We start from the raw sequence: 509,689 nt of genomic DNA, 5'->3' as shown, positions 1-509,689 counted from the left end.
ATTTGTATAGACCAGGGGTCTACAACCTGCGGCTCCAGAGACACATGTGGCTGCTTTATTGGCTCCTCTATTGTGGCTCTTTGGTTAAAGGAAAATAATGTAATATATTTTTTGGACTACAAGGCGCATGAAGCAAAGTCATATAGATCAAATTTTATTTCACAAGCAAATGAAGACTACAGTAGTAAGTAACTGACTAAAGTGCCTATAATGCTCAAACAATCCGTCAAGCAGTGTGGCTTCATAGTTTGCCATTTTGTACTAAAACATTTTGACTATTTTGGAGCACAATGCATCACAGAGAAACAATTGGAGATCAGTAAGCACAGCCATATTTCATACATAATGCGCACCGGACTATATGGAAGATTACCATTGTTGAAAAGCTCAAGGACTTTAAGTGTGCCTCTAAAATACACTAAGAGTCACTTAATTAATTCTGATTCACAAATTTCTGGCTGATATGCACCAACTATGTCACTGCTGACATTACACTGCCTAAATTTGCTGCATTGACTTGATCCTATGTGGTTAGGGATGTCTTTTATTTTAAAGGGAAGTCATGTGAACCTTTGTCAAAATTATAAGGTATCCTTCTTTTTTTTTTAAGGTTATTTTTTCTTTAGGTTTTATTTATGCCAAAAAGTTCATTTACATTTATGATAATGGCAACATAAAAGCAAACCAGTGTCTTATTTTTCTGAAGAGTGAAGTACGACTTTGTTGCTCCTATTGGGTTGTACTCAGTAAGAAATCCAGAAATTGACCCGGATGGCTCTTTGGGGGTTGAAGGTTGCAGACCCCTGGTATAGTCCAGAATACCCTACAAGCTGCCACATGAGAGATCACATTTATTGTACATATTTTGAATCAAAGTTAAACACATTTTTTAAAGCACTAGAAGGATTAACTAGATTTTCGTAAGTCTGAAAATAGCAAAACCTACAAAAACCTCTTTAATGACCTTGTCTGATTGCTTCTTGCAGACATTGTTGCTTTTTTTTTAGCTGCCTCTGGCCCTGGTCTTTATTGTCACAGAAACTGGGTCCTCTGTGGACTTTTCTGGATGAATAAAGATTTAATAAGAACAAACACAACAGGCAAAGGCATTTCTGTATTCAGGCTTCAGAATCAAATGGTTGTTATTTAGAATGGGGATGTTAGCACCACCCTCTATTATTGATTACACTTGCAGTGACACTGCAGTGAAGGTTACCAGTCACAGGTCTGTTTTCCTGGCTTTACCACATGCTGGGGGGTGGGGATGGGGAGTAGGGGGGTTCACTGGGTGAACTTCCACCTTCATACTGAACTGGACAAGCATTAGCAAAATAAAACCAAACCTGTTTATACTATAGCTTATGAACCTGGTTTTGGAGGGATGGTGTCTTTGAACAGCTCTCAGGTGGCAAACTTGAAGGAAAAAAGTTTAAATAGTGTGACTGCAATGTCACAATGCAGAAAAATAAAATAAAAGGTAACTTTCTTTTTTTTGGGGGGGGGCTTCACTCACTGGATGGCTTTCTCTGTATACATGAAAGGACATGATGATCCATTCAGGTGTGTGAGCAGACCCTCAGGTGAACTGGAAATGCAGTGTCTCATCACAGCTGTTTCTGAACATTAATGAAGATGTTGCATCCTAACTCTCTAAACTGTATCTTTCACACGAAAGGTTCAAAGTGAATAAGACCTTCGGTCCACAACGGGCATGGAAACAAACAGAGGGGGACCTCCTGCAGGCTGTAGCTGTCAGCATGCCAGATGTTATGATGGAGAGACCGTAGTGTAATGGCAAACATGGAAAAAAGGTAAGAAATGGGCAAGTGAGGGCAGAGAGAGAACAGGGGGCCCTGATGCCGACCACAGTCAAAATGGAGGTTGTTTTCTCCTCTCTCCCACTCCTCAACATGTCTCCTTTCAAACATGCCCATCAGGCATGGGATGACGGTTGGAGAGGAGGAGCAGGAAGGTATAGAGCTTCAGGGATTTAAAGATTGAGGTAGAGGTTTGGGCGTGTTGGGGTGGAGGCAGAAGGGTGAAGGGTGCCTGTATCAATCCATCACTGACTGACAGCTGACTCTTGTGCTCGCCATGGCCATGGGCAACTGACCAGAACCAAGCTAGAGTTGGCCAGCTGTCTGTAGCCACACATAGATGTATACCTCTCATCATTAAATGCACATAAACAAAAATAGTTTTCTACTTTTGGTGCTTATACAAATACAGACGCCTCAGCTTCCATCTAACAGGAGCTGCATCACTCCCACTTCCCCACCCAGTCCATGACATCTTACAAGTCAATCGATCAGTTTCAGGGAGCTGGCATGAGAGCGCTGCATTCATACTGAGCACACCCTGCCTGTCATCTTAGCTCAAGAATTTTTATTCATACTGACCTTCAAGCCAATCCACTTTTCCCCTTCTGTAACACTTCAGCTACGTACAACAACGAGGAAAACAAGATGCCAGAAAGCAAAATTTTCTGTTTTATTTCTCAGCATACTTTAGCCGTTTGGAAGCTTCTGTCCATCCCATCATTAAATGATGCACTGGTTCTCTATGTGCACCATGCTGTGAGCCACAGATGACCAACAGTCAAGGCTGACTTTCAGATTGCAGCTTAATTACTGCATTGTGAAAAAAAAGTCTGCTCATGCATACATGGAAGATCCATGTGTTTTATATCCACTGTAATTTCTAAGAGTGTCTCTTCATTCAGCTGCAATTTAAAGTCTTGAGTTACACATTACAGTCTATTTTCATGTTTATTCATGTTTCCAGGCTTTTTAGATCGATTATTAAGACTGCCCAGTATCTCTACAGTATAAAAACCCAACACCCCCAACACAATCCTCTCTCCATCAAGCTGCTGTATGCTTCCCTTCCTCCACTCCGCCGCAGTTTCTGAGTGCCACAGCGGGGGAGCAGAGCCCTGATGGATGCCACAGAAGGGTCTTTCCCTCCAAGCTCCATGCCCCAACACAGCATGCGCCCGGCAGGGTCAGAAGCCAGGCTTTCCCATGAAATGTATGTTGTAACAGGAAACAAAAGGAGGGCCCCTGTCCCCACCAATAGTCACAGTATCCCCTCAAGCCTCTCCCATCCCAAGAACAGAGGAGAAGCTGTGTAGTTAACCAGGAGGGGTGTCACAAAAAGGGGGCCAGCAAAGTATAGTTTGGGGTGTTCCATCACAGACAAAAAGGAAAATGGGAATACATGTAGAAAAGCAGAAAGAACCATTTTATTTTGAGTTTGTGGTAAAAAAAAAAAAATTTGAATTGGTTTGCTGTTTGCTAGTCCCCCTGTTCTTGCCACAGGTGTGTTTTGAGTCTGGGTCTTTCAGACTGCACATATCCTGACCAGTTTCTTGACACAGACACAGAGCCTGTTATCATTCCTGTATAAGCAAACAAATGGAATATATTTAATTAGCACTCTTCTACCTTCATTGAGGCCTAAAGCGCTTTCCAGTCACAGTCCGACCTTTCCACACACACATACATTCACACACTGATGCCAGCAGCTGCTTTACCTAAATTCTGGCATTACAAAATAAAACCTAGACCACAGTGTAAAAACCTTTTCATTTTGGGGGGTTAACAACACAAAAAGAGATATTTTGGACTCAATTGAGATGCATAAACTGAGGACTAGTGGTCCTTCTAAACAGCATAGTAAGTTAAAACATCTGCCCAGGCTTTCAGCAGCTAGCTGGCCAATCATGATAGCTACATACAGAGCCTCCACAAAGTCACTGTAAACTTTTGGGTTTGTTCTTTTATATCATCTATCCATCCATTCATCGATCTACTCAACTTCCAAACCTGTTAAAACCCTTTAGGGGTCAAAGGGGTTGCTGGAGCATAATGGACAATTTTGGAGTAACCGATTTACTTGTGAAGGGGGAGGAAGCTGAAGAGCCCAGAGAAAACCCAAACATGCAAACTCCACACAGAAAGAACCCAGCTGATATGGAAACCAGGTCATTCTCAATGTGAGGCAACAGTGCAAATCACTACCCCACCGTGCAGCCTTCTCTTATATCAGTCAGTCTTATTTTTTGCTTCTAAGTTCATCAAAGCAAAAAAGTTAATTTTGAAATGTTGCCATAATTCATTGTAATTAGCTATGGAACATATTTACAGTGTCCAGCCTAACAGAGGGTGCCCAGTGAGGATGCTGGGTTCACCTATAGATGAGGAAGAGCATCACCTGCAGCCGCTTCCTGTGACTGAGCTCCTCACCCTCCTCCTTTGAGATATCTGGGTTCAACAGAGATTTTGTAGAAACTGATTTTCTTGTGTTGTTATATTAGTTGCTTAATTGACAGAATTGTTCTGAGTTCAGTTGAGAGTTGTTTCCTTTTGAAAAAGGAGTTCCTCTTCACCGTCCACTCTGAGCTTTGAAACAGAACCCGAATCCAAATATCCTAAAGAATTCCATATTTTTAAATATTTTGAAGCAGTCTCTAAATAAAAAATTTTATTAGTTTAAGCTCCTAACCCAAATTTAGTTTTATTTTATGGGGTTTTTCTTCAAATTCTCCTTTTTCTGTTTTTTAAATCTTTTTTCAATAATAAGTCTTTAAAATTGATGGTTGAGTTTTACATATACCATAGTCTTTGACATAATATCACATGAAGAAGTTCTTTTTAGTTTGTGGGGCATGTGCACCCCCTTTTTTGCAGCTGCAGCCTAATCAGTTTTTTAAGGGAATGTGGGGTCAAATGAAATCCCCCACAGAATGGACCTCCTACTTTCCCTCCAAATCTCAAATGGATGCACAACGTTGTAAGTTTGTGTGTACATGTGCATGTGCGTGCATTAAGTTGAGCCTAGGCTGATGGTAGTTAGATTCCAGCCTGCTGAAGCTGAGAGCTGCAGCAGGCGGCTCAGTCAGCCTCTGGCTATTAACTAAATTAAAGGCCTAATGCACAATCCTTCGTGCAGGCTGACAAACTAATGAAATGGAGAAGTAGAGGCCCCCGGGAGGATTGGCCAGCAGATGAAAACACCTCCAATGGGGGATTCAACCCAAGAGCAACATACCCACCTTGTCTCCTCATTCACATCACTCCATCTCACAGTTTTTGCTAACTCTCTGTTATTTTTTTCGTCTGTCTCTCGCCTTCTCTTGCTCTGCACGCGGCACAGGATGTCAACAGAATGTCTAATTGTGTGGGAAAGCTGCAATACGTTCCTGCAGAAAGTAGCAGTACGAGTGCTCCTCTTGTATTTTGTACAAGGTTTTGTGACACCAAAGAGATGGAGAGGAGTTTTTTTCTTCTTCTTCTGGCTGCGTTCTGTTTGTTGCAACCAAGCATTATGGTCCCTACAGAGGACTTAACAGACTTAACCCACTAACCTTGGATGCGAAGCTTTCTCTATAAATAACTGCCACCAATTAAAGCTGTTTTTCTGCGTCGTCCCACTGAGCGCTGCACCTCAGAATCCCTGACGACTCGTCTCTCGAGCGGCTCTGAAAAGGAGCAACCACCCCGTTAATTAGTGCTGCTATCATTCACCTGCCCCTGTGTTACTGCTTCAGTCTACTGTCTCTCAAATACTCTGGTGTAAAAGGTTGGAGAACATGATTTTAAGGACGCAAAATATCTGTGTTCTTCCACAAAACTCATCTCAGGCATTAACTTCTAGAAGACTTCGCGATTTAGCAATCCATACGCTTGTTTCGCATCTGTATTTTATCAAAAGGGTCATTCGCAAGAAACGTTTGAAAGTTTTATGTTGTGAGAAAAAGGTGTCAGATCCCCCACTGCAGTTGTAACTGAAGGGAAAGAGAAAGGCAAAGCGATTACTACTGTAGCAAATTGCCTGAATTACACTTTAATTGCAGTCACTATCAATTAGAAGTCTTGGAAATTGGTTGTGGTTTGGGCCTCTCCTCCCTCCCTCTTTTTAGTTTGGGGTCTTTAAGAAGCTATCTGTTAACATCTTAATTGCAGCCTGGTCGGCTGTGTTTGTGGTTTGTACACATTCAAGTCAGTTAGAGATTCTGTAGGTCTTTGATCCCCAACCTTTTTCAGGCCAGTCTTATGTCAGACAGTATTTTGACGGACCGGCCTGCTCAAGGCTGAAGTGCAATTTTTTTTCTTTTAACCACCAGGTTTCCTAAACCTTTGAGGGTAAAGTTTATCTTCATCTTGTTTCAAAATATATGCAGCTGCTTTGAACTTTATTTGTACATTGGCTGTCATGTAGGAACCATTAAAACGTCATTTAGATTTTCCTTAACCTAAAACTGTCAAAGTGGAATAATCAGATGCCAACTTCAGCTTTGTCCGACTTTTAAAGTATGACGGATAAATGCAAAAAGAAAAAAAAAGGACACTAAAACTGGTATTTTCAAAATATAAAAATAAACAGGAATCCACCGTTTGATTAACTTCGAATAACTTGTATTGTTATTATGGTCTGTGGCCCTCTTTCATTAGTTTTTTTTTTTTAATAATTCTGTTAATCAACAACTCAAAAGTAATGGCTGATTTTGATTATTTAATTTTCAATAAAATTTAATTTATTGTTACTTTTGAACATTTCAAGTCATTTCAGTGAGCATTGTGGACTTTCTTTCTTTAACTGAGGGGTACCAACAATTTTGTACACCACTGTATATAAATATACGTATTAAAAAACAACACAGGTGTTTTAATTTTGGCCCAAAAAAATACATGATCCTAATTAAAAGACCACTGGGAACGCTTTAAAAATAGATCAAAAGATGATCAGAATCAGAGTGACACTTTAAAAAAAAAAAAGCTTAAAAATTGTGGGTTGTGTTTTTTTTTTCCTTGGCCCAGTACCAACTGCCCCATGGACCGGTACTGGCCCTGCTCTAGGTGACGTCCAGCCCTGAGAGCTGACTGAATGGAAACCGGTTGGTCAACTGCTCACAGGTTCAGGAAACGCCTTTTACTGAATTGTTATTGGCAATCCTAAATCTGCAGATAAACCTCAGAAAATTTCAATTTAGTAATACTTTTGACTGAAAAAGCATAAATAAAAAATAGCCAGATGAGTTGAAAGCATGTCTAGTTTCTTTCATTCTTTTTGCTTGTGTTTGTCCCTGTCGTGGGTGTTAAATTGGCCAGTCAGATGTTGATGATGAAGTGGCTGTAACAAAATGAATTCTATCTAGCCCATAAGTGGTTGAACCTCAGGTTGATCAGAGGTTAACACCACTTCACCCCTAAGACAGGTCCCATTAGCAATTATAGTGGGTAAATGCTAGATCAGGTGAAATCCTATTTTTTAAAAAAGTATTTTTGGACTGTCTGTGTGCTTTTTTGCTTTTTTTTTAATTAAATCCACAACTATCAAGCAACTCCTCCACAAATTCAGAGCTGCCTCTATGACTGAGCATAACCACGAACATTTCAATTGTGAGTTTCACACCCACGCAGGCTCCAGCCGGAAACTGTCAGTCAAACTCTATCTGTCTTGCAGCATCTACTAAAGGGCCTGCAGTCAGGAGTGTTGTGCTAAATGGCATTTTTACACATTAGTGCATTTGATTATACTCAGGGCTGGGGAGGAATCTTTGCCAACTACACTATCGGCTTTGTCCTCCAAACAACAAGCTCAACACACCTGAACACACACAGCGCTGAAAGCCCTTTGACATTTGAATTAACATTATTATAGGACTCATTTGGAGCACAGACATCCCCAGCAGGAAGGTTTGTTCATCAGGTGGGCTGAGGCAGACAGAGAAGGGGGGCCAGGTGAGGTGGGGGGTGTAAACCTGGGGGTGGGTGCTGGATGTCAGGGCCTCTGGGTTTGACATTCTAAATACAGACAGCAAAGATGAATGCTGGGTAGCATTTTATCTATACGGGCATGGCAGGGCCCCTCCCTGCACTCTGCCATGTTCAATTCCATACATGACCTTTTAGGAAAACTAAGGTCAACCTCAGGATTTTTTTCCTGTGCTCTTTTGACCCCTCCCTGGACATATCATCAGAGTAGTAGAAGCAGGATAACTGTCTAGACTGGAGCCAAGCTCCTTGCAGTTCCAAAAACTATTGACAGGCTGTGCTTTCATGGATTCAGATGCAGGTAATCTCTCTGCAGTAATCTTGCTGCTTTTAATGAATTACCATTTTGTTCAGGTGTTTAAATCTTTTAATGTTAATGTTTTGGTATGTCTTGTCTTGCAGGTGCATGTGCTGTGTGTGTTTGTATACGCGGGTGTGCAGGTTGGATTGGGCTCAAGGGTCAGGAGATGCTGCAGGGCTCTGCTGACGGCTGCAGGAAACCAATCAACCTTGTCCGTGTATTTCACGACCCGTCGTTTTCTTAATGACCTGTCCTGACAGGCCCACTGCAGCCCCAGCCAAACCTCTATGTGCTGCTAAATGGATGACCGGCCCCCATCAGCAACATGCTAATGATCGAAGAAGATGGGAGGGGTGGTGCAGCTGAAGCGGGATGGACGCACAAAGAAAAAGAAAAGATTTATGAAAAGAAGGACGAAAAGGGTTGGGACAGCCAACGATAATATGTTAACCCCATTTTAAAGATTTTAAGGCTTTCAAGATTCAAAGAAAATGTGACCTAAAGACATTGGAAGGCTTGTTTTTAAAAGTGTGGATCCTGGTAAACCTCTAATGGAAAGTCAGAATCTCCAGAAATTGGATTATTGGCTATTTACCTTTATTTTTATTTATTTACTTATTTATTTGGGGGGGGGGGGCATCTGCACAGTTTCCTTATTGATACAACAATAACTAATTTTTAACAGAAAAAATGTCAGCTCTTGTTCAATTTTTTTTTTTTGGAGAGTCATTTGCACATTTTTTAATCCAATAATAACACATTTTTTCCCTTTATTTTAAATAGAAAAAATGTGAGCTCCTCTTTTTGTTTTTTTTTGTTTTTTTTTAGTTGGCGTCCCACAGTTCAGTTCTTGCTTTTTCAAAACGTTCTTTTGTTCAGCATGAAGTCTGTGCTGTGGGAAAATATCCTACATGAATATATCTGATTCAAGATAAGCATTAGTGAATGTATTTTCAATACCTAAGAGAAATGTACAAGTTTTAGTCTCTTTTAGTGTCTGCTATAGAAGTAAGCATTACTTATCCACATTTTTGCAAAAACATGTCCCGGACATCTGTCAGATGAACCCATGGATGCCAAAATTGCCAAAAGACTGTCTTTTTTGCTAATCACAATTTGTCAAAATTTGGCTTCACTTCAACAGATCATTGTCCATCCATCTGTCCATCCCATTGTCTCTGGGATGGTTTAGACAGCCAACATACCAGCCATACTGGTGTTCATTTCTCACTTTCTATACCAACTCTGCGCTGTGATCTGTGCTGGTCATTAAGGTCATTGACCTGAAATCTGATAGCGGTCAATGACTTAACCAAATGAGCCACCTAATATCTGAATCCTGCTCTAAGCACACACACTCACAATACTGCTGTGAACATTACCCGCATTAACCCGGGGGGGGGTATAGAGGGAAAGAAGGAGGGCAAGACACAGACAGAGGGAGACAACAAAAGTGTAAATAAAAGAAAGTTAGGAAAAACCTCATTTCATTTAACAGGGGATTTATTTTCTTGTTGTTGAACACAGCTGCACATTGATTTTTAAATTTTTTCATACTAAGGATGTATTTGAATGATAAGCAAGTAAAATAAAATGTTACTTTAGTGAACTGCAATAATTCAGCATTTCTGTACATGACAGAAGAGTATTTCAATTCCTGTTATTGTGATGTTGCCAGAATCCCCTGGCAGGCACAGAGAGGTTTGGGACTTTTAAGCGGTTTGTTTCATCTCAGGTATTAACCCCAATTTTATACCTACGCAGAGAGATAATCGTGGTTTCAAGCTGTTAGTGTTTTCTTCACTCACCAAATCTGCACACTTTTAATCCCTGGAAACTAATTAAGATTTCTATAATTATCATTTTCACCAGTCTAGTTAAATCGTCTTCTTTTTTGCATGTGTGTGGGGCTGAGGGGAAAGGAAAACAAGCCCTAGAAGAGGAAATAAAAGAAAAGGATGTGGAAATCCAGTGTCTGTAACAGGAAAGTAAATGAAGGTTGAATATTAGACAAGGCCTCTCTTTATGTGTGCTGGGAGGCATCATGCTGCTCTGTGCTTTGAGTGGGCACTGACTGACCACCTTCCTGAACCCCCCTTTCACCACATACACACATTCACTCAGACCCTGGAAATACTTCACATTCCTTCCACTTCTCTGGCTGCTTTATAGCCAAGGAGAGATAACAAAGGAATGGGCAGGCAGTGAATACCAGCCTGCAGTGCAGATTCAGAAGCCATTTTTCGTATTGAAAATAGTCAACACCACATCTCATATTGGGCAGCCGTGGATCAATGGGCAGAGTGAATGTCCTCCAGTTGGAATGTTAGCAATCTGCCGCCACTAGTACATAAAAGTGTCTCTGCTCCCAGCACCAAACCGGATTTGAGGTATTTTCCGGTGAAATCAATAATCCGTGCTGCAGAGATCTGTTATTTTGAAGCAGCACATGAACCAAATAATGTATTTTTGAGTCCTAATGAGAACTGTTGTAAGTAAAGATTTTAAGTTGGTTCAAGTCCAGCTTAATTTATTGTTTTTGCATCTAGCCCAGATAGATCCCCTTAAAGACCCACTCCAATCATCTTTTGATCTATTGTAAAAGTATCACCAGTGGTCTTTTAATTTTAACTAGACCGTTTTTAGCCTAAATAAAACAAATTGTCATTTTCTAGGATATAGTTACAGCAGAGCAGCAGAAGTTCTTTAGAAATTCACCATCATCCCCTTGTTTACACTCTCTGCCACTAGCTTAAAGCTACACACAACCCCAAGCTAACATTATTGGTGAAAACAAAAACAGCGAGCAAATTATGATCTATCCTGCTATTAAGATGCCAGCTTAGATGAGGAAAAGGAAGACATACATGGATCTATTTGTCTACAAGCAGATGCATCAGAATGGAGCAGAGCAGGGAGTTTGTGGCTTTCTGATTGTAGGTTTCACGTCACTGCTCAAACTGGATTTTGAATACTCAGAAATGCAATGTTATGCTTTATTTTCTCTACATAGCCTGTGACATCATGAGAAAGAACACCAAAAACATAATTTTTTGCTGAAGTGAGTCTTTAAGGCAAGATTGTTTGTGGTCTTTTTTGCATTTGTTTAGTATATAACAATGAGAAACAACAGTTGTTTGTTTGAATTTTACCGCTGTCAAGCAAAAGCAGATGCTAATGCCATTGTATCACATGACCTTTCCCATGTAGCTTGTAAATTTTTCATACCTTTTGAGAATGCTCACACACAAAAACCTTAAATAATTCAACTTTAATTGTACTGCAAGTCTTCTCTTACCTGGAGCAGTCGAACAGTTGCTGGGGTTACATCTGCTTCAGAAACACTTCAGGTTGGCTTGTGTTGTAGCTTAGGACACATGCTGTAGCTGGTTTGTTGATTTAACCCAAAAGCTCCTACCAACTCCAAAGCATGAACTATAGTAATGGATAGGATTTGGGTTAGGAGCTCAATGGTGAGTAAAAATATGAATGGGTCAAACCCTGAAACAGGAAACAGGAAAAGATAAATTGCTCAGTGCAAAACCTTAATCCCAAAAGATAAAACTATCTGACTGTTTTCCTGATGAGATGAGATGCATTGTTCAGGCCTTTGGCCTGGCTCACCTGGTAATTCATTTTAAAGTGAAACATCATCCTACAGTCTGGGTTGTGTACTTGCCCGTTCTGGTGGCTGGACCCTGTCTCACCTTGGCCATATCCAGCTCTTCCACTCTCCCCTGGGATGTGGTTTTCTCTTTCTCTTGGGTTCAAGTTGCCAGCTCAGGTATCCTGAATTCTCTGGGTCTCTCGCCTCCTGTTTCACCTCCTGTAACTTGCCTCTTTTGCTTTTGCCATGCTCAGGTCATCTACACTATTCACCTCTTGAGTCTTCATCAAGATGACAAAGACGAATGGCAAACAGATGCACTGAGACCCATTCACTTGAATGTTTTGGTCCACTGATGCACAATCAAGATCAAATAGATGATATTGCTTGAGCTGTAGGCCGCAGATTGATTTCCAAGACCAGATCATTATAGTGTGAGCGCAGAGCTTGATAGTCAAGTGATGTCTTGGCAGAAGTCACTTAAATTATGTGCTGTGAGTTGGACAAAAAAGGAGAAAGTAAATGTAAGGATTCTTCCCAGCTGGACTGACAGGTGGAAATATACTGTGAATAAGGCATCGCTGTGGCACTCAAACTGAGAGTAATTCTCTTTTCACACTCTCCTGTCCAAGACACGCAGTCTCTGCAGAGTCACCATAGAAATATGATATATCAGAAAGACACTTTTTATGTAGTCCTTCAAAAATAGGGTTAGGGTAAAACGTACGTACAACACAATTTTCTTTGATTTTTATGTATTAAACATAGTAGTTTCTGAATAATGTAAGGTGACAGACACCAGCTTGACATGATCAGGTTTGGTTAATACCTTAAGGTTTAAAAGATATTGATAACTAGATGAGTTTAGATGAACTTTCTACCCTTTCTTGTCTATATTCAAAATAAAAAATAAACTAAACAAGAGCAAAATCTTAACTGCCTAACTTGATATATTTTGTGAAAGAATATGAGGTTGTATGAGGGTTAATAACCATTGTTTTACACTGCAAAAACGGGCCCCATAGAAATAAGTCAAACATTCTTACCCCACAGGCAGATTTTCTTTAAACAAAAATGCCAATGGGGTAAGAAAAATTGTCTTCCAGAAAATTCTTAGACAAGCTTTCTTAAACTAAAATGATTTTACTGTTGATACATTTGATGAGAATATTTTTCCTTCCAAGACACAAAGTAAGAGATTTTTCTTGAAACAAGGGTCACTGCCATACACAGAAAATGTACTGTGTCACACTGTTTCCATTATTATTTAACAACATCTGGATTTACTCCAATTTATAGTGTCTGTTTCTATTTTCTTTTAACAGTTGTTAAAAGAGAAGAGCAATGGGAAATATTTTTCAGTATTGTGACCTCAATCTCAAAAGATGTGGGGAGACAGACAGAAAAGACAAGTCACCCAGATTTGGGTACATTTTGGAAGGGGTTAGCTCATTGGATGAGGCTGAGCTTTGAGCCCAGCAGGAGGCCATGTCCTCATTGGGGAGGATTTCCAAGCATGGCACACCCTTGGGCAATGCAGACAGACAGCCCCATAGGGAGGGACGTGATGATAACAGTGGCCGGCATCAGCCTTGCCACTCATTGCCACTTCCTTTGTAGCCATTTGTAAATATCAAAGGTTTGGGTGGGGTGGAAGTGTTTTATTTTGGAGGACAGTGGGCGGATAGTTGTGCTAACATGTTCCAGTGGTAATTTTACATGGCACAGGAAAAGCCTCAGGTAATGTTTTGGGGAAAGCGGTGGGGATTGTGTCATGGCAAGCCATAGCTTGTACATCAGCTGGACTTTTCTCTAAATTTCACTCCACAAGGACAGACCTCAAAACAAATAGGCCATTAAAGATGGCATGTGATGAAGGCAGAAACTGGCAGCGTATTCTGATCTTGTTTAATTAATCTTACCTTACACATATTGACTCTTTACTCATAAACATCCAAACACATTTATGTGGATCTTTCTTTGCACAGCATGCAAATGCCAATAGAGCATGCTGGAAAGCTTACCATGTGGACTTAGACCAAAGTTGGTGAGGCATTACTGATGTTGATGCAATCCAGACATCTTAATTTAAGGCTGATGTGGTTAAAGCAGCCTCTTAAGATGCCCTTTTCTACGCTTCTGTGGTCTAAGCCTGTGTGAAGAGGTGTGCTAATCGCTCTGTGATGTCTGTGGGCAAGCTGAGCAGGAGCACTCCCTATAGCCCACAACTTGATCACAGTTGATTATGAAACACCTACAGCCCACCAGGCAAACAGGTAGAAAGCAGATTAGAGCCGAAAAGAATATAAGAATAGAGAATTAGTTCTTGGCTCAAGGGCAAAAGAGTGCTTTAAAGGATCTTTTGAATTGGCAGTCTGAGCTGCGTTTAAAGCTATGGTTTATGACCTGGACTGTAATCTGAAGATGTAGAAAGAGGAAGGTAGAAAACAGCAGCATACTCCTCTCCAGACAGAGCTGCTGCTGATCTTGATGCCTGAGGCCTGTTGTGGCTGGATGCTGCCGTCCAACCCTACATGTCATTGAGAGGGAAGTTCTTTCTGACCTCTCTGGCATTGGGGGCCTTCCAGCCCCAAGGAGGGGGCCCCCCACTCCATCACATCCCTTCCAATTACTGACATCCTGCCGCCTTTGAACACACAGGAATCATAGTGAAGAACAGCAGAGGTCAGACTGCAGATGGAGAGAGGTGGAAACACCAGAGCCATAGTAAGAGGGAAAGAAAGGGAGAAAAGGGGGAAGAAGAGTGAAAAGCTATTTGTGTCACTGATGCGCCTGTAGCCCCCTCCGATGCTCCATCCCATTCCAGGCCTATGGCTGAACCTTAATCAGGAGCAACTGTTTCAACAAAGACAAAGAGGTGGTCCGAGTTAAAAATGGCCTTTCAATCGGATAAAGTGGTACAAAGACAGCACAAAAAAACTGTATAGCTACTCAGTGAGTCCAGATTTAGTCAAATAAATTCGTAAACAGTAAAACGGAAGTGTGTTTATTTCTTGACTTAAATACCCAACGATGGAAAATCTTTTTTTGTGTGTGCTCGTGTACATGGGTTTCCATTTTACAGAGTATCATAAATTGTTTTCTCCATAATGTATTAGGTATGACAGACATGAGACATAGCAGCAGGGACAGGTTACTGTCACAGTGTGTTTCACAGTTGACATGACTGCTGAATAAATGTCTGTTCTCTGCGAATGGCATGGTCCCAGAGTGTGTGTGTGTGTGTGTGTGTGTGGGGGGGGGGGTAGTCTGATTGCGTGTTTGTCCATGTAGGTTGTGGTCGTCCTAGAACAAATGGCACATCAGATTGGTCAGTGTACCTGGCAATGACCCAATGCCCTTAAACCTAAATTAACCTTTCCAAACCCGTATCCCCCCAGCAAAATGAAATATCCCTTATGTGCGTACAAACCCACATGCTCGAATGCATACACGCTTGCAAGAAAACCACCGATGACCTCACACTTCCAAACTGTTGTGAGCAATGCCAGGCCTGAAATCCCTCTAAGCCCTCCCTTTCAGACTGTAAGCAGCAGCCTGCTGAGTAGCCATATCAAGGGTCATGACAGGTTCAGAATGGGCCAATATTAGACTTTAGCAATCCCTGCAATCCAAGCATATAAAATGGGTACCACATGTGTGGATCCAGCAGACGAGTTTTGATGTGTTTATTGTAGTGTGACATGGATAAATATAGCTTACACAATGAGATGAACCAACCTCAGCATTTTCCTTATTCTGTTTTTTTGACTGAAATTTGGTGTGTGTGCTCCGTTCCAATGAAATCCACGATGGGTGTGTGTGAGACAGCAAGAGGGAAATGCATGTGTGTGTTTGTGAAAGAGTTTAAAGGGTGTTGAAAACTATTAGCCAGCTGAGGAGAGGCACAGTGCAGAGAATGAGTGATGAATTATTGAAGTGGCTCTTTGGTGTGAATGAGGTGTTGAAAACGTCCATTGCCACAGAACACTCTGATGTTCCTGCACAAGTCTTTCTGGTATAGCGCATGTTAAAATCCATGTGTTGATTCAGACAATTTTCCATACCTATTTTCTGTGAACGTTAAGCAGTGAGATGGTGGTTACTGCTTCCCTTTCTCTTTAATCCATTCTTTTGCTTCCTCTTGTCAAAACATTTCACATCTCTTTGTTACTATTTTTATTTTTCCCTTTTCTTTGGGTATCTTTGTCTGCCTTTTTTTTCTTGACTTCCTTCGTTCTCCTTCAACAGTGCCCTCAGATATTTCTCTTGTTGCAGCACATTCAGTGATCACTCACTGTGATTCCACTCTTTCACGTCTTCCCGGTTTCAAAGAGGCATTGCCGTCGGGAGAAGAGCAAACAGGAATTCGAACCAATGCCTTTCGACAGCAGGGCCGCTTCTGCATGTTACACCCCAGTCACAGCAGTGTGGGAGAATAGCAGAAGGAGTAGAAGAGAAAGAGGGGGGCTCAAACATTCACATGAAAGTCACCTCACTCCAAGCGGGAGAAATCATGGGTCCTGACGGAAAGGTAACAGCCGGCTGGAGGCATTGGCAAGTTGCTAGGAGACGGGAAAGCACTGTAAGGTCGACAGGATGAGTGGCTGGTGCATTCGCTCAAGCTCACTGACATATACAGACACGCTGAAAGCATGCTGACAAATGCAACCACATACTGCTGCATTAAAAAAAATCTTACATACTAACCTATTTTGACACGGTAATCTACATTAGCCTGTAAAGATATTTGACACAAATGGAAAATAAAATCAGACTCAGCGGGCACAGCTGTGCCATGCAGAGTTTGCTAAGTATTATTAAAAAAGACTCAGCAAACTTAAAATATTGTCTTTCAAAAACGTCCCATAAGCAGTGAAGCTAAAGGTACACAGTGAGTCTGTTTTTCTGGGCTGTAAAAAGTATTCATTTAATCAAGGAAAAGATGGAGCAAGCCTCCTCAGAAAAAAAGCAAGAAGTTCACAGTTTAAAAAAAAAATAAAACTTTAATAACAAATGGTTGAGTAAAAAAATCTTTGTGCTGATTTGACAAACCTAGAACATGTTATGCTTCTAAAATACACATTGTGGAACCTAAAGTTGTTCAGCGGGCCAAACAAAAAACTCAAAACCAAAGATACTGACCGTGATCCCACCATCTGTGTCAAGGCTTTCAATAGTTCTGCTTCCACTCATCTTTTAATCTTTTCTTAAAGCATTCCCAATGATTTTTTTGTCATTTTTCTAAGACTTAGTTTCAGAAGAGCGACAATAGTTCATTTTTTGGGGCCAGGACTGTTACCTTTGAGTAAGCCTACCCTACTTCCCCTCATCCATCTGTTTACACGCTCTCCCACTATAGCTTATAGCCCCTCATAACACCAACCTAACATTATCAGTGCAACAAAAATGGTGAGCAATATTGGAGCCATCAAGTCATACAGTTTTGAGCCAGATGTCAGCTTAAACAAGGAAAATGAAAACATATTGCTCCATTTTGATGGATCCAGTGCAAGTACATCCATCAAAATGGAGCAGACCAGGGAGGTTGTGGCCCGCCAGGTGTATTTTCTACATCACAAATAAACTCTTTTTCCAACTGCCTTTTTTTGTCTGCTCCACATTCACAAAGATTTGAATGATTTTTTTTTTAATATGTCCTCCATCTTGAAAAATGTTTCACAAAAACATCTTAAAAACACAACTTTCGTCAGAGAGGTTTGTATTGATCCTAATGAAACAAAATAACCAACTGAAAATAATAATCCTGCTCAAACAAAACGTGTCAAGGGATGGGGTGTCTGCTTTTCTATTTCATTGACCAATAAGTGAACCATGTCACAATTGAACTTTAAAAATTGGACTTTTTCCTCAGGCTCACCGTCCCCTGGCCCTGTCTGGGGCCTCCGCTGGTCACCTACGTCCACCTTCCCACTCGGGCGGTCGGTTTCTGCCGCGTCACCCCTCTTGACCTCGGTGGGGCTGGCGGGCAGGTTGCACGGGTGCGCAGTGTGGGCTGACCATGGGCTGTGCCGGCATGCCTCTGGGGTTGGGGGCGGGTGGGGGTTCAGGACTCCCGGGCGGTGGCGTGCCTCTCGTCTGGGCGCCGGCATAGGTCTCGAGTGGTCGGGGCATTGGGTATGGGCCCGGTGCGCCTTGGGGTGGGGCGGGTCCCTGCCAGGGCCGGGGCTCCGGCTCTGCATGTTCTCTGTTCCTCCTACTCCTCGGCCAGGGGGTTGCTGGGTCCTGACCACCGTGGTGGGGGTTAGGCGCACGGGAGGGTGGTTGCTCGTGGATCTTTGTCTGACGGTGAGGCTCTTGGATGCCTGATCGGCCGGGTTGCTGCGCTGTCTGCCCCTAGCTCTGGTGTGTGGGGTGCCGGGCCTCCTGCCTCTACTGGAGCATCCAATGTGATCAAGGTACACTCTAAGAGGCACACATTCATTCAACCCACCCGCTTATTCACCTTTGCACAAATACTGGCATGGGTATTTTTTTTTTTACTCTCTTTCTACACCCCTCTTCATGAATATCGGTAATGCGAATAGTGTAGACATGTCTATGTGCAGAAATCCTGGGAGATAAATCTTTAATCATTGATGCATGATTATATTTCTAACCTGTAAATAGTTGTGTGCAGGGTTTATACAAATGTACAATTATTCTGTCTGTAGATCCATAAACCCCAATTGTAACAATAAAATCTGTCCAATACAAGAGGAACTTGCCCAGCTGTTGGACAGGACAAGTTAAAAAAAAAATTGGTCTTTTTCTAAAACCAGGGTACTACACCTTAACCTGTCAAGTCAACAGAAAAAGCAATTCTTAACTCATTCTACAATCTTTATTTGCATCTTCCCTTCCTTTAGGGCACAGTGAACTGTTTCACGTGATTTACATGCCTTATAGGAGGTGAAAGATACTCTTCGAAATGAGCCAGCCAGCCCACAGACAGAAGTTTTGGATGGATCCATTGGGGAGGCTAACTTTGCTTAATCTAAAGTATTTAGAAGGGAGGACATATACGCCTGCTCTTCCATTATGTCATTATGTAAACACAGGGCTGAGCTACGGGTCGACAGGCTGTATTTCATGAATCGACAGAGAACAAATCCAGCTTTGATTATTGTGCACTTGCATCATAGAGCAAAATCAATCAGTTTAATTGGTCAGCTTGTGTCAAATATATGAGATTAAGACCTGTATGAGACCATTTTATTGAATAGTGCAAATGAAGCTTTCCGCTATTGAGAATCCAAGCTTGTTGTTATGATTTATTAGTGCTTACTAATCATATTTTACCACAGCTTGACCAAAGTGAGACTTAGAAAAAAAAGAGGGCCATATAACTACAGAAACTCATCTTCAAAGTGGTTTAGTTTATGATTGCAGTCACAATAATGCATTATCACCTTAGACTGGCAAAAGCTTTGCAAAGGTTTCATGGGTTCACGTGTTTATTACACACTGTTGGTCCACATGACTTACTTTGCATAATATTTTGCCAACAAAGCCCCCTTGATTTATCTTATCTTTTCCTGTTTTTAAGTCACATTCACCTAGTTAGCATTCATAGCAAGCACTACAGGGCACAATAACAAGCAGTCTGTTCAAATTAAATCAGTAATGGCATTGTCCATATTTCAGGCAGGTCATGAATTTCTATTTATTCAAGGAATGAAGACAGGTCAGTTCCTCTCACAATTATCTCTATTTATTTAGAGAATGAATGTGTATGTCAGGTCTTCTTTGAGTCTTTCTTTCCATTCTAACCCCCCCCCCCCCCCCCCTGCTTCTTCCCTGCTCCCACCATCACTGGACGACAGTAGAGGTCGTTAGTGGAAGAGAGATGATGCCAAACTTGACTGGAGTCAACCCTTATCTCTATTCTTTACACTCTCGCTTTTGTTTCAAGGGCTTTGTTTACACACGCCCCATTAATCACCTTCTGCCTTCCCACAATCCCATAGCATTTAAAGTGGGTGCTCGTCTTCCGGACAATGTGCAGTTCAGGTGCCAGTGTAAATCTCATTCCTCTCCTCTCAAGGAAGGAATTGAAGACTCTCAGAACTCTAGACTGATCACTCTCCCTTCTCAGATCATTGGTTTTTCCTCTTCTTGTGGCCGTTCTCATGATTTCAACATATCATGTCCCAGAGGCTGGATAGCCATTTAAATCGCAACCAAAAAGCTGATTGACACTGCCCTCATGGCCTGACATATATAAACATATGCAGACTGGATGCCACTAAGCAAACATTAATCAAACCACAGGAATCTATAGATAACGTGGAAGACAGAGGACATAGAAGAGACCCCCCCCCCTTCCAGCAGAAGCCTCAAGGACTGTTGGGTCACCTCTGGAAGGACACCTTTCTGGAGGGTGGTGGAAACTGAGACTATCATGCAGATCCTTCTTCCTCTGCTCCATCAAAGGTCATAAAACATGTGATCCTTACATCTGTATATGGTTTGGAGATGAGAGGTCTTTCATATTTACCACTCATGTGATGATTACATTTGTGTAGAGGAAAAAAATGGGGAGGGCATGGTATACAGCAAGGAAAACTGACTAGTTATTATCTTTTGAGAGGTACTTCTCATATCCATTTGAATATTGGTCCCAGAAAGCACACTGCATGTTCATGGCATGCGGGGGAGCTCGTTGGGAGGGGGTTTAATGCAAAGCCCTGCTTAATTGCATAGTCAATGCATTCATCATTCAGAATGCAGAGCTTGGCTAAAATGGATTGAATTATCTGGTTGGGAAGAACAAAGAGATGTACATTGAGTTTGTACATAATTTACTGTCGCACAGTACAGAGAGCAGGGAGTAAAAGAGGCTACAAGAATTAGAGGTGGAGAAAAAAGACAGAGGCATGGAGGAGGACAGGAGTTTAGAAAAAAAAGAGGCAATGGAAGAAGGAGTGTAGTAGACACAAAAAGATGAGGGAGGAGAGGAAATGTGGAGAAGTCTGGAGTAGCAGGGGGGAAAAAAGCAAGAAAAATGAGTGGGAGACAGGAGATATGGAAGCCAAGAGGAGCGGAGAGGGAAGACAGAGAGAGGGAAGACAGGGAGGATGAGGAAGAAGAGAGATAAAGGTGAAGCCTGGAGGAGGAAGAGAAAGAGAGAGATGGAGGGGATACAAGAGGAGAGGGAAGCAAATGTGCAGAGCCGGAGATAGACCAGAGACTGGCCTGACACCTTCCCCCAGATTCCTAAGGGAATAAAACCGAGTGTGTACAAGCGTGTGTCCGTTTCCACATGTCTGTACAAGTATGGAATGTGACTAGGGGTTTCTGAGAGATTTCTGCTGTTGTTGTACAGCACACGTAAAAGTTAACTGGGATTAACAGCAGGACACCCACATACTTACCACACAACCTACTAAAAAACATCATTTGTGGTTCCTCTCAGTCAACGCAAACGCACACAAATTTAGTCTGCCAAAGCCTCCATCTCTCTCAGTTGACTGTAAAGTAATTGCAGTAAGTATTGAAGGAGAAGGCGGTGGTGGGGTGGGGGTGGTGGGTGCCGAGGAAAATCTATTTCCCAATACTATCTAACTGCTGCCTTCCTCCAAAGGACTTGCATTCCTGGTACTGGCTGTGTCCCATTGATTCCTTACCAACATCATCTGAAAATCCATGAGCATAAAGGGCAGCTCCACAAAGTACAAAGCAGATAAGTGCACATCATGTTCAATACAGCTGCTGGAGAAGGTAACTCACACTTTAACCTTCCCTCATTGTGGCTGCTTGTCTCTTTCTTCAATCATTAGGAGGATGGGGCTGAATTCGGAATTTTCCTGCACAGGTTGCGACATCTCTTGAAAGCGCATTATGCAGTGGGAAGCCAGGCACTGTTAGCCCATATGCTCCTTCAGTAGAAGTGCTATTGTAATGGTAGACCTAACTCCTTCCCCTGGCAACTTTTTTCATGCGTGTGGCCTTGAGTGAGTGCTTTGGTCCTGATTGTCTGCACCTGGGTGCAGCACACCTGTGCTCCATCATCAATCAGGAGGAAGGACTCCCAAGTCTTTTTTTTTGTGCCCAGAAAACCCTGTGGACCAGTGAGCTTCTTTTGGAGCTGCCTGTGAATCTTTGGATGAAACCTTTCAGATTTGAGCTTTTAAAGAACACTCTGACCTCAGAACAGGTTGTTTTTCAAGACCACTTTAGGTCAATGCCTGCCTGCTGCTTTCTGTAACAAGAACTTGGATCAATTTCTGTTCTAGACTCCAATGTCCAAGGTTGAATAATTCAAATTAACTTTTTATTTCTTTTCAGTTTTTTCTCTTTCTGTAATAAACTTATATCTTACTATGTCACTGGGAATAACTGCCTTCTGTATAGGTCACTTTACGTAATTTGCTAATTTAAGTATTCAGATGTCTCATCAAATAAAGTTCAGAATTTGTAAACCAAATAATGTAAAGTGTAATATTGTATAAGTCATATTTTAAACAGATGTAAAATAGCATTTTGTCTTGGTTCCTGGCCCTTCACCTATGTTTGAAAGGGGTGGGGGGGTTTCCCAGTTGTCCTGTGGATGAAGAGATGTGGGTGAGGAGAGGAGCTCCACAGTCCTTCAAAGAAAAGGAAGTTTAGGAAAGCAGGAGATAACTGTTCCCTCTTTTCTCACAGCATTTATTTTATGAAGCAATGTGCTGTTATTTATTGTGAATCTATTATTGCTCCTGAATCTATTCTGCTTGATCGTGCAGTGGTTAGCGCTTTCGCCTCACTGCAAGAAGGTCCCGATTCAAATCCAAGCTAAGACCTTTCTGCGTAGAGTTTGCTTGTTTTCCCAGTGCAGGCGTAGGTTTTCCCTGGGCACTACGGTTTCCCCGTCCAAAAACCTGCTTCTTAGGTTGACTGATCACTCTAAATTGTGACTGTGGGTGTGTGATTGTGTGGCCCTGCAACAGACAGGCAACCTGTCCAGGATGTACCCGCCTTCACACAACAGTAGCCAGGTTGGGCTTTAGCAGCCTCATGACCCCAACGAGGATAAAGCAGGTAAAGAAAACGGATGGGTCTTGCAGTATCTCCCATTGTTTACATTAGAAAAACATTTTTAAAAGTTTGTTTAGCAAGCTACATAAAAATACATACCTCACTGTGGAAAGTAAAACTTATTTATCTAAATTTTTTATTGTACATTTTGTGAATTGTACATTGTTTGGAAATTATTTTTCTCATGCATGTCTGCACTGAACAGTGATCGGCTCTCATTTCACTGTATGTATGTGTGATGCAGATTGTACATGTGTATAGTGACAATAAAGGCATTCTATTCTATTCTATTCTATTCTATTCTATTCTATTCTATTCTAACATGATTATTAAAGTTACTTCTAATATTAGTTAGACAGCCTTATATGTTTGGTACAGTGAAATAATTGTATTCACCAACATTTTTAAAGGTGATTTTAAATTAACTATCAGCATGCAAAAATAATTTCTCCTAAGTTCAGTTTTTACCTTTTTAACACATTATTCACTCATTTTGATTGTTCATGTTTCAATCAGGGTGGCCAGGGGGAGCCTGAAGATGGTTCTGTTTCAGGAAAACACAACACCAGTTAAGTCATATCTGATTTTTGCATCTTAACCTCCTTTTGCACCTTCTCCAAAACCTGAAGCAGTACGGAGAGATTTTTGTGCCATTATTTCAAGCCAAACACTCCCTGTTTTAGCTTTCAAAATGTTGTGTGCTCAAAAAATTATTTTGCACTTGAAACTCAAAAATGCACGTGAAATTGAGAAATTCACCCACAAACCTGATCCAGTCTATGAGCTGATTGAAAGAATTTCTGACCAATCAACATCGTCCTTCTTGTCCATGTCTGTGATTGGCAGGCTTTTATGGTATTAGTAGGGTGGTGCTCCGCTCTGTTTCGAGCGCAGAAGAGAGGAAATTTCTCTTGATGGAAATTGTTTGGTTTGCACATGTTTTTGAGTTTCAAGAGTAAAATTGTTTTGTTTTCATGTATTTTTGAGTTGCAGGTGCGTTTTTCTGTTGAAATTGCACATTTTTAAACCTAAATTTTTCAAAGTTTTAAGATTAAAATAGTGAGTGCTGTGCTTGGAATAATAGCACAAAAATCACTCCATAGCTCAGAGCTACACTTAGAGGGGTAAACAGAGATTTACCCCTTTGACTGTATAAAGTATGGTGACAGCTACAGTTGAGTGGGATGCAACTTTTAAACTTATGAGACCTCAAGGTAAATATTCAGATGATTGATGTGTTGCACTCTGCTGGTATGTCAGTCCAAGCTACAGATGTCAATTTGTTTTATCCTCAGCCAACTGAGAATCAAAGCAATGTAAGGAAATATAAAGAGAAGTGAAATAGGCAATTCTATTAGTGGTATTATTTAAGGTCAGCAACATGATAATACAAAGGTGATTATATTTTTTTATGACTGTGATAATGACAATCCAGTTCATTTAAATCGGATAAAACATGCCCGTACTGCTGCAGTAACAGTTGCTAATGTTTTGCAGACTAGATTTATTTACTCACAGGGGGAATCTACATGGCAGGACACTGAAATTTATTTTACAGTCCTTTTGATAGCTGCAGACAGATTCCACTTGCTTGAATTACAGCACAGAGATAAGCAGTGAAGACAGAAATGTACAACTATCATCTGTGTGTGGTCAAGGTATCAACCACAAATGCATGTTTTTATGAACCTAAATCAATAAAATGACTACCATTATATTATCATACTTGTGGATAGAAAAAGCAAGTCTCTGGGAAACTAACTGCCATGACAAGTTTGAAGTAAGGTAATAGAAATGTTAGGCAAGTAGCGGTTGTGGTTGAGGCTGGAACGAAAGCCAATTCATAATCTCTGCGGATGCATGCAAAGACCTATTAGATCTTTGAGGAAAGATGCTGCCCTAGTCATTCTCCACTGTGTCTGTTGCATTTATTTTAAATTGCACGCATGGCGGTTAGAAGTGTTTACACATTAATTGGTTTCCTGTAGCATAAGGATTACATTTTCTTAAAATGGGGGAATATTATCCTTGTTTCCCAAGTTGACTAATGGGTCTTAATGTGTGGTATATTTTGGTGAAAAGATCAATACAGTTACACATCAATTCCCTTTTCAAACATGATTTTTGTCCTCTGCCCATGACAGCATTTTCTCCACTTTTCCACATTATGTGCAATTTTGCAACTTCAGCTACTTTGTAATAATAATAATAATGGATTAGATTTATCTGCGCTTTTCAAGACACCCAAAGCGCTTACATTGTGGCCGTTATTCATTCACTCCTCATTCATACTTGGTGATGGTAAGCTACGGTTGTAGCCACAGCTGCCCTGGGGCAGACTGACAGAGGCGTGGCTGCCAGTTCGCGCCTACGGCCCCTCTGACCATCACCGGGATTATTCATGTGCATTCACACATCAGTGGAGCCACACTGGAGGCAAGGAGGGTGAAGTGTCTTGCCCAAGGACACAACGACATTTTGGCTGGTGGGAGCGGGGATCGAACCGCCAACCCTTCGATCATTGGACGACCCGCTCAACCACCTGAGCCACTGTCGCTGTAGGTAAATGCTAATGAAACTTTTATAAACAAGTGCGAGTCTGTAAAAACCAAGTTTAACTGTTGGTGTGTTATTTTTTGCCACTTTTACACTTTTAGAGACAAATAATAAAAAATCTAAAAGATTCAAACTATCTGCTTCATTTGAGTTATCTTCCTGATGTGTTTAAGATCACACAGAAAATCCCAGATTAGTAAAAGAAATTCATCAGAATTGGGGTCATGTCGTCATCTATGATGTAACCTGATAGCAGTTGTTTTAATAACTAGATAGTAGTGCATGGCATAAATGTAAAAAGTTTAGAATCTGCTCATTTTTCTTGTAGTTTCTGCTACAAATATGAAAACTATTAGTGCATGTCATGTTTACCAGCTTTCCTTGGAATTTTGCAGTGGAATTCTCTTATTTCACTTTTTGTAAATGATTCAAAGCTATTTCTTAGAAAACAGTTTAAAAAGATCAACGAGTTGCATTGATTCTTAGATAGTGAAATAATTCCTCCATTTCATATGAGCTCCCATGTTTTCCACTTTTGAACACAGCAGTCCCCCTAACCTGCTGATTTTATGGATAGGTTTGATAGTTTGGAGTAATTTCAGTGGCAAACCTCACAGGCAGGTATCCATTATGCAAATTAAGCAACGATTTGTCTCTATTCAAACCATAAAACTAAAGCTCAGAAACAAAATAAACAGTGCTCCCCCCAGGGATTCTTATTTTTAACATCTTTACCTCAGCCACACAGCTCAACACTGACAGCCAGTTGTTGCCCCAATAACACATCTTTTGGAAGCTGTTTAACTGCTAGATGTATGCAGAAAATATTCATTTTGTGTTGGCGAGGACTGCATTGAAACGTAGACCCTCCTGCCACGATCATCAGGCAGTGAGTGAGGAATGAACAGACAGGCCTCAACCATCTGAACAACAAGGCAGTGAATCACAGAGACAAAACATTTCCACAATACCCCGCAGGAGGGAACTTATTGCTTCACACCCACAGCCCTTCAGATTTTAGCCCAGAACCATCAAGAGCACGACATAAATAACGAGACAGAGGTGTTAGTTTGGCAGATGGCATAAAGAGATTTACAACACATAATGTAATCTATTTTATCTGTGTTTTGACTGCTCTGAACATCTACTTTTTTAGTTTAAAAAACACAAATTGTGGTACAATAAAGGTACAATTGAATGCTGACAATCAATGGAGGCAAAAGCAAATACTACAGAAATGGACACAAAAGAACAAAAAGGGTTTCTTTCTGCAAAAAAAAATAGTCCAACGTCAGGTGATAAACAGATTGGGATGAAGATGTGTGAACAGCGGAAGCCACCACTCAGTTTCTGACAGGTCAGGGTTCGTCAGATACCCAGTCGTCTGTGAGTCAGTGGAGTTGACAGCAGAAAGACAGGTCAGGTCGTATTCACCTTTAACATCGGAAGCTTCCTGTGTTTTCAGCCTGCAGGGGTGAATCATCCACGTGAAACTTAACACAGCTGTATGTGAGCTTAAATCATCTATTACAGAGGTCACTAACAGGCAGACTGCAGTCCAAGTCCAAGACGCAGACGCCATCTCATACTGACCCAGAAAAACATCTTAAACAGGATGTAGTAAATGAAAACCTAAAGAGGCACTGCTATTCTTACTGGTGCAGACTTTTCGGTGGTGGTTAAGTGGAAATACGCAGACTTGCATGCGTGATAAGTCATTAGTCGTGATAGTTCTTTGCCAATCAAATGTGTGCAAAGGTTGAGCAGTTAGAGGAGTTAGGGGCAAGTAACCCTAAAAAAAGTTCAAGAAAATAGTGTTAAATCAATGCAAACAAAGTTAGTCAGAAAATTTCTCAGCTTTCGGAGAACGTTTGAGGAACAGATGAATCAAAATGAGACTAAGACAGCTGCACAGAGGAAGTCTGAGGAGAAGGCAACTCTTGTAAAGGGAGTGAAAGAGACAACACAAGAGGAGATGAAGGAAAGGACAGAAAATAAGACTTCATTGTCTTCCATTGTCTACACCTCCAATTGCCGAGGGATTTGGAGGGGTAGGGTTGTCTAAAAAAATTTTAAGGGTTAATGTCGCTGAGAAGAAGCACTTGTCTTCACACGGGTGTGCTCTGATGCACAGAAGTTTACATTAAAATGTGTGTAATGACTTTTTGTTTTAGCAGAACAGAACAAATATTTTTATCTATTTTCGAGCGCTAGCAGCTATGCGCTAACGTAGCTGACCCGCGACTATTGATGATATCATCGAGTGGGCGTAACATCCAAATTCAAAGACACTATTTTTTTATAACTCTCCGTTTGGAGGGCAAAATGTAGGGTTAGGGAGAAGCTCTAGGTAGCGTAAGAATTTGGATTCAGCCAAAGTTCTTTTCATACTTAATTTTAGGAGAACTGAACCACCGTGTCTGTTTTTCATACCACTTGAAAAAAAGTGCCAGTATGAAACAGCAAAAAAAGAAAAAAACATCAAAGCGTTTTGAACAAGCAAACCTAATGAAATTTGAAGTAAGATCACAGAAAAAAGCCTCAGAATGTGAGCCACTCATTCACTGCCCAACAATGTGCTCTGAACTGTTCCCTGAGAGCGGCTAGGATTCTGGGTGGACACAAAAAGACTTTTACTGATGGAAGGGTTGCCAAGGAATGCAAGGGTGCAGTAAATAAAGGAAACCAAAAGCAACAGGAGTGTGATAATATAAAAGGGACTCTTCCATCTTCTGATTCAAAATCGACCCAAATGGTCTGAGGAATGAAAATCTGGAAGACAGTTTTCTCTACAACAAATATTTACCAAATATATGTTCAGTTAGTTTTTGCACAGAGTTCAAGAAAACAAAAGAAAGTAAAAGGAGAACAAATGAGCTTCTTAAACCATAAAAAACTTTAAAAGTGTAAGAAATATCTCAAAAATTGGTCCATGATTTGTTTTATTTTTTAAGCACATCAAAAATATGTCAAGTTACTTGTTACATTTAAAAGAATGTTGTCAAAGTGGAATTCTTGGAAATTCATTCGGTGTGGTAGTGAAACACGAAAACAGCCAACTATTGACAAAACTGTTTGACACTTTGAGATATTCCACACCAAGAAAATATTTTCTCATGAGACCCTTTTAAGTTTTAGTAAAACACCCACGATCTATAACATGTGATTTGTGTGTGAATGGAAAGAACTACATAAACGGATGTCATTGTATTGTTGTTGGTGGCATCACTCTTTCATCGATGTTCCATACTTCTCTAATCTGATTTGTTCTGTGCTAAAAGAAGAGTTGTTGCCTGAAGCTGCAAACAACCAACTGAAAGGCACTCCCATGAGTAACCTGTTCTAAGTAATAATGCCCCTGAATGCTTTTAAACCTCGTTAAATACTCAGCGCCTAAAAGTGTGAGTGGTCTATTTTCACAGGCATATGCATCAGTGTGACTTAATGAGTTCTGACACGCCCAACATGCCTAGAAAATAACTGCAATGCCTTATCGAACAGTCACGAAGCTTTGCCTGTTCACAGATGGGTACACATAAAACTGCATACAACCCAACCAAGATGCCTCCAGTACAAAAACAAAAACACACACAGGCATGGAACCACAGCTGTCTCATACAACCACCCCAACTGGAGGCCTTAGAGGCAACACGTCTGTGTCAAAAAGTGACAAAGAAGTGTCACGAATGCCTACAAGCTGGAGTGGGGAGAGAGGAGACTTACAAGAGGCGCTGCAACATTTCATTGGATAACATGGGCGGAAATACCTGAGATGAGGAACAAAAGTGGAGAGGTTTGTGAAAAACTGGTGCGATTGTTGGAGCTTGTCCAGAAAAGCAGCACATTCAGGTTAGCTGCCTGAGCCACTCACAAACACTGAATCTACCATTCAGATTTTTGCTTGAAGAAAACTAGTGTTTTAAGGAAAGCTTAGACGCTGAGGATGAATGGAAAGGAGAGAAAAGGAACCAAAGAAAGAAGAGTGAGAAAGGATGAGCCGCTTCTTGGGATGGTCAAAGCTGGGTGCAAAAAGAAGATCCTGTTTGCTGTCCCTTGATACAGTATACACACTAAATAGTCTTTGCAGCAGTTTTCAGAGACAGACCCTTTCCTTTGTTCAGCTAATAGGCAGACCACTCTAAATGGGCTGTTTTTCAGCCCTCTGACACAAAGACACTTTTTCATGACTCCTCACTGCCATCGTTTTCCTGCTCTTCTTCTTCAGATATCTGGAACAGAGCTCCCTCTGTGTCTTCATGTACAGCTCCCACATTACAGGAGACTCTCCCACACTGCTACCCCAGTGCCAAACTCACATCCCCAGTAAAACTACACTGCACAACAGACAGAAGCCAGGGGTGAGTAACTAGAGGCGCCCTCACAGGGTCCTGTGGAGTGAATATGTGAGCCATTAAATGACCAAAATGGTCAGCCATAATACCCAATTGCCGAAATCAACAATTTTACAGCGGCACATAAAGTTTTTGCCCATAAAAGGGAATCAATAGGAGAACATTATATCCCTGTGACAGCCTTATAGGAATCTGTACCATTTATTGAATGGCTCCACAACTGAATCATCATTCTGGATAACCACAATGTACATTTTAATGAGGAGCTTTGCCCTTTTCCAAGATGATCTGTGCTTGTTGTCAGCTGCACTGTACACCCAGGAGTTGTTTTTACTTGACTGCTCTGAACCCTTAGGCTGTTTAGCACCTAGTGGAAGAGAACCAAGTTCATTATCTAGCACCAATTTGCAGCCTGTATTTTGACATGCAAACAGTAAACAGACAAACTCCAAAGGAACAGTAGTGTATATATATATTTTTGTGACGCATGTATAAAAATTTCCAGGTCATAGGCTGTATTTTGTGTGTTTGTGTTACTCCTACTTTATTCGTGGGGTTTTCAGTGGATGTCATAAGACACCATTCTTAAATGATGCAATGTAGAAAGGTCTCTTTTTGAAATATATTTATAAAGCAGAGAAAAAGTACATTTTCAGTGTCTCGATTTAGGGTTAAAGTCCCACTCCAGTCACCGTCTGATCTATTTTAAAAGTATTCCCAGTGTTGTTTTTTAATTATGATTATACTGTTTTTGGCCAAAATCTGAAAACTTGTGTCGGTTTTTAGGAAATAGTTTCTGCAGAGTGCCAGGAGTGCTACAAAAATGGCGACCAACATTGGAGCTATCCAGCATTTTTGAATCAAATGCCGGCTCAGACGAAGAAAATGAAGATGTACATAGATCTATTTGTCTGCAAATGGATGCATCAGAATATAGCATAGCAGGGAGCTTGTGGTTTGCCATAGTAGCTTCTACATCAGATCTACATCAGGTTTTTTCAACTTCTTTTATGCATCTGCTCCCTATTTATTGTGATTTGAATAAAGAAACACTCAAAACTGCCATTTTAAGAATAATTGTCTTTGCATATGAAAAATATGCCATCAAAAGATGTTAAAAACAACAAAAACACAATTTATATTTGAGTGGATTTTTGCGTACAGTAATTGTTTATCAGTTTTACTTTTTCAGATTATCCTCCGGCATAACCATAATGAAGTCGGGATCAATTGTGTTAAGCAAAGTAATTTTAAAAAGTGATTGGACAAAAACAAAGAAAAAGGAAGTGTTTTCTGAGACTCATTTGCAGTCTTTGCTGTTGTTGGTTTGCTTTTACTGAAGGGGCCATTTTCTTGAGTTTGGCATCAGATGTCACAGAGGCTGTCCGAGGACTTTGATGGATCAATCTCGCCCCTACCAGCCATCCCCTGGGCTTTCATCTGCTTATCTCTGACCACTGTCTGTCTGCCTGACCGCCTCGCTGCTCATTCACACTTGGAGGCTTCTGCACAGCCCTGCAGTTCTCCCTCCACAAAACTCAATGACCACAACCATTAGTGGAGGTGGTTTTACACTTAAAACACGGTCACATGATCATTGTGTGCAACCTACGAGGAGTGACGTGTTAGATGGGTTAGAATGCCTTTTTGACCTCCTGCGCGCTGCAGTTGTTGGGCCTTTCTCAAGCTACCATAAGCTCTGAACTTCTGTCACAGATGCAAGAATTTCTATCATTTCATTCCAGTGGTGTAAATCATTTGTATTTCTTGTGTACTATTTATGAATAAAGATGTCTCTTTTTAAAGTACATTATATCTTCTCAGAATTTTATTTCTGACCTTTCTTTTTTTGTTAAAAGTTAAATGAAACTCAAGCTGTTCATCCCTTTTGCTATACACACACCACTTTTTCACTCAGTTTATAGATTTTTTTTCCAAGTAGGCTTATTTACATTAAGTAAAGAGGCATATGTTAAATCTGACTGCTGCTGCTGGCGCCTTTCCCACCCTCTCCAGAGGGTCCTTTCAGCCCTGGGGCTGCTGTAGTGATGGGATTAAGGGAGGCCTGGAGCGTGTCCACGTCTGCAGCTTAGCAGGACTGCGCTCCAACGATCTACCAACCTAAGGGTCATTGTTCTGCTTCCCAGAGACCCACTCCAGGTGCCAGGAATTACAGAAGATGCTCCAAACTTTCCCAGGAATAAAGTGGACAAAACTAAACTGTTCATTTAGCTATTTGTTTTGAACTTTTGCTACTTCATGCATCTAAGATTTTTCAGTGAAAACATAAGAAATATCATCAAAACAAGAAGAAAGGCACTCTGTTTTTTGTCTTTTGTTTGGCTCACTTTCTCTTTTAGACCTAAACACACACATTGAATTTTTGTCTTTCTTTCTTTTGGATGGTGAGGCCAGTGGAAAGACAGTTGTTTTGTCTTCCTCTTTGGGGTGATTTACATCTCTACAGCTTCTTTATTAAAGTGGTCATTGTCAGTTCTGACCTATGAAAATGACAGAGAACACTGGGGGGGTTTCTCTTCCTGACAGGCTCACCAGTACACAGAGGCAAGGATGTACACACAGAAATAGAAAATGTAGAGATAGCCATGAGGATACATTCAGTTTGCAAATTCCTATTTTGATTTTACACAGAGGATCAACCGACAGCTCCAATTCTTTCTCCTCCTTCCAAGATTGCAGGAAAACAGGGATGGAAAGAGGGAGGTGAAGGAAGGAAAAGGGAGGAGGGGGAGCTAAAATCATCCAGGAATAAGGAGAGGCATCCATTTGCACACCAATTCTTTTTCCTTCTCTCTGAGCCAAGGAAAAGAGAAAGACCACCTCTTTCCCTCTGTGACCGAAATGCCTGCCCCTCCTGATTCTCCTCCCCCCTTCCAATGAGAAAACAGCATGAATGGAGAGCCACATTCAGAATAGATGAATGGGAAGGGGTGGAAATTGGTAGGGGGTCATTCTGACCACCCCAGCCCTCTTTTGGCACAACCACATGTGCAGCATATTAACATATGAAGCCCTGTCATTGCTGTGTCCACCCTCCCAACTGACCTCATTCACATTCAGTTACACACACAAACAAACACACACACACACACGTGGGTCCCCACCATCAGGTGCGATGCTTCTCCATCACAAGAACCTTGATATTTACTGACCAACAGCAGCATGACTTGGGGGAAAAAAAACTCTCAATTTCAATCAAGGATGAAGCGTGCACAGTCAGAATAGACGGGGAGATCAGGTAGCAATCAGAGAATCTAAAAAGCACTGACCTACAATAAAGCAAAAAAAAAAAAAAGAAGCAAAGTGAAAAAGAAAAAACCTAGTTGAGGGCCAAAGAAAATGTACCTTGGGCGCTTGCTGCACAGGGACCTTTTTTAGACTGCTTTTCCTGTTAGACTTTCCCTCATCTAGACAGTGCGTCACACAGTGAGTCTCCAACACCTTAACCCTTTAAAAGCAGCGTTTCCTGAAGTGTCAGCTCCTGCAGATTTGGATTTAGCTTCTTGGAAATGGAGCAAACTCCCTTTGGGCTGTAATGGGTTTTGCAGGACGGAGCATTGTTACAAAGGGATCTTTTAGAAATAATAATCATAACAAACAGGAATAATCAAGTAAAATAAATAGGTTTGGGTAGGAGCCACCTGGCTCATGAGGAGCTGTTAAAATCATAATCTAAAAATGTTCTCACATCCTCTTTGTGTGTGTTTGTGTGTGTGCGCGCGCATGCATGTGTGTGTTGGTAGGGGGCTAGTTATTAATCACAGCCTGAGAGCTGACACCAGGCAGCAAGTAAACGTTAATTAGGACCACCCAATGACCAGGCCAGTGTCATTAGCTAATTGAGTTTGTTTATGTGTTTGTGTTTGCAGGGTCAGAGATGGAGGGGAGGAGACAGAAATTGTAGAGGAAAAAAAAAGAAAGGAAACAAGCTGTGGGAAGGGGGGGGGGTTGCTGCTTGTCTAATCCAGTGCTCACTAGCGGTGACATGTCCTTCAGCTTAGTCCATCCTGAGAAAAAAAAAATGGAGATGGAGACCACACCAACATCCCTACTGCCCCACGTCAGCATCTCAGGGCCTCAACCAAGACCAGAATTTTACTCCACAGGCAAGTTGAAGAAGGAAAGACATAAAAACGTCCCGACAACATGTTTTTTTGATTAATTTTCTCTTTTGGAGCCATCTATTTCCAGAAGCAAATGTGTTTATGGACAACAACACACATGCACACATGTCTGAACTCAAGCTTCCTGCAGTTCGTTTTGCACACCCCATCCACTCCCCAGCCTCCCCAGGGTGTTCAGAGTGAGGCTGTGTAGCAGCACCAGCCAACAGCACTACACGGTCTCAGAAGACTTGGTGTGGCTGGCTGTGGTTATGCCTGTTGAGTCCTTCTGACCACTGCATGATGAATCACATCCCACTTCTGTCCAAAAAGACACTCACATGCGCACACACTCACACAGGACAGCACGCCCGTTCTCTCACCAGCACAGCATGGTTCAGCCCAGGCAAGAGAAACAACCTTCCTGCTCTGTTTCCATACATAAAGATTAATATTAACAAAGCAAGTCAGAGCTCTCAACAGCAGCACAGAGAGCAGGAAAAAGTCCCAAACCCACCAAGACCTGAGCCGAGGGGGAAGGAGCGAGAAAGCTGGGCTGCAGCCCTCTGCTGTCAGGGTCTCTCTTCTTCTTCTCTGTGATTTGTGCCCTCAGCCAAGTCCGACTCATGTCCCACAGATAGCTCAGCTCATGCCCTGTAGGCCTGTTAGTGCAGCCGAATGAATGCCTACATGTAAGGATTGGGCCCAAAAGCTGGGAGGGGGGGGGGGGGGGGGGGGTAAAACAAGTACAAGCAAATGTAGGCAGACAGAAACCAAAGTGAGACATTGCCCACTTGGTTTCACAGTTTTCTGCTGCTGTACTTTAATAGGCAACATGGCAGCTGTTTTTTTTTACCAGATTTGTTTTTCTGTTTCAAGCTTTAGTCACATGGACCCGTACAGGGGGCTGATCCAAAAGGGTGGCATGGTTTTCTGGGTTGTCGGGGCCCATGGAGAGTCGTAGAGAGGAGCAGCTGCATTTTAAAGGGAGTGCGGGTGTGTCATGCAGTTCCCATGAGGCTTGTGCAGCCACGTGTTGAAAACGAAATGTACGGTTGTTGCACGTACGGTAAGTGTATCGTGAAGGATCTGTAAGGCATGCGTAAGATGCAGGCACCTACAACCTACAGTTGATGCTGTCATCCGGGGCACTTTAGCCACATTCTAATAATTAATATACTGGCCCTTACTGACTGTGTACAAATGTCTCACACGCAGAGTGTGCAGATGATACATACAGTAAGTGCTTGTTGTGCATCCATAGAATGCGCTAAAATACACTCTGATTGTGTAATTTTCCTAATTTCAACTGTAAGGCTGCATGCAAGGAACATGAACAACACTGACAGGCTCCTTGCTCAGTCCACAGGATTTTTTTTCTGTATGGCATGCCTGCATTTCACCTACTTCATCTTAACTTTACTATTACATTTTGTATAAGTGTTTTTTTACAACCTGTAGACACCAAGCAGTCAACAACCATTTTGTGCGGGCCACCCGTACAGGTTTGCCCATACTTCACCAGCCCGTATCCAACTGTAAGGGCAGTTGTGACAAACTGAACAGCATAAAAGAGACAGATTGTCTAATTTTCTAATTTTTTTTAATTCATGTGCAGTTTTCCCAAACTCTAATGGTTGAAATTATTTGACTTCTTTGCAAAATGAAATTAGTCCATTTAGAGCAAGTTTGATGCGAACCTCCATGCATGTGAAGAACACTGTATCTATAACAGGAGCTTGTTCAGCGTTGTGTCTCGTGTCTGACAGCAGGCTGTGTCTTACCGACTATACCACATTATTTGGTGTGCTGTCTAGCTGCTAATAGATCTCTAGGGAAATAACTTAGCCAATCACCTTTGAGGTGCACTCCTGTGGAAACAACACCACTCTTCCAGTGAGTAGCAAAAGCACAAGTGAGGAAGAAATCAAAAGAAAGTAAAGTAAAGAAATGACTCATTAGAGAGGTAGACTTTGTGTTACCAGCAAACATTTGTTTGAGTACAGAACATCTGAATGTAAAACACCACAATCTTCAAAAACACCTTCCCTCCCCTTCAGCACATTTCTCACATGCCTCAGAGGAGTAAAGGAGAATTTTGTGGAGCACATCTATGAGAGATGTTTATTCTCTGGAAAGGAGCTCCAGCTTGATGCAGAGATCCAAGAAGAAAGAGCTCTAAAATCAACCCCAACATAGGCATTAAGGGGAGAGGCCCGTGCAGGAGAAAGAACGTCCGTCTACAAATGAGTTTCTTTGTGGCGAGATGTCTGATTCAGCATGTCTTTAATACACAGGTCTGTGCAGACAATTATGCGTGCTCCGAACAACGAAACAGCATGTGCACAGATACAGAGCACACTCTTAATGAACTGAAATGTGAGATTACTAAGTGGCTGTGTTGGAGCTTAAGATCATTCAGTCGTCTGGTGTCAGTGGGCATCTGTGTCTCCATGTTCCACTTAGTCCCCTGTCGAGGAGCCCAACCTGCCGCTCAGTGTGGGAGAGGAAAGGGGAGATGGGTAGAGTCCGATTATAGAGTTGTCTGACCTCACTTTGAGGCAACAAACAGTGTTCAATGCCCACGGCAAGCACAGAAAGAGGAAAGAGTGTTTGTTGTTGGTATTAGAGGCTAAACGGCTTAACGGTTAGCAGACGTGCTTTTAGAGGGTCGAGCACACAGTTTTGACTTGTTGCCAGAGCCAGAGAAACCAAAGTAATTCAGGGAGTAACAAGGGGGAAAGGAGGAAAGTGAAAGGGACAGGGAGGTTAGGGAAGGACTAATCTGTGATGGGACAGCACAGATGTGCATTTAATGCTTCGGCAAAAGCATCTTAATGTTTACTCCGTGTGTTTGTGCTCATTTATTTGCTTTCACACAACTTTTTCCACCAATTATTATTTTTTTACTAGCTGTAAAATCTCTCTGTTAGTTTTCTTTTTTTATCATTATTTATGGCTCTGGAAACACCTGTAATATAGCTCTGACACTTTTTCCAATGTTCATACTTTATAACTGTTGATACCTCCTCAGTCCTTCAATGGTTCACATCTTTTCTGGTGACACATGACACTCATTGTCTCTCCCTAAATAAATGTAGTTTTTTCTTACAATTAGTCCTACAAACCGAGGCTAAACACACAAGATAAATGTGTATGTTGCACATAGATTAAGTTAAAGTAGTGCTAACAGATTGTGTCAACTGTGTGTGCAGCCACAGATGAAAAGGTCTACAGTAATCCCATCTTGTCAGTCAGTTTTCCTAATCTCCTGCTTTTGTTGTTGCTGGAACCCAGAGGAGGGTGTGACAGGGTCAGGGGTGAAAGTTAAGAGCTGATATGGACGGAGGGGGGACAGATGAGGTTTCACGTCCTGTGAAGACTGCCTTTGGCTGAAACCAGTGCTTTTCTACTCATCAACATCTAAAAAGAGACAAGAGCAAACCGAGAGTAACATTTTTAAAAAGGCAAACAAGTTTGACTCACAAATTTGCCTTTATTAATTCCCAGTACTCTGGATTTGTATCTTCTGTCAAATTTATACTAATACCCTAATACAATGTTCTGTCAAATCTATTAAAAGCTATATCTGTTAAAGATGCTTCTAATATCAGTACAAAAAGTGAAAATCTTCAACAGCTGCAGAACAGCTGTACTATCAGTGTGATGAAGACATTAAAGACAATTTGTTTGCACACAGGAAATTGGTTTTGTGAAATTACTTTTTAAATTTGAATTGACAAAGTTTCTCTTTTCTTCTTAACTTTGTTCTTGTTAGAAGTTGTGTAGCAGGGCTCCGACTTCAAGTTTATTTAAAAGACGCAAACACTTAGCTGAATGTTTAGAGAAAAGCCTTTTTAATATTTTTGTTTCTTGTGACTTTCTGATTTCTGAATCAATAAATCAGTGAGTATAAAATAAGAGGCAGTTTACGGTGTTATAATATTACAATTGTCTGTATTTATCTTGTGCATAATTTAAAGGATTTGTCCCATTTTGTCTGCCTTTAAGTAGATTTGGAGTGGATGATCACCTTTTCTTTGACACACTGCAGATAAGGTGAGCCCACTCAGCTGAATTGCAGCATATCTGCACATGAGGCTCCATGTGGAAGAAAAATCCTAACGTTAAAAGAAAATTCTCAATTCATATGTCAGATATTTGGGGAAGAAAACACAGTGATTTATGAAAAATTTAGACTTTAAATGTTCTAGACTTAGACATCTGAAGATGTGCATGACGCTAAAGATACATCATATTGCAGAAAATAACAATAATTAGAGGATCAATTACTGTTTTTGAAATCCATATCAAGGAGATGCATGTGACTGTGACTCTATGAGTTATTTTTTGACAATATAACAAAACGATTTCCTGTAGCACAAAATGTATTAACATTCACGTGCCTCTATTTTCTTTTAACAGAAGTTGTTAAATGTGTTGCAGCCTCCACAACATCTGCAGTGATTTTATCCCGCTTCCCTTTTTTAACAACTCATTGTATTTTAAGTCTGTACATTCAGGGCCAAAGTTCTGGGTAGGCATCAAATATGTGGTCAAACAGCATCCTTGCATGTCTAAAACGTTCAGGATAAATGTAGTCATGGAGTGTTACTCAGAGGAAGTATCTCCTGAATGTCGACTAACTGGAAATGTTTTGACATGCACAGCTCAGCCAGAAAGATGAAGAAAAAGAGCTCGCACCTGTATGATGAGCACACTCTTTGCCATACACTGAGCCCACTGGGATGTGAGGGTTCCTCCCTCCAGCCAAATACCTATGGGATTATTATAGCACTGCCTCAAACGTGCTCCTCCACAATCTGGTTAAAAACATCCGAGCTAGGGCACTTGAGAAATCCCCCGGCTTTGTGTGAGAGGCGACTGGAGGAGATGAGGTTGCACTGGCTTGTCTTTCCCTCTGTGACCCCAGGGGGTGATAGGTTGAGAACAGTGGCTTACATTGTTTGCCTGTGGTACCCTCTTTGCTCCCCCACCCTGCTTCCCTTCACCTAGCACCGCACCCAATTGAAGATCAAGTTAACTCTTGCCTGCGGTCACTCAGGAACCCAATCCAGCTGCACTCTGTCTGGCCCAGACCAGCTGGCTACAGGTTAAATTCTCACTCCAATCATCTTTTGATCTATTGTAAAAGTGTTCCCAGTGGTCTTTTAATTATGATTAAGCCGTATATAGGCAAAATAAAAAAAAAACCTGTGTAGTTTTCTAGGACATAGTTTCTGCAGAGCAGCAGTACTTCATTAGAAATTCTCTTCTGAGTTGTGGGTGGGACTGTTGGTGCTGAGTAAGCCCGCCCCCTTCCCATCATCCACCTGTTTACACTCTCTCCTGCTAGCATACACACCCTCAAAACCCCAACCTAACATTACAGATGCAACAAAAATGGTGAGTAATATTGGAGCTGTCCAGTTGTACAGTTTTAAGCCAGGTACCAGCTCAGACAAGGAAAAATAAGACGTGCATGGGTATATTTGTCTGCAAGTGGATGTACTAGAATGGACCAGAGCAGCCTGTGGTTTGCTGTAGCAGCTTCTACATCACTGCTACAAGCTTTTGCCATGTGCTCCTGGTTCACAGTGATTTGAATAAAGAAAAACTCAAAAGCGGCTGGGTAGCTCGGCTGGTAAGGTGAGAGGCTACCACGTAGGAATCCAGGATTCAATTCCTGGATGGAACTGGGGCAATTACCGTATCAATGGCGAGCAATTAACATCACCCAGTGAGGGTCCTTGGGCAAGACCGTCAACGCTACTGCCTCCTGAGCGTGGTTTGGCTGCAGCTCACCACTCCCCCAGGGAATGGTTCAAATGCAGAGAAGAATTTCCCAATTGTGGGATAAATAGTGTAATTATTATTAAAAATGCTGCGTGAAGCTTAATTCTCTTTATGTTCTCTATCATAAGAACGAGAACCTGTTAAAAACACCAAAAACACGTTTTTCATTGGAGAGTCTTTAAATCATTCGTCCTGATTCTGATCCTGATTTAAAATTGATCTTATATGAACCAAAGCCTCTCCGAGAAGAATAAAAAATCTAAAGACATTTGTTGAACCACAACAGGTAGACCTCAAAAAGACAACAGGAAGATATTGCAGAGAGTTCTTGCTCAAATACGCCCATTATGTGTGAACTGTGTAATTATCTGCATGAGTGACACTTCCCTGGAGTTTGCATGGCCTATAATCTGCACTTTGTACATGCATGGGACATGAAAACAGGCTGCACACGGAGAGAAGTTTCCTTTGTCTTCCTCCCAAGGCTCTGGGGCTGTGCAGGGCAGCAGGGCTGGCCAACAACTCATAAATCACATCAGGGGATAGAGAGTAACAGCTCAAATTAAGATAAAACCTCCTTAATTATCAGCTAAACAGCCTTGTGTCCTCTTTCTCCCTGGGCTATCTGTCACCCAGCAAGCAGACCCAGTCACGAGGGGACAGCCTTTAGTTCTTCTCACACATAAAGCTCCTGACATGCACACACACACACACACAGACACACATCTCTATGTCTCTATTTATCCCAAATTTGAGGTGTTTTCAACACAAAGCTGTGAGACAAAATTTTTATCACCCCTGTGCATCTGTTGATTCCCCTGCCTACCGCTTCAAAAAGACACTCACTCACACATAAACTCTCCTCCTACTTTTGTCTCTTTGCTTATTCACCCCGCCAATTATCATTACCCTAATGACTTCTCAATGGCTCCTCGGTCTTTTCTCCCTCTTCAAAGGCTATCGCTATCTTGCCCTCCTCCTCTCTCAATTTGCAGCCCAATGACATGTCCTGACAGTCTTGTGTGCTTGCAGTGACACACACATCAGTGTACCAGAGGAAGCTCCTGTTGCCTGCCCCATAGGGGTGTTATGAGGCAAAATGGGGCAGGTTAGGCACCAGAGAGGTAAAACATGAACACTTTTTAGTTGTGTGAGAGAATAAGACAGACAGGAAAAAGGTGGGTGGAGGAAACACGGGCGATAAAAACTCTTTTTTTGGCATTTGTGCAGTTTAAATGTTTCTTTTTTTTCCCATTAGCTTTCCTTATTTCCTCCCTCACCCTTCTTGAAGGTAGAGTATTGATTTTATATTAGGCCTGCCATCAGGATGCTTTTTTTTCCTCTGTTTTTATAAAGCAAAGAGAATACAAATCTGGAGAGATGCAGAGCGTAAGAGATTGAAAGAGACCAAGCAAAAAATTCATTATGCATTAAATAAAGACTGAGAGCAAAAAAGGAGGAAGTCAGTGTAGTTTGGGTTTGTGCTGGAGACAAAGCGTTCCTTTGTTCTGCATATACATTCATGAATGAGAAATCTCTGTGACTTAACTGACTGAATGAAGATAAAAACTAGCAGGAAAACAAACATTAAACTATCCCAATGAATTGCAAAGAATTCACATTTTTTATTCTCAGAGCAAGCTCCTCTGAAAAAAGACCCTTTCACACGCACAACCACCACCTGTATGTTCATTGTTTTCCTCATGGTTATCCCTCATCTAAGAAAAAAAAAACAAAGAAAGAAAAACAAATAGCACCCTAGAGAAAAGACTAGCATCACAAATCTCCATCTTCCTCCTCTTCCCTCTCCATCCCTTAGGAGCAAGGTAAGCAAGCACTGCCTGTGGAAGTCCCTTCCTATTCACCATTGATTTGTTTCATCAATATGTGATTTTGCGATGACAAATATTTAACATCCTGACATCGTATCGATTTGTATACTGTGGCTAAAAAGGGAATTGTAAATGTAAATTTTCCACAAGAGGACAGGTCTTATTTACTTGCCATCTGAACTAGATTTCTGCTAAATATTTTGCTAAATGCAAAATATATTAGCCACAACAGATCATCTGCCCCCAACAGACCTATCTCTGCGTTTTTTTAGAGGTACATTCTCATTTTAGGGGTGTTGTTTTGAGCACTGTTGTATTGTTTACCTGTGCCACATGCGAGGAAAACCAATGCTGCAATTCAACAAAGCATATACCCATAAAAGATCCCTTACAGGGCACTGGTTTCATTGTGGCCACACTTTTGCTAACACTCACAGATTATTATTCCATTCATAAACAACTGAAAGACAATGAAAACAATATCCAGCATTCTCAACTGTCCTTATTTGTGAATAGTGAATTCTTATTAAGAGCTCTTTTACCTTGATTAAGGCCCAAAGAGCTTTACAGTCACAGTACACTTTACACACTGATGGGAGCTCAACTGTCATCCATGGTGCCAACCACCAGGAGCAATGTGGGGATCAGTATTTTGCCCAAGAACACTTTGACACATGGGAGGGCAGGGCGGAAGCTGAACCCGCAGTCCTTTGCTCAGAGGTCAACCACTCTACTGCTGCACCACAGCCACCAGCTTTATGAGAAAATGTTCAAATTTGTAACAAATTGCATTAGGGATCACACAGAACTGGTACTGAACAAATGCTCCATATGACTTGGGATTTAGGGCAGCTGTAGCAAAGAGGTAGAGTTCTGATTGAAAGGTCATAGGTTCAGTGTCCTTGGGCAAGACACTAAAGACCCATTGCTCCAGGTGGTCTGGTTAGCACCCTGCAGCTCTGCCATCATCACTGAGTGAATGTGTGTGTGCATGGGTGAAAAAATCACTATGGGCACTAATAAATTAGAAAAGCACAATAGACTGTAAGTATACTGCATTAACTATTTACCTAATTGAAATTACACAATTACTTGCCACACACAACAAACAAAACAACAATTGCTTGATATCCTCACACTACTGTATGTGTCAGATTCTCTCTTCTTCCTTAGGTCACTTTTTTGGGTTTAACCCCTGTGCTATCTTAGATGACCCCACCCTTACATTGACATGTTCTCCCTACCATGACAAAGGTGGATAAAGGTGGAAAGATTTCATGTAATCCATGGACACCAGTGAAGATCACAAATCATTGAAGAAATGAGGTTCAGAGCACTGTCTAGTGGGTCTAGATGACCCAACTCCCAATGTTAAAATGCCCAGGATAGCACAAGGGTTACGTGGGTACCCTCCACCCTGTGCTCATCTCTAAAAAGTCGTTTACATTTTGTTAGTGACTCAAAGAAATTCTCAACTCTGCACCAATTTGAGAGAAAATTAAATGCAATTTTTCACTTGCTCCAGACACAAACACAGAGACACAATCCTTTAACTCATTCAGGTACAACCCTGAGTTAAACCTGTAAAGATGTACCAGTAAAATACCCAAGTCAAGGACAAAGGGAACCATCTGACTGAGCTCTGAAGGTTGACAAAAAAAATGTGAACAAAAGATTTTTCTAAAATGTCTAAAAAAAACAGGTGTAGAATTGTTTATGATTTAAAATCCTTGAGTCTAAACGTTTTTTATATTAAAAGCAACACAACTTTATGAATGGTTGGTGACTTATGAAAATAAATTCTGGCTGATTGCAGTATGAAACTCAGGATTTCTTTTTTTTTATTTTGTATCTGGGAATACATATGGCCTTTTTGTAATTCTAGTTCAGTGTAATTACTTGTAAAATTTGTTGTTAAAAAATTATTTTAGCTATTTAGACATTTATCAATTTTCATTGCAGTCATTGCTGGTCATTATCATACATAGAGACACAAAAGCAATGTTCTAAAGGCACACAGAAAAGCACACATAAACTGATTTCATTTTTTAAAAGTACTTGTTTATCTAAGTATATAAACAAAAAAAGAATCTATTGTTCTAAAGGATGACTTAGAAAAAATGGGCTATTGAAAAAAAAAGGCTGGAAAAAAGCTGTGATAAAAATGTTAAACTACTAAATGAATAAGAAAAAACTTTGAAAATGTACATTTTTTCTGTTTTTAATACAATTAACCCATCTTTTATCTAGCTCACACAGTTTTGCTGGGAAATCTGTGCAGTGTTCACTCTGTATAGATGAGGATGCTGATGACAGATGGGTGCTGATGTTGAGCGAGCTGACAGTGAGTGGGGCCGTTGGATACTGAGATACAGGGCTGTTCTGTGATTAATGGTAGGGGACGCGCCCCACTAATTGTGGTCCCTGACACAGGCACACGTCCCCAGACAAAGCAGGACAGGGCTGGAGCAGGGTGCCATGCTCAATCACCTTCCAGCAGAAAGCCTGTGCGCTGCTCTGGGGGTTTAGATCAAACAGAGGTCACAGGATATCGTGTGATAACGGGGGAGAGCTCTGAGAGATGCAGGGAAGTGTGGGAATGTTCAAGGTTTGGTAAACTGCTGGGAAAGAGATTTAGTGGGAAAAACACAGACGACAAGTAGCAGACAATAGGCTAACAACAGAAGAACGTTTGTTTGCCCGCATGCTTGTTTGAGTTCATTTATGTCCTCTTGACTCTTCTAATATAAAGGCACCTGCTGCAGGAATACTGGAACATCAGATATCGTCATCATCTTAAAATAATTGCCTAAGTCATTTTTTCTGATTTTTCAGGAAACACAAAAAACTTAACAGTTTGTTTAATATATGATAGTTACTAACGATTTTAATCAAAATAGCTATGACTACAGATGCCTGTTGACATACAAACAACAAAGTTACCCAAACATGTAACATAGGAGAATTAAATGACTTAGGCACATTTTTGAACCTGCCTTTGTGATTTAGGCATTTTTAAGCCTTCTTTTTTATTAGGAAAAAACATTATTAGCAAACTAACTGAACATAATGCTAAGGAGGAATGTGCATTTCTTCACTTCTCTTTCCAGATCTTCTTTGCAGGGTTTTTGTCTAATGTCTATTAGTATGGGAAATTGTAAAAGATGTGATGGGTTTCATTGACTGGAGGTTCTGGAACTTTCTTCTTGATTGTCAGAGCACAACAATCTTATCCATGCCAATTGCCCATTTGACATCTGTACCCTATGTGGCAGTTCTTTTCATACAGAGGCTTCTGAGAAGGACGGTCTGAATGGACCTTGCCATCACTGATAAACTGAAGAGCCCGCAAGTAATGCACAGGTGGATATCAGGCTTTTTTGCCTGTAGGCTTTTTTGCCTGTAGCCTGAAGAGGGATTTATTAAGTTTCAGGAACCCATTGTGCTTAACGCACTTTCACATGTTAAGGGGATAGCCTCATACTTGCAATCTGAAATATAATGACATGGTCTCTTGGGGTGAAAATATCTGCTAAATGTGTCTTGTTTAATAGTAATATGAATGCTGTCACACTTCATTTGTACAACCTGCACAAAGTATTTCTGAGTTATTTGTAACCCCATATTTTCTTGCAAGTATGCATTCGCCACACATGCATTGGGGTTCTGATAACAGCAACAGTCACTTCACACTATGATTTCCTTGAGTTCTGGATAGCCTTTGATCACACCTTTAACCCTTGTGCTATCTTAGATGACCCCACCCTTGCATTGACATGTACTCCATACCATGACAAAGGTGGATAAAGGTGGAAAGATTTCATGTAATCCATGGACACCAGTGAAGATCACAAATCATTGAAGAAAAAAGATTCAGAGCACTGTCTAGTGGGTCTAGATGACCCAACTCCCAATGTTAAAGTGCCTAGGATAGCACAAGGGTTAAAATGACAATCTTAAAGAAGAGCAAACACCTCACGACACAGATCACCTTCTGATTTGTCTCAAATGTAGCAGTAGCTTTCTCTGAACCCAAGTTGAAAAGGGTAAAGGTATGGGCTGCCGTTTTGTTTTGCAATATAGACTGCTGGCTGGGGTTTTTGGACACAGTGGCTTGCAAGTCCATTGTCCAAACAGACCTCTCTTCATTGGCAGAATCCTTGTTCTGAGATTTCTCTTGCCTCGCTTCAACCTTCTTGTTGACACATGGGTCAAATATATCCCTACTAATATTTCGTGTGTTTGAATAAAACACAAAAGTCCCACTGATCTTTCCTCGAAATAAATACATAATAGTTCCCATGGAAAACATTGGAAAATATTGGACTCCAACAGCCCTTACCCCAGAAGTTGTAGCCTTCTGATGGTATTCACAATGTAGTTAGGAGATGGTGGTACCTGGGTAAAGGAATTTTAGTCTTTGCAGGTAGCTCTGCTTCTGCAGTATAGTGTGAATCAACACTGGGCAGGTCCCTCAACCCGGTCTTAATAAAATTCTTAAAGTCAGGTTCAACCTTTATCTGCTTGTCTCTCTTAGGTCCAGATGTAGATAGGGTTGGTGCATGTTTTTCACAGTCAATGGGATTGTTCAACCATTTTTTAATGTTTTTCAGGAAGACCAAGAGAAGAGAAGAGAAAAAAAAGTGCCTTTAACTTTTTTCCATTTTTAAGCTTCAGTTGGTAGAAAAATGTTAATTTGCATCAGGATCTCTCAGCAACATTTTTTAATGATAATTTTTCTGACCTAAGTGGTGACGCACGACTGGCCGTATGTCTATTCAAAAATGCATGACTACTGTGAGAAAAATTATCTTGCGGTCTATTTTATGAAGCTACATTTAGTCCCTGGCACAAAAGTACAGAGGGTCTTTTGGGATTCTTTTTAGATTGTAGATTGCAATACAGAATCAAAATGTTAATTGGATTATGGACTGTTGAGAAAATGAGACATCAAATCCTACTGTTCATTCAAACATTGTAACATCTAAAAGCCATTAAAAGCCATTTTACTTTTATCGTTTTTTAGCTGACTTCCTTAACGGGAATTTTAACAAAAACAAAAAACAAATCAAAAGGTGAAGTCTTATGGAATATTTTTAGCCTAGTGTATAGCATAGTAAACGTTTTTACCTACCAACATGGGAAGAGCACTGAATTATGGAAATAACCTCAAAATCTGAAAAACTTATTCTATTTCTGGAATTAGTAGCCATCATGAAATGCTTATAAAATTGGCTAAAACATCTTGACTTGTGACTTAGGCAAAATAAAACTACCTAAGTCACACTCTTGACACACTGTAGGCAATTATACTAAGGAATAGAATGGTATGTTCTGTTTAACCCTTGTGCTATCCTAGGCACTTTAACATTGGGAGTTGGGTCATCTAGACCCACTAGACAGTGCTCTAAACCCTTTTTCTTCAATGATTTGTGATCTTCACTGGTGTCCATGGATTACATGAAATCTTTCCACCTTTATCCACCTTGGTCATGGTAGGGAGAACACGTCAATGTAAGGGTGGGGTCATCTAAGATAGCACAAGGGTTAACTGAAGATGTAGGCAACTTTACCAGAGGTGGCCAGCATAATGAGGAGAAGATTTAGGCAAAAAAAATCATTTTTGACAAAAAATGATTTAGGCAATTATTTTAAGAAGGTGAAAAAATATTCACATGGAAACATTGGCATCCATTTTTAAACATTTTTCCCTGTCGGAGGCGATACATCGTCTGTCTCATATACCTTCTATGAGTTTCACAGTGGACCTCTGAAAATCGGCCACTTTTTACAATGTTTGGGGGATTTAAACTACAAACCATTAATGGGCAATAAAGTCTTGATCTTATATGCACCATGTTTTTGTGAGTAATAATCCATTTTTAAAGATGTGTGAACTTTGCATCAACTGTTCCCAAATCCAACGTTGGCTTCTCCTTGAGGGTCTGTTGTCCTGGGTTCGAGTCATTTTCAACCAGCCCCCCCCCCCCCTTGATCCCTCTCTGGTGCTCCCCCCAGCTCAGGCCCCGAGGCCCCTGTGAGCTTCCCACAAAAAGTCCACAATGCTATTCAAACAATAGGCCAAAGGACAAAGAGCACATTTACACAAGTGGAGTTTTTTTTAAGCAAAAAGGCACTGTTTGGAAGATTTCCAACACCCCCCCCCCCCACACACACACACACACAGGAAAAGAAGGGAAAAAAAACACCCTTTGCCTTCACACACATCCCACCTCTCAATTCCATAGCATTACAAAAAAAATGTACCATTGCAGTGATGGAGACATGGGAGCCAAATATATTACACCCACCCGCCGGTCCACAAGCACCCCCAATTTAGCCAAACCCCTTCTTTACAGGACAAAAGCCCTTTAGAGGCTGAGTTTATGTGAGGGCTCTGGTGGATACCATAGTGGCTTAAAGACCGTGGAGGCCTCTGAGAGACACTTCTTTTACCTCCAGTCTCCTTCCATTCCTCTTTGCTTCTTTCTGTCTCTCTCAGGCACTGAAAGGTTCAGCGAGGGGTAGAAAGAGTTTGGTAGGGGAGGGGAGGGGCAGTAAGCAGAGAGGTGAGGGTGTGAGGGGGGAGGGGGTCGCTCCTATGTCAACATTGTGGTATTTTCCCAAAGATGCATATCGCTTCTATACAAATAGGAGATGTATTTATAGGAGAACATAAAAAAACTGCGTGACTGGAGAGCGTTTGGCGAACTTTCCAGCCCCCATGGCTCCACGGATGGTCTTCATGGCAAGCAAAATTGTTATTCTTTAGATGTTCGTTGGCTGGGAAACATACAAGTTCTCAGGCGACCACATAGTATTCTCGCTCCCAGCATGGTTAAATGTAGGGGAGCTCATTGACAGAAAAAGTCCGGCATCATACATCTTTAGTGGAGCCAGTGTCTTCATGTCTCTGTTGCTCTGACCTGGATGAAACTTGACCATTCTGGAAAATATTGTTTTTATGTGATGCACACTGAAAAATACGTTAGTGTGGATTTCAAGTCCAATCATTATCAGCATATCCCTTGTGCTATCCTATGACCCCACCCTTACATTGACGTGTTCTCTCTACCATGACAAAGGTGGATAAAGGTGGAGAGAATTTCATGTAATCCATGGACACCAGTGAAGATCACAAATCATTGAAGAAAAAAGGTTCAGCGCACTGTCTAGTGGGTCTAGATGACCCAACTCCCAATGTTAAAGTGCCTAGGATAGCACAAGGGTTAAACATCAAAATCCTGGATGTGTGCACTCTCTTTAGTTCATCTTACATAAAACAGCTCAGACCAACCAGCATTTAAACAACACAGGGTTGATTGGATCAGTAAGGATTAATTTAAAGCATCACTGATGAAAACATTTAAAGGTCCGAGTTAAGATACATCTAACAAAGAATTTCCTGCTGTACTTCCACACTGAGGAGTAATATCCAGCATTTATCTCTCATCCACACTCTTCCCTCCCTGCTCACACTGTCCCGAGTGACATGACAGTTGCTCATGTACGCAGCCTTTGCTGTTTGCTAATGCTCCGGCTGTCTGTGCATCCCACTTGCAACAGGCTGAGCAGTCCCACACAGCAGGCAGCAAACACACACCTTTGTGTGCCCGAGACATCCCTGTTGCAAGCTGATCACTAAGCCCTGTTAGGTTGCATTGACGTCTCCACCTCAGAACTGGCACACATGGGGGCGGGGGGGGGGGGGGGGGGGGGGGTTATTGATTAGCATGAAGCATCCATGCAGATGGCCAATAAAGAGGAGGTGAGCAGATCAGGGTTTGGGGAGTGGAAGGAAGCAAGATGGTGATGGTTGCCATGGAGAAAGCACACTCTTAATGGCATAAAAAAGTGAGAAAAAAAATGCTTGCAGATTTACCGTGAAGCAAAATTCCTCTTGAATAATTTTAGACGTAGTAAAAATACAAATAGACTTCAAGCAGGTGTGAGAGGAGTTGATCGTTTTGGTTGAGACGCTTCTCCTCTTTTGTTTTTTGTATTTTTGATGTTTCAGCTTTGGGCTTTAATAATACACAAGTTCCAGCATTCTTGTCAGGTATTGTACATCAGTCTGCAACTTCCCTGTCAAAAATGTCACTTGGAATATAGAGCAGACAGGAATGGTCCTAAAGGAACACACTCGATTTTTTCTTTTACAGCATCAAATCTGCGTGAAATCTTTCGCATAGAATCCCAACTGTCTTCTTTTTATCCATAGCTCTGTGATATTTCTCTGGAAATAAACAAAAGGAAATCAAAAATTCACCTTTAACATCATATTTATTGTTATTTAGTTACTCAATAAAACATATACAGTTATATACAATATGAAGGAAAACAGACGACTGCACTTTACATATTATTAAAAAAAGAAAACAACAAAAAAATCTGTTTGTAAATTGCCGTCACAGTCCTCCATCTATTGTTTGAGAAATTCAAATTTAACAGAAGCTTTATTTAAAGATTACAAGATTGCCTAACACACAGCAAATTTTTCTCTTTATTATACATGTGCAATACCAACAACCTTTTTTTTTTTAAATCCCTCACTGAATAAACCCCTGACCTCCACCACTTTTCAGTTCTCATTGGCTGAACTGTATACAAGCAGCTGAACTCACACAGTGTGAAGCCGAGATGAAAGACAAGAAAAGAGAATGAAGGAAACACATTTTCTCTCTTAAAAAAAACAAAGAAGCTTAGTGGGCGTTAGGTCTGAGAGCAGCAGATCACAGAGGCTAACTTTTGTCTTTAACGTTTACAAGAAATTGTTACATTCATGCATATTCCCTCCTCTTGGGCCTTCTCTGTTCTCATCCAACTCAATGACAGAAACTCCCATTTGTAGTAAGACCCTGTGAATTTAAGAGAAACTATTTTCAGCTTCAAATGGGCATCAATTGCCTCCGCCAGGGGTATAATGTGCACATTAGGTGTGCATTACAACGGGCAGGATTCAAAAAAGTAAAAAGGGAAAATCATGAAGTTGAAATTGCATCACTTTTACTAAACACCGGCATACAATCAAAGCCAATGACAACTGCCCTCTCTTTTTGTAGTTCCCCTTCTTTAACATTTCTCGTTTTTTTTTCAACAAAGAAAATGAGAGAAAAAAAATGATTTGAGGTTTTCCAGATGTGGAGACCGTCCAGTCAGGTCCATGCTGCAATGTCCAGCAGCATGTAAGCTGTCGTACATGCGGCTGCATGTGTCAGAAATGAACATGGCATTTTATGTGTGGGTTTCGTGTGCGTGCGCGCGTGTTTAAGTTTGCATTGATGAGCGTCAAATGTCTCTCTCGAGCCGGTGCACCGTTGCTTCACTGACAAATCATCACCGCCATCCACTGATGTTCCTTTATGTCCGTCTTTATTCCTCTTTGCTCAAGTCAGCGCTGCCACAAACGTCCCGAATCGGTTTGAAATATCAGAGTGGAGCGAGCGCCAGGAGGAGACAGGTGCCCCTCGCCCTTTACTGTCCCCCAACTCGTCGGTGCAGTGGACGGACAGGCACTGCAGGTGGTTTCCTCCACCTCCTCCTCCACCTCCAGCTCCCGAGGTTGCAGCTCCAGCTTTACTCTGACAGAGCTCAGAATCTGCCAACAGAGAGGAAAAGGTTAATTAAGAATGTGTAAAAAAGAAAAACAATTTCAAACAGCTGGCATTCTCTGATATGGATGAATCATCAAAAATACATGCATTTAATTAAACCAGTGTCATTTTCACATCCCACTCTAAATCTGCACTGTGAAATTAATTCAACACTGCCCCCCCCCCCCCCCCCCCCCACCATCGATAAGACCCAGAGTCTGTAAGCTAAGCTTCCTCTCTTTGCAGCCCCCTTCCTTCACGTCTGATAAAACAATAAAAACACACGCTTGAATTCATTTTGTCCCAGGCAGCCACGCAAATCCCGAACACTCCTCCGTGACCTCATCAGTAGGTCATAGGGCAAAGACAAAAGTGGCCTTTAACCCTGCTTGGCCCAATTTCCTGGTGTAAAGACCATGACAGTATCAACCCTCGTGTCATCAAGGTGTAAAGCCTGCAATTAAATGATTTTGCAAAAGCTTTAGAAAGCCCAACCAAAGTTGAACACGTCCATGACATAGAGAATAGTTAATATCGAAGTTTGCAAAAACTTCAACTGCTCAGACACTTGAGGAAGTGCCAAAAGGCTAAAAAGGCTGAAAATTTTTCAAGAAGAGGAGACACAAAGCCTCTGTGAGGTTATGTGTTGTGGATCGAGCTGCATCCTGTGCTCAGGGCATTGCCTTCAAGCAAGCCCTGAGCACAGAGAGATGTGTGTGAACATGTTAGAGAGCCTTCATTTAGGCCTGTTTGATTAATGTCCCAACTCCTCACTGTGCTAAAACCAACCGCTTCTCGGGTCTATGGGGCTGGTTGAGACAGATCAGCCGCTTGTAACTGTGAATCTTTGAAATGCAGGGACAAGGTGGTGTCTGAGTGAGGAGACAGGTGGGAAACAGCTCTGAAAGGCTGAGTTACAAGTGTGAAAGAGGTGTTGTGGGGGAGGGGGGGCGGACAGTGATAGACAATTTTCTGGGCTCAGAAGCTCCTGGTCAGGAGCTGAAGCAGCTTTCAGGATTCTGTGCTCAAAACTCTTGCGTCCACTCTACGCATGCTTTTCTGTCAGTTTTCAGGCGTTTAATGGCCGCGTGTTAAAAGTTAAACCAGTAGAACTTTGACCCATCAGGGACTTTGATTTGGCAGAATCCTGGAGCAAGATTCGCACCACTTCGACGTTTCACACCAACCCTTTTCCAACGGTAGGTACATGCGCCAGTATCGGGTAGCGACAGTCCAGTGTGAACACCGTATGCTAAAAGGCCGTTCAAGAATGCCAGTTTAGCGCATTCTTGAAAGCGCGGCACATGCCCGGTGTGAATGCAGCCTTAGAGCTGCCGCCAGAAACATGGAAGCCAATTCAGGCAGGTGGCTCGAACAACCAGGACAGACACACAAGCACATTTGCAGGCACTGAGGCAAGCTTGCCCTGCAGCTAGTTTGGGCCGTGACCACTGGAACAGAAAAGTGCTAGGATTTGGTAAAAGGTCAGGCAGCAAAGCCTCCCATTTTTTCCCCTATTTTATCTGCTTTTGCAACCGCTGGTCCCTGCAAAGATTCTCACCATCTCCTTCCTTAGGAGCAGGGACCTGATGTGAGTGGGGGGGCCCCTGGATGTTGTGGGTGGGGGAGAGGCGAGGATTTAGAGGCGTGTTGGTGGTGGCTGTGACAAGATCTCACATTTGCCAGAGGGTAGAGTCATACACCTCAGCATGGCTGATCCCCACCCCCTGCCAGCTTCACCTCCTCTCCACCCCCACCCCCCACCCCCCAACCTCACACTCTCTCTTCTCAGCTCTGTGCCCTCGAGCACCAGCCAGCAGCTCATGCTAGTTTGGCACAGCAGGGTCCGCGCCGGCCTGAATATGCAGCCAAGCGTTCCCCTGGCTCACTGCTGACACACAGCAAACTGACAACACACACAGCCCAAAACACACCAACCACTGCCGGCGTTGCCATACTCACACCAGCTTTCAGCTGCCGCTTCCCACACACACACACACACACACCCACACACAGTGTATGCATACATATGGATATGCATGTGGCTGCACACAAAAACCCCAGACAGAATTGAAAGATCAAGAATAAACAAAACTATCGAAAAATTGCTAAAATGCTTTCTTTCATACAAATGTTATCTTTATATAATACAAAAATTCCAATTTAGGATTGACAGCATGCAAAATGAATCTTTTGATCACCCTAAAACTAAAGAATTGTCAGCTTGTTTGTTTAACACAAAAATATTATAATATGACAATATTACCAGGCATACAAAGGTAGTCATGGCTACGCCAGAGGTGAGAATCTGTGTGTATGTGTGGGGGGGGGGGGGTGAAAAACTACCCTTAAATCCTCAGATTTATCCATGTTAGCAGAATCGTTCAAAGGTGGAAACGGCTGTGTGAAATTTTAAATCACACATGTCTAAATCCCAAATCAGCGTGACATTTTACAAGCAGGATTTTTTTTTCTTTTTTCAATAACATCCATCTGGTTATGGTTGTTCACTGACTGACGCAGAATTCATATCCAGGGTAATATCTCAATAATAGCCTATTCATCTGCAGGAAACTAGAGCTTAGCTCCAACCAACATGAGGGGGGGAAAAATGCCTAATAAAAAGAGGAGAACGGTAGCAGCGGCGTGAACAGCACTAAGCGGCAAAATACACCTTGATGCTCTTAACCACATTAGAGCCACAAAAGATCACCAAAGTTGTGAGTTAAATAAACACAGAATTTAAAATGATGCATTTATTTCACATCATAATACCCCGAGTGGGGTACATTTTTTATTTGCTGCATGCTGATGATGCTCAGAGACGCGCACGGCGGCTCACGTGCCCGGCAGCAGAGCTGTGAAGCTGTTTCACAGACACAGTCAGAAACGATTTACAGGGAGATGAGTGGAGCTGGAATGCCATGAAGGCGGAGAGTACGGCGTGCAGCTCCGGCTGTCTGGATGACACCAATGTGTCTAGAAGCTGACGGTCTGACACGGGTTTGCATGTCATACTGCACACACTCCACAGCCCCGCAGCAACACGGGAAGATAAACAAAGGTTGCGCAGAGACCATGTATTCCACCAGTTCAACGTAAGCAATTTATTTTTTAATTCATCTTAAAAGCAACGGCACGCTTGAAAAGAACTTCTGCGTCCTCCGAGGCTGACAAGAGATGCGTTTGAAAAGTAAGCATGACAAACTAAGAGAGAAGTGTAAAATGAAGAGCATGTCTGCAGCTTTGAGCCTGCAATGTTCCTTTCTGGTCACACTGATTTCCCAGGCCCCGGCGTCTCATGCCTGCTTCTTTTCTATCCCGAGCTCTATACTTCCATGACAACACTTCACCTTTAACCTCGGGGTCCCGAGTGCACGACCCTAAACTCCCAGCACAAACCACACCAATCAGATTGCTCGACTCACTGACAAAAACACCCAAAGGCCTTCACTCCTATGACAGTGTGTGACATCAGGTCAGATTCCTTTCACATAACTACTGCTCTGGTCCTGCGTGTGGCTTTGTCAGCACAAAACACCCACTGCAAAGACAAAAACTGGATTTTTTACAAAAGAAAACTGAATTAAAGCAGCTGCACGGAAACTGTTACGCCCCCCCACCCCAATTTTTTTTTGAAAGTTTAAAGGTCAACAACGGAATTTTACTGTTTTTTGCAGGTGTGTTCAGAGGAGCTGAATGAGGTGCATCTTGGGTAACTGAGGTATTGTTCCAGGTATCTGTGCATCTGGAGGGTTTGTGGAGGGGGGGGGCAGCTCTGAGGCTCGCCTGCAGCCCCCCCCCCCCCCTCTTCCTCCTCCTCACACACCCCTGAACTCCACCCAGCTGCCCTAGCGTGACCTTTCTCTCAGAGCAGAGAGGATATCTGGAAGGAGCGGGGGCCACATTTCTCAGGCGAGGGCACGGGGGGTTATTTGGGTTTGAATTTCCTCTCAGTTCTCTGCCCTGCAACCTAAAGTCAGAAAAAAATTAACCCAAAAAAAAAAAAAAACAAAAAAAACAGAAAAAAGAAAAACGTGCCCATACAAGCACTGCTCCCCTCACTCCAACAACACACACATTCCCAACCCTTCAAACACACACCGACACACACCTCCCCCTCTGGCCACAAGAAGAGCTGAGGAAACCAGACACAAATCAGAACATGGGAAGTGATTTAGTGCCTCCTACATAACTCACAAGCATGTCCAGAACCTGTCCAGCATGACATCCAAGTCTGTGACATATTGATCTACTTTGCTGTCTCTATTTTGTTTCAGCACAATGCTACTCCCTCTTTTCTGGGGTTTGTTCCGATTAAAAAAAAATACTAAATAAATAAATAAAAATCACCTGCACATCATAATAAAATCTTGAAAGATACGCTTTTATTTTGAACAAAAAGAATAAGTTGGGTCTTTTTGGTTCCTCCAACAAAAACTATAATGATTAGACAAAAATAGGAAGAAATCATTTTCAGCAATCAAGTCATTTTTCTTTTTTTCTTGTGGTTATAAAATTAAAGGAGACATATGATCAGTTACAGAACGCCTAAATATGGTGAATCGAATCCTTTCTTTCCATAAATGCGCATAGGTTTTACCCGCTCACCGGCCTCGTGAGCGAAACTACAGACGCTCTCTGGAAAACAACTTCTTTTTCTCTCTCCTACCTTCTCCTGCACTCCATCAGTCTCTACTTCTGTCTCCCAGGAGAAACAGCTCCGGTGTCATAGCTCATTTGTCAGTTCCTCAATACAAATTAAACGGCGCCTGACGACTACCTGTATGGCAAATAACATAACTGCTGCTGGCAGGGTGACAACTTCCACACCTTTCCGAACCTGAACAGACACACACACCTTTGAAATGCTGTACTTGTGTCAGTAGCAGCACACAAACACAATACAACTCGCTGCAGCTGTGTCAAAGTGATGCACTTTTTGGTCTAGTTAGGACCGATGTGGTGGTCACTCAACTTGACAGTGGGCATTTGGAGCCATGCCACACACATGTGCTAAAATTCTGCTCCCCTCTCCACCCTGCATGCAAAGAGAGTCTGCACCACATGCTGAGACAAGTTTCGTTTTAGTCCAACTTTATTCCTTCAGGAGAAACAACAAAAAAAGTGGAAAAATCCTGCAAAGTGCCTTTCTTCTGCAACAAACGTCCTCTGTTGCCAAGGAGCACATAAAGGAACACACATCTCGTGACTTTCAGCTTCTTCAATTTCAGACAGAAGCACGTCGGCCATATTTTTCAGTCATGCACTATTTGCAAATCTAGTAAACACTCCTAAATATTAAGAGTTAAGAATTAAGAGCGTGTGTTCCACACAGGGAGACATGCGAGATGGGAGGCTGAAGCCGCGTGCCTGACACCGAGACTAAATAAATCAAACTTTACGTCTTCAGCTGACAGATCCACACTATCGGGTTGCAGCGCCAACAATGCAGCCCTTTGTCACATCATGTACAATTCACGCACAGGCACATCTGTGTGCTCTGAATCTGACTGTACAAATCCTAATTTTAATATGCTTTGTTTAGCATTCATCGGAGACTTTTTGGTTGGGGGAGAAGAAAAAAAAAGGAAGAAATATCTGATAAAAGATCAGGGGTTTGAGCTTCGATAAAGCTGTCAATAACATTCAGCCTGTAGCAACTGCTGGTGGATGAGTTACAACTGCAGATAAACAATATAACCTGTGCTAATTGCTGCTCTTATCATAATCGTCATCATTACTTTGTGTGAAAGACTTGGATGTGTGTTGTTTCAGAAGTCAACATGAAACACCTTGTAATGACAGGCAAAGAACACGGACTGCCCCGAGCTGTTTTCACCATGTTCAAGCACCTGTCAATCACTTTTGGAAAAAGAACGGAAATTACTGGTGTGATTCGAGGCATTGTTGTTGTTGTGGTGAAATGTCAAAGCCAGGTAAGTCTCACAGGATCCACTTCTGGAATATTGGAATATTAACACGGCTCGATCTGAGCCTCTGCAGCATTCTAGAAGAGTGATCAGATGAGAGTTCCTACTTTTAGAAAGCTGTCAAACTTAGAATAATGGAGATTTGATCTTTATTAGAGATGTTTCCTGTCTGTTTAGCAAGTGTGAAATGTAACTGAAGGTCAACTCCGAAGAGTGCTGAAGTTTAAAAACTAGCTCATGTGGCAAACACTGCGAAAGCACAAAATGACTGAATCACTTCCTTTCCCTGGTGGTTGCCTCTTATCACGGCTGTGCACGACTGAACGGTCAGCTTCTGCTTAGATGAGAAAGGAAGAGGAAAAATATGTAGAAGCATCTTTTTTTTTTTTTTTTTTCCCAAGGAGGAAGAATAAAATTAACTGACACTCAAAAAGTGGGAAAGGTAATTCGAATTTAAAGGCATCACTGTGTAGCAACTGGTGAAAGAGATTGAGCAGCACAATGACACAGAAAGAGGAGGCCAAATATGGGGTCCAAAGGGGGATATTACTGCCACACGCATCACTGTAAACAGGCGCAGAGGGACCATGGAGAGCTGGTGACGGAGCATGCATCAGTTCCTGTTCCAACTTTTACCATTTAGTTGTCAACAAAGTTAAGTATTCAGAGGAAAGTTATCAAATAAACACGCTAGTTCTCATCGGTTCTTAAGTCCTGAATTTCTTAGCTACAATGCTAAGACAAGAACGCCTAAACTAAAGATAAAACTAAATGGAATTTCAATTTTCTTATTATGCTGCCAAACTGACTTCCAACATGCAGCTTTTTTTCACCGCTGTTTTGTGGTCTTTTCCCTCTGACCTGAAACTGGCTGATTCTTTTATCGGGGCACACTTTTACATTTCAAAACACTTAGTTTCTAAAAACCTGTTGTTTTTTTTATTTTTTTAAGTATCCTTATTTAATGAACCTTATTTTATGTCATCATTTACTAAAAAAAGTCGGTAATATTCAAATGTATTAATATGATAACTACTTTTAATTTTTTCAAATGTATTACACAATAATAACACGACCAGTGGCAAAGAAAACTTACAGCTGGACAGGTAAATTAACAGAAATGAAAAATAAATATAGCAAAATACAATATCTTTTTGAAAAAAATAATCTTCAGTGTATTTGCATTGAAAATATATGTAAATAGGTTAACAGCTGATCCCATCGTCTGACTAAAATATTATTTTAACTTTCTACAAGAGGCAATAATAATTTCCCTTGTCACTAAAATTACATAATTTAATTTTTTTCTTATTAGAATGATTTACCTCTTTGATGGAGGAATATTTCATTATGGCTAATGGGCTAAAGAACTGCCCTGATTAAATTGAAATTAGTGTCACTAGGATTCTCTCGCTTGTGACGGATTTGCGACTCAAGATTGAGGACTTGAAACTTAAGTGAGTGAGTGGTCCAAGCGGGCTCGATTTTTTTGTAATAGTTGAGTGGGGTAGGTGTTGTGGGACGTTAGCTGTTAGGAAACCAGCCTGTAGGGCGATGATTTATCCTAAATTATGATGTTGTTTCGCTCTCCTCTGTGTAGCCTGAGCATCAGATTCAATCTGAAAATCCCCCCTTCTCTTCCAAGTACACCTCCACCATTTTTTCATCTTTGCTGTCTGGAGCACTCAAATGAGAAACTGTCAGGAGCCGTGATTTGTGCTAACTAGCTATCGATTGCTTGAGAGCCGCATGCCCTGTGTCCATGCAGGGAGGGATGAGAGGAGACGAGAGGAGAAGAGAAGGGGATGAGATGAAAGTAGAGAACTTAGGCCAGCAGTGCTGTTTTTAATTGTATTATGCTAAATGTGCAAATGGCCGCAAGAACCAACACTTTAGAATTAATGCAGCTGCTGTACAGACGAAAATAGTTAATAAAAAGAAACGTTTAAGTCGTGTAAAACTATAGATTATGATATGTATTTTTGATTTTCTCAGTTAAAAATAAAGGGTCAGTGGGGACATGCACTGGCATGTCTGCAGCTGCCCAACACCCAGAGCTCCCGCGCAGAAACAATCTGCTCGGACGCCCGGGTCCGCGCTGTGCGCGCCCCCGTCCCCGACCGCGCGCATGGCGCTGTTCTAAACAAAGAGACGCGGACAAGCTTCTGCGCAGATTTCAGAAAGCAGCGGCGCTGCACGCACGCACGCGCGCGGGAAAGGCGGGTCTCCTATGATCAGACGTGAATTGAATGTGCACGCGGGGTCCGCGCGTGCGTGGATGGCAACGAATTCAGTCAAATTTAAGTAAAATAAAGAAATAAACAAATTGTGATCTAAAATAAAACTATTAAATCAAAACAACACAGCAAAAGTAAACAAAGAAAGTTATTGAAGTGAGGGGAAAATTCACGCAAATATATATATATATATTATATATATATATATAAAATTTTAAATAGTAAAAATAATGAAAGTGTTATTTTAAATTGCTTTAGTTTTGTTTATATAAAATACAACCACAATAAAATTATTAAAAGAAACAGCTTGTATTTGGATAGAAACAGTGCAGCAACAAAAGTCTCCAACGCGTAACATAACGCAATATTTACTTTGATGAAAAATAAAGATATTCTAAATAGAATATATATTTTTGCCCTTTAAATAATCTAAAAAAAAATTACAAAAACACGTTTTCTTCTATAAATAAATACGGTCTTTACACAAATACACAAAAAACTTTTTAAAAAAAGGGAAAAAAATCCCTAAATTACTTTGACAAGGCAATTTAGAACCAAACAAGCTAAATTGCAAAGAAAAATGTGATGCAGTGATATATATTTGAGTTCCTGTCCAGCATATATTTAAAAAAAAAATCTATCGACTTTCACCTGCTTAGTGTTATTCCATAGGAATGACAAAACAAACACGTAACAAGGCAGGGAAACCCCGCTGCGTAAACGCATATCCGCACAAAGCTATTAATCTTCTCAGTGTAGTTGTTCACCCTGAAAACCGAGATAAAGAACCACAGGATATGTTTACTTTTCTTCAGCTGATCTTTTGAAGTGCCTACAGCCACGAATGAAAAACTCCACAATGGTGTGTAAAGATGGTAGACATATCTGTAATGGTTTTTTTTAATTTTAATATTTTTTTGGGGGGATATTCTTTTGATTTTAATAGGCTGAATATATATGTGCATATCTTTTTGGTAAATACAATTTTAAATGTTGCAAAAAATATTTCAATAAATGTCTATAATGTCTATTATCTGCATCATCTGCGCATTAAAGGAGTTTTACACTGAATTTTAAACTAAATCCTTGGACGTAATACAATTTAAAAACACTTCCGACACAGCAGTTGCATATCAAAGAAACTTTTAAAAAGAGGCATCAAAAAAGGGAAAAGCTTTACCTTCTTTACAGTTGTTTTGGCTTTTATTTTTTTCCCAGGATGCCATGGCCTTGTCGTCTTCTGACCCGTCCATCATGGCCTTGTCGCTGGGCACGTACCAGGTGGCGTGCTGCTCTGCCATGAGAGTGTCAAGGTCAATAGTGCCCATTGAGCCCTTCCCAGCATCCGGGCTGCAGCTTGCCAGCTCGTTGTCTCCGTTCTGCGAGGGACAGTCGCCACTCTTTTTGCCATTCTTCATGGCCAGGGGCTGGTCTTCTGAGATGCTGAACTGCTGCCGCTGCAGCTGGATTTGGGCCTGCAGAATCTCCAGAGGATGAATTTCTTCCTGGCCAGAGGTGCTGGATGGTGTGCGTACCTGCTCCACTCCAGGTGTGCCTGGATGGCTCACCCCACTGCCACCTGTGCTCACACCAGAATTCAGTCCATAGCTTTCTGGTGGCGAGGTAGTATGATTATTGATGGCCATGCCGTGGGGTTTTTGTCCATTTATCTGTCCGTGATCGCTCCTCTGCATTTTAGGTGAGCCGCCGATCGCGGGGCTGCGATTGGGCTTGCTGGTGGAGGCCCCTCCTGCATCCGAGCTGGATGACACCTCGTCCTCGTTGCCGTAGTGGGTGCTGACATCGTCAGGAAAGTCCACTCTAGGTGAACTACTGTCAGACTTGGCAGCAACACTTTGAATGCCACTGTCTAAAGACGACATGAGATCAGCCTGGTCCCCCAAAATTAAGTCGCCTCCTTTGCCCCAAGACGGGGACTGGAGGTGTTTCTCATGGGGTGTACCCCCACCCCTCTCCCCAAGGCCAGCTGAGGGGGTCTGCTGGCCTGGACTCACAACAGGGTTTCCATTATCAGAGGAAAAAAAAATTCCAGGGCTGACATGTCCACTGTCTCTTTTTCTCCTCCCTCTCCCTCTCCCATTCCCTGTTGTTGTCTTACCCTCACTGCACGGGGTAGCGTCCATGTTGTAGTTTGGGGAGAGGGCACTGGCTTCCCCCTGCACCGTCTGACTTTGACTTGCAGGCTTAGAGTTGCTATTCCCGGTGCCAGGCATCTGGCTGTTCTGGGAAGTGCTGCTTTGAAAATATTCAGGACCAGCACTGCCAGTCCCATTAGATGTGTTGCTATTAATGTCCTGTTCTGTTTGACTTAGTTTTCTCTTGCCCTCGTTCTGGTTCTTCTTGTTGAATGTTACATTGAGATTGGGAGCCCCTAAACTGGCGATCATGTTCTGGCAGGCTGTGGACAGGGCTGCTAGGCAGCTCTGACCAAAAACACTGTCCTTAGTGCTGGTTTTGGTGAAGTTCCCAAGGGACAGAGCTCCAAGCTTACTAACAGATGACCGCTGGCCTGAGGGGAACTCAGACTGAGGGGGGTAGCTCCCTGGTGAGGTGTTCACCCCCTGAGGAGCACTATGTGCTGGCCCCTGTCGGTTAGCCCCCCCATAGGAGAATGTTGGCTGTGCTCCCATTGGAGTTGCAGGAAAGTCAGCTGGTCGCCTCTCTGCTGGTGCATTTGGATGTCCTGCTCCTGGAGACTGCATCTGGGACAGGTTGCCCATGTTCCCACTGAACTGGGTGTGCATGCCAGGGGAATGAAGGTTCTGCACATGTCCATCTCCTGCTATTCTCATGGGTTCCTGCATCCCAATGCCTGGCCTAAACATTATCCCAGCCCCATTCTGCTGTAGCCCTATGTCATGAGGCCCTGACTCATTACCTGCTCCACCCAGACGCCGTGACATCATTTCTCCTGGTGGGTGGGACCCTTGAAACCATGAGTTCTCCTGAGTTACATGAGGATTTTGTCCATCAATGTTGGGCATCCTGCCACCATTCTCCCTCTCGAAGTTGGGCTGGGGCATGCTCCCGACCGGGGCACCATGACCCAACGGGCCGGGAGGTACATCGCCATGATGACCCAACTGCTGCAGACTAGGCTGCCTCATCCTCTGCTGTTGGTTGCGTGAAGCCATCTGTTTTATCATCATGGCCGCATTCTGACGCTGCTGCAGAGACTGTGGCTCAGGTCCCGGGTGCTGCAGGGGACCCGGAGCAAAACCTTCATTCACAGGTGGGGTGAACTCTCCAGGAAGGCCTGGATATGCAGATGGAGAGAGGTGGTTTTCCATGGAGTTGCACCAGCCTTCACCATTATGCGTGTTTGGGAAATCAAATCGAGGCCGCTTTGCCATGTTAATATAAGGAGAGTCAAAGTGTTGCAGCCTCTGATTTGGGGGCTGTTGGGAAGGAGGAGGTGCAGGCTGTTGCATATTAAACATTGGGTCCCCATAGGGGTGCAAACCTCTATTTTCCAGTCTGTGAATGGGATATTCAAATTGGTTATGTTGGCCAGGCATCATGACCCCTCCATCTAGAATGTTAGGGTTAGTGGGGCCGGGTTCAGTCTGGGGGGGTCGGGGGAGGCCAGGGGGGCACGAGTTCTGTCTGGCTATCAAGCCAGCATGTTGTTGTTGCTGCATGAGGGGATGTCTTGTATTGACCCCCGGCTCCATTCCCACAGGCACTTTCCGGCCATTTCCGAAGCGTTCAAAGAACACTCCGTGCTGAGGCTGCTGGGGCTGTGGTGGAGGCTGGTGTCCCTTAGATATGCCCTGCATGCCTGGTGTCCGTGGCATGCCTGGATTTCCTGGAAAACTTCCACTGGGCACAGGCCTACCCGGCCCAAAATGTGGTAACTGAGATTCTGACTCTGATGGAGAAAACACGGGTACATCAAAATGTCCAGATGTAGGCTCACTTGGGAAGTTGTACTCTAATCCCTCCACGGCTCCCTGGTTTGGGATGCGCCGATGCTCCAAACCATGTGACTCGGATGAGGTGGATGAGGATGAAGGAAGACCATGGAAGGATGCAGCTCTGTTAGGTGACTGGTCCAGGGGGAGGCAGGGTGCGGGGACAGCAGGGTTGCCACTGGGAGGCCCATGATGTTGAAAGTCAGGTAGGTTAGCAGGCCTCTGCTGCTGCGTCTGCTGCTGGGGAAAGCCATCCCCTGCTGGCCCTTCAGCGTGAGGATCAAATCCTTCTCCAAAGCCCTGCTGTGGTCCCATGCCATTGTTGTTGTAGCCCATTAGCCTGCCACCATGCAGGCAGGATGACCCTGGCTCAGGGCCTCCAAAACTCCCACTGAAGTGAGGGTGATGTTGGTGGGGGTGAGGTGGATGGCCGTGTGGATGTCCTTGATGAGGTTGCTGGTTGTTAAAAAATCCATGCATCGGTCCTTGCTGCTGCTGCTGAAGCCCGCCGCCTGCATGCATATCTGGGTGTCCCCGGGGGTGAAACCCCCCATAGGGCTCTCCGTTCATGTTCATATTGAGCCCCAACATTTGCGGTTCACTCATAGGGCCCATGCCTGGCTCCACGGCTCCGGGAGGGCCTCCAGCATGAAAGCCTGGGCTTTTATAATGGGAGCCCATGTTCATCCTTTGTCGGTTTATGTTTCTCTCTGACTGGCCAGGGTTTCTGCTATTAATTTGAGAACCAAACTGCTCCAGCCCAAACATACTCCTCTGCAATTAATCCCACATGACGGCAAGTTTGCCAGACATCGGCACAGTTTTTTTTCTGTCCCCGAAAGCAAAAAAAAAAAAAAAAAAAAGGATACACAACAGGCTATTTAAATGTTGTATCACGCTGATACAAAATTCTTAGTAAAGTTTAACTGTCAAAACTCAACATATAGACTTTCATTTAAGTGAATAAATGTTTTTTTTGTCTAAACTTCTCCAAGCACGCGGAGCAGACAGGGGACAGACCGTGTCCAAATACGCACGCAGGCTGCGCGCCTGCTCCTGTATGAATGCGTACAAGTCACTACAGCAGCTTTTTGTCCTTTTTTTTTACATTTGATCAGACAAAAAAATGAAGCACTGTTGTGTAAAATCTCACACTCCTAAGCATTTTTCTTTGTGCGCACTTGTACAGCGCGAGCACACAAAACTGGCCTTTAACAAACTAACAGGAGGGCGCAAAGACTGGATAAGATCAAACACAGGACAACGCTTTTAGTTTTCTCATGAATTCATTATTTTAGCTCGATAAATGTCCAGGACTGGTGTTTTTCTGTTGTGGTTCCATGCTGGAAACTGAAGGAAAATGAAAGTGGAGCCGTGGAGCGAGATCTGCTTCTGTGGGTTTGCGCGAAGAAAATCTGTCTTTGAGAACACGCTGCCCACGTATGTCCTTGAAAAAGTCAATAAAAAATAAAATATAAAAATAAAAATGTCCGGTAGGCTTACAACCAAAAGTCCAGAGTGCGCAGAAGTCCACAAACTCGGCGCTCCGTCCTACCCGGTGTCGGAGAATCCGAGCGTGCGTTTTATGTTTTTGGAGAACCGCGTCCGGAGCAGCGTGGCACGCACTACCCGCACTCCACAAACAGCGTGCCGCCTGGAAGCATCCTTCAGCCACGCCGTGCGCTCTGCACTGAAGCTCCGTGCCTTACGTCCTCTCGGTGCGTCCCGTCATCTGTCGTCTGCTCTCTGGTGAGGTGTCAGCGCGCCCGGGGAACGATCCACAGACGCACTCCGCTCTGCCGCTCGGCGCTCAGTGAGATCAACGCGTCTGGAGGAGCCAGCAACAAGTTTTGCATTTCTGCTGCCACTTCCATGCAAGAGGTTTCAGCCAATCACAGACACCACAGGCAGCTCCAGGGGCGGGCCCAATCCTGTTAAGGTGGTCCACCGAGTCAATGAACTCATAAACTCTTACGTGTAAATCGGATCTTAGAAATGGCTTTCACCTAAAAAGCGTTACTGTTTGAAACCGGGGGCAGGATTTGAACTGGATGTTGCAGGTATTTGTTTTTAACCAGCGGAGAAATGTAGCATTTCGGTCTCAGTACCAGGTTGGAGATGTACATATATGTAAAAAAGAATCAAATCAATTATATCAAAACCACCAGGGAACAAATCCCATCTTCTAAAGACTCCAACTTATATGAGAGTTTGTATGTTTTATTTTCCTTGAATAAAACGCTTTAGGGCACAACTTTCAACTATGTGCATGACTAACTATTAAACAATCAAAAAGGAAAAAGCAAGGACATAGCTAAATTGTTGGTGTCATGAACCACATTGTGAATGTGAACTGAGAGTTTTAAAGGCAGGATCTGCTCTGGAGTAAAGTCATAATACACCAGCCAACAGTAAAGAGTGCAGCGATCACACCTCTGTCTGTCTGTCTGCACCAAAAACCCACTTCAGTCCCACGAGTGAGACTGCGTCTCAGCCGGACAAACAGGAAAACCCTTCTTTGACATCTGAACTCAAAGCACGTGGATGACATTAGGCCTCGGTTTATGAAAAAAAAAATCCATACATTTTCTCGCTGTTGCAGTTTTTAAAAACCGTTTAGATTTGAATGAATGATTTCAAACAGTATTTATTTTAGGTGCAGGATATTTTTTCTGTGGGTGAGTTCAGGTGTAGCTTTATTCTGAAATAAAGTATATTTCATTATCGTGCATAAATAATCAAGCAAAAACAATTACACCCACTTTCAATCAATTTAGCACCTATTTTTGCACATCACTGCTTTTCTGCACTTATTTTTCAATAAGTGTCTAATAAGCCCACTTATTCTTCCAATAAGTGCAGAATCTGCACTTATTACACTGTTTTTATCTGTAACTTCAGTGTTTTTTAATTATGTGAGATTTTCTCCTGGATTTATAAATTGTTAAAAAAAACATTTGCTCTCTTTTTTTTGGAAGAATTTGACATGCAAGAAATTAAATCTGTTTAAAACTATTTCCTTTTTTTGCATTAAATTCAGGTTTGATGATTGGTTTTTTTGTATTAAAATAAAAATGGAACAAATCATTTTGCATCAAATTAGCAGCACGTGTTTACAGTTGTAGAAACAAGCAAAGGCTACTTTCCTTCATGTGCATGAACCTTTTCTGTCTCTCTTTCCGGGGGAAAGCAGAACCACATAGCAACCTTTCCCGACACTATGAACAGTAATTTGGTGGCAGCCAGAGCTTTGCGCCTTCTGGAGTGACCAAAAAAGCTTTTAGCAAACAGACACAGTGCCATCTAGCGGTGGAATTCAGCGCAGAAGCACCGCTGGACCGGAGCTTTACTGATGAAAGTTTCATTTCAGAGGATAAACGGGCACTATACAGGATTTCAAAAATATTTATGCAATGAACACAATTTTAACTTTTTTCTTATAATATGAGATTAAAAAAGAGAAAAACAAGAAAGTAATAAGAAACATTAAAATAAAAATTAATGTCAAAGATTATTTGAAGTTCTGAGCTACATTTGATTTACAAAATGTTGTTTTCTTTAAAAAAGAACAAAAAAAAGGAAGTCAGAAGTTTGGGTTTAGTTTTTTGACCCAGAAAAATCCGACCCCTTCTGAAACATACTTATTGTCTTTGAGGGAACAGACGTTTCGAGTGAGCAAACTAGTTTGAGCTCAGCGCCAACCCTTCAGAAAAACAGCTGCAGGTGGAAGGAGAAGAATGTCCAGTTATTGGGATGAACTTAAGTCAAAACAAAAGCACTCTCTCTCTCTCCTTGCATCACCTTGCTGATGGAATCGCTCCATATCTGGAGGCCATCTGGAGGCAGCAAGCCTTGGAATTTTGTCCAAACAATCCATCTCAGCTTTTCACTCCATCACCGAACTCCCAAAGATTCATTTTTCAGTTCTCGATGCAAAAAGTATTCAGCAGAAAACGGTCAAACATCATCGATCTGACCCATGACAGCAGCACTCAAGAGCCTGTAATTAGTATGAAGACGAATCACCCAAAAGCAACAAATAAACTGTTTTTAAGCACAGAAAAATGAAATCATCTGAGCATAGCTCTGCTTCAGTTCCACCATCCACTCACATGTAAAAACCAGCATGACGAGGCGCGCTCATCTCCCCTCTGGCCCTCTCTCCACACAGAACCCACTGATGATAAATGTAACCCAGAGCCGCAGCTGCTAAGGCAACTTCAAGACAATGGACAGTCTGCAGGCTCTCAAGCAGTGTCACATTACTACTCTCTGCTATGATCTAGTACTCAATTTGTCTCAATATTTTACTCAATAGGCCAAGATAGCACAATTGGGTACCCTCTGTTACCCTCAATTCACAGTCGATCTCCAAATAGACATATATATATATTGCATTGGGGGGTGCCCAACGAGACAGTTCCTTCTCAGAAAATGTCCTGCGTGGTTCAAGCAGTGAGGAGTGCAGCCTCAGTGTGTTCTCTGCAGGCCTGTCACTCAGCCCAACCATCTCTGCTCCCTGGGTCAGCACAGGTTAAGCAGCATCTGTCATCCAGAGAAGCGCCATTGTATTTTGAGGAATAGATGCAGCAGACCCCCCCCCCCCCCACACACACACACACCTTCCCCATCACCCCTGCCGCCGCCGCCGCCAGCACCGCCGCCACACAAACACACATCATCATGTGGCTCCACAACAACAGGAAGGACTGAAGGGAATCTCTGGAGCTAAACTGGAGCCAATTCCGGAGGATGAGGAAACGCTGGTGACTTCACTGCCAGCCTGTGTTAAGCCAGAAATAACTGTCCTGTCCTGAAAACCTGCTGTCCCTGAGCAAGTCCCACCCCAGGAGAGAGGGGCACACAAAAGCACCGCAAATGTGACACAAACTGACCCTAATCTTCATTATGCCACATCCGCCGCACCAAACATGCTCTTGTGTTAGCTTATGGGAGGAAATCTGCACACAGAATACAACACTTTTTATCATTTAAGACATTGAATAATCTGAAAAGAGCAGCAACTCTTATCAAACATGACAGCTAAAAGCAGCTTCTTCTGGCCATCGCAAAGTGGTTTGAGCTCTGAACAGAGACTTTCCTTGGAAAGATGCCTGGATGTCCTGCTGTGCCGTGTCTTGAGCCCCCTCTTTCAGCTTTTTTCTTCATCTGTTGCTGAATCTATTTAAATGTCAGGGGCTCACTCATGACACGTCCCTTCCTCTAGTCTTGGAGGGAGACACATGGATGGATGGAAGCCTACTGCAAACTGCTGTGAGCCACCACTTAACAGGAGGTGTGTGGGCGAGTCTGCCCATCTCCCAATTTAGAAACTGCATTATTTGCACGTTCAGTGGCAGAAATGACTGGTTTCCGGGCAGGAGACGTATGCGTGAACCCTTCCACAAACAATATGAAAAAAAAAAAACATCCAGCTATCTTAGCAAGCAGACTGGAGGCTCTTCCTGTTCTTAAGCACAGACTTTGCTGGTATTGAGCAATTTTCCTTTGACCTCCAAGTTGCGGAAAGTCTCGTTCGGAACTGTGTCATCCATTTGCAATTACAGCACACAAGTTCTGGGTCTGCTTCAAACTGTTTTTAAAACCATTTCACACCATAGAAAGGCTTTATGCACTAAAACTAGGAATATTTTTTAGCACTTTCAGCAAGTTTAATCTGCAGAATTACTTCACTTTGAGTGAAAAGTTTCATTTTAAACAGGAAGATTTAGGCGTTTCTGTCACAATCAAACAAAAACACGACCGTCCTTATAAAGAGAGCCTAATGAATACAAGGGCTGAGTGTCACTCCAAATAAACAAAACTCATTCAAATGCTATTCACAAGCTCACAATTCTGTTTAATATCTAATATATAACAATGGGCATAAACATACATTTACAACTTTTCTTTCTAAAAGCATTTTTGGTTACTGATAGCAGATTTCATATATTTAGTAAATTATACTGGAGGAAATAAGTATTTAATCGCATGCTGATTTTGTAGGTTAGCCAATCTAAAAAGAAATGGACAGTCTGTCATCTTAATGGTAGGTTTATTTGAACAGTGAAACATAGAAATCAACAAATTTGTTTAAATCGTTTTGCATTTCATTGAGGAAAACAAGTATTCGATCCCCTAGTATACATTACGAGTTCTGGTTCACACAGACCAGTTAGACTCTCCTAATCAACTTGTCACCTGAAGTGAAGACACCTGTTTGAAATAATCATCTGTAGAATGGACACCTCAAAGATAGAGTCCATCAGTCAGACTCCAAACTCTCCAATGTGGGAAAGACTCGAGAGCGGAAGGGAAAAGATTGTAGACCTGCATAATGAACTACAAACTAGACTACAAAACCATCAGCAAGAGATTGAGATGACAACTGTGCAAAAATGCAACTATAGGTCTGAGACCCCAAACAAGATGTCACCTGGTGGGGTTTCCATGATCATGAGAACATTGAGAAATCGGCCTAAACAACATGGGAGGAGTTCCTTGATGATCTTAAAGCAGCTGGGACCAGTCACCAAGAAAACCATTGGAAATACTTTACACTGCAATGGTTTAACATCTTACAGTGCTTGCAAAGTACCCCTGCACATGTGCAGGCCCACCGGATGTTTGCCAAAGAACACCTTAATGGCTTAGACTGATTGGGAGAAGGGGCTGTGTTCAGATGAGACCAACATGGAGCTATTGGCATCAACTCAACCCGTCATGTATGACCCGAAAACACCATTCCCACTGTCAAGTATGGAGGTAGGAACATTATGCTTTGGGGTTTTTTTTCCCCACAGGGCTACCTCACCTTGTGGGAGAGAGGATGGACGAAGCCATGTACGAGTCAGAACCTCTTTTCCTCCAACAGGAAGCTTAACACCATGATGCCCGTTGGTTCAAATATGCATCAAACTACTCCAAATTTCCCTTAATTTAACATCTACATGGAAGCAAAAACATTTTTGCCATAGCTGGAATTAAACTCTGGCATGAAAGGGTTAAAATATGGTGGATGGGTCTTCCAACAGGATAATGACCCAAAACACTCAGGTGAAGTAACAAAGGACTAGCCAAAGGAGAAACGTTTCAAATGGCCCAGCCTGTCTCTGGATCCTATAGAAAACCTATGGAGAGCTGAAGCTCAGAGTTGCCAAGCAACAGTCACCAAATCTAAAGAATTTCCAAATCATTAGCAAAGAAGGCATTTCGTTTTACTATAAATCAGAAAGAAAAAAAATAGATTTATGAAATGGTTAAATCCATGATGTAATTTTTCAGTGGTAATCAATTCACCCAAACCCTAACAAACAACCCATTTTATATCAATGAGTTATTTTAGAATTGTAGATGTTTTTGTACACAGCTCCACAAAGAGTTTAATGTAAGAAAATGATTTGATTTATTGATATGTGCAGACAAGATTTCTAGAAAAGGCACAACGTCATACATTCACCCCCATGTCGCGATGATCCTTAAAAGCTAATCAGAGCCCTTAAAAAAACACAAGCTTTTCAGTACAATTACTCTTTTTATAAATTAGAATAAGACAGCATTTGGACATACTGATTACAAGACAGATCATTGGTTTTTAACATTTCTGGCCCCCTGAAAGGCACAATATTCCACAACAGTAACTGAGTGCAAGAGGCATTAAAATAGACTTTCATTCAACTGTCTCTGGGTGTGAAAAATGTGTTTTTATGTTTAGAAGTGGAAAAAGAAAGTGTGCTGTGGCCACCTGAGTGAAGTACATTGTTTAAAGGATGTTCCTATGACTAACATGTTCCGATTCTGTTTTCTGAACACATGTAAACATGACGTATAGACTCTTTGGAATAACCGCCCTGTAATGGAATAAATCTCATTCCCTCATTAGGCACAAAATGTTCACGTCTAACATTGTGAAAGTTGAGCATCTCCAAAATCCTTCTGGAAAAAGTGAGTGAAATTGTCTGTAAATGGCACTCAAAGTGGGAAAGTGCACTTCTGTGTTAAAACCTTATTTGAAATCTTTCCAACATGTTGCCAAAGACAAAAAAATAATGGAAATCCGTGGCTCCGCCCTCACCGTTTCGGCTTTCTGAGATAAGAAATTGCCCTTGTTCAGGTTCTGAAATTCAATCGTGCAGAGGAAATAAGAACTTCTCACATCAGAGCCAACAGCAAACAGCAGCTAAAGGCTAATGCTAACACTTAGCTGTTGTTTATCTAAAGAGAGGGTGCGGCGTGATCTGAGGAGCGATTGGCAAAGGATTGAAGTGTGCGCTGTGGTGCTGGTTGTCAACTGGACAGTGATGGAGCAGATCTGTAAACATCAGCAAAGGAAGAAGACAGGTAGGTCGGTCTTTGGGGAGCCGCCTGCCTCCAAAAAGCAGATGAGTGGGACAGGCGTCCACGGTGGGCAGGCAGCGTGTGGCACAGTTTGGCTTGTGACAGCGGCTGGAGGGGTGTAGCACCATCTGTGGCTGTTTTTCACAGCACTTCCTTTTTTTCTTCCTCTCGGGACATCTGTTAAAAGAGGTGAGCGCTGAGTGTTAGGCGCCAACGTCTTCAGAAAAGTTAGGGCGAGGAAAGGTGGGGGCTGTTGAGAAGGTGAGGAAACCTGCATGGATCTGCCCAGATTGAGCTTTTAGCAGATCAGTCAGCTCAGAGGTATCCACACCTGTGAGCAGGTGTGTGCATAAGAAGGAATTCACACGTTCATCCTCGTCTGGAGTGTATACAGCATATGCACCGGTATTTTTCTCTTTTTTTTTTTTTTCTTTTACCAAGTTTGAACGGCAGTTAGAGTGACTACTTGCACAGACATGATTGTCAGTGATAATGAGATGCGGTGCTTTGGGTTGAGGTGGGATGATGGCAGGAGGAATATAATGGGCCTGGGCGCCAAGGGTGTTAGTAATCACTTAATGGAGGCTGTGGCAGGAATGAACATGAGTATGACAAACAGTCTCTTGTCAGGGAATGTAAACCACTGAGCCATGGGTGTTTACTGTAAGACTGAGGAGACAAAGTGAGGCTCTAAGGACACTTCTCGGTTAGGAATGTTTTTAAAACCATCAAAAAGATAACTTCAGATTAAATACGAAATACATATTTGGCCTAATATCAAAGCTTAGTCAATCTGCTTTAGTTTTCATCTTTCCTGGAAGCAGCTCCTCCCTGGATCTCCAGGAAAGTCGAGGTTTCATGATGACGGTTGGGCTTTCTCTTCATGGTGATTAAACGTAACCAAGCCTTATCAACTAGGATCGTGCTGGATTCCACCCCCCCCCACCAAAAAAAAAAAAAAAAAAATCAATTCCTGTTTGGGGTCAGGTCAGGGATCTGCTCTATTGATTGGAGGTAGATGAGCTCGCTTTCCCCGCGGCCGGCATCATCTAAGGTTAAAAGTGGCGTCAGTGGAGGCCTCTTAGCAGACTCCGTCACTGCTGTCATGATGGGCGTCTTAAACGTTGAGTCTTCTCATTGGTCTGCAGCACTCGTTCCCCGGACCTCACCCCGCCTGCGAAGCTGCGGGGGGAAAACAAGTTATGTTTGTACATTTGAACTGATCTGGACAGGTTAGCTTCAAAAAGGCAACAGCACCTGTATAGATTAGGATGTCTTATCTCTTCCTTCATCACAAGTTTACTTGGAGTTTTTACTAATTTCTGTGCAAATCATCAAAACGTGTGAAATTGCTTTTTGCAAAGTGAAATCTAAATCCCTTGAAAAACAAAATCTGTTCCAACAGTCCTTATCAAGCCTTCTGTTTGTCTTCTAAGAAGATAAAAGAATCACTTTCAAATCCTCCCACCCAGGCACCGCTGGCTTTGGAAAGTCAATTAGTATAGGAATCTGATAGTCCAACACCTTAAATGAAACGGTTCGAACCAACAGAGGCTCTAAACAGAGTAATAGACAGATCTGATGAAATGGCATGAGGATTTACCTTCCAACTTCTCCATCCTTTTTCCTTCTTCTCCCTCTCTTCTCCCTCAATCACAGACTCCTCAACAGCAGAATTCCATTTGTATGTTAATGAGATGGAGGAAAACAGACCAGCCATCTCGCAGCAACCTGCAGCTTTCCCTTCGCTTACCACTTCCACTATTCGTGCAGAATACAGACACCACCGTAATGTAAACGCTTCTCATTGCAGACGGGTGGAGAAGGTGAGGAGTTTGAAGCGTCATCCAACCCCGCTAACCCCTGAGCTCAGAGCTTCAGGCCTCAAACAGCCTCCTCACCACTGCGCTCTTTGATGGCACTCTCCTGTTTACTTACTCCAAGGGAAAATGGGAAACACATGCAGAATTGGGCGAGATGTTCTGAGGGGTGGGATGGGGGGGGGGGGGGGGGGCAGAGCACAAAATGCTGCGCAGTGGCAGAAAGCCAGAAATGTTTGGCCCTCTCTGTCCAGTCTGGTTCAGATTCCTCCCGTGTTCTCTTTGTACGGCCAAAAGCTCCCAGACTGATATTTGAATCCGCTCCAAGCCCAAAGGAGTAGTAAAACGCTATGACCAAATCTTCCTCTTCTCAGAACTGGATTCTTCCAAAGTGATGCTGAACTTTACGGCTCCTGAAACCTAAAAAGTGAGCACTATGTGATGGAACTTTTCCACACGTTGTGACCCGTCAAATCTATCCCACTCTGTGACATGGATTGATTTAAAGTGAGATGTGGAGATGTTGGAAAGCCTTTTCACCTCACCACCAAGTGCAAAGTGAAAGGATGCATGCAGGTTTTTCCACTGGGGCTTTGGTTAGCTGTCCCATCAAAGAAACGGCCTCAACCAGTCAAACTGCACTGGTTTGCCGTTTTCCACAGCACATCACAGAATATGAGCTGGTGTACCTGAACATTTGGCTTGGTTGAACGAGCAACATGGTGAACTGTTTTCCAACTCTTCTTCTTAATACAAGCACACTCCTGGGTAAGCAGGAAGCTTTTATTGTGAAGTTCTTGCTTTAGATGAGCTGTAGTTCAACACTTATCCTGTATAAAACCTTTGGTGGAAAGCACAGTCATAAAGGTTTGGTACAAGCTAGACCAGTGGAAAAAGAGCAAGAGAATATCAAATAGGAACTTAGAGAGCAACAAACCTAAACCTGGCTAATCCTCTGCAGCTTTGGTACCTTGAACAGAGCCTTTCTTACGCATCTAGACAAAAATAAAATACAGCTGAGGACTTTGAGAACCTGTGGAAATCATTGGAATTAAGTAACCTTAGATACTAAAGCTTGCATTTGCTTATTCGTTAGGTATTTGGTTACTAGGGATGATTGAAAAAGGTTTTTTTTAAACCTCAAAGAAAACTGTTCCCTTGAGGTCACCTCACTAAAAATAGTAGCTGTGCTCAATTGAATTTTACTGCCACCCACCTCACATAAAGAAATCCCACCACCACGCTTTGCTTTTGAAAATGTTTTTGGAAGATTAACAAAGAAAAACAAAAATCTGTGTCAATACAAAAAGTCCAGTACAGTAAATTTAACGCATCTTTAACCAATTCAGCAAACTGTAAAAGGAGAGATTTATTTGAGATGTCATGGTTTAATAGGGTTGGATCTTGTGAAACTGATGTTGCACAATAAGTCCAAATGTATCTTTAAAAGCAGAGATGAACATGCATGATAACTGGATCATAACTGTAGAACGTCACAGGAAATAAACACCAGAAACACTGGACTGTTTTCTGGATCTGCATGTCGCACAGTGCATGCAGCCCAAACACTGATGAAAAAGATGAACTAAAGACTGTTGGAACTCACAGCAGTGGGTCTGGTGTCATTTAAGAGGATTTCACCAAATTCAGATATTTGCAAAATTGAGTGAATGGAGGGAGCAAACAAGCCTTTTGATGAGTTTTCACACAATCATTTTTAGAAATTGTCATAGATATTTAGTGTAGCCACAAATGTGAAGCTAGATTTTTCAACTATTTATTTTTGAAAGTTAGACTGTGCTAAACTCAAGTAAAAGGCCACTAACTAATCAAATTGGTGAACTGAACTGACTATAGAAACCAGAGTTGCATGTCAATGTATTGCAAATCATTGACATGCGAGATTCAGCCTAAATATCACACATAGCTTTTCCTTTTTTTTTACAATTTGATCCTATTTGGAAACATTTTCTTCAAGTACAGAACATCTGTGTTTATTAACACAATTGCCACACAATAGTTCCATGAAATGCAAAACAATTCCACTACCTGCTGGACAAGTTACCAGAACACACAAAGTCAACATCTACCTCTTCCAGCTCTTTCTGCGTCTCTGCCTCCATTCGTCGGATGTCGTCCATTGTTAGCTCCACCCACTTATCAATCCAACAGAAGAGCTGGCGATGGAAGTTGTTGAAGATCCTCTTCTCTTGCTGGAGAAGACAGCAGTAAAATCCGTCATATTGGTCATGTAGAAATGGGATCATTCTAGGAATCCAGGTTTGATGGTTTAACAAAAAGAGTTTGTTTGTTTGATAAAAGTCATATTTAAAGACCCACTCCGATCATCTTTTGATCCATTTTAAAAGCGGTCTTAGTTGTCTTATAATGAAGACATTTTTAGCCAAACCCTTCTGCAGAGTTGCAGGAGTTCATTAGACATTCACCTCCGAGTTGTGGGCGGGACCGTTGGCTTGGAGAAACCCCCCCTCCCCTTTCCCTTTGTGTGCCTGAGAGCTTGTGGCCTGCCCAGCAAACTATCTCTATGTCACAAATAAACACTTTTTCCAAGGGAAATCTTTCAGTCTGCTCCTGATTCACAATGATTTTAATAAAGAAATACCGTTGCTCTGGAGTATAAGTCACAGCAGCCAAAAAATGCATAATAAAGAAAAAAAAGAGCACTTTTGGGGGAAATTTGTTCAAGAAAATACGGGACGAGAACAGACATTCACTCATAAAAGGCATATCATAATAACAGAATAAATTACAACAGTAGCCTGAATATATGCATGTTTCTCTACCAAAACACAACGATGCTTTTTTAGAATCTAGTACAAGAACGATTATCCAGATAACCATAGAATAAAGAACATGCTAACAGGTCAACTAAACTCTATATCCCTTCAAATCACTAAACCCATTGAGTTCTGTGTCGCTTTGGAACAATTCCCAGCCAACCATTCCCCTTCTTCTGCATTGCTGTCAGTAGAAAATACTAATAGACACACCTACAGGACCCCCTAGCAGTTGTTGCTGAGTCGCTCTCTCGACCAAACTACGCAAAAAACTGTGACTTATACGACACTCAGATGCAATGCTATTTTAAAGTTAATTGTCTTTATATTTGTCCTACATCATCAGAAAACTGACAGACGAACTAGTTAGAAATACTATTTTCTTTAAAGTGGGATTTTAAGCAGAAGCAACTTCAAGAAGAGATCATAAAATCAAAAGGTTTGGGTGATTTCAGTGACTCAACACATGACATTAACCATGTAAACATTTCACAAACCTCTTGGATGAAGTTCTCCACTTTGGTCTGCAGACCCCACCACTTAAACTTGACTGTAACTAGTTTGTAGGCACACATCCTTGGGCATTCAGCATTGCTCACCAGCTCCTTCTGTTGGAAGAACCAGCAAAAGAACATGTAGAGTTTCACTTTTCAAAAGCAACAAAAACTCGACTAACTTTTTTTTGTTTTTTTATTGATTGATAAAAAAAAAAAAAACACGAGGCTAAGAGCATCCAACTCCCAAAGCTAGGATGTATTAATACATAATGCTTTGGATGTGGGGGTTGCTGAAATAATTATCAATATGAAGATGTGCTGCGCACAGATAAAAAAGTGTCCTAATCTAAAACACGCTTTCCAAATTCATTTGCTGCTGCCTGCCTGCCGCCTTGCTCTGAAGAACAGAGGAAGAGGAGGAAGGGGGTTGGAAACAGCAAAGTGGATAAACTCCAGATGAAGGGACCATTTCTCTGCCTCCTTCCTGACAGCGACACCGCTCCCGACAGGCACGCCTTTGTGGTCACAGAAGGCAGATAAAACGGTGCTCACCGAGCGATAAGGGCGTCGCAGTGCAAAGCCGGTTACATTATTAACACCTAGGACCTGCTTGCCCTCAGAACACACACACACACACACACACACACCCAGCCCCTCCGAGAACCCCTGTTTAATTAATCACTTCATTCTGGTGCGGCATTCCAAGAGAAAATGCCACAGACCCGTCTCAATCACCCTCATCCCACTGCCGTTTGATGCTGCGATCATGGCGGAGTGCAGCAGAAGGGAAATGAGAAACATTTCTAAATTTGCAGTGGGTTTAGAAAAGTTGTCATCGCTAAAGGAGAACTTCACATGAAACGGATTCGACATCAAAACACTTACGGTGACATTTTCTTCTCTCCCTCTCTGTGCCCCACTCAAAGAAACTGAAGTTTTCAGAAATACAAAGGGTACTGATATGCAAGCATGTGTGCATGCAGAGATAGACAAGAGTTTTATTGCTCTGAGACGCTGGCAGAAATGGTGCCTCTGTTGTCGCATAACTACCTTTTTCTTTTTCCTTTCTACCTTTTCTAAAAACAGTCTGTTTCCATGTCCGCACCGGATGGGAAAGCAATCTAATTAAAAAAAATACACGCACAAAATAAAAGTTGTGCCTCTTTATTCATACTTTTTAAAGCAGTTTGGCTGCCTTTGTTCTTTAAAAATTCCTGCAACAGAGCAAAGTTTCCCATGGTAGCTTCAGGGGCTCCACTGAAGGATAGAAATCCTCAGTGCTCTAAAAGCAAGCAGGACCGGTTAGTGAGGCTGCAGGGTTTAGAGGAAAAAGACCAAACATGTCGACGTTCCATTGAGTAGATTAGAAACTTTGCTTGGTGGTTTCTGAATTTTCATTGAAAAGTCACCTTGAGAGCTACATTTTGTCAAATTAGAATGAAAATTTCCACACACACACACAAAAAAAAATCACCAATCATAAACCATCTGTTGTGCATTTCTTTAAGGATTAGATAAGCAAATAGTGTTATTTTGGGTGGACGAGAAGACTTAAGAAATTCAGATGAATGTCAAGCGGAGAATGAATGCTCGCTGAAAGTAAAACTGTTTTTCTTTGTGACTAGGGAAGAGTTTCCTCCTCCTTTTTCCTTTCATCCTAAATACTCCAGCAAAAAGAATGAATCGAGGCACACGTTTAGTCAAATGTGCGGTGAACATGTCCAAAAATAACCCAGGTATTTACCTTCCAATCAGGTCCCAGAGGACCTCTGCCAGTTTTAGCCGACTTGAACTTAGCAGGATCCTCGTCTGGTTTATAGTCCTGTTGACAGATTTTGTTGTTCAGTCACTACAGGAACACTGCAGGGTCTTTTATCTTCAAACATAGTTTGATATCATCATGGTCACTATGAACACTTTACAAAGGTCGCCGGGTCCAGGTGGAACATCACCTGAAACTAAAAGATCCAAAAGGATCAGTTTGGAAAAGTGTGGTTTGAAAAAATGCTGGGAAAGGGATTTATGATTAAGAAGAGTGCACTTTAAAACAGGTATTTGTCTAATTCCTGTTTTTCATTTGTGCAAGAGGATGGATGACTATGCAAACGGTCTGCAGCACACAGCCATGGCCAAAAGAGAAAAACAACCTTCAAACAAGTGTCCTAGTCTTTCTGTTCCACGCAGCTCAAGTTTCTATGGATTTTAATATGAGCAGCACCACATTTTTAGAATGATGCATTTGATAATAAACGCATCACAAAAAGCTTTGCCAATCTTAAAAGACAGCATCTGTTTATTGATGCAAAACACCCATAAACTGACAAAAAATGATCGACTCCTGCAATGAGATGGACCAAAAGCAGGAAACAAATAAGGAGTAAAGTCAAAGGCTAAAAAACAGCAGCATTCATCTTTATACTAGAATTTTCTACCAAATCTGCTTCAATAAACTGCATCCTTCAGCCTATTCCATCGTAGCACCACAGAAAAACATTTTTGAAAACAGTACACATAATCGGAGATACTGAGAGCACATGCAAAAACATAAGCATGCCCAACAGGACAAAACTGACATCAGAAAACAGGCACGAGAAATACTAATACAAATAAATGAAACAGCTTTTAAATTATCAACAGCTCAAGGGCCCAGGTATTTTAAATAAATCATGATGCGCCTCCAGCTAAAAGCATCTTTTTGGGAGCTACTGGCCAAACGGAGGGAAGCCAAACACATAGAAAGAAATGAAAAGGCCTCGTCAAACAGCAGTGTGCACACAGTCACTGTAATTTGTCCGTTTTAATGCTCAGAGCTCAATCGCTATAACAATATACTGCTCTGCACTAATGAGGTCTATGAATCGATATGTCACGGTACTCAAACCAGAGCTACTCCTCAAGTAAAAAGAATGCGCGTTAAAGTGCAAGTACGCTGTGTGTGTATTTGTCTAGTTCCTCTAATTACACTAACAAACTCATCTGTGCTGGCGGTACGCCTCAGGGCCTGCAGTCATGCCTGAGGCTGAGAGCTGATAGGGCCCTGAGACACAACATACTGCTCCGGCAAGACGAACACGTCCGTCTTGTTAACTCCCCACAACAGACAAACCAAACACGTACGCGCACGGAAACCGCTGCTTCTTGGTCAAACAGCCACACGTCTATCTGCACGCAGACAGGTGACGCCAAATGAGGCAACTGGAAGTCAAATAACAGCAATGATGTGCAACAGCTTCAGATGAGATTTCAAGAATTGCAAAAGTTTATAATGTTTACATAAAAAGAATAATCATACAGACCATTTGAGATTTGAAGCAGCAAATAATCTTTTTGCTATATATATATATATATATATAAAAAGATTTGATAATGTTTTCAGTCTTTGCTTATTTGGCCATATAGTGAGTGAATTCTCAGTTATTTGCAAAATCTCTAAATCAAAATGAAATATTTAAATGTTATTTTCTTCAGGGATATATGCAAATGCAAAAAACTGTTTATCTGTTCACTATATTTTTGAGAACCATTAAAAAAAAACAATTGTGTTTTCACAATTATTTTTTAACACAAACATTTTAAATATGATATTTTATATTGCAAATTGGCTAATTGGCATCTCCCCCCCCTCTCTAAATAAATTATTTGTTCATGCTTCTCTTCTCATGGAAGACGAACCATAAATCACATATATCACATAAATGCTGTACCTGCATTTCTACTTACAGCATTGGACACCTGACTTCTATCTGCAATGTCGATTGGCACCACTGTTACATTCTTCCATGTGGAAGCGTCCAGGTTGTGAACCTGCGCAAACAAAAATATATCAGAAGAAGGGAAAGATAAATAAAAAGAAAGAGAAACATGTCGATTTGGTTTTATTCTGAAAACCTCACATTTTCTTGAGTTCCCATGTCTGGTTTATGCCATGTCTCAATTTTTATGAAGAAGTTGTCTTTCATGTATTCATTCTGCAAATAACAGAATCATATTAATGATTGGAAATGATGTCACTTTTAGGAACTGAATAGGTATATTTTAGAGTTACATACCGTGACAACTGGATCAATGTTTATGAGGTGCAAAGGAGAGGCAGAGCAGAGAGGAAAAAAGAACATTTAAAAATTCTGAAAATTTAATCCTACTAAATGTAAGTCTATTTAGAGGGAAAATGATCAAGCAGGTAAGAGGGGACTCACTAGTTCTGCAGTAAGGGTATGCATTCCATGCTTTTTCATGAAATACCAGGGAGCCTTCTGGGGCAAAAAGCCGGACAAATGCTGGGACTTTACTGTAGGGAGGAAAGGAGATGAACAGGAACAGAAAAGTTTAACGCTGGAAGAGTCTCATTGGTTCTAAAGCAAAGTCGGGACAGGAAGTAGTATCACATAGTTTAACGCTTCACAAATGAGACAATACTGCCATCTCTTGGCAATACTCTGCCAATACATCAAATGATTTCTGAGAGCTGCACAAAGAAAAGGCACAAACCTCTGTATGTGGTAGATTTTGTGTGTATACTGTCCTTTTTCTCCATCTTTTTCATACGGCTCATTTTTGAGTACCTCGATTCCCTCACCTCCACCCGTCTCATTTTTACTAGCTTCTGCCACAGAGAAGAGCTGCCCAACCTGATACTGTAAGACAAAAGAAGACCTTCAGAAAACTTTGATATTAAAAAGTATTCATGGAATTACATTAAACACCAGCTTTTTTTCAACAAATATTACTCTATAAGATGGACAGCGACCACAAAATCAAATCGTTGTTGAAATGAATGGTTACACCAATAGAGATAGGTGACAAAAGTGTCGGATTCCATATGTTTTAATGTTGTATAACCTCTCACAAAGAACTTTTTGCACTTTTCTCAGACGGACATGAACATTTTCACTCGTTCTCTCTTGTTTAAATTCTCAAAGTTCTTAGAAAAATAAGTCTAGTATTATAGAATGAAAACAAAGTCAGAATTCCCTCCCTACTCCCCAACTATTAAAAGACTATACAGTGCGGGGCTTTATCTGTAAAACAACAAATATGACGTCACCAATTTGACGAAATAAAAACCTAATAAAAACGAGAATTTTACAAGGACTATTTATAAATCCACTGTGTTCTGATGAGGAAAACATGGATGGTTTATAGAAAAAATACAAAAAGTGTTCAAAGGCAATGCAGCGTGGTCTATATTCACCAATCTAGTGAGCTAGATGCACACCGGTTGAGCAGGTTGGCCAACGATTGAAGGATCTGCGGTTCGATCCCCACTCCCCCCAGTCAACTGCTGTTGTGTCCTCAGCCAAGACACTTCACCCTACCTGCCTCTAGTGGGGCTCCACTGGTGTCTGAATGCATATGAATGTCCCTGTGATGGTCAGAGGGGTCGTAGCCGCGTACTGGCAGCCACGCCCCTGTCAGTCTGCCCCAGGGCAGCTGTGGCTACATCAGTAGTTTACCATCACCAAGTATGAATGAGAAGTCAATGAATAATGGACACATTGTAAGAGCTTTGAGCGTCTGGAAAAGTCTAATCCATTATTATTACAAAATGACATAATGCACCATGTAGTGAACCAAGGAATGTTCATTGAAGGAATTCTGACATGATCTCTGATTCTGAAAAAGGTTACAGGAATTCTTGCTATTACTCCTTTTTAAACTGGCATCTGGATAATTTACTCCCCTTGTGCTGCTTCAGCAGATGGCTGCTGTTCAAATGGTGCATGTCTTAACAAAATAATCTTACAAGAACAAAATGACAATAGCTCATAACTACATTTATCATCCAAAAGAAAATGTTCAGATTAAAGGGGTTGCTCACCTCCTCCACACTACAGGGCAAAACGACACGGCTGCAACAGAGACAAGAGTGAGGTTATACTCTGATTATATAAACAGACAGACTTTAAACACTTACATGACCACATTTTTAGAATTATATTTACGTACACTGTACTGTCAAACCTCTCTAATAATAAGTTCCCATATATCCAATATAATGCACACCTAACATGTACTCAAGTTTTCTTCTAATAATTAAATGAAAATAAGTTTGGATTTCAACATGACTTACTCAAAGCACAATCAAATTTGGTTTGCAAAAACATTTACCATTGACTACAATACGAAGAAGTACAAACAGAAAGTTCTCATAACAATGAATTCTCACCTAAACAAAATTATGTGTCACATTATGTGTGTGTGTGTGTGTGGGGGGGGGGTATTTATGTGTAGTCCAAATTTTTCACCATGATATCAAGAAACACGCAGTGAAACTCTTTAAGCAGGTCTAACTAGGGGTGTGACGATAACTGCATCAGCCCATCTTTTTTTTTTTTTTGAAAGTTCTACATATGGTGCGTGATTGGAACTATGATAAATATATTAAACCCATTCATCTTTGCTGATAATTTACTTTTTCTGCTAGTCCTGTGTTCAGAATTCAAGGGTTTTTGGGGGAAACCTTTTATTGCTGTTCTCCTTCACTCCCTGCCTGCGCCTCTCACTCCCTCTACGCTGTACGCGCTCCCTCTACTTCGACACACCCACCCACCCACCCACACACACCCGCGCGGTTTCAGAATCACACATATCCTCAGTCTACAACCGTCTTGCAAGGAAATACGACAAATTTACTGCGTTCTACTTCTTAATTTCCATTGTATTCATTTCCATTACATGCTATGTGCACAACACGGCCGCCTGCCGGAGGATTTTGTGTTTTTTTTTTTTTTTTTGGGGGGGGGGGGGGGGGGGTATTACTGTTATCATTCACCCGGCTGAGGATTTTGTGTTAGGGGGGTTATTACTGCTATCCTTCACTCTGTAACACCAAACATGAACGTGCCCTGTTAGAGTGCAATGAATATCACTACATGTTTTGTTTGGGAACTATTTTGTGCAGTGCAAAGTTACGTGTCTGTATAAACAAAGGCGAAGCCTCCTGCCCCGTGTTCTTCATGGGTGTCAGGCTTCATGGGTACCGGAAAGGTGACAAAGTGTCTGCAGTCTCGTTTATTACTGGGACAGAAGATGTCTGTCACCACGGTGATCAAAAATCCCACACCGTCACAGCTCTAGGTCTAACACCACTTTCCCTTTTCAAGAGTGATGATTAAGATGATTGCCTCAGTTTAGGATTCCATCACAAGAACTATTGCTCCTAACCAACATTTTTAGAAGCATCAGCACATTTATGAACCACTCATATGAATCTACATTTCTATTTGTTGCCGTAGTCACAACTTCCCTCAAAGCAGCGGGCGAAAAATGGGCAAACCTGTATGTGGGAAGCATGTGGCCTGCACAGAATTTTAAGATTATAGATCGCCCGATGAGCAAAAATGCATATGCGCATTCTACGGGCAGGCTGTGAGTGACATGTTGTAGCAAACACATAAACAACATGCAAGGGTAAGTGAGGGTAAAGTAGGTGAGATGCAGGCACGTCGTACGGATTTTTCATTTTTTTAACTCCCCAAATCCTACAGGCTGCAAAAGGGGCCTGTAGTGCTGGTCAGCGTCCTACATGAACTTGCAGAATTTGCTACGGTCAGTACGAAGACGCCGACCTCACCAGCACCTATAGTGAGGCTTAAGGGCACCGCACGACGAGCATCACCCATATGTCATAAGTGAATGTAACTGACATTATCCTTAAAAAGACTTTGCTATACAGTTACCATACACACGACAATCATATGTTCCATAATTATGACTTCCCTTAAGGTGGCAGCACAATCCTCGAAGGAACTGCAAGACACACCTACATTCCCATTAAGAGGCAGCCACCCTTCTCTATGTTCCACCACGGGCCGAAAAACCCACAGCACCCGAATGGGTCAACCCCCTGTGTGGTTTGCATGTGACTAAGACCTTGGAGAGGCTTCAATAATAAGATCATTAAAACAAATAACAAAATGCATTTTTATTCATTCATCTTCTAAACATCTGCAAGCCTGTTCAGGGTCACAGGGGTAGCACTATCATTTTGGAACTAAGTAAAACTGAACAAAATGAAAATATGAGAGTAAAAAAATACAAATAAAAAGTGAAATTACATGAAATAGATTGCTAAAAAAATCTGATTTTCTTTTAGGATAAAACAGCATAAAAACAAAAACTCCTGCTTGTTGCACAGACTATAATCTAGACTGACAGCTGTTAAAAGAAGAGTTCCATTGTGAAATATGACACTAGTAACATGTCCCTGCAAAAGGAAGCAGTGACTAATGCAGTTTTTTTTAAGTTAGTTGTAATTTGGGTTTGTAGTATGACAGAACAGTCTGGCTACGTTTTTTTCTTTACAAAATGCAGCCTAAAGCACAACTGTGCAAGTGAAAGCCACAGGAAGATACATTGGTTTGTCTAGCCAAAAACCTCACCTTTGCTCTCCCTGTGCAGCTCAGATGAGGTTGATGAGGAAAGAAACAATTATTTTGGATGGTTCTGCTGTTTTATTCAATATGATATAGTTTTAAAATAAAAACAAAGAATTTTTTACGTTGAACACTTCTGGCTTCACTTTTTAAATGTCTCCTGGTTGCATATAAAGGAATTATCTTAAGGAAAGATGTATTAGTTTCAAAGAAATTTAAAAATAAATGTGAATTAACCAGACTGTAAAAACAACGGATGAATCCCGTAGAAAATGCTTTACCTCCAGCTCTCGCAAAAGAGGCAAAATCTCTCACCATTGCTTCCTGATACGGGCGCTGCCATGTTGGAACCAGTCGACAGTGATTGGTCCGACTTGCTCTGAGTCTTTGTATCTATGACAATAGCTACAGTAGTTCCAACATGGCGGCGCCCGTACCAGGAAGCAATGGTACTTTGTATTTGGGAACACGAGAAGGGGAGGGGTTGAGCACTTCCTTGTTTTTACAGTCAATGGAATTATCATTAAAATATAGTACACGCTTGCCAAATATAATTATTAAGGATTGCATGAAACAAGAATGCTTATATGGGGAGAAAATGCAAATAAAAGCATAACGGTTACATTTTCTAAAATATTTTATTTTCTAAAAAAGTGCTTTAAGTGTTTTCGTCCTTCAATTGTGCCACTTGTACAGCAGCATCAACAGCCATGTATTTTCTGCTCACTTCTCAGTGCAGAAGGGTTTCATTTAGCCAAACCAGGGGGTTTTGTGTGTGATGTGTTTGAAATGAAACCACAAATGGAGTATGTGTACTTTTTGGTAGTTCAGGTATCCTTTGAAAAATAAAATGAAAAAAATAAAAATAATCTCATTATTTGATTTAAAAAAAAAATTGTCTGTAACGTTACGTTTGTCCCAAAAAAAATTAAAAAATATAAAAAGAGTTCAACAAATCAAAATATAAACAGAAAAGCAAATGTTCGCCCACAACCACTGTGACCAAACCTATGGCAGGTAATGCATCCTTAGAGAAGAATCATCACAACGTATTTGGTACACTCATGATTTCCCAAATGATACAATTACCAACTCAATTCAAACAAACAAACAAACAAGTACTGCCTGGTTTCAGGCAGTAAAAATACATGGATTTTTTAAAATTTGTAATTTTCTTTCTATTTCGTAGAACAAAAACAAAATAAAACCAAAACTTTAGACACAACAAATGCTGGTTTTTGAATTCTATAAGAAAATCAAAATCTAAGTTTCCTTCTATTTTTATTTGTTTGTTTCGACTGTTAAAGTAAACTTGAAATATCAAAAAGTACACAGACCTTTTTGCCTCTCCAGGATTCAGATTATTGTCCTGGTCTTGAATACAACAAACCACACTCTATTGAGGTCATAGTTGAACTTTTCCTTTTGGATTTCCAGGTGGAACATACATTTGATAGTACTATTATTTACTACAGATCATTTTGGTCTTGAAGTTGCAAAGAGTCCTATAATGCCAAAACAATATTTAACTTATTTTGCAGAGCGGCACCAATTCATAGATATCCACCTTGTGGGCAGGACCATTGGCACAGAGCAACCCCGTCCCCCCTTTCCTCTCCACATTGCTCAGAGCTCCCTGTTTACACGCTCTCCAGCTATCTTAGAGCTCCTCACACCTCCAACATAACATTAGCGGTGCAACAAAAATGGCGAGCAATATTGGAGCTATCCAGTCATATAGTCTTGAGACAGATGTCAGCTCAGAGGAGGAAAACAAAGACAAACATGGATCTAGTTGCCTACAAGTGGATGCATCAGAATGGAGCAGAACCGGGAGATTGTGGACTGTCCAGTGCATTTTCTGTGCACCAAATACAATCATTTTCAAACTGTATTTTTTGTCTGCTCCTGATTCATCACAATTTGAATAAATAAGGAAATGCTAAGATATGCAACTGCAAGCTTAGTTTTGATAATGTTTATTCTCCATCATCACAAAAAATGCCACAAGAACATGTTAAAAACACCAAAACACAATTTCTTTTGGGATGGGTCTTTAAATCCTGTGATATCTTTACATCAGATTTAACACAGCCCAAAGTTTCATCTCTTGTTTATATATTTGTTTGTTTTATTTAAGGTTTTAGCCATTGAATTTTTAAGTTACAAGTCTAGGAGATCATCAAAATGATTATCCTACGTTTTTTTTTAATTCGTTTTGGGTTAAAATTGCCATGTAACCAATAGTTCCTGTGTTTTCAATATTATTTGGTCATTAACACTAATATTAACAAAGCAAAGGCGAGTGATGTCTGTTCTATGTAAGCAATGATCCAATAAAGATTTTTGAAGTTAAAGAGCATTATAAGAGCTATTTAAACTTATTTTACAAAATTACATTTCAGCAACTTTGAAAACAAGACTAAATATTTTATTGTTGTGTAACAATTTAAATAAATTTGTATTCAGATCTTTGTTATTAGATTGTCTAAATCTTTTAGATGAAACAAATACTGCCTGGGGGGGAAAAAATCTCAAAAAGTTGTAATAACGATTGAAGTCCTGACTCGGCCAACACAAAACCAAAGGTAACTCTTTGGGAAGTCAACAAAACCCTCCTGATAAAGAGTTTAAAAACAAACTGTAACCTTTTCCTAAAGCGATCATTGTTCCTGCTTATCCCCTCCTGCTGGCGTTCTTTCAGGTGAGTCATTGTTGCTCTAATACCGTTACTTAAGACAAAGTTGGTTCATTTCCCCATCAGCTGGCTAACTTTTAGCGTAAGCTAATTCAAACTTCAGCGGAATGGAAATGGAGTGGAAAATAATAAAACAAAGAATTCAAAAGTTTAGAATTAACTACGTCCTGGTGTTTCGCGGTCATAAAGTTAGCATGAAACCAGAGGAAGTGTAGCATTTTAGCAGCTGTCACACGCCAACTTTCTGCTGTCAAAGCCGGTAGGCCACAGCAGCGCTTGGGCAATCCCACCCTTTCCTCGTGTCTGACTCGGGCTTAGAAGAAGTTTTCGTTAATAACCAAACTACGTTTTTCCCCCTAACCTTATTGTCTAAGGCCACCTTGACAAAAAGCCATTTGCTTAAAATGTTGTGAAGAAAGAAAGTTCAAACAAAGAAAGAAAACAAAACAGGAAACCTACTACTCCTTGATGAGAACCATCGCTGCTTGTTCCGTTCAGTACGGTTTGTCCTGCCCAGGGAGCGCTGATTGCTGCTGACGTCATTGTCTGTGAACTGTGCTATAAGCCCCGCCCACCCGAGTCCCGATTCGTGGAAAGAGAAGTAAGCCCACCTTCTAAAAGAAACTCGACCAATGACGAACTCCTTCTTCTTCATTGGCAGCCAATCAGATTGTCCCTTTTGCACACTTTGGCTTTACACAGAGATATCTGGTCCACCACCACCACACGCGTTTTCTGATCCTATATTTTACAGTATAATACTTGCAAATATCTTACAAAGAGTTTGTCAGAGTTAGTCCTCATCAGGAAAAAAATGTCATTTTTCTTACTGTTGTGCAGAAACTGAACTTTGTCCTGTTATCTGTTTTAAAAAGCTTGTGTTCAATAAAAATATAAAAGAAACGATTTTCTTTATTTTTAACAGATGTGTTGTACTTTGTTGCATTGAGAAAAAGTCTAAAGAAACTTAAATTTAAACTGGGTATTTTATACCGGGAAAAATATTTTCTTTCGAGGTTAATAAGCGCCTCGTTGCTGCAACTTTTTTTAAATTCATTTTAGAATATGGAGATCTGCTTTATATGAACGCCTCTGCCAATTGTCTTAGTATGACTCTGTGTACCATGCCGCTCTGAGGTTCATCACCAACTGTAGGTCTTTGACCCATCACTGTTAGCTATTCCTTAATGGCCTTATCTGTCCACCAGGCGGTTAACTCTCTGGTATTGTTTTATTTACAAAGCTATATTTGGACTTCGGCCTGCTTACATTTGTAACCTAATCACACAGAACTACGTTAAACCCCATGCTTTGCGTTCTAATGACCATCTGTTGCTTTCTGTTCCTTCTGTCCACACTGAGCTTGAGAAAATGGCTTTTGCCTGCTCTGCTCCGTCCTCATGGAATATGCTGCAAAAGGAGTTAGAGAACTTGTCTCAATGAATGCTTTTAAATCTAGATTACCACTTGAAACGGTTTCTTGAAATTTTACATATTTTAATTAATTAATTTATCCCTTGTGCTATCCTAAGGGGTCAAGATGACCATTGCCGTGTTATCCCTATGATAAAGGTGGAGATGTAAAAGTTTCAGCACACTGTCTTGTGGGTCTAGATGACCCAACTCACAATGTTAAAGTGCCCGGGATAGCACAAGAGTTAAATGTAATTCCACCAGCATTGTAACTTGTTTTAATTGTTTAACATTCGTTGTATATTTGCTGATTCTAGTCCAGGGCTCCATTGAAAATGTCTCGATGAGAACTGGTTAAATAAAGGTTAAATAAATAAAAAAGCTCCACCACATTGTGCCAGAACTGTCACAGCTTGACTTCAGAGTGTTAGAGTGCCTCATATTACCAGGGAACATAATTTGCAACATTTCCAGAAAATCAAGAAATAAATGCTCCCTACTGAAACTTTTAAAAATCTGAAAACAGAACATTTTTTGTGCTGCTTACAATTAAACATTAACAAAATTAAATAATTGCATTTTAACAAAACATTTTACGATACTAAAAAATATCGACACGTCTATCTATTCCCAAAAATATGAAACAAGACAGGAAACAGGATTATTTTTTTTTATTTAAACAGTTTACTGATAAATGACAGATGGTTGTTGTGAATCTGTTTGGTGTTTAATCTCAAAATTCATGGGCTAAAAAGTCATACATGGTACTTAACACGTAATAGCAAGAGAATCCATGCTTCAGAGCAGACACTCAGCTCACAAAGAAATCAGGCAAAATGCCCTTTTTGATTTCAGTAAAAAATATTAAATCTCTCCCCCTCCCCCCAAATCCATCAATCTTTACATGGTACAGGTCGGTTCACTTTATAATAATATAAAATCACTTAATACTGTGTGAAACAAAAATTAATTTACAAAACCATAATAATTATAATATTAACAACAATAAAAGCAATAATAACAATAACAAGTTAAAATGAAAACAAATGTAGAGTGGAGGAAATCAGTCTTAGCTATTTGTATTTTGGCCTTCACAAACAGCAACGTTCTGGGGAGGAGAAAAAAACGGCATTTACATCTACCTGACACACAGTTACGCACAAACACAGTATCAGGTCGTTGAATAATCCTCATTGCCATTTACAGTGTTATGGGCACAAAGACGGGATAGTCTCTTATGCATTCATGTGCCTCCACAGTAACACACACCCCAAACAAACAACAAAAAAGTCTGTCATTTGGCGGACCAATGGTAGTCCTCAAAGATTGACTTTCCTCTCCAACACACAAGAGTGTGATTCACAGCCAAAATTACTGGACTGTTCAAATGTTTCAGCATTTCGATGAAGGAAAAAATCTTCCAGGTGACAGGAATTTGTATCCGTTTCCTGCTGGTAGTCGGATGGAACGAGCCCCGGGGCTGCTGCTTGTGGAAACAGTGGGGGACGAGGTTAGTTTTCTGGAGTTGGGGCAGTGGTTCCCATTGGAAGAGTTCTTGCTACCCCTATCCAGTGACGACAGTCCCAACTCCCGCAGTTCCAGGTTGTCCTGGCAGTCGTTGGGGGAGCAGCGGCGTGGGGACAGGTTCAGAAGGCTCAAAACATCTTTACTGGCAGAAGCAAGAGATCCAGAAGTGTTGTGAACAGCTTTGACGGGACCGAGATGCTGTTGTTGAGCTGCAGCATTTGCCCAAAATGTTTTAAGATTGTGGATAGCTTGAACTTTTTCATCAATGACACCTCTTCTTAGTCGGTCCAAATCCGGAGCGTCGACAGATGCAGAACAGGAAGAGCCCGTGGATGAGTAGGACAGAGCAGGAGAAGGAGCACTTCCAGCAGGAGACTGGTGACCAGAACTAGGAGATACATTACTGGGGGAGCGAGAGATGTGGCCACTGTATGGAGAACTCGGGTACTTCAATTTGAACTGTGCAATGCTGTCTAAAGTTGGTGATGTATGACTGTCGTCCTTTTGGGACGATTCCGAGACAGCAGGGCTGTTGTAACCGGAGCTTATCTTCTGCAGGGAGGAAGAACGGGAGGGAGGCTTGGGTCTTGGGGAAGACTGAGCTCGGCCACTAGCACTGCTGCTGGGACGGCTGAATGCGCTAGTTTCAGAAGAGCGAAATGCGCTGCTCCTCGTTGAGTTTGCAGCAGCTGTACCACCATCAGCGCCTAGCCTCTGAAGACTACCTACTGCACGCAAGTGGCTGTGAGTCTCTTCCAGGATTTTCTGGGCCAGCTCCTGAGGATTGAGGGGGGCTGGTTTTTCTTCCTGAGACTTGACTGTGCTGTCTGTCTCTGTGCTGGACTGGTCCGACTCACCCGTATCTGAGCTGCTCACCTTACCCACCTTCTGAAATGGTGAGTTTGGGCTAGGCACCAACGCCGGCTTAATGGGGGACGTTGGGGTACTGACACTGCCCCTTGATGAGACGGACACAGAGTAGCCTCTTCCGGCCCCTGTGCTGGAACCCCCAAGCCCCCTTCCTCCTCTGTGGTGCCGCTGGCTGTGTCCTGGCGGCAAAGGCAGAGAGTCACAATGTGTTCCAAGCGGCTCGCTGCTGATAATGGAAAAGCCTTCATACTCCTCTTCGTCCCCTCGGGCCCCTGCCCCAGCAGCAGCTGCACCATGAGGGGATGAATGACTACGTGGAACATGAGGGTGTTTGTGGAGAGAATAGTGTGCTGTGGCCCCGCCGCGCTGCCGATGACTAAGAAAATCACAATCTGACTTGGAGGCAAAGCTCATGGAGGACGCCACAGAGCTGAGGCTATAGACAGATATGGCATCTGATGCTTGATTGTCCAGGCAAGGAGGAGAGAATGGCAGGCTTGAGTATGCCATGGGCAAAGGGTTGGACACAGACTGTGCAGAAGCTAAGGACTCAAGGGAAGATGAGCTATCCAGGCTTAGACGCTTCGGCAGTTCTGTGGAGTCTGAAATCAGGATAAATGTTTAAGATTTGATGAAGTCAAGTGGCAGCATGAAACAAGAACAAGGACAATGATAGGATTATAAACATATTTACCAAACAGCGCCAAAAGGGACTGAAGAGCAAAGTGCAAGGTGCGGCGATTGGCCATTTTGCCAGTCTTCAGCACCACTTCTTCTTGGCCCACCTCACATAAATCAAATCCTGCACACAGCAAATAGCTTTACCTTCTACCGAAATTCTATGTCTTTTTTTTTTCCATTACATTTTTTATTGTTGCTAATCAATGATTAGAAAGAGATTGTTGGAACAGACATTGCTGTGGTGATTTTTAACGTACCAAGAGCAGCCAGGAATTCGTGGCATCCCGGTAGTCTCCATAACTGTACACTGATGGACACTTGGATGGGCAGCACAGAAAAGTCCTGCTCTTTCTCTCCTGTTTGGAGTTGGACAAGCACCTGATGAAGCTGAAGAAGCAAAAGGACAGGACGTTAATAAGCTGAGCAATCCTTATTATTTTGAGTTTGCTTAAAACAATGCTCTAAAGAATATACATTACTTAATGCAGCCTGCATGGCCAAAGTCTGCCCGATGGCCAAAGGCAACTCACGTTCTAATTTTTACTGGCCTGCAGGCTACTGTCATAAAATCAATAATATGCTGCCTCCAGCACTTTCTAAGACCTGTGGACGATGTCTTGATTGTGATTGGCTAAATTATGTATAAGCGACTGTAAACCTGAGGCAACACCCTTTACCTACTTGACCTTCAGAGGCTTGAGGACTTAAGGACCAAATGGGTAGAACAGATTTGTTTGTAGACAACTATGTGTTATTTTCTTGTTCACAGATTATTTCTTTATTTTATTTCTTGTCTTTAAATATAACTTTTATGGTATTTTGAAAAAAAATATAGTCAGATTTATTTACACTCTAAGTGCCCCCCTTGCAAAACATGTTTTTCATTTAAATAGTTAACTTGGATTTAATTTCATTTTGAGGTTCCAAAGAATCCAGGCCAGTTGATTGGCCCTCAAACAATTTCACTTCACAAAATCTGTCCGCCTTTGCAAAAAGCTTGGACATGTTCCGCTTTGACAAAAAAGGCCTCTGAAATGAAGCTTCTGCAACACTTGCATGAGTCCAAGCTCAGGGGGTGGGTGTTTGGGGGCATGTACACGTGGCATGAGCGCACACTCAGCTGTTTCATTTAAGGATTATTAAGATTGGAACAGGAACACCTTTGTTCGTTTGTGTCATGCTGCTCTCACATTTGTGATCAAGTTGGCTTTGCAATACAGCAATTTCTCAGTCACTTTGAACCTTTCCTTTCATCTTCACTCATTCAAAAACCTTAAATTTCTTCTTAATTTTGTTTAAAATGCCAATGAAAATTGTGTTTTTTAGTGTTTTTCACATGTTCTTGTGCCATTTTTCTGATGATTAAGGACAAATGTTAAGAAAAATTAAAAGCAGATGGAAAAATACAGTTTAAAAAAAAATTGTATTTGTAACGTAGAAAATACGCTGGAAGGGTCACAAGCTCCTGGCTCTGCTCCATTCTGATGCATCCAGACAAAAAATCCAAATACTTCTTTGATTTCCTCGACCAAGCTCAAATCTGGCTCAAAATTGTACATCTGGATAGCTCCAATATTGGTTGCCATTATTGTTGCACCGCTAATGTTAGTTTGGGGTAGTGAGGGGCTGCAAGCTAACAAGAGAGCATGTAGACAAAGAGCTCTCAGCAACCTGTAGGGAAAGGGAGGGAAGGGTTGCTTTGTGCCAACGGTCCCACCCACAACTTAGAGGCAAGTTGCCCCATGTTATCCAAGTTCTAATAAACTACTGCTGCTCTGCAGAAACTATATACTAGGAAATAACAGGATTTTTTTTTTATTTTTCCAAAAAAAAAAATCATTAAAAGACCACTGTGAACGCTTTTAAAATAAGATAGTTGCAGTGGGTCTTAAAGGAATATAAGAAACTTTAAGTAGATATGGAAAACAAAACTATACGACAAACAAGTAATACTTGGACCCACGAACACTTGAAAACATTCAGATAAAGCAAAATAGTCACGAAGGTGACACTTGAATAATTTAAGGAACACACAAGTGGCTGGTGGACAAATACTTACCATCGCCACCATGTTTTTAACCGCCTTCAGACCGCATGTCAGACACAGGAGAGAAAGAAAGAAGCTTTGAGCTGCATACGCACATGCTGTACGCAAAGATTTGACATCAGTGAGAAGCATAACAGCAATAGGTAACATAGTTTTCAAAATTTAAGGTTTGCATACAAAAGATTAGACTCAGCCTCTTTGCCACATGTTATCCATGAACAGGAATAAACCCCTACAGGGTTAGATCATTACACTGGCATCATTGTGGATGGAAGAGAACAGGGCTTTTATTGTGGCAAAATCTCTAAGTACTGCTAGTTATGCTTCAATCCTGCTGATTGAAATGCACAGTAATTCCCGTCTGCACTAGTGGGAGTCCCAATGAGGCAAAGAGGTTAGGTAATGACGTGTCCTTGATATTCTCCTCCAGAAATGTATGCTTCAAGGCAAGTAAAGGTTTTAGGGAAAGGGAGCGAGCTTGCCTCCATAGTTCTTTGCACTTTGTAATAGAATGGGTAAAAACTATTTGATCCAAAGAGCTATTTCTTCTCCATTGCATTAGCCCAGAAAAAAAAAAGAAAAAAAATCCAGCAGCATTTTCTCAAAGCTGCAGGGGCCTACCCGGTTGATGAGCTGCTCTCCTGCCTCTGAAGCCGTGATGAGTTTGCACATAGCCTGGAGAGCTGGCGGCGGCAGACCTGAGGGATGAGATCAAAAGAGGTTCTTTGTTACTCATGCCCGACACTTTATTTATACCTCCGAAATAAACTGCAGCAAAAGGGGGAAACTTGAAGTGACAGGAAATGATACAAAGTGCAGGAGCTTTGGGCACTTCACAGCTCCCAATGTGTGAAAGACAAGATCTGTCAATGAGCGACTGATTAGTGATAAAGTCATTTTCTAGTGTGGCAATCAAACCGCATGAACAAGTCAAGAGGTCAAGTGAAATCTGAACACATTCTTTGCTTTTTCTAAAAACCTTACTCAAAAATCAGTGTCATTTGACTCAACTTGGTCTACAAAAGAAAACAAAATCTCCACTCAGAACTAAAAAACAATAATAAAGTACCTAAAATATCTTTACAAATAGGTAAACAAAACAAAAAAAGAATATTTAACCATTGCACATAACACTGAAGAAAATATGCCTAAAAAATAACCAACTTTGCACAAATTCAATTGAAACAAACCTAGTAGTGACTGTAAAGTATTGCTGCACTGCTGGAGTCTGTCCCCTGGGTCCGCAGTGGGAAAAAAGACTGCAGCTGGCATCCCAGTGCCTACAGAGTCCAGCCGGAAACCCACAGCCGTTAGCAGGGCCTGCCACCCGGGGACGCCCCCTACTTTGTTCTCCACACTCTGCTGCGATGTATACATGGAATTTCGCTGGCCATTTTGGATCCGCTGTAGAGACTTTTCCACCTGCAAGGAAAACAAAAGTGGGTGAGCTTTCTTCTCTTTTTGTAGTGACATTCAGTGCAGTAGTTGTGTGTTTGTCTCACCAGATGGAGTAAAACTCTCAAAGCATCTCGAGCTCGATCTGGGTATTGTAAAATTTCAGCCAAAGCTTGGCCAATCAGAGAAGATGGGCTGTTAAGCTTCACGTCATTACCAATCAGCATGTAACCTGCAAAGAAGACAATTTTTGGTTACAAAATCCTCTCCTCTCCTGTGATGATGAAGAAGGAACTAAAAAGTGCATAAAAATCCACTACCTGCCCAATTGGACGGATGTGAGTACTGCTTGCTGCTCTGGACAGTTTTCATGGCATCTGCCAGTGCGGCACTAGCCTTGGTTCCATTGAGCAAGGCAGAGTAGAAAGCATGGACAAATACTTTGGAGGCTGCGACAGGGACGGGCCACAAAGACACCAGGACGCACTGAGCACCAGCAGCCAGGAAGGCTCTGGTCAGTCCAACCACACCATCCGCCGTGACCTTGCTGCTGGACTCCTGGTACGACCTGCAAAGCGGGTCACACATCAGAGACGAGCATGTGAAACCAAGATGCTCCTAGTTGTGATCCAATTCCTGCTTTACTTGTGTAAATAAAGTTTTTTTTGTTTTGTTTGTTAGAAGTTTTAACTAAAACATTACAATAAAGGTTGATGCAAGTGCAAACTGCTTTATTTTTTCCACCTACCCAAGCACCACCAGCTTGACTGGTAACCTGAGGTCCAATATATCTGCAGCTGTGAGCAGGAACTCCTGCAGTGGAGGGCTGTCACAGATGCTCTCCACATCACTGCTGTCGTCCTGCATGTGGAAGGACTCTGGGATGGTGTAACCGCTGCTTATGGAGCCCTTCCTGCTTCGACTGTTGCTGCCTCTCCTTCCGCCTGCACCCCGACCCATTGTCCCCACGCTGGCATTTGCTCCTCCAGGCCCCACCTCAGAGTTTGGGGTGAGCACCAGGGCTGCCAGTTTCCAGGAAATGTGGGTGGCAAAATGGGCACACTCAGCCTGTGTGAGGGCACTCATCACTCTCTCCTTAGTGGCAGAAGAACCAGCCAGGGGTTGGCATCCCAGCAGCTCGGCAACCATCAGAGCTTCCTCCTCTGCGGAGGGCATAGGCCCCCAGAGCCAGCGGTCCATCACGGGTGAGGGCAGTTTGGGGTTGCCCACCACTGCTGCCATTGAGATCCCACCACATGGAGCTGGTCCAGGACGCCGGGAATATGCCTGAGAGCAACCCAGTTTGCATTTAAGCACAAAGTTTCTGCTGTCGGAGAATGTTATTACTTAGTCTAACACAAATAAAACATGACACCTTCGCACTGGATCCAAGGCCATGGATAGAGGGCACAGCGATGAGGCTGAAACGCTCGTACAGATATTCATTTGAGGAGCTTCCTTTGAGCAAGGCAAACGGGATGAGGTAAAGTTCTCCCTCCAGCACCATCACCAGCTGTCTATGTCTGCCAACAGGCCCGCTTGAGTGCATCAGGCCCTGTCAAACACAAGCACAGTCGTGACAATATGAAGCTCCTCAGGAAAAGGGGCAAATAATGCTTTAGATACATGTTTTGATGTGAAATGTCTCTTTAAAAACAGCTCTACATCTAGTTGGACAATAATACGCTCAAGGGTTACCCTTACCCCTTCCATGGGTGCAATAAGTAGATCATAAAGTGCCCGGAGTGGAGGTTTTCCGAGGTTGCTAGAGCGACGGGGCAGCGAAGAGCTACCATCTTTGGCTGGAGACATGGTGTTACTGAACAGGCTGGTCATACTCTGGCAGCTCCTGCACAGGCAAAACACACAAAAACGCTCATTTTCATTCATGACTATATCATGAAATAATGCTTTGTTTTAGAGCTTCAAACAGGAAAAAACTATAACTAAAGAGGGCAAAACTAATTCCTTCTTATATTGCATATTAATGCGATTAACCAACTTCCAAAGATTTTCACAAAAATTTGTTGCTAAGTTTAATTATTTTGGTTTCTTTCTGTAAGGGAATTACTTGCCAAAATGCATCAATTATGAAGCCTGCTTAAAAATTCTTAACTTTATTATTAAGGATTATTAAGATTGGATGACAATTAATTACCTCCTCTTGAACCCAGAAAAAACTGAGGTCATTATACTTGGTCCTAAAAACCTCAGAGATGCTCTGTCTGCTCAGATAGTCTCCCTGGATGGCATAAGTATAGCCCCTAATTCCACAGTTAGAAACCTTGGGGTTTTACTTGACCAGGATTTATCATTTAAGGCTCACATATCTCAGGCATGTAGAACTGCCTTTTTTCACCTGCGAAATATTGCTAAGATCAGAAATATACTTTCTAAGAGTGATGCTGAAAAACTCATCCATGCATTTGTTACGTCGAGGCTGGATTACTGTAACTCCTTGTTAGCAGCGTGTCCTAAGAGTTCCTTAAGAAGTCTCCAGCTTGTTCAGAACGCAGCTGCTAGATTGTTAGCTGGAACCAGCAGAAGAGATCACATCACTCCTGTGTTAGTTTCGCTCCATTGGCTCCCAGTTGATTCTAGAATTAAGTTCAAGATCCTCCTGTTAACCTATAAGGCCTTACATGGAATGGCCCCGTCCTATATTAAGGACCTCATAGTCCCTTACCAACCAATCAGAACACTTCGCTCGCAAAATGCAGGACTGCTTGTGGTTCCTAGAATTAGTAAAAGTACGGTTGGAGGTAGAGCGTTTAGCCACCAAGCCCCTGTCTTATGGAATAAACTCCCAGCTCATGTAAGAGAGGCCGACTCAGTTTCTACATTCAAAGCTAGACTGAAAACATTCCTCTTTGGACAGGCTTATTGTCAGACTAGCTAGTATTCAGAGATTATTTAACTTAATGTTAGTTTGTTTAAATTAAACTTAATAATAACTATTTCTTTTAAAAGGCTGCTAGAAGTTGAAGCTGGGGTAACTATGGTGCACTGGGGTTCTGTCCTCTTTCCTTTTTTACTTCTACCCTTCCTCTCCTCTATTCTTGATCATAATTTATCATTTAGTTCTCCATGCCTCTGTTTGGTGCAGTGCGATTCATGTATTGTCCCTCTTTTCCTCTCCCCTCCTGGGGAGTGGGAGTGCTTCCAGACTCCAGTTGGCTCATCCGTGCTCCAGTTCCTGACCGTTTACCTCGCCTTTGCTCCTGCTCCTACACCTGGCTGTGGATCCTGCCTCTGGCTCATCTCTGGCTCGTCTCTGCTCTGTACCTGACCGAGTACCTCGTCTCTGCTCCTGCTCCTACACCTGGCTGTGGTTCCTGTCTCCGGCTCGACTCGCGCCTTTGACTGTCCCCACAACCACGGCTGGATGAAGCTCGTCTGCTGGACTTTTATATATGTAGTTGTAGATTTAGATAAGTTAATTCTTCTCTAAGATTTCTGGTAAATCGCCTGTCCGTCCTGGGGGAGGATCCCTCCTTCATGTGGGCACCCCTGAGGTTTCTTCGTTTTTTCCGGAATCCGGTTTTTTTGGGAGTTTTTCCTTACCGCGAAGGGGGGTCTAAGGGCAGGGATGCCAGTATAGCTTAGTCAGTTTGTTAGTTCATTTTAGTATTTTTCTATTGAACTCTTTGTATTCGTGATCCTTTTGATTTCATGTTTTACTTCGAAGCCCATCGAGACGACTGTTGTCGTGATTTTGGGCTATACAAATAAAATTGAATTGAATTGAATTGAATTGAATTATTGATATGCTTTGGGTTGAAAAAAAGCATTTGTGGTTCCAGTTATATATTATCTTACAGATGTCTACTTTTCAGATACATCATCAACCATTTCTAATCCTCTAATAATTTATTTATTAGTATTAAATATATACACTTGAAATGATAGCTTGAAATTCGAGAAGCAACGGTTTTATTTAAAAAAACTAGTATTAAAAACTGTCAATGAAGCCCCACAGTTGACAAAGCCTTCATGCAATCCTTTGACTATTAAGCTAATCGTATGTTATTTAAGTTTCTACATGCATAATAGTGCATTCAAAATATTTAAATACTTTATTTCTTTTATAAAATGTTTCCATTTAATCTCAAATCCTCTCAATCTCATCCTAATCTCAAAGCAGATACAACCCTTTTAAAAGGGAGCATGAGGGAAAACTAAAATACATAGATTAAAGGGTTGTTGCCTGCCCCTGTGGTATTTCTGGGCTGAGTTTGTTGCACTTACATGTAGGTTTAATAGGCCATTACAGTTTGACACGTTTTCATTTGTTTTTCATTTAAATAAAACTCTAAATGTCGGAACTTGAACACCCCTAGAACGACTTAATTGCTTCCTCTGAGGTCTAAGTAATTAAATAACTGTCATGTGAAAATAACTGATTCTTAACTGATTTTTTTTAGGTGTAGTGTCACGTAGCACCGCTAGATGGCAGCATTGTAGTAAAATAAGAGAAGGAGCTATGGCTTAACTATACAAGCATTTTGAATCAACAGCTCTAGCTAATGGAGGATCTGTTCTGTGTATCATTGATGAATGTACGATTGTTGGCATGTGGGAGAAAAATGACACCAGGCTGATCCTCAGCATACTGAAAACTGTGGTAATGCAGGCCCTGGGGTTACAAGAGTTTTGCCCGGCCCCAAGGGGTCCGTTTTCATGCCTGAACTTGTCAGTGGTCTCCATCTGCTCATGCAGACAAAGTTTTTTTTTTTTGCTCCCAAACCCAGCCAACAGACATCTTTCTTGCCCTTCTGGTAGCCCCAGGCTACAGACTTCCCTCCAGCCTCCCAACACTGTCTCTCCTACAGGACTTGGCATGAGCCTCAATGGGAAAGCAAAACAACCGTTTGTTAGCTTGACAGGAGAAATGGAAGAGGAGGAAAGGGAAAAGACAAGGTGAGAGTCAAGTATAGAAACAAGCAGAAAACACAGACAGGCGAGGCGGCTGTGCCGTTTAGATTAGTATATAGCTGAAAAGCGGTCCGCAAGTTTGATCTGTGGGGTAAACAAAGGAAAGCAAATCAATCATGATGTCTTGCAGGATGTGAGGATGAAGAACTGGCTGGAAGATTTTGCTTAACTTGAAATCTCCTTGGCTCTTTCAGGGCAGAACTCCTGTTTAACAGGCGTCTTTGTTTCCATCTTAATCAAGATCTACAATTCTTCATGGATTTATTGAACACCAAGACTTATTTTCTGCACTCTAATAGGATTATGCGTACTAAGACTTTCATCATCACCTCCGCATATTAATCCTTTCAAACCCCTCTGGGGAGATTTGTGCTTAAACCAGGACAACTAACAGGTCTTTTCATTCTTTGTTGATTTTTCTTGAAGCCATTCCAACTTAAATGTTATATATATGTTTTAGCCCAAACTGCAGTGATCTCAACATTTTAGCAAGTAGAAGATAATTATTGGAAGTGACAGAGCTCCAAAATGTCTTGAGTATCTGACATCAATCTCCCTTGATGTGTTCATACTAAAATGACGTTTTCTCAGGCTTTAGCAATGTGATGGGAATGACAGGCTCCTAAGCATTTGCAGCTTTATATTTCAGAGGATTTTCCTTTTGAGAACAAAAAAAAAAAAATGGGGGGGATTATTACCGGCAGCCCATTAAAGGGGCTTAATAAGTACAGAGACTCAATTAAAGCTGGAATTACCCCCTCATCAAAGAGCAGCTCAACTGTGGACAAGGGCGGGAAGATTTGACCCCAGCACTTCAAACTGGCACACAGTACCAGCAGGAGCAGTGTGCCCAAATCCTTCACAAAAGTCAATAAACAAAAGTCAGAAGAAGCCTCTGACAGACTCGCTGAAATATCATAAATCTGCACGGCAAACACAGACAGAGCAAACCTTACTTTGCCTGTTTGCAGAAAAGACATAGATCTAGTTCAGTGTGCGCATGCACACATCAACACATCCACACACAAGGCTCCACCAGAGGAGAGTTGATAAGGGTTTTAGCAGCTTGGCTTTGCTCAGTCTATTTAATAAGGAGGATTCACTTGCTGCCTCTGCGCTGGCGAAACAATGCAGGAAAGAGTCCTTTCACAGATGAGCCACAATACCCCACCAATCTCCTTACTCAAGCAGATATTTTTAATCTTTTTTTTTTGTGCAGAAGTGGGTCTGAGTAGCATTTGGCAATTAGGACAGCCTGACGGTGTGACGGCAGGAAGGAGAAGATGCTGCGCAACAATCTCCTACCTGTTGAACAGGTTATTTCTTGACACCATGCGCAGGAAGCCCGTTGGATCGGTGACCGAGTTAAGCTTGTTGTTGAGCTCCTCGAATTGTTGGTCCAACAAATCTCCAGCCTCGCTCTCCGTCTCGCTGTTTGAACATCCTCTGTGGAGTGGGGGGGCAGAAAGAGATGGCGTAAGAGACATCCATAACCGCAAAAATACTGGCAAACAGAAGGCACTTGAGCACAGAACACAATGCAGGAGACTTTACATTGTTTCTCTGTGGATAATCAACTCTGACACTTGTGATCAGCCAGAAATACACACAGTTCTACCCACACACTTGGCCTAATTTCCCAGGCCCACATTCAGATGATAAGCACAGTTAAATCCTTTCATTAAAAATGCTGGTAATGCTGATCCAGTCGGGGGGGAGTTAACCACTCTCACCCCGTACACTCGCCACCACTCTTCCCCATGCGTTTGTGCTTCAACCTTATCTCTTGTGCAACACTTTCAAGTTAACTCCTGCAGAGTCTGCTGCTTCGTCTGGCAGCAGACGGCTGAAAACGCAAACCCGCCGCTGAATCTGTCACTATTACTTCCTTCAGTACAACGTCCTAAACCCTGAACAGTACGATGATCATTGGATACAAGATGAAAAGGTTAAACGTTGACACAAAATGTTAGATTAAAAAAACATCGACTGTATAAGAGAACTGGAGTGGGTGAGTGTAACATCACCTATAGAAAATAACTTTCTTTCAGCTCCAATGAAATGAAGTCAGTTTAGTTGCCGATTATTTTTACAATAGGGACATCACCATGTTGGAACCTGATATTGTCAGACTGACTCAACATTTCTATAGCAACCACATATTTTTACTGAGGCATCTGCCATTTTATAACTTAAATAACTTGCCCAACAAAGAAAATATTAAAAAAAGTGACTGAGTAATCGCATCTTATTTCTTGAGCTAAATCTATGGGATTTCAGCTTTTTGGAACCAGTACGTACTTCCTGTTTGAAATGGGAGGGGGGACAGATCACTCAGTCCAGTTCTCATATACAGTCAAAGTAAAAACGAATTTTTTAAAATCACATTCATACAGTCAGGACCATAAATATTTAGACAGGGACACATTTTTTCTAATTTTGTTTCTGTACATTAACACAGGGAATTTTAAATAAAAAAACTCAGATGCCATTGAAGTGCAGACTTTCAGCTTTTATCCCATGGGTTGAACAAAAAGATTGCATAAAAATGTGAAAAACTAAAACATTTTTTAAACACAGTCAATTCGTTTCATGGGCTCGTAAGTAATTGGACAAATGAAATAAGTGGGGGAAAAAATGGTCATTTTTAATATTTGGTTGAAAACCCTTTGTTGGCAATGACAGCCTGAAGTCTTGAACTCATGGACATCACCAGATGCTGGGTTTTCTCCTTCTGAATGCTCTGCCAGGCCTTTACTGCAGCAGCTTTCAGTTGCTGTTTGTTTGTGGGCCTTTCTGTCTGAAGTTTAGTCTTCAAAAAGTGAAATGCATGTTCAATTGGGTTAAGATCATGTGACTGACTTGGCCATTCAAGAATATTCCACTTCTTTGCTTTAATAAACTCCTGAGTTGCTTTGGCTCTATGTTTTGGGTCGTTGTCCATCTTTATTATGAAATGCCGCCCAATCAGTTTGGCTGCATTCACCTGGATCTGCACAGACAGTATGTCTCTGAACACCTCAGAATTCTCTGGGCTGCTTCTGTCCTGTGTCACGTCATCAATAAACACTAGTGTCCCAGTGCCACTAGCAGCCATGCACGCCCAGCCCATCACACTGCCTCCACAGAGTTTTACTGATGATGCAGTGTGCTTTGGATCACGAGCTTCTCCACGCCTTTTCCAGACTTTTCTCTTGCCATCATTCTGGTAGAGGTTGATTTTGGTTTCATCTGTCCAAAGAATGTTTTTCCAGAACTGTGCTGGCTTTTTTAGATGCTTTTAAAAAAAGTCCAATCTAGCCTTCCTATTCTTGAGGCTTATGAGTGGCTTGCATCTTGCAGTGTACCCTCTGTATCTACTTTCATGCAGTCTTCTTTTTATGGTAGACTTGGATATTGATACGCCAACCTCCTGGAGAGTGTTGTTCACTTGGTTGGCTGTTGTGAACGGGTTCTTCTTCACCATAGAAATGATTCTACCATCATCCACCACTGTTGTCTTCCGTGGACGTCCAGGTCTTTTTGCGTTGCTGAGTTCACCAGTGCTTCCTTCCTTCCTTCCTTCCTTCCTTCCTTCCTTCCTTCCTTCCTTCCTTCCTTCCTTCCTTCCTTCCTTCCTTCCTTCCTTTCCTTCCTTTCTTTCTTTCTTTCTTTCTTTCTTTCTCAGGATGTACCACACTGTTGATTTTGCCACTCCTAATACTGTAGCAATTACTGGCATGGGGGCGACAGTGGCTCAGGTGGTTGAGCGGGTCGTCCAATGACCGAAGGGTTGGCGGTTCGATCCCCGCTCCCACCAGCCAAAATGTCGTTGTGTCCTTGGGCAAGACACTTCACCCTCCTTGCCTCCAGTGTGGCTCCACTGGTGTGTGAATGTGCATGAATGTTCCCGGTGATGGTCAGAGGGGCCGTAGGCGCGAACTGGCAGCCACGCCTCTGTCAGTCTGCCCCAGGGCAGCTGTGGCTACAACCATAGCTTACCATCACCAAGTATGAATGAGGAGTGAATGAATAATGGACACACTGTTAGCGCTTTGAGTGTCATGAAAAGCGCAGATAAATCCAATCCATTATTATTATTATTTTTTTCTGTTTTCTCAGCTTAATGATGGCTCCTTTCACCTGCATGGAGAGCTCCTTTGACCGCATGTTGTCTGTTCACAGCAAAAGCACGAGTCTTCTAATCAACTCCAGGCCTTTTATCTGCTTCACTCATAATGACATAACAAGGGAATTGCCCATACCTGCCCATGCAATAGCATGGAAGTCAACAGTCCAATTACTTACCAGCCCATGAAATGAAGGGATTGTTTAAAAAATGCTTTAGTTTTTCACATTATTATGCAATCTTTTTGTTCAACCCATGGAAGAAGAGCTGAAAGTCTGCACTTCAATGGCATCTGAGTTGTTTTCTTTAAAATTCACTGTGGTAATGTAAAGAAACAAAAATAGAGAGAATGCGTCTCTGTCCAAATATTTATGGTCCTGACTGTATATAGATATTTTTATGGACAAACGTGAGAATGAAATATCTTGTTTATTATCTTTCCTGTCACACATGTCCTCCCTTCATTTTTTTCTATCCCATTCATTTTGTTTCCACTCACTTCAGATGCCACCTGCCTTTGTCTGATCTCCAGATAGTGAATGGGCTGGTAAGTGGTGCCATATTGTGCCCATCCAGGCGCAGTGGTGTGTGTGTGCAACTTCCCACTGGAGTAGTAAATGAGCTGATGATGTGGCAAGAGGGCTGGGCTACTGGGGTGACAAAGACTGGGACTGGGCAGAGCAGCTGGGTACCATGGATCAAACAGCAACAAGAGAGACGGCAGAACTGCGGATGTCAGCAGGTGATTTATACTTCTGAAACTTCAAGCTGCATCTCCTGTCACTTTCCACAGAGTCCTGCTGGCTACTTCCTTCAAGATCTTAGTGAACCATTCATAAAGCATTCTCTTTGAATTTTTCTTCTTTAACTTCTTCCTAAAGTCTCTGTCCTTTCCGCTGCAGGAACTGTTTTCTTTGTTCTGTGTCTCTTTCTTCAATTCTCTTTGCTTATTGAGTGGGATCAACCACTCTAGTGAACCACATAACCATGATTCCATTTCATTTGTTTCCACTCGGGGGAGGAAATGGTGGAGGAAGTAGAGTGCAAGAGGGCAAACTAATGCTCTTTACACAGACAAATAACAAAATAGATCCTCTGTTAACTCTTGATAGAAGCGCTCACTTTTAACTAGAGACTGGTTACCAAAGGCTACAGAGGAGCAGGTTAAGTTGTATGTACTCTACAGCATTTATTTTCAGTTTCCATGAAACCTCTTTTTGCCTTTCTCTGCTCTGTGAACTACTTTTGCTTGAAGATGATAAATAGATACTCTAAAAAGGGGCATATGAGGCATTTTTTTTTTTGGTTTATTTTAAGTATTAACAGAAGAAAACCCAGAAATAAACAAAATAGCTGCAGCTGAAGTCTGCAAATGTGTTTATTTCTCTCATTTGCAGGGTATCAGAAAATTGCATTTGAAATACAGATGAAGTATACTACATTTTTTTTAAATTAAAAATAATGTAAATTTATCAACACAATGGCTATAAGAGCTCTTTTCCTTTCCCTAAATCAGTGGTCCCCAACCACCGGGGAAATTTTGGCACCAGGACGCACAGAAAGAAAAAATAATTTCCATTTTATTGGGTTTTTTTAACGAAAAAAACGTTTTATTTTGAAAAGTGACCGGATTCTCTCTGTTACATCCGTCACACTAAACGCACGTCAAAGTCACGACACCAAACATCACGTGATACACCCCGCTAAAATTAAACACACACACGGGTCCGCGGTAAACGTGCCTTGCGTTGTACCGGTCCGCGGTGACAAAAAGGTTGGGGACCACTGCCCTAAATGTATCTATCATTTCCAAAAAAAAAAAAAAGAAAACGTAATAAAAACATTTTGTTGCATGAATAAGGAGCAGAAAGGATGGCTTTTCTTTTGGTCGGCTCAAAACCAACAGGTACATGTGTCCATGTCTCACCTGCTGTAGTAAGACTCAACACCTAGAGCCTCCCGGGCGCTGGCAATGTGCTGCTCCAGCGAGGAGCCACCGACCACTCCACTCCCACCTCCGTCCTGGAAATCTGACCCTCCTTCTGAGACGCCCTCACCTAAATAAACTTCATGAAACTTCAGGATGCCTGTAGGGGTTAAAGAAAGAAACAGATGATTGGGGATGTTATGTGTAAATAAGGTTAAATGGTGTATGCAATAATAAATGCAATCTAATTTTTGAGCATAGCTTTTTCCTAATAGGCTTTTAGAATTGGTTCACAATGAGGAAATATTGGATCTTTTTAACTGAGTGCTGTGAATCAGACCATTTGTAGCAGTGCATCTGTGGAGCCAAATGAATAAAACAAACAACATTCAACAAAAGATAAAAGTAGGCTGTCTGTGCCATCTGCTGCCTGGGGAAGGGCTCACTTGAGGATAGGGTAGGAGCTGGGTAAGTGTGCATGTCTACGCTGTGTCAGTGCACATTTTCCCACTGAATGCATATATTTGTTTGTGCTACAAATAAAGTAATCATGGTGTTCCTGTAGATCTTCTTATTGGTTACACTCCACAGAGTTGGCCATATTTATGTGCCATCTGGATGCCAGGGAAAGCTGGGAAGTAGCAGGCAGGCGATCAGTGAGCAAGGTGCTCCTTCTTTGCCAGAGGCAATATTCAAAGCTTTGAAGGTCTACGCCAGTCCCCTCAGTGATAGTGCTGCTTTTGGAAGTGGTGCTGGCTCGGGGGGTGTCAAGATCATCTGGTTGCCCGGGAGGCGGTGAGCCCCCAAAGTAAAGGAGGACAGGAGCCCTGCCTCTCATTTCCTCTCTTTAGAACATTGTGTCAAAAGGTGAAAAAAATTAAAGACCTTCTTGAAGGTGCGTTTAGTCCACGGTGTTTACACTGGACAAGCGGGGAGGGATTTTCTGTTTAGTAGCACATGACCACCATCTACAGCTGAAAGAGGCTTGGTGCAAAATGTAAAAGCATTTACACACGTTTACATAGACTTTTCATTTAAGTGGTCACTTGAACGCACGTTGCTTAGGGTGATGTGAATGTAGCTGAACACTGAGACAATGCAAGAAAGAGGGAAGTATAGGAAAAATGAAGAGATAAGTAATGTGAGAAGAACATCAGAGTGGTGTCAGAGCAAAGTGTTTTCCTCTTGACATGTGGGAGGATGTACCTCGTTTGGCAGTGCCACAACTGTGTCACTCTCAATTAGCATGGTTCACAGGCAGATGCATTCTGGGCTGAAACGAGAAGCAGGAGGCAAATCCAAGCTGTGGAGTGGCAGGTGGCTCTGCCACTTGGTGTCAGGGCTGGGCTTTGGACCCCGTGATTACCAAAAAACAAGGCACCAGCTTGTCGACCTTTTATCTTCTTTGATTTGAACAAACAAGCGTGTGTGTGTGTGTGTCTGTGTGTGTGTGTGCGCTAATGCACCAAGCTGTTTACCGTAAGCCCAATAAGCTGTTTTATCATTTTTTTCCTATTCATATGACATACTGCCATAAAAACATGTAAAATGTTCTAAAAGATAGGATTTCTCACTATCAGACTGAAGACCTCACCTGCTCCCGGAGCCAGCAACCAGCTGTACAGGTAGCCTGCAGCCATGGAGAAGTAAAGCACCAACGCCCTCTGACTGCTGACAGTGTCCAGGATGTGCTCCACCGTTACTGGCGTGTAAGGGTCTGAGTCCTGCTGGCCTGTCTGCCTCTCCACCAGGAGGTCGGCAAAGGCTCGAGTGCGGCCTCGCTCTGCCACTGCCAGGGCCTCGTCGTGGTGTCCTGTGCAGTTCAGAAGCCATAGTTACTGAATGAGCACATTTTATAATCTATTCAGTCAAGGATACAAAAAACAAACCTGACTGAAATCAAACAAGAGGAACCCAAAAAACAGAGAGAAATAAATGTTGTCTTACCAAGGCTGACGAGGACTCTTTGGAGAGCCTGGTAGCAAGATGTTTGCAGGTCAAACAGGGAGAGTTTATAGTCTGTGCTGTGCTGGGCTTCATGGCGGATGGTCTCAAACAATGCAGATGCACGGTAAAGCTGAAAGAAAATAACAGTTTCAGACTTTAGTACTATTACATTATGTTGTATGAGAATCACTTAAGCTCTGGGATAGCTCCTGGTACCTGAAAAAACAGAGACTACCAGCAGTACTACAGTGGAGTGGGAAGATTCTGAGTGCTACACATGTAACCAGTCATATTACTCTAATAGATGGATGCGGTAGCAATGTGGGCCAACTGCTGTGTGAGTAGGTGTGCAGGCTTTCAGAAGTCAATTCTACCACTAGGTGGCAGCATCCCACCTCACAGGTCATTGGCAAGCATCCTTGCAACCCCCCCCACCACCACCACCACCACTCTCAACAAAAGCAATGCAGTGTAGTAGTTTAGCAAATGACCATCAAAAACACATAAAAGTCTCTTCACCTCCTGTTTGCCAGAACCTAGAAGAGGGCCGGCACTCAACAATTACCTGTGTAAACTGAACTGACGCTGTCCGAGGAAATGAATGCTATGAGAATTCAATGGACCTGTCTGTCTTATTGGGCGTTCTGAGTCAAATCCAGACATTCAATTGATAGAAGGCAGAAGGCAATGGAGAAGCGGAGCAAGCAGGCGATGTTGCACACTGGCCAGGCAGAGCTGACCAGGAGTGCTGATTCATGTAAGCTGTTATTGATTTCCTATTTCAGCTACTTTTAGAAACCCTGAGAGAAGTGAGACGGCTACAGAGCCGTACTCTGGGGGTCTGAATCCAGCAGAGATGCTACACACCAGCACTACTTTACCATAGTCTGAAAAAGACAAAGGGCTGATAAAAGGTTCAAGCTACAAATGAGATATTTTCAGGACTACTTTTTTGTGCTTTGCAGAATGTGTTGATTGCTAGTGACTGCTGGTACACACTGAAGCTGATCAGTGCCAAGGTCAGTGTGTCAGAAGGTGTATATAGAGGAGAGATCACCAGAAAACCTCGGACTTCTGCTGCATTCGTGCATGACACAACCACTCCTTTTTTACCCCATTTTATGCACTATAGGGTGCACCAGATTATACGGTGCACCGTCAGTGAATGGACTATTTTTACGCTTTTGTCATATACATGGCACACTGAACTATAAGCTACATTAGGCGAGACAAAAGAGTCAGAGATAAGTCCATCAGTCAGTCAGACTTTATTAACTGTGTTCACAGTAACTCTAAAACTTGTTTGTAACACGCTACACGTCATGTTATAGGGGTGTAACAATTGATCAACTTAATCAATAAATCAATTTCTATTCCTAAAATCCAATTAGATCAATTTGTCTGAAGGAGGTTGTTAAAAAACCCGTAAATTTACAAGATTTTAAATCGTAAATTTACGAGATTAAAGTGGAAGTGAGCATGCAGAGCAGCAGGTGAACGCCGCGCAGCAACAGAGCAGACCGACTAAACTTTGTTGAACAGGTGAACTGAATGAGCTTGAACATTCCAAATGTCTGGAAGCTCATTTGTTTGATTTACAATTTATTAAAGTTTTATTTATTGATGGTTGGTTTGCAGGATCTCTGCAGCCCGATGAAGCCGTCAGTATCCTTGCAGCTTTCCACTTGAATCTTTTCTTCCTCCACAAAAGACAAGATCTCTACGATCTCTAATTTACGAGATTTTAAGTCGTAAATTTAGGAGATAAATTTACGAGATAAAATCTCGTAATTGTACTTTTTTTGGGGGGGGGGGGGGGGGGGGGGGCTAAAACTCTGTCGTATTAATCAAATTGACCTATACCATAAAATAATTTCAAAATAAAACAAATCCATTACATCGATATTGGAAAAGACCATTTAGATCGAGGTATGGTAGGTTTATTTTACTTTAATGTAAAAACGTCCAAGTGCCGTCACAGCGGACAACACACATTTGATGGCAGCAAAGCATGATCAAGACATCATTACAGTAATGCTAAAGATGTCCTGGAGTGATTTTAGGTCTGAATCGAATCGTTGTTCAAAGGAATTCCCTACCACGTTAGCGTACTCACAACACCTGTAACTCCTATATATATTAAAAAAACCAGGCTGATACTGGTGAAACAAACGTTACTGTGACTACACTAACTCCCAACCTTGTTAGTAACATGTGAAAACAAAACACACAGTTCGAGACCACTGTACGTTAGCGTCTTTGAAATACCACCTAACCTTTTTTACAAATTGTTAGAAAAAAAGACGGACATTTGGACAGAGCGCTGTGGACCTCTCAAAATCGCTTTGACATCATAAAGCACAACCAGAATTAATCCATCTTTAAGGCACTCTGGATTATAAGGCATAATGTTGTTGTTTTTTTTAAATTAAGGCTTTTAAGTGCACCTTATAGTGTGGAAAATACTATAAATATACTTGAGTATGAGTAAAGCAAGTCTACTATAGTAAATACAATACTGTACATGTGGTTTGGGAGGTATAGAAACTAAATACCTCTTCTAAATTGGAATATTTAAAGTTTACAATATATAGATAGTATATATAAAGCAAAATTCAAGTATACTGCCTCACTTTTAGGATAGACCAAGTATAATTGTAGTACACTTAAATAGATAGCTTTTTGCTAAGCAGTGATCTGAGGCTGGATTTACCAATGGGCTTCTAGTAGGACAACCACAGCGCTACTTTGCACATTTGCAAACAATTCTTTTTCCAAAAAAGCTCATTTCTCCTCAGGCGGCTGGCTGATTGAAACTGTCGCAATCCCCACTGTGTTGTGGCACAGTGGCTCTCTTTGCAGCCGCCGTGTCACCAGTTAGCGTGCTCCTGTTTTACAGTCAGTGACAAAAACAGAGCTTTTATCTGGCATGTTGAGTAAATGTCAATGCCATGCATGGGTGGTAGAGTGAGCAGGGTTTGATACATACATCTTACCATTTATGTATTTTTTTTTTAAATTAAAGAAGCTCACTGGGGAATACCCGTGAGATCAAATCAGACGCAATAAATCGAAAATAGACCACCTTTATTTAAGGAAGACCAAATTTATTGATTCACACTTGCTGTGATATGAATGAGAGCGTCTCAGAAGCTGATTAAAATCAGGTCACGTCAATCAAGGGAGTCACGGTGAACACCAAGATCACAGCTAAGGTGATAAACTGCAATTAGGCCTAAATGTATGAAAAGAGTGAGAAACATGAGGTCAAGTACTGCCTATCTACATCTATGGCAACTATAGAATTTGAGCACAATCCTTTAGGATCCCTGCATGAAAAGAAAGATATATCAAGGTTATTTGTACAGACGCAAGCTCATGAATAACCATTTGATCCCTAATCTGTGGACAAAAGTGTCCTTTCTCACTACGAATTCACCCTGAGGGCTGCGAGCCAGAGGGCAGAGATGTTCTTTTAAATATCCACAATGGATGCAGGAACACATGCATGGAAATATACTGGTGATCGTAACAAGGACAAGGTACTGTTGAGGGCCGCAGGGCTCTTCGTGCTTAAACTGGAAGCATGCAGTGGAAAATATGTTGCATGAGTTTGTTAGAATAATATTTTGCTTTAATTGAACACAAATTCCTCAACATGACTCATGAGCACCCGTGCTCTGCTCTGGTCATTCTTCTTTTTTTTTTGGTGTTTTTCTCTGCTCTTGTTTCAGATAATTGCAAACAGACAAAAGTAACTTTTTGAAAAGTATGACGCAGGACAAACAAAAGGAAATGTTTCTAGGTCACGCAGTTGCAAGTAGTGCGCTTGTATCACAGCAGAGATGTTTTTGGCGAGATTTTAGAAACGAAGACAGCTGGAAAAAAAAAAAAAACTCCCTACAGACTTTAGTGACAGCAACTGCTGCTGGATGACTGTCAGACTTGTTTGCTGCTACACAATTCGGTTAAAAAGGAATACGGAGAAAAATCAAAGATTGTGGTGAGGTGATTGGAGGGACTGCAAAGCCATCTTGCTTGCCAGGTGGGCAGTGGGTTGAAGAGGAGCAGAAGTGGGAGTTATGCAGAGCTTTGGGCCTCATGAGATCATCCAAACTCACAGAGAAAAATCTGCACTCGTCTGTCACCTGTCTGCAGGGATGACAGCGTTTGCCTGCCTAACAAACTCTCCAGCATATACTGCCGGCAGCCATCTTTAAGCGCTACAACCATCACTGCTTTTTTCTTCGCCTGTTCTTCTCTTTTTCTTTGAGACGTTTCTGGCGCCGTAAGGTTTAAATTGAAAGCTTGTTTCCCACCCGTTTTCTCTTTCACTTCCAACAGTAGTGAGCGTTGCCAACTAGTAAAGCCAGCAGATATAGACTTATTGGAAGTCAGCTAACTCCAAAGGTTGGATTCTAAGGAGGGAATTCGAATAGAGTTGAGCAGAAATTAAGGTGATTCAAAGCAAGAAGAGGAAGGCGTGAGAGATACTCTACCTGGTGTTGGGCCTCCTCCAGGTTCCCACTAGCCCAGAGGGATAGCCCCAGACGATGGCGGATCTTAGCTTCATCCTCGCGTCGAGCCAGCTGCTCTGCCAGCCGTAAGCCTGTGAGAAGGAAAGAGGAAAGAGGAGCAGATGAGAGAGGAAGAATTATTTCCAAGCAGACTGACTCTTATGTATCTTTGAGAGTAACAGATGTAAGCATAGCATGGTGCTGATGTTCTGACAGTGAGCGGGGTTGGAAATTTGGCCTGAGTTGTAAGAAACTGCTCGTGCGCTGGGTGTAGAAAACAAGGAATGCCTCAGGATTGGGGCAAAGTGTGAGTGCGCTCATCCGACTGCACAGCAACAAATGCAAAAAGGTTGACCGGCCGAGCAAACACAACCGCATGGGGACTGTTTGCATAACGGCAGCAGAACAATAAAGCAATGACATGCACAAATATTTGCAAACATGCTAATGAGAGACTAATAGACCGCATGCAAACAAACAGCTGAAATCTATATTTGTTTTTTAATTTTTTAATTGAGGCTTTCAAGAAAATGCATGGGTGTATGTGGAGGTGTGCGCGTTCTGCCAGCACACTTAGGTTCTATCACCTGGTGGGCTCACAGTTTATTTCACTTTCTATTCATCAACCACCGAGGCGTGCATCACATCTTTGCATGTGTCCTCACTACCTGCTGAGCACTTGCTCCTGCCCAAGTGCAGGGATAAAAAATGCCCCATCAGCAGAGGGGGAGGATGAAAAAAAAGAACACACACATGACAGCCTCTAAAACACATCTTATCCATAAAGGGCTAAATGCACGGCAAGTATTCGACAGTTTACAAAGGACCGTAGCTCATGCCCTGTTTAACGCCGCCTCTGTATTTGCAAGTCTATTTTTCCACCCGCCTGGGAGATGGAGGGGTCAAAACATGCTTTTGGTCAAAGGCAGCAGAAAAATGGGCCAAGCCAGCCCAGTCCGAGTCTGCTTCTCTACGCTTTCCTGGAAAACAGTCTGTGGCTGGTCCAGATAAGCCGAGAAAAAGAGTGTGACCTGAAAAAGGGAGCCTATTCTGCAAGTCCAGCACACTAGGCAGCCATAGACTTCATGGCTCCTCCATGGCCACGCCACTCGGCAGCCTTTGAAGCCAAGCCTGTAACAGCCTCCCTTCTTTTCTTATCTTTCCACACACCCTCCCTGAGCCTGCCTGCCTGCCCTCTTCCCCCATGTATCTGCTCCTGTACCTCCTCCTCTCATCTCTGTGCTTCTGTCCACCCCCCCACCCACCCAAACACACACTTTCTACCTGTTTCATCTTTGCTGCGGTGGCAGTGCTTGCAGGGACTCTGCAATGCTTAGGGCTCATTAGGCACTGGAGCAGGAACGAGGAAACACATCTAAATTATCCTTTTCCTTCTCTGACAGACTCACCCCTCACTCATTCCATCTCCAGTTCCGAGGCTTTCATCTGCACATATGCAAGCACACGCATGAACATACACACTCGCATAAAGCCCTGAGCTGCTCTGTGATAGTTCTTTATGATCAAGCCTGAATGTCAACCAACTCTATGTTTTCTTTATTCTCTATCTGACAGAGAAATAATAAATGTGAATTATGACTCACACGGATCTCTGTCTTCTCCCTACCATCCGGCTGCTCTTATTTTCCTTCTCAATTTTCCTCCTTTGGCTAACTCTCTCGTTTCTCTTTTTCTGCTCCCTCTGTATCATTTAGTGTCTGTCCCTGTCACTGCGTGTGCCTTTGGTGTGCCCGGCAGGCACAGTCACGTAGCACTGGTTGACACGAGGATGTGGCCGTGGATGGCTGCACCCTGAAGAGCAACTAGAGAACACTTTAAAGGCTGCATGACAGCTGGGTGAGAGATCATCTGCAACCCCGAGGCCTGTGCACCTCTCTGCCTTCAGTCACAGGCCTTACAGACTCCCCGTGCATATCTCAAGAGCACACTTTGTGCCTGTAAAGAAATGACCTGGCACATACAAGCGCGAGACACCAAGCAACAAAGTACCTTCTGATCATGACCACATGTGGAGCAGCCAGCAACAGCGTGTGAAAAGTTAGCAAAAACCTACTTTTAGTTTCAGGGTTAGATGGTTGGAAACAACTAGAAAGAGAGGTACAAAGCCTCGCTGCACTCTCACCTCTGTGTGTAGCTGAGCAAACGAAGTTGAACAAAAACAATAAACTTGAAGTTGGGCAGGAAAGTGTGTCTGAGGTCTGGAACCAGGCTGATCATTTCTGACACGTATAGGATTTTGGATAAAACTAAAACCTGACTTGGTGCAGCCATATTGAGTGGAGCTTACTCCACCCAACAGTGTTGGTTCTGAAAACAGGCAGTTGGGTAAAACCCAAGACATATATTAGGTTTGGTTGGATCCACCTGCCTAGATAGAGCTTTAATAAAATCAAAGCAGCAGCTTTGTAAAAAACAACCCCTAACCATTGCCATGAATAGAAAATAAAATAATAAACAACAAAAAGGTTTGAAAAGAAGCTATAGATCATTTTTTTTTCTCTCTCAGGGCTGCATGGTGGTGTGGTGGTTAGTGCTCTCGCCTCACAGTGAGAAGGCCGCACCTCAAATCCCAGCTGGGACCTTTCTGTGTTTGCCTGTTCTCCCCGTGCATGTGGGGGGGGGGTTCCTCCAGTAAACTCCTGCTTGCTCCCACATTCCAAAAGACAGGTTAATTTGTATCTTTAAATTGCCTTTAGAGTGTGTGCATGTGAGTGTGTGGCCCTGCAACAGGACTGGTGACCTGTTCTGGATGTACCCCGCCTGCACTCAACAGTAGCTGGGTTGGCTCCAGCAACCCTGTGACCCTGAAAGGGATTCAGTAAGTTCTAAAAACGGTTAAATGGATGACATTGGACCTTAACATGGCAAACAATACTAAATAGCTTACTTTTGAAACTAGCTTCAAGCAGTCATTTAAGAAACTACAACATTTGGTACTTCCTGGTTGGCCTCGAATTTGGGAAGGAAATGTGGGGGTATACAAGTTAAAAAAATAACACTTAAGATGACAACACATGATAATAGGTCATGTTAAAGGGAAATAAAGATGCTGGCACCTACAGGTGCTGTCAATATATTCTGGAACTGTGCTCTCCTAAATAAACTAATTCATCATAACTTTTTTCTTTTTATTTTATTTTTCATTCCTGCTTTAGTCAACCAGGAAGCCTCAATGAGTTTCGATGGCTTCTTTTTCAATCGAGCCCCGACAAAACATCTTTTTATTTCTTGTAAAAGTGTTCCCAGTTGTCTTTTAATGATGATGATGCTGTCTAAAATTCAAATTCAAACAGTCATCGTGTTAGAGCATAGTTTTTGTAGAGCAACAGTAGTTTATTAGAAATTCACCTCTGAGTTGTGGGCGGGATCGTTGGCTTGGAGGAGGCCTACCTCCCCCTTCCCGTCACCCATTTGTTTATACACTCTCTACTATTTTACGGCTCCTTAAAACCACAACCCAACATTCCTGGTGCACCAAAAGTGGCAAACAATATTGGAGCTATCCAGCCGAACAGTTTTGAGCCAGATACCAACTCAAACAAGGAAAACAAAGACGTACGTGGATCTATTTGTTTGTAAATGGATGCATCACAATGGAGCAGAGCTTGTTGCATGCCAATTGTAGTTACTATGACGCAAAACAATCTTTTTTTAAATTGCATTTTTTATGCTGATTTACAATCATGTGAATATAGAAATGTTTAAAGATGCAATTTTAAACTAATTTTCTTTCGATATGTCCTACCTCATAAATAAAATGCCACTTAAAAAAACATTATTTCTATGTAGTGGGTCCTTAAAAGAATATATAGCTGTGGAAGCTATAGCCAGATCAAACTTAGAGCAACAAGGAGAAGAAGGGTTGCTGTTGACATGATGCAGCTTCTGAGAAAACACAAAAATGGGGTAGAATTTAACACTTTAGCAAAAATAAATAAATTAAGGACCAGGGTTTCTCCTAACCATGCATCCAATTTCTAAACCTGCTTCACTCCTATTCAGGATCATGGGGGTGTTGGAGTTAAGTATAGGTACAAGATGTATTAAGAAATAGTTGAAGTCCTAAGTAAAAAAAGACAAATGCCCTTAGTTTGATGAACATTTCAGATGCACGGAATGAAGCCAGCAGCTCGTTAAAACAAACTTGGAAAAAGCTGCTCTTGAAACTCAAAATTAAACTTAGAAATTGTAAATGTGCATAAGAATATTTATTGGTGCAGCGATCATCACACACATGCTTCTGCTTATATATTTTGGTCTACTTGCAAAAGGTGCAATGAGAATCCCAGGAACCAAATAAGAAAACAAAGTCCTCACTGGGTTTGGATCAAAAAAGAAACATACTGATAGGCATAAACGACGTTGCCAAAATCAGTTAGTTGGATTTAAAGGAACTGGTAGAAAATTCCCCTGTGTACATTTATGGCTTGCATCACTTTGTCACATCTGTTTAACTACTTAAAAAAATGTTTTTCGTGTGCTTATCGCTTTCAATTGCAGTTTCAATTCAATTTAATTAATTTTATTTGTATAGCCCAAATTCACAACAACAGTCATCTCGATGGGATTTGTAACGGTAATTGAAAAAGTTACACATAAAATCAAAAGGATCATGAATACATAGAATTCAATAGGAAAATACTAAATTGAACTAACTAAACAGACTAAACAAAACTGGACATCCTTGCCCTTAGACCCCCCTACACGGAAAGGAAAAACACCTAAAAAAAACGGATTCCGGAAAACTCGGAGAAGAATTAACTTATCCAACTCTACAACTACATATTTAAAGTCCAGCAGATGAGCTTCATCCAGACGGAGCAGGGGGGACGGCCGGGGGCGCCAGTCGAGCCAGAGGCAGGATCCACAGCCAGGTGTAGGAGCAGTAGTATGAGTTTAAAAGTCTTGAAGTTATGGAGAAACTTGGTATATCACACCAGTAAGCGATGCGAAATATTTGAGAAGCCAGGACTTCCTTCTTCCTTCTATGCAAACTCTGGCAAACAATATGAAGACCAGTAATTTTTTTAAGGTAAATCAATTCATATTTAAGTTTTTAACCCCTTGATGCCTGAATTTATTTCCAGCTATTAAATAAAAACACCTATGTATGCATGTAGATGCTAAATTAAGGTAAGTTTGGAGCAGAAGTGGTTTGACACATATTTGCATCCACAGGCATCAAGGGGTTAAATTTGGGTAAGCCTTGAGAGAATTTAAACTTAAAATAGTACTTTTAATATTCTATTGACTGGGCACATGAGAGGTTTCCCCTAAGCATGGACAAACTGTGATTTTGCCATTAGTTGCTGAAATTGCAACATTGATCTGATGACACAATTGATCGTGTTAATTGTTGGAAAATGGACCGTGGTCTAAAATTACTCTTTTTGTTTCACTCCAAGGAACCAATATCACATTAACAGAAAATACCTGGAGGAGTGGTGAACATTTTTAACTTAATGGAAATAAAACCTGCCTCCTAGCTGTCAAATGGGATCTTACGAGGTTGTACATCTTTGGGGCATTATGTAGTATATAAAACACACAGACTTATGTCTATTAATCCAAGCAATATATGCACTTGATTAAAGTGTCCTCTCTAATCTGCTGATTTTTAAAGAAAAACATAGGAACAAGCAGGGCAGCATGAAGCATGGTTAAAAAAAAAAAAAAGGAAAACTGGAAGAAGGAAAAAAAAATTTTTGGTTTGGGTAGGTTGGCCAGAAATAATTGGCTGTCAAGCAAAGTGAAGGGACTGTTCTTTTTCAAAGCTAAAATAAGGAACAATATGAGGGCAGAACGAGGGACATCTGGAGGGCAGGGTGGAGACAGAAGGCTCTGTCCTTTTTGTTTCCATTAAAACTCAGCTTACAGGCCTAAAGCGAGAGTTTGGACTACAACCGACCAGGATACCTCATCTGGAACAGAGATGGAAGAGACTCCCTGTACTTTTGCTTCCCCCCCAGGAAGGTAAAAAAAAAAAAAATACATCTCACAGAAGCTCCAGCATGTTTGGATTCAAACATGATAGGGGTTCTGCAGTGAGCGTGATGTCAGGCGGTGCTGTCGGTGAGAACATTTATCACACATCCATGAATGCTCCTACTTATCACACCCTCAGTGACAAACATAATGAATTTTCGAGAGGCCGAGCTGCTGGTTTTAATTTCACCATAATCTGTGGGGGACAATGAAGCGTGAGAGGCGGGAGTTTGACAGCTACTGCGTGAAAAAGACTCTTTTGGCAGCTTTCTACATAGAACCCTCTGAGGGAGTAGATATAGGGGTGTGAGGCACAGCCGGCAGTAAACAGGAGAAATACCTCCGTGGCATTTTGATAGGTTTGCGCTGACAAATACACACAAGTGCTGAGATCCCTATACAGCTCAGAAGACAACATATGCATAATACTCGTGAAAAATCCCTCTGTGCACGTAGAACACAGAAACACACACACACATGCAAAAGGTCTAATAAAAGCATGGCAAAAGCTTCGCAATAAATAGGTTCAGAATTTCATATTCATGAATTCACAAACTCTAAGCCTATCAGCTCAAGCAACAAAGGCGATGCTCTCCCCTGCTACCACTGACTCACTCACCTTCCTGCAGGTACATGACAGCTTGTGAGTAGTTCTGCAGCGCATGGTGTGTTCTTCCCAAGCTGCCGTAGGCCAATGTCTTGGCAGCCAGGTCGTTAGTCTGAGCCGCTACACTTAGGTGCTGTTCTTGGAACACCACCGCCCGCTCGTAGTTTCCGAGGGATTCATAGGTGAGGCCCAAGTTTCCATAGGCGCGGGCCTGGCGCACGGTGCTTCCTGCCTCTTCTGCAATCTCCAGATCACTTTGGTGGCACCGCAGAGCTGTCTCATATTCTCCCATCGCTTGGTAAACCGCACCCAGGCCACAGCTGGCATCGCCTTCTAGTAACCTATCCCGGGTTTCACGAGCAATGGCCAGCTGACGTTCCAGGCAGGAAATGGCCTGCTCGTAATTGCCCAGTTGGCTGTGGAGAGCGCCAAGCTCACCATAGGCCTGAGCTTTGCCTCCACACTCGCCGAGTTCGTGTGCCACAACCAGCCGCTTCTCAAAGCACACCAGCGACTGCTGCAGGTTCCCCATAGCCCTTCAGATGAAACCAAAAGACAGGAGTGAGTGCAAACATTTTACCACACAAAAGCTAAATAAATATTAAGTCGCTCTTCGATTTTCGATGACGTTCTGTCAGTAAAATCACTGTTCCTGTGCTTTTGCTTCACAAAATGAATAAAGGCAAATATATTTATACCAGAGATAAAAATATTTACTGACAGGAGAGTTTTTGGTGAATGACTTATGATCAGTCTGATTTTGCTGCAGAAACAGACTTTGTCAATTGTCTTGACAACCATCCCAAGTATTGACAACATTTCTGCTAGGAACAAAAATGAACCGACAAGCATTGGTGAAACGGTGATCAATTTAGCAATGTTTCTTCATGTTCAGGAAGATTTTAGGAAAATGCACAAAAAAAGGTCCAATATGTTTTCATAAAACTAATGTGCAACAGATTAGCTGTTATCTTGTATTTATTGATGCGAAAACACAACTTACCTCTTGACAAAAATTTTTGCTACACAATGAGAAGTTAAAAACACAAAAAGACCTTTAACATCATAACAATGAAGAGAAAATAATATTTACTTTTGATAATACTTAAATGATTTATATACCGATGTGCTTCTATGCAAAGTATTTTAAGTACAGTGTACCCACGCTTATTCGCGTTTCAATATTTGCGATTTCACGTATTTGCAAATTTTCTTCAATCACGTGACTCATTCGGTTCCTTACAAAAACTCAGATCACTCAAGATGCTTGTATGACTTTTGCATCTGAAGGAAGAGGAGGAGCGGCGATGAAGAGCATGCAGACCCGCCCACTTCTCCGCTGGCTGGTAAAAAATATTTCACAGCGATGAAAAGATGGTTCCACTGGTTCCTGAATCACTATTATTTACAAAGTATCAGAAATGTTTCAGAAGGGTTTTTGATGAGTAAGGATCAGTGACGGACATTCTTTCGCTGTGGTGGTGTGGTTTTTAGTATTCGCGGATGTCTCTGGTCCCTAACCCCCGCAAATACGGAGGAATACTGAACTGTAATAAATTTGAAGCGCGATTAGTTTTGAGGGGCAACATTGTTTGGCATCTTCATATAATACACGGATGATTGCGCTTATTGGAACTTTCCGCTCGTCTTCACAAACATTACTGAGACTTTACTGATATTTCCTGAAAGACTCCAAATTGCCGCTTGCCAATTCAGCTGGAGAATAGTCAGAAAAAAAATGCCCTCAGCTTAATTAATGTAGAGCGTTAATGCATTTCCAAGACTGAGAGCTGCAGGAAGATAAGAAGGGCATGTCTGGTATTACTTTCTGAGCAGTGTGTGATTGTTGTGGTGCCGTGCTGATGCTGCATAGTATGGAGAACATTATCTCTAACGTGTCAATTTTCACAAGTTTTCATTGGGGGGGCTGGTCTCCTGGGTTTTTTCTGTCATCTCTCTAAAGTTTTTGGAAAAAAAGGAGAAAATATATACAATGTAGGAGCTCTCTTGAAAGGCTTGTGCTTCTCTAAGTTTCAGACATCAGTGAGCTAACTTACTTTACATACAGATAAGGCTTTGGCCACTTGACTGCTGCTGACACAGCACGGTATGCGTCAGATTTATAATTAAGAACAGCTCCCTAGAAATGTGTCTTACTAACCAGACAGAAGACACAAAATGAGACAAATTAAAGCCAAACGGTTGTCACTTTTAGTCAAACAAGGGAAAAGAATAATCTTTAACACCAAACAGTGAAGATAAAGGCCATTTCACAAATCTTTAAAGTACCTTTCAAACAAATTTCCAGACTCACCTGTGTCCATTGCCTAAGCCTCTATAAGCTTTCTCCTGGTCCTGCAGGCGATTTAGGCTCTGAGCCACAGATAAATACTGGTCATAGTACTTGATGGCTTCCTCAAAGTCTCCCAGGGCCTCATAACAGTCCCCCAGGTTTCCATAGGCTCTGCCCCGGTCCATTACTGCTTCGTTTCCACTCAGCTGCTGCAAAGTAGCCAGCTGCTGCTCTAGGTATCCAATTGCTTCTTCCATCACCCCTACATTCATTTTTGTAATACCCATATTGCCATAGACTTGGGCCTCCACAACAGGGTCCTTCAACCTCCGACTGAGCTCTAACTGCTCCTCGTAGCTCTTAAAAGCCATAGCATACTTCCCGAGGGCCATGTAGACGGCCGCCAGGTGGCCATGAGCTTTGCACTCTCCAGAGACATCGCAGAGTTCTTGGTATACTTCTAACTCTTGGGTGTGATAACCCAGGGCTTTGTCATATTTCTGCACAAGTCTGTATGTGGCTCCAAGGGCAGCGTAGGCACATGCCTCCATTCTACGCTCCTTTACCTGAAAGAAGATCAGAAAGTCATACAAAGAGAACAGATGTGATTAAATAGATAAGTTACTTTTAGCTTTTTATCATAGGCTGTTACCTGGTGAGCCAAAGCCAGTTGTTGCTCATAGAACTGAATGGCTCCAGCAACATCCTTTTTACAGACAAATATGTCTCCCAGGTTGCCTAAAGCTCTAAAGCGAGCTTGCGCATTGTTCAAGGATTGAGCCAAAGACAACAAGTACTTCTGACACTCCTCAGCTTTAGTAAAGTCCCCTAAGGCTTTGAAAGCCAGACCAAGGTTACAGTAGGCCTTTGCCTGACTCAACTTGTCATGGAGATCTTTTGCCAGAGCTAGGTCCTGTTCATAGTACTTTACAGCATCCTGGTAGTTTCCCAAGCAGTAGTGGGCATAACCCAGGTTGTGACAAACTTTGCCCTCACTTTCCATGTCTTGGAGTTCAGGGGACAGCTGGAGGTACTGCTCATAGTAGGGCACAGCCTGAGGAAACTCCCCTCGAGAGCAGTGGAAGTTCCCTAGGTTTCCTAGAGCTCGTGCCTCACTTTGGACATCTCTGAGCTCCCGGGCGATGTTGAGATGGTTCTGGTAATGTTGTAGTGCACGATCATGAGCACCAAGGGCTTGGTAAGCCACTGCCAGGTTGCCATGGGTGGAGGCCTGCGAAGCTCGGTCATTGACTTCCATAGAGATCTGCAGTTCCTGACGATGGTAGCGGACAGCCTGGTCGAAGGCTCCAAGGGCATTGTAGGCATTGCCCATGTTACCATAAGCTCGGCCCTGAGCAGCATAGTCATTTAGCTCCTGAGCAATGGCTAAGTGTGTTTTGTGGAGTTTCAGTGCAGTTTCATAGTCCCCTTTCATTTGGTGGATGATGCCTGGGTAGAAAAGAGAGAAATGAAAATATTAAGATTTACAAGAACAAACAATCTCTCAGTATTTGCATTAAAATCAGTGTAATCAGTTGGACAAGTGGACACTCTGAAGCAGGGCTATTTAAATGGTTCCCGAGGAACAAATTCTAAATTGCTCAGAACACAATCTCTTATTACCTAAATAAAAAAATTAAAAAATCATCTTTAAAAATCAGTGCAAAAATTCCCATATGTGTTTATCCCTAAATGCAGCACATCATGTAATCTACTAAAGTGAAGGGTTCCTATTCCACCTATACTGTAGTAAAGAAAAAAAAAAATAAGAAAGAAAACACCACAAAAATAAATCCATGTAATTATACTTCAACTATTACTACAAATATACAGCACTTCCCTTTGAACACTTAAAAAAAGGTGTCACAAACAAGCATCCCAACAGAACTTAAACACACCACATCTTCGCTTCTCCATAAAAACCTGCTCAGACTAGCATTATGCCAGAATCCACCATGTTTTTACCAAATCTTGGTGTTTCACCAAGTTCTGCATGCTATGTTTGTCATGCACACACAGCTCAGCAAAACCCCAAAACAAGTATTGCCACAAAAATGCCAATCTACATTCAAGATAATAATGCACTTAAAGTGTGTCTCAACTAAATTTGCAATTGGACTGCCCTACTTCAAAGAATGATCTTGTTACAGAAAACTCTCACCCAGTAGTATTATGGTGTTTTTAACATAGTGTAATCAAAGAGTTGCTGTAAAGCTAAAATAGAATCATTTGATAGTTTAAATTGTCTGTGACAACTCTTTCAGGGAATTCACTAAAACCAACAACATCTCCACATGGGAGGAAATGGCTGTGAGGGAACAGGGCTGAAAGGAAGAGAATGTACAAATGGGGTGGGTACAATGAGAATAGCAGATGGAAAGCAAACAACTTGAGAAAAAAAAGAGCTAAACTTGGAAAAAAGTATGAATATTGGATAACCTATGGTGTTGAGAGTGTTTTCTCTCATAAATGACTCAAATCTGAAAAATGATCGCTATAGACTCCATATCAGACATCTGGCATATACATGAATAAAATCTCTGAACAACCAAAACAAGTTGTATTTAACAACTGTATATAAATAAAGTCGAATGGAAACATCAGCAGGAAGATAATAAAAAAGGTTAAAAATATTACTGAACATCTCCCGCATTCCTTTTTTTCTTTTGAGATTCCTTGCTGATCCCCAAGAATGCTTCTTAGAAATGTCAATAATACTAATTGCCAGGATCTCATCAAAGTTTACTGAGAGTAAACAGCACGGCTGCATGTTGGTCTATAAAGGAAACAGAAACCAGCTGGGAGGAAACAAAAGACACAGTTTCTATCCTCTTAACGGACTCACTGCCCGTCATTTGCTGTGTCAGCATGGACCAATTTGGCTGGGAGGATGTGGAATAAAAAAGCAACTGATGGGACAAAAAGAATTAAAAAAAAAAACTTCCTGGAGCCAGAATGGGTGACATATGGCATTGGTCTCACCCACTCTCTGTGGCTTGTGGTTGGTCTCCACCATGTGGCTTTTACCATTTATTTAATTGAAACATCACGGCCCAGAACTTCGGCTGTACCAATGGTGAGAATCTAACTAAATGGGGAGCTATAAAGACTTAACAGGTCATATTTAGAAGCACAAATGACATACATTATTCAGGCCAAAAACAAACATATTTGGTGTCATGACAGACATTTTTTGTTCTTCTTTGGTTCATAATTTTCCTATTTGTTGCGGGAAATCAAAAATGACTGAAATATTTTCCATATGGTCTTCTAATTCTGAGGTTTCCCCCAGCTACACTATGTTTTCCTGAAATCTCACAACTGGAGAATCTTTTTTGTGTTCAGTTGTAAACATGTAATGATCTATAATCATCTTTGTAGGTTCATGTGTGCAATGTTTATCATCAGTCTTATATTTGAGTGCAAAGCAAAGGGTGAATCCGAACATGTCTGCATTTCTATCTTTTTTGAAAGCTATTTATTTGTTTACTGTAATTGAGATCATGTACTGCTGACCGGTGGACAAATACTCCTTGGCTTGCTGTTTTTTTATGTGCTTGTGCTCTCCGGTTAAAAGTTTCGACCTGAAGCGCTCCTGTAATCATCGGGTCAAAGCCCTGAGGAATCAATTTGCCAGGAGGATCACTTAGAACAAAGAGACATGGAAAAAAATTAGAGGTCAGCTTCAGTTCTGAAGTGACAGTGTGATGACTTTCACAATCAGTCATGATGTCAAGCTTATGCAGAGCACAGAAAATGTAAAATAGATCTTTTGAGTTATGGGATCCAATTTGGTACAGGCATTTTCCACACCTTGGACAAACTCCACAGCTTTACTGAGCCTTGGAGTCTGAAGGCATGTTAAGATTCACAGCAGGTTGCTTAAAGGAGCACTGACAGCCACAAAGTCACTCCCAAGGTTATGCTTTTCCCCAGTGGATGCTGATGTCACTGAGGATATAATGCCTACTGATGTATTACCAGCAAGCATGTTCCATGCTGCAGGCTGAAAATGGATCTGGGGCTTGGTGATGGACGCTGAAGTAAAGGAGTAAAGGCTGGAGTGAGGCTAGGGGATCGTGGCCAAGTTTCAGGTTGAGGCTTGGAAGCTGCAGCCAAAATTGCCATAAGCCTCAGGCTATGCCTGGAGCCACACTTGAAGCAAGAAATACTTTCTATGCCCCCCATATGGTAATAGGATTATGGAGCCACGAGGGAATTATATCCTGGAGAGTAGCAAGAAAAAACATTCCAAACAGGACAGTAAACAGAAGTGCAACACAAAATGGAGAATTAGTGAGGGTGGGTGTTGGGCGTGGAGTTAATGTAGCCACTATGGCACAGATATCTTAATGGCCAAATATGGATCAACAGCCTATTTCTTCCCTTTGAAAATGTCTTTATTTCTGATATATTTCACTTTAAAGGTTAGAAATAACACAACTTAATTATTTTTCAGGACAGACTATGGGTATTTCCAGCGGGGTTTACTTTGGACCATTGCAGGGTAAGCCTCGCCTGTGATAAGCTGCAGTCACGCCTGGCGTTAAACAGGATAAAGCTGGTAAGAACAACCAATAGATGCATATTTTTTTTGTTACAAATGTTCCATGAGTTCACAGTGATGTGAGCAAGAAAAATAGATTCTAAATTCTAGGACTGGGTTTTTTGATTTCATGTATAATATTGGGTGAACAACAGTGCATCACATATATGTCTAAACGTAAGAAACTTCAATGCAAAAAATGTTTTTTGAAGGGTGCTCATAACAAATGTTTTGATTAAACCGATCATCTGAAGTTTGAGTACATATTGACCGTATATTTGATACACACATTTATGTGATCATTAAGACAATCTAAACTTTCCTTGACAACCGATTGCTTATAACTTTATTCCCCTCCAGTTCATCATCTTCCCACTAGGGGCAGTAGAAGGGCTTTTCCTGCTCAATTCAAAATGACTGCTACCGTGAAGTCTCAAAAACAATTTTGGCAATTTTCGCAAATTTTCAAAGTTTTATGGTGAGAACAACTCATCTATTGTTATGAATTTTAAACGAATACTTGCTGTAATAAAAGAAGACAAAATATGCTGATAATTAATTCTTTATAATATAGTTACACAATGTTAAAAATGTGTGTACCAAATTAGAGACAGCGGGTCTCTACAGTGTTGTGTTTTTCCAAATCATGCAATGTATGATAACTGACATGATCTGTTGCATTGTGTGTGTGTGTGTGGGGGGGGGGGGGGGGGCTCTTACTTAAAAAAACAAACTGAATTGTCTCTCAATTCTTTGATGAGTGGGCTTTACAAGGTTAATGACCTTACGATAGAATGATGTTCTGCAATGATCAGTAAAGATTTGCAGCAGTAATTGTTACTGCTTGTCTGTTAGAATATCTCTTTTAAACCATTTTTAATCTCTTTGATACAAAATGTTCTGAAGAGCAAAGCTCTGAAACTAATATTTACTCTTTTCAGACATTCTGGTTATTTCAGTCCTTCAGGTTAAAAGGGTCGAGACAGCAAAACCTATCCATTGCCTTCACTTGTTGTTTATTTTGGCAAGATACTTTAGATCAAGGTCATTCATCCAATCATCTTCTAAAAACCCTCTATAGTGCCTATTTGGGGTCATGGGGTTGCTGGATCCAACCCAACTACTGAACAGCAAAGGAAGGGTACACCCAAGACAGTTAGCCAGTCTATTGCTGGGCAACACAGAAACCACATACGTTCACACCTAATGGACAATTCAGAATCACCAATCAACCTGTGAAGCATTTTTTAGACTGATCTGATCAGGGGAAAATGTACTAATTTATACTCACAGTTACAGTATGTCAGCTAGACAACAAAAACTTAAGTTTGTCTTTCTTTCCAAGCTCTGACACATGTAAACTGTATCTGTATCTCTGTATCTCTTTTCAATGGGTAAACTGGTTTCTTATTTAGGAATTCTTCTAATCAAATCTTTCAAACACTTTGTTGCCCAACAAACTATTTGAGAAGCAGTGCTTCTCAAATAGTGGGGTGCGCCTCCCAGGGGGGGGGCGATGCGATGCCAGGGGGGCCGCGCAGTAGTGGCGGTTTTAGGCAAAGGTAATACGGGCAATTGCCCAGGGCGCAAATTTAACGGGGGCGGTGGTGACAGCGGCTCAGTGCTTGGTTTCCTATTATCTGTTAAATCACAGAGTTTGTCACAGCCTGAAACCTGTGAACTGCTGTCCCTGCAGCTGCGCGCCCCCGTCTCCTGTCACACACGGCTGCGTGTGTGAGAAGAAAAGGGGAAGGGTAGTGGGCTCAGGGTGCCAGGTGGAACACGCACACGAGCAGCCTCTATTGCGCAACACCAGGATCATCTCGTGCCTTTAGATTACTCAGCTCATGCTAATGATTTCATTCTTTATGAATTATTGTAGACATTTTGATGACATGTCTGTATTTTCCATGAATGTATTCTTTGTCTGCCTGTCGTTTAGCTCGGGTTAGTTTTTGACACAAAGACAGCAGGTAATGCAGGAAAACAGCTGCACTTTATGAGATCATAAATAAACAATCCATCATTTAGAAAAAAAAACAGCACAATGTTGTTTTTACCTATTTCTTCAGGCTAAAAACGTTAAATCTATTGGTGCTGCTGTGTTCATGTTTCAGATCAATTTACATTTAATATTATTTATTGTTTGAATTATTTTTCTCACTATGAAATGGTTCAGTTGGTCAAATGTTTCTAGTTAAAAAAGGACTGACAGATTTTTATTTTAAGCACTTTAAGCTTCTTTTCTGTTTTAGACTGTAAAGGGTTTCTGTGTGGCAAAATAAATTAAATATTTGTTGAAAGTGGATTTATATTGCTTTTTTCTTTTTTAAATGTTAAAAGATACAATTTTAGGTTTAATTACACATTTTTTTTTAGATACCAACTTATATATTGTCACCACGGCGAGTATGTGTGGAGAGATGGGAGTGGGGGGTTTCTTTTTCCAAAGGGGGGGCAGTGCAAAAAAATAATTGAGAAGCACTGCCCTAAAGCAAGTGATAAAAAAAATAATTACAAACATTATCTTTGGTTTATCACGATTCAGTGAAGTTGGTAAAGTAAAAATGCTTTGTTATTTTTACACATTACACATTTGGATCATTTTAAGCCTTTAAAAAATCTAAAGTAAAAAAAAAATACATCATTATTTTATTTGCTGGTTAAGCAATGAGCTAAAGCAGCAAAGATCTGAACTAAGGTTCTGCAGGAATCAACAGAGCTGGAGGGGTCTGGGCTTAAGGTTCTAAATCCTCACTTCAAGTCCCAGACATCTCCTGCAGTCTGACTGACACAGAGACAGGAAGAGCGGAGATAAAAAAAAAAAAAAAGGACAGGGCATGGATAAGTGGATGAATGCTCACAGGTGGTCTGCCAACAACAACAACAAAGAGTCCTTCTGCTGATCTGCCTTCCTCTCTGATCCCACTGACCTTCACCTCTCCTTTTCCCCACTAAACCAGTTGTCTCTGCACCGTCCACAGGCACGAAATCTAATTCCATATTCTGCTTAAACAACAAAGTTAGCTCTCAACTTTTTGTTACATTGCACCGCCTCCTGAGTGTTTTGCTTCAGATCCTGTTTCGTGCTGAATTTGCAGATGTGCTGGAAAAAGGGCACAGTTGCACTGTGCGGAGGAATGCTGCAGCTTTTGTTTCATCTAACAACGCTGCAGTGAGTGGAAGAACAGCCACATATGGTAAGCTACACGAGGACTATGACTGTGTTTGACAAGGCCTCTAGTCCAGTTTCTGGCTTCGTCCCCAGTCATGAGTTGAGGGGGCCATGAAAGGGGAGGCGTGGAGCTTCTGAGGCTTTTCCAGCACAGAAATGTGAGGCTAAGCCAGAAAGCACTGAAAGAAATCTTAAACCGAGTAACATATGGCTGTCAGACTCTTACCTTTATAACTACTTCAATTTTGCACCAGAGTTGTTAGGCATCAACTTCCTCATTAGTAGAGAGCTGAAGATGTCATCTTCTTCACCCTCTTAAAACAAAACTTTTTAAAGCACTTTTTGAGCTTTTAGAAGTCAAACTCAAGCCTCCTATCCTTTCCTTTCCTCTCAGGCTAACAGGCTGCTGTTTTCACAAACAAAATAATCTCACTGCAGGCGGCTCTGGACCTTGTCTCAAAAAAAGAAAAGAAATTGCATTCACATCCAAGCGTGAGTGAAACAGTGATTTTGATAGTGATCATGCAAGCTGTGTACTGATGTTAACCCTTTTTTCTGTTGATTAATAAACCAAACAAAACCTTTCCATCATCTAAGAGTCCTTTAAAATTAAACACAAAGAAGTTCTCCATTTCAGGGGAAGATTAAAAATATGTTTTTATTTGAGTAAGTGGAAAAAAATGTATGTAAATATTCAAAAATTGTCATTTTGTCCTAAATGATGCTACTGGGTATACTACATAATCTGGAAATTAGGACTGCAGGATGTAAATATTACTTTTCTTACTCCCATAACTATCATTTAATGCTAAATGCACAGAAAATGTACAAGCTTTTATTAAAAGAATTATTAGAACTATTTAGTATATATAGTATTTACATTGAAGGGTGAGAACAAAGATAACATCACATTTTAAGTAAATCTGCAAGAATATCCTGCTCTTTCTTATGTCAAAGGTCACAAAACAAAAACCTATCAGCATTCACTGGGAGATTTGTAACATTTTTCTAGTTTCCTGAAAAAATGGATTTTGTTCAGATAGGTTTTGGATTTATTCATCGATATGTTTTGTTATAATGATAGCTTTATGAGTCTGTTAACACCACAAAATGTACGTTTTCTTTAATCTACATAAGCAAGCAAAAGGACATAATCTGTCTTTAATGTTGACCGTGGCGTCATTCAGACACAGCCGTGAGTGTGACGGCACCAGGCGAAAACGCGCTATTTGCATTTGATGGAAATTAATGAAGCATCACTACAACAGTATGGAGGATGAATACATCCCGAGGGAACTTTTAGCTCACGACTTGTTTCGGGTTTTTTTGTGGATTCTCGAGAATTAAAAATTGCAAGACATGAAGGATAATTGCGCAAACATTTGGTCACAGTTATTACAACGATCCTTCAAGCTTTGTAGTGTCATTCACAAACCTCAGAATCAATCTGCTGCTTGCACTTCACACTTTTGCTATTATTTAAGGTTATATGGAAATGCTAATAAGTTCTAAATAGAGGGATTTCTGAACAAAGTGGTACAAAAAAAAGCATCTCGGATGAATTTCACACAAGACACCAAAAGCATTTAGTTGCAGCTAGATGAATAGAAATCTCTTGCTAAAGTTCTTTTCATTTTTTTTGTATTTGTGATCCTTAAGATCTAAACACAGAGGCTCTTTTACTTTGCCTGATTCTCTGTTTATTTGTGAACCCCCCTGTCTGTTGTTTTCTTCTTTGTGTTTTGGTGAGCATCAGCAGAAACATTCCCCTGAGATGCAGGATAAAAGGAAGACTGTGGGGGGGAAGAAGAGCTTAATTAGGACTTCTGCTGCCAGCCCTTCCAGCTGATGGAGTCAACCTTTCAAGTGCCTTTTTGAGACACCCGGTCAGATGAGAAGGTGTGAGGCAAGAGAGGTAAAGCAACAACACAAGTCATTTCAAACCAAATGATTTAAAGTCTCTTTGAAGTAAAAATTCAAGGGAAATGATACCAATTAGTGTCTGTTTGGTGAATAGCAGTAAAGTGAGCTGCACAGGAGCCCAAAGCGTCAGTCCTATCAGATATTAAATATTGCTGACTAGGGGGCAAGTTGGCCAATAATGAATAATGAATGGGGCTGGAATGCACAATGTTCATATTTTTTATAGGTCAGATTGTCCTGAGCAAGGACTGCTACGACCGCTGGGCATCATGTTTGGATATTAGAGCATAACAATCTCCATGAAAGTGTATCTAAGAGCCATGTCAGCTGCTGCTTTATACATGCTGCACGCAACATTAACAGCAGGCTGTGAGGGCATAATAAAAGTTTCTGTTTCTGCAACTTTTGCCCTTCTTCTTTTGCATATTGTTTTCTGCTTTTGTGAATACTCATTACTCTTTATTTGATCCTCTTCTGGCACTTTTTTTTCCCCTCACTAGACAAAGCAGCTTTTTTTGTTGTTGTTGTTGAAAGAACATCCTGTCATATTCAGCCCATATTGTCTTGAGCTTTATTGCAATGCGTAGACAAAAGGAAAAACATCCCTCCACAACAAGCAAAATCAACAACAGTTGAGCAATTATGGACTGATGCTTCACAACCTCCACCTCTTTCTTTGTTATCTTCATTATTCAGCTCCTCTTAAATCAGCTATTAAAGGTAATTAAGCGATTCATCAAGTCAGTTTCAATTACTGGGACCTTGACAGCTGCAGATTACAATCAGTAGGGGAGGGGCTGGAGACAGAAGGAGTGAAGAAAGGAGAATCAAAAAAGTAAAGAGCAACAAAACAGACAAGAGGTGCAGGCAATACAGAGAAAGAGCAACAAGCTCCCTTCAGATGTTGGGTGTTAATGTGTTCACAGTGGATCCATGCCACTGTCCACTCCTCCAGCACGTTCTCCATCATCTGTGGTATCAGTCTGTCACTGGAGGAGCAGTAATATTGCGGATCATGATGAATAAAACAGTTCCCCCACTTTAATAATACCACATATAGCACAGGGATAAATTAGCTGTCTGAGCTCTCACTTGTAATAAAGTCCACATGTACTGAAGAATCGTAAACTCTCTGCTCACTGGGGACTTTAATTTATGACAACCAGTTACTGTGTGAGGTGTGTGTCACAACCTGGGACACACAGCCGACAGACTGGTTAAACCCCAGCCTCAATTTATGCTGAGACAGTTAACCCGAAATTTTGCTTGCAGAGTTATACCCATTAAATGCAATAATAATTCATTTTTAGGGCACTATCAGGCCTTTTAGTTGTCAATTAGAGTCTAGTTGTCTGGCTATTATCCTGTGTGTGATGTAATTATTGCGTAAATATTGATGAATTGTCATTGCAACACATTTCACGAGGTACTTAAACTCAGGAATTGGGTTTTTACAAGATTTACTGTCATTGTCTACTAAGATTAGCCATTAGTCATTTTAATTATAATAAGGTTTAAGAATACATAATGGTTAAATGAATGAAAACAAATGAATGTAACAAACCATTATAGGATCATTAGAGACCAGGGACACATGAGCGTATAATGCACCCAGTCAGTAATGTGGCAGAGATGCGATTGGTTGGTGACACTGTTGCTTCAACATCAGATTACAGCAGCTCTGGTCTCAAAGTTCAGGAGAACATTCCGATTCCGATTCATTTTTTTGTCATTTGTGCACTGCGTCGAACAAAAACAAAGTGAGGCAAATACTAAAGATGACGGATTAGAAAAAGACCACAGCATCCTCAGAAAGTGTGCAGACCAGCTGTCTCTAAAATATACTATTAATGTCTGAGTCCCCGCCTCCCCAACATGCACGCTCACACAAACACACAAACCTCAATCCTTCTGAACCTTTCCTATAATATCCTTGATTTTGAATTATTTGTCAAGGATTTGTGTCCGACGTCACTACGCACTATATAGTGTATTTAACATTTAGTGGCAGTGTCTGAATCTACAAATCCCTGAAAATTTCCCTGGAAATGTCCCAGAAGTCTCTGCGAAAAAGCACTGATGCTCATCTAACTTTTATATTATTAGAAGACAGTGGATTCATGAATAGTCTTTGTAAAAAGTTCAAGCTTAAAAAGTTTTTAATTCTGCAAATGAATTACGTCATATTTGGCTTAAAAAAAATAGAAAGTAGTGAGCATGTGTCTGGATTGAATTAAAATCCAGGGCACTGGAAAGTCCTGCACTCTATGTGGTCTTTTAGGGGTTAGGGAGTAGGGAGGGAATTCAGACACACCAAAATGTCCTTTAAATTAAACTGAATTATAGTTTTCCACCAGGCTACAAGTTATACGATAATTTAAAAAAATCTCAGAAGGTTAGGAGTTGTGTAATGAATTATTATAATAAACCACAACTGCAGTGAGTTTGCATTTCATTTTAATTACTAAAATAATGAATAAAAAACAATTCTTTTATTAAATTCTAACTTACCTGTACCTATCTGCGACAAACTGACTGTTTCCACAAAAGATTACAGCTTTACCCACCACACTGGGTAACAAATAATCAAGCAATCAAACATAGACAGATGGGACAATTCAACACCAACATTCAATTTGGGAGAGAAAGGTGCTTCTTTATCTGGACTGTGACATTGTCCTCAACAGCAGAGGTCAAAGTGGGATCTTAAAGGGAGATATCTGTTCGACTGTACCTGTTTTCTGTGAGCATCACTTTGTAGTGACGGGATAACACCCACAAAGACAAATCACACTAATCAATTGTGTGGAGAACATTGATGCCAAAATTAGTCCGCTGTCCCTGGGAGCTGGCCAGCTCTCATTAGCATCAACTCACACCATAAATCTTTGTTCAGAGTAACAGTAGAGGGCTCAAGATAAAACTGAAAGGTGACCTCTATAATAGCTTTAAAAGCCTGTTAACGATCGGATGTGACAAAGACTAGAATTATAGTCACATCTGCCAGCCAAAAAGTCGTTGAAGAAAATGTGTATTTCTAAGAAATACACATGTAGTAGTGTAAAGGAAATAAAACTGGTTCAGACACTTTCCATTTGTGACACTTTGACACCATGCAGTGCTAAATATAAGCAATAAAGAAACATGAGTGTTTCACTGCAGCAATGTTTGCAAGCTAAGCGACGAAATTAATGTGACAATTGTGGATTACAACATTCTCACATTAATGTACAAAGCGCGCATGATATGGTTACCATTCCATTTATAGGTTAAAATAAAAAAATTCAAAGTCATGTTGACTTAAAAGAACAGGAAATATTCAGAAAACCAATATTTAGAACAAGGACATTGGGGAGACAGTATACTGATCTAAAATATGGAATAAAGTGAAAAGACTAAAAATAAAATGGAATGCTAAGTAAATATTACAGATAATATGTAGAATTATTAATCAAGCAACATTATTTACCACATTCTAAGTAGATGATGTCACTGAACTTTGTGTAGGTAGTAATATGATTAAATGAGTGTTTGTGCAAGTAAAAATGATTGTGTATGTATTAATGTTTATTTAAAACGTAGGCTGTGCCTAATAATTATATGTAAAGATCATTTTCATTTTCTTTGATTAATGTACTCTGATTTACTTTTGTTGGTGTAGTGATAGGAGCAGATAATATAGTTTTTCTTCTTTCTGCTCCTTTTCATTTATTAACTGTTATAGTCTCATTTTGTATTGTTATTAAAGGAAATAAATGTTTCAATAAAATAACTTAGATAATCATGATCTTTATTTTAAAAAACCTTTTTCAGCATATTATTTACAAATAAACTGTTGAATGTGCTTGGTTATATATATGGGCTATATACTTGGTTATATATTTGCTTATGGGGCGGGGCTTGGGGCAGAGTGAGAGCAGTCGACTTTTTAATTGGAGGATTGCAGGTTTAGTTCCCGCTCCGCCCACCCTTGTGTCAAAGTGTCCTTGGGCAAGACACTGAGCCTCACACTGCTCCTGATGGTTATAGGTTGGCGCCAGTGTTCAGCACCACCATCAGTGTGTAGACGTGTGTGTGCATGGATGAGTGTGACTGTAACTGATTAGGGCCTTCTAAGAAGGTTGTAAAGCGGTGTATAGGTATACACCATTTACCACATTTTACAAAACAAACATTAGAGCCTGATGTAAGGTTGCAGTATTTCAGAAAACTCTCTTCCTGATGCTTGTAGTTCAAAAAGTAAAAGCTTCCAATCATTTTGTAACAAGGGTGTTGCCTCAAAGTCTGTAGAACTGTCTTTTTATGAAGCATGTATAGAGAATGAGAAATGGTTATAGATGGATACATACCCAAGTTGGACGAGGCCCTTCCCTCTGCAGCCCTGTCCTTCAGTCCCTCAGCAATAGACAGCTGCTGTTCATGATACTGCTTGGCCCTCTCCAAGTCTTGCATACATCTGGCGGCATGACCCAGCCCTGCGTAGGCTCTCATCTCGATGGACTTTTCCTCCAGCTCCTGAGCAAGCTCTAGAACATGCGTGTGGTAGGACATGGCCTTGTCAAAGTTGCGATGGTAGTGGTAGGCACTGCCTAGGTTACTGTAGGCCCTGGCTTCCTCCCGTTTGTTTTCCAGGGCCTTGGCAATGCCTAAATGTTGCTCGTGACATTGAACAGCGTTTTCAAAGTCTCCCATGGCGATGTAAACTGCCCCCATGTTTCCCAGCTCCCGGGCCTCTGACAGTTGATCCTTGGACTGCTTGGCCAGCAGAACGCACTGCTTGTGGCTGGCTAGGGCGTTTGGATAGTCCCCTATAGCTGTATACACATGACCCAGGCTGCTCAGAGCCATGGAGGCAGCCTGCAGGAAGACAGAAAAACACAACACAAAATAATGAAGTGTAAAGAAATAACAGCTAGATTCATGGACAATATTCACGACCAATTTTCAAGTGACCAAGTAAAAATAGGAATTACACAGAGCCTTGGGAGGTAAGAGCCTTCTTCAGATGTCCGTGTCCCCTTGCTTGACTGCTCTCAATTTAACTATATTGGAATAAAATTGTTTTTTTTTTCCTCATCAAGAACTTCATCCTATTTGCATTGCACCAACAGCAGTAAAGAGACTCTTTATCACAAATCAGGTTGTTAGCTCAACACCCAAGCTGTGGAAAGTCATCTAGTAGCTGATAGTAAAAACAAAAATCATTATTCTTTACAGTTAATCAAAAATGAATTTTCACCACCAGTATTCCTCTGTAAATTAGTCAATTTGTATTTATATGGTACTTTTCACAGAATATAATCACAAAGTGCTTTCCAAAATAAATGACAGCATAAAACAAAAAACCAAACACAGACAGTTTAAAACATCCAACACTGTAGTTACATTCACACCACCCTCTGCAACACGCATTCAAGCAACCACTTCTAATGAAAACTCTATGGCCGAATCCAAATTCTTCTCCTACCCCTCCGGCTTCTCCAATTGTAGGGGGCATTTGGAGGGATGGGGTGTTCAAAATAGTTTTTTGTGATGTCTAAATTAAAAGACACTATTTTTGCGTAACTCTAGGTTGGGAGGGCTAAATGTAGGGGTGGGGAGAAGCTGTAGGGGTAGGGGAAGAATTCGGATTTGGCCTGTGTAAACACGCGTATGCGTGTTTTGGGCTTCTGTGTTAAAAACCTTTGCATTCACGCGTCTCCACACAATTTTCTACAACAGTTTTTTGTTGAAAGTTAAACCCTAATTTTAAGCAATCAGGGACTCAGCTCTGATCGTGAAATAAAAAAAATGTGTTATTTTGAATTCACTGAATTAAATAATTTCAGTTTTTGCCCAGACAGACTTATATAACACCAAGTCTTTCGTAAATCTGAATAGAGCTGTGAAAGAAAAAGCCTGAAAAAGCCTTCATGAGATTTGCACAGCTTCGACACTTTACACTACGCTCCTTCCAAATGTAGGTTGCTAACATGCGCTAGAACTGGGTAGCGACAGTCCAGTGTGAATATCATGGGCTAAATGTGCATTCAAAAAGCCTGCATTTGGCACTTTAAGCACTTTCTGGAACACGCGTCACATGTCCGGTGTGAACGCACCATAACAGGAGCGGCTAAACGTGATGATTAAAGTTTAAACCACTATTATAGTAACATCAACTGAAAGCTTTCTAAATATTGGGATGGGATTATATACAGTTAAGTTCGCTTTCTTCCACTCCCTTTCAAGCAATCTATTGAACACGTTTTGACAGACTTAAAATTTTATAGTTTTATTGTGTCATAAACTATATGCAAAAGAGCTACCCTAATGTTTATTTATAAATAATTCAATATAACATAATTGAATTATTTACTAGTGAATAAGGACATATGTATATTTCCCAATCAATTTTATGTCTATTTATACTATGTTTGATATATATCCTAGCATAGATTTACATTTATGTTGTTTGTATTGTCTTTGTATTATCTCTGCTTTGATTTCTTGAAAGAAACCATTTCCAAATCCAAATCCAAAAGAAAAACTTCTGAAAGTTTTGCAGCAATTTAAAGGAAAGTCTACAAAGACAGTGCCGACCTCTTCTGTGACACACTCACCACTGACTTATCAACTGTAGATACAGGACACAAACAGTTGGGAGTTGGGGGTCAGTTGTCTTTGCATGAACAGATGTTCAATTAATCATGGAGGGACAGATAATCAAGCACATCCTTCCTGAGGTCCCACTCTGCATCTAGCAGCCAGGAATGGGTTTGGATGCAGGCCAGCGAAGAGGACAGCCACTCTGACAGTGAAGGCCACAGTAACCGCTGCTACTGCCCAGTTTAGAGACTCTAGAAAGTCGAAAGTCAGCAACTGCAAATGATGGACTTCTACAGCTGTGGATGTTTAGGAAAGCGCTTTTTGAAATGCAAGTGGTCTGTGAGTTTTCACTGTGAAGGAGTAAAGCAACAACACAGGTAGTGCCACCACTTTTAACTTTGTATATTTTTTAAACACTGTTTCACTAAAATCATCCAGATGAAAGTGTGAAATATCCCAGCAGGGAGAAGGTGGTGTTTTTTTTTTTACAGAGCTCTTGCAACACCTAATGAAAGAGTTGGACCCTTTGAATAAACCAAAGAGGAAAAAAATTCTCCCGGACACTGAAAGCGCTTATGAAGACAACCTCTTCCTTTAATCTTTCACACATTTGTTCTTTGTTATTTAATTTTACAAACACACGAAAACCTATCGTTCCTTTGTTTCACATTGCTGCTGATGCCTGGAACCAATTACCTGCTGACCTAAGGACTTCTTGCAGTTTTCCTAAGTTTTAAAGACTCGACAAGGCATTATATGAGCCCTGGGAGGCAATTACCCTCCGTCACAACTGTTGCCGTTTCATGTTTCTAGATAGCCTATCTAGAGCTGCTCAATTACATGTGCCTTTTGAAGCTCTGCTCCATCTCTCTGACACAGACTTCCACTTTTCTGAGCAGAAAACAGAGAATTCCTCAGCACTGTCTGTTTTCAGGCAAGTGAGGCTGAGGGGCACGGGGGGGGGGGGGGGGGGTGCAGTGTTCTCTCCAGTTGAGATGAGTAACTCTTGTGATCAGTGTCCCTCTAAAGTGAGACTGCAGCGCTGCGTTTTTCCTCACATGGGAGCCAAGATAGGCAGATAATGAGGAGGCAGCCTTTCCAGGAGGGCTGCACTGTTTGGCTGCAAGGAGGACACTGGGACCGTATGCATCCAGTCTCCATTCCGGCGCTGAAATCCACCACCACAACAGATTACTTTGACTCCCCACCAACATCCACCGCATGATCTCTCCGGGAGGGGAAATTATTCCCCCGAAATACATCATTTTTGCCAAAGTAGCTTCATTTTAATTTGATTTTTCCTGCCGCGCCTATCTGTCCTCCCTTCTCTTCCTCCCTTTATCTACCTGCCTCTCAATTTGACTGCAAAGTCACATCTGATTTTCTTTATAGAGTCCAATTCCTCTCCGGATCCAGCTTTATTTGATTGATGCAAGCCCCGTTTATCATAAAGCGTTGATAAACCACTGGGCATTATCTGAGAGCACATTCTGCACTAAGGGGCTCCTAATGAATGGGAAAGTAGATTCGGCTTAGAGGGAGAGAAAGGCGGAAAAGGACAGTCGACATGACATGTTTATCAGAATTGCTCGGCTCAGAAAACATTAGTGCGTCACTTTTCCTTGACAAGGACACTGGATTAAGATTCTTTGGTGGCTCTGCCCTGTCTCCCTTAAATGAATCTGGTTTTATTCTGTAGTGCATTAGAGAAATTGCTGCCTTAACAGCATATGCTTGATGCAATAGATTACCCAGAGCATAATGAGCCTCCCATGTCACCCAGCGGCACTCCTGCTGATGTTCAAGCTCCTAGTTTCAATGCAAAAGTCAGCCCCCCTCCCTTGTTTGTGTTTTCTTTCTTAACTTTCTGCTGCTCCACTGCTATGTTGTTTGTGTGGTTAGGCTTACCCTGGAGCTCCCTGACTATGTCTTTGAAAATACTCCCAATTTCACTTTGTACCTTTGAGGTCAGATGGAATCCAAACAAGCAAAACTGTCATAACAGGCCTGGTTGTCATAGAGATGACACCAGTTGGTGAGGACTCTGCAGACGATTACTTCCGTGCACAAGCTGCAGATTTAAGGTGTTAAAAAGCTCCCAGTTTGCCCTCTGTCCAACCAGCATGCCACAGGAAAGCAGGGCGACCCCTCACTTCAGTAAAGTGCTGTTAATGGGATTATTTGTAAGAGGAGAGGAGCTGCTTTCTCCTGGGAAGAGCAGATGGAGAGCAGAATGATTTCATTACCACCTAGGTGGAAACATCTTTGCTGTTTATTGTACCAAGTCAAAGGTTTGCATAGTACTCTCATAAAAGCAACAAACATGAATATTTCAAAGAACGAAAAATATTACCCTACAGGAACTTTGAAATGCAGATTTAAACCCCAGTTTTTGTATTTTTCATACTGACTTTTAAGTTATTTTTTAAAGATTCAAAGGCAACACTCTGGTTGACCTAAAATGACAAGCAAACAGCTCTGTACTTTTTAATGACAACATAAGGTGAATATTCTTCAACAGTGGGTCAGGTAAATGTGGAAAATATTAATTTTTTGAAAAGAATCAGGGATTTCTAAAGATACTTTGGAACATTTCCTATATCATTTATTCATTCAGTCATTCATTCTGAAAATGGCTTTTGCAGATTTTGCAAAAGAACATCATCGCCTTTGTCCGGGCTGGGGAGAAGTCACCACATAGCTGCCAAGGCCACCCGCTCAGGCCTCTGGACATCAGCACAACACTGAGAGTTAAAAGTTGATCTTGGAAAGCTACAGAATTTTCCAGAAACCATTGCCATTACAACCTTGCTGCTCATCTCAGAAGCTTCTAAGCAGATCGTTCTCCTGGAGTTGACTGTCCACTGGGAGAACTGGATTGACAAGGCAAATGAGAGGAAGAGGGCAAAGTATGCTGACTTACTAGAGGAGCGCCATAATAATGGTTGAAGGGCAAGGTGTGAGCCTATTGAGGTGGGATGTAGGGGGATCACAGGCCAGTCGCTTTGCAGGGCATACAACATTCTGGGCATCACTGGGGCCAGCAAGCGAAGAAGGGCCATTAAGGAGGTCACAGAAGTACCCTTCCCACCCCCAGAAGGTAACTGGGGGTGGGCAGCACTACCTGGACACAAGCTGGGATCTGATCAACCCCACCTGGGTTTGATCATGGGTCATGATGTTTGACAGACCCCAAACACTCATGACCCCAGGTAACATCACTAATGATGTGTCCAGGTTGCATCGCTATAGTTGATGTATTTTAAAAGTACAACTCAAGAAAAAAAAAGACAGATTGTTAAAAAAGTAATAATAATAAATCACAACACACGCAATTGTCATGCATGGGAGATAAAGCAACAATTATTAAATGAATTCTTGAAACCATATGATAGATTTGCTTATTTTTGGAGGTAAATTGTGTTTTTAATTTTTGGTAAACATAAGAGTCAATTGAAAAGGATAAGGGCCTTAGGCAGAATGCAACAAAAATGTGATGTTTTTTTTTTTGTTTTTTTAAACGAGGGACTAATTAAGCGACTTCATTAAGCTGTGGTGATTACAAATTAAAACCAGGTGTGAGCTATAAACATCTAACAGAAAACAGAAGCAGAGAAAATTTGAGTTAATGCAGCACAAAACCAATTTGAAATAAAACAAAACCAAACGTCAAAACAATACACAGGCAGAACGTTGAAAAACAGAAACATGCTCAGTCACTAAGATTCATTCACAGAACTATCCTATCAAAAGCCATATTCTGGATAACGTATAACTCTCAATGTGTTTAACAACAAACATTCACAGCTCTTTCTTTCTGTTGCCATCCATGACGCTTGCTGGCAAATCCTTCTCAACCAGTTTGCCATGTAGAGCTTGGAATGAAGTTCACAAATGTGGACTGGAGAGTTTCCAATGTCCAAAACAACATTTTCCATTTGAGAATGCCCATTTATTTGGCAAAAAAATCCCCACAACTTTAAATATGTTTAATCTATATCAAAAGGAAGAAGAAAAAATAATCAACTGTATCACTTAAGATGCACAACCTGAAGTGTCTATTTGTACAAAAAGAAATATTTTGCAACCATTGCAGAAAAAAAATGCTATTTAAGTTTCACACACAAACAAACAGTAACTAAAATATTCTGTTGCTAATGAGATGCCCAGTCTGACAGCTGTCTAATTAAAAGGTATTGTGGAGAGAAGGTCACAAGGACCAAGAACAGGAGTCTCCCTTAACAAGCTGAGTTCAGGCCTCTACAGGGGCTTGAAGAAATCAGGCTGTATTGGGGAGGGGGCACACTGAGGGGAGAGGTAGGATATAAAAGGCTGCAGGGGAAATTGCTTTTGAAAGATGAGAGAAAAAGGTGAGGGTGACTTTTGCATTTGCTCACTGCAATCCATTTTGGCAAAAAAAACTAACATCTGAAGTGTAATCAGCTAAGGCAGGAGAAACCCCGAAGAGACTGTATGAAGGAAGCTTGAAAGGCGCCGCCACATTTTTACGATGCACAAGCTCTGTGTTGGTATAAATATCAGAGTGAAGGTGCATATTGCAAGACACACGCTGAGGATGTCTGCATGGAGGAGGTGGGTGGGAATGGGTATCATAAAATAGGTAGGCGAGGTTTTATGGGTGCATGCGCCGCTCTCTGTGCTCGCACACAGAGATATGGATCCAATGGGAGTCACTATTAGATCAGCCATATGACTGCCTGTGCGCCATATCAAAACCGTCTGTTGCTTTAAGCTGGGAAATGTTCAGCTCTGCCAAGCGAGGGCAGGTACAGCTGTGCCTGATTGCTCACCGCTGCACACAATTGCAAGCAAACATGGAAACGCACATGTGAACACAACTGTGTTCCCTGGCTTTAAAGAGATTGTGTAGGCTGGCAGATTGTTCTTGTCGTGGGGAGCGACACAACCACACTTTGATATATTCAAAGTGTTTACATAAGTTTCACCATGAAGTAAATTTACCCAGAAACAGAATCAAACGATCCGACTGCCTAACCTAGATTTTGTCACTAAAACATAATCAAATATGATAATGTTGCTAAAAACCAACTAAGTGGCCTATATCATGCAAAATCGAGTTTTTTGAGCTTTTAAATGTTTTATAATGTTCATTCCCCTCGGAAACAACCCCCAAAGCGGTATTTTGATCCATTTACCCATTTCTGAGTTTTCCTCTAAAAACCTGTACTCTGAGCAGCAGCCCCTCCCAATCCACAGAAACGAGCAGGTCCTCACAATCATAATAGTAGGAAAGTGAGAACAGCCTCTTCTAGGAAGAGTCTGGGCTGCCAGCACTGCCCCCAGGCTATCACACACACACACACTTTCTTTGCAGAGCTAGCGGTGATCTGCACATCCAACTCCCAATGTCAAAGTGCCAAAGATAGCACAAGGGTTAAAAAAGTAATTTTTCATAAATGTTGTTTGCTCCTCTAAAAAAGCACCTTGGTTAGAGTTTTTGAATCAGAAGCAAACAAAAAATGCACAAAAAACAAAGACGAAAAGCAGTTATTTTGTGACAAAGAAATACGCTCGCAAGCCACAAGCTCGCTGCTCCGCTTGGACAGAGAACTCTCAGCAATGGGAAGTGGAGGTGAGGTTCCTCCACTCAAAACCAAACAGCTGGATAGCTCCAATGTTGCGTGCTAGTTTTGTTGCACCGTTAATGTTAGATGTGAGGGGCTGTAAGCTGGCGGGAGAGAGTGTAAACAGGTGGATGATGGGAAGCAGGGGCGGACTTACTTTGCGCATACTGTCCCACCTACAACTCAGTATTTATAATGAACTGCCGCAGCTGGGCAGAAACTATATCCTAGAAAACAGCACAGGTTGGGGTTTTTTTGGCTAAAAAATGGCATAATCACAATTAAAAGACCACTGGGAACACTTAAAATAGATCAAAAATTATCGGAGTGGGTCTTTAATGAAAGACCACTTTTTTGATACCACAAATGTAAGTCAAGATACACAGAATTCTCTGATATATCTGTTTTCCTTTGGGAAACGCTCTTGAAGAAGCACTCTTTTGTTTCTTTAGAAAAAAATAAATATGTGTAATCAGGTTAAACAGCTAATCAAATCAATTATCAGCAACAAGATACTGGTGAAGCTACTTGTTTCTGTATGACCCACGTAACCTGAAGCATGTAGATAAATGACGCCACAGGTCCTGGAGCTTGATAATCCCTTTGGCCTTCACAGGATGCACGCACAAGAGATTTATTGTCACTAAAGGTCAAAGTATGGATGAGGACCTTCATTACAGCTTCTGGCTTACAACAACAGATACTGTGCTCTCAGAAAGCATGTTGTCCGACCAATATCTGTGGAGCATCACATGGGATGAATCAATGATGGCACAGTATTAAACACGGTAATTTTAGGGAAAAAAGGCTTTTTTTTTAAGAGGGGCAGGAAGTCTGTGCTGTTGTGCAAAACAAAGGTATTTTCTAAAAAAAAAAAAACATTTAAGGATATAGTTCTCAAGTTGAGGGTAAATAAGCAGCCTGGTGGGGAAAAAAACGAGACACTAAGAAAAATTGAATCTGACAGTTTCCTTTGGTGTTGGGGGAAAATTTGACTGTTCCTTTTAGTTGGCATGGGGGTTTAATATTTCGAGCTCCCTCTTTTTGACAATGTGCTAACAATGTTTACAGAAAACAGCCTAATGGTAAAACAGGAAAAGAAGGCGAGGGTGGACCGGCAACCGGGCTTCCCAGCCCCCACAGCCCCGACATTAGAGTGGCTGTCCCTCGTGACAGGATGTCAGCATTGTTCAAATGCACAAACAGGCCTCCTGCCTTCTCATATAAACACGTGAATCTAAAGCCTGCTTGAGAAGGAAATTGAAGAGGTGGCACACAGGGGAAGTGGGGCAATGTGAATGAATCTTAATATACTCTAAATCAGAGCAAAGCCTTGAAGGGATGCACGGCGCTACTGTTTATTTCTGTACTAAAGTCAAATCTCCACAGGCGTAGCTGTGTGATGCCTGCTGGTGGAGGGAATCAATTCCTGAGAGACCTCGCGGTGACAGAAAGGGAAATCACAGGGGTGTTTAAAAGTCATTTGAAAAGGGATGGCAGGATATACAGAAACACTTTCCACTTTGCAAAGCCTCAACAAGGGGCAAAGCAAAAATCTCCTTCCACCAAGGTAATAGGGGTTGAGGAGCAGCGGCACTGCAGGATGAGACTGAAAATGACTGCATCCATCGCTCTGCTTCCAAGCTGCAAGATATCTCCCACATAAGAAAGATCCAAAGAACATGTCGGTATAAAATGGAAAATGTAAATAGGTTGGGATTGAATAGGATTGAACATCTGTTGATACAGTGTTGTTTTCTAAATCTGTCAATTAAATGCTAATTAGTTGCTAGCATGATTTCCGGTGGGGCCTGAAAACACACTGGCAAAAACAATGCAACTTTGAAAATGTGATTTGCATTTGTGAGTCTTTAGCTGATGTGGCTGATGTCAAAGGGTACAAGGGCTCTTAGTTTATATATGGCAGTATTTAAAGTTAGGAACAACAGAAAGAAACTTACAGGATGACAGACACTGGTTTTGTAACTGTCACAACACACGGCAACAAAACTCTATCAACCTTGCAGAACACTTTATTAGATTATTTGAATTTTTTAAACAACCACATTAAAACCATATAGCAGGTTTTTGCGCATTCTGACAGACAGTCTGGTATTGACATCAATCATTTTTTGTGTATTTGCAGCAGTGATGTAATGCCCATAGTAGACTCAACTTATCCAGAAGACTTTAATGGCTTTTTGGATAAATCTGCATCAGAGTTCAAGTTATAAAGTTGGTGGCACCCAAATTCTTTCTCCTACATGAAATGATGGCTGCTAAAACCACAATTTTACTTTAGGTCTCACTTTTTGCCTTTTTTAGCCACAAAAAAAAAGAAAAACTATTTGGTTTTCTAAGACATAGTTTCTGCAGAACGGCAGGAGTTCATTGGAAGTTTACCTCTCAGTTGTGGGTGGAACTGTTGGTGCAGAGTAAGCCCACCCCAAATTCCAATGATCCATCTGTTTACACTCTCTCCGGCTAGCTTACAGCCCCTCACACCCCCAACTTAACATTATATGTGCAACAAAATTGGTGAGCAAAACAAGAGCTAACTAGCCACACAGTTTACAGGCAGATACCAGCTCAGACGAGGAAAACAAAGACCTAAGTGGATCTAGTTGTCTACAAGCGGATCAATCAGAATGGGGCTGAGCAGCAAGCTTTTGACCTGATAAAGCTTCTAAGTCACTTCTAAAAGTCTTTTCCAGAAGCATTTTTTCATCTACTCCTGATTCACAACAATTTGAATAAAGAAATGATCAGAAATGCAATTTTAAGAATAATGTTCTTTACATATGTCCTCCATCATGAGTAAAATGCCACAGTAACATGTTGAAAACAACAAAAACATATAATTTGTGAAGAAAACATTCATGTTGTCTGCATAAGTAGACACAGCAAAATATTGGCCAAGCCAAATAAAGTCAGCAAAGACTCAATGCAACTGCCATAAGAAAGAAGAATCCTGACTTTTTTCTCCACTGAATGAATATTAGACAACTAAAGGACACATACTTTCTTCACTAAAAATAAACATACCGGTAATCAAGTTGAAAATCTCACGGTCTGTTCTAAACGCAGTAAGTGCCAGAAACAAGTAAGAATGACCTATCCTGTCATAAGCTTTCCTTTAATAAAATTGAAACAGTAAAATGTGTCTAAATAAAAATCTGCATGAATCAAAAACATTGTCCACATTTGTCCTTTCAAGAACACATTCAATCTCATCTTTATGCGCCGTCAGTTCAATTCTGAAAACCCAATTGGCAAGGCTTTTGAAAGGAATTTGAAATCACTACAGGCTAATAGCATCTACTGATAGCTCTTAAGAGAAGCTGGTCCAGTCTTTTATGCAGACAAGAGCGTACATCGTGTAATATTAAGAGCCGATGATATTTCAAAAACACAGTCAATAGTGACAGTTGCTCACAAAGCCATGTTGGTTCAGTGCTCTAAAGTGAGTTTACAGTGAGCAGTATTTTTCTTGTACAGGTTGAATTGAGGAAATCATCAGAGATATATTTTCTGCCTTCAATGACCTAGACATTAACCAAGGAGCACACTGAAATATCTATTTTCAATATAAAGCAAATGAGTCTGCCTTTCACCATTTCTGCTACAGACCAGAGTGGCTCTCTTCCCACCATCGAAGTCTGAACGCTGTTTAAGCATCATAAACCACACTCTCACTCTTCCACAAATGGAGCGGGAGCTTCTTGTAAAAAACCTGAACATCAAATATTTTCTGTGCTATGGTTTTACTTATCAGTGCTCCCTTCTGTCTCTCTGCCACCATTGATGTTCAAAGAACCAATCTTTATGCTGAGCATAACAAGGTCAAAGAGGAAAGACAGAGCAAAAAACACAGCAAACAGCAGCAAAACAACACAGTGTGCTACATGACTATGCACGCTATTTAAGTCACCAAGTTCATTGTATCTTACTTATTCTTTCTTGAAAAAAATGCTATGCTAACTGATAAATTTAATTTACTATTTCTCATAAACCAAAATCTCCCTCCCTTTAGATGTTTTGTACAACAGAATCATCGAATACATAAATTTCATGTCACTGCAACAATTTTGTTTAAATAAAGGTCAACATAACTTCCATTAACCTCCAAATGACCTGATTCTAACATAAAAGTGCTCAATTTGATTGGTCAACAACGAGAAGGGGTGCATCTGTCAAATGTATAAAAAGCTCATTTTGATTCGTTAAATACTTCAAGCTGCCATGAAATTGTTTTAGCATGTGTGTAAACATTTAAGGTTTACCATTTATCACAGTTCACACCATCTTTTGTGATGAACATATCTCACATGCTGATATTGCAATGACAATAAATGTGAGATTTATCATGCAAGACTAGTTTACACAAGCTTTTCATCTAAACCTGCCATGACTGCATTGCAGGATGCAGGCACAGCCTCAGGTACAAGAACTGAAGGAACACCCTGCAGAACTAACAGCTTGACTGACTGAATGCACATAAAACCATTAATGGAGCCTTTAGATTCAACGGCAAAGTCCGCATTAGCCTCTTTAATACAATATTTGTTTTTTGTGCAAAACCTTGTGAGGAAAACTGTAGGCCAGCAGTCGAAACATGTGAAGGTGAACTACAGTACATCTTTTACCCTTTAATTTGTCTGATACAAGAAAAAAAAACGCACACAGATGAAAAACAAAACAAGAACTTGATATTTCTACTGAATGGGTGGCAACTCTACCGGAAAATCTTAATTATAAAAAGAAGTCAGTTTGCACATATAATAAACCATGATGTAACGTATTGGTCTTGAATGAAAGTCTTAAAATTCAGAATTCAAATGACACAGGAGCTCATGACTATTCTCAATCCCACCCAACAGACTGAACAGCAAAGATAACAAATAGCTGGATACACACCATTGGGTCAGAAGACCCAGATCAAGATGAGAGATGCTTCATAGAGCACCCTGAGACAGGAAATGAAAAGAAAAAGTGACAAGTTAATGTCCAGGCTGTGCTCCTCACAGTTCTCTTTGAGAATGGGGGTAGAGCCTTTGTCTAGCTCTCCTCTAATCCCTCTCCAACTGCAAACACCTCATGTCTAATAGGTTTAGACCACAGCTAACGTGTGAAAATAGAGATCTGGGCTTTTTGGACATCTCTTTTATTTCCTGTGGCTGTTTCTTTCTAAGTTGTGTACAGAGATGGAAACTGGAAAAATGAGAGAGTGTCTTTAAAGATGAATAAAGGCAGGAGTTTGTTCACAATGCTGAAACTTCTTTATAATCAGCATTTGTTTCAGTATGCCTAATCTTCTCACCTAGTTGATTTTTTTTTTTATTACTTCAGAACTTTCTGGTAGACTAAACAAGAACTGCACGTCTGCAGGATGGTCTGCTTCCAGCTCCTCTCATTGTTTAAACCAGAGAGAAAGATGTTGCACTGCTTTGTTGGACCCTTTTTGATGACAAAGTTGTGTAGTGATTGTAACAGAACAGATGACTAGTATTTGTTGAGTTTATATTTGTATTTTTAGTCTATCGTTTTCGTATTTTTAGTCTATCGTTGAAAGGATTACAAATGTGTTACAATAAATCTATGTTCCTTTATTGGGGTTTAAAATAAGTAAATTTAACATTAACTTTCATCAAAACTTAACTAAGGGAAAAAGCCTCTTCAATTCTTTTGTGTGTGTGTGTGTGGGTGTGTGTGTGTGTGTGTGTGTGTGTGGGTGTGTGCGTGTGTGTGTGTGTGTGTGTGTGTGTGGGGGTGTGTGTGTGTGTGTGTGTGTGTGGGTGTGTGTGTGGGTGTGTGTGTGTGTGTGTGTGTGTGCAAATTTTTACTTTATTCTTCCTCTTTCTGGCAACAACAAAAAAGCTGCTGATAACTGAAACAGTCTCCAGTTATGCTAAAAACTCAACAAAAGCTATTAAAGAAAATGCAGTCATTTATGTTTTTTAAACTATGGTACTTATGATATAGAGAGGTTGGAAGCACTTCTACTAATGGCCACTGCACTAATGAAACATTTCCAGCTATTAACTAACGTTGTTCACAGCATCATTTATGCAAACTGTGCAGTGCTGATCAGGAACAGGGATTTAATGAGAATGCAGGTCTGTTAAGCTACTGATTGGATTGGGAGAGATTGTAAATATTATACCCTCTATTCTATGTCTGTTTCCAAAGTTACCAATGTTCTGTTTTTTAAGGGCAAACAAACCGGCCAAAAACACATGAGAAAAAAAAGGGTGTGAAGAAATAAAAGCAGACTGCAAGATAATTAGAATGAAAAGGAAAATATAAAAGCTAATATCAAAATAATCTCCTGAACATGTTTGAGTGAATACAAGATGTATTTAAATAGAAGGTGCAGAATCTATAGCAGTCTTTGTCACATGTATTTGGTGCTATGGTGCATTCACACCTTCAGTCGACTTTCTGGGATCATCATGGCTTCATTCGTTTAGAAACATGCTTTCCTCTTGACTGAGATTGTTTTTGTGAAGGGAAGAATCCAACACACCAAAACATGGCACTTCAAAAGGTAAATACAGGAAATTTTCAAGACTGAGTGCAAATTCTGTAAAACAAAGGACAATGGGTTATTACTCAAGTATGATTTCACTTTTATTTCATTCATATCTATTGGAAAAGCTTTTTTTAGCTAGTCTAATGGAAGTGTGTCTGCACTAAGACAAGGATGTTGAAGGTTTGAACCCATGGCTGGGTCATACCAAAGACTTTAAAAATATGGGACCCAACGCCTCCCTGCCTAAACTCACAGTTGAGGGGCGTAAGTTGGATGGGGTTGGTTCCCTGTGTCCCTGGAGCAGCTCACTGCTGCTGGGATGGGTCAAACACTAAAAATAAAACAACTAGTGAGACTTCACCTTTAAAGTCTACATTTTCGAAAATCTTAAACTAGGATTTTTTAAAGAAACAATACAGATAATGACTATTTTCTTTAAATCTTACTTTGTCAATTTAGGCGCATGTTTTTTTGACCACATTTCCTTATTTCATAAGAATTTATGAAAAGTGCACATTCTCAAAAGATTTTTCTACATACTTTTCTACAAGTACTTTGTAGTTTGAAAAGAAAAACCAGTAATAGCTTTGTAGCAAATTTCTAGAAAATACGCAAACATAAAAAAGATAACCTTTGCAATTAAATTTATTTCATTTTCCCCAAATACATAAATTGCTGAATTTCTGGAAAGAACTGTGTATTTTGTAAAAACAGACATGACAAAAGAAAACCTAAAAGATGAAGCAACAGAGTCAAACTTTTTGTAAATCGTCACTGTCTAAAACAGCCTGAAAAGACTTTTTGATCAAACAACTTTCTTACAATCTTTGACTTTATTCCAACAATGTGCATGTATCCACCAAAATAAATCAAAACATATGCAGGACACAATAAATAAAATTGCTTGTAGATGCATCAAGTTTGCCCACTATGCCTTTTTTCCTTTATAAAGAGATTTTTACTTAAAGACATTTGACAATTTCCTTTAATGGTAGACAAAGCTTTGGATACTAACCCAACTGAGTGGTAAACACCTTCTCAACCAACTAATCTACAGCCAGTCAATACAGTGAGTCCAAGAAGCAAAAAAAAACTCAACCAAGTAATGAAAAAAAGCTTTTAACAATCATGAACACATTCTGCTCATGTACAGTGATGCTGCATTTACATCTAAAGCAATCCGTGCAGCAGAGATTTTTAATGATCAGTCAATGGACACATGTGATCTGAGGTCCTGCAGTACGGTGCGTCTGTCTGGCAGCAGCGTGATTTAAGGGTCCCTCCGCCATAGTTCAAAAACCTGAATTTTGGTGGAGAGGATGCGTCGCGTCAACCAATCAGGAACTCATTTTTGGCTGTGATATGTTCAATGACTTGATCAGCAGGTGGAGTCCAAATTTAACATGGGGGAGAAGCAGATTTTTCTTTTTTGCATTTAGACAATAATAAAGAGGTTTTCTAATTTTGATCTTATATTCATGCAGCTGCTAAAAATAAACCCCACAACCACCCGTAAAATAACCTCATGTGTCTCATATGTACGTTCAATAGCCAGCTCAAGCACACCTTTAAAAGGCTCTGGTCATCACGCTCTGCTGTAGTGGGTATATAAATCAGCAATGACATGCAGCTGGGAGTCTGAAAGAACGCTCCTTTAACTCCAGTCCAGCACATCAGCCATTTAAATCCCCTCCTCCCTCTCTGGTTCCATTCTCCAAAATGTAATTGCATTCCTGGTGCGAGTGGCTGCTGTGGTCTGAGCTGCCTTCAGAACACAGCATCAACACCAACGCTCACAGGGATCAAACAGCTGAGCTATCTCTCCAAAGCATCTCTGCACCTTACTGCTCCGTGGACTGTGGATCCTTCAAGCTACACAAGACTAACTCCATGTGTTAAGCCCTGCTGAGTGCTGTATAGAGCTTTAGTAGTAGGTGGACAGAGCTTCTTGGTCTGATAAAGACTTAAAAAAGATAATTCCTACACTGCCTAATATGAAATGCTCATATAAATACATCTGTACAAGTACATTTACACTCATTACAAAAAGTTAAGGATATTCTAAGAAACTCTGTAGTTGTCATTATGTCATGTTTGCTTCACCTTACAAATTTTCGGCATAGGGACACCATAATATTCAACATCTCATTATGTGTTTTCCACATAATGGTCTCACTGTATACAGTATGTCTTACTTATTGGCGCCAAAACCAAAAAATTCTAAAAGAAAAACATTTTCAATGTGGCATCAATCTCTACATTCTGTTGGTATAAAAAGCTGATTTTGCCAATAACTCATTCCAAGTTGATCATTAAAACAGACATGAACACACAACGTCGCTTAACAAACAAGCAGCGCCACCTTGCCATAGCACACTTTTGGGTTGGTTGTAGACACTCAGATGTTGCAGGTGAACTTGTTGAGTCTCAATGTGTCATTGGCAGACTTTCATTAAGACACAAAACTACTGGCAGAGTTTGTGACTGACCCAGGAGTAACAAAAACAACGACCAGCACTTAGGGACCTATGCACTCAGACATTGTTTAGCAAATGCCACACAGCTTGCATGCCAGATGGCCGTTGCAGGTGACCCCACTGACACCAAGACACCAAACCTTCAACTTTTTTACTGGGCACAAGACCATTTGACCAGGACAATGCAGATTTGGTCTACCGTCCTGTTCAAGTGTTGGGACCCCTTGAACAGAAATTATGGTCATCAGCATTGCTGGGAAAGGGGAGGTGAGTAATGCACCCAAGTCAACATGGTCCCGTGGGTTTGCTTTGGTGGAAGAGGTGCAACAGTCTGGACAGGTATCCTCAGTCAGTGAAAAACGAATTTAGTTACTGAGGATGGCCCAGTCACCGCACGTTCTTACCTCAGAGACATCATAGAACCATCATCATATTCCAATTCCACCAGCTCACCCCCCAACTTTCTGTTTTTAGTTCAAAAAGCTCCAACACATTGTGCCAGAATTGCCACAGCTCAACTTCAGGAAGTCTGAGTGCCTCATATGGTCCGGCCAGCAATGTCCCCTGACCTGAACCCCACAGAGCACGTCTGGGACCAGCTGAAGCAGAGACTGGATGATTGTACCACGCCACCAAGCGGCCTGGCAAACCTGCATGTAGCACTTGTGGAAGAGTGGAACACATCGTCTTAGAACAACATCATGAGGCCAGTGAGGAGTATGAGATGTCGCTGTCACTTACTTTCAAAAAAATGTTTCCCTAGAAGAGTTTGGAAAATTCATGCCTGTGAGTATTTAAAGCTGTTAATTTAGTCAGCAATGTATTTTTAGGTCGAACATGTGTTAGCATTAGCCGTCCTAAAGGAAATTCCATTATACGTTAGCATCACTCTAGCAGACTTTGGCTTTACTGCTGTTATGCATTAGGTCTCAGGAAAAGGAAAGGCATAAAAGATCGATCTCTACTTATACGGATCGATTATTGATTTATTGAGCTTGGATTGATTCAGATTGATTAATCGATTTTATCAACCCAGCCCCAGTATTTTCTACATTACAAAAAAGCTCATTTCCAATAGCATATTTTGCCTGATCCTGATTCATAACGATTTGAATAAAGAAATTCTTATTAATGCAAATTTAAGATTAATTTTCTTTATGTATGTCTCCGATTATGTGAAAATTGTCCTAAGAGCACGTTAACAACACCATGAACACAACTTTAATCTGAGCAGGTCTTTAAAGACATCAACTAGATAAATGAGACCATTCATCGACATGAGAGCAAACTGGAAGTTTCTCTCTTTTTCTACCAGCCTCTACTGGTCATTTGAGCAACCGAAAAAATCCAAGCTGGCTTCGAATCCAATAATGGAAAGTGGGGGCTTGATATGAACAAAACTGAGTGTGGTCACATTACCCCCCCCCCCCCCACTGTGACACAAGACTAAGACAAAAGAAGGTTTTCTTAATACAGCATAACAGCAGTACAAATCTCTGGACATTCCTTTCCATATTCAATGCCACACACACCTCCTAGACAGCAGCTCCATGTTTTTTTTTTAAAGATGTTTTAAGGTCAAAGCTTCAAAGCAACTTTTTTTCCTGAATTCAGAATTTCCCAGAACTGTACAGTCTGGCTCCCCTGATGGAGTCCATTTGCAGGTGGTGTTGAAGTCCCATTGAAAACTAGACATGAGGGATAAGCACACGGCAGATGGGACATCAAAGGCGTGTCAGACTAAAGAATGGGGTGTGGTGCTGATCAGACCAGAAGGAACAATCTGGAAAAAAATAGCTGCTTTTATGGTATGTTTTTGAGGAGATGCGAGGCCACCTGCCAGTGCTTCCTCCAGCTGTGAGCACGCGCCGCGGGACTTTGACTGACAGAGAGGGTAAATAGTTGCTAGCAGGGGTGCTGATTGTATCTCTTGCCTCGGGCTGACTTAAAGTCAGGGCGGCCTGGTGATTGGCTTCTGTTACAGCCCCCTTCAGCCACAAATTAAGTTGGCATTTCAATCAAGCCACCAGTGATACACATTTGTTAAAAGCTGGTTTCTGCTCCGATGGCCTACCACACGCCCACATACACACGCGTCACAACGAAAAACACACACTTGCATCTGTCATCATAAACTTCAGAGGTTAAAAAAAAAGAAAGAAAGAAAACAGAGAAACAACCTAATGGAAAAAGAAACCCTGAGTGGATTAGAGTGGAAATGGGGTGGTGGGTGAAGAAGGGAGAGCTAAAAAGAGACTTAGCAGAAAGACGGGTGTGTTTACTAAACTTTGTGAGGGGGCTGTGTTGGAATTTGGGGGCATGATTTTTCAGGAATGCTTGTTGTGCTCAAGTCACGCAATGTAACAAGGAATCGGGGGGTGGGGGGTGTTAACCAGCGTAGGAGGAACATTTGGTCTGGTACAGTCCACACTCCTGATAAATTAAAGCCAGAAATATTTTACAGGAGAAGAGGAGTTCTTAGACTGAGGGTGTATTCAGACTGGACACATTTGGTTTGCCATAAGCAAACCACAGTTCATTTCCCCCAATAACCTGGAACAAATATTTAGTTTGAATGCACCCTGTTCCGGGACCAGGAGCAGCTCTCGGACCCATCTTTTGAGGTGGTCTCGGTTGGTTTCCAATCGTACTGAGCTCCGGTTCGCTCTGATTTCCTCAGTCTGAATAGGCTCAGTGCTCGGAGCGTAACAACTGAACCAAAACGGCCACCATAGCCAGTAAACAGGGAGCCGCGGACAAACGTGGAGCAATGATGAGACTCAGCAACCCATTAAAATGTGGTCGGATGGATGCAGGCTCATTAAAACAACTTTTAACGTGATACACATTGCTTCTCACACTGTTTTCCCGACAATCCATGTGTCATAAACACTTATCAGCCTACCTTCAAAGCCCTCATCTCCTTAGCAACTGCCTTGCAGCATGCCTCCACCGTACAAAAGCAGCAATAAAAAGTATTGTACCTGACATTGATACAGATGTTCAATTCATTGATACAGACGATTTTTATCGGAGGGGGACTTTAAAGAAAATGAGATTAAAGATAAAGGGCTAATTCAGCCCAATTAAATACAAATTTGTGAGATAAAAAAAACATTTTGGCTCCAAACTAAGTAAACTGTTTGAAGTTGTTAAATCTAATACCTTCCTACCAGAGTAAAAAGGCATGTAAATGTGACGTTTGGAAGTTCAACTAAATTAAATGAGCTAGAAAGCCTCCAAATTATAAGCTCTGTGTGCTGAAATCACAATTTCTGCATAAAACCCCTCTGTAATCTTCAATTTAGCATTCAATTTTTAAGATTTAACTAGGTTTATTGACACACTGACCTTTCCTGACTTACAAAACAAAAAGACTGCATACAGCAAAGTGCACACTGGAGAGACAGATTCCTAGAAAACTCATCATCTCCAGGAGATTCTGCACAGCCCGAAAAGCATCCATAAAACAATTCCTCTCTGGAGTGTCTCTTTTGCAAACACCCAAACTGAGCACACACACAAAGACAAAGGAAGGTCCCCTTTGTCTGCTCAACGCTGATGAAAAGCTACCCACTGCGAACTTCAATCACATTGGAAAATGAGTTGGAGACACGCTGCAACCTCAACAGTGTCATTAAGCCTGTCTATCAGCCCTGTGGAAGTGGGGAAGGAGAAACCGCCAGCGGCCTTCTTCAGTGTGGTTTTTAGCCCCGAACGAGACCCAGAGGAACCCCGACGCTCCTCCTGTGCTGGATCTATGTCTGACAGTAGCATAATTTAGCTATATGATTACGAAGTCTCTTCTGAACACCCCCCCCCCCCCCCCCACACACACACACACACACACCCACACACACACAAATGTCAACCATCCAGACAAAAGAATCATGCATATTCTGATGGTTTTCAGACTACAGTGAATGATAACATTATCATGTGGGAAATGATAGCTGAAATCCCATCATATATGTTCTCACACGTTAAATCCATGTTGTGCACACACAGCTACACTCACACACGCAGAGACGCACACAACGCATGAAGCACGATAAGCTCTCCATGCTGTCAGAGGCTGGTGTGTGATTGGCCTCTGTGGAGCTACTGCTTCTCTCATCATTAACTCTTCAGAGGATCCCGCTGCTCTAATAACGCTAAGCCTCCCTGAATGGCGATGAAGTCAAAAACGTGCCGGTGCACTTATTCACAGATGCCCGACTCATTACACGCAAACACACACACAAACACACGTGACAGCAAACACCGGCTTCATCGGCGCAATCACAAGTACACACAAGCAGATGTGAGCAGCCTGAAAAAGCAAGGCCAACACCAAACACAATATGAAGCAGTTACAGCCAATTTGCAGAAACAATATGCTCCCTTTGCAGAGTTCCATTTTTGTAACACGGTTTTAGATTTTCTGTTGAATCAATCCTTTCTAATATGTCAGCTGTGCCGTTTTACTGTCCAGCTGCTTCCATGTGCACATTATTAATGTTATGCATCTTTGTCCAATATTTTACTAAGCATTAACTGCTGAAGGAGGTCAATAATTAAGTTTTAATCAAAAGCAACATTCTTTAGCGCAGGTTTCATGCAGTTTCACTCCCTTCTTTGGTCTGTATGTGTGAGTGTGTTTACATAGTCGTAAGGACAGCCCCTTATAGCTGTTTATTATTGCAGGGGTCTTCATGTTTGTGAGGGTAGTGCTCTGTAAAGCTTTAAAAACCTTGTTCAGAGTTAAGCCTTGGTTTAAAAGTTGGGGTAAAGCAGTCTATGATTATTGAAGTAAGGGTAAGGGGCTAGAAAAGGCAGCATGTCAATGAAACCCACTTTAAATGGAACAAAAAACAAAAAGGGATTGGATCCATAAAAAGAACTCAAAGAAGTAAAAGGTACTCACAATCCTTAGTGTGGGAAACAAATGACAGCCCCTGCAGTAGAACCTTAATGAGAGAGGCTGTGAGGAAAAAAGATTTACCTTTCTTAAATATGTTAAAACCCTAATTTCACTTGGTCCAGTTGGAAGTTTGAAGCAGCACATTTAAGAGATTTTGTCTGAGCTGATGTCTAGCCAGACAATCTTGACAATTATTTAAGGACCCTACTGAGTGTATCTGCAAGGTCAACTATGAGAAAACCCCATAGGCCTCCGTCCCTTCTTAAGATAGACTGCTTTTATTTTACTCGCTTGGGGCTGCGTATTTTCTCTCCATTTTATTGCTTTTCTTAGGGCTTTGCACAAAGAGACATTCCAGCTCCTCATTCAGATACAGAGCTTTGGGCCAGAGACTTGGAAGGTCTGGATACTGTGCCACAGGGACAAGAATGCTGACACTGCTGTAACTCTGGACAAAAGCTAAGATCGAGGGCGGAGACAGAGTGAGAGGGAAAGCAAATCTTGGTGTACTGGTGTTGTTAGCAAGCTTAAGCTGAGCCAAAAAAAAAAGGAGTTACATTCCCCATCTTTGGCAGGAGTCTTACAAAAGATCATTTCCTCATTCTGCAAAAATGCAGTCTCCTACAATGTAGAGTGTGCAGCAGCGATATACAATGCAAACATCAAACACTTGGAGCTAAGCTGACCTCTCTCCCTCATGGGAGTCCCATGTTACACCGCTATAGAGAAACCATTCCCCCAACACACATGGAACTGGTCCAAAAACTCAAGCTCATCACTACTTTACAGATGGTTGAGTGGTGAGGGCTTATCTGGTTCCTATCTATGGCTTTGCTCTTTAAACATCAGAGAAAAGGCAAAGCACACAAGGGAGCAGAGGCTTGATTCATCATGCAACCTGTTTCAGGGACAGCTGTAAAGGGAAAGGGGGAAAGTAGCAGACCAAGGAGTGTAGCTGCAGCAGTTCATTTTTTTGCTTTTATTGCAAGATTGTAAAGTAATAGATCTCAACACAAAAAGCAGCTAATTCCTACATTTCCTCCTATATCATGTCAGGAATCACATACATGTCAGCCTCTCATCTTTTAAATGAATCAATGTTTTCTTTAGCAAAGCACATTTTCAGACAAACTGTTACGTAGTATATTTTTTACAATGAAAAAAGGTAACACTCACTCGTATAAATACTACAAAAAATGCTTTATAAAGTCTGTTTATCAAAGACCTGAACTGAAACAGAAATAAACTGAAAACCCGACACTGAAATACACTTAAGGTAATTATTTAAATTCAAACAGATGTGGGTAATTAGCTTGTGAAATCAGGTGAGACTGTGACAAAAGGGAGCGCCAGTTCCACAGCAGAACATTACAAGAATCAAGAAAACATAATGGACCAACCAAACCAAAGAACACAATCCTGACAGATAAGTACTGTACATCCAAAATACTTATTGAGTATATCACACTAAATTTAACCTTTAAGAGATGTTTTCAAATCGTATGTTTCAGATTAAAAGGCAAACCCTATTATGAGGTGCAATACCAATGAACAGTCAAAAATGTATCACTCCACAAGTCTCCTGACTATCGTAGTTATAATGCTCCAAAAATCTATCAAGCACTGCAATGGATAAGCTCCATTTGTACAAAAACATTTTTGAGAACAGTATACTACAGGAAATCAGTTCAAGGTCAGTAAGCACCACATGAAGGTGAATTTTTGAGGAAAAAAAAAGATTCGTATCTATATTAATATATTTATGTATATCTATGTTTATAGTAGTCTTCATCTGTATTAATAACCATCGTAATAAATTCAATTAAAATTTTGTCCTAAGTTGCACTAATTTTTGTAATTAATGAATTCCTTTACTTTGTTATAAGATTATTTTGAGAAGTCACAATGTTTGCAGCGGAAAATTTAAGTTATATTTGCCTCTGGTTGTAAGTTAGATGCTGTGTTTGGTCATTTTGTAATGAAAAGATTATCTGTGTGTTCTAGAAGTGACTTATGGGAAAGAGTATTCAAAAGGATTGGGCTGTAAAGAACTTGATGTGTTAAAAATGCATATTTAAAATAAAATCCCCAAACTGTGTGGGTAACTGCATGTTTTAGAAGTGGTTTAACACAAGAGGACAGGGAAGATCTGGTCTGCCTGCTGAATTATGGACAAGCTGTAGGCGGGCGGAGAATGATTGATTAAGGCAGAAGACGAGGGAATTACAATAATCAAGTCTGGAGGGTATAAAGGCATGAATGATCATGTTCATTTTAGAGAATGAGACTTCAGATATTCATGTTGAAATCTTAAAGAGAGGAAAAAATAACCAGAATGAATCACTGATTGGATAAATTGGTTAAAATGTGGTCTGTTCAAATAAACTATAAGGATCCCTGATAGTGGGCTGTGCATACTTAGAAAAAGGGATAGAAGTTTAAGAAGGAAGGCGGACATTTTTGCAGGCAGCTCAGCTTTGAAATTTTGAGGGGCTTTATTGAAACATGAAGCTGGATGTTGTTAAAAATGTCAGAGAAAGCAATGCAGAGCAGGTTAAAAGGGGGTGAACCCCCAATCTAGGGACAACAGAGGAAGCAAAAACAAGTTCAAAACTCAATGGACCATGTGATAATAAAGAAGATATGATTAAACTCATTCTGAAACACCGACCTTGATTATGTACTCAACAATCAAAGAGGAGCACATTATTCTCAGATTTGAGGAATTTAAAGGGAACCTGGGGCTAAGCACATTGCGGAAGATTTTACTAAAAGGTCATGATTAGATTTTTTTTAAGTTAAAAGTTGAAAAGAAATGTTTTGTAGCATTAAGAGGTTTAGGGCGTGTTTGGTAAAATTTGGTAAATGGGAAGCTAAGTGTGCGTTCCTGTTTTTCACAAAAGAGTTTATTTAATAACTGCTATATTACTGTCAGCTCAGTGATGAAAGATGTTTGTGTTTATAGGTAACTTCATTACCTGTAAATAAAGTGTTAAAGCAAAAGGAAGTGAGAGAATAGTCAGGAAAGCAAATTATGTATCAGTAAATTCTTATTATTACAGGATTTTTTTTAAAGCTCCACAGACTCCTCACATAGTTGTTTTTAGTGAGGGTCTACAGGAAATTTTTGACTGAGTAAATGCAAACATTTGGCCAATGGATAGGTCAATAATAATTCTTTAACTTGTGCAAAACTTATTGAGGCTAACAAATCTGCTTGGCCATCTCCAAGGGACGGTTGCTCTACATTTCTGCCTGTTCCCAACTTCTAACCTCAGGTACTAATCACCAATTAACATGCAGTGTCTTCGGCATATTGACACAAAGCAAACATTATTAGCTCTGAGCGCAATGGGAAAGACTCTTCGTGCTACTGCCTAACTATGAAGCCACAAGGAGGTTCAGGTCTGGATCCCCCTGTGTCGGTCCCCTGTTTGTATAAAATGTAGGGGTTGTGTTAGAAAGGGCATCTGGGGTAAAAAAAATAAAAATCAAAAAATCTGCCAAACCACCTGCGGTTGCTGTGGCGACCCCTGAGGGGATATGCCGAAAGGTGACCAACTTTAGCTCTGAAGACATACCAAAGAAGCTGAAAACCAACAAACTATAACAACTGCATTAGAAGCTAAACTCATGGTTCAGGGGACATCTCTTGCATGCAAATGTCCACAGGGTGCTGTGCCGGGGCAGCCAAGCAGGGACCTGCCACGGTTTGGACGCCTCTCCCTTTTCACAACAATGTCTTTTTATCACAGAACTGCTGACATGATTCATGAGCCTGAGGACCTGATGTGGTGCTGCTGTGCAGGCCAGATGAAATCCCCCCAGCCCACTAATGTAGGTTTCTGTGTTGCTTTTCAAGTTACTGGAGCAAAGGAGCTATTTTCACACTGCTGAGCAAGAAATATGTCTTTCTGTGACTAAATCAACCATATCTACCCCTTCCCAACCTTTGTCACTCTTGACATGCTCACACACAATAAACAGCAGAACACAACTCTGCCCTCCTTTTTTTTCCTTATTTCTCTTTCCTTCCTCACCTCACTTACCAGGGGGAGCTTCCTCCTCTCCTGCTGCTCCCAGCATTCTCCAAGCATCTCTCTTTCCTCTGCCTCTTCTCCTTCATTAAAATGGACTTCCTAAAGCCTCCATTCATCTTGCTGACAGCTCCAGTATCGATCGGGCTGAAGAAAGGGGATGCAGTTCCAGAGCTTCAAATGGCTCTCTGGTCAACCTCGATGAGAGGTGGACTGGACTACAGCCGGAGAGAAGGAAGGTAGTGCCAGGCTTAAACGAGGGAGGGGGTCTTCCTGCCCCCAAGTCAGGACCCTAAAGGGAAGTTGGTCACCAGTAAATAAGAATTTCCCACTGGCAGAATTAAAATGAAAATGGTTGCCCCTCTCTGTAATAAAGATGAAGCCAGTTTGATCCAATGATGTATTATTCCCATTGACTTCTGATTGCAAGCTGTGTTCTGGGGTTGAGATATAATGTTTCAGCTGACATGCAATTAATTCAACCATTTGATAATCTATTTTTCTGATGACATAATTTGATCCAAAATGTTGTTTTTGTAATAATGAACATTTTAATGATATACTGTGGCCTGCAGTAAAACCCCAAAGATCCGTCTTTCTTTCTGCTGAGCGTAATCTAAGAGTGTGTCGGTGTCATCTGTAATCATACGCTGCATCATGTCAGCTTTCGTCAAACTGGAGTCTCCTGTGCCCATGTCACACCCTATTTGTGAACTAATCTGTCCTTCTATGCTGCCACTTCATGAAGGAACCAAGCAAAACAAAGTGTTATAGTCAAGAGTTTCCAACTGGAAGTCATTTATACTGCACAGTGCACTGGAGTGTTTAGATGAGGGTCTTTTTAAAGCAACATTAGCAGATGGGTTTGTGACGCTTGAATATTGATGCTTTCATCAGTGGAGCAAAGACTCCATATATTATTTTGCTTTGAAGATCCAATGGTGGCGTATAATCACTAAACAATGGTGTGTTGTTGTTTTTTTTAAATTAACTCTACCTTAAAATGTGGTGACATATAGAAAAAATGGGAAAAATGGGAGGTGAATACTATCAGGAAGTGTGGAGGAGAGGAGGCATGGAGCTGGGGAAGGAGAGAGGAAGGAGGCGGCAGAGAGCAGTAGTCGATATAACGGCAGTCATTTATCTCCTTGACAGCCGTCCAAATGCTCTACTAGGGGAAACACAAAGCTGCGTCACCCCGAATGCAGCAAACGCACAGCACCAGCATGTCTGCCTGCATGCACATACAGAGGAAATGTGCGTCTATGAAGGAGAATTCTGCACATGCATGCACACAAAGACACGTCAGCACATCCCCGGACTGCAAACGGAGCAGGCAGAAATCTCCAAAGCGGAAAGCAAACACATTTTACTCCTGCTTCACAACCCTACATCCTCACATCTGTTTGCGCACACTGAAATGTTCCAAGACAAACGTGCACATGAATGGGACATGACACGTTCGCATGACACTTGAATACGGGGATACAGATGTGTGCTGCCAGCGATGCACACACAAGAAAAACACACAATCCCTGTTCCCAGCTTTGGTCATGGCCCATTGGCTGACGCCTGCCGTCCATCTTTCATGATTCATAGCTAAGCAAGCTGCTGTGAAGCAGTTCTAAACCAGTGAGCTGTGGAGAGCTGGTGTGTCATTAAGGCACAGCAGGCTGCATGCGCTGCTGAAGCCGCAGCACTATTGCTGGCTCTGTGCCTCCGCCCAGCACACTAGTAGGTGAGACATCAGGTTCTTCTTGCCCATGTTTGTATGTCAAGCATACATCTGGGTCCACTTGCATCCTGGTCTGTCTTACGAAGTGTGCACACAGAGAAAGAGATGTGTCACTTTGAATTTAACTGGACACCCATCTCTTGCTAACCCCCACCCAACATTTCAGCTAAATTGGCTCCTCTAATCATCCCTAAATCCTCTTTTCTAATCAACAAAGGCAGTGAAGGCTAAAAAAGAAGAGGGGGGAAGAAGACGAATCCCCCTTCCCCACCCACACCATCATCAATTGGCTTGGCCCCAAAGAAACGAGTTGGAGGCACACGTTTATCCGCTAATGACTCCTTAATGATCCCCTCCTCTGTTGGTGTGCTGACAAACACTGACAAACCCTGACCCTGACAAGAGGAACGCCCCCACTTGGCCCTCCACCTCACCTCTTATTTAGAGTATCCTCTCTCTTAGCCTGATTAAATCAGCCAGTGTCCAGTTCTTCCTTGGACTTGAAGGGAATTCTATATGGGAAAATAACATCATTCATCTGCCATTTCCAGGATTAAAGCCAAACAAATACAGAATGTTGCAGGTCCTTAAAAAACCTCTAATAGCTGGTGTTAGAAAGGTAATAATAGTAAGCCAACTGCTATGTTTAAAAGATCCATTTTACACCTAAATAACTTAAAGACCCTCTCAGATTAAAATAGTGTTTTGACCATGTTCTTGTGGCATTTTTCTAATGATTATGAAGAGAGAAAAATATAAAGAAAATTAAGCTCAGAATTGCACTTCTGAGCATTTCTTTATTCAAATTGTTGTTAATCAGGAGCAGAAGAAAAAAAATGCCATTTGAAAAAGAGCTTATCTGTGTGATGTGAAAAAAAGCTGGGTGGGCCACAAGCTGCCAGCTCTAATCTCTCAGCATTGTGGAGGGGAAGGGGGGGCGGGGTTGCCCACAACTCAGAGATGAATTTCTAATAAACTCCAGCAGCTCTACAGAAACAATGTCTAAGAAAACGCCACTGGTTTTTGACTTTAGGTAAAAACAGCATAATCATAATTAAAAAAAACACTTTGACCGACTTGAAAATAGATCAAAAGATGATCATAGTGGGTCTTTAAAGTGTAGCCTGATGTCAAAAACGTATTTAGTGTTTATTGGTTTACTTGAACACAGATTTACTTTACCTGTGGGGGTGTGCTGTTTTTTACCAGTCCTTTTAATTTTTTTTTCTTTAGTTTGTGCAGTTTTGCGGGGGTGTTCCTTTTAATTGGCAAGTGCCTGTCATACACACTTTACTTTGTCCAGCTTAAGCTGTTGTGTTTCACTCATAATAGGGTGGTCAGAGTAAACACTGGGTAATAAACCCATTCCACTTCCGCCTCCATTTTTTTCACAATTGTGAAGAGTAGAGAATCTCCGGAAAATCACACAAGGCGTAATTACAGAGAGCCTCTCTGCCAGTTAGCCTTAGTTTTTCCTAAACAAACACAAAGACACCAAATCAAGGGTTACCTCCCTTTACTGCAACCTAATATTTAAGAAGAAAACATTCCAGAAAAACACTCAGGATCAAAAGAGGGAACGTTGAGGAAAAATCGACTCAAACAGCTTTGTTTTACAATTGCTGAGGTGGTCTTTTGTACATGTATGAGTGGTGGCAGACCTGGATTAAACCAGGTGTTGAAACTAGGACTAAATCAAGAGTTGGCAATCAGAGAGATTTCATGGTAGATTTATGCAATACATGTACTGTATAAGCGGAAAAAAACGAAAATGAAATGTCCAAAAGTCAATAGGTTAAAGAAAACACTTCACACCAGCACATGACCTCATTGTTGAGGACTGCAGCTTCCAGTCTTAGTCGTGGATGACAGAGCGCTCACTCTGAGCCTTTTCTCAGTCCCGCCTTCTTTTTTGTTTGGATTTCTTTTTTTCCCCCTCCTTAGCTCTCCATCTTTACAGTGTCCTGGTTAGATCATAATGACCCACTGTTAGAGTCCACTGGTTTGCTATGGAAAAGAGGCCCTGTTTCCTTAATGCATTGCACAACAACACAGATTGGCCTTATTAGAAATGATAAAAACTGCATCTTTGTACTGATTCTTTTCTTAATTTACACAAAGACATTCAACTGAGTTTTTTTGTGTCGCACATTTGTTTAAACATTTTCATCATGATTATTTGACCAACTTGACTTTTGTTTGGATTAGGTGATCACTTATCCAGATCATCCATAACTATTATACATATGGTTCTGTCTGACAAACAGATAAAGAATCAATTATTTGCTACATTTCTGCCATTTTCCTGTATTTGTACATTAAAGCTTAAAGAATTAGAGCTCATAATTCACTTTATATTGCAGCCCTGAGGCCTCAGTTCCCTTAGAGGCAATTCAATAGAAGGGTTTTAAGAAGTGATTAGTAAAAAAAAAATAATAATAATAATCAGTCTAGTTCAATTTTTAGTTCATAAATAGACCCGAGATCTGGGGATTTTTAATTCCAGCATCTTCTTGAAGATTGTAGGCTGCAGACTGGAAATCCAGTCAGAAACAACATCCTGTCCCAGGGCCCCTAGGAAGTGACCTCAGCTTCAGAAGGGCCAGCTGAAAAGTCCACATCAGAAACAAAAACATGGGGCTGGCCATAATGAGCTCTGCACCAGGCTCCAGAATGTTCTGAGGGGAACCAGGTGGTGTGGCACACATATGATACTGATTAGGGGGGGTTGTTAAGATAAACATGAGGGGGGGGGGGGGGGTCTGAAAGCTTTGCATATGATGCAACAACACTTAAGAGTGTTCATTGGCTTCACTTAAGTCTACAAAAAATAGAATAGTCATGTTGATCTTCTATAGAGATGAAGTCTACACATGAAAATAATATGAAAAAGAGCAGTTAAAACAAATAATTTAGAATATTTAGTTTGTCTTGGGTTTATTTCCCCTCTTTTGTTTTCCATTTTCTCTATGTTTTGATAAGATCCAGTCAGTCTGAAGCCACAGCTGTGAATCATCCCCAGACACTCTGAGCCAATCAGGATGCTTCTTCTTTATCAGCTGCTTTTGTTGTAGCATGGAGCTTTTTTTATTATGGCTCTCTTTTCATGCTTAAAACCCCTTAAAATAGGTTTCGCAAAAAAAATCAACTATTAATCATAAAATATGCATTTCTGTTACGTCTTCAAATCGGTAATTAAAGGTTTTCCCCTACACTAAAAAGACACGCTTTGCACTTTATTATAATGGTAACTTCAGGACCCTCTCTTATCATTTCACATATTATGGCTTTTATTTTCTCTTGTAGGAGAAAGAAATGCATAAATACATTTATTTCTATGAAACATTTAAATGATTTTGGTGTTAGAGTCACGCTTAAGGACTTTCCACCCATCCATAACGCTGACTTCATCCCGGCACTCTCTGTGAGTCGAGCTGTCAAGGTCATCTCTGGCCTCATTCTTCAACAGTTACTTTCCTCCTGAAGCATTGTGCTGCATTTGATTGGGCTTTTTAACCGTCTCCTGATATCAAGAGCACAAACAAGCGAGCCTGCCGGCCTGGTGGGAAGGATAAGGGAATAAGGGAAGACGGGGGCCATTCTTCTCCCCGTGTGACAGGAATTGTATTGGAACAAGCACCTGTCACACCCCCCAACAATGACCACAGAGGTTGGGCAGAGACACAGAGAAGAGGGGAAAGGAGAGAAAGAAGGACCTACACAATAAAAAAGGTGGATCACACTTTCCATGTTTTTTTTTCCTCATGCTGACATATGCTGTAAAATCTCAGATAGGAATTTGCAGAATATCTGCAAGAATATTCTGCATTGATGAGGCAAGCTTGCTGCTAAATTTCTGATATTACATATTTCTTTTCCCCCTTCTCTGAACACTTTTCTTTTCCTATAACCAACATTTTCCTCTCCCCCGAACAAAACTTGTAATATTCCTGGAAAAAAGGGGTGACTTGCGTTTGTAATCCTCTGTTAAGGCAGATGACTCTTTGGTGCTTCTTACCTCTCTGTCTTTTAACTTCATGGCCAGAACCAGCTGGTTGCGGTGGTTGGTCAAAGCTTCACGATAGTTGCCTTTGGAGAAGAATGCCGAGCCCAGATTCCCATGAGCACGGCATTCCCCTGTTTGGTCACCTTAAAAAGATCAAACATAAAACACCTGTAAGTACGCAGCTGCAATGTGTGAGATGTTCAGTTCGGTTGACTGCTCTGCAGTGCCACAGTTCAGCAGGGATGTGATGAACCACATCCTTGCCTGAGATTTCGCCCCCAAAAGTAAAAGTGGCCGTTCTGAGTTGTCTGCAGCAGAGTGTCTTCTCTGACAGCTGTTGGTGTTAATCTGAGGGGAAAGCCTTATTATTTCTGCCCTGACAGAGAGGCCTCTGAGAAGGAGCCAAAGCAAAACACCAGTCTCAGTGCTCCACCTGAGAAGCACAGCTTCTTATCTCCAGCTGCTCTGCCCAGTCATGTTTCAAATGTGTGGGTGTGAGAAGAGTGGAGCCGGTCCGTGCTGCTCTCTGTTCTCCTCTCTTTTCCAAACATTTCTAACATCTTTCCTTCCTCTTACGTGTTTTGCTCCTCTAACTGATAGTAGTTTTTTAAACAAATCAAATTATAAATGCAGTAAAATCAACAATTTAATTCAGGGGTCTCTCTGTTTCTGACAAAGTCGTTTCACATTCCATTAAAACGTCAAGTTTGAAGGTGTTTCCATGGCAACGCGCATCACATGCACCAAGATTTACAAAATTATTGCCCAAAAAAAGCCTAACGGGAACGTAATTACCAATAAAATCCAGGTCATGGAACGTTTGGCCTCTCTTTATGCTAACTTTACAAAACTGAACTGCTGGTTGAATCAAACAATCGTCGGCACATGGGTAGACGAGGCAGGAAAATAAACATGCCGATGTCTGGTTCATACTTTTCGAGAAGCTTGGGATTTTTTGTGAGGATTTCTCACAAATTTGAAGTTCTCGCAGTTTGATTTTGACACAGGAAATGTACTAGCCTGAAACGCCCCTGTGTCCCCTCACACCGTGCATGAAGCTGTACCAAGAACAATATACGACAAATCCAAATTTACAACAGCTAAATACCCACCCACATTTGAATTTCAGTGGACTGTGATCAATCTAAAGCTTTCCTCCAACTGTTCCACAATGACCTGTGGACAGGAAATTGTTTTTTTGTTTTTTTTTGGACAAGCAGTCTTGGATGCGAAACCAAATGTCAGATTATGAAATAGCCTTTTAACACATTTGACTCTTTGTTTCACTTTACTCAAAGAAAGGAAAAATAACACTTCTTTAAAAGCTGCTTTTTGATTGGTCTAATTTTCAAACCATATCTGTTTTAGTCTTTTTTCTAAAAAATAAAAAACGAATAAATAAATCCACAATATTTGTTCTCTTAAGGTATGGATTGGGATCTAAACTAAACCAAAAACAACCAATTTTTTTGATATAATATTGATAATTTTAAATACCAACTACAATGAAAATTGTGTTTTGGAGTTTTACCATGCTCTTTACCATTTTTCTGATAATGAAAGGACATATAAAAAGAAATATCAGCGTAAAACTGGATTTCTATGTCTTTTTTCAAGTTGTGAATCAGGAGCAGATGAAAAAATGTTTGAAAAAGAGCTTTCTTGTTGTGTAGAAAAACGCTGGGTGGGCCACAAGCCCCCTACTCTACTCTAGTCTGATTGCACTTGCAGACAACTAAATCCATTCATTTTCCCTTCGTTTCCATCTTTCGTTTTCCTCGTCCTGGTATCTGGCTCAAAACTCCACGGCTGGACAGCTCCAATATTGTTAGCCATTTTTGTTCCAACTGTAATGTTAGGTTGGGGGTGTAAGGGTCTGTAAGCTAACAGGACAGAGTAAACAGATACCTCTCAGTTATGGGTGACGGGAAGGGGGGGTCAGGGTTGCCACATGCAAACAGTCCCATCCACAACTCAGAGGCAATGTCTAATGAACTACTGCTGCTGCTCTGCAGAAACTATGTCCTAGAAAACGATACAGGTTTTGCCTAAAAACAGCATAATTATAATTAAATGACCACTAGGAACACTTTTACAATGGATCAAAAGTTGATTTGGCGTGAAACTTTAAGTTTCTGAAGTACACAAACTTTGGTAGCTTTTATCATAGAATATTTTACAACAGTAACCATTCATTTCTGCACACAACCTGTTTATAATCAGTCTGACTGATTGTAGGCAGTCCTTAGAAGATCTGTGAGGTCAGAAGTCAATTTTATCCTAAGTTTTGTCTATCAAACTAATCATTCAAAAGGGAAAAAAAAAAAAAACTTTGAATCACATAAAAACCACTCGAGACAAATTGTCGGTCTAAAGTATAACAGCAGAAGGTCAACTTTAAATCAGAGCTCCAGCCATAATAAGGACAGACTGAGCAGTGAGCAGAACGTTAGTGTCTTAAACTTCTTCACACAATCTGGATGCTAAAAATGTGTGTCCAAAAAAATCTGAGTTTCTATTTAAGATTTAAAATTTAGGGGGAAAAAAAACTTTAAAAAAAATTGAAACTTTACTGAGTAATGTTTTTTAAAAAAAGCCTCTAAAAATCATGGAAATGCATTCTTTGCCCTAATGAGTACAAGCTGAGCTTCAAGCACGTTCAGCCGGCATTAGCCAATGCTAAATCCTGACAGGAAGATAAGCAGAGTGCAGTGATAGCTGTGTGTCTTAAGTGCAAAAGTGTTGTGGACAGAGCTCTTATCCATGGTACTTTGAACATCGGTGGATGACGCCAGTGAATCTTGGCCAACAAAGCGACTCCCTGTCTTGGCAGCTTGGATGTTAAAGAAAAAAACAGTAAAGAAGCAAAGGCAGAAAGCCAAAATCATTCAAGAGTTTCTAAAGGGGAAAAAAGTTTATACTAAGACTTTGTCAAGGATGGTACCTTGAAACAACATAATACTTTTGATGGACTTTAAGAGAAACAGACCCGGTAAAAGTGTTTTTAAAAGAAAAAAAAAATACAATTATATTAAAATTGGTGTTGCTCATACTGAGGGAGTTCAGAACATTGAGTTTTTTTCTTTAAAAAACAGAAAAATCTCATTGTTTCTTCCCATACCTAAAGTCTTGGCCACTTCCAAGTCTTGCTGCATGTATCCTGTGCTCTTCTCCGTGTTGCCCAGGGACCAGTGGGCGCTGCTGAGCGCCGAGAAGACAGAGCCGCGTAACTTGAGGCTGCACGTGCCGATCTTTAAAGCGGCCTCCAGCACCACCACAGACGCTGTGTGGTGGCTTGCTGTCAGCAGCTCCTGGCCAATCACAGAGACCACCACAAACGGACTTTTGTCCAGCTTCATCTTTTGCAGCTGCTGATAGGTGGGCTCCAGAGAACCTGTGTGGAAAAGACACGAGTGAGACAGAGATTAGAAAAAAAATTAGGGAAGAAATCCCTGCGCTGACAGGCTGACTGACAGCAGGAGATGACAGGCCGTGGTAAATGTGTTTGCATGCTTGCTAACTGACAAAGGTGAGTGCTTTCTGCACTCAGATTACGCTTTCATCCTGTAATGGTTGTGTTTTGTCTGGCTCGATAAGCATAGCCTGCAGCTTAACTGAGTGACGGCTTTCACCCACAATTTAACAATAACTCAAAACGCTGTACGAGTTATTTTTTCCGCCCTTCCTCTATGAATGGACTAATCTCTGACAGTTTCCAGTCGCGCTGCAAAAACATTGGCAAAGACTTAGTTGTGGACCATTGTTTTAACACACCACAGAACTAAATTACAGTTATTGACAGTTATTTTTTTCAGGCGATAATGCTGTCTCAGAGAGCAACCAGAGGATTTGGAGAGGAATCCAGAGAGTCGTGGGAAAATTATTGCCGCTTTTCGCACAAAAGTGGATGCAGCGTGGGATTGCAGAGCAAAGAAGGCAAACAAGGTGACCTCTGAAGACGCTGAAAATGCACACCATGACATAAATCAATGTTGGGCCACTGAGATTGAGGGTCCACAGCCCCTCCAGATTCTAAAGCCTTCTGGCAGCCGCCAACATCAAACCTCACCAAGTGGAAGCAAAGGAGACGTGTGTGTGTGTGTTTGTTGTGTGTGTGTTTGCTTACGGGTCTAATGAAACATACTTGTACCTCTGTGCTCGTTTAAAATGCAAGTGGATCCAAAGGAAAATTGCATGGCTTTGTGTTGCAAATTTTAACCACTAATAAGGTTGAAGCATTCCAGAAAATTCTCTGGTATTAAAACGTGTGACTGAGTACACCTCGCCGTAATAGTTGAAATTGTCTTTATGCAAAGATCAAAGGAATATTAAAAGAAAAAACAACTTGCATATTCACCTCCACACAGAGGGTATGGAGCGAATCTCCATCCAGGCACACAAAAGCATAACTGATGATGCTCTTTCAAGAGCATCACTTCTGTTCCAGCACTTGGCAGAGCAATGTGCTTATGGAGACAATGCGTTGCATATAATATCCATTCATACCTTGTAATTGCCTTTAAAGCGACAAAGACAGCTGAGCCATAAATCAAACATGGAGAGAATGCTACTTTAAAGAGGTGTCACGGCTGCTGATTTCATAAACAGGAAGTTATGACAACACAGGAGAGCAGTGTTTCATCCAGATACGACGGCAGGGAAAGTCTTCTGGAGCCTTGAAACGGGTTCAGCTCACATCCTCGCCTCATTGATATGCACACGGCGGAGAAATGTGTCTAAAAGTTGCTCTACTATCAAACTTGACTTTCCTTTGCTAACTGTGAGACATCTCTCTGTTCTGAAAGGACACATCTGTCTGAAGATACTCCTAAAATGGCCACACGAAAGCTTCGAATAGAATAGAATAGAATAGAACAAAATAGAATAGAATTGAATTACTATTGCTACCACAACATGGAAATTAACTTCAGTATGAATATAAATTACCTTAAAATAAATTACCTTTTTTAAGTTACCAAGAATTAAACCATATCAAAAAAATATATTTTTTTAGATTAACCTGCAAAAAAACAAAAACACTTACCAACTTTCCTTCTGAAATTTAGATTAGCGGAAAACTGGGGATGGAAGGGCGTTAACCTAAAAATAAGTCTGTTTTAATTTTTAACCATAACTAGTTGATTTTTTATAACATAAAGCAGAAAAGTTATCTCTACTGTTAAAATCATATTACTCAACTATTCTTAAATTCAATTTTAATAAGTATTCAATTTTTACAAGTGTCTCAGTGCAGGATGGGAAATGGTAAAAAAAGATAAACCTTTTTTTTACTTTTTCATTTAATTTCAGATAAAGTTGTGACATTATTTGTGTCTTTGTTGCAAAAAGATGCGAAAGTTTGATATCTCTATGTATATACAATATTTTTATTTTAATGCACGCTATTAAGTTTCCTCTAAAAAATACTAACCATTAACTTTCTGAGTCAATGGTTGAATGTCTTTATGCCTATGGTAATGCTGCGTTAAAATTCTTTGTTTTTTTTTTAACTCGAGTAACGTCTTTCCCAAATCTACATTAGATTTTATCTTTAGTTAGAGACTTTTTCAACCCTTTTTTTATTTCTTATCAAAAGAAAATATTCACATTTTCGCTGGAAATTAAATAGGGGATAAATAGGCGTTACATACATGTGTAGTGGTTAGCGCTCTTGCCTTACAGTGAGAAGGCCCTGGTTTGAATCCCGGTTGGGTCTTTTCTGAGTGGAGTTTGCATGTTCTCCCGGTGTGGGTTTTCTTTTTCTGCCTCCTCCCACAGTCCAAAAACATGAGTCACAGGTTTATGAGTGACTCTAAAGTGTCCCTGAAAAGTAAGTGTTGATGTCTACCTACAACCTACAGTGGACAGGCTCCAGCATCCCCTATGAACCTGCACAAGACTATGCAGTGTAAAGGGTGAGTACATTAAGCAAACGTTTAACCAACCGTACTCCTTTTGGTGTACTAATATCTTATATCAAAACACAGTCTGTTTTACACGGTTGCTCTGGTAATAGCTTCATGAAAATCTCATTCAGTAAAGCTGCCACATGCAGCTAAGTTAACACAATGTTTTTATGTAATAAGGTTTCACAGTCATCTTAATAACCTCTCCTCCAACCAGTTGCGGTTGGAGCATTTCTAAAGCTACATCGGCGTGACGGCTGGTTGTGGCACCTGTTGGACACAGGAGGGTGCAGCAGCTGTCGTGGTTTTCCAAAAGGCACTGCTGTGAGATTTCATGCTGTGGTGATGATGTAAAGGCTTGCAGAATCAGGAAATTAAAAATCTCACATTCAGATTGTGCCAACTCTTGATCGCTTCCCTAAAAACACAAGCTAAAGTGGCACTAAATGGAGTCTCCGCTGTTGTGGCAGAAAAAACGTGTCCGAAAAAAAGTTCCAAAAGGTTTTTTCTGTCTCACATGTCAGTCAGGGCTAGTTTGTTTTATACGTTTTTGCTTGTTTTCCTTGTTTCACCTGTTTTTGTGCAGCTCTGTGAAACTGCTTTTTCCATGCTTGTTTGCTATTTTTAAAACTTTTGCAAGGACTTTTCATTTTAGACTCCATGCCCTTAAGTATGGATCTGATGATTTTTTCTATATTAGTTTATCGTAATGATATATGAAACACTTTGCCCCTCTGGAATAAAAACACAAAATAACATGACCAGCAGTAATTAGGGCTAATTACATTTTAAAGAACCTGTCAGTCATTTTGACAGGAAGGGAAAAAGCCGAGCACAACCTCCGCCTTTCACTCAAAAACTTAAAGAAAAGACTTGATTATTTTCATGCACTGTAAGCGAAGCTTAATGTGAATTTATGTAAAATATAATACAAGAACAAGAGCGTGAACAGCAGAGGGAAGAAGGCTGTGACAATATGATTTTAACAACTGGTGAGTTCTGCCTTTTCTTGACAGTAGGTAATGTTTTCCATTATTTTTCATTTCAGCAAAATAAATTAAATAAAGCCTTTGTGAAGTGAAATAATAAAACATATTAGCCTAAGTACATCCTGTGCTTCTGTGTAGAAGTCCTATTTCAAGTCTGCAGGTTTCCATCTATTTTAAACCTTATAATAGTTTTAAATGTTGTACAAAAATTAGTACCGGGATTACCAGAGACAAGTTCTGGGTTTTGAAAATAAATCAGATTTTCCATATTTATGCACATTTTCCATTCATATTTTTGGTCATCTCAATTTTATTTCCATTATGGCTCAGAGGCTGTCTCTGTTAAAGCTGCTACGCAGAAGCAGACATCAGTTAACATTTGCTGTAATCATAATAAATATGTGCCAAATATTTGAAATTCATCTCACGCATGAGTTTGCTGCCCTCTGATTGGCTGATTTGTGTCAAAATAAACTGCTGGAGATTGCTTATTGTGTTCAGTGACTGCAGATAAACTCCAGTAGCCAAGTTCTATGTGATGAAGATAAACTCCAGTGCAATCCAGCAAGGTAGTCTGTCCTGCTTTTGCACGTAAAAATGTATTAAAGCTAATTTACAGTGAAGGACTTTATTGTTGACATTGCTCCCTAAATTTAATTTCAACACTGTGCCTGCTGGGTTTTTAAAATGAAAGACCTTTTGCTTGAAGGCGCTGCAGTAGGACAGATGTTAATGAGTCTGTGGTTCAAGGGCAGTGCTTTAATAGCAACTGATCCAGCCTGGGTTAACAGCTGCCGTCCCATGAAAAACCTGCCTCTGTGGGATATAAGGGAAGGTCCTAAAAGGTAAAAGCATCTAAAGTGAGCGTGTGTAAAAGAAAAACAGTGAATGGATCGTTGTGACTTGGCTTTCCAAGCTGGCAAGGATTTTATCTGAGTTCATTTAAAAAAAAAATCTTGAACAGCTTTGTGTCCAAGAATCACATTTTGCATACACCCCCTTAAAGATCAAAATAAATAGTGTTAATAGATGAAAAAACCGTCACCTAGGGCCTTAACCATAGAAAGAAAATCATATTTGTGCAATCAGATTTAGCTGTCTGGCTTTTTGTTGTGAATGAAAGCGTACATGAGGAAAAAAAAAATGTTTTTTTTATTACAACCTTTTGATAAATCAATATCAGTATTTAATAAACACAGGCAGGTGCAGATTTGTTAATGGAAAGTTGATTTGTCTCAGCTTTTTAATACAGTTTCTTATAATGTCTTTTTTCCAGTCAACAAAGCATTTATTTGATTTAAAGTGAAATCACTTCTAAGTGTAGTTTTGCCTCTTTAACGTTGATTTGTTCCAGGTGCACTGAAGAAAAGGCAATCAAAAACCTGAACTTTCAGACGAGAGTGAAAGCAATCCCAGGCTACCTTTCACTTGTCAAGGGAATTTGGCTGAATGACGCTGATTATCCTCCCTGTTTGCTGGCGTTACATTGATTATCGCCCCCATGTGCCAAGTGCCCCCTCTGAGAGGATCATTGTTCTTAATCCTCTGACCTAGCTACCTCTCCTCAACACACCTTGGATTAGGTCCTCTTGTGGTTGCCTGGCACTCTGGGAAATCGGGTAAACAATTAGGAGATTAAGTGGGTTGGGCAAAATGTTGGCCATAGCCCACAGAGAGGACCCATTTTGGTAGACAATGCACTGGGCTCTCAACCAAAGCTCTTTCTTGTATTCGTTCCATTGGCAGGATTATTGGCTCATTGTGGCTAAGACAGACCATCCATACCTTTTGTATTCGTCAATGATCTTTGCTTCTGCAATCAAATATTTAGGGGAGCCTTGAATTCAATAAAAGAAAAAAAGAATTTCTCTCTGAACAGAGTCCTACAGCTATTGACCATGTTCAAAATTTCAGTATTATTTAAATAAAAATACAGTTAGAGCACAGCTTGTCAGACATTCGGAAACAATGCAACAGCACAAGGCGACAATCTGTTTTGAGAATCACAAGTCGTCTGCACTGTCAACAGATGTAAAGACGATGGCTTGTCACAGGGGTCATAACTTTGTCCTCACAGGTAAGCTGGACATGGCAGGTGCTTAATACAAATGGACAGAAGAGAATGCATTTTAATAGCAACCTTGGCCTTGCTGCTTATAAATCCACTCTGCTGGAGGGAAAAGGCTTACACAGGGACAGGCACACACAATGGCATTAACATTGGATGCTCATTAAGATAAGAGGCTATCTGTGTGTGAGATCAGTCTGACAATACGATATGCTGAAGCTGCAGGCATTATGCCTTCCAGTCAGGAGATAAGTACTTGACACCACCAGTCGGTTAAAAAAAAAAAAGAAGAGTGACAGAAAAAGAGGCGTCCTGCCTTCAGTACATGCAAAAATCATGACAGGTAGAAGTCACCCCAACACACTGACTGACTGACTGACAGAGTTCTGGGTATTTCTGAGCAGAGTTTTTAAGCTGCTCCAGGAAATGATGCACAAATCCCAGAGCATCTCAAATAACGCAATACAGTATACAGCAGTGTTATAAGGGATCTAATTGAAACGCCTAAGTTAACTAGTTAAATTATTATTGGAAAGGGAATCTCAATTTAGCTAGCTGCACCCTGGCCTAATTACTGCCATGCCCGTTTCTAATCAACAAATCAGTGGTTAGCTGAGCCAATCCCAAGAGCTTAGGGACACACAAAAGGTCTTGAGCCACGTTCACACCGAACACCATTCCAGGGTCAAATTCCCCTCTTTTGCCGCGTGGCAAATTCGTTGCCTGCCGCCTGTCCAAAAAATAGCTTGACACCTCACATGCCTTTGGGAGGAGCTACGAACAATTGTTTTTTGCCTGATTACTATATGGAGCGGTGTCTGTGTTGATTTCATTCACAATGCATAAAAGACATGGATGATTTTTGGAGATCAGGTTTATTTATTTAGACGAGTTCTACAAAAGCATCGGTAATCATGTTTCCATGTCTGGGGTCATGAGATCAATCATTCTCTCCCAGTACGCCAGTACAGGTGAGGTTCACTGTCGGTGCCAGAGCTGCATCTGAATGACGTTTTTGTCTCTCTGTGACCCAATCTGAAGGTCTGCTGTCTCGCATTACCCCAGGAGGGGAAAAATAAAAACAAGAATGAAATTAGGGGATATTTTTTTTAATCTTGTCTCAATAAAAATAAGAAAAATGTCACAAAGTTCAGGAGGTCCGAGCAGCTGCGGCTTCTCCATGCCCCAGCTGCTCTCTGTCTGGCTGCCAGCTCGCCTCCTGGGCGCCGGCGTAGGGAGCGTGATCACTCCAGCTCCAAAGGCCCTGCAACAGACTGTCCAGGGTGTACCCCTTTTGGGGGCAACACTGTGGCCCTGAAGGGCATACAGTGGGTTAGGAAAAAAGATGGATGGAAGTTAAGGAGGACAAATATCGGAACACCATGTTGGGTGTGTATTTCCAGTGTATGTCCAGAGCTGAGTCCTCGATTGGTTGACTCAATTTGTGCTGCAGGACCTCAGATTGCTTCTGTACTATTGACTTAACATTGACACTGGCAGCCCCTGGTGCGTCAATCGTGTTCGGTGTGAACGCAGCTTTAAAGTCCTACAAACAACATCCACAGAACTGCAGTCCAAATTTCTCTTAGTTAATACCAGGGGTGATGGATGGGATACACATAGCCTTCAAGACCAAGTTTGAAGAAAAAAAAATACTCCTAAGCTAAATGCTTTCCCAAACACCTCTTGATGATCCCTGAGATAAAAGCAAATATTCTTTGTTAGAAGGGTTTGTCTCCCATTACATCTGGTGTAACAGCATTTCAGAAAAATAAAATCATACCAACATTCAAATACAGTGGTGAGAGTGTGATGGTTACCTCCTCTTGACCTCCTCTTATTTGCAACCTCTGGATAAGGAGAAGTTGGGCAGCAGAAACAATGATCCCAAACACACCACCAATCTTATACCTGAATGGCTTAAGACTTTGGAGTAGCCTTTTCAAACTTTTTACCTAAATCAGATTCAGATAACCTTAAAAAAGCAGTTAATACTTAAGTGCCATTCAATTAGTAAAAGTTGCAAAATACTCATCAAATATTCAAAACACACCAATTGTTAGATCAGCCAGGGGGGCAATTACTTTTTCACAAAAGACCATGTAGGTTTAAATTTCCTCACCCCGTAATGGTGACTTCATGGCGGCTTCCACCATGCCCACCAGTAGCTGCAGGCTCTTTGGGTCTTGGGCCAGCCCGGAGGCAAAGGCGGCCAGAGCGTCGGCATGGCGACCAAGGTACTGAAGGGCAACACCCTGTCGGAAGTATGCCTGAAAACCGAAAGAAGGAAGAGAGTTATCAGGGCTCAGGTTGTTGGCGACAGAATGAAGCTGTATTCAAACACATTAACAGACACTCATTTCACACCATTAGCATTTTTTCCACATGAGCGCTTTTTCAAACAGGGCACCTCTCTGCTTTGTATTCCCATTACAGAGCGATCAGCGGCTTTTCTGTACTTGTTAATTGGATTATAAGTTTGACATAAATGCACATGTTATACTGGATGGCTGCCTTCTCAGGAGCAACACTTTTCTTCTGCTTGAAGAAACTGTAGCGTGAGGTTTTCTCTGGCTGTGTTTGAACAAGAAAAGCAGGGATAAGACAGAAGAATGACTTTCTGCAGCTCATAGCACACACATAAATGCATTACATTATGTGGTTCTTTTTGACAGAGTGAAGTTTTGAAGTAAAACCCACTAAAAAACATTTTTCAACAATCCTAAAGAAGAATATATATGCACCACTAAGAAATAAAATACATGTTTTGGATATTACATGTTTAGAGTATTTTTCAGGCTGCAACTTAAAACAAAAGCTGTTTCGAAGATCCAGTATGATTTATTTAGGATAGGTATTTATTATTTAGGTAGGATTCAGTGCATAAGGCCCGATCAGACAGTAATCCAATCGATTTGTTAAACCAACTCTAGTCAAGTCAAACAACAGCCAAGACGAAAGATGGAACTAGAATCAGCTCATTATTCATGATCCAAACAACTAAATCCCCCAAAGAGAAGGCAGGCAGCCTCTCTTCGCAGAATGTGGGCTTGTGTCATGGAAACACACAATTACAGGGACAAAACGAGGGACAGAGTTGTGGTGGGCAGACAAAACCTTTTTGCATTTGTGTTTGTTATTGCAGAGGTTAAGGTCAAATCACTTCTTTAGCTAGTAGGAAGTCACTCCACTCACAACCTCCAAAGTTGACACGAAGGCTAATTTGCTATTAGAATCTAAGAGGCCTTTTCATTAGTCTTCCCCAGTCTCTCTGTTAGCGCCACCAGTAAGTGGGGAAGGCGGGCAGGATTAGAGAAAATGAGACATGACATTGAATTTATAGAGACCAGTAATTAATTATTCTTCCATCTGAGCCCCCCCACTGACTACCAATCTCTCTTCAGACCTGGTGCCCCCCGAAACAGTTCCACCTCCTCTGGTGCGCTCTATTGAAAATGACGAGGACGCAGATTTAATTCAGAGCATTAACCTTCGTTCTAACGCTGTTATTATTTGAAGGGAGAGCAGGCTAGTGAACCCGTTCAATATTAATTGCATCCCACAGAGTTGGAGGTTTGGGTAAGATGCTATGCCTATAACGAAGAGACCCACAACATGTTTTGCCCAAGGGAACAAACGACATTTAAAAGCACTTTCCCCTTTTGATTAGATTTCCGATCACAATATGAGTCCGCTCCCCATTTCATTCCTTCAAGTGCCTCCGCTTTTTTTAAACGAACGGAAGAGAAACGAAGATGGAGGAAATACAGCTTGGTTCAAACAAAAACTGCCATCATCGTTAATTATTTCAACCTGCCCCACATTGGGTTGAGGATTTGGCAGAGGGTGCTTTAACATTGCTCAAAGACAAGTAGAAATGCATATATTAAAAAGGCCAAGGCGAAAATGACAGAATCGGTAGTCTTAAAGAAATCTCCCTTCCATTAATCTCCTTCAGCCGTCATATTTCATCATGTTGTTGCTCAAAGACAAATTCATATAATCTGAGTCTTTGTAGAATACAAGAAGTCAATTGAGCTCTTATTAGACAGAGGTTTAATATATCTGTGACAGGATTATAGTTAAGGACTACAGTGACGAGGATCCTGTAGGAAAACAGGACAAACTGAAAAACACACGAGTAAAAGTAAAAGCAACAGACTTTTTACCAGCAAGAAGGCTATTTATTGATAAAGAGTAAGATTTCAAGCCTACAAAGATTTTAACATCCCCCTTGATGTTACGTTCACACCGTTCCCTCAAGCAAAGATTTATAATAAAAAGTCTATGTGGACGCAGGTTCATGCGCGTTCAAAACTTTCGCATTCAGGTGTTACCATTAAAAACGTTTTTAACTATGTTTTTTGGGCTCTACATACAAAATGTGCAGCCACTGAATGGCGTAGAAGGTTTAACCAGTTGAACTTCACCAATCAGGGATTCAGATTAGACAGTGACGCATGGGTAGTGTCCTTTTCAAAACACGGAAGTGCCAACTGTTTGAAAAGCGATTCTAAAGGAGAAATTAATAATTACGGTTTGTGGCTGGCCGGAATTATACAACACCAAGTCTCTCATATATCGGAATAGAGCTGTGCCTGGAGCAAAATTTGAGAGATTTGCACCACTTCGCCATTTTGTACATGCGCTCGTATTGAGTAGTGTCAGTCCACCGTGAACACATGCTCAAGCATCCTCGTTTGACGCGGTATTGAATGCGCATCACACGCCTGGTGTGTCCATAGCATAACAGCGGTGAGTTTTTGGCTCTGGTACAACCAGCAAAATATCTGGCAAAGAGTTTGAGAGTAAAGGCAGAGGCAAAGGAAGAGAATTCTCCACAGATTAACTTTGCCTTGTAAACACACAGCTTTAACCCAAAAGTAAAAGCCACTCTTTTCAGATGAAAAGCATCTTCCTAAATGCGAAGCACAACAGAGAATCACCCTCAGCACCCTGAAAGTGCAATCTGACATCCACAAACCAAAGTTTTTCATGTTCCTGAATTTCTGAACCTTCTTGCTTCTTATATTTAAAGCAGAATTGTGCTGATACCACAGAAGAGTGGATTGGGCGGGAAGATTTGTCATTCTCACTCATGACTAGACTGAGAGTGTCAGCATGTGTGTGTTATTGTGTGTGTGTGTGTGTATAGAGAGATTGGGCGAGAGAGGCTACAAAATACTGAGAATAGGAGAGGGGATAAAAGCTTTTTTTCTTTCTCTAATTTTTTAAATATTTTATGAATGCTTGTTTGATGTACTTTTAAATATTCATGTTTTTTATGCTTGGGAGGAAGAGGGGAAATGATGCAAAAAAAATCGTCTTAACACACTACGCACTCTGTACGGGGGGGCTGTGCTTTCACACATACACAAATAGACTCATGCACGACACAGCTCGGGCTCTTTCCCTCTAACAAGGCACTTACAGTGAAACATGGACAGTTTTCCTCAGCTGACGGCTCTGTTGTTCACAATAAGGGTCACAGTCAGAAGAGCTCAATAGAAAGTTGACAAGATTAAGATTGTAAATTTGGCACAACACCAGCTGTTTGGGGGCCTTTTGCCATTATCAGATTATTGTCTCGGCTTATGTCCATGTCCCCCGTATAGGTCTCCTCTTCTGCCCATCATAACCCCGGGACGTCCTGAGCCCTGGGGAACGTGTCTGTTTTAGCACTTCCTCAAGATGCAGGCCTAACAAGCTTAAAGGAGGAATTCAATATTTCGACAAGCTGTGCTGTTACACAAAATGGTGGTGAACAATGAGCAACAGGAGAATGATTTGGCATGTTACAGTAAAGATTTAGAGCGTGCTGGCATTCGGGTTTCAGCTAAAAATGAGGATGCAATGTTTCTTGTACACCTGTTAAGAGATAACGAAGTCTAAATCCCTGCCAATTTCAAAGGGCTTTAATATGAATTTGTTTTTCCAGATTAAACTGTGAGTTGTACGGCATAATTCCGAAATGTGATTCTTCAACAGACAAACTGATCTATTTCCTTCTGTAGGAAACAGATCTTTGCTGCACACGTTTTTTCAGTGTTTTGTATCAAGGTCAGAGGAGCTGGAAGCATATTTTTCTTGAGTAGCTGAAGGATGTTGATGTCCGCCTAAACAAAGACATAACTCCTCGAGCACGATGCAGGCAACATGTCACTGGGCTCCAGAAGCTTAGCTTCGCCTGCCACACCGTGATTGGTGATCAGCAATAATAGAGATGCGCTCAAATATGAAAATCAATAGAAGCTGCACAAGCGCCAGTTCAGAAGCCGCCACGCCCTCTGATGCTGTGGTGCGTTCAGGATCTGCCTGCTAGAGATGGTTTCTGATCACCCACTGGGCGAGCAGTGCCAAAACACTGATTCTGAGCAGAGTCCCCACTGGTGACCAAAAAAAAGAAGCCAATCAGTGCTTCAAACAGGAACAGCAGGCTGCAGATGCACTCCAAAAACACACACACACACACACAGGAAAATAAATCAATATCTACTGCAGAAAACCATCCATCTGTCTCCAACAAACACATATTACTTGAAATCAGCTTTCCACTCAGACGAGCACCCTGGGATTACATTAACACTAATAGCATCACAGAAAAAAATTGCTGCCTTCTTTCTCCCCTGGTTTTGCTCTTTAACTGTTGCTGCTGTTACCTGAGTTTCCTTTCTGGACCTAAAATGTCACACGTCAACTAAGGTTTAGCACATGTGTCATCCCCTCAATTTTAAAAGACTCAGTTAATATACACAAAATGTCAATTGCTTCATTCAATATCCAGTGAAAAGTGTCCACCATTAAAATAGAGCAAGTGGACGAGCGGAACTTAAATAAATGCTGTTTTGGAACTTATGCATTATGCATACTGCATTTAAAAACTGGTAAGTTGAATTTAAAAGCCCATTTTATTCAACTTAATCAAGAATGAATTTCTGTCCGTTAAAGCTGAGCTCTAAGGTAACTGTTGTGGGGTGCTAGAGCACTGGGGGCTTTACATTTGTGGCCCCAGGTCAGACATAAACCTTTAGCCTCAGGGTCAGATGGAGAGAATCATGTTACAGCTGCCTGTCTATTACCATCTCCTCAATCTAATAAGACCTAACCATAAACCAGCAAACAGCTCTGACCCACATCGATCAATTGTGTGTGTGTGTATGTGTGTGTGTCTGTGCACATTTGCTGTGTCAGTTAAAAGAAGACAGCAATATTTCCTCGCATCGAGTGGAGCGCTTCTTTATTAATCTGGCCAATCAATGAAAAATGTTGCTTTTTCAGGTTTTTTTTGGTTGTTTTTTTTTGCGTTGCTGACTGCGCATACTCAGAGCTTTGTTGCAACAACCCTGAATAATGGGGCAGTGATTTCTTTGTTAGCGGCGTGAGTCACATCAAAGGTGCATGTTGAGCACTTGTGCAAGTCAAGGCGAGGCACCTCACAAACTGCAGGCAGCTACACACAGTAAAATATTTATGATCCATTGAAGTATCCCCACCTAAAGGGTGATTTACACCAGCGATTGCTGTTCTTTCCAAAGCTCTAAATGAGCCCATTAGATTAGATGGCTTTAATGAGAGCAAATTAAACTGATCATTCTTTGTGGAGCGGGCAATTAAAGGTTACATTTTAAATTATTCAGCGAGTGCCAATAATAAAATCCAGGTAAACTCCAGTTTGCAAGGAAGAGATTTGAGTGCAAGTCTCTCACAGTTGGATGAAATCGATTTAGTTGACTCACATCAAACTGCCAGGCAGCGCAGGACTTAAGAATGGAAAAGGTCATAGTCATGTATGTGAAATCAATGCTGACCACTCTGTGTTCACTGTGTCTCATATTATCTGACTGGGGGTGGGTTTAATGTTTTCTAAAAAAAAAAAAACAACTAAAAAAAACAATTACTCAAAGACAAAGAGAACCGTCAAGAAAAGAAGGTCATGGCTTATGGCGTGCATCTATTGTGGCAGACCAAGTGAAACAGGAGGAGAAACAAAACTGATATTGTTCATTTATCACAAACACATGAAACAGCACAATAAGTGCCATGCTGGGGGTGTGGGGTTTGGGGTCACTCCGTGACATGCTGTCACAGTGCACCGTTTGGCAGGAGGAATTCAATTTTCTTTCTGCTACGTTCACCGCAACAGAGCTTTTTCACAGAGGAAACCCAGCAATTGAAAGTGATAAACCAGCAGATAAAATCGCAATAAGTTCTTTGAGCTCATCCCCAACATGTTAATTCCAATGTTAGAGAGGCCACGTCAAACTCTCCCCGCTATGATTTATAGCTCCATTTGCCCCACAGACGCAGCTAGCATACCCGCACTTGCATTAGCATCTTAAGAGCGCTCCTGTGTGCGTTTGAGAGGGTCGAGGGCGCTAGACAGATTCTCATGCCCCTCTCTGCCAAATGTGTGGCTCTGCTTCAGGAACGCACCATCCCCTCGGCCACAGAAGCTGACTCTCAATTAAAGTTGGCATTAATTACTTAAAAGAGCTTTAATCAATCAAGGCCAGATGGAAAATCTGAAAAAGAAAGAGACCTCCAGGCTGCTTCCAACTAAACGATACCACAGGCGGCCATGATGGACTTTAGTAGATAATTCCCTAAAGGGTCCCAACACAAGCTTTCAAATCAATAGATTGTGTGGATTTCTAATCAATAAAAACTCATATAACGAAATAGGATTACCACTGGATTTTCTCATTCACAATTTACAAACTAACTTAGCACATACGCTCACCAGATACTTTATTCGGTACACCTTACTAGTACCGCGTTGGACCTGCTTTGGCCTTCAGAACTGCCTTAATCCTTTGTGGCATAAATTCAACAAGGTAGTGGAAACATTCCTCTGAGGGTTCTGTCCATATCCACACCATTACACCACTGTCAGCCTGAACCGGTAATACAAGGCAGGATGGATCCATGATTTTATGTTGTTGATGCCAAACTCTGACCCTAACGTCCAAATATTGCAGCAGAAATTTAGACTTATCAGACCAGGCAACAATTTTCCAATCTTCTTTTGTCCAAATTTGGTGAGCCTGTGTGAATTGTAGCCTCAGTTTCCTGTTCATAGCTGACAAGAGTGGCACCGGTGTGGTCTTCGACAGTTGTAGCCCATCTGGCTCAAGGCTGGACGTGTTGTGCCTTCAAAGATGCTCTTCTGCAGACCTTCGGTCGTAACCAGTGGTTATCTGAGTTACTGTTGCCTTTTTATCAGTTCAAACCAGTTTGGCCATTGTTCTCTGACCTCTGACATCAACAAGGCAGAACTAAGGTTCGCCGACTATTTCTTCTTTTTCAGTTCGCTCAATATTTCTTCTTTTTCAGACCATTCTCTCTAAAACCTAGATATGGTTGTGGAACAGATCATCTGGCACCAACCACCGTACTACCTTCAAAAGTCACTTCAATCACCTTTCCTCCCCATTCTGATGCTCAGTTTAAACTACAGTAGGTCATCTTGACAACGTCCACATGCCTAAATGAGTTGCTGCCATGTGATTGGCTGATTAGAAATTTGTGTTAACAAGCTGTTGGACAGGTGTGCCAAATAAAGTGGCCAGTGATTGTATTTTGGCCTTTCTTCTCACGTCCCAACTGCATATCCAGCCCCAAGCATTAGTGGGCCTGATGTGTTTAGCTCTGCACTGTTGACTAAAGAGGCTACCTGGCTCTGGTTCTGTGGTCTCCTGGCCTACAGCACGATGTCCTCCATTTCAATTTGCGCTCCCTTAATTAGCTTTGACTGTGAGCTCAAGCATGACAGAAAAATACTCTTCTATTAGTAAACACTGGCTGAAAGACATGTATTCTACATGAGAAACCAGGCATCTTCATTAATCACCAAGACAGGGGCTTGTTTCAGGCTGACCCCTTCCCCGCAACTCTTCAGACCACGACATCCGAGCATTGATTTTTCAGTGGGAGACAAGTAAAAAAAAAAAAAACAACCCAAACTGATGCTCATTTTAATTTGTCTCAATAAAATTGAAGCTTTCTCAACTTGAAAGTGGGTTTTGGACATTGTGTCATTGAAGAGCCCAAAGATTCAAGACGGTTCCTACTTAAGGCGTGACACACAGCAGGCTCCGCTCTTTGCCAGTGTCAGCACTTATGCTGAGGTTCATTAGAGTGCAGTGGCCCTAATGGAAAGTTGCTTCATCAAGTCAGAGTCAGCAGCACATGCTGCCTGACAGTGGGGCTTCTCTGGAGCTGTCCTGCAAACACTTCAAAAGATTCATAGTCAGCCATTATGGAGGGCTCTAATGAAAGCAGGGAAAGGGCCCCACTGCTTTTGACTCTGCTGGTAAGGAGTCATACATGACTGAGTAAAGGCAAAAAGAATCCCTGATAAGGCGCTCGAGGGTTGAGAGGACGGGGCGCAGAGGAGAGCGGGGCGCCAAACGACAGTTGTAATGCAGTCCAAAGGGTTAGTCGAACACAACGAGGAGGTGGACAAGCAGAATGAGGGAGCGTGCGAGGGAGACAAAGGTTAGCACATGAAAGAGCCAGAGATGCCTCTTGCTATTCCTTCCTCGTCTACTGTACACGTCTTCTGCCATCAGAGCTATAAGAGCTCTTCATTGTGAGTGACCTATTTCTCCTTCCCATCTGCTGGTGCAGTGGCAGCATCTGTGTGCCGTTGTTCTAACAGCAGCCTCACAACTCTGCCATGCTGGTGCACACAAAGATCTCCCATGCGATTATCAGATAAATGCACTATAGCTCACAACACATGCAGCACAGGTTTATATATAGACCTGCTAATTTGCCCTCGGTCACACTGTAATATAAACTCCACGCCGCACCAATTTCAGAGCGCGATGAGTCCCATGCGGACACTATCCTGCACTTATCAAATATATGACAACAACAGGCTCGTTTCTGGAATAAAGAAAACCACCAGAAGTGGAGGAAAGTGAGGTTATGAGTCAACCAGAATGGGTTTATTAATGATTAAGGAAGAGCACAGATCTTGGACATTTTTCCTGGGGAGAATTATTGCTCAATTTTAAATGCAGTTAAGCCGAGCGGCAACACCATGTCGCTTCAGCAGTAGGAAAAAAAAAAATGTGGAGGGCTTCTCAGTGCTGCTAATGTACAATTTGGCAACAAGTACTCACTACTTTAGTCTGAAATCCTGACAGCCAACTCCCATAGGAGGACTAATTGGCACTGCAGTTTTTGCCTCATCTTGCATAGATCTGAATAGTCCTTCTACACATCTGCAGTCTTTGTGTTAGTTCATTAAAAACAAAGTTCTTTGGCCATCCCTGTGCATCATTAATTGAGTCCGCCCGCTATTAACACAAGTCGCATTTCACTGCTGTGGTTATGCGTCTCCATGCCTGGAGTCTCCATGCAGTGCAGGTCTGAGAGCCTGTCCAGGCATGAGATGAACCTGTGAAACGTTCAAAACTTACATAAATAACAAATATAATCATAGAAAATACCCTTGCAACTCTTTCTCAGCATTAAAGTAATCTACTGCTTGTAATACAGTTACAGTCACAGACAAAGAGGGAGCCTCATAAAAACACTTGCTCTGAGCCATGAGTCACACAGAGGATGCCAACAATCAATGAGCTTTGGTGCACCCAGCTGGCTGCAGTAAGGGAATATATTAATTTTCTCATTTAGAAACAAACATATACTACAAATAGATTAACAGTGTTTGATCAGCTTGGCGGCAGCATGCCAATTAGTATGCATGGATGGAAGGATGCAGGATATTTTACTTCATGTGCTTCTCTAAACACATACAGGACATACCATAAATGACTGGGGTTAGAATGAGATCGTATTTCAGCCTGTTGCACAGGTACATAAAAACCGGGCAGCTCTTTTAGAGCTGCGTGTTACAAAGAAAAAACACTGCGAGTTTCTGAAGAGAAAGAATAGATGGACAAAAGGAGAAACGATAACAGAGGAAGGCGTGGTGGGTCTGCTCATTGCTTAAAACTGAAATCTTTGACAATTGCAATTGACAGGAGTCAGTGCAAAAACACAGAATATATTGATTCAGACAAGAAAGTCTGTGTTTGCTTTGTTAAAAGCAATTAATCACTGCAGCCACGGAGCAGAGCTGCATCAAGTGGCGCACAAATTCTGCTGAGTGTGGTTCTGCTTGGATCCGTATGTGACAGTGAGAGGACCTGCGTGTCCCTGCCTGCATTTCTGAGTGCTCTGACAGAGAAGTCAAAAAGCCATGGAACTGGCTGGAGCTAAAAAAATAAATAAATAAAAGTTAAAAAAGAAGATTTAAGAGTGAAAGAGTCTGATGAACTCCCGCAAGCTGTTTCTAGCAATACAGCCATCCATCGTAAGAGTCCGATTCACACCCCTACTGAGCAACCGTCTTCTTTTTTTGGTTCTTGATTTATAAACAACTCTACAGTCCTTCCAGAGTGCAAATTGCCCTTTTTTTCTTAAAAAGATAAATCCATCAGCAGTCTTGGTGTTAACAAATGAAGCATCGAATGTATTCCACCTGCTAGACAGACCTCAGCAGGCTTTAATTATGTGCCATTCAATTGCACATGTTTGTATATGAAGTAAACATTAGAAAAACTTGTTTTCAAAGTGCTGCATGCACACTCTAAATCCCTGTAGATAACACACATTGCCCTGGAGCTCGGAGTGCTGTAAAGCACACTCCGTACCCTCCACACTGCAGAGATAACAGCAGCGGGAGCCCGCTGCCACAAAGACACAACCCTGATCAATAACAGCACATACACAAACGCACAGAGGGGGCCAGTGATCTTGCTCTAGCTGGGGGTCTTAAGGGAATGGGTGTCACGGCACGATGGGAAAATTGGATGTGAAACTGTAAGAAGAGCTGAGAAAAAAAAACACACAGAGAGGAATGGGGTATGAGAAAAAAACACAAGGGGCCTCAAGAGCCATATTTTTATCCATAAGCTGGAGTTGGAGCTCATTGAGGAGTTGGCTGAGCGGCCTGAGGCCTGGACTGTAATAGAAACAGAAAGTGGGGAGCCTTTTGTCAGCTGCTGGCTGAGAAGAATACCAAATTTTCTTGTGCTAATGATCAACCCAAGTGAGGTGCAGGGAGAAGACACCCTTCTGCAAATTAAGATCAGGAGAAGAGGAAATTAAAATTAGCACAATGTCTCTACCTGCTGATCTGAGCTCACAGCACAGTGGATGCAAGCCTCAGAAGACTCAATTTAGCGAAAAACGCCAAACTTCACACTGCATTTCTAGTTTCTTCGTGATAATCTACAAGTTTGATGCATCGCAAGCAATTAAGGCTGGTGATAAATGGCAAAAAGACACAGGTCCCCTGCAGATGCTAAAGTGCATGAATTACATAGCAGGGTGCCCTGGGAGTGATGGTTCAAGCTGTACAGTCAACCCTGCAACCATCATTAACTGAGCTAAGAGACCCTGCTTGAGACCAGGGCCATAACTCAAAAACACATAAACACCCCCCGGACCTCCTCTGCGTATGTGTATGTTCGTCAGCTTCATAGGTCACACAGCCAAAGAGCTATCTTTAGAAAATATCCAAATATTGATCAGTTTAAAACCACCCACGGTTACTTAGTAACTGCACAGGAGGACAAGTTGCTTCCTTTTTACAAAAACATAGGTTTCTGCGATCTTTTCCCCTGGAAATGCGACATGTTTCCTGTTTTCTGACACCATTTGCCACATCATTTCTCATGTTCTGGTATTAAGAAAACATCCTGCACTAAGCCATCTCCCGGTGCTATTCTATGGATAAACTTCCTAATATCAGGCGGTGATGGCTCATTATGTCGGCCCATCATGCAGAGGCGTCTTTTTAAGTGTTTTCTCTCTTGGGTTAAAAAAGGAACGGGGAAAAAAAGTGCATTACTGGGCTTTTTTTTTACTTGCAGTGCCGCTAGATTAAGCATCCACTTCAAGAAACTGAAAGAAAAAGCTGCTTTTCTCCCCAGAGCATGCAGAGATGAACAGACCTTTGGAGTGTTCAGAGAGAATTTCATTCAACCTGAAGTGCTTCATGTTTCTCCTGGGGGAGTTTCCGCTCCTCTGTCAGGGGTCTGAGGCATAAACAACCCAAAGGAGAGGGCCAGGGAGCCTCTCATCTACTGTACAAACATGGTAAGCACAGACAGGATGGAGAGGCAGGCTGTTTACAAGGCTAAGAAAGCTGATAAATGACTGAGTGGCAGCAATCATGTCCGCTTTGGACATCAATTGCAATACAAAACTGATTAAAATAAAATAAAATAAAAGATCTTAATTAGAACTATAAAAATTAAAAAATTGGAAAGTCTCTTAAGTGTGTGTGAGGTCTGCCTGCATGGCCCTCCATCATGTGCCGTCTTATTAAAACGGTTGCTGGGAAAACCAGAGTAATTACTGAGTTTCTCACAACACCTTTTGGACTTTTGGGCCAAATTCAGTGAGCTGCTCCAAATGTCACACACCTTGGCTGGCAATTAAACGGCCCTCTCCCTCAGATGCTGTTTTAATGGGCTTCTTCCACTCAAAATAAACGCTGGAAGCCGTTCTCATTTCACAGTACCGAAAGAAAAAAAAAAAGAAGGGGATGATTATAAATCTGACAGCATTATTCATTTATTCTTTGCAGGCTTTCACAAGTTCTTAGGGTCAATTATAGCATGGAAATGATGTCTGATGAATTCTGTCTGTGATAATGAAAACAAGGTGGTGGGTGCAGCATAAACCCTAACTCCTGTTGTTAAAAGTGCAATATTTTCACTTTGCTTTTGTTTTACTGTGTTCCACAATTTGGGTCTCCGCTAAAACTTTAACATTTCTGTCAAAAAAAACATGAAAGAAATTCTACTTCATAAAACAACAAATGACTTAACACCAATTATGACTCCCCACAATTTTACCATTACTGAAGGGAGCAAAGACTAAATGAAATATTTTATGTTAGGGCAGTCCAGATTCCTGCTTCGCACGTCCAGCTTGACAACTGTACGGCAACATTAACTAGCAATTGCCAACAACTTGTCAAAACAAAAGGCCAGAGGACGCACCCAAAGTGCGACACCATTCTCATTTCAATTGGCTCATCCGCCGTGTCACATCCAACCTTTATCAAACCAGCTCACCCCAGTGTCACAGTGCAATACATAAAGACCAATTAACAAGCTGGTTTTATGCATGAGTGTCACAGTGGCAGCTGCCTTACTCTCTCCTTCTTACACGGCTACAATGGGTGCTCAGTGTTTGTGTCACCTCTTAATTGCATTTTCCCCCAATGGTATAGGTAAGGCTTTGTACAAACGCCCTGAAGAAGAAAAAGAAGGTCAGGCTGCCAATTTGGAGCTGGCAGGTTGAGAGAAGAGGCAGCACTTAGCTTCACTTGAGATGAGAAGAGGGAGCTGCTCATCTGCAGAGACCGGGACAAACAAAAGAGCTTAGCGAGGGGGAAAGGCAGGTGAAACCTCCTGCCATCTTAGCTGTCAGAAGATTGTCGAGGGGTGACACTGCAACAGCAGAGTTTACAGCACATCTACCAACAAGAGGATGAAAGGAGAAGGATGGGACTTTTATATTCCACAACACTGACAACACACATCTGTTCACTTTGAAAGAGGAAGTGTCCAAACTTTTGACTTGTATCATGCAGTTCAAGGAAAAGCTCCCACGTTGCTTTAGATATGAAGGCTATAAGAAAATACTCTAACATGTAGTTCTGTATAAATTCTAGTAAAAGAAATGTAAATTTTGGAACGTTTTGTATTATTTTTTGTACAATACATTCCCATAAATATTTTGGAATAAAAAATGTGAAGGCAAACATTATACTTAAATTTACAAATTATAAAATACTCCAGACAGCTTTTAGTCCAAAAGTGAGAATCAATATGACTGAATGGAGGTTCAGCTAAATTTGTAATTTATTCTTCTTTTTTTTTTTTAAATAATTACTGCATGTCCCACAATGGATACTCGCATGAACCAAGAAATATCCATCAATTCTCTTTTCTTTTCCTTAACAGTAAGTTTAAAAAACAGAAAAGCACATGGTTGAATGAAAACCATTTAGCAGCAACTTCAAAAAGCACCTCTTCTCAAAAAAATAATAAAAAAACTAAGGTACAGATCGCAGATACAGCATTTGGTCTTCTGGGGGCAGTGTTGCCTGAAAAGAACACAGACCAGGAAGAAATAAAAAAGCACGAAGAAGAATGTTGCCTAGTCTTGCTAGTTCTCCCACTCATGTAGTATTAATTTTTTGCACATCCTCGCTAAAACACATTTATAATTTCCCCATTAAAATGAAAAACTATTTTTGAAATACATATCATTAAAATAATAATCTTCATTAATTGAACTGGACTGATCTGAACGGAACAGAATTACATTTCATAAGAAAATATCTAATGGTTCTCAGTCATTCAGGTTTTTCATAGCAGGTTGTTGTTCTTCTCGACCATTGAGTTGCCCTGAGTTGCCCATTTCCCAGTTCATCTGTTAAGCTTTTTCAGCTCTAATCGCTGCGGGAGAATTCAGGATTGTTTACCTGTTGAACACTTCAGAGGTGTGGCAAAAAGTCAAAAAACCTGAATGTCATGTGAGCTGATGCCAATGTCACCAATATACTGTTTATCAGACTGGTCAGCTTTAGAAGTCAAAATTAACCTTTGAAGTCCACTTGCACTGAAATATTGCTGTCTTTTTTTCCATTATCAAAATGCATGGTGCTTACGACGTATTCTCTCCTGGGTTGACCTCCACCTTTTCATAGATGAAATAGTCTGTCCCTCCTTTTTTAAAGAAGTTTGGTTTATTAAGCAATTGAAGTTCAAATGATGCTAATGTGCATTTTTTTTTTGGTTAAAAATCTGTTTTGGTGAACATATATTGAAAGGGGAAAAATAGCCCTTACTTTGACCAGGCTCTTGTAGAAGCCAGATTTTGCTCTGCAGAGCCCCCACTTTGCATTCCAGTGTGTCTGGGTCACAGTGTCAGTCTGTCTTTCACACCTGCTGTCTGTCTGTCCCAATCCAAAACACCAGTGAAGCAAGTCAAGAGGATGTGGCAGCTCCGGTCAAGAGTTCATCATGGATCAACAACTGGGTTCCTCCCAAGGGGAGGCCATCTTTGTTTATGGAGAGGGGATCTTTCTTTTGTAGGCACTCACCCGTGAAGGGCTGGCCTTATTAATGCACATATATCTAAAATACACAGGAAGGAGTTGCAAATGATATATTACTATTCTATCTAAAGAGTATTCATATTTATTTATCTGCCATTAACAAAATGAAAGTAGATTAAACACAACCACTGCTCACTTCAGTAGAGACCCATTTGACCAAGATAACAACTTCTTCAACTGATGCATATGAATACACACAGACAGTTTCCAAACAACAGATGCCACCACACTCTTTTTTCCGCCTTTTTTAGCAGCCTGCCAGTCATGAACCAACATTCAGTCAATCTAGACAAACAGAAGTAAGTCGTCTCTAACACCCAGTCAATTAAAGGCAAACATCTACAAAAGGCCTTCAAACAAACCTCACTTAGAAAGGCTCAATCAAAGGACTGCAGGGTAACCTTGTCTCAGAGCAGTTGTGGATACAGTTATCGTTGACTAGTTTTTCTGAAGCAGTGCAGATCAAAATCCTCCCTATGCCCTTGACCCAAGTCCTCCCATGGCCCTAGACAACTAACGACAGTGAATCCTTCGAAACACTCGTGTTCAACTGAGCTGACTAATCAAGAGACATTTAAACATCACACTGCATGTTAGAAGAGTGCTTCAGTACTGATACAGAGGGGCCCGAAGCTTAGCTCTTGCTCATGTTTTTCAATACAAAACCACTGACATTAATAAAAAGAAGTTTGAAGAAAACAATGTGAAAGACCGGTGGGAGGAAATGGTCAAAGCGATAAACGGGCGAAAGATTTCTATGCACTCCAAGGACCTGCAAAGACATCTGAGGTAATATCCACAAAGATATAAACGTTATTACCACAAAACGAATAAGCATATTTTCCTGCCTCTGTCTCTTTGGGTCTGCCTCTTCTTGTGCAGCATTTCATTTATAATGGGAGTAAATCCCTTTCAAACAGGCTTATTTTGATGCCAACTCCTCTTGGTCTCTGAGGAACAATTACAGCTGCTCTGTCAAATACTTTGGTGCTCCAAAGGCCACCCTCACTACCCGAGGGACCTTCTTAGATCTCTTCAAAGTTGATGCACACCCAACCTCTTCAATCCAAACAAACAGACCCCAGAAATGACCCAAATAAGCCAGGGAGATAGCTTTCTAGTGAACAGTGGGTCCCCACCTTTGTCTCTCAGCTTCTTTACTTCAACCTAAAATCCTTCAACCCACACAGATTAAAAAAACAAAACAAAAACAAAACAACTTTTTTATTTGACCTGCCTTGAGATTTACTACCGATAGACCTCCACACCGTCAGTAGCTCACTGAGATCTGAAGTTTGATAGTGATGGCATTGAGTTTCATGCCAGCAGGTCAGAGGGAACTGCAAGTTGGAGAACACTTATCAACAATTTATGTTTTTTGGAATTATTATTATTAATTTTTTTTAGTACCTGCTGCTAAGATTTAATGTATCAGCTTCTAAAGTTGTTTAAACTCAAAGGGGCTGTTTATGTGTCTTGAATGGATGGTAAACGAGAAGAAATGTTTGGCGCTCAATTAAAAACTAAATTTACTGAAGCATCTCTGGCAAGGTAGTTCACCCCAACATTAGGTGATGCAAGAAAAATAAATGTATTTACAAACTGGGTTAAAAAAAAATTCTTGATTAGATATTATGCTGATGATACCATTTTTAAGTGTGAAGTTTTGTTGTTATATATATATATATATATATATATATATATATATATATATATATATATATATATATATATATATATATATATATATCAGGAACATCAGGAACATGAGAAACTGGAGAAATACCAGGAAAGTGAAGGTGACAGTGGTGCCGTGCCTGTGGTAATTGGAGCACTCGGGGCAGTAACCCCCAAGCTGGAGGAGTGGCTACAACAGATCCCTGGAAAGACCTCAGACCTCTTAGTTCAGAAAAGCGCAGTGCTAGGAACAGCTAAGATACTGCGCAGGACCCTCAAGCTCCCAGGCCTCTGGTAGACGACCCGAGCTTGTGTGAGAAACCACCCGCGGAAGGGTGAGAGGGACGTTTTTTTTTATATAAAAATGTGGGCGGCCGTGGTGCAGCGGTAGGGCGGTCGACTCATGATCGTAAGATTGCAGGTTCGATTCCCGCCTTGCACGCCCATGTGCCGAAGTGTCCTTGGGCAAGACACTGAACCCTACCTTGCGTCTGGTGGGAGGTTGGCGCCAGTGTTTGGCAGCGGAGCCACCATCAGTGTGTGAATGTGTGTGTGAATGTGTGTGTGCATGGGTGAATGGGACTGTGACTGTAAAGCGCTTTGGGCCTTCGCAAGAAGGTAGAAAGCGCTATATAAGTATACGCCATTTACCATTTACCATATATATATATATATATATATATAGCCCCACTTAAATCAACCACAACTTGTATCCACTTTCAGTTACTGGTGACTGATACATAAAGACACAAAAGTGCTAAAACGCCACTTGAATGTCACATTTCCCTTCCCAACACTGAAGTCGAATTCATGGATCTTCAGATACCTTACTTATGAGTTAGTGTGACAATCCTACCTGACAACGTGCATATTTTGCAGAGCGGTATCGTCCTACTTGCCTTTGAAGCGCTGCAAGATTGGCGCTAATTATAAAGGTTGATGAGAGAGCACGGTGAATAATGTAAGTGTCAGCAGCAGGAGGAAGGGACTCAAAACTCCTCACAACTGCTTTGAGTCGCGCTTTGGTGATCAAAGGCAGACAGAAAGAAGTGCAAAAAAAGTATGGAGTAGTTATAATAATGTATATAATTAAAGTTTTTTTTAAAGCTTTATGAGCACAAAAATGTGAAGCATCAATGCCATCCACAGTATTAACTTTAAGATCCTTATAAACAGCTATTATGTCTTCCCACCTTTAATTAATACCACCTATATCTGCGATAAAACTCGTGCTGGTTTGCAGCGCCTTCCAACCGTGAAACCAGGGTTCGACTCCGGGCTGCTCCCTATTCCCTTCTCTACTTCTGTGCCGGTCCCAAGCCCGGTTGCTTTGAGAGGGTTGCGTCAGGAAGGGCATCCGGCGTAAAACATTGCCAAATTTACCATGCGACTCGTTCGCTGTGGCGACCCCTGATGGGAAAGGCCGAAAGGGAAACAACAATATCACACATGGCAAGTTTTCCTCATATTGCGCAGCCCTAGTATCAGGGTTTATATACAAATAATCTTCATCAGAGGTTCATAGAGAGCCTTGCAGCTATGTTGTATTTCTGTGCTGCACGCAGGCCACAGCAGCAAATGCAGTGTGACACAGCCCTCTCCGTCTCTCAGTGATGGACAACTTATGTCTATTTTCTGTTTCTGGAATTATTTAGGAGAATATATAGGCTAAGAATAGATTTATTAAGTGTGCATGTGGGGGGTGAGTAAATGGAGCCCCCTGTGCTGCGTGTTTCCATCAGATTGAGCGGGTGCAAGCGCAGCAACATTATTCTCCCCTGCTCTGCATAGCGCTGCGCTAGGCTGTGTCCTCCTGCTGTATTAGCGTGATGTATGACCCAAACGCCGTGCCGCACCACACTGCACTGCACACACGCCTAACACACTGCTCCAAATGCCCTCTGCAGCTTTTTCATTTCACTTGTCAAACTGTTATTCGTCTCTTGGTCGCTCCCTACCCTCACTCTTCCTTATCTTTTCACCCACCCCAACATCTCTCTACCTTATTGTATCTATCACTTTGCTTTGTCTTTATGAGGGTCACAGCAGCGCTGTGTTTTCTGGAGAATGCTACTTTGCATTGAACTTATTGCAAATGCATGACTACTGTTCACCAGTTTCCTTCACTTTGAGAGGGTGGTGACTTTTCTATAAGTGGTAGTAACTTCTATGACAACCAATCATACAAAATAAAATTATCTGAATAACATATCCTGCTTTTCAGTGCAGTCCTTAATATAATCCAAGCTTGCTGAGTGAAGAAGGGAACAAGGCGTAAAGGTTAGAAATGTAATTGAAAAAAGACAATTACCATCATTTACTTTGTCCGACTCTCTCAACGGTTTTTAGACCAAAAGGATGGATTTGTGAAAAGGAAAAAAAAACAGTGTCAAAACAATTACCACCAACCACTGCTTCCTTCATTATCTGTGGTGCCGGATTCAGAAATACTTAATTAGCCGGCTGCTTGTGCTCCATGGCTGTCGGCCTCTATTGTTCTGGGTGTCTATCTATGTTTCATCATAACACAAAAAGATGAGAAAGTCTCCTGCTTTTAATCCTGAATTCCCTTTATGTCTTTCAGTATGAGAGAAACATGCTTTATATTATAAATTACCTCAAAGGGCAGTGCTGGCATAATTACCCAGTATCTGAAAAGTATAATCACTTGTTCGCCTCTCGAATAGAAATGAAAGAATAGCAACAGTAATTTGTTTCAAATCACAGCGTACTCGGAGCAGTCGGTTCTTGTTGAGCCTCTGTAATAATATGTTTTGTCTGTTACAGCAGGTGCTTCAAACATCAAGTGAACATCTCTCCTCAGGGCTCCTAAAACTTGAACCGCTGAGCCAAAGCCAGAGCGTGGCTGCACCTTCAAACACAATGCCTAGGCAACCAACTCAACGTTCTTAATCACACTACATTCAGCTCGTTTGGCCCTGAAGCAGTTATCAAGCCATTACATCCTTATTAACAGAGTGTGGGGGTGGAACCACACCTGAGTGCTTCAGAAATGGGCAGAGCGCCCAGCTGATTCCTCAGCAAAGAGGGACACCGTGGAGGAGGGAGGTATTTAAAGACGAGGGGGCTAAATTTCATTAATCCATAAACTGATTTAGCACATCTGATAATGTGGTGGTAACACATGCCCACAGGGACTGCTGTGATTATATCAGTTATGGTTCATAGCAATATAAGATAAGGTTAAGCTTGAGGCTCAGGCGCAGGAAGGAGCTTAATTGAGTTAGCATTAGATTAATGCCATGCAATGATTTCTTCTAAGGTACATAAAGTGTGGCGTGTAACTTGAAGACATGACTGTTGGCTCTGGTTTCTCACACATGCGAGAAGCTCACATGGTTCTTGTGTGTAATGACTGCTTTTACTTTCCATCGCAACCTCTCATTCTGTAAGAAAGTTTCAAAAATGTACTTTAAATTGGTTTATTTCTCCATTTTAACATATGTTTGTGTTTTTTGCTAACTCGCTGCTGGTTTTGCATTTTGTTCTCAACAAAAATGAAGAAAAAAAATGTGAAAAGAATTACAAAAAACTTAAGGAAGAAAACTGAAAAACAATAGTTTGATTACATTACGCAATCAATCTAATCAACAGAGCTAAATTCCGTGCCAACAGTCCTCCCCACAACAATTTCTAATGAACTACTGCCGCTCGCAGAAAACAACACAGGTATTTTGATTTGTATAGAAAATGGCATAATCGTACTTAAAAGTCAACTGGGAATGCTTTTTAAAATACTTCAAAAATACTTCAAAAGATGATCAGAGTAGGACTTTAAGCATCCTCAGCTACATACAAATGCAAAAGTTTAGATCCGTCATGTTGGTGATTCCTGCCCGGGATAAATAATAACTGAAACACATTCTGTTGGAATATCAACTTGAAGAACGTAGACATGTTACAGAACATTAGCACAATTCTTAAGGCTCTACATGTTAACCTCTAGGACAATGTTGTGATAGTGTCTTTAAGAAACAAACATGCTCATAACCTTATAGACTTCTATCAATTCTAACCTTTATAAGTGATGACTTTAAGAGTATGATACCTGCAACTTTCTACAAAAGAGTTTCTACAAAAATCTTGAATGTTTTTCCCTTCAAACAGAGATAAAGGTAAATAATGACAGACACATAAACCCAAATGTCATCTTTGAAAGAAAGAATAAAAAAACACACACTATCTAAAGCCAAAAGCAAAGGCCGGGTTATACTAGTGCAAAAGCCTTATTACATCTGCTTCTCCCTAGATCAGTTTAGCCTGTGGCTGAGAAGAGGAAAGAAATCACAAGACATAATCCACAGTTGTAAGCAGACATTAACGCATAGGAGCAGCTTTTAACCAAAGAGCAGATTGTAAAGCACTTCGCCATGGCGGAAATAAGACATTTATCAGTTTTTCTGCATCTGAGAGATAAATTTATCTACTTAAAATGAAAACCATTGTTTAGAAGGGAAAGCCTTAGGCTAAGAAATGTATCTCTTGAAGAATTTTAGTACAAAGTCATAAAACAGAAGTAGCTGAATCTCACAGCCTTTTAATTTCACACAACCTAAAGCTGTGCTGCATTAGCTGTGCCTGAAAAGTGGGAGGTTAGAGGAAAACGTCTTACAAAGGCTCGCAAAAGAAATTACTTTACATTAAAACATTTTTAAGAAAGCCACATGTTTGCCAAACTTTAATGTGAGCCAAAAATCTGAGATTTTCATAGAATCACCACTTTGCAATGAAGCAAAGAGTTACATTATGATTATACAGCAAATTGAATGGATGTAGTCCCAGAGCTAAGGAAACCATCAGGAAAAATCTATGTACCTTTGAATAAAGGATGCAATTTTAGGGATGTAGTCCACAGACATGTAAGGGCAATATTATGACTAATGTCATCAAATAAATTCTCAATAACAAAATGAAAACAGGAGTGGGTACATCAACAATGGTATTCTCTACCCACCCAAATGTGATAGGTAGGTGGTTCAAAATAAAGTTAGAGAGATCACAGAGGGGCCACCAATCTCCAAGAAAAAGATTAAAAGTTGTCAATAACTTCATTAAAGGAATAAACATCAAGATACTTTTGAGGAACTGCATTGCTGCTTGGTTTGTATCAAATTTGATAACAGAAATGGGGCTTAGTCTAATTATGGCAGGGGTGCCCAAACTTTTCTGGCATGCAAGCTACAGTGGGGCAAAAAGTATTTAATCAGCCACCTATTGTGCAAGTTCTACCACTTAAAACGATGAGAGAGGCCTGTAATCAAAAGTATACCTCAACTATGAGAGACACAATGAGAAAAGAAATCAGAAAAATAACATTGTCTGATTTTTAAAGAATTTATTTGTAAATGATTTATTATTATTATTTGATCAATAAAAAAGGTGGTCAACTCAGTACTTTGTTAAAAACCCTTTGTTAGCAATGACAGCAGTCAGACGTTTTCTAATGCAGATCTCCTTCAGGGCAGTGATGTTTTGGGGATTTTTTGTTGTTGTATTTATATTTTTACATTTATTTAAACCACCAAATGACACATGGCTGTGTCTGCTGCTCACCGCTTCCCCAGCGGTTAAATGTGGAGAAGACATTTACTAGTGGGACTTTAAATAAAGTATATGAGTGTTGCTTTTGTGTACTTCTTTCTTTACTAGTGACTTTGTTATTTTATTAATGCCTTTATTATAAAACTAAATGTTTGTGGTGCTGTTTTTTGTTACCTTGTAGTACCTTTTTATAAAATTCTGCACTAGTTACTGTTTCCTTATTATTATTTTAGTATACCATTATTAAAATACATGTTCTATTTTTAATTCATGTTCAAATTGTTGTAATTAACAAACATTTTGATTTGCCTGAAGTCTCTGTCCTGTGTTTTATATACACCTAATTAAAAACAAAGTGTATTTCCAAAATTATTCTATAATCAAACTTTTTTTTAATTTTTTTTTAAAGTATTGTATCTATAAACAATAGGGCCCTGTATTTACTTGGTATCGATACCCAAATTCCCAGACTCGCCCACCCCAACAGTAAGAGTACACAAATCTTTGTCAGAAGAAAGCTTTGGCTACGTTCACACTGCAGGCTGAAACCACCCAATTCCGATTTTTTTTGCCCCTATGCGACCTGTATCTGATCTTTTCATGACAGTCTGAACAACACAGATCCGATCTTTTCAAATGCGACCCAGGCCACTTGGGTCCTGAATCCGAAATGTATCCGATATTTTGGAATGCGACCACCGTCTGAACGGCCAGGCCACATGTATCCGACCCGTACGTGATACGCTACAAAACGTTGTAATTCTGCGTTGAAATAGGCGGGAACGAGAACATAAACAACAACCATGGCGGACGATGCTGCTGAGACCAGTCAGTGGAAGGGAAGCAAGGTCACCGATTGGATTAATATTTGGAGTGACAGCTCTATTCAGGCCAAACTCTAGGGCTCTTATCGCCCTGCAGTGTGAACGTAGCCTTTTTCGTGTGTATTAATATTATTGTTGTATTCATCTATAACTCGAACACATAAACTGTTTTATTTATCTTTGATGGCCCGCGATCTACCCACAAGTCCTTTACAATCGATCAACGTAATGAGAAACCCTGTATTATAGCTTAGAAAGAATTGCACTGATCCTTATAGAAATACAGAGACATATATATGACAAACACAAGAACAATGAACCACCTGCAGAAATTAGTTAATACTTTTGTGTATTAATGTAGCTGAAATCTAACGCCCGCACATGCGGGCAGTGATTGCGTGTGATCTATTACCCACAGCTCAAAAGAATATCTGCATCTATTTACCAATACAAGTACTTTGTTGTTAAACCCCAGGAGGTCACAACTCCTCCACGGCGTCAGTTTTAATTCCTTATCAAGGTAAACGCTGTGTAAAAGTCACGCACACACACAGGCACGGGATGATAGGAGCTGGTTTGAGTTTGCCAGACAGATCAAAAACAGTTGAGAGAAGTTTCTTCAGTTTCTACCCACACGTAATTCGTGAGGCTTCATGGTTCAAAGAGCAGCACAACCAGATGTCAGAGAGGCGCAGCCTGGACGGCAGGAGACTTAAAAAAAACAAGGCGAGCATTACATCAACAGCTACAGGATGGGTATATGCTCTAGAGCACACGTGTTTACCTGTCTGTGTAGCTGTAATATTGGAAAACAAGGGGAATTCCGCTTTGTCTTCTGCTTGGTGGACGGTATTGTTGTCTTGAAGTATTCTTCTTATCTCCTCGACAAGTAAAACTACCTACTCGAGAAGTGAGCTGCAGTCTTTGACCTAAAAATACTAACTGTAAATGATTAACATACAATTATTAGCAAAAGAATGAAAGAAAAATACATTTTTGAGTTTGGGATGCAGTTCCACTTCCCACAATCCTTTGAGCTTTTATCTCAGACACCCGTGTCATTAAGCACTCTTTGTCTTAGGCTTGATTGATGTTCCTCCTCCCAACACAGCCGTGCGTCACTAATCATTTCATACAAGACTACAAGCAAAAGTGTGAAAATCGACTAACCATTAAGAAATCGTTTATTGCCAGCTGACAAAAATGAACTGGCTGACATTGACTGGTTCTTTCATTTAGGTTCACAATCCGTTACACATGAGGCAGAGGAGTCCTGAAATACTTTCCTTCTTTGAATTTCAGAGTAGTGTCTTTGCCGTGGCTCAATGTGTACACTTTTAGGGTCCATGTTAGCAGCTCGCTGCAAATAAATGCATTTTGCCACACATATTTCCTCGTTCGGCCGACTGCCATGACGTGGACTTTCCAACACTAAGACAGGGCCCTTGCTCTCTGCCAGAGTGGCTGAATGTGTGTGTGAGAACGATAAGCTCAGACCAGTGGAATCCTAGGGAAGGTTATGAGGCATTTTGTGAGTAATCTGACCCAGAGGCCAAGCTTCGGCCGAGCAGAGCTGTAAAGGACAATGAGCCAGAGCAGAGCCGAAACTCATACACAGCAGCTTCCCCCAAATGACTTTAGACACGCTTCGTTGCGCAGAAACCGATTATTGCTGTTTATCCTCTTTTCTTTCTGAATTTTTACATTTGTGCTGGAGTCTTTGGCCTGATAATGGACGCTCTCCACACTCCTCCTTCCCAGCTCTTTTGCAGCCTATACATCCTGTACTTTAAAAAAAAAAAATCAATTGCTACAGAAGTGAGATGGGAGTGTAATAGTGAATGCATTCTGTTTCCCTTTCTAATCTTCTACCTCAACATGTCTGACAAATTGTGGTGCTTCTGCCAAATCTAATGTAGCCCCCCCTCCTTCCTGCCACATAGTGTGAATATACGCACACACAAAGCAACCCCAAGACACACGCAGGCGCGAAAGTAGACAGGGAGTGGAAAGAGATGCAAATAATCACAGCAAGATCACAGCCAAATATGCATGAAAATGCCACGTTACAGGAAAGAGTGTTCTTCTCACCCAGAGGGAAAGACCATGTCAGTTATCTGTTCGCTCTGTGTCCCTGACACCCGGGTTCCTCCTCCTCAGACTCATTCAAACAGACCAGAATTATTAGTGTTTTCATATTGAAAGATAACAGCAGTGCACAATGAATTCAGGGCTTAAACACTCCAGCCCCGCTTCCTCTGTGTCACGGTTAAGTCCTCCTTACCTCTCCCCGTAACGTTTTCTTGGCTTATCACTTGCACTCACGAATTGCCTCCCCGTTTCAGGAAACCTTCATTCCACCACCACGGGTAATTTATGCAGCGATTTATCCCACCACATCTTGTGACCACCTGTCACGAGGAGATAGCATTCTTGGTACTATCAGGCCAATGCAATTACAAGACCATGGGGTCTCCAGTCCGGTCAGCGTCTTCAAGCAAAGCAGACTCTTGCCATGTGCAACAGCTCTGGCCTAGCTGTTGCTAACGCTGCTCTTTTACTGTACGTCTGTAGCAAACAAAACTGGACAAAAGTGCCTTAAGTGCCTTAAAAAAGGTACAGCAGAATGGAGAAGAACCCTGAGGAAATCGGTGCATGAGTAAAGGCTTCCCATTTCGCTGGAGACACAGAGGAAGCAAAGTGTCACCATCTTTCTAATAGCAGCCAGTTTAATTGAAAATCCACTTCTGTATTTGAGAGCAAACAATCCAGATTAAAGAAGCTGAACAACTATTCCCTGGCCCAGTAGCAAAGAAAAGAGATTTGGGGAAAGATGAATGAAAAAGAAAGCCGAGAGGAGGAGTATGTTAAAAACAGCCACAGATATGGATGGAGTATGAGGGAATTACAGATTGGATAGAGATAAAGAGGTAAAGCAATGTAAGTAAAGGAGATAGTAAAGAGGGGAGTTAAAAGACCAAAGAAAAAAAAGGAGGGGAAGAGGAGCACAGTGAAATCCAAGCTCAGCACTCTTCCTTGGGCTCAATTTCCCGGACATGATTAGTTTTGAGTGATGTCAAGTAAAAAATGCAGTAAAAGTAAGTAAAGGTTTTTTCCTGCTCTCCATCCTTAAAAGGGTTTGTTATTTTTTTTTTTTACTTTTCCTACAACAAAGGTTAAAAACTAGTGTAATCTCATCTACCTTAGCGAAAAAAGAAAGCAGGAATTTTTACCCACCGCATAACATAAACCTCTTAACAGGTGCTCTCAAGCCAAAAACAGGAATGAATTTTTTTATTCAGCTTCTTTTCAAACTTTGAAAGCATGTTGCTGCTGGCGGAACCTTTTTCTTGTGAATCCATTATTCGGGAGAAAAGATTCCCTCAGAGAAGCTTGGTTTTTATGGATGCTGAAAGGCAATGACCACACTTTTGCTTCCAATCTAAATTCCTCTGTATTTTATAAGTTGTAGTCCAATAGGTTACAAACACATTTATCCAATAAAGCCTGTTTACATAACCAACAAAATCTTATAAATGGGGATGATTTAATTTTGGAAATCTGACCATTAGAAAATATTGTTCCTAGCCTGCGGTGTATACTTATAAAGCGCTTTTCTACCTTCCTTGGAGGCTCAAGGCCCTTTACAGTCACACAAACACATTCACACACTAATGGCGGCTCCTCTGCCCAGCAGCTGCACCAACCTATAAGCACCAGGAGCAACATGAGGTTCAGTGTCTTACCAAAGGACACTTCGACACAAAGCGGGAACCAAGACTGCGATCTACCAATCAAAGGTTGACTGCTCTGCCTCTGCACCACGGCCACCGCTCTCTAATCACATTCATTTTGGAAAACTTGCATGCATAGACACAACTTTCACACACACAACTGTCACAAACCTTTCCCAGGGTCTATTCTTGGAAAACATGGCACTGACGGTTGTAGCAATGTATTATTGACGGTTGCAGCAGTTGTGGGAACTAATAAATCTCCATTATATATATATATATATATATATATATATATATATATATATATATATATATATATATATATATATATATATATATAATAAGGCATTCTTGCACGCATTCTTGCTGTTGTCGGTTTGTACTCCTACAGGAGGAAGCAGCGGTTGCCTTGGATACGCCGGACTACCAAAGAACTAATGTACTGCGTGCAGGACTTCTTTGTACTGCAGCTTGCTTACACATATGCAGATGTAAAACTACAAAATAAATTGGATAAACATGCATGCATACTAGTTAGGCTTTTCAGTAAATAAAAAAATGCTTGTATTATTGGATAAAATACACCAGATTAATCTGTCAGTGTGGACACCTAAAGAATCTAATAACTAAAGAAATCTGATCTAAAAATGGGATCTACATAGAAGCGGATTCACTCTCTAAGGATTGCATATAGAACTGGAAAAAAGGACAAAGCTCTTACAGCAAAGCCTTTAGTTACTAACGAACAAACAAATATGACACAGCATTTGGCTGAGTCATAGATCAAGCTGATCTAGATGTTGCCTTGGATGTATTGATTTTCCTTTAATTAAAAGTGGCAGGATGATTATTTTGATGAAATACAGTAAAAGGGTTTATGACTGTCACAAGCATCACTGTGGAAAAATCTGCAAACACTTCCTGCAGCACAAACTGAGAAAAAAACAGATGCTTAATTCACAAAGTGAGCATCATCTTATGAAAATTCCCATGTTTACAGTGTACATTAAGCTTTGTGTACCCCATTTACAGTACAGGGACATTAGAGGGGCCTGGCTGCAGACAAGACATCATCGGCCGGAAGTGGTATTTATGCAATTTACCCTAACCCTAGTCCTAACCCTAACCCCAAAGTTTTGAGGATTGTAGGAAAACTATTTTTAAAGCTTAAAACGGGGAAAAAACTGTTAGGGTCACCAGTTAAAGTTAAGGTTTTTTTAAGGGATTGGGGGGACTTCCGGTTCTGGACGACGACTTCTGAATTCTGGTTGTTGATGTTTGCAGCCAGATTAAAACAGAATCCATACTGATTGATGGAACAGTCACTAACCACAAGTGTAAAACACATTATACCATTAAGGTAAACAAAGGAAATGGCGAAATCCTTCTAGATCTTCAACTTGCAATTTTTAATCAAAAGCAGTTCATAGAGAACTTCATAGAACGAGTTTCCAACGTGAAACAGTTACATCCACGCTATACCTCAATACACAATTTAAACTTGCAATGTAAAAAGTTGAATGCGGAGTTGTAAAGTACGCTGCCTCTGTACTCAGAAGCAGTGGAGATGCTTTCTCCGGAGTGACTTCTTCAATTGGCAGTCTAATAGATTGGTCTGGGCTTGGCAGTTTCAAGGACGATGGTATTTGTTTGGACTTCCTCCTCATGACTGAGACCTGGGCATGTCCCGATGAGTGCAGCACTTTGACCAGCTGGTTGTTCCTATTTTAGCTCCCCGCGGAAGTCTGGATGGGGAGGAGAAACGGCGTCTGTTTTCTATAAATGATTTTAAGTGCAAACAACGCTGTGTGCTATCATCATATTCCAGCTTTGAACTGACTTTATTTGAGGTGGGAAGGTCCGACCTGGTGCTGTGCCCTGTCGTTTACAGACCACCAAAGTACAACAAACACTTATGTGAAGGATTATTTGGACTTTTTGGCTGAAATTATGCCATTTTATGATCGTGTTCTTATTGTAGAGGATTTTAATATTCATGTGTGTTGTCCTGAAAAGCCGTTGGTGAAGGACTTCGTAGAGATCATTGACTCCTTTTACCTAGTTCAGTAGGTGTCTGAAGACACTCATGAAAAAGGACATATACAGGATCTTGTCCTCTCCTATGGATCGCTTGTTTTTAATATAGAGATCTGTGACATAGCTATTTTAGATCACATGACCGCGGTGTTTGAAGCTGGACTTTCACGTGCTGCAGTTAAATCTACCGCTCCTCCTCAACGTCGCAGGATTTTTAACTTTTCCACTGCTGGTCAGTTTTCCTCTGCTTTTAACCAGCTCACTGCTCCTTCCTCTGCTACTGATGTTTTGGAGCTCAGTTACTGGTTTCATTCCTTCTGCATTAACATCTAAACCTGAGCCCTGGTTCAATGAAAGAGCCCGGGCAGCTTGGAGGGCCTGCAGAAAAGCAGAACGTTGCTGGAAGAAGGAAAAATTACAAATCCTTGTTGGAACTTTTATCAGGATACTGTAAAACACACACAAAAAAAAAGAGTACCTGGCCAGTATTATTATTATTATTTTAATCAGCATAACCTATGGGCGCTTTTTAAAATGATAGATTCTATTCCCAATGTTTCACAGTGAGGATCTCTAGAAGCTTCACCTGACCTGTGAAATATGTTTTTTACAATTTTCTAATAATAAGGTGTCGAACATAAGGCCTGCATTATTCTTCCTTCCTCTGACCCTTCGACCTGTGTATGTTGCTCAGCTGCTCTCAGAAAATTTGAGCCAGTATCTCTTCAATTCTTGAATATTTTCTTTATTTCTCATGTTCAACACTTTGTATCAACTGCTGTTGTTTGAAAGTGCTTTATAAATAAAGTTGAGTTGAGTTGAGTTGAGACTAAATGTGAAGTTTGATGCTGCAGGGCATATTATGGTGTGGGATTTTATTCCAAGAGCTGGACCTGGCTTTTTAGTTTCAGTGACAGGAAGTCTAGATGATCCAGTAAGCTAAGATATTTTAGGTAACTCTGTGCTTCTAACTTTGTAGGAATCGTTTTTTGGTTGACCCCTTCTGACATGACTGTAGACCAGTGTAAAAAGCAATGTCCATAAGGACATAGATGAGCAAAGTTAATGAGAAAATATTTTTGATACATTAGACTAGGCCCTTCTCACTTACTATCAGTGTCTGCCCCCACAAATTCCCTTTTAGAAACAAGATCCAACATTCCCATGACCACACTCCTAAACCTTGAACGTACGATAGCTGCAAAAAGCAGTCTAGCTACGAATGAAACCCTAAGGATTATTATTGGGATTTCCTTCAAGTTTAAAATGCAAAAGCAGATAAGCTAATACTTTTGGCACCAGCAGTTGATTTTAATGTCTCTAGTGTTCCACCTTCTTCTGACTGTTTCCTGCAGTTTAGGAGCTCCAAACAGACCCCCTGCTGAGTCCTAGACGGGGTGTCCTAGCTTGGCTCTGCCCTGGTGAGAAACAACCTGGTCTCAGCATTGCACAACAGCTTGACTACGTCTGTGCAAGCGCCCTGGTGGCTAATGTAAATACGGTCCATCTGCTAATTCTAATCCATCCAGTCTCTATTGATACACAGAAATAAAAGTCACACATGCATGCCGATATATGTTTCAGCTCAGGAGCATGAGCTCACATCCTGTAAATGTGAATAATTGATACCATCACTGCTGTTTTAAAGCCTTTGTGTGCCCTATCGCCTGATGATCAATGAAGATAAATGCCAGGCTGCTGCAGATAGACTTGTCCTGCAGCGTTAGGCGCACGCACAGCAATAACTTCTGAGTTAAAAAACATCAACTCGATGAGAAATCTGAAAACCCCCTAAAAACACACTCAAGAAACGCGTGCAAGCATCTTAAACCTGTAACTATCGCACTCGAGGATATGAAACTGTGCAAGAACGCCAACAAACTCCAAGCCCTGAGGGAGAAAATAAAAGGAGATATGATCGGGGTGTAAACACGGAGAGGAAGGATCATGAGAATTCAGTGGTTTGAGGGTGCGTGGAGATTAGTTGGGTTAAACACAGCAAACACATGTAGTAAATGTGCTGCAGAGTGGTTAAGCTAATCGCACTCACAATGAAGGATTAGCCCATATACTTTGTCAGCGCAAGCCGTGCAAGCCAACGTTGTAAACACAGGAAAGACTCGCAGTTTGAAGATCAAGTCTCACGAAAATAAGAAGAAATGTCAAACAAGCATGTACTGTACATCAGGATCGCCACTGCAGCTCAGTTTATGAATATAGGCCAAGTGTGAACGAGTGTGCATGTGTTAGTGTAACTACTATTATTTGCATTGAGGCTGTGTGCATGAGTAGTAAGTGTAGTCTGGGTGCCAAGTCTTTGACTTTGAATGTATCACACATGCTAGTAGAGTTCCTGCTGCGTAATTTCATTTAAACCCCCTTCACACACCATAATTCAATTCTCTCTTCTAGACAATGACCATGTCATCTTAATCTGTCAGGTAGATTATGCAGCATCCCACACAAGACTGCTAATGCTGAGGAAAGGCTATTGTGCACTCCTTCAAGCTTGAATGAGCTGCTGTAGATTACTTTAGAGGATTGTTTCTGCCACTCATGTCTTAACCCAGCAGTTTCTTCCTTTTAATCTGAAGTTTTTTTCTTTTCCAATATTTTCAACAGTTTGTAGTCGTGATTTTATACTACTGGGTAATCCTCACCAACAATGGCTGCATGCAGCTCCAATGCTAACTCATTTCCTTCCAGATTCTTTCATTCCCTAAAAATTGAACATGGGGGTTTTATTTCCTTGCTGTTTTTTCTTTTTTTGAAGATTCCACATAACTGGCCAAAAGGCAGAGGTGGTGTAAATGTGTGCAGGCGCTTAAGGCAAGAAGCCACTCCAAGAGCTGATGGCCCAAATCACTCTTAGTTTACTGGCAACAGCTCTCAAGAGATGCAAGTGGGTGATTGAGACAGAACAAAAGCAGCTAATAATCTTTATTTCTATAAACCCAGTGAAATCAGTATGATGATAAATTGTAATTACTGCCAGTAATCAGCTATTACAGTGAGATGGTGTAGAGTGGCAGGTGTGTGCATGGTGGTTGTCCGGCTGGAAGGGTCCTGATACCACCCCCTCCAGTTGGCTCAATCGGATTATAGCTAAGTCATTTAGCCATAGCAGGGCCTATAGGAGCGCCTTCATACCTTAAGCACTTATCCTGCCTTGATCCACCCAGCACAAGTCTTTTGACTCTGGGAACAATGCCTCTATGTGCTTCAAGTTGAACACGTGTGAGGAAATTATAAGCGTCTCAACATAAAATAGATTTTTTTTGGTGTTACTTCAGGCGTTAAATAAACAATATTAGAGCTTATCTCAGTAAATTCAAACCAAGTGGCCATGCGAATGCATTACTACAGCAAGGATGTCTGATCAAGCAGATCTGTGTGCTGCTGACCTCAGTCTAAAATGCTGGAGTTGGTGCCTCAGGATCACTAATGAACTGTGGTCCAGGACATTGTAATTAAAGATCCGCAACACGACTACAGCTGCTTACATGACTTCACTCCTTAAAGAGGGATCTCTAAAGCAGCCGGGCTAATGAAAAGCACAGACCCAACAACATTCCTGAGAGGAACAGAAAAGCAAACAAACAGATCTCGAAGAAAACACAAGAGCCACATAATGAAAATAGCATTACGGCCCAACCACCAGCCACTGGAGTGTTGTAAAGAACAAACAATGGGTACTGACACTTGTAAAAATTTGAGCAAGACCAAAACAAGTCACACTCTAAATCATTATTTAAAGCTTTTAAGTTCTTTCCTCAAAAACCAATCTAAGTCTTTCCTGTTCTGTAATAACACAACGTGACAGTGAATTAGTTAATTACATTTTGCTCCATAAACTGCAGACATACTTTGCAGGGGAGCCCAGAAAAATGCACAACCTGGCATCTAAGCAGACTGCATATGCCAAACTGTGATCCAAGCATCTAGTCCATACATCATGGGGTATTACTGGGCTCTCACAGCTATCACAGGAGTAGAGTCTGCTTTCATGCTCCTCAAAACAGGATCCGACTGTGGAGCAGAAGCATGCTTCTGCCTCTAGGCTGTGCATGTGGAGGTCCTCCTCTTCTCCCTCATGTGTCTTTGGTGGCTGTCCAACAAGCCGGCAAAGTCTGACATGCTTTTCTTCTACTTTTGTTTTCTTCTTTTGAGCAAAGGGAATGTTCTCCAGCTGGACTAAACTTGCCTCCCTTCTTTTTATCTTCCCAGCTACAGAGTGTAGCTGTTATGAGTGGCACACAACTGGATTGACTTTGCTGTGTGGATGGGAAAAGTACCAAGTAGTTCAGTATGTTTGTGCATTCTCTGGTCTGAGTTAAAGCCATTTACAGAGTGCACGTCTCCACTGTAAGTTTTCCAGAACACTGGGAGACAGTATTGTTGAGTGCCCATTGGTAAGTAAGTGATTTAAAGATCACAAGTATACACTGAACAATTACCCATGGGATAACCCTCTCCAAAAACACGTACAGTTGAGTGGGTGGAGATAACTACCAACATTTATAACAGCAGGCTGCAGGTAAGTTTAATTTTTGGTGTAAAATCTGACTTTTTTACATTAAGGTCAATAAGAAATCACTCCCTTCTGATCCCTGCTTCCATTAGCATTTTGAGGAACCGGAATATTGAATACCTCCTGTTCTGCATTAAATTTGTGAACAGAAAGAGTTGTGTCCAAATTCCTTTTACTACTCACTACTTAGTGCAACATATAGTACATTCGCTCAAACCGCCGTTTTGTAGTGCTGTCCGAATGTACAATTTCAAAATCGAGTGCCCGACAAATCTCCCAGAAAGTCTCTGCTCACTAGATTGGGGAATATAGACCACAATGCATTGCATTTGAACAATTTTTGCTGGGGGAAAAAATGTATGTCAATGTATTTTTTTTAATCAAGCATCAAGGTTTTCCATCATCAGAACACAATGGATTCATATATATAGTCTTCACAAAAGGCTCGTATTGATTAGGTTTTCATTTTTTGAAATTGTTGACATCAAATTTGCCATTTAAAAAACAAAAGTGGAGCACTAGCTAGTCCCGCACTATATCGTTTTTTTTTAGTAGTTAGGGAGTAGGGAGGGAATTCGGGCATAGTCAAAGGCTAGAGTCCTGGTTGTTTCCCATCTAGCCCTGTTTTTGCAGTTTATTGAAAAAGGACACACCTAATTCAGATAATCTGCAGCAGGCATTGTGGGGATATCAAAATGGAGATCATTCATGGAGGACGATTCATGGGGCCTGATGTCAAGTGCAGGTCTGATATCCTCCACCTCCCAGAGCTTAGAAAGTCCAGACTGGAAGTTTTAAGAATCATCCCAAAATTCTGAACCTCCGACATTAGCAACAGGAAAGAAAAAAAAAGTTACAAACCACTTGTATCTGTAATAAATATGTTTTTATTGCAAACATCCTCTCATTTTAATTTGAGCACATTTCATCCATGCTCCACATATAAAATTCTACATTTTATAGCTGATGCTCAAAAGCTCAAAAGTGCAACAGTAATCGAATCCACAGAGGAAAAAACACATCATCGATCTACCAAAGAGCAAAGAGAATTTCAAGTGGTTTTCAATAAATTTAGCACTAACTTATAACCACTGCAAGCAGCTTCTGTCAGTCTTGACTTCAAGGCACTACCTCTAAGGGGGAAAAAATCTTCTATGGTGCCAATGTGAGTGAACAAAGATGTCAGGTAAATGGATCGGGCCATTTGCTGCACCAGAAGCTCTTTGATTTTTAGCAATTAAACCAAGCCTGTCTGTCTTTGCACTTTAGCCATGCTGGATATTCCACTAACTCTCTATCTACTTTCTGTGCAGCATTTGCAAACTCTATTTTTTCAGTTAACCTCAACTTTGGAACTCTATTACAGACAATGTTGGTGGTTTCCAATTTGATCTAAAAAATAACATCCACATTAGTTATATGTGCCATTGTGCTTTTACCCTTGTACACTGTCCTCTATTTTGAAAAAGACAAAGTAGGTTTCTCAATCAGAGCCAGGTGTGTGCCGTGCAAAGAAGTGGAAAAAAAAAAAGACTCTGCAAGAAGGTAGGACATAGATAAATATAACTTCCCCTCTCACCTTGCATTCGCTGTGTGCAACCAGTTTCCTTCAGCCGAGGTCCCAGTGGCCCCACAGTTCCAACCAAAAAGACAGCTGGCACTCAGTTATGCTCTGGCATTTTACACCACCATTAGGGTCCTTTACCAGCTCGCAATGTCAAACGCTCTATTCAGACACCTAAATATTTAATCAAGACAAGAAGAAGGCAATCTCCTACATCCACGAGCATTAAAGATTTAACATCTATGACATGATATCTACTAGTCATCCAAGACTTAGTCAAGAGGTGCAGCCAATGGGGACAGGAGACACTGTTATTACCTAGTTAAATGGTGAAAAAAAGGAAGAAGAAAACACCAGTCTGATGGGAGAAAAAACAAAAACAAACACCAACACCCAGGCTAGAAATCCCTCACACACACCAAGTGGAAGAAGATAAATTTCTCTGCAAACATATATCATCTCAGAGAGGTGAAGCAGGGGGAGGCGTGTGAGTCCCATCAGTCATGGCTTTAGATTGAGGTTAAAAGCAGAACAGGGGAGCCAGCCCACTAACATACACACAACACACACACCCACACACATGCTAGCCAAGGACAGAAGGGGAGGCTGAGGTCAATATGCAGTATACTGTACTAATACAGCATTAGAGTAAATACTGATATGACACGCCTCATTACAGTGTTTCTATCTATTTTTCACCAAAAGGACCACACACAAAAAATTGTAATAAAACAAACGTTTTTGTGCTTCAGAAGGAAATGACAATGATGCACAAAGAATCAACTTTAATGGAGAGGTTCAGAAAAGAAAGGTCAACAAGAGAAAGGTAGTGAAAACTGATGCCAACCTTTATAAAAGTGAACACCTTAACATGTTTACCTCAAGGTCAGGTGATGTTAAGAGAAAAAAGTATAACTACATTTCTCACAGTGAGGCTTCTCTGAGCCTCTGGATTGTTCAGGTCTGTGAGGGTGTAAATAGAAGAAGACTGAACAAACACTTGTTTGACTGTCAGAAGAAAGCTTCTTCTTTTTGGCCATTTCAAAGACAATTAGTTAAGGACTGAGTGACTATTACAATCGTAAGTTGCTACAAATCTAAATGTATACGGGATATAAAAGTCAGCTACATACTTGGACATACTATATGTGGAACGGTTGTGGAAAGTCACAAATTGTGCATATGCATATCCCAAAAATCACAGACAATTGCATAAGATTTACGTAAAAATTGCATAAGTACTACGCAAAACCCACATACACTGGGTAGTTCTCAGCCGAGCCAAAATTTTGAACAGCTCAAAACTGAATTGACGTAAAGACCCGTAAAGACCCATCGGCCCAAAACCCTCCACGGACAGCTGTGAACATCGACGAATAACGTACACAAGAAACACGAAAGACCAACATTTTGCATTTTCTAGGTCTGTCCCAAAAATATCAGCCCCAGACCATGGTACGGCCTCCTTCAAGGAAGGTATTTGGTCATAATTTAAAAAAAAAAAAATTGTGATCTGTGTTTTTGAATCTAACATACGTTTATTGACAATTCTATTTGGTCAAAGTTTTTCATAAAAGAGGATTTAGATTCTCATCAGCTGCTTGTATTTATCTGTGAAACTGCTGCCTTCATGATAATCCTGTTAGAAAGCTGCACAATTTCAATTTCAATCCTACCATTTTAAAGGAAATCATTAAGGAGTTTTTGTTTACATCCAAGAACACAGAACAACAGATCAGAAAAACTGTGAGATTATCTAAAATTGTTCATCTGCTTGAAACGTGAGCAGCTGCAGTTAATTAGCTGTGTGTGTGGTCTCGATCCATAGTATCTAGTGCAGGCTGTGAAGAAAGGTGGAGGCGGGCACACACAGACACAGATGCAGATACTGGAGGTGACTGTGATCACCGACGGGCGACGTGACTTGGTTAAGAATGGCAAAGTAAGAGTGATCAAATAAAGCCTAAATCCACCCACATCCCATGACCCTGCAATAAGTCAAACACCCACGACAAGCTCATACCCCATAAATAATCCAGTCTGAAGCCAGCCCTCCCTCTGCTCAAGTTTACATTCACTGTTTAACTACGGATGAAAGAGAAAAACTTTCGGGAAAACAAACAGGGAGAAAACATACCTCATTTGGCAACTAATAAGTTGCTAAAGGCAGCTGAATCTAGCTTTCTGTTCTCCATTTTCGTGCTCTCCTGGGCCACATGCACAAAGAGAACATAACTAGCGCACGTTGAATGCCATGTAGCACTTCAGATAATTCATGCATCGCACCCAAATACATCATGTGGGGTTAATAGAGCAGGTGTCCACAGCAGACCTCTCTTTGTACCCTTGGCTCTCAAGCCAATATTCAGGGCTAATTTGAATGAAAAAAAAAACATCTGAAAACATTTCCTGCATGATTCAGGCTAATTCTCAATCTGCTGCTCTTTGACACTGTGCCACCGTGCATCTCATTTCCATTCCCAAGGCCTCAACACAAACTCACAGCTTGCCATGTCATGTTGCAAAAACAGAGAAAGGGAAGGACATGAGGCAAAAGGAGAGGAGCAGAGTAGCACACTTTTGCTTTTGGTGCCTAAATATTCATCCTTTAAACAAATGCCATTAATACTGATCTTGCAAAAAAGTTAATAAAGCATTCTAGTAAGTAAATATATATTTTAAACCAAAACCCAATAAAAAACATGATAGATTTGATTTTGAACTGTGCATTCTGATCTGAAGTCATAGTCTGACACATACATTAATCCACAGGAAGTAAACTAGCACCTATTTTACAATTATTATCAAACGCATACTGTAACTATTTAATATGTTGCTTACATGCAGAGTTCTTGAAAAGCAAAATGGATGTCTTGATCTAATAAACCATGATAAGCAAAAAATGGAAATTGCACAGGGATTAGAAAATTGAACAAGTTTTATGGTCAAATAAAGTTGGATGTCAGCAGTCATGAACAGATAAAGAAAAATAGTGGGTTTGAGATTTGCTAGTTTTGAGAATTTAATGTGTGTTTTTGCGCATTAACAGGTATGACATCAGCTGTTGCCCTCTTACTTTAAAGGCACACTTGGATCATCTTTTGATCTATTTTGAAAGTATTCCCAGTGGCCTTTTAATTATGATTATGCCGTTTTTAGCCAAAAAATATTAAAGAGTGAAGTTTTCCAGGACATGATTTCTGCAGAAAGCTCGTTGTTGCAGAGTAACCCCACCCCCCTTCCCCTTTCCGTTGCTGAGAGCTCACACCCCCAACAAAAATGGTTAGAAATGGTTAGAGTCAGACGTCAGCTCAGACGAGGAAAACAAAAACGTACATGGATCTAGTCGTCTGCAAGTGGATGCATCAAAATAGTAGATATATATAATACTAAATTTTTACATTTTTTATGTATAAAATAATTTATCCTACATCTCAAAAATGCTTTTTTCCAAACTGCATTTTTCGGTCTGCTCTGATTCACAATGTTTTGAACAAACACGTACTCAGAAATGCAATTTTATGCTTAATTTGCTTTAAATATACATCCTCCTTTAAGATAAGTTATAAGGCCTTTAAATTACAAATGAATTTTACAGCCTTGAAATAGTTTTATAAATACTAAATGTTCATTCTGATAAAGTAAGAAAAACGCAAATGTGACTACCGGTATTTGAATGATCGACAAAAAAAGAACCTTTTCTCATTAAAAAAAAGGTTTTGTTTTGAGTTCATCTAACGCACAGCTTAAATCCAGCGTCTTGGGGTTGCATATCATGCTGAAATGTATGTGATCTGCACTGGTTTTGCATCCACTCTGCGTGTCATTGAATCAATCATGAACAAATATAAGGCCAATAAAGCCTGTATGACACTGAACCATCCATCAAGACCATGAAAGAAAGGACAGAAACAAATCTATAGCAGGTGAGCTGGAAGTAGTAAAGACTGTATCTGTGTCAGTAGTGTAACACAGGCCCCCCATCTCCCCAACCCTGGCACATAAAACGTGAAACAGAAGGGCAAACTGGAAAAAGAAGATTTGTGAAAAACTAAAAAATGAAAGCGGATAGAGGTAGAAAACATTCTCCCATGGTGATATGCCGCTTGCTTTTAAGGGTGGAAGAAGTTTCCAGTCAATTTCCTTCTCCTATTTTGGCACCTAAAGATAATATCTCTCTGTCTCTCTCTTTGCACCAAAGGCATGATGAGTGTTGCATAAAATTAGCTGCTTGAAAGGGAATCTGTGACCAGGGGCAACACAGAGGACCTTGTTTCTAAAGAGTCTACCCCATTTCCCCAAGTAACAAGGCAAGATTAGATAGAGAAGAGGAGGCTTCTTTAAAATAGCACCCCACAGACTGAATTTTTGATTAGCACGGAAAAGGGAAGCCAAAAAAAAATGATGAACTCCCTGACATGTTTTGCTCGCTGTGTCTGTCTTAGAGGCTCCTGCAACCCCAAACGGGAATTAAACATGGATCTGCAATAATAAGTGCATGTTGTTTATTGTGGTCGAGAAGGAAGCAGTTGTCAGGAAACCGCAGAGGTGAGTCTGTCATCTGGCGCCCTTCATGCACTGAAAAATAGACAGGTTAGAGCCTTAAATGCTTCATCTACTCTCTGGTATCCAAGTCCAATTACAACTCGTCCCTCCAAGCCTTCTTTTTCCACACTCTCCTGGGCTGTCAGATTCTGATATGGGGGGTGGGGGGGGGGGGGGTTGGCAGGCACTGCAATACTCAAGGTCGGTCAGTCTGCACACTTAACCTCATTTCCCAACACAGTACTTTGCCTCCTCCAAGAGATCCTTTTGATTGGAGTCCGTTTAAAGAAGGGCTTTTGGCTTGAGGGGCAGGTAGACAAGGGAAGATCAGAGCTGCCTCAGCGCTGCCTGAAGGAAAAGATCTCTGCAGCATGAGCACCCACTCTAGTTAGTCAGATAGTTTTCAATTAACCATTGGGAAAAGACTAAGAATTAATCTGAGCCAGTGCAGGGAGCTAATCATGCAATATTCATGTACACAAACTAATAAAAGCCTGGATTAGCCCACATATTTACACAGGGTCGGTTCGTGTCGTCCGCACATGAAAGGAGTCGGCTGCCAAAAGGGTCCAAAAAAGATGGGAGAGCCGCAAAAAGGAGAGGAGAAATCAGAAAGAGGAATGATAAGTGTGGAGAGGGATATCAGAAGGAAGGAAATCACAGGGGAAAATGGGAGGTCAGTGGGGCACAGGAAAGGCCTTGGGCAAAAAGTATATGGAAGGATGAGATAAAGAGGTTAGGAATAACTCAAGAAGGTTCGACTCATCAAAAAGAGATTAGGGATCATCTGCATTTCGCCTTTTTATGGGCTTTCACCATAATCACCTGCGACCGCCTCCCTTAAAACGACACCAATCTCAGTAAAATGATCTCAACAAATTGGGAAGCAATAGAAAATAGGGGGCTTTAGTGTCTTTGGGGGGCTGCAGACAGACCACAGGGAATCTGCGGCACACAGAGATAGAACTGTAATTGGCTGACACACATCCTTGTTTTTTTAATCTGGGACTACGATTAAACTGGGGAGTACACACGCAAAATCGGCAGAAATTGTCGAGGCCACTAATGTTTCAAATGTTATGCACATGAATCAGAACAATATGCTAAATTTATCGGCAATCCTTAGTAGGTCACAACCAAATTAATAGACTTCAAAGGTGGATTATGCGTGACTGGACATACCAATTCCACACTGGCTGACTTCTTACAGAGCATTAGCGCTGTATGTCAAACAAGAAGCTAATCGTGGGTTTAGTTTGAAAATATCCTTTGACCTTTTGTAGAGGTCTCCGAATTAATTTTATGCTCCACAGATATCTAATTTTCTGCTTTTGCAGACTTACACAGTTACAGAATAATGGAAATGTCTGGATATTTTTCTTCACTTAGGTAAGTCTGAAGTGCTTCAGTGTTAAACGCCTGTTCCTGTTTAATTCCAAGGGACGCATGTGAGATGCCAGTGCACACATTCTGATGGGTTGACAGGGAAATGCATTGGAGAAGGAGCCCCGTTTCCGGCTGATTTGAGGGGGGAGAAAAAAAAACTCTTATTCTCCTGTTTCAAGGAGCCAGCGAGACTAATGAATTCACACTTCTGCCAATGTGCTGGGCTAGCAGGTTTCCCCCCTTCACTCCTGTTTCTACCTGCCGCAACTTTGGGAAATGAAATGTGAGAAACAGGGCAATTTTCAAGAAACAGCCGTTTCCTCCTGAGAGACACAGACATAAAGACGGAGTACAGAGGTAAATGTGGAGAGATGAAGGGGTTTGCGTTTTGAGAAAAAAAATGAAGACAGAAGACAAGCAAGATGTAAGCAGCACTGAGTGCCATGTCTGACGGAAGACAGAGGTGCTTAAATTGCATTTTTGGCCTTTAACTTGGTTTATACAAAGCGACGGCAGTTGCAGAGCGGCGCTTGATCTTAGCAATCGGCCTCCATGAAGCGTTGCTACGATTTTCAACAAGCAGAAACAAAAGAGCATGTCAGCATGAGGAAGTTTGCTTCACTCAGAGAACTTTCAACGAAAAATACATCAAGAAGTGTGTGTGTGTGTGTGGGGGGGGGGGGGGGGGGGGGGCAGAACAAAGACAGTGGGAAACAGGACAGCAGTAAAGAATATGAAAGGTTCTCCATCTGTTCATGGTTATGTTTGAAGTCCTTGCTGACACTGAAATGGTCTCTATCCCACCATTTTTCAAGGGTAACACCATGGCTCAGCTACAATATTGAGTCACACTGGCCTCATTCCTCCCTTCTTAACAAAAGCAGAATGACCCTTTGAGGATTTCACAGGTAAAAACTGGGTTTTTGTTCCAAAGCGAATGAATGATGACTCTTTCGAGGCATCTAGGAGATGAAAAGGAAGTGGGTGGATGAGTGGCAAGTGGAGGAAACCACTCATGGGACCAGTTACATTTCATTTTGATAGGAGCTGGAAAATCACCATCTGTAATTAGATTACAGACAGATAAATGGAATGAGAAAAAGATCCTTAGTTAATTAACTCAAGCCATATTCTAATCAGGTTTCAGGACTCCCCCCACTTCCAACCACCTCTGATATGGAATCCCATCCCAAATCCCACTGGATTTCACACAAGCCAAGACGAGTCAGACCCTCAAACAAGATCATTTGACACTAATTTCTTAAACAAGAAATCCCTCACAGATGAGGCCTGATTGTGACAGCAAAGCAAGCGCATTGATAGCTAATGAGACACTGAAGTTGCAGGGAGTGCAAGAGAAGGATTTTGTTTCTTGTTGTTTTGAGGAAGTCTCTGGAGACAAACAGTTCCGGTGACAGAGCGACAGTTTCCATCTCTGCTGGAAACGAGGACAGGGAACTAAATGGGTCTCTTTTGGAGAACAGGAACAAGTGACTGTGATAACAGTCAAAGGGGTGTCACGGAAGAAGTGCCGCCTGTCACATTCACAGCTCCATTATCTGTCAACCTGCCAGTCCATCTGTCTGTTTGCCTCACACTGCCACCAGACTGACAAACCTCATTTACTACAGAAACTTGGTCACTGTGCAATGTGCAAAAGCAGCAGCCTAAGTGTTGCACACTTCTTCTGCAGTTTCCCGATTGTTCTGACATTTTTCATCAGATTCTAATGATTACTTCTGTGGTGGGAATGAGAAATTTCATTTTATTGAGGCAGTCTTGTAGACAGTGACAGCTCCATCCCAGCCGTTGCATTTCTCTACGTGTGATTAAAAATACATTTCATATTTCAAGTCACTTCTCATTTTCCTGAACAAAGCAATACATGAAAGAAAAGATAAAAGGACTGACAACTTAAACAGGAGATTGTTTTTCTGCGCCCACTTGTTAAAAACGAATGATTAAGGTGCACCTAGTGACAGAGTTTTCTTTTTTATATTTTCTTTTTCAGCAACAGTTAATCTAAAAGCAACATGTGGAAAAAAGAAGCCTTCATTTCTGCTCTAACAGTAATGTTATGTTCACAGCGCCCTCGGCAACTTGTGATCAAGCGACCACTTACAATGAAAAGTCCAAATAAACACTCGATTGGGGCTTCCACATTTAAAACTCTCGCAGTAACGCGTAGCCTTTGTTGGGAGTAACAGATAACTAAGTAACAAATTACTGTAGTTTACTTTTGTCGGTAACGGAGGAACCTAACGAATTACAGTTCAAATTTTGGTAATTCATTACAATTACTGGACCATAGAAACCCCTTGTTACTTCTTTACTTAAGTTTTGTAGACTCTGACATTTTCTCTCGGTTAAATGAAACAAAACGGAGATCATTTTGGGTTTTTTTGTATATAGACCACATGTGTTGTAACTTATTTTTGTGTCATTTTTTACACTGTTGTCTCAATTCTAATAAAACCAGGTTGTGTCTTGAAGCATGTTCATACAGGTCATTGCTTTAAAGAATAAAGTTAAATGAAAGACAAGAAGATCTAGTTTGTGCAAACTGTTTTTCTCCTGAGAATCTGTATGAGAGGAAAAAAAGTAAAGTAACGAGTAGTGAATTACTTTTTCAAATCCGTAATTAGTAAAGTAATCTTATTACAATTTTGATCCAGTAACTAAATTAAGTAATCAATTACTTTTTAGAAGTAATTTACCCAACGCATAGCTACGCAAGTTTTTAACTTTGTCTTTGAGCTCCGCATACAAAACGTGCGGCCCTTGAACGCACCTTGAAAGTTAAACCAGTTGAACTTTGAACAAACAGCGACTCTGATTTGGTAATGATGTTAGGGCAGCATGCTTTTTAACTCCTGGAAGTGTCAAGAGTTTAAAACCTGATCATGACGGAGAAATTAATAACTGCAGTTTGTGCCCAGATGGAATTATATGACACCAAGTCTTCCATAAATCGGAACAGACCTGTGAAAGAAAAAGCCTGGAGCAAGATTCACATGACTTGCACTGCTTTGACATTTCACATCCAAGTGTAGGTACACGGGCTAGTATCGGGTAGCACATGTACCCGATACTAGCAGCTTCAATGGTCAGCCTGTAGCATAAAATAAATAAATCTTATAAAATATGAATGTTTGCCAATGTGCAATTTATAGGTTTCCTGCACCATTTGTGGTGAAAATGGGAAACAACTACAACAAAAGATTGCAAATGTACTTCCTGAGGTTATGAACTTCTGAACTTGTTGCTGAAAAGGTTTCCTTGTCAATCAATGGACGCCTATTGTTGTCAAATCAGCAGAATCTGACTCAATTTAGCACAGTGTTTTCTCCTGCTTGTGAAGAAAACACAGCCGACGTTACCAAATGTACATATTTTCTTATTTTCCCTTTTTAAAACGTCCTAAATGGGGCTTTTGATGACTCCGTCAAGAAAAATTCCAGATTTAATAAAAAGCAAACTTCTCGGAGGGCATTTATTACATTGGAATCCTGTGTCAAAGAGCTAAAAATAAATTTAAAGACAACAACTGCTTAGTAAATAAATTGTTCCCAGATGAATACTGCTTGCTTAGACATTTTTTTTTTTTTGACACGTGGAGGTCTGTTTCATTTCCGAACACCTGCTCTCTATTTCAGCCATAGGACTTGCATGAAGCCAGCCGAGATGTGCCACCCTCAGCGGAGCTCTACTCAGACTCCAGAGATGGAAACACGAAGCATCAGAAAGCTGAGGAAATGGATCTGATGGTGCAAAGTGTCAACAGCTTAGCCCTAACCAACCCTACTTAAGCTGCAAAGCATCTGAGGAGCTCATATGAATTCAAGATGGTAGCTGTTCAGCTATTGTGCTCGGCTGTGCTATAAATATTACAATGTCCCAGTTGTCTGAGAGGAAATGAAACCCAATACTTTAAGAGAAGAAGTTGGGTTGCAGTCCTTATACAGATCTGCTGAAGGCAGACATGCTCACGCTGCTAAGGACCACCGCAGCTGTTCAGAGCTTGGCGGACACATGGAGTCATGGTCATTGACGGAGACAAGCAAAAAATATCCACGAACATCTGCTACAAAAATCCCATGCAGGAATGACAAATGACTTTTTTTTCAGTAAAATAAGATTTGCCCAATGTTTATTCATTCAGTCTGTACTTGAGGATCGGAGCTTGGCTATAGTTTCAAAAAGACCAAAGAAAATGATTTCTTTATTCAGAAATAGAAAGTGTGACACACTTATTGCTGGAAAATTCTAAGTTTTTTTTTTTTTTTTTTTTTTTTGGGGGGGGGGGGGGGGGGGTAGATGGAAAAAAGGGGCTTTTTCTCCCAAGTGAAAATAAGAGAGGGTAGAATTCACACCTGAGGCATTACATTAGCTCTTCTGTGCCAAGTTTAAGTGTTTTGTTCCACTGAGAAATTATGCATCTTTATTTTACAGCCCCCATTGGAGTAAGTGTACAAAGATGGGTCTTTATGTGAAACAAAAAGCAGCTTTCAAGGCATGAAACAGTTTCTATTGGTCTGGATGATTTCATCACGAAGAACCCTTTCAGCAGATACCTTTTTAACTCAAACACGGCTGGAACATCCCATCCAGAAACGGGTGTCCACAAACTGACTATTTAGTCCATTCATATTTGTGTCTACGTAACATTTTAGACGAAGCTGTAACCGGGTAGAAGAGACCATTCATATAAGAGTAGGGTAAGGAAATCACCATCAACTGGATGGCAAATGGCTTGGGTCTCTCTTTATGAGGATGACTGTCTTTAAGCCTTCATTAAAATTCAATAGGCCCCATTTAAAAAAGGACAACTCTTTAAGAAAATCATTGCTTTGTTAAAAAAGAAACCAAAAAAAGGCAGTTAGATTATCTCTGCTATATAAATCAGACTTGTGACATTATCATTACATGACATTATTTCCAACCTGGTTTTGCTGTTTTCCTATTCAATAAATAAAATATTTGAGAATCTGCAGATTTGGAGTCTGCATGCAAAAATACTGAAAAACTTTAAAGCAGAGTTTTAAAAGAAGGGTGAAACACACAAAAAACACATGCAATAAATGTTTTTGATGATTAATTACCGGTACTGCTTTTGTTCCTCATGTGTCCTAAAAAACAATTTTTTGCTGTATCCAATTACGGTCTCTCCCCTTTTTTTATGAAAATACTTTGTGTTATTTTCCTTCTACATCTTGCTAACTTCTTGTTTTTTTTAAATCACAAGTTATAATTATGAATATAACATATAGAGTTATTTGGAACAGTTAGTCCAATTATTCAGTAACATTTGAAAGCCTGTTGCTTAACAGCAGAAACATTCAGCCACAGAATTGATGCTGCTCGCAAATTATCTTTAAACACATCTTTTTTTTAATGTTTCTTATATTAAGATTTTTATATGAGGAATGGCATGATTTCTGAATTCCAATAAACATTTGCTGATTTAAATATACTTACTATTAAGACATTGTGTTTCGTTTTTGATGCATTTATTAATCAATGCATTGTTTACAATCATTTTATCCTGAATAAGGCCATAGTGGCCTCTGGAGCCTGTCCCAAACTTTACCACAGGGAAGAGGCAGGACTGACCCAAAACAGGCTGCTTTCTATCTACAGTTTTTCATATGATGTTACCAGAATGAAATAAGCAGCAAAATGTGAACGGAAAACTGCTCCAAGCTTTTGTGTTGATGATTCAAATACTACAAAAAAAAAAACACTTTTAAGCATAGATTGATGTGTGTTTTTGCACTGGAAGGTCTCAGTTTGGTCCATGACAGTGATCATGCAGTGTTTTGAAAGAGCAGAGACTTCGCTGACACATCAAATATGCCATTGGTAACTGGAGCCCTCTTCTGACTGCTGAACAATGCCTTCTCCAGTGTGGCCTTTGACCCCCCCTCCCCGCCCCTTCCCTCCCTCACATGAGTGTAGAACAACCTTGAGGATCAGAGAGGAAGAAGTACAGGAAGGTTGAAACACGGAGGAGGTTGTACTGCTGTCGTTTGATGGATGACAACATTTTGCATTTTCAATCAATTGTGGCCTATAGCTGACACAAGGAGATCGCTCACTTGTCACGATAAATACTTTCTTAGTGACTTCAAGCAAAACCAAGAAAACAATATACGTCCAATATGTCCAACAACCCATGGGCTCGGAATCAGATCCTACCTATAGAAGATAATTAGTTATAATTAGGGGCCAGTTAGGAGGCACCAGGAGCTAAACGTTGGAACAAACAGAGCCATAGCAATACTGGAAATATTTATTAGACTACCACAGGAATCTCGGTTAAATATATAAAATCTATGAGGCATGAGATTGTTTGAGATGGAGACACATGAGGGGGAAGAACCACAGCGGTTTGTTCTGCACTCCTCATTACAGCCTATATCTTAGTGTGCCTGTCAGTCACCAGCTGTCTATCTGCCTTGTTAAGGGAGCTGAAATCATGAATCTCCCTTAGGAGACGAGCCCACTAAAGACAAGGCAAGGCTCCTGGCCCATATATCTAAGCAACTATAAACATATGGCTGACATAAATATCGCAATATAAGTCTCATATAAATATACCCAAAGTTACGCGTGAGGAGGGAGGTGGAAAAGGCTCAGTGGGTAATGCTCGGTCCCACAGCTAATTCCTGACTGCTAGATTTTACAGCTAGCAGTAAAAGCTTTTCTTGGCTACCCTCAGTATGCCCATGACGGATAGAAAATGGATAAAAAGTAAGGCCAGCAGTACCAGGGTGACGTTGAAGGAAACTTAATCAATCTGTTCTGGTCCTGGTCAGTTCTGTGACCCCTTGGAGAAGTACTCTGCTTAAGTCATGGTTTTACACACTCTATAACCATCAATAATGTCATCCTGGACAGGGCACTGACCACTCGGGTGCCCAGCAAGACCATTAACTGAAAAGATGGAAATATTGGTCTCAGCTGCATGGAGCCAATTGTTATATCATGGTCACCTCTTTGAAAAATTCTGCCTCAACAGAAGAGCTCATGGACGCCATCTCTGATTAAAGACAAGAGAGTATTAGTGGGATTTCTGAGCATCAGAATGATGTTCAGGGCAATGGCATTCTGTAGAAAACACTTAAAGCTGTCTGTCACAAAAAGAACCAGGCTCTACTGGCTATAGACAGCTGCAGCCCCTAGAGCTGATATAATGCCCGTTCCCCTGGACTCATTCCAGAGTGGAGTTACAGAAGAATGCAGGAACTGTGGTTTTGGCAGCTGTACTCAGACAAATCTTGTGAAACACGGAAAAGTATGCATGTTGTTCAAGCCATATGCTTGAAGGGATGTGGCTCTAAAGCCAACGACAGCCGTAATCCAAAACATGTTTTATCTGTCTAATGTCTGGGACTCTGGTTCTCTTCAGTGTGTGTAAAACTGGGTCTATAATACAGAAGCTTAACCAATGAACAGTACAAAAAGAAAAGAGCCCAATAGAGGACTGTTCCACTTCATAGAACTAGGAAATGTATTCCAATTGATGTGGTCCATCAAGTCAAGTCTGCTTTGTTCATAGTCGGGGCCCCAGGAGCGGTCATCTCCTGAGCTGTTGACCACACCTCTGGAACAATGACCTCAATAAACCTGAACATGAGTCCATTTACTCCAACAGAAGCACTGAGGGGAGAAGAAAAGCTGTAGCAAATCAGAAATAAGAGCTCTGAGGCTTGGGGAAACCATTACAAATAGACTGTTCTACACATAAATCAATTCTTGTATTTACCACTTGCTTTCCAAAAATCCATCTCAGCCTTCAGAGCTTTCAAAAATGAGGATTAATGAGAGCAGGATGGCTAAGTCACTATTGTCTCTCCTGCTGTGTTTTGACAATGGACTCCCCAAGAGGCCTTTCGCTGGTACAGACATGAGGGAAAAACCGCCCCTTCTTCTCCCAATCTTGTCCAGTTGTCCCAAAGGTAGCCGCTGGGCAGGGATTAACAGGGCGAGTGCCAGCACGCAGATTTCACCTGTACTTCATTTGAAATTCTCCCCAACCCCTGCCACATCTTTTCACACCAAAGCAGGATGGATCAGTGGTTGGCACACATACCATATCCTGGTCAACGTGACATGCTAGGCCATAAACACAGAACAGCATCAAAAACAGAGTACCTGTTTCTTCATATCCAGCTTTCCCTCCTTAAAGCCAAATCTTTTATCACCTTCACACTTTCTGCTCTCTTTCCTTTAACCTAGGGGTGCTCATTACGTCGACCGCGATCAACCGGTTGATCTTCAAGGACATGAGGGTAGAACGCAGGCCAGCATTGGTAAATAACAAAAAAAATCTAAATTTATTTCTAAAAAATCAGTCAGCGAATCAAAATCCTCACCGAGAAGTACGTGACTTGATGAACATGCAGAACGGCCAATTGGAAATCCTCTGATACACACGTCACTGCTCATGTGTGTTTAAATACACTAAGCGCAAATACTGTTTGCAATCAGGAAAGTCGCTAGTTGCCCACGCGGCACGTCAAGTCCCCGGCAGAAGCCAACTCCGACCCACTGGAGTGTTTTTGAGGCCCGGATCGCCCCGCCTGCCTCCTCGATCTGGAGTTGCCCCTTCAGATACAGCTGTCCTGCCACAGCGCCTGCTGCCGGCTCTGCAGTTCCCGTCCGATGGATCCGGGCCCACTAAGGTAGCAGTGTGTTCCTGTAGCACGCACTCCTCGACTGCTGCCCACAGGGCCAGCAGCGCTTTAGAAATGCCATGCTCCCCCCATTGCACGGTTTACAGGAGAGCATGACATACGATAGACGCTGCTTTCTATTTTTGTAATAAAACGCCTCATCTGTTAATACAAAACTATCTCTTCACAAAGATTTCTGTACACTTACTGTGTAGTTTTTGAATTATTAGTACATAAACAATGTTATGTACTAATAATTCATAATACTATGTTTATTATACATTATTTTAGTCTCAAAATACTATATATATATGTGTGTGTGTAGATCTTTAAGACATTGTCGTTTCAAAAGTAGCTCACATGCCAAAAAAGTATGGACACCCCAACTTTCACCATTAAATATTGTCTTTTTTCACAAATTGCATCAATGTCTCCAACTTTCCTAAACTAGTACTGTAACAATTCATTTTAACTAATCAATTTATTTAATAATTTGTGGTTCACGAAATGATTCATAGTTGAAATTGGTTCATTTTAAGCGATCCGAATCACTGACCTAAAATCGATTCAGGACATCTTTAGCCAAAATTCAACCAGTGTGACTCAGAGATAAATACCTGGATACTGAAAAGTTTTCCAGATTCCTTGTATTTTTTCAAGATAATCAAGTGTAAATTAAATATGTGTAAAAAGAAACAAGTAAACAAGAGTAAAAATGGCAAATCCATTTACATTTTTGTTTCATAAAGTTCAGCCCACTGTTGATTTTCCACATCAAAGTGATCCAACAAACCATTATTAGAAGATTCTACCACACTGTATGGTCACATGTCTTTGCTAAATTCTGTGTTTCTACACATTGGACTGGAATTATGGTTTCATCATTTTTTGCTGCCATCACATGCGTGTTGTCTGCTGTGATGCACTTGGTTGTTTTTATATTAGAGTAAAATGAACCTACAATGTCTCAATCCAAATGGTATTTTCCAATATCAATATAATCGATTTATTTCATTTAGGAACATTTTATAATAGCATAGGTTTATTCAATTAGCAACTTGCCTCAGAAAGATCCTTCGATTGTATTAATATATCAATTTAGAAATTAAGTTGATTAATCATTACACAATTAATATATACCTATCCGTGTTCTTATTCCTCAGTCTTGTGGCTGACTCGTTTGTTCATTAGCAAATTGCAATCTCCATGCAGCACCTTTACCCCTCCCAAGCTATCTTCCCTCTGACTGGCAGATTTACCAGAGCTCTTCTCTTCGTACATGAGTGTCTGACTGCTTTTCCCCTGCAGTATAAATGCATCCCTAAACCTGTTGTGCCGCTGCGAGCCATGAGATGTCACAGGCCCGGATGGAGCACCGGGGGAGGAGGGGGAAGCCCTTTTCCCTCCATCAGTGAGCTCATAAATAATAAAAAAGAAATCAAAGAGGAAAAGCAGCATGAAAACAAAATATCCCGGCGGGTAAAAAGTCAATAAGCACAGGCTGATATGCAAGGCTGTGCCTGCTGACAACAACAAGTCTGAGCTTTAAGTAAGTCCCAGCTTGACGCCCTCAGGTGACGAACCTTAAGTCAAAACCGTGGCATACCCAAAACCACCTGATATGACCACTAAAACAACCCAAAATGTTCTTTTGATTGCAATACAGCTGCTGCCATGAGGTATAAAGTGAGTTTAAATGCAGAGCAGGCTTTGGGAGATATTAACAGCCAGTGAGTTTGTGATAACAAACTGATTGGGACTTTAAAAAACACTAAGTTACAGAGAGCGCCGTGCCCAATATTTTTCAACAGAAGTGGAAAAAAAAGTAAAAATGAAGACTTTACCAACTAAAGTCCAGAGCACCAAACTCTTCAGCCGTGTGCACATATCATGTAATCCGTATTTAGTTCATCGGTCTCTCATTGGGACTACAGTACTGCTGTACAAAGTGCCAACTCCTTAAACCTGAGGCACCCAACTATGGGTTTTCTGGGATGCTTTCCCTACTAGTTTTCCAGATTTCCCTCTCCTACCTGCTGCGTATTACTTGGATCAGGTGTGATCCAATAATATGAAGCTGAAGGAAAGCCATCGAGACCTGAAGTTTGCCACCACGGCATAAAAACAAACTTGTGTATACATTCAAAAAAAGAACTCTATACAGAAAAACTGAGTTTTATAAGCCAGACAGCATCTTCCAATACATATGTTCCTTACAGCCCTTTTTATGGTGGCAGTAAGTCATCCAGCCTCCTTTCTCTACATATTTAAACTTCAAATCTGTCTTCCTTTATCAGATCAGCCACTCAGAACGACTCCATCAAATCACAGGAAGAGAGAGTTAATCACATAACCCCGTTCACTCTCATTCTACGTCCAGAGCACACAAAGTTTCTGCCAGCATCATTAGGAGAATTGCTCTGCTCCGTTCAACGTTAGACGTTGGGAATTTCGACTCATTTGTGTAATCCATTATGGGGAGGTGGACTGGACATTGAATCAATGTGATTCTCTTACACCTCTCATTGATTTCTAATGCTCATCAAATGGAGTATTGAGACAGATTAAATTCTGGAAACCAGAAAGAAAAGAAAATCTGCAATCTTTTGTGAAATGGTTGTTTCCTAACCTTGGAGTACAAATATTGCCTCCTATAGATGTGTGTTCATTCCAGTAGTCTTCATGCTGTTAGCCACAGGATGTCCATCACTGTTAATGAGGTTTCAGGGCAATAAAGAAAAAAAAACTATGACAAAAGAATTCATACAAACACTATGTACAATAAAAGCAATTCATATTGAGCAACTCCCTGCGAGCTTGAGCTCTGTGCACCAAGTACTAACGCTCATGCATATGCATCTGGCCTGCAAGATAACCAACAGTTGAATTAATCAGTTGCACACAAAAAGCCTTTTTTTTTTTGCAGAGACTAAAATGAGTGATGGAGTAAATCTGAAAACTAAACAATAAAAATGATCATTTTCGAGACATATCATCAAATTCTGGACTCTGTTTGGCTGAGAATCAGTTTTGGTCGTGAAGTAGGGCTTTCAGTCCACAAAGGGGGAGGGGGGGGAGTCACAGCATGGTCAACTCTGGCAGATAAACTGCACAGCTGCAGGAGTCATTAAGAATGGGTCTGAGCCTTATTTACTCTGTTAATAATTTGACATTAAAAGGCAGGCTTTTGATCACTGACATTCATCTGTTCATTTGGCTGGGAGATCATACACAGTAATAGCACTTGATGCAAACAAGTAACTTCATAACTGCAGCTATTTAAGGGCTAACAGCACCAGCAGCTGCTGCAGCGTTGCATGGGTATTGATGTACTGGATGGTAAAGAAGATCCAACATGATGGTTATCTTGTTTCCTCTGTGCAGCTTTAAAAATTATCTTCTGGGGGAAAAAAGAAAGTAGAAAACTACATATCTATATGATGTTGCTAAACTTGTGACAAGAACAGATTCAAGAAAACTGCTGATAACAAAAAAGGAGTTTCTCATCCTTTCATTTTTCCTCCTGTGAGTCTCTCTGCAAAGACTGGCTGTTTCTTATCTATCAAGCGCCCCCTGCTGGTAGAAATCTGAACCATAGGCATTCTTATGCTAGACAATTTTTACAGAGCCCAGATGATTCTCATATTTTCCATGCTGTAATACCCCAGGGTGCCGAAAATGGAGAAATCTGAGGCAGCTAAAACAATACAGCCTCATGGATTTGTAAACCAATCTCATTTTGAGAGATATCTTGTGGGGGGAAAGGGGAGCTTTGGAGAAAATGTGTCAGTTCATTTGTAAACTTTTTGAAATAAACATAAAAAGCGTTTGTTTAGGTTTTAGAATCAAGCAAAAGTTGGACTTGTCCCTTGGTCCCACAATGCAAGAGCCCGCCACACACAGCTGCATGTAAGGATGCACTTTCTATATGGTCAACAGAGATGGATGGAACACGCTCTTAAGACGAAGCGTTTGAGGACTGAACATGTGAGCATCAGATTTGACTCCACTTTCAGATGTTAGGGGCTGAATGGATCCAGAAAAAGACATCGTTCGTACAAACCCAGAGGCAGAACATCTTGAAATAGGAAAGGGAAAAAAAACCTTAACTTGGAAAAGGCACTGAAAGTCAGTTGCTTGCAGCAGTGAGAAGCACTGTGCTGCTGTCACTACTGCTGTCTTCTAGAGATGAGGACAGACTGGAAAAGCAGTTGAGCTAACCTTCAACTTGTAACCAACCAGAAAAAAATAAACATTTGATTTTCTATTTCTAATCAGAAAACAAATCCTTGTTGTGTGTGAACTCACCTTCTTCCGGGGCTGCCATTTCATCATATTTGTAAACCAAAATTGAACAGCATTAAGATGTTAGATGGGAATGGACCGTAGATTCAAAGAAATCCAGAGTCATGCTGTTTCTCCACTTCCTTCGGTTTTGCAGCAGATTTGCTCCAAGAAACGATGCATGCTGTTGTGTGTGTGTGTGCGCGCGCGCGTGTGTGTGTGTGTGAGAGAGACACTCTCAGCTTTGCGGCAATTTAACGGGGCGACAGCACAGTCAACAAATCACACTGCGGTTAAATCCACCGTTAAACTCGGAGCACAAATCACGGACACAGTCGATTGGCAACGTTTGGCTAAAATGTTCTTGTGCGTAAAATCCAGATTAAGAGTCCAGAAAAGCCCCACTCCCTCCTCGCTCGCAGGCAGGATCGGAGCCACCAGACGATCCAATCCAGGCGATTTAAATGTGGGGGGAAAAATATTCTTAAACTTTTTTTTTCTTCTTCAAATCGAGGTCATCCGTCAGAGGAGGCGATGCCGTTTAGTTCGGCGGGGATATAAACTAAGTGTCCGCTCCGATCCAAAAGGCGCGACGCGGAGAGGAAAGTGCGAGCCGAGATGCAAAAAAATTCATCACAGTGATCAAATTCCGTTTCCCAGCAGCCACTAGACACTTTTAGAAGTAACAGTGCAGAAGCAGTAACGCAGAGCCCGGAGACGGCGCGACAAGCGCTGAGATTACACGCAGGAGAAGGAGGGGGGGGGGGGGGTACAACCGAACACGCTCCGGAAAAAAAAATCCCTGGAATTTCTGGGAGAAGCTGGAAGGAAACCCTGATTCCTGCAACAGCAACTAACTGGACCAGAGCTCTCCAGTGACTTCCTCCCCCTGCGCTCCCCTCCCGCCCCCCCCCCCCTCCCCAGCCTCACAGTTAAGAGAGTTGAGGAGCTGCGAAAGCCGCAGGGTCATAGCGCCGCCGGCGCACACTTGACAGAAGGTGCGCCGTGCGCTCAAGCTCTGCGCTGCTGCCGCCGCCCAGCCAGAAGGAGGGCTGTGGATCTGCGAACCCCTCCGGGACTGAAACTAGGAGGAATATACCTTTTCACTGTTGTGAGTGTAAAAATGACCAATTCCATTGATATGTAAGGATAAAATACTTTATTTGGCCAATCTCAACTTCAATCACATAAAACAAGATATATTACACCAAACTAGATATTCTTCTATCTTTCTATTTATTTAGTCTACTGAATTTATCGTCCACTCTGATATGGATATGATGGTGTCTGTTTTGGATCATTAAAAGAGATCACGTCTCAGTGGATTTCTTTCTCAATTTGATTTAAAAAAAATATAGAGAAATGTGTGAAAACAAAGAGAAAGGTGCAACTGCATCCGCACAGCAGGTATGTAAATCCTGCAATTACAGCACAACCTTCTCACAGTTAAGCATGATTTTAATGAGCCAAAGCCATTCATAGAACATGCTCCATGCAGCACTGCCAAGCTGCCTTGATCTCTATCATAGAAGCTACTGTCCTTGGTAATTTTCCACAGAAATACAAGACTGATTGAATCATCCATGAAAACTAAAATACAGTCACAGAGAATGGAGGACCTTGGGTGCTGGAGACACCGATGGAGCCTTGTTGCATGTTCATTTTCAATGTTTTCCTCTGCTGTGAGCTACTCAAGATGTCACTAAATGTATGACCTTTCTTGAGTTTTATTGTTTGAAATTTTCAGTATCCTGAAAAAATAATAACAGCCTTCATCTCTCAGACCTTTTGTGGGCTGGTTGAAACCCTGAGACGTGGTCGAACTAGTAAGAAGCTGCACACAATCACTGTGGCGGCCGCAGAATCAAACTAGCTTTGAAGCAGAACGGCCATCATCAGTTAAAATAGATCTAATGGTCTCTAGGAGAAAAAAAAAAGGCACAGAAGAGGTACCACCATGGATGGCCCTTTCTAGAGTCACAGCAGCTTCTTATTCATGAGAAATTACCTCAAAGTAAAAAGAAAAGTGAATTAAGGAAATGGTCGATGTGAAAGCTTGAACAATAGGCTTGTGATTTAAATTGGTTTAGGTGATGGACTCTATGGAGATGTGAGCTGGTCAATACTCTGGACTCTCTCAGGGGTCAGCGTGGTCCACAGTGCACCCTGGGGTCAATTGGATGACAAAAGACAAATAGGAGGAGGGGGCAATCTGACATATGGCCTTATGGACGAACTCCTGCTGCGTGCGGGGAGTCCGATTGGTGATCCGCATGGATGAACACGAACAAAATGTTTGCCAATACCTTCGCTTTCACAGCTGGCAGTGCGATCAAAGTGATTGTGTGTGGGAGGGACTTTGCATATTTACATGCTACTGTATCTATATATTTAATCATCTGATAACAGATGGCATTGTACGCTTTCATTCATGGCCACTTCTCAAAAAAGCTCAAGCTGGCTCCACCACACTGAAAGCCGGTTTACACAGACGTCTGTCTTGTTCAAATGCTTTTTGATGATCCGTCTGCAGCTTCTCTGGTGTGCATTTCAGCAACTGTTTCTTCACAGTTGAGGGCCTGTCATCTGGCATTTCCATACAGAAGCGGGCTCCCTTGCGCCTGCCTCTGCTTTCCTAATCATAGCTGCACAGGAAATCAGACTCCAGCCTTCAGAGGGAAACAAAAACCCTCTCTTTCATTTTCCACAACTTGGAGCTGTTTAAAAGTTTGGGCTTCCTTTTCTTGTTCTTGCCAATGTCGCCCTCAAAAATGTCCCGTTGGTAAATTCCGACCAGAGGTTCTTTTTTCGATTGAAGGTGTTTCAAGCAAAGTTGTTTTGAGGCATGGAACCTGTTGTGTGTCCACCGGAGGTTAGGCAGCTGGATCAGGGTGGCGTTGGGGCTCATGGAAGGCAAAGAAATTCATCAAAGCTCCATCCAGTAAGTGTTATTTCTTGCAGTTTACACCACTGTGGCACAATCCAGTGGGCTAAAAACAGCAACTGTCTCGCTAATGTGGAGGGAAATCGGTTTTTAAGCACTGCTTTAGGAATGCCACTGCCATGGCTTCACTTTATCATAAAACACTTCCAGTAAAAAGTGTCCTTGGACTCCAGAAGTTTTCCAGCAGAGACACATTTTCAGCTGAAATGAGCTGCTCTAGCAGCAGATTAGAATGAGTTGATCTGCCAGCGCATGGCAAATCAGTGGAACCCAATGGATCTGGATTGATAAAGTTTGTAGGAGTGGTGTTCCGTTGCCAATGTGATAGTTTTCTTTATTAATGAAAAAGCTAACAGTGCTGATAAAAGACATCTGGATACGATCACACTGATTGGATTGCTTGACAAAAGCAGCGCAGTAAAGAGGTAAACAAGCTGAACATTTTCAAATAAGCCATAAAGGTTTTTTTGATCTTTTTTTACAACCTGAGATACTCAGGCTGTGCAACAGACGATCGACCTGTGCAGGGTGTACCCCACCTTTGCCCACAGGTAGCTGAGGTAGCTCCAGCAGCCTTGTGACACCATGAGGGATTCAGAGGGTTCTATAAATGGATGGATGGAGATCTGTTCAGCTAGCCAGAAGGCTCTGTGGGAAACACATGAGCAAAAATATGGTGCAAGTCTGAGGGCAGTGGATTATAGCACCTGTATTAAGAAAAACCTTAAAAGCAGATCCAGAAACCTTGAAATGTTGGCGTTTCCTTTAAACATTTGGAGGTTGAGCCGCATTTTTAAGAAGTCTTCTGGTTTTGTGCACATTAGGGGTATTTTTAATGAAACTGTTGTGTGTCCACACATTTTTGCAGTTACAAAACTTCAAACTGATCAACAATTATCCACTTTGTAGGTGTTAGCGTGTTCGATAGTAATTGTCTGCTTCATCATAAAAATGTGATTAAAGGCTTTATAGAAAATGGAAAAAAAAGAGCAATACTCAAAAAAACTCTCTTGAACATCTGAGGCCGATTAATTATCACATAGATTCTCACTATTAAGTCACAGCACTGCGGTGTCCCTGTGTGAAACAGCTTCACCTTTGGATAAACAAAAGCCTTTTCATCCGGAGCATGCCGATTCAAAGAAAATAAAATCCACAATACTAGTCCAGGGGCATTAGGGCTGCAAGACCCTGTTCCAACATTCACCACATAAAAAAAAAGGTTTCAGCACATAATTTAGCACAATGCAGACTGTATACAGCAGGTATGACTAAAGCTGTGCCGAAGACTTATCACTTATGAAGGACTGGGCCTTGAAAACAGATTGCTTTTATTTCTAGTGTTAACATTTACAACACAAGAAAAATGATTTGCAGAATGAGACAGAATGCTTTCATGAAAAGACAGAGCAGCTGGATTAATCTGTTTGGAAATGCTTAACAACATTATAACAATGAAAGTGTTAAACAGCGATGACACCCAGCCCTCTGTTGTGCCAAACGTCACCGAAAACAAATAACCCTCATTGGGATTCGTTCATTCACCTCTTTCTATAGAGCCCAATTGCTAGATGACGATGTGTCAAAATTTATCCTGCTGTGAAACATGGGTGATGGCTGAGCATGAGTGAATGTTTGTGAGTGTGTGTGTGAGCGTGTCAGTGCATGTTTGCGTGTGTGTCGGTTGGAGCTTGGTGTTGATTAAATGTCTGGAGCCTGAAGGGGGATAATGAGAGCTTCTAATTAATGAGCCTGTGTATATCTCAGAGTCACAGAGTCCAATCTGCAGAGAAAAAAGACATGCATGCACACACACACACACACTCACACACACTTGTGATGACTTCTGCCTGCACTCCAGTTTTTCTCCAGGGAAGCCCAGCTGGGAGAGTGTCACTCTGGCTGCTGTCCCTGGTAAGTGTCTTCTAATAAGGATGAATGGGGGTTATGGGTTTCAGCTATGGGAAGGTCACATGCACTGACCACCCGAAATGCCCCGAGGAGGAGCTGATCGCACAGGCCCTGAAGTCCATTCTGAAATATACATTTTAACTGAGGTTTCTCTGTGAGAAGTAAAATGTTTCGTGTTGGTTAGGATTATGGAGTTGAGGCCAGATGGAAAATTTTCCATCTGCATGAGTCTGCTAGGCTGACTGGTCTCCATGCATGCAGTTGGGAATGTGGTAGCCCCACAGACAAGAAGGCACCTTGATCGATCGTACATTCAGAGAAAAACACTAAACAAAGAAGACAAGGCGCACAAAACAAACATTAACCCCGTTAAAGTGTCTGTTTGCACCAAGGTGCAACACTTCCCTTCATCCCTGAGGCTGGTTTGATGCCACTTTATTGTGGAACCATTGGGCGAGTTGCTACAAAACCAAATTTGTACCCATTTCATTCAAGAAGCCAGAATTCCCAATAAAAATACAGTGTTACACATGGTTTTATTACTACTGGTGAATTAGCTATCCAATATAACAAAACTTAAAATTTTATTTATTACCGGTACTTTAGATTAAAAAATGGGTGGGGGGGGGGGGGGTAATGCCAGTCAAAATTGCCCTTATGATTGGATACCGGCTGTCTGCAGGTGAAAAAGAGGCCAACCTGTACAGTGCGTGCAAGTGCCCCACACGAAATTCCATTTAGCCCAATACAAACCACAGTTATAGTTCATTTTATACGCACAGTTTTTGGATCTGCGGACATTCCAGGTGTGGTAACAGGGTTGTGACAGAGACTAAATTACGTCTGTGAATCTAGATTGTAGGAAAGGGGTGTCAATCAAAAACCTTATAGCAAAGTAGTTATGATAAAGACAACGCTGACAAGGCCAATAAACAGCAAGTACACGTTAAGAATTTCCATCCATAGTTTATGTGAAATAAGTAATTCAATACATTTTTCTCATATTACTTGTAAATTCTGTAGTCACCTGAATCATTGGATACTACAAGTGAGCCTCACAGCCTGTTGTGGTTTGTTGTTTGGAGACTCTGATGAGCTCTGGATATGCGCCAAAGCAAACTAGATTGTTGGCCGGGACACACGAAAATCAGCCGGCTGCACATATTCCTAATCATATTATACATAATTATATATTATGCCCTATTAAGAGTCATTAGAGCAATTTGTTGTTCTCAGAAAAAAGTGTGTGTGCAAACACACTACAGATTTATAGCTTTCAACACCTCTATTGGTTGAGAAAACTTCAACTAGTAGGAATAACTGCCAGTTTATCTGTCAGTAGTCAAATGATTAAAACACTTGCATCATATATGAAGGTGACAGTAAGAAAAATGGTTACGCCTCTTTGATAGGAAAATGCATGAATGCATTGTATAAGGATGAGTGGAAGAGTAATGAAAAGCCCTCTGTTTTATTGTTAGAGCACAGAAAAAAAGAGAAAGATTAAAGAAGTTGTCATCTGGGAACTATTTCAACCATCAGTGAGAAAGAGTTCTTGCATATTTTCCCAAAATTCAAATTGCTCAGACTTCAGCATAGTGTACACTCAGCATTATGTGCTGCAAGCAGTTCACCTAACTACCAATCCCATCACATTTGATAACAATGAGACTGAGAGGAAGCCCCAGTTCTCATGAAATCCCATTACAGTGAGGGAGACAGGTGGATCAGTGCTAAACATTTGGTCTTCAACTCAGAAACCTGGATTTGACTCCTGTGGCTGCAACCACATGATTCCTTTAAATACCCTGTACTGGTTACTGGGTGGGAGTGTGCTGCAACAGCAATCTTACTGATTGGTCACTTCTTTCTCCCAAAAGAAGTGTTCAAATAGGAATGAATGAAGAAGAAAAAAAGAGTGGTCTTCGTAATTACAGAAAAGAACCAGTTCTTTTCCAGTTAAGTGGAAAACCGTATTTATTTACCTTAAGCGGGTAAGGCCTTCCAGCAGCTGCAGTAATTTCAGGTTTCATCTTTTGAGTTCAAAAGAGGAAATTGCGTGATGTTGTCATGGAGCAAAAGAGGTATTTCAGCTGGGATGAGTTCATGACAACATTGGTCACTGCAAGGCTGTTCCAAGTCTTAACCCACTGGGTATTACTGTAACCATGACAACAAAGTTGTCTACATACTTATAATGTGCAACAACGAAAACTGCAACTCATAAAACATGAAGAGAATGTTAATTAAAAGCCCAGAATGTATAGTCAAAGTGCAGAAGATTGTATAGGATGAAAAAGACAGGCCTTCAGAAAAAGGAAGCTTTATGTTAACTTTGCCTGTAGATGTGCGCCAGGGGGGTCAGGCCAGCAGACGCCTGGCAGGTCGGGCCAGTTGAGAGAGTCGGCTGAGTCGTCAGCCAAGAGGGCAGACAGGTTAGGCCTGCAGTTGGTTGGCGAGTCGGGCCAGTCCTCGGGAACAGAGGCGGGCTGGGGTCTGTCCGGGACCACCACATGGACAGAGACAGGCTGGGGTGTGTTCGGGACCACCCCCGGAACAGAGACGGGCTTGGGTGCGTTTGGGACCACCACTGGTACAGGGACGGGCTGTCGAAGACGGTGGTGGTGGCGGTGGCTGTGATGACGACGACTCTTCTTCGAAGTAAGAGCGGGGACTGGGGTAGGTCCACATCCAGTATGACCTGGTCCTTTCAACTCCTAGGCAGTAGGCCTTAGAAGCAGCATGGTCCGCAGGGTCCAGAAAAAAGTATGGCTGGTCCATTCAGTCAGGTACGAGGCTTGATGAAGGACCCAAAATGCAGAGACGGGAAACAGGTGGTTCCAAGGCAAGGGGTTTATTTAAAAAAAAACGCTGACGAGCAGGGAAACCAAAAAACTGACTGTAGGAGTAAAACGGCAAACAAGGAAAAGAAGACAGTATGAACCAGCAAAGAGGAAGGCAGAGACAAGACATATATATAAACAGGACTGATGAGACACAGGTGAAAACGATCAGGAGAGATTGGGACCAGGGATGTAAAACTCAAAAAACAAAGACAAGCAGGAAACCTTCAAAACAAAACAGGAAGCAGAACTCTAATCATGACAGAAACAACACAGGAGAAAACTAAAGCAATTGTTTTGTGAAGCTGGAGCTGACAGTATATGAACACTAACTTTCTTTATGGCACATTTTACAATTTCCCTCCTTTGAGAAGCAAATTTAGTGGGGATATGTTAACAGAGATATGTTAACAGAGATACGTTAAAGTCCTGTTGCTTGGACTGTAAAATTTTGGGACTAACCTTAAAAAAGATATGTTTTAAACTTTAGTTATGCACTAAAAATGTAAAGTGTTTGGTATGTTTTAATGTGACAAGTAGACATTACAACTAATGGGTCACAATGACCATTGAGCAGAGAATGGGGGGAAAAAATCAGTAGAAGGAAATACTACTTTTTTTTTTTCAAAACAGCCAATTACCGCCATGACAATCTATATCAATTAAAAAATGTATATTCTTTTTCTTTTTCTTTTTTTTTAAAGAAGTAGAATCTAGGCGTTATGGAGTGGTATCTTTAGCAAATAAGTAGGTAAAGCATCCCTGAATGAAAGGAATAAACCATAGAAATGTACTAATGATTTGTCTGCCCAGATATTTGATGAAACAACTGTGTGCTACTTCTTTTGGTATGCCTGTAATTCCTTTTGTCATTTTTTCTTATATATCTGAAAAAATCTATACGAATGGATTTTCTATTCTTATGTGTGCAAAACCAATAGTTTCACAGTATAATGTTCTTTCTTGGAGAAACAATTGCATTCATAATGCAGTTTGGGAAGCTAACTTGGTTTTTATTGAGTTCCTAAACAAAGATTGAGAGTAAAATGAAAGCAAAAACTAGCCACATCCATTTATAACAATTATACTATCCCAGTACTTTTTACAGCACCGATCTATAAGCCTCATATCAAAAGGAAAGAATGAGTCATTGAGAAGAATGCAAAGACAACTGTTTGTGAGTCATGAAGCGCAAGGCATTTTGTTGTGTGATTCGGTGCTTCTCTGTGAATTGTGGTCATTGAGCGCTGACATCAGCTCTGCAGAACATCCATGCATCCATTCCGAGACAATTTCACAGAGGCCTCCGGAGAGACACACTTTTCATTGCATCCTGATGTACCCACTTTAGCTTCACAGAGAAGTCATAAACACCCCGTCTATGTTACACATGAAAGGGTACTCTTATGAAAAACATCCACAAAAGCCCATTTTTCTTAGCTTCATCAGGGATTCTTCACATCTTTATGTGTGATTAAGACATGTGATTATAATCATTTCATTCTCTTCAGTCGTATAATTTTTCTTGTCTTTCGTTTCCTTTTTGCAATCACCCTAAATGAAGAAAGGCTCGTTTGTCACCGGGAGGCACTGAACGCTTGATTTGTGCTACAATATTAAGCAAAGCCAGGGACCTTTTGCTTTAGACTTGTTGCATAATTCAGTGGTTTTGGACCCGGATGAAACAGGCTCCAGCATACTGTTTCAATCAGACCAGCAGCTACATAGGCGCTGGGGTTTGACGTCTGTGGCGGGATCAATAATAACAGCGTTGCCACATACTCCAATGCACAGGGCTGAGATCCTGTGTGGTCCTTCTCAGTCCACACAGAGACGGAACAGGACAATGTATTCACATGTGGTTGTGTCTATCTGCTTCTACGCATAGAGACGCATGAAAGCACATGCACACACAAAGCCGTGCTATGGTCAGACCCACCCATCTTTAGTCCCTCATTTAGAAATTCCCCAAACCAAACTCATGCTTCTCTTTTCCAATTACCTTTTCTTTCCCACCCCCATCACCACACCGAATCTAAATTCTCCCACAGTCTATGTTTCCTTTCCCTCTCATATCAAAAAAGTGTTCATGTGTTCGAGCCCACTCACAGCCACTCAGTCTTCCATTCAGCACGTCAAAGACGCACGCCATTTATGACAGATGATCCCTTAAACACACCAAATATTAAAAGTAATGGCCGTTTGCTTCCAGCTTTTCTATCGGTAACAGCACTAGTTAGAGTACAGATTTGTAAAGGGAATAGGGGTGTTTCGAAGACAGGTTTATGTACTATCTGGATTAGCTTCAACCATTTTTTCCCCATCAATGATCACAGTATAATTCGAAGATCTTACAGTGCACATGACAGCTCTTCCTGCCCCTGCTACTCTAATCCTGTGAGGGCACATCAACTAAGAATTAACTCTTCAGAAGTGACAAAGAAAAAAGGGCAAACCAAAGGATTTGATAAAAAAAAAAAACTTAATCTCTGTGAAAATAAAGGGAATAAATACAACAACTTCTCATCTAAATATGGGGCACACTGAAAACAACAACACCATCAGCCACCTGAAGTCAGGTCTCTGTTGGGTGTTGTGAAGGAATCAGGCCACTTTTTGAATCTCTCTGACTTTAGATCAAAGAGGTTAAAGCAGGATTAGGATTAATGTGCCTTGGTAGAACAGGTGATAATCCCTCAAATTAGCCATGTAGCACAAGCAAGCCTCTCTTTCATCCCATCACCTGACTAATGAGCTGCAGTAAGGAGCACTTGGTTAAAGGAGAACAGCGCTGTTGTTTCTCCAACAGTTAGTTGTCCTTCGTCAACATGACCAGTGAGATAACAGACCCTGGCCTAATTTATCGGCAAAATGGGCTCATCTGCATGCAGGCAATGCTTTGAAAGTGGCTGGGTGAAACCGCCGCTCTCCCAATCTCATCTGAAACGAGGGTCACGCAAAGAACAATTCGTTTTTTGAAAAAGTATATGATTGTGTTGCTAAGGGCATATCAAATATATATAGATGTATAGAAATATATAATAAATAAATAAAGCTGCTCTGAGCTGCTGACATGCATCAAGCCAGAGCTGAGCATCTGATATAGCAGAAGCGAGAAGTCATAGGGGGTTTGACTCCACTCCAAGTATAGGAACACACCAGTCGTTTCCTATCAAACTCTTCACACATGCTGCCTCTCAGCCCCACCAGCTTCCTCCCCTGCTGTCAACCCTCTTTGCCATTGATTTGACTTTTCTACTCAAATCATCTTCATCTCTCTTCAGGCTCCCATCAGCAAAGGGCTCACAACAAAAGAATATTGGAGAATATGAAAAGAATATTGGAAAATGCATCACCTGCAACTTTCAGGGAAGCTGTTACACATAACTCAGAATTGTTCAATCACCTGTCTCAGGATGGGTAGTCAGTATGTTTTGAGTAAAGGAGTAGAGCAACTGCTCCCCACAGTGTTCCTGTCTGCTACCGATTTGGCTTGGGTAGATGGGGGGTATTGCGCCTGTCCCAGGCTAGACTATGCCATCTGGCTAGCCTGCTAACATCCAGCCTCTCTACCCGTCTGGCTTGCTGAAGACAGGAAGGCGACCCAACGAAGGTCAGGCTCCACTTGAATGATCAGGGAGTGGATATACAGCCAAGGATGGAGAAAGAGTGACAGATAAAGCAGTGGATGAGAGGGAAAGTAACAGAAGGACTGTAAGAGGCCGAAAGGACATCGTTTCCTTTAAGCTGCCACCCTCAGCGCGACTCAGTGACGGATGGATTCGTCTGTCTTTCGCTTAAACAGTATGCGTCACAGGCTTACTGCACGTTATGTGTGCATGCATAAACACGATCCCACATTTCGCAAACAGATCGTGACAGCTCACAGCCGGAATGAAAGCTTCATTTACCCACAATTCCACAGTGAATCGTAGATCCGCAGCATGACTTCTAGTACAGATGACCATTTGGAAGGTAGTTAAGAATTAAGATGGATTATGCTGCAAAGTGAACAATGAAGTACTTAGGTATACATTCTAATAAAGAAAAGGAATGAGACAGAAATGTTGTAAAAAATATAATTACTTCAAACACACATACCCCGCTTTTTCCCCCTCAGGGTGACTGACATCAATCTTCGTCAGTCTTTGTTTCGAATCTTAGCTGCATATGAGACCAAGATGTGAACAAAACACTGACTTGGTAGATGATAGAAAGTCATCTTTTAGGTATATTGCATTTTCTTTGCATTTCTCTTTCACCTGATCATTTGCAGGAAGGCTTCAGAAAGAGGAACAATAACAGGCCACCACATTATATCTGCAGTAAAAGAGTGTACACAAGGTCTGGAGGCAAGGATATATGCTTAAAGCACAAATAAAAGTCAACATCCTTCAGAAACATGAAGTGCCACCAAACATCATGAAGTTTGAGTTATTTTTTATTCCTTTCATGAAAACACCGGTTATACAACATGCATTCAATGCATCTTCCAATGCTACTACACAAGCTGCAAAACTTCCCAAAATGTGTTTGGCACAAAGTCGGAAATATTCAGAAAAAACCCACATATTCTCTTTATTAGTCTGAATTAGTGAGATACTTTATAACGTGGCAAATTAAAAAGACATTTATGACCCCCCCATTTATTTTAAGCAATCGCACTCACACTGTTTAATCCCAATAGAAGAAAAGACTCACCCGAGACATGTATCTCAAATATTGTTGGCATAAATGCAAATATACGCACAGCAAGAGCGTAGGCCAACAGAGCACACATCAGCAATTTTGAGAGTAGGTTAGTCTCTTTGTGACCTCCATTCTTTCCAGATTCTCAGTCTCTTCATCTCTGTCTGACTCTGTCCTTCCCCTTTCCCGACCCAGCCAGAATTTCTCTGTCCTTCATCCTCATTCTATTTCATGCCTTGTCCTTCTCTTGGTTGCTCCTCATCCATCACAAGCCTGCGCTTCCCACCGACCCACTGCACCACCCCTCTGTTCTGCAGTACGTGGTGGTCAGACACGGATTGTTGGTTGACACAATGCTGTGTGACTCAGCTCTTTATTTGTCCTGATTTAGCATTCATCACATCACAACATCTTCATCAGCATCTGTCTGAGGAAAAACGCAGACATGCCCCTATGTCAGATCACTTAATGAGAAGTGTCTGTTATGACTCAAAGAAACTGAATGAAAACATGCCTTCTTTATGACATAATTGCTAAACTGCTGAATTAATTACAAGCTAAATTAAAAGCATTTGATCATTAAGAGGGATTAATTGTACTATAAAGGATGGAGTACAATGATGCACGTAAACAGATATAGGAATGGAAAACACTTAAAGACCCCCCTTAATGAAAACTTCTTTTTTGTTTTTACACATTCTTGTGGTATCATTTTGATTGTGCTGAACATATAAAAAGTAAATGATTGCATTTTGGAGTATTCATTCATTCTAATCATAGTGAATCAGGAGCAGATGAAATAATGCAGTTGAAAAAAAGCTTGTGGGTGTGACAGAGGACCTACTACAGCAAGGTAGTAGTACCAATGCTCCGTTCTGTTCTGATGCAACTAGATTCATGTATATCTTCATTTTCCTCATCTGAGCTGACATCTAGATTAAAACGGTACAGTTGGATAGCTCCGAAATTGCTCGCCATTTTTGTTGCACCGGTAATGTTAGGTTGGGGTTGTGAGGGCCTGTATGCTAGCGGGAGAGAGTGTTAACAAAGGGATGACGGGAAATGAGGTCGGGCTTATTCCTCTAGAGCCAACGGTACCAACTACCCCTGGCTGCGGCCTGGGGAACCCTCAACGTCGCAGAAAGCGCTTGAATGCGCTTGAACGCGCTTGAACGCGCTTGAACGCAGCAGAATGTTAACCCCGCCCACATAACGCTGCAGAATGCTAACCCCGCCCACGTTGAGCCCATCTTCTTCGCATTTTACAAGTTTCCATATGCAATTTTAGGGAGTTAATCAAATTAAGGCTCAAAAGCGGCACTTTTTGCTGGCCTCACGGATTCGGAGGAAGTATGTGTGGCCGACTTTTATCCTTGGACGCACTTAAAATACCTGCGGACAATGGAGCAATGTGCATCTTGGCTCCATGTATTACATACGGCCAACGTGAATTTCCATTGGTTTTTGTGTTTGAACGCACGTAAATAAATGCAATTAACCGCCTTCAGGATGGGCACAACAATGTTTTGAGAATTTCTTTTTAGAAAAAAGCTCCCTTTTATATATGTCTACAGGAATAAAAAGGCAAACTGAACAAAGCTGCTGACTGTGACATTAGTTTTCTCTTGGAAATAAAGTGTAACTTAGGAAATGTACCTGCCATTTATTGATCAATGGTTTACTGTTATATGTAAAATTATATCACAATATAAAATATATAATATATTACACCCAGGTTCTACCAAGATATTGTGTATGTAATAACTTTTGTGTATATATGCTCAGTCTCACACAACTCAAGGAGTGCATAGTCTCAAGTCGGTTAAACATGGAAAGTAAAACCCCTGACCCCATGCTAGACATGCATGCGCGGTTTTTTTATGGGCCTTCCTCCCACCGCCCAAAAACCATAATTAATAAGTATATTGGTCACTCTAAAGTTTCCATAGGTGTGAATGTGAGTGTGAATGGGTGTGTGATTTTGGTCCTGCAAAAGACTGGCGACCTGTCCAGGGTGTCCCCTGCCTTCCCCAGCAAGTGGCCAGGATAGACTCCAGCGGCACCGTGACCCCGAAAGGGATAAAACAGAATAGAAGATGAATGAATGAATGTAATGCTACAGCTTTCCAATGCACTTACGGCATTGGAAAGCTGCTTCTTAGTTGCTGCATATTTTCCTTTGAAGAAATAAATACACACATATACAAATATAGACAAAAAAACATTTTAAAAAAAACAGCAGACACTGCGATTTACTCTTCATACACCTTTAATTTTCGATTATCCATAATTTCTGTGCAAAATGCTTCACAATTGCTGAAAAGCAATTGCTTCCTCAGTTCTTTCGGTGTTTCCTCTTGTTCTCTTTCGTCCATCTTTACAACATCAGGCAGGGAATATCTTCTTTGAAATGACTGAGTTCTGCTCCATGTGGCTGCCTTAACGGTGTCATGCAGTAAAGCATCTTCTTCCTGCATAGAGAACAGAAAAAGGTCATTGATAAAGTAGATACTGGAGATGCACAAACAGTGAGTTCAGAAAGATCCATCCATTCCTTCCTGTCCCACTGCTGGTATTCATGTCACCTTCCCCAACAAAGAGAATAGAATGAAAATTAAAATATAGAAATGACACTAAAAAAGATCCTTGACATCCCACCTATTAAACTTTTATAATAAATACAGTATTATATTATATTTGAAGGGGCATCTCAGGTCACCCAAATAATCTAACAGAGAATGAAAGAATGCAGGAAAAACTATGCATGTATGTATGTGTACAACAGCTCTAGCTTCAATAGTACCTGATCAGATGGATTCAGAAGGCATCTTTTTCAGTGAAGTATCTTCTTCATCCTGAAAGTGGCAGAGGGATTAACAATAGCCTCAAAGAAGAACTTCAATATGTCCCTCATGAATTCAATGACCTCCTCTCACCTGTAGATTCTGCTCCTCCTTTTTCTGGCCTGCATTCTGTCTTCTTTAGACCTTAGTGAATCAATGAATGTTCACTATTGACATGTGAATCAAAGTCAATCCATAGAGTTTTCATTAAAACATGTAGTAAAAAAAGGATTTGAAAGTGTGATCATATAAAGAGCACTTACGCCATTGGAAAGCTGCTTATCAGAAGAAGACACCATCTTCTTATTTGCTGCATGTTTTCCTTTGAAAAAATAAATACACAGTAGGTCACTTTGTGCCACAACCCAAAAGTGTCTTGAATTCACTTGACACAAACTGATCAAAATTTACACACACTTCACTGAAATCACATTTGGCTCCCATGACAATGTACAGAGCGTACTGAAAGTCAAAAAGTACATGTGAATATATATTGACTCATCCATAGTATACATGTCACATTTCTGATTGCAATCTTTATATACCATGGCCACTTACAAAATAAATAAATATTAACCAGTTTTTAGACCTTAATTCTTGTTTTCACTTTTTAGTGCACACCCAGCAGTCAATAAGAATCGAGTAAAGACTGTAATGTTTCTCTATACAAAGACTGAAATAATACAGATGAAAAAAAAAAAAGTTTACCGTCATTGGAAGACACAAATAGCTTGACAGAAAGTCCCAGGAGAGCCACAAACTTAAGCTAACTAAACTAGCTCCGTGTAAAACCTGAACCACGTAAAGAAGATCGGCAAGAAAAAAAGCACAATACATTTGAAAATACGAAATAACATCCTCATCTGCAGTGTAAACACCGGGACGAATATTCGCCAGGCGTTATTCGCCAGCGTTTTTCGCCACGTTTTTTGTGTTCACACCCAGGCGATTTTCGCTGACGATGAGCCAACATGCAATTTCATTCCCTGACATTAGATGGCGCTTAATGTAAACAGAAATACTCCTGTACACAAGGTGGCGCTGCGCAACTTTACGCTTGTTAAACTCGCTTTCACTCAGAAGAAGAGAGCAAGTATTTACGCGCTTGTCAGAATCATACAAAGAAAACATGAATATTTCAAGCACCAGTTGCTCCAACTGCTGCTTGGTTCGGGGGATATTTTAGAATGTCCGTCATTATTTCTTCGCGGCAGTGTAGACGCAACTCGGCGTCTATCTTATTCACTCGGTATATGTGCTCAGCTAGGCAGTGTTGCGTTTGATCGCCCCCAAGTTGTGCTTTACTGTAACTTTAGAAGCTCCAGACATGGGTGCAAAAGCGCCATTCTCATTGGTCGAATAGATTTCGACGCGACGCGTCAAAAAAAAAAAAAAACGAACCCGAGGCGTTTTTTAAAAAGTGACGCTTTGACGCGTGGCGTTTTTTCGCGTCGGTGTGCACACTCTCATTGGTGCCCTTTGTTTAGTCACGAGGCGTTAAACGTCTGCGAAAATCGCGGGCAAGATTCGTCCCGTATGAACAGGCCTAAAGGAATAATTGTGGTGGAAAAGTGAGCAATAATCACAACAAGAATTTTCTTTTCATTAACTTACCGTTTTTTCATTGATGCTTTCCTCCATTTTGAAAAGATCCCCGTTGCTTCGCTGCACATCAAAACAAAGAAGACCGCCAACTGCGCTGACGAAGGAGAATAACATACAGGAGCTCAACATAGGCGATGTTAGCATTCTGCTGCGTTATGTGGGAGGGGTTAACATTCCACAGCGTTCAAGCATTCCGCGACGTTGAGCGTTCCCCAGGCCGCAGCCAAGGCTTACTCAACAACTAAGAAGTGAATTTATAAACAACTGCTGCTCTGCAGAAACTATGTCCTAGAAAACGACACAGGTTTTTAAAAATGTTTTAATTTAATACACCCATCTGTTACATGCTGTTTATGTGTTCAGTCTGATTATAGCAAAGCGCGTAGAAGATAGTTCACCTTATCATATCTAAAACTCAACGCACTCAGTATGAAGGCTTTAACAAAATAATATGAAATGTTTAAAAATGCAGAGCTTCTTACGGTGGCTGAGAGGTGCAAGACACGCTTACATTTAAGATACAGCAACAGCAAATCCCAGTACAAATGATCATCGTTGTGTATAGAAACACAGGAATGTGGAGGATGTACACACAAAGGAAAGACCAGTTTAACTATGAACTTCAGGTGAAATTAAGAACAGGTAATGCACAGTTTTCCTTTGCATTTGTTGACCCGTTGCAGAGCGTAAAGCATTATAAAGAAAAGGTCAAAGTCGCCGTTTGCTCAAAATATTTAGAGGCTGCCTGCTTCATCTCACTGTCACAGTGTTCATTCCTGAATTTGTTCTATCAGTCATATACCAAGTCATATGGAGTGGTAAATGGAAAGTGGAATATATCTCACTATTTTGATGCAGTTTTGCTTGCTTTTTTTATTGTGTTGTGCTTATTTTTCCATGAAGGTTTGATCTTTGAAAGTTTGAACAAGAGAGAAAAGTGTAAAAATGTAAATGTCTGTCTGAGAAAAACGAATAAAATGTGTAGTAAGTGTTTTTCCAGCCTTAAAACATCTAAAATCACTGTAAAAAAATTAAGTTGACTACTGTGCAGATTATTTTTAGAGTGCAACTCCCGCAAAAAATGAGGGAACGCTGCCTAGCGCTTCACTTTGTTTTAAGGTCCAAGGCGCCTCACACTCACAATTCCTTTAACCCCTACATAGCACCAACTTCAATCACCAGGTGCAAAGTGAGGTTTAGTGTCTTGCCCAAGGACACTTCAACACATGGGTGGGCAAGGCGGGAATCAAACCTGCTATCTCTGATTAGAGGTTGACCAATCTACCTCTGCACCACAGCCGCCTTATGAGTACTGCAAAGTGAGTTTTAATTAGCCATTCTAGGAATTGCAGGTTGTGACCCCTATACGATGGCTTAGTTTTTTTGCTTAAATTTGATGCCATGTGATTTAAGAAGGTTGGAAAGGCCACTGCAACCGAACCCAACAAAGAAAACCCTCAAAGTTATCAAACACAAACACAGCAGTCAATAACACAAAACCAGCGAGTCACCCTGAAGTCAACAAAGTACAATGTCAAACTTTCCCGTGAGCATGTTTTCATGCAGTGAGTCAGCCGCTGACTTTTAAATAACTGTGAGAAAGTTTCAAATCTGAGGGGAAAAAACTGTGTAATGTTGACTTGGGTCACATTTACGGTTCAAATGATTCAGGGCAAACGTGAACCCAGAAGTCGACTAACCCTGTCCGTGTGCAGGCCTCTCCTCTCGCCGTTTGATGTGGTTGGACAAAAAAAAAAAAAGACCAAAAGATGATGTAACACAGGGTAAAGCGGTGTTTGAGAGCTGCAGTTTCCACACCGAATCCCAGCTGCAGCTTCCCACACCCCAGCACCTCTCACCAGGGGCTGAGTATCCCTCAAAACTCCCCCTGAAGAACACAACAGATGTCGAGACGCTCTGTGTGCATCAATCATCCATTGTCTTTAATCACACACAACACACAGTGTGTGGTCTGTGTGGATATAAGCAGAAACATGTAGCACATAAGAGTTTTGCAAGCAATGTGAATGCTAGGTAGAAACCACAAAATGAAGCATTTAGGCCAATATGAACATAGATGTTGAAAAAAAATAAAAAGTTTTAAAATTCTCATCCTTCTGCGCCATTATTTGTCTGACAAAACCTCAAAAAGCTGCGTTACTTATCTGGATTTGAAGATCTTTCATCAGTTACACTGTCGAGATAAAAGCACCACCTCTACAACGGTGTGTAAATCACTGTCTGGACCTCATAATCCACAGTAAAACATCACCCGCTAGCAGACTGCATTAAGTGTGGATTATGTTCTCATTATCACTGACAGAAAATTTATGAACACTGCAATAAAATCAACAGCACTACAGCTTCAACCAAGAGGTGTGATGCTCATTTTCACCTTCTATTTGGGAAGAGTGGTGCATAATGGGCTATGAGGAGGAGCTACTCGAGGCCTGATTTCTGCAGGAGATGGCATCTCAATAGTGGTGGTGGTGGTGACGGTGGGGTTCAGAGATAAAAGCAGGAATTTTCTCATCAATTGCATTGGCAATTCAAGCATTTTAGAGAAGCTGTTTCTATCAAAATCCCTTTGAACCCAAGACACATGTGAGTTCATGGAGAAGTAAAAGAAAGATGAGGACATCAGCACTTTCCCAGCAACACTTGGGCTGTCTGTCACACATCAATGTTGGATGAAGCAAATTTGATCTGCTTTTGACAGGCTAATCTCAGGTGGGAGAGTTCAATAGTCAGATCTGTCTGAGCCAATCAGCTCTCACCAAGGTTTAAAGGTACTTCTTCTGAGGATGAGTGGTGTAACTTTGGGAGTGGACACAGAGGGCTGAGAACCAAAGTGACCCTTTGCAGATGTAACAAAAACAAATATTTTTATGTAAAACTGAAGAATGTGTTCTTAAATTTAGGAATCCTGCACTTGGGCGATGTGTCAGCTTGAACTCTAAGAATATTACATGGTACATGTAATCCAATGTGATGATGCCGGTGATGCAATTCCACAGTCAGATTCAGAAGCCCCAAAATTGAGTTTTGAAGCCTAAGTGTGAAGATCCACTGGCTGTGCAGCACTATCAGCCCGTCCAGCTGGTAAACGGGAAGTTTTGAAAATCCTGAACAAACTCACCAGATGGTCTGCCGTCCTCAAATCTGCGTGACCTAAATATGTAGAAACCAAGAACAGAGGAGCAGCTCAGAAGTGGACAAGTGTAAACCATTCCAACCAAACTGTTATCAAAGAACAGAAATGATCATGATGCTGGAATCATATTGACTTGACATTACAAATAAAACCTGCCAACGGTAGTTTTTTGAAGTCTTGATGAGTTCCAATAGTGGAAGGAAAAGGCAAAAATGAACAGCTTTAATATATATAAATTCATACTGTATATTGTTTAAAAAGTTCTAACAAAGTGCGTTTATTTTTACCATTTCAGTTTTTTTAATCAATTTTACCCAATCAAATGAGTCCTCTGATAAAAATGGAATTGACTCCCAAAATATTTTGCATAATCCAAAAGTAAGCCAGAGGAACTATACTTAACACCTAAAAGTCATACAAAGTTATCACTTATGGACATTTTACATTCATGATCAAACTTTGCAGATTAATAGGGAAGGATTATGCAGAAAACCATTATTTTCATGACCGACACAAGTAGCTCGTATTTGAATTTTTTTAAAGGTAAAGTCTTACTGTCAGAAGTCGGAACTCTGTCTCCCCCTCTGGTCACCAGAGGGAAGTGTTTCCAGAGTTCCAACCACACTTCCTGGATGCTGCACACCTGACCCTCACTCAACCACGGCATCCTTAAGCACTGCACTGAGCTCAGCGTGAAGTCTTGTATGTGCCTCTCTGCCTGAACAGAGAGGCACAGAGTGTTGTATTTGGATATGGTCTTTAGACTCTGCCTGCTGCCTGCCCCGACTCTCGCCTGTATTTTGACCATCCTGTCTCTCCTCTGATGCTCTCATGCCCGTTATTGACTCCTGCCTGCCTGACCCAAACCCAGAATGGCAAATTTAGCACTGTGGACTTTAGCTGAACTAATAAACCTGCGGCCTTTGGATTCAGCCATCTGCATGTTCTTGTGACACTTACTTAGTTTAAACTGATTCATGAATTAGAAAACAGAATACTGTTCTGTCGAACATTTTAAACAATGTTTGCTGCAGACACACTGATGGTCTGATAGCCATAGCAAAACTTTATAGCGAAAGTGTCTGTAACAGATGATATCAATGATCCTTTTTTTGCCATCTATTTTCCAAACCCACTTCATCCCTTTTAAAGGTCATAGGGATGCTGGAGCCTATCCCAGCTCTATTGTTGGGTGCATAAGGTTCACTAGTTCATCCAAGAGCACCTTTTTCCATTGTGCTGTTATTATTGGTTGATGAACCCCATTGCTCCAAGAAGCTTTAATTCAATATATTTGTCTTTCTTCAATTTATTGGAAGAAAATCAAACTGTGAACTTTTGGATTTACTTTCAAATCTTTTTATGAAGGGTCCTTTACATTACTTTTTAGCCCTTAGTTTGGAATAAACTTAGAAAACGTAACTATTGACTATTAGACTCTGAAGGTCATATTTTTGTCTATGAAGTTATATTCTGATTTACAATACAATATTCTACTAAAAAGATAAACTCCAGTTGAACCTTTATTTTGATTTAAGTTATGTTTTTCCAACAGGAAACTTTAACAATTGAGAGATAAGTAAGGGAAGTTAATGACTTCTGTGGGTGAAGAGATGAATTGTGGGTTTAGATTTGTGCTTTGGAGGTGTCACATTATTTTGAGTTGTGATGAATACAGTGTGACAAGTTCTCAGACTACTACAAATGGTCCAGTCGAGGCGGGTGAGGAGCCAAATAGTCAAGACACGCTGAAAACCTTCATCTTAGCAGCGCTGCCATCTGACAAACACACGCCTGGCCTGCAGCCCAGAAGAGTCGGAAACAGAACAGATGCTGTCCAAAGTGCATCATCCCTCTACAGCAGGGGTCGGGAACCTATGGCTCGCGAGCCATATATGGCTCTTTTGATGGTCACATGTGGCTCGCAGACAAATCTTTAATTATAGTTTTTTTTTTCATTAGACCAGTCCTTCTCGGGCGCGATGCGATGTCAGAGGCGCGTAGTAGTAGCAGTGCTTAGAGAGAGAAATCTGCGCCAGCGCTATCAGTTACTATTATCTATTATTTCACAGAGTTTGTACCAGCTGGAAACCTGTGAATTGCCGTGCCTAAAACTACGCGCTCCCGTCTCTGAGAAAGAGCGCGCAGATGCGGGGACGGGATGTGTGAGGGAGAAAGCAGAGGGTGGGGCTGAGGTGTTGTGGGGACAGGCAGCAGGTGAATCGCGCAGGGATTGTAAAAACGTAAAACCCGCTTCCCGTCACTCACTGCAGCGTGTGAGTGTGTGTTTGGCTCCCCGTCTGCATGTGAGCAGTCTTTGTCACATCTACAGAACATTCAGACCTAAGATCACGTTAAAGTCTCAACGCCTGCGTGAAGCAGAAACTCACCACGTATCAACCGGACTAGACCATCAGCAAAACTACCACGAGAAATACTCATCATTTATTAGCAACAGAATAACAATGTTATTAAAAAAGAATCCACAGACTTATTGTACTTTAAAAATGTTGAAATTAAATCAAATGCACACATTCATTTGTATATTTAGTTTTAAACAAATTGTCGCGGACTGAGTTGGATGGCTGTTGGGCCGCGTTAAAAGTTCTGGAGTTCATTGAACGCATCGATCAAGCAGAGATCTGATTGGCCCTCAGTTCTGTCGCTCAGCCTGTTGTTAGGTAGTTTGGACCAATGGGGTTCAGCTATGGGCCGAATAAGGGAAATGGGAGGGCTGCAGCGGGAGCAGGGGAATATAAAGTTGGGAGAAGCGCTCTCGTGTCGGCGGGAGAGATTCAGGGGTTGCTGAATTAATTGAACGGCGTTTGTTGCGGTCTGCAGTAATCGGAATAAAGAACTTTAAAAGAGGTTAAGTCTCCGTGCCTCAGTGTGGGAAAGGGACACTACATAATTGTATGGCTCTTTCGAAATTACATTTCAAAATATGTGGCATTTATGGCTCTCTTGGCCAAAAAGGTTCCCGACCCCTGCTCTACAGTAAGCCCGTGGAGGAGACATCAAAAAAAAGTGCAGCTCAGGAGGAAAAATGCAGACCTTCATCTTCTTCACCTACCTCTATGTATACAAGCCCAGATGATTACCGCACACAGTGTCTTGAGACACGCACACAAAAAGATTCAATGCTTCTGTCACCTGCCTCTGCAAACAGAGCCAAAGGAAGGTTTCTAAGAGCCTTATTAGGAGAGTCTGTAATGGAACTTCAAAGCAGGATTTCGGCACAGTATGATGGGCGGAGACTGTGCAAATTGCATCTCATGTTCTTGTTGTTGGGCCTGTGTACATAATTTAAAGGGTAAAAGAAAATAAACAGGGAAAAAAACACACTTTCTTCAGTCTGTTCATGGCTACAGGGGGTTGGAGTGGTTGCCAGCGGTTACAGGGCAAAAAACAAGGGTGCAACTCTGACAGCTCACAGCAGTTTGTGAAATAAAAGCTCACAGATATTAGGAAAACATGGAACAGGAAAACATCTGACTTTTAGGTAGGGAAACCTTTCTTTGGAGAGGTGACAGCTTATTGACTCTTAATATATATATATGTATAAATATATATATGTAGAAATTTAAATATATATAGATATAGATATACAGTCAGGACCATAAATATTTGGACGGACACACATTCTTTCTAATTTAGTTTCTGTACATTACCACAGTGAATTTTGAATAAAACAACTCAGATGCCATTGAAGTGCAGACTTTCAGCTTTTATTCCATGGGTTAAACAAAAGGATTGCATAAAAATGTGAAAAACTAAAGCATTTTTAAACACAATCCCTTCATTTCATGGGCTCGTAAGTAACTGGACAATTAAAATAACTGAAAACAAAATGGTCATTACTAATATTTGGTTGAAAACCCTTTGTTGGCAATGACAGCCTGAAGTCTTGAACCTCATGGACGTCACCAGATGCTGGGTTTTCTCCTTCTGAATGCTCTGCCAGGCCTTTACTTCAGCAGCTTTCAGTTGCTGTTTGTTTGTGGGCCTTTCTGTCTGAAGTTTAGTCTTCAACAAGTGAAATGCTGCTCAGTTGGGTTAAGATCAGGTGACTGACTTGGCCATTCAAGAATATTCCACTTCTTGTTTTTGGGTCGTTGTCCATCTGTATTATAAAACTCTGCCCAATCAGTTTGGCTGCATTCACCTGGATCTGCGCAGACAGTATGTCTCTGAACAGCTCAGAATTCATTGGGCTACTTCTGTCCTGTGTCACGTCATCAATAAACACTAGTGTCCCAGTGCCACTAGCAGCCATGCATGCCCAGACCATCACACTGCCACCACAGAGTTTTACTGATGATGCAGTGATCTTTGGATCACGAGCTTCTCCACGCCTTCTCAATACTTTTCTCTTGCCATCATTCTGGTAGAGGTTGATTTTGGTTTCATGGGTCCAAAGAATGTTTTTCCAGAACTGTGCCGGCTTTTTTAGATGCTTTTTAGCAAAGTCCAATCTAGCCTTCCTATTCTTGAGGCTTCTGAGTGGCTTGCATCTTGCAGTGTACCCTCTGTATCTACTTTCATGCAGTCTTCTTTTTATGGTAGACTTGGATATTGATACGCCTACCTCCTGGAGAGTGTTGTTCACTTGGTTGGCTGTTGTGAACAGGTTCCTACTCACCATAGAAATGATTCTACCATCATCCACCACTGTTGTCTTCCGTGGACGTCCAGGTCTTTTTGCGTTGCTGAGTTCACCAGTGCTTTCTTTCTTACTTTCTCAGGATGTACCACACTGTTGATTTTGCCACTCCTAGGCTCCGTGCACGTAACTAAGGAGTTCTACTTCCGCCGCCTTGATTGTGAGGACTGGCATATTTTTTTCTGTTTTCTCAGCTTAATGATGGCTCCTTTCACCTGCATGGAGAGTTCCTTTTACCGCATGTTGTCTGTTCACAGCAAAATCTTCAAAATACCAGCACGAGTCTTCTAATCAACTCCAGGCCTTTTATCTGCTTCACTCATAATGACATAACAAGGGAATTGCCCACACCTGCCCATGCAATAGCATGGAAGTTAACAGTCCAATTACTTACCAGCCCATGAAATGAAAGGATTGTGTTTAAAAAAAATGCTTTAGTTTTTTCACATTATTATGCAATTTCTTTGTTCAACCCATGGAATAAAAGCTGAAAATCTGCATTTCAATGGCATCTGCGTAGTATTATTTAAAATTCACTGTTATAATGTACAGATACAAAATTAGAAAGAATGTGTCTATGTCCAAATATTTATGGTCCTGACTCTATCTATCTATCTATCTATCTATCTATCTATCTATCTATCTATCTATCTATCTATCTATCTATCTATCTATCTATCTATCTATCTATCTATCTATCTATCTATCTATCTATCTATCTATCTATCTATCTATCTATCTATCTATCTATCTATACTTATATATGTATGTATGTATGTATCTTCAAAGGTCTTCATATGATTTCTCAATCTGTTCTCGCATTTGACCAGAATGGCAACAAATTGGAGAGGCTGTAGAATTTCAACAGCTCTTCAGAAAGGGTTATTCACTGCTTCCATTATTATTCTGCACGTTTAATCAAACGGCTCTTCACAATGATTCAATTCAAAATGCTGAAAATTGTCTTTCGACAAAAAGCGCCATTATGGGATGGCGGCTTCAGTGGCTCCAAGAAAACAGAGGCAGTTTTCAAGCACAAAACCACAGGCGTCGGCCCGACTCCTGAAAATCATTTAACACTCACCTCCCACTGAAGTAGGGAGCACTTTCAAATTGTAAATACAGAGGAACAAAACACATTCATTCAGTTTGGAGCAAAGTAAGACAATAGCTTCGGTGCAATTATCACCCCAACAGGCTGTTCACGAGTCAGTGCCCAACTGTCACTTCTCAAAAGAAATTACGTTTAAAGGGGGCGGGGGCACATCTGCAGAAAAGGGAGTCATTCTAAAAGCCCAGTGGGCTGACATAAGGCTGATAAAACCCACTGGGGAATTAAAAAAAAAACGCCTTTTGAGAAACTCCATCGATGTGTTTGATAGTAGCATCTGGGTTCATATTGATTAAATATTGACTCAGCACCTTTTTTTGTTTCTTTTTGTTACAGGCTTTTTAAGCATTGTCTAGAGATGCAGTGGAGGCTACACTTTTTTTTCCATTAACCTTCTATAACAGATGTGACATCAACTGCACCTCTGAATCTTCATCACTGGCTCTCCACGTCCAATAACACTCTTCAGACAGTAGGAGGTAGAAGAGGGACTGCACTGGACTAAAGGACTCTCAGGGGGTGGTTGAAAGCACACACAGTGCCTCCTGCTGGGTAAAAGCTGGAAGTTCCTCACTGATGTGCCAGCCCTCAAGAGCACTCTGGAAAAGACGGCTGCCTCCCTGGGATAGGACAGTCAAACTCATCTTTTCTGCAACCGCGAGCGAGCGGCGATGCAGCGACTGCAGCAGGTGCCCGCTCTCACGCCTGTCGCTCTGCTTCACTCAATCTCGTCCTCTTCCCCTCCATCAGGACCCTGGCACGTGTGCGCCGGCTTTTCTCCGCCACGCTGTCAGCCCGCTCGCTGCTCATTTCTGAAGCACAACATTTTTCAACCCAAGCTCACCAAATGGTGCGTGAAATAAAATAGTGACACACGCCCCAATGAAAGCTAATAAGACATCACATTAGAGAGATGAGAAACTATACCATTACCATGGCAACTGTGAGGCACACACAGCCAGAGGGCTGGCTGGGTGACAATAAGAGAAAGGGTGGAGGAGAAAAGAATGGAGATGGGCATACAGGAAAGAAGAAATTGTAAAGACTCAAGTGTGAATGAATAGATGGATAGAATCTGCTGAAATGATATTGACGGTGTGTCTCTTCCACTGATGGAAAGATGGCTCTGTAACCCCTCCATGCTGTTTCATAGTAACGCTCTTCTTCCTGGTTTCTCCTTGACACTGTCACTGCTAACAACTAATTAGCAGGGTGCATAATTCCGGCAAAAACCCACTATTCTCCAGCAAGTTTCCCGGTAAGTGGCAGGATTAATTGGAGTGCTAAGCTCTGCTGACCCCATCAGAGAAGCTCTCACTGGACCAAAAAGAAAGGATCATATGGTTGACCAAAAAAAAAAAAAAAGGCTAAAGCAAAAGAAAAAGTAGCACAGCCTTTACAAGTCTCTGTTTTTGTGACTGAGTGGTGTTTGTGAAGCACTGAAACTTTAAAAGCCCCATCTGTGCTCCTACATTTGCTTCATTCATTACCGTGGCGGAGAGTGTGAGGAGCAGTTTTTGAAAGGACTGTGCTGAAACTGCAGTAATGCAGCATAATTTTCAGCGTGCAGCCCGTGAAGAAATGCAGACTGAGCGTCTGTGAAATCCCAGCCTTTCAGTGGCAGCTGCAAGCAGTCTGAACAAGCGAGGAGGGGGGAGGCTGAAGTGTGGACAGCGTGATTTTGAGCATCTGGAGCAGCAGGCAGGACTCTCTGCCGTCTATAAGCCACTAGAACACAGCAGCGCTGCCAAACCACAACCCTGTTTATTTTTACACCAGCTGGTGAAGGAACCGGAGGCTGGATAAGGTGGCCAAGCCATTCATGGGGTGAACAATAAGCGGAAAAAGAGAGGAAGGAGAGAATTAGTGTGAAAGGAACAAGTGAAAGACAGAAAAAGAGGGTTGAGCTGGTGGCAAACAAACACTGAGGTCCCTCCATCCAGTTACAGCAAAAGAAAACAATTTGCAGCATTGTAAAAGCGGATAAAAGAAGAGGAAAAGCACCAATAGGAGCCTTGGGGTGTGTTTGGAGAACAATATACAGCGAGTAGGCAGAGCAGATTTGAATAATTTATCAGTGTAATATAATTTAATGACTAATCAAAATGTTGTATAGCTCTAGACAGTCTGTGGAGCAAAGAGGCCAATCCATTACATCCCCAACCAATCAACTTTAAGCATAATAAAGAAAAAAAAATCCAAAGCAGAGTTATTATTTAATTCAACGATATATTTAATAATGAAATAGTTCTCCTGGTTCTACATTGCTTGCAGGCAGCAGGGCAGCAGCACACAACTCCGTACCCCCCATGAAAGAGATGCAAACCGGCCGCACTTATAGTTGTTAATATGACAGACGGACAGATATGGAGGCCCTGGCAGGCGCTGGAGAGTGTCTGCCTTGGTGTGCATTGCATTAGTCCACGTCAACACTCTGGCAGGAAAAACAAATACAAGGCACATGCAAATGATGGAAAAGCTCAAAGGACTGCGGTTAGGCAGAACGCTGCAGTTTAATATGTATGCAAAAAAAAACAAATTTGGGTTTATCATGCAGGTAATGAAGTTGAGATGCCATCACACCGGATTACAGTGAAATGCATCTGTGAGGGATGCAAAGAAAAACAAAAATAAACTAAAGCCAAAAGGGAAGATTTTCTTTTGATATCATTAACTCGTGAATATATTTCCACATTAGAAGATTTTTTTTTTCCTTTGGGCGCTGATAATCAAGACAAATCTAATTGAAAATGAAACTTTAAACAGTTTAATGACAAGTGATTTCAGTGTATTATTGTGTTTATCAGAATTCTGTTTTACAATATTCAGAATTTCAGGAAAACACTTGGATTGATGGTTGAATATTTTCATATTTCTTATTAAAAGCCTGTTTGGGTCTAAATTTGATTATTTAAGCTACATTGAGTTCAAAGTTAGGAGTGAATAGTGAATAGTACAATACTGCACTGTAAATTATAGTCATCTCCATCCACTCTTTAGAGGATTAAAAATTCTGTAAAATAACTATATTTAAAGCTAACTATTTCTCAAATGTTTCCAATATTTGTTGGAAAACAAGATGAGGGGGGAAAGGAAGTTAACATTATATTTCTGAGCCCGTATACATGCTCAAACCACACGATTACCAAAACTATTTTTTTCAAGTCAACAAATGTTTCGAATAAGTCCCAAAATTTAAACAAAGTTTTACCATCAAAGGTGGTTTTCCAAGCCATCTTTTTGAACTATTTGTTTGAGGAATAAGTGGAATTTATTCCCTTTAACAAAAAGCCCAACAAGCAGAACTTCAAGGTTTGACTTAGAACTACATATTCAAGTATTTTGTTCACGGTTTTTCTTAGGTACCGTATGTCTGATATATGGTCTAATCATTTCTCGCTGCCTCAATAACAAAATATACATATTGGCAATATGATTTTTTTTTCTTTTAAAGGGAAGGTATTTCTCAAAGCTTCCTATCTTAAACTGTCATTGGCAGGGTGTATTGATGTACAGCCCCCCCGCAATCTCACATGCACTTTTTGTCATAATTGTGGCAGAAAAAGCTGGAAGCTGCAGCTGTTTATTCTAAAAGATGTAATAAAAGTTAAGTTAAAAGATTTAAAAACTGTCTGATGTGTGTTCGTTGTGGTTTCAAGACGTCAAAGGAAGACTCATTATGCGCTGAGACGCTGTCACTTTAACCCAATGCATCATGGGAGATGTAGTGCAAACAGCCGCCGAACGCAAACAGACTGGCGTCTCTGAGCTTCATTGTTTTGTCCACTTTTTCCATGGTCTGACACCGGATCTTGCGGAAAGGTACACCGCTAAATATGAGCTTTAGCTGGTACTTTTGTTGGAACTGAGAGACGTTATGAGCAGAATCTGAACAAGAAAGTGAAGACTTTAACCACTTCTGATTGGTCAGACTGATGACGTGTGATTAAGCTTTCAAGAATGATTGGTGGAAACAGTTAAATGGGCGGGACTTTTCCGTCAACAGCTGTAGCTACGGCTAAATCGCGGTACCGTCATTCTTATCAAAATGTCTTTAATTGAATCAAATAAACGAAAGAAAAAAGTCTTTACGATCTTTCATATTCCTAACTTCTAAGTGTTTTATTAGGGCCTGTTTGGATGAACATATAACTGATATCCTGGAAATGGAAAATGTTTTTAGATCAGTGAATGAGGGCAATGTCCCACGGCACACTAATTTGCCGCGGTAAAACGGTTGAAAAACACTGATCTAGAGAACCTTTGCTGAGACTTTTTTAGACAGTGTCGGCAGCTGATGTGGGTAAACAGAAGCTAAGTCACTAACAAGCTGTGGGACAGCTTGTTAAATAACAAAATAGTGGAAATAACCAAGTGCAAATGATGTAGGGCTTTGTTAGTGGCCTAGTGGCAAAATATTTCAAGAAAATTGGCCATGAACACAAACATGCACATGCCTACAAACACACACATGTGAACCCAGCACTGATTGTACTCCCCATGCACACACTCTAGAAAACATGAGGCTGAAGGACAGCTATCATTTATTTCTCTCAGTTCCTTTTCCTTCATACAGAAGATGCATTTGCTCCCGTTGATCACAAAGGTGAGTAATTCCCTTCATTTGCTGTGACATTTCCACCACTGTCATCTATTGTGCTCTGGCATTATGAGATAAGCCGTGACACCATGCCGTGGACCTATATGCAGACGGGTATGCTCACACTGAGCATCGCATGATTTTCTATGCAGTTATCACAAAAACCACGTTCCAGATGCACCACAAACAGAGCAAAATGGACCAAAGGATGACTTTTTCTCTTCAGGGACTCAAAATTACACTCCATGTTGTGTCTGCATTGTGATCTTCTTTCCCAGCGTTCTGCTGTACTCCTTTTGTATGATTCTGCCTCCAGCAACAGAGGGGGCCCACTTTGGACAAGTACAAGAAAACAATTGAGAAAACCACAAGGTCTTTCTGCCAAAACATATAAATTGCATCTTTAGAGCCAACAATCTTTTTAGTCTTTGTAAACATTAGCTCTTGCAAAAAATAGAAGAATCAACCACTAGAAGTAAAAATCGCCTCACATTTTGGGCAGGTACATTTCTAATGAACAGAAAAAACCTAATGGCTCAGTCACTTGAGTTCAAACGGAGGAGTAATATGGGTTTTGTGGCAATGGGATCTTTGCAGTTTGAGCAAAACGACACAAGTTTTTCAAACTGAGCTGTGCAACACGACACTGTAAGCTGTCAAATGACGGCAAACTTCAAGCTCCATCTATTTTATGGGAATGTGCACGAGTCTACTGTGCGGTTTCCAAGTGCTTATGCAAGCCCGATCGGCTGAGTGAAACGGCGCGTGCACACTCTTCTCTGAAAGTTTTGTATCGCAGAGAGCATCTTTTGGAAATAAAAATCATTCAGAGATGACTTCAATGTTGCAAAATGTCATTTCCTCAGATGAACGGCTTTCCACAGTAACTGCACTTCTGCTCTTCAATCGTCCTTCCTGTGGCATCACCTCTCTAATGCTCAAAATTGCTCAGATGTAAATTTGGTTGTTAAATATATGTGGTATCACAAAAAAAGAGACTTCCTACACACATTTCCTATTGAGCAAAACGTAATGGGCATCTGACAAAAACAAAGAGCTTGCAGCCCCCTGCACTAATGATGCCGCAGCTTCATTAATCTGACATTAAGGTGAGTAATAAGCTGCTTTGTTCTTAGAACACCCCAGTGTAGAAATATCATGCATTTTAAATAATCTCCAAAGGCTTGACTTATTCAAGCGCAGAAGACTCCCAGATTTTCCCCCTCATTTGTCAGTCAGATGGTGCAGACGGCACAGATTGATACTAAGATAGGAAAAGAAAGATTGCCAGCCAAAAAACCCGGCGGGAGATTATTAAAAGATACAAACATACGTTACAGTATAATCTCTACTAAACTGTTTACTCTCTTTTAATGGTGTAATCATTGATAGTTCAACAATGCAACACAGGGCAGTGCACAGAAAGAAAGCTTTAGCTATTTGAGAATTTGATCTGCACTTACCATAAACTAATGTGATCATTGCCTTTTTTAAATACCGGTATACATCGATGCATTGAGAATACAATAATTAACTTAAGACTAAATTTGCTTTCAAAACTTACTTCATGTTGGTTCCAATGACCTCAAGTCACCAGCTTTATTACTGAGCTGAGAAGAAACTTTAAAATGGTAAAATTAATATTTATGCTACATTGAGAGACAAGAAAAAAAATCAGAAATGACCAAGCTGATTGTATTCTTTTTACAAAAGTTTAAATTTATGTATACAATGTTAATATTGCCTGATAAAGAAGAAAGGATGACATGCCTCTTCAATGAAATTTGTGTTTTTGGTGTTTTAACATAGGCTTATGGAATGTTTCTAATGATAGAGAACATATACTAAAACAATTTAGGAAAAAAAATCATTTCTGAGGATTTCTATATGCAAATCGTTATGATTCAGGAGCAGAAAAAAAAATGCAGTTTAAAAACACTTGTAGGTGTGATGTAGAAGCTCCATTCTGATGCATCCACTTGCAGACAAACAGATCCATCTATGTCTTCGTCTTCCTCGTCTGAGCTGGTGTCTGGCTTAATACTGTACAGCCGTATGGCCGTCATTTTTGTGCACCGGTAATGTTAGGTTGGGGTTATGAGGGGCTGTAAGCTAGCAGGAGGGCTTATAAACAGATAAGCAAAGAGAAGTGGGGGCGAGCTTACTATGTGCCCACTGTCCCGCCCACAACTCAGAGGTGGATTTTTTTAATTCACTTGTGTTGCTCTGCAGAAACTTTGTCTGAAAAAAGACACAGGTTACTTGATTTGGGCTAAAAACAGCATAATTATAATTAAAAGATCACTAAGGACACTTTTACAATAGATCAAAGATGACTGGAGTTGAACTTTTAGTCCAATTATGCCCTTTGCTAAAAACACGACTTATAAATGAACCTTTTTAAATGAATTTTTGGCACAACTTAATTGAAAATAATTCAGTAAATTTGATATTTAAAAACTGGTTGTGTGGGGGTTAACCTTACAGTAAGGAGGGCCTGGCTGAAATGCCGACTAGGATGTGCATGTCTTCTGTGTGTGTGAGGAGCTTCAATATTCTTTCACAATCTAGTCAACAAGTTAGGTGGATTAAGTGGAGATTTTAGTTTTTTCTCAATTCTGCATCAACAATTTAAAGACAATCATGTACATTCATATCTGAAGATTTTTGCCTCTAATGTACCGTATTCAGGTAACCATGCAAGATTTGGTGGACAAAATGCAGGTCAACCTAAAATTAGATGTAGCTTGGAGAAATCTGCATCATTCAGGGGAGAGCAGACCAAATTGCACATGCAGATGAGTATTCCAGATTCAGAAATTCAGATACACAAACTGCAAAAAAAAAAAAAGATCTTGCAACTGAGAGCTTTAAATGAGAGAATAAAGATGGGTTTCCGAGGAGTGGAAAAGTCCTGCATCCCATCAATAATTCATTGGCTTGGTTATTTACTTGTACATGGGTGCAAACTCCAGTTCATCATTCCTGCAGAAAAGCATGGGACTGTGGGTGAAGCAAGGAGAAAGAAGCAGGAGAAGGCATTGGGGGGGGGATGTGCAGAATAAATAAAAATAAGAAGCAAAGCAGTTCCAAGACAAAATACTATGTTTTATCACCGCAGAGGACCAGTGAAGCATTGAGTCATCTAAGCAGACTTCAGCTCCTTGGCTGCTGCCCCCCTTGGGCCAGGCCACACTTTTATATGGCATGCTGATATATTTACTAGAAAATGATGAGGTCCTTACATCATAACATGATGTACAATGTCGCAACACTCATCTAATATTTATGACTCCAGAGCGCAGCAGCAAAAGAGAGATGTGACATGAAGTGAACCCATGACACTTTATTGATGAATCAGGTGGGACACTGAGTAGCGGCTGGGGGTGAGTTCCTTCTCAGCAGACTGAGACTGCATGGGAAAAAAAAGCTGTTTTTTTTTTCTTTCTAACACTTGACTGGAGCAGAGTGTGTTTCTGCCATGTTTAAAGGTCATCTCAACCAGGCTCCTGCTTTGTTCTGGTGTCATCACTCTCCATTTCCCGCGGCCCATCATCGTCTCACGCTGCGCCTGTGTTTGAACAACACGGAGCCTCGTGATCCGAGTGCGTGAACACGATGCCCCCACACAACGACAAACACAAGCACATGTCGGAGAAGTCAGCGTGTTATTGCCCAGCTGTGAGTTACAAAAAACACATACTCGCAGAAAACACCACACTCAGCTTGATCACTAATTGTACTATTTTATTTTTATTCCTTTTTACACAAAAGCATTGAAGGTTTAAAGTTGATCCAAGCTATTCAACATGGGGTTGTGAGTGATCAAAGATAATATAAATGGGCTTTTTGCGTTTTATTTACGGTAGCTGTCATTAACTCAATGCAAGGTAATTTTTATTTGTCCTTTTCCAAATTCTTGACATTTAACTAATCATATGAGGATTGTGCCCTTTAGTTTGCTTTGTTTTTGTTGTGTTTTCAGGTTTTGTGTTCCCCCTGTCACAATCACACCAATGTATTTGAATGTCTGCTTTTTAGTTTACCCTTGTCAGATTTTCCACCGTGTTACCCTTTTTGTTTATTCCCTTTTGCTTCACGGTTTTGTCAAGCTTTAAGTTTATTCATTAAAGAGTTAAGTTCCTGTCAAATCATCTCGATTAAGCTTTCATATTTGCAAATAAATAAGTTAGTGAAGAAAAAAATTACAATTACAAATTCTTAAATGTTGTCTAGGCCGTCTTATAAAATGTGTTTTCAATAGATGTGCAAGCGATGTGTCTTTCATTTCCTCTTGCTATATCCAATGTTTTTTTATGACAAAAGTTACAAAAAAATATCACCCAACACTGGCTTTTTTTTTTTGGAAAAGTTGGAAGATGATTTCAAACAATCAAATAAAAATGTTAATAGTGTCAGGACACTTTTGTTAGTTTATATACCCAAGTCTCCAAACACAAAAGTTTCAATGAGGCTCAAAGTCAAAACATAACTTTAAAAAAGTTTACTTCCAAAGTAGTTACAAAGTAGAGTAAGGCAAGGCAAGGCAAGGCAAGTTTATTTGTATAGCACAATTCGTACACAGAGTAATTCAAGGTGCTTCACAAAACAGAAAAATGCATTAAAATCACAATACATCATAGAAATAATCAACGTAAAATTTACTTTAAAAGAAAAGAAAAAATTTGAAATTTGATTTAAAAATAAAGGAAGGAAAGAAAAGTGCAGATAGGACCTTTCAGTCATATACACGGCTAAACAGAAATGTTTTATGTCTAGATTTGAACATGAACACAGAAGAGGCCTGTCTTACGACTTCAGGGAGGCTGTTCCAGATTTTAGCTGCAGAATATTGAAACGCTGATTCCCCTTGTTTAGTTCTGACTCTGGGAATCAATAGGAGGCCGGCCCCTGAGGTCCTCAGAGTACGAGATGGTTCATATGGCACTAACATGTCAGAGATGTACTTTGGTGCTCGGCCATGGAGAGACTTGTACACAAGCAGAGCTGCTTTGAAGTCTATTCTTTCAGGTACAGGGAGCCAGTGCAGAGACCTGAGCACAGGACTAATGTGATCATACTTCCTGGTTCTGGTCAGGACACGAGCAGCAGCATTCTGGATGTACTGAAGCTGTTTTACAGCTCGTTTGGAGAGGCCGGTGAGGAGGCCGTTACAGTAATCTAACCTACTGGAGACAAATGCATGAATAAGTATCTCCAGGTCTGGCTTTGACACTGTTTTTGATTTTGGCAATGTTTTTCAGATGATAAAATGCCGCTGATGTTACTGACTTGATGTGGCTGTTAAAGTTTAGGTCAGAGTCCATGATTACCCCTAGATTTCTGACTTGATTTGAGGGTTTAGGAGACAGAGAATGAAGGTAGCTGCTGACACTTTCTCTTTGTTTCTGTGGGCCAAAAATAATAACTTCGGTCTTGTTTGAATTTAGCTGGAGAAAAAGTTGTTCTGCATCCACGCACTGATCTGTCGGAGGCAGTGGCTGAGTGAATCCACCGGCCCATATTCACCTGTTGTCAGTGACACATAGATCTGAGTATCATCTGCATAGTTGTGATAAGATATGTTATTACTGCGTATTAACTGCCCTAGTGGCAGCATGTAGAGGTTGAACAGAAGGGGTCCCAGGATCGATCCCTGGGGCACACCACAAGTCAAGGCCATGTATTCTGAGACACAACTCCCAATTTCAACAAAATATTTCCTGTCTTCCAGATAAGACTTGAGCCAACTTAGGGCAGATCCAGAGATGCCAACCCAGTCTTGGAGTCTGTGCAAAAGGATCCAATGATCAACAGTATCAAAGGCAGCACTCAGGTCTAGCAGGATTAAGACAGAGACTTAACAACGAGGGTAAATCGTTGCATTCGACTCTCCAAACTGTTTGTTAAGCCTAAAAAAAATGAAAAGGGGAGGAGTAAAGTTTGGACTTTTATAGAGTCGTCCTTATTGGAACTGAACACTAGTGGTGCCACAATTCCCAACCAAAACTAAACCTTATGTTCCACCATTGAACTGAATCATGGGGAAAGTGAATCGCTACTGCATCCTTACTGCATACTAGTCTGATTACATTTTGTCTAACAGGAATTGAGCTAAATTTTAGAATTTTTCATTTATTACATTACACCAGGCTTAGCAAAAGCTAACTAAAAAGGTTTTTCGTCATTTTACTTGCTTATGAGCAAATTTTAAAAAGCATTTTTCTGATTTTTTTGTTTTTTTGTTGTTCTGTAATACATAAATCATTTATAAAAACAAAAATAAACCGTGAGGTTTGAACTGAAATAGATGGATATCAAGTGATGTTAAACTGTAAGGAATTAAGAATATTACTTGTTGTAGTAAGGCTACAAAATCACCTAATATACTCAACACTTTGAACGACAAACTTTTTAAAGTTTTACACATTCATCATTCATTTTAGGCTTTCAAACCTGAGAATTCTGTCAACACACATAAGACAAAGTAAAAGTTTCAATAGAAAAATAATGCAAATGTTTACAGAGACGATTCCCAAAAGAGCTTTAGGAACATCTGGATCATTAGGAAGGTAAAGAGACTAATGAGGTGTGAGGTAAACAGGTAAAGAGGCGGGAAGAAGAAACCAGGCCACGAGCTCTAGACAAACCATCATGACAGCCAATGACAAGGATGGGAAGAGCGCATCAAACCAAAACACAAAGAAAAGGAAAACAATGAAGAACAGAGAACGAGGAAGGAGAAATGACAGATCCTGGCAGCAAAGCCAAACTCTTATTCAAACTGTTCGATCAAATGCATAAAGAAAAACATTCCATTGTTTTCAGCGTTCAGCTTACATCTCTGCTTTGTGTCCTTCTTCCTCATCCAGTTGTATTTTGCTTTGAAAGGTTTTTCGGTTTGCTTTCTTTTATGTAGCAACCAAAGTCGTCATATGGATGTTATGGAAACGAAGGTTGAGAACTATGAATTATGGGTGAAAAAAAAGGTATATACATTTCTTATGTGAATATTCCCAACATACCTGACCATGTGCACACCCTGTGCGTGAAGCATTTGTGCACGGCTAGTGCAAGCACCTCACTAATGACTGAAGCACGACATAAGGAGACCGTATGACAGCATCACCCTTATGTCATAAGTGCATGTAACTTATATTATCCTTACAAATATCACAATACACTGGCTGCACGAGCTGGGCACACCTGCGCTCCCTTTCAGACGAGGCCGCTCCTGTCTACAACCCTCCACGGGCCTGGGCAACCCAAAAACCCGCAGCACCTGTACAGGTCAACCACCCTTATGAGTGCATGTGACTAAGGCATAAGAGACATCAAAAACACATTTTTTAATTCTCTCTTGGGTAAAGCAGCCAAAAAAGGGGGGGAAATGGTTAAACCAAAACTCTGTTAAACCTCACACTAAATGCACATAAGGAAGTGTAACTTAACTTAAGATTTTGTTTATTATTTTCTTTAGTATTTGGCTTTCCAAGTTTTGGTTTGAGTTTTTAGCACCTTATAAAATGTCCAGGGTCTCTTCTACTCTGTCGCTAGAACTGCTAAGTGTATTTTTCATTGCAAATGAATACAGTTAGAGAAAAAAAAAAAGAACTTGAGGCTTTTCTGCTACTCCGTTTGCCACATTGAACTAATAACTTGCCATTAATCAAATTTAACCCTGTACCGTGTTTTTTTCCTGTCAGATAGAAGTCTTCCACACCAACAAACAGCCCCAATTGACTGGTAAGACTTGAACTCCCTTTAATGGAACTGGCAGAAAATGGGACTTCTGTCATGCAGCACAGCTCTGATCTAATCCTCGACTCAGAAGACCTGCGCTCTGCCAACAACTTGCACTGGCACCTCCCTCCTGGATCTGCCCTCCAAAGAAAACACACACACAAGAAGAAGAAACTAATCACATGTGGCGTTACCAAAAAAAAAAAAAAGGTACATTTAATTCAGGCACCAATGATTGCCTCCAGAAAATGTTTCTTCACAACACTGCGTTACAGCACAGTAATGAAGTGAAAGATGAAGAAAAAGGCAGACATGTTGTATTCACAGCAACGCATTGTACGTGTCTATGACCTAATGTGCTTTAACTACCAATTCTCCACTGTAAGGGACTTCATTATGACTGGAAACAATTAGTGGGAGCAACGTATGTAATGGGCTCTCAGCTTCCAACAGCACAGTCAATAGCCTGGAAATGGAAACTCTGCTCTAATCACTAATGAGAAAATTGTGGAAGGGCGAGAGGGAGGGGGATCCATCGGGGGAGACGGAGTTAAGATGAAAACGCACTTCTGGACTGGGTGTGTAATAAAGGTGGTTTAATGTTGGGACGATGAATTAAGAATTGAATCTCACTTTCATGGCCACAACATTGAATTAAGGCGTAATTGAGTATAGTGGTTATCAAAATGGTAATCATCTGACTTATTACTCTTCATTGATCACAAATTCCCCATGAATAAATGATGTATTTACAGTCGGATCTGTAATTGACCCAAGCTTGGAGAAAGGTGTCACAGAATCCTCATTGGCAATAAGCATGGTAATGAATTAAGCTTCTATTCCTAACAGGGACCCGGGTCTTAGAAGTGACAATCCGAAAGCACCACACTCAGAACATGGAGGCTACCAAAGCTCAAGCTAACATGAGCAATTCATATGAATTCCGCTGCGTTTCTATTTTAATGATAGTCTAAACTCTATTTCCCTTGCTTCCATCTCAACAGAAATCAATGTTAAAGAAACGCTCAAGCTTCCAAGTAATAGCAATTTCTTCCCAGACGGTTACATAGCAAAGAGGTGTTTTATGGTGGTAATGCCGTTGCACCGCAGGCCATGATTGGAAATCTAATAAGCAGGCCTGGGAAATAGCCCTGTGTTCTTTCTGGTTTCCCATACCGTTTTCTCTTCTCTCCCAACTCCAAGCTTTATAAAACCAATGCCTCACCAACAGTAAATTAAACTCTCTGCTTGTGGGGCACAAGCTGAGATAACAGCTCCTTTGAAATCAATGCAATCATTTGGCTTTTTATATGGGCTCAATACATTTATACAGCTGTAAGATGCTATGAAAACACACAGTGGGGCTTGTCTGGGATTCATTTGCATGGTGTTGCAAAAAACTGTGCTATAAGCATCCGTCTGACTCTTACACGTCTCTGTGTTTCTCCAGCAATAGCACAGTGAATTATTGATGTTAGCACCATGCCTCCCTTCCTCCCACGGTCCCTTACACACCAGCTCTGTGCAAGGATCTCCAAGCTTGACTGAGTCTCCTAGGAACACTCACTACACACAATCCTAGTGACAATGTCCAATAAACCAAAGGGGAGGATGTGTGGTGTACGATAGCGTGTGTGTATGTGTGTTCACCTTGACATTTAAATCAATCGCTTCCTTTTATGCAACAACTCCATAGGATTTTCATATCTGTCCATCACCGCCCTATCTCCACTGTAATACCTGACGCAACATTTGTGTTTCTATGATGATAAGAATGAACCCCCCAATAAAGAAGAAAAGGTATTAATGTCAATAAAGGTTAATAGAGCAATGCCACCCATGTTAAAATAAAAGCTTTCGCAAGCTGTGTACCCCTGTAACTCTCTTCCAACACGGTGTGTTTAACAAAGAGTGCGAAAATTCACAGATGTGTGTGAATTCCCAAGGTCTCTGAACACATGCAGAATCAATGTTTGTGTGTGAGCTGGTGCACTGCACTACAAAAGGAAGCTTCTTTGGTAAAAGGAACGTGCATTTCAAAGTAAGATTTTCTATTTTTTTTATTCTTTAATGCAGTGGAATAAGGCTCCACTATTTCATTAACTGATTCATCACCAATTAGTTTCTACGCAGTTTATCTTGCATCAAATAGAGGAGTCAGAAAACCGTGCATATATGTCCAGTTATCATCTCTTACTGAAATAAGGTTAATGGACAGGTTTCACAGTGTAAATCACAGTGAATGAGCATCACTGAAAACCAGTGTTTATTACCATCACTATTCATTATTTATACCCCTTCTCTTTTTATGATGCCGTTACTCAAGATGTCGAACAAAACAGGGCAAAGCTGTTCACAGACACAACTCATATCTGTGCATTAATATTTGACGAAGCAGCAACTAAAAGGCCTCCTGAGTATAAGCCAACACACAATATTAAATGTTCTATTCAAACAAAAGAATGTAAATGTTCCACTAGATGCGTTTTGTTAAGGGTTAAGTGTCAGTTGATTTATGCTGACAACTCTTTCTCGGGGTATATTGACATGTATCCCCAGGTGGTTCTCTGTCTCTATAAACTCTTAGGACATTGGGCACTTAGACTAAATTACTTTGGTAAATGTTCAACCTATACATATTGATCATGCTAACCAAAACAAGATTCCTCAAAAAAAGAATAGAATCTCTGTAAACACTGAGCACCATAGCAATTATCAAGACAAATTTGCAAAAAGCCAAACCTTAATCTGAAATAACAGGACCATTTAATGATATTAAGTAAAAAAAATGGTTTATTCCAATTGAAGTCATGTGTGGTTGCTTGTTTAAGTATCTTCCAAATCTTAACCAAATATAGATTGAAAAAGGAGTCATCTTTCCTTCTTTGTTGTTTATTTCTCCTGAACCCCAGAGCTTTGCAGGTTTTCTTCTATTGTCAAATAACAGAAGTTGAGCTAATCGGCAATCGTTAGACTTCAAGATTGCTTCACATGAAAATAAAAAATTTGCCTGCAGCCAGGCCAGTCACCCCAGAATTCCCAAAGTGCCTTGTGACACAAGCGAGCCAGACTCAATTTATTGCAATGTTAAATTTCCCAATTTAAACCTCATCACTTGTTGAATTTGACATTGATATTGTACAGAAACCATAAAAACATTTCTCTCCTTCCTTTCCACAAAATGAACTAACAAATGTTAAAACTCCTTTGTCGGTAGTTGGAATAAGTCCTCTAATGTTGCGTAACCTTACAGACTTTCTTTTCACTACTGCAACTCTTCGTGTACGCAATCAACGTAAATTGACCGGGTCTGTCACGGTGCGTTAAGCAAAAGGCGTTAAGCAACATTTTACGTAAATAAGGTGTTGCATATCGGTGCAACTCTGAAATGGGAAGCTGCTTTTCTCTGAGTCAGAATCAGCTGTTTCATGTTGATGTATATGATCAAGAATGAGTAATTCTGAGGGGAAGCTCATGCTCTATTTTGGATATATGCATGTAGGGGAGCAGATTGAAATGGTTTGGACACATTCACAAGTGGAGATAGTTGTTTGTTGTGGCGACCCCTACAAGAGAACCGCCAAAATGGCAAAGAAAAAGTTCGACTTTGAAACACTTAACTAGAACAGGTAAGACAAACAAAAATGATTCAACTTTATTTGCTGAATCCTCTTGAATGTAAAGACAAACAACGTCCTCTGGAAAAGCTAACATTAATAAATGGGTCCATTGTTAAAATCAGCAGGAGAGGTTAACACTGCAGTGACAGTCCTTGAGAGTAAGACAAAGAGACAAATGCATGGGAAAGCAGAGGAGCGCTAAAATGTCTGCAGCACATTAATTGTTCATGAGAAGGAGCATACAGCTAAACAAAGCTGTGATGAATGGTCTCATTTGCTCGATAAGAGAGGCCCCGCCCAGCTTGTATGCTCTCTAGCTCTAGTTTCCCTTTACTCTGACTCATGCAAATATGAACCCCCATTACCCCCGGTAACAGGTAACTTCTTGGAGGCGACCCCTGTTGACGGGGCTGCAACATGGAGGTGATGGATGGCTTGCAAGTACAAATTCAGTGTCACTCAGGGAAGAGGGTGGGGACTTCATTGCTCAGATATACAAGATAAATTAAATCTAAAAAAAGAAATAAAAAGAAATAAAAACACCGGTATTTGTCCTTTATAGCTACACTGACTTTTACTGCCTCACCTTCATTTTATAGAGTAACACAAATGCAAACAAAACAACATACTGCTAATAGCACCTTTAGGGCAAACAGGAGCTGGAAGCATGATTAGATTATGAAATATTAATGATCCACTCATCTGTTACCCCATCCTCAAACAGGGAAGCCTTTTCAGAGAAAATCAGAGCCTTCTCGTGCTCCCATCCAGATGGTTTTGCACCAAACACATCTACATGAATGCAGAGAGAATGGAAAATACAGACAGATGTTTATTAAGGAAAACATGTTCCACAAGAATCCCATCAGAGTTAAGTGGCAAGCAAGGAAAATAGGTTGCCACGTGGAAGCAAACAGAAAGAAAACCTCATAATTATGCTATTTCTAGTTTATTTATATATTTATCAGTCATTGCTGCACAGCAAAAATTGCAATCATAGAGGAGGGAAGGGTAAATACATGGCGGTAGCAGTGCCAATCACAGCAGTTCTTTAAATATAAAACAAAAAAATCCATGAAGAACAGGATTTTTTAAGATGCTTAACCAGGTAAATATGGTCGGAATGGAATATAATTTGGCAAACAGAAAGCAGACAGGAGAGATATTAGCTTCCAACAAGCATAAATATCATAAAGCTCCTAATCCCCAAGCATCTGTTTGCACAGCTACCTTCATGTGTTCCCACACATGTAGAGTGGGCTTGGTGGTAGAGGCAGCCCTCCTCTAAGCTGATGTCGCCAAAGGTCAGACTGACACCTGTGCTGTGAATAATGCATGACAATGTAAAAGCAATTTCTTGAAATAAAAAGGCCACCGTGGGAAATGCCAGAACGAAAATGCCACAAAAGCTGGAGAGTGGTCCTAATTAGTGCAACCCCCGACATGCCTGCAGCCACCGAGCCGGCAACAGCCTTCATTCCACAGGAGACAGACGTAAAGTATGACGGTTGCTTCCATTTAATCGTGGGCCAGTGCGCTCTTTGCGCCATATAAACAATATTTTTCATTTCAAAGGGGCTAATAGGAATAGTGCACTTCAAATATTAAAAACCTGATGACTGTTTATAAATTTCCACAGAGGAGCCTGAGGCTCATTAAACCATGGAGAGAAAATAGCTAATCGCACAGAAATGCAACACAGAGATTAATTAAACTTTTTATTATAGGGCATATTACCTTTGTGACCATCTCTTCCTGCAGCTTGTTTAAAAGATAAATATTTTCTAATGCCACTAGACCGCACCAAAGTGATTAAATTGAGGCAAATATTGGATCCTGTATTTGTCGATAAATCTCTAATTGTGTCTGCAGTGGAGATTCAGTTCAGTTTCCACATTGCACCTTTATTTCTATGTCAGTTTCTGCAAAGTCTTAATGTTCTTATACGTATATGTACCTTGTTATCAGAAAAATGCAACATGAACATGTTAAAAACACCAAAAAGACTATTTTCATTGGGGTGGATCTTTAACTAAAACAAGAAGAAATTTTTTTATCAAATCTATAAAACAGTTTGATCTTGCTTCCATTTCTCTTGTGTCCTCAAAGATTGATGTCTCTGTGTCTGATTTTTCTGATAGCATGTCATCTTAAAATAGCATTCCTTCTTAACAAAGATAACAGTGGATTGTATTTTCCACCATTACCCATGCGTCTCCATTTGAGACTCTTGCACCACAGGATGTATGTCTCAGAGAGTGACAGGAACACATCACTGGTCTCCTGCAGTACCCCTGAGGATTTGAGGCTTATAAGAAAGCTTCCACAACCCTACTGTCTGTAACATACACACACACACGCACACACACACACACCATCCCTCCCCATCTATACCTTTATCACCAGCTTTGACCCTTCACCTCAACTCCAAAGTCAGGCTCTTTATTAGTCTGCCACATCCAATAAAAGCTGCTTTGTATTAGACAATGAAACTTGCCCTTCCTTTTTCCTGTGGAAGGATCAAAGTAGAGGTTGAGACAGCTGTATCAGACATTTCTTATCAGGATACCCCAACGGAATAAGTTAAATACCCAGAAAATGCAACCTGTAACAAACTCTTCAGCACAGGAGGCGTTTAATGTATTAAATACTTGTTTTCTTGCCATTAAAGCATAATTTCTTTAAAAAAAAGTAACAACTGTTGTAATTTGTAAAAGTTTAATGAATGAGAAGCAACTAGAGATATTAAGATTTTAGCACTGATATCTCCAAACAAATATACTAAAATTCAAATACTTCATCATTGCTATTGCAAATATTGCCTTTTTTCACGGAAAAATAAGATAAGCCACTGAATAGAACATTAATAGTAATAATTTTATGTTGTTGCTTTAGGTTAAAATGAATTTTTAGAGGTTTTCAGTGATTAAGGTCAGATTTCTCGGGTCATAAACAACATGAAAACAGGTGTCACTCAATCTGATGTGTTTAAATGTTTGATGTGGGGTTAGACTGTCAAGAACCTGCCAGTTGTGTCTAACTTGTCTTGTGCTGAAATAGTGATGAGACTGGAAAAACAGGAGAAGCTGGAGGACAGTGTGCGGGCATTTTCATCTCTGTAGAAATCGGTTAAGTCAAAAGCCATTCTACAAAAGAAAGCCTGAATCAGATCAGTGTAGATATGTGTAAATGACCTTCTTGATGACTGACTCCTCTCAGTAATGTTATTGCAGTGTTTTTTTGTTATTGGCGTCAGCTTTAGGTGATAAGAGAAATGAAAATGGTAGGTGCTGTTCCGATGCTAAAGTTAGCTGATCTGTCAAGCCTAATCTGCTCACTGGGGAAGGTCATGTGGAGAAAAATGTCAGAGCTGTAAAAAAACCACACACTAAAACCTTTTTCAAACACTCAGATGCCAAAGTCTTTCTAGAAGAGCTGCCTATAGAGCTATGGTCAGGAACTCGTTTGATCAGTGTTACCCACTCCAGCACTGTGAACACCTAAAGACAGTATTTATAGAGTTTGTCCATCTCTGCAATGTCTATGCTTGCACGATACCCCCTCAACTTGTTGCTCGGAAGACGAAACGAGAACCATCTCAGAGCAGGCAAGAAGAACTCCTGTGGCACTAAGCAAATATAACCCCTGAATATAGGTGTAGTTGAGTTTGTAGTTACCTCCCTTTCTTTGCTCCTGCAAGACGGCATCAAAGGGGGTGGAACATTTACACCCCCACCCCCCCAAGTAGGCATACCATTGTCCAGAGATGGAGCAAACATGGGGCATGCTTGCACCTTTTTCCTCAACAATTTGATTAAATAGGTTTAAAGAGTAAAACGGGCAAAAAGAAAAAAATGCTTGTTGATGTGCGTGTATATATATATTTAAGTTATATAGAATCATTTTATTCATTATCTTGAAAGACTGGCATTACATTGTGGTAATTTTGCTACTTAATTTAGTTTTTAATTTAGTTTTAGTTTAATTTTTATTAATTATGATCACAATTTAACATGTGTTTTCTTGCAGGTTTTTAATTCAGATTTCAGATGTTTTGGATGGCACATGTAATCCCTTTTGTTATAGTGTGAAAAAACAATTACTTAAAAATACGCTTTTACACTTACATTGGTAAACAGCTCAAATATGTGATTAATTTGCATATACATGTATTCACAGGTTTAACAGTTGAAGTGAAACAAATAAGTGTTATATGGTAAATGGTATACAGTATACAGTGAGGCAAAAATGTACGTCGTCAGCCACCAAGTTCTCCCCCTTAAAATAATGAGAGGGTCCTGTAATTTTCATTATACTTCATCTATGAGAGACAAAATGAGAAAAAGAAAATCCCATTCTCTGATTTTTAAATAATTTATTTTTAAATTATGTGGAAAATAAGTATTTGATCAATAAAAAAGGTCAACTAAGTACTTTGTTGTATACCCTACAGCAGTCAAACCTTTTCTGTAAGTCTTCACGAGGTTTCACAAACTGTTGCTGGTATTTTGGGCCATTCCTCCAAGCAGATCTCCTCTAGAGCAGTGATTTTTTGGGGCTGTCGTTGGGCAATACAGACTTTCAACTCCGTCCAACGATTTCCTATATGGTTTAGATCTGGAGACTGCCTAGGCCACTCCAGGACCTGTTTTCCAGCTCTCTCTGCACTGCTTGCTGCTGATTACCTGGACCAGATGTGCTCATTCAGTCAAACTGTGGAGACATCTGATTGAGCTAATCACCAGCTAGCAGGGCTTGGAGATCTGGAAAACAGGCAGGGCGGTAGATCTCAAGATGATGGGCTGTACACATGTACTGGCTTTAGCAGGGAGAAACGTCTGGCCCTACAGGATTTGAGTCCCTGGCAGCGTTACTGATGGTAGCCTTTGTTACTTTGGTCCCAGCTCTCTGCAGGTCATTCACTAGGTCCCCCTTGTGGTTCCGGGATTTTTGCTCACTGTTTTTGTGATCATTATGACCCCACGGGGTGAAATCTTGCAGGGAGCCTCAGATGGAGGGAGATTATCAGTGGTCTTGTATGTCTTCCATTTCCTAATAATTTATCCCACAGTTGATTTCTTCACACCAAGCCGCTTACCTATTGCAGATTCAGTCTCTTCAGCCTGGCGCAGGTCAACCATTTTGTTTCTTGTTTCCTTTGAGAGCTCTTTGGTTTTGGCCATAGTTGAGTTGGGAGTGTGACTGTTTGAGGTTGTGGACAGGTGTCCTTTATATAGATAACAAGTTCAAACAGGTGCCATAAATACCGATAAGGACTGGCGGACAGAGGATCTTCTTACAGAAGAAGTTACAGGTCTGTTAGAGACAGAAATCTAGCTTGTTTGTAGATGACCAAATACTTATTTTTCATCATAATTTTCAAATAAATTATTCAATAATCAAACAATGTGATTTCCAAAATGTTGTTCTCATGTTGTCTGTCATAAATGAGGTATGATGAAAATTACAGGCCTCTTTCATCTTTTTAAGTGGGAGAACTTGCACAATTGGTGGCTGACTTTTCTGCCCCACTGTATTTGGAAAGCACTTTTCTACCCAAAGTCACAGGTCACAGTGACAGTCACAGTACCATTTACCTATTCATACATGTTCACACACTGATGGTGGCTCCATTGCTAAACACTGGCACCAACCACCAGGAGCAATGTGGGCTTCAGTGTCTTGCCCAAGGACACTTCAACACATGGGCGGGCGAGGCAGGAACTGAACCTGCGATCTTCCAATCAGAGGACGACCGCCCCACATCTGCACCAATATCAGAATTTGATCAATTGACAGCCTTAGTTTAAATGATTGCATCTTTCTTCGAGGTTTATGTAACACAGACATGGATAATCTGAATTAATGTCAAAATATCATTTCTGAGATGATCCTCAAAAGTGACAATAACAGCATCAGAAACAGAAAACAAGACATGACAGAACAATCAAACATTGATTTTTGCTTCGCCATTTTTGCTTCTCTGAAATTGCAGCTCAGCCCCGCTCCAAGTGAACGGAATATTACAAATACCCTCCAGCCTTGTTTTTGACAGTTTAGGTAGAATATTACACATCTCAGGGATATCAATCTATGAAAATATCACAAAGTTCTATTGCATTGACAATTTATGAAAATCCTTCTTAATCTATTTTGATCCTGAGCAGAGATACCTTTGAAACAAATTAAAAAAATCAGATCTGATTTGAAGACCCTCTTTAATAAAAAGTGTTTTTGGTGTTTTTTAAAATGTTCTTGTGGTTTTTTTTTTGGTCTTTTTTTGCATGATGGAGGACAAAACTAAGCATTTCTTTATTCAAATTGTTGTGTTTTGAAAAATTCTGTACCAGGAGCTGTGAAGTAGAAGCTACAATTGTCAGACCATAAGCTCCTCTTTCTTCTGATGCATCCAATTGCAGACAAATACATCCATGTACGTCTTTGCTTTCCTGTTAGCTGGTGTCTGGATCAAAACTGTACAGCTGGATAGCTCTAATACTACTCGTCATTTTTGTTGCACCGGTCATGTTGGGTTGGGGGTGTGAGGGGCTAACAGAGAGCTCTCAGCAAAGGGGACTGGAAGGGGGAGCAGCCAATGCCCCCGCCCACAACTCAAAGGTGAATTTGTGAGGAACTACTGCCGTTCTGCAGAAACTATGTCCTAGAATACAACAACGTTTTTTTACTTGGCCTAATAACAGCATAATCATAATTAAAAGACCACAGGGAACACTTTTCCAATAAATCAAATGCTGATCGGAGTAGGGCTTAAAAGACAACAAAGATGTTTTTAGAAATTTCTACTTTTCTTTCACTTTATCCTATGCTACTAATCCGTTTTAAAAAAAGCAATCTAATAAAAAAAAGTTTTTCTATAGACAGGTTATATTAAACACATCATAAAGTAATGTCAAGCAAAGTACATCAAGTTAGGAGCTTTCAATCAATGTGAGGTGTTTATGTCTTAAGGCTGCAAAACCAGCCCACATCATAACATGCTCACCACCATGCTTACCTATCAGCATGAGATTTTTGCTTCTCTACGATATAACAGACCCCCCCCCCCCCCCCCTTCGTGCCATTGTGTTGGATCAAATCGGAATTTTCCACATCAGCAGACAGACACAAAAATATTGTACAGCCAGGATGAAGTCAGCTCAGTTTATAAATTGTCACCTAATTAAATGCATTTAATTAGCAGCACTTGATTAGCAGCCACTTACCATCTTAATTCATATGAAAGCTCTAACAATGTGTTTAGCTCCTGTGTGAAGTGCTTCTTGGAATTTTAGGCTTAGCTGAGGTTAAACTAAAAGTGACATGATGTAATACCCTCTGGCCTGCATTGATATTCATGAGACTTATTTACCAAAGTTTATGAACGGACAATTATATGCATTTATGTTTTATAACGCAATACAATTTGGAAAGGGCATATTAATAATTGTCTTTATGCTAAACCAAAAGTAAAAATACAAAAAAATGAGCACACTAATTAAAAACTAAAATATAGATTACATGAGGAAAAAGTTAAATTTAAATTGATACTGCACTTTTGTTTTGTGCAAGCAGCAAACATTAACCATTTCAGCAAAAATACATTTTAAGTTCTTTAACACTCTGCGATCTCACACACACACACACTTAATGTTTACTTATGATCCATTGTCAGAAATAAGATGGAACAGCCTGACTGCTGAGACCTGGGGGGGAAACATAAAAACACCTTGTCAGGCAGAAGAAAGGGATTATTTCAGAGTAAATGGGCATTATTACACGCAGAATCCTTAAACAGCAAAAAATGTACCTGTGGTTTTGACATAATTGCATGGAAATATTTTGACATCACCAATTCTAAACCCATAATGGTCTATTTTTCCCTGAATTGGAAGTCAAACATCTCCACATACCTACCCGAGCAAAGTAAAGCGTTAAACCATTGGTGAGCTGAGTGACTCCCATGTGGCATGAATAAATGTATTGCACCATGAATGTTGCTTGGGGAAAGACTTGTGGTGGAGCTACGGATGCAAATGTGCAATTACATGAAGTATGTAGATGACAATGAAAGAAAATTGCATCATAAATAAACATGCCAGAGTCAGGATGCGTAATTTATTCTATTTATAACCAAGTGGAAAGTATGGAACTAATTAGAAAACATTGTGGTCCTTAATAGATGTGTATATCATTATATGTTTGTTCATCTGTAAACTCTTAAAAAACTGGAAAATGGTAATCTAAAAAGCTCAGCTTTACATCACATTTGAAAAATCAAACATAAACTATGATTCTATTTCTGCAAAATATTGATCCTACATGGTTTTTTTTTCTTTCAAAAACTCCTTCAGCAGTCGCCATGGCAAATCATTCCACGATATGGAAATGTGATTTGGTTTCAGTTTCACAGCCTTCTTGATCCAACCATCCCCATTGAGTCAGACTAGGGACGGGCACATGAACACTGGAAACTGCCACATGTGCTTTTAGTAACTTACACCACCTGGTGGTTTCATGTGCTCTCCCATCTAAGATCTAACCAGGACTGATCCAGTTGAGATTTGGAAATGAGTTGAGATTGGGCGTGTCCATAACTGCAAAAACTTCAGCTTTTTTTTAAATTAAATATACAGTAAATTAGTCCCTAAATGCTTTAGATTTTTGCAGCTAAAGTTGTGACATGAGCTCACAAGAGTTCTCTCCCAAACTTTGCTGACAAACACAGAAACATGCTTTCAGCTCATTGTCATTTATGTTTTCCAAGGACAACACACACCATCACACCAGATCTTTAAAAAAATGCTTATCTTATATGTTTCTTTCATAAAAAGAATAGAAATTGCACGGCTAAAGTAAAAAATAAAAACTCATGTTAAACAAAATCATCACATAACTACAAAGCTGAGATACAAAAGTGTAATGGCTCTGCACATGCACAAGTCCTCAGTTCTAATTATCTTTCGAAGGCATCTCACACAAAAGCGGTTTAAATGATTGCTTCACCCATGTGAAAATAACACACAGCTAAAATTTAATTAAAAGCATTTTTGTTACTTATCACCAAGCATCTGATTGATCCCACCGTTTAAACAAGTGGAGTACAGATTCAGGACGCCATGTTTTTATTACATCTGTGCCGAGATCTTTACAGCGACACAGTTTTCTGCAATTGAAAATCATCATTTTATAAATAGTTTACCCATCACAATATGCAGATTGGCTTTCACAAACTTGCATCAGTTACCCAGCAGTGTTTCAAGCCAGCAGCTAATTAGGTACCATAAATCAATAACAAACAGAGCTGTTGCACTTCAGTTGTTCAAGAGTTCAGATGCAACAAAGCTCTGACACATTTCCCGTTACAGCTTTTCAAGTTCCTTAAATGAAGACTGAGCGACACAGCCCTGCTTTTGTTCTTCCAAGATAATATACTGAGAACGAAATAGGCAAGCAACATGATTCAATCAGTTTAACCTGATGCAACGTCTGAACTGAAAGCATTGTTGACTAATCAACTTATTCCAGATTTTCCAGATTTTTGGGTAATATCTGTTCCGATCTAAACACTACTAGCTCCAGAAAGGTTCTCTGGTTTTCTCTAACTTTTAGTCCTTATAAAATAAAACAAGAACAAAGAAGCTGTTGTATCAGTGGTGCAGGTTCAAAGAAATGTCTAGCAAAACTCTTTTTAGAAATAAAACAAAGGAGGGAAGATTCTTTAAATTAAAGCTGTGATTGGCCCACAGGTGCTTTCCGCCCTCGCCACCCCGTTCTGCTCCACCCTCACTGGCTGAGCGGCTGCTCCACTTCCCTCAGTTTCCCCTTCTGCCCCTGCCACCCTGGTTAGAGCGTCTGGCATGTGGCAAATTCAAAATGGCGCTTTTCTGGTGGTTCTATCTTCATAGCAACCATTTTATTTGTGGTCACCTGGGGGTGATGAAAGAAATCCATGTTGTTGTTTTTTTGTTTTTTTAAAGAATCTGCAAAACTAAACTTTTGGATTTTGTTGGCAATGCTGTCATCCCCACAATCCTAGCATTTTCATTTTGTATGGTTATATTGTTTTCAGCTTGATATGCTGTTTGCAAAGTGACAGTCAAATATTAAAAGCAATGTTTTGGGTTATTTAGCCTATTTTAGGGGAAAAAAACAGATTTCATTTTTCAAATGCATATTTTCATCTTTTAATTTGAGTCCCCGCCCCCTTTTATCATCTCGTTCTTTTGTTTGATGAAGTTGATTGGTGGCCAACTTTCACTGAATCAGTGAAGAAATGTCTAACAAGTTAGTAAATGTCAGATTTACTAACTAAATATGTAGTTAGCTAGCTAGATATTACATTTTAAGTTAAATGTTGATTTTATAATTATACATATAGTTCACATTCTAAGTGTTTAGCTTGTAAGCTAGATATTTAATTTTATTAAATTAAACATTTAGTTGGTAACTAAATATTTAGACTGGAGCTAAATGTTTAACTCCTAAATAAATATTTAGCTAACATGCAAATGAACTGAAATGAAATAATTTGACTTCAGGAATCAGGCTAAATAACCTTAAATAATGCCGTAATATTGGACTGTCACTTTACAAAACGGCACCCCATAGCTTGAGCAGAAATGTCTGCATTAAAAGACGTCTTGAATTCTCCTTTGGAAATGAAGCAAAGCAGTCCTCCACATAACAGACAGACAGGTGGCTGATTCATCCCATGATGAATGAATCAGTTTTACTCAGCCCATGATGGGTGAAAGATCAAGACATTTTAGATTTGTTGAAATGTTGCTATGGTAGTAAAAGTCTTTGGCCACCAGATACCCCCATTTTTAGTCAATTGGCTTAAAACTTCAAAATATTTTTTTCAAAATTAAAGGCATTTTTTTTTAAATAAACCCAGATAACCTCATTCAGAACTTTTGCTTTCAGTGAAACTTTCTTGTGTAATTTTTTTCTTTTCGTGGCTTCTTTCTGTGTGTTACTTTGCTTGTTATACAGTAGTAATCTTCTTGTTTTGTGTGTGTGAGAAATAGCTCCAGCGACATTTGCTAAAGTATCATTTATGGAAAAATAGATTTTTATCAGCACAAAGCTACAATTCTGTATGGAAAATCTATAAAGTTTATTTCAGAAATATCAAATAGTTTAACTTTTCTACATTGAATCACAAATGAATGTTATTCTTAGACAGAAAACCCCAAGATTGACCAGACAGGCTGTTTAGCAAATACTCAATGATGACACCACTCCACTTTCTACAGTTTCAACTTTCACAGTAATCCCATTACTTCCTCTAAGTAAATTAAGATCAATACATCATGATGCTTGGTGCTTGTAAATGCACTGCTAAGTGTGGTCTCACCACCTGCGCAAAACATTGGATGGGAAAGCAGTTTTATAGCAAATTTAATGAAGAGAGTGAAGCCTGCACTCCCTTGACAGAAATCCTTAACCTTTTATCTGCTGCTGCCCCCGCACATGGGGCCAACATGAGAAGACAGAACTTTAATAACCAGAACAGCAAGACACATTAATGCAATGCTCTGCTTTTGTAGATATTTTTTTAGGTTTTAACCAGAAAATTCCACTAATAAGAATCCATAAAAATATATTTAACATTACCTTCTAACCTAATCAAAATGTTAATCTACCAGGAGTTTCTGCCATGGTTTGTCTAATGGAAACCCAGTCATTGCATTTTATATATTAATAGTAATATATATATATTTTTAATAGTATTTATTAAATAAGAACAACTTAAATTTTGAAAACACTCTATAACTATATCCTTTCTACTTTTTTTCTTTGACCAGATGCTTTAAGTTAAAGTTATAAAAATAACTAGTCTGAAATTAAGTTGCACAATTTAATTTTAAAAATCTCCATGGATTAAAAAAAAAGATTACTTGATTGTCATTTGACAAAACACATTGAGGAAAATGAAAAAAATATTTGTTATATGTACTTCCTATGTAGAGTTGTTCGCAGTAAATAAACCTGTTTGTTTACGGAAATTAAAATGTATTAGTGATTTTACTAAATGTAAAAACTAGCTGACAAATTATTGTTCCACAGTGACTGATGCAGTTGGGAAATGTTGCAATAGTTGTAGCTGTATTTAAAGAATCAAAATCTCCAACACAATGCAGTAATAAAGACATCAAAATGTATCCTATTTTTTCAAACAGCTTGATTTCACTTGCATGTAAACCCAATCCCCTGCTGAGCTGGCATCTGGATTTGTTGAATTTGCCTCATTAAACACAAAAAGTAAGAACAGAACATTTATATTTTTACATTTGAGACACTTGAGTGTGACAAGAGGGTGCAAGTTTTTTTCGGGCAGGGGAAGAGGTGTCATAAATTTTGAAAAATCTCTGCAAATACCAAAATAAAGGAACCCTAATAGAAGCCCTTTTTCTTCTTAGGTTTCCTTTTGGGGAGTAAAAACCCTCCAAACTGAGGAAATCAGGAACAAATTTAGCTCCTTCAGCATAAGTGCTACTTACTATTTGCATGTCTATCGCCACATAAACAGGTGGATACAGCAGAAATCCAACAGGCTTTACATTTGAATGGCTTAACAAGAAAGGGCTTCGGTCATGATCTAAATGACTTCAATAAAAAAAAAGCATGATGGTGGATTTCATGATGGCATTTCAAACGTTGACAATCACACAGTGTGCTGCTCATTATAAAGGCAACAATATGCAGCAAAAAGAACAGAACCGCCGTGCTTTGAAAGATTTTCTTTGTGGGGCACAAGTTGTGATAGATGAACTCAGCAGAGATCATGCTGTTTGTACTGCAAGCATTGTCAACATCAAAACAGTTCAACACAATGCTTTGCACCACTTGGTAGTGAGGGAGATGAATATTTAAAAAAAGAAACTGCAGGGAAAATTTTGAAAAGAAACGTTTGTCATTTTAGCCTCACAAACCCGCCTTTGATATAAATCTTTTAGGTCTGTGTTAAGGTTTTAAAAGGTACAGAGATAAATGAATTCGATTCCCAAGCGTTAGAACATTTTGCATTTTTAGAGTAGGGGAAATCAATGTGCCAGCAGGATCCTGACCTTCACAAGCTTTCTTAAACCTCTCATTCTTAGACTTGTAGTTCTTTTTTCTTTTGTTTTTTTTTTTGTGTAAATGTCCAAAAAGGGGAAATTGTGCAGTTTTCTCTTTGAATGAAAAGCCTTCGTAATGGAAAACACTTTTTAAAAACATTTTTTTGGATAAACAGTGAAATAGAAGTAAACATCATCAGATTAATGGAAAAATAACTGTCAAGGCCCGTACACACCGGGACGAATATTCGCCAGGCGTTATTCGCAAGGTTTTTTGTGTTCACACCCAGGCGATTTTCGCTGACGATGAGCCGAGTGAACATGCAATTTCATTCCCTGACATTAGATGGCGCTTAATAGAAAACAGAAATACTCCTGTACACAAGGTGGCGCTGCGCAACTTTACGCTTCTTAAAGTCGCTTTACGCTCAGAAGAAGAGAGCAAGTATTTACGCGCTTGTCAGAATCAAACAAAGAAAACATGAATATTTCAAGCACCAGTTGCTCCAACTGGTGCTTGGTTCGGGGATATTTTAAAATGTCCGTCATTATTTCGTCGTGGCAGTGTAGACGCTACTTGGCGTCTATCTTCTTCGCTGGTATGTGTGCTCAGAAAGGCAGCTTGATGTTTGAGCACATCCAAGTTGTGTTTTACTGTAACTTCAGAAGCTACAGACACGTGTGCAAAAGCACTGTTCTCATTGGTCGAATAGATTTCGACGCGACACGTCAAACCAAAAAAACGAACCCGAGGTGTTTTTTAAAAAGTGACGCTTTGACGCGTGGCGTTAAACATCGGTGAAAATCGCGGGCGAAATTCGTCCCGGTGTGAACAAGCCTTAATGCCCCAATTCTGTGAAGATCATAAAACAGAGTAATGCTTCGTTCACACCAGGCTTGGAAATGCCTGTGGTCACACAAGCGACCACTTCTGACGGAGAGTCTATGTTGACGTGCATAGATGCTCATTTCGGACTTCCTCGTTCAAAACTCTCCCGTTCACGCATCGCTACGCAAGTTTAAGTCCATTTTCAAGCTCTACATGCGGCCACTGAATACTGTCAAAAGTTAAAACCAGTTTAACTTTGACCAATCAGGTGTTGGTAGTGACATATGGGTGGCTTCTTTTTCAAAACTCCGAAGTGCCAACTGTTTGAAAAGTCATTATGAACGAGTAAAATAATAATTGCCGTTCGTGCTTGGAATTTATTGACACCAAGTCTTTGAAAAATGGAAATAGAGCAGTGAAAAGAGAAAAACCTGGGGCAAGACTTGCACCGCTTTAATGTGAGTACATGCGCTAGTATCAGGTAGCAACAGCCTAGTGTGAATACCGTATGCTAAAAGCATGTTCAAGAAACCCCGTTTAGCACGTTCTTAAACATGCATCACATGCCTGGTGTGAATTTAGCATAGGAGCCATAGGTTCCAGAACCAATCATTCAGACTAAAATCTAATGAAGTTTTATCCAAATTTAGGCAGAAATCATAAAAAAAAAAACTTTCAAGCAAACAATGCATCTAATTGTTCGTGTCATTAAAAAGGTAACTTGACTGTGTGTGTGTGAGTGCAATGAAAGTTCTAACACCCGACTGGAGCAGCTACGCCTGTGATTGTATCCACAACCACATGATTCATTTGTCAGCTTTGCACACATAAATACATCACCTGCATTCCACGCTTTCTGAGCTAATATGTCTCCCAGGGCGTTTCCATTTTGGTGCTGCTGCTGTTGTTTCGCTGTCAAACTCATTATGGAGAGGAAGAATTAGAGGCAAGTATCTAGGTAAGACATGACAGTGCAAGCATTCAAACATGTAATTGCTATAACCTGGCACAAATGAGTAATTTAGGTTGGTGAGAGTGAACTCTGAGAACTAGAGGTGGCACTTTAGCTGAAATGATTCAGGCGGAAGACCATTACACACCAAGAAACCCAGGCAGAAGAACACAATTCATCATCTGCTCATATGATTTAAATTGTGGATTTAAATCTGAAACGATCATGCATACGCTCTCATAACCAAACATGAGATTATCAGAGGCAAGCAAACATAATAATGTGCTTTGCATTATTTGTTCCTAACTGCTGTTCAGATATTATTTATAAGCAATTGCTTATCATTAATCATGCCATTTTAGTCAGTAATTGCAGCCTAACATTGGGGCCATGCAGCACTAAAGCTCTGGAAAAACAAGGTCATTCTAAAACTTAAGGCTGATAAAGTTTTTACATCCAGGTTTCATTAAAGTGATACTAACAAATTCTATAACATTATATTTTTATAATGCACACAGTCAAGTTTAAACTAGAATATGCTTTGGTGCACAATGATTTTGAATTTTTGCAATATTGAAAAAAAAAAACATTCTTTTCATTTCAGGGACCATGTGATTTGGTATAGATCATTTCAATTACTTATTGATCAAAACAGCTCGTTTTTATCTCAAATAATGTTTTTTTTAATCAAATTTGAGATAAAACAAAATTACAATAGAAAAAACTAAAAACTGATTCAATGATTTTAGCTAAAAACAAGCAGAGCCTTTTTATTTTTCCATTATTTGCTCCTCTTACCCCAACCTATTATTTTTTAACATACAACCTGACAAATTCATGAAATGTAAACATTGCCAGCCATCCATCAGTCTATTTTCTGCATCGTTGGTTAAGTTGCAGCCACACTGGAGCCTGTCCAGTCACAGCCAAACCCAACTGCTCCTCAATTCCATCTCTAACCATCTGTGGAAGCGAGCAGTGAAAAGGTGAGGAAATGCTTGCAGGCAAAAAGGGGAAATGACTGCACAAACGCGTGCTGGACAGTTTTCCACAGGTTTGGGTGTAAGTCTGTGCTGTAACTAATGGGTGTAACACCTTCAGCCATCCTCTGCTTCACGCTTTAACGTGTGCAGCCAAACCGCAGGCATTCAGCATGCGGCCCGGAGAGGGACGCATATTCAAAAAGGAAGGAGTCTGATCATAGAGGGAAATGGTTTTTTTTTGTTTTTTTTACAGCAAAATCCTAGACATCACCAGAAAGTCTACAAGTCACTGCAGGGTTTTTTATTGGTCATGTAGCTAAGATACCTTATGTCATGAAAGTTGACCGTCTGGGAAAGAAATTAGTGGCGCTTTTATCTTTTCTTTTTTATTTTTGGGGCAAGGCACATGACTCATGCACTCTGGGAGGTTACGTCACGAAAAAGGTGCAGAGTTTAACAGACCACAAGCTAAGAAAGAAGTTCTTTCCACTGAGACATAAACTCATCCCAAATCTTGCACTTCTTTAAAGAGGTTTAACACAACACTAGAATCTGGGCTTTTTCTGCTTTGTAACTTCACAGCATGTGTCTGACTCTAAAGAAATGAGTGTGTTCATCACCTAAGTCTAAAAGAAGTGAAGATTACAGAAAGTGAGAGCAACCCCCCCCCCCCCTCCTCCAATAAAAAGAAAAAAGAAAAGAAAACAAAATCAGTAAAGCTTTTGATTCCCATGCTCATGCACGTTTGCTTCTGGGCACTTTGCTCTTCCCGCACTCCTCTTTAGGAGTTCTTCATCCTTGCAGCCGAGCCACACAGCTAAATCTGGAAGCAGTCAGGTATCTGAGCTGAGAGTCCTGCTTAGCTCCTGGGTGGAAAAGGCCAGAACAACATGAGGCTGACAGCAAAATGAACCCCTGCAGCACGTGTGTAGCCCAACAGTTTGTGTGCTCAGAGCAGAGTGCAATTGTTTTCCTCATTTCCTCAGGCTTGTAAGGCTGATCTACTATCAGAAACAGCATGTTATGCCACAAGCATGACAATGAGCCTGCCTTGTCTCGGTCTTTTGACATTTCGTCCTGTGTAATGGCAAGCAAAAAAGCCATTAGGCTGGTAATCAATTTGTCTATTCACAGGGAAACAGCACTTTCTTCAAAGTGCTTGGAGATTTCTTTTTGTCAAATGCATACCCAGTTTCTCCCTTTGGCACAGAGGGAAAATCGCATTCTTATTCTTGTTTTATAAAGTTATATATAAAAAAAAAACATTTACCATATACAAAATTTGCTTCAACTAAAATGAACCTGAAAGATCTCAACACATGGAGAACAAACAGCGATGTGAATTTTTTATTTCAGGGGAGAACAGATTTTTTCCAAATTCCCCGTCTGTGCGGTTGCCTGTAGGTGATGCTGGCGTGATGATAAACTTGACAGATTATCATCAGGATGACATCAGCTCCGAGCTCTGATTTATCGCCGCTGCCAGGACACTCCGCAGACACACAGCTGCGAGGTGAGGAGGAGGTCATCAGCCACACATCAGACCAAATTACATCATCCTGGAAAGCCACACTTAAAATAGAGCATGAAAGTGGACACTAGTGTACAAAGTACACAGTGGTATGTCATGAGAAAGAAAGGGCAGGTTCATTTTCTTTTTCATTTTCTGCTAGTGTGTTATTTTTGTGTCTTAAAATCAAATTACCTTTATGACACAGCGCAGGTTAAATCAGCTTTTCTAAGTCAAACACCTGAGTCACACAATGTAGCCACCTCTTCATCATGTCATGACAATGTGTTGATTGCTGTAAACTCTGGAAAAATATTATTAACTGATGAGAAAGAGGCTTTCGCTGCTCTGAAATAAGCATTTTTTGTAGATTTCTTTTTCAAAATAAGTAGTTTGCATTGTTTCCAGGTTTAAATCCCAGCTGGGTTCTTTCTGTATGGAATTTGCATGTTCACCTTGTGCATGTTTGGGTTTTCTCCAGGTTTCTCCCTACAGTCCAAAGACATGCCTGATAGATGAATTCTGAATTGTCACTTAGGTATGACTGAGTGTCTTTGTTATGGACCGGTGACCTATCCAGGGTGTGCTCAACCCCTCACCAGACACAAGCTAGGTAGGCTTCAGCATCCCCTACTCTGACCAGGAAAGATATATGCAAAGATAGAAAACAAATGAGTGGATGGCCTTTTTATGTCACTTTATCATTTCTTGTTATAGTTTAAAGGTATATTTTTTTACTTTATTACCCAGTATTTTCGTACTATGGCTGGATATTTCCAATGTACTGGATCAATTTGATTTCAAATCCCAAATTTATAATTTCAACTTAACTAAACGCAGTTCCATTAAATGCCAATTTATTTGTCAAACTAAAATTCTGAAACAGATTTTCCATTTTTCCAGTGAAAATGTCTTTAATTTTGAACATTAAACTAAACACATGTAGAACTTTTATGAAAATTGTGAATTCTAAACAGACAGAAAAGCAGGTTTTTGCTAAAAAGAATAAGAAAATAAACTTCTTTTTTTTTTTAATTAATTGATGAATTTTATGAACTTGCATAGTTTTTTTTTAGTGGAAATGGATTTGATTAGATTAGATTTGATAAAGTAACTGTTTAAACTCTGCAATACCTCCCTACCATGGAACTGCTTATTCTTATTGGTAAAAACTTTTTTATACTTCAATAAGCACTTTTTAACAAACATTTTAGTTTTTCTTTGGATACGTGTGACTCCGTATAATACTGCTGACTTTAGGAATGTGTGTCTGGCATTGTTCAAAGGAAAAAATATATAAAAACACTTCAATGAAAATTGTGTTTTTGATGTTTTTAACATGTTCTTATAGGGTTTTTTTCTGATGATGGAGGACATTTATGAAGAATATTAGCTTGAAATTGCATTCTGAATATTGTTGTGTATCAGTAGCAGAAGAAAGACGTTTGAAAGAAAAAAAACATATTTGTTGTGTAGAAAAAAGGCTGGGCGTGCCACAAGCTCCCTGTTTCAAACTTTCAGCAACGGGGAGGGGAAGGGGAGCGGGGTTGCTCCGCACCAACGGTACCACCCACAACTCAAAAGGGGGGTTCCTAATGAGCTCCTGCTGCTTTACAGAGAGTAGAGACAAACACAGGGTTTTTATTTTTATTTTGCGAATTAAAAACCACTGGAACGCTTTTAAAATAGATCAGAAGGTGATTGGAGTGGATCTTCAAGATACTTAAAGCAACAGAGAAATTGTATCAAAGTTCATTGTTTAATAAATTCTGCTTAATCAGTTCTGTCAAAATCATTTTATTTTTCCACCCATGATCCTCTTGAGAATGTTTAAACTTTCAACCATTGGATTGTTAAACTATCAAGATCTTCATGGAAAAAATGATGCCTTTGTGCAAGAGGATAACTGGGGAAGAATGCCTGTTTATTGTAGAATCTCCTTCAAAATAAACCTAAGCTGTGTTGTGGAGACGAGAGTCAGCACTGCTAAACAAACAGACAACTACAACTCAGGATTAGTTCCATCTCATCTGTGTAAATACCAACAGAGCTGCCAAGGCAGTGGTGTTGAAATCAAAACAACAAAAACTTGCGTGTGTGTGTGTGGATGTGTGTGTGTGGTCGGTCATATTGCCTCCATCATGGCCGCTGCACGTGTGTACTGCTGCTCAGCCACAAAGGCCTTCCAAAGGAAAAAAAAAAAAAGAGTCAGAATGTGACTGCTCCAGCTCTTTTCACAGATTTTCCAGACAAATAATTTCAGGTTTGTGCCCACTAGCGCCAACCCTCTGTACGTGCCGTCTCTCTGGCCTATATTTAAAAGCTATTCATTTGATTTGTTCATTAGGTCAAGCCCCGGCTGGGTAGAAGCAAACGGAACCCTCTCATTAGTGGTTCATGACTCTGCTCTCTCCTCACTGAGCACCGGAGCCTCAGTGGAAAACAGCAGAGCAGCTCTGGAAGGCTTGGGACTGTTAGGAAAGAAAGATTAAATAAATACAGAAAACCTTAATCTTGTCACGACAAACAAGTCACTATTCTAAAAAAAATTAAACCACTGACATTCCACATAAAAACAATAATATCAGCAGAGACCTCCTGGAATATAGAGATAAATCTAGAACTGTCTACAACCTGCATTCCTGTTGGATCTAGTCTACGATGACTATGTTAGTTTGGAGTTTTAAAGCAAGCCAAATCTAAAGATGCAACTTTCATTTTTTTTCTCTATGAAGTATGATAATCAACATTAAAAGTAAAGGAGTCTCTAACCCTAGAGAACCCGTGGCATCAGATTTGTCTACTATTTATTTATTTATTTCTTCATTCATTTTGATTGCTGGTAACTGCTGCTACCCAAAATGAACGAAAAAATAAAATTAACTTTAAAAGCCCAGAGAGAGAAAAAGTTCTTGGGTTCTCAACGGATAGTTAGGGGAGTTGGTTGTAAAAAGGCTTGACGTAAACAAAGGTTTTGGGTTTCATCTATCCTATTATCGGATTAGTTGTGTTGGCTCATTCAAGCATTTAAAAAAAATGATAGAAATGTAAGACCCTTCCGGCTACTTCTAAGTACTTATATAACTTCATTTTCGATTTTGCTGCTCTGAAATAGGCATTTTTGTAGATTTTTTTTCTTTTTTATAAATAGTTTGCATTGTTTCCAGGTTTAAATCCCAGCTGGGTTCTTTCTGTATGGAATTTGCATGTTCTCCTTTAGCATGTTTGGGTTTTCTCCAGGTTTCTCCCCACAGTCCAAAGACATGCCTCATGGGTAGTTTCTGAATTGTCACTTAGGTATGACTGAGTGTCTTTGTTATGGACCGGTGACCTATCCAGGGTGTGCTCAACCCTCACCAGACACAAGCTAGGTAGGCTTCAGCATCCCCTACTCTGACCAGGAATATGCAAAGATAGAAAAAAAATAAGTGGATGGCCTTTTTATGTCACTTTATCATTTGTTGTTATAGTTTAAAGGTATATTTTTTTACTTTATTACCCAGTATTTTCGTACTATGGCTAGATATTTCCAATGTACTGGATCAATTTGATTTCAAATCCCAAATTTATAATTTCAACTCAACTAAACGCAGTTCCATTAAATGCCAATTTATTTGTCAAACTAAAATTCTAAAACAAATTTTCCTTGATTTCCGGTGAACATGTCTTTAATTTTGAAGCTTAAACTAAACACAGGTGGAACTTTTACGAAAGACACCCCCTGGCTCAGATGTGATATGATCCCCGGCTCCCGGTCTTGCCAGAGAGCTCAGGGATCTCTCTCCCTGCGTGGAGAGAGGGCGGCCGGCCCCAGGAAGCCAGCACCTCAGGGACTGGGCCGCCGTGACAGAGGGCCCCGGTTCCCTCCGCCAGGGATGTGGCGGGAGACAGAAGATCAGAAGTCCCTCTTCCTTGTGTGATGTATGTGCATTAGTGAGCATGTGTGTCCGTGTATGGGTGTGTGTGTTGGAGTGTGTATTTTGTGATGTAAAGGGTGTGTGTGTACTAAAGGGTGTGGTTAAAATTGACGGGGAGGGCACTGAGACGACATCTTCTGCTTGCAAACAGTGAGGTCCAAGCTCCCTCCCCACCAAGGGGCCCTAAAATGTCTAAGGTGCAGTTAAAATTGGCGGGTAGGGCACTAAGGACATCTAGTATTTGCTGGCAGTGATGTCCAAGCACCCCCCTACCAAGGGTCCTAGATGTCTAAAATGCAATCAAAACCAAGAGGGGGGGCCACTTTCCATACGGCAACCAAGGGAGGGGGGCCACTGCCAAGTAGCTCCTCCCCCCAAGGTGCATCACAGGCGGAACCCCACCGACCTCACCCTAATAAATGGTTGTATGAAGAAGAGGGTCGGGGACAGCTGGAGGACTGTCCCCGGTGGTGAATCAACCGTCCCCAGCCCAGGGGCCCCATCGCCTGAAGCGCCAACCCCCCAGACTCCACACCCCCACCCCACACCACACAAGGAGAAAGGAGCGAAGAAAGCGCCGCCCCCAGGAGCAATCCCAGGCCCCCGCCCCCAACCACTGCCCCTGGGAGAACTCTAGTCAGACCACGATGGGACAGAGGAAGGACAGGCGTGCTTGGCCGTACCAGGCGGCAGCCATGGGGACCACCGGCGCCGGCCGGCGGGCACCGAGACGCAGGCCAAGGACGAAGCCAGGGCCCCGATTTTCATATGACCCAAATAAGAAGCTCCACAATTTATCAGTAAATAATAAACCACATCAAGTGCCTATTAGAAAGATTTTTCTTTTTTGGACTAAAGATAATGTTATGATATAATATTTCCTTACTTTGGAGGTTGCAACTATGGAGCGCCAAATTGTTAATAAGTAAAAAATTAATATGACCTTGTGCAATGAAAAACCTGAACACAAATTTTAAATTAGCCATTATATTACTAAATATATTTCACAGGGCGGCCGAGGTGCAGTGGTAGGGCGGTCGACCTCTGATCGGAAGAGTGCAGCTCCGATTCCCGCCTTACCCACACATGTGTCGAAGTGTCCTTGGGAAAGTGTTGGCACCAGTGTTTGGCAGCAAAGCCGCCATCAGTGTGCGAATGTGTGTGTGAATGGGTAAATGGAACTGTGACTGTAAAGCGCTTTGGGCTTTCGAAGAAGGTAAAAAAAGCGCTATATAAGTATATGCCATTTACCACTGCCATTTTGCTTTAAAAACCCGTTCATTATTTTAAAACAGCATTTTATCTAGCCACAGGGGTTGCAAGCCAGTTACTTCTGTGCCGGTCCCAAGCCTGGATAAATAGAAAGGGTTGCGTCAGGAAGGGCATCCGGCATAAAAATTGCCAAAATAATAAAATTTTAAATAATAAAATAAAATAATAAAATCGGTCGAGGCCCGGGTTAACAACGACCGCCACCGATGCTGTTAACCTACAGGGTGTCGGTGGAAATTTTACTACTGTTGGTCGAAGAAAGAGGAGAGGCAGAAGGGTCCGTGGCCAGAGAGAGAAGGGAAAAGGCAGGAACATAGGTTTGAGAATAGGGACTCTTAACGTTGGCACAATGACAGGGAAAGGCAGAGAGCTGGCAGACATGATGGAGAGAAGGAAGGTAGATGTACTGTGTGTGCAGGAGACAAGGTGGAAGGGCAGCAAGGCACGTAGTATTGGAGGAGGATACAAACTGTTCTATCATGGTGTTGATAGGAAGAGAAACGGGGTAGGAGTGATTCTGAAGGGGGAGTTTGTAAACAGTGTTCTAGAGGTGAAAAGAGTCTCAGACAGGATGATGAGCCTAAAGTTAGAAATTGAAGGGGTGATGGTGAATGTAGTCAGTGGGTATGCGCCAAGTGAAGGAGAGATTCTGGAGTGAGTTGGATGACGTCATAGAGAGTTTTCCCAGAGGAGAGAGAGTTGTTATTGGAGCAGACTTTAATGGGCATGTTGGTGAGGGCAACAGAGGTGATGAGGAGGTGATGGGCAGGTTTGGTGTGAAGGAAAGGAATCTGGAGGGACAGATGGTGGTGGACTTTGCGAAGAGGATGGAAATGGCTGTAGTCAACACTTACTTCCAGAAGAGAGAGGAACATAGAGTGACATACAGAAGTGGAGGTAGGAGTACTCAGGTGGACTACATCCCATGTAGACGAGGTCATTTGAGAGAGGTTAATGACTGCAAAGTGGTGGTAGGAGAGAGTGTAGCCAGACAGCACCGCATGGTGGTGTGTAAGATGACTCTGGAGGTCAGGAAGAAGAAGAGAGGGAAAACAGAAAAGAAGACCAAGTGGTGGAAGCTACAGAATGAAGAAACTTGTGAGGAATTTAGGCAGAAGTTGAGACAGGTCCTGGGTGGTCAGGATGAGCTTCCAGATGACTGGGGAAACTACAGCAGAGATTATCAGGGAAACAGGTAGGAAAGTGCTAGGTGTGTCATCTGGAAAGAGGAAAGACGATAAAGACACTTGGTGGTGGAATGAGGAAGTACAGGAATGCGTCCAGAGGAAGAGGTTGGCTAAAAGGAAGTGGGATGTAGAAAGGACTGAGGAAGGTAGACAGGAGTACAAGGAAGCGCAGCGTAGAGTGAAGAGAGAGGTGGCAAAGGCCAAACAGAAAGCTTACGATGAGCTATATGACAGGCTAGACACAAAGGAAGGAGAGAAGGACTTGTACAGGCTAGCCAGACAGAAAGACAGAGATGGGAAGGACGTGCAACAGATAAGGGTGATTAAGGACAGAGATGGAAAGGTGGTAACAACCCAGGAAAGTGTACAGAAAAGATGGAAGGAGTATTTTGAGGAGCTGATGAACGAGGAAAATGACAGGGAAAGAAGGGAGGAAGATGTGGTTGTTATGGAGCAGGAAGTAGCAGAGATTGGAAAGGATGAGGTTAGGAAGGCCCTGAAAAGGATGAAGAGCGGAAAGGCCGTTGGTCCTGATGACCTACCTGTGGAGGTATGGAAGTGCTTAGGAGAGACAGCAGTGGAATTTCTAACGAGTTTGTTCAATAGGATTCTAGAGAGTGAGAAGATGCCTGAGGAATGGAGAAGCGTTCTGGTCCCAATCTTTAAGAATAAGGGTGACACGCAGAACTGCAGCAACTATAGAGGAATAAAGTTGATGAGCCACACAATGAAGCTGTGGGAAAGAGTAGTGGAAGCCAGGCTTAGGAAGAAGGTAGAGATTTGTGAGCAGCAGTATGGTTTCATGCCCCTTAAGAGCACCACTGATGCCATTTTTGCTTTGAGAATGTTGATGGAAAAGTACAGAGATGGTCAGAAGGATATGCATTGTGTGTTCGTAGATTTAGAGAAGGCGTATGACAGGGGGCCAAGGGAGGAGCTGTGGTACTGTATGAGGTCGTCTGGAGTGGCAGACAAGTATGTCAGAGTAGTTCAGGACATGTATGAGAGAAGTATGACGGTGGTGAGATGTGCTGTAGGTCAGACAGAGGAGTTCAAGGTGGAGGTGGGACTACACCAAGGATCAGCTTTGAGTCCTTTTTTGTTTGCTATGCTGATGGACAGGCTGACAGACGAGGTAAGACAGGAATCTCCCTGGACAATGATGTTTGCGGATGACATTGTAATTTGCTGTGAGAGTAGAGAGCAGGTGGAGGAACAGCTAGAGAGGTGGAGGTTTACTCTGGAAAGAAGAGGCATGAAGGTCAGTCGTAGTAAGACAGAATACATGTGTCTGAACGAGAGGGATCAAGGTAGAAGCGTTAGGTTACAGGGGGCTGAGGTGGAGAAGGTGCAGGAGTTTAAGTACTTGGGGTCAACAGTTCAGTGTGATGGGGAGTGTGGAAAAGAGGTGAAGAGGCGAGTGCAGGCAGGTTGGAGCGGTTGGAGGAAAGTGTCAGGAGTATTGTGTGACAGAAGAGTGTCAGCAAGACTCAAAGGAAAGGTGTACAAGACAGTGGTGAGACCAGTTCTGCTCTATGGGTTAGAGACGGTAGCAGTGAGACAGAGACAAGAGGCTGATATGGAGGTAGCGGAGATGAAGATGTTGAGGTTCTCCTTAGGAGTGACCAGGTTAGACAGGATAAGGAACGAGTACATCAGAGGGACGGCTCATGTTGCCTGTGTTAGCGACAAAGCCAGAGAAGCCAGACTGAGATGGTTTGGACATGTTCAGGAGGGATAGTGGATTTATTGGTAGAAGGATGTTGGAGATGGAGCTGCCTGGCAGGAGGGCAAGAGGATGGCCAAAGAGGAGATATATGGATGTCTTAACAGAGGACATGAAGTTGGCTAATGTTAGGGTAGAAGATGTCCATGATAGAGTGAGGTGGAAAATGATGATTCGCTGTGGCGACCCCTGATGGGAAAAGCCGAAAGAGAAAGAAGATTTTACAATATTAATTTTAATCATGTTGAATATGTTTATAATTTTATAGCTTTTTTCAGAAACTCTGATTTTAAAATCAATATTTTCCAAAGTAGTTTTGTTTTTATTTCATTCTGTTTTCAGAATTACTTATTTATTTCATGATGAGCTTTTTCAGCAGAATGAGTCTGTCTGTCAATCAAACCAGACAAGGCGGAGACACTTTTGTGATTGGCTACTCCTTCACTCAGACATAAGCAGCAGCACCCTAACTACATAAATCAAAGTTGCTTCAGCGAACGTCACGACACACCCCTCAACACTGGGTGGGAGTATGCACCTCATGGGCGTGCGGTCCCAGCCGTGGTCCGTGGTCATAGAAGGGTTGGGCGGTTTTTTGTTGGGTCTGGCGGTTTTCAGCTGACTTTGGGGCTGGAAAACTGGGACACTATCTAGCAACACCGCACAGAGAACGGGAGTCCTGAGTATTTCAACAAAAACTTCAAGAAGTGGAAGACCGGCGGTTAAAGAAAGCTCCTCTGTGTCCACACAAACCTGGTGCTCAATTGCTCTCAAACTAAGTTGTCAATGTTTTCATCTTCTGCAGAAATGATCAAGCTGAGCATTTCAAAAATGCCACCCAAAACGACTCAAAATATCATCTGCCAACAGACTATTGGTCATTCTGCTGAAAAAGCTCATCATGAAATAAATAAGTCATTCTGAAAAACAGTGAAATAAAAACAAAGCTACTTTGGAAAATATTGATTTTAAAAATCAGAGTTTCCGAAAAAAAGCCATAAAATAATAATAATATTCAACATGATTAAAAATGAATATTTTAAAATGCTGTTTTAAAATAATGAACAGGTTATAAAGCAAAATGAAATATATTTAATAATGTAATGGCTATTTTAAAATCTGTGTGCAGGTTTTTCACAATTTCATTATCTTTTTATATATTTAAGAGAGCTTTATTGGTTAATTGCACAAGGTCATATTTATTTATGGACAATTTGGGGCTTCATATAGTAACAAACCAAGTTTTAAAATCAACAATAAACAAATACACATTCAGAGTAAAGTACTATGAAAAACTAAACTTAGAATTAAAACTTCACAAAGCCACATAAAATAGTAAAAGGAATAAATTCTAAAAAAAATATGAGGATCGTGTTTCTCTTAACTCCTTTATTTTTAACAAATCATCAAATTTAGATTACATTCTCCTTTCATTGGCAACGACCAAATGCTATTGTTTTGTTCGGAAAAAAATGTAGGACATATACAAAACAAGTTGTCCAAAAGCTAAAGTATGAGTCGTACTGGCAGCTGCACAGCAGGGAAACAGGAAACACTTTTTCTTCTCCTTCTGACCTCCAGTCATTATTGGGAAAAGCAGAAAAAAAACGTCCCGTAGAAAGACAAAAAGATGATATGAAAACAAAAGTAACAAATGAAAGAAAGCAGATTCTCAAAATTAAATCTGATGCAGTAAAATAATGACAATAATCATGTTAAAACAAAAATCAAACCGACAAGTTCTGAAGCTTAATCATCCTCTGGTGGGGAAGATGATGTGATTCCCAGCTGCTCCATATGTTAAAGTGTTCCCACATTAACCCGGCACATGTGAAAAACAGAAGACAAAAACGCATGTGTGATAAAAACAGCATTTACATATGTTTGAGTGAACGCTTTTGAGTGATGGCACTAGACTTTACGGCGTGTCATCCAGCGGCTGTATGGGAATGTTACCGGGGAAAAAAAAAAAGAAAACTACTGAGCCATGCACTGAATAAGACAAGCTCAGCTTTACAACTTCAGTTCTATCACACATCAAGCTTTCTCTTCTTCACAGATCAGATTTAACGGACTCTCAAACCAACGGAGAAGCACTACACCCCAGTGGTTTCCATCCACATAAAAGCCCAGTGGCAGACGCTGGAGAGGTAAGAGCTCCTTATAACTGATTTTTCTTCTTCCAGTTTCATGAACACTAACAGTAAAATCTTGTGTCATCACCCAGCGCTGCAGGTACCAAAGACTTTTTCCACCATCAGAGTGAGCATTTACGCTTATTTTTTTTTTACTTTTTCCCCCCGCAAGTTCTGACCTTTAAGCTCAAAGTATTTCCTCCAAAAACTATAACGGCCCAGATAGGAAGAAAAATCTTTAATCCTCTCTTTTTTTTCTCATAGGCTCCTGTCTGTGTTTCTGCTTTGTTCCTAGAAACCTAGAGGCTGAAAAGGAGTTGAAAATGAAATCCAACAACAAAGCGAGATATAATATGTTAAAAGAGGCTTTTTTTTTTACATATCCATATGTACAGTGGTCCGTCTTGCAGTCATTGATTTAACAGGTTTTCCCACTGAAAAAGATAAGAGAAGTCTGTAATGTTCATTATAGAGGCACTTTAAATGTAAGACGATATTTAAAAAGAATCCAAGAAATCACCTTGTATGATTTAAAAAAAAATATATTTGTGTAATGGTGCAGAAAGTATAAGTATTAAGTTCCTACAAACAAGCAAGAGTTTATATCCCTCAAAGACCAGTTTCTTCTTTAAGAAGCTCTTCTATCCTCCACTTGTCTGTATTAAGGTCACCTGTTTGAACTGGTCATCTGTATAAAAGACACCTGTTAACACCCTTAAACAGACTCCCACCATGACCAAAGACCTGTCAAAGGACACCAGGGGCAAGATTGTAGACTTGAGCAAGACTGGGATGAACCAATCTAAGTTTACAGCTTGGTGAGAAGAGATCAACTATTGGAGAAATTATTAGAAAATGAAAGATCATTGATAGTCTCCCTCCACCTGGAGCTCCATGCAAGATCTTACCTGGTGGGGTACAAATGATCTTAAGAACAGTGAGAAACAGAACTACAGAGAAGAAATGAACAATGACCTGAATAAAAGCTGGGACCACAGTAAAAATGGTTACTATTAGTAACACATGACGTCATCATGGATTCAAATCCTGCAGAATTCTAAAGGTCCCCCTGCTTAAGCCAGCTCGTGTTTAGACCCGTCTTAAGTTCTCCAGAGAGACTATCTGGATGATCCAGAGGAGGATTGGAGAATGGTCCTGTGGTCAAATTAGACCAAAAGGGAGTGTTTAGAAGAAAAGACGAATGCTGAGTTGCATCCAAAGAACACCATACCCATTGTAAAGCATGGGGTGGAAATGTCATTCTTTGGGGTTGCTTGTCTGCAAAAGAGACAGGCCGACTGATCTGTGCTGAGGAAAGGATGAATGAACCTATAAGTTGAAGAGAACCTATAAAAAAAATACCTTTCTCATCTTTTTAAATGGCACAGCTTGCAAAATAAGTCAATGCTAAATACCTTTTGCCCTGCTTCATCGTGAACTAATACAAGAATTATAAGACAAAAATTAAAATAGTTTAGGCCTGCACAATATACCAATATGCATACCGCAAAAGACGGCGAAAATCGCAATAAATGGTTACCTTGACCCTTGTGCTATCCTAGGCACTTTAACATTGGGAGTGGGGTCATCTAGACCCACTAGACAGTGCGCTGAACCTTTTTTCTTCAATGATTTGTGATCTTCACTGGTGTCCATGGATTACATGAAATCTTTCCACCTTTATCCACCTTTGTCATGGTAGGGAGAACACGTCAAAGTCAGGGGGGGGGGGGTCATCTAAGATAGCACAAGGGTTAAAAGTCCTAAAACAATCTCATGGCAGCTTGAAATATTGAATAAATGAAATAAATCCCTTTATGCATTTAACCAATCAGAAGGACCCGTTTACGTTGTTGATCAATTAGATGAGCCCTTTTATGTTTGATGTTTGCCTCCTATGTCGACAAGGGTCATTTGGAGTATAATTTTTATACTGTTGCATTGAAATGGAAATGATGTTTTTGGTTGGTTTGATATTTGTTTATATACCGCAAATTATATCGTTATCGCAATTTTAATCACCAATATCGCATATCGCGAGTTTTCCTCATATTGTGCAGCCCTAAAATAGTTCATTAAATATTGTAGTTTATAGAAATTTTGGCGTGTTTACTCTAATAAACTCCTTTTTATCAAACAAACTGTCAGAATATTATGTGATCATCAATATTTATTGCTTTGGGGCATGTGATATTTGCTGCAATACCTAACAGAGTCACAAGTGAATTCCTTTTTTTCAAATATCATGTAGTATCTCTTTGTTCTAGTAAAAATAAAAATATGTACTTGAAAATTTTAGAGAGAAACCTAATGAGGCCATAATGCACAGAGCCAAATTTGACTAAAACCAGCATTTAAAGTAGGTTCTTACTAGATCACAAGAACAAAGTCTAATTGAACTGTATCTGATGTTGTATTTTTAGACATCATATAGACCCATTGTCAGTAATAAGCTGTAATTAACCTATCATTTGTTATTGATTGTTTAATTGGTTGATATGGTTAACTTTTGTGTCATTTCGCCATAACAAATCAATGTGAAACAAACTAGAATGACAGTTAATCTGCCATTCTCTCACACACAGTTTTCTATGTCTAAGTAATCCTTTTACAGTCCTACACTTTCTTAAGCTTGTAACATTATTTTAAAGAATTACAGATAGTTTGAATTTCCATCTTTCGATTTGGCTATAACTATTAAATTGAAATCCTTGTGTTGTGAAAACAGGCTGTGCTGGCCAAGCCTGTGTGGCTTAGCTGCTATAAGCATAGCATAATGGAAAAATCTATATTTCTGGAAGTCTTCTGCTCATATTGCCAGTCAAGCTTCAAATTGTGAAACCTCTGGTTACATGTAGAGTTGCTGGTGCATCAACAGTGTCAGCATTCAATCCCAGCACGATCTCTGGATATGGAACTGCTGTGCTTCAAGTCCCTTTTCAGCACTCCAGACACAGTGACCTTTTCCAATGCAAACACTCATTTTCTCAGTTAAACCCAGAGCCATACCACTGGGATGCAAATGGATATTCTGTAGGTTGAATAAAAAAAAAAAAAGGGGAAAATGACATACAATGAAAGGAACGTGTTTAAGTCTCATATGACAACAGAGGCAAAGTGGTGCTTAACCATCGTCAGCACGTGTCTTCTATATCTTCAGTAACACGCATTTGACAGACTTACCCTTGATAAGTACCATCATAACCCATAATAAGAAGCCATGCAAATGATAGCTTTGTTTCCCCTGACACTGCCGTGCCAGCTTTTCCGCAGTTCCCTTAGAAACTCTCCTGTCAGCGCCGAAGCAGGGGAGTGAAAGTGATGGCGGGGAGGGCCGCTTCTTTAACGTGTCACTTGAATGGCACCACTGTGAAGGAGGAACCAGATTGAGCGGCAGAATAGACCGGGTTCAGTTGGTTGCCGTCATCTCAGTCACTCACGGGGGCCTAAAGGGTACCTGAGGCTCACCAAAGTCTTTCAATGAACTCGCTCCTGCGATGTTTTCAATCAAAGACCATCCGTTCAGATGTGCTTCTCAAACGTTACCCCCGCAGTTCACAAACGAATAAAAGCGCGGGAAGACACAGTTTTTCATTCATCACATTTTCCGCCCCTCAAGATGTGGAATGACACAGAGGTGTGCGCCCCTCTTCTATGAAGAAGCACTCTATTTTGCTCTCATTTAAGCTTTTTATATTCAGTGAGAAGACGATGCACAAAGGGCCTAAAGCTGTCTTGGGTCATTTAACCACACATTTTCTTTCTGCTCTCAGAATGTGTTTTCTGGCGGTTAAAGCCAGGTATGCTGACAGATTAGACAGGGAATTCCTTCACAGGCTGGCTGCTGGCTTCAGAAGGGTGGGCTGCTCGATGGTGCTTGGGGCAGCAACACCATGGCCTGTCAATGCTTGATGGGCCAATGCAGAAATGTAGTCATAGGGAGCTATGATTGATGATACTAGGTACTCTCTCAGGACGTGAATGCCAGCACACTCCTGTGATTTAATCCCCGTTCCTTCATCAAAAATCCAGACGTGGCAGATGGACTCCACAACACAGAGTCTCTCTTTCCCCAAGGCCAAAGTCGAACCGCTATTACTAATTGATTCTTGGGATGACTGAAAACAAGGGATGCAAGTCATATTTCTCATATCCATTACACAAAATAGAAGCAGAAAATGAGATAAAACTCATATGACATTAGCTATATTTACAAAAACTCATTTTAAATATCTATGCCATATTATTTGAAACGATACAAGGGCATAATGAATATTGAACTTCTGTTTAATACACAACATCCAGGGGGAAAAAAGGAATATTTTTACACCACTTGGTCTCAACACTACTGCTTGACAAGACTGACCCCTAGTGTTGGCTCAACAAACTGCATTTGGAACGCAGCGTCCATGTCCAAATGTCAGTAGCGTAGATGTGTTAATCCCTAAAATTCTAGTAGCAAAGTCAAACAAAAAGGGTCAAGTTATACATTGAAACCAAGGCTGATAGCTAAGATCTGAGCTTGAGAGTCAAAGCAGTGAGACCATAAATCCAGGAATAAGCAGAGCTGCTCAACCTAGATTAGGCTAACCATCCCCCAGGCAGACCACAAAGAGTTCATTGTATACTTGGATAGCATATAAATAAAAAAGAAAAAAAAGGGGGATGACTTTGGCGGGGATTTTCCCTTTTGCTTTGTTGTCAGCGCATCGGAAAGTCGTGAAATCTCATTTGATGGAAATTATCACACAATTGACATGTAGTGCTGAGACATTGTGAGGAACTGCCATTAACAACAAATGACACAAAGACACACAACATTATAAAACACAGAGAAACAGCATTCCACCTCATCTGGCAACAACACAGCTTTTATAGTGTTGCTGCTTCTGAAGAATAGAGAAGCATCCTTTTAGCCACAAATCATCAGCAGTCCCACTCACATTATCATCAATCTCTCTCCTTCCAAAGACAAAAGTATCCCTCCGTTCTAAATCAGAAAATCAATGCATTTCTACCACTGAGAGAGAAATCGCTCTGCTAGTGATCTCTGTGGTGGACTAATGCGAAATCCATTGCAGGTTAGTGCTCACAAGATCAAAGACAAGACCCCAGAAAAGTTTGTATTGATTAGCAACCGGAGGAGTGAAAATGTGATTGGAATGCTGAAGTGAAGATAAACTATCCTTTTTCTGTGAGCGTAAAAACAGGATGAAAACCCCACAAAGACTCAGCTACATGAATATAGCTGTGCTGCTACTTAATCAGCATTAAAAGACCCACTCATCATCTTTTGAGCCAATGTTACAAGCTTTCACAGTGGTCTTTGACTTACATATACGTTGCTTTTGGCCAAAAAAGTATCGTTTCCTAAAACACTTTCTGCAGAGCAGAAGTAGTTCATTAGAAATGAGTTGTGGGCGGGGCCGTTGGTGAAGAAAAACGTTCCCCCTTCCCGTTACTGAAAGTTCTCTGTTTACACTCTCTCCCGCTAGCCTACAGCCCCTCTCACCTCCAACCTGACATTCCCAGAGCAACAAAAATGGCAAAAGCGATATGGGATCTATCCAGCTGTACAGTTTTGAGCCAGACGCCAACTCAGATGAGGATAACAAAGACATGCGTGGATCTATTTGTCTACAAATGGACGTATCGGAATGGAGCAGAGCAGGGAGCTCAGTGTATTTTCTCCGTAAAAAACATGACCTTTCTCGCCAAACACAAATTTCATCAGAGTGGGTCTTTAACACCAACAAAATCGCGGATAGGATCTACAGCTTGTGGACAACATAAAATCCTCTTGTACATAAATACAGAGAAATAACTTGCCTTCAGACAAATGTAAGCTTGATTTTAGTGACTCCCATCACAAACATTCGATGGTGGCCCACCATGACAGGTGCAAAACCTTCTGAGGAGGCCTGCAGGCCGGCAGTCAAGACATGTTAAAAACTTTATCCTTTCATTTGTTTGACAAAAAAGGATCAAGCTCTTTATGGAAAACAACAATAAACGGATTTCTGTAGCTTGTCCTCATTTCAGTCTATCCAGCCCAGCTCTAGTGAAGTTCAAAGTTGCACTGAAAGAGACATCAAAGCCCCAAAGTCAGATCTTACCCAAAGATTTATCATTCTTGGCCGTGACGCTCAGTAAGTGCAGCAATTTAGCATAAAAGGGAATCATTTTTATCTCACACAGCTCCTAGCAGCACAAGCACGGCGAATGTTAGCTTTAGATGCAGACTTACTTTTGGCCACTTGGGATTGAGTTCACAAGCTCTTTCAGCATCGTCAAGAGCTGCCTGGTGTTCCCCAAGTTTGAGAAAAGCAGCCGACCGATTGCTGAACAGGATGCAGTTTTGCGGGTCGGCCTGCAGAGCCTCGCTGTACAAGCGGACGGCGGCCTGAAAGTCCCCGCGCTGGCACGCCTCGTTGCTCTGCTGCACCTTCTCCATGAACCCAGCCTTGCTGAGGCCACAGCCGGCCATGCTGTCTGCAGCCAGACACCTCGCGGGCCTGCCGGCAGTCCGAGAGCTGAAGATGGAAAGCTGCAGAAACAGATGGAAAGCAGAGAGTAGCTGAGGGTTGGACTACAAGCTGGGCTCGAAAAAAGCTCAAAAGGGTTTTCTTTGCAGCAACAGGTGAAAATGATTCAGTTAATAAGAGCACTTTCCCATGGTAAGTCATGATAGTGAGCCAATACGTGCAAAAGAAGATAAAAAAACCTGAAGACCTTAGAAGCTTTGCTTGAGATATTTATGAGCTGTGCTTTGGCCGCTTTGACAAGCCATAATGTCTGCTGTCCCCTGGCAACACAACAGCTGCTGGAAACTGCAGCTGAAATGTGAGGAAATGTTAGAAGAAGGAAAAAAAGCCGACACAAGGTGTTTTGAAAGAGTTTACGGTAAAGGTTTTACTCATCTTAACCCACACACAGCTGAAACTGCAGATCCTGCAAAACCTCTTCACAGCATGTCATAAATGGCGAATCGCAGGCTTAGTTAATAAAGCCATAAAAAATGCTGGATCACTGAGGTAATCCACTAAATGAGCCACATTTGATCTAACCATCAAACGTTAAGACCATAGCAGTTCTAGTTTTATTGATAGGTAGTTTTTCCATGTCAAGGCACATTTACACAGCACACTTTCTTCAACAAAGACGTTCTTTTTTCTCCTAATCGTTCATAAATTCGGAACAATGTTGTCTTCTGGCCAAAGGCAAGTTGAGGTGGATTTAGGAGGCCAGGTTTTGAACCATCGACAGCCAAGCTGTTATGGTTAAAGAAAACCCTGCATTACTGTTACTTCAGTGTGGCTCCAACTCTCCTAGAAAAATCCATTTTGTTTGCAGGTATGAAACCTCATCTGAACCAAACAAAGGAACTCTGGACATTCTATAACAAAGTTTCTAAATTTATCTGCAAGTGAACTTCAGTCTGATTCAGTGTGAAAGCAATTGGACTATTTAGGAAATTTAAGCCTTGCACATGCAGCCAAATGGGGGCTTGACCTGTACTGTGCTCCAGGTTGTCCGCGCCCGTGGAGGGCCGTAGACAGGAGCGACTGCATCATAAGGGAAGTACAGGTGTGTCTTGCAGTTCCCTTGAGGCTTATCTTGAACCTTAAAGGACGTCTTGAAAATGGAACGTACATTTGTCGTGCGCGTAGTAAGTGTATTGTACTGTCTGACAGGCTAATGTAAATAACACACACTTATGACGCACAGGTGATGCTGTCATATGGGATCCTTACACCGCACTCTAGTCATTAGTGAGGTGCCCGCACTCACTCCTTACTGACCACGCAAAAATGCTGCACGCACAAGGTGTGCATGTGCTACTTAAGTGCCCGTAGGATGTCGACACAAACTACACTCTGGTTGTTACATTTTCACATTTTCCTAGGCTGCACGCAAGGAGTGCACACTCAGCAGCACTAACAAGCCCCTTGCGCAGTCTATGCGTTCACTAAGCAGTCTACGACCTTTCCTTTTCCTGCTGGCCACCTACCTGTCCCGTACCGGTTTGCCTGTTTTATCGCCCACAAACAGTCCATACCATACCCACCCGTAAAGACAGTTGGGACAAAGGCTTAAGGTGAGAGTTAACCTACGTACATAGCAGGCAAGAGTCGCACATTCTTGAATGAGCCATCAGCCCTGGACTGTTGCTACCTGATACTAGTGCATACCTGCAGGTGCAAATCTCACGAATCTTGCTCCAGGTTTTTTCTTCCACAGATCTATTCCAATATATGAAAGACTTGGTGTCATATAATTCCCGCCGGGCACAAACCGCAAAAATTCCTTTCTCCTTCACGATCAATTTTCAAATGGTTGCCACTTCGGTGAATTAGACTAACCATACATCACTACCAAATCAGAGTCCCCAATAAGTCAAAGTTGCTTGAAACTTTGAATGCAACTTTGATTAGTCAAAGTTTATTCCCAAATATGTTTACATAGACTTCATTGGAAGTGGCTGCTAGGACGCGCGTTGCTGAGGCCGGTGTGAACATATAGCATAAGTGAGGCAGCTGTGTCCCTTTTCAAGGTGGTTTATTCCACTCTCTAAAGTGCAGTCGGAAAGTGAACTAGACCAAATGAGAATGCAACATTTTAGGGATCCTTTACCCGGCCACAAGTTCTGACATGAAAAACCTCTTAATTAATATTAAATGAACTTTTTTTAATGAACTGTCTTTGTTGCTTTGATAAAAGACAATTGTGAGGTTCCTAAATATTCTAGTTTTCTATTATTTTCATTCAGTCTTTTCTCAAAAAACATTTCTGGCAACTATGAGCGATCCATTAAGGCATAACCTCACTTATTCCCATAAATTGCCATAAATTTAAGTCTTCAGTTATTTACTTCTTCTACACTTGATGCAGATTTCAGCAGCAAAGCAAAAGTCTGACCTCAACAAAAACCTGACTGTCTTAGTCTGATTCCTCCCACCATGTGCCGTTTAGGTCACCGCTCCCCTTTGCAGGCAGGATCTTCAGGATATGTCTTCAGGCCTTCTTTCTGCAGAATGTGGATCATAGCCACAAACAGTTATAGCAGAAACATCTTTTTTTTTGGTGTTGTGAAATGATTAAATTCATGCAGGGTAGCATGTTTCTTAAGCCAGCCTGGACTACACTCCTTTCCCACCACACCTCCTTCAGCTGAACCCAGGGGTGGTGCGTCTGTGTAATCACTTCCAGAGGCTCTTGAAGTAGAAGCAGCCAAAGCGAGGTGCGTTGGGTATCAGGCAGATTTAACATGAAGTTTGCAATGCGATATCAAACACGCATTCTCACACCTCTCCACCTTAACTTTTCTTTTACTTTTTCTAAGAAGCTAAATGGATTAACTTTAGTAGACTGTACAACTAAATCTGCAACAATTCCTCCATTTAGAAAAGTATCTGTTCTTACAGATTGGTGCTTCCAGGGTTCAAAGCATGCAGCTTTGACTGTTTTAGCAGGGAATGTGCTGCAACAAACTGGGGGCCTGCCTGCCTTCTGCATGCGGGCTGCACTGGTCAGGAAGGGTGGAGAGATAATGAGAGCCTGCAGGAAAGCAGAGGACTCTCCACCAAACGCCATAAAGGACACAGAGATTCTCTCAGATCTCCAAAGACAAATTTAGCTTAGACTGCACGCAGAAACAGCCCTGTTGTTGGGCTTTTGGTTTTTTTTTTGTGCAGTAGAAACTTTCAGCGACATGCTCCATTGGCAGAGCAAAGCCTGTCTTTCATGGAGCTCACAGCGAGCAGAGGTTTTCCCGTGGATTCTTTGATCTTCCTGTGACATAATCATCATAAAATCACTTTTAGTAGGCTATTGTCTTCACCGGGAAAGCCCACTCATCGACTGTGCAGCTCGCAATGCATGACTGGAAAATCGATAAAGGGAAGGTAGAAATATTTGAGGAGAAATAGTCCCTTGCTGGTCGCTTAGGACGAGAAGTACAAAACAAACAAATAAAAGATTAAAAAATGTATGAATAAAAAGTGAGTGCTCTTAGTCGCTTGACTTTTTACCTTTTCTTTCAGAGTCGGTTGTTTCTCCATCCCGTCTGACTGCGTTGGTTTGCGCCACGGGTTATCGCTTTCATCCCATCACACTCCGATCAGAGCGCGAGACTTTTTTCCTAATGCGACCTTCAAATAAGTTCACTTCGTGACGAAAGTGTCGCTAACGGTGGAAGGAATTTCCCCAAAATAAGAAATAAAAATGATGCAGCTGTTTGCCCTTCAAAGGAAACTTTGCTCAAGGAAAGTGCGCCATGTTGTCAAATGGTTTTTTTCTTTCTTTTCTTTTTTTTTTCTTCCCTTTTTCCCCTGTTGCCACAGCGGATTTGTAAGCGCTCAGCTCCCAGTTATGCAGTCGCTTATTATTTCAATACGGAAATGTAACATTCGTAATTGAAAACATAAGTTTAAAATTAGGTTAGAAGGAGAAAAATAAAAGATTTAACAACGTAGGTCAAGAGCCGTTAAAAGATTTTGCAAGGGCATGGGCAAAAGTAGGAAAATAAAAGGGGGCACTGTTTATTGATTCTCACAGTAAAACAAAGGGACTTGTTTCTGTTAGATGGTTTGTTAATCTACGGAAAGTTAAATATTAATTCTTTTGTGTTTCTGCTATATGTAGCATAAAATTTTTTTTTTCTTTTTATTTGGGTAGTGAAAACAGTCAAACATGAAGCATAAAATAATTTTAAAAAAATCTAAAGGTAGAATAAACACTCTTTTTTAAAAGTTTTGAAAACAGTGTTTTAAAAAACAAATTAAAGACTCACTCCGTCAGAAATTGTGTTTTAGGTTTTTTTTTACAGGACCTTATGGCATTTTTCTGATTTTGGTGAAAATGAATTAAGGAAATTAGACTTAAAATTACATTTCTGAGTATTACTTTATTCAATTTGTTGTAAAAAAAAAAAATTCTCTTTTAAAAAGATTGTATTTTAAAATACAATGGGCGGTCCACAGGCTCCCTGCTCCGCTCTACTCCCATGCACCCACATCTATATGTAGATGTCCATGCATGTCTTAATTTTCCTCGTATGAGTTGGCATCTGGCTCGAAACTGGCTGGATAGCCTATATATTGCTTACCCTATTTGTTAGGTTGGGGTTGTGAGGGGCTGTAAGCTAGCAGTACAGTGCGTAAACCGATGGGTGATGGGAAGTGGGGGTGGGGTTACTCCTTCCTAACAGTCCCACCCACAACCCAGAGTTGTATTTCTAAAGAACTACCGGCCCCTTGCAAAAGCTGCCCTGAAAACAACCCAGATTTTTTTGATTCTGCCTAAAACAGCATAATCATTATTAAAAATTGCACTTTACCATGACTCCTAGTAAGAAACATACTGTGGCTCAAGATCCATTCTACTCGATTTCTCCTAATAAAACAATGCACTATTAACGTTGTGTATAAAAAATACTTAAATAAATTTATAATGGCGAGACAAATTGACATCAGTAGTGATAACTCAGCGGATTGGCAGATCAGAGTCACATCCAGAGGTCCTGGGTTCAAGGCCAGCAATGTACAATTTTATTTTATTTTTTTTGCTTTTCATTTTTTTTCATCATGTGATGTGTGTTTTGCTGTCAAGCACTTCTCACAGAAAACGTCACATTTTATGTTGTTTTACGTTGTTCTTTTTAATAATCATTAACAACATTGTTTTGTTTTACATTTTTTCATTATCATTTCCACATTGAAGTGTCACAAGGAGCTAAGTTGAAGCATATGATATACGGCAGTCCACCACCAGATGCCGCTGTTCTGTGTGGTTTCAAAGCACTGAATGGGTAGTTCATTTTTCCCAGCACAATTACATGAACCCCAAGGGAAGCTTCATGGGGCTTCAATTCCCATCCCTACAGTATGGTCAGAGAAGGAGAGGTGATGATTGAAAACAAAATATTTATGGAAGAAGAACTGCTGGGAATCTAGGTAGGTCAGAGGCTAGGCAGTCCAGGAGGAGCGGGGTCAGAACAGACTGAATGGTTCTGGGTCAGAACAGACACCTGAGGTGAGCAGATGGACCTGAAAGTAAAGGCTGGAGGAACCGGTCTTAAATACTGTTGGGGTGATGAGTTGCAGGTGTGTCAGGATGCCCTACCTCATTCTGGACACCTGTGGAGGAGAGATGGGGAGAGGGCGAGCAAAGAACCAAAAGGGAAAAGGTACCAAACAGGAACAGTGAAAGGGTCTTGGCTTTTGTAGTTTCTGTAAATACAGTTAGGCCTAATAAACTAAACGCTGGGATAGCATTTACCGGTAATTGTTTTATTATTTTGTTTTCCTTTCAAGCATGACGATTTGTTTTTTGGGGGACACAGGTGAACTTACGGCTTAAATGCACACCATTGGTCTTACTCTCTTGCTTGCTATGACTGTTCCGCTTTAATAGTTGCCACAATATTCATCCTTCCATCCATTTTCAGAATCCCTTTTGGAGTCACAGGGTTGCTGTAGCCAGTCCCAGTTACCACTGGGCAGAGCCAGGTTACACCCCGGACAGGTCGCCAGTCTGTGCAAGACTACACAACCACACACATTTACACTGGGGACAATTTAGAATCATCCGTTTACCTATTAGAGATGTTTTTAGACTGTGGGAGGAAGCCGGATGGCCCAAAAGAAAAAACACACATGCACAAGGAGAACATGCTAACTCCACACAGATAGGACCCAGCTGGGATTTGAGAAAGGGCCTTTGCACTGTGAGGTGAGAGTGCTAACCACTACATTAATACATAAAAAAAATGTTATTAAACAAACAAACAAACAATCAAAGCATTTAATTTATTCAGCAAAGAGACTGACTTTGGCTAGAACTACAATAGCTAAGATAGACATGCAAAGGTTTGTTTCTAATTCAATTTTAGTTTAAGTTTAACTATGGTTCAAGACAGAATGACTTATCCATAGGAAGGAAAGGATGAATAAGGTATGGAGAGATTTTGGGGTATAAACCTGCTTCCATCTGCAAGAGCATTGAAGATAAAAAGTGGCAGGATTTTCCAGCATGACGATATTCCAAACAGACCACCCAGACAACGAAGGAGTGGCTACATAAGAACCATTTCAAGGTTCTGGACTGGTCTAGCCAGTCTCCAGACCTCAATCCAACTCTGAATCTGTGGAAGGAGATGAAAATCTGTGTCACCCAGCGATAGAGCTCTTGAGAAGATCTGCATGGAAGAATGGACCAAAATAGTAGCCATGTGAGCAACCTGGTAAAGACCTTCAGGAAATATTTGACCTCTGTCACTGACAACCATGCGTTATTTTACAAACAATTGAGTTGAAATTTGTTATCGTCCAGTTTTTTTATTTTACTGAAAAAAATCATAAAATGGGATTCCCTTGATTTCTTTTTACATTCTGTCCCTCACTGTTGAAGTGTATCAATGATGAACATTACAGACATCTCATCTTTGTAAGTGGTACAAATTGCAGAATCAGTGATTGACAAATGCTTTTTGCACAATGTGTCTTGATAATTTTTGTTTACGGAGCCAGATTTCTTTAAGTTTGTTACATGGATTGGCTCATATTGCTCCACAATCAGCTTTTCCCCAAATAATTCTTAGTTTTAGATTGTCAGCTTAATTGAATATAATAACTGCAGACATGCAGACAAGGTAAATCAACACAAACAGCTTTGGAATTGTTAATATATTCTGCATGTGTAAATCCTCACCAGTAGATGGTGTAAAAAATCTTCCATTAGACTTTTTGCACCGAACAATGTAAAAAATCATGCTGTGAAAAGGTGATGACTAAGGTCTTTGTGATGTGACCTTTTTTTAAGCGAATCAGAGTAGGAGGGTTGGATTCTGCACAAATACTGTAAAAGTAACAAGAAAGTTATGGAAAAGTAATTTTTGCTAACATGACGCTTTTTGTCTAGAACAGAAAAAAAACTTGGTGGTGTAAATTAAAAGGAAAATAAGACAAAGAATTTAGGATTTAAATACGTTATGCTTTTACCCAAACCATCCAATTATTAATTTCAATTTCTTTTTGTTTAGTTTATTTATACATGAATAATTAACTGTGGTGGTTATAAATTAGTTTTAATTTATAATGATAAACTTTGCTTCAGGTTTTAAGGTATGTAGAAATGTTTGAATCTTATTTTGTTTTAATACATTTGTAATAAAGTCAGATTATTGTTGTGTACAGTAAAATGTGACAACTGGATTTTTTTCATCTAAGACAGAGAAGCCACAAAGGAATGTTTGAAATAAGCAAATTTAGGTTGAGAAGCTTAAGACAAACAGATTAGAGAGAAGGTGGCTCACAAGGCTTTTTTTTAATTAATTTAAAAGCTGTAAAAAATAAAAATCTATAGAGTTCTAGGGGAATCAAAAGAGCCTTTTTGTGTTTAACTAACGAATCATATGACATCTCAACAGAAAGTAATATTTACTTTAATTTTGATTGAAAAAAACTATAACTGACCTATAAAAAGCATTTCTTTAAATAAATGATGTGACATGACAGCAAAAACAGATCATCTAGCTAACTGTTTTGACATAGATATAGATCATGAAAATGAACAAACAGATACAAATAGTCGAAGTTGGGCTTGTATGTATGAACTGATTTCATGTTTGACTCAAAGTGTCTCCTAAATGTGCTGAGTCAGTGTTTGTAGTCCTCATTTTTGTTTACAGCACATAGTTAAAGCACAAGTTTAGACTAGATGGAGCATCCCTAGTTTAAAGTCTGATGAAATGGAATAAAAAAACAAAAGGGAATGATCTTCGGACCCCCATCTAAACACTCAGTGGGCGGGGTCAGCTGACAGAAAGCCTGAAGCTGATTGGTCTGGAGATGTGCTTCCTGTGCCAAGCCCACAACAAAGCAGGTATAAAGGGATTTCACATCAGTTAGGGGGCATCACAAGCATCAAAATCTACCAGATTCTTCTTGCTGCACCTGTGCCAGGTAAGCTGAAATTGAGTATCTACGGAAAGATGTTGGGATGAGCATCAAGAAGAACCTCATCAAGTTAAAATAAATTCCTCTGGAGCTTTGTTCGAATATTTGTAATTCAATGTTTGTGTTCCATCAGTGAGATGAAGACCCAAAAGCCTCTTCACGTGGCCACCCCAGTGAGGCAGAGCCTCGCTCTGACCAAGCTGGCTGGGACCTCTGTGTATATCAAGCTGGAGTCCTCTCAGCCAACAGGATCCTTCAAGATCAGAGGCATTGGTCACTTTTGCAAAACTGTGAGTGGAGCTCCGTTTTTGAAAGATCATGCTGGTTGGGACCTGTGCTGACTGTTTCTCTTGGCTGTCCTTAAAGTGGGCAGAGCGAGGATGTGAGCGATTTGTCTGCTGTTCCGGTAATATCTAGAAAAAATAAAAACAATTAACACAGTTGCTTGGCTGTGCTGGTTTGTGCATATGTGTAACTTCAGAACATGGGCGTCAACAGGAGGAAATGCAGGTATGGCAGCTGCTTACTCGGCACGCCAACTTGGGGTCCCTGCTACCATAGTAGTTCCAAGTGTCACGCCAGACTCAACTGTGGAGAGGCTGAAGGACGAAGGAGCAACGGTTATTATTAGTGGAAAGGTTAATAACTCCTTTTATTAGAAAATTGGTAACATTTACGGTAAACAGAAAAAGATATTACCTTCCCCTCTAATCAAGGAAAAAAATCAAACATTACATTTTGATCAATTGAAAACTTTTGCTTTTCAGGCTCTCAATGAAAGTATTGAATTTGGAATGCAACTTGTAGCAAACAATCCAGGTTGGATCTTCATCTCCCCCTTTGATGACCCTCTCATCTGGTAAGACCATCTGCTGACATAAATGAGCACAAGTCCTCAGAGAAGCCTAATCAGCAACTATCGGTTGTAACTTCTTTTGTTATCCAGTTTGGATCTATATATAGACTATTGTAGAGGTGAGATGGCAGATAAGTTATCAGCGAGGAAACGGAGGTGACAAAGTGTCAGACATAAATACATGCATTCCCTGCTGTGAAAATGATCCTGGGAAAACTCCTGATGTAGCACGACAACCCCATGGAGTGAATTTGGATTGGTTTTTGCCCAGGGAAGGCCACTCGTCTCTGGTGATGGAATTGGCGGTTGACCTCGAGGAGAAGCCTGGGGCAATCGTCGTGTCAGTGGGAGGCGGAGGTCTGCTGAATGGAGTGGTGGAGGGGCTGCGTCGCGTCAACTGGGCTGATGTCCCCATTGTAGCCGTAGAAACATATGGAGCACACTCCCTCAATGCTGCCATGAAGGCTGGGAAACTTGTGACCTTACCTGCGATTACAAGGTACTGAACACAACCTTAAGAAAACCTGCACTTGTTCACGTGGGGATGACCTCTGCTCTGCTCTGCAGTGTTGCCACCACGCTGGGTCTTGTCAGGGTGTCTGCACAGACTATGAAACTGGTGGGCGAGCACACAGTCTTCTCTGAGGTCGTTTCAGACCAAGAGGCTGTGAGAGCCGTAGATCACTTTGTAGGTAAGTAGGTACAGCTTTAGATCAGTAAAAAAGCTGAGATGTCACATCTGATCTCTGCAAGTGAACTTTTTTCTGCAGATGATGAGAAGATCCTGGTGGAGCCGGCCTGCGGTGCTGCCCTGTCAGCCGTGTACAGCCACATCATCAGAAAGCTGCAGAGCGAGGGCAAGCTGGCGGAGGAGCTGGGTCCAGTGGTGGTTGTGGTGTGCGGCGGCAACAACATCAGCATGGAAGAGTTGAGGAAGCTGAAGAAAAAACTTGGAATGATGTAACTGGATCTTTCCGACCCTTTTTTCCTCTCTCTATTGATGTGCTCCGGAGATTATTCTGAACCCAACTCGGTATATGCACTGAGACCGATGAACACTGCTAGAAAAATGTTTTATTTAAAAAATAATGTGGAAAAAGAAGAGTGATGGTGAATTAAGTTGGTCTGAATCTGAGAAATGTCAAGTTAAATCAACTAATTTTGTATTTTGTTTTTGTACTTAATCAGCCATCTTAGTAAAAATTCTATATCAGTGATTTCCAGTTTTTATATTTTGAACTGCACTTAAAAATATCAATAAATTATATTTGTCTTCCTTTAATTATGACCTCTTTGTTTTGTCTGCCTATGTGCTTATAATGAAGACACATTACACAGTGTGAATAAAAGACCTTAGGTCAGCTGTATATTTATCAGGTTAGACCTATATCTTTGCACAAAGCCAGAAAAAAACCCCGAGAAGCTTAACAAATTAATTTCCTTTTTGAAATGATTCAAAACAAACTCTAAAACAGGGCTCTTATTTTAAAATGACACAATCATAATCCAGAGAAGAGAAATAGCTTAAAGCCTTTGATTCAGCACTATTGCATAGCAAAATAATTGAGCAGAGGTGTCTTTTAATCCTAATTTGAAAGTGTTTAACCATCAACATGTATCATTGTGTGTTCTAAGTTACTCAAATCACCACTGTGACCAGAATCTTGTTAGATTTGTGTGTTCATGGATTTAAGGTATTAAGATGGCCCAAATAGTTTCCCAGCACTACTCATCCTGTTTCTACTTGATAGAAGGAGGGAATCGTTTTAACTAGGCCTGCACGATATACCGCAAATTTATCCATATCGCAATATAGAGCTCTGCAATATGCATATCGCAAAAGACAGTGAAAATCGCAATAAATCGTAAACCTTAAATGTGTTAATACAACCTTAAGGCAGCTTGAAGCATTTAACGAATCAAATAAATCCCTTTTCACCTTGTTGACCAATTGGATGGAGGCCTATTATGTTAGATGTTTGTCTCCTATGTCAACGAGGGCCATTTGGAGTATAATTTTTAAACTGTTGCAATGAAATGGGAATGATGTTTTGTTTATTTTGTTATTTGTTTGTATACCGCAAATTATACAGTTATCGCAATATTAATCTTAAATATTGCATACCGCGAGTTTTCCTCATATCGTGCAGCCCTAGTTTTAACTGAGCAAAGAGTCTGATGTCAGACACAGAGGATTTTTGCAGGTTCTAAGCTGGTTCTTCCAAAACTGACGAGTCAACCTGCTGGAGAGAGACCATCTACTGATGCTTCAGGTTCTGTTTTTGAATCTTTGACTCACTCTCTACAGAACTGGGATAACGGGGCATCAACAATAAAGCTTGTATGGCATCATTCATTAAAAACAAGTCTCTTTTGTTTACCTCATGAGCTGGTATTTATGCCTGTCCACTGCACATTGCTTTCCACTGACTAGTGTACATAAAGGAACTGAAGTAATGGAAGAGCACAATGGAACCAGCCAGAACCCGTCTGTCCCAGCATCAGCTGCTCTCTGGTTTACCATCAGGGGTGTGGCTCTCTGGTTTACCGTCAGCGGTGACGTAATCAAAGCAGGGTATTGCGTAAAAACGCACAAAGAGCGCTCATAATGATGCATGAACTTGGCAACCAAGGAGCCAAGAGAGTGGTTTCCAAGAACAGGAAAAAAAACGGATCCACGTTTTAGGAGGGAAAACACAGAAAGAGGAGGAGACATGATCATCCAAACCATGTTTGTACATGAAGACATTTCTTTATTATGACACAAATCTTGAATGCCATTTCAGTTTTTTTTCTTTTACATCTGTATAATTCATTTTAGATATGTTACGCTTCTGGTGTGCAGAGGTAAGACAATAAAAGTAGTTAAGTTAATGCAACCATAAATAACTGTAATAAATATCAAGTAAATATACAGCACATATTTTATCGCAACACCTCTTTTGTATGAATATGTCCATTTTATAACATACCATTCCCCTCCTATGAAGGTGAGGGGGACTCAAAGAGAGAGCATCCATGATAGCAGCGCCTTATCACCCTTGAAAAAGAAGAAAAGAAAAAAAAATCAGAACCAAAAAGCAAAACTCACAAGCAGATTCTACAATCCACTCTGCAGAATTTTGTTGATTCAGCTGTCAATTCAAGTAAAATGCTGATGTCACTCACAAAAAAAACCCATTTTTTTGTCGTTTTGTTTTTCTGTTAACAATGAGCATAATAAATCAAGATGAAATTTAAAAAATATACTGCCATCATAAATAACTTAAGTCTATTTACAGGCTACAGAATTAATGATGGATAGCATGAAAAAGACAGTTTCTGAAAGAAAAGGCAGGAGTTGGGATAACCTGCCTCCTCTCCTCATTGTATGTCTTCACTGTGATGTTTCTTGGTGAGGGGGGCAGTCAGGCTTGTTGCACATTAAGTAGCACACACGCGCGCACACACACACACAAATTAAATGTAAGAGCAGCTCATGAAATCCCCTTCAAACACCAGACAGGTTTGATGAACCTGAAAAACCCTCCTTTGCTGCCACACCAACTCAGATATTACAGAAAAGATTCAATAAAACTAACAAATTAATGATTTTTTTTACATGACTTTAATATCCTCTCTTTGACACCCCTGATAAAATGTCGTTTTAGGCATAAGTTATTTGTCCATTAACAGGATGTGTTTTCAAACAGGCTGTAAAACGACATATTGTCCTGTACAGCATTTTTTTTTTTTGTTCGGAGCTGCTCAAAAACAGGCGCAGCCACACGTTTCCTCTTTTTCTGGAAGAAATTGTACCTCACTACCCAATGTCAGGTTATGTGATGACAATCATTTTGCTTTTTCATCTCACATACAGCCAGGATAACCATCTCAGTAAAGACCCTTGCAGCAAAGGCATGGATAAAGAAAAAAAACTGTGACAGTTGCTTTCACTTCAGCCTTCACATTCAGTGCAAACTGGCATCAATCTCTGCAGAAAAGTCAGTGCTGATCTAGATCATCTTCCCTGAATTCTCTATTCATGGAATTCAAATTTTGGTTTAGATGCAATAAAAATCTGTGGAGAAATAACAAACAATATATTTTATAACTCAGGCTTGTTGGTGCAGCAGAGCCAGAGGTTTTAAAGGGGAGGAGTCAAAAGTAAGATATACGCGGGAATGATGGGTCATCAGCTCTTCTTAACCACTCAGAGGGTCCTCGCGGTAGTGGATGGCATAGCGTAGCTTCTCCAGCATCACATCCAGAGAGGTGTACTGGGGCAGTTTGACCATGAACATGCAGGTCTCCACGCGAATGTAGCGCGAGTCTGACTGACCTGAAGAGGGGAGGAATCATGAGAAAAAAAAACACAACACACACACAAATGTTTACCACAGAAACTGCTTGAAACAGCTAAGGGCCAAGAAAAATGCGGTGTTACACTTCTTTGTGACCACACTAATCTCATCTTCAGTAAAATATAATTGATTCTGAAAGTGTCACGAGGGGAATGGGAAGTACCCAGGCGCAGAGAGGAGAGGAGGCAGGAGGATGCAGGGAATAGGGTTTAATAACATAAACTAAAGACAAAAACAAAACCACTGCATACGGCAGGCTAGAATCTCGAAACACTACAAAAGCACTCAGCTCGAAAAACCGGGGAAGAATACAATATGGACCAGCACAGGAGGAAGGGAAAGACAGCACTTAAATACATACAAGGCAACAAGACACAGGTGGAAACACTCAGGACTGATGGGGCAAGGTAAAAGTCGAAACAACAACAAAACAGGAAATACTACAAAATAAAACAGGAAATCAAGGAACAAAACACAAAGTGACTGAAACCGTAACAGAAAGCTCAGATTCCATTTCTGCAGAAGCAGCCAAGATCACACAGAAATCTAACATTGTCCACTCTGTGCATTAGAATTTACAAAAACAGCTGCAAACTTCATCAAATAACACAAAACATATGATAAGAAGGGTGTAGAGTCACACCATCCACTTTTTCACAATGAATGAGTAGTTTTCAGTGCTGATACAGGGAGTGTGACACAGTCGGAGTCCCTGAAGTCAGTTCAGATCACTTAGGCCTCCAGGAGGAAACCCTGCAGGTTCATGTGTAAGTCAACATATTCTTATCTTCTGCTGTAGAAAAGCATCTAAATCCTGTTTAGAGGCAAAGTTCTTAAAGGGCCTATAGCATACAAAATCAACTTTTTGAGCTTTTAAGTGTATTAAAAGGCTCATTAATCACAAAAAACAACCCCAAAGTGGTATTTTGATCCATTCACACTTTTCTGACTATTCCTCTAAAAAGCTGCGCTCTGAGCACCAGCGCCCTCCCAATCCAGGAAAACGAGTGAATTCTCACGGTTAACTTATTCCAGTGAGGAACAGCCCCCTCCAGGAAGAGTCTGCGCTGCCAGCAGAGCCTCTACGCTCCACACACACACAAACATCCTTTAGATCGGCTAAACTGCTTTCCTTTTATATGCACAATGTGCACATCCATCTCTGCTAAAGTTTCAATGTTGTTTGTTTCCATGAGTGAAACGCAGACACACTGCCGAAGCCGGCTCTAGGTTGAGGTCATGAAATGTGCGGTGCCCACATGGGGTGAAAGGCGGTGCCAGAGAGGTTGAGTCGTCTTACTTCCGGGTTGGAAAAGAACTCAGGAAAATTAATATATTATCATATACACAGATATTTATTACTACAAGAGGCTTAAGAATAGCATAATATAGGCCCTTTAAAGAGTATAATTGCATTGCTATGGGTTGATGTCTTTTTGAATTGGATTTTACACCAATGTTGTTCATGTTTAATATAAAAAGGAGAAAAATGATGAAGGCCCACTAAAGCCATAATGATAGAAAATGCTTTGTTTGACTCTATTGCATTTTCAGGAGGATCTTATTTAACCGAGGGTTTATTTTCTTTTGAAAGGAACCTGTATGTGCTACTATAAAAAATAAAATATGTTCAAATTATAAACGCATAAATATATATCCTCCTGAGAACCAGGCCAAAAATGCTATGACCTCTACAGACTCAGTTTTATTTTCCCTAGGAAACCAAACTTCCCAATATCCCACCCAAAAACATGAGATACCACTGAGAAGGCCAGAATCTTTCTATTGAAGCACATCATGTCTTAGTAGAGAACTTCATATGAGTCAAAGGACACAATCCAACAACAAATGTCTCCTACAGAAGACTTATATGAATGGGCTGGTTGTTGGGCGGATAAGACTTTTTATTCAATTATTGTAAATCTACATTTTATAAGTGAATAGTTTAATGGCTACAAAGATATAAATAAAGTTTATTTTTATAAACATAAAGGTGGGACTTGGTGGCTGTCACTGCCTTTAATCAGCAAAAAACTGAACTAAATGGCTCTTTTAGTGACCCCTGACCTAGACTAAACAAGCGTGGACATAAAAAGCAAGAACCTCTTCAAAACTGATATTTAGGGAATCTTTTTTTGTGTGGATTTAGGGGTTTCTACAAAGACAAAGAAAGCAAAAAGCAATAACTTCCTTAAAAACAGAACAAGGAGAAAAAAGAGGAAAACTTGCAGCCTCCATGCTGGATGTTCCAGTTTTCTGCACTCATAATAAGTGCAAACAAATGAAACCCCATTTATTCCAACAAAAGCCAAAGTTAGAAACATTTTTAAATACCTAATCTCCAAGTTTCATTATTACAGCTGCCCAGCACTGAAAGGACAGCAATTATGATCCACGCCTGCATTTTCTCATAACAGTCGCGTTTTAAAAGAAAATGTTAATCGAAAACTAAAGAATAAATTGTTGTGTGTGCCTAAAGCTGCCATCTCCACTCCTTTCATCATTTTTATTTGTACCACAGTCTGCATTTGGTAAATCTGAGTTTTCAAATGTTAGGAGCTAAATTTGTGTGTGGAGCTAAACGTGGGAAAGCTGGAAGAGGAGAAGAGATCTGGAGAAATTACCTGCAGCCCCATCAGGAGGAGCGATCTTCATGGGGTAGGGGGGAACATGGGCTGTGTCTGGGCCACCGTCCCTGCAGGGGCAGGTGAATGGGATTCGCTCCTGGTTGCATGCAAACTTGATGAACTTGCAGAGCTCTTCCTGAGTGAACATCTCCAAGGCGGTCCAAAAAAACTCAATGTGCTGGTCGGTCTCCATCAGACCCACTTGATACATGGTGTGAGCCTGATGATGAAAGGATCAAAAAGTCAAACTTTGATGACAAAACAAAGCCTCTTTGATAGCCGTCTTACTTGCTTTGCTACTAGGAGTTTTTTTTTAAACGTTTTTGTAAAATGAAACTAAATGTAGGGAGCGACTTCTGAATTTAATGACACTTCACCTTGAGGAACTTCAGGTTGATGTAAGGCAAGCCGCAGGTGCGTAGCTCTATCTCCAGCGGGCTGAGCATGGTGAGCAGCTGCAGGGGGATGATGGAACCAAGTCCTGCCCGCACCGCCGTCATGCACTCCAGATTCTGCAGCTCTCTGAGACGGAGGCTCCTCACCGCCCGTGCATACACATCCTTGTTCTCCCAGCTTAACAAGCAAAAATAAACACGCACACTTGAGATCTATTACCTCCAGTATCCGTAAAATGCATTCTGTAGTAGGATTAGGTCAACGGAAACATCCTGTTATTCGTCTACCTGACAGTGAAGCTCCGCCCTCCCTGACAAAGCTCCACCTCTTCACCTGTCATGGTGTAGTAGGTAAACGTGCAGCAGGGTCTGCTCGGGGACTCTGGGCTTTCCCCCGAATGGTGCTGGGAGGAGATTTCAGCACACAGAGCTTCCAGCTCACTTTCATCTGCCACCTGGAAAATAAGGAGAAGAATGTTCAGAATAGTTCATGAGAGCCAGACTGGTACCAGAACAGTTAGATCCTGAGACTCAAAACTAAAATTTTCAAACTTCTTGACATAGTTGTAAGTGAGAACATCAGCTTCCTGCAAATCCTGCTCTGGGTCGAGAGGCTCGCCCACCAGGCCCTTCCAGAAGGAACCCAGCAAGTCCAAAGGAAGGGGCACATCTGCGCGGATGGCGATGCCAAGCAGCTGACCGAAGAAGTGCAACAGCTGTTCCTCTGCATAGCTGATAGGGCAAGGAGTCAAGATGGATTTCCCCTAAAAGCAGCACAAAATGTATTTTAATGAGCTGGTTATATTGGTAAGTTTTATCAAGAAGCTGTTATCAGTCAGCTACAAGTGACAACTTTTATTTTTTTAAAAATGCTTTGACATTACAAAGAGAAGAAAAAATGTGCTAAGAGGTAAGAAAAAAAAAGTCCTTGCAGCAGCAGGCCACAAAGAAGACAATACGTCTCAGTAACAAAAACCACATGGTTCCAAGGAGAACATCGTGTTTCACCTTGTTCCGGTTGGCTGAAGCACTGGGACAGGGGAGCAGCAGGGAAAGCGCAGAGCTCTGCAACTCCTTACACACCTGCCACAGGAAGTGCCTGAAAGAGCCACCTGTGCACACACATCAGCAACAGATTTAGAAGAAAAAAACGTGATTCCACGAACGGTCTAGGATACAGACATAAGGACTTCTAACTTGTGCCATGAACTTCTTCTCCTGTGAAGCGAATATTGAAGGCGTAGGTTGGGTCTCCTCCGCTGGCCAGCTTTACACAAAGCTGGGATGACGGCACGCAAGATAACTGACGTGCTGCCTGGCAGAAATAGGTGTTTTCTGATGATCTGATCTCACCTGCGGGTTCAAAACCACAATACATCACAAAAGCGTTAACTTAAGTCTGTTTCAATGGACGTTCAAGTAAAAAACGAACAAACATGAAGACGTGAGAGGAACACATACCACCAACAATCTCAAGAGGGTCCAGAGTAATTTCTGGAGCTGCATGGTCAGCTGTTCGCTGCACCGTAGCATTCAATACTCTGTTCATCACAGTGACTTTAGTGTCGTAGAAGATCAAACCTGGTTTCAGGGAACAGGGCAGATGTGAATTTCATAAAGTCCAGGAATGAGTGAAATCCTTTCACACATGCAGATATTTTTCTCACCTTTAGCCTCACACAGCAGAGCGGCAATGCTGTTCTGATATGTGTGTCTGTCTTAGCTCCACTAGAGGGAGAAAGAAACTCTCCAGGGTGTTGTTGAGCGACTGCAGCAAAGCAAAGCGCAGGCGCAAGCTCTCCACAGGCACGTCTGCAACAAACAAATGCAAACAAAACACCAAAACTTAAAAAGGACTGAACCAATAAGAACCTGAACCAGTTTCTCCAGTTTCTACACTCTACAAAACAAAAGACACATTCAGAATGGATTCCTGCAAATCCAACTCTGTCGTAAAAAGAAGAGCTGGATTCAGTCATTTCCTTTTTTCTGGTGTACAATCTTTTTTTTTTTTTTTTGTAATGATGGCTGGCACTTACTGAGCAGACAGGCCACACGGGGATCAGCAGCATCACTGGGGTCCAGGTACACTTCATGGGGGTGCAGTCTGGCTGGCGTGATAGCCAGGTGTCGGCACAGTCTGTTGATGTACTGCACCAACGCCACATCCATCACCAAGCTCCACTTTCGAGAGGCCTTCTGGGCGTGACGAGTATCAATACAAGTGCATCTGAAAATAGAGAGGGATACTTCTAAAGACAGAGCGGAAGTCAAACCAAAAAGGAAAAATTGAGGATATGCATTATTAAAGACTATAAAAAGCATTTGAGAAGATAAAAAAAGACACAAGTGTGTATAAATGAGTGGTGTAATTCTGGTTTAGCAGTAAAACAACATTTTCTTTTAATTAAACAGAGTCTAAATACTCCATCATCACCTAGAGTCACACAAGTGCCTTCCACAAGTGCTTTGCGTCTACCTTTGGGTTCTTTGATGAGATGGCTAACACCGAGCTTATGGCACACACGACGAAACGCTTGGTTTCCAGGATTGCACCACTGATCAATGTAATCACTGGAGCAGGTCCAGATCAAGTTGTTCAGTGCATCATAACAGGCTCCTTTAAACATGAATTTAGAAAAAAAAAAGCATGATTTAACTGTAATAGCATATTTTTTGAAATGGATTCTTGTTATTAAAGACAAATCTGAGCGCACCAAGTCCTGCCACCTGGGCTCCTCTGCCCAGAGAACTGCCAGGAGCATCGATGAGGTCTGCACGGCTGCTGAACTGACCGTCGGCCAGGTGAAAGACCAGGCTGGAAGCCAAAACTCAAGAAAAGACAACAGTTAATCACAAAGGAAACCAGTTTACAAAGCTGTTAGGTCATTTTAGCTTCCTTTAACCAAAACACGTAAAAGCAGTTTCAGATTTCTGTTTTACTTTCTTTTATCAGAGCAAGGAGCAGGCATCTCTGAGTGAGCTTACTTTTCAGTGAGGACAGGCTGCTGGTACCTCCAAACAGGGAGCGGGTGGCAGAACTCCCAGAGACACCCGGAGGTGGGACCAGCATTACTAGATAAGTTCCACACACATACATTGGGGTTTTCCTCAGAGTCTTCAGAGGAAGTCCACAGCTAGTGTTGACAGCTATTAGAACACAAAAAAGAAAAGAAAATTTCACAAAAAAATATAGTAAAAGTAATTGAAAAAAAAGGTTTTGTCATGTTCATGTGGCGCTGATTTTGTTGTTCGAGGACAGCTGGAGCCCCAACAACAGCTGAAGCAGGTTTCGCCATGCTAAACGTTTGCTGGTTGCACCAACACGCATCTTTTGGAGAAACACAGCCATGGATCCGTCCTTTTATTACTGTACTATCTTGGATGTAAATATGTGGGAATTACATCAGCCTTTATTTTGTCTGGACATCACTGGAAACACAAATTCATTTAATGGTTTCGTTTCTCAGGTCTGCGTAGCAGCACCTCCGCCTTTGGCGGTCCGGGGGAAAGTTTCGACGAACCGCGGTGCGTCCGAAGCAGGACCGCAGAAGGCCGAAATACTGCTACGTTGTCCCGAGAAGCTGTGTACAATCATCAGGGGAGCACAAACGTCACAAAGCCCTCTCCCCTGCCGCTGACACAAAGCTCCACTGCTCCTGGTGTGTCTGTGCCTCTTAGCAGCCGGACACACGGAGAAAGCACTGACGTCATCGCCCCGCCTCCCCTCTGGAAATGCTTAGTGGAATTGAATTATGAGACACTTTTCGCAGGGTGGATGTGACAACGCAAATGTAATCCCCTCTTTGCATTTTCATTTTAATTATGAAACAGAATAAGCGGTTTTTAAGTATCAAATGAAAAAGCATTTTGAAGTATTGCTTTTTCATTTTAGTTTTGAGTCATTTGATGCAGTGACATTTTGAAAATTAAAAGGCATTTCTGTTAATTCATTCTAATTGTCAAATTAGACCTTTATAAACGAATTTTGAATGAAGTTTACCAAATAAATCATTTGGCTTCAGAGACAACTGTGACTTGAACAAATCCAATGAAAAAATTTGAAATTCTTGCTTTTTGCAAACAAAACAAAACAAAAAGTTTAAAAAAAAACTGGAATGTTCATTTGAACATTTATCACAAGGGCGGGGGGGGGGGGGGTGACAGCGAAAAGGAAAGAATGTCAGTGTAAAACAAAAAACCCATTCATGTTTAGGTTTTCTAGACAACACCACCATGAGAGATCACAGGGCGTAAAGTCCATTGTTTTTTAATGAGCTGCCACTGTTAGCAGGACAGAGCCTTACAACAAAGAGCACTCTAACCCCTAACCCTCAAATGAGGCAGAACAAAAGGCAGAGACAGTTCTGGTTCGGAAAAGTCAAGGTCAGATGTCACTAGTAAATACAAACGTTCAGGCACCAATATAATCAAATGTATGCTAGTCCTCTGTATTAAAGGGGAAAAAACTTTAGAGTTTGTGAGAAAAATAGCAATATTTCAATCAGTCTGTTAGTTCAGATGAAAACGAAACTCTGTGCACAGAGCCAGAACGTCTGCTTCAAGCCACAAGTGGAAAAAGTAAAACCACAGTGAAAAGAGACCTAACTTACGACAGAGTTTTAGGGCCACCAAAAAAAAAAAAGTAAAACGACGTTTTATCTCATAAATCTACGAGATAAAATCTCGTAAATTTCTCGTAAATGAGATCAACAAGGTTCTTCAGTATTTTAAATACACGCTCTGATGAAAACTGAATTTTTGGCATTCTTGTTGCCTTTTTCTAATGATAGAAAAACAAACATAAAGATTAAGCTAAAAATGTTTCTGAGTATCTTTTATTTAAATTGTTGTGAATCAGACGGAAAAAAAGGCTGGTTGAAAAAGAGCTGATCCATGACGTAAAAGGTACGCTTGGCAGGCCACAAGCTCTCTGCTCCGCAACATGGGAGGGAAAGGGGGGCGGGGTTGCTCCACCCCAACTCTCATGCCCACAATTCAGATGAATTTCTGATGAACTCTTGCCGCTCTGCAGAAACTATGTCCTAGAAAACGTCACAGGTTTTTGGATTTTGGGTAAAAACCGCACAATCATGATTAAAAGACCACTGGGAAACTTTTACAATAGATTAAAAAAATGATCGGCGTAGGTCTTTTAAGAAGGATGAATTTGTTCTGTAAAAAAGAAGAAATACATACTAGAGAAAAAAAACTAAGAAACTTTGAATAGAATGTCAACCTGGCACATGCAAGAGCCACTAGAGCAGCAGCAGCATTTTCCCTCTGCCTCTGTGTGTGGAGAGCCTGTGAACGTCCCTGCCCGTGAGGCTGGCCTGACTCCTGAGCGCCATCTTCCAGCCAGGAGCACAGGAGTCCCTCCAGCCCATTGAGACAGTCGGAGGGTTCTTTGCTGAGGCTGAGAGGCTGGCAATCCCGCAGGCAGGACAGGAGGACTTCAGCCGTGACCCCGCAGAGCGCCGGGTCGCTGCGAGTTTGGGACTGAAGAAGGGGGAAGACTAACAGCAGGCCAACGCGGGAAGTGAAGGGAGCCTGTTCGGGTTGCTGGAGCAGACCTTGTCTTTTGAGCAAGGCTAAGGTCTCCTCGTCAGCCCTTCCGGTTCCCTCCCGTTTCTGCTGCTCCTCCAAAGCCAGCTGCCATTGCGCCCCCCACAGGCCACACAGAGCATTGAGGCGGTACTCCAGCAGACGGGCATATGCGTTGCTCTGATTCCCGCAGACTGCACGAAGGCGCTCTGCAAGTTCTACTGGGTTCTTGGTTTCAAATGTCAGAATCTATGGAACAAAACAAAAACAAAGAGAGAAATAAAGTCAAGTATATGTTTTATAATAACCTCTGTAAGGTCTGTGATAACAATAATTTAAAAATGACATAGTTCAGTGAAAAGTAAATGATGAATAACAAGGAGGAAGAATTTTTCAGTTGAAAAATTAATACAACTTTTGTAATGAAAAACCAAAAAACGTTTTTTTTTTTACTTTAACATTGTATGGCCCGCTGACGCAACCCGCCTTCCATGCCCAACTCACCGCCCACCTTTGATCAAGGATAGTCAAAGCTGCACATGCTAATTATGCTAACTGTGCTAGTTATGCTAATATGGCTAAAATTGCTAGCATTGCGATCAGCATTATCAACTGTCTCAAAAAAAACACATTTCTTAAAATGCTAATTATGCTAACTATGCTAGTTATGCTAATATGGCTAAAATTGCTAGCATTGCGATCAGCATCATCAACTGACAGAAAAACACATTGCTTAAGATGCTAATTAAGCAACGGTATTGAGAGATTTTGGGCTAAAAACCTCTTTCCATCTGCGAGAGCAATAACGATAAAAAAGTGACAGGATTTTCCAGCATGACGACAATCCCAAACAGACCACCCGGACAACGAAGGAACTACGTTAAAACCATTTCAAGGTTCTAAACGGGTCTAGCCAGTCTCCAGACCTCAATCCAACAGTGAATCTGTGGAGGGAGTTGAAAGTCTGTGTCACCCAGCGACAGAGCTCTTTAGAAGAACTGCATGGGAGGATGGACCAAAATAGTAGCCATGTGAGCAATCTGGTAAAGACCTTCAGGAAATATTTAACCCCTGTCACTGAAAACCAGGGTTATATTACAAACAAATGAGCTGAACTTTTTCATTGTCCATTTTTTATTATACTTAAAAATCATAAAATGTTATTTACATTTATTTACATTCTGTCTCTCACTGTTGAAGTGTATAAATAAAGAAACATTACAGAGATCTCATCTTTGTAAGTGGCACAAATTGCAGAGTCAGTAATTGACAAATGCTTTTTTCACAATGTGTCTTCATAATTTTTGTTTACGGAGCCAGATTTCTTTAAGTTTGTTACATAAATTTGCTCATATTGCTCCACAATCAGCTTTTCCCCAAATAATTCTTAGTTTTAGATTGCCAGCTTAATTGAATATAATAACTGCAGACATGCAGACAAGGTAAATCAACACAAACAGCTTTGGAATTGTTAATATATTCTGCATGTGTAAATCCTTAGCAGTGGATCGTTTAAGAAATCTTCCATTAGACTTCTGCATCAAACAATGTAAACAATAATGCTGTGCAAAGGTGATGACTAAGGTTTTTGTGATGTGACCTTTTTTAAGCAAATCAGAGTAGGAGGGTTGGATTCAGCACAAACATAGTCATTTTTGCTAACATGATGCTTTAGATCTAAAACAGAAATAAACCCATGTGGTGTAAATTAAATGGAAAATAAGCCAAAGAATTTAGGATTTAAATATTTTATGATTGTACCCAAATCATCCAATTATTAATTTCTGTATTTTTCTTGTTAAATTAATTTATACATAAATAAGTATTATTTATAATAATATTATTATTATAATTGTGATTTATTAATGATAAACTTTGCTTCAAGTTTTAAGGTATGTAGAAATGTTGAATCTTATTTTTTTTAATAAATTTGTAATAAAGACAGATTATTGTGGTGTGCAGTAAAATGTGACTGTCACGGTGCCTCCGGCAAACCCCTCCTCCTCATCAGCTCCACCTGATGCCTCCAGCTGCGCCTCCTCATCCTCATCAGCCGGCAGACTTTTAAGGAGACCACGGACCTGTAACCGACGCTAGTTCGTTGTACTCCTACGGTGCATCTCCTGGCCTCTCCTTGATTCTAGCCCTTGCCTGTCTCATGCTCTCGACTAATAGCTTTGTCTTTGCATTCACTCCAGGACCTCGCCTTCCTGTGGAACTTACCCGGTTACGGTTCATCTCTGGCCGTCTCACCCTGACGATCTCTGGCTCCATCTCAGATCACGCGGTTGCTGCCAGCAAGACCCTTCAACCACACCTTGGGCTACCTGGAAAGATTCTGGAACTCAACAATATCCTGACTTTCTTATCAAACGTCATTATTACTCACCTCACTGCCTGCCGAGTCTCCTTCCGGGTTCCAGCACCTGAGTCGCTACGCCTGCTACCCATGACAGAACGAATTAGCCCTTCACCCGACTCAGCTGACCCGGAAGGACTCCGCCATGCCATCACCCAACAAGGTATGTTGCTCAATCGTCAGTCCAACGCCCTCTCACAAATGTCCATTGCTCAACAGGAGTTATTCCGTCGTTTGGACAACATCACGCACACTCTGGCCGGAGTTACGGGCCAAGCTTATAGTTCCACCGCCGCTGCTACACCCCCTGCTTCCGATGACCTCACCATCGTCACTTCCGCTTCCCCGGAGGAAAACATCCGGTCGCAGCCTGAACCGTTCTACGGTGACGTAGAAGCATGCGGCGGTTTCCTATTACAGTGCCGTCTACTCTTTCAACAAGCACCCCGGTATTATCACTCTGATCAGCGCAAGATCTCCTTAGTTGTCAATTCACTCCGCAGTAAAGCTCTTGAGTGGGCTCAGGCCTTTTTAGCCACCAATCCACTCTCTCATCTCCCTTTTGACCAATTCATTGGTGAATTTCGACTCGTTTTCGACCAGCCACGCAAACAGGAAGAAGCTACCCGGCGGTTACTCAGCCTCAAGCAGAGTAACCGTGCGGTGAGTGATCACATCATAGACTTCCGTATTTTGGCGGCTGAGGCGGGTTGGCCGGACATTGCTCTCAAGGGTATCTTCTATCAATCCCTGAACGAAAAAATCAAAGATCATTCATGTACCCAACCCGAAGCTGATAATTTTGAAGAGCTTGTGACCGCCGCGCTCCGCTCTGACATACGGCTCCGTGAGCGTCAGGCAGAACGGAGTTTAACTCCAAGTCAACCCCCTTCTGATGTTCCTCATCGTCCCTTTCTGGTTCACCGACCTACGGCCGCTGGCGCCGACACCCCTATCACCTTCGCTGACGAACCCATGCAGATAGGACATTCGAAAATCTCCCCCGAAGAAAGGCTTAAACGCCGCAACGAAGGTTTATGTTTTTATTGCGGAGATGCCAGCCACACTGTCTCACACTGTCCCGTTCGTTTAAACTCCCGAACCCCTCGCTAGGTGACAGGTCGCGAGGGGACCTGTCGGAAAAGACCACTGAGCCTTTCCTGTTCATGCCTGTCAAGTTTTCATGTCTTAACCAAGTTCATGAATGTAACGCCCTAATTGATTTTGGAGCTGAACACAGCCTTATAGATTCTAATCTCGTTAGTCAAATTACGGGTTGAAACCATAGTCACTCCTGTTAAGGCCGCCAGTTTGGGGGGTAAATTACTTTCTAAGATCACTCAACGTACGGAACCTATCCAGCTTATTTCGTCTGGTAATCACCGCGAGTACCATCAGTTCTTTGTCACCAACTCTCCTCAAACCCCGGTTATCTTAGGTTTTTCCTGGTTGCGTCAACATAACTCCCAAATAGACTGGTCTAAGTCTCGGGTTGTTAACTGGAGTACTTTTTGCATGGCTAATTGTTTACATTCTGCTCTTCCCTCCTCGGTCACTGTCAAATTCCCAGAACAGGAGGATGTTGATTTGTCTAAAGTTCTGTCTCGTTATCTTGATCTCAAAGCTGTGTTCAGTAAGTCAAAGGCCTGTGCTCTACCACCTCATAGGCCTTATGACTGCAGCATCGAACTCCTCAGTGGAGCCCCCCTTCCAAAAGGGAAGTTATTTAATCTATCTGGACCTGAGAAACTCTCCATGGAGAGTTACATTCAGGAAGCTCTCTCTCTCGGTCACATCCGCCCATCTTCATCACCTGTTGGAGCGGGGTTTTTCTTCGTTGAGAAAAAAAAATAAGACCCTCAGACCCTGTATTGACTACCGTGAGCTAAACCAGATAACTGTAAAGGATAAATACTCCCTTCCCCTTATGAACTCCGTCTTTGATTCCGTCCAGGGAGCCAATATTTTCTCAAAATTAGACCTTCGCAACGCATAGCATCTCGTCAGGGTTTGAAAGGGGGACGAGTGGAAGACCGCCTTTAATACCCCTCTCGGACATTATGAATACCTAGTCATGCCCTTTGGCCTCACTAACGCCCCTGCCATTTTTCAGCGTCTTGTTAACAACGTCCTGCGGGATTTTCTGAACCGTTTCGTTTTCATCTACCTGGATGATATTCTCATTTACTCCAACAACCCTGCTGAACATCGTCACCACTTCCGGCTTGTCCTCGAGCGTTTATTGGAAAACAAGCTTTTTGTTAAAGCCGAGAAATGTGAATTCCATGCTGATTCTGTAGCTTTTTTGGGTTACATTCTCGAGGCTGGCCAGATCAAACCAGACCCTTCAAAACTTCAAGCCGTTTCTGAATGGGAAATTCCCCAATCTCGCAAAAAGCTATAACAGTTTTTGGGTTTCGCCAACTTCTATAGGAGATTCATAAGGAATTACAGTAGTATCGCAGCCCCACTCACCCAACTTACTTCTGTCAAGGTCCCCTATGTTTGGAACCCAGCCGCCGACTCGGCTTTCCAAAACCTTAAAAAACTGTTTACTTCAGCTCCCATTCTCATACAACCCGATATTCACAAACAATTTATTGTTGAAGTTGATGCCTCAAACTCTGGGGTAGGAGCCGTATTATCCCAGCGTGAATCACCATCTGGCAAACCTAAACCCTGTGCCTTCTTTTCAAGAAAACTCAGCCCTGCAGAACGTAATTACGACGTCGGCAATAGAGAACTACTGGCCATCAAGCTTGCACTAGGGGAATTGAGACATTGGTTGGAGGGGGCAGAACAACCGTTTATTGTGTGGACTGACCATAAAAACCTGGCCTACCTACGTTCAGCCAAGAGACTCAACTCCAGACAGGCCCGTTGGTGTCTGTTTTTCGACAGATTTTGTTTTACCATCACCTATCGTCCAGGCAGCAAGAACGGAAAACCTGATGCCCTGTCTTGGAAATACAGCACCACTGACGGATTTGCTACACCACCCATCATTCCGGACTCTCTATTTGTGGGCAACCTCACGTGGGACATTGAAGCGAGAGTACAACAGGCCCAAGGTGAGAAACCTGATACTATTGACTGTCCACCTGGTACCCTGTTTGTTCCCGATAGACTCAGATCGGACGTCATCACCTGGGGCCACTCGTCTAAAATCGGGTGCCACAGTTGCGTTCGCGGCACCCTCCTGCTTTGAAAGCGTCGATTCTACTGGCCTTCCATGGAGGACGACGTACGCGAATACGTCGCTGCCTGTACCACCTGTGCCAGGGCCAAGTCATCCAACTCACCTCCTGCTGGTCATCTCCATCCTCCATCTACACCTAGTCGACCCTGGTCCCACATCGCCGTTGATTTCGTCACTGGACTGCCTCCTTCTCAGGGTTTTACGGTTGTTTTCACCATCATTGACCGTTTTTCTAAAGCTGCTCATTTCATCCCTCTCTCTCAACTGCCCACAGCCACCGAAACAGCCAATATCCTGATTAATCATGTTTTTCGTCATCATGGCATACCATCCGACATTGTTTCTGACCGAGGTCCACAATTCACATCCCAAGTCTGGAAGGCTTTTTGCTCCGCCCTCGGAGCCTCCATCAGCCTCTCGTCGGGGTATCATCCCCAATCTATCGGTCAGGGCGAAAGGGCCAATCAGGAGCTTGAGGCTTCCCTACGCTGTCTGGTGGCCCAGAACCAGGGGGACTGGTCGGATTTCCTCGTATGGGTGGAATACGCTCACAACAACCATCCTTCAGCAGCTACGGGTATGACACCTTTTGAGGCATCATTGGGCTATTCACCACCCTTGTTTCCCACCCAGGAGCTCGATCTGGCAGTGCCCTCCGTACAGCTCCATCTCCAGCGCTGCCAGGATGTTTGGCGCCAGGCTCGGGCTGCTCTCCTTCGTACTAAGGAGAGCAACTGCCAGGTCGCGAATCGCCACAGGGTGGTGAGTCCCTCTTACCAGCCAGGGCAACAGGTGTGGCTCTCATCTAAGAACATTCCTCTCCAAGCTACGTCCTGTAAGTTGGCTCCCCGCTACATTGGGCCCTTTACCATCGACCGTATCGTCAACCCCAACTGTGTCAGCCTCAAGTTACCTGCTGCCCTCAAGATCCATCCTTCGTTCCATGTGTCCCAAATCAAGCCCTTCCGCCAAAGCTCCCTTTGCCCGCCGTCTGCTTCCCCACCACCCGCCCGGCTCATCGATGGCGCCCCGGCCTTTACTGCTAGCCGAATTCTGGACGTACGGCGCCGGGGTCGCGGTTTTCTATATCTGGTGGATTGGGAGGGCTACGGCCCAGAGGAACGGTCGTGGGTATCTCGCTCCCTCATATTGGACCCCTCTCTCATCAACGACTTCCCCCTGGAGGCTGTCGTGGGTGGGGGGGGGGGGGGGTACTGTCACGGTGCCCCCGGCAAATCACTCCTCCTCATCAGCTCCACCACCTGATGCCTCCAGCTGCGCCTCCTCATCCTCATCAGCCGGCAGACTCTTAAGGAGACCACGGACCTGTAACCGACGCTAGTTCGTTGTACTCCTACGGTGCATCTCCTGGCCTCTCCTTGATTCTAGCCCTTGCCTGTCTCATGCTCTCAACTGATAGCTTTGTCTTTGCATTCACTCCAGGACCTCGCCTTCCTGTGGAACTTACCCGGTTACGGTTCATCTCTCGCCGTCTCACCCTGACGATCTCTGGCTCCATCTCGGATCACGCGGTTGCTGCCAGCAAGACCCTTCAACCACACCTTGGGCTACCTGGAAAGATTCTGGAACTCAACAATATCCTGACTATCTTATGAAACGTCATTATTACTCACCTCACTGCCTGCCGAGTCTCCTTCCGGGTTCCAGTACCTGAGTCGCTACGCCTACTAGCCATGACAGTGACAACGTGTTTTTTTTTTTTTTAATCATAGACAGAGAAGCCACAAAGGAATGTTTGAAAACAGCAAATTTAGGTTGTGTAGCTTAAGACAAACAGATTAAAGAGAAGGTGGCTCACAAAGCTTTTATTTATTTATTTAAATGCTGTTAAAAAAATAACAGTCTTTAGAGTTCTAGGGGAATCAATAGAGCCTTTTTGTGGTTAACGAATCATGTGACTTCTCTACAGGAAGTAATCTTTACTTCAACTGAAAAAAACTATAACTGACCAATCAAAAACACTTTTTATAAATAAATAACATGACATGACAACAAAATCAGATCATCTAGCTGTTTTGACACGAAACCATCTGTGGAGAAATAGATAATGAAAATGAACAAAAAGATTTAAAAAAAAGTCAAAGTTGGGCTTGTATGTATGAACTGATTTCATGAAATGTCTCCTAAATGTGCTGAGTCAGTGTTTGTAGTCCTCATTTTTGTTTACAGCACATAGTTAAAGCACAAGTTTAGACTAGATGGAGTATCCATAGTTTAAAGTCTGATGAAATGGAATAAAAGACAAAAGGGAATGATCTTCGGACCCCCATCTAAACACTCAGTGGGCGGGGTCAGCTGACAGAAAGCCTGAAGCTGATTGGTCTGGAGATGTGCTTCCTGTGCCAAGCCCACAACAAAGCAGGTATAAAGGGATTTCACATCAGTTAAGGGGCATCACAAGCATCAAAATCTACCAGATTCTTCTTGCTGCACCTGTTCCAGGTAAGCTGAACTTGAATATCTATGGACAGATGTTGGGATGAGCATCAAGAAGAACCTCATCAAGTTAAAATAATTTCCTCTGGAGCTTTGTTCGAATATTTGTAATTCAATGTTTGTGTTCCATCAGTGAGATGAAGACCCAAAAGCCTCTTCACGTGGCCACTCCAGTGAGGCAGAGCCTCGCTCTGACCAAGCTGGCTGGGACCTCTGTGTATATCAAGCTGGAGTCCTCTCAGCCAACAGGATCCTTCAAGATCAGAGGCATTGGTCACTTTTGCAAAACTGTGAGTGGAGCTCCGTTTTTGAAAGATCATGCTGGTTGGGACCTGTGCTGACTGTTTCTCTTGGCTGTCCTTGTAGTGGGCGGAGCGAGGATGTGAGCGATTTGTCTGCTCTTCGGGTAATATGTTGAAAAAATAAAAACAATTAACACGGTTGCTTGGCCGTGCTGGGTTGTGCATATGTGTAACTTCAGAACATGGGCATCAACAGGAGGAAATGCAGGTATGGCAGCTGCTTACTCGGCACGCCAACTTGGGGTCCCTGCTACCATAGTAGTTCCAAGTGTCACACCAGACTCAACTGTGGAGAGGCTGAAGGACGAAGGAGCAACGGTTATTATTAGTGGAAAGGTTAATAACTCCTTTTATTAGAAAATTGGTAACATTTACGGTAAACAGAAAAAGATATTACCTTCCCCTCTAATCAAGGAAAAAAATCAAATCTTAAATTTTGATCAATTGAAAACTTTTCTTTTTAGGATATGAATGAAAGTATTGACTTTGGAATGCAACTTGTAGCAAACAACCCAGGTTGGATCTTCATCTCCCCCTTTGATGACCCTCTCATCTGGTAAGACCATCTGCTGACATAAATGAGCACAAGTCCTCAGAGAAGCCTAATCAGCTACTATCGGTTGTAACTTCTTTTGTTATCCAGTTTGGATCTATATATAGACTATTGTAGAGGTGAGATGGCAGATAAGTTATCAGCGAGGTAACGGAGGTGACAAAGTGTCAGACATAAATACATGCATTCCCTGCTGTGAAAATGATCCTGGGAAAACTCCTGATGTAGCACGACAACCCTATGGAGTGAATTTGGATTGGTTTTTGCCCAGGGAAGGCCACTCGTCTCTGGTGATGGAATTGGCGGTTGACCTCGAGGAGAAGCCTGGGGCAATCGTCGTGTCAGTGGGAGGCGGAGGTCTGCTGAATGGAGTGGTGGAGGGGCTGCGTCGCGTCAACTGGGCTGATGTCCCCATTGTAGCCGTAGAAACATATGGAGCACACTCCCTCAATGCTGCCATGAAGGCTGGGAAACCTGTGACCTTACCTGCGATTACAAGGTACTGAACACAACCTTAAGAAAACCTGCACTTGTTCACGTGGGGATGACCTCTGCTCTGCTCTGCAGTGTTGCCACCACGCTGGGTATTTTCAGGGTGTCTGCACAGACTATGAAACTGGTGGGCGAGCACACAGTCTTCTCTGAGGTCGTCTCAGACCAAGAGGCTGTGAGAGCCGTAGATCACTTTGTAGGTAAGTAGGTACAGCTTTAGATCAGTAAAAAAACTGAAATGTCACATCTGATCTCTGCAAGTGAACTTTTTTCTGCAGATGATGAGAAGATCCTGGTGGAGCCGGCCTGCGGTGCTGCCCTGTCAGCCGTGTACAGCCACATCATCAGAAAGCTGCAGAGCGAGGGCAAGCTGGCGGAGGAGCTGGGTCCAGTGGTGGTTGTGGTGTGCGGCGGCAACAACATCAGCATGGAAGTGTTGAGCAAGCTGAAGAAAAAACTTGGAATGATGTAACTGGATCTTTCCGACCCTTTTTTCCTCTCTCTATTGATGTGCTCCGGAGATTATTCTGAACCCAACTCAGTATATGCACTGACACCGATGAACACTGCTAGAAAAATGTTTTATTTAAAAAATAATGTGGAAAAAGAAGAGTGATGGTAAATTAAGTTGGTATGAATCTGAGAAATGTCAAATTAAACCAGTTGATTTTGTATTTTGTTTTTGATCTTAATCAGCCAGCTTAGTAAAAATGCTATATCAGTGATTTCCAGTTTTCATATTTTCTGCATTTAAAAATATCAATAAATTATAGTTGTCTTCCTTTAATTATGGCCTCTTTGTTTTGTCTGCCTATATGCTTATAATGAAGACACATTACACAGTGTGAATAAAGTCCTTTTAGGTCAGCTGTATATTTATCAGGTTAGACCTATATCTTTGCACAAAGCCAGAAAAAAACCCCGAGAAGCTTAACAAATTAATTTCCTTTTTGAAATGATTCAAAACAAACTCTAAAACAGGGCTCTTATTTTAAAATGACACAATCATAATCCAGAGAAGAGAAATAGCTTAAAGCCTTTGATTCAGCACTATTGCATAGCAAAATAATTGAGCAGAGGTGTCTTTTAATCCTAATTTGAAAGTGTTTAACCATCAACATGTATCGTTGTGTGTTCCAAGTTACTCAAATTACCACTGTGACCAGAATCTTGTTAGATTTGTGTGTTAAGGTATTAAGATGGCCCACATCATTTCCCAGCACTACTCATCCTGTTTCTAATTGATAGAAGGAGGGAATCGTTTTAACTGAGCAAAGAGTCTGATGTCAGACACAGAGGATTTTTGCAGGTTCTAAGCTGGTTCTTCCAAAACTGACGAGTCAACCTGCTGGAGAGAGACCATCTACTGATGCTTCAGGTTCTGTTTTTGAATCTTTGACTCACTCTCTACAGAACTGGGATAACGGGGCATCAACAATAAAGCTTGTATGGCATCATTCATTAAAAACAAGTCTCTTTTGTTTACCTCATGAGCTGGTATTTATGCCTGTCCACTGCACATTGCTTTCCACTGACTAGTGTACATAAAGGAACTGAAGTAATGGAAGAGCACAATGGATTTAGCCAGAACCCGTCTGTCCCAGCACCAGCTGCTCTCTGGTTTACCATCAGGGGTGTGGCTCTCTGGTTTACCGTCAGCGGTGACGTAATCAAAGCAGGGTATTACGTAAAAACGCACAAAGAGCGCTCATAATGATGCATGAACTTGGCAACCAAGGAGCCAAGAGAGTGGTTTCCAAGAACAGGAAAAAAAACGGATCCACGTTTTAGGAGGGAAAACACAGAAAGAGGAGGAGACATGATCATCCAAACCATGTTTGTACATGAAGACATTTCTTTATTATGACACAAATCTTGAATGCCATTTCAGTTTTTTTCTTTTACATCTGTATAATTCATTTTAGATATGTTACGCTTCTGGTGTGCAGAGGAAAGACAATAAAAGAAGTTAAGTTAATGCAACCATAAATAACTGTAATAAATATCAAGTAAATATACAGCACATATTTTATCGCAACACCTCTTTTGTATGGAATATGTCCATTTTATAACATACCATTCCCCTCCTATGAAGGTGAGGGGGACTCAAAGAGAGAGCATCCATGATAGCAGCGCCTTATCACCCTTGAAAAAGAAGAAAAGAAAAAAAAATCGGAACCAAAAAGCAAAACTCACAAGCAGATTCTACAATCCACTCTGCAGAATTTTGTTGATTCAGCTGTCAATTCAAGTAAAATGCTGATGTCACTCACAAAAAAACCCAATTTTTTTGTCGTTTTGTTTTTCTGTTAACAATGAGCATAATAAATCAAGATGAAATTTAAAAAATATACTGCCATCATAAATAACTTAAGTCTATTTACAGGCTACAGAATTAATGATGGATAGCATGAAAAAGACAGTTTCTGAAAGAAAAGGCAGGAGTAGGGATAACCTGCCTCCTCTCCTCATTGTACGTCTTCACTGTGATGTTTCTTGGTGAGGGGGGCAGTCAGGCTTGTTGCACATTAAGTAGCACACACGCGCGCACACACACACACAAATTAAATGTAAGAGCAGCTCATGAAATCCCCTTCAAACACCAGACAGGTTTGATGAACCTGAAAACCCCTCCTATGCTGCCACACCAACTCATATTACAGAAAAGATTCAATAAAACTAACAAATTAATGATTTTTTTTTTTTACATGACTTTAATACCCTCTCTTTGACACCCCTGATAAAATGTCGTTTTAGGCATAAGTTATTTGTCCATTAACAGGATGTGTTTTCAAACAGGCTGTAAAACGACATATTGTCCTGTACAGCATTTTTTTTTTTTGTTCGGAGCTGCTCAAAAACAGGCGCAGCCACACGTTTCCTCTTTTTCTGGAAGAAATTGTACCTCACTACCCAATGTCAGGTTATGTGATGACAATCATTTTGCTTTTTCATCTCACATACAGCCAGGATAACCATCTCAGTAAAGACCCTTGCAGCAAAGGCATGGATAAAGAAAAAAAACTGTGACAGTTGCTTTCACTTCAGTCTTCACATTCAGTGCAAACTGGCATCAATCTCTGCAGAAAAGTCAGTGCTGATCTAGATCATCTTCCCTGAATTCTCTATTCATGGAATTCAAATTTTGGTTTAGATGCAATAAAAATCTGTGGAGAAATAACAAACAATATATTTTATAACTCAGGCTTGTTGGTGCAGCAGAGCCAGAGGTTTTAAAGGGGAGGAGTCAAAAGTAAGATATACGCGGGAATGATGGGTCATCAGCTCTTCTTAACCACTCAGAGGGTCCTCGCGGTAGTGGATGGCATAGCGTAGCTTCTCCAGCATCACATCCAGAGAGGTGTACTGGGGCAGTTTGACCATGAACATGCAGGTCTCCACGCGAATGTAGCGCGAGTCTGACTGACCTGAAGAGGGGAGGAATCATGAGAAAAAAAAACACAACACACACACAAATGTTTACCACAGAAACTGCTTGAAACAGCTAAGGGCCAAGAAAAATGCGGTGTTACACTTCTTTGTGACCACACTAATCTCATCTTCAGTAAAATATAATTGATTCTGAAAGTGTCACGAGGGGAATGGGAAGTACCCAGGCGCAGAGAGGAGAGGAGGCAGGAGGATGCAGGGAATAGGGTTTAATAACATAAACTAAAGACAAAAACAAAACCACTGCATACGGCAGGCTAGAATCTCGAAACACTACAAAAGCACTCAGCTCGAAAAACCGGGGAAGAATACAATATGGACCAGCACAGGAGGAAGGGAAAGACAGCACTTAAATACATACAAGGCAACAAGACACAGGTGGAAACACTCAGGACTGATGGGGCAAGGTAAAAGTCGAAACAACAACAAAACAGGAAATACTACAAAATAAAACAGGAAATCAAGGAACAAAACACAAAGTGACTGAAACCGTAACAGAAAGCTCAGATTCCATTTCTGCAGAAGCAGCCAAGATCACACAGAAATCTAACATTGTCCACTCTGTGCATTAGAATTTACAAAAACAGCTGCAAACTTCATCAAATAACACAAAACATATGATAAGAAGGGTGTAGAGTCACACCATCCACTTTTTCACAATGAATGAGTAGTTTTCAGTGCTGATACAGGGAGTGTGACACAGTCGGAGTCCCTGAAGTCAGTTCAGATCACTTAGGCCTCCAGGAGGAAACCCTGCAGGTTCATGTGTAAGTCAACATATTCTTATCTTCTGCTGTAGAAAAGCATCTAAATCCTGTTTAGAGGCAAAGTTCTTAAAGGGCCTATAGCATACAAAATCAACTTTTTGAGCTTTTAAGTGTATTAAAAGGCTCATTAATCACAAAAAACAACCCCAAAGTGGTATTTTGATCCATTCACACTTTTCTGACTATTCCTCTAAAAAGCTGCGCTCTGAGCACCAGCGCCCTCCCAATCCAGGAAAACGAGTGGGTTCTCACGGTTGACGTATTCCAGTGAGGAACAGCCCCCTCCAGGAAGAGTCTGCGCTGCCAGCCGAGCCTCTACGCTCCACACACACAAACATCCTTTAGATCGGCTAAACTGCTTTCCTTTCATGTGCACGATGTGCACATCGATCTCTGCTAAAGTTCCAATGTTGTTTGTTTCCATGAGTGAAACGCAGACACACTGCCGAAGCCGGCTCTAGGTTGAGGTCATGAAATGTGCGGTGCCCACATGGGGTGAAAGGCGGTGCCAGAGAGGTTGAGTCGTCTTACTTCCGGGTTGGAAAAGAACTCAGGAAAATTAATATATTATCATATACACAGATATTTATTACTACAAGAGGCTTAAGAATAGCATAATATAGGCCCTTTAAAGAGTATAATTGCATTGCTATGGGTTGATGTCTTTTTGAATTGGATTTTACACCAATGTTGTTCATGTTTAATATAAAAAGGAGAAAAATGATGAAGGCCCACTAAAGCCATAATGATAGAAAATGCTTTGTTTGACTCTATTGCATTTTCAGGAGGATCTTATTTAACCGAGGGTTTATTTTCTTTTGAAAGGAACCTGTATGTGCTACTATAAAAAATAAAATATGTTCAAATTATAAACGCATAAATATATATCCTCCTGAGAACCAGGCCAAAAATGCTATGACCTCTACAGACTCAGTTTTATTTTCCCTAGGAAACCAAACTTCCCAATATCCCACCCAAAAACATGAGATACCACTGAGAAGGCCAGAATCTTTCTATTGAAGCACATCATGTCTTAGTAGATAACTTCATATGAGTCAAAGGACACAATCCAACAACAAATGTCTCCTGCAGAAGACTTATATGAATGGGCTGGTTGTTGGGCGGATAAGACTTTTTATTCAATTATTGTAAATCTACATTTTATAAGTGAATAGTTTAATGGCTACAAAGATATAAATAAAGTTTATTTTTATAAACATAAAGGTGGGACTTGGTGGCTGTCACTGCCTTTAATCAGCAAAAAACTGAACTAAATGGCTCTTTTAGTGACCCCTGACCTAGACTAAACAAGCGTGGACATAAAAAGCAAGAACCTCTTCAAAACTGATATTTAGGGAATCTTTTTTTGTGTGGATTTAGGGGTTTCTACAAAGACAAAGAAAGCAAAAAGCAATAACTTCCTTAAAAACAGAACAAGGAGAAAAAAGAGGAAAACTTGCAGCCTCCATGCTGGATGTTCCAGTTTTCTGCACTCATAATAAGTGCAAACAAATGAAACCCCATTTATTCCAACAAAAGCCAAAGTTAGAAACATTTTTAAATACCTAATCTCCAAGTTTCATTATTACAGCTGCCCAGCACTGAAAGGACAGCAATTATGATCCACGCCTGCATTTTTTCATTACAGTCGCGTTTTAAAAGAAAATGTTAATCGAAAACTAAAGAATAAATTGTTGTGTGTGCCTAAAGCTGCCATCTCCACTCCTTTCATCATTTTTATTTGTACCACAGTCTGCATTTGGTAAATCTGAGTTTTCAAATGTTAGGAGCTAAATTTGTATGTGGAGCTAAACGTGGGAAAGCTGGAAGAGGAGAAAAGATCTGGAGAAATTACCTGCTGCCCCATCAGGAGGAGCGATCTTCATGGGGTAGGGGGGAACATGGGCTGTGTCTGGGCCACCGTCCCTGCAGGGGCAGGTGAATGGGATTCGCTCCTGGTTGCATGCAAACTTGATGAACTTGCAGAGCTCTTCCTGAGTGAACATCTCCAAGGCGGTCCAAAAAAACTCAATGTGCTGGTCGGTCTCCATCAGACCCACTTGATACATGGTGTGAGCCTGATGATGAAAGGATCAAAAAGTCAAACTTTGATGACAAAACAAAGCCTCTTTGATAGCCGTCTTACTTGCTCTGCTACTAGGAGTTTTTTTTTAAACGTTTTTGTAAAATGAAACTAAATGGAGGGAGCGACTTGGGAATTTAATGACACTTCACCTTGAGGAACTTCAGGTTGATGTAAGGCAAGCCGCAGGTGCGTAGCTCTATCTCCAGCGGGCTGAGCATGGTGAGCAGCTGCAGGGGGATGATGGAACCAAGTCCTGCCCGCACCGCCGTCATGCACTCCAGATTCTGCAGCTCTCTGAGACGGAGGCTCTTCACCGCCCGTGCATACACATCCTTGTTCTCCCAGCTTAACAAGCAAAAATAAACACGCACACTTGAGATCTATTACCTCCAGTATCCGTAAAATGCATTCTGTAGTAGGATTAGGTCAACGGAAACATCCTGTTATTCGTCTACCTGACAGTGAAGCTCCGCCCTCCCTGACAAAGCTCCACCTCTTCACCTGTCATGGTGTAGTAGGTAAACGTGCAGCAGGGTCTGCTCGGGGACTCTGGGCTTTCCCCCGAATGGTGCTGGGAGGAGATTTCAGCACACAGAGCTTCCAGCTCACTTTCATCTGCCACCTGGAAAATAAGGAGAAGAATGTTCAGAATAGTTCATGAGTGCCAGACTGGTACCAGAACAGTTAGATCCTGAGACTCAAAACTAAAATTTTCAAACTTCTTGACATAGTTGTAAGTGAGAACATCAGCTTCCTGCAAATCCTGCTCTGGGTCGAGAGGCTCGCCCACCAGGCCCTTCCAGAAGGAACCCAGCAAGTCCAAAGGAAGGGGCACATCCGCGCGGATGGCGATGCCAAGCAGCTGACCGAAGAAGTGCAACAGCTGTTCCTCTGCATAGCTGATAGGGCAAGGAGTCAAGATGGATTTCCCCTAAAAGCAGCACAAAATATATTTTAATGAGCTGGTTATATTGGTAAGTTTTATCAAGAAACTGTTATCAGTCAGCTACAAGTGACAACTTTTATTTAAAAAAAATGCTTTGACATTACAAAGAGAAGAAAAAATGTGCTAAGAGGTAAGAAAAAAAAAGTCCTTGCAGCAGCAGGCCACAAAGAAGACAATACGTCTCAGTAACAAAAACCACATGGTTCCAAGGAGAACATCGTGTTTCACCTTGTTCCGGTTGGCTGAAGCACTGGGACAGGGGAGCAGCAGGGAGAGCGCAGAGCTCTGCAACTCCTTACACACCTGCCACAGGAAGTGCCTGAAAGAGCCACCTGTGCACACACATCAGCAACAGATTTAGAAGAAAAAAACATGATTCCATGAACGGTCTAGGATACAGACATAAGGACTTCTAACTTGTGCCATGAACTTCTTCTCCTGTGAAGCGAATATTGAAGGCATAGGTTGAGTCTCCTCCGCTGGCCAGCTTTACACAAAGCTGGGATGACGGCACGCAAGATAACTGACGTGCTGCCTGGCAGAAATAGGTGTTTTCTGATGATCTGATCTCACCTGCGGGTTCAAAACCACAATACATCACAAAAGCGTTAACTTAAGTCTGTTTCAATGGACGTTCAAGTAAAAAACGAACAAACATGAAGACGTGAGAGGAACACATACCACCAACAATCTCAAGAGGGTCCAGAGTAATTTCTGGAGCTGCATGGTCAGCTGTTTGCTGCACCGTAGCATTCAATACTCTGTTCATCACAGTGACTTTAGTGTCGTAGAAGATCAAACCTGGTTTCAGGGAACAGGGCAGATGTGAATTTCATAAAGTCCAGGAATGAGTGAAATCCTTTCACACATGCAGATATTTTTCTCACCTTTAGCCTCACACAGCAGAGCGGCAATGCTGTTCTGATATGTGTGTGTCTGTCTTAGCTCCACTAGAGGGAGAAAGAAACTCTCCAGGGTGTTGTTGAGCGACTGCAGCAAAGCAAAGCGCAGGCGCAAGCTCTCCACAGGCACGTCTGCAACAAACAAATGCAAACAAAACACCAAAACTTAAAAAGGACTGAACCAATAAGAACCTGAACCAGTTTCTCCAGTTTCTACACTCTACAAAACAAAAGACACATTCAGAATGGATTCCTGCAAATCCAACTCTGTCGTAAAAAGAAGAGCTGGATTCAGTCATTTCCTTTTTTCTGTTGTACAATCTTTCTTTCTTTTTGTCATGATGGCTGGCACTTACTGAGCAGACAGGCCACACGGGGATCAGCAGCATCACTGGGGTCCAGGTACACTTCATGGGGGTGCAGTCTGGCTGGCGTGATAGCCAGGTGTCGGCACAGTCTGTTGATGTACTGCACCAACGCCACATCCATCACCAAGCTCCACTTTCGAGAGGCCTTCTGGGCGTGACGAGTATCAATACAAGTGCATCTGAAAATAGAGAGGGATACTTCTAAAGACAGAGCCCAAGTCAAACCAAAAAGGAAAAATTGAGGATATGCACTATTAAAGACCATAAAAAGCATTTGAGAAGATAAAAAATGACACAAGTGTGTATAAATGAGTGGTGTAATTCTGGTTTAGCAGTAAAACAACATTTTCTTTTAATTAAACAGAGTCTAAATACTCCATCACCACCTAGAGTCACACAAGTGCCTTCCACAAGTGCTTTGCGTCTACCTTTGGGTTCTTTGATGAGATGGCTAACACCGAGCCTATGGCACACATGATGAAACGCTTGGTTTCCAGGATTGCACCACTGATGAATGTAATCACTGGAGCAGGTCCAGATCAAGTGGTTCAGTGCATCATAACAGGCTCCTTTAAACATGAATTTAGAAAAAAAAAGCATGATTTAACTGTAATAGCATATTTTTTTTAATGGATTCTTGTTATTAAAGACAAATCTGAGCGCACCAAGTCCTGCCACCTGGGCTCCTCTGCCCAGAGAACTGCCAGGAGCATCGATGAGGTCTGCACGGCTGCTGAACTGACCGTCGGCCAGGTGAAAGACCAGGCTGGAAGCCAAAACTCAAGAAAAGACAACAGTTAATCACAAAGGAAACCAGTTTACAAAGCTGTTAGGTCATTTTAGCTTCCTTTAACCAAAACACGTAAAAGCAGTTTCAGATTTCTGTTTTACTTTCTTTTATCAGAGCAAGGAGCAGGCATCTCTGAGAGAGCTTACTTTTCAGTGAGGACAGGCTGCTGGTACCTCCAAACAGGGAGCGGGTGGCAGAACTCCCAGAGACACCCGGAGGTGAGACCAGCATTACTAGATAAGTTCCACACACATACATTGGGGTTTTCCTCAGAGTCTTCAGAGGAAGTCCACAGCTAGTGTTGACAGCTATTAGAACACAAAAAAGAAAAGAAAATTTCACAAAAAAATATAGTAAAAGTAATTGAAAAAAAAGGTTTTGTCATGTTCATGTGGCGCTGATTTTGTTGTTCGAGGACAGCTGGAGCCCCATCAACAGCTGAAGCAGGTTTCGCCATGCTAAACGTTTGCTGGTTGCACCAACACGCATCTTTTGGAGAAACACAGCCATGGATCCGTCCTTTTATTACTGTACTATCTTGGATGTAAATATGTGGGAATTACATCAGCCTTTATTTTGTCTGGACATCACTGGAAACACAAATTCATTTAATGGTTTCGTTTCTCAGGTCTGCGTAGCAGCACCTCCGCCTTTGGCGGTCCGGGGGAAAGTTTCGACGAACCGCGGTGCGTCCGAAGCAGGACCGCAGAAGGCCGAAATACTGCTACGTTGTCCCGAGAAGCTGTGTACAATCATCAGGGGAGCACAAACGTCACAAAGCCCTCTCCCCTGCCGCTGACACAAAGCTCCACTGCTCCTGGTGTGTCTGTGCCTCTTAGCAGCCGGACACACGGAGAAAGCACTGACGTCATCGCCCCGCCTCCCCTCTGGAAATGCTTAGTGGAATTGAATTATGAGACACTTTTCGCAGGGTGGATGTGACAACGCAAATGTAATCCCCTCTTTGCATTTTCATTTTAATTATGAAACAGAATAAGCGGTTTTTAAGTATCAAATGAAAAAGCATTTTGAAGTATTGCTTTTTCATTTTAGTTTTGAGTCATTTGATGCAGTGACATTTTGAAAATTAAAAGGCATTTCTTTTAATTCATTCTAATTGTCAAATTAGACCTTTATAAACGAATTTTGAATGAAGTTTACCAAATAAATCATTTGGCTTCAGAGACAACTGTGACTTGAACAAATCCAATGAAAAAATTTGAAATTCTTGCTTTTTGCAAACAAAACAAAACAAAAAGTTTTAAAAAAAACTGGAATGTTCATTTGAACATTTATCACAAGGGCGGGGGGGGGGGGGGTGACAGCGAAAAGGAAAGAATGTCAGTGTAAAACAAAAAACCCATTCATGTTTAGGTTTTCTAGACAACACCACCATGAGAGATCACAGGGCGTAAAGTCCATTGTTTTTTAATGAGCTGCCACTGTTAGCAGGACAGAGCCTTACAACAAAGAGCACTCTAACCCCTAACCCTCAAATGAGGCAGAACAAAAGGCAGAGACAGTTCTGGTTCGGACAAGTCAAGGTCAGATGTCACTAGTAAATACAAACGTTCAGGCACCAATATAATCAAATGTATGCTAGTCCTCTGTATTAAAGGGGAAAAAACTTTAGAGTTTGTGAGAAAAATAGCAATATTTCAATCAGTCTGTTAGTTCAGATGAAAACGAAACTCTGTGCACAGAGCCAGAACGTCTGCTTCAAGCCACAAGTGGAAAAAGTAAAACCACAGTGAAAAGAGACCTAACTTACGACAGAGTTTTAGGGCCACCAAAAAAAAAAAAGTAAAACGACGTTTTATCTCATAAATCTACGAGATAAAATCTCGTAAATTTCTCGTAAATGAGATCAACAAGGTTCTTCAGTATTTTAAATACACGCTCTGATGAAAACTGAATTTTTGGCATTCTTGTTGCCTTTTTCTAATGATAGAAAAACAAACATAAAGATTAAGCTAAAAATGTTTCTGAGTATCTTTTATTTAAATTGTTGTGAATCAGACGGAAAAAAAGGCTGGTTGAAAAAGAGCTGATCCATGACGTAAAAGGTACGCTTGGCAGGCCACAAGCTCTCTGCTCCGCAACATGGGAGGGAAAGGGGGGCGGGGTTGCTCCACCCCAACTCTCATGCCCACAATTCAGATGAATTTCTGATGAACTCTTGCCGCTCTGCAGAAACTATGTCCTAGAAAACGTCACAGGTTTTTGGATTTTGGGTAAAAACCGCACAATCATGATTAAAAGACCACTGGGAAACTTTTACAATAGATTAAAAAAATGATCGGCGTAGGTCTTTTAAGAAGGATGAATTTGTTCTGTAAAAAAGAAGAAATACATACTAGAGAAAAAAAACTAAGAAACTTTGAATAGAATGTCAACCTGGCACATGCAAGAGCCACTAGAGCAGCAGCAGCATTTTCCCTCTGCCTCTGTGTGTGGAGAGCCTGTGAACGTCCCTGCCCGTGAGGCTGGCCTGACTCCTGAGCGCCATCTTCCAGCCAGGAGCACAGGAGTCCCTCCAGCCCATTGAGACAGTCGGAGGGTTCTTTGCTGAGGCTGAGAGGCTGGCAATCCCGCAGGCAGGACAGGAGGACTTCAGCCGTGACCCCGCAGAGCGCCGGGTCGCTGCGAGTTTGGGACTGAAGAAGGGGGAAGACTAACAGCAGGCCAACGCGGGAAGTGAAGGGAGCCTGTTCGGGTTGCTGGAGCAGACCTTGTCTTTTGAGCAAGGCTAAGGTCTCCTCGTCAGCCCTTCCGGTTCCCTCCCGTTTCTGCTGCTCCTCCAAAGCCAGCTGCCATTGCGCCCCCCACAGGCCACACAGAGCATTGAGGCGGTACTCCAGCAGACGGGCATATGCGTTGCTCTGATTCCCGCAGACTGCACGAAGGCGCTCTGCAAGTTCTACTGGGTTCTTGGTTTCAAATGTCAGAATCTATGGAACAAAACAAAAACAAAGAGAGAAATAAAGTCAAGTATATGTTTTATAATAACCTCTGTAAGGTCTGTGATAACAATAATTTAAAAATGACATAGTTCAGTGAAAAGTAAATGATGAATAACAAGGAGGAAGAATTTTTCAGTTGAAAAATTAATACAACTTTTGTAATGAAAAACCAAAAAACGTTTTTTTTTTTACTTTAACGTTGTATGGCCCGCTGACGCAACCCGCCTTCCATGCCCAACTCACCGCCCACCTTTGATCAAGGATAGTCAAAGCTGCACATGCTAATTATGCTAACTGTGCTAGTTATGCTAATATGGCTAAAATTGCTAGCATTGCGATCAGCATTATCAACTATCTCAAAAAAACACATTACTTAAAATGCTAATTATGCTAACTATGCTTGCTATGCTGATGTGGCTAAAATTGCTAGCATTGCGATCAGCATCATCAACTGACAGAAAAACACATTGCTTAAGATGCTAATTAAGCAACGGTATTGAGAGATTTTGGGCTAAAAACCTCTTTCCATCTGCGAGAGCAATAACGATAAAAAAGTGACAGGATTTTCCAGCATGACGACAATCCCAAACAGACCACCCGGACAACGAAGGAACTACGTTAAAACCATTTCAAGGTTCTAAACGGGTCTAGCCAGTCTCCAGACCTCAATCCAACAGTGAATCTGTGGAGGGAGTTGAAAGTCTGTGTCACCCAGCGACAGAGCTCTTTAGAAGAACTGCATGGGAGGATGGACCAAAATAGTAGCCATGTGAGCAATCTGGTAAAGACCTTCGGGAAATATTTAACCCCTGTCACTGAAAACCAGGGTTATATTACAAACAAATGAGCTGAACTTTTTCATTGTCCATTTTTTATTATACTTAAAAATCATAAAATGTTATTTACATTTATTTACATTCTGTCTCTCACTGTTGAAGTGTATAAATAAAGAAACATTACAGAGATCTCATCTTTGTAAGTGGCACAAATTGCAGAGTCAGTAATTGACAAATGCTTTTTTCACAATGTGTCTTCATAATTTTTGTTTACGGAGCCAGATTTCTTTAAGTTTGTTACATAAATTTGCTCATATTGCTCCACAATCAGCTTTTCCCCAAATAATTCTTAGTTTTAGATTGCCAGCTTAATTGAATATAATAACTGCAGACATGCAGACAAGGTAAATCAACACAAACAGCTTTGGAATTGTTAATATATTCTGCATGTGTAAATCCTTAGCAGTGGATCGTTTAAGAAATCTTCCATTAGACTTCTGCATCAAACAATGTAAACAATAATGCTGTGCAAAGGTGATGACTAAGGTTTTTGTGATGTGACCTTTTTTAAGCAAATCAGAGTAGGAGGGTTGGATTCAGCACAAACATAGTCATTTTTGCTAACATGATGCTTTAGATCTAAAACAGAAATAAACCCATGTGGTGTAAATTAAATGGAAAATAAGCCAAAGAATTTAGGATTTAAATATTTTATGATTGTACCCAAATCATCCAATTATTAATTTCTGTATTTTTCTTGTTAAATTAATTTATACATAAATAAGTATTATTTATAATAATATTATTATTATAATTGTGATTTATTAATGATAAACTTTGCTTCAAGTTTTAAGGTATGTAGAAATGTTGAATCTTATTTTTTTTAATAAATTTGTAATAAAGACAGATTATTGTGGTGTGCAGTAAAATGTGACTGTCACGGTGCCTCCGGCAAACCCCTCCTCCTCATCAGCTCCACCTGATGCCTCCAGCTGTGCCTCCTCATCCTCATCAGCCGGCAGACTCTTAAGGAGACCACGGACCTGTACCCGACGCTAGTTCGTTGTACTCCTACGGTGCATCTCCTGGCCTCTCCTTGATTCTAGCCCTTGCCTGTCTCATGCTCTCGACTAATAGCTTTGTCTTTGCATTCACTCCAGGACCTCGCCTTCCTGTGGAACTTACCCGGTTACGGTTCATCTCTGGCCGTCTCACCCTGACGATCTCTGGCTCCATCTCAGATCACGCGGTTGCTGCCAGCAAGACCCTTCAACCACACCTTGGGCTACCTGGAAAGATTCTGGAACTCAACAATATCCTGACTTTCTTATCAAACGTCATTATTACTCACCTCACTGCCTGCCGAGTCTCCTTCCGGGTTCCAGCACCTGAGTCGCTACGCCTGCTACCCATGACAGAACGAATTAGCCCTTCACCCGACTCAGCTGACCCGGAAGGACTCCGCCATGCCATCACCCAACAAGGTATGTTGCTCAATCGCCAGTCCAACGCCCTCTCACAAATGTCCACTGCTCAACAGGAGTTATTCCGTCGTTTGGACAACATCACGCACACTCTGGCCGGAGTTACGGGCCAAGCTTATAGTTCCACCGCCGCTGCTACACCCCCTGCTTCCGATGACCTCACCATCGTCACTTCCGCTTCCCCGGAGGAAAACATCCGGTCGCAGCCTGAACCGTTCTACGGTGACGTAGAAGCATGCGGCGGTTTCCTATTACAGTGCCGTCTACTCTTTCAACAAGCACCCCGGTATTATCACTCTGATCAGCGCAAGATCTCCTTAGTTGTCAATTCACTCCGCAGTAAAGCTCTTGAGTGGGCTCAGGCCTTTTTAGCCACCAATCCACTCTCTCATCTCCCTTTTGACCAATTCATTGGTGAATTTCGACTCGTTTTCGACCAGCCACGCAAACAGGAAGAAGCTACCCGGCGGTTACTCAGCCTCAAGCAGAGTAACCGTGCGGTGAGTGATCACATCATAGACTTCCGTATTTTGGCGGCTGAGGCGGGTTGGCCGGACATTGCTCTCAAGGGTATCTTCTATCAATCCCTGAACGAAAAAATCAAAGATCATTCATGTACCCAACCCGAAGCTGATAATTTTGAAGAGCTTGTGACCGCCGCGCTCCGCTCTGACATACGGCTCCGTGAGCGTCAGGCAGAACGGAGTTTAACTCCAAGTCAACCCCCTTCTGATGTTCCTCATCGTCCCTTTCTGGTTCACCGACCTACGGCCGCTGGCGCCGACACCCCTATCACCTTCGCTGACGAACCCATGCAGATAGGACATTCGAAAATCTCCCCCGAAGAAAGGCTTAAACGCCGCAACGAAGGTTTATGTTTTTATTGCGGAGATGCCAGCCACACTGTCTCACACTGTCCCGTTCGTTTAAACTCCCGAACCCCTCGCTAGGTGACAGGTCGCGAGGGGACCTGTCGGAAAAGACCACTGAGCCTTTCCTGTTCATGCCTGTCAAGTTTTCATGTCTTAACCAAGTTCATGAATCTTCTTCCTCTTTCGGCTTCTCCCATCAGGGGTCGCCACAGCGAACAAGTCGCATGGTAAACTTGGCAATGTTTTACGCCGGATGCCCTGCCTGACGCAACCTTCTCAAACCGGGCTTGGGACCGGCACAGAGGTAGAGAAGGGAACAGGGAGCAGCCCGGAGTCGAACCCTGGTTTCACGGACGGAAGGCGCCGCAAACCAGCACGAGCTAAACCAGCTCCCTAAACCAAGCTCATGAATGTAACGCCCTAATTGATTTTGGAGCTGAACACAGCCTTATAGATTCTAATCTCGTTAGTCAAATTACGGGTTGAAACCATAGTCACTCCTGTTAAGGCCGCCAGTTTGGGGGGTAAATTACTTTCTAAGATCACTCAACGTACGGAACCTATCCAGCTTATTTCGTCTGGTAATCACCGCGAGTACCATCAGTTCTTTGTCACCAACTCTCCTCAAACCCCGGTTATCTTAGGTTTTTCCTGGTTGCGTCAACATAACTCCCAAATAGACTGGTCTAAGTCTCGGGTTGTTAACTGGAGTACTTTTTGCATGGCTAATTGTTTACATTCTGCTCTTCCCTCCTCGGTCACTGTCAAATTCCCAGAACAGGAGGATGTTGATTTGTCTAAAGTTCTGTCTCGTTATCTTGATCTCAAAGCTGTGTTCAGTAAGTCAAAGGCCTGTGCTCTACCACCTCATAGGCCTTATGACTGCAGCATCGAACTCCTCAGTGGAGCCCCCCTTCCAAAAGGGAAGTTATTTAATCTATCTGGACCTGAGAAACTCTCCATGGAGAGTTACATTCAGGAAGCTCTCTCTCTCTGTCACATCCGCCCATCTTCATCACCTGTTGGAGCGGGGTTTTTCTTTGTTGAGAAAAAAAAATAAGACCCTCAGACCCTGTATTGACTACCGTGAGCTAAACCAGATAACTGTAAAGGATAAATACTCCCTTCCCCTTATGAACTCCGTCTTTGATTCCGTCCAGGGAGCCAATATTTTCTCAAAATTAGACCTTCGCAACGCATAGCATCTCGTCAGGGTTTGAAAGGGGGACGAGTGGAAGACCGCCTTTAATACCCCTCTCGGACATTATGAATACCTAGTCATGCCCTTCGGCCTCACTAACGCCCCTGCCATTTTTCAGCGTCTTGTTAACAACGTCCTGCGGGATTTTCTGAACCGTTTCGTTTTCATCTACCTGGATGATATTCTCATTTACTCCAACAACCCCGCTGAACATCGTCACCACTTCCGGCTTGTCCTCGAGCGTTTATTGGAAAACAAGCTTTTTGTTAAAGCCGAGAAATGTGAATTCCATGCTGATTCTGTAGCTTTTTTGGGTTACATTCTCGAGGCTGGCCAGATCAAACCAGACCCTTCAAAACTTCAAGCCGTTTCTGAATGGGAAATTCCCCAATCTCGCAAAAAGCTATAACAGTTTTTGGGTTTCGCCAACTTCTATAGGAGATTCATAAGGAATTACAGTAGTATCGCAGCCCCACTCACCCAACTTACTTCTGTCAAGGTCCCCTATGTTTGGAACCCAGCCGCCGACTCGGCTTTCCAAAACCTTAAAAAACTGTTTACTTCAGCTCCCATTCTCATACAACCCGATATTCACAAACAATTTATTGTTGAAGTTGATGCCTCAGACTCTGGGGTAGGAGCCGTATTATCCCAGCGTGAATCACCATCTGGCAAACCTAAACCCTGTGCCTTCTTTTCAAGAAAACTCAGCCCTGCAGAACGTAATTACGACGTCGGCAATAGAGAACTACTGGCCATCAAGCTTGCACTAGGGGAATAGAGACATTGGTTGGAGGGGGCAGAACAACCGTTTATTGTGTGGACTGACCATAAAAACCTGGCCTACCTACGTTCAGCCAAGAGACTCAACTCCAGACAGGCCCGTTGGTGTCTGTTTTTCGACAGATTTTGTTTTACCATCACCTATCGTCCAGGCAGCAAGAACGGAAAACCTGATGCCCTGTCTCGGAAATACAGCACCACTGACGGATTTGCTACACCACCCATCATTCCGGACTCTCTATTTGTGGGCAACCTCACGTGGGACATTGAAGTGAGAGTACAACAGGCCCAAGGTGAGAAACCTGATACTATTGACTGTCCACCTGGTACCCTGTTTGTTCCCGATAGACTCAGATCGGACGTCATCACCTGGGGCCACTCGTCTAAAATCGGGTGCCACAGTTGCGTTCGCGGCACCCTCCTGCTTTGAAAGCGTCGATTCTACTGGCCTTCCATGGAGGACGACGTACGCGAATACGTCGCTGCCTGTACCACCTGTGCCAGGGCCAAGTCATCCAACTCACCTCCTGCTGGTCATCTCCATCCTCCATCTACACCTAGTCGACCCTGGTCCCACATCGCCGTTGATTTCGTCACTGGACTGCCTCCCTCTCAGGGTTTTACGGTTGTTTTCACCATCATTGACCGTTTTTCTAAAGCTGCTCATTTCATCCCTCTCTCTCAACTGCCCACAGCCACCGAAACAGCCAATATCCTGATTAATCATGTTTTTCGTCATCATGGCATACCATCCGACATTGTTTCTGACCGAGGTCCACAATTCACATCCCAAGTCTGGAAGGCTTTTTGCTCCGCCCTCGGAGCCTCCATCAGCCTCTCGTCGGGGTATCATCCCCAATCTATCGGTCAGGCCGAAAGGGCCAATCAGGAGCTTGAGGCTTCCCTACGCTGTCTGGTGGCCCAGAACCAGGGGGACTGGTCGGATTTCCTCGTATGGGTGGAATACGCTCACAACAACCATCCTTCAGCAGCTACGGGTATGACACCTTTTGAGGCATCATTGGGCTATTCACCACCCTTGTTTCCCACCCAGGAGCTCGATCTGGCAGTGCCCTCCGTACAGCTCCATCTCCAGCGCTGCCAGGATGTTTGGCGCCAGGCTCGGGCTGCTCTCCTTCGTACTAAGGAGAGCAACTGCCAGATCGCGAATCGCCACAGGGTGGTGAGTCCCTCTTACCAGCCAGGGCAACAGGTGTGGCTCTCATCTAAGAACATTCCTCTCCAAGCTACGTCCTGTAAGTTGGCTCCCCGCTACATTGGGCCCTTTACCATCGACCGTATCGTCAACCCCAACTGTGTCAGCCTCAAGTTACCTGCTGCCCTCAAGATCCATCCTTCGTTCCATGTGTCCCAAATCAAGCCCTTCCGCCAAAGCTCCCTTTGCCCGCCGTCTGCTTCCCCACCACCCGCCCGGCTCATCGATGGCGCCCCGGCCTTTACTGCTAGCCGAATTCTGGACGTACGGCGCCGGGGTCGCGGTTTTCTATATCTGGTGGATTGGGAGGGCTACGGCCCAGAGGAACGGTCGTGGGTATCTCGCTCCCTCATATTGGACCCCTCTCTCATCAACGACTTCCCCCTGGAGGCTGTCGTGTGGGGGGGGGGGGGGTACTGTCACGGTGCCCCCGGCAAATCACTCCTCCTCATCAGCTCCACCACCTGATGCCTCCAGCTGCGCCTCCTCATCCTCATCAGCCGGCAGACTCTTAAGGAGACCACGGACCTGTAACCGACGCTAGTTCGTTGTACTCCTACGGTGCATCTCCTGGCCTCTCCTTGATTCTAGCCCTTGCCTGTCTCATGCTCTCAACTGATAGCTTTGTCTTTGCATTCACTCCAGGACCTCGCCTTCCTGTGGAACTTACCCGGTTACGGTTCATCTCTGGCCGTCTCACCCTGACGATCTCTGGCTCCATCTCGGATCACGCGGTTGCTGCCAGCAAGACCCTTCAACCACACCTTGGGCTACCTGGAAAGATTCTGGAACTCAACAATATCCTGACTATCTTATTAAACGTCATTATTACTCACCTCACTGCCTGCCGAGTCTCCTTCCGGGTTCCAGTACCTGAGTCGCTACGCCTACTAGCCATGACAGTGACAACGTGTTTTTTTTTTTTTAATCATAGACAGAGAAGCCACAAAGGAATGTTTGAAAACAGCAAATTTAGGTTGTGTAGCTTAAGACAAACAGATTAAAGAGAAGGTGGCTCACAAAGCTTTTATTTATTTATTTAAATGCTGTTAAAAAAATAACAGTCTTTAGAGTTCTAGGGGAATCAATAGAGCCTTTTTGTGGTTAACGAATCATGTGACTTCTCTACAGGAAGTAATCTTTACTTCAACTGAAAAAAACTATAACTGACCAATCAAAAACACTTTTTATAAATAAATAACATGACATGACAACAAAATCAGATCATCTAGCTGTTTTGACACGAAACCATCTGTGGAGAAATAGATAATGAAAATGAACAAAAAGATTTAAAAAAAAGTCAAAGTTGGGCTTGTATGTATGAACTGATTTCATGAAATGTCTCCTAAATGTGCTGAGTCAGTGTTTGTAGTCCTCATTTTTGTTTACAGCACATAGTTAAAGCACAAGTTTAGACTAGATGGAGTATCCATAGTTTAAAGTCTGATGAAATGGAATAAAAGACAAAAGGGAATGATCTTCGGACCCCCATCTAAACACTCAGTGGGCGGGGTCAGCTGACAGAAAGCCTGAAGCTGATTGGTCTGGAGATGTGCTTCCTGTGCCAAGCCCACAACAAAGCAGGTATAAAGGGATTTCACATCAGTTAAGGGGCATCACAAGCATCAAAATCTACCAGATTCTTCTTGCTGCACCTGTTCCAGGTAAGCTGAACTTGAATATCTATGGACAGATGTTGGGATGAGCATCAAGAAGAACCTCATCAAGTTAAAATAATTTCCTCTGGAGCTTTGTACGGATGTTTGTAATTCAATGTCTGTGTTCCATCAGTGAGATGAAGACCCAAAAGCCTCTTCACGTGGCCACTCCAGTGAGGCAGAGCCTCGCTCTGACCAAGCTGGCTGGGACCTCTGTGTATATCAAGCTGGAGTCCTCTCAGCCAACAGGATCCTTCAAGATCAGAGGCATTGGTCACTTTTGCAAAACTGTGAGTGGAGCTCCGTTTTTGAAAGATCATGCTGGTTGGGACCTGTGCTGACTGTTTCTCTTGGCTGTCCTTGTAGTGGGCGGAGCGAGGATGTGAGCGATTTGTCTGCTCTTCGGGTAATATGTTGAAAAAATAAAAACAATTAACACGGTTGCTTGGCCGTGCTGGGTTGTGCATATGTGTAACTTCAGAACATGGGCATCAACAGGAGGAAATGCAGGTATGGCAGCTGCTTACTCGGCACGCCAACTTGGGGTCCCTGCTACCATAGTAGTTCCAAGTGTCACACCAGACTCAACTGTGGAGAGGCTGAAGGACGAAGGAGCAACGGTTATTATTAGTGGAAAGGTTAATAACTCCTTTTATTAGAAAATTGGTAACATTTACGGTAAACAGAAAAAGATATTACCTTCCCCTCTAATCAAGGAAAAAAATCAAATCTTAAATTTTGATCAATTGAAAACTTTTCTTTTTAGGATATGAATGAAAGTATTGACTTTGGAATGCAACTTGTAGCAAACAACCCAGGTTGGATCTTCATCTCCCCCTTTGATGACCCTCTCATCTGGTAAGACCATCTGCTGACATAACTGAGCACAAATCCTCAGAGAAGCCTAATCAGCTACTATCGGTTGTAACTTCTTTTGTTATCCAGTTTGGATCTATATATAGACTATTGTAGAGGTGAGATGGCAGATAAGTTATCAGCGAGGTAACGGAGGTGACAAAGTGTCAGACATAAATACATGCATTCCCTGCTGTGAAAATGATCCTGGGAAAACTCCTGATGTAGCACGACAACCCTATGGAGTGAATTTGGATTGGTTTTTGCCCAGGGAAGGCCACTCGTCTCTGGTGATGGAATTGGCGGTTGACCTCGAGGAGAAGCCTGGGGCAATCGTCGTGTCAGTGGGAGGCGGAGGTCTGCTGAATGGAGTGGTGGAGGGGCTGCGTCGCGTCAACTGGGCTGATGTCCCCATTGTAGCCGTAGAAACATATGGAGCACACTCCCTCAATGCTGCCATGAAGGCTGGGAAACCTGTGACCTTACCTGCGATTACAAGGTACTGAACACAACCTTAAGAAAACCAGCACTTGTTCACGTGGGGATGACCTCTGCTCTGCTCTGCAGTGTTGCCACCACGTTGGGTATTTTCAGGGTGTCTGCACAGACTATGAAACTGGTGGGCGAGCACACAGTCTTCTCTGAGGTCGTCTCAGACCAAGAGGCTGTGAGAGCCGTAGATCACTTTGTAGGTAAGTAGGTACAGCTCTAGATCAGCAAAAAAGCTGAGATGTCACATCTGATCTCTGCAAGTGAACTTTTTTCTGCAGATGATGAGAAGATCCTGGTGGAGCCGGCCTGCGGTGCTGCCCTGTCAGCCGTGTACAGCCACATCATCAGAAAGCTGCAGAGTGAGGGCAAGCTGGCGGAGGAGCTGGGTCCAGTGGTGGTTGTGGTGTGCGGCGGCAACAACATCAGCATGGAAGAGTTGAGGAAGCTGAAGAAAAAACTTGGAATGATGTAACTGGATCTTTCCGACCCTTTTTTCCTCTCTCTATTGATGTGCTCCGGAGATTATTCTGAACCCAACTCAGTATATGCACTGAGACCGATGAACACTGCTAGAAAAATGTTTTATTTAAAAAATAATGTGGAAAAAGAAGAGTGATGGTAAATTAAGTTGGTCTGAATCTGAGAAATGTCAAATTAAACCAGTTGATTTTGTATTTGATCTTAATCAGCCAGCTTAGTAAAAATGCTATATCAGTGATTTCCAGTTTTCATATTTTCTGCATTTAAAAATATCAATAAATTATAGTTGTCTTCCTTTAATTATGGCCTCTTTGTTTTGTCTGCCTATATGCTTATAATGAAGACACATTACACAGTGTGAATAAAGTCCTTTTAGGTCAGCTGTATATTTATCAGGTTAGACCTATATCTTTGCACAAAGCCAGAAAAAAAACCCGAGAAGCTTAACAAATTAATTTCCTTTTTGAAATGATTCAAAACAAACTGTAAAACAGGGCTCTTATTTTAAAATGACACATTCATAATCCAGAGAAGAGAAATAGCTTAAAGCATTTGATTCAGCACTATTGCATAGCAAAATAATTGAGCAGAGGTGTCTTTTAATCCTAATTTGAAAGTGTTTAACCATCAACATGTATTGTTGTGTGTTCCAAGTTACTCAGATTACCACTGTGACCAGAGTCTTGTTAGATTTGTGTGTTCATGGATTTAAGGTATTAAGATGGCCCACATCATTTCCCAGCACTACTCATCCTGTTTCTACTTGATAGAAGGAGGGAATCGTTTTAACTGAGCAAAGAGTCTGATGTCAGACACAGAGGATGTTTGCAGGTTCTAAGCTGGTTCTTCCAAAACTGATGAGTCAACCTGCTGGAGAGAGACCATCTACTGATGCTTCAGGTTCTGTTTTTGAATTTTTGACTCACTCTCTACAGAACTGGGATAACGGGGCATCAACAAAAAAGCTCGTATGGCATCATTCATTAAAAACAAGTCTCTTTTGTTTACCTCATGAGCTGGTATTTATGCCTGTCCACTGCACATTGCTTTCCACTGACTAGTGTACATAAAAGAACTGAAGTAATAGACGAGCACAATGGATCCAGCCAGAACCCGTTTGTCCCAGCACCAGCTGCTCTCTGGTTTACCATCAGGGGTGTGGCTCTCTGGTTTACCGTCAGCGGTGACGTAATCAAAGCAGGGTATTGCGTAAAAACGCACAAAGAGAGCTCATAATGATGCATGAACTTGGCAACCAAGGAGCCAAGAGAGTGGTTTCCAAGAACAGGAAAAAAAACGGATCCACGTTTTAGGAGGGAAAACACAGAAAGAGGAGGAGACATGATCATCCAAACCATGTTTGTACATGAAGACATTTCTTTATTATGACACAAATCTTGAATGCCATTTCAGTTTTTTTCTTTTACATCTGTATAATTCATTTTAGATATGTTACGCTTCTGGTGTGCAGAGGAAAGACAATAAAAGAAGTTAAGTTAATGCAACCATAAATAACTGTAATAAATATCAAGTAAATATACAGCACATATTTTATCGCAACACCTCTTTTGTATGGAATATGTCCATTTTATAACATACCATTCCCCTCCTATGAAGGTGAGGGGGACTCAAAGAGAGAGCATCCATGATAGCAGCGCCTTATCACCCTTGAAAAAGAAGAAGAAAAAATCGGAACCAAAAAGCAAAACTCACAAGCAGATTCTACAATCCACTCTGCAGAATTTTGATTCAGCTGTCAATTCAAGTAAAAGGCTGATGTCACTCACAAAAAAAAAACATTTTTTTGTTGTTTGTTTTCTGTTAACAATGAGCATAATAAATCAAGATGAAATTTAAAAAATAAACTGCCATCATAAATAACTTAAGTCTATTTACAGGCTACAGAATTAACGATGGATAGCATGAAAAAGACAGTTTCTGAAAGAAAAGGCAGGAGTTGGGATAACCTGCCTCCTCTCCCCAGTGTACGTCTTCACTGTGATGTTTCTTGGTGAGGGGGGGAGTCAGGCTTGTTGCACATTCAGTAGCACACACGCGCGCACACACACAAATTAAATGTAAGAGCAGCTCATGAAATCGCCTTCAAAAACCAGACAGGTTGGATGAACCTGAAAAACCCTCCTTTGCTGCCACACCAACTCAGATATTACAGAAAAGATTCAATAAAACTAAAAAAAAAATCAATGAATTTTTTTTTGTTTTTTTTTTACATGCCTTGAATATCCTCTCTTTGACACCCCTAATAAAATGTACTTTTAGGCATAAGTTATTTGTCCATTAGCAGGATGTGTTTTCAAACAGGCTGTAAAACGACATATTGTCCTGTACAGCATTTCTTTTTTTTGTTCGGAGCTGCTCAAAAACAGGCGCAGCCACACGTTTCCTCTTTTTCTGGAAGAAATTGTACCTCACCCTCCAATGTCAAGTTATGTGATGACAATCATTTTGCTTTTTCATCTCACATATAGCCAGGATAACACTCTCAGTAAAGACCCTTGCAGCAAAGGCATGGATAAAGAAAAAAGAAGGCAAAGAAAAAAAACCTGTGACAGTTGCTTTCACTTCAGTCTTCATATTCAGTGCAAACCGGCATCAATCTTTGCAGAAAAGTCAGTGCTGATCTAGATCATCTTCCCTGAATTCTCTATTCATGGAATTTAAATTTTGGATTAAATGCAATAAAAATCTGTAGGGAAAAAACAAATAATATCTTTTGTAACTCAGGCTTGTTGGTGCAGCAGAGCCAGAGGTTTTAAAGGGGAGGAGTCAAAAGTAAGATATACACGGGAATGATGGGTCATCAGCTCTTCTTAACCACTCAGAGGGTCCTCGCGGTAGTGGATGGCATAGCGTAGCTTCTCCAGCATCACATCCAGAGAGGTGTACTGGGGCAGTTTGACCATGAACATGCAGGTCTCCACGCGAATGTAGCGGGAGTCTGACTGACCTGAGGAGGGGAGGAATCATGATGAGAAAAAAAAACACAACACACACACAAATGTTTATCACAGAAACTGCTTGAAACTATGACAGAGTTTTAGGGCCACCAAAAAAACAAAAACTAAAAAAAGGTAAAATTACGAGATTTTATCTCGTAAATTTAGGAGATAAAAAGTCATAAATTTACGAGTTTTTATTTCATAAATTTACGACTTTTTATCTCCTAAATTTACGAGAAAAAAAGTCGTAGATTAACAAGGAGAAAACACCGAAGTTGTCTGTTTATCGGAGCCTAGCTTGAAGATGAAATATGATGAGCCTTTTGTGAAGCTTTATTTCCAGATTATAGGTTAAAAATTACGAGATTCTGAACCTTTTGATGACTCAAAATCAGATTATTTTCAGTATAGCCGGCTTTACGGGGTTTTTTTTTTTGGTGGCCCTAATACTCCGTCGTATGAAACAGCAAAGGGCCAAGAAAATGCGGTGTTACACTTCTTTGTGACCACACTAATCTCATCTTCAGTAAAAGATAATTGACTCTGAAAGCTCAGATTCCATTTCTGCAGAAGCAGCTAAGATCACACAGAAATCTAACAGTGTCCACTCTGTGCAATAGAATTTACAAAAACAGCTGCAAACTTCATCAAATAACACAAAAGATATGATAAGAAGGGTGTAGAGCAGGGGCGTCCAAACCACGGCCGGCGGGCAAACTGCGGCCCGGGGGTCTGCTTTTATTGGCCCGCAGCAAATTTTGAAAATATAATTGAATATGGCCCGCCCATGGCGCTTGAGATCAACTCTGTTGCACTTCTCAGTTTCAACACTAGATGGAGTCGGTCACAGAAATGTGCTTCTCCACTAAACAAAATTAAGCAAAGAAGAATATTTACGAGTCACCAGAAATGGCAGCACCGAAGAAACGCAAGATATCAAGTGAATGTAGAAGATTTCAAACACGGTGGGAAAATGAATATTTCTTTAAGGCAGTGCTTCTCAAATAGTGGGGCGCGCCCTAAGCGATGCCAGGGGGGGCGCGCGGTGGTGGCGGTTTTAGGCTCAGGTAATAGGCAATTGCGCGGTGCGCAAATTTAACGTGGGGGCGCCGGTGACAGCGGCTCAGTGGTTGGAAAAAAATCTGTTCTATCACATAGTTGTCTTCTTCTTCTTTCTCTTTCGACTTTTCCCATCAGGGGTCGCCACAGCGAATCATCGTTTTCCACCTCACTCTATCATGGACATCTTCTACCCTAACATTAGCCAACTTCATGTCCTCTGTTAAGACATCCATATATCTCCTCTTTGGCCGTCCTCTTGCCCTCCTGCCAGGCAGCTCCATCTCCAACATCCTTCTACCAATATATCCACTGTCCCTCCTCTGAACATGTCCAAACCATCTCAGTCTGGCGTCTCTGACTTTGTCGCTAACACAGGCAACATGAGCCGTCCCTCTGATGTACTCATTCCTTATCCTGTCTAACCTGGTCACTCCTAAGGAGAACCTCAACATCTTCATCTCCGCTACCTCCATATCAGCCTCTTGTCTCTGTCTCACTGCTACCATCTCTAACCCATAGAGCAGAGCTGGTCTCACCACTGTCTTGTACACCTTTCCTTTGAGTCTTGCTGGTACTCTTCTGTCACACAATACTCCTGACACTTTCCTCCAACCGCTCCAACCTGCCTGCACTCGCCTCTTCACCTCTTTTCCACACTCCCCATCACACTGAACTGTTGACCCCAAGTACTTAAACTCCTGCACCTTCTCCACTTCAGCCCCCTGTAACCTAACGCTTCTACCTTGATCCCTCTCGTTCAGACACATGTATTCTGTCTTACTACGACTGACCTTCATGCCTCTTCTTTCCAGAGCAAACCTCCACCTCTCTAGCTGTTCCTCCACCTGCTCTCTACTCTCACAGCAAATTACAATGTCATCCGCAAACATCATTGTCCAGGGAGATTCCTGTCTTACCTCGTCTGTCAGCCTGTCCATCAGCATAGCAAACAAAAAGGGACTCAAAGCGGATCCTTGGTGTAGTCCCACCTCCACCTTGAACTCCTCTGTCTGACCTACAGCACATCTCACCACCGTCATACTTCTCTCATACATGTCCTGAACTACTCTGACATACTTGTCTGCCACTCCAGACGACCTCATACAGTACCACAGCTCTTCCCTTGGCCCCCTGTCATACGCCTTCTCTAAATCTACGAACACACAATGCAGCTCCTTCTGACCATCTCTGTACTTTTCCATCAACATTCTCAAAGCAGAAATGGCATCAGTGGTGCTCTTAAGGGGCATGCAACCATACTGCTGCTCACAAATCTCCACCTTCTTCCTAAGCCTGGCTTCCACCACTCTTTCCCACAGCTTCAGGGCTCGACATAGCCATTTGTCCGCTGGCCCGGTCCTGTTTTTCGAGCAGTGCGGACCACAAGACTTTACTTTTCACTTGTCCGCTCGGGCCACTAAAATATCTAACGGTTTATATATTCTTCACCTTTTTCAATAAAGTAAATTTTGCGAAAACGTGTAGATTTACCTCGTCTTCATAATTTAGTTTTTCTGCTAGTCCTGTGTTCAGACTTCAAGGGTTTCTATGGGAAACCTTTGATCACTTCTCCTTCTCTCCCGCCTGCTCGCGCGCGGCATTCACTGCCGAGCACCACGCGGCACGCGCTCACTACTTTTTTTTTTCAAACTTTATTGAATGTAACAATTCAATACAAAACAATGTTAAACAGCAACAACGAAGGCACAAGCCAGTGGGTTATTATTACATTTGATTATAAATCCGACACCGTCACTGAAGAGAGACTGAAGCATGTCAGAGATGTGGAAGACATGGCAGGAATAGATAGGAATATGTTGGATGGAGTAGTGGGTATAATTAGTAGTATGGACAGCAAGATATTTAATGAATGCATTGAAGATGAAACTGTATCCACTAAGCTTTAAGCTGAATGTCAAAGAATCAAAGGCAACTCCAAATACCTGAATCTCAGACTCAAATGCAGTAGAATGTTAAACTACTTAATTTTGTTTTTCTTTACAACACTGTAAGCAGTAAGTATTTCTAGTTAGCTGAATGATCTCAGTTAGACCTGCACAATATGAGGAAAACTCGCGATATGCGATATCAGAGATTAAAATTGCGATAACGATATAATTTGCGGTATATAAACAAACAGCAAAATAACCAAATAACCATTCCCAGTTTAAAAATTATACTCCAAATGACCCACGTTGACATAGGTTACAAACATCTAACATAACAGGGCTCCATCTGATTGGTCAAATGCATTAAGGGATTTATTTGATTCGTTAAATGGTTCAAGCTGCCATTAGATTGTTTTAACACATTTAAGGTTTATGATTTATTGCGATATTTGCCGTTAAAAGCACCATGAAAACTTCTGAACTAGTGTTACCTACTACACTGCAGCGCTCTCTCAAAACATCTGAAACAGACTAGAGCAGATTTAAGTTTGATATGGTCTATTTTCAGTCATTGAAAAGTGTAGAAATAAGTGATGTCACCAGAATGCACCAAATTGCACCATATTAAAAGTTTCCGGGGGGGCATGCCCCCGGACCCCCCTAAAGTTGCAAGCACCTGCGGAGCGGCGGGTCCCGCTATGCGCGGTGTCGGGCCAGTAACTTTCAGGCAGGGCCAGTAAGTTTCAAAAACTACTGGCCCTGTGGGCCAGTGCAAATTTCTGGGCTATGTCAACCCCTGAGCTTCATTGTGTGGCTCATCAACTTTATTCCTCTATAGTTGCTGCAGTTCTGCGTGTCACCCTTGTTCTTAAAGATCGGAACCAGAACGCTTCTCCTCCATTCCTCAGGCATCTTCTCACTCTCTAGAATCCTATAGAACAGGGGTCGGGAACCTATGGCTCGCGAGCCATATATGGCTCTTTTGATGGTCACATGTGGCTCGCAGACAAATCTTTAATTATAGTTTTTTTTTTTTTTCATTAGACCAGTCCTCCTCGGGCGCGATGCGATGCCAGAGGCGCGGAGTAGTAGCAGTGCTTAGAGAGAGAAATCTGCGCCAGCGCTATCAGTTACTATTATCTATTATTTCACAGAGTTTGTACCAGCTGGAAACCTGTGAATTGACGTGCCTAAAACTGCGCGCTCCCGTCTCTGAGAAAGAGCGCGCAGATGCGGGGACGGGATGTGTGAGGGAGAAAGCAGAGGGTGGGGCTGAGGGGTTGTGGGGACCGGCAGCAGGTGAATCGCGCAGGGATTGTAAAAACGTAAAACCCGCTTCCCGTCACTCACTGCAGCGTGTGAGTGTGTGTTTGGCTCCCCGTCTGCATGTGAGCAGTCTTTGTCACATCTACAGAACATTCAGACCTACGATCACGTTTAAAGTCTCAACGCCTGAACGAAGCAGAAACTCACCACGTATATCAACCAGACTAGACCATCAGCAAAACTACCACGAGAAATACTCATCATTTATTAGCAACAGAATAACAATGTTATTAAAAAGAATCCACAGACTTATTGTACTTTAAAAATGTTGAAATTAAATCAAATGCACACATTCATTTGTATATTTAGTTTTAAACAAATTGTCGCGGACTGAGTTGGATGGCTGTTGGGCCGCGTTAAAAGTTCTGGAGTTCATTGAACGCGTCAAGCAGAGATCTGATTGGCCCTCAGTTCTGTCGCTCAGCCTGTTGTTAGGTAGTTTGGACCAATGGGGTTCAGCTATGGGCCGAATAAGGGAAATGGGAGGGCTGCAGCGGGAGCAGGGGAATATAAAGTTGGGAGAAGCGCTCTCGTGTCGGCGGGAGAGATTCAGGAGTTGCTGAATTAATTGAACGGCGTTTGTTGCGGTCTGCAGTAATCGGAATAAAGAACTTTAAAAGAGGTTAAGTCTCCGTGCCTCAGTGTGGGGAAGGGACACTACATTATTGTATGGCTCTTTCGAAATTACATTTCAAAATATGTGGCATTTATGGCTCTCTTGGCCAAAAAGGTTCCCGACCCCTGCTATAGAACAAACTCGTTAGAAATTCCACTGCTGTCTCTCCTAAGCACTTCCATACCTCCACAGGTAGGTCATCAGGACCAACGGCCTTTCCGCTCTTCATCCTTTTCAGAGACTTCCTAACCTCATCCTTTCCAATCTCTGCTACTTCCTGCTCCACAACAAACACATCTTCCTCCCTTCTTTCCCTGTCATTTTCCTCGTTCATCAGCTCCTCAAAATACTCCTTCCATCTTTTCTGTACACTCTCCTGGGTTGTTAGCACCTTTCCATCTCTGTCCTTAATCACCCTTATCTGTTGCACGTCCTTCCCATCTCTGTCTCTCTGTCTGGCTAGCCTGTACAAGTCCTTCTCTCCTTCCTTTGTGTCTAACCTGTCATATAGCTCATCGTAAGCTTTCTGTTTGGCCTTTGCCACCTCTCTCTTCACTCTACGCTGCGCTTCCTTGTACTCCTGTCTACCTTCCTCAGTCCTTTCTACATCCCACTTCCTTTTAGCCAACCTCTTCCTCTGGACGCATTCCTGTACTTCCTCATTCCACCACCAAGTGTCTTTACCGTCTTTCCTCTTTCCAGATGACACACCTAGCACATTCCTACCTGTTTCCCTGATAATCTCTGCTGTAGTTTCCCCAGTCATCTGGAAGCTCATCCTGATCACCCAGGACCTGTCTCAACTTCTGCCTAAATTCCTCACAAGTTTCTTCATTCTGTAGCTTCCACCACTTGGTCTTCTTTTCTGTTTTCCCTCTCTTCTTCTTCCTGATCTCCAGAGTCATCTTACACACCACCATGCGGTGCTGTCTGGCTATACTCTCTCCTACCACCACTTTGCAGTCATTAACCTCTCTCAAATGACCTCGTCTACATGGGATGTAGTCCACCTGAGTACTCCTACCCCCACTTCTGTATGTCACTCTATGTTCCTCTCTCTTCTGGAAGTAAGTGTTGACTACAGCCATTTCCATCCTCTTCGCAAAGTCCACCACCATCTCTCCCTCCAGATTCCTTTCCTTCACACCAAACCTGCCCATCACCTCCTCATCACCTCTGTTGCCCTCACCAACATGCCCATTAAAGTCTGCTCCAATAACAACTCTCTCTCCTCTGGGAAAACTCTCTATGACCTCATCCAACTCACTCCAGAATCTCTCCTTCACTTCTAACTCACAGCCAACCTGTGGCGCATACCCACTGACTACATTCACCATCACCCCTTCAATTTCTAACTTTAGGCTCATCATCCTGTCTGAGACTCTTTTCACCTCTAGAACACTGTTTACAAACTCCCCCTTCAGAATCACTCCTACCCCGTTTCTCTTCCTATCAACACCATGATAGAACAGTTTGTATCCTCCTCCAATACTACGTGCCTTGCTGCCTTTCCACCTTGTCTCCTGCACACACAGTACATCTACCTTCCTTCTCTCCATCATGTCTGCCAGCTCTCTGCCTTTCCCTGTCATTGTGCCAACGTTAAGAGTCCCTATTCTCAAACCTATGTTCCTGCCTTTTCCCTTCTCTCTCTGGCCACGGACCCTTCTGCCTCTCCTCTTTCTTCGACCAACAGTAGTAAAATTTCCACCGACACCCTGTAGGTTAACAGCATCGGTGGCGGTCGTTGTTAACCCGGGCCTCGACCGATCCGGTATGTCTAAAGTGTTGTGGATGATTCGCATGGTTATTTTGGCAAATTTTTACGCCGGATGCCCTTCCTGACGCAACCCTCTCTATTTATCCGGGCTTGGGACCGGCACAGAAGTAACTGGCTTGCAACCCCTGTGGCTAGATTCAGAGGCGGTTCTTGATATGGGCGATGTGGGCGGTCGCCCAGGGCGGCATTTCATAGGGGGCGGCATTTGCCGTGCCCGATGCTATGCGTTACACATAATGCGCTGCTCTATTCAAAGAGGAAGCTTTGTGCTTTTAATTTGAAATTGCTTCAGCTGCCGACACTTAACACTTTTATTTTGGCACATCACACTCTTAAGAATGTCTTCATCCTGTTTCCTCTTCACACTTATGGTGCAAAAAAAACCCAGATGAAATAACTCAGAGTGAAACAACGTAAAACAGGCACATGAAAAGGAATTAGGCAGAACAAACACCCGTACTCAACCCAATTTCGACAAAAGCAGGCAATGGGGATTATTTCCCACAATTACTTGCTCTGACACAGCAGACCCGACGCGCACGTGACCACCGCCCTCTGCTGCAAGATGCTTGCGGCCACACCTCTTTGCGGCAGTCTTTGGAACATAACAAGTCAAAAAACTCGAGAGGGGGGCGCAACTCGCCGGTGGCTGGCTGAATCACACTAACATGTGATTGGGAGTCTTTTTCTATTTGACAATCAACTCTGACAATCAACGCGCCCCCCGTCATAGAGACGGAGCCGCGTGTGTCAGAGGGAGGGGGGGGGGTTGTTACGGGGGGAGAAGGGAGGAAGCACCCAGGCGCAGAGAGCGAGAGGAGGCAGGAGGTTGCAGGGGAACGGGGGCTTTAATAAACAAAACTAAGGACACTAAACCAAAACCACTGCAGACGGCAGGCTAGAAACTCGAAACACTCGAAACGGGGGGAGCAGACTAACATACTGACTAACATACTATGGACCAGCCCAGGAGGAAGGGAATGACAAGATTTAAATACATACAGACAACCGAGACACAGGTGAACACAATCAGGAAGGATGGGGAACCAAAGTAAAACTCACAACAAAAACGAAACAGGAAACCCTACAAAGTCAGGAAGTTAAACTCAAAACATGCCAGAACAAAAAGGAAACACACTACAAGGGCAAAGAAACAGAAACCGTAACAGGGGTGGGGGGCGCAGACCATTTTTTATGGATTGAGTTATTTTGGAGGATTTCTGTTGTTGGTGTTGCACAAATTTAGGGAAATGCCAAATATTTTTGGAGTAATCCCACTGATGAATTCTATGATTTAGTCTTTAATGTTTTATAAGACATAAAAATATTAATCACAATAAGTTTCTTTTTAGATCTAATCCCTCTGATATGTTTCACAAAGACACACACAGGACGTCACACATTAAGAAATTATTGCTAAAAATGAAGCAGGAGTCTAACTCTAAAAAAATGCTCTAAAAATGATAAAAGAGCAAAAAAAAAAAAAAACGGAAATATTTGGTTTGTAATTTCTTATTAATATTTCCAGGCTTTCTTTGTTTTGTTCTGCAGCATGTTCATATTTGTATAATTTTGACAGAATATATTTCTATGGAGAGCAAAATATTACAAGTTATTTAGGGCTGCATGGTGGCGCAGTGGTTAGCGCTCTTGCCTCACAGCAAGAAGGCCCCCGGTTCAAGTCACGGCTGGGGGACCTGAAAAATACATCAATAGGGGACCTTTCTGTGTGGAGTTTGCATGTTCTCCCTGTGCATGCGTGGGTTTTCTCCGGGATCTCTGGCTTCCTCCCACCGTCCAAAAACATGCTTCATAGGTTGATTGGCAACTCTAAATTGTCCCTAGGTGTGAGTGTGAGAGTGAATGGATGTGTGATTGAGGATATTCTACCCTGAGACAGACTGGCGACCAGTCCAGGGCATCCCTTGCCTACGCCCAAGTGGCCGGGATAGGCTCCGGCAACCCCGTGACCCCGAAAGTGAATAAACGGTAAAGAAGATGAATGAAAGTTCAGTTTAAAAGGTTTAAAAGTTTAGCTTTAGTGTGTTCAGTAAATGTGTATATTCTTCGGCCCAAAACCTTAAGTGTGTTTTTAACTTAGGCCCCCTGTTTGACTGAGTTTGACCCCCCTGTAATACGAGTCTAGAAAATTCATGCATTTTTTGTGTAAAATGGCTAAATAGAATATAGGGAGCACAACAGGATGTTGTCAAATTTTGTATTTGTCGGGGGGCGCCTGTGGGGTTACTCGCCCAGGGAGTAAGTTAGTGTAGAACCGCCACTGGCTAGATTTATCACATAGTTTGTAGCAGCCTGAAACCTTTGAATTCCCGTCCCTGCAGCTGCTCCCGTCTGTGTCACACGCATGAGTGAGAAAGAAAGGGGAGGGGTGGTGTGGGCTCTGTCTGCCAGGTGAATCGGGGAACGCAGAGGAGAGCTGCCTGTTGCCCAACACAGGATCATTTCGTGCCTTTAGGTTCCTCAGCTCATGCTACAATGTCATTCTTTATGAACTATTGTAGACATTTTGATGACGTGTCTTTATTTTCCGTCAAGGTTTTCTTTGTCTGTCTGTCGTTTAGTTCAGTGTTTTTCAACCTTTTTTGAGCCACGGCACACTTTAACCCTGAAAAAAATCCCGCGGCACACCAGCATCCAAAAAAAAAAAAAAAAGCAGAAATTCATGGTCTGTATTGATCGACAGCGCCCCCCCCCCCGCAATCTCACGTGAATTTTTGGCAGAAAAAGCAGGAAGTTGCGGCTGTTTTTTTCTAAGAGATGAACCACCAGCTAAAGCTCGTCTTTAGCTGGTATATTTGTTAGAACTGAGCGACTTTATCAGCAGAATTAAGAACAAGGAAGTGAAGACTTTAACCACTTCTGATTGGTCAGACTGATGACATATGATTAAGCCTTCAAGAATGATTGGCGGAGACAGTTAAAGGGGCGGGACTTGTCCTTACACAGTTATAGCTGCAGCTAAATCGCGGTACCGTGATTTTTATCAAAATGTCTTTAATAGAATTAAATAAACACAAAGCAAAAGTAATTTTACGATCTTTTATATTCCTAACTACTTAGTGTTTTATCAGGGCCTGTTTGGATGAACAAAGAGCTGATTTCCTGGAGATGGAAAATGTTTTTAAAACAGTGAATGAGGGCAATTTCTCCACGGCGCACTTGACCATCTCCCACCCGCGGAACACTAGTGTTCTGCGGCACACTAGTGTTCCGCGGCACACTAGTGTTCCGCGGCACACTAGTGTTCCGCGGCACACTAGTGTTCCGCGGCACACTAGTGTTCCGCCCGCGGCACACTAGTGTTCCGCGGCACACTGGTTGAAAAACACTGGTTTAGTTGGTGTTAGACAGACAGAAAGACATCAGGTAATGCAGGAAAACAGCTGCCCTTTATGAAATCAGAAATAAAGAATCATCATTTAGAATAAAAATGAGCACAATGTTTTTTATCTATTTCTTCAGACTAAAAAGGTTAAATCTATTGGTGCTGCTGTGTTCATGTTTCAGATCAATTTACATTTAATCTTATTTATTGATTGAATTATTTCTCTCATCATCAAATGGTTCAGTTGGTCAAAATGTTTCTAGTTTAAATAGAGGATGACAGATTTTTTAATTTAAGCCTTTTTTCTGTTTTAGACTGTAACAGGATTTCTGTTTCTGTTTCTGTTTGACAAAATAAAGTTAATATTTGTTGAAAGTGGATTTGTATTGCTTTTTTTCCGTTGTCAATGTTTTATGATACAATTTTAGGTATACTTACACAAATTTTATAGACACTTACCTAATGTATTGTCACCGCGCGAGTGTGTGTGGGGGGGTGTGGGTTATGGGGGGGGGACTTTCTTTTTCCTAGGGGGGCGTGGCAAAAAATAATTGAGAAGCACTGCTTTAAGGAAATCAACAGACAGTGTGTCTGTTTGATTTACACTGAAGATGTTGCCGTGATGAAAGAGTAAAATGTCTGTTGGCACTATGAGACCAAGCGTCAGAGCAGCTACGCTTCGTACACAGGTGCCGAACGAGCACAGAAATTCAAGCAAATGCCAGCTAGCCTTCAAGCTCAACAACAGTTTTTTTCCCCCCATCGCGGTGAGTCAACACACGCCGTCCATCCAGGCCTGCTTCACTATTTTCCTCGTGTAATTAGCAGCGTTACACAAGGGCTTGCCGCCTGCCTGTCTCCTAATAATGGCCTCCACGTCTCCCCACAGGCTTCATAAGACCTGATACAGTTGGAGTCCCTGAAGTCAGTTCAGATCACTTAGGCCTCCAGGAGGAAATCCTGCAGGTTCATGTGTAAGTCAACATATTCTTATCTTCTGCTGTAGAAAAGCATCTAAATCCTGTTTAGAGGCAAAGTTCTTAAAGGGCCTATAGCATACAAAATCAACTTTTTGAGCTTTTAAGTGTATTAAAAGGCTAATGAATCACAAAAAACAACCCCAAAGTGGTATTTTGATCCATTCACACTTTTCTGACTATTCCTCTAAAAAGCTGCGCTCTGAGCACCAGTGCCCTCCCAATCCAGGAAAACGAGTGAATTCTCACGGTTAACTTATTCCAGTGAGGAACAGCCCCCTCCAGGAAGAGTCTGCGCTGCCAGCACCGCCTCCACGCTCCACACACACAAACACCCTTTATGTTCTGTTCTGTCTGTTCTTATGTGGGAGGATAAGACCTTGTTATAATTCAATTATTGTAAATCTACATTTTATAAGTGAATAGTTCAATGGCTACAAAAAACATAAATAAAGTTTATTTTTATAAACAGAAAGGTGGGACTTGGTGGCTGTTGCTGGCTTTAATCAGCAAAAAACTGAACTAAATGGCTCTTTTAGTGACCCCTGACCTAGACTAAACAAGCGTGGCCCTAAAAAGCAAGAACCTCTTCAAAACTGATATTTAGGGAATCTTTTTTTGTGTGGATTTAGGGTTTTCTACAAGGACAAAGAAAGCAACAAGCAATAAGTTCCCTTAAAACAGAACAAGGAGAAAAAAGAGGAAAACTTGCAGCCTTCATTCATAAAAACAGGCCTCCATGCTGGATGTTCCAGTTTTCTGCACTCATAATAAGTGTATACAAATGAAACCCCATTTATTCCAACAAAAGCCAAAGTTAGAAACATTTTTAAATACCTAATCTCCAAGTTTCATTATTACAGCCGCCCAGCACTGAAAGGACAGCAATTATGATCCACGCCTGCATTTTCTCATTACAGTCACGTTTTAAAAGAAAATGTTAATCGAAAACTAAAGCACAAATTGTTGTGTGTGCCTAAAGCTGCCATCTCCACTCCCATCATCATTTTTATTTGTACCACAGTCTGCATTTGGTAAATCTGAGTTTTCAAATGTTAGGAGCTAAATTTGTGTGTGGAGCTAAACGTGGGAAAGCTGGAAGAGGAGAAGAGATCTGGAGAAATTACCTGCAGCCCCATCAGGAGGAGCGATCTTCATGGGGTAGGGGGGAACATGGGCTGTGTCTGGGCCACCGTCCCTGCAGGGGCAGGTGAATGGGATTCGCTCCTGGTTGCATGCAAACTTGATGAACTTGCAGAGTTCTTCCTGAGTGAACATCTCCAAGGCGGTCCAAAAAAACTCAATGTGCTGGTCGGTCTCCATCAGACCCACTTGATACATGGTGTGAGCCTGATGATGAAAGAATCAAAACGTCAAACTTTGACGACAAATCAAAGCCTCTTTGATAGCAGTCTCACTTGCTTTGCTACTAGGAGTTTTTTTTTAAACGTTTTTGTAAAATTAAAATAAATGTAGGGAGCGACTTCTGAATTTAATGACACTTCACCTTGAGGAACTCCAGGTTGATGTAAGGCAAGCCGCAGGTGCGTAGCTCTATCTCCAGCGGGCTGAGCATGGTGAGCAGCTGCAGGGGGATGATGGAACCAAGTCCTGCCCGCACCGCCGTCATGCACTCCAGATTCTGCAGCTCTCTGAGACGGAGGCTCCTCACCGCCCGTGCATACACATCCTTGTTCTCCCAGCTTAACAAGCAAAAATAAACACGCACACTTGAGATCTATTACCTCCAGTATCCGTAAAATACATTCAGTATTAGGATTAGGTCAACGGAAACATCCTGTTATTCGTCTACCTGACAGTGAAGCTCCGCCCTCCCTGACAAAGCTCCACCTCTTCACCTGTCATGGTGTAGTAGGTAAACGTGCAGCAGGGTCTGCTCGGGGACTCGGGGCTTTCCCCCGAATGGTGCTGGGAGGAGATTTCAGCACACAGAGCTTCCAGCTCACTTTCATCTGCCACCTGGAAAATAAGGAGAAGAATGTTCAGAATAGTTCATGAGAGCCAGACTGGTACCAGAACAGTTAGATCCTGAGACTCAAAACTAACATTTTCAAACTTCTTGACATAGTTGTAAGTGAGAACATCAGCTTCCTGCAAATCCTGCTCTGGGTCGAGAGGCTCGCCCACCAGGCCCTTCCAGAAGGAACCCAGCAAGTCCAAAGGAAGGGGCACATCTGCGCGGATGGCGATGCCAAGCAGCTGACCAAAGAAGTGCAACAGCTGTTCCTCTGCATAGCTGATAGGGCAAGGAGTCAAGATGTATTTCCCCTAAAAGCAGCACAAAATATATTTTAATGAGCTGGTTATATTGGTAAGTTTTATCAAGAAACTGTTATCAGTCAGCTACAAGTGACAACTTTTATTTTAAAAAAATGCTTTGACATTACAAAGAGAAGAAAAAATGTGCTAAGAGGTAAGAAAAAAAAAGTCCTTGCAGCAGCAGGCCACAAAGAAGACAATACGTCTCAGTAACAAAAACCACATGGTTCCAAGGAGAACATCGTGTTTCACCTTGTTCCGGTTGGCTGAAGCACTGGGACAGGGGAGCAACAGGGAGAGCGCAGAGCTCTGCAACTCCTTACACACCTGCCACAGGAAGTGCCTGAAAGAGCCACCTGTGCACACACATCAGCAACAGATTTAGAAGAAAAAAACATGATTCCACGAACGGTCTAGGATACAGACATAAGGACTTCTAACTTGTGCCATGAACTTCTTCTCCTGTGAAGCGAATATTGAAGGCGTAGGTTGGGTCTCCTCCGCTGGCCAGCTTTACACAAAGCTGGGATGACGGCACGCAAGATAACTGACGTGCTGCCTGGCAGAAATAAGTGTTTTCTGATGATCTGATCTCACCTGCGGGTTCAAAACCACAATACATCACAAGTGTTAACTTAACTCTGCTTCATCAGACGTTCAAATAAAAAACGAACAAACATGAAGACGTGAGAGGAACACATACCTCCAACAATCTCAAGAGGGTCCAGAGTAATTTCTGGAGCTGCATGGTCAGCTGTTCGCTGCACCGTAGCATTCAATACTCTGTTCATCACAGTGACTTTAGTGTCGTAGAAGATCAAACCTGGTTTCAGGGAACAGGGCAGATGTGAATTTCATAAAGTCCAGGAATGAGTGAAATCCTTTCACACGTGCAGATATTTTGCTCACCTTTAGCCTCACACAGCAGAGCGGCAATGCTGTTCTGATACGTGTGTGTCTGTCTTAGCTCCACTAGAGGGAGAAAGAAACTCTCCAGGGTGTTGTTGAGCGACTGCAGCAAAGCAAAGCGCAGGCGCAAGCTCTCCACAGGCACGTCTGCAACAAACAAATGCAAACAAAACACTGAAACTTAAAAAGGACTGAACCAATTACAACCTGAAGCATTTTCTCCAGTTTCTACACTCTACAATACAAAATACACATTCAGAATGGATTCCTGCAAATCCAACTCTGTCGTAAAAAGAAGAGCTGGATTCAGTCATTTCCTTTTTTCTGTTGTACAATCTTTCTTTCTTTTTGTCATGATGGCTGGCACTTACTGAGCAGACAGGCCACACGGGGATCAGCAGCATCACTGGGGTCCAGGTACACTTCATGGGGGTGCAGTCTGGCTGGCGTGATAGCCAGGTGTCGGCACAATCTGTTGATGTACTGCACCAACGCCACATCCATCACCAAGCTCCACTTTCGAGAAGCCTTCTGGGCGTGACGAGTATCAATACAAGTGCATCTGAAAATAGAGAGGGATACTTCTAAAGACAGAGCGGAAGTCAATCGAAAAAGGAAAATTTGAGGATATGCATTATTAAAGACTATAAAAAAACATTTGAAAAGATAAAAATAGACATACAAGTGTGCATAAATGAGTGGTGTAATTCTGGTTTAGCAGTAAAACAACATTTTCTTGTAATCAAACAGAGTCTAAATACTCCATCACCATCTAGAATGAATTTAAAAGGAAGCAGGGAAACACAAGTGTCTTGCCGCTGAATTTCTCAAGCCTTTTAAGAAGTGATTTCCAATTGGCTTTGATAAAGCCTGCATACATGTGACGGTATTCAGGCTGTGGTAGAGCACCTCTGTGGTGATTGACACACCTTTCAAAGTGAAGGTCATAACCACAGGCCAGAATGGCCCTCCAGACGCTACGGACGTCCTGCTTGGCACGATCAAGAGAAAATCTGTGGAAGCCTTCCAGGGTCAAGAACTTTTCCTCTGGAACTAAAACAAAAAACAGGGAACTGTGAGCAGGCTCGTGGATCCTAACGTAAAAACAGACAAAGATTTAGATAAAGCAGCAGTTAGATGTATGTTAACAGAATTAGTCATCATAACTTTGCCCTCCAGCCTTTATTTTTGCATGCTGAAGGTGAAGCAGTTTGAGAGGAAACATGGATACAAATGTCTGCTAACAACGTAAAAGTAAGGAAACATCAATATTTCTGCAAAAGCTTTGATGTTAAAAATAGTGCTGTTTTTGCAGAGGAACTGCTGCCTGCCTGATATCGTTCACCTTAGTGCTGAAGTTCTACCCTGCTGGAGGGTGGATTAGTATTTTTGGAAGCTGCATGCAGTAAATCTGGAACATTAATGCTACTTCAAGAAAAGAAGCAGAGATCTTTGCATCTGGGAAACAGTCGGGATGTGAACAAATTATGCAACAACGAGCAATCACAAAGTAGGAGAAATTTCACTAATGAAAGCCACTGAGGGCTTAGAGTATGTCTGATGAGGTAAAACAATGCATTTCCTCATAATGAGGCCCAGTATTGTTTCTATGCAACAGAACCAATCTTATCAGAGCACATCTTTCATTTTTACAGACCCTCAGTTTTTTTGGCAGGGGATTTTTCTAGATCTTTCTCATCAGGAGGTCTGGATTTTTCTGGGGATTTGGGCTTTAAAACTGTCTTCTTCTCACTCAGTGCAGTCCTGCAGAAGAGGAGCAAAAAACAATGAATATTTTACTGTAGTGACTGCAGCTCTATATTATTTGCAAACAGTTAATTTAATTTGAGAGAAGTAACTCACCTGACGCTGTTGAGTACAGACTTTTCCTTTGTTGGAGGTTTGGTAATGGGTCTCTTGGTACTCACTACCTTCCCTTGATGCTGTTCTTTTCCTGCCTTGCTGTACTTGTTCTTGTTCGGCTTGGTTGTTCCATACTTTCTTAGGATCTGAGCAGAAATGAATTGTTAAACGATAAAAAGTTATTCAGGGACAGCCTAAGCAAAAGCCTCTTTTAACAAGAGTTTTACTGCGAATCACTTGTTACATACCTGAGTAAGCTGATCTTCAAGCATTTTCTTGGGAGGCCGGATATTAGTGAAGAAAGTATGAAGCAGGTTTCCTGGAGTCTGAGAGTTGATCTGCTCTTTGCTGAGGTAAATGTCCGACACCTTCACCGGTTTGGTTGGTGTGAGGCTGAGCATCTGCTCTGACTGCACACAGCTCTTAAAAATGTCTGTGAGAACGTCTCGTGCTCCGGGTACAAGTTTGTCCCCTTGAAACAAACAAATGAAATACTTTAGGTTTCAAGTGAAAACAATAATGACTCCGCGTATTTGATTAGAGTCAAACACAAACCTTTGATTGATTTATCCAGGAAGTAGTCCTCAAGAGCAGAGCTCCCCTGGGTGTCGAACAAACTTTGGTTAACACTGGAAGCGGTGAGGATCTCTTCATTTGTCAACTCCATTAGCTCTTCCTCTCCTTCCAAGCTGGACAAGCCGATCAGGTCACTGCTGTTAAAAAGGCTGGCACGGATCTTTTCCACTTTGGCCCGAGAGCGAACCTGTTTTTAGGAGAAGATGGGGTTTTCTTGCAATCTTTAGTATTTCTGATCAATCCACAATCAAATTGATAAACCATCAATAATTTATAACTTCAACCTACCTCAATGACTGCATAGCCTTTGATGGGTCTGGCTGTGGCTGCGCTGTTATCCATGGAAGCGACTGTTTGTAGAGAGGCGCCATCCACCGAGGTCGTCTCTGTGTTCTCCAGAGGCTCTCCCAGGCTGCCCAAACTGCCGAGGCTTCCTGTGCTACACAGAGAGGTATCAAGGCTCTCCTGACTAGACACCGTCAGAGGGTCGTGCGCGCCTTGCTGGGTGTACGCCACAGCCGCAGCGGCAGCATGAGAAAGAGGAGGAACCGCTATTGGCTCCTGATCAACAGAAAGTTCACTGGCCGTGCGGGAAACTCCCTGAGAGGAGCTGCAGATGGAGGTCTGGCTGGTGGAAGCCGAAGCACTTACACTCATAGCTGGAGTGACGCTGCTGGAGCTATCAGGACTTCCAGGTCCTCCACTGGTATTAAATGGACGCTCAGGTTCAGAACTTCCCTTGCCATCCTGAGGGCTTACCGCTGCATCTCCTGTTTTCTTCTTGGGATCCTCCTCCTGCAGGGGGATGAAGATTTCGTCTTTGAAGAGCCCTCCGTGCGAATTGCACGCCCTGCGAATGGCATTTCGGACCACGGCCTCCTCCAGGTGAGTGGGGATTCCTGAGAGCACGAGGAGCCGGCTGTGGGCAGTGGGACCCACCAGGGCCTGGCAGGCGTCCGTCACTGCATCGCAGGTCACACTCAGACCCTGCGGGTCCTTGCTGGCAAGGTGCCGCAAGATCATGAGGAGAGTGAGGCAGCGGTGGAACCAGAGCATGTCCTCGGGCTTACTGCCTGCCATGTTGAGAAGGGCGCTGTCGCTCTCTGACAGTCTCGCACCTCCGCTTCCACGTTTTCCCGAAACTACGGCTGCCACTGCAGCTGCAGCTCTCTCCCGCTTAATCTTTACCTTTTTTCGTTTGGACAGCAAATTAGGGCTCTGGGGTGTCTGGCCTGGCGAGGATGAGGAGGATGAGGAGGAATCGCTAAGGTTGGGAGCACTGTTAGAGGACAGCGTTCCCACTGAAGAGCTGCCAACATTCAATGGAAGAGTGACCTCTGCCACAGCTAGACACACCTCCATTAGGGCGTGGAAGTACGTTGAGAACCGGCTCTGCTCAGCCCCCAAAGCCAGCGGCATACCTCCGGATGAAGACCCCCCAGTGCCGGCCACTCCAGCAGTCCAGCCCTGAGTTTCCCGATCATAAAGCTTGCGGAGCTCTGTTTGCAGTGCCATAAGCACTGCAAGGCAGGGGTTAAGTAGCAGAGCAATGGAGCTGGAAAGACCAGTAGGACTCTTCCGTTGCTCTAAGTGATGAATCTTCCTCAAAAGCTCTGCCAGCAAGTGAAAGATGAGTTCTTTAATGGAGGGAGCCAAGTCAGTGGTCCAAAGCAAGCCACCTTTGAGCAGGAGGGGAAAAAAAGGTTAAACATTATATGTCTGCATTTTATCTCAACAGATCAGAACGTTGACAGTGGAGTATAAGGAAGTTCATCAAACCTAGAAGCTCCACCACTTGCAGCAGCACTGAAGAGGGCACTGTGTCCAACTCGTCCTCTGATCGCTCAATACTTTCTCCCAGCTTCCATGTCAGTAGCTGCTCAGCAAATGCCATGGCCAGAGGGAACTCTAGTGGCAAGGAATGCAACACCAGTACAGCGCCAGGAGGGGGCGACACTCCTTCAAAGAAAACAGAAAACTCAATTTGAGTGCGGTTTTATTGTATTTTTTTATTCTAAAAAGCTCCTGCATTCATTAAAAAGTAATCTTTTAAGTAAGTACTTAAAGTACTTACCTAATTTAATGTGCACTTTATCCGTTGGTATGATGACAGAGGGGTACTGGTTGGTGGTGGGAGGGGGGGTAAGGCCTGTGTTGGTTGGCGAGGCATCCAGAGGGTAACACACAGCCTCCATTAGATTTAGCTGACCATTTTTACGCACTTTGTGACCCAGGCAGTACACCATCACGTGAGCCCAGGGAGCCTTGTACAGACTTGAGCTAGCAGAAAAGACAGGAAACCAATGAACCTTTCAACATCTGCACTGACACAGTAACTCTTGATTGTCAAAGTTAGAAGCAACTTACTCTTTGCGACAGCCAAGCTGGCTTTCTTTGCAGGACACAATCACAAATGCAGCACCTGGAAAACTGACATCCATGCTAACCTTTGACTCCGAAACAGGGAACTCCTCTGATGTGAACTGTTCAGGTGCATTCTGTTCAAATCAACAACAAAGATGGTCACCACTTTGTGACTGGAGACAACTGCGTTAACTCACAGCGAAGCTGACCTGAAGAAAACAGCAGATCTGCTTTGTAAGATCCAGTAGACTCTCCTCTCCTTGATGCAAGGCACGAGTAATGGCCACTGTCAACCATTCCCGAATGGGCTGAGCATTACCCTGATAAAACAGGTCTGTGGGAGAGCAGCTCTGGCCTTCAAGGTTGTGAAGCACAGACTGAGCCAGTAGAATAGAACTAGAACTAATAGTGCCATCTGCCGCAAGAAAAAAAGAATTGAGAAAATCAGTTTTGAGATACAAATGACATTACAGGAGACATATGATGTCAGTTTGCCATGGTGGAACTATATACAGTCCATCCATCCATCCATCCATCCATCTTCCTCCGCTTATCCAGGACCGGGTCGCGGGGGCAGCAGACTGAGCAGAGATGCCCAGACTTCCCTCACCCCAGCCACTTCCTCCAGCTCCTCTGGGGGGACCCCGAGACGTTCCCTGGCCAGCCGAGAGACGTAGTCTCTCCAGCGTGTCCTGGGTCTTCCCCGGGGCCTCCGCCCAGTGGGACATGCCCGGAACACCTCTCCAGGGAGGCGTCCAGGAGGCATCCGGACTAGATGCCCGAGCCACCTCAACTGGCTCCTTTCGATGTGGAGGAGAAGCGGTTCTACTCCGAGCTCTCCGCGGGTGACCGAGCTTCTCACCCTATCTCTATGGGAGCGCCCAGCCACCCTACGGAGGAAGCTCATTTCAGCCGCTTGTATTCGGGACCTCGTTCTTTCGGTCATGACCCATAGCTCATGACCATAGGTGAGTACTGGAACGTAGATCGACCGGTAAATTGAGAGCTCTGCTTTTCGGCTCAGCTCTCTCTTCACCACGACGGACCGATAGAGCGACCGCATAACTACGGACGCCGCTCCGATCCGCCTGTCAATCTCACGCTCCGATCTTCCCTCACTCGTGAACAAGACCCCAAGGTATTTAAACTCCTCCACCTGGGGCAAGGACACTCCACCCACCGAGAGATGGCAAACTACCTTTCTCCGGTCAAGGACCATGGCCTCAGATTTAGCGGCGCTGACCCTCATCCCAGCCGCTATATACAGTACCCATGCTATAAAGATTGTATTTTATTGTTAAGTTAACCCATACTTGTTTATCAGGCAAACACCAAGGTGTAAGAATTTAAAACAAATGCTTGTAACATTTATAAAACAGTGGATTGCACTCAGCAGGAATTCAATTGAGCAGGAATTTCAACTGTTGCTACATTGTTTTATTAAAACAGTGCACAAGAATCAAAACGAACACATCCAAGCTTAAAAAAGTGCAACCTCAATGTTTCCCAAAAGCAAATGTGAATGGTAAAGATTGGTTCCGCCTTAAATGTTTTGCTAATTATTGCCCCTCCTTTAATTAACAATGAGTCTGTGCTTTCTATAATTTGGAGAAAAGGGACCTAAATGGTAGATTGGAGTATCAATAATATAGCCTCCATTCAGACACTTTTAGCTGCCATCAGTGGGTGAATGTGTGAGTCTAGGGTGAATGGGACTCTGACTGTAAAAATGCTCGGACCTTCAAAGAAGGTAGAAAAGCGCCATCTAAGTACCCCATTTCATGCACATAGGACCATCCCAAAGCAAAAAAAAAACAAAATTTGAGCAGACCCTTGACACTTACCAGGGAGGGGAGGAGCCAACAGCTGATTGGAAAGAAGCTGCAGGTGTTCCAAAGTGATGTCACGAATGGCAGGTATGTGGAAGAGGCGAGTGAATGTGTGCGGATTCTTGGGAGCAAAGATGTTGAGCAAGGCCATGCGGCAGTATAATCGAGCCAGCGCGCTCTCACAGCGAAGAAGTTCCCTGAAGCAAAGCAGACAGTCAGATTCATTCTCAGGTACGTGGTTAAAAACATATGCTCGCACCCTATGAAATAACGTTACCTATGAATCTGAATGTTGCTACTGTCCAGTGAGACTAAACCATTCGCTGCGGTGCGTCGAGAACCAGCGGGCGGGCGCTCGAGCATTTCAATGGGGTACCAGTATCGGACCAGAACACCTTCACTGCGCAGGTAAGTCTCCACCTGCACCAGTTCATTTGCCTTCAGAAAAACATAATGAATCCAGTTTAGTTTGGACCGGAACTTAGAAAACATGAAGCACATTTTGGATTTCTTACACAGTCCACATCCAGCACCACTCCGTGCAAACCAAAGGTCTTCAGCATGCCTCTGATGGCAAATTTAGGCAATGCTGTTCCCCCCGTTGAACTGGTGGTGTTGTTGATGTCAGGGCAGCGGATGACCACGGTCAACCCTGTGTGTAAACACGTAATCGAGATGAGGGAAAGTGCCATTTATGAGCAATTTAGGAGATGAGATGGCATGCAGAGTTTTACATTTCATGCAGGCGTCTCTATTACCTTTGCGGACTTTATCAATGGTGAACTTGTTGGCCTCATCTTTAATGTCCTCGATTGTAGGAAGGTAGAGATCGCGAGGGATGCCACCATTCTCTTCATAAAGAAACTCCACGGTCTGCCTTGCAATATCTACCATGCCTGTTTCCAGACAATCCCAGAATGAGACTTTTACAGATGAGGTATAAAAAACAGGACGTTGAACACCGATGAAGCACATTTGGAGGCTCTTTCAAAATTAAAATTAAATACTGAATGCACGGTGGTTTGGAGGTTTGCACAGTCTCCTCACAGAATGAAGGCCCTGGTTCAAATCCTGAAAGCTTTTTTGAGTGGAGTTTGTATGTTCTCTCTGTTCATGTATGGGTTTCTCCAGGCACTGCAGCTTCTTTCCAGAGTCCAAAAACATGTTTCAAATTGCTAATTAGGTGTAAATATGTGTGTGTAACCCTACAATGGACTGGAAAACTGGACATGGTGTATTCCACCTTTACCCTAAAGTAATTGGGAGAGGCTCCAGCAACCCCCATGACCCTGAAAAGGGCAGACCGTAGAAAAAGGAGATTGATGAATGGAATAAATACTAATACTTTGTGTTGGTTTAGCCCACAATGCAGATGTACAAGCTTGCTTCGTGGTTTTCTAACCATTTTCAGTCCAAGTGCTTCCCACACCATGTCATGAACACTAAACCACTAGAGGCACGGAAGGGGTTCTGTCCCCTGCCAAAACACACCTCCAGTTCAGAGTTTCTAATCTCTAATGAGGTCATCCCAAAGATTCTTTAAAAATATTGGACCTTCCTCCTGGGAATTAAGCTTTGAGGGAAACTGCTGTGACATCAGTTAACCACTCCCTCAGAGAATGGGTCAAAAATAGAGGCTTTTGTCAACTATTGGTAACTGAACCACCATCCCAATAGCTGGGAGACAGCTGTTTTACCTCCAACCCATACCTGCCCTGGATAAAGATCAAAATCTTGGGACATAAATAAACCTATAGTCAAAAATGTAGCTAGTTTTTCTTTTTCGCTATGTTGATATGTTATGAGATTACAGATTAGTTATCTTATAATAATAATTTTACTTGTAACTGAGGTAACACTTGCGCCTGCATCATTGTCACTGTCTGAGGCCATGGCAAAGGGGAGTGCTTTAAAATGTGCACTTATTTTCTTCTGCAAGGTCTACACACATAATTTTAACTTTACCCAATTGCAGGGCTCCCTTAATTTGGTCAAGCCCTGATTTCCTCTCTGCCTCGTTACGGAATCGCCTCCGAATTGTAGGGAACACTTTCGTCTCCCAAGCCTTCACCAGAAGAGCGTAATGATCCTCCTAATAAGAAAAACCAAATCCCAGTTAGATGAGAAAATGTCAAAACAGACACTTAGTTGGACTTATTGGAGTTTGGAAAATGTCCCTTACTCTTGGGACATCATCATCATCCTCATCGTCACTCTCATCATCTGCAATAGGTGGGGGATGGGGCTCAGGTCCAGAGGTAACCAGGTTTTCATAGCTCAGCTCAACCTTGTAGTGGCATGAGAGGTCACTGTTGTACTCTGTTACAGTAAAAAAAACAGTAATAAGCAAACTGAAGTAGAACTTGCCAGAGGTTAATGTATGGAATTACGTTTCTGCCAATAAGTGAAAGGGCGTAAAGACAACTAAGCGGGCGTATTTAGGAACTGAGTGAGTGAACCTTCAAACCGCGCAGGCGCAATTCTAACTGAGAAGTGATCTTGCGCGGTCAATTCCTTTTTGCGCGCTCATGTGGATTTACGCTCAGTGTTAAGGGGGCGTTTTTGTCACTTTTGGGGCAGGAACCTTTCTGGTTGATCTGATTGGCTGAAATTTGCTTGGCTTATCGGCGAGGCAGAGGGGCGGGACCTTCATTTTTCAGTGCGGGGGGGGGTTAACAGGCGGCTCTTGAGCTGCGTGCAGCTCTCTGCCTTTTATCATATTTTCTATATTCAGTACTTTCACAACCTTATGGTTCTTAAGGTCTTACATTTTCTCCAAAATGTACAGAGCGGCCCTAATGTGTTGTTGTGTGACTTCGGTAAAGAGGATCTAAGAACAGCATGATGACGGTATGGAGAGAGGTGAGGACGTGAAAGAAGACCCCGCCCCCCCATAGTACAAAGGAGCAGATATGTGAATAATGCAGAACAACTTCGTTTGGAAACCCTGGAAATGCAAAGAGACACGATTATGAGGCATAGTTTAAACTGCAGCTATCAGCTACGCGGAGGAACACGGGAATAGAGCAGCTGCAGTTCGGTTAAATTAGATCTTCACAGATTCGGACTTCCTGCTTCAATAACTCTTCTGATAAACGTTCAAATGTGTCAGCAAGTATCTCACTCATTTTGTATTAACACAGAGAGTGAACTACAAAAGCATTTTTAAAGAAAAAAGATCGTTTTTATTGCCTTTTAATCAGAATTGTTCGCTTTAAGCTGTGAATGCAAACATGCAGCAGCCGGCTGCTAAGGGACCGTCAATAAAGTGCAACCTCTGTGAAACACCATTCTGTAAAAATCAGTGAACTTTTAAAAAGCGAATAAATGTCTATATTTATATGAACTGGTAATGAAGACTCGTCAGCATAGTCATGCTACATTATTATTTATTATACTAAATTTTGTTAGAAAGTCAACCTCCATTTTATTGCATATAGTTTTTTTAAATTTAATAGAGATATGAATCATAACATAAATGCACTATAGCTCTGAAGATACTAAAGCTTCTGTCACCAAACTACCTGTATTGACTAATCATGACCTTATTGTCCTACTGCAACAAAGATTATGTCATAATTCACGTTGTTTATTGTTAGGAATTTTTCATTTTTAAATATTGATCAGATTTGGTCAAAAATGCTCAATGGCTTTGAAGATGCTGTACTGACACAAAACTTCCTGTACTGACTAATCATGACCTTATTTTATTTTATTATATTATATTATATTTTCCTACTAAAATAAAGATTATGCAAAAAAAAAAAATTCTGGCATCTTCAGAGCTATTGAGGATTTTTGACCAAATCTGATCCATTTGTAAATATGAAAAATTCCTATAAATAAACAAAGTGAACTATTGACATTCTTTATTTTAGTATGACAATAAGGTCATGTCAAGTTACTGATAACTTTAGTCATGATTCATATCTATTAAAATTTGAAAAAGTATATGCAACAAGATAAAATAAAGATGGACTTTCCTACAAAATATGTATTGTAACAATAATATGCTTTATGATAATTTTATGATTTTTTTGTAAGATTATTGATTTTTACACAGTGGTGTTTCACAGTTCGCCCCTAAGTGACAAACACACCCCTGAATGCCGCCCCCAAGTGACAAAAACGCCCCCTTAACACTGAGTGTAAATCCAGGTGAGGGCGCAAAGGAGAACTGACCGAGCAGGATCCCTGCTCAGTTAGGATTTCAGCCGTTCAGTTGTAAAATACGGGGTCGCTTGGTTAGAATTGCGCCATCACAGATTTAAGGTTCACTCACTCAGTTTCTAAATACGCCCGCTCAGTTGTCTTTACGCCCTTTCAATTTTTGGCATTTATGTAATTCGATATTAATGACTCATGATAAATACACAAGTAAAACAAAAATCTGTAACCATGAATTGAGCGACTTACGCTGTTGAGCAACTGCAACAGCTGCAATTCGACAAGGTGGCCCATGGGAGCCAGAGTCTGAGGTAACACTTGCACCTGCATCATTGTCACTGTCTGAGGCCATGGCAAAGGGGAGTGCTTCAAAATTTGCACTTATTTCTTCCGCAAGATCTACACACAAATCGGCTGCGTTCCGGTGAGCTTGGCCTTCTGCATATGCAAAAGGACGGCTTCCAAAGTTCGCGCGAATCTTTGAGTTCTGCAATCAGTGACACAATTATCAACATGTTAGGGTTCCATGTTGACTGAAGGGTTAACAAAAATTCCGATTTGAATAAAAACAGACCTTCTTTTGGATGTGGACCAGAGGCCACATTCCACCTGCTACATCATCCAGAAATGGGCTGAGTCGTTGGCCACAGTAGGTGAAGTAGACCCTGCCTTTGGGGGCATGACCTGGGGGTGGAGGGGTGCCCTCTGAGCGTTCCCAGCCAATTCCAGCCACGTCACCTGCATTGGCAAAACACGTTTTCTCAGCAAAGACTGCATGCAAACTATTGGTGTATAGGTATTTAAAAATGAAGAAAAGAGTATGAAGTACAAGGCCTAAGAATAGTTTATTTTAACTCCTTAACACATCATCCATAACAGCTTTATGGATCTTTGTGCTGAATAAAAGAAACAGGAAAGACTGAATATTCATCCCATCTCACCAGGAAGTAGAGCCACATCCAGCCTGACACTCTTCCACTGCAGTAGACTGGAGCCATTATAATGCACCGCTCTGCCATTACTGCCGCAGACGAGACACACAAACACGCACACAGTCCAGAAGACACAATTAGAAACACAAAAGAGCACAGCAGTCAGGAAAACAAGAGGGAAAAATAGTATATCTTATTTGATACCCAAGTGTACATACTTGTGAAATAGACATGTGCCAACGGGATTGGTCCACGCTCCGTCTCGCTTCTCTGCCTCTGTGGCAAAACCAAAGGACACAATGGGGCCACTGTCCTCCTCAGAGTCTCCATAGGAGACAACTTCTATCTCCCAGTAAAAGGATGGTGCCTAAAAAAGAAAATAAACGTTATTTTTGGACAGGTTTTCCTGTGATTATATTATCTTATTGTTTGTTCTAAAAGACACGGCAAACATAGGTTAAAGCAGTGTGTTAACCTGGATTGGTATAGGAGAGGTGGCATAGATAAAGGTTCCTCGAGGCAGCCCTCCTCCTGCACTTGGGTCAGCCAAAAAAGTGACAGAAGTGAGTCGGGCAGAGAACATGCAGGCACGGACTGGTGGGAACACTCTGGATGGACACCAAGTGATCTCCTTGGGCTGGCATAGCAATCACAGAAAAAAGGATACGTCATAAAACATATCAGAGTTGGAATGAAGAGTGTAAAAAAAGGTCAAGAAAGAAAACGAAGAATGACAGCAACTGTTACCTGCCGTCTGTCGGTCTGCAGAGGTGGAGGGGGTGGACGAGCACAGTCTCGATAAAGCATTCGCACTCGTTCACACTGAGCCTCAACCACACTGAGCCGTTCCCCTGAACAAGATGACAGAAATCTGTCAGGTAAACAGGGCGTTATTGCGTTGAAGTCCCAGGAGCGCAAATACTCACCAGGACTACACTCCTGCGCAACCAAGTTAAGAACTTCAACAGCAGCCGGACATTGCTGAATAAATTCTTCACAGAAGGAACTGTCTTCCAAGAGCTGTGCCATCACCAGGCATGCTCTGTAAAAAACACAAACAAATGCACCATTATTTTATAATGCCTTCATTAGTAGATCATATAACACAAGGAAAGACCGCCTATATTTTGGAGATTCAACAAACCTAGTTCGAATCTCTGCTAACAGCCGCACAGCAGCCATCACTGGGCTGGAGCCATCCCCTGTGGCTGGAAGAGACGTGTGAATGGACAGACTGCCCTCTTGGGGCAGAAGCATGGACTGCACAGCTTGGACTACTTTTTCTGTGATTGAGAGCTTGTAGAGAGGAAGCGCCTTTGGGGAGTGGGCCGAAGATACAAAAAGAGACTAATTAGATGCAGGGTCCCACTTTTCAGAAGAATAACGAACATGCCATTGTTTGAATACGCACCTCGGATCTGGGAGTGCAGAGGCGCGACACCGGAACTGTCAGAATATCTGAGGCTTTGCAGGTTCTCCTGTACTCACATGAAGGTAATTTGACGGTTGCAATTCCCTCTTGCTCGTTTATGGACATAACAACGCCCACGCTGCCAAGAACACCTTTACCTACCACCTGTACGAAGATAATCAAGAAATTCATCACAAGCCAACATATCAGACATTTTTAATCCATTATCTAGAAACAAAAATCACATCTTATTTCCCCTTACTAACCTGGACCTCAGAGCCAATTTTAATAGTTTCTTTGAAGCCTCCTAGCGCACAGAGAGCAGCAACAGCTTGTCTGCCAATAGCTTGCAGTTTAGCTAGTCTTCTGCCACTGCTGCTGCCATTCTCCAAAATACTCTCAGCATACTTCCCCAGCTGAGGGATAAACATCAGTGCGCGTGACAGAACCTAACAAAGAAGAGAAATGCATTTTTTAACTATATACATGTAAAAGAGGCTCAACAGTTGAAAAAAAATCATCATTAATTTATGGAAACAGCAAGATATATCAGCTTCTAAAGTGTGATGTGAGTAAGACAAAGTTTTACTTTTTCCACAGTGCTTGTCCAAATTTGTGCAGTGTTGGACTCTGGAGCAGTCAGCAAACTGTGCAGCAGTGCAATAACCTCAGCAGCCATACTGTTGGCAACATGGCCACTTATAAATGGCCGTACAGGATCTGACCTTTTCAAGGAGGAACAAAAGAGGAATGTTACAACCATACTTAGAGATTTACCAAAATTAGGTGATTTTCAGGGGGTTTTCTCTACGTAAAACCTTTTTCTTTTTAATTTTTGAAATTTTACCTGGCTAACTCGGCATTCCTGTCCCTACAAACAACAGTCTGTGTGGTTTTCTTCTTGTCTCCAGCGGTTATGCCTCCTGCCGTCTCCTGAGCCAAAGCCTCTACAGGTGGACCAACACTAACTATCAGTCCAGACTGAGCCCACTTGTTAGCCTTCCGTAGAGCAGCAGATGCTTCTTCTGTGACCACCTCACAGCATCCATTCTAGGGGAGGTTGGAAATTGGACACAAATACAACTCTCAACTAAGGACATGCTCAGTTTCATTTAAGGACTGTAGACATCTTAAGTCTGAACTATTTTTGTTTTTTAGCCCAGTTTTTAGACTCATACCTTTGTCATATCTCTGTCCATCTTCACCACCTTTTCCATGTTGGCCCCTGTGCCAAGTCTAAAGGGACGCCCCTCAGAACTGCTGCATTTTAAAGGGTAAAGGATGAATATAAAAAACAGGGTTTTCATGGATGTATATATTTTAAACAGGGTTATCAAGAGAATTTGTACCTCAGAAGTGGCTGTAGAACCTCGTGAGACGACTGATCTTCTCTCTTATGGATAAAAATCGACAGTTTACCATCAACTGCCTCTGCTTCCTCCCCAGCATCCTCAGACTTAATGGCCCCTTTGGAAGTGGCTCGGGACAGGCTGGTGTCTGGCTCAGAGAAGCTCGGGGAGAGAAGGGTTTGACAACCTGATAAAAAAAATTCCCTTAGCATTATTATCTATAACTGGAAAGCATAGCAAACAAACTGCTTAATCTTGCATTTTTCTATAGATATTTTTAATTAATTTAAAAAAACACACACACAGGTTTTTACTTCTTGGCAAGCAAGACAGACCTGGGACAACGTAATCTGCCAGCTTTGCCAGCAGCAAGGCAGCTATCCGTGAGGCTGGGTCGTTGGCATCTGGCTGCTCTGAATCCAGGGTGTTTATAGAGTAGCTCCATGATGGTAGAGCTACATTACCACAGTCCTCCACACTCATTAGAGGCAAGGCAGCACGACAGAGCTGCAGGATGATAAGGACAAGCTTTGGAGATGGTCTCTGGTCGAGCAGAAGAGACAGAAGCTTTGAAACGCAAGCAGGCTGGCTTAGAATGGCTTTCCCTATGTGACTTCTGGAAAGGAAAAGCAAAAGAACACTTCAATAGATTAAAAAAAACACACTGTATACATTTGGTATAAAGCCAGAAACATGTCTAATATTTAAATACAAGCCAACTCTACCTTGAAAGATCATTAAGGAGACTCAGCACGTCCTGTAAAGCATCATTTCCAGCTGCCTGATTCCCACAGCACTCTGTTGCTCTGGCCAGGTGATTGGTTAGCAGGCTGGACACCTGCCTTGCCAGGCCAGAATGAACGGCATCTGTGGAACCACCTTTTTAAAAGAGAAAGACATATTAATAACCAATACTTTTAAAAAATCACCCATAAAATATAACAGAAAAAAATGTAAATGTTTTAGGTTACAGACATTTCATACCTTCCACCTTCTCCCACTCTATGCATCGGTTGGCCAGCACCTGAAAGGCAGCCCAAGCCATGGTAGCTACTTTCTGCTTCTTGGTTTGTTTCTCATTTGAGCTGCACTCTCTCTGACCGCTTAAACTACACAAGCTGTCCAACAGCTGAACGAGACCACTTCGAACAAGGCACTGTTCCTCGCACCTGCAATAAATCAACAAAAAGCAATGAAGTATCCCAGTTTGAAGCAGTAAGGTCATGTAACTATACAGCCAATTTAAGGTGCTTACCTAGTATATGGAATTGTGCAAAGCAAGCCAATACTGTTGGCACAAGCAATGGGGTAGCGAGCACACAACGACACTACAGATGTCATGGTCTCTCCAAAGGCCTCCTGCACCTGCTCTACCATCCCTCCACAGGTCAGCTCCTCCGTTCTGTACCAATGACACAATAACAAATGCTTATAGGTACTCTGAAGCTGTCCTAAAATAAACATGATGTCACTAGATTTCATACCTTGGGCCACCCTGCAGCACCATAGTGACAGGCCCCACAAGATGTGTGACCCCACCCACTTTTACAGCAGCAGTAAGCAATTCCCTCATGTGAACGAGTGCTTGTTTGCGGGTACTTCCTCGTCTCCAGCGCGTCTGTGCAGCTGACAGAAAGCTGCTGCTTGACACCTACAGACAGGGGTACATAAAAACGAGAAAAGCCGGCTATTAGTTATTAGTTACTTTCATCTGAAGCAAAGAAAAGCAGAGATTGGCGTACAGCTTGGTCAGGTGAAGTCCCAATAAACGCAAAGAGCTGTCCCAACAGCACACTATACGTTGGCTTGTCCCTGCTGTCTTCCATAGCTAGAGACTGCAGCAGGGTGAAGGAGCTGCTGCGATGGCTAGTCGGGTGGTGTCGTCTTCTGATGATAGACATTAAAAAAAGTGAAGAAAAAAACATTAACTACACAGTTTGTGTAGTAAACCCCTAACATCCTGTCTGCGAAACAGAAATAAACAAAAATACCTTTGAGGCGCATGTGTAAACTCTAAGTCTTGGTTAGCAATCATCTCCAAATCCGAAGGTGCAGACATGCTGCGCAAGAAGACGGGCTGCTTGACCATTGGAATCACCGTTTTGGCATCTGATACTGACTTAGACGCTGAAACAAAAGTGAAGACAGTTGGGGGGACACTTTATTGGGGTAGCTAGCAGCTAATACATGAAAAAGTATTTTAAACCTCTCTCACCTGTGCTTGATGTACCAGCAGGTGTGCTGGTCAGGCTTCTGCAGTGTGGAGCGATGGTAACGTGGAGAAGCAGCTCAGAGCGGTTCATCAGACTTCTAACCAGTGTTTTAGTTTTCACAAGTGGGGTGCTGTCTTTGATGTGAGCCACATTCACCTCCTGGAAGAACTTCTCCCTGTGAAAGGAGGCCCAATATGTTAAAAGCACAGAATGGCCCAGAGAGCTTCGTCTTGGAGCTCGTCCTCTTACTAACCTCAGTGCAAGAACAACATTTTCTAAGTCGTTAAAATCAAAGGGAACCTCCTTCAGGGAACAGAGCAACTCCAGCTCCTTCATTTTGTTCTGCAGGATGAAAGAAGGCAAGATTAAAGAAACAAAAACTAGAAAAAACTGTAGGTGCATGCGGGATTAGAGCACCTCAAAGAAGTGGTAGTCATGAAAAAAGGGGGTGTTGTTCTCCAGCTTTCCTTGCTGCGCTTCGTCCACTTCATTCTGCCACTTCTGTTCCAACTCTGCGACACTCTAAGCCATGGAGGAGCCAAGTTTAGTTATCCAAAGCATCTCTTAAAATCAAGGGTTCTTTGTCAAATATTCTGATCAACGACAAACTAATTCCTCTAACTGATAACAATATGTGCTACTTAAAAGAAAATCTCACAATGTATTTAATATTAGTGAAAGCAATTTTTGGCAAAATGATATTTCCGAATCTTTGGGAGTACAGCGTAACCTTACCTGCAGCTGACGCTCCATCGCATTGATTTTCTTGAAGGTCTCAGCCATGATCTTACAGACCAGGTCATACTCCTCTGCATGATCTTCACGGTACTGATAGTTGACGAGTGACTGAAGAGCATCTACCAGGCTTAGATGTTTTATGACACAGGATACAATAACCTCCTCCATTACATCCGGCCGAATCACCTCCCTTAGAAACGTAGGACAAAAAACAGATCAACTATACTTGAGAAAACATACAAGGAATCATGTGGACAGTCGGTTTGTTAATTTTTTTACATTCACAAATTTTTAATTTCTGCTATGAATTTAAAACAATTTTTCCAATTTCTAAATGTTAAGACGATGAAGAATTTTAAACAATAAAATGAGGTAAATGAAGTGTATTGTGCACCATTCAAATTACAATGAAAAACTATTATGACACTTCTAAAAATAAAAATATGAGTGATATCAACAAGGCATTAAGGCATATCAAAGACAAGTTTACTTATCCTGTATTAAAACATGCAATGTTTAACCAATAAAATTAATTAAAACTTCAAACTGAATGTTTCCTTTTTCGTCTACTACCTCTTATCTGTTTTCATTTTCCCAAATTTCTAGCTTCAGAAAGTTTAAATCTGTGAGACACATTGCCCATACAGGATAAATGATCACCTAAAAAGATACAACACAGACGCAGCACAACCCCTGCACGCATTCTAAAGGTGTTACAGACACAGCATCTTACTTGATGCTTGGACGGAACTGTGGTCGAGCCCTTCCAGACACTTCTCTCAGCCTGCACATGACGCCAGGTGGAAGGCGGATGCGAGGTAGGTCAAAGTACGTGCCAGGCATTAGACCTGGAGGTGGGATGAGTACGTCAGACGGGTAGGTGAACTCTCTGTCCTCTTCAATTGTGAGTGGTAGGGGTGAAGGACTAGGAGTGAGAGCAGGAGAAATAGCACCATTTGCTTCAACCTGCCACTGACACCTATGAGAGAAAAGCAGAAAAAAATGGTTTTCAGCATGTGAAATAACCATGTGATTGGAATGCATGGTGTGCGTTTTTTCATTCCTCACCTTTGCAGCAGCTTTGAGCAAAGCAAATCGTGGCAAGCCTCCTCCTCTCTTGTCACCTCTGGCCCGTTGTACAGAATGCGGAGCATCGAGCAAGCCAGCACTGACAGACCGAGTGCGAGGTCGGCGAGGAAAGGGAGGCCTCCGGAGACATCCTCGGAGGACTCCTGACAGCAAAAATCAGAGATTAGAAAGAAATAAAATCCTTCTACAGATCTCAACTGTGAGTGAAGTGAAAAAAATGTGTCTACCTGTGCTCTGACAGTGCAGGAGAACCCCCACATGGCTTTATCGGGGGTGTTATGTTCGCGACCACTCCTCATCTCAAAAGAAAATGTAACAGTGTCTCCCTCAACCTTTCCAAAAAATAATAATAATAATAATACAAAACAATTAAGGCTTGATGAGACTTTTGGTAGGATGGTATTACATTTTGGATATTTTGAGCCATCATTACCTTTACAAGGTCTTTTGGCCATCCTGTCCCCAACACACTGCGACTGCCATAGCCCAGAGTGTTTCCTCCATATTCTGCTACTTTACGACTATTGGTGTTGGGTCCAGCATAGATGACCAGCTAAAATGTTGAAGGTTAAATGATCAAGCCACATTGTTGTTACACTTGAGAAGTTGCACAAAAAGTTCTGAAAAAGCTGGAACCTTTGGTGTCACCGTGGATAAATTGGAAGTTACTTTACCTTGTCATAGTCATACTGCGAGGAGCAGCGAGAATCAAAGCGTAGGTAGAGGCAGCGGGCTCCGGGGATGTGCACCGTCTCCTTGAACTTGTAGTTATCCCTAACCGGATGGACTGTCTCTACGTTTTTTCCAGCAGCCCACGGAGCAGGGATTTTCAGTCCGGTCAGGAAACCTGGCTCCTCTCGTTCATCAAGAATTCTTATTTTGATGAGATAAATTAAATGAATATTGAAAATATTGTTCACATTTGGGTTAATTCGCTCATGACAGACACCTGGGGGGTATTCCAGGAAGCAGGTTATGCTAGCTCCCACGGTAAGTTTGAGGCTAAGGAAGTTGATAACCTCAGTTTTCGGTTCCAGAAATTGAGGTATGTTTCAGGGTGGGTCAAGTTGCCATAGCAACTCATGCTCTGAACATAACCTGGTCGGGAGCAGGTTTAGTTGAAGGTTAGTTTGTTTACAGAGAAGTGAAGCAGCATGGCGTGTCCATTTGAAGATGATTTAGTGGATGAAGAAGCTCAGATAATACTTTTTCCACCATGAGAGGGTGATAAGACCACATATGGATGTTGGAAAATTTAACTTTTTCACTTTGATCTAACTTAATTATTTGCTTCAGTTAAGATAATTAAAAATCTTTTTTTTGTTAAGTCAGTTTAAAAATAACATGTATTTATCAGACAGTTATTTTACTTTCATTCAAATTAATTCAATTAAGTAGGTGTAACTTTGGTGCTGCTGTTAAATCGGCACTGCAAGGGATTGTGGGATACCATTTCCTTTGCCTGTCTGGGCGGATTTTGGTTTAGGTGTGGCTTTTTGACCAAATTTTTTTAGTTGTTTAGTTGTTTTACTGTGTTTTACCATGTTTTGCTGAGTTATCTTGTCCTACTGTGCTTATGTCTCTGCACCATGAGTAAGAGTGAAGGACAGGATGATGAGTTTATATACCCCTACTGATGAATAAGGTAATGACAAAGATGGACAATTCTTTAATGAATTTGAGCGCAACGTGCATTTTTTTCCCCGTCCTTTTATTGTTATAAAAATGAGTATATCTGCCGGCTCATACTTAGACATATGAGAGATCAAGAAATATAATTAATTAAGATGGAAAAAATATTAATTGAATTGGAGTAATATGACATTTAGTTAGATAAATACATAAAATTGAGTTGTATAAACAATTATTGAGTTTTATAGACGTAAGAAATTAGGTTGATTAAATTTAACTCAATTATTTGTTACCAATAGAAGTATTTCATTTAAGGTGGCAAAATTGGATAAGTTATATATATATGCGTCACAAGGAAAATGGAAATAAGGTCAGAAACTCGTGCGTTTACTTTGTCTGTTCTTCTACTACAAGCAGAAACTCTTTCTTTTGATGATGCAGCCGTGTTACTTTTTTGATGGACGTATAATCTTCATACACCATCATTAAAATCTCAGACTCCGTCTCACTAAAGTATTGCGCTCTTTGGTTCTCCACGCGTTTCCATGGTGACTCTGGAAATCGGCGATCTATTGAGAATGTCTTTATGTACCTTCCGTGCACGAGCATTAACCCAGGGTTACCAAGTCGAGCGCAATTACGCCAACTCATACCCGGTCTTTTGGAACCAACATACCCAGAGTAAGTGAGTTCAGGCGGATTTCAGCCAGAGTTCAGGCTTAAAGTCAGGCTAGTTTAAACATGCTTCCTGGAATACCCCCCAGGACTTCAGTTGACTTTAAAAACAAGTTGTTTTTTTTCAATGGTTGTTACACACTGTCCCACAGTCAAAGTACCTCATTATACTAAATAGCTAATAAACATTCTGAATTCATTAGTTTTTTGTTTTGATTTGGTGGAATTAATGGTTGTTCTGTTCACACAAAAAAAAAAAAACTCACTTGTCATCAACAGAACATGTTTTGGCTCCCTGCCCTAAACAGCCACCTGGAGGTTGAGCCTCATCAGTGAAAAGTGGAGACTGAGTCTTAAGCAACAGAGCAGTCTGAAAAAAAAGGGACAAAAATTCACACTTCCCTTATCACTTCTTTGTTCCACTCCAAGAATCTCAAATGTGTTGGAAACAAACCAACCTGGCTGGTGTAGAGCACCAGCTGCACCAGCTGGGGCATGAGGGCATCAGCAAGTGTTAGGGTCTGCAAGTTGGGGTGCATCAAAGATGTGAGTAACACTGGTAACAAATGTCCAAGCATGGTGGCTTTGGTGACTTGTTCTAAGCCTTTTAACCTGTAAAACAAGACAAAAAGACATAATATGGCTTTAGAAATAGAGATTACAAGAAAAAAATTAAAATGTATGCTTGAAAGCCTGCTTGGAATTGTATTATTGTTTTTTATACAGAGTTGATCAAGTTAATATTAATGCTGTCCAACTCCACCAAAGAACAGGAACAATTTTATAATCTGATTATCGAAAAAATGCATTTATAATACAAAACACAAAACACCACAGACGGATTTCAATATTTTGCCATAGAAACATCATAAAATAACTGAAAGTGTGCATAAAAGATGACGTTAACAGGTTCACCTCGTCTCTCTGTCATGTAATTCGCTGTTAATCAGAGTTGTGGTCACTTGCTGCAGGGTCTCCAGGACTTCATCACATCCGACCAGGACTTTGGTGGCCAGGGAGAGGATGCTGCTCTGCAGTTCCTTCAAAGAACACATTCAGAAAAGGCCCAAACTTGCGTAACGCTGCCTCAAAGATTTCCCAACAGTCAAAATCTGGGAAATTTCAGAGACAAACACATGCAGTGAGGTAGGGGTATTTAAAGGGGATGTTTACCTGTACCTTCATTGTTTCCCCTTGTAGGGAGCTGTCACTGTCGTCGTTATCATCCGGACGGATAAGAATAGAGTTACTGAGGAGGTGGTTTTGAACAGCCATGAGGTAGCGCAGACTAGGCGAGACCACCTTTAAAGAGACACCACCATTAAAATGTGGTTATCACTGCATTATGGTGGAGCATATGAGCTTTAGGGGACTGCTGAACAAAAAGCCCATACTGGTACAGTGGAGAGCAGCTTTTGGAAGTCATCTCTGGCGACAGTCTGACATTTGGTGATGAGGAGGCAGGATTCTCGTACTACAGTTTTGAGGATACAGTGCAGCAGCTCATCATTCAATCTGCAAAATGACAACATGAAATCCCTGTAAACACCTGCAAGGAAGTCGGAGGTGAGATTAGTTTAAGAATGAGCAACCGCTTACATGTAGTGGTCATCTTCTTCACTTCCAAACCGGTTCTTTTGCAGCTGGCCTGAAAGGTTGGTGAGGATAACATCCCGAAGCTGAGAAAGACCACCGTTCCTCTCACCTGATTATTTCAAACAAAATGGGTCTGATGAGACTTAACTGCAGCTACATATGGCTTGTAGAAATAAATACAACATTTCTTGTTATTTACCTTCTGTTAGAACAAGTTTCAGCAGTTTATTGAGTTCAGCCTCCCCTTGGTACAAAATATTGAGGCCTGAGCTACAAAAATACAAATAATATGTAGGTTTATAGATACATCATGAAGCCAAGTTAGGCACAATGTTTAACCCACTATCCATTCTAAAGCGATGAAGTATGCAGTCGTTTGTGTAGAGCAGGAGTGTCCAAATCGAGGCCTCAAGGGCCGGTAACCTGCTGGTTTTCCAGAAACCCTGCCTCATCCGCTGCTGATTACCTGGATCAGTAGTGTTTAGCCAATGAGGAGCTTCAAAGGCAGGTTGATTGAAAAACATATAGGACACCGGCCCTTGAGGCCTGGAATTGGACACCCCCTGGTGTAGAGTTTGACATACCTGATGGCCAGGCACACCTCTCTCTGAATCTCCGTTCCTATCTGATCCAATGGAGCCATGAGGAGCTGCCACAGGAGCAGGCCGGACCGACGCACGCTGTCTTTATTCTGCTCCGACTGAGGGTTAAAAAACCGAAACACTACCTGAAGAACAGAAAAAAAAATGATGCAATCGTAAAATGGAAGACCAATGGATTCATTAAGAGATGCTGGCTGTGATTCATTTGTCTGAAACAAACCTGGAACACCACCAGGATGCAGCGGATGATGCAGGTGTCTCCATTCACCATGGCTCTCTCCATAATGTCACAGATGCTGCTGAAGTGACAGGCCTCGATGGGGTGTTGTTTACCCAGCAGGGCTCCCAGAGGCAAGCTGTTGCTGCTAGCTGCCAGCAGGTTGAGTTGGTGGATACACATAGCACCTACATGATGAAGCAGCTGATTGACCACGTCGCCGGTCGCCACAGTTTCCTCTGTGAAGAGACACGTGGCGTAACTGTTGAGGAGTCTGGCTTCACAGAATAACAGGATGAACGCGGGGAGTCGGTTTGCGTCTACCTTTGGGTTCTTTGATGAGATGGCTAACACCGAGCCTATGGCACACATGATGAAACGCTTGGTTTCCAGGATTGCACCACTGATCAATGTAATCACTGGAGCAGGTCCAGATCAAGTTGTTCAGTGCATCATAACAGGCTCCTTTAAACATGAATTTAGAAAAAAAAAGCATGATTTAACTGTAATAGCATATTTTTTAGATATGGAGTTTTGTTAATTAAGACAAATCTGAGCGCACCAAGTCCTGCCACCTGGGCTCCTCTGCCCAGAGAACTGCCAGGAGCATCGATGAGGTCTGCACGGCTGCTGAACTGACCGTCGGCCAGGTTAAAGACCAGGCTGGAAGCCAAAACTTAAGAAAAGACAACAAAGGAAACCAGTTTACAAAGCTGTTGGGTCATTTTAGCTTACTTTAACCAAAACACGTAAAAGCAGTTTCAGATTTCTGTTTTTCTTTCTTTTATCGGAGCGAGGAGCAGGCATCTCTGAGTGAGCTTACTTTTCAGTGAGGACAGGCTGCTGGTACCTCCAAACAGGGAGCGGGTGGCAGAACTCCCAGAGACACCCGGAGGTGAGACCAGCATTACTAGATAAGTTCCACACACATACATTGGGGTTTTCCTCAGAGTCTTCAGAGGAAGTCCACAGCTAGTGTTGACAGCTATTAGAACACACACAAGGAAAGAAAATGTCACAACAAAATATCGTAAAAGTAATTTAAAAAAAAAAAGGTTTTGTCATGTTCAAAAGTTATCTACCATTACCAGACTGTTCCTCTTTCACTGTGTTTGTGATTGCAGAGCCTGTAAGAGCAGCCAATGTGGCAGAATGGGAGGCCCGGAAGCGTGACATTCGACTCAGGAGAAGTTCATTCAAGCACTTGGAAGACTCGCCCTCTTTGCGAGTGAGAATAACTCTTTCCTGTAAGATGTCTGCAACACACAACGCTGTCTGCGTCTGTGCCATAAAGAGAATACAAAAATGAACAGACGTGTTCATGTTTCATTTAAACCGTTGTAATGACCATATAAAGTGTGGTGCTCACAGAAAGGTGAAAGACATCCATGAAGACAGAGTGGCCTCTCTGTGTCTTCTCGTTCAGACTTGCCGGAGACCAGACCCAGTACAGATAAGTTCCGTCTGAGCAGAGGTGCAGTGTGGTCATGCTGCTGCCCACAGGGAGGTGTTGCGCTGGCATGGCTACAATCTGGCACACCTAAACATAACAAACACAAAAAAATGTGTTTTTCTCTCTACCCTTCATCACATATTTTTTATGAGAAATCATTAAATAAAAAGGACAATTCCACAAAATATCAAAGCTCACGACATGACAGAAAAACACAAAAACATAACCAATATTTGTTAGAGAACAATGTTGAAAGAGCAGTATTTAGATTATTTAGTAATTATTTTGAATATCAGATTTGAGACCTAAAAATTCAAATAAACTAGAAGTTAAAGAACCAATACCTGAAGGGTGAAAGGATCGACAACCTGACAGAGCTGATGAGGCTTGGCATCAAAGGAGGAGGGGCGATGGAGGAGGCGTCCACTGCTGAACACAACCCAGCCAGGCTCCAGCTCTTCATTCCGGCAATACACAAACCCCCTGAAAAGACACAGAGCAAAAATACTTCAGACATCTCCCAAGTTATTACATTCACCTGAGCTTTCTCAATGCGGTTGCACAACGTTTTGTTTAAAGAACTAAAAAAAAAAAAAAGAAGAAAGAAGATTTCCCTCTGAATTAAAGAGAGACGTTGACAGTTTCTACATAATTCCTTTTTGCCAAAATATAAATCAAGCCTGCATTACTTTGAAATTTGACAACACTAAAAGTTTGTTGAACTTGTTTGTCTCTTGCCCAAAATACGTGGAAAAAAAGAAATGTTTTCAATCAGCCTGTGCTGACATGAAAACATCACGTAGTTCCCCAAAGACCACAAGTCTCTCCCCCTTCCTGTCACAGCTCTCTTGCATCTTTCAAGAACATTTTTGGAACGGTGCATGAGTAGGTCCTCTTTTGAGATCGACTTTCCTTCTAACCGATGTTGAACTTTTAAACTCATAGAATAATTTGATCCCTGCTTCAGCTAAATTTCATAAATGTGTATTTATGCTATTAACTTTTTTTTAACATCTATACCTGAGAAACAGATTCAGTTTCATTGTTGTCACCTGTCAGTGTTGTGACTACCTAAACAAATATTTTGATTTTGTTTTGTTTTTTATTCCAGTGCAGTCAATTGAATTAACTAAACAGAATTATGAATTGTTCCAGTAACAAAAGGCTGTGGCCACTCACTGGCAGCAAGGACTCAAAAAGAGCGTGTCAGCAGCTCCTTGCCTTGGCTGTGGCAGCCACACTGACTGCAATGATCACTGTGGAGGGGCAATGGCACACCCTGCTACAAGGCAACAGCAATGCAGTTTGCTGCAGATAACTTATACTGTGAAGCTGCAGAAAAAAATCTGTTGTCCTCATGTCTTTTTTTAAAAATCAATGTTTTCTTCAAGTTTGTTTTGCATAAATATATAATAACAAAATTGTTTTTTAATGAACATACATTACTTTACAGAAAATGACACAATTAAGAAAGATAGTGAGTATAAATATTTACCAGAAAAAGGTACAACTAAACAGTAAACCTAAGGCAACTCCTCCTGTCGTTGGAGTTTTAGAAGAAATACTTAAGATGTTGAACTTCTCCTTCTGTCCTTCTCTGTGCTAGCCACGAAATACTGAAAATGAAGACATGCAAATGAGAATGATTTATGAGAATGATTTGACTTACCTCAGTGTCCCATGTAAACCAGAGCCAAGCTTGCTGAGTCCTCTCCCAGAGGAATTGGTGGTGTATAGATATAGCCCATCTGTGGCAAGACAGCGCCCAAGGTCTGTATCTGTAAGACAACACCAAAACAATAAGACAAAAAAAAACACACCACCAAGAACTCCTCAGGAGATCTATACTTGGAAATATAGGCCTAGGAATGGTGGGATTGCCAGATAAAACTAGGTAGCAAATATATTTTGCTTCATAAGTTGTACCAACAATATTTTATTATCACTCTTTCAAAATTGTGACTTTTTTTCTGTTCTGATACAGTTAAAACAGATAAAATTTCAGAAGTGGTTTGTATATTTTTGCTCTTTGATTCATTAAAAAAGGTAACCAACAAACACTATGAAAGGTAATCAACCCCGCTATGACCCAACACATGGAGAAAATATTCAAACCAATTCCAAGTCTGGCACAATCAACTTCTTTCTTCAAGGTCAGCTGATCACCATTACTGTTTGTGAGGTCTCATCTGAAGGGTGTTACCTTTTGCTTCTGCTCCTCCAGCAGAATTATCAGGGGTGGGCAGCATGTCTTCAAACCCCCACGACACGCTGTGCTTGCCGCCCAAAAGGCAGGAGGGTGAGCCAGGACCTCCTTCGAGGAGCAAAAGTCTTTCACAAGAAATTTAAAAAGGGTTGATAACTAATTAATAAAAAAGAAAACAGTGGACTTTAAGGTAAACTAAAAGGAGGTTCTTCACCTATAAAGGACATCTGCCACAGGAAGTTGGCCCAGGTCTGTTTGTTTCTGCAGCAGGTGAACTGTGTGAATGAAGGTCTTCAGTGACCCCCTGAAAAATATTGTTTACCAAATAAATCATTAGGCTTCAGAGACAACTGTGACTTGAACAAATCCATTCAAAATTTTTAAATTCTTGCTTTTTGCAAACAAACAAAAAGTTTTTAAAAAACTTGAACGTTAATTTGAACATTTATCCTGGTCTGATGCAAAACAACAAATCCAACAGGTGCAGTTTTTAACCAAAAATAGGATTGATCAGGAATGACAGCTTTGATTGCATGCAATTTTTTTTTAGTCAATTCCATGGGGGAGGGGGGTAAATTACAGAGTTTTGAATGTGTTTTTAGCACAGTGTCTTTCTGTGCAGCATCCTGTGACTTACAAGTCAAAAACAACTGGGGTGGGGGTGACAGCAAAAATGAAAGAATGTCAGTGCAAAATAACAATCCCATTCATGTTTAGGTTTTCTAGACAACACCTACATGAGAGGTCACAGGGCGTAAAGTTCATTGTTTTTTAATGAGCTGCCACTGTGAGCAGGACAGAGCCTAACAACAAAGAGCACTCAGCCTCAAATGAGGCAGAACAAAGAGCAGAGAGAGTTCTGGTTCAGACAAGTCAAGGTCAGATGTCACCAGTAAATACAAACGTTCAGGCACCAATAGAGTCGAATGTATGCTAGTCCTCTGTATTAAAGGGGGAAAAACAACTTTAGACTCTGTGAGAAAAATAGCAATATTTCAATCAGTCTATTAGTTCAGTTAAGAACGAAACACTGTGTACAGAGCAGGAACGTCTGCTACATGTGGAAAAAGTAAAACCACAGTGAAAGGAAACCTAACCTGATGGTCCTTTCTGTCTTCATTTTTGCAACACAATCACATCCAGCTATTTAAGTGCACCAGAAGACTGTTTGGACTGAGATCAACAAAGTTTTTTCGGTATTTTAAAGACCCGCTCTGATGAAAACTGAATTTTTGGCGTTCTCGTGGCCTTTCTCTGGTGATGGAGGACAAACATGAAGAAAATAAAGCTGAAAATTGCATTTCTGAGTATCTTTTATTTAAATTGTTGTGAATCAGGAGCAGACGTACAAAGTACGCTTGGCAGGCCACGAGCTCTCTGCTCCACAAAGTGGGAGGGAAAGGGGGGCGGGGTTGCTCTGCCCCAATGCTTCTGCCCCCAATTCAGATGAATTTCTGATGAACTCTTGCCGCTCTGCAGGAACTATGTCCTAGAAAACGTCAGAGGTTTTTGGCTAAAAACTGCATAATCATAATTAAGAGACCACTGGGAATGCTTTTACAATAGATCAAAAGATTGAAAACTGAGAAACTAAATAAACTTAGAACAGAATCTCACCTGGCACATGCAAGAGCCACTAGAGCAGCAGCAGCATTTTCCCTCTGCCTCTGTGTGTGGAGAGCCTGTGAACGTCCCTGCCCGTGAGGCTGGCCTGACTCCTGAGCGCCATCTTCCAGCCAGGAGCACAGGAGTCCCTCCAGCCCATTGAGACAGTCGGAGGGTTCTTTGCTGAGGCTGAGAGGCTGGCAATCCCGCAGGCAGGACAGGAGGACTTCAGCCGTGACCCCGCAGAGCGCCGGGTCGCTGCGAGTTTGGGACTGAAGAAGGGGGAAGACTAACAGCAGGCCAACGCGGGAAGTGAAGGGAGCCTGTTCGGGTTGCTGGAGCAGACCCTGTCTTTTGAGCAAGGCTAAGGTCTCCTCGTCAGCCCCTCCGGTTCCATCCCGTTCCTGCTGCTCCTCCAAAGCCAGCTGCCGTTGCGCCCCCCACAGGCCACGCAGAGCATTGAGGCGGTACTCCAGCAGACGGGCATATGCGTTGCTCTGATTCCCGCAGACTGCACGAAGGCGCTCTGCAAGTTCTACTGGGTTCTTGGTTTCAAATGTCAGAATCTATGGAACAAAACAAAAACAAAGAGAGAAATAAAGTCAAATGTGTGTTTTAGAATAACCCTTGTAAGGTCTTAATAACAATAATTTAAAAACGATAAAGTTCTGTGAAAAGTAAATGTTGAATAACAAGAAGGAGTTAGACATTTTCAGTTGAAAAATCAGTATAACTTTTTGTAATGAAAAAACAAAAATCTTTTTTTATTTTGTTAATTTTTAGGCTTTTAATAAACCATGACAGTGAATTTACAGGTAAAAGATTTTACCTATTTCCACAAAATAAATTATCACATAAAAGTTTTTGGAGCAAATGTAAAAAAAAAAAAAAAAGCCACACACATTAAGCCTAGTTCCTAACAAATAAAAAACAAAATGTGCCACACGTGCACTTATGAAGCATTTCAAATATCGATTGCACTCCATGGCCCATGAATCATAGACAGGAAAAAAATTCCATTATACCATTTAGCAGGCACAATTTGTATTGATTCAATTTCAGAAAGGCTGCTTCTGTTACAGTAACACGCCTTAGCTGGATGCTGGGCCGTCTCCGCCTTTGCTCTGCAAAGCACCGTGTCACAGGATAAAAATAGTCAGTGTCCAAACACCTACAAAAACAGCTCCAAATGACCCAGTCCGTGTGAAAGCGGACAGACAAGAGTGTGACGAGTCCTAAAAATCTTTTGTGTCTATTCATGTTCGTTTACATGGAGAAGCGATCCTGTGTATCATAATCAACATCCTCTTTAGAAACACATGTATGATGACCGTTACATTTTACATTAATTTGACTTTTTCTTATGCCTCAGCTCTATAGGTCTGTATTTATGCCAGGTAAATGTTTGTGAACATATTTTTCTGATGACTTTAAGCAGATTCAATTTAACATATTTGACAGCATTGAAATGATTTAGTTATGTCTATTTTGATATCATAAAACAGTATAGTAGTCCCCTGCAGCAGGCCTTAATACATCACCTGATAACTCTGCCTTCAGTGCCCAGATCAATAGTTCCCTCAACACTATACATGTGCAAAAACAGTTATGTATTTTCTTCACGTCTGTATTTACCCGTTCAAAGCATGACCCACGACCCAGAAATTATTAACTAATATGGTCTTTAGCACAAGCTTTAATGACTACAAGGACCACAACAAATTGCAGTCTTAAATACAACCAGAAAGTACCGTTTTTGGACACTATGTACAAATATCAAGTTATGAGTGTTTTTGTCATAGAAATACAGCATTTTATCATCAAGTTTGCACAGCTGAGTTTAGAGCACAATCCAGACAAAAAATGATCTAAAACTAAACAGCTTTATGCATAAATGTCTTGAAATTCTCACTTTAGATGATTAAAAAGGGTTATTTGTAAACACAGTACAGAAAGTTAAAACTGAGGCTATATTCAATTTATGTTTGCAGGACCATTATTGATAAATGTGCCTTTCACTGAAAAAAATATTTCTTATCAAGCTGACATTATTTCAAAATAGACTTTATAAATTCACAACTATCAAAACATAAGGAAAATTAAGAAGATGAAAATATTGGACATGTACTAGAAACAAACATTAGAGAACTCTTTAAAAATGCACAGGGCAAATATTTTCGTTAAAAGCTGATTGATACTGCAACAAAAAGTACAGAAAGTGTAAATAAATTGACCTTTATATGATTTTTTGTCTGCACATTGCAAAGAGAGGATATCTATCAGAAACCATTTCCGGTTTTTCATTTTGCCTTCAAAATAAAAGACCGTGACGCGTACCAAAGCGTTTTATGAATTCCAAAACATCAAAATGTTTACAGAAAAAGAAAGTAGGTGATTAGACTGATATATAGTATTACCGGAATGCATATTCTAATGTGAGCCATACAGTACATAAAGAACAGTGTTCAAAGAAAAATATAGTAAAAATAGTTTTTCCAAGGAATAAATATTTACTTTGTCGCTTAACTGTATATGTATACTTGGGAGGGGGGAAAAAGAAGACTGAGAATGTACTAATACAAATTAAAATAGTTATAAATTAAAATGTGACAATTTCATAAAAGTAGCTTTAAATAAAATCAAAGGTAAAGGGACTATTTTCTATTTACATATCGTGTTAATTGTATCGATTGATGGTCAAGCGAAACAGCTCAGTTTAGAAAGCTTCTATTTTGAAGAATTCAGGATGAAGTATGATTGTAAAAGTGAAGAGTTTGACGAGAAATCAATAACAAGGGGATCGAGAAAGTTGAAAACATCTGTGCTGCTGTTATTATTCAGCCGGTGGTGCAGGACTGTCTGCTCCAACGCGCTTTGAATTCACACAAACTACAAACACCACGTATGGTTTGTTCTATATCACTCCTGTGCTCTGCGTGGAGAAAATTACTTTAACCCACCTCTTGCTCGGTGTCCCCTTGTTCTGACACCCCAATTTCACTGGGGAGCTCGGCCAGATCGGTGACCCGAATGAGTCCGTCGTGGAGAAAAATGGTCTCCTCCTTCACCGAAAGCCACTGGGATGAATCCACAGCCCCGGAGCCCATCGCTCTCTCCTCCGACAATGATGCCAAAAGGGTCGAACATTAAAAATTCAGTGACAGAATGACAGAAACGCCCCAATCAGCCAACTCGCGCTCCGGAACATAGTGTTGTTGCCGCTGTGGTCTTATCTGACAAAAGGGGTCTGACAAGACAGACCGCAGTGTCAGTTAAGCTAGCAGAAGACAGCCAGGCAGCGAATGAATAGGAGTGGTAGGTCCTCTTTACAATGCATTATTCTAGTACGAACAGCGGATGCTAGCTGGCTTGGTTAGCAGTAGCGGGGCTAACGAAACCCTATAACGTTACCGAACAGAGTGGGCGTGACACTTGTTTAAAATCCGCTACTGCGTCGCGCCGTTGAAGCTGCAGTCCTTTTAGGCGGAAAACTGCAATTCCAGAAATTGCATAATGCCGGTATGAAGATAACGTCGTAATTAGCCTCGCTGCCAGCCGAGCCGCTGAGTCAATGCCTGGATACACGAACCGGAGTCACTAGGCTGTCAGTGCGACGCCATGTTTCCAAGGCCAACTGACTACTCCCAGCATGCACCGCGCGCCTAAGCTGTCAAAATGAGTTAATAATAATAAAAACACGCAAACGAAACTAGTTATAAAAAAAAAAAATCATACAATTTTAGGATAAAAATGAACAAAAACTGCAAGTATTCTTTTAAAATTACAAAGTATTTTTTCTTTTCTAGAGTGAAGTAAAAACAACCCCTTTCAGCTTTTTATTGTAGATTTTCTTGATTATGTGATGTTTCGAGCCAAATAGTATTTATGCTTGTATCTGTTTGTGCATGTTCAAATAAAGTAAAGTACAGTAATAAAAATCTGTCACACAACCTATGAAAGACCCACTCCAATGAAAATTTCCTTTTTGTGTTTTTAACATGTTTTTGTCATGTTTTTCTTATGATGGAAATATACAGTACAGACCAAAAGTTTGGACACACCTTCTCATTCAAAGAGTTTCCTTTATTTCCATGACTATGAAAATTGTAGATTGACACTGAATGCATCAAAACTGTGAATTAACACGTGGAATTATATACATAACAAAAAAGTGTGAAACAACTGAAAATATGTCATATTGTAGGTTCTTCATAGTAGCCACCTTTTGTTTGATTACTGCTTGCACGCTCTTGGCATTCTCTTGATGAGCTTCAAGAGGTAGTCACCTGAAATGTTTTTCACTTCACAGGTGCGCCCTGTAAGGTTAATAAGTGTGATTTCTTGCCTCACAAATGGGGTTGTGACCATCAGTTGTGTTGTGCACAAGTCAGGTGGATACACAGCTGATAGACCTACTGGATAGACTTTTAGAATTTGTATTATGGCAAGAAAAAAAGCAGCTAAGTACAGAAAAACAAGTGCCCATGCCTGGTTCCCACTGTGAAGCATGGTGGAGGAGGTGTGATGGTGTGGGGGGTGCTTTGCTGGTGACACTGTTGGGGGTTTATTCAAAATTGAAGGCATACTGAGCCAGCATGGCTACCACAGCAGCAGCATGCTATTCCATCCAGTTTGCGTTTAGTTGGACCATCACTTATTTTTCAACAGGACAATGACCCCAAACACACCTCCAGGCTGTGTAAGGGCTATTTGACCAAGGAGGAGAGTGATGCTGGGCCAGATGACCTGGCCTCCACAGTCACCAGACCTGAACCCAGTTGAGATGGTTTGGAGTGAGCTGGACTGTAGTGAAGGTAAAAGGGCCAAAAAGTGCTAAGCATCTCTGGGAACTCCTTCAAGACTGTTGGCAGACCATTTCAGGTGACTAACTCTTGAAGCTCATCAAGAGAATGCCAAGAGTTTTCAAAGCAGTAATCAAATCAAAATTGGGCTACTATGAAGAACCTACTATATGACATATTTTCAGTTTTTTCACTCTTTTTGTTATTTAAATAATTCCACATGTGATAATTCATAGTTTTGATCCCTTCAGTGTGAATCTACAATTTTCATAGTCATGGAAATAAAGAAAACTCTTCGAATGAGATGTGTCCAAACTTTTGGTCTGTACTGTATATAAAGAAACCTAAGATTATAACTGCATTTTTGAGAATTTATTTATTCAAATTGTGGTGATTCAGGAGCAGACAAAAAAGTAGTTGTGTAGTTGGAAAGGTTGTGTAGTTGGAAAAAGCTTTTAGAAGGTAGGTGCTACAGTCGGCAGGCCACAAGCTCTCCGCTCCACTCATTTTTGATGCATTCACTTCCAGACATTTAGATCCAATAACGCCGTTTTTTGCTTATTCAAGCTTGCATGTGGCTCAAAACTGTATGCCTGATAGCTCCAATATTCCTCGACATTTTTTTGCACCAGTAATGTTAGGTTGGGGGTGTAAGCAGCTGTAAGCTAGTGGGAGAGAGTGTAAACAAAGGGACAAAGGGAAATGAAGGCCTACTTCATGCAAATTTCTGATTAAATGACCCCTGGAAATTATTTGAAAATAGATCAAGAGGGGATTGGAGAGGAACTTTAACCCTTTGTTTCTCTTGTATTTGCCTCATACACAGTTGCATCTCAATGATATTTAACAAAAAATGAAAGTTTATTTTTAGGAGTTCAATCTAAAACAAGAAACTGGTGTATCTCATCGCCCTAAATTAATTACACGGAGACTAATGCATATCATGATTTTATTTCTTTAGGTGTTCATGAATTATTGATATTGAATTATTTGATGAAAGGTCTTTCATCTAAATCTCAAATCCAACTTCTTTCTTAATTCATAACAGCAATAGACAGTGGTGGAGTCATTAATCATCTGAGCTTTGACATTTTTTCAAACTCCTTCTGTAGTCTCATGCATCGCTTGTAAAGGCGAACAGGAATCCTTCTTTTTCTTTCACTGGCTGAAAATCCCATTTCAGCTTTGCTTTTTTCTTCTGCCTTCTTAAGTGCTTCAAGTAGGTCAAAGGCTTTTATGAAGCCTCCAGAACATCTGAAAACAAGATTTAAAACAACCAGAATTAGATGGCAGAAGTAGATAATGCTGTGGGGTTAAAACACACTATAAAAAGAACTTAACATTTCATAAACCGATTTCCTATGACCAAGTGTGTCAGACCAGAATACCTTTTTTCACGAGGGCACTTCTTCTGCTTTGGCAGAGTAAAGCATTGATGAGAAACAAAATCCACCAAGACAGATGACAGATAACTGGGCTGTTCGAAGCTTTTGATTTGTGCAGCCAAACTGTAAAATGAGGGGGAAACAAAAACAGAGCTAAGATTAGCTTTAGTCTTGGAATAAATTACAATGTTCTACTTTTAGAAGAGAAGTTAAAAAATCAAATATGTGGGCCACAGAGAAACCATTTGAGATGTCATGACAAGAAAAGCACTAATTGTTACAAATGTGTTGGTATTTAATTCCAAGCAGTACAAATAGGTTAAAAAAATATTGTTAATATTAGTTATACATTGGAGCAAAAATGTTTTTGCTGTATATATATTTCATAATTTTTGCATAAATATATTTACAGAGTGAAGATGCAATATGATGCAGGTTAAAGTGCTATTATCTCACCGGCTGGTGCAGTCGCAGTGGTAAACAGTCTTGAAGTCCTTATTATGCAGATTATGTTTCCCCTGAAGAGGAGATATTTTAAATTTACAATCATCCAGATGCTTGAGGCTTTCACACTTGAGATGATTTTCTGGAAAGAAGAAAAAAAGAAAGCAATTTGATTTTTTTACAGTAAGTTCCAATTTTTGTTCTTTTTCTGTTAGCTTAAATATTTCTCTAATTTAAAGTTTTGTAACCAGACAGTAGGTTGTCTAATGAACGAGCTACCATAATTTCCATAACTCAAAAAATGTTCCCGGACACTTCAAGCAACAAGACTTTGGTGTGCTGCGTCAAGGTTTCTGCCTTCTTCATTTAATACCCATCAATTGGGATGCAAATTATAAATAAAAGATTTCCCTGTTACTGTTGAAAGTTTTATTGTATTTTAGGCTAAAACTATACATTAGCTATGAAACATATAGATGTATTTTGGGTAAACTAAGCCAACTGATTTTAGAAAAATTGGAATAAAGCTTTTAAGTTTATCCTGTCACAACACATGGCTCTTTGCATAACTTACCCACGGTAGTTAAGAGAGAACAACAGAATAGTTATTTTAAAAAAATGGCTGCAGAACCTTCTCATTGTGTTTTTTTTTTTTTGTTAGATCCCAGAAGGCAAAACACAACTGTAAAGCTAATGGAGGTTCATGAATTTTATTCAACTAAACTCAATCTACTTAGTCAGTCCCTTCAAGCAGTAGAAAATAATTAAGCATCCAGTTTAATTCTTTTTGAATAAAACAGGAAAAATCTAAACTATTAGCAGACCTTGCAGCCTTTATAATTATCTTAGATCCATTACAGTTCATGGAAAAGTAGCTAACTTTAATTTACTGATTTTTCCCCCCCTGAGGTATGAAAGCCTTTTTTTGGTAGTGGAAACACAAATAACTGCTTAGTGGAATATCTTCTTGAACGATTAAAACCAACATCTGCCAGAAACTGTAAATTAGTTATTCACAGTGGATTCAATTTTCAAACAATTGTTGAGTCAACTACTGAAGAATCTGAAGCCAGAGGCTAACGAAGGGAGAACATTTTGCTTATGAAGGCTTTGGTTTATTAAAGGCAAATACTAAGTACTAAGTAAATACTAAGTACTGACAAGAAATTATTACTAAAATAATAAAATAGACAATAACATAAGACATTTTTTTCTTTAAAATAACTCTACAAAAAGGCTGGCTTATGGGGTTAAAATCAGAACATTTCTGAGATAAAGACCCTCTCCAATGAAATTCATGTTTCTATTTTTAAAATATTGTGGCATTTTTATCATCAGGGATAAAAATTGCTTTTAATTTTATTCAAACTGTTGTGAATTAGGAGCAGACAAAAAAGGCAGTTAGAAAAAGCATGTAGATGTAGCGTAGAAGCTACAATTGGCAGTCCACAAGCTCCCTGCTCCGCTCCATTCTGATGCATCCTCTTGTAGACGACTAAATCCATGTAGGTCTTTGTTTTCCTCGTCCGAGCTGGCATCTGTCTCAAGACTATACGACTTAATAGCTCCAATTATTCTTGCCTTTTTTATTGGACCAGCAATGCTAAGTTGGGGGTTGTAAGCTGCTGCAAGCTAGCGGGAGGGAGTGTAAACAAATGGATGATGGGAAGAGCAGAAGGCTTACTGCACACCAATGGTCCCGCCCACAACTCAGAGGGGAATTTCAAATGAACTCCTGCTGCTCCTCAGAAACTATGTCCTAGAAAATGTCACAGTTTTGTGTTTATTTTGGCTAAAACCGGCATAATCATAATTCAAAGAGCCCTGGGAACGCTTTTACAATAGATCAAAAGATGATCGGAATGGGACTCCAAGTAGAGAAAAATGTTGGAAATTTTCAGAGTAAGATCAGGTTTTCAGTTTCATTTTGATTTTAATAAATAATTATGGTAAACCCTTTCTTTTTTTGAATTAAATTAAATATAAACTTGAAATATTTGTGTTGTTGCTTAGGTGTGAATATGTTCTTATCCTATTAGATTTTATTTTGTCTTTAGTAACTTTGTCAACCAATACATAAAAGTTAGTTGATTTTGTCTTTCACATAACCTGCAGCTATAAATTCTTAAACATCAGAATTAAAAGATAAATTATTTATCTGAGCCTAGATCAAAAGCACAAAAAGAAATTGTTACCTTATCCAAATGTATTTTCTTTATTAGTTTACCAATTTTGCACAACATTAGTAGAATAAAATTCAAAGTTCATATTTTGATCATCATCATTTATTATTGTTAAAACCAGCATCTAAGTACATTCACTCACCTTTTTGAAGTACACTGTTTTCGTCCACGCTTTTCTGAGTTTGTTTCGTAACATCTGGAAATATCTCTAAGAGGCCTTGGCTTGAGTTGCTCCACCTTAGATGGGGATCGAGCTGCTCTTGCTGTGCTTCATTTTCCTGAGCAGGAGTTGTTCTAAACTTTGCAGAGACCAGCAATCCATGAGTAACGGGAGTCCACTGAGAGGATGAAGCCTTCTGAGAGGGAGACGCTGTTGTATTTATCAGAGACATGCTTTTATGACCTTTCTGCTCCATTGCAGACACTTTTTTGTTCACAGTCGTTTTAGTTTTGATCTTCTGTTTTGAACATATTTTACATTGTTGCTGTAAAATAACAGTTCTCCTGGGTTCACATTGACATGGCTTTCGATTTTCTTTCTGACTTTTGAGGGACTTGGTTGTGTTTTTGACTGTGATTGTTGAGTTTACATTAAACTTCAGTTGCTGGGTTAAAGGAGTAGCAGTTGAAGGTGTTGTAAAGGATGCATTCAGGTTGGAGTTTGGTGTCAGGCCATTTAAGTCTTTTCTCCGACTCTTCTTCATAGCACGGCTTTCTTTCTTCAACCTATGTGTTTTCCTTTTAGATGGACCATTTTTTTTGGGCATAGATCTGGTGGGTGCTCCCGACTCTGTGGATTCTTGTAAGGATGATACTTCTTCAAGATTCTTCTGCGTCCTGCATCTTTTCCCTGTTTTCCTTCGGCGGTAGAAGGTATCTCCTCTAGGGGGATCTCGAGGCTCGCATCTAGGTTTTGCCTTAGATGATTTCCTCTCTGACCCAACCCTTTTGATTTTAGTCAAATGCTGCTCTTCACTGCTTGTAATGCCAACATGTGTATGTTTGTGTTGACTATCAGATTTGTCGAAAGGACGGGGTTTTTGGAAGACCGCGTATGGCGCTTCTTTGGCTCTTTTGCACCTAGTAAATGAAAATATATGTTATAATCAAGCAGAAAAGGAGAAAAGGCTATTTAAAATCACATGTATTATACATATATTTTAAGTAATTTAAACAGTCATATACAGGCACGTGCACACGTAGGGCCCTAGGGGTGCCTGAGCAGCTACCCATTTTGCTTCATTTTTAAAAATGCCAGATTTTAATTTTTTTGTTTGTTTGTTTGCTTATTTATATGTTTGTTTTTGTATAAACATTAATAAATTCCTGCTAGAGAAACAAGAAAACTCATGACTACAACCCCCCACCCCTGGTCCAATGATTGAATGAGCTTAAATAGAGTCAAACTGTCAGATATATTAGTCAAGGAGTTCGTTTCTACTGTAGCCAGACGTCTGAGCATGGCGCATCAGTTCAAAACAAAGCAGATCGTGTAGGGATGGGAAGGTGGGGCCTTAGTACAAAATAAAACTCAGCGGAAATATTTTTTAAAAATGAACCCTATTTATGGCGAGTTCAAAGCTTCCTGACCTCCTTCCTGACATAAAGTATCATTAATGATTCCAGCATTCTGGGGATGAACGTTATCGGCAATCTGTGTTAAAAACATTACCATCTGTATTCATGTTGATAATGCCTGCAGCACAATCCCAAAATAAATAACCTCTAGTGGTTTATTGCTTTAAAGTCTTCCAAGTCTGTGATAAAGTGAATTAACTCATGTTGTTATGTTGTTTACATAAAAAATTACAATTGTATCACCTTCACCTACACAGGTCGCAGAGCGCAGTAGTTTTCTATTAGTATTTTATTTTTTTTAAATGTTAATTAATTTTTATATTTGTTAAAGGACAAAAAAAATTATTTTTGCTGCACTTTTCTGACTTTTTTCTGCCCTTCTAAAATCCTGTGCCTGTCCTTGGTCATATAAAAAAAAACCCGGCTCACTCTTTATTTCAGTGTATGATCAAAGTTGATGTGGTCTTTTCAGAGCCTTTAAAATTAAGTCAAAATATCCTTACAATTAGAAAATGTACAAAACATGGTAAATAATGAGAATTACTTTTACTTTGTAAAAAAAAAAAAGGTTTAATTGCAAACAAAAACGATGGTTAACACATCTAGTAGGAAAAAGCCTAATATAATATAGATTTATTTTTTAATTACCGGTACATGATTTTCTGCTTTAGTGATTCCAATATTCCTTATGGTCACCCACTACCTAGTTAACTAACAAGTTAGTCTTGTTGTTAAATTGTTCCAGGTCTACAGCTAAGTCGACCATTTCTAATTTTTATATAATAATAAAGACCTGCTCTGATGAAACCTGTGTTTTTTGTGTTTTTGACATGTGTTTGTGGCATTTTTCTCATGATCGAGGAAATATGTAAAAATAAGCTCTGCTTTCATTATTCAAATAGTTGTGAATCAGGAACAGATGAAAAACGCTATTTGAAAAAGAGCTTAGTTGTTACGTACTCCTTGCTCTCACTACAGATGATAATGTCCTTTCAAAACATCATGGCCCATGAGGTCTCCTGTCTAGTCTCATCTGTCAGTCTGTCCATCACCAAAGCAAACAATAAGGGGTTGAAAGCTGGTCCTTGGTGCAGTCTCACCTCCACCTTGATCTCCTCTGTCACACCTACAGCACTGTCATACAGCTCTCAACAACTCCAACTCTAAAATATCTGTTACGGAGAAAATATGCTGGATGAGGCACAGCTCCTTGCTCCAAACTCTTAGTAAAAGGGAGCAGAAGTGAGCAGGGTTGCTCCGTGCCAACGGCCCACAACTATGTTCTAGAAAACGACTCAGGTTCCAAGTAATGGCTAAAAGCAGCATAATTATAATTTAAAAATTTTGGCACGCTTTTAAAATAGCTAAAAAGATTATTAGCGTGGGACTTTTAAACTGTACAAAAAGTTGATTAAAATAAGAAAAAGTAATTTTGTTAAAGGTTTTTAAAAAATTATGGTTTTGGTACTTTCTATTGACCTAACTTCGTTAGTCATTCTAAAGGTGAATTTGTTTCATCAGCCCTACTAAGATACTAAATACACCAATAAAATGTGTTGGACAGAAAGACATCCCTGTAATTGCAGCGTTTCTGCCACATTGACTTGCTAGTCAGTAGTAATTAGATAATTAGATTATTAGTAGATTAAAAAGAGATGGTTAAAAGGAGAAGGCTACATAGTTACAACTTTTGAAGGCAAATTTAACACCAAAATCTAAGAAACACTGTTTTTTTTAAATTAATTTTATTTAATAGCCAACTAAAATGAGCAGCAAAGCAACTTGATTGGGGTGACATTTTGCCCCAAGCAGCTTATTCTCATTTAACAGTAAAAACTGTTTTGCATGTGAGTCCAGCTGCAGAGATTCATTGTGTTCAGAACGTCACTGCAGCCTTACTGTATCCGCACTTTTGTTTACTTACATTCCCCACCAGTACATCTCTGTGCACCTCTTCACATGCTGGAGCTCAAAGCAGGGAACCTGCAGGACGCTAAAGAACGTGTAGCCAATCATGCTAGAGACGCTGTCATTCATACGCTTGAGGCACTGCCGAAACCTGGCAAGAGGAAGACAGAAAGTAAGCACATGCAAAAATAAAACACCCAAAAACTTTCATGGCATGGATGTGTTTGGAGTAAGTTCAACTCTATCGTTCAAAGATGTGTAGATTTTTTGCATGATCTCAAGTCTTCTATTGTATCAACTTCAAATTATTGGCCTAAAGACTGAAGCTTACACCTGCATGCCATGGTGATTTTTTCCCCCCGCGGTTTTAAAGCAGCAACACTTAAAAACCTTCAGCCAGATCTGTCCATGTCAGCTTAAGCCGTCTTTGAATTACAGCTTGCCGGAGTTTCCCTGGAGGAAAATGAATACCTTAGATCCCTTCTCTGGGTGTATTCTCAGGCTCACCTCTGGTCACAGTTGCAGTGCGAAACAGTGAAGAAGTGGTGGTTGAAGACTCCGTAACTCACGCTGAGAGCCGGGATGCTGTGCTGACAGTGGTCATGCTCACGGCAGCAAACATCTGCGCGCTCGAACATGCCTGCAAGCATGAAGCAAAACATGGATGTGTTGGTATATGAAATGGGAAGGAAACAAGCCATCTTAAACCTGGTAAAGGTGGTGCATTAAAAAAAAAGAAAAAAAATATATGTGATGTTAGAAAAGTAATATACAAATTGTATGCAATTTTCGTGGAAATAAGCAAAGTTGGAATGTTGACCAGGAGTAAAAGGCATGCTGACCCTTGGCAGAGTCGTTGAGGGCAGCTTTTTTTGTTTAGAACCAGTTATTACTAATGAATAAAACAAGCGTATAGCATAGAAATGGCTTTGGCAGTATTAGAGCACAGCATTTGAAATTGAAATAAAAAAAGGACACAGAAATTTAAAAAGAACTGTGCAGGTTTAGTGTAGCAGGTCAAGCAAAGGCAATAAAAAAAGTACAAACTTTTATGCTGTTAACACAATGTAACTAAAAGAATGACATAGTTGAGGTCATAAGGTAACCAAATTGGGTACAAAGACAGTTGATCCCATTAAATAATGTGCTCCAATTTAAGCAACAAAATGACTAACTTCATATACTTTACAGTACAGACCAAAAGTCTGGACACACCTTCTCATTCAAATGAAGGGGAAGCTGTGTCCAAACTTTTGGGTCTGTACTGTATATTTAGAGGCCAAGAAAGTATAATTAGTAAAATTGATATTGTACTTATTGTATTTCATGTGCCTTTAATATAAAAATGTTTGTTTTTTTTGTTTAGATGAACAAAGCTTATTTGCTGGATCGTTTCAAGAAACCTTGGAGCCCACCATCACTCAGAGCCTTTTGTTTTTCTCCAAGAATCTTCTCTTTGTTTTCGCCCCCTTCCTATAGTTGTTCCAACCTCGACATTCTTTTACCAACATAATGTTGTTTCTCCTCTGAATGTGTTCAAACCGTATTAATCTGCTTCCATTTATCTCCAAAACATCTAACATGAGTTGTTTCTCTTATGGATTCATTCCTGATTCTATCCATCCTTGTCACTTTCAAAGAGAACTTTAACGTCCCCCCGTCCACCACCAACACCTCCCTGTAACCTCTCCGATCCATTTCAGTTCCTCTCATTTACACACGGATAATCTGTTTTCCTGTAGATGACCCTCATTCCTCTTCTTTCCAGAGAAAACCTCCATCTCTCTGGATATTTCTACATCCACTCCTTGGTCTCACTACAGATGACAATGTCCTTTCAAGACATCTTGGCCCATGAGGTCTCCTGTCTAGCCTCTTCTGTCAGTCTGTCTATCACCATAGCAAACAAGAAGGGGTTCAAAGCTGGTCCTTGTTGCAGTACCACCCCTACCTTCAACTCCTATGTATTGTCACACCTACAGCACATCTCATCACTGTCTTACAGCTCTCAACAACTCCAACTCTACCACTTCAGAGTTCCTCATCCAAGCCACAGCTATTCTCTCTGTACCCTGTCATACTTTCTCTAGATCTACAAAAACAAGATGCAACTCTTTCTGACCTTCTTTGTTCTTCTTCAGAAGCATTCTCAAAGCAAAGTTTGCATCTGTGGTTCTGTTCCTTGGCACTAACTTATACTGTTTCTTAAAAAAAAGGTAATTTGTGACCTCAGCCTCGCTTCTACTTCTATTTCCCATTAATTCAATTAATATGTCCCCCTTGTTCTTCAAAATGAGCACCAGAACTTCAGAATTTTTAACAAACCATTATTTATTAAGCTTTGGTGTTAATTCACAAAGTCTTCCTGACACGACACACAGGAAAGCGCTGGATTGCGCCCCCTTATGGTTACTATTGCATGGTTTTTAGGCTTTAACAAACACGGTGTCTTCTTTATTATTAATAATTTAATTTAATAAATTTCAGATAAATGTATTAAACATTTGCAAAAATTGTTTTTTTATCTATAACTTTGCTAATTACTAGTATATGAAAAAAATGTCTTAATATAGGTGTGATAGCCATTGCATTTGAAAGAACTGAAAACTTCTAACTTGCAGTAAAATACCAATAAAATGTTATTGTTAAGATAATTTATTCCTGAAAAATGTCACTAATTTGAGCTATAGTGCTTCTGGCTAAAAAGTGCATTCCTTTGAAGTGACATAACATAACTCCATGAACTACTTTCCCTCTGGCCATTTCTGCTAAATGCAACCTCCAAATAACCCAGATCAAGAGTATCTGAATGCCTCGGATTATTATAAATTAAACTTTCTCACCTAACTGATCGTATCCTCGCGCCCTGCTGCCAGTGCCACACCACAGCGTGCCAGGAAACAGCCAGGAGCGCTTCCTCCGAGTTTTCCGCACCGTCCCATCTCCTCTTGGCGGTGCAGAAAACTTTGGGGGAACCAGCACGCACGGTGCGTTTGGAGCCAGCACTGCATGAACGTCAAACCTTGTGAAAACCTCTTGATCCTGAGGGTGTTGTTGTGTTTTACACAGAGCGCTGTAACTCTCCACCACGCTTGGGTCGGAGTAAATGTCACAACCTAGCAATGTGGTGTCTTGGGACCACCTGGTGAGGTAGACGGCGCGCGCACCGGAGCTCCATTGGCGCATGAAGGTGACGCTCGTCTGTCCGTCGGCAGCAGCTGACCTGACGCACAACAGTCCCGCGTCGCTGGCGTTTTGAGACTTGGATAAAATCAAACATGAAAAGAACAATGTTGCGCGAAGCAGATATCTGTTGTCCACCATCCTGTTTGAGAGCAGCTGGGGGGTTAGATGGAGATGGAAGAGATCCTCCTCTTCACCAGAGTCATCTGTGCATCTTTGCACCGGCCGATTTGACTGGCTCCAAAGTTATCACTGCCTTGTTGGAAAACGTGGGGTTGGGAAATGTTCTTATTGGTCCCTGGAGTGGAGAAATTTGATACTGGGTTTTGATGCCAGTGAAAATGCAATTGGATCATCCCTAAACTTCTGGAAGTTTCCTCTCTCAAATGGCTTCCAGTAAAATTAAGACAGCTGACAAATTAATGTGGTTTTAAAGTATCTAATACATAGTTAGGAATTTGTTCCTATGCCAACATTTTAAGATACTTATAGTAATTCTTTTTTTTTTCCAGACTGACAAATTGGTAAAAAGCCACAGATCAGTTTTTTTTTGGCAGACACTAATTTTCACCAGAAGCATCACAATTATCCCCCCCTGACTGTTTTTTTCAGTCGTGATATGTCTGCAGTTATCTCCTGACAAGAAAATGTTACAGTTTTAAAATTCAATCTGGTATCTAAACAACTTTGTACTGTTTAGTAACTTCAACACTTTTGTTTCTAAAGAGCGGTATTGCTTTACTAGTTTAGTTGTTTACCAGCAAAATGTTCAAGACTTCTGCAGAAGATTGTCACATTCAAGAAGGGTAATCATAAAATAAGCAACAATTAACAATTTTAAACAGTGAACAACACAGACTTTTAGTGGGTTATCACAAACAAAGGTGCAAATAAATGATCTTTTGTTGCACATCATGTGTACAGCAATGTTCAATTCAATTCAATTCAATTCAATTTTATTTGTATAGCCCAAAATCACAACAACAGTCGTCTCGATGGGCTTCGAAGTAAAACATGAAATCAGAAGGATCACGAATACAAAGAGTTCAATAGAAAAATACTAAAATGAACTAACAAACCGACTAAGCTATACTGGCATCCCTGCCCTTAGATCCCCCCTTCGCGGTAAGGAAAAACTCCCAAAAAAACCGGATTCCGGAAAAAACGAAGAAACCTCAGGGGTGCCCACATGAAGGAGGGATCCTCCCCCAGGACGGACAGGCGATTTACCAGAACTCTTAGAGAAGAATTAACTTATCTAAATCTACAACTACATATATAAAAGTCCAGCAGACGAGCTTCATCCAGCCGTGGTTGTGGGGACAGTCAAAGGCGCGAGTCGAGCCGGAGACAGGAACCACAGCCAGGTGTAGGAGCAGGAGCAGAGACGAGGTACTCGGTCAGGTATAGAGCAGAGACGAGCCAGAGATGAGCCAGAGGCAGGATCCACAGCCAGGTGTAGGAGCAGGAGCGAAGGCGAGGTACACGGTCAGGAACTGGAGCACGGATGAGCCAACTGGAGTCTGGAAGCACTCCCACTCCCCAGGAGGGGAGAGGAAAAGAGGGACAATACATGAATCGCACTGCACCAAACAGAGGCATGGAGAACTAAATGATAAATTATGATCAAGAATAGAGGAGAGGAAGGGTAGAAGTAAAAAAGGAAAGAGGACAGAACCCCAGTGCACCATAGTTACCCCAGCTTCAACTTCTAGCAGCCTTTTAAAAGAAATAGTTATTATTAAGTTTAATTTAAACAAACTAACATTAAGTTAAATAATCTCTGAATACTAACTAGTCTGACAATAAGCCTGTCCAAAGAGGAATGTTTTCAGTCTAGCTTTGAATGTAGAAACTGAGTCGGCCTCTCTTACATGAGCTGGGAGCTTATTCCATAAGACAGGGGCTTGGTGGCTAAACGCTCTACCTCCAACCGTACTTTTATGTATTGGGTATTAAGTAATGAAAGCCCAATGGGACTAGCTGAGTTAAAATTGAAAACTCACCTATGTAAATATTATTTGTACTGTGTACATGTTGTCATGGGAATATTTTTTGGAGCCAACAGGTATGTTATAACATCTGAGTGTGTGTTTGGACTGGCCCCTCCCTTATAGACGTGTATTTCATCTGAACCTCGCCGTAATAAGTATAACCATCCAGAAACTTGTTGCTTCGTGCTGCTTCATGGGTTTACCCCCCCCCCCCCCTATAATCCCTCTGCTATCCCCCCCTCTCTAATATCCCTCTTTCTTCCTCCCTCCTTTCCTTTTTCGTCTGGTCCAACACAAAAGATTATCAAATATGATTAAAATGAATAAAGTTTGGTCTTGATTACAAAAGGGGTTTATTCAGACATACCTCTGGTTTGTCAGAAGATTTATAACCTCTGTTGTAAAAATAATAAAATGTGTCCAACACAAGAGGCCTTCAGCCCTCATCTGTTTGCCCAGCTGTTGGACAGGACAAGTTAAAAAAAAATTAAACTGTTAACCTCAAACAATGAAAGTGCTCTTTGCCTCTGACTTTTAGCAACGTACAAAACCATAAAATGTTCGTTTGGATTTTTTTGACATTTAGTATCATTGTAAGTCAGTAATCAGGAAATTATCTGGTTGTTTGAATCTTTATCTCCTCTGTATCACCATATATATGCTTCTTCGTGCCAAAGGACAAGAGGATCCAAAACATCAGAAATCACAGCACAGGGTGTCAACAGACACAAACAGCAACTTCCTCCAATTTGCAGGCCAAAGATATCAGAGCAACCACAATCTGAAAACTCTTCTACTTCACCAAAAAAAGCCTTTTAAAGCTCTCACTTGAGAAACATCAGTGTTTAATAACCCTTTGATAACAGCTAACATTGATGTGAGTATCATTGACACTTTGTTCTCTTTGCAAAGTGTACTTTTTGATTCATGACCTTTCCCTGCTAATAACAGTTTATTCCGGTTGTAGTTTGTCTCTTTGGAGGATCTTTATTTTGAGTTAAATATGCCATTTCAGGCCTTCAGTGCCCCCATTCTAACTTCACTTCATTCAAAATAATTTTTAAAACTTTGATATATTGGATGGTTTTTAAATTAATATTGATATTTCAAAGGAAAATGTTGAAAATAAATAAACTCCCTAAAACATTTTCCTAACAAGAAATAACCCACACACCCAAGCCAGATTTGGTTCCAACTGAGAATTTTGATCTCCCTGGCCTTTTCTTTTGTTTTCTTCAACGTGTTAATTTAAACACATTGAAGCTTCTGTGATTTGAAATTTAATACTGTGCAGATTGACTTGTTGACACTTGAAGTTTAAGAACTCTACGTTTAAAAAGAAAATTGGAGCAACTGGAGCTCATTAAGGTTATACGGACCCAGCAGAAAAGAAAACCAATGACCCTACGCTCATGAAAGTATAAGCAGAAATTCAGATTAGCTCAAAGATATTTGGAGAGTCGCTTTGCACTCACATGAGACTAAACCAGTTTTTTTTAATCAGCCCCAAAGTAAGCAGAGTGAGTCTGCATTCTTTTCCCATGCAAGACACAGACTGATAATGCAGCTGCAAACTCAAATGAACAATGTAGTCAAAATGTGACCAGTTCCTGCTGTCAGTGATAAAAAACCTAAAGGAAACAGTTATGGCTGCAAACTCCTCTTATCTCAACACTTGGCCAACAAGTTTCTAAAAAATGTATTTGGCATTTTGAAAGTAACATACTGAAAGACAAAACAAGAGAAGCTGAGTTCAGACCTAATTGTTTGCAAGCTGGACCACTGTTACATACTTTTGTCTAGTCTTCCAAAAAAAACCCAAAAACTTTGGACCTCCTTCAAAAATCTACTGCAGAACCAGGAGAGGTGAGTACATCCATTCTGTTCACAACTTCAGTTAATTGATTTTAAGTTCCTGCAGCTTGTTTTCACATCCAATGCCAGTTGGAAGCAAATACGTCTGATCTGCTTGTGGCACACCAATCCAGCAGTGCTGAGGGAACTGCAGAATGAATGAACGACTTTACACACATTTAACTGAATTAGTGAACCATAATAACAATACAAAAAAAGCATAAAGCCAGCTAGATTTAGCTGGATAGTGATGTGATGTAATGTCAGCTCTAGTCTCAGCTGATATATATATATATATATATACAACAGCTAAATACCTCCAACGAGTAAGGCAAGTCCTGAGAAGCCAGCTCAATGGCAAAAATAAGACCCGGGGAATTAACAGCTACGCACTGCCAGTTATCAGATACCCTGCAGGAATAATAAGATGGCCAAAGGAAGAGATACAGACCACGGATGTTAAAACACGAAAGCTCCTCACCATGCATGGAGGGTTCCATCCCAAATCCAGCACCCTGAGACTGTATGCTAGCCGCAAGGAAGGAGGCCGAGGACTAGTGAGCGTAGAAGCCACAATCCAGGATGAAACATCCAAGATGCATGAGTACATCAAGCTCAAGGCCCCAAATGACAGTGTGCTCAGTGAATGTCTCAGGCAATGGAGAGCAGAGGATACAGTGCTGGAGGACAGATCCTCATGGGAGGACAAACCCCTGCATGGGATGTACCACCGGACCATAACTGAAGTGGCTGATATCAAGAAGTCCTACCAATGGCTAGAAAGGGCTGGCCTACAGGACAGCACCGAAGCGCTCATCCTGACAGCCCAGGAACAAGCCCTGAGCACCAGAGCAATAGAGGCTCAGATCTACCACACCAGACAAGACCCAAGGTGTAGGCTGTGCAAAGAGGCCCCTGAAACAATCCAGCACATAACTGCAGGGTGTAAGATGCTGGCAGGGAAAGCTTACATGGAGCGCCACAATCAAGTGGCTGGAATAATATACATGAACATGTGTGCAGAATATGAACTGGAAACCCCAAGGTCAAAATGGGAAACACCTCCGAAGGTGGTAGAGAATGAGGGAGCAAAGATCCTTTGGGACTTCCAGATCCAGACCGATAGAATGGTAATGGCGAACCAACCAGACATTGTAGTGGTGGATAAAGAACAGAGGAAAGCCGTTGTGGTGGATGTGGCAGTGCCAAGCGATGGGAACATCAGGAAGAAGGAACATGAGAAACTGGAGAAATACCAGGGACTCAGAGAAGAACTGGAGAAAGCATGGAAAGTGAAGGTGACAGTGGTGCCTGTGGTAATTGGAGCACTCGGGGCAGTAACCCCCAAGCTGGAGGAGTGGCTACAACAGATACCTGGAAAGACCTCAGACCTCTCAGTCCAGAAAAGCGCAGTGCTAGGAACAGCTAAGATACTGCGCAGGACCCTCAAGCTCCCAGGCCTCTGGTAGAGGACCCGAGCTTGGAGGAGAAACCACCCGCGGAGGGTGAGAGGGGCGTTTTTTTTTTATATATATATATATATATATATATATATATATATATATATATATATATATATATATATATATATATATATATATATATATATATATATACATAATATAAAAGCTGCTAAAGGCTATAGAAAGCATTGTCATGTGGGCGCCGACGACCTCACCAAGATGGCGTCGCGCTCCGCCAGGCTGGTCAGGCTTCATAACTTATTTACATGCGCAGCAGCAGCACGCGGTACGAGGATGAGAGAGACAGAGAGAGTGCCAGGTGCAACAACAGACTACATCAACACTAAAATGTAAAGTAGAGAAAATGAGACTGCAAAAAAGCAGAATCTGCAACCATTTCAGTTTTATTGATAATACAAAGGAAGAGTGTAGAGTCTGCAGGTACATAGTTCCATCTAGAACCAGCTCCACAACAAACCTGTTCAGACACCTGAGATATTTTTTTCCAGCACAGCACAGATAAACACTAAGTAAAGAAACCAGATCAGCTCCTCAAAGCTGAGACACATGGTTTTCTAAATGTCAACCTTTACTGTGAATAAAGGTTTTTCATTGTTGTTTTTTATTTTGTTTTACACATTATAATTTGTATTTTGTGTTGTGGTTGCAGTGTTTTGTGTTGTGTATCTCTTCAAATTGTTTTAAAAAGAAATATACCAGTTATATACCAGGAGTTAAAAGCTGAATTGTAATAAAGCTGGTTTTTGTTTGTCTCATTCATTTTGAACGTTTCATCTTTATAATAGCATTTACATCTCATCCACAATTGGTTAGTTCTCTGGGGTCAGTCAATTCATTCACAGTCAAGTAGGTATTTTTTTATGGAAGTTACAGGTTGGTTAGTTTGCAACGTGACAAGAGAAACAATAAATATTTTCTACTGTTTTCCTAAAGAGAACAGAACATTCTACCACACTGCGGACAACAAGTACCATCACAGCTATGGTACTTGCTTGTTTTACGTTAAAGTAAACCATGTCTCAATCCAAATGGTATTTTCCAAGATTGATTATAATCAATTTATTCCATTTAGATATGATTTTATAATGGTATAGTTCGATTTGATTCAATTAACAAACTTAAATCAGATCAATTTGGTTGACTAAATCAATTCATCAATTAAGTGTCACACCACTAATCTGAGTTTTCTGCTGTTGAAAAATGTATGTTGATGAAAATCTGCTTTCACCCTTGACAGATACCGGTACATATTATGAAAGTGAAGCTGTCTTCATTTCATCTGCTTTTCTAGAGTAAATGAAACCAGCTTTCTAATGAAGTTACATTTTCCCTCAACAGGTAAATTCTGACCAAAAAAGTTATTTTTCTTACAATTTTTTTTCTACCTTCTCTTTGTTTTAATAACATTTTTCATGTCATTCCTGGCAACGTTTTTTTTTTTTTTTTCGGTCTATACTCACCGATAAACCTTTTTACATTGTTTATGAAGTTAGGTTCACTTTGTAGACCTTTTTGTTTGTTTTTGCCAACTAAAGAGTTTTTAGTTGGCAAGAGATTTAGAGAGTTTGTGCAAATAGCAGAAGAGGAGGAGGTATTCTGTCGGTGCAGAGGTTTTTAAATTAAAAAAACCTTAGCTGAGTACCTGATCCATAACTTTGTGTTACACCCTCAACACTTGACTTTGCCGGAAACTTTTGCATTACTCAATCAAAGGCTTGCTGTAGCGTTCATTGTAAAACCACTCAAGTTTTTTTGTAAGCCTAAAAAAGGCAGACGAACTTGAATTTAAATTAGCAATCACTGCAGAATCACTAAATGTACTGTATATTTAAGGTATATTTAACTAAAAGTAAAAACTGTGCTAAGACAAATCCAAGTGTTTAAGTAATTAAAAAATAAATTTAAAGCTATTTTCATAATTAGATTTTTCTTAGGCTAAGAGCTACATGGTGGTACAATGGTTAGCACGTTCCCCTCACAGTGAAAAGGCCCTGGTTCAAATCCCTGCTGGGACCTTTCTGTGTGGAATTTGGGCACTCCAGCCTACTCCCACAGTCCAAAAACACGCCTCATAGGTCAATTGGTGACTCCAATTTTCTCTTAAGTCTGCATGTGAGTGACCCTGCAAACAGACTGGTGATCTGTCAGCCTTTGCCCAACACTAGCTGGGTTGGCTCCTGCAACCCCTGTGACCCAAAAAGGGATACAGCAGGTTCTGAAGTTGGATGGATGGACTTTTCTTGGCCTCATCAGTATATAAGCAGCACTATTATATGTCTCACAAAAGTTGCCAACAAAACGTTTGCGATTTTTTAAATTAGGTTTATTGGTCTGTGTAAACTCTCTGCAAAATCTTTCCATGCAAAAGTATTTGCAATCATTTGTACTTCAACTGCATGCACTATGTACAAATACAGAGATTAAGAAACATTCCACTGAACTGGCAGAATCGAGTAGAAGACAGATATGACTTTAGCTCAGAGAGAAGCCTGATCTTTTAAACAACAACTGATGCTCATGATGCCATTGTAACGTACAGAGCCTACTGTTAAAGTGCCTACGTTGCTGCTATATGGAGGCAGAGTGGCTTTGTGAAGAAAACGTACTGGAGAAATCTACAGGGTTCAAGCAAAGGACCTGTCAAGATTTCCTTTGATCTGCTACCCTCAGCTACAAGCTCCTACATCCATGTGCTCGGCTGAGTTTGAGCCATTTCTGTTGACGCTAACAAACCAATTTAATCATATTATAACATATTTATAGTCATGCAGAGTATGACTTCTCGTACAGAATATAAAGTATCAGTAGGAATGTTAATGGGGAAGTAGTGTAAACATTAATGGAATTACAATAGCATTTATTTCTTACAAAGTATATATATCTTGACCCACAAAACATTTCATGCATAGGATTTTTTGTGTTTTTGTCAGTTTTGAGATTGGAAAAAGTTGCACACAGTTGTACAAATTTGAGGTTATTCCACTTTGTAAAGTGTGCTTTCCTTGGTCTGCTGTGATTAGTGAACAAGCACACTCGGATGATTAAAGGTGTGGCAGACAGAAAAAACGGGCTCTGCTTTGTGCAAAGGGTACGTCGGGGTAAAAGCGGGCTGTTACGGCCCCAGGCACACGAAATTCACAAGCACGGTGCATGCAGGTAAAAGCACATACTTTAGACATTACCGGTTTACCTGCAGCAAACTTGACTGTGTGCATTCACTGTAAACTCTGAAGTACAAAACCTATTCTGAGCAGAATTAGCAGGTTCAAGTCTCTTTCTGTTGTTTTTTTTTTCATAACTGAGAAAAAAAAATTAAGGTTCACTTTTCAGTTGTCCTAAACGTACAGTTGATATTTTCCCACCAACCAAAAAATTCACAGTTTTAGTTACATTACATAAAAAAAACTCCTTTGACACCGTACAAGTGTGCTATAATATTTTGAACTTAACAGCAACTGATTCATCTAGTTCACATCCCAGTTACATCAGATCTCTACTCTAACCTGAGCAATGTATCAATATGTAAACATTTCTTCATGAAGTCATACAAAGTGTTCATTTGGTGAAGTATTTAGTAGATGTGCGGCCAGGCATGCTGATATAATATTATGTAACCACTGTAAAAAGTAAAAAACAAAAAAGCTTAATGACCTAATGAAATTCAAACATGGGGGCTTTTAAAATCTTGGATTTCTAGAATAGATGCCATAACATATTGCTTTTCTTCTTCAGCCCAACTTTTTTTTTTCTTTAATGAAGAAGTTCTTATCAGGATATGACTGGCGTGAGGTCGTTTTGCGGAGCCACCTCGCAGCAGATTCATGTTCAGTTAAACGAGGGTCTGAGGTTGATTCATAATCAGCTCTGGTAAAGTCAAAAAGAGAGAAGAGAAGATGCAAACTGAAAGTCGAAGCCAAACATGAGCAATGCTGCGCTGTAATGAAAAAAATCCAAAATAACTGTGGGGAGGGAAAAGTGCCACATGGAATGAAGACAAACACATTGATAAGCCCGTGCTGTGTGGTTAATCGCTAGCAACGTGATTCTCATTTAACAAGGTGTGCCAGCGCTCGATCTTCTTGTCCTTGTTCTTTAAACACTCGTACCAGTGCTTCAGCCGCTCCCCTTTGGCAGTGATACCCAGCTGACACCCACCTGTCAGGGAGATAGGGGTAGGTGAAGAACAGGTAGAGGGGGGGTGAAAGGTTCTTTTTATTTTTAGTATTAAAGGAAATCACTGAGACGAACTGAATATTTACCAATGTAGTCATTGGACTTCCCAATATCGTAATCCCACACCGAAACATCTAACGTCTTCTTGGCCAGTTCACTGTGTTTGATCTCAAAGCCGAATTCCTGAAGGTTGATCAGAACATTTATAGTTTTAGCAAAACACAAAGTTTTCTTCTTTTTATTGCAAACTTTCTTGCAAACCTCATTAAATTCCGGGTTCAAAGTCCTCTTCTTAATTTGTGTTTTGCACTTGCCCTTCTTCCCCATGTCAGGCTTCAAGCAGCTGCAAGAAACACGCGGAGAAAGTTATACAATCGTTGGAGTCTTCCAGATACAGTTATGGAAGCGCTACCTACATTTTGACATATGGGTCGGAGTAGCCATTAGCATCCATAGCAGCCAGGTGGACACATCGCACAACGCCGACGATGAGGCGGTTCTGCTGCGAGCTGTACATGAGGGAGATCAGAACACGACCGCGTTCCTCCACCTCTGTGCCATCTTTCCCTGCCTAAAACAGACCGAAAGAGAAGAACAGTTCAGCAGGGGTTATTAAAAAAAACATCTGCTAGAGCCTTTTAGAGGAATCTGTCACGTATAGACATGCTTGGAAATAAAGGTATTGCCTCATCTTCGTAGAGTGAGATCCCTCTTGCTGTTCCAGCTGTTGCAGTTTTCTTTGTCTGTAAAAAGCATCAAGGTTAGGACAAAACTTGAGAAGAAAGTCACCCTGTAAGAGAATGCAGTGACTTTTAAGTGTCTGACTCACAGGCACAACTCTCTCAAGACACACGTTAAAGTTTTTCTTTGTGTTCATCTTCAGTTTCTTTAGTGCCACTCGAGTTTCCCCAATAAACTCGTTGTGCCCGAACTTGTCTTCATCGCAGACAGAGACCCTGTAGAAACAAAAAAGAAAAAAGTATAATTACATGTTTTGATAAATCTGCCACAGCTAGATGATGTTTGAGGTCCGACAGCTTTGCCTTTGGTTCTAAGTGGTTCAGACGCAGCTGTCTTAACTGTACGACCCACCTGAGGGTTTTGCGCTGCATGTCGTCCTCCGTCAAGCCGTGGTAGGTGAGAGTTTCATTCCACACTGGGTTACGAGTGTTCCTTAAGGTCTTGGTGCGCAACTTGTTAGACTATTAAAGGCAGAACAGATTACAAAAAAATAAAGAATACTATTAAGATACCTTGACCATCATGAAGATTTGTGTGTTTTGGAGATTCCAACCCACCACTAGATGTCACCCATGAGCAGGCAGAGAGATTCCTCATTATCCAAAATGGGGAGTCAAAGTCATTCATTTTTGTCAAAAGCTATAAATATTTCCTTTGTGACGCATACCTTACTAGCCCCTGGGAGCAGATGTAGCTTCACATATGGGTCTGCCAGTCCATTTGAGTCCATGGGCTTTAGTCCCTGAGGAGAAAATCAGCCTCACAATTAGATCAAAAGCAGTGGAGAGCAATTATCAGATGAAATGCAGTTTATAGGTTTTGGAATATGTAACCAATCTGCTAAAACGACCCCTTTGTGTGGGGGAAAGAGTGGTACCTTTGCTTTGAGGATGCTGCAGTGGAGGCTGTTGCTTTCTTGTTGATAGAGCAGGCTGAACTCGAGGGAACCCAGGGTGGCTAAAAGACACCCAGACCGGTCGTTACATGAGACTACAAGCCTGCTTCCAAATATTTAAGAGTTTGAAAACTATAAATTATCCTGTTGTGATAAAACACCTTTATCATGAAATAAAGACTGAATAACAGAGTCAAAGAGCAAACAAAAAGTCTCGACTCATGAAACATTCACAGGCCTCTATTTATCTTTAGTAAGAACAATGAAAAATTGAAAACCGATGAGCTGCCCATACATATGAACTACTAGAAAATAAAAATGAAGTTTTCATTTTTTTAATATAAACTATACATTAAATCAACTATTGTGTAAACTATATAAATAGGAACTACATTTTGCTCCCTAATTTCAAATACAGGTATCCTGCTAGTAAGAAATATTCTTTATTTAAAGCAATCCAGATTTTGTTGAGATCAAAGTGCTCTGAATAAACAAAAGCTTCCTTTTTTAGATGTTACTGATTTATCATAAACTATTTCCATGTAATAGTAGAAATGAATAAGGATTACGTAATTTATTTAAGATCTTAAGGTTGGAAACATGTAAAACAATCAAAATAGTATGAACTGAAATCTTGAATATTTGCCAGCAATTAAATATGCTTTAATTCAAACTTATTCTAAAATCTAATTACTCATAGTTAAAAACCCCTTTTATTGTAATTTTTTTACAGAGAGGAGGCTCACTAGATTTCTACAGTTTTCTTCTTTTTACACAGGAACATTCTTCCTCCTCTCTGGAAGTCTCTAACTTCTTATTTCAATTTTATTTTAATACTTCAGATATTAAGACTTTATTAAAATCCAATGAAATTAGATTTCCCTGAGAAAGGATGAATCCCATTTGGGTGCAGACGAATGCAAAGAACGCAGATCCGTGTTGGATCCTTTCCTCCACAATGAAAGCGGATTTATGAAAGAAAGGAAAAAATGACATAATAGAATCTGAAAAGCTTTTATATCCCTGATCATTTACATAATGTCATACTCCTCAGATATATTTTCATCAGGAATCCTTTTTAGATTTGCATACTGACTGCACATTGTCCCTGCACACTTACAGTAAGAGGTAAGTGTGTGTGTTAAAATAAAAGCTAAACTTTAATTTTTAATGATGACAAATGACAAAAAATATCAAGTTCTATATGAAATGAAACAAAGATGAAATGTAAGTCATCCACCTTACTCCTGGAAAGGATGGTGTACTCACTGGCTTCATCAGAGTCGTAGTCGTTCACCTCTTCCTCCTCCTCAGCAGGGGGGGGTTGTTGCCGGGGGTTATGAGAGCCGTAGGCAGTGGGCTGCCTCCTGTCAAGAGATGATCTCTGCTCTGGAGGAGCACCAGAGGAGTAAGCGCCTGCGTCTCCTGCCACAGGACGTTCAACCACACGTTCACGTTAAGGGGCTGCAACTTTTTACAGCATGAGCTCAGGTCTGTTTCCAAGCTAGTTTCACCTTGCTGAGCCATGGCGACAGAAGCAGAAGGCTGCTGTCTCGAGCTCTGGACAGGTACCATCTTCTTCATGACCACTGGACTTCCCTGACCAAGCTCTTCAGGGCCAGCCCCGCCCGTGGCCATACGCACAGATGGTTTAGGGGCCACAGGTGGGTAACCAGCCCGGCCTTGTGACTCTGCAGCTAAAATTAGGCATGAATGAATTAAAACCACAAACTCAAACAAGAGATGCATAATCACTTGGCTCGAGGCCTTCACTGCGGTACACGTTGAATTACAGCATGCTCTCTCGGTGATGCGGCTTTTATGTTGTAAAAAGGCGTTGACCTGCATAAAAGCTGTGGCAGCTGACACTTCTACGTGCAGCGGTATGTAGTCCGCCTGCCAGGGAAACCTCCCTTTTATGGGGGATCACATTGCAAAGGTAATCATGCATCAAATCTGAAATTAGACTGTCATGCCAGCACCACCTGGAGACTCATTCCAAGTCACAGCATGCAGCCTCTGACTTTTTAATTGAGACTCTCCTCCCCCTTTGGTTTTAACAGCGGGGTGCACTCCCAAATTTGAGACAGAGATAAAAAAGCCTGATGACTTGGAATGAAGACAGAAAAACTATGGGTTAGCGTAATGATGAATGAAGGTGAATAAAACACAAGCATTATGTCATGTTGAAAGTCAAAATTAATTTTCAAATTAAAACTATGGAATATGTTTCTGCCAAACTAAAACTTTATGATTCAGCAAAAACTATTATTACAGTAACTAAAAATAACAGAAGTGAGGCTTCCTTTAGGACCGATCTACTCAAGGTTTCTAGGCTTTTGTTTTTGTTTTTTCTTACGGCTATGCCAATCAGAGCTTCATGCCAAGAAATGTGTGTCCTATACACTAAAAAGAGTAAATTTCCTGTTGAAAAATTTTCCTGGGTTTAATCTATGGTGAAAATCACTAACATTATTTGTCACAACTTGGTTTTATTTATTTTTTTAATTTTTTTTTTTTTTTTTTTTTAAACTTGTCCTGTCCAACAGCTGGACAGACAGATGAGGGCTGAAGGCCTCTTGTGTTGGACATATTTTACTTTTACAAGAGGGGTTATTAATCTTCAGACAAACCAGAGGTATGTCTGAATAAACCCCTTTTGTAATCGAGGCCAAGCTTTATTCATTTTAATTGTTTTTGAAATTCTTTTGTGTTGGACCGGACGGAAAAGGAAAGAAGGGAAGAAGAGAGAGGGATGTTAGAGAGGGGGGGGGGGGGGGGGGGTAGGAGGGTGATAATAGGAGGGGGAGGGGGGTAAAACCATGAAGCAGCATAAAGCTACAAGCTACTGGATGTTTATCATTACGGTAAGGTTCAGATAGAATACAAATCTCAAATGGGCGGGGCCTGTCCACACACACTCAAATGTTATAAACACACCTGTTAACTGCAAAAATGAACTTGGTTTTATTTGAACCCAATTTGTGATTTTTTTCTTACCTTTTTTTCTGAGTTAAAATAAGCCAACGAAAGGTTAGTCTCTCTTTAACCTCAGAATTGGGTAAAAAAAAAACAGCCCAATTTGGGTTATTGATCCTAAATTACCCAAACAGTTGATCTGTCAATGATGAACTAAAACCCAATAAAAAAATATGTAAATGGCGTTTGAAAGTTAACATCAACCTTGTGTGACTGTGACAGGGAAAATGTTGAAGCAGAGCACAAAAAAACCCAGGAAACATCCCAAAAACAGCAAAGTAGACTTTATGATCTTCACATCTCCAACAATCATAGAGTCAAGTTTGAGCTTAGCTTTAAAAAAACACACACAATTCTTCCTCAAGTCACTATGATGTTTACATTTGTAATCCAATCAAAACAAATGTAAACATCACAGAAAGCGCATTTTGTCACTGTAAGCTGCTGTTATATCGATGAAGTTTAATGGCATACAGATATATATGCAGCATTCCAAATATCCCTGACAAAACAAAAAGTAGTCTTTGTCTAATGCAGTAGTCCACATAAGTTTAGAAGCCCCAGCAGAATTTGTGAAAAATTTGGCAAGTCTTTGACTAGTACGGCTGATGAAGCAATTTCTTTTGCTACATAGCAGTCAAGAGAAGCCATTTATTATCACATAAATGCATGTGCCCTAAATACATAATTATGATAATGAAATCCCCAAAATGATTAATGTGTCTCATTGGAGAGGGCAGTCTAAGGGCTGAAGGGGAAGAATGTGTTTTAATTACAGCATCAGGGAAGATTTTTACTGAGTGAGCTCTAAAGGACAAATTATAAGATATTAATAGAGAACAAATAGCAGATGTGATCAGAGATGGTAGATAAAGTGCAAATGTTCTGTAAAGCAAAAGGGAAAAAGCTTCTAAGCTTGCACTTTAAATGTTTTCCTTGTAGTGGTATAGCTTTATCAAGAGCAAACTTAAGTTAAATGAAGGAAGGGACCAAAGCTTTCACTGAGTGAATATAAAGAGTACAGTGACAGATTCCAGTGCACTCAGGGGCCAAAGCATAACTTTATTTGCCTATAGCTGTATATGAAAATGACTGCATTACAGTGTAGTCACTTTCATAGACTTGGTGCAACATAATATCCACTTTCGTTTGTGATAACAGTGATTGAAAACCACAAAAGGTACCAGGAAATTCAAATTGCAGGCATGACCCCAAATCAAACATTTACATGTGTTGGGACTGTCATTCTAAAGGGTATTTAAAGTCCCAGTGGTTTTTTATTCATTATTATGCCATTTTTAGCCAATATTTTTTAGAAACTGTGTCTTTTTCTAGGACATAGTTTCTGCAGAGTGGCAGGAATTTATTAGAAATTCACCTCTGAGTTGTGGGTGGAAGGGTTGGCATGGAGTAAGCCCATCCCTTCCCTTCCCGTCATCCAACTGTTTAAACTAGCTTAAAGCCCCTCACACCCCCTACCTAACATTACCAGTGCAACAAAAATGGTGAGCAATATTAAGCTATCCAACCGTACAGCTTTGAGCTTGACCAGACAGGGAAAACAAAAATGTACATAGACCTAGACGTCAACAAGCGGATGTATCAGAAAGGAGCAGAGCAGGGTGCTTGTGGCCCACAGACTAATCGTAATTTTTTTTTGTACAGTACAGACCAAAGGTTTGGACACACCCACTCATTCAAATGAATGGAAAGGTGTGTCCAAACTTTTAGTCTAGACTGTATATGTTCTCCATCATGACAAAAAGGCCACAAGAACATGTTAAAAACACCAAAAAACATGATTTTCATTGGAGAGGGTCTTAAATTGCTGGCAAATTTACTGTAGAAAATAATGTTATGAATCCACTTTAAAAACCTTTCCAAGATGATCAGTTTCTTCATTCCACTACCTGTGTGTGCTTGTATTAGAAAATGACGATGTAAGTGTGTGAACTTATTCATGAAGCTCCAGCCCTGCTCGGATTGAAAGTATTAAGCCTGATGACATACACACGTGGCACATTCAACTTCAATCTGCAGAAAGATGGTAATTGACCACATGTGACATGTTTGATTGTAATTAGAATCTGTGTATAAATATTCATGGAGTTTCACATCTCTTGTGAGACTCTTTAGATTTCTGCACTGACTCAGCTGCAGCAGCTGAGTCACCTTTACCAAACAGATGCCAAAAGATGGGGAAGGCGTAGACCAGCTTTATGAACAAGGAGATTAAAATCAGTTGTTTTTTAAGAAAAAATTTTAAGACTTTTAAAGATGTAAAAATGGTGATCAGTGGAACTTTATTTTTTAAAATGATTAAGTGAGTTTACCATTTAGTGATGTTTTAAAACTTAATCTGGATTATACTGACATAAACCTAACATGTTTTTGCCTGATCAGTCAAATGGTTTATGATATCAAAGTGGCGTAAAAGTCTTATGGAATAAAAAGGGAATAGTACAAAAAATGTCTAAATTTTCTTCACTTGGTCTCCAATAGTGAAACAATAAAATGTCTAACAGTGTGAAGGTTTAGCCCTAGATTTCTCAATTTTTAATTGAGATTATATATGTATATAATTCCAAACATTAAAATATATTTTAGAGGTTTGTTTGTTTTTCTAATAATAACATTAACAAATTGAATTTTCTGTGCTGTATCTGCACCTGCCTTATTTTCTGTTTTTTCCTCTTATAGGGACATTTTCCAATGTGTTTTAACTTTTTTGGTCAAATATTGCCAAATTTAATTTTATGTAATCCGTCTGTGTCATCTCTCTTTAAGGTTTAAGAATGTTATTTGTCCTTCCAATTTCTTGTAACCTTCTTTTTTTTATTATATTGTTCTTTAATGGAACACTTTTGACCCAAGCTGGCCAATTAGCAGCGGATGGCATCCCCTGGGACACTGGCTATGTAGATTTTAGAGATGCAGTTAAGCGTTTCTTGGAAAAGGGAAAGCCTCCGCGAGCTTATGTTGTTAGCTTGCTATGGAAAACTTGCCTGAAGCCTTGCTTGAAACGTGTTGCTCTGCAACTGGAGGCTGACTCTTACTTGGACCTATAGGATGGATGTAGAAAGCCAATTTAAAAAAAGGAAAACAACTTGTAAGCTTCCCCATGTAAACATGTTTGATGACTAAATAAGAAAGGAAAACTGAAGCAAGGCTTGTTTATACCTGGTTGTGATTGGGCGACTATGTCCCTCTGCTGAGAACCTGCTGTCCTCTGAGGCTCTGTTGTCTTCTGGGCAGCTGCCTCCTTTGGTTTAGATAATGGCATGGGTGAAGGCAAAAAATGCTTTGGAAAACCTTTGAAAAACCAGGCACCAGACCTCTTCCACACCTAAGAACACAAAAAAAAAGATGTATGACTGACAACCTCTTTACCCTGGTTGCCACTTTACATTTCTTTTAGCATGAGCATCTCACCTCTCGTTGTTCTCTGCAGATCTTGCAGAGCCAAACAGGCCGTGGGAGACCACCACACTGCGTACCACACTTAGTACACATGTGCTAAAAAACAAGAAACCTAAAAATAGTAACGGCTTTGCACTTAAAGAAAAATGAAATTCACAGAAGTAATTAATTTCACTACCTTTTTGCAGTCTTCACACACCACCGAGCTGACCCCTGGTGATCCAAGCTGCTCCCCACACAGCAAACAGCGGGACACTCCATCCCCACACACCGTCTTCTTCATGTTGTCCAGACGGTTTATCAGGCGGCTGCAGCAGCAGAATGTCCAAAGCCGTGCATGACATTACAGGGACTTTTTTTTTTTGTTTAAATTTCCGCTCATCACAGAAACCAGCTCTCACCCAATTCTTTCTTGCTCCATTGCCTCCATTTTCTCCGCACGGGCAATCACACTGTTTATTATCTCTTTTTCTTCATCAGTCAGATCTGGACTGGAACCGGGACCTGGCTGCTTGGTCCAGTTACCCCTGTTTTGCAAAGATGGGGTCCATTTGTGGGCGCATTAGTTCATTTTTGTCTCATTCCCTTGACTCACACACACAAACCCACAAAGTTGAACACCATAATGCAGTTACACAATTTACATCGGAGTGGATTTGCTTCACTTACTGCTCTTTATCTCTGTGTCACAGATCAGGCAGCAGAGAAAAGGATGATACGGTTAAGGCATGATGCTGTCGTTAATGAAAATGGTGCCAAGACATAACTGCTCTGAAGGAGATACTTACTTTGGATGCATGCTTCCCTGCCTGTCGTTTGATACCCAGCGACCCGTCCCACCACTCATCACTGTGTCTGTCATGCTGTGCTGTTAAGAAGACAGGAGGCAGGTATGAGTCCCTGTTCAGTGTTGATAAAAGGTATCGTCTTTGTATTCAGAGCAGAAGTTAAAAAAGTCTGCCCACAACATTTACGTTTCTCTTCCCATCTTTCATTCCGTTGCAGCACTTTTTAGTTGTTATTATTGGCTCATCAAATTCAAATTTTATTTAGTAGTGCAACACCAATAGGAAGAAAAAGCATCTAAAATGTCCAGAAAAGGAATTATAAGTATTTTCTCCCCTTCATCTGCTAATGGTCTGTTAATTTGCATACCAAGCCTGAAAAATACCACTCTGTTCTGCTGGAGAATAAACACAATACTTCTGCCAAACCTACAGTCTAATCAGCACCATCTCAGTCTGCCAAGCTTGTTGGAAGAAATCCATTCCATGAACATAATGTATTTGAGCTCTGCAATGGTGCAAAGACAAGTCGTTTTTTTTTTTATTGCAGGCCTAAAACAAGCTTAGCTACAGTCAAAGTCACAGGGGCAGGTAAAAAAGATAAGGGAACACCGCTTTTAATAAAATAAGACTTGATATTTCTTCCAGACTAAAATATGAAATAGCAGATACAGTAGGAATGTCTCAATTTTATTGTAAAACAACAATGACAACTCAGCAATTGTAGTATGTCGATTGAAGTGTTCATAGCCGTTCGGTGTGGGCTTTGGTGGAGGAGAAGGCGGTTATCAATAGCAGCAGTTGAACACGTTTGTCACTCCGTTTCGTAAACCGTTGACTCAACCAGACGAGGAGTGGTCTAAAGACGGCTCTCAGCTCACTTAAAGTGTTTAAAATAAAAGGCTGAAGGGAGACATGGTGCAGTGGTTTGAGAGCAAAAATGAGCTGAGCATGAGCAGACTGCTAATGCCGGCCGTGTGAAAAAGTAAGTACATCTGATGCAGCAGCGCTACAGTCCAGTCTCAGGCGATATGAATGATGCAACAACACCAACAGAAACTCAGGATATTTTGCAGGTGTTCCTGCAAATGTGCATGAAATGAAAATGACTTCAAGCCGTCTTCTAGTCTCAGACAAAAGCTGCAGCTGCTGCATGTCCTGAGGGACGACTAGTCCTCAAAGGATACCGGCAGACTCCATCCTAAGAAACTAAAAGCTTCTCTTGGGCTAAATCTCAGGAATTGTGATGATGTAGGACGAGGTGAGTGCCTGGGCAGAACTGCATCAACAAGAGCAGGAAGGCAACAGCAAGATATGTCTGCCGATGAGAAAAGAAAAAAAATCAATACACTTTACTTCAGTTTTTCACAGGAGCAAAATCAGTCACTATTGAATCTTTGTGAGGGTGAAAAGGGGGCGAGCTAAAAGGAAAGCCTTCACCGTCGTCTTTGTTTTAATCCAGCCTGTATTGGGCTGTGTAACACCAGGCAGCACACCTTCTGAAATTTGCAACCTGTTGTCTGTCTGCCTGTGGGCTCCACAGATGAGCAAGAAATTTGCTGTAGGATCTTTAGCCACCCTGCATGGGGGCTTCATCACCCCTCACCCCCGCGCCTCCTCCCATGCAGCACACAGCCAACAGCAGAAGCACAGCCATCAGGGAGCAGTCTTTTTCTCCCTTATTTAGCAGTAGTTTGACACATACGACATATGACAACACACTGACTGTACAGCTCCCTTTATTTCCCAAAATGACTTATCCCATTTATTGTTATCGTCCTGGAGAGAAAGACAGAGAGACGAATGGGAGGCAATGTTAAGAGTTGAGCGGGGGCTTGTCCGGGCTCCCTAGCCAAAAAAACATAATTTCTTTCCATCAGACAAGTGGACTTTTTTCTAGGGTGATGGGGGCAATTAGTATTCAGAGAACAGCTTGAATTAGAACAGTCTGAAGGCACGTTCTTTATGAGGGGGGCTACAGTACACGTATAAATTGGGTTTAATGCCTCAGACAGTTGAAAGATACAGTGTGGGCTTATCTGTGTTAGAGAGACCAATTATAAACGAGTCATTTTCACATAATGTCATATTGAACTATGGCATTAGACAGGGATGACATCAATGTGACCCTCAGATTGTGTCAATGAGATTATAAATGTGACAAATCCGCGTCATCTGAGACTCTGACTTCATCTTACAGTCATCTTGGACGTGTTGTCTGCCTGGAAAAGATGACTCAGTGGGTCGGCGGATTCTTCTCACAAAAGCCAGGACGGTAATGCTTACAGACGTGGCAGTCTAAAAAAGAGAGCTGGTCCAGCAACGCGCAGCAGATTCTGCGAGTAACAGACCATGTGTTCGATGACAACAGGAAAGACCAGAGGGAGAGCATCGACATCGATCTCTTTGTTCCAACCCCTCACACGGAGGAAAAGAAAAACAAATGAGAAACCAGTGTCTCCTCTGAAGGGAAACAATCAATATCAATCTGCACCTGTACATATTTGAGGTTGTTGGCAGATATTACAACCACAGCAAACATTTTTAGACAACTGTTGGAAGCGAAATCTACCAGAATTCTGTGTTTAAACAGAATGCTTAGGCTGCATAATGTTCAGGATTTAACACATGTTAATTTAGTTGTAACGACTAATACGATATTCATGACAGAAATCTCGTTTTAATTATGAAAGCTAAAAAAAAATTTAGCATCTGGAAGTTGCTTGCGGATATAAGATGTAAGGACAGCAGGCAGAGTGACAGCAAGGCAGCGTGCTGTTGATGGAGGGATCCGACACGGATCATTATGGAAAAAGAACAACCAGCTTAGAGGGGAAGTGTGGATCAAAGTAAGTCACCGTTCTCACGTGGAGATTTGCCAAAAACAAAAAGGTTGTTTTTTTAGATATTTCACATCGCTACAAAAGAATTTGTGTAGCGAAAAGTTTTCAAAGGTCAATTTTTCCACTCTGTAGTCATCGCCATCTTGACCAGAAATTACCTTGGTCTTTTCTGAAAATGGGCAGCCATGAGGCAAACGAGTCTCACACCTATTGGAACCGAGTGGCAACTCTTTCACTTCCTGTTTGTGGTTTGAAAACTAAAGTGGAGAAGAGCACATGTGGCAGATTGTTTCACAAGCAAGTCAGATTCTGCTTTCTGCAATATGAAACCAGACATGTTGTTTACATTTTGGCAATATCCCTTCAGAGGTCGCCACAGTGAATCAGCTTTCACCGATTCACACGGGTTGTTTGCAAGAGAGTTTTACACCAGATGCCCTTCCTGGCATAACCCTGTATCTTATCCAGGCTGGGGACCGGGACAGGGGGACCCAGATTTCGGCCCCTTTTGTGGCCATATAGTTAGGCAGCAGCGTGAAGGCTCTTGCCCAAGGACCCAAGCTGGATGAAGCTCATCGTGCCCCCCGGGGAATATAAAGGAGTATATTAAAAATGCGGTTCCTATACTTTTTATTGACCTGTGTGGTTAGGATTATTGCCAATCACAACAGTATTTTGAGTCAACTTTTTAAAACTAGATCATTTTGTACTGAGAATTAAACTACAAATTCGGGTGTAAGGTTTTGATTGGCGTATGAGGTTCAAATCCTCGGCTCTGGAGCTACTTCCATTACTGAGTTCAAACATCTTTCTGACTTATTTGTACTGCTTTATTTAGTTATTTATTTGTTTGTTTGTTTTAAGAGAGGCCAGGGTTCAGGGAAATCCCACTCAGCCAAGATGTCTACAACAAATGACATTAACCCAAAAGTAATGTCATGTCAAACACAAATGTAGTCCTACATTAAAAATAAAAGGCTAAGGTCCATAAAAGTTTGCCTTCAGGATAGTATCTTATAAAAGATAATAAAATCAGTTTGAGTTTGTCTGTTCTGATTGTGATGTTTTACAGACATATCCTGCACAGATAGATAATCTCAGCCACGGGCTCTTCCTTTTGTAAAGAAAGATTTCAGCTCAACATAAATGCTAAATATTTTGATCTTTTTTGACTTATCTGTATCTTAAAGGCACAGCTAGCTCTTAATTGTGTCGTTTGTTTGATATTTCATTTTTTTTTTGTGTCCTTGTTGGACCTGTTTTACATATAATGATAGTGAATTCCAGGGCAACTATTCCCATGCCATCAGCACAATAAGAACATTTCCAAAATGGGTTAATGATTTGAAATCGATTGAAGCCCCACAATTGGTTTCACTTGAATGTATCTTTCATCAGCCCTGCATTAGTATTCCAGTCACTTTGCTTAAATGAAATGTTGTTGAGTTTTCATGAAGCTCTGTACTATCCCATCACTCACCAAAGTCCCTGCAGACGTATCTCAGCACTTTTTAATGCATGCTATGGCAGAGTTATTATTCATATCAGTGCTGCGTCTTCACGCTTACAAACACCTTGAAGCAGAAGTATGCTTTTTCTTGGGTCATCCAAACCGCAACTTTGTCTCTAATCCTAAAACTATTTGCTTCCCATAAAAGAACCTTGCGGCCCTTGTGCCATTTTTCACAAAACACATTTTTAACCAAGAAATAAAATTGACTTTGACTGAAATTGGAACAACCCATCATTTCAAATCAAATGTTAAAGAGCCACTCTGATAGAAATTGTGTTTTTGGTGTTTTTAACATGTTTTTTGGGCATTTTTCTCTTGTAGGAGAACTTATATATAAAAAAAACTAAGCTCGAAATTACATTTCTGAGTATTTCTTCATTTAAATTATTGTAAATCAAGAGCAGATGAAAAAATGTAGTTTGAAAAAGCTTCTCGCTCTGACATGGAAGCTACACTCTGATGCATCCACTTGTAGACGACTAGATCCATGTACGTCTTTGTTTTCCTCATCTGAGCTGCTTCTGTCCCAAAACTGTACGGCTGGATAGCTCCTATTGATCGCCATTTTTGTTGCACTGATAACATTAAGTTGGAAGTATGTGAGGCAGTGAGCTAGTGGAAGAGAGTGTAAACAGACAGCTCAATCATTGGTGACGGAAAGGGAGTGTTGTTCCACTCACAAGTCAGAGGCAAATTTCTAATGAACTACTGCCGCCCTGCAGAAACCATGTCCTCGAAAATGATAGTTTTTTAATTTTTGGCTAAAAATGGCATAATCATAAATAAAAGACCACAAGAAACGCTTTTACAATAAATCAAGTACAACAGATAAAACTGGAAAAAAACTCAAAGTTGACTAAAAATAGACACTAATTTTTTTTATAAAGTTTTATAAAATGATGATCATGTTACTTAATTGATCAGACTTTTCTTGGTCAGGCCAATGGTAATTTTCTTCTTGTTAGAACTACTAAGGTATTAAATACAGTAGTAAAATATATTGGACAAAGGGAGATCCCAAGGATTGGAGCATTCCTTCTACATCCTTTGGATTCTTAAAATTCATTTACAAGATCGGCCAAGGCTAATTAAAATGTAGCTTATATTAGAAAATCTAAATAGAAAAGGTCTTTTCGTGAGAAAAAAAGGATGTACTTTCTGCAGGCCAGCAATATAGCAGTAGGTTTTAAAACATCATTTTCTAAATTTCTATCATTGTGTGACACTATGCGTGCAGTAGAATGTGTGAAGTTCTGGCAAGCACATATTTACAAAAGAGTTTTATATTTGGTAGAAACAAATAAAAGGTGGAAAAGGAAAGTCGAAAGAGAATAAGGATTTTTTGCTGTAAAATCTTAAGATTTGCAATGTCTAAGAAAGTTTAAGGAATCACATTAACATCAGAAATGTTTTAATAGTGAAAACTTTTAATGGAAAACTGTTTACTGATTCTAAAGTATATTGAAAGTGTGGAGTCTTTTTGACTGAAAAATATATTTAAAATTGCAAAATAACCAGCACACAAAGCAAATAATGATGTTTCTGTTTTAGTAAAAATAAATGTTGCCATGTCATTTGGATGAAATACTTCTATTGACAAAATCAGAAACAAAAAAGTAAACATTTAGCCTTTTTTTAAGTTATAACATGTCTACACAGGTTTTAAAGTTAATGATGGTCTTTTGAGGAAGCGAAATAAAATCAGTTTATTAGGAGGGGATGCAGGAAGCATTAAAAACATGAGATCACCCAAACCCAGATATAGTGCGTATTTTAATCTATCCGTCAGGAAAAGCTGGGGAGCCAGTGTGGCAGTACAGCCAATCCTGGACTTGAGTGAGGCTGTGAGGCACTGCACCACATGAAGGCCTCTGCTGCAGGACGAATACATCACTCAGCATTTTTTAATTATTTACAACTCTTTGCCACATTTACTTTCATTTCCATGTAATGCTCTCATGTGAGACATTATTTTATGAAAACTGATTTTAGGATGCTAGGCGGATACACACAAACTGCAACCTTGTGACTGAGACTACAGCTTGGACATTAGCCTTTTAGGTTGATTTAGTTCGGCACTGACAAATGGCTATCTGTGTTTTTATTCAGACAATAGTGCTAAGGGGAACCATCTGTTGAACCATCTGCGAGGACTCTTCACCTCTCAAAACAGAGGATGTCGCAGCATTTGAGATCACACAGCTACATCCTCCATCCGGGCATGGCTCCAGGTCCTGCCTCACTGGGCAGCAAACAGGAAACACCATCCACTGACCAACAAGCTCCCATGCTGTTACCTTACCATTAGTGTTGGCTCTCATGGTTTTTCATTCTAAAATCAACACAGGTCTTGCTGATTTATGAGGATTTAGTAAACATTGATTTTTACAAGGGAAAAAATCCACACGCTCAGACTTTTTTTGTGTGGAGTTCAGAGCCATGCTTTTGTCCGTGTTCTACATTTATAACCACAATATCTCTGGAGCAGGCTGTAGGAGCACTCAGCTAAATGCATTCCAGCAACGGTCTGCATCGAGTCTCAAACTTGCCAGGCTGATTCATCCTTGTTCGGCCCAAAGGAAGGAGGTGGGTCTAGGAACTGGCTGCTGAAGCACTGGTCAGGAGTTCCCCGTTAATGCCTTCCCGTTTTGGCTCCAGGAAATAAGTACCACCAGATTATGGTTGACTGAAAAATCCCTCAGCGTTTTTAAATTAGCTGCAGCTGAAGATCTATGGCGATGTATTATATAGTTTGCAACATCTGAAATGATGACTCAAAACTCTGTCTGCAGGGGGAATCTGTCCATCGGAGATGCTTTTTGGCTGTTTGATATCTGACTCTCTTTTGTGCTTCTGATAAAGCGGCATGTACAACACCCTTGGGTGTTTTTAGGACACTGCAGTTGGCAGACGTGTCTGCTCCACAAAGCGCAACATGCTGAAAAAGGGCTTAGCTTGTAATAAAAATCCGTTTGAAGGTCCATCAATAAGATTTTTAGATGCAGTAAGATTTGGGTAATTACTCCAAAGCTTTAGTGTGGCCAAAACAAATGCACAGAGGTAATTATCATTACCTAAAAAGACATGCATGAAACTAAAGAAATGAATCTTTTAGAGAGAGTAGGGTTTTCTCAATACATCAGGGTTCTGTTTTTGAATTTTAACTATGTTCCCTTTATTGGGAATTTTGTTAAAACGCTGCATTAATTACCTTTGTCTTTTCCAATATGCCACACTGCTTAGGCAGCCCTAATCACCAGTTTTAGAGAGCCTTGAGAAACAATTCTCCTCCTTGATCATTTCAGGATAAAGCCACTCCCTTCCATTAAAGCTCTGTCACAGCAAACACAATCTGACTGTGGAGCAGAATTTTATCAGAAACACCTGCAGATTTACCGAGTCCAAGTTTAAACCTCCATGCCCGGATTATGAGGAATACAAATGAACACGGAGATGTGCACCTTTGACATCTGTGGCCATGGAAACAGAACAATCAATAGCTAAGAATTTAAGTGATCAAACACTTTGTGTGAGCATATGCGGACCAGGTCAGCGTTGCTGCTCACATAGTTGAAAAGCCAGTATGCTTTGAGAGGAAGAATGGCAAAAGACCTGGGATTATGGGTATGGTTGCCTAGCATTAAATAATGCAGTCAGTGTGAAAAGCACTTACTTTATTCCTCCATGTTTTTTCCACGTTTTCTGTCAGCAACCATGTTTCTTCTAAGGCTTTGTGTGTTCAGACCTAACAACCATTTTATTCATTTGCACAAAGAAATCCAGAGACAAAAAAGGGGGGGGGGGGGGTGGCAGAATGAGGGTGTCGTCCAGTCACTTTAACGTGGTTGCTTTCTTGAGAGGCACAGCTCTAGATGTTACACTTCATTCTGTCTCAGCTGAATTCCCATCTCTCAGGTCTGCAGAGGGATTTAATGAACCTAAGGTTGTTGGAGTTTTTTTTTTTTTGCTACCCCTCAACAAAATTCCCTATACATGTACATATGTAGCAAACGGATTTGGTCCACTGATACCCTTTAGTGCAAGAAGACTTGATAACATCACAAGTTGACCACTGAATTGTCTGTGCAATGGCAGAGCTGGGCTAGAGGGCTGCCCTGCCCACACCAGAATCTTTAGGCATCACTAATGTCTTTACATCATAATCTGTATGTGAATCAAGCTCCATCATGTTCCCCTGCAGCAAAGCCATGAGACTGCAGCCACACAATCCTCCAAACAACTGACCAGGTTTTCTTCTTTATATCCCATGTCCAACAAGCCTTGAAGGGGATTTAAAGATTCGCCACACCATCAGGGGTTACAATAATTGATCATTCGAGACTTGAACCATGATAGAAAAACCATGCAACCTTTCTAAAATGCATGACTCACCACCACTGAATGACTGCTTTTAGTGGGGCTTTTACAACAATCAAACGCATTAGTAGTTGATCAGCTTCTTCTGGCTGTGCACATGCAGACTAACCTTCCCTTCTCAGTCAAATCAGTAACTGGCTGATGAAGACAATAAAAATGTGCTCCACCAAATAAATACGGGCTGTGAGGTACGTTCCCTCCAAAGAGATGATCCACGGGGCTTCTCTCCTGAATGAAGGGCTGCATTCATTCAACTTGTATGTGGAGGGGGAAAAAAATATTATAATCATGCACTGACTCACCGGGCAAACGCATCAACCTCAAAGCAATTTTAGTATGTAGATACGGTGTTTGAAGGGGGGCAAAAAGAAGATCGGAAACCCTACCAGAGGATCCAGTCCCTTTTTCTCTCTCTGGATGCTGTTAGAAAAAGATGCGGAGTTTGTGCAGCGCCTGCTGAATCTCATCAAAGTAAGTCATTGCGCATGGTCGTGCCTGTCACCAAATCGCGTCTTTTTTCCCTTCTTTTTTTTGTGGGTCTGGAGGGGCTATCAGAGCACAGAGCGCAGCGGATCACTATACGATGCGTGGAAACTGCTCTTCCATCCTGCGTGGAAGATGGAAAGCCCTTGGTGCCGTGGGAAGGAAACCCCTCGATCTGAAGTAATAACAAGTGGGCTGTTATCACCTGATCCAGTTGTCTATAGAACCTAAATTTATCTCCACCCAGGCAGCCTTGTGAAGGCAAACCTAGAATGATTAGTTTTTTGTGGTCGTTTTTTTAACCTAATTTTTTCTAAAGAATAATATTGGTGTCTTTGTATTTGTTTACTTTTCGATTAAATTGCATATTAAACACTATTATCACTAAAAGCTTAGACACTTTCTTCTTGTCAATGAACATTATCATGTTCCATGTGATATAAAAAATATGGGCTGTTTGCTCTCTGTGCGAACAAAAATACAATATTTCTTTGTTTTTCATTTATAAACAGGGCAGGTACCCGAGACAAATTCTCACATAATAGCGGGCTGCGCTCGATTGGAGCTGCATTTGGGTGCTTTGCTATGTCGGAGACACAGCGCCATCTAACGGCTTTGTTGTCCATTTGTTCACAGAAACACTTGAATCTATCTTCTATTGTTTTCTCCGACGCTTATTTCATTACATTATAATTTAAAAAATGACAAATATCGTAAAGAAACGCCACATTTCAAAATGTGGCGTTTAAATCTGTCGAGTCAACATTTTAATCAGGTTTCGATGCACACTGCCCCACCTAAATGTAGTAAAAGATGGCCAACGACTTGGGCTAAACCATTTCCTGTTTCGTTTATTTAAATATATTAAGTCGTTGTAGCACTATGTCTATGTGTTAATATTCCACAAAATGTATTTTTTGTTTAATTATTTTCTCTCCTTTTTCGTTTTTTAATTATGTGACTTATTTTTGTTCGTTTCCATTGTTTTTAGTCAGAATTCTCTTGTCACCGTAACCTCTTTTGTCACGTGATCCAGTCTTCCTTCCGGAATGGGTCACCTGACTTGTTGCTGATGAGGAAAGATGGCTGCTCATCTGTCTTACGGAAAAGTGAATTTAAACATTTTAAGGGAAGCTGCGAGGAAAGACCTGCGGGAATTTCTGGACAAGTGTGCAGGAAGCAAAGTAAGAAGTCGACTTATTGCGCATTGCATGACCTTAAACTACTGTATTTGTATCGAATTATCTTCTTTCAATCACAGCTTAAACGTTTTCATCAAAATGATAATTTCAGTTTAGCCAATACATAAAATATATAATACATGCTTTGTATGCCTATCTTGAGTTGAATAATCTATCATTTATATATTTGCAATTGAATGTATTACGTGTGTGATGTTAGAGTTATAATTATATGTTCTTTAGGCCATAGTTTGGGATGAGTATCTTACTGGGCCTTTTGGACTCATAGCTCAGTACTCTCTTCTAAAGGTAAGGACGGTCTCAGCAAACGTTTTGGATAGAATGATCTAATGTGGGTGTTTTTAACAGCTCTTGTCTTTTTTCCTGCTATTTCTTTAGGAACATGAGGTGGAAAAGATGTTCACCCTCAAGAGTGGGAAACTTCCCAATGCTGATGTGAAGAACATAATCTTCTTCGTCCGTCCCAGGCTGGAGTTGATGGACATAATTGCAAAGAATGTTCAGAGGTATGTCATGAGTTTCATCATTACGCTCCACAAAGTAACCAAACTGGACAAGATCCCCACTTCCTCCTTTCGCTTGTGCGTTCTGAGGATTGTTCTGGATTGTGCTCTTTTCAGTGAGGACAGACTGCATTCATCCAGAGACTTTCACATTTTGTTTGTGCCTCGGAGGAGCATGCTCTGTGAGCAGAGACTGAAGGACCAAGGCGTGCTAGGTTCTTTTATCAACATGGATGAGTATATCCTGGACCTGATTCCCTATGATGGGGATCTGCTGTCCATGGAGTATGAAAGTGCTTTCAGGGTGAGTTTAACCCTTATGTGGTGTTCGGGTCTGTGGGACCCGTTTTCATTTTTTATCAAAAGAAAAATGATACAATTACCGTAATTAATTTTTCAAACTCAGACTCACTGGCCTTGGCTCATTTTCTGTGAAGAACATATATTAGAATACATTTTTAATGACAACACACTGTATACCCCCCCAACACATTTCTATTACATATAAGATGTTCGGGTCCACTGGACCCGGGGCCAATAGAGGTGTGGAAATTGATGTTTTATGTACCTACACTCTGTCCTCCACCTGTCTGGGCCTGCTGTGTGTGTGTGGGTGTGTGTGGGGGTGTGTGTAGGTGTGTGTGTGTGTGTGTGTGTGTGTGTGTGTGTGTGTGTGTGTGTGTGTGTGTGTGACCAGTGAGAAAGAGAGAGAGAGAGTGGCAGAGAGAGAAAGATTCACTGTAAATGTGAGTTCTGTTTCTGCACCTGCGGTTCCTGCTAAAGGTTGCAACATTGTTAGAATAATTCAAGCATCAACTCTGTTTGCTCTCGTTCTCCCGCACATTTGACCATTTGACTTTCTTGCGGGAATCTTTAATATCTCGCTCGTTATCTGCTACAAATTGGAGGCGGGACACGTTAAATATAGCTTTGCCAGTGTGGTTTCTCATCACAACTGATCAAAATGGCCAATAGACTTTCTGCGCAGAGGGCCCTGGAATTGATTTTAGAAGAGAGAGACGTTTTTGATGATGATGTATAGGGAGACGATTCAGAAGAGGAGGTTTCAGAATTAGAGGATCACATTTCTGAAAATTCAGAGTCTGACAGTGACTCTGAAGAAGATGATTAGATTGGGGCGGCCGTGGAGCAGCGGTAGGGCGGTAGGCCCATGATCGTAAGATTGCAGGTTCAATTCCCGCCTTGCACACCCATGAGTCGAAGTGTCCTTGGGCAAGACACTGAACCCCACCTTGCCTCTGGTGGTAGGCGGGCGCCTGTGCTTGGCAGCGGAGCCGCCACGTGTGTGTGACTGGGTGAATGGGTCTGTGACTGTAAAGCGCTTTGTCCTTGGAGGAAGAAAGGCGCTATATAAGTATACGCAATTTACCATTTACCATTTAGATTGAGCATCAGCCAGTTCCAAAACGAAGCCATCAGCACCCAGCCACAGGACCAGGCCGTCAGCAGCCAGGACCATGTGTTGTACAGGCTAGTGGCTAGAAGGCCATGTCTTCAATGGGGCTGATGTGTTGTCTTGACTAATAGGTTTACTCTATGTGTTCAGCTTGTGTTGTGCACCTGAATGGGTTCAGTTTCTGTGTTCAAATAAATAAAAGTCAGTAGTTTTGAAAACCCTTGCTTCACTTGAAAATTTGTTTCCACTCATATCTTGATTTTAATTGATTTTCTTTATCACGTTTTAAATGAGTTATGAATGTGATCTAACAAAGGTAAAAGGCAAATATTAACCAAATATACTGATTGTAATTGGATGAGGTAAACATCCTTCGAGTATTTTAACATCAAAGTGTTTGATTGTGAGGCATTAAAAACCACAACATGCAACGGGTCCACCAGACCCACGAACACTGGCTGAGTAACAACAATATGAACACCACACAAGGGTTAAGCAGTGCACTACATTATATGCAGCAACAAAAGTGGAAACACCTCTTTCTGGTGGTTTAGGTTGACTTGTGTCATTAAAGTAGCACCGGCATGGTGAAGGACTGATGCACAACAGGATCAGCTTTAAAGACCCACTCCAATGAAATTTGTTTTTGGTGTTTTTGATATGATCTTGTAGTATTTTGCTCGTACTGGAGGACATATATAAAGAAAATTAATATTAAACTGTGTTTAAGGATTTCTTTACTCAGGAGGAGACAAAATAATGCTGTATAGTAATTAAATTAAATAAAGCTTGTAGTTATTACATACAAACTACATTTGTAAGTCCAAAATCTCCCTTCTCCACTCCATTCTGATGCATGCACTTGCAGACAAAAAGGTCTGTGTACGTCTTTTGTTTTCCTCGCCTGAGCTGGCATTTGGCTGAAAACTGTACGGCTGGACAAGTCCAATATTCCTCCTCTTTTTTGTTGCACTGGTAATGTTAGGCTGGGGTTGTGTGGGGCGATGGGAAAATAGCGCCGGCTTACTCCGCACCAATGGTCCCGCCCACAACACAGAATGCATTTACTGTTTTCCTCCACCGAAGACCTCCATAAAAAACACAACACACTTGAGGTATAACTACAGAAACTATGACCTAGAAAATCACACAGGTCTTTATGATTTTGGCTAAAAACAGCCTAATCATCATTAAAAGACCACTTGGATTGCTTTTAAAATAGATGAAAAGATTATTTGAGTGGGACTTTAAACCCTTGGGGTTCTGGCTTTGATCACTTTGATTTTATTTTTTTTAAAGAACCAAATAAATATAAGTATGTATACTTCAAGTGTGTTGTGTTTTTGTATGGAGGTCTTCGGTGGAGGAAAACAGTTAATGCATTCATATTACAGTCTTGTACTATAAAATTAACTTCATAAACATTAGGGATGCCCGACATGAGGAAAATTTGCAATATTAGTGATCAAAATTGCGATGACGATAACTTGCGGTATATGAACAAACAGCAAAACAACCAAAAACATCATTTCCGTTTCATTGCAACAGTTTAAAAATTATACTCCAAATGACCTTAGTCAACATAGGAGGCGAACATCTAACATAAAAGGGGTCCATCCGATTGGTCAAATGCAGAAATAGATTTATTTGATTGGTTAAATACTTCAAACTGCCATAAGATTGTTTTAGCACATTTATTGAAACCGTTAATTGCAATTTAGATTTAGATTGCCATCTTTTGCGATATGGGTATTGCACAGCTTGATGTCGTGATAACCATAAATCTGTGATATATTATGCAGGTCTAATAAACACGCTTTTGACAGTTGGATTATACAAAAAAAAAGCAGCCTTTTTAAATGTATTGTAGTGCTCTTACTTGAAATGTTGTGAACTGTACTATAAATGGGATTTATAATCATGAGCAGTGAAAAAAAAGAAACAGGACAAAGTTTTCCCTTTTTTTTAATTTTTCGCTAACTGAGACAGTGGAAGAGTGTGCGTCTTTCTGTTGTTAGTGTAGATTGTCAAACCTTTTGTGTGTTATAAATGGAATGCCGAGGCTTATAGTTGGTGTTTGAGCAACGAATTGTTTTTTTCCCTTTTTTCTTCTAAATCTTATTCAGGAGTGCTACTTGGAAAATGACCAAACCAGCCTGTACCACACCGCCAAAGGCCTTATGACTTTACAAGCCCTTTATGGGACCATTCCTCAGATATATGGAAAAGGAGACTGTGCAAGAGTGAGTTCTTCCTATTCCCTCTATGTATTTTATTGATACCTGTGTAGCTTTTGGGATAAAGTTATCCTCAATTTACCTAAAAGAGGAATTCTGTGTTGATCTGCAGCATGTTGCCAACATGATGCTGAGAATGAAGAGAGAGTTTGCCGGCATTCAGAACCAGATCCTGCCTGTGTTCGACACTCTTCTGCTCCTGGACCGCAACGTTGACCTGCTCACTCCTTTGGCCACACAGCTCACCTATGAGGGGCTCATCGATGAAATCTATGGAATAAATAATGGTCAGAAACGGGTCTCTATCTGCTATGTCTTCATTCTCCTCTTTGTCACAGTTCTTGTGTTTTTCCAATCAAGTAGAAGCTGGGGTTAAAAATTATTTAATTTTGAATAATTATTCCCTTAGAAAATCAACATTGATTCATCCAATCCAGTTATACATATATTTTTTACAGTAATTTCTGTATGTTTTGTATTTTTTTTAGTTGCTTTTTGATGAAAGAAATGATAACTTTATCAGTCCTTTGTTCAGTTTTTGTTTGTACATCTGTGAAAAGTGTTTTTTTATAACTAAAAAATGACTTGTAACAGGGCTGAGTATCACTGCCAAAAATATAGATCAATTTACATTATTTGCAAGTTAACAGTTACATTGAATTTCTATTGATTTTCCAAAAATTCATAATCTAAAACAATTTTTATTGGATGCGAAAAGCATGCAGTAAAAAGCAATAGAAACTAATAAAAAGGAGAAATCCTTATATTAAAAAGTAACTAAAAAGACTTTGGGGGGGGGGAAAGTACCATATTACTTTAAAAGGAAAGTGAATAATGAATCCAATGACAACATATTTGGATTTCTAAGAAATTATCAATATTTCAAACTCTGTTGAATATTGTTTTAAGCAGAAATTGAAAAATCAAATGTTTTAAGTTGTAAATTTGCACAGCCTTATTTATTCATGAGCTGTAAGATTGTGTATAATATTGTCATCAGGTCTAGATTCAGTCCTCTGTAGCTTGATTCTATTTTGTCAAAGCTCTTCTGCTGGTGTTTCAACCAAAAATGTAGTTATGCTTGTTTTGCAAGAATTGGATTGAACTCTTCTTTTAACATTTACTTGTTCTTTTAGTTTTAACAAAGAACAAGAATTTCTTCTCTGTCCGTCTTCTGCTCAGGGTACGTCAAGCTGCCTCCTGAGAAGTTTGCACAGATGAAGCAAGGGGAAGCTAGTAAAGATCCACCCACAGAGCCCAAGAAGCTGCAGCTAAACTCGGCGGAGGAGCTGTACGCAGAGATCCGGGACAAGAACTTTAACGCTGTTGGTGCAGCTCTCAGCAAGAAAGCTAAAATAATATCTGCTGCCTTTGAGGTACGTCTTGTGCCGGATCTGCCCATCCTAATGTACGTCTCTGCTTGGATACTATTACACACAAACCCCTACAATTTGGTAAGAGTTTGAAATTGGGTTGCTAAGTGAATCCTATTGGATCGCTTTCAGACATCCCATCTGAACTGATGTGATTTTAACCTCTTAACAGAAAAGGTCACAAAAGAAAATCGATCAGGTTAAGAAGGTGATAACACTGATGACGATAAGATCATGTATTATGTCACACATAGTTATGCTAAAAAAAACAAAACTGGAAAAATTAAAACACTTTCCATTAGCAGAACTACTGAAATTTAAGTTAGTTCTAATTAAACAGAGAGAATGAAAATGTTCACTATTATAAATATTTTTAGTTTTTGTTTAGCACATTCAACAGAAATGAGATTAGTCTGTTTCATTTTTTAGAAGTTTAGAGCCTTTTAGATGCCATGTTCTGTCATTAAATGTCTGAGATACTTGTTTCCATCATTTGCCCGTTGAAAGGTTTCTGTTTGCTGACTAACCTTCCGCTCGTCTTTCAGGAACGTCATAATGCTAAAACAGTGGGAGAAATCAAGCAGTTTGTGTCTCAGCTGCCTCACATGCAGGCAGCACGAAGCTCACTGGCTAACCACACGTCGATTGCAGAGCTGGTCAAAGACATAACCAGTATGTACACATCCTCATCAGCGTTTCACGCAACTTTTTATTGAACGTTTCCAAAGGGAAATGGACAGATTTGGAGCCTTTTACCTGTAAATCTGTTTTAGCTTTAGAGTAAGAGAATAAGCCTTTTTTTTTTTTTGTCCCTCAATGTAGAAATTGCTTTTTAAAAAACAAAAAATAAACAGTCAAGTACTGAAGTGAAGGAGAAAGAAAATATATAATATATTCAATACCCTATACATAATTGTTTGAAATAAAATTAAAAAATGAATGTAGGAACGCACTACTTAAACAGATTAGAGTTGAAATTTTGTTCATTTCTAATCATTCAGGATAATTTTTGATAATGGAAAATGAGAGTTGACTCGGTTTTTTACTTTAATGTTTAATGGATCAAAAGATGAAAATAAATGATCTGCTCCTAAATTTGGTTCCCTGTTCCTGTGCAGCAGCATAAATACTGCTGCAGCTGGCGGTTTCTGTTCTAACAAACATCATTCACTGAAGGAAAGTGTTGTTCTCGCTGTGTGTAACCTCAGTTACCAGAAAAGATGACCGCAGTCCTAATCTCAGAGAAGAATTGATTGCTACCTCTGTTCATTTGATTTCTCTTGCACATTTTTAGAACAACCCTCTGTTGCTCAAATTGTGTTATTGAAGTGAAACTGCTTTTCTTTGTGTTTTGATTTTTCAGTAAAACTAAAAGACTCACTTTAATAATAATAAAGATGAAACAGAAATGTATTAGAAATATAAAATCAAAGAAATAAAAGCAACATTGGATTAAGAAATCGTGTTCCCAAATAGGCTATAGGAGGCCTAAATTATGGTCTGTGAACCTTTGTGAAAAGCATTTTTGAAATGTTCAGTAAAATGGCATAAAAAAGAATAGTGTTTTTTTACTTTGTTAGTCACTGTTCAAAGGGATTCTATTGGATTATACTGGGATGTTTTTTGTAACGACAGCAGAACCATTTCAACGTCTGTATGAATGCGGTGGAGCAGTAACATGTGATGTGTCTCGTTTCAGCATCAGAAGCTTTCTTTGATAGTCTAACGGTGGAACAGGAGTTCATGACTGGAGTCGACACAGACAAGGTCCATTTAATTCAATTAAGTTGTTTTATTAAGTTGTGAAATCAGATTATTCATACATTTGTTGAAATCCCATAAAAGCATTTATTCTTAACTTAATTCCATTGTTCTCCTTAACTCCTCGACTTTGTGGGATTCATGAGTTTTAACTGTTTGGGATACTTTATTTATAAAAAATGTGAATTTCAAACATAATAATTGCCTAAACTTTGAGATTTGTCCCTCTGCTTTTTGACACAGGTGAACACATACATAGAGGACTGCATAGCTCAGAAGGATCCGCTGATCAAGATCCTGCGTTTGGTGTGTATGCAGTCAGTGTGCAACAACGGCCTCAAGCAGAAAGTCTTGGATTATTACAAGAGAGAGATTCTTCAGGTAAAGTGAAGTGGTGAAGCACAGTCTTCTGTTCCACACCGCATTGGCTGATCTTTCCTTTTTGTTATTTTCATATTCTAAACATTTTTTTTTTTTTTTTGTCTTTGTGAAGACCTACGGCTATGAGCACATACTAACATTGCACAACCTAGAGAAGGTGGGTCTTTTAAAACCACAAACAAGCTCACGGAACAACTACCCCACTATTAGAAAAACTCTGAAACTCTGGATGGAGGACGCCAATGAGCAGGTATGCGATTGATTCATGAGAGGTCTGCAGGGACACACGTTAGCACTTTTGTGGGCTGATCATTTTATTTGCTGGAATATCTCCAGAATCCCAACGACATCTCGTACGTGTACAGCGGCTACGCTCCACTGAGCATCCGGCTGACTCAAGTGTTGGCGAGGCCGGGGTGGCGAAGCATAGAGGAGGTGCTGAAGATGCTTCCAGGCCCACACTTTGAGGAGAGGCAGCAGCTTCCATCTGGATTACATAAAAAACGTACGATTCTGGTCACACTTGGAGGGATTCTCATGGTTATGTACCCCATGAAACGTCAACAATTTAGATGTTAGGGGGTGTTTGATATTTAAAAGGCAGCATGCTGAGATCAGAAGACCAAATATCGGTATTGAGGAGTACGTTTGAATTGGAAAACTCTCAAATTAAGCTAATGTGAAGTATTTTATAGTAAAAAGTGAAAGCTCAGCTTTTGGTGTTTGATAAGGTTAACTAAAAAAAAAAACCTTTTCAAATGTTAGGAGAACAAATTGATCTGAAAGAAACACGTCTACACTTGTTCCTGCTTTTTTTTTTTTTTTACATAATATGCTTAAAAACTAGGGCCATAAGAACCAAACAATCAATCAAAAGCTACAGTTGAGCCGGAAGTCGCTGTACATAACATTAATCTTTCTTTGGAATCCAAGTCCAGGAACTGCTGTTCCTACAACTGCAGAAGAAAAGCAATCGCCCGTCTGCCACGCACAGATAAGACCCAGGCTTTGTCTCAGTGAAGCAAATGCTAAACAACGGAAGAGTGATGGCTGAGGGCTGACCGTCCATCAGCGCTGGGGCTGGTGTCTGTGGGTGTATGTGCGTTTGGCCAAAGTTCTGAAGACAAAAATACGTATTTGGTCATGAATTTGTTTTGGCAATAACACCCTTCCAAGTGAGAAATCATTAAACACTTCATTAGAAGTAAACAAACGGATGTGCTAGTTGTCTTGTTGCTACAGGCCTGCCATCTATTGGTTTATAAAGGTGATAATTGGCAATTTTCAGGCAAGGCGATGCAGCTATTTTAGAGTTTCAACAGGGAGTCTTTGGCAATTTTCCTATTTTTACCAGGAATTGGAAAACCTGAATGATATTTGGGATTTGTGGGATTATTTTCTATTTTTTATATCTTTACTATTTCTGTTTAACCCCCCACCCACCCACAGGTCAGCAGGGGGAAAACCGAACAACGCTGGTCTTCTTCCTCGGTGGAGTGACATACGCAGAAATATCTGCTCTCCGATTCCTCTCTCAAATGGAAGACAGCGGGATGGAGTACATCATCGCAACCACAAAACTCATCAATGGCACAACATGGATTAAGACCCTCATGGAGGGTATTTCTTGGAGTCCAAAATAAAAAAAGCAACTTCCTCCTAGATTTGGTCATGTCATAAGCGTGTTTTGCTTGCTGCTTAGTGGGTCATTTTTGGGGGAAAAGCAGAAACGGCAGTGTATCCATCAGCTGTGGTCCAGCTCACTGAAGAAGCAATTAGCACAGTAACAGGCCTCCTGATCAGCCGATAATAGCCCAGTGCTGCCAGGAGAGCTCAGCCTCCAGCCGCCTGTGATTTGACAGCGCAGGACACTGATTTAATTAGGAAGCCATTTGCTCCATGTTCCGGTGGAGGATAACTGTGCTGTGGGAGGGTGTTTGATCTCTGTGTCAGTCAATAGCTTCTCCATGCCCGCCACTGTATATACAGGAAAACCTGCTGACAGATATTTTTGCTGCTTTCCAGTCAATGTAAATGTCTTCTGTGCTGGTTTCCTAAAATTGTAAAATATTTAGTTGAATTCTTGTTTTGCTTTTAAAATCTGCTTTCTTTGGGAAGATAAACATGCCGAAGATTTAAATTGGGAATAAACGGACAGCAGTTGCCTTGAGATCCATGTGGTCAGTTTTACTTTTGCTCCCTCCTCTGCAAGAAGAACTTGAGACGCTCGATTCTGCACACGCAGATTTGGAGCAGACGGCTGAAGCACAGCAGTCCACCCCCAGCTGTCCCGCTTCAATATCATCAAGGTATGGAAAGTTTGCTTCTTTTAAAAATGGGAAAATATACCTCGACTTTTTTATGACGCCACAGGTCAAATCACCTGTGATGAAAACATTTATTTCAAATAACTAATTAAATTCATCTGAAGATTTGTTCTGAGATAGTCCAAAATAGAGCTTAAATCATTTTTTTGCATTTTACTGAAAATGTTTTAGTTGAACATGAATGTTGTGTTTTTGTTTTCTGCCGAGAAGTCATTTTAAGAAGTGAAAAAAGCTAATCAATACACTTAGAGCAATTTAAATATTAATTATTAATCGGGGTCCTTTTACTGTACACATCCTTTGGCTTCTGAGAGGCTAAAAATTCTTGTTTGGCATTTTTACTCCAAACAAACTGCACGGAATTTACTTGAAAAACATTAATTTTCTAGTTTAGAATGTACTAGTTAGCTTTCTATCTTTCTGAGCCTGATCTTCAACCAAATTTGGGTACAGCTACACTTTTATTCTTTTGATTGTAAGCACGTGCATCCTTCTCTATGCCATCCTTGATACATAAACGAGTTGTTGTTTTTTTTTTGCTATTGCAATATGACAGGTGTGTGTATGAGAGATGGGTCGAGGGGAGAACATGGGACACCTGACTCAGCCTGGTCAGAGGCCGAAGGTGCTGGAGGTGCCAGTGGACGTGGATCCTCTGATCATCCGCTTCCTCCGAACATTCAAAGAAGTCCTCAAATTTGTTCTCTTCAGCTACACAGTACTGTTCGGTGGTTTGCTCCTCGCGAGGTGGACCACTTACTTCATGGTGGGCAAATAAAGTTTTGACCTATGAGGCTCAAGCTGATCAAACAAGGTCTCGTTTTTTTTTTGGGCTTTTGCTGTTCTTGCAAAACAACAGTAGCGTTTATGATGCCTGTTTTCTTCTTTGATTGTGGCAGCCCTAATGCCTTTTATATGTTTTTTTTTAATGAATCTAAAGTAGGCCTTAACAGGAACTTTGAAGAAACTGAAATTGTTGTCAAGCCAGCTTGCATTCCATGTGATTGTCAGCATTTTGTCCATATGTGCAATTCCATATCTGTGCTGAAGCACAGTAAACATGTCTGTATGGTTGTATAATGAGCAGTATATTCCTAGAAAATAAAATGTTTACCTACATTTTTGTCCACAGACACATATTTTAAAGCACACAGTCTCGGTGGATCTTACCCGTCTCGTGAATTTGACCTCCAGGCGAGCAAGAAAAACACCTGGAGGCCAGAAACAAACAGAAGAACACTAAAACTTTAGAGTCATTTGAAAAAGGTGACATCTTTGAGCAACTCGGGTGGATGCAGCCTCATCAAAGCATGCATCCTGTAGTAATAGCATATACAAATACTTTATAGCGTCCCAATACAGTTGAAAGTTAATTTATAGGAGACAACATCAGCAACACTTTTTAAACTGAGATACCATAAAAAGTGTATGTGATTTTCCTGTAGTGACAAGTAGAAGTCATGTGCCACACTGCAAAATTGATTTTGATATGTGTCTTTGTGTGTGTGTGTGTGTGTGTGTGTGTGTGTGTGTGTGTGTGTGTGTGTGTGTACGGTGTATATATAGATAGATAAAAAAAAGATATATAAAAATAAAAAACTTCTCTGAAATAAATGAATAAATATTTTTCCCACTTAACTTCACGTCATCGTTTAGGGGCTCCTTTTTTTCTAAATGCGCCCCTTTTCTGGGGTGTGTGTTTGATTTCCTTCCCTGAAACAATACACAGGGGCGGAATACATTCCTTACAATGCTTTATAAAGAATATATTCTTTGTATCAGAGGTAAATCTTAAGCAAATAATAAATATTTTTGCGTTAATTCCTTTCTCGTCAGCAGCAAGGCTTTTTAAAAAGTGGTTTGTTTACATTTTTTGGGGGAACACCGTCTTCTCTTTCTGATCTTTGCTGCACTCCGCCCGCGCTGCGCCATTTTGAAAATGTAATATTGGAAGAAGCAGAAGCGAGGGAAATCTCAAAGTAGAACGCAAAGTCGGAAAACCGGTTCGGAGACTTGAACGACTATTTGTTTGACTGAAAACCGGTTCGAATCATTTGCAACATCGGGGCTGTGGACCGTGGAAGTTACTAACGGCACTTCATCTTCTTTCCCTCGCTGTCGCTTCGTCAGAACCTCTCTCATCATCTTACCCGGGTCAGCTCTGTTTCGGTTCAGGGCCACAGCCCGCTACAGACAGCTCCTCATGATGGCAGGTAAAACCACAGAATAAAGACTGTGTTCTGATATTTCAACCATTCACAGAAATTACTATGTTTGTCATTAATAGTAGGTTGTGTCCTTTAAATGTGATGAACCACCCCAGGCTAGCTAGCTGGCTAATTACTAGTACAAGACACACATTGTTAAACAGTGAAACTGAAAGTGTCCAAACTCTTCAAATTTAATGTATAGTTTGCTGGAAAATTTTGTATGAATTCGGGGGGTTTCCCGCCTCCTAAGTGTCTAAAATGAAGTTCGCACCCTGGCTAATGCGTGAGATGAAGTTGAGTGTGGTGCTGTGTCCAAACTTGGGTCGTGTTGTGTGTGCAGGGCCCGGTGGAGGGAGCAGCGATGTGCAGTGGTGCTTTTCCCAGGTCAAGGGAGCGATGGATGACGATGTCGCCGAAGGTAAGTCCGTGTTCTGCGTCTAATGCGATCAGTCTTTCTGACCGATTCCAACTGAGCATGCGTGCGTGTCTGGTGGTCTTCCCTGCGCGTGCTGGCTTTGCTGTTAAAAAGTGCACACTGTGCACCAACTATGTTACATGTTCTGCCTTTTGCTGTTGTCCTCAGGTATTAATGACGTCATAAGCAGGACAGCTTTAGTTGCATATCTTTCGGTGCCCAAAGGCTGTTAATTCAAAATGCTTTTAAAGAAACACAAACCATTTAAAACGTTATAAGATTTGGCAAACAAACACACTGAAAATGATCTTTTTAGTGTTGGAGGTCCTTGTGGCGTTTTTCTCATGATGGAGGACATATACAGCATAAAATTGCATTTCTGAGGATTTCTTTATTCAAAACGTTGTGAATCCAGAGCAGATGAAAAAATGTAGTTGGAAAGATTGTAGTTTTGACACGTTAAATATGCTGGGCTCCCTGCTTCGCTCCATTCTGATGCATTCACTTATAGACAAACAGATCCATGGACGTCTTTGTTTTCCTCGTCTGAGCTGGAATCTGCCTGTAAACTGTGCAGCTGGATAGCTGCAAAATTGCTCGCCATTTTTGATGCACTGGTAATGTCACATTGGGGTTGTGAGGGGCTGAAAGCTAGCAAGAGTGTATGTAATTAGAGCACTCAGTTATGGGTAACGGAAAGGGGGGCGGGGTTTCTCCACGCCAACATCAACTACCCTAGAAAATGACGGGGTTTTTTTCATGGAGGATAAAAAACTGTTTTCTCGGAAAGTTACTGCAGAGTAGCAGTAGTTCAATATAAAATTGCCTCTGAGTTGTTGGCGGGACTGCTGGTCCGGGGTGAGCCCACCCCCTTCCCATCCTCCATCTGTCTATGTGCTTTCCCGCTAGCTTACAGCCCCTCACAACTACTGTTAGGTCAACCACGACTTAACAGTAGCGATGCAACAAAAATGGCGAGCAATATTGGCGCTATCCAGCCGTACAGTTTTGAGCCTGATTCCAGCTCAGACGAGGAAAACAAAGACTTACATGGATCTGTTAGATCATGGATCTGATGCATCGTACATAAGTGGATGAGTCAGAATGGAGCAGAACAGGGAGCTAGTGGCTCGCCGTAGTAGCGTCTACATCATACCCACAAGCATTTTAAATGGCTGATTCATAACAATTTAAATGAAGAAATACTCAGAAATGCAATTTTAAGCACACTTTTCTTTACATATATGTTTCTTTTATCATCAAAAATGCCACGAGAACATTTAAAAAGCACCAAAAGCACAGTTTTCTTGTCTTTAAACCATCCTAGTGTTCATGTCATGGCTACTCTCAGATTCAAGACAATAATGAAAACACAACACACAACCTCTGCCTTCAAGATGTAATCTGACCTCTCTGTTGACTGGAGCCATAATTCCTCCCACTTTCCAGCATGTCAGGAACATTTTGATGTTTCATAGGAATAAAGGCAACATTTGATCCAAACTGCATTAGAAAATCATGCTAATTTACAGCCAGTTGGTGATATTTATTCCTTTTTTGGCAAAGAGCCATGCTACAAACAATTGAGATTTTTTTTAATGCACTGACTAGTATAATTATTACAACATTATTATATTAAATCTTGATGTAAGTTGTGTAAATCAAACTTTAGTTTTAAAGCATGTTTCATGTGTTGGTAACAAAAAGGGCTTTACAGAATAAATAATATATGTTTTAAACTCAAAAAAGATACAACCATGCCAAAAATGCTTGTATAAATATGAATAGGAATAGAAAACAGACACATTCCCTTTGCATGATTTGGGAAAAACTTGTAAAAGTAGTAATGGGTAGTAAAGGATGGGTTTCGGTTTTACTTTCTGTCTAAGCTAAGATATTTTATTGCTATTCTCCCTCATCCTGATGTGTAAATAAAGTACTTATTTGGAATTTGTGTTCATGTTTATCTCATCTCCAACCGGACGATGATGTTCAGCTATGAAGACGTTCAAACATCATCCATTGAGTGTTGTCTTCTGTAGAAGCCTTTGTTTGAGAAGTGTAGATGAATTGGGAAGGCTTCTCTCACTGCCTTACGTTGTGCATCGTCTCACGCTGACACACATGAGCCCCCCCCCCCTCAATGAGGTGTTGGGCTTTACACTCCACCACAGATTGTGAGGAGTCCGGTTGTTTCAGGCTGAAAGTGGAGTGTTAGGATGGGATCGACACCATTGTCAGCCAAGAGGGGTGCCGCTCTGTTAACAGAGATGAATTGTTGGACAGTGACATTTGTGCTGAAGCTTTCCTTTGAAAAAGGGCCACATGTTTGTAAAGAGGAAGCACTGCAAAACGTTTAGTGTTGAGGTCTGAAATGTCCTGCAAAAAACGTTAGACTTAGAGGATTACAGACGTCCTCCAGATCAGGTCCACCCTTATTTTTTAGCTGTGTGTAACTTTTCAAAAGTCTTAAATGAATGAAATGCTAAACAATATCTGTATACCCCCCCCCCCCCCCCCCAAAAGAAAAAACTACTTCCTTCAGATCGATTTATTTGTAATTTACTTTTTATTCACATTAAAGCTTGATATTAGATAACTTTATTTATCCCACGATGGGGAAATTCACTCATCTGCAGCAGCAAGAAGGACATTCAGAGATGACATTCAAATAAAATAAAAATAAATACAGCTGCAAAAGTGACATGTGATCCACTTTTTAAAAAAATATATAAATAAGTAAAAAAAGTACACACCAAAAATCACCAAACCAAAATTAAAATCAACCAAACCAAATATCCCTGTTTTCATTATCATGTTTTATTATAAATAACATGTATCCTCATACCTACTCACCTTTTTTTTATCTTTACTTTGCGGTAATCACGTTGGATACAAGTTTAAATTCTTCGATTGGGAAGCATTTTGGTCTAAAATGCCGTTGCTTTTAAAGGGCTCAGTAGCTCATGTTGATTTTGTATTAAAACGTGAGTGCATCACAACCTGTTGTGCAGTAGAGCTAAAAGAATATCAAATTACAAACATACAAACGCATTTTGTGCATCTTTTAAATGATCTTTTTGAGAACACTCACACACTTATGAAAAACATCATTTTTTTGGTCATAGACATGAATATTTCTTAATTATATCTAAATTAGTTTTTAAAAAATTGACTAAACTTGTGTTTTTGGATTTGCAGCTGACATCATTTCCACGGTGGAATTCAACCAATCTGGAGAGCTGCTTGCCACCGGAGACAAGGGCGGGCGTGTTGTGATCTTCCAGCAGGAGCCGGAGGTCTGTTGAAGCAGTGTTTCCGTCTCAGTGTGTTCAGTTTTTAAGTTGGTTACAACCACAACGTCTTTAGTTAGAAGAAAAATTACCTAACTGAACAGAAAAATTAACAAAAAGGAAAAAGTTGTAAAAAATAGGTTAAATATTGAATCCTGACTCCCACAACATTAATTCTGGATATCAGCTTGTTTAGACCATATTCCAGATCCAATTTAAAATGCGATGTGTCATTTTTCAGAGTAAGAACCAGCCTCTGCGCCGAGGGGAGTACAATGTTTACAGCACCTTCCAGAGCCACGAGCCCGAGTTTGACTACCTGAAAAGCCTGGAGATCGAGGAGAAGATCAACAAGATTCGATGGTTACCCCAGAAGAATGCAGCACACTTCCTGCTGTCTACTAATGGTCAGTCATTGATATATTCCTTTTAGCTGTCAAGTTATTATGCCCCACTTGAAAGGGGAAAGCATCCACGGAGTTTGCAAAGTAGGAACTCACATCCAGACACACTTCTCCTTTATGATCTGTTTATTCAATTTCTTGAGAGGTTTAGACAGCAATGGTGGTGCTGGTTACGTATGGTGAAAAACCTGAACAAGACATAATATTTTATCTATTTACCAAAATAAATACAGCAATAAAAATATAACATTAATCAAATGTTAAAGTCCTGGTTCCAGAATTAACTCAACTCACACAATTCATTTATTAAAAGTTAACTTCATAGTTACCAGAATTCATTGAAAATACAGCAATAAATAAATATATTTCATAAATAGTAGTGCTTTTGTGAATGACATTCAATGGAAGACTAAACAAACATTTGCGCTGACGTGGCAGCCGGCGCTTAAGCGCACCGTGGATCACCAGAATTAGGGCTTACCGGCTGCCTCCGTAGTTTTGAAGCTTTTTAACTAGATTTTCGGACTAGATTGGTGAGATGGATCACACGTTTTCCAATCTCTCTCAAGCTCGGTCTAATCTGGCACTACGCATGCACCTCATCCAAACAAGCTCCGGTGCGCACAGCTGGAACTTTGATTGACACCACGCCCACTACCGCCTTGCATGTCCCTTTTTCCCTCTCTTAATTTTTTATTTACTTACTTAAATTAATTTTCTCTCAAATTTAACAGGATGTATTTGAATCCATTTTTACTTTAAAATTTTATTTGGGTTTTTACTTTTATGATTTTCATTTTCTTTTTCTATTTTTATTTGCTTTTAAAATAGAATCACTTGAAACATCAGTTTCCTCTAGTTTGACCTAACACTAGCAGAGCTACATTTGTGATCTAAATTTTCCTTCTGACTGGTCTTTTTACATTTTTTTTGTCACTGGCAGATAAAACTATCAAACTGTGGAAAATTAGTGAACGTGACAAAAGACCAGAGGGCTACAACCTGAAAGAGGAGGATGGGCGATACAAAGACCCCAATACTATCACTGCACTAAGGGTCTGTATGAACCGCCTGCATGGATGCTTTAGCTCCAGTGTTTACATTCTCATGACGATCCATAACTCTTTGACCGTTTACGCAGTTGACGTGATTCCAGCGGACGTCCATCAGTCGATTCTGTCGCAGAGAAAAGCAGCTCCGCACCGGCATGCAACGCTTCGTGTTAGAAATGTGCTGCACATCGGTGCAAAGCCGACACGAGAAGCGGCTTTTCCCTGCCTCAGGATCGGCTGATTCACATTGATGCCTCAACGGTCAGAGAGTTACATTATGTCCAAGAACGGGTGTTATTCAGGTGACATCTTCTGTGATTAAGGGTTAAAAAGAAGTCTTTGTAATAGTTCAGGGATTTAACACTACAACTGAAGATTGAAATCAAAAAGTAAGTAAACGTTTCTAAACTTAAAGCTGTAACTTGATCACTTCTTCGTAACCAAGAACCTGAAAGCAGCAACTTAAAAGCAGGGGCCTTTAGTTTGTTTTAGCTGGTAAGGAGAATCCAGTTTATTAAAATGATCCGGAAAATAATTCTGTTAATCCAGATTAAAAACTTTCCCCAGATAATTATTTACGAGTAAAGATTGTTGAGACTTGAGTCAGCCTTTCCAGACATAGACCTGAATGACAAGTATTAAGACTTCACACTTTAAGAAAAAAATAAGAAAACACGAACTGCTCATTGCTTTTATACATATTTTTTTAAGGATTTTGGCAAAACATAGAAAAAAGCTGTACATATTATTACATGTAATCATTTGAGATTAAAGAAAAAATATGTTGAGTTCAATTTAAGGCTTAATGTTACTGCAGGGTGTCAGAACAGACCAGGACTTCCAGAACAGTGTTATTGATCAGTTTATGAAATTGATTATGTAAGGGATAATGGCCGACAAAGAAATAAACGCACGACGTGGAAGCCTGAACCATCTGACGCGAAGCGGAGGATGGTTCATTTCTGATAATGCACACTTTGAAGACCATTAACCTGCTTACACCATGGTCCCTTACAAAAGAAAGAAATATTCAATCAGTTTTTAGTACTTTATTCTTGTTGTTATTTCCGGTTTGGATCACTTTTTTGACAAAAAGCAGACTTTGTTTTGTGGTGCGGCCACTTAGTCGGCTGAGACGGCACTGACCTCCGATCTCGACTGCAGCGGGTAGGGAAGGGGTATATATGCTGGTCGTCATGATGTCATAAATAAAGCGTCAGTTCAGAGAGAAAGTTTACGTCTTACCGTTTTTGTCCAGATGATGAAGCAAAAGTTTGTTTTAAAGAAGTGATACAGAACATTTAAGCTATGAGACCACAACTTCTTTTTTAGGCGTGCAGTTATCACTGGGCGTTATCACTTTTTAATGCGTGATGTGAGCAAGCCATCGTGTTTATAAAACAGTAAAGCTTTGCTATGGAAAGTAGTTTCAGGATTTTTTTGAGTTTCAGTTTTTTTTTTTGGTTTCAGATTTCTTTTACACAATTTTGGAATTAATCAAGTGAATCGATTTATAGTTTTTGGGGGTTATTGTTTATATTCACTGAACCTATTGAAAGGCTTTGCTGTTTTAAAAGGCTGGTTTCATTTATTTTTATTATAAAATACCGTATCTCAAAATGTGAATTACTGATCAGAGTCTTGACTGCATCTCTTTGCAGGTCCCAGTATTAACGCCGATGGATTTGATGGTGGAAGCCAGCCCCAGACGAGTGTTTGCAAACGCTCACACCTATCATATCAATTCCATCTCCATTAACAGTGATTGTGAGACCTATCTTTCTGCAGACGACCTGCGCATTAACCTCTGGCATCAGGAGATAACGGACCGCAGCTTTAGTATCCTTTTGACATCCACATATTTATGGGCACCGTTTAAAATACAAGACAGATATGTTATAGCAGCAACAATGTCTGTGTCGTGTTTGTACTATTCCACGTTTTATTTTTTGAAGCAGTCAGTTCTTGCCGTGCTGTTTAGCCCTTGTGCTATCTTAGATGACCCCACCCTTACATTGAAGTGTTCTCCATACCATGACAAAGGTGGATAAAGGTGGAAAAATTTCATGTAATCCATGGACACCAGTGAAGATCACAAATCAATGAAGAAAAAAGGTTCAGCACACTGTCTAGTGGGTCTAGATGACCCAACTCCCAACGTTAAAGTGCCTTGGATAGCACAAGGGTTATAAGAAGACAGCACCAACGAGAATTCTACCAGTGACTTCATGTGTTGTTCCTTATGCCACCACAAGATGTCGCCAAACCTTTGGTCTCCTTTACTTTTTTTAAATTTTTTATGTGGACTAAAAGGATCCATTACAGTACAGTAAAGGGCATGTATTTGTTTTGAGGACAACATTGTTTGTAAAGAAATAGAAAATTCTGCAGTAGCTGTTGAGCAGTGCGGAGATCCAGTATTAGTACTTCAATACTTTTGTTGTGTGTCCTTTTTCATTTGAGGTTATAGAAAATGCCGATTTTTAAAATCAACTTAACCCAAGTTCTTTAGACATTGTTGACATAAAACCTGCAAATATGGAGGATTTGACCGAAGTGATCACAGCCGCTGAGTTCCACCCCAATCAGTGCAACACGTTTGTCTACAGCAGCAGCAAGGGAACCATCCGAATGTGCGACATGAGGGCGTCAGCGCTGTGTGACAAGCACACTAAACGTATTTCAGCTTCTTTACCTATATTCCAAATTGTAAACATTTAAAATTCCCCTAAAACACTTGACCAATGGGTTTTACCAGTTCAAGGTGTCCTTACTAACATACACTCTTGGAGGATTTATCATAATTGTGTGGAAAGACTGCATACAATTGATTATATTTTACAAATGATTAACCTAAATCTGATGGTCATCTCATATTCTTAAGTTTTGTATTTTTCCTGAGTAAAACTCAACACACGTTAGTTTTTAAAGAGTTTAAACTGCACCTCTAATAAACTTTGTTGTTTTTGTTTAGTGTTTGAGGAGCCTGAAGACCCAAACAACCGTTCATTCTTTTCTGAAATCATCTCATCTATTTCTGATGTGAAGTTCAGCAATAATGGACGCTACATGATGACGCGCGATTATCTCTCCATCAAGATCTGGGATCTTTGCATGGAGACTCGCCCAGTTGAAACGTATCAGGTCTGCGTCTAATGGAACGTGTTGGAAGAGCTTTTTCAGGAGCTGAGCTTGTGAATTGTTAGCTTCATTCTTGTTTCTTTACTTTGACAGGTGCATGAATATCTCAGGAGTAAATTGTGTTCACTTTATGAGAATGACTGCATTTTTGACAAGTTTGAATGCTGTTGGAATGGGAATGACAGGTGAGTGCCACATGTTGTTTGTAGTTTGATTTATTAGTCTGAAATCAGGATCGACAACATCTGTTGGTGGACAAGAACAAAAAAAACAAGACTATTGGAAAAATGTAACGGTTAAATCCAGTTCAGTTGTACTTTTTTTTCCCTTTAGAGATTATTTAGTATCTCTAAAGTCCCACTCCGATCATGTTTTAATCTATTTTCAAAGCGTTACCAGTGCTCTTCTAATTGTGATTATGAAGCTTTTAGCCCAAATAAAAAAAAAACGTTCTTTTTCTAGGACATAGTTTCTGCAGAGTTACTGGTAGAGATCAACCCCCTCGTTTCTGAGAGCTCTCTGTTCACATGCTCTCCCTCTAGTTTACGGCCCCTCATACCCCTAACCTCACATTACAGGAAAAAAATAAAATGGCAATCAGTACTGGAGCTGTCCAGCCGTACAGTATTTCAGGCAGATACCAGCTCAGACGAGGAAAACAAAGACGGATGCATCAGAATGGAGCGGAGCAGGAAGCTTGTGGCCCGCTCATTGTCTTTTTTTGTTTACGAATAGGCTTTTTTGTTTTTTTTTGTAAGTGGCATTTTCCATCTGCTCTTGATTAACAATGATTTGAAAAAAGAAATACCGGTACTCAGAAATTCATTTTTATGCTTAATTTTCTTAATACATGTCCTCCATCATCAGAAAAGAACATAATTTTCATTGGAGTTGGTAGTTCATCTGAACTGATCCCTTCAAATAGAATAGAATAGAAGTAAAAACTGAAAGTTTTACTGTTTAATAGACTGGAATATCATATCCCAGATTACATTAGTTAGTTCTTTGTAACTAGTTGTTTTAGTAGATTAATGTAGTGAATAATGTGTGAAGACACTAACTCCTCCTCTCTTGTGCTTCCTGCAGTGTTGTGATGACGGGTTCTTACAATAACTTCTTCAGGATGTTCGACCGAGGCTATCAGCAGGACGTGACCTACGAAGCGTCGCGGGAAAACAGTCGGCCGCGATCCATCCTCAAGCCTCGCAAAATAAGCACAGGTGGGAAGCGCAAAAAGGATGAGATCAGTGTGGACAGTCTGGACTTCAGCAAAAAGATTATCCACACAGCCTGGCATCCTCTGGACAACATCATCGCCGTAGCCACCACCAACAATCTGTACATTTTTCAGGATAAACTGAACTAGCACTCCCTAAATCGCTCCGTTCCCAGTGTCTACGTCAGCCCCTTTGCTCTGATGCATACACAGATCAAATGATAGTTGTTTTTTTGGGGGGATTCTCCATGAATTTTGATTAGTATGTGGCAAACTACTTCCCAATCATATAACTCTGGGGGGTTTTTAGACTGTGCAGAACCTCCATTATGAGCTAAAAAATTACTGTTAGCTGAACCACTACATCCCTGAATAAGGGGAAATGTTCCTTTGTACCGCTGTGCCATGGCGACTTGATCACTATTATGTCATGGTCTTTAGATTTTGTTTTTGTAGCTATGTTTTATGAGTTTAAGTGTCTTATTTTAAGCATCTTTTTTTTTGTTGTTGTACTGGTCCAAAGCACTGTTAGCGCAGACGTCATCGCCTCCTTCCTGTTGTAGAGACAACGGTCGGGTCTTACCACGCTTAACTCGTTTTTCGGACATTTCTGTAAAGCCGACAGTCGATCAGAGTTGGACTTTAACATCAGGTCCTGTTTTTTTACATTCATCTCACAAAAACACAGGAGCAACTTTTGTGTTGATCATCAGGGGTGTTGGTTTCACCCGATAGATATCAAAGTGGATTAAAAAATTTCAGACATTTTCACAGATGAACTTCATCAGAGAAACTCTGAACACGTTGGGGGGAAATCTTCCTCTTGGCCTCGTTCAGACAAACCTTGGAGTGGGACTGAGCAGTACTGGCTGCTCTCTTACAGGTTATCCTTCACCTCTCCAGCTGAGTCCTCTTCCTTAATCAGAAGTTGCAGCCTTCCTCAGCTTTAGTGGTTTATTACGATTTTTATTATCTAAGTGCTGTGAAAATACACTTGGTTTGGTTTTATTTAGTATTTTTCTCTGAAAAAGCCAACGTCATGCCAAATTAAACTAAGAATGTTGAGATGAAATCGTTTTCGAAACACCTGACTGTAAAAATTAGTCCGCTTTTTTTGTTATTTATTTGATGAAGGTGAAACTACATAGTTTAAACTTTTTTTTAATTGTTATTAGAGAAAAGTGCTTTAAGAAATGGCCCCCTGGTCTCAGAGGTACCAGATCCCAGTAGATATTTACCTTTTGTTTTCTTGTCTACTTTGATTGTGTCGACTGAAAAATCCATTTTGTAAATCAGGAAATTCTCCTTTGAGCACGAAACCGACGAGCACATGGATCGGCTAGTTAGGCCTAAGGATCCGGTGGATCTGAAGTTGAAGTAGTTTATCAAGAATGAACTCCAATCGGGCATCCTTGCACTTGTGTTCTTACTAAGCTCAGGACCAGATCATGTGAAGTTGCAGCGGCCGGATTCTGCTGTAGTTTCTGGTACCAGAACCGAGAACTGTTTTGTTTATGAAAAGCTACTTTACCTCGAAGAATAGCAATATCATTACAGTCTCATTTCTGGACATTTCTGCAGCTTCCTGTCAGTTTGACTGCTGGAGAGCTGGTCAGAAAGTTTTTTTCATGCAGCATTTTGATCAATATTAAAAACATTTTTGGGGAGCTGAAGGTTATATTATTTTTTGAAACAGAGGTTATATGAGAACAGTCTCTAAAAGACGAAGCAGATTAACTTCTAAATCAGTACTTTAGATGTGAGTACCTAATATGAACCACTAGAAGTTGTGTGTGTGTGCATGTGTGACTCTGGATTCTGAATTCTGAGGGCCTTGTTTTTGATCATCCGATGTCCCTGTGCTGCATGTTTTCTAGGGCGTACCTGTCCCACCACACCTGCGTTAGCTCCTCAGCTCTATTCGCGACCCAGAGATCTGACCAAAAGGCTGGTTGTTTTTCATGAGAGAACCCTGAGAATCTGACTTGTTAAAGGGTGGTAACCCCTCCATGCCTGACTTTACTGTATTTCCAGTTATAAAATCTTAAAATGTTCCAATTTAGTCTGAAGAAGTATTCAGTTAGTATACTTCCTACTCTACACGTACTAGGTCTATAGTACACTATCTAGACATAAACTCAAGTATACCTAATGAAATAAACTTGGTGTACTACTTCTTGCTAAAGGGTCTAACGTTAGTCGTATCAGAAGACGGATTAGAAAATGCCTTCCTGCTCCTCTACTGTGTGTAGATGAACTTGACCTTTTCAGTCTGCTCCTTTAACCCTTGTGCTATCCAAGGCACTTTAACATTGGGAGTTGGGTCATCTAGACCCACTAGACAGTGCTCTGAATCTTTTTCTTCAATGATTTGTGATCTTCACTGGTGTCCATGGATTACATGAAATCTTTCCACCTTTATCCACCTTTGTCATTGTAGGGAGAACACTTCAATGTAAGGGTGGGGTCATTTTGACCCCACAAGATAGCACAAGGCTTAAGCACTGAAGTACCAGCAGCAGTGACCCTGTTGGTACTGAAGCACAGCAGCACACTAATCTTATAAACAATGCCACAGGCTGACATGTGTTCACACACTGTGAATCAGAGGAAAATCTTTTGTTTTGTTGTATTTTGCTGCTGCATTTTTATTTTTTATTTTTTAAGGCTGTAAAAAAACATCCAGTGCAGTTCAGGGGTGAGATCTAAGTCCAGGGGGAATTGACTAGTTGGATCCTTTGACTGTTGTACGTTTGTTTTTGTGTTTTTTTGGCGTATGCGAGGCCTGTCCATGACTGAATGTCGGCACACTGCATCCCTGTGATTCCTGCTTTTGCAAACAGATTTTGGACCCCTATAGGTCCAGGGAAAAGTATACATTCAGGGGGAAACTTGTCTCTTACCTGCAGTATTTGCTTGTCAGCCCTACCATGAAAGCGCCATTTCAGCAGGTTTTCAGTGAGACTGTGATGTTTACATTTTAAGATCACAATTGTTATGTGTGTGTGTTTTTGTTGTTTTTATGGTATTGAAATGCTCTGATGGACTGATTGTTCTTTTGTATCATTTGCCAAAAAAAAATCCCGGCTGCTTTAAATTCTGGCATTACCACTATATATTTTGAGGGCTGACATTCTGCAAAAAGCACAAGTGTCACAAACTTGATGTCAACTCATATCTATTCTTGCTCATTTTCACGTCTTACAGGAAAAGTGAATGGAAATGAACTGATCGTATTTAATGGCATCTCATGATGTCTGTCTTTAATAATGGCTTAACCTCTTGTGATCAAATACTGGTTTAACTACTTCTATACATTTGTAATAATCCTTCAAGTCCTTCAGGACATGAGATGTCCTGGAGCATAATAATAAATCATATACGGTGTTTGTATCTAAATGTGTCTCTTCACAATATCAGCCGGTTTCTAAAATGATGTTAACCTCCTGTTGAGTGTTGGTCTCTCAGGGTTTAATAAAACACTTTTGTGACCCCTCTTTCTGTTTTTTACGCAGCTTTTGATAAATGTTCCTGTTAATACAGAGTTGTTTTAAGCTTTAGTGGTACTTTTTCCCCTCCTTATAGCTTAGATACATTTTTATTTTATAGACCTGTTTCAGGTATTCATAACCTGTGTTACAATAAACAGAGCTGCTAGTTTCTATTTAAAAAAATTAAAGCTAACAATTAACATTTTTGTGCATTTTGCCACATTGTATCATCTTCATGTATTGATTTGAGGCTCTGAAAGAAACTACAAAGACTCTTAGGAAAACTTATTGCCTTGATCCGTTTTGAAATGGTCTTAAAGAGAAATGATGACCAAACATTAATCCCAGACTATTTTCATCAGATATTAAAGCAGAAAAGTGTACTCAGACTTTGTCACTTTGTGAAAGTATGAAAAGTAAACATGAAATTTAAAAAAATAAAATAAAACTTGATTGCTATTTACACAAAGTATACACTTTAAGATGTCTAAAAATAAAGTCACACTGGGATAAAAGTTTTTTCTAATAAAATTAGATTTGTTTATAGCCGAATGCACTTTTTTCCTTGTTGAAAATCAATTTTAAGAGTTTGGTGATATGATTCAGACTTTATTTACAGGAGGAAAGGGAGGGGTACGGTCCCCGGCTGGACCCTGCGCTTGCGCACTTCACAGTCTGTCTGCGTGTCATGTTAAACGTTAGAAGTGTAGACAACATGTCCACCGTTGCAGCTCCCGAAAACAATAACGAGGAGCCTGGGCTTCAAGGTACGTTTCTTCTCTTACCACTTCACACTTCCCGCAAAAGCCGTGCGACATTTTTTGGAGCGCCAGCACTGCTGAACGTTTAAAATGCGCTGGGGATGTTATTGTGGAAGTTGCACCGCGGATGGAATTTCCTCGTTCTCTGGGCGTGGCGGAGCATGATGTTGTTTTACGTCAGTGAGATGTTAGCCAATTATATTTTGTTTGTATTTGATTGACACTCAAGTCAACCAATCACGCTCAACGGTCTGAAAGAGGTGGGCTTTGATCAACATGAAAACAAGTTTAACACAAAGGAAACAATAACGTTACCCCCCCCCCCTTTTTTGTAAGTGATTCTCAGTAATAATAAAAACATTTAAAATTGGTTTAGGATTTAAATGCATTGATTTTAAAGTAACTGTCTTTTAAAAACTCTACGTTTGGATGTGTCCCAAGGTGCATTGGGGCAAACGAATGCATAAACACATTTAAGGCAATACTTTGCGTTTAAAAATGGTTTTATACAGTGTGTCGGGTTTATAATGTAGATTTAAATACTATATATATAGAGATTCGACTGTAACAAAGCTGTAATGTCGTCGAGGCAACCCGTACGTCACAGTTATGTAACGAGGGCAATGATAAACCAAATGTGCCCCTAAATATCAATATTTCTCGTCATACTTTTATTTGGTTTATATTTTTGGCTCACACACCCGCAGATCCCAAATAATTTGCTCAATTGTGGTTTATGGGGCAGTGGCACAAAGAAAGGCATGCCATCATGGTTGCACCAGACTCGGGAGGTGGGGCGGGCATGAATGCTCATCGTTGGGCAATGTGGGTCACATGTTTTTGTGTGTTTCTGTGAAAAGTAGTTGTTTTGCTTGCATTCAAACACTGCAAACCCAAGTTAATTTCCTTCATCTTTGTGTTTATTTAGGCTCCTGGGTAGAGTTGGAGCTGAATGGTAACACAGGGGTCCAGGGTGAGCCAATCAGCTTATCACTAACACCTGCCGCAGATCAAATAAATGCCAACTCGAGCATAAACCAAAGTCTCCAGACTTTGGAAGTAGCTGAAAGTGCTGAAAGCTTGATTGGAGGACTAGAGCATGTGCCATCCTCCTCATCTATTCATAATGGAGACATGGAGAAGATTCTCTTGGACGCTCAGCACGAGTCCAGCCCAAGTAGCTCTTCCTGTGATAGGTAAGAAGTAACACAGAGTGCTTTAAAACATTTTTTCCTAAACTTTAAACAAATGGTGATTACTTATTGTAATTACATTGTCCTAATATGCTGGCACAGTCCTCACAGACCTCCAAGTCCAGAGCGTGATGATGAACAGATAACATTTGATGTGGAAATGTCCAGTCTAAGAGGGAGTCAGGTAAATGCAACAAATCTATCAACGGTCAAACTTTGAAATGCATCCAGTTAGGATCAATCTTTACTTTAACATTGCAACATTGATTAATTGGAGTTGAAAATGAGTTTTTCATAACCAAACAAAATAAGTTTGGGATTGGAAATTTAACAAATAAATCAATAATTATTACAATTGTGTTCAAATCAAATCTAATTGTGAAGTTGTGAATTGAAATGGAATTATTTCTGAAGTTGGCCCCAGTATTTTTGTTTTCTCAGCTGTATTTGCATTTATATTTTTCTAGTCAGAGGAAGACATTACAGAGAAGGAAAGAGAGGACGACATTTTGATGAACAGAGAAGTAGACTGGGTCACTGATTGGTCCAGCAGACCAGAAAATGTTCCACCAAAGTAAGTTTATCTTTCCCTTTCTGAATATTCGACTCTCTGGTGTTTCGGTTAATCCTCTTGGGGTTATTCTTCTCAGGGAGTTTCACTTCAGGCATCCCCGTCGCTCAGTATCTCTGAGTATGAGAAAGAGTGGAGTGATGAAGAGAGGTGGCATCTTTTCCTCTGAATTCCTCAAAGTTTTCATCCCTTCCTTGCTAATCTCCCACATCTTGGCTCTTGGGATTGGGTGAGTCAGAAATGTTGCAGTTTTGCCTTGAGGAATAACATGCTAAGCTATGTACACACCACCCTCTGCAATATGCGTTCAATCGGCCACTTCCAGTGTCAAGTTTATATAAATGCGCGTAATAATGCGTTGTGAGCACTGACCAACTCTGTTGTCCACGTGTAGCTATGCAAGTTTGGTAGCGATGTATAGGTTTGGCTTACCTGATGAATCAAGACACGGCGACGAGCCTGACAACGTCTGCATTTGTTTTCAAATACAGATGAACCAAGGTTTTACATGATGGTAATCCATATCCACCATTTGCAATGTTGCTGGCAATGAACCAAACCCTTTCACTTTCGTGCCCAAATCGTGAGATTTTGCACCAAGCCGTTTCCAACTGTAGGTGGGCTAGTAAACAGTAAAAAAGAAGCCCCTCCCTGCTTGTCCATTGAGAAGACCATGGGCTAGACACATGTTCAAGAACGTGTGTCAAATAGCTTCAGATTTTTTTTTGTCATCATGCATACATGCTTTTAGTTTGATTGAAAGTCCTCTGCAGACTCTGAACTTTAAAAAAGTATCTTTTTCTGATGTATGTGAATTAGAAAGCATTAAAACTGATGTTGCATTGTAAAGTTTTAGGAAGAAAAACATACCCCCCCCCCCCCCCCCCCACAGTTTTACCAGCACCTCTTTACGTCTGTCATTTTAAATTCAAATAATTCCCTTTCTTTCAGCTGTTAACATTTTACAGATTTTATATCTTTTGTTTTTACCTCCAGAGTCTACATTGGGAAGAGAATCGCCACAGCTTCCACCAGCTCCTACTGAATAGAAAATGAAGCATCTCCTCATGTCTTCAAGTCCTTTAACCCATGCTCCTGTAGTCAAGCTATCTTTCCTATCCAATCAGCATTAACAGGTGCCACATTTTAGATGTACTCATATTAGTTATGGACTTTCACTCCATTGGATTTTGACGCTAGGGGCCATATTGTTGTAAACTGGCTTAAATCTAGTTTTAAAAACAGACACTTCTATGTTGTCTGATGGCTTCAAGTTCCCTTTGCTTGATGTAAAACATCACGTCAACAAGTATGTGTTCTATTTTCCCCAAAGCTTTTCTTTTGTTGTCCTAAATGCCAGACAGGATAAACCATTTAATAGCACTATACCAAATTGGGTTTGGGAACAGACTCACATTTTGAGCTAAACACTTTTGCCCATTGACTTAGAGGTTGAGCGGCGCTGCACGCTGGGTTTAGCTTTTAAAGTTTGCACATTTTTAAGAATTGAAGTCTGATCTTGTTGCTGTTGACAGCAGCTTTGTCTTCTCGAGGGTCAACAGGCTGATTGAACCATCTGGCATGTAGCTTGACAATTTTACTATGAAGTAGTTGGACTGTTTTATGATAGTGGAAGGCAATATACCAGACTATATGCTATTTTAAAGAATTTTTTGCCTACATATCTTTAACACAGCGGTAGCAAAGTGCCAAATTTATATCTTTCACCTTTGCACATTGGTGATTTGAGTTAGGCTTTTTTTTCTTATATGTTTAGATATTTTAAAATGTAGTTGTGTGTAATCTAAGCTGTGATCTGCCCTGATTAACACTTGTCCACATTGTATATTTTCTGTAAGAGCAGATATTAATGTTTGTTTTATCTGATGCATTGTGGCAGTGTTAAGTGTATTTCCTTGTTGCTCAACTGCTAAAGTTTAAATAGCGGACACCAACACAGCAGAAGGGGGTATTTGCAGGGCATCCTTGAAGAGTGTTATCCGACTTAAATGTAGATTTCAGTGTATAATAAATTCACTTTGTGTGACCGAATAAAATGATGTATAGTATCAATAAAACATCCAGCTAGAGGATCAAAATCATTTCCTGAGGAAAGTGCATGCATTTCTGAATGTGGATCTTGACACCATGGATCCTCTAGAAGTGTTTGTAAGCTGATGGTGTCATAACATAGTGAAAAAAGTATCTGCTATTGTGTAAATTATTGGCTGGAAATCACTTCACCAGGATTTAATGCATGATGCAAATGATGATAACTCATAATGTGTACATGTGGTCCTTGCAGGCTTATGTACAGTTGACTGGTGTGCAATACAGAGTGTTTTGGAATTTGAATAAAGTTTGTACTGTATACAGTGGCTTTTGTTTAAAAACAGATATTGGTATAATTGCTTTAAACCTCATGACTTGTGCATATTACATATATCAAAAGTTATCTTAAACATTTAAATGACATTTGGTTAAAATATTACATTTCTATCTAGGTATCCTCTAAACCTGGTTTCTCTTTTTTTGGGGGGTGGGGGTAAGTTTATTTATTCACATATAAAATTTGTATTTAATACATGTGGGCAGCAAGGTATTTTTTTTAAAAATGATTACCGTACACAGAATAGTGCAAAAGTTGGTGAATACTACGGCTTTAAAGCATGTAACTAACGGAATTGGTGAAAAAGCACAAACTCTTGATGAATATAGAAGGACATTGTTTAAATGGATGGTGCCTTGTTTGAAGGTGATCTTGTTTAGGCTACATAGAAATAAAATATAATTTTATTAATTTGAATTAGACTTAAAACCAGTTTAGATTTTCATTTTAGGATTTAAAGGCTTCACTAAAAGTATTGTTAAAACCAGTGAGAAATGAGAGCAGCATAGTTTTGTTTAATGACGAATTGGTAGCAAATTAGCAGGAGGGAAAAACACTAAAAAATAACATAACCCCTGAAGAACTGGTGCTGGCATGTAAGGTGTATGCAAAAACATATTTTAATTAAATGTAAGGATTCTTAAGCATTTTTACCTGTTTTACCATTGTTCTTTTTTTAAATAGGAAATATAAATATATGTATTTTAATGTTGACTTTTAACTATTTTAATAGAACATATATACCAGGAGTTATCAGTAGATATAGTAATAGCACACTGAATTTTCTGTGTAAAATAAGTAAAGTGTAAATAAATGAATACATATATATATATTCTTTTCAGAATCACTCAATTCTGAAAAGAATATAAATTTATTTTCAGAATTGATTGATTATTGTTTACCAATTTCTAATTCAGGGCCTCCAGTATGCTCTTGATCGCAAAAAAGTTTGATAATAGGTCATCTATTACATTACTCCTAAACAGAAATATATGTAATATTTCATTAATAAAACTAATTTAAAAAAAGAAAAAGACATTTGCGCCCTTTTCCTCGCGCTATCGGAGCGCGTGAACAACCGCGTCCAATCAGTAAAGAAACATCTGAAGCCGAGCAAGGCGGGGCCAGTGCGCATGCGCCGTACCTCTTTGTGGCCCTTGTCTGAATTATGGTTGCCAGGGTTTAAGATACCTTCTGTAGTGCTAAATTAAAAGATAGTCCAATTTGATAAATGCACAACGTCTCATTTTACATAAGCTGTCATTCGTAGACGCGTATTATCGGCTGATATTTGCGGACACAGGCACTGCTCTGCCTGGGCGTCGACTGGCCAGCAAGCACAGAGCATCCATTCATCCTTTATTGGCGTCTGAGCGTTTCTAATCAAGCTAGCTGTCGTTAGCTGAGAGGCGGCGGGGAGCAGCGCTAGAGAGGGAGCTTTAAAATGTCCGGTTACCAAGGAAAGAAGAACATCCCACGAATTACAGTGAGTATAATCGTGCTTTCATGTAAATCCCCGCATTCCCTAAGTTCTGGTCATCATTAAACCGTCGGCGTACCTCAATTATAGTTAATGCTAGCGCCTAGCTGATCAGAGACCAGGGATGAGAGCCAGCCAGCGGGGTTTTTAAGGTTAAATTCCGTTGGTGCGAGTTATTAATGTATAAGTCTGAATTTTAAGGAAGGAGTGTCTCTGGCATCTGCAGTGACGGCTCTCACTGCCTCCAGTCTCCTCAGCATCCTCCTTCCTCTCTGGCTGCATGGATCAGCAGGTCCCTTCATTCTCATTAGCTGTCATCCTCAGTCTGAATCTTCCAGCCTTTTCTCGCTTTGTTTATTTCTGTTTACATTTCGAGGTATGACATCTGAAAGGGCTATAAATAAATAATAATCCGCGTAGCTTTAATTTAGGGGATTGAGTTGATTGGGGCTGAGTGTCTCTGCCCTAAATTCTCAATCACGTCAATAAGTTCACAATCTATTGTCTTTATTTGGTTAAGAACATCATTTTAAACACAAGTAGTAATTTATTATTAACAAAAATAATAGTTTCATTAGAAATAAAGAATTATCTACATTAAAAACCAACAAAAAAACTCATTTCCTATCAAAAATATATATAAAATAAGGAAAACCTACCTGTGGATTTGATTAATCAATATTGCATTTTCCATATAAAGATAGATTTGATCTATATAATGCTTTTTTAAACCAGCTCTAGCTTCAAATAAAAATGCTGTGTTATAAGCTGTTCACAAATTACAGCCTTTGTTGGTTTATTATTTTTTTTATCCATGATAAATTAGTTTTTACCACAATGATATGTTTTATAGCCGTCCTAATATTTTGCATTATTTTAGCTGTCCATCTACTGAAGCTGAGGGTAGCTTGGTGTACTTAAATCAATGGACTGTTAATCCTCTACATTTGATTTGGTACACATCCTCTTAAGGATTTGATGTTGGTATAGACAGTGTTGCTTCGCTCCTGGCGCTGTGTACATTCAGCTCATAGTAATCAGCTCAGCTGAAGGAGTTCTGGTCATAGAATTTTTCAGACAGTAGTGCTCTTTGTTTGTGTGCACATCTTTTACGTTCAGTCTTTTAAGGACCTGAAAGAGTACAAACTCTGCAGCATGTTATTAGAATCACGTGTACAGTTTTTATGCCTCATTACAGACCTCTAAGTCAATTTACTGAAACGCTTACGTATTTGACCCACATAATGGTCCATCTAATGCATGCTCACAGACACTGGAATTCAATAAAAAAGTATTATTTTCTTGTGCATTTTGCAGTAAATGCTGTTATTTTGTTGGCCCCCATTCTGTTCTGTTCTGAGAGGCCTTAGAAAGCCGGTAAGAAAAGTAAGCCAGGATGAGTTTCCCTTTTCAAATAGTTTGGGTGGAGCTAATTGTTTGTCTCATTATGAATTTTAGTTGGAAATTGCACAATTTTGAATGTAATTTGTAAGAACGCATGATCCAAAGTAATCTCTATTGTTTTTAACACAGGACAGAAACAGGAATGGAGTGGTGCAGATGCCTCTGAGTGCACGGGCACATGTTAAACTAAAGAGTCCTCCTTGCTTCCTAAATAAAAGTGTTACTCGGCTATGCTGCTAAAATGTAAACTTGCCCGCTAGCTTGCTACCATTTGCTGGAGGTTAAAAGTGACTAGGGATGTAACCAAGTTAATGGATACATCGACTTAATGAACCAATATCGACTGTGAATTGTATCAGCAACCACTCATTTTAATATGAATCAAGTTGTGGTAAGAAGCGTTACACTCCTAAAAATGGCTGCTTCTTTAGAGGTTAACTCCAAACTGAGAAACGCAAATGTACTGGAGTGAATTTGGAGAAAATTCTCTTTTCAGAGTGACCGTCTCCTCATCAAAGGAGCCAAGATTGTGAATGATGATCAGTCTTTCGTGGCTGATCTATACATGGAGGATGGAGTCATCAAGTAAGTTCTGCTTGAGGATGAACAGCGGCTCTTTAGTGGATGTGTTTTCTTAGGTCAGCCTTTTGTTGTTTTCTCCAGACAAATTGGGGACAATCTCATCGTTCCAGGGGGTGTGAAGATTATCGAGGCCCATGGAAGAATGGTGATGCCGGGAGGCATCGACGTGCACACCCGGTTCCAAATGCCCGACAGGGGCATGGTGGCAGCAGACGACTTCTACCAGGGCACCCGCGCCGCTCTGGCTGGGGGCACAACTATGATCAGTACGCACGGCTTGCTGACATCCAAATATGACATTACAGATGCTGTCGAGCACATGCTGGAAATAATCCTGTGTGTTTGTACACTCTGCAGTCGACCATGCTGTGCCCGAGCCTGGCACGAGCCTGGTCTCTGCTTTCAAGCAGTGGAGAGAGTGGGCGGATAGCAAGTCCTGCTGTGACTATTCCCTGCATGTGGACATCACTGAGTGGAACAGTGGCACCCAGGAAGAGATGGAAACTCTTGTGAAGGATCATGGTATGCAGGGTCGCTGCCAAAATAAAGTTTATATCTTAAGTTTGTCACAAATTAACACTTGACGAAGAAAAGAAAAGTAATTGAATGAGCCTGCTTTTAATCTTTTATCTTGTGTATTTGTTTTACTTTCCTCTGGGGTTTTCCTCTTTTACTCTCTTTGTTCTGTTCTCTCATAAGTTTTCTATCTTCAGGTGTCAATTCTTTCCTGGTCTATTTGGCTTATAAGGATATTTTCCAACTTTCTGACTCCCAGGTATGCTGGGTGGGATCTCTGTAGCCTGCTGCAGGTTTTAGATGACTTTTCTAAAAAAAAAAACAACATAAAAAAACATGCCCTTCTTTTAGATGTATGAGGTTTTCAGTTTCATCAGAGATCTTGGAGCCATTGCGCAGGTTCATGCTGAGAATGGAGACATAATTGCAGAGGTAAAGAACCACAGCTCTCGTGTGTAATCAACTGTTTTTTTTTTTGTGTACAAATTATAAACTTCTAGTTTGGATGTTTTAGGAGCAGAAACGTATATTAGAGCTTGGGATCACTGGACCTGAAGGCCACGTGCTAAGCCGTCCTGAAGAGGTAAGACTCTTAAAAAAATGCTGTTTTTGTTTACAGAAAAAGAGAAAATAAAAAAGAAATTGTCCTGGAAGAGCGAAGAGGCCCCTTTTTGTGTTTGACCTCCCGTCACGTTCTGCAGGTGGAGGCCGAAGCGGTCAATCGTGCTGTCACTGTAGCCAACCAGACCAACTGTCCTCTCTACATCACCAAGGTGATGAGCAAAAGTGCTGCAGACGTCATCGCTCTCGCCAGAAAAAAGGGTAAGAGGACGATTCCTGCCTGTCCTGATCTGGAAGCTTCTGCTCTGCGCTCACGTCAGCATTGCTGCTCACGTAGGAGCTGTGGTTTATGGAGAGCCCATATCTGCCAGTTTGGGGACAGACGGTACTCATTACTGGAGTAAAAACTGGGCCAAGGCAGCAGCCTTTGTCACCTCTCCCCCGCTCAGTCCTGATCCCACCACCCCTGATTACCTCAACTCTCTGCTGTCATGGTAAGCACTGTGGGCAGGGACCCGCATAGCTGCGGCATAACACACAGCACTGCTGCCTTCTGCATTTCACTTGGAATATTTTGTGGCTATGTAAAAACACGACACATTGAGGTTGAAAAATATAACGGATTTCATCATAAATGACCCATACTGGAGGTACAACCTGGTCCTCTTACTTTTTTCTGATCCAGTGGGGATTTGCAGGTAACTGGCAGCGCTCACTGCACTTTCAAGACTTCCCAGCGTGCCGTAGGAAAAGATAACTTCACTATGATTCCTGAAGGCACCAATGGCACCGAGGAAAGAATGTCTCTTGTCTGGGACAAATGTGTGGTGAGCTTCATTTAATCCCTTCTAATGGAAACTATTTTAAAGGTTAGACTTCATCAAGCCTGCACTGAACCTTTTGAGTAGGAAGATTTTGTCTCTGCAGTTCATGAATTTTTCTTCTGTTTTCAAAGGTGACTGGGAAGATGGATGAAAACCAGTTTGTGGCAGTCACTAGTACAAATGCAGCCAAGATCTTCAACCTGTACCCCCGAAAAGGCCGCATTGCTGTAGGTTCCGATGCTGACCTCGTGCTGTGGGACCCAGATATGATGAAGATCATCTCTGCCAAGAGCCACAACCTGGTCTGAAGTCTCTCTATGCTTCACACTTCTCTTATAAGGTGACTTCTCCACTGCTTGTGATGGGCTCGAGCGCCAACTCTGACGACTTTTTCTTTCAGTCTGTTGAGTACAACATCTTTGAAGGGACAGAAGTGCGCGGAGGCCCCCTGGTGGTCATCAGCCAGGGTAAGATAGTGCTGGAAGATGGGAACCTGCACACCACAGAGGGCTGTGGGCGCTACATCAGCCGGAAAGCGTTCCCGGACCATGTGTACAAGAGGATAAAAGCTCGCAGCAGGGTGCGCTTCGGTCTGAAGCTTCTTCCACACGTTTGTGACGCACGGCACTCAAGTTCATCTGTCTGTTCAGCTCACAGAGCTGCGAGGAGTCCCCAGGGGTCAGTACGATGGACCAGTGTGCGATGTGGCCGTCACTCCCAAGGTGATTTCCACGGTTTCCTCGGTGAAGACCTCCCCTGCTAAGCAACAGCAGCAGCAGCAACAGCAAGTTAGCCAACAGCCAGTGCGCAACCTTCACCAGTCTGGATTCAGTCTGTCTGGTGAGTGAACTCACAAATGTCCTTTGTGTTAGTTGACCTCTTTCACAGAAGTGTTTTGTTTCACTGCATCTTTGTTTGTTTCAGGCGCTCAGATTGATGACAATGTTCCTCGCCGCACCACTCAACGAATCGTGGCTCCTCCTGGTGGCAAAGCAAACATCACCAGCCTCGGTTAAGTTACGTCCTCCAGGCCGTCGCAGAACCAGAACCCACAACTATCACTCACCATCCCCCACTCCAAAAACCCCACCCAGTCCAAATGTACTCCCACCCTATTACCATGTCACCCGATGCAAGAAACAAGTCTAATTTCCTCTTTCAGTATTTTGAAACCATCATTTTTTTACCTTTTGCTTTGACTACATAGAAGGAAATGGGTTCATGCATCTTGTTGGTAAACTCTGTTAGGCCAGAATTTTGAAAGGAACTTGCCAGAAAAGGAACTTATATGACTTTTTTCTTAATGTCACTGCGTTTTTATTGTTCTGCGGTTTAACATGAATCTCTTCAGATGAACCTCATTTGTTTTTCAATCTAGTAAAACCTGAGTTTCTTGATGCAAATAATTCTAATTTAACTCAGAAATGTTCTTATCCTGTTTATCAAAGATCAGATTGTAGAATACGATTCAGAACGGTTATTCATTTTTGATTTAAGGTTTTGCAGTATTATTCTTTTTTGTGTTCTTTGTTGAGCTCAGCAGGTCACTCAGGTCTTCCTGCTGATTATTTAAATCTTTTATTGAATTGATGTTTTTTTGTGTTGTGAAGTCGTCCCAAAACAGCCCTAATTGCACTGAAACAAATGGCGTTAAAAGGTTTAACTACAAATTTGATGTTTCCTTGAACGTGTTGGGAGGGGGGAGGGGGGGGTAATTGGGAAAAACAAACCCCGTTTTTTTCTGTTTTTGATTGTTTTAAAACTTTTTCTTTACCTGTTTTTTCTGTTTTCCCCGTTTTTTTTTCATTTTTTCATGTTTTTTTTCCAGTTTTCCCCCAGTTTTTCCCCACTTTTTTTTCTTTTTTTTTGACCGGTTTATCCCCCTATTTTCTTACAGTTTTTCTTCCTGCTTTTTCCTTGTCTTTCCCTATTTCTTCCCCCGTTTTTTCTTGTTCTTTCTCCCTCTGTTTTTTTGCCAGTTTTTTTTGGTCGGATGTTTTCCGCCTTGTTGGCTTGTCGGAGCAACAAACTTCCAGTAAACAGGCCGACGTTCTGAACAACAGTTGAACTTTGTGAAGAATTTGGAGAGGCTTTGCTGTTGACCTTTGCTGCTCCTGGTGTTATTTGAGCATTGCTGCATGTGAACAGAGGATGTCCGTCCACATCCGGGCAGCTGCCCTGTCAGCTTTGTAAAGGCATCAGCCACGGTAGAGAAACCATTCGCCCTCTTTATACAGAAATTGTTTTGCACCTTTATCAATCCAAATGATATACATGTACGTGAGCTTGCAGCTTTCTCGTATCGGTTGTGTGTTTTAATAGGTTTGTAACCACTTGCTACCCTGTTTTGTAAGATATTGACAGCACACTGTATCTATGAAGGCTCTGACAAAGGGAAAGAGAGGATCTTTGAGACCTGATGAAATGTATGTATATGAAAGCTTCCACAGTATGCCGCTGATGTGTCTGCTGTTCTTGGTGTTTGTGAATGAAGTCACAGATGATGTATATTCCCCCCCCCCCACCCCGTGGCCAGCATCAAACACAAGATTCACCCTATGTAGTAACTGTGAAATGAAACTGTTAAAGGGTTGCCAGTCATGCAGGAACTGCATAACCTTACACTAAAACTGGCTTATTTTGTCTTCTTTGCCTTGTTAAGTGTAGATTTTGTATGCAAAGCTATGATGTGAAGTGATTTCTATTTGAGGGACATTCTTGGAAGTTGTATCGAGTTGTAATGTTGAACACTGTCGTTTTCCCTCTTCCACTTTTCGAGACGCCGTTCATGTCTGTTTGGTTGGACACCACATTGGGGAGGGGGCGGGGTCATCGATCTTGTCAGAATTTGATCTGTGTGTTGATGTAAGTGGATTAAAGCAATTTAAAAAAAAACTGAATTCTTTATTTGAAAAATAAAAGTGATCATCCTTTAACGTAAGAAAAGGATATTTAACTACATAACTCTACAAACACCGCTACGTTAAAGTCCCCACTCCGATCATCTCTTGATCTATTGTAAAAGTGTTCCCAGTGGTCTCTTAATTGCAATTATGCGCTTTTTAGGCAAAATCAAAAAATCATTGTCATTTTTTAGGACATAGTTTCTGCAGAGCAGCAATAGTTTAATAGAAATCTACCTCTGACTAAATGATGTAAATAGAGGTTGGCCATAGCAGTTATGTTTCTAAATTTGTTTCTACACGTATTTAATATATTTTTACACTGTGAAAATGTATTTAAAAAAAACTCCTTTACTTTTTAAGAAATGCATTGAATTCCATTGCCAGTAGATGAACTGCAGACGGACTGGCTCTGGCTCTGTGTGTTTGTGCACCAAACCTGTTGTGTTTGACTGCATCTTCACAGTGGGTTAAGTAAATGAAGGGAGACACTAGGTGGAGATGCAGAGCCTTGACTCAGAGTCTCTGCATGAGAGCGACTCTTTGATATTCCAGCTCCTTTAATGCTTCACTCACCAGTAAGCTGTCTGTAAAGTAATAGGAAAAAAAAACATCAAGTATGCCACACAGAGCGTGCACACACCAATGAAGTTATAAATTAGTTTAATAGAAGGGCCTTAGCTTACTGATAGTTCTCCGATTAGTAACAGACATGATGAGTGCACTGATGCACCCACAGAGAGGAATTTTGCCATGTGGGCATTTAAACCCATGAGAAAGAGAAGGGAAAAAGGTTCATTTTTGGGGGTTTTGCGATGTTAAAGCCTCCTGGGGTAAGTGTGCAAACATGAGTCACCCGCAGCACTTGCAAAGCTTTCAGTCCACTGGAACCTAGAGACTGCTATTATAGGATCACACTCCCTCCCATAATTGATCCGTCATGACACACAGTGTCCTTCGCGTTAATAGACTGAGCTTCAAAAATCTACCTCAAAGAATGACTTCAAATCTAAGTCGCTGAAGAGAACAAGTGCAGCGTAAAGACAATCAGTAAATAAAGAGCATGTTGGATACACAAGAATCCACCCCTGCACCGGAGCAGGGAGGGGCCGCATGAGACACAGAGATGCTCGTGCTCTGCTCTCCGTTCTCCAGCTGAATGTGACGAAAGCTCCAGATCTAGTTATGGTATTCATTACAGTCCGTTTGGAAGATCATATATCTTTACAAAGCCGTGCACGGAGGGATTTTTTAGCTGAGGTTTTGTTCATGACCACAGCACTTTCTAAAATTACAGATAATACAGCAAGAGATCAATTAGGTCATCAGTACCATCTGTAAAATATTGCCAGAGCAGGTTGCTCCTGTCCTAATGGCATCTGTGCGTAGATGATTTACAGCTTCACAGACATGCCAGTCAATGACAACAGGGACACTCACAGGCACTCTGGCTGCCGTGCCGGCATCATCCCCAGTGGGAAAGCTGTCGACTCTACTTCTATGAGTGAACTTAACATTAACAACTGCATCTCTTTCCACCCACTCTCTGAGAGGGAGCGCATCTTGCTGCTACAGAGAGACTAGCCACGAGGAAATAAATCAATGAAGCTGGCAGCGGTTGTCTTCTCACCCTTTGATGCTTCTGCATAAACAGAGACACTTTGCGGTCCTGAACTCGCACTAAACACTCTGTTTCTCACTTTTGGATTTCACTCGAATCTTTCACTAAAAAAGCACCCACGCTGAAGCTTGGTGAAGACCTCGACGTGGATATTGAAAGACCAAAAAAGACACACAAAAAATGCAGAAACAAAAAAGAGGCCCAGACTGAGAGAAGAATGTCGGAGGCTGCGTGAGACTTATCTTGACGTCTCTAAATCTGGTAGATTTTTTAAGAGGCTTGGGGTCGGTGAGGATTGAGGCCAGCAACCACAGGGTCAGTTAAAATTCCACAGTAGTATATTAGGAGATGCATCTGGCGTTGCTCAGAGGTACATGCAATTGTGGGAATGTGGGTAGCTGCACGACCAGTTCTGATAGGGAGTGCACTCACTGAATCCTCCCACTGAAACGAATAAGGCAAAGGAAGAACCACACCAATAATGTCCCCCAAACGTTTTTTTTTCTTGGGAATATACCATACAAATGTATTGTAAGCAGCACAGAAGAATGCAGGGTGTCCTGGGTTTTACATTCACAAAATAGGAACGTCTCATTGCAATCTTTAGAGTCAACAAATCAGCGATTTGTGCGATCATACAATAAATAAAAACCTTTATACACGTAAATCAGTTTATACATTGTGAAAAATGTAAACATTTAATTTTTTTAGTCTGAGTTGTGTGCACCACAAAGGAGAACTTTTACTTTTTGTTGCACTTCAGAAAATCTGAACAAAAACTGCATTAACACCTAATATTTTGCAGCTTTATTCAGCTCCACAGGATTGTAGCACAGCTCAAATATCTTTTAAAAAAGCCATGAATCCATCAGGGCAAAAATGAAACATATTCTCATCGTTGACCTCCACAGAAGAGCCACTCATGCTTGAATGATCAAAGTGGTTAAACAGATTCTCCTTTTTCCGACAGGGACAGCTGGTGAATTTTAATAGTAGGAAGGTCTCCGAGAGGAGCTGGGTCCTGTGTGGGAGTCCTAGCTCGAAGGATGCAGCAGCAGGTTCTGTGGAGGCTTTTATTGCAGAGTTTGGCCACTTTAGCTCGGCCTGCTTCGGTCGGTCCAGGCCCGCTGTTGATGGGGCCTCCAGAAAAGACCCTCCATTCCCTGCTGTCCCTGGAGGAAGGCGTTCTGGACAGAGCGACAGAGGAGGATGGGCTGAGTCTGCAGGGAGCTCCTTTGCTGTCCAGGCTAATAGTGAGGCTGTGCCCTTGGGTTTGACTTTGACCCACACTCAGATGGTGGTGGTGTGCTCTGGGAGTCATCCTCAAACAGTGAACTCCAAGTAAACTCTGGAAAGCTTTTTTAAACTCCTGGTTGGAGCATGGGTAGATGATGGGGTTGATGCAGCTGTTGAAGTAACCGAGCCAGAAAGTAATCTTGAAGACAGTGTCTGAAGGTCTGTAAGCGGGAAATATGGAGCCTGTGGGGAGAGAGGACACATGTTTTAGCAGACGGGAAAACAATCTGACATGTACAGGTGTAGTTTTTTACAGGAAAACAATGCAGAAGAGACAGTGGCTTCCTGGCTAATCCTTTAAAACCAAAAGATCATTGATAGTATTTTGTCTTTTTTCCCTTTTTGAATATATACTTTTGTGTTTACCAAGTGAGAAGCCTGTCATCCAGAATAAATTAAAAATATCGACTGACATAGTGGGGCTCCACTGGGAAAAATCCATAGATTACCAATTCAGTGGAATCCATCCTGAGCTGCAAAAAAGAGAATCTATTCAACAGTTGTTGTAAATGAAGTAGGTAGAAATTCTGTAAACACACACAGTGTACTCGTTCACACACCATCTGCTTATGACACTTATTGTTTTGTTTCATCCACTTTCCGATGCATTTAATTTAACAGTCCTGCAGCCACAAACGGAGCTGCATCTGATCAGAGGAGGCTCCTGTGACTATGAGTAGGACCTGTTGTGCTAAAAACATAATGGCAACTGCATCACAGCCATCTAAAATACCGGACCAAACAATAACCGTGACTCCTCACACATTCATAGAAGCAATAGGAAAATAAATAAATCAACGCAATGACTTCTTTTGCTGCATCTTACAATCTGTGGTTTATTTTTAGAGGCAGAAGGGAAGGAGAAGCTGCTGTGTGAAATGCTCTATCAGCCGAGCCATTGAAGGTGGTAAAATGTGGGCGTTGGACGAATGTAGCGGTCGTGTAGACAGAGGTGGAAGTAAGAGGAAGTTTTACACCGACATTTTTGTTGTGCCCATCTGAACTGCTCATACACTTTATCCCCAGTTGTACCAGAAAAGCAGATTCCATTACTGCCAGACCACCCGATAGATTTTTTTTCTCCTAAAAATAGCATTGCGGCTGTCAGAGAATGGCACTGTTACACAAAATCAATGTGGCATCCATGCTTGTCTAATTTAGTAGCTTTAACCAAGCTCTGACCAGCTTTAACCAAACTATACTGTCTCTTGACCCGAAGCATCTTGCTGTGAGACATGATTCTTTTTCATTTTGATTTTGTCATACCTTAAAATTTGTTGGGCAGAGGTTTTGCTGCAAACTTAATACAAGTTGTTCTGTTATAAAAAAAACCATCAACATCAAAAATCAGCTGTGGTTCAAAAATATAATAAAATCCTTAAACCTGCATCGGTCAATATCATCTTGAAGTTGCATAAATAGACTTGTGAAGCAGTATTGTGTGGAGACACAAATATAACTTGCAATTGTGGCTGCAGTTCCTTAAACGCTCTCTGCATACTGCATCAACATCACATATGTTGCTCTCCATCATTAAAGATCCACTCTGCTAAAAAATGGTGTTTTTAACATGTTTTTTTCTATAATGGAGGATACATATATAAAGAAATTTTGGATTAAAACTGCATTTCTAAGTATTTCACTATTTAAAACATTGTGAATCAAAAGCAGACCAAAAAACTCAATTTGAAAAAGATTCTATTTGCGACTTCCTGCTCCTCTTCATTCTAATACATCCTCTGGCAGATGACCAGATCCATGTAGGTGTTTGTTTACCTCATCCGAGCTGAAATCTGGGTCAAAACTTAACAGCCTCTTAGAAATAAGTCAAACATTCATACGCTTTTGGGAGATTTTCTTTTATTAAGCAAATTTAAAAAATACCATCTGGCAAAGGAGTAAGAAAAGTGGTATTACCAAGAAGATCATATTTTTACAAAATATTCTATCATTAAAATATGTTTTTTCTCAAACTGATAATATTTTACTGTTGATAAACTTTCAAGGTAAAACAATTCTTCTCTCAAGACAGAAAATACGATTTTTTTAAAAAATAAGAGTCTTTACGTTCTAGGATTTAGTTATTGCTTGCCATTTTTGTTGCAGAGAGCTCTCCACAAGAGGGAGGGGAAGGGGGGGGGGGGTAACTCTGCGCCAATAATCCCACCCACAACTCAAAGGTTAATTTCTAATGAACTCCTGCCGCTCTGCAGAAACTATGTTCTAGAAAATTAGATTATTAGAATTAAAAGACCACTTTCACAATAGCGTAAGAGATGATCAGTCTGGGTCTATGAGTATGACATTCTGTGACTGCAAAAAATCCTCTTAAACAGGCAATGCTTTGCCTTTCCGCCGCCTCAAAAGAGTTCCCATTTTCTTGGTTCAAACCTGTTATATTAACAAGGTTTTTTCATTCAGAAAACTGCAGTTTGCTGCATATTTTCTCTTTTCTTAGAACATCTCTGTTAGTCTCAAGTCTGCAACCTTTGACCACATCAAACACTAATAAGACACGGACGAGAGAACGATGAAAAATAAAGCTATTAATTAGAACTCCTACATCCCATTTAACATTGTTTCCAGCTGAGCCTCCTCAGACCAACAGGGTCATTTATCACAGCATCAACTTTCAGATTTAATGAGGCAGTCCTGGTGAAACCTCTACACAGGACATGCTTGTTTACTCTCTGTAACAACGTGTTGTGCAGCTGCGTAAAAAAAAACAACATACAAATTGTTTCTTTCATAAATGCTCCTGTGCCAGACTGGAGGTTTTTGAATATCTGAATGACAGGCCATCTCCAGGCCCAGCTGGCCTCATGTTTGTGCATGAAATCAGGCAGATTGTCAACTTGATACACTCTGTTTACACATTTAGAGCGGCGGTGCTGCGGTTCTGGTCAATTTTTGTGTTTGTTTCTCCCGGATGATTAGAGCACCAGTATGTCTACAATAATTCAAGAGCATTTTAAAATCCAATCCATTTGAGTGAATGGATTGGACTTTCCATTTTTCCCATAACCACATTTTTTTTTTTTACTATTTTTGTTGCAACTGCAAACAAATCAGTCAATTTTATTGACTGGATGGTTTTAAATGTCTGGATCCAGCTAATCTTTGAAGCACATCATTGAATTTCAGCAAGACGCAGAGAATATAAACTACACGTTTTGACTCAAAATATTTGAATATTCTCTTAAAGTAGAAGTTGAATGCTAACATCTTCCCATTTATGGTCAAAGGATTTTATCTGACATCATGGTTAGATTTTAGCGTAAAGGGGCCAAATACATGAAACCAGGACCCATCCCTGCACGCAGAAATGAAACGCAGGCCTTAAGTGACCAAAAGGTAAACTAAACTAATGTGAACAGGGCGGGTAGACATGCGTCTTAAGTCCATGTATGGTGTTTTGTGAAAATGGAAATATTTGGAAAAACACAGGATGAGGTCATCATGGCAGCACAAATTGATGACTGAAACTGGCAACAAGTAAAAACAGAGAGGAGTTACGTGAAGAAAAAACCCTGCTGGTGAATATTTACAGTGCTTCTCCAATCATCTTTTGATCTATTGCAAAATCATTCCCAGTAGTCTTTTAATTTTGATTATGACCTTTTTAGGCAAAATGAATGAAGAAATTCACCTCTTAGTTGTGGGCCAGAGTGAGTCTGTTTTCATTTCCCATCATCCCTTTGTTTAAAACATTAGCGTTGCAACAAAAATAGTGAGCAATACTGAAGCTATCCAACTACACAGTTTTGATTCAGATATTAGCTCAGACGAGGAAAACTTAGACTTACGTTGATCTCGTTGTCTGGATGCATCAGAATTGAACGGAGCACAAAGCTTGTGGCCCGCCAAGTGTGTCGTCCACATAACAACTGCAAGCTTTTTCCAAAGGCGTTTTTTCATCTACTCCTGATTCATAATGACTTGACTAAAGATGTACTCAAAAGTGCTATTTTAATTTTCTTAATATATGTCCTCCATCATGAGAAAAATCCTATAGAACATTTTAAAAACAGCAAAAACACCATTTTCATTGGAGTGGGTCTTTAAGGAAACCAAGTAGGAATGGGTGACACAGGGAAATGGAAAGAATGTACAGGAAAGTATGAGATAAGCCTCTCCTCAGAACACACCTGAAAATTTTCTAAACAGAAACTCTGTCAGCTAGAGAACCAGAGTAAGGATCAATAAGTTTGAAGATTTATTCTTGAATTGGACTAGATCAAAACTCCATGCCTTCTTATAGTCCCTGAAGAAAGACCTCTGAAAATCAAGGAGAAAAACGTTCTTTATGTTCTCTGACAGAGTCTGGAAGTCTGTCAGACAAAACAGCATCACCATGAGTTGCCCACCTTCGCTTGTTAACCCTGAACCACTGGGAAAAAAAACTAAGCACATAAGTTTTTATCTGAAACTTAGGTGACCGGCGATTATACCACATCCCGGTCTAAATGGTTGAGGCTTTCACCTGCTTCCCTCTCGGAAGTGACCAGACTGTATGTCCACAATCACGGGGTCACAAGGGAGAAATAAAAGCATGCAGCCGTTGTGGCTTTGAGACATGTCTCTACATGGTTCAGATTTCTTTTTTTCACAGTGTTGACAAAGGCACCCAGTGCCCAGCTTCAAGTTGGTTAGTAATTTGATTATTCCCCTATAAGCTGGTCTTCATCAGAATACGTGCTCTTGGGATAACACACCGCCTAAGCTCTGACTCAGTGGCTTTATCTGTCATTGATGGAGCGGCGTAGTGCTGAGGTGAGTCACAAATAAGGGAGAAATAAGGGCAAGAGCAGGGGAGATGGCTTTACGCTTCACGCAAGAATCTGAGCTTTAAATATATTTTGATTTAAAAATGTAATCTTCTGTGTGCAGGAAGAAGGACAGGAAGATGTCAGAGATATGAAAGATTCATATAGCCTATTTATAGCCCACCTGTGAAGCTACAAGGCTTCTCTGAATGATAATTCTCAAAGTAGGATCCCACAAAGGAATATTTTAATCAATATGATTCAACCACTTATAGACCTCAAGTGTGTGTGTCTGTTATAATCTAGAAGTAATTTAAAAGCAGATTAACTCATCTGTGAGTGTGGCTGAAGTGCATGAACACAGTGGCAGTTTGTGAATTCTTAATTGAAATCAACATCAAGGGAACAAAACTGACCACAAACATCTGTGTAACATCACTAATGACTATAAATTGATCCATAAAACCAAAAAAGTAGTCCAAGTAACTTTCTTTAAAAAAAAAAAAGGAGATAAAAAACTGTTGTCATGTAGCCATTTTTATTCCAAGGGGGAAAAACCTGTTAACACCTGTTAACATTCAGCTTTTTCAGTGCAGCTGGAGTGCTTAATGGGCATTTAATCCTGCATCAAATGACTCTGCAGCTGCACAGCTCTGCTGGGTCCTGACCAGGGTCACAGGCAGCTGGTGGTTGATGCAGCATCATGTTATAATTCTACTAAATCTGGAATTATTATGTGATTCCAGTCATTCTGGTGTCTTGCTCCACAGAGATTAGCTTTTCAAAGGCATGCCCTTGAATCTAGGAGCAAAACTGGAGGGAAATTGCTGATTTATTTGTCATTTTGTTGTCACAAAAGCAAAGACCTGATTTACTCGAGTTCTGAAAACTCTTTTAAAAAATTATAAAAATTGACCAAAGATGTGTGTCTCTGTGTGCGCAACAAACATTCGGAACAGTCTGGGGTGTGATCAAAAATTCTAAAAGTAATTAAAAGCATATGGTACAATTATATATGATAAATAGTACTGTGTATAAATATAATAATGTGGACATTACTAATATCACCCAAAGATTTGTAATAGTAAACACATATATAAAAATGTGCAAATGTTAAATGATTTATATATAAATCAAATTCAATCTATTAAACAAATAAAATCTATTTTTTGTTTCATGCAATTTCTACCAGTATTTGTATGTTAAAATATCTTAATTGTGTGACTTGCGGTCAGACATGACATTATATCTTAGCTGAGGCTTGTAGAGTCTGAGATGTATTTTTAAGGACTGGAAAAGTGCTATTTGATTAGAACTCTCACTCTGAACAAAAGATTGGCTACTCTCCTGAAACATTTTTATTCAGGAAGGAAAATTCCTCTGCAGATTGATTGGCTTTAACTTGTTTGTAAATTGCCTCAGCACTCAGATTGATGCTCAGCAACAGCTGCTTCCCTGAGTTCATTGCTGGTGGCTTTTCTATCAGACACTCAACTGCTGTAGACTAACAAACAATTCAAAATGTCACCTTTTATGGAGGTGGTTTTGTTTGCTGATGATCGGTTCATCAAGGCTGGCACTTACCAATAAACTTAAAGTGCCAAAATGCTTTAATTCCACATTCACTTCTACAATGGTGTAATAATGAACACTTCTTAATGACATCTGACATGCATCTTTATGTTGAAAATGTTGCAAAAGACAAAAAGCAAAAGGAAAACCTTAACACAAGAGCTTACATTTACTTCATTTCTTTCAATAGAATTCATTTTTTGTTAACTGTAAACTCTGCAGTTTGAATGATTACCTGTGAGAGACTATGACAGAAACACAAATATATTTCCCGATACATAAAATTTCAATAGTTGCTATGAGTCCTTTGCATTCTGGCAACATTATCCCTTAATCTACTAACATGAATTCTCTTTTTTTCCAATTGTATATCCTGTTTAAAGTGTTAAAGGTTTGTAACCTCATGACCCCTGAATTAAGTTCTGGCTACAAAGACATAAAATTCACTTGTATTTTTGCTTTAATTCAGACACTAAATGCACATTTGCGTCAATAGACTTCAAAGGATTCATGTTGGACTGTAAGGGTTTTTTAAACTCTGAAATACATAGTAATTGGCAGAAGACAGTCTTGATAAATATGGATTTCACCCTTTCAGTTGATTTTATTTTCTTTCTTTCTCAGTTCTTGATAATAAATAAAATTACTCACCAATTGGTAGCACCAAGAAAAATGGCAGCCAGCACAGCACAAAACAACCAACCACAATCCCCAAAGTCTTGGCCGCCTTCTTCTCCCGTGAGAACTTGAGCAGTCGCAGGGCGAAATGCGTGCGACTACGAAGAGCTTCATCCTCTGAGACGGTTGTGTTTCCGCGGTGCATCCTCAGTATCACTTGCTCTGAGTCGGACTTTTCTGTCTTTTGCCCTTCCTTTAGGCCCCTGCTCTCTTTTTGAGCCACCACGTAAACCCGACAGTACATAGCGAGGATGATGGCTAAAGGCAGATAGAAGGAGCCCACTGCTGAGAAGATGGCGTATCCTGGTTCCTCCGTGATCTTGCAGACGGTTTCGTCCTCTGGTGCCGGCTCTTTCCAGCCAAACAAAGGTCCGATAGAAATGATGACGGAAAGCACCCACAGTAGCATCACGGCCAACAGAGCCCTGCGTTTAGTCATGATGGCCGGATAACGCAAGGGGTAACTGACTCCAATGTAGCGGTCCACTGAGATCACGCACAGGCTCATGATGGAGGCTGTGCAGCAGAGCACATCCACAGCTGCCCAGATGTTACAGAAAACCCGTCCGAAAACCCAGCGGTCCAGGATCTCAAAGATGGCAGAGAAGGGTAGCACAGTGGAGCTCAGCAGCAAGTCTGCCACTGCCAGATTCACGATAAAATAATATGTGACTGTCTGCAAGTGTCGATGACAAACCACGGAAAGGATCACCAGGATGTTCCCGATGACACCAAACAGGATGAAGATACCGAGAACCATGCCCAAAACCACCGCTTTGACCGTGTTGAGCTCCGGGGCCAAAACATGGCTGCAGTTAGAGCAGTTCAGTGTTACAGAAGAAGGGGTCATGTTGTCCAGAACGGGAACCATCAGCACCAGTTCTGCCCCGATACTTGACCGTCCTGTACAGGAGAGGGGGGCTCAAACACGGACCTGGCTAAGCTCTGGACAAGAGAGGGACATCAGGGTTGTCTCGTAAAAGCAATCAGAGGAATGATCACATTAAGTCTGTCCTGTCAGAACATAATTTGAGCGATGGGTCCTCGAGCAAATGCTCTATTACATTGGCAAAGCTTCAAGATGCTTGCATTAGTACATGGAGAGAAAAGTACAAAATATGCAAATGAAACCTACTGTGCTGAAAGTAGGCAATTCATCTGGAAAATGTTAGAGTTGTCGCCACTGATGGTATTCAGCTGATAAAAAAATACTGTTACAATAACACGTAAAATAGACTGATGGGGGCACTTTGCAGGCTCACGTGAACCTCTGGATCAAGTCTGTTGCATTAAAAGCTGAAAAAAGAGGCCAACTTTTGGGGCAAAACTGTGAGCAGCATCCATCCTTTAGGTTGCTCCTGTCAAGCGCAGGGGTATATTCAGCTTCAGCAGACAGAGACGGCATCTGGTGCCCTTGAAAAAACAAAACAAAAAAACAGAAGAACATAGTTTGAGAAACAGTGAAAACATGCAAAAAATAAGAATAAAATAAAAAAACAAAAGAGCCTATTCTTGTTTTTCCTTTCGTTTCATATTTAGAGTTTTTTTATCTGTTCCATATTGCAGTATCTCTATCAGCCTAATACAGACGGTGGACATGAAAGGACGACTGAGTCACAGACCAACCTTGGTTATCGCTTTGACACAACGCAGTGTAAAAAAAACTACAATTTGTGTCAGAGCTCACTTGCTTCCTATCTGATTGGCTGGTTTGGGAAATGTCAAACTTAAATCTGTGGTTTTAAGCTAACCAGGATTAGCAGAACTTTCACCACTACTTTTCAAAATCTGAATTTTTGTTGATTGCATTTTTTTGCTGTGGTAAAACACTTTATGTGTAATTTTGAAGCTACAAGGTTATTATTAATCTCAAGGGTGTCAAATTTATCCTTTTGTTAAATGAAGTGTGCTAAAGTTTTTTTTTTTAAGCCTTTTAACTTTTTATTAGATCATGATAATTGGGTGCATTTTGGCAAGATTCTAACTCTAAAGCAAAACATCATCTTGTAAAAGCAAATATTAAACTTTTTTTTTTAATTATTGACAGGATTGTTTGTGTATTTCATAAAAAGGCAGGAGTATAAAGCCATACTGTCACCAGAATGCATTGAATTCAGAGGTACTTTTACCTTTTTTTTAACCACAGATGAGACAATACTAGATTTTTAGAAGGATTCGTTTGAGGGAAGATTGGGATTTGGAACCAACACAACAAGCTGCAGCACTTGAAAGAAATAATGGAGTCTGCACGTGAGGCCACGCCTCGGCCAGCCCAATAACAGGTGGTGTTTTAAAAATCTTCATGTGACATATGTTCACACTCTTCTAATGACTAGCCTGACAGACCTGAGGTGAGAAAAGACAGGTAAACAGATGTGGATCTTGTATTTAAACCAAAGCTCGAGCAAACTCATCTCTGCTGATTACAGCAGAGCGAAAAAACTGATACATTATTTCTTATATTATTAGATTTATTATTGAGTGTTCAGATGACAAAGGAATCTCACAAAAGATATAATGCCCATATTGCAGAGCTGACTACAGATGTGACTGATATTGTATGACTCAGAAATATGAGCCGCATGTACACCGTCATCTGATAGATGCTGGGGGCTTACAGGGAACTTGATTTATGGGACAAAAGTTGTTGAACTTGCCAAAGCCTTGTGCTTACTAGTTTTAAAAAAACTTGCAACACTTATTTTAGGATAGGAAACAAACAGTTTACACGCACTCACATTTTTAGAGAGGAAAAACTAAATGCTCTTTTTCTCATAAAATTTTCTAGGCACATGAGCAGAAAATGAAGATAGGAGTTTGTTCTGCAGAAAATGTTGTTGAAAATAGCTTCAAGTGCATTAGAAAACCCAAGGTTGGTTCATTATGCTTTCACTTAAATGAGTTGTCATCAGCCTGCATGTTAAACTTGCAGTCTATCAGCCTTTCTGCTAAAGTTGTCTCCACAGCCGTCTGGCACACAATGCGCTTCCTTGAAATACCCACTGTGAAAAAGAGCATTATTTTGTGCAGCGGGTAAAAAACATGGAAAGATGGAGTTGCAATCATGGAAAACTCATAACTGATGTTTTTTTAACAACAAAGAAGCATTTTTTTCCACCCTGCCATCTAAGAGAGGATATTCTCTTATATTTACCCGGATGAGGATTACATCTCGAAGCAAATTAATTTTAACATTTTAATTAATTAGAAAATAATTAAGAGAGTAATCTCCAAAATGCTTGAAAAAATTATCAGAATTCCAGTTTATTTTAATCCACAATGGTGTACCCATTTTTAAAGACATCCACTGTAGAAGGAAGAGCTATTTTGAAACTTCAGGTTTACTTTGCTGCACCGGTTGTAACAATGGACTATTTTGGTTTTAAGTCACATCTCAGCTGGGTTGTTCCACGTGAAGTGGACCGTGTCCTCATGACACACAAGCTCCTTGACTTTGACAGATGTGAAATTAATCTTGCCCATCCAGATTAAATGAATGTAGATTAGATGAGACTGTTCAGTAGAGTTGCCATGTTGACAAAGTTTGGATTTTGTTAAGCTGCTTTGTCGGAGACCAAATGAAAAGCTCATCTGAGTTGACTTTTATCAAATCTATAAATTTGTCTGTTCAAGTGAAGGTATTATGCATTTCCCTCGGCCAGGCGCTCCTGGACAAATCACCAATGATGGACCTCTTCCCCTCTGCCCCACAAACCTCGGCTTACCGGCTCCAGCATTTTTGACTGGCTTTCATGTTTCAAGGTAGTTCCTGCGAAAAAGCCTGCAGTAGTGTTGTGATGCAGCCGCTCAGATCCCCTTCCACCTACTCATGTGGAAGAAAGTGGCTGGTAATGATGCCCTCAAGATGATTGGGAGGATTCAGTCTTTTTTTTTAACACTTAAAAAATAAAAAATACGAACACGTTCTTTATTTTTAAACACAAGGAAAAGAACGGGGAAGGCAAACATGTTTTCTCAAACGTTAACCGTAGGGAAACTTCAGATGTACCTCTCAGGAGTTCAGGAGTTTGAGGCTATTGTTGTAGCATCTAAAATAAATAGATTTTAACCCAGGCAGGAAAGAGGAATGTGATATTTGTGGAGCACAGACTGAAGAGATTACTAATAATAAATCTTTCTCCTTTGTAACCAGTACATAGAAAAATCTATACAATGGTCGTTTAAATTCACAAGGTATACATCTTCCATTAAACAAAAGCTCTCATGGTGACAGGACAGGAATGTGTGCTTGTCTGTGTGTGTCTTGTTTTTTTCCTAAAAAAAATAAAAAACATTCTCAGCATATGAGCTTTGTGGGTTTGTCTCTCAGGAGTCAACACAACAGTGTGTCTGCAGGTATTTTAATTGATTAAAGTGTTGTGGCTCGGATGTAATCTCCAGATCATCTGGCCTGAATCCCTGCTCTATAAGGTATGGCAGGCAGTGCTGAACTATAAGTGACAGAAAGTGACATTCACTGTAATAAAATGACAGGGACTGCCAAGGCTTATATGGTCCAGAGAGAGCTGACAGTCAGACCTCCCTGCTGTACGCCCACTGGAAACTTCAGCCCTGTTAAAACTGCACTGCCTTTCAGAAAAAAAAGAGGATTTCTGGAAATAATTGAGGATAAAAACTTAACTGATCCGAAAATAGATTACGATGAGACTCATCTTTAAAGCACAAGTCACTAATTAAAAAAGAGAAAAAAATAGAACCTATGAGAAAACTGTATTAACTTTAATGACTGTGGTTTTGTGGTTATAAGGATTGTAAACAACCAATCATCGTTTTTCAATTATTCTGTGAATGAATGATAAAATAAAGAAATTAACGTATGGTAATGGAAAACAAAAAGGGATGGGCACTTTGTAGGAAATAAAAAAACACCCAAAAACTGCAAGCGCAAAGCTCTACACATGCATGTTCATCATGTCCAGGACTCACCTAACTTTTGTGTCTGCTCGCTGCGTTCTGGTCGTTCTCCGGCTCATTTGAAGGCGGCTGAAGCGGCGGAGCTGCGCTCTGGTGAGGCGGACAGAGGAGAGCCCAGTGCGCTCACCGCGGACAAAGCGCTCGCGTTTGAGGGCGCGCAACCGCGCGCGTACGCTTCAGGTGCTGCGAGCTTCCTCTCAGATTATGATGCCCATTATCATCCTCATCATCATCATCCTCCCACCCCTCACCACCATCCCCACCACCAACAGTCGCACCGTCATGCAACCTAACATCCTCACATCACCTCGCTCCTGTTCAGCATCACTCCCCGTGCGTCATCGTACCCGGTAATCGTCACTCACCTTCACATGTGTCAACCTGCAGCAGAAACCATTATATTACAGGAACTCATCACTTTAGATTTGGGCAAAACTTGACAATTAATAATATGCAATAAATCCTTTGAAATGTTGCTTATTTTGTGTCTTTTTTGTTGTATTTCTCTTGAAGTATTTTCTAAGGAAAAGGTTAAGAGGGTCATGTCCTAGTTTTTTCCTCTTTTTTGATGCCCCAGTGGGCTTAAAACATGAGCTCTATACAGCAGGTTTAAAATTAATCAGAGCTTTACAAATGCAGCAAAAGTAAGCAACCATTTGTGTTATTTTAGAAGCAGGAGCAGCTTCCTTCCACTCCATGAATACTTTTAAAGGCAATTTGTCACAGCAACACATTCAGGCTCGATTGAATGTACAACACTCAGTTGCATCCTGAGTAGTTTTTGGTTCAAGTTGTTTGGAAATAGAAAAAAAAAAGTGAATTCCCCAGAACTTTCCGTGACTACAGACATAAAACGATATCAAAATGTTGTCCTATCATGTGAATGGATGAACCTTTAGGTCAGATATCTGTATCTGGGTGTGTACCTGCTTTGTGTCCTTTGTTTCAGTCCTTACAGCCTCAAAGGCTGCAATCCATGTGAAGCTCCAACTGTTCCTTCCATTCAAACAGTCTTTTCCTGCTGCTGCTGTGGGTCTTTTTTTATGGGATGACATCAAATGACCGACTCAGCCATTTGGCCATGTTTTACTGCGTTCCTCTACTGTAAGTAGTTCTTGGGTTGCTTTCATGTTTCGCTGCAGGTTACTGTCCAATTCTTGGGTTCTGCGGCATCCTGCCAGTGTTGCAATGGTGTGCAGAACAAAAAGCATCTAGACAGTGACATAACTCTTTAGCTGCTTCTTTCATCTCATACAGCAATTGTTGGAGATGGTGTTCTATAGGTTCATGAAGTGGAGATTCCACCATTTCCATTTTTAATTTGCCATGCAGCTGGATAGTTTTTTTTAATAAGTTTTCTTGAAAGCTTTAGGTTACATCAGTTGAATAAGCTTCTGTATCACACTTACACCTATTTTTTTAATGGATAAAATGTTTTAATTCTTATCAATAGTTTTTTTTTTAACTTGGTTAAAAAAATGTCTATTTGCCAAACATGTTGATGTTGATGTTATAAAGTCAAAGAGAAAAAAGTCAAATAATCTGTCATGAAACACTGGATTGGTTTATTAAAACTGCTCATTTGTTACATGTGTATTTCCTTTTACAGCTGTAAATGAAGAAGGCTGTTCAAAATTGGCAGCAGTCTATTAAAGATAAATGCAATTTCTTTCGACCCGTTCAGCCAGAGCTCATGTTCTATTTTTTATTCGCATCTTAACTGATCCATTTGCGATCCATTGGGATGATGTAAAGTGGATAGACTGCAAAGCTTGTGTCACTATGGACCTGTTGTGGGAGCTTTTTTTCCCCCTTGAAGCTGCGTCTTTTCTCTCTCAAAAATAACTATAAAATAAGAGTTTTAATCTAATTGAAAAGATTTAGAGTTTAATGATCAGTTTCTATTTATACATCAAACTAGAATGTATTAAAAGAGATTTTCTTTAGTTGTTTGTTTCATTGAGGTTATTAAGGCATTATCAGCAAAGTAAGGCAGCTCACTCTATCTTAGTTTTGGTAAGTTTTGATGGCTCAAAATAGTAAGTTTTGTCATTTGGACACCACTTAAAAACCATTAAATTCATGACTTTTGGAATTATAGCTCTAGTTTTTCACTATTACTGTGGCATTTTCATACATTTCTTAAGCAATGTTGCTATAATTGATCATGTTTTAGGTTCTACAAATTTAAGCATGTCTCATTAATTACTAACCTTCTCACCAGACCAAAGCTATACGTTGGGGAGTTCATTTATCAACAACTTCTACAATTTTGTTTGCTGTTTTTTCGGCTCTATTTGAGGTGGCTGTGGTGCAGAGGCAAAGTGGTTGAGCCATGCTCAGTGGACCCCAGCCCCCTGGGACCAGGGTGGACGTACCATCAGGCAAACGTAGGCGACTGCCTGGGGCCCTGAACAACTTGGGGACTTCAAGCTGAACACTTATTACACAAATAATTTTCCCTCCCATTTCTATTTAACTCTGTAATTAAAAAAACCCCAAATAACTGAAAAGGCATGAGACTGCTCATATGACAGAGTCCACCCCATCGCTGTGTGGCAATAGAATATTCTTTTGACATCATCAGCAAGTTAGCGAGCAGAAGGAGACTCTTTAAAGAGATTTTAAAAAAGAGAGAGGTATGATGAAGCATAGCTATTGGAGTGGCAGTGAAAAAAAGAGGAAAGGGCAAAGAGAAAAAAAGAAATTTGCTGCTGCGCTTTCAAAATTGTAGGAATAAAGACTAAACAAGAGGTTTATGTTAATCATCCACAGCTGACAGACAAAGGAAGGGGAAGAAAATGGAAATTTTGAAAAAATTAAATTAATTTTTTTTTACTGATGCCACTCCACAAAGTACTGTTTTATTCCATCATTTAACCTTATTCCTTTCTTCTTTCCTTATTCAGTTAAACCTGACAAGTTAAAGAAAAGACAGAGAACTGTTACTTTTTCCTACCGGAAAGTGGGTAACAAATTAACCCATTCAATAAACTCAGTGTTTTTTCCAGGTAAAAAGAATGTTAATAAAATAGATTTTACATTTAAATGTGATTTCAAGGTTTGAATGCTTAGCAAAACATTTAAATTCTTGATATAGATGCGGTACTGACGTTTTACCCAGGGTAAGGATGGAGCCAGCTCATGTACCGCTGGGCAAAGGTGGGCGACACCTTGAACAGGTCTCCAGTCTGTTGCAGGGCCCCCTTTGCACATTTAGGACATAATTACAGCGTTTTTTGCTCCAGTTTCTGCATAGCAAGGAATATCTTGAGAAATAATGCCACGTACAACTTAAATTTTTACCCATTCATTAGGGTGTCAGTGATTGTTATAAATTAATCAAAGGTGTGATTTAATTAGGAGCTCCTACCACTACACAAATAATGTGATTTCATTTTCTTTTTTTTTGTGGCAAATATGCCATGATGACAGAGGAAGCTGATGCAGTCACACATGAATAAGCACTCTAAATAAACTGACCCCCCCCCCCCCCCATTTTATTTTGACCGCTGTGGTCCAGTCAACAGTTCAGCCAACAGTAGTGTTCATTGCTTTTCAAGCATTTGTGGCACTCCATCTTGGGGGTGCGGTCTACCTAGCAGATGAGATCTTAAGCGCATTTGGAAGGAAACTGCTGACAATTACAGAACAGCCAGTTACTCACAAAAACACAAACACACTTCTAAAGAAGCTGAAAGACGGCATGTAGTACAACGATCAGAGAAGTCCTTCTGTGCGATTCCGCTCTAAGCAGAAGTCACAGACGACAATTTTGACATCAATTTCCATCAGAGTTGTTGAGCCAAAACAAGCAAACCCCTTCTCAGACGAACAATTCACATTAAATGTGTTGAATGTATTGAAAGCAAGTCCCCAACAAACCCACTCTTGAAGGGTTTAAATGATGAACCGGTGAAATGATTTGCATGTTTATTCCGTGATTTCCGTTGTACCTTGTTCTAGTCTGTTGTTCTGTCTGCAGCAAAAGTAATTATACCTGTCTGAATCACCCATGCAGTGAGGCGGGCTGCTGGGTTTGAAACATGCTAAAATCAATATCGCTGCACTGGAAAACACACTTCCTGTCACGGAGGCAACAAACCTGAGCAAAGCATTCACACTCATGTTGGCTTTTACTATGACATCCAGCTTAATTGCATATCAAGAGAGTTCCCCTTTGGTGACTCTGACTTTGATCAAATCGGATAAAAAAGGAAGAACTTGTACAGATTCCAGGCTCAACAGGAGACAGCTAACAGCGTCCAGCAGCTCACGCAGCGATGGCCGCTCATTTCTCAGGCCCAGTGACATTCTGTCATCATGCTTTTCAAGTCGCTGTTTTTCTAGCTTTTTTTAAAGGATGAAATACAAAAACACTGAGTTGACCTTGTAGAATAAAAGTGGTAGATTTCATCCTCACACCTAAGAAGTTGAGATGCAGAAGTCAGCTGTCCGCCCACATGGTAAGAACACCGCAGATGACAGACTGGATTTGAAGACATGTAGTGGCGACAAGTAAAAGTGCGATATCTGTATCATCCACATAGGGCAATCCGAGCCATCCTTATCTAATATAGATTGATGTTTTTCAGTGCGAGCGATAAAAATCTCTTCTTCCCTAAAAGCTGGAAAACTCTCTTTTTATTTCTTTTAGAGTCACTCGTTCCTAGAACGTGGGATTTACTGGTTCATGTTTTTATCTCTGCAGTGATTCTGCTA

The 509,689-nt window shown here is 41.1% G+C and overlaps 17 protein-coding genes and 2 long non-coding RNA genes across 32 annotated transcripts; 7 read left to right on the top strand and 12 right to left on the bottom strand.

Moving 5' to 3' along the window:
- Positions 1-49,629: 49,629 nt before the first annotated feature.
- On the bottom strand, positions 49,630-64,903 carry mn1b (MN1 proto-oncogene, transcriptional regulator b). Its single transcript, XM_023958569.2, has 2 exons — positions 60,309-64,903; positions 49,630-50,963 (listed from the first exon to the last, which is right to left on the bottom strand). The coding sequence occupies exons 1-2, from the start codon at positions 63,829-63,831 to the stop codon at positions 50,752-50,754; spliced, it is 3,735 nt and encodes a 1,244-aa protein (XP_023814337.1). The 5' UTR covers positions 63,832-64,903; the 3' UTR covers positions 49,630-50,751.
- A 5,541-nt stretch (positions 64,904-70,444) lies between these two features.
- Positions 70,445-88,165, bottom strand: LOC101173068 (phosphatidylinositol transfer protein beta isoform). 2 transcript variants are annotated; one of them, XM_011479362.4, is made up of 12 exons: positions 88,048-88,165; positions 82,334-82,364; positions 81,004-81,149; positions 80,712-80,803; positions 80,565-80,572; positions 80,409-80,483; positions 80,236-80,319; positions 78,260-78,337; positions 76,516-76,626; positions 75,311-75,433; positions 74,158-74,215; positions 70,451-72,582 (listed from the first exon to the last, which is right to left on the bottom strand). In XM_011479362.4, exons 1-11 carry the CDS (start codon positions 88,065-88,067, stop codon positions 74,168-74,170), a joined length of 816 nt encoding a protein of 271 aa, XP_011477664.1. In that variant the 5' UTR covers positions 88,068-88,165; the 3' UTR covers positions 70,451-72,582; positions 74,158-74,167. The 2 variants fall into 2 exon arrangements, with proteins under 2 accessions (XP_004072545.1, XP_011477664.1); XM_004072497.5 differs by lacking the exon at positions 74,158-74,215 and having other exon boundaries at positions 70,445-72,582.
- A 1,492-nt stretch (positions 88,166-89,657) lies between these two features.
- LOC101156257 (tetratricopeptide repeat protein 28) lies at positions 89,658-311,874 on the bottom strand. Of its 3 annotated transcripts, XM_011479363.4 has the most exons (25): positions 311,665-311,874; positions 307,881-308,180; positions 178,472-178,619; positions 170,508-170,780; positions 167,399-167,529; positions 135,855-136,362; positions 122,514-123,310; positions 121,883-122,427; positions 119,581-120,104; positions 112,938-113,047; positions 108,439-108,568; positions 108,086-108,304; positions 106,492-106,651; positions 101,762-101,902; positions 97,226-97,370; positions 96,897-97,076; positions 96,270-96,808; positions 95,842-96,089; positions 95,629-95,753; positions 95,317-95,548; positions 94,748-94,824; positions 94,139-94,162; positions 92,337-92,466; positions 92,093-92,200; positions 89,658-92,000 (listed from the first exon to the last, which is right to left on the bottom strand). In XM_011479363.4, the coding sequence occupies exons 1-25, from the start codon at positions 311,692-311,694 to the stop codon at positions 90,394-90,396; spliced, it is 7,431 nt and encodes a 2,476-aa protein (XP_011477665.1). In that variant the 5' UTR covers positions 311,695-311,874; the 3' UTR covers positions 89,658-90,393. The 3 variants fall into 3 exon arrangements, with proteins under 3 accessions (XP_011477665.1, XP_011477666.1, XP_011477667.1); XM_011479364.4 differs by lacking the exon at positions 94,139-94,162; XM_011479365.4 differs by lacking the exons at positions 307,881-308,180; positions 311,665-311,874 and adding an exon at positions 232,357-233,223.
- On the bottom strand, positions 247,062-247,959 carry LOC144994573 (uncharacterized). Its single transcript, XR_013658140.1, has 4 exons — positions 247,826-247,959; positions 247,656-247,706; positions 247,523-247,574; positions 247,062-247,190 (listed from the first exon to the last, which is right to left on the bottom strand). It is a non-coding gene; the product is annotated as an uncharacterized LOC144994573 (long non-coding RNA).
- Positions 311,875-316,419: 4,545 nt separating the features above from the next.
- Positions 316,420-318,551, top strand: LOC101156503 (L-serine dehydratase/L-threonine deaminase). Of its 2 annotated transcripts, XM_004072684.5 has the most exons (8): positions 316,420-316,596; positions 316,724-316,880; positions 316,957-316,996; positions 317,089-317,228; positions 317,358-317,449; positions 317,718-317,945; positions 318,014-318,138; positions 318,217-318,551. In XM_004072684.5, the coding sequence occupies exons 2-8, from the start codon at positions 316,728-316,730 to the stop codon at positions 318,408-318,410; spliced, it is 972 nt and encodes a 323-aa protein (XP_004072732.2). In that variant the 5' UTR covers positions 316,420-316,596; positions 316,724-316,727; the 3' UTR covers positions 318,411-318,551. The 2 variants fall into 2 exon arrangements, with proteins under 2 accessions (XP_004072732.2, XP_020561718.2); XM_020706059.3 differs by lacking the exons at positions 316,957-316,996; positions 317,089-317,228.
- A 1,627-nt stretch (positions 318,552-320,178) lies between these two features.
- Positions 320,179-325,298, bottom strand: LOC111947911 (putative E3 ubiquitin-protein ligase HECTD4). Its single transcript, XM_023958572.2, has 4 exons — positions 325,100-325,298; positions 324,794-324,989; positions 324,414-324,636; positions 320,179-321,767 (listed from the first exon to the last, which is right to left on the bottom strand). The coding sequence occupies exons 1-4, from the start codon at positions 325,150-325,152 to the stop codon at positions 321,631-321,633; spliced, it is 609 nt and encodes a 202-aa protein (XP_023814340.2). The 5' UTR covers positions 325,153-325,298; the 3' UTR covers positions 320,179-321,630.
- On the bottom strand, positions 325,285-327,043 carry LOC111947946 (putative E3 ubiquitin-protein ligase HECTD4). Its single transcript, XM_078952778.1, has 6 exons — positions 326,851-327,043; positions 326,479-326,623; positions 326,273-326,392; positions 326,009-326,164; positions 325,820-325,923; positions 325,285-325,575 (listed from the first exon to the last, which is right to left on the bottom strand). The coding sequence occupies exons 3-6, from the start codon at positions 326,358-326,360 to the stop codon at positions 325,300-325,302; spliced, it is 624 nt and encodes a 207-aa protein (XP_078808904.1). The 5' UTR covers positions 326,361-326,392; positions 326,479-326,623; positions 326,851-327,043; the 3' UTR covers positions 325,285-325,299.
- A 254-nt stretch (positions 327,044-327,297) lies between these two features.
- LOC144994572 (uncharacterized) lies at positions 327,298-327,938 on the bottom strand. The gene is made up of 3 exons (XR_013658138.1): positions 327,800-327,938; positions 327,529-327,642; positions 327,298-327,431 (listed from the first exon to the last, which is right to left on the bottom strand). It is a non-coding gene; the product is annotated as an uncharacterized LOC144994572 (long non-coding RNA).
- Positions 327,939-338,260: 10,322 nt separating this feature from the next.
- LOC101173474 (L-serine dehydratase/L-threonine deaminase-like) lies at positions 338,261-340,504 on the top strand. The gene is made up of 8 exons (XM_004072499.5): positions 338,261-338,376; positions 338,504-338,660; positions 338,737-338,776; positions 338,869-339,008; positions 339,137-339,228; positions 339,497-339,724; positions 339,793-339,917; positions 339,996-340,504. Exons 2-8 carry the CDS (start codon positions 338,508-338,510, stop codon positions 340,187-340,189), a joined length of 972 nt encoding a protein of 323 aa, XP_004072547.2. The 5' UTR covers positions 338,261-338,376; positions 338,504-338,507; the 3' UTR covers positions 340,190-340,504.
- Positions 340,505-341,554: 1,050 nt separating this feature from the next.
- On the bottom strand, positions 341,555-411,094 carry hectd4 (HECT domain E3 ubiquitin protein ligase 4). 5 transcript variants are annotated; one of them, XM_078952777.1, is made up of 76 exons: positions 410,429-411,094; positions 407,481-408,034; positions 406,078-406,167; positions 405,861-405,988; positions 405,327-405,435; positions 404,002-404,140; positions 403,574-403,744; positions 403,287-403,485; positions 403,028-403,189; positions 402,767-402,880; positions 402,529-402,669; positions 402,208-402,443; positions 401,970-402,112; positions 401,585-401,655; positions 401,389-401,494; positions 401,184-401,304; positions 400,963-401,091; positions 400,705-400,829; positions 400,248-400,401; positions 400,056-400,159; positions 398,157-398,355; positions 397,916-398,035; positions 397,710-397,814; positions 397,462-397,625; positions 397,127-397,372; positions 396,391-396,583; positions 396,073-396,177; positions 395,909-395,997; positions 395,658-395,830; positions 395,434-395,569; positions 395,185-395,329; positions 394,927-395,093; positions 394,698-394,844; positions 394,427-394,611; positions 394,168-394,321; positions 393,778-394,058; positions 393,443-393,629; positions 393,272-393,353; positions 392,941-393,143; positions 392,683-392,818; positions 392,360-392,542; positions 392,094-392,258; positions 391,827-391,996; positions 391,609-391,724; positions 391,430-391,533; positions 391,158-391,319; positions 390,901-391,049; positions 390,692-390,771; positions 390,325-390,488; positions 390,000-390,237; positions 387,766-387,902; positions 387,549-387,675; positions 386,342-386,479; positions 386,099-386,235; positions 385,861-386,021; positions 385,599-385,780; positions 383,964-384,169; positions 383,758-383,888; positions 383,465-383,670; positions 383,170-383,349; positions 381,679-383,069; positions 381,370-381,577; positions 381,063-381,286; positions 380,815-380,960; positions 380,609-380,715; positions 379,881-380,004; positions 379,323-379,513; positions 378,952-379,098; positions 378,746-378,865; positions 378,484-378,639; positions 378,295-378,398; positions 377,830-378,051; positions 346,476-346,642; positions 346,170-346,365; positions 345,790-346,012; positions 341,555-343,145 (listed from the first exon to the last, which is right to left on the bottom strand). In XM_078952777.1, the coding sequence occupies exons 1-76, from the start codon at positions 410,573-410,575 to the stop codon at positions 343,009-343,011; spliced, it is 13,359 nt and encodes a 4,452-aa protein (XP_078808903.1). In that variant the 5' UTR covers positions 410,576-411,094; the 3' UTR covers positions 341,555-343,008. The 5 variants fall into 5 exon arrangements, with proteins under 5 accessions (XP_078808903.1, XP_023814341.1, XP_023814343.1 ...); XM_023958573.2 differs by lacking the exons at positions 341,555-343,145; positions 345,790-346,012; positions 346,170-346,365; positions 346,476-346,642 and adding exons at positions 363,166-364,774; positions 376,890-377,112; positions 377,270-377,465; positions 377,576-377,742; XM_023958575.2 differs by lacking the exons at positions 341,555-343,145; positions 345,790-346,012; positions 346,170-346,365; positions 346,476-346,642 and adding exons at positions 363,166-364,774; positions 376,890-377,112; positions 377,270-377,465; positions 377,576-377,742 and having other exon boundaries at positions 400,969-401,091.
- LOC110015630 (putative E3 ubiquitin-protein ligase HECTD4) lies at positions 346,676-348,799 on the bottom strand. Its single transcript, XM_023958577.2, has 7 exons — positions 348,665-348,799; positions 348,225-348,415; positions 347,854-348,000; positions 347,648-347,767; positions 347,384-347,539; positions 347,195-347,298; positions 346,676-346,951 (listed from the first exon to the last, which is right to left on the bottom strand). Exons 2-7 carry the CDS (start codon positions 348,355-348,357, stop codon positions 346,676-346,678), a joined length of 936 nt encoding a protein of 311 aa, XP_023814345.2. The 5' UTR covers positions 348,358-348,415; positions 348,665-348,799.
- LOC111947912 (L-serine dehydratase/L-threonine deaminase-like) lies at positions 359,870-362,000 on the top strand. Its single transcript, XM_023958578.2, has 8 exons — positions 359,870-359,985; positions 360,113-360,269; positions 360,346-360,385; positions 360,478-360,617; positions 360,746-360,837; positions 361,106-361,333; positions 361,402-361,526; positions 361,605-362,000. The coding sequence occupies exons 2-8, from the start codon at positions 360,117-360,119 to the stop codon at positions 361,796-361,798; spliced, it is 972 nt and encodes a 323-aa protein (XP_023814346.1). The 5' UTR covers positions 359,870-359,985; positions 360,113-360,116; the 3' UTR covers positions 361,799-362,000.
- Positions 411,095-413,205: 2,111 nt separating the features above from the next.
- LOC101173712 (uncharacterized) lies at positions 413,206-423,196 on the bottom strand. Its single transcript, XM_004072500.5, has 7 exons — positions 422,612-423,196; positions 420,276-420,408; positions 419,785-419,919; positions 416,425-417,362; positions 414,112-414,241; positions 413,659-413,778; positions 413,206-413,524 (listed from the first exon to the last, which is right to left on the bottom strand). Exons 1-7 carry the CDS (start codon positions 423,090-423,092, stop codon positions 413,344-413,346), a joined length of 2,118 nt encoding a protein of 705 aa, XP_004072548.2. The 5' UTR covers positions 423,093-423,196; the 3' UTR covers positions 413,206-413,343.
- A 7,388-nt stretch (positions 423,197-430,584) lies between these two features.
- LOC101157223 (rabphilin-3A) lies at positions 430,585-450,686 on the bottom strand. 5 transcript variants are annotated; one of them, XM_020706062.3, is made up of 19 exons: positions 450,396-450,686; positions 441,280-441,359; positions 441,161-441,172; positions 440,893-441,018; positions 440,670-440,799; positions 440,504-440,587; positions 440,252-440,417; positions 440,077-440,133; positions 435,607-435,789; positions 435,362-435,517; positions 434,075-434,154; positions 433,865-433,939; positions 433,549-433,658; positions 433,286-433,412; positions 433,143-433,199; positions 432,873-433,027; positions 432,718-432,799; positions 432,543-432,639; positions 430,585-432,438 (listed from the first exon to the last, which is right to left on the bottom strand). In XM_020706062.3, the coding sequence occupies exons 1-19, from the start codon at positions 450,474-450,476 to the stop codon at positions 432,308-432,310; spliced, it is 1,989 nt and encodes a 662-aa protein (XP_020561721.1). In that variant the 5' UTR covers positions 450,477-450,686; the 3' UTR covers positions 430,585-432,307. The 5 variants fall into 5 exon arrangements, with proteins under 5 accessions (XP_020561721.1, XP_011477672.1, XP_078808901.1 ...); XM_011479370.3 differs by having other exon boundaries at positions 450,312-450,649; XM_078952775.1 differs by lacking the exon at positions 450,396-450,686 and adding an exon at positions 449,306-449,372.
- Positions 450,687-451,517: 831 nt separating this feature from the next.
- On the top strand, positions 451,518-461,536 carry vps33a (VPS33A core subunit of CORVET and HOPS complexes). Its single transcript, XM_020706064.3, has 13 exons — positions 451,518-451,676; positions 451,917-451,982; positions 452,073-452,200; positions 452,315-452,501; positions 455,741-455,857; positions 455,964-456,138; positions 457,034-457,227; positions 457,770-457,896; positions 458,924-458,991; positions 459,229-459,366; positions 459,479-459,616; positions 459,703-459,871; positions 460,816-461,536. Exons 1-13 carry the CDS (start codon positions 451,575-451,577, stop codon positions 461,007-461,009), a joined length of 1,803 nt encoding a protein of 600 aa, XP_020561723.2. The 5' UTR covers positions 451,518-451,574; the 3' UTR covers positions 461,010-461,536.
- A 2,066-nt stretch (positions 461,537-463,602) lies between these two features.
- Positions 463,603-476,921, top strand: ppp2r2aa (protein phosphatase 2, regulatory subunit B, alpha a). Its single transcript, XM_011479371.4, has 10 exons — positions 463,603-463,906; positions 464,244-464,321; positions 467,520-467,617; positions 467,853-468,018; positions 468,959-469,071; positions 470,729-470,906; positions 471,580-471,744; positions 472,042-472,211; positions 472,302-472,393; positions 473,295-476,921. The coding sequence occupies exons 1-10, from the start codon at positions 463,897-463,899 to the stop codon at positions 473,572-473,574; spliced, it is 1,350 nt and encodes a 449-aa protein (XP_011477673.1). The 5' UTR covers positions 463,603-463,896; the 3' UTR covers positions 473,575-476,921.
- A 601-nt stretch (positions 476,922-477,522) lies between these two features.
- Positions 477,523-481,811, top strand: bnip3la (BCL2 interacting protein 3 like a). The gene is made up of 6 exons (XM_004072502.4): positions 477,523-477,682; positions 478,605-478,872; positions 478,972-479,053; positions 479,337-479,443; positions 479,520-479,669; positions 480,437-481,811. Exons 1-6 carry the CDS (start codon positions 477,604-477,606, stop codon positions 480,483-480,485), a joined length of 735 nt encoding a protein of 244 aa, XP_004072550.1. The 5' UTR covers positions 477,523-477,603; the 3' UTR covers positions 480,486-481,811.
- A 1,129-nt stretch (positions 481,812-482,940) lies between these two features.
- On the top strand, positions 482,941-488,841 carry dpysl2a (dihydropyrimidinase like 2a). Of its 2 annotated transcripts, none has more exons than XM_004072503.5 (14): positions 482,941-483,315; positions 485,210-485,298; positions 485,377-485,561; positions 485,653-485,817; positions 486,009-486,070; positions 486,163-486,243; positions 486,326-486,394; positions 486,513-486,633; positions 486,710-486,866; positions 487,058-487,199; positions 487,328-487,498; positions 487,597-487,776; positions 487,847-488,036; positions 488,121-488,841. In XM_004072503.5, the coding sequence occupies exons 1-14, from the start codon at positions 483,274-483,276 to the stop codon at positions 488,210-488,212; spliced, it is 1,746 nt and encodes a 581-aa protein (XP_004072551.2). In that variant the 5' UTR covers positions 482,941-483,273; the 3' UTR covers positions 488,213-488,841. The 2 variants fall into 2 exon arrangements, with proteins under 2 accessions (XP_004072551.2, XP_023814348.1); XM_023958580.2 differs by having other exon boundaries at positions 483,195-483,315; positions 485,406-485,561.
- Positions 488,842-492,233: 3,392 nt separating this feature from the next.
- Positions 492,234-505,267, bottom strand: adra1aa (adrenoceptor alpha 1Aa). The gene is made up of 3 exons (XM_004072689.5): positions 504,980-505,267; positions 500,006-501,445; positions 492,234-493,199 (listed from the first exon to the last, which is right to left on the bottom strand). The coding sequence occupies exons 2-3, from the start codon at positions 500,901-500,903 to the stop codon at positions 492,664-492,666; spliced, it is 1,434 nt and encodes a 477-aa protein (XP_004072737.1). The 5' UTR covers positions 500,904-501,445; positions 504,980-505,267; the 3' UTR covers positions 492,234-492,663.
- Between the last annotated feature and the right edge of the window lie 4,422 nt (positions 505,268-509,689).

The sequence above is a fragment of the Oryzias latipes genome, chromosome 9, assembly GCF_053564925.1.
Source record: "Oryzias latipes strain Hd-rR chromosome 9, Olatipes_Hd-rR_3.1".
NCBI lineage: Eukaryota > Metazoa > Chordata > Actinopteri > Beloniformes > Adrianichthyidae > Oryzias > Oryzias latipes.
Note: the sequence above shows the minus strand (reverse complement) of the source record. Positions and strands in the feature narration are given on the sequence as shown.

Excerpts from the sequence above, each read along its gene's own strand:
- LOC111947911 (XM_023958572.2), bottom strand. The coding sequence starts at position 325,152 with ATGACAGGTGAAGAGGTGGAGCTTTGTCAGGGAGGGCGGAGCTTCACT. Across the intron at positions 324,990-325,099 it reads GGGCGGAGCTTCACTGTCAG|CTGGGAGAACAAGGATGTGT; the intron begins GTAGACGAATAA and ends TTGCTTGTTAAG. Across the intron at positions 321,768-324,413 it reads TCCTCCTGATGGGGCTGCAG|GTCAGTCAGACTCGCGCTAC; the intron begins GTAATTTCTCCA and ends TCCCCTCTTCAG.
- LOC101173712 (XM_004072500.5), bottom strand. The coding sequence starts at position 423,092 with ATGGTGGACAACAGATATCTGCTTCGCGCAACATTGTTCTTTTCATGT. Across the intron at positions 414,242-416,424 it reads AAACAGTGTACTTCAAAAAG|AAAATCATCTCAAGTGTGAA; the intron begins GTGAGTGAATGT and ends TCTTCTTTCCAG. Across the intron at positions 413,779-414,111 it reads CACTGCGACTGCACCAGCCG|TTTGGCTGCACAAATCAAAA; the intron begins GTGAGATAATAG and ends CTCATTTTACAG.
- vps33a (XM_020706064.3), top strand. The coding sequence starts at position 451,575 with ATGGCTGCTCATCTGTCTTACGGAAAAGTGAATTTAAACATTTTAAGG. Across the intron at positions 452,201-452,314 it reads ATTGCAAAGAATGTTCAGAG|TGAGGACAGACTGCATTCAT; the intron begins GTATGTCATGAG and ends TGCTCTTTTCAG. Across the intron at positions 455,858-455,963 it reads GAAAAGGAGACTGTGCAAGA|CATGTTGCCAACATGATGCT; the intron begins GTGAGTTCTTCC and ends GTTGATCTGCAG.
- LOC101156257 (XM_011479363.4), bottom strand. The coding sequence starts at position 311,694 with ATGGAGAAACAACCGACTCTGAAAGAAAAG. Across the intron at positions 123,311-135,854 it reads AAGGGCCTCGTCCAACTTGG|GCATCATCCACCAAATGAAA; the intron begins GTATGTATCCAT and ends TTTTCTACCCAG. Across the intron at positions 120,105-121,882 it reads GGCTTAGGCAATGGACACAG|GGCTATGGGGAACCTGCAGC; the intron begins GTGAGTCTGGAA and ends TTTCATCTGAAG.
- LOC111947946 (XM_078952778.1), bottom strand. The coding sequence starts at position 326,360 with ATGAACAGAGTATTGAATGCTACGGTGCAGCGAACAGCTGACCATGCA. Across the intron at positions 325,924-326,008 it reads AGAAGAAGTTCATGGCACAA|GTGGCTCTTTCAGGCACTTC; the intron begins GTTAGAAGTCCT and ends GTGTGTGCACAG. Across the intron at positions 325,576-325,819 it reads CTTCAGCCAACCGGAACAAG|GGGAAATCCATCTTGACTCC; the intron begins GTGAAACACGAT and ends TGCTGCTTTTAG.
- LOC101156503 (XM_004072684.5), top strand. The coding sequence starts at position 316,728 with ATGAAGACCCAAAAGCCTCTTCACGTGGCCACCCCAGTGAGGCAGAGC. Across the intron at positions 316,997-317,088 it reads GCGATTTGTCTGCTGTTCCG|GAGGAAATGCAGGTATGGCA; the intron begins GTAATATCTAGA and ends GGGCGTCAACAG. Across the intron at positions 317,450-317,717 it reads TTTGATGACCCTCTCATCTG|GGAAGGCCACTCGTCTCTGG; the intron begins GTAAGACCATCT and ends GTTTTTGCCCAG.
- LOC101157223 (XM_020706062.3), bottom strand. The coding sequence starts at position 450,476 with ATGAGATTCAGCAGGCGCTGCACAAACTCCGCATCTTTTTCTAACAGC. Across the intron at positions 440,588-440,669 it reads TGTGTGAAGACTGCAAAAAG|CACATGTGTACTAAGTGTGG; the intron begins GTAGTGAAATTA and ends CTTGTTTTTTAG. Across the intron at positions 433,940-434,074 it reads GCAGCATCCTCAAAGCAAAG|GGACTAAAGCCCATGGACTC; the intron begins GTACCACTCTTT and ends TTTTCTCCTCAG.
- LOC101173474 (XM_004072499.5), top strand. The coding sequence starts at position 338,508 with ATGAAGACCCAAAAGCCTCTTCACGTGGCCACTCCAGTGAGGCAGAGC. Across the intron at positions 338,661-338,736 it reads TTGGTCACTTTTGCAAAACT|TGGGCGGAGCGAGGATGTGA; the intron begins GTGAGTGGAGCT and ends CTGTCCTTGTAG. Across the intron at positions 339,918-339,995 it reads AGCCGTAGATCACTTTGTAG|ATGATGAGAAGATCCTGGTG; the intron begins GTAAGTAGGTAC and ends TTTTTTCTGCAG.
- mn1b (XM_023958569.2), bottom strand. The coding sequence starts at position 63,831 with ATGTTTGGGCTGGAGCAGTTTGGTTCTCAAATTAATAGCAGAAACCCT. Across the intron at positions 50,964-60,308 it reads CCAAAACAACTGTAAAGAAG|ATTCTGAGCTCTGTCAGAGT; the intron begins GTAAAGCTTTTC and ends CTCTGTTGGCAG.
- hectd4 (XM_078952777.1), bottom strand. The coding sequence starts at position 410,575 with ATGGGCTCCGGGGCTGTGGATTCATCCCAGTGGCTTTCGGTGAAGGAG. Across the intron at positions 400,160-400,247 it reads TGGTGCTCTACACCAGCCAG|ACTGCTCTGTTGCTTAAGAC; the intron begins GTTGGTTTGTTT and ends CTTTTTTTTCAG. Across the intron at positions 393,144-393,271 it reads TGGACAGAGATATGACAAAG|AATGGATGCTGTGAGGTGGT; the intron begins GTATGAGTCTAA and ends AACCTCCCCTAG.
- ppp2r2aa (XM_011479371.4), top strand. Across the intron at positions 469,072-470,728 it reads ATACTATCACTGCACTAAGG|GTCCCAGTATTAACGCCGAT; the intron begins GTCTGTATGAAC and ends ATCTCTTTGCAG. Across the intron at positions 472,212-472,301 it reads GCCCAGTTGAAACGTATCAG|GTGCATGAATATCTCAGGAG; the intron begins GTCTGCGTCTAA and ends TTACTTTGACAG.
- bnip3la (XM_004072502.4), top strand. The coding sequence starts at position 477,604 with ATGTTAAACGTTAGAAGTGTAGACAACATGTCCACCGTTGCAGCTCCC. Across the intron at positions 477,683-478,604 it reads CGAGGAGCCTGGGCTTCAAG|GCTCCTGGGTAGAGTTGGAG; the intron begins GTACGTTTCTTC and ends GTGTTTATTTAG. Across the intron at positions 479,054-479,336 it reads CCAGTCTAAGAGGGAGTCAG|TCAGAGGAAGACATTACAGA; the intron begins GTAAATGCAACA and ends ATATTTTTCTAG.
- adra1aa (XM_004072689.5), bottom strand. The coding sequence starts at position 500,903 with ATGGTTCCCGTTCTGGACAACATGACCCCTTCTTCTGTAACACTGAAC. Across the intron at positions 493,200-500,005 it reads TTTCTTGGTGCTACCAATTG|GCTCCATATTTCCCGCTTAC; the intron begins GTGAGTAATTTT and ends CTCTCCCCACAG.
- LOC101173068 (XM_004072497.5), bottom strand. The coding sequence starts at position 88,067 with ATGGTTCTCATCAAGGAGTA. Across the intron at positions 82,365-88,047 it reads ATGGTTCTCATCAAGGAGTA|CCGTGTCGTTTTGCCCTGTA; the intron begins GTAGGTTTCCTG and ends TCTCTGTTGCAG. Across the intron at positions 80,804-81,003 it reads AAAATCTACCACATACAGAG|TAAAGTCCCAGCATTTGTCC; the intron begins GTTTGTGCCTTT and ends TCCTCCCTACAG.
- LOC111947912 (XM_023958578.2), top strand. The coding sequence starts at position 360,117 with ATGAAGACCCAAAAGCCTCTTCACGTGGCCACTCCAGTGAGGCAGAGC. Across the intron at positions 360,618-360,745 it reads CGGTTATTATTAGTGGAAAG|GATATGAATGAAAGTATTGA; the intron begins GTTAATAACTCC and ends TTTTCTTTTTAG. Across the intron at positions 360,838-361,105 it reads TTTGATGACCCTCTCATCTG|GGAAGGCCACTCGTCTCTGG; the intron begins GTAAGACCATCT and ends GTTTTTGCCCAG.
- LOC110015630 (XM_023958577.2), bottom strand. The coding sequence starts at position 348,357 with ATGGATGTGGCGTTGGTGCAGTACATCAACAGACTGTGCCGACACCTG. Across the intron at positions 347,768-347,853 it reads TCTGCTGTGTGAGGCTAAAG|GTTTGATCTTCTACGACACT; the intron begins GTGAGAAAAATA and ends CCCTGAAACCAG. Across the intron at positions 347,299-347,383 it reads AGAAGAAGTTCATGGCACAA|GTGGCTCTTTCAGGCACTTC; the intron begins GTTAGAAGTCCT and ends GTGTGTGCACAG.
- dpysl2a (XM_004072503.5), top strand. The coding sequence starts at position 483,274 with ATGTCCGGTTACCAAGGAAAGAAGAACATCCCACGAATTACA. Across the intron at positions 483,316-485,209 it reads AGAACATCCCACGAATTACA|AGTGACCGTCTCCTCATCAA; the intron begins GTGAGTATAATC and ends TTCTCTTTTCAG. Across the intron at positions 485,299-485,376 it reads ATGGAGGATGGAGTCATCAA|ACAAATTGGGGACAATCTCA; the intron begins GTAAGTTCTGCT and ends TGTTTTCTCCAG.